We start from the raw sequence: 576,716 nt of genomic DNA on the forward strand, positions 1-576,716 counted from the left end.
TATTTAAGGGTGCGTAATTGGATGTTTTTCACCGGTGTTCCATCAACGCACCTCCATGTGACGAGTTTCATCAACAGCCTTTTGAGTAGTCGCTTTAGTGCTTTGCCGTTTTGTGCAGGCGTGTGTCTGATTACCACGCTCCTCAGCCTTACAGTGGGTTGCTAAATTAATTTCCCATTCTATGCTTGATATAAAACTTAATGGGATATGTTTCCTTGTTTCTCCGTTGTATACATTTTATGTAGAAGACTCTTAGGATTTTCAATTTTACACTTTTCCTAGAATGTCCGAATACAAAATATAGCCACGAGTCCAGCTGGTCTCAGGTCCTCCAATTTCCATTTATGGAATTCTACCCCGTTCCCAATAACCCATTGCTTCCTTCCTCCTCTAACTCTCCCCTGAATTCTACCCCTTATTTAACTCTCCCCTGAATTCATGTGCTGTTCACTTCACTACTCCATGTTGCATGGGGTCCACATTCCAGCTGCTATTTGAGTTGAGAAGCTTCTCCAGAGATTCTTGGATTTATTCATGAATTTCACATGTTCATACCCCTAATTTAGGATCAATGCACCAGTAGAAGCCACATCTCCATGCCCTAACAAACATCTGAATACCTTCAAAGATTTGGTTTTGAGTTGACCTTCAATCATCTTTTTAAAAACCCAGCTTGTTTGCCATTTTGTGGTAGTTATAACCTCTTGGTAATGTATCATCCTTGTGCTTTTCCATTCCTCTAGGTAATTTGGAGCCCAGAACTGAGAGTTCTATCTTAACCATGATCAAATCGTGTTAAGGCTCTACATGTTAATTCCCACCCCCTAAATTTAAAATGAACTCCATCAGTTCTTTAGTGAGCTGGGCAGTAGGGAGAGCAGTTATAGAAATTGAGATTTGGTTGACTCCTTCCAAACTGCCATTACACTTCCCAAAAGATTTTTTTTGATTTATCATTGTCACGTACTGAAGTTTCTTTTCCGTGAAAAACTGTTTTGCATGCCGTCCATGCTGATCATTTCATCATATCAGTACATTGAGGTAGTACAAGGGAAAAGCAATAACAATGCAGAGTTACAGGAAAAAGTGCAGTGCAGGCAGACAATAAGGTGTGAGGCCATTATGAGGTAGATTGAGGTCAAGAGTCCATCCTATCGTATAAGGGGACTGTCCAATAACTTTATAACAATGGGACAGAGTCTGTCCTTGATCCTGGTGGTATGTGCTTTTGGGCTTTATCTTCTGACCGATGGGAAGGGGAAGAAGAGAGAATACCAGGGTGGGTGGGGTCTTTGATTACATTGGCCGCTTTACTGAGGCAGTGAGAAGTGTAGACAGAATCCATGGAGGAGATGCTGGTTTCCATGATGTGCTGAGCTGTGTCCACAACTCTGCAATTTTTCCGATCTTAGGCAGAGCAGTTTCCATACCAAGCTATGATGCATCCAGATAGGATGTTTTCTATTGCACCTCTCTAAAATTTGGTGAGGGTCAACGGGGACAAATGGAATTTCTTTTAGCCTCCTGAAGTAGTGGAGGTGCTAGTGTGCTTTCTCGGTCATGATGTCTGTATGGTTGGACCAAAACAGGCTTTTGGTGATGTTCAATCTTAGGAACTTGAAGTTTTCAACCCTCTTGACCTCAGTGCTATTGATGTAAACAGGAGCATGTGCACTGCCACCAACACCACCTCCCCCCCCCCCCCCCCCCCCCCCCCCCCGCAGTCAATGACCAGCTCTTTTGTTTTGCTGACATTGAGGGAAAAGTTGTTGTCATGACACCATGCCACTAGGCTGTCTATCTCCTTCCTGTACTCCAACTCATCATTATTTGAGATTTGGCCCACTACAGTGGTGTCATCTGCAAATTTGTAGATGGAGTTAGAGCAGAATCTGGCCATGCAGTCCTAAGTGTATAAGGAGTAAAATAGGGGACTGAGGATGCAGCCATGTGGCGCACTAGTGTTGAGGATAATCATGGTGAAGGTGTTGCTGCCTCTGAAGATGGCAGCTTGTGTAGGAGGTGGAGATGGGGCCAGGCAGTGGGGAAATCTCCTGTGCATCCCCTGCAATAATCAGTAAAGCAGTAAGGTCCTATACTTGCAACTATTGCAAGTGCCCTTCCAAAAGACGTTGAATTTCCTTCCCCATGTATCCCCCAGTGAAGATACTTCAGGTGATGTTGGCAATGGCCCAGGATGTTCCCAAAAATAAAAGAAAAGAGTACATGTGTGGAATTGGGATGTCTGATGTATCTTTGATGTCACTGATTTAGTAGTTTTACTGTATAATATGTGAATGTAAACTTTGTTTATTTTTGAAGGAGGAAAAACTGTACCAGACAAGTAAGGAAGAAAACTGAAGACATGCCAGTTAAAAAAGAACTCATGGTAGGGTTTCCTTCCACGAATGTTTAGTGTTTGCAACCATTATAGATGTTTTGCATATCTAATTGTAACTCAACAAAATGACTAACCCTTAGTCACTAAATTTACCGAAACAGACTTGTACAACACATCATTTCATTAGGTTGGGTACTGTCCTTTATACTTTAGGAACTTGGCTTAAGCCTTATGGCCAGAGTGCCCCAAGTACTCTCCCTTGGGACTGAAGCACCAATGGCTTTTGTCAGCCATGGCTGAAGTTTGTTTATGTCCCCACTTCCCAATGTCAACTGGACCAACATAACTGAGATCTTCCATCCCTCATCTTGCATGCAGTCTTGCATCGATACTTGGCTGTAATATGAAGCTGAAATAGCTATCATTATCTCTGCCTTGAACTAATCTTTGTCCTTCCTGTGCTGCTTGGTTATCAGGCGGCTGTAGTGCAGAATAAGAACTGATTCAGTTGCTGGTGGTGTCTGGTGGACTGAGGAAATGTAACTGTCAGTGATGCCCTGCGCAATGGAAACTTCAAACATGGAGTTATTGGCACTTTGACCTGGCCAGTGGTTTTTTTTAAATATTTGGTGGAGGGATGTGGATGTCATTAGCATTACAATCATTTAGTAACCAGCCCTGAATGCACACAGAGGTGCTGAGAGAGTAAGACTCCTGAGACAACTAGATGCCTTGTAAAGGAAAGTCTTGATGGTACATTTGCAACTTGTTATAATGGCCTGGCAGTTGCTATTATAATGATGGGGAAACTCTGAAGCTGACAAGTTACCTCATGGCATGTGTTGTTAAATGCAGGCATTCTAAACCGCTGTCAGTGTTATCCTGTTTCTCCTGAGGCTAAGATCATGAACATGTGATTTGGTGCAAACTTAATTTTTTTACCTGAAATTCAACATTTTGTATGCAATTCTTGCATTGAAATTAATTGAAGATATTTAGCCTTATTTACTGATTTTTAATTTTGCAACCAGCCCATAATTGGCACAATAACTCCCAGTCCTGAAAAATAAATTGTGCGAAATATCAATACCTCCATTCTGTGGTAATTTCATAACATCTAATCATAACAACTTACTCTATTTATAAATCCTCTCCCTTCTAAGCTTTACTAATTACTTTAATGCTGCCTCCTCTCATTTCTAACCTTGTGCCAAGAGAAACAGCTTTACTGAGGAAAAATTATCAATTCCATTTTACTATAGCACAACTATGCAATTGGCTCTTGCAGCAAGGAAAATGGTCCCAGCTTCACACACTCACCATCCCTGGTGTCTCATACCATGATAGTGTAACCTCTCCACCATCCCTAAAGCCATTGATTTTATAGAGAGTCATACAGCACAGAAGTAGGCCCTTGAGCCCATCTGAGTTTGTCCCATTTGCCCATGTTTGATATTCCAAAGTGTGCTGCCCTGAATTAGAGCAATATTATAGCTGAGATCCAACCAATAATTTATAAAGCAGATTAACTGAAAACACTGTTGTGCAGTGCTATTGAAAGCAGTGCCTTTCATTCAAAGTAGTTCAGATCAAATGGAGTCACAGATTAGAGTAGCTTCAAATATTGCTATAGCAAGGTGGGCAAATTTTCTGGATTCCTGGCTAACTTTTATTTCTCAAACGCCATCATCAAGAAAGGATTATTTGGTCGCTATTATATTGATCGTGGGACCAAGTCATCTATAAATTGGCTGTCGTGATTCTTAGTACCATGACTACACCACAGAAATGTTTTCTTGGTCGTGAATTTGTTTGAGTCATATAAGTACACAGCAATGAAAATGGCCCTTTGGCCCAACTCGTCCAAGTTACCTACCTGAGCTCATACCATTTGGGTCTTATGTGGAAGTCAAACCTTGCCTGTAGGGGTTTGTGACTGTTGGGGGTGAACTTTGCCAGTGGAATTTCACACACTCAAAATACCGCAGCATTGTGATTTTTATTTGGATTGCGGGTGTTTGAATATTGTTGTGGAATCGTATTGCTTTTTTTGCTAGTGGAATTAAAGTCACTAAGCTGGAGTTTATTTCTGTTTATATTGCAGCTGTGCTCTCTTATTGAAGGTGCCTTTAATGACAATGTATTTCAAGCTTTGGAGGAATTTCTGTCAGACAAAAGTGAATATCCACCTCAGCAATGCAACAAGCCATTCCTCAACAAGCTTGATAAGTTGGCTCACAAGGTATGGCACCTTTCATGTACTGTTTATGGAAGGACATAACATGATTCTAATTGCTTGCCTTGGTGTGGTGTTTGTTCCATAGGAAATGGACAAAAATCAGTTCTCAAATATCTCGCTACTCTTGAAAGCGTTGCAGAGATTTTGCAAGGAGGATTGCGATGATAGTCTGAATGATCTAATTAAAAATGGGCTTGTTCAGAAGATAAGTATACTTACTCAGCTTCCTTTTAATTTGTCTGACGTATAAATGACTGCATCATTTGCTTGCACTTTGTGATAGAATTAAAGGAAATGGTTGCTACAATTGATGGCCATGGATGCTTGCAACTCTAATTGTAAATTGTGAGACTTTTTTAATCCTTTGTGGAATGTGAGTTTTATTAAGTCTGAAATTTCTCATCGCTCCATCTCTTATTGCCCTTGAATTAAGGGAATTGGCCTTTAGGGGGCATTTAAATTCAAATCCATACTAAAGGTCCTACACAGGCTAAACCGGATAAAGGTGGCATATTTGGGTATCTTGCAGGCTGTCATTATTAATGAGTCAATTATTTCAGTCAGCTGACCGGTAATTGATCTTGTCTCAACAACTAGCCAACAACAGAATGGAACTCTCGTCCACACATGAAATGCAGCATTGAATCCCTGAAGTAATGTCCTTGCTCTGCTACTTTCTAGTTTGGGCTAAAACACCCAAGTCGGTTAAGTTTGCAGTGCTCTTGTCTCTGTTGGGGAAGTCTAGTTTCAATCCACCTCGAGGATTGCAAGGGTACTGAATCACCAAGATGTTGTCTTGGCTGCAATGTTGGGCTGAGTCCCTTAAACTTGCCTTGTGTAATTGGGTGGATGTTAAAGATCCCAATGCAGAGTGGGAGTTGACCTGGTTGCTGGTCCATTGGTTATCCCTTTGCACAAAATCAGGGCTAGAAATTGCCGAGAATTGTGAACACAGCCCAGTCCATCACAAAAAACAGCCTCTCTCCATTGATTCTATCTACACTTCCTGCTGCCTTGGGAAAGCAGCCAACATAGTCAAGGACCCCTACCCCCAAACCCTGGTCATTCTCTCTTCTCTACCCTTCCATTGGGCAGAAGATACAAAAGGTCTGATGTATTGCAGGATCCAAGAGACCACTTTCCCAGCCTAATTGTGGGGAATCATAGCAAGACTTTTGAACTCCATGGGCAGATCTGCAGGATGGACCTCTGTGTAACAGCCAGTGTGTGCTTAACTTGGGCAGTTCTGTTCAGAACCATTGTCAATAGCCAATATTGCAAAGCTCTCAGGCTGAGAATTCAATCTGTGTAATTGAAGGTGACAAATATTTACAGTATCTTGAACAGGAGTGAAACCCATGCAGTTCCAACATCAGTTGTATAGAAGTTATGTAAATGTGCTTAAAATTACGTTGGGGAATGTCTATTGGATGTTATTTCTATAGACTTCACTGAGGCTTTTTATTGTAGTAAGTTAGGTGAGCAGAGTTGTGATAAGTCAGTCAATGTCAGGAATGTGTGATTGGATCCAAATGGACACCATGGAAGACTGTGGTGAGCATCTAAGAACTGTGGAGAGGTAGGATATCTGTGGGCACTAAATCACATTACCCAAACAGTCATATAGATTCTAATCTAATCCTAATTGATTTTTGGCTTGCGTCTTAAGGCTATAGAAGGATGAGGTTATTCTTGCCCAGAACTTTTATCAGACTTCATCCAGAGTAGTGTTTTGGGCATCATATCTCTGGATAGATATATGCTCGCTGGTGAGGGACTAAAAGTATTGCCCATTAGATTCATTTTAGCGGTTTGGGTCATGCAGGTTTAAGTTTGGGATGATCCATCTTAATGAGTAAAGGATATGAAATAGTAGGTAAATAGTAACTATTTTCTCTGGAAAATTCAAAGCAAGAGTTCTTTAAGTGTTTTTTTTAAATATATTGTTTTAGCTTCAATTTGTGATCAGTCTCACATGGAGCTGAACTATTTTCTCTTCTGTCTCCTATCCACTATTAAATCCCAGTTGCAGCATTCATGTTCCTGGCAGCCTCCATATATTTTGGGTGAAATTTTTCTCTCCTGTAGCAGTTTATCCTCAAAGGTTTGTGTTTTTTTTGAACACCAGATTGCCAGCCGCTTATTTTCCTATGTAAAATTCAATGACCTCTTCTGTTTCTTGGAAGAGTGGCAAAGAACATGTCATTGTATCCCTTATCTTTTGGGACACTATTCAGATACAATTACTGAAACTGCTTGAGATCTACCAACATTATTCAGCGTTGGATGAACAAACATCCCTCTGTATCTAGTGTTTAGTATCTTCAATTTCTCTCTTGGTGCATTGATGAATCCATTGCCACGGTACTATTGGCTCCAGATGATGCTGGATTCCAATTCAGTCTAGCAATGATGCAATCATTTCTGAAGAGAGCCTATGATACTTTAGCAAGTATCAGAAAAGTGAGTAAATAATACATTCGATACAAGTATCAGGAACTCTCTTTAAGATTACCTCTTAATATTTGCAGTTCTCATTTTGTATTGTATAAGGTGCCTCCTGGACAAATTCTATGTAGGAGAATTTCCCACCTAACAGATGGATGACCTTCAAAAACATCTTGGGTGAATAAATTGCCCACTTCTCGATACTAATTGAGAACTTACATTAGTGTTCCAAATTTAAATATTTCTGGATGACTAATTGAAATGTTATTGAATACAACTTCAATACCAGATCCGGTTATGCCATAACATGCCGTGAACTCTACCAATATATTAAGTGAATGTGCCCTGTCAATTGATTATAGGAAATGTAATGTTATTATATAACTGGAAATGTACAAATTCTAGTTCCTAAACTAATGAAGTCTCTTACTTTGTTCTACATGCTCCTATGGTTCGAACGTGCTATGGAGTTTTTGAAAACCGTGGAACTGAAGTCGAATGAATCGCTCGTGATTTTGGTTGAAGATATTTTTGACACTATAATGGTCAGTGCTTGTATGTTAGAGACAATTCATACTGCATTTGAAACCTGTCCAATTATTCTTTTTTCCTCTCTCATAGGCAATTTGCAAATGCAGCAGTGAAGGTAAGGTTATTCGTCAGACTGGCAAGCTCGTTTGTGGATTTTCTAGGTTGTGGTTTGACAGCAATTTCATTGTAAACATTCTAAAGTAAGCAATATAGGCATGTATAGTAACTGCGAAGGAATTTTGTACTGAAAACCACATTGGTCAGTATATAGTGTTTTATAATTTTGTATTGTGTTTGAATATCTGAGCATGCCCAGAATATTTTTATGACCCTGACCTTGGGAATCTTATCTGAATAAGAGAGTACATGAGCATCAAGGTACAGCACTGCTGATGTCATGCTGTGGAAGGATCCATAGAGAGGTGCTTCTAAGAATGGGTTTAAAATAATCTGACAGCCTTATGATTGACTGATTTGTTTATCTCATTTCTGCTCTTGGGGCCTTCTGTTGTTGGATAACAATGGGTCTTCCTCAGAAATAAAACCAATTTTATAGGTTGTGATTTGATTTTTTGGTCTCTAAGACCTGAAATGTGCTACGTAGATGGTATTAATTTTTTGGGTTGAGATGAATATGATCTGAAGGGGAATGAAGTTCACTGCATTATTATGAAACTGCTGTCTGTGCTATCGTGGGATAGATTTTGTGTTAATTTAAAAACTTGGATTTTTTTTTCTCCTAACCCAGTAAAACTTCACTTTCTTTGAGGTGAGCAGCAATGTAATGGCTGCAAACTTGAGGAAAAGTTTGCCCTTTTAGGAATCCGAGGGCTCTCTGTACTCTAAATTTCTCAAGCTCCTCGGTTGTTGGTTAAACTGTAGATATTGGTGAAGGTTCAAAGCCGATGTGAGAGATTGAGATTAGGCCCTCAAGTGGCTGAATCTCAATTCATCCTATGGTCTCCTCCAATAACTTCAGGCTGTCAAGTGCCACTCCTCTGAGTCACTGAAGATAAAATGTTGCCAGGTCTGTCTTGGTTAATGTTGAGTCTTTGACTTCTAGTAACACCCTTACAAGGTTTGGGTTTAAAGTAATCTCCATGTGTGGCATTTGTAAACTGTGCTTAATCTGAATACATTCAAATCCTCTCCTCTGAGCCACTGCTCAACTGGAGCTTTCTCCGGAAATGAGAATGAACTTTTTAATCTATGATTTGCTTTTGTTTTACTAGGACGGATACAACTTATGGATCGTTTTCTTTTACAAATAGGCAACGGAGTGACTGACTTTCGTCTTAAAATTAGTATACGCCTTGAGGTAAGAATACCATCTTCCACTTAATTATTTTCCATTTTTAAAACTAAAACTGGCTTATTTCTCTGCCTTCTGTAGGCCATAAGAACCTTCAATTCGATGCTCGATTTAATCTTCCGTAAGGGGAAAAATAAAATTTCATTTGTCTGAAGAAGCGCAAGAGTTAATGTAAGTGTTTAAACAAATTATCAGCTTTACCAACTTGTGCATCACCTTCAAGATGTTACCTTGGCTCGACTGAGGGGGCATTGTCTCAGTTAGCAGGTTGTGGATTTGAACTCCCTTCTAAGACTCGAGCATCATTCAGTGTGAGATTGTTGGCAATGGTTTGTGTGGGGGTTTTAGTTTCTAGATGGCTGCAGAAAGATTCTAGGGAACTAAATGAGGATTGGAAACTTTTTTTGACCTGTATTTCCCGAGCAAAAGAATAAGTTATCTTTTCATTTTGTTGTAAAGTGTACTCGTGTCTCCCTGTTAATTGGGAGCAGCATTTGCCTGCAGCTCAAGATAGAACACTACAGTATATCTATTTGAGAATGCAAAGACCAAAAGCTTTTGTATGGAGGAACTTGTAAATGAAGTCTGAGGTTGCACAACATCAAAAATTTTTTGTACTAATTGGATGTAAACTGCCAATAAAAATAAAATACTGTGGATGCAGATGTATGAATGGAAATGCTTGGATCAGGTGAGATCTGAGAGAAGCAATTAATGCATCAGAGTGATAATCCTTCAGAAATTGAAGATAAAGATTTGGAGCACAGATTGATGTAATCTGCACATTGAGAGAGGTGGGGTGTGCGGGAGAGGGGAAGGAGGGAAAAAATGGAATGTGTATGATGGTGAAATACAGGACCTGATAAATCTAAAAATTAGATCCAATGTAGAAAAGGGGGATTGTGCTTCCAACCATACTATTACACAGCTAATACAGTAGATGCATTTGTTAAAAATGGTCTTGGTGTCCACAAACTCCCCCATTCAGCAGTCCAGACAAATAACCTGCCCTGTTTTAATTGTGTCTATATTATTTAGTAATTAAGGCAAGGTTATTTGCTTGGAGACGCAAGAGGTTGCAGATGCTGGAACCTGGAGCAAAAGACAAACCACTGAGAATTCGGCAGGTCGAGCAGCAGAGGGATGGTTGATATTTCTTGTCAAGGCTGTGCTTGGGACTGAGAGTGTAGAGAGAAGTTGGCCAGTATATAGATATGAGAGGGAGGGTTGAGACAAGCTGATGGGTGAAAATAAAATCATTTGTCTAATGTCAAAATTCAAATTGCAATTGCAGAATATTTAAGTCAATAAATTACCCACCAAGCAGACTTGTCTGTAAATAACACCACTGTGCCGCTGATGATGAAGCTACTGTGTTTGGTACCTGCTTGCTTCTCTCCAATTTTATTGACACCACTGTCAGTCACCTGTGGTCCCCACAGCCTTGAGGTATTTACTCTCATCTTGGAGCAAAACCTCCTGTGTTCTCCCTATTTTACGTGGGTTTAAAACTTTAATCTTAGCCTTATCAGGGGACAAGTCTAATTTGAACTAAGTTAAGAAGAGTCATTAGCATGAAATTCCTTTTGTGTGCCTAAGGTTGCAATTAATTTAAAACAAAACTACTTATGGCAGTTAATGCTAAACTTTCTATCTTTCTCTGCAGAGTGCAGGGGGGGGGGGGGGGAGGAATGAATTTTTTCTACAGGTACATGGATAGGAAAGGGTTAGGGGGATTTGGGCACATGGAGCTAGCATAGATAGGCTTCCTGGTCAGCATGGCCAAGTTGAGCAGAAGGGTTTGTTTCCATGCTGTATGACTCCCACCTTTTAGCCTGGAGGGTGCTCAGTTTTAGTCATAGTTATGAGGCACAGGCGTAGGGTGCAATACTTGCCCTGAATTGTTGACCTTCCTTGAATGTCTGAATGATTTGTGGCAATTACATTTGCAGGCTCGATCTGGCAAAAACTATTATGGAGGTTGGTGGTAAGAACATCAGTTTATTTATGTATTTGCTTTGAGAACAATTAAGCCACTTTCTTTTCTTGTCACACTTTTTTCCTCTTCCATCCAAATGAGTGGCTAACTTGTTTCTAGATGTGGTCCTGCAGTGTCTAATCTGCCAGGTGAAGTGTGGCAAAAGTCAAGCGACTGCTCTGAGTTCTGTCACTGGAATTTACTAGCCTCTTAACTTCTGGATTGTTTAATAGTGGGAAGTATTAACCAACTATTGCTCCTGGAAGCATTGAGGGGTGAAGAATCCTGACAGTTTAAGGTTGTCATTTAGTATCTCTCCACTTACTTTTGTCAAAGTACCAGAAATAACTAAATGAAACTGTACACTTCATCCCCTGTAGATGTTTTTACGTGGATGACCATGTGCTCTTCCATTGTCTATTTGAGTGGACTTGCTTCTCAGCAAGATGTCTTCTACCTTCCATATCTTTCCTCCTGGAGTCTCCCACTGATCCATTCTGGCCTGCCCTTTGCTCACTTAACAAGTTCCCCTTGCAGCATTGTCAGCTCTGTGTGTGCTCTGAGGATCATTGTTCTACATTTCCATTGTGTCCCTGGGTCGTCACCTTTTTCAAATATTTCCATTTGAGCCCAGCTTCCTGGGTTTGATATCAAGGAAACTGAGTGCATCTCCTAACCAATTACGGCTCTGGATTGGGTTAGGTCAGCTATCCAATGGTCTCCTTGATAGTCCATGACGTCTTCAATTTGCAAAACTCTTCTATCACTGTTATTGCATACTATCTTTTGTTGAACCTATTACTCTGACCTTTGTAAAATGGTACAAACCTTTCTATATTTTAATGATTCAGTCCTCAATTGTCTCCCATTAGAAATCCCAGCAGCATCTGATTCAAACCCCTGCGCAGAACACTTCCATGCTCTTTCAAGAGCATGAAGTAATCTACCCAGTGCCCTTGAGGCTGTAATCCAAACCTGTTATCTAACTATCTCACTGTTATAAAACTATTGAACGGTCCCCTAGTATGATAAGAACAGACTCTTGACCTCACAATCTACCTCGTTATGATCTTGTGCCTTATTGTCTGTCTGCCTGCACTGCACTTTCTCTGTAAATGTAACACTTATTCTGCACCCTGCTATTGTTTTTCCTTGATGTACTAATATGATGAAATGATCTATATGGATGGCATGCAAAACATTTTTCCACTGTACCTTGGTAAATGTGACAATAATAAAACAATTTAAATGTCATGGAGACCAAGTCATTAAAAAAAATTGTAGAAAGGTTTGCACCATTTTACATTGCCAGGGGTTAATGGTGCTGTTTGTACACTTTTTTTGGTGATGCAAGCTGATTGTTAGTTCCATTCTTTTCTAAGACATTTCAAAGGTTTTGCATGTTATTTGAACAATGCAACTGATGAGAGCAGATTACTTCTAGCTCTTGCTGTTTAGTTCAGTTCTGTTTGCCTGTGGCAAAAAAACAGTGAAAGCATAAATTTTGTAACAGCACAGGAAGGGTCAACTTTGCCCCTTGAATGTTTTTGTATCAATGCAGTCAGTTGTCTTCCCTGCTTTTATCCCCCATCGCCTTGCAAATATTGTGCCCTCAATTATTTATCCACTTTCCTTTATGGAGGCTCCAATGGCACCTTCATCCAGAACTTTAGGCAGTGCATCCCAGATCATAACTAGCTGTTGAGGTGGGGGGTGGGGGAGAAAAAAACTTGCCTTGCCCTGAATTTTTAGAATTGCTCTAAATCTGTGTTCTTCTGGCCCTTTTTAGTGGGAACAGTTTTTCTCCTCTTAACCACATTTAAATGCATTGTAATTCTGCATGCTTTTATCAAATGTCCACTGCTTTATGAAGGACAACCCAGGTCTGTCTGTCTCTGACTGGAATTCCATATCCCTATAAACATTGTGATTTATTTTTTTCTACACACTTCTAGGTCTTTTTTTAGCAAGGATTAGATGCGATAGCCTGATCAGTGCTTATATAAAAAAAAATTCCCAGTCCACCATCTTGCTTTTGTACTTTTTTTCTAGGATCTCAAATGAACTGCCTTCTCAACTTCTAAAGATTCATGCCCAGATACTTCTGGGTCTCTGTTCCCACATGACCTTTCAGAGCTGTGCCTTTTAGTCTAGTGTTTCTACATGCAAAACTCTATCACTTTGCACATAGAAAATGTCCTTCGGCTCATGATATCTGTGCTGAACCAAGTTAAAACTAATCTTTTGCCTGTACGTGATCCATATCCCTCCATTCTCTGCATATTTGCATGTCTATCTAACAGCATCTTAAAGCACCACTATTGTATCTGTTTCCACCTCTATCCCTAGAAGCCTGTTCCAGGCTTGTGTTGTCTGTGTGTATGTTTGTGTAAACTTGCCCCCCTCCCACCTTAAATGCTTGTCCTCTAGTATTTGACTTTTCTACCCTGGGATAAAGATTGTGTCTGCCATTCCTATGCCTCTCAATTTCATAAACTTCTAACGGGTCTCCCCTCACCTCTGACATTCCAAGAAAACAACCCAAGTTTGTCCACCCTCTTCTTGTAGCTCAGATCCTCTAATCCAGGCAGATAAACCTCTTCTGCACTCTTTTCAAAGCCTCCACATAACTCCCTGTAATGGGAGAACCAGACTTGCACACAATACTTCAACTGCAGCCTAACCAGAGTTTTATCTAATTGCAACTTCTCTGACTAAAATTAATTTGTCATTTTTCTGCCTATTCTGCAAGCTCAAAGTTGTCTATTTTGCCTCTCTTCCCCCTTCAAGTTTTAGTTCAACTGCAAATTTTGAAACTTTATTCAGAATACCCATATCTATTGCTAAGGTCACTTTGGTGGGGGGAGAAAACATTTTACCACAGGATTAACAATTTCTCTTTTACTTTTAAAACTAGACTATGAAATTCAGGTAGCCATTTCAGAAGCCCTGTGCCGAATGTCTGACAGGAAGACGAGAGAGACTTTTATTTATAAATGGTTTAATGAACCAATTGCCAATGCCTTCAAAGAAATTAAAGATTCTGAATTTGAGACCGTAAGTATGCCAACTTAATAAATTGTTGCTGTGATTCAATACTTGCAAGTTATTGATAAGTAAATGAGAGAAACTTCTAGATAAATTAAAAAGACATCAATTTAAGGTGGTCTTCTTGTGAATTGTTAATAGTTGTGGTGTTGCAATAAGAAAATTAAATTCCACACACAACTGGTGCTGCTTGAATTGGGGTTGAATGGGCAAAATTTAGGAGTTAACATCTGGTAAGAGCAGAAAGCATTGACACAGCAACAGCAGTAACGTGCTGAAAACTCCATCCATGTCTTTGTTACCTCCTGTTAAGTTGCCTGAGACGTTATTGCATTAAAGGGGCTAAGTAAGTGCAAGTTGTTGCTGAAAGGTAGTATTAAGGTTTGTACCATTAAGTAATTGCTTCCAGACCTCCCCTTTTTTAATGAATGAGATATGTGGGATGGAATTACTGACAGAACCTGAGAGTCATCAAAATTTTCTAATTCTGGGTCCTTCTGGTTCTGGTTACTCCTTTAACCATTGCAATGTTTTCTGTCACAGACCAGGAGTTAGATGGGTTAAAATTATTTGGCCTATTCTAATTCCTGTGTAGTGTTAATTTGAATTGACTCTTACTTGTCTATATTAGAAGCTGATTTGTCAAACACGTAGTGATTCCAGTTTCAAATCATAAGAACATAAATAAGAGTAGGCCATCTGGCCCATCAAGCCTGCTCTGCCATTCAATAAGATCATGGCTGATCTGGCCATGGACTTGGATCCAGCTACCTTCCCCGAAACCCTTAATTCCCCGACTACACAAAGAATCTATCTAATGGTGTCTTAAATATATTTAATGAGGTAGCCTCTACTGCTTCCCTGGGCAGAGAATTCCATAGATTCACTGCTCTCGGTGGGGGGAGTGGGGTGGGGGAAGCAGTTCATCCTCACCTCTGATCTAAATCTATCCCCCTGAAGCTTGAGGATATGTCCCCTAGTTCTAGTCTCACCTACCAGTGGAAACAACTTTCCTGCCTTTATCTTGTCTATCTCTTTCATAATTTTACATTTCTATAAGATCACTCTCATTCTTCTGAATTCCAGTGAGTATTGTCCCAGGCGACTCAATCTCTCCTCAGGTTAACTCCCGAATCTCCAGAATCAACCTGGTGAACCTCCTCTGCACTGCCTCCAAAGCCAGTATATCTTTCCTCAAGAAAGGAGACCAGAACTGTACGTGGTACTCCAGGTGCAGCCTCACCAGTACCCTGTACAGTTGCAGCATAACCTCCCTGCTCTTAAATTCAATTCCTCTAGCGCTGAAGGTCACATTCCATTTGCCGCCTTGATAACCTGTTGCAACCTGCAAACCAGCTTTATGTGATTCATACAACAAGCACTTCCAAGTCCCTCTGCACAACACCATGCTGTAATCTTTCACCAGAGGAAAATGGAGGGATATGGGCATTCTGTAGGTAGGAGGGATTAGCTATGTCAGCACAACATTGTGGGCGTGGGCCTGTTCTGTGCTATACTGTTCTATGTTCTACTTTAATAATCTGATCTTTTATTTTTTCCTTCTGCTTGGATGACCTTGCATTTACCAACATTGTACTCTATCTGCCAGACCCTTGTCCACTTACTTAACTTATCTATATCTCTCTGCAGATTCACTGCATCATCTGCACAATTTGCTTTTCCACTCAATTTAGTGTCATCGGCAAACTTGGATATGCTACACTCACTCTCCTCTTCCAAATCGTTGATGTATATCATGAACAGTTGTGGGCCCAGCACCAACCCCTGCAGCACCCCGCTCACCACTGATTGCCAACCAGAGAAACACCTGTTTATCCCAACTCTCTGCCTTCGATTGGTTAACGAATCCTCTATCCATGCTAATACATTACCCCAATTCCATGCATCCTTATGGATAAGTCTTTTATGTGGCACCTTATTGAATGCCTTCTGGAAATTCAAGTATACAACATCTACCTGTTCCCCCTTTTTCCACTGTGTTCATTATATCCTCAAAGAACTCCAGTAAGTTTGTCAAACAGGACCTGTCCTTCCTGAATCTATGCTGTCTGTTTGATGGAACCACTTCTATCTAGATGTCTTGCTATTTCTTCCCTAATGATATATTCAAGCATTTTCCCGACTACAGATATTAAGCTAACTGGCCTATAGTACCTGCCTTTTGCCTACATCCTTTTTTTAAACAGTGGCTTGACATTCGCTGTCTTCCTATCCAATCTGCCAGACCCTGCCCAGAGAATTTTGGTAAATTATCACGAATGCCTCTACTATAACTTCTGCCATTTCTTTCAGTACCCTGGGATGTGTCCCATCAGGACCAGGAGACTTGTCTACCTTTAGGCCCACTAGTTTGCTCATCACTACCTCTTTAGTGACAGTAATTGTATTGAGGTCCTCGCCTCTCATCATATCTATAACATCTCTCTTTGGCACGTTAGACGTGTCCTCCACCATGAGGACCAACACAAAATAGTCATTTAAGGCCTCAGCCATTTCTATGGCACCCAATATTAATTTCCCCTTCTCATCTTTCAAGGGGCCTACGTTCACTTTAGCCACCCTTTTCTGTTTTATATAATTATAAAAACTTTTACTACCTGTCTTTATATTTTGTGCTAGTTTACTTTCATAATCTATCTCCCCTTTCCTTATTGCTTGCTAAGTGGTTTCTTTAAAAAGTTTTCCCAATCTTCCAGTCCTCCCATTACCCTCAGTGACTTGTATGCATGAGCTTTTAGCTTGATACTTTATTTTATTTCCTTAGTTTTCCAAGACTGGCTCTCCCCACCCTGCTGTCCTTGCTTTTAACTGAAATAGACTCTAGTTGAGCACTGTGGAAAATCTTTTGGAAGTCTTCCACTGTTCCTCAACTGTCCCATCATAGAGCCTGTGTTTCTGGTCTACGCTAGCTGACTCCTCCCTCATCCTGTTGTAGTCTCCCTTGTTTAGGCTTAATACAGTGGTTTTAGATAGAACTATTGCACCCTCCATTTGTATGAAAAATTTAATCATACTATCACTCTTTCCAAGAGGAGCCCTAACTAAAAGATCATTAATTTTTACATGTCTCATTGCACAGGACCAGATCTAAAATAGCACTTTCCCTTGTAGGTTCACCAATGTGCTGCTCAAAGCAGCTATCTCAGATGCATTCTATGAAGTCCTCCTCAAGACTGCCTCGACCAACTTGATTTTCCCAATCTATATGGAAATTAAAGTCCCCTGTGACAACTGCTGTTCCATTCTTGCATGCATCAGATATTTTTTGGTTTATGGCTGTGCCACTGTAATGTTGTTATTTGGTGGCCTAAAGAAAACTCCCATGAGTCTTTTTCCACCCCCCCACTATTCCTAATCTCTACCCAGATGGACTTCTCATTCTGCTCCTTGGAGCTTGTATCATCTCTCACTATTGCCCTGATCTCATTCTTAATTAAGAGTGCTACTCCACCTCCCTTACCTTCCTGCCTATCCTTCCATATTACCTGATAGCCTTTGATATTTAGTTCCCAGTCATCTCCACCCTGCAACCATGTTTCTGTAATGGGCCACTAAATCATACGCCTTTGTTGTGATTTGTGCCACAAGTTCACTGACCTTGTTTCAGATACTATGGGCATTCAGATAACATGTCCTTACACTCATTGTCCTTTTAGAATCAATTTGCATTTTGACTCTTCTGTACTCTTACTTTTCTCTTTTCTAATTTTTGCTCTGGTCTCTGCTTTGCTTCTCTCTTTTCTGCATGGATTCCCATCCCCCTGCCATATTAGTTTAAACCCTCCCTACAGCACTAGCAAACAATCCCCCAAGGACATTGATCCCAGTCCTGCCAAAGTGTAGACCATCTTGTTTGTACTGGTCCCACCTTCCCCAGAACTGGGTCCAATGCCCCAGGAATCTAAAACCCTCCTTCCTGCACCACTGCTCAAGCCACACATTCCTCCTAACTGTGCTGCAATTCCTACTCTGACTAGTATGTGGCACAGATAGTAATCCTGAGATTATTACCTTTTTTAGGTCCTACTTTTTAATCTATCTCCTAGCTCCCTAAATTTGGCTTGTAGGACCTCATCCTGCTTTTTTTCCTATATCGTTGGTACCTACATGCACCACAACAACTGGCTGTTCACCCTCCTCTTCTAGAATGCCCTGCAGCTGCTCTGAGACACCCCTGATCCTTCCACCTGGGAGGTGACACATCAACTGGGAGTCCTGTTTGTGGCCACAAGCTTCTGTCTATTCCCCTTATCATGGAATCCCCTGCCACTACAGCTCTGCCACTCTTTATCCTGCCCTCCTGTGCAGCAGAGCCACTCACGATGGCTTCCCACTTGGCAGATGGTCTTTTCCCTACAAAAAATCTTGCTCAATCATTCACTGCAAGATCCCACCTAATGGCTCCAAGATTTGCTCTCCCCCATCCAGGACCTTAACCTATGAATCGTATCTGAATAACTGTTTTAAAACTAATAGAACTGTGGTCACTGAACACAAAATGCTTGTCAACAGACACTTCTGTCACTTGCCCTACCTCATTTTCCAGGAGGAGTTCCAATGTTGCACCCTCTCTCATAGTTCCCTCTATATATTGATCAAGGAAGCTTTCTTGAACATGTTTCAGCAATTCCACTTTGTCCAAGCCTTTTATGCTATGTTAGAATTGGGAAGGAGAGAAAAGGAGCTCATTAAGCTGCTGGGAGTGTGGTGGTAGGGAAAGAATGTCACCGATAGGGCAAAACCAGGGTTACAATGGGGAGAACCTGTAAAGAAGGTTATGTGGTGAATAAGTGAATGGAAGTACTTAGTGAGTGAGAACCTAGACAAAAGAATATGGGAGTTGTGAAATGCAGATTTTTGTAGGAAGAGAAACCCTTTTGTCATTTTGGCTAAAGTTCTGCCTCAAATCTAGGAGAAAACAATTTTATCTTTTGCTTTACTGATGATTGATTGTCCACACTTTGATCTGTGAACCATTGCTAAACTTGTACCTTTTTTTAAACCTTGAAGGACTGTAGAAAATTTCTCAACCAATTGAATGCCAGTCTTTTTAATAAAAGAAGGTAGGATGCTTTTTTATTTTGTACTAAAATTTACTTAAAATAAAACACCCTAAGGTTGCTATGATAAATGTGTAAAATTTAGTCTTCATGAACAGCAGAATGAACACCAAACCAACTTGAGTAGCATTGCTTCTGTGAGCAATCATTGCTTATAATAAAAAAATTCTATTGGAATGAGTTTAGACCACTTTAATATTGCCTTGAGCCATTTGTGGTGATGCAGGTACAACCCAGGTGACCTGTTCACCTATGTGTACTGTCTCTACTCTACTACCCACACCCCTCATGCAGAGCTCCTTGTATGTGGAACTTGGCATGGTTCCTGCAAGGTGTGCATAATCTGCTGCATTTCAAAACAGCCCATCATAGTCATAGAATTGGACAGCATGGAAATGAGCCATTTGGCCCAACTTCATGTCAACTACTGGGAACCCTTCTGCTTAATGATATTGCCCAGCATATCCATAGCCCTCTATGCCTAGGTGATTCAAGTGCCCATCTAGGCATTTAAATGCTGTCGATGACTGAGCTTCAACCACTGTTGGGCAGTGCATTGCAGATACTTGCCTGGGTGAAGTGGGTCTCCCTCAAATCCCTGTTAAATCTTTTATTCCCTAAATCCATGTCCTCTAGTTTTATCTACCTCTGATATGGGGTAAAGTTTCCTCCAGTCTGTACTCCCCATTTTGTATACCTCAATCATATCCCTTCTTAAATAGTTGTGCTCTAGGGGAAACAGACCTAGTCTTTCCTCTTAACTGAACTGCATCATCCTGGTGAATCTGCTCTGTACCCTCTCCAGTGCTATCACATTCGGCTCTCCTCCTACCCCAAGTTCATTTTATTTATTTGTGGTCTGTGTCTTGCAGGCAGTGCTCAAAATGTAAGCCATTGAATTACTTTTCTGCCATTGTACCAAGTTGCCTTTTGTTTAAAGACCTGTTGGTTGAAACCATTGCCATCTGCCATCTTCTGTACTCCCTTGTAATGAAAGACCCACTGCAATGTACATTTCTACAATGGGTTTCAAATTCAGGTGAAAGGTCATTGACCTAAAACATCAACTCTGATCCTCTCTCCACAATTACTGCCTGGCCTGTTGAGTGTTTGTGTTTTTGAATCTGGAAGGCCCATTAAGTGTGGTATTTTGTTTTTTGGTTCCTAATGTTTTGAGACTGCAGGTTTCAAGCCATTTCCTGAATAGCCATGGGAATGATGGTGTGGCTATGGATTTCCATACCCCACTTGATTCTGATGTGAATGGAAGCATTGGGAATTAAACCACTGGAGGGACTTGTGCCATGAGAGGGGACTAGATCAGGTGGTCACACACCAACTAGTAAACTTGATCGTGAATGCAACCAGCTGCTTTGTGTTTTGTTTGCCAATACTTCAAGGATCTAAATTTGATTCTTATTAATGGTTTCCCATGGGTTCTAATTGCAAAAGTATGCCTATCACCATCAAAAGATGCCTCTTGTGTAATTGGATTCAATTTGAAAAGGAGTTTCAGTGCTGTTGAGAGTTTTACTTTGTGCACAGCCATATCCTCAGGACTGCTTGGAATAATAATGATGTTTGGGTAATAGAAAGTTCAAAAACAATAAGTCGGCATCAGAGGTGAAATTCTTCATGACCCAGTGTCTGCTCTGTGTTGATGTGGTAAGATGAGAGCAAGATGTTTTCCATACATACACTTTGTGGCCCCCAATGTTATAAACAAGTTGGGAGAAATGGTCATTAACCTGTGAACTTTGGGTGTAGAGATTTAATTTGTTGAGTTGGAATATACTTGATTGTCTTAGAAACGAGTTATTAAGGATGAATTTGCAAGCTGGAGAGATGTTAACTGAACCAGACTCCTAACAAAACTATTGGCTGATGTGGTATTTTGACAAAAAGATTTTTGTTTTCATTTTTCTTTTGCCAATGAGTTCAATTAATTGGTGGCATCTTGGCAAAATATGATTCCTGAATGTGGGATTTAAAATGCAGATGTAAAATAATCTATTAACCTCTGGAAATTTGCCAGCATGCTGTGGTGGTGGGAAAGGAGCTAGAGGAATTAAGAGGCAAACTGGATGGATTATGTTTGTTTCCTCAAGTATATTCCTCCTTTTGCTGATCTTTTTCCATTCCACCCCCCCACCCCCCACCCCCCACACACACACACATGCGCACACACACATGGCTGTGTCAATTGGAAGAATAGGTTTTTGATGGTCAAAGTGTTGGGGATTTTGGGAGTTGTGGAGGTAAAATGGAGATTGGACCATGTCCTATTGAATGGCCAGCCATAGTCTCCATGTTAAAAGGCTTACTTTAATGCCATGTGCTTGCAGTTTAAATTAAATAATCACAAACTGTTAAATCTGACTTGTGTGAGAATACCAAGATTGGGAGGGGTAGTTTGCTAGGTTATGAGCTTGCTCATTTTAACCTTTCATTTGGTTTTGCAGAGTCTACACCTATCCATGTAACTCCGCGTTCCTTGATCTGAGTGAGGTAACAATGCTTTGCTAACTTTAAAGAATCTGGTGTGATTAGAATTAAACCAGATCTAACTATTAGAAAAGCCATTGTTATTTTGTGTCTCGGGTATGTATCTATACTTGTCCTTCAGACCTCCTTGAAGTTAACTGATGATTTGAAATGTATTTAGCAGTTGGGTTCCCATCTCATTTAAGATAATTACATTATTTTGGACATCCTGGAGGTTTGACCAGACATCTCAAAGTGTTTGTGTTCCCTATACAATTCTTGAGTGTTGCCAAGGAAGTTGATCAAGATTGTGCTAAAGTTGTTAATTCTTAGGAACTCCCTAGTGCAACTGTGTTCTAATGGCTATAGCTGACCAGGATCCTAGTGTTTAACTTGTATCCTTCTATCACTAGTGTCTTGTTACTGAGCTTGGCCCCATGGTCAATACAGCTCCATTCCCCACCTCCATGAATCTGTTCTGGGTTAAGACCTCCTGTAAGCTGTGTTATTAAACATGGTAGTCTTGGGAGTACCCAACAAGGGTCGTTGCTGGAATATCTTGGATTAATGTCCCTTGCTGGGGTCTGAAAGAAAGAATGAATTCATGTGATTTGAGGTGAAAATCCCATGGGCGTGTGAAGGTGGATCACAATGTGACAAAATGATCCTGAAATGACAGTTGTTCTGCTTCACTCTGAGTAAAGTCAGTTTTCACTTGCATTACTCTCTGGGAATGGAGATCAACACTCCGTGATTTGAAGTTCTAGGCTTCTATGATTTAGAATTCCAATGGCTTAAATGTCTTGTCTCCAGGCTGCTGATATTGAAGTGAACCTCTCATGTTTAATTCGTAGAAAATCTCTGTGCCTCCTTCACTGATTTGCAACTTATTTGGGTGGCTGCTACAGTTACACTAAGTACTCTTGTGACCTAATCAGTGCATTTCACAATTGCAGAATAGTTGCATGTACTTGTAGTCCTTGTGTCCTGACATTTAACTAGTTGTTAATTGTTCCATCAAATCCTTGAGTTTGTACGCATCACATGCAAATACCTGGGAGTCACGATTTGTTCCCTCATTTAGAGTTGTGGAGTAATACGACACAAAAATAGGCCCTTTGGCCCAACTCATCTGTTCTGACCAAGGTGCCCATCTAAACTAGTTCCATTTGCCTTTTTGTGAAAATGATCTAAATCCCAAACAATTTTCTGTTTGGCAGTGCACACAACTGGGATTGCAGTCTTTTGAGAACGCGTGGTGTTTTTCATAGATTATTTCAGTGTGGTGCCACTGCAGAATTTATAATGGGGAAGGAAAAATGGTAAAACAACTAAATGCTTTGGTTCTGTATTCACAGAATAACTCATGAATGCTCTGGAACCAAGACTGTAATGAAAAGGAAGAATTAAAGGAAATTAGTGTTTGTTCCAAAAAAAAAGTACTGGAAAAATTAGCGTGTGTGGGAAAGTTAATAAATTTCTAGGGCTTGAGAAAAGTAGACATAGAAATAATAGATGCACTGATCATCATCTTCCAGAACTCTGTAGATGATGAAACAACAGTTTTTCAGTTTGTAGGACCGTGAGTATAACCCCACAAAGAGGAGTTTGGTATGTGTATGAGAGGATAAGTTCTAGGGAAAGAATAGGGGATCATAGACCACTTGGCCTAACGACGTCAGGAGGGACAGTGCTAGACTTTACTATGGAAAATGTGATAATAGGACACTTAAATATCCATGAATAAACAACCATTGTTTTCTGACAGTAAGTATATCTAATGGCTGGGAGATGTGTAGATGAATTATCTATAAGTGCACTACCTTCTTTGTTGACTTTGCAGTTGAAAATGCCAGTTGATGATAAATTGGAGAACTTCTGGATTGATTTCAACCTAGGAAGTCGCAGTGTGACTTTTTTCATTAAAGATGATGCTCAGATGGTGAGGTGAGAATATAATGCCCCAATGTAAATGTTTTTGAGAAGTTAAATCTGGAGTGTTGGGTGGGTCAATGGTGTAACAGTTAGTGCTGCTGCCTCTAATCCATCATCATAGCCAGTGTGGAGTTGCACCTCCTCTCTGACTGTCAGTTTCTTCCTGGTGCTTTAGCTTCCTCCCTCCCACATTCCCAAAGAAATGCATGATTGACCACTGTAAATTATTCTCTAGTGTAGATCAGTGGCAAAAAAAAAATCAGGAGTTGATTGAGGTTCCTGTTCTTGATCCAGCCAATGCCCAGTCTCCTCCACTGGACCCCAATGGTGACTCCAGTGATGAAGGAAGATTGGATGCGTCTCAGTCCCCAGCCGCAACCCCCCCCCCCCACCCCCAAGGCCCTCTCACTTCTGCCGATGGCCAAACTTGTGATGAGTTGGACCAGGGATGGTGGGCTGTTAACCATAAAACCTGGTCTTTTAGTCAATTAGAGAAAATAAAACTCCTCATACACTTGGTTTATTCCAAATCCTATTTGTTTGTTTATCCTAAATTGGGCACTAAAAATGATCATTGGTTCCAAGCTGGCAGCCTTGGTGCTGCAGAGGCTCCTACATGTCCCAGGCCGAAGGTTGTTGTTCTTCCTTGTTGACTATTGGTCTCTGGAGTTGTTGCTCCTGATCTTCCTTGATGCCCTTTTTCTCCGCTATGCTCATAATTGATTGCATGTGTACATGGACCTAGTTGTTTCTTGACTCTTAGAGCAATGATATTACTGTATTGCTCTCATGCCAGATTCCTGCCAGATTAATCAAGTCATACGACTGTACAGCACAAACAGGTCCTTTGGCCCAATTCGTCCATGCCAACTGTGATGTTTATCTACACTAATCCCATTTGCCTCAATAGGCTGTCCCTGGCTTATGAACTCCCAATTTATGGACATCCCTGCATGTGAATAAGGTCCCATAATATTATTAAATTCAAAAGTCTGACATGCATACAAGTGTTCATTCCTACAAACAGCAGAACTAGTTTCCTCTTTCAGTAATTCTTTCTTATCAGTCTTGTGTGCTTTTGATGCTATACATTGCAATACTGTGGAGGTGTGGTCCCCATGGAGAGTAATTTTCTTTTGTTCCAGCATGGACATATTGACCCTTTGGACATCTGTAAAAATGGAATCCATCTGTTACCCAGAGATGGCCTGTATTCCACCTTTCCTATCCAAGTACCTTTTAAACACTGTAATTGTACCTGCCTCTAACTCCTACTCTGGCAGCTTGTTCCATACACTCCCCACCCTCTGTGTGTTGGGGAGGAGGGGGAAAGAACTATTCCTGCACAGACCCTTGCAGCTGGGCCTCTGTCCTCCCTGTTATCGCTTCCTTTTGTTCTGCTTGTTCAGCTTGCTGCATCATTAACACACCATCTTTACCAATACCGCCATCTTTACCAGCACCAACCAGTCTGTTGATCATGTCAGGCACTTCTGGTTGTAGGGTCATCATAGTCTGGCATGGCAGACGGCAGTTCCCTGTGGAACCACCAGCTGTCGCTCAGTTTGGCCTGATGCCTCTGGTTTGCTGTAGTTTAGCAGAAGGATAATTCTATGGGCCTTGCTTAAATATTTTATGAAGCAAAACTGTCAAATCTGTTTCCTAGCATTCTCCATTATCATTTAATATCTTTTGGGGTAAGTTCTATTGATAGCTGATAGTTTGGAATTGGACTGGTATGTATTCAGATGGTTGGCCGACTTATAAAGGACCAAAACCCAAGCAATTAATTGATGCAAACCTCAGAATATCAAATCATTACAGCACAGTAGGAAACATTTCATCCTGTCCAACCCATGCTGGGCTCTGTACAAGCAATTTAACGAATCCCTTTCTATGTAACCGTGCATTTTGTTTTCCTTTGAGGACTTATTTCTTTTGAAAGCTTCCATGTGCTGTCAGACCATGAATCAATATGCAATTTTGTACAAAATGGTTCATAGTTCAAAATTTTGATTTTTCTTTAGACAGACCTCTGGGAGACTGTCAGTTTATCATATGAAGGAGTCAAAAGTTTCACTGTGGAAGGTAATACAATATTTTGAAGTTTAAAAACTGTTAACGGTACATGCCACACATTTTTATCCGTGAGATGCTTTTGATGAATTAATTTTTACATGAGGTAAGGTTCCAATGGAATAGTGAGGATGTCCAAAACTTTTGGAGAGGTTCCATGAAGGAAAGGTGTATGGAGAAATTTTAAGCAGTCCAGAAAGCTGGAGGAACAAACAATCCTCTGGAGGAACTAAGGACCGAGCAGCATCTGTGGGGAGGGGAAGGAATTGTCGATATTTGGGTTGAGACTCCCTGTATCAGGACTGAGCATTGAGAGAGAAAATGGCCAGTATAGAGGGGGAGGGGTGAACGAGCCAGTAGGTGATTGGTGGATTGAGGAGGAGTGAAGGATGACAGGCAGATGGAACAAGGAGGGGTGGAGTTGGGAGGCAGGTGACTGATGGGTGGCAGCAGACAAAGAAGGGGGGAAGAAACATGCAGAAACCTGAACTGTCTGAGTGATGAGGTGGGGCTCGGATTTGCACCCACGCAAGACTGGCATTGGGAGGGGATTTCAAGGCTGATGCAGTTTATGGGGCTGGAAAAGACTGTAGGTAAAGAAGAGTGAGGGTACAGAATTAAGATCGGCCTTGTTAGATTTAAAGGGTGGTGCTGTATGTGTGCAAGACTAGGGTAAGAAATGGAAGTGGCATCAGAAGCCAATCTTTGTGTTGTTCCTAGATCATGTTATCATTTATATGTAACCATGGATGCCAATGTGGACACAAGCTTGCATAGATAGCAGTGGTGAGATTAATGTTAACTTGGTTTTGATTGTTTAGCAATTGGTGTTATAGAGGCAAAGGTTTCCTCCTAGTGCCAAAGACTTGCTAGTAGGGTAACTGGCTACGGTAAATTACTTATCCGAATGCATCACAGCTCGGTATGGCAACTGCTCTGCCCAAGACTGCAAGAAATTGTGGCGTTGTGTAGACAGCTCAGACCATCATGAAAACCAGCCTCCCCTCCATTGAGTTTGTCTACACTTCTCACTGCCTCGGAGAAAGCAGCCAACAAAATCAGACTCCTCCCACCCTGGACACTTTTTCTCCCCCTTTCCATCAGGTAAAAGCTTAAATGCGCACCACTGGGCTTCTATTCCCCTGTAATAAGACTCTTGGATGTACTACTTGTATGATAATGATGAACTCTTGATCTGTCTACCTTGTCATGGCCTTTGCACCTTATTGTCTACCTGCACTGCACTTTCTCATAGTAACTGTGACACTATATTCTGCATTCTATTATTGCTTTTCCCTTGATGTACCTGTTTTGAAATGATCTATATGGATGGCATACAAAAGTGTTTCACTGTATCTCAGTATGTTGTGACCATAATAAACCAATTACCAATCGCTTTATGTAGGTTAATGGCAAAAAGAATCAAAGGGGAGTTGATAGATATGAGAGAGCGAGTTGCAGGGCTACAGGGGAAATGAGAGGGGAATGGGACTGAAGGGATTGCTCCTCTAGGAGCCGGTATGGACCCAATGGGCTAAATGGCCTCCTGTGTTATATATGCAAGATATGACCCTAATGTGTAATTTTGGTTGTGATTTATTGCACAAGTTGGTTTCAATATATGAATATAGACTGTTTACGTTGGAGTAAAATGGCATGGACTTCAGTTTCCTAAAAATGCATTCTCTCCAAATTTGCAGAAGTTCATAGTGCCACAGTTCTCATTATAAACTTGAAAGGAGTGCTGTTGGTCAATAAGAAGGAAGGAAAGAAGGTGAAGATATATTTTGACTCTACATTTGATGTCCTGAACACCACCAAGCTAGTGTATGGCGAGGAGAAGATGCTGGCAAGTCTTCAAGATTTTTTGCTTGTTTCTTGATAAAACCATATTGGTGAGGTGGTGGGAGATGAGTTCGTCAGGTTATGAATTGACATACACATTCTTGAATGTCTCATACTATTCTGCAAACACTTGAATTACAGCAATTAGCCTTGCCTTCTGACGAATCTCAGCTGAACACCACGGACATTGCCACAAGAGAGGTATGGTCAACATTATTAAAAAGCAAAAGCTCTGGTGAGAAGGTGGGAAACTCATTTACTTCAGTGTTGAAATAGAGAGAAGAGATGGCAGGGTAGGTTTCTGTGGAAGGGCAAGATGCAAAGACCCTGTCAAATGTATGTGCCTTTCTGATATTTAGAGTCACTGGTTTTAATATTTAGAAACATTTCAATTTTGGAACTTGATGGCGCACAGACAAAATTGTGTTGCTGTCTTAGTTTCCTTCTGAGGCATGAAGGAACTCTGATCCATGGTTTCATAGGGGGCAGCACAATAGTGTAGCGGTTAGCATAATGCTATTATAGCACCAGCGACTGGGGTTCAATTCCCATCACTGTAAGGAGTTTTGTATGTTCTCCCCATGACTGCATGGGTTTCCTCCGGGCACACCAGTTTCCTCCCACATTCCAAAGACCTACAGTTTAGTAGGTCAACATGGGTGTAATTGGTGGCGTGGGCTGGAAGGGCCTGTTACTATGCTGTATAAATAAAGTTTTAACATCACCCTTGTGTTGATGTCTTGATCCTTTTCCTGAAAGATGTTGATTATTTCTTGTATTTGTTTGCCATAGTTGTCATCAGGTTGCCAATTTCTTTTAAACAACTTTTTTTAAGATGAGGATAATGAGTTACCCTACTCCTGTAACACATCCTGCTTTGCCCAGTTCCCATTCAACTTTTCTATTCCTTCTCAGCTGTGGGTTTTATCTGGTAATAGTAGTCTTTAACTTTGAACCATATCTTGTTATTCTTGCATTTAAATTTCTGTTCCAGACTGTTCTTATGTTGACTATTGCGCATCTAAAGATCACCCCTTTCAGGGCTCAATTAGCCATGTTTGTTTCCTGCAATTCATAGTCATACAGCACAGGTCCATGCTGACCATCAAGTAACTATTTATACTGATCCCCTTCAGCAGCACTTGTTCTGTAGCCTCTGCTCTAGCAATTCAGTGCTCACCCAGATACAACTTCAATATTGTGAGAGTAGTTTCCTCCAGCACACACTTTCAGTGTACTCCTGATTCCAGCCATCCTCTCATGTTGTGTATATCAGAAAGCACATCAGAAAATCTTCTGAAATTTCTTTATGCTCAGAAATGGACTCTTGTACAAATCTGTTGCTTCAAGAAAATTGTGCAACTTTGACATGGCTTTCTCGGAACGTACTCTACTGCTTTGGGACGTCCCAGATTGGTGTGGAAGGTTGCCACCCTCTTCACTAGAAGAGGAGTCCAACTAGTCTCCCTCTCCTGGTCTTTCCCTGTAATCATGGAGTTTTTATCCCTTCAAGTATTGAATTCACTTTGAAAGTTATTGCCAACTCGGGTTACAATACCCTTTCAAACGTTGCATTTCAGATCATTATAAATCAGGGCATTTGAAAAATAAAATATTGTTTTGCCTACTGTTTTTTGCTACTTAAATGTGTCTTCAAGAACAAATGGATTCTGCTTTTTAGTGATTTAGAATTCTTCAGTTAAATTTCCCCTTTAGCCACTCCTGTTATGAGGGGAATACCAGTTTCTTCATTCAAGGGATGTGAGCTTCACAGGCACTTAATTGCACTTGAGAAGGTGGTGCTGAGTTGCCTCCTTGAACTGCTACAGTCCGAGGTGTGGGTAAACCCTCGCTACTCTCTCATCCACTCATGTTCTCTGTTCCTTGATTTACTCCAATTGAAATTTTAAACAGCATTTTTGTACAGTCTCTATTCCAAAGTTTGAAGGTAGTGTAAGCCTAAATATATCAATGTCTCTTGCCATCCCCAGAAACTTCTGCATACAAACTTCCTGCTCCTTCTGTTCCTCCAGACTTAAATGTTTCCGATGCAGTTTATAAAACAAAATACAGGCCAAGTACATGGAGAGTGAAAAATAGTAATTTTTATTCTGGGGAATGAGATTTTGAATGGTTTATTTAATAACTACTTCTTCCCCCCCCCCCCCCCCCGCCCCCATCCTGGTGAAATGTGTTGCTTTTAGAATGCAGCATTCTATTAGCTTTTTGAAGCCTTGTATTAGTTATGTACAGTTGAGCACAGAGTCTACGTAGTTGGAGGATTGGAGTTGCAGTCAAGTGAGCTGTCTCCAGATCATCACTGGGTTGAGGTGGTGATGCTCCCACAATGGTTGCTGTAGAATTTTGAGATTTTTGGCTGCAATAAAGAAGGATCAGTGATGTATGATGAACAAAGTGTGGCAATAGGAGTGATTGCACTTCTGTAATCCTCCAAGGGGAGGTGGGCTTTACAGACACTGAATCAAATAGTGGGGTTGTCCATCAAGCAGGTTATCGTGCCCAGGATGGTGCTGCACGTTGAGTGTTGTGGTTGGAGATGTGATTGCACTGGAGAGAATGCAGAGAAAATTCACCAGGATGTTGCCTGGATGGAGGACTTCATTTATGGGGAGAGATTGGATAGGCTGGGCTTGCTTACCTTGGAATGGAGGAGGCCAACTGGTGACCTGATAGAAAGGGTAGATGGCCGATCTTTTTCTCACGGTAGCGGTGTCTAGAAGAAAAGGACGTAGGTTTAAGGTGAGAAGAAGGAATTTTAAAGTATCTGAGAAATAGTTTTCTTGCAGAGTGATTGATATCTGGAACGTGCTGCCTGAGGAGGTAGTGGAATCAGATACAATTACTAGGTTTGAAAGGCATTTAGACAGGCACTTGTGCAAGGCATAGAAGGATACAGCCCTAATGCAGGCAAACAGGATTGGTGTATGGGCAAAAAGGTTTCAGCACGGATTGTGGTGGGCAGAAGGGCCTGTTTCTGTGCCGTACAACTCTATGGCTCTATAATCCATCCAGCTGAGAGCACTGCATTCTGTCCACACTCCTGACTTGAACCTTTCATTCACTGGAGAGGCCAGTGGGCCACCTATCATTCTGCTCCAGGCAGAGGTTTTGAATTTGCTAGTATTTGCAGGGCACACAAGACCGTAAGATATAGGAGCAGAATTAGGCCAATCGCCCATTGAATGGTGGAGCAGACTCAATCATAGATGTTTTTTTTAACCCCATTCTCCTGTACTCTTGTTTACCAATCAAGAACCTTTCAATCTCTGCCTTAAACCCATCCAATGACTTGATCTCCACAACCCTCTGTGGCAGCGAATTCCACAAATTCACCACCCCTCTGGCTGAAAAAAAAAATTCCTCATCTCTGTTGTAAAGTGACGTCCCTTTATTCTGAGGGCTGTGCCCTCTGATCCCAGACTCTCCTACTACTGGAAACTCCTCCCTCTCCATGTCCACTCTATCTAGGCCTTTCAGTATCTGGTAGGCTTCAATGAAACTTTCCTCCTGTGACCACCCCCCCCCCCCCCCCCCCACCACCACCACCACCACCATCTTTCTGAACTCAATAGGCCCAGAGACATCAAACGGTCCTTTCATTCCTGGGATCATTCTTGTGAACCTCCTCTGGACCCCCTCCAGGGCCAGCACATCCATCCTTGGATATGGTGCCCAAATTTGCTCTCAATATTTCAAATAAGCCAGCACACTGCCAGCTTTGTGTTGTGGAATAAATGTATACATGTCCATCAAGGGCAAAAGCAAACCTCTACCATCATGCACGTTCAGTACCTCCACCACTGGTATAATTTGCACCACCTATAATATGTACTATAGTAGTCAAAGCCCTGCTGAAGAAGCCTTGGTCAATTGCTACACTGCAGCCACTGTCGACCAGTGAGGGGGAAAGTGAATGTTTATGATGGTGGAGGGGGCAGTAATCAGCAGGCTACTTTGCTCTTGATGGGGTCAAGCTTCCTGAGTATTGCTGGGATTCAGTTGTATAAGTGGAGTATTCCATCTCAATCCTGTAGACATTTTGAAATCCACTCACACCACTGCAGATCCAACCTTTTGTGTTCTTATAGCCACTGTCTAGAGTGGGATATTTTTTATATAGTTAATTTCAGGTTTGTGGACATTGAGGCTGTCATGTATGAGCTATTCTTGAATTCCACTGAATAAGTGGTATGTCTTAAGGGAGTTATCAGTGGTGAAATTGTGTGTCTGTTTGGGGGGTGGGGGGGAATGGAGAAAGACACTGGATGCCCATCTCTGAAGGACATTAATGAACATGGTGAGTTTTCACAACAGACCAGTTGTTTCAAGTTACTGGTGTGGGCTTTTGACTTCTATCCCTAATTCCAGATTTATTTTGTAAATATTAATTCCCTGGCTTGTAAAATCACCAACTAGTTTTAAAGACATCTTTCTTGCTGGTAGTTCTAGTATTTATGTAGGATGCCTTTTGAACAAAAATCAAGCTAACTCTAGAGTCTTTATTCTTCAAAGAGACGTTGCAAGATTTTTAACCTTGCAGACTTTTTGTTGGTTTACTTTGATTGCAACCTCTGCCGATCTGATTCTGGGGGGAGGGGGGTGGAAGATGTGCTGGGATTGAAATGGACAATTTCACAACAGCTTATATGGGGATGAAGTTCTTCCCTCTTTGTAGTTATTTTAGATATTTCAAATGTACCCTGAGGATAATGATGATAAATGGTTTTCCTATCATGGTACGTTATAAATGATCTTGGACCTGTGGAAAAATACTGTCAAATCTTTAAGGGTATATGTCACATTAGTAAATACATGGTTTTTGGCTTTCATCAGGGCAATTCTGATTTTTTTTTGATGTGTATCTCAAGGTATTGCTTAATTTTTGTGTTCATTATACTTTTTTGTTTAAATAGAGGAATCTTGGTGAGTGTTCAACCAATGAAGGGTCTGAATTGGCGCTTGCTGTCAGTGATGGAGAGCTTGATAGAAAGGTTAGCCTAGTACAACATGAAGAACAACGATGCCACAGTGATACAGAGAGAGACCACAAATCATTAAAGGTGTTGTTGCTAAGTTTTGGGCAACTTGTTTTCAACAAGGCTTTTCTATAAAGTTTTGTGTGTTTTAATGAACATAGCAATAAATTAACTCTCACTGCATCTCATTATCCTGTAGACCATTTTTTAGCTTCTCATTTCATTTTTTCCTATTTGCATAAAATATTAAACACTGATCTAAAAATCTGAAGCTAATTGAATATTTGAGTAAGGTTGCTACACAGCTTCATTCCATTTAACACCTTAATACATGTTTATTTTGTATTGAAACAATTTTAACTTGAACTCCTTGGCTTTAAAGCTTTTTGGATTACCTTGTGGTGTAAACTGTCCTGAGAGCTTGCAGAGTGTCAAGGCACATGCTTGCATCTATTTTGGCCCAAGAGATCTGTCTCTTGATGAACCATGAATAGCTTGTTCAAAGCTATGGTTGCAGAGTGATTCTGCTGTTCAGTAGGGCCAGCTGTAGAAAGTAGCATACTAAGTCCAGTGAGCTCACGGGGGAATAGAGCTGAACATTGGTCCATGTAACAGTAAGCTGGGGGTAGATTCTCTTCAACAGGACAATTTCTGCCGCCCGCCCCCCCCCCCCCCACTGTTTAATTTCTTAGCTCCCTCAAACAGCTGTGTTAAGACTATGGTCAGGGCATCATTGGTGTGGTTGGGTTAGGTACTCTGGTTCTGACACTTGTGTTCCTGACTCTAAGCAGCTGTGCCTGGGTGGCTGCAATCTCAAGTGGGCAGAAAGCCACCTGACTGTGAAAGGCAGATCCTAAAGACCTTTGAACTCCCCATTTGAATTGAATGAATTTATGGGATGGTGCTGTACCATCCCTGCTGTATTGGAGTAGTTTACATTTGTATGGAGCTGGGATGGGCACGTGTAGGGTGCTCCAACCTGGCCTTGTCCCCTTTTCCATAGAGCTCCTCATTTCTTCCCCCCACCCCCCCCCCAAACCTCTCTGCAAGCAGTTGCATGCTCTGTTTAAAAAAAAAAACACTGCCAAGAAGTGTGTGTGTCGATCTCTCTACTATTTGTGTAAGCTGGTTCCTGACCCTCTTGCCAGTGAGAATCAGTTGCTCTTCCCACACTCCCTCGCCCTCCCAATAATGGGCTCCTCTAGCATCTTGCCTCTCTATCTTCTCTCAGTCGCAGCTTCACAGTTTTGCCCATGTAATGAAAGTCCTTGATCCCTGGGGACACTCTCCCTCAGTGGCTGCTTGCTTGTTAAGTTTGTCCTAAGTAGAGACCATAAATTCTTGGACATCCCTTGAGACAGAGGCTCAGGAATCAAATGGGTAAGGTACAGGCCTGTGGTGAATTTATTGAACGGCTCAGAGCTGTATGGCCTGCTCTTATGTTTTAAACCCCTTCTATAATTTCCCCAGTGTTTCACTCCTTCCTATGGCATAGTGACTTAATGCAAATGTTTTGGAGAGATTCAGCATTGCCATGACTTGCTTTGTCTACAAGTCCCTAGGATCCCATATGCAAGCACTTGGTATGTCTTACTGCTTGTGCACAACATAGAGGCTCATGCTATTGTTTCAGTAAGAAATCTGGTGTGGGTGTAGGGTGTAGCAGTTAGTACTGCCTGCCCCACAGTTCAAGGACCCAGTTTTGACCCTGACCTCCAGTGGAATTTGTATGTTCTTCCTGTGACCATGTGGGTTTAGCCTGGTGCTCCCTGTTTCCCCTCTCATCCCAAAGATGTACTAGTTGGTTCATTAATGTAGGAATTTTTTCTTTTTTTAAAAATAAAACGGAAATTGATGGTATGTGCAAGAGAATAAGTTGTGGGGTTACAAGGAAATGAGAGGGGGGAGTGGGACCTGATTAGATTGGTCTCCTGAGAGTCAATGGGCCAAATGACGACCTGTTCATGGCCTAATAAGATTCACTTTCTGGGGCTGAGGCCATCAACTTCATTCTGTGGGGAATTTTGGACCATTTGAACATAAGACCAAATGTAACATTTAATGTTCGTGAAGTTTCTGCATCTCTTTCATCAACTTGCCTGATTCCTTGGATATCATGATTATTTTCTTTCTTCTAATTAGCATGGCCAATTATGTTGGTTTTCCATATTATTCATAATGTTTTAAGGTTTCCCCACTTGGTCTTCCAGGCTTCCCCTCACCTTTTACTCTGAAACGAAATATTCTGAATATCATTTGACATCGAGGGACTTCAAATAATTCAGAAAACAGTCTGCTTAAGAATCAGAACTTGTGACAGAAACTTTTCTCGATGATAGGGACATTTTCTATCAAAAAATGTAATGATTCTCCACGTGTGAAATTGAAGCTGGCACTTGTAGCCACCTGGTATTGAGGTTTCATCCACAGCACATTTTCCTCCAGTGCCAACTTGTCTAGGATTACTTGTTTCCAACTTTACTACTTTGTCTCGTATGTCAATCAATAGCAGCCAGCCAATGGTTAAACTTTATCACATTAAATATCTTTTTGACATTTACTGAGATCACAGAATTGGAAAGCATAATTGATTATTCCCCTGGTGAGGGGTCTTTTGAGTGATTTGTACCTCTTGCTGCTGGTTACTGGTAATCCCAAACTAACTTTTTTTTGCAAATATTTTGTGTACCCTTTTAGAAAACCAATAAATCGAAGAGCTTGTCACCTTTGGAAGCCAGCAAAAAGCAGACTTCAAATTTCTTCAAACTCTGGTAAGTGATAAATTGAGCTTCAGGATCTCTTGGTGAAAGTGAAAATTGTGCTTTAGCCTCTGGGGAGTTTTTTCCACTGTTTTTAAAATTTGATGTGCAACAAAATTTGACTATGTATGACCTGTTGAGTAGTGATAACCAAGTCTACTGAATGCATTTGAGTTTCAAATCACATATGGGTCTCCTGTGCTGCTTAATGAAGATTCACTTGCTTTTGTCTTAATAGTTGGAGTAATTGGTCATGTGTGAAGAATTTGATTGGTCTCTGCTTTAACTGGCACTTCCAAGTATGATGAGATGGACTCCTGACCTCCTAATCTGCCTTGTCATGGCCTTGCACCTTATTGTCTGCCTGCACTGCACTTTCTCTGTAACTGTAACACTTTATTCCATATTCTGTTACTGTTTTCCCTTGTACTGCCTCAACTCACTGTGATAAAATGATCTGTATGGATGGAATGCAATATATTTTCACTGTACCTCGTACATGTGACAAAAATAAAACAATTTACCAATTTGTCCAATTGTTACATTCAGAAGTTGAGCTCATTCAAAAAAATGTAATCATTCAATTTATCCTGACCAGTACAATTATTAAAATTATTCATGTGTAACCTAGTTTTTTTTTTCTCTATAGACACTGCTTCATCTAGTGGGCACTGTCAATATTCTCCTTTTTGGTTGAGTTTTAGCAACAGCTCTGACCTGAATTTCACAGCTTTAACACATCCATTTGTTTCCTTTCTAACAGTTGTCATTAATCTACCAACTAGACAGCTCCAAAAATGTCTGAATCAACTGGGCAGCCCAAGCCTTGCCCCGTTAGAGATATTTTTGTCCATCCAGTCAAGCCCCCCACCACTACCTGAGAACTTTGTATGTTTCAGTCAGATTGTGCCCCATTCTTAACTGAAGGGTATAATCCCAGCCTGCTTAAACTTTCCTCAAAGGCAACACCTTCAGCCCTAGAATTAACTGATGGACTTCTCTGAACCATTTCCAGTGGAAGTGGTTCCTTGCATATGGAAATGGAAACTGTACGTAGTACTCCTAGGTGTGGTCTAACTAAGATGTAATAAGATTTTTGCCCCTTTTGCAATAAAGGTCAAGATAATTTTGTGAGGCTTGTAACGTCACCTAATTTGGTCTTGAGTCTTTTGAGAATTGACTAGATGCTTCAAGGGAAAATGTTTGCAAGCCTATTGGGAAAGAGTAGAGTGTGACCTTGCTATGGTGGACTTGCAAATGGCTGGCATGGGCACAATGGACTCTTGTAACTACTTTAGTATTGTCATTCATTAAATTAATGCATCTTTGCTAACGTGCATTGGAGTTTGATGACACCAAACCAATGAATATTTTAATTTTTAATCCCTACAGTGGGAAGCGAGGATATATTGCCAGCACAAGGCCAAAAGATTGAGAACAATGAAGATGTACATAGTCCGGATCATGAAGAAGAGCAGACTTTTGACAAAGCTTTCACCAGGACCTCTCCTTATCAAGCAACTGCAATGGTAGTTCCCTAAACTTTTGTGTTTTGTGAGATCAGGGTATTGCTGATAAGGCCAGCATTTATTGCCCATCCTTGTCCTAGTGAGGTGGTGGTGCGATGACATCTTGATCTCTCTGCAGTCCTTCTGAAGAAGGTGCTCCCACAGTGCTGCTGGGGTGGGAGTTCCAGGAGTTTATACCCAGTTGACGATGAAGAAATGATGATATCTTTCCAAGTTCAGGATGGTGTGTGACTTGGAGGGGAACCCTGGATGTGCTGGTATTCCTAGGCAACCTACTGCCCTTTTGTCCTTGGTGGTAGAGGTTTGCCGGTTTGTCAGGTGGTGTCAGAGTAGCCTGGGTGAGCATCTACAATGCCAATGAATTGATCACCTCTGAATTGTTTTGGATTGGAGAAAATCTGGTTGTTGAGCTCAGCAGACCTTTTTGTGCAATGACTCCTCTTAAACAACCATCCAGTTGAAACATGGACAAGGTGGTGCAAGAGGGTAATTTTTCAGTTTAATTTTGTCTATTTTGTTTTTAAGGATTTGTCATGGTTCCTTTGGATTTTTTAAATGTTGTACATTCTACAACTCTTGGTTGAAAACCTTGGTGCACTTTCAATCTTCAGTTGTGCTGCTTCATCTAGCATCCTTCTGTTTGTCATGCAAGATGTCCAGTTCCATTGTGTATATCGATGCCTGGCCACTGGTCACAATGAACAGCAGTGAGACTGTGGCCTTAATCTTGGGTCTATTGGGAGCTGCTTCATACCCAACTCAATGTAATAGTATCAAGTCTTATTGGAGAGCAGAATATGGGCTAGCTCTGTACTTTCAGATGTGCCATTTCCCGGGCAGGGAAATGCCACCAAGCCCCTGTGTGAAAGAACTACAAAAGATCTACAACCAGAACGCCATAGGTTTTGTGTTATAAGACTTGATCCTATTACATCCTGAGTTGGGGATGAAGCAACTCCCAATGGATGCAAGATGAAGGCCATAATCTCACTGTCATCCACCATCTTACTGTCCCTGCACCTTTCATATGGCTAAAACAGAACACTATAGGTTTTGTTATAAATCAATAAAACAAATGAGGTTGTGATCTCACTGTAAATCACTCCATTCTTTTCCTGGAGCACAAAACAAGCTGCTGGAGGAACTTGGCAGGTCAGGCAGTATCTGTGGCGGCAAACGGATGGCCGATGTTTTAGAACTCTGGTTCAGGACCTAGATTGTGGAGTGGAGACAGCCAATATGAGGAGGCAAGAGGGAGGGACATGGCAAGGGCTGGCAGGTGATGGGTGGAACCAGAGAGAAGGGGGGATGATGGGGAAAATGGAATTATGTGGGAGGGAGGTGTGGGGGAATTGAGAGGCAGTGGCTGGTGGGCAATAACTAGAGATGGATGAGAAGAGGAGGAAGGGGCAGATGGAGATGGGTGTGGGGAGGGTGTTGGGGACTAAGGCTGGGAGGTGATAAGTGGAAACACAAGACTGCAGATGCTGGAATCTGATAAGTGAGGAAGGTATTAAGTGGAACAAGATAAAGGAGGGATGATGGGCAGATGAAATCAGTTGGAGAAGGGGACAGGGGACCCAGTAGGTCAAGCGTGTGGGTGATGGACAGGTGGAACTGGTGAGGGAGAATGAAACTTGCATTTTGCTCCAGAGTACAGCATCTGCAGTCTCTTGCGTCTCTGTTCTTTTCCTGATCAGGTAAACCTACTCCCCGCTGGTAACCTTTCATAGTGCTCCTCTGTTTGGAAACTCTTCCCACACCATAAAATGATACCTGTTCTATGCATTGCCTTTACCTATATTTTGTCCATCAGAGCGATCTCTTCTGAAGTGCCTCACTTGAAGCAAATCCCAAGCCTTAATAGCAAGAATTGTCAGGGGTGTTAGGGTCACTTTTTTTTTTCTGGATTTCCAGTTTAGTGGAGCTAAGGGGCAGAAATTGAGTCGTCTCCAGGCCCCCTAACATTAGCATAAATGGGGTGATTAGAGGCTTGTGTAATGGGTAATACAATAAATGTGGGGGACTTTAACTGACTTAATGGGCAAACCACATAGCCTGTGGAGGATGAATTTGTGGAGCACATACACAATGGTTTTCTAGCTCAGAATGTTGAGGATCCTACCAGATCTAGTGTTATGCAATGAGAAAGTTAATTAATAGTTAAGGAACCTTTTTTTTAAGAATGTTTGTGGTAATATGATTGATTTAAAGTCAAAAATAATTTGGCTTGATCTAGTCTGAAATCGGTGTCTTTAAATCAAAAAAAAACTAAAGTTACGAGGCATAGTAGACTGGGAAGCTGCATTGAGATGTGTGTACTTTCCCCTTGCATTTGACCTCAAAGTGCAACACATCACACTTGCCCAGATTAAAAACCATATGCTATTTCTCTACCTATATCTGTAACTGATCTATATTCTGCTGTATTTTTTGTTTGCAACTCCACTGAGTGATTTGATATTTAGTTATTAAGTGAATGGAGTTAGTGCAGGAAAGTGACTGAGGTAAAAGCTGAGTCGTGATCTGATTGATCAAGTAGGCACAAGGGATGAGTAGTCTACTCCTGCTCCTTTGGTTCTCTTCGCAAAGAATTGTTCCCACAAATGCATTTTCACTTGGATGACTTCACATTTTCTTTTTTAGTTTTGCCTTGTGCATTTAGTAATGCACTTCTGACCTTCAGGGACAAGTGTTCTAAGAATTTACAACTTTTTTTCAAATATTTTAATAGGATATCCATTCCCTTACGGAAGTGGAACCGGAATTAGAGCAAAATCTGACTGTGGTGGATACTGGTTAGTATTCTTCAGCTTGTATTTTGTGTCCCTGTTGTAAAAGAGGTGATTTACAAATCTCCCCCTTTATAAATAGAGATGGAGACTTCAGAAAAACAACATAACCTGACTGCCAAACCCGAAAGAACAAAAAGTGAACTGTAAGTACCTAACGTGTGCAGGGCACGATTATTTTTTAAAAAATTATTTTTTTTGTTTCATAATCTCTGATCACGCCTTCTCAGAGCTGATTGACATTAGAAATCATTGACAAACAAGTGGTTTCCAATGGTGAAGCTGACCAGGCACACTTGTGTGGTGCCCCAGGAAGTGTTTTCTCTCTGTTTCTGTGCCTTGTGCTTAATTAAAAATAGTTCTGTTTTATTTAGGACTGAATCAAATGGGTCATGCCCATTTCTGATTTGAATTATACCTGTCCATGTGCTTCAGGTTTTGAAAATTGTGTATTGAAAGTTGTAGACAGCGTGCACTGTTGTCCTACAGCAAGTCAAAGGGTGCTTGCAGCCTGGGTAAATAAAGAAAGCACTTGCACACACATCTGTAATCAAGTAGGTTGAAGGATTGTGTTTAGCTGCACAAGGATTAAAAAGATGTGTGTTACAGTGGTTCAATGCCAAAGTTGGCTTAGGGAAGAAAATAATGGAATACAAAAGGGTAAAATACAAAAATATGAGTGGATTTTGAAGTCAACATTTGAAGGGGAGAGTCTCTGTTTCTCTTGCTGATTGAACAATTAAGCAGTGAACTGAACTGAATGGAGTAGTACTATAACTATAGGAAAGTTTTATGTTGTGGCTTGGAAAGGTGAAAAGCTCAAGGAACTAGAGTTGTAATCTTCTATACTTGCACAGGAGACTGCTGTGGGTGGAGCAGGAGGGAAATGGTAAATGGAGAAGGGACTAGATGTTCCAGGGAGAATGGTCCCTACTGACTGCTGGAAGGAGGGTCCTACATGTTTTGGAAGCATTGTACATGGAGCTGATGATGCATTGACAGAAGATGAGGAAGGGAAGCAAGTATTATTGTGGCCCCCGATAGGTGCAGGAAATGAACTGATACAGTTGGAGGTCCATGTCAGCAGTGATGAAAGAGAATCCTTGGGTGAGAATCATTGAAGAACTATCAACAGCGCAAACAGGGAAGTTGGTGTTTGTTGGAATCTAGGAAAATAGAGCCCATTCAGGAAGCAGAACAGGCTGTGCTGTGGATTGAAGGGGAATCTGTAATTGGGTATTAGTCAATTTAGTTTATTTGCTGAAATGCAGAGAAACATTGAGGGGATTGTGGGAGCTGGAAAAAGGGAAGGCTGGGAATTGGAATGTGAAGTTGATGCAATTCTACACTTTGGGATGTCAGTGGGAGCAGTTCCAAGATGATCATTAATGTACTGTTGGGAGTGGAAACCTGGAAAAACACCGGAATAAACTGCTCAGAGATGGACAGCAGATTTAGGGGACCTGTACTGATTTTTCACTGTGACATCTTGTATCTGGAGGAAGTGAGTAAGTTGAAGGAGAAACTTGTCATCTGTCAGGTGGAAGTAGGCAATTGTGAGCAAGAGAGTGGGACTGCTCCACCGGGAGGTGGTATGGACCCAACAGCTCAAATAGCCTCCTGTCATTTAAAAATAAATATGAGACAAGGTTTCTTGCAAGCATGCAGCAATCAATTCTACACAAAACGTAACAAAGAGCATCTGCCTTAGAATTCATTGCTTATCACCTTAAATGAAACAACGTGTGTGCTGGGACATTATCAGAAACGGGGTGCAATTCTGAAAAAAGGCTTAGGGTCTTTAGAATTTTTCTCCCCACAAGGGAGGATTAAATGGCAACCTGACACAGATGTTTAGGATTTAGCAAAGGTTATGAGGTAAACACTTTTATTGCACAAAACCATTATTAAGGAACACAAATAAAAGGCATTATAATTAATTAAACGGCTAATTAACAAAAAGTCCTTCTCTCAAATAATTCTGACCAAGAAAAAGTTTATGCAAGTTTCATACAATTTTTGAAGATATTCAATAAGGTGAACAAATTTAATCTTCATGATACTTTCAATTGCCTTCCACCAAATTTCTGAAATTGACATTATGAATTTTACAAGTGTAAACTAGTACTTTATGGCTGAGGTACCTATTAGTGAAGAGGATAAATCATTTGGAAATGATGCAGGTTTACAGTGGATATAATCTAATTCTTTAAATATTTGGATTCTGTAGAAACCCTTCCAGTAGTTAATGGTGAAATGTTTACCAGTTTCCCACCACTGTGGAGTTAACTGTAGTAAGTATTTTTTAGTTCCAAATCCTTTAGGAATTGGATGTAGTTTGACTCTTCCAGGTGAATGGCCAGTTGATACTTGGTGAATGTGTGCATGTGGAAAATAGTCCCTTCCTCAGCATTGCAGTTCACCAAGATCTCTGCTCCTTCTCTAGCTAATCCCAAGAATGTAAAATATAGAAGCAGGAATAGGCCTTACAGGCCTTAATGTCTGCTCTGCCATTTAACAAGGTCATCACAGATCATTTACCTCCGGCACCACTCTCCCCCACTAATATCATTCCTTGACTCCCTTAAAATCTAAATATTTATTGCACTCAGTCATTCAGTAAATTCAAGATGGTCTTCATTATCCTCCTAGGCAAGAGACTTCCAATATTTTACTGCCCTCTGGACAAAAAGTTATCCTCCAATCTATACTGAATAGCCAATTTCTCTATTTTGAGACTGTGACCCTTGGTTCTAGAAATCCCAGCCGGGGGGGACCATCAACTCTGCATCCCCCCCTGCTAAGACCCTTAAAATTTGTATTTCAATTAACTCGCCTCTCATTCTTCTAAACTCAAAGTAAGAGGTCTAGTGGGATCATTCTCCCCTCGCACATCAAAGCCACCATCCCAGCAATCAATCTGATGAACCTTTTGCTGCAAGTAGATCCTTCACTGGATAGGGAGGCCAGACCTGTACTCAACATTCAAGGGGTGGTCTCACCCAGAAGCCTAGATAATTGGGCCAAGATGTCTCACCCTTGTTCTCAATTCTCTTGCAATTAAAAAAAAAGTGCTTTTTGCTTCCTTCGCCTCATGTTAAATTTCAGATTTTTGTCCAGGAATAACTAGGTCTTTCTGAACACTAACAGCTTACATTCTCCCTTTCTTATTCTCAACATTTTCCACATTGTGTAATCCTTCTGCCATTTCCTTGCTCATTCACTTAGCCACTCTGTCTCCCTGAGGCCTTTCTGTGTCCTTCTTGCAGTCCATACAGCCACCTGGCTTTGTATCATCAGAAATTCCTCTCCCCAGATCTGACTCTTTCCTCCTTTTATAAGTGGTTCCTTAAAGTCCATCCTTTCAACCTGACCTAATATCTGTAAATCGATACCAACTGGGCCCAAGCTCCTGTTAAATGTCTTGAGACATTTTAGTACATTAGATATGCAATAAGTAAACGTGGTTTGTTTTTGTAAGAAATAACAGCTGGATGGAAAAAATTAGATGACGAAAGCAAATTGTGATCTATTTTTTGTTTTCTACAAGGCAAAGTGTTTTTGATTTTGAAACATCTGATTCTGCGGAGAAATCACAGGTGAGCAGACAAATTTGTTGCATGTGGCAGTTAGTTTGTTTTGGCTTTGTCCTATCTCCTGGTTGCTTAGTAATTTTGCCTTGCATAATTGAGAAATGGAAATCTGAAAATGCTGGAAACACTCAGCGGGTCAGGCAGCATCTGCAGGGAGAGAAACGGCTCGTGTTTCAGGTCAAAGACCCTTTGTCAGAAGTGGGAAAAGCCAATTCAACAAAAAGGTTTAGAGGGGATCTGAGGAATAACTTTTGGTTGAAATCTGGAACACACTGCCTGAGGCAGGTACTTTGACAACACTTGAGTATCTAGGCAAGCACTCGTATCACCCAGGCATAGAGAGCTATGGACAAAGTGCTGGTAAATGGGATCAATGTAGATAAATACTTGATGGGCAGCATGGACGTGGTGGGCCAATGGGCCTGTTTCTGTGCTGTGTGACTTGGACTCTGATTCCATGGTATTGTATGCTCCCTGCAATGTGGTTACATGAGTGTTAGCTGTGACCTAACTAGTGATTTGTACTAATTTTGCATGACTTCCCTGCTCTTGTATTCAAAGTCTCTTCCAATAATAGGAAGGATTGGGCAAGATGCCTTCATTAAGCATCTTTATTATCCTGCTGTGTTACTATTTGGGTGTCTGTGGACATGTGCTCTTGAATCACTCTGCTCTTATTTCCTTGACCGTCCTGAAATGAAGGTGCCTCTCAGCTCCTGGACTGAATTCTGTTTCCTAATCTCTAGCCCATTGATGTTTTGAAGTCTACATCATTCTTCACTTTTAACCACTACTGATCTTTTGTATCCCTTGCAAACCTGTGAATTGCATCCTCTGATCACTTGCTGCTGAAAACACGAGATGTAGCACTAAGCCTGCCGAACCTCTCAGTAAACAGCCTTTCACAATCACTAAAGCACTCATTGACCATTATCCATTCCTGCCAATAGTTTTTGATCTAACTTGCCAGTTGCCCATGGAACTTTACTTTTCTGATCAGTGTCCCATATGAGATCTCATCAGAGGCCTTGCTCAAGCCCCTGCAGGCTGTGTCAAATGTCGTCTTTTGTTACATCAGGTAAGTTGGTCCAAATCTTCTCTTCTGTTCCAATGTGGGTCTTGTTTCGGGGATTTTAAAATCATGGTGGTGTTGGGCAGGGAGCCAGTGTAGTAAGCTTGGGGCTGGTGTATGAATGGGGTGGTGCATGTTAGGATGTGGGCTGCAGAGTTTTGGTGAAGGCTAATTTATGGAAGATGGAATCCTGGTCAGAGGAATATTGGAATCGGAGCAACAAAGACCCTTTTGCTGTCAAACACCTTGAGCTGTGGAGTGCTGGAGTTGTGCAGTGTTTATGGTCTTTGTGACAAAGGATGGAACTTGTCTACCTGGGTTTCTGTTGCTAGGGAAAGGAGATGCAGTTGCTAGAATTGAAATGCAAGGACAGGTCTTCCCCAGGTTATGAACACCCGATTTGTATGCAACCCATATATACGAGCGAGTGTTTGGGAGAACAGCGGGTGGATTTGTTAGCTGCTGCAGGCAGCTCCTGATGTGTGGCAACTGGTTTCTGACTTGCAGGTTACAAACAGTCCACAGCAACGGAACCATGCTGTAACTTGGGGTGGACGTGGATCGGGGTTTATGTAGTCACTCCTGCCTGTGATAGCTTCTGACCTTTTCAACCTTCAGTTGGCTGACGTTTCTGCTAATCGGGTACAGGAAGTTGGCCAAGGAGATGACTGAGGAGTCTAGAAATGCAGTGGGGTGGTACAACTGGTGTTGATGGCATGAATGCGACTTGGCATTGGGCTTTGCCAAAGGCAGCACTTGGATGAGAATTGGGTAGCAAGGCTAGATCCTTGGGTGCATCGGAGATAAAAGGTACCTGGTCCTTTGAACGCAATTGGATATTTGAGAATTAGAACCTGTTGAGTCCAGTCTTGTCAGCTTGAGTGATGGAGAGACATTTGTGAATGCAGAGTGTTTAAAGCTGTCTGAGCTCACACATTGTATGGCAATAAGTTGAGCTAAATGGGGTCAACTTGGAGAATATCTGCCAACTCAAAACTAGGTATCACTAAGATGCTGTGGGCCATTAGCAGCAGCAAAAATGTATTCAACTGCAATCTGTGACCATGGGCCCAGAATGTCCCTCTTTTTTTATATATAAAATGTCACTTTTGATGAAGGGTTATTGACGTTCAATGTTGGATGTGATTATCTCTCCGCTGATGTTACCTGACAGCCTGCGTGTTTCCAGCAACTGCATTGACTTTTTTGGATAATCATTTTGATATTTCGGATGCAATGGAATGCTGGAATTTTGTCAAAACATTCCACTTTTTAATCTGCAATAATTGTAGGTCAGTGAAAGCAAGAGGAAGTTTCTTGGGAGGAGGAGTTCTCAGACTGATGAAAAACAAAATGTGTAAGTCATTTGATATTCTGTGGTGCTGTATGGGTAGGTTCTATTATGAGAAAGGGGAGGAAGAGTGTAGAGGGGAAACAAAATAGGTGATGGGAATGTATTTACTTTATTGAATGTCATTTAAAAAACAAATGAGTAAATATGCAATAAAGCTTTTGGCATGCTGGAATGGTGCCTGCGCTTCCAGATATTATCGGGTATAAAGTATCTGGGTTTGAAAGATGCTATGTAAATGTAAGCCTTTTACCCCTAATGCAGGAAAATTATCACAAACTTTCTGATCTGCAGGTATCCATTCAGTGTAAATTACGTCAATCAAAATGGATTTGGATGAATGGGAAATGTTAAATCTGTTCCTTTCCCCAGATGTTCTGCCTTTGAGTATTTCCAGTGCCTTCTGTTTGTTTTTTTTCAGCATTCCTCTCTTGACCATCTAGTTCATCGTCTTGAAGGGTCAAGGTGTCACTGCCTCCTGAGCCTTGACCATTGAAATTACCCTCCTCCCCATAGTATTTATATAAAAAAATTGTTAATATTCCTGAGTTGTACCAAAATATGATCTACATAAACTGAATTATTTTCACAGAAAATTGGGGAAGTTTATTGGTGGTGTTGACATTTGACCTGATTCTTCACTTGCTGATGCCAGGTGGTATCTTTTTAAACCTGTGGTGTAAGGACGTCACTGATTAGACAGTGTTCAGTTCCATTCGCAATATCACGATCCAATCACACTATCTAATTTTATTTGCAACCTTGCCCCCTAGGTAATTGGCACCTCCAAGGTGACATGGTGGTGCAGCAAGTAATGCTGTTGTCTCAGAACTCCGTGATCTGGGTTCAGTCGTGACCTCTGGTGTTGTCTGTGGGGTGTTTGCATGTTCTCCAAAAACAAGGGGCCAAGTACTGAGCCCTGCTTTTTTAAAAAAAAACAAGAAAACCCACTGATAACAGCTTTCCATTGTAAAAGCACTTCACTCATTGCTCTTTCCTGTCACTAAGCAAATTTTGAATCCATATTCTCACTGGTTTTCTTGGTTACTCCAGTTTCCTCCCACAACCCAAACTTCTAAAGAAAATGAACCAGCCCATGCAACATCCAACTTTCTATTCCATACAACGTACTCCTAAATCTCTTCTGCACCCTCTCCAGTGCAATCACATCTTTCCTATAGTCTGATGTCCAGAACTATACAGTCCTCAAATTGTGATTTTTGTATACAGTTCTAGCACAACCTTCCCAGCTATTTAATCTGATGCCCTGGCTATTAAAGGAAAGCTTTATAACCACCTTGTCTACCTGTGGTGCTAAATTTTAAGGATTATTGAACATGCAGTCAAAGGCTGTCTGTTCCACTAGAGCATTTGGTATCTTTCATTTATTGAATGGTTCCCTGCCTTGTTACACCTAGAATCACCTCTCACTTCTCTGGATTAAGTTCCATTTGTCACTGATCAGATCATCAATATCCTGACACCTGAAACTTTTCTCCTGTTAACTACGGAGGCAATTTCTGTATTGTCTATTGGCTACTTTATCATAACTCAAATTTGGTCCAAATTTTTAATATATCCCACAAAACACTGGACCAAACATTTGAGCTCTAAAACCCCACAGATAAGTATTCCATTTTAAAAGCACTTCAGCCATTGCCCTTTCCTGTCTCTGAGCCAATTTTGGATCCATTTCAGTATCAATCCTACTTTGGTTTGGCACTAAGTCCTTGAAGTAACTCCTGGATCTGCCTATGTTCACCTTTTCAAATTCTTTTTAACCTCATTCCGAATGCACTGAATCACATCTGAGAATTGGTGGTTATTTGTCAAATGATGTTTGTGTATCCTGTCTTTCTGCATTCTGGAGATGAGGCCAGTTTCTGAGGGTTTCAAGCAGCAGAGAATGATGGGGGCTTCTACTTAGGGCTTTTGCTTTGAAATATATTTGAAAAGACTTCATATGTAATAATTTTGTTGGTGTTTCCCTAAATTTTGCTGTCACGTTTTCATCTAACATCCAGAAAAGTTGCAAAAGCAAGTAAGAAAAGGAGCAGAGGCGAGAAAGTGACGGTATGATACAATTTGTACTGAGTTTTGTGATGTAGAAATTATTGGTTTATTATTGTCACATGTACCAAGATACCGTGAAAATCTTTTGTTTGCATGTCACCCAGTCAGTTCCTGCCATACACAAGTACATCGAGGTGCTTAATAAGGCTTCTGACCAAATACTTTCCATTATTGGCAGAGACTTTGAATTGAAGAGCAGGGAGGTCATGAAAAAATGGTATGAATCATTGATTTAAGTCACAGCTAATGCGCATGTAACCAAATTACAGGGAGCATGTGATATCAAGGAAAATGAAATGCAGAATATAATGTTGCAGCAACAGAAAGTGCAGTGCATTTTCTACAACTGCTATTGTAGTCAACTGTGACATATTGAATTCTGCTTTTCCCAAAAGGCAAAACAATCCTTCCTCTCCAGTTTGTGAATGTGATGTATCATATGCCCATTTTAATGAATGCTGAAACAGTTTAAAAAAAAAAATCCCTATGTACATTTAAAATAAATCTTGTTAAATTTTTTAAGGAAATTGCTTAAAGGATTAAGTGCTAACTATTGAATCTTTGCCTAGAATTTTGAAGGATTTCATAAAATGCCACATTCAATTTTTGTAGTTGTCTAATTTGATATTGGCTTCAGCTGAAAGACATTCAGTGGAGGAATGGAACAGAGGGAAAATTCTTTCCAGGAAATGATGGGAATAGTCATCTGTGGAGGCAATCTGGTTTGTTGTTTACATTTCCCTGGAAGAAAGCCAGAAGCCTTGAGTAATGATCCAAAGACACAAATTCAAATACCATTCAAGTTGATGGAAAATTTCATTAAATTGAATAATTTCTAAAATAAAAACCTAATGCCATGAAACTTGCAAAACATTAGGAAATTAGAAAAGCAGATTTCTTTTTAAAGAGAAGGAAGTCTATCGTTCTTGCACTACCTATGTGTGACCCCAGGCCCAAGATAATATGATAACATAAAACTACATCACCCCAAAAATAAACTGGCCTAGCATCCCACTCTGTTTCACCAAACTGCTAACACACGACATGGTGGAAATAAAACTAAAGAGACTTGGCATTGAATTATTACAGGCCAATGCACAACTAATTTCTCCTGTGGTGAGGAGCTACCTCTGGCCTGCTCTTGTAGCCACAGTACTCTTGCAGCTGGTCCAGTTGAGTTTCTGATCAATGATGATGGCCAGGATATTGATGGTGATGGACCTCTGAGATGGTAATGCCTTTGAATGTCAAAGTTAGGTGATTAGATTCTTGGAGATCATCTTCTGGCATTAGAGTAGAATCTAAGAAGTTAGTTGCCCACTTCCCAACCTAATCTCATCTTGGCCTTGCTACATGTAGGTATGAACTGCTACATCTGCTGAGGAGTTGTGACTGGAATATGAATGTTGTATGAACATTGTCACTTATGACTTGCTAATGATAGGAAGGTCATGGCTAAAGGTGGATACTGCCCTGGAGAACCCTGATTGACCTTCAACTTCCACAATCATTCTTTGTGCAAATTGTTACTCTCCAACACTAGAGCACTTTCCCATTGAAGCCCATTGACTTAAGTTTATTAGAGTGCCTTGATGTCAAGGGAAGTCATTCTGCCTCTAGAATTAAACTCTTTGGACCAAGGTTGAGAGTCTGGATTAGAGTGGTGCCAGCAAAACCCAAAGTGGATATCAGTGGGTTGGGGCTTATGATGAGTGTTGTTTGATAGCATTGCCAATGATGGCTTCTATCATTTTGATGGTTGAGAGTAGGTTGGTGTAGTAATTTCCTAGACATCTGTCCTTTTAGTGAACTGGAACCATCTTTCACATTGTTCGATGGATGCGAGTACTGGAATAACTTGGCTAGAAGCCCAGTTTATTCTGGAGTGCAGGTCTTCAGTACTAGAACTGGAATGTTGCCTGATCCAGTAGTCTTTGCTGTATCCAGTGGTCTCAGTTTCTTAATATCACACTGAGTATTTGAATTAGATTTTATGATGGTGAGGATCTCTGAGGGGGGGAGAGAGAGAGTGGAATATTTATCTGGCACTTCTGGCTGAACATATTTGCAAACACTTCACCCTTTAGTGCTAGCATGCTGGGCATGTCACCTCTGAGGGTGGGGATATTCTAGGAGTCTTCTCCCATTAGCTACTGAGGAATAGTTTCCATATTTAGTATCTACACCCTTCATGATTTTAAATGCCTCCATTAGATCTCCTTTCAACCATCTCTATTCAAGAATGAGAACTTTTTTTTGCATAAGCTGGTGGTATTCAACCCTGTGGTCATTCCAATAAACCTGCATCTAGAAGTTCTTTACATCTTTGCTAAACTATAGCACCTAAGTTGGTGCTCCAGTTGTGCATTGATATACCAGATGGGTTTTTGATGATCCAATAGTTTCACGGTCACTCAGACCTGGCTTTAGAGAAGTTCCAGGTTATTTAAATTAATCATTGTTATGGTGGGATTTGAAATTCTCTCTGAATTTTGTCCATGGCTCTGTTTTAAAGAGTCCAATAATTTAGCCACTATATTATCAATCTCACCAGCTGTTGACCCTCTTTAATAAATATGATGACTACGGATTGGATAAGATGTCTATTTACAGATAAATAACTACTGTAAAGTGACATTAAGGGTCACCAAACTCAAACATCTTGGAGCATTTTGAGGTCGTATTTGTAATTAACCATCAGCCTTGTGACATTAGCACAAAAGAAGTGACATGAAGAAGCTCTTCACAGAAGATTCGTGTAGTGAAGGCTCTGAGCACAGTTGGCTGTCAGTGTCCCAAACGAAAGTTCTCCCACGCGTTGCAGACTACAGCAAACAGAAGAAAAAGAAGTCATCTGTCCTAAGAGGTTTGTCTGATTTATTAACAGTAACCTTTTGTGCATTTTGGTGCATCCTTGTTTGCTAAGCTAACCCTCTTCTCTTTCCACCCATAAGTTTTGCCACTGTCCCTTGAATCCAGTGAAGGTGAGGAGCAGAAAGGAGAGGTATGGAAACAATTGGCTTATTTTCTAGTTAGTAGTTTTACTGAAAGAAATCAAAGTTTTCTTTGCTCGTTGGTCCTCCAATTGTCACCCAGGTATTGATACAGCAATTGGCTTATTATACAGTGATTGTATTTGAAGGCTAGTTCTTCGAACTATATTGTCTACTGTGCATTTCCTTTGATTCAATGTCAGTGATTTCTATCATTAGGTAGTACTCCTGTTTTGTTCAGGAGTTGGTAGTATGTAGAGCAGTAACGTCTGTGACCATTACATTGTCCTGGATTTGGCTGTGTAAATTGGTTTATTGATGTCACATGTACGGAGGTACAGTGGGGAAAAAACTATTGTTTTGCTGCCCATCCAGACAGATAATTCCATCACATCAGTGCATCGAGGTAGTACAAGGGAAAACGGTAGCAGAATGAAGTGTTACAGTTACATAGTGCAATGCAGGTAGACAATAAGGTGCAAGGCCATAACTAGGTAGATCATGAGGTCAAGAGTCCATCTTATCGTACTAGGGAACTGCTCAATAACCCTATAACAGCCGGAGAGAAGCTGTCCTCGAGCCTGGTGGTATGTGTTGGCAGGCTTTTTTATCTTCTGCCCAATGGTGGGGGAGAAGCGAGGATGTTGGGGTGGGTGGGGTCTTTGATTATGTTGTCTGCTTTACAGAGGCAGTGAAAAGTGTAGACAGAATCCATGGAGGAGAGGCAGGTTTCTGTGTTGTGCTGGGCTGTGTTCACAACTCTTTGTGGTTTCTTGTGGTCATGGGCAGAGCAGTTGCCATACCAAGCCGTGATGCATCCAGATAGGATGCTTTCTATGGTGCACTGAATTTTTTTTTTAAATTGAGGGTTAAAGGGGACATGACAAATTTCTTTAACCTGCTGAGGAAGTAGAATGGCAAAGGAGAGCTCTTACCACCTGTCTTGCATCCAGTTGCCACAAACTAGGTGCCAAAATCAAGGCTGCCATCAGTGACTTGAATTTGGTAATTTGTTTGAAAACAGAGAAAGCAACATTTAAAAAAAAAATTAAGATGTTGCTACTACTGTTCATCAAAACAAAAGAGAAATGAGTAAAGGAACCAGTCTGAGGCCTAATTGCCCTTCCATTGTCAAACTCTTCGTATTTTCCTTCACACGGTAAGAGACATTAACGCACAAATAACTTCACTCATCTGTTCAATGTCTGAATGAAAGTTACGCCTGAAAAGAAGGCAGAGAACTAACAGTCCAATTCCATCAAGCATTGTACTTCTAATTTGGTGTTGACATTTTATTCTAATCAGCAATCTTCCACAAATGGGCCTTGATATCCAGTGATGATTGGTGGTGCAGATGGGTAAGATTGCCACAGTGGGACATGGATCAGTTGCAGAGTTCTTATAAAACTCTGGTTGGGCTGCATCTGGAGTATTGCATTCAATTCTTGTCACCCCATTAGAGGAAGACTTTTGAGAGGGTGCAGAAGAGATTTACCAGGATGCTGCCTGAATTAGAGGGCATGTGGTATAAAGAGAGGTTGGATGAACTTGTGCTGTTTTCTCTGGAGTGGCGGAAGCTGAGGGAAGACCTGATATGAGATTGAGAGGCATAGATAGAATAGACAGTCGGTATCTTTTTCCCAGGATCAAAATGTCTAATACTAGAGGACACGCGTTTAAGGTCGGAGAAGGCAGGTTCAAAGGAGATGTGTGGGGCAAGCTTTGTTTTACAGAGTAGTGGGTGCCTGGAATGTGCAGCCAGGGGTGATGGCAAAGGCAGATATGATAGCGGCATTTGAGGCTCTTGGATAGGCACATGAATGTGCAAAGAATGGAGGGATATAGATATTGTGTAGGCAGAAGGGGTTAGTTTAGTTAGGCATTTATTTGCTAGTTAATTAGTTTAGCTCAATGTTGTGGGCTGAAGGGCCTATTCCTGTGCTGTATTGTTCTACGTTCTATTTGTCAAAGATCTCAATGAATGTAGGTGCTAACTCTGCAGCAGCCACAGTGTGTTTTTTGTTAAGGGGGGGGGGTGGTTAAGTGGAATGCCATCTATATGGGCTGTTTAGCCGTGGAAGCATCAAGCTACTTGAGACTTATTGGAGTTCCTTTCACCCAGGCAAAGTTAATCCCATTGGGGGTGGGGGTTGAAATGGACTTGACAAGTCAACCTGATGGTTATGAGTCTCAGGTCACATAGACCATACTGGCACCGGCTGGTAAATTCGTCTACCTAAAGGATTTCCATGAGCTCCCTCCTGGTGAATTTGAAGTGGATCTACAGTTGGCTTCTTCACTGTTATTGATTTCAGTGGTTTTCAAATGTCTCCTGACATATGGAAACACTTTGGAGCTATAAACATTGAAGTTAATGGAATTATTAAAAGAACATTAAAACATCAAAATTCCATTTGGCCTCTGTCCCATGGCCCCATAATTCCCATTACAATGAATGGGGTTTTGGGCTCAGAGTCAGCTCGGGCCTGCCACAGGGAACAGAGGTGATCACCCAATGTTGGGAATCCTGCCAGACTGGGCTTTGCCTCTTGGACTTCACGGGAAGTCCAGCAGCAAAGTTAACTGAGGTTCTGCTCTCCAAATCCATTGGAAGGTCCCTGACATCAGCCTTTAGTGTACACACAGGACATCAGGGCTTGCTATAGGTTAACAGTGGAACTGCAAGAGGCTCTAATCTCTTGCTACCCCTCCACACTCATCAAATCCAGGGGTGTACGTCATTTCCCAGTTGAGGAGTTGGGGATACACTTTGTATCTGGCCCCTCAGTGCAGCCCCATTCACTCAAAAGGTGTCACTGAACTTGGTGTTGCTTATTATTTTTATTGATATTAATGTGATTTTTAAATTTTACTTTAAGTCATTGGTAATTATTTAAATTGGTTTTAATGTTCTTCTTAAAAAAATTTCCAACTTAAACAGTGAAACAAGATGGACAGCGCATATGATCGGGGGGTGCTGGGGTGGGGCCTAGCACTGTGGCCCCTGGAGTCCTAGTTGCTATCCATGGACCTTTCTGCAGGATGACCAGAAGTTTGTAGGCAGTTGCCCATAGCAAGTTGCATGCATGCCTATGGGGTTAATGTGTGGGGTTGGAGTGGGTGAACACAAGCCTCAAGTTGGATCAAGCCACAAGTGTGCCAGGCAATAACCGTTTCCAACAAGAGTGCAACCAATTACTATTGCCAGTGTCCCCCAGCATCAACATCCTTGAGGGTTGGGGTCACCACCGACCAGAAACTCAACTGAACCACGTAAGTATGGCAGCAAGAGCAGGTCGGAGGCTGGGTATCCTGTGGTGAATGACTCATCTCCTGACACACTAAAGCCTTTCTGTTATTGACCAGGAACCAGTCAGGAGTGATGGAATACTCTCCACCTGGCTGCGTGCAGTGCCAACAAAACTCTAAGCTTGATACCATCCAGAATGCAGCAGTCAGCTTGATTGGCACCCTAAACATTCGCTCCCTCCACAATGTGTACCATCTACAAAATACATACTGACAAACCTACGATCTCTACCACCAAGAAGGGCAAGGACTGCAGGCAGATGGGAGCACCATCACTTGCATGATCCCTTCCAAGTCACAGCCCAGCGTGTACTGGAAATGTCTTGCTGTTTCTTCATCATCTGTATGATGGTTCACTATCTGCATCTTGGGTGGTAATGGGTGAGCAGTAAACGCTGTCATCAGTGCCCATGTCCCATTTTAAAAATTGCTCCAAGTTGAGTAAGTTAATGATTAACAATGTACCTAATATACAAGTATATTCTATTGGATTATTTGTAATAAAGGTATTTAAGTTGCTTAAAACTTTTTTTTTGTTTGGCTAAAGGTAACCCCAAGTAAAGGGTTCCAAATAACTTCAGAGGAACACGATATTCCTCTGAGTGAACAAGTCTCTCCAGAATTTTCTGATATTCAAGCATCAGTTGTGCCAAAAGTGAAGAGGATTAAAAGTAAGACCTTTTGGGATTTGGAGTAGTTCTTCTAATAAAATCTGAGCCCAGTGATTTTGGTTAGATGACTGTTAATGCAACAGAGATGATCCCTAATGTTTGTGTATATGGTTCTGCATCGAGAATAACTAATTGGGTTATATTGTAGCCTAAAGTGCTTAGATAAATGTTGCATATTTGGGAAGATAAAGCTTGTGGTATTGAAGAGAAGACCTGTAATTCAGGAATTGTTAAAGGCTAGAATCGATGGCACCACTATTTGGTGTAAAGTCATGGGTTGTGGGGGAGTGATGAAGTGAAGGGTAATGTTGCTTGTGTTGTGTTTTATTTTCTCCAGCTGCTGATGTCTCAGTTGGGACAAGCCTGGAACTGCTGACTCCACCTGACACACTGCAGGTAGGGATCTATGTTCTGGCCATTCTCCAAACTTTGAAGCACCCTGTGTTTTCTGAACCAATGCTGGTATTGTACATTACCATTTAGTCTATTCAGTTTTAATAACTCATTAGCTGCACACATGGTTGATAACTTGGTGACTAGTGTTTGCTGACTTAGTTGTCCTCAAGTTCGACTTGCTTTAATAACCTTGGCTTAAGAAGGGTGAAGTCAGGCAGACCGTATTAGACTTCTATAGCATCTCTGACATTTTGTGTCCCACCAGTACTATTTTAAATTATCTTTGCCACTAAAGTAGGAATGTTTTGTGCACAACAAGCTACCACAAATAGAGATGTGATAAAGAGTGGCTAATCTTTGAAGTTGAGTGAGGGACACTTATCAGGCCAGTAAGAGCAGACATTATTTACCACCTCACCTGCAGGATGGCATCTCCAGAAGTGGAGCAATCCCCGAGTTGGCACAAACTTTGTGTAAACTTTGTGCACTGGTTTGAGTATGGTATCAGCCAAGACTCACTTGGCAGCACGCAATGTGTAAAAACACCTTCCCTTGTACTTGCTGTGAGTTCAGCTGGTGGAGAATGTTCCTTCTGGTTTTCATTGGCACCCTGACTCCTTGTGGACACACTCTACCAAGTGTTGCCTTTACACCAAAGGTAGTGACTCCCCCAGCAGCCTTGGAATTCAGCACTTTTAGCCAATGGTGGATTAATGCTCCCATTGGACCCAGGGCTAATTAGTCCTGGTGGAATTGGTGCTCTGCTCAGGTGAGCAGTTATTGGTAAATATGCCACTTTGGTACAGTAGATAGCTGAAACTATAAAAGTTTGTAAATGATTTAGTCTGCTATTTTAATGAAGATACTAAACCCACAACTATAAGAATATTTTTCATCAACATTTTAGAAAGCAGTATACTGGATATTGGCACCACTCTATTTGTTTAAACTTAAGGATAGGAGATAGATTATGCTTAAGATCCAGGGTTGATTTGGAGAGTTATCTCAGACTGCTTGGAATATAATGTGTATGTTGTCAGACCATTACACAAGTTCCTGTTCAAGCACTCAGTGCAGATGGTCCTAAAGGATTAGTTCCTTTTGTTCTGATTTGGAAACTCTACAACTGAATAACAACACAAAATGTATCCCTCTTCACTGGGTCTTGAAGGGGGACTTGTCTCAGGAGGAACTGGAAGTTGCCTTAAATTAAGGTAGTTTAGTGAGCCTTTTCCCTATTTTTACTATACCCCCATAAAAGGGCTATATAAGTTTGGTACTTTTGGGCTGAATAACCTGATTTAGTCTGTCATTCTTCTAAATTTAAGATCAATAAAATATGGACTATAGGAAAACTAAAATTCCCACATTCCACCAATGTGAAGAATCTTTTCCCGAGTAGCTCCCCAATTGGTAATGTACTTATTCCAAGTAATTTAATGTCACGGAACACCACCCACAAAACATTAGATTATAATCTTAATTTGAACATTTTTACATAAAATATCTAGCTGTTTGAGTAACAAGTTGGTTAAGTGTCATCACTTTATATGCCCAAGTGTTTGTATTTTACTGCCTTTTGCTGTTTAACAGTAATGCTTTTTATTAATTAGAAAATTACATCACCAGTGATTAAGATCCCACGCGGGACATCCACGAAAAAGATTCCAGCAAATGAAGGAACGCCAGGTATTTGCTCCAGAGGTTAGGATTCAGTCATGGAACCAGTAGTGGTTAAAATGGATTAGTTTAAATCTTTTAATACAACTCCAGCAGTTACTTGGAGGGATTTTTAACAATTTTCTAACCATGGCTTGCCTGCTGGGATTTGGGCTTCAAGTGTACATACTGAAGCTACCTGTCTACACAGTGTTGTCTGACACTCCAAAATAAATACCATGTGTTCTTTAGGACATCGGGGAGGAGGAACAGCAGCCTGAAGACCACACTCAACAGTTCAGAAACGGCTTCTTCCCCTCTGCCATCAGGTTTCTGAATGGTCCATGAACACTATCTCATTATGCCTTTTTTGCACTTTATTTTGGTAACTTATTTTTATGTCTTTGCACTGTAATGCTGCTGCAAAACAAAGTTCACGTTATATAAGTTGGTGATAATAAATCTGATTCTGAGAAACTTGAGCTCTGTAGTGAGCCATTTCTTCAGTGTTTTTGAATATCAAAATTAAAAAAAAATATTAACCTGATATCCCAGGCAGTTAAACTTTCAAAAGTAATTTTACACTTCCAAAGGAAATTTTTCATTATCACTTTGCATGGTTTGTAGTGGGACAAAACCAATATCCCATCAGATGAAGAGTCTCGACCCGAAACATCAACTATTTATTTCCCTCCATGGGTGCTACCTGACCTGCTGAGTTCCTCTAGCATTTTGTGTGCGTTATCCCCCCAGACTATTTTCTGGATCACTGCTGATGGGCAAATTCACAACTGAAGGTCATCATTTGTAATAACTCTCATCTTATTATCATGTGCATCATTCCCCCTCATGGTGTATCTCCAAATCATTGCCTCCTGATGTTGAACATGAGTTATGTGTAAGCTTAAGCTCTTTAGGACAATATTAAAGTTCTATGCTTATTCCATTTTGCCTTTTACAGGTGATGTGGGGCAACAATCTGCAAATCCTCCCTTGACAAGATACTACAATGATACTACCAATATGGATGAAGGTCAACAAATTCCATTTCGATATTATAAACCAAAGAGGCTGTTTACCTCTGCTGAGAAATGCCTAAAAACTCTTTCCTCTAGAGGATCTGGTTCCAGAATCTATAAGCCCTTCATCCTTGAAGAGTAGCGTTTCTCAAAGTAAAGATTAGGAATAAATGATCTCTTGGAATGCACAAATATGTAGATTTGGTGAAGTATTAGTTTTCTTAAGTTAAAATAACAAATTTAAATCCATGTAAATCATTATTAAACACTTATGGCAAGATGGATGTTAGGTCATAATGTTATGCTTTTAATCTATTGAGCCCCTTGCTATTTGATTTAAGAAGGGCTGAATCTGAATGGGGACCCTAAACAGTTTTCTTTATTGATCAGAGCTGGAAGGAATGGAGCAGCTTGCTGAAAGATCCCATGAGATGGAAGATGGATATTTGAGTGATGGAAACATCAGTGCTGCACTTCATGGCTTCACTGAAGGAATGAGGCAGAAATTGAGGGTAAAATTCCTTGATTGGTTCACAAGGATATGCTTGTATGGTTGAGGACCAAATATATTTATCATTTTTGGTGACATTAATTGGTTAGTGATCAAAATATGCATGATCTGTGGAGTTAGATCTAGGCATGAAGTGATACAGCATGGAAACAGGCCCTTTGGCCCATTGAGTCCATGCTGACAGCAACCATTCACTTCCACCAACCCAACATTAGTTCTGTTTAATCAAACAACTTTACATTTGAGGTCCAGTGCTTCTGTCACCCACGTAATATTTAACCGAATCTGACTGACAGTGCTGAGCCTCTAAGTATTGTTCCTGTCTGCTTCAACGTGAAGACTGCATGGTTAATATGCCAATTAAAGTTAATATTAATGTGCTTCTGAGCCTATATCCTGTGACTTCCTCCTGCCCCTCCCTTTTCAGAATTCTTAATGTCACGTGCAAATGAAGCAACTTGAGAAGCTTAGAGTAATATTTTTGTCTATCTCTCCCTTGAAGGTGAGATCTGACCTTGCTACCCTGTTTGGCAAACTACAAATGAGTGCATGATGTTATTCCAGATGTGGGGTAGTCCTGACTTGTGCATCACAACATTTGCAGTTGTATTGTGCCTTTAACACAGTAACTTCTCCCCAGGTATTTCACAGGAGTGATTTATCAAACACTATGTAACACCCAAGTACAAGTATTCTTTATAAATTGTTGCATGGAGTCTTTGGGTATATGCCTTTGCTGCAGTTTTTATTAAAGGAAAATAGACTTGGGAATCAGTCTCCACCATGAGAATGCACTGTGCTAAAATGCCGATGATGCATTCCACCCACTTTCCATTTACAAGGTTTCACTTCAAAATATCTCCCAGGGATATTTTCCCTCTTTGTAAATGGAGGAATGAACTGTTAAGACAAGTGCCTAAAAGGAAGAGGTTCTAAGCATTGTCAGAGGTTAGAACTTAGAATTCTGAGAGCATCAGGAATGGTGGAGATATTGGAAAGTCACAACGATGAGTGGTAGGCTCGTGGAATGGGGAAGACTGTGCAAGTCGGGAACACAGTGGTGTAGGGTTATTGGGATTTAATGTGGGCAGCAGGGGTTTGAATGGTGGAAAGTGGCAAGTTAGTTTGGAGCCCTTGGAATAGTCAAGTCTAAGGTGAACGAATGCATGGTTAAGGGTTTTGGCAGCTACAGACATGAGATGGGGTGGAGGCCAGTGCTGGTTAGGAGGTGGAAGTGGACACCCTTCTTAATGAAGAGGAAATGAGGTGAAATAGAGTCTGCTTCAGACTCTCCAGATGGAGAAGAATGTATGTGGCTTGTAGATGGGAGCCAGAGACAATGCCTTTAGGACTCCCAATGTTTAGACAAAGGAAATTTCTGCTCTTCTGGGTGTTGCTGAGATACCTGGGTATCAAACACGTGCAATTTGACATCTCCGAGGGATGGGATGCATCTAAGAAGCAGATAGGGTCCAGGATAGATCCTCGGTACTCCAGGCAAGAGTATACTAGCTCACACTGATCTAACAGGACAGGAAGATGAGAGGTGGCTGATGTCCCTTTGTGCCCTATCTATCCCAGCATAGAATCCAGCCAGGCACCCACAAGAACAGGACAACGTAAGAGTAGGTCACCAGGTTCCTCAAGCATGCTGCAACATAATCATGACTGATCTACACTGGCCTCGACTCCTGGAATCCATAAACCTTTAAGTAGCCTTGGCTTGTTCGCTGATTTTTTAAAAAAAAAATCTGCTGCAGCAATGGTGGTTCCAGAGTCTGACTAGCTTATTGCCTTCAATGTGCTTCTAAAAAGAGTTGAAATTGATACTTACCTGTCCATTCTCCCAACTGGTTGTGAAAGGCACTGTATAAATTTATAATTTTTAAGGAGAGGACATGGCCATGATGGACGGAAAGGCTTCCCCCTGATGTATGCTTCTATTAGACTAAATGCTTTACATGTAGGGTAAGGGACCTGCTGTGGTAAATGACAGGAATGTCTCCATTTCAGATTTGGTAGTGACCTTGTATCCCCACTATCAAATGCCAGATATTAGACAATTATTAAGTGACGTTGATTTAATTAATGAAATGTTCTGATTAGCTTTGTTACAGGAACATGGAGCAGTACACCAGGCAGTCACGGCAATCTACTGAAAAGTTTTCTGTGCTGATGAGACAGATACACACCTACAGGTCTGGACCACTTTGTACATGGCCAATGATAAACTGGGCACTCAGTAGTACCTGAATATTCCAGGATATTAGTAGGATTATAAACTGATCAATTTGTAATGTATTGCATCAGCCTTCTGTCAATTTGCTTGAAATTTTGTTGTCCACTATTTGTGCCTGGTTGGCTACTTAATTTCATAATATAGCATCAGTTTTTGGCTCAGGAGGCCCATTCTGTCCATGCCAGTGAAGTAGCTACCCAACCTTCTCACACTAGGACAGCAGCCCACCTCCCAGTCTACTCAATCTCTCTCCCTTATTCATTTTCATTAAAGATAAATGTCATTGTTCTGCTTTGAAAGCAAAAAGAATAGAGACGTTGAAGGATTTTGTTCAAAGGTGTGAGTAGTCTTGAAATAATTGGATGTTAGAATCCAAGCCCCTGTCATTGTCTGTGACCCAGTGCCCTCTTCACTAGTAGTTGTTATTACCGATCGGATTCTTTTGATGAGTGCAGCAAGATAACATGGTTTTGGAATCCTAGTGTTCAAGGTTTATTTTTTGTCTTTTGCTGAGAGTGAATTTTAACATTCTTCTTTCTGAAAGATTGCAGAAATTGAGCATGTTTGAGTCCATTATTGACAAGGATCTGAAGAACCTTGAGGAAGACGTGCAAACTCTGCAGAACTTGGAAGAAGATTTTGTATGTGATCATTGTTTTTAATATCCCATGTACTATTTCTTCCCTTCTACCACATAAATGTCTTTTTTTCTTTCCTCTCTAAAACCTAGAATCGTTGGAAGCAGCAGTCTCTGAAGTTGTCACAGTTTTATGAAAAGTGGCAGCAAAGGTGAAGTTGTGTCTTTGTTGATATGTCTATCTTTCTCTCTGGATCTCTCTATAGGTAAAATAACAACATGGATTTGTGCAGAGTTATACAGCACAGGAACAGGCCTTATGGCACAACTTGTCCATGCTGACCAAATTGCATATCTGAGCTAGGCTCATTTGCCTGCATTTGGCCCATATCCTTCTAAACGTTTCCTATCCATGTACCTGTCCAAATGGTTTAAACATTGTAATTGTACCTGCCTCTACTACATCTTCTGGCAGCTCATTCCGTATACCCACCACCATCTGTGTGGAAGAAGTTTCTCCTTGGATCCCTTTTTTAAATCTTTCCTCTCTAACCTTAAACCTATGCCCCTCCAGTTTTAGACTCCAATACCCTGGGAAAACAACGGACCATCCACCTTATCTACTCCCCTCATGATTTTGTAAACCTCTGTAAGGTCCATCTGCCTTTCACCCCTCAACCTCTTGCATTCCAGTGGAAAAATCCCAATTTATCCGGCCTCTCCGTATAACTTAAGCCCTCCAGTCCTGGTAACATACTTGTGAATCTCAAATTTTAAATGCTTTTTGAAGAGAAACCTAGAGGGGATTACTGAATTTGAGAGCCCCCAAAGATGACTGAAAGAAATGGTGGATACATGACCACCTGAAGGCCAGAGGGTTGAAGATGGTGTGAGCAAGGCTCTGGTGAATTTGAATAAAGGATACAAATTTAGATTTTGTTTAGAGATACAGAGGTAGTGTAGTGGTTAAACCACCAGACTATTCTCCCAGGGGTCTGGGCTAACAGTCAATAGAACAGTGTCTAAATCCCACTGTGAAATTTGAGGAAGGGAAGATTTGTAAATAGTAGTGATCACAAATAAACTACCAGATTGCAAATCCTCATCAGGTCTACTAATGACCATAAAACATGGAATTAGGCTATTTGGCCTATCAAGTCTGTTCCACCATTCAATCATGGCTGATTTACTTTTCCCTCTCAATCCCATTCTCCTGCCTTCTCCCTGTAATTCTTGACGCCCTTACTAATCAGAACCTATCAACCTCTGCTTTAAATATACCAATGACTTGGCCTCCACAACTGTCTGGCAATAAACCACAGATTTACCACCCTCTGGCTAAAAAAATTCCTTCTCATCTCTGTTCTAAAGGAATGTCCTTTTATTTTGAGGCTGTGCCCTCTGGTGTTAGACTCTCCCACTACTGGGAACATCCTCTCCATGTCCACTCTGTCCAAGCCTTTCAATATTCAGTAGGCTTCAATGAGATTCCACCCCACCGCACCCCCCCCCCCCCCCCCCCCCCCCCCCACCACCACCCTGCCAAATCCTTCTAAACTCCAGTGAGTACAGGCCCAGAGCCATCAAATGCTCCCCGCATGTTAACCATTGCATTCCTGGGATCATTCTTGTAAACCTCCTGTGGACCCTCCCCAATGCCAGAGCACCCTTTCTTAGATATGGGGCTCAAAACACTTCACTGTACTCCAAATGTGGTCTAACCAATGACTTTTAAAGCCTCAGCATTACATCCTTTTATATTCTAGTTGTCTTGAAATGAATGTTAACATTGCATTTGCTTTCCTTATTACTGACGCAACCTGCAAGTTAACCTTTAGAGAATCCTGCACTAGGACTCCCAAGTCCCTTTGCACCTCTGATTTCTGAATTCGCTCCCTGTTTAGAAAACAGTCTACACCTTTATTCCTTCTACCAAAGTGCATGACCGTACACTTCCTATGCTGTATTCCATCTGCCACTTTGCCCATTCTCCCAACCTGTCCAAATCCTATTGCAGACTTCTTACTTCCTCAACACCACCTGCCCCTCCACCTATCTTTGTATCATCCACAAACTTGGCCACCAAAGCCATCAATTCTGTCATCTGGATCGTTAACATATAATGTGAAAAATAGCAGATCCAATATCGACCCCTGCGGAACACCACTAGTCGCCGGCCGCCAACCAGAAAAGGCCCCCTTTATTTCCACTCTATCTTCTGCCAGTCAGCCAATCTTCTATCCATGCTAGTACCTTTCTCTGTAATAGCATGAGCTCCTATCTTGTTTAGCAGCCTCATGTGGCTTCCAAGTACCCTTAAACCTCATCCTTAATAATGCACTCTAACACCTTACCAACCACTGAAGTCAGGCTAACTGGCCTATAATTTCCAGTCTTTTGCCTCCCTCCCTTCTTAAAAAGTGCAGTTACAATTGTGATCTTCCAGTCCTCTGGAACCATTCCCAAATCTAGTGATTCTTGAAAGATCACTACTAATGCCTCCACAATCTCTTCAGCTACCATTTTTAGATCCCTGGGGTGCAGTCCATCCAGTCCAGGTGATATATCCACCCTCAAACCTTTCAGCTTCCCAAGCACCTTCTCCTTAATAATAGTGACTACACCCACTTCTGCCCCCTGACTCTCGGATTTCTGGCATTTTACTGGTCTCTTCCTTAGTGAAGACTGATGCAAAATACTTATTCAGTTCATCCGCCATTTCTTTGTTTCCCCATTACTACCTCTCCAGTGTCATATTCCAGTGGTCCAATGTCCACTCTTGCTTCTCTTTTTACTCTTTATGTATCTGAAAAAATTTTTGGTATCCTCTTATTATTGGGTAGCTTGCCTTCATATTTCATCTTTTGTCCCTTTGTTTTTAGTTGCCCTGCTGGTTTTTAAAAGCTTCCCAACCCTCTAGCTTACCACTAATTTTTGCAATATTGTATACCCTCTCTTTTGCTTTTATGCCATCTTTGACTTCCCTTGTCAGCCACAGTTACCTCATCGTCCCTTTTAGAATACTGCTTTGGGATGAAATGATCCTGCATCTTCCAAGTTACTCCCAGAAACTCCTGCCATTGTTGCTCTACCGTCATCCTCGCTAGGGTTCCCTTCCAATCATCTTTGGCCAGCTCCTCTTTCATGCCTCTAGTTACCTTCATTCAACTGTAATACCAATGCATCTGATTTTAACTTCTCCCTCAAACTGCAGGATGAATTCATCATGTTATGATCACCGTCTCCTGAGGGTTCCTTTACCTTAAGCTCCCTAATCCAATCTGGTTCATTGCACAACACCAAATCCAGAATTAACTTTTCCCTAGTGGGCTCAACCACAAGCTGCTCTAAAGAGCCATCTTGTAGGCATTCTACAAATTCCTTCTCTTGGGATCCAGTACCAACCTGACTTTTTTTTCCCCAATCTACCTGTATATTGAAATCCCCTATGACCACTGTAACATTGCCCTTTTTACATGCCTTTTCTATCTCCTGTTGTAATTTGTACCCCACATCCTGGCTACTATTCGGAGGCCTGTATACAACTCCCATCTGGGTCTTTTTACCCTTGCAGTTTCTTAACTCTACCCACAAGGATTCTACATCTTCTGATCCTATGTCACTTCTTGCTGAGGATTTGATTTCATTTTTTTTAACCAACAGAGCCATCCCATCCCTTCTGCCCACCTGCCTGTCTTTTTGATAGGATGTGTATCCTTGGATATTTACCTCCCCAGCTGTGATCTTCTTTCAGCTATGACTCTGTGGTGCTGTGTGATACTATGCTAGCTCCTCCAAGTCTGTCCTTTCACTCCCCTTCCCCAACTCCTTCACCATACATCATCAGCTGTAGAAACACCCTGGTGAAATAAGATGGGAATTTGTAAGGGCAGGAAAAAAATGACTTGTGGGAGTGAAGAGGCTGTAAGGGAAGATGAGGTTGAGGAGAGGGGAGGTGTGATTGTAAGCATCAGGAGGTTATGAGAGGATTGGAGGGCAGTGGACACAGGAGGAAGCGTGAGTGACTGAGACAGAGATTGGAATTACTGAGGATGAGAGGTTCCTTAGTACAAAAACTAAGGGAGGAAGCAGATTTTAAATGAGGCAGAGGAGTGGGAAAGTTAAGATGATCAAAGGGGAATAAAGTGCCATGGATTATGGGGCAGACCAGTGCAGACGTGGACATGGCCTGTGTCACAGGTAAAATCAGGATGGCAGGCTTGATTAAAGAGCAAGGTGTCACCCTTCCTCAAGGCTTTGATCCACAATAAGTTAGAGCGGGCAAGAACATTGGTCGCAAGTAAAGGAACATTCTGCAGGGAGACAGAGATAATAGGCTATTCACTGTGTTAATAGGGCCAGCAATGGGGAAATGAGAGGGACGGGAGATACCAGACCCCAGAGCATCCACTGGTGGTGGGCAACCTGATTACAGAGTAAATCCAGGTTGCAGCAGTTAAGAAGGTAGCAATGAGTGTCTCTATTACGTCTATCAAAGAAAGACTCATTGTAGGCATGTCTGAGAGAGATTCAAACCCAAAACAACAGCAAGAGAGGTGAAAAAGGGGTAGGATTGGGGAGGGGTTTGACTGGGAGAAGTACCTAAAATGATCACTTAAAAAAAACAAGAAAACAAACCAATAACCTTGAATCTTAATTGTTGTTTCCTGAAGGGAGTTACAAATATTGACCTGTAGAAGTGTTATGTGACATCCTTTTTGAAAGGGCTGACTCCAGTTTTGTATCTACCTCCTCCCAGAACCCAATTCCCTTCAATAAAATCTCACTTCTATTAGTATGTCCTTTTAAATTAATGGTCCCACTTACAGAACTTCCATTGTGTCATTAAAGGAGTTGGCAATGTGGCTTTTTTTTTCCCCTTTTGCTTATAAGTGTGCAGAATGATTGCAGTCTCATTACAGATCCTTTCAGGACACTAATAGTCGCACCCTGCAGTTTGAGTATGTTGCTCCTTATTCCTGTGTTGTGCCCTGCTATTCAGCCAATTAATAACACAAGAGTATAACAAAATGGGAGCAGGAGTAGGCCACTCGGCCCCTCAAGCCTGACTCACCATTTAATATGATCGTGGCTAATCTGCCCCAGGCCTCAACTTCTCTTTTGTGCCAGATCCCATTAACCACTTTAAATAATTCTAATGATCTCACCTCCTCGATTATCTGAGCTAAATTCCGGAGATTAACTACCCTCTGAGAAGCAACTTCCTGTAGATTCCATGATCTTTAATTTTATATGAGGGACTTTATGAAATACTGCTGGAACTGAACGAAAGTAGCTTCCTGGCAGTGAATTCTAGACTCCCTGAATCTTTTGGGATGACACAATTTTTCCTCACCTCACCTTTTATCCTTCAGTTGATTGTTTTCTAATTATTGAGCTCCCTGGTAAGGAAAATAGGTCTTTTTGGTTACCCTCTCTAGGCCTCTGAAACTTTTATGCACCAAAATTCAGTTTCCTCTCAGTTGTCTTCCAAAGAAAACAAGCAGAGCCTAACAAATCTCTCATAAGTAAAACTCTCTGGCTTTGTCGATTATCCTGTAAATCTCCTTCTCCAGTATTATCACTTCCTTCCATAATGTGGTGACTAGCACAATACACAGTGCTCTAGATGTAGCTGGATTAGATTTTTATAACATCCTTTATATTCCATCCAGTGAATAATAACAAGAAGTATCTTGTATGCCTTCCTAATCATCATGTTTACCCATCTTTCTAACTTCAGGTACTTGTGAAAGAGAACTCCAAGATCCCAATTTTCCTCCACAGTATAGGATTCTCCCATTTATTGTGTAGTTGTCTTTCCAATGCATTTCAACCTTACACCTGTCCGGATTGAATTTCATTCACCATGAGAGGTCAAATGTAGGGATGTTCGCTGATGATTGAACAATGTTCAGCACCGTTCATAAATCCAAAGATATAATGAAGCAATCCACATCTAAAAGCAGCAAAGAGCTACCATTGCTAGAATCTGAATAAGGAAGGTGATCGTGGGAACCATTAAGGGAGAGGTGAATGGCAGATGGAGCCAGATAGGGGATGGGTGGAGCCTGTGGGTGAACTATGTGTAGGAGGGGGAGTGGGACAAAGATAGGTGATGGGATGGGAAAGGGGGCAGAAATGAGATGACTGAAGGGGTGGGAGGGGGTGGGGGTCGGGGAAGGGGGAAAACACTGCAGGGGAGGGTTACCTAAAACTGGAAAATTGTGTTCATACCATTTGTGTTGTAGACTACACAAGCAGAATATAAGGTGGTGGTCCTCTAGGATTTTGACCTGAAACTTTGACAATTCCTTCCCCCTCCCACAGATGCTGCTCGACCCACTGAGTTCCTTCAGCAGATTTTGCTGCTCCAGATTCCAGCAGCTGCTGTCTCTTGTCTCCAAGATTTCATTTTCTCTTCAGAATACAAAATGCCTGCGGTCAAGCAGGACACTTTTATTTAAACTACAACACATTTGAGAAACGGGCATGAGCAGTTTTTAACCAGAAAGTGCTAATTTCTCATATAAACTTCTTGCTGTACAAATGTAAGTTGTTAATATTACAGGTGTAGATGGGTCCAGAGAAAAAGTACTGGTCAGGCCCTTTTGGAAGGACGAAGGTTCCTTTTTTATCAACAGGGTGGTGAAGAAGGCATTTGGCATGCCTGTCTTCAGATGGAATATTGAGTACAGGGTGTCAAGTTACAGCTGTACTAGATGTTGGTAAGGCCACATTTGGAGTATTGCACACTGTTCTGGTCACCCTGCTGTAGGAAGGATATAATTTAACTGGAGAGAGTTCTTAAAAACATTCTTGGATTACTTGGATGTCACCAGGACTAGAAGGCTTGGGTTATAAGGAGAGGTTGGATTGACTGGGACTTTTTCCCTCTGTTGAAGGCTGAGGGGTGACCATTATAGAAGTTTATAAAACCATGAAGGGCATAGATAACATAAGTGGTCAGTGTTTTTCCCAAGGTAGGAGACTCCAAGACTAGAGGCTATAGATTTTAAATTGAAAGGGGGAAAGATTTAAAAGGGACTTGAGGGGTAACTTTAGAGGGCAATGAGCTGCCAGAGGAAGTGGTAGGGGTGGGTACAATTATGACATTTAAAAGACATTTTAACAGGTTCATGGATAGGAAATGTCTAGGGGGATGTGGGCCAAGCACTGGCAAATGGGACTAGCTCAGATGGGCAAAATGGTCGGCATGTACAAATTGGGCTGAAGGGCCTTTCATTCTGTTTGACTCTATTGTCTTGGTACTGTTCTGCACTTTTCCCCTGAAAGCCCACTCATAATTGTATTTTTCTCCATGCACAAACCACTCCCCCCCAACTCAGATTTGCAGTTCATCTCTCAGGTGTGAATAGGTTGCATCATCCAAACAAAAGGAAAACGCTGGGACCTGGAGGTGTTGGTCTGAGCTGGGGAGTGAGTTTAGAGAGCACTTCCGAGATGTGGGTCTCCTAAAGAACTAGAGAAGCACCATCAGCATTGTACAAAATCCCTGAAGTCCAAAGGTGGGTTAAGGGCACCACTTCTGGTATCCTCCCCCAGGCCAATATTCCCGGCACTGAGGCTCTCGGTTGGGTAGCCTGTGTTACTCGAGTATCCAACTCCTGAAACGAGCATGCTATTTCCAAGCCTTGTCATTGGCAAGAGTATAGGGTAGCTGAACAAAGATTCTCAAGGCCTCCATTTGTGGCAGGAGAGAATGGGTCGAAGTGGAACACCTGTGGATTCCACATTGACCTTGTCAGCTGCTTCAAAATTCAAGACAGAGGAATACTTGTTTTCATTCCAGTTCTGAGGGGAAGAATGGATGACTGTAATGAGCAAGGATATTTCGTCCAAGCTCCAAATCAATATCCCTCAATTTATTTTCCTTGCTGAGAACCAGATTGTCTGCTTGTAAATGTTACTTCTAGACTTTTAATAGTTCTATGTTTAAATTTTTTCCCACCATGGCTATTAAACTGACCAAAGCTGATCATGATTTCTGACCAATTGATTGAAATAGATGAAGTGACAAACTACATTTCAACATTGCAGACCCATAAAAATACTACATGGCTGAAATTGGAAGTTTAAAAAACCATTCTAAGTTCTCATTTTTTTTCATTATTTGTAAATATGTCAAGACAGTTAAGTTAGAATAAGATTAAATATCATATAATTCTTTTACTACCTTTTTATTAATACTCCAACACCAGGGCTTGTGCTATTATGACTTGATGAATTTGATGTTTTCCCCCAGAACTCTTGTCTGCTGGTTGATAGTAGTGGCAGCTATGAATGCCTGTAGTTGCAAAGGAACTGAGAATAACGAGGAATTCTCCACGACGCATCAATTCTCTTCCATTGTTGCTCTCGTTAGCCTAGAGTCATGGACTTGCACAGCATAGAAATAGGCTCTTCAGTCTACCTCATCCATGCCAACCATAGTGCCTCTCGATGCTAATTCCATTTAGATAGATATCTTTAGTCACATGTACATCAAAACACAGTAAAATGCAGCTTTTGCATGGAGTGTTCTGGGGGCAGCCTGCACATGGTGCCACACTTCTGGCGCCAACATAGCATGCCCACAACTTCCTAACCTGTACGTCTTTGGAATATGGGAGGAAACTGGAGCACTGGGAGGAAACCCATGGGGAGAACGTACAAGCTCCTTACACATAGTGGCCGGAATTGAACCTAGGTAGCTGGCATTTTAATATTGTTACGCTAACCGCTGCACCACCTTGCCTTGCCCATATGCCAGCATTAGGCCTATATCTCTCTCTCCTTTCTTAACCAAGTACCATTTTAAATGCCTTTTTAAACATTGTAATTGTATCTGCCTCCTACCACTTACTTCCTCTGGCAGCTTGTTCAATATAACCACCACCCTCCGTGTGGGGAAAGAAATTTGCCCCTCAGATCTCCTTTTAAGTTTCCCCCCTCTCACCTTAAACTTGTGCTCCCCTACCCTAGGAAAAAAAGATTATTCTCCCTATCTATACCCCTCATTATTTTATAATCCTCTAAGCCTGTTAAAAAAAATAATTTGAGCTTGCAAAGATGTTGAGTAATAGTTTCACTTTAAACTTTGGCTATTTAGGTCTTGTATCTTTTCACCATCTTTGCCATCTGCAGAAAGCTTCTCAATAGTCAATATTCCAGACCTAGAATGAGTTCAGAAAGCATGGGCCACATTTGACCAATTTGCTGGATTCCTTCTGAGGGGATTCTTGACTTGGTAAGAATGAAGGATAGGATAAAGCAGTGGATGTTCTCCACCTGGACTTTACATGGAGAAATATCTTGCCCAACACAGATTTGTAAGGGCTGTGCCCTGGGCATTAATGCCCATGTATTAAGTGGGGTTTCCTCAAATCTGTGAAGAAACTGACATAAAATGATTGATTAAACCTGTTTGGAAAATAATATACATGCTGGTTTTAGGGCCTTGAGAACTAGAAATACACATTACAGTGGAAGGCCAACCCTTGTTGGGGGTTTGCATTCACTCTCCACCGGAGAGCGTACTGGGGTGGTGATGATGATTAAAGGTCCTTGTGTTTGAGTTTTCCTTGGTTAATTTTTCTTGTTTTCTATAAATGTCAAGTTGCAGTACTTATTTTTGTTGTTTTTTTTGACAGAATGAATATGTTGATGTCATCCACAGAAGATAAGCCAGAAATATCCAAGTGAATGTAACACATGGTGAGGGATATATAATGAAACCTATGTGGCCTTGCACTGGTTGTAGTTCCAAAATCTATGGTCTGGAGCTTTTATGAAATTAGCAGCATTTTTTTTGTTTGCATCATCAATATTTCTCCTTCAGTATCATTTTGAGTTTGCAAGGTTCAAACTAAAGGGTTTGAGTGCTGAATGGAATATTTGCCACTAAATGTCAATATTGAGCTTTCAGTTATTTAAATGAGGTGAAATTTGCTCTGTTCCAAAACGTGTGATCTATTGGTTCATGTGTTTAATAAAATCCACACTTGCTTTATGGAAGAAACTGAGACAATATTCTGTGGTGTTCAGAGGAAGAAGGGGCAGTATCATCATAGCTAGCTGAAAGCAAGATGTTTCCCTGACCAAGGAGTCTAGGACTTGGGATACAGTTTGAGAATAAGGGGAAGACTGCTTTCGGCACTGAAACTTCATGCTGAGGATGCTGAACCTTTTGGAATTCTGTGTCCTGGAGGGCTGAAGAGGCTCTCACATTGAATTAGTTCGGAACAGAGCCTCGCACAGGTTTCTGGATGTTAAGAGGATGGATGGATATGGAAATGGGGCCGGAAACTAGCACTGAGGTTGGAAGATCAGCTAGGATCTTGAATGCCAAAACAGGTTTGAAGGCCAGAAAGCCTACTTGTGCTCTTATTTCTTGTGTTTTATTATATTTTTAAATCTTTCTATTTTCCCAATATCTTTTTCATAAAATAGAGTTGGTAGCCTTGCACAGTTTTTCACCTGTATCTACCATGTCTCTTTCATTTCCTGAGGACTTTATCATGTTCTCACTAGTTTGCATTGAACTGGGGTACTGTGATCTACATGAAAGGCTGCTAGGTAAACCTGTCCTCCTTTGGCTTGGAGTCATAGAGCACAGAAACAGGCCCTTCAGTCCATCAAATTCACACTGACCATCAACTGCCTATTTTTGCACTAATCCTACATGAATCCTATTTATTCTCCTCACATTGTCACCATCTTCTCCCAGATTCTGCCACACTCCTTCACCCTGGAGGTAATTTACAGTGGTCAATTAACCCATATCTTTGTGATTTTCCTCTGGGTGCTCCAGTTTCCTCCAACATCTCAGAGTCACAGGGAGAACATGCAAACTCCACACAGCCCAAGGTCAGGATTGAACCTGGGTGTTTAATACTGTGAAGCAACAGCTTTATTGGCTGTGCTACCCAAGCTTCTGAGGTCAGCTCAGATGTGTACGTCTACATCAGCAGTAAGCTGCCTGGGGTTGGCTCTTTGTGATGGGCCATTGACGGAGACCTCCAGGGCTTGAGTGCAATGCTCGCATAACTTTAAACCAAAGCACTGGAGTGCAATACCCCACACTTTCAAACACCAGATTCAACCATGAACCTCCTGATCCATATCAAATCCTTAGCAAGAGGTGACATAGGATCAGAAGATGTAGAATCATTGTGGGTAGAGTTAAGAAACTGCAAGGGTTAAAAAGACCCTGATGGGAATTACACAGGCATTCGAATAATAGCCAGGATGTGAGGTACAAACTACATGCAATTTGGATGTGGGGTAAGAAAGGCAATGTTATGGGGACTTCAAAATGCAGGTAGATTGGGGGAAATCAGCTCGGCACTGGATCCCAAGAGAAGGCATTTTTATAATGCCTACAAGATGGCTTCATAGAGCAGCTTGTGCTCGAGCCCACTAGAGAAAAGGCAACACAGAGACACATGAGATTCTGCAGATGCTGGGATATGGAGCAACATGCACAAAATGCTGGAGGAACTCAGCGGGTCGGACAGCATCTATGGAGGGAATAAACAGTTGACGTTTTGGGTGGAGACCCTTTATCAGGACTGGAAAGGAAGAGGGCAGAAGCCAGAATAAGGAGGTCGGGGGAAGAGGAGGAGCACAAGGTGATAGGTGAGTCTAGGTGGGAGGGGGGATGGAAGGGAGTGTTGTAAGAAGCTGAGAGGTGATGGGTAGAAGAGGCAAAAGGCTGAAGGAGGATGAATCTGGATATCCTGGAATGGAAAGCCTCATTGTGGGAACAGATACGGCGGAGGATCCAACACATCATTCTCTGCAACTTCTGCCACCTCCAAAAGGATCCCACCACCAGGCACATGTTCCCCTCCCCACTTCTCTCTGCCTTCCGCAGGGATCGCTCCCTCCACGACTCCCTTGTCCACTTGTCCCTCCCCACCAATGACCCTCCTGGTACTTATCCCTGCCACTGTGCAAAGTGCTACCCCTGTCCCTACAGCTCGTCCCTACACCTCCCTCACCACCAATCAGGGCCCTAGACAGTCCTCCCAGTTGAGGCAGTGCTTCACCTGTGAACTTAGGGGTGTCATTTATTGCATCCGGTGCGGCCTCCTCTACATCGGTGAGACCTGACGCAGATTGGGTGACCGCTTCATCGAGCACCTTCGCTCTGTCCACTGCAAAAGCCAGGACCTCCCAGTGGCTGCCCACTTCAATTCCCCATCACACTCCCATACTGACATGTCGATCCACGGCCGCCTCTACTGCCACGTTAAGGCCAGACACAGGCTGGAGGAACAACACCTCGTACTCCTCCTTGGGAGCCTTTGACTTGATGGCCTCAACATCGATTTCTTCCCCAAAAAAAACCCCCCACCCTTACCCCCCTCCCCTTCTTTATCTCATTCCTGTGGCCCGCTCACCCCTTCCCTTTCCCCTCACCCACCCTCATGACCTACTCGTATATTCCCCACCTTTTTTTCCCCCAGGGTCTACTGCCTTCTACCGGATTCCTCCTCCTTCAGCCCTTTGCCTTTTCTACCTATCACCTCTCAGTTTCTTACATCACTTCCTTTCATTCCCTCCTCCCCCCAACTCACCTGGACTCACCTATCACCTGCCAGCCTGTACTACTACCCCTCCCCTGATGTCCTTGTTCTGGCTTCTACCCTCTTCCTTTCCAGTCCTGATGAAGGGTCTCGGCCTGAAATGTTTACTGTTTATTTCTCTCCATAGATGCTGCCTGACCTGCTGAGTCCCTCCAGCATTTTGTGAGGGGGGGAAAAGGCACTTCTGGATTTGGTGTTGTGCAACGAACCAGATTTGATTAGGGAGCTTAAGGTAGAGGAACCCTTAGGAGGCAGTGATCATAATAGGATAGAATTCACCTTGCAGTTTGAGAGGGAGAAGCTAAAATCAGATGTGTCGGTATTACAGTTGAGTAAAGGTAACTACAGAGGCATGAGAGAGGAGCTGGCCAGAGTTGATTGGAAGGGGACCCTAGCAGGGATGATGGTGAAGCAGCAATGGCAGGAGTTTCTTGGGAGTAATTCAGAAGATGCAGGATTAGTTCATCTCAAAGAAGAAGCATTCTAATGGGATGATGAGGTAACTGTGGCTGACAAGAAGTCAAAGATTGCATAAAAACAAAAGAGGGTATACAATATTGCAAAAATTAGAGGGAAGCTACAGGATTGGGAAGCTGTTAAAAACATACAGAAGGCAACTAAAGCAATAAGGGGAGAAACAAGGAAATATGAGGCTAAGTTAGCCAATAATATAAAAGAGGATACTAAAAGTGTTTTTTCAGATACATAAAGAGTAAAAGAGAGGCAAGAGCAGACATCGGACCACTGGAAAATGATGCTGGCGAGGTAGTAATGGTGGATGAATTGACTAAGTAGTTTGTGTCGGTCTTCACTGGGAAAGACACCAGCAACATGCCAGAAATCCGAGAGAGTCGGGGCAGAAGTGAATGTAGTTGCTATTAGTAAGGAGAAGGTGCTTGGGAAGCTGAGAAGTCTGAAGGTGGATAAGTCACCTGGACCGGATGGACTACACCCCAGGGTTCTGAAAGAGGTACCAGAAGAGATTGTGGAGGCATTAGCAGCAATATTTTGAGAATCACTAAATTCCATAGGACTGGAAAACCTCAAATGTCATTCCACTCTTTAAGAAGGGAGGGAAGCAAAAGACAGGAAATTATAAGTGGGTTAGCCTGACTTCAGTGGTTGGTAAAATGTTAGAATCCATTATTAAGGATGAGGTTTCTTCCATGATAAAAATAGGCTGAAGTCAGCATGGTTTCCTTAAGAGGAGATCTTGCCTGACAAATTTGTTGGAATTCTTTCAGGAAGTAACAGGCAGGTTAGATAACGGAGAGTCAGTGGATGTTGTTTACTTGAATTTTCAGAAGACCATTAATAAGGTTCCACACATGAGGCTGCTAAACAGGATAGGAGCCCATGCTATTACAGGAAAGGTACTAGCATGGATAGAAGATTGGCTGACTGGCAGAAGGCAAAGAGTGGGAATAAAGGGGGCCTTTTCTGGTTGGCTGCCAGTGACTAGTGGTGTTCTGCAGGGGTGCATGTTGGGTCTGCTACTTTTCCTGTTATATGTTAATGATCTGGATGACTGAATTGATGGCTTTGTGGCCAAGTTTGTGGATGACACAAAGATAGGTGGAGGGGCAGGTAGAGTTGAGGAAGCAGGGAGTCTGCAGAAGGACTTGGACAGATTGGGAGAATGGGCAAAGAAGTGGCAGATGGAATATAGTGTAGGGAAGTGTATGGTCATGCACTTTGGTAGAAGGAATAAAGGTGTAAACTATTTTCTAAATGGGGTGTGAATTCAGAAATGGGAGGTGCAAAGGGACTTGGGAGTCCTAGTGCAGGATTCCCTGAAGGTTAACTTGCAGGTTGAGTCGGTAGTAAGGGAGGGAAATGCAATGTTGGCATTTATTTCGAGAGGACCAGAATACAAAAGCAAGGATGTGATGTTGAGGCTTTATAAGCCATTGGTCAGCCCACATTTGGAGTAAAGTGAGCAGGTTTGGGCCCCATATCTAAGGAAGGGTGTCCTGGCATTGGAGAGGGTCCAGAGGAGTTTTATAAGAATGATCCTGGGAATGAAAGTGTTATCGTATGAGGAGCATTTAATGGCTCTGGGCCTGAACTTGCTGGATGGGGGGGGGGGGGGGGGGGGATCTCATTGAAACCTACCAAATATTGAAAGGCTTGGATAGAGTGGATGTGAAGAGGATGTTTCCAGTGAAAGAGTCTTGGACCAGAGGGCACAGCCTCAGAATAGGAGGCCATCCCTTTAGAACAGATGAGGAGGAATTTTCACACCAGAGGGTGTTGAATCTGTGAAATTCATTGCCACAGACAGTTATGGAGGCCAAGTCATTGGGTATATTTAAAGTGGAGGTTGATATATTCTTGATTAGTAAGGGTGTCAAAGGTTATGGGGAGAAGGCAGGAGAATGGGGTTGAGAGGGAATAATAAATCAGCCATGATCGAATAGTGGAGCAGACACAATGGGCCAAGTGGCCTAATTCTGCTCCTATGTCTTATGGTCTTATAGTCACAAGCACCATCATATCAACCTACACCATTGTTTTGGTGACTTGTGAATGTGTATCCCTACATCATTTTCCCTTCTATTCATTCAATTTTCCTTATTGCTCAGCCTTTCATTCTCCATATTAAAGTTAGTTTCCCATTTGTGCATCTATTCTGCCAATTTATTGATTTCATCTTGTGTAATGTTACAGTTGTCCTTGTGTTCATTGCCCCTCGCCATTCCCTGCCCCTTCTGGAAACTTTGGAATAGTGCTGTCGGTGCCTAAATTGTTTGTACAAGTGTGATCAAGTGATAGGACACTGCACACCAGTCTCGGAAAATGTGCTTCTCCTCTATCCTGCATTCTGTAGTTTATCCATTGCTTAACTGGGTGAATGTCCATTTAATGTTATCTTTTGGTAGCTGAGGTAGTAATGACTCTCTGGTCATTTGGTTTGGTGTCGGGATTTGTCTTCATGCCCCCGTCAAGCCCCTGGGTATGCAGTGTTGTTAACACTATTGCAGTGTTACGGTATAGGAAACTATTGTGTTAGTGCTGGTGACTCAGTTGGAGTGACCCAGGTTCTATCTTGGCCCTGGGTGTGTCTGTGTGGAGCTTGTGTGTTCTCACTGCAACCACATGGTTTCCTCCCACATCCCAAAGACATGCAGTTTGGTATGTTGGCCCCTGGAAATTGTTCTAGTGTAGGAAAATTCGGGGGCAGGTTGATTGACGTGCGAGAGAGAATAAGTTGCTGTGATGTGAAGTGGGGGATAATGGATAGATCTGAGAGCCGGCAAAAGGAAAATGGCCTTGTGTCACAAGAAAATTTGAAAATAATATGAAATATTTCTTATTTCTGATTACACTAAACTATTTAAAGTTTGCAATAAGAGTGTGTAAAAGTTTTTGGAAATTCTAATTGCAGCAGCTTTTCTGGTTTTTAAATGGCATCTTATTTGTCTTGGCTTGTGCCTAGAAACAATTCTGCATTGATGGCAGTTAAGTTGCAATTGCCCTAGAGTCTGGCAGCTGCTGGCTGGAGGTCAGTTTTGACCTGGCTTATCCGGCTGTATTTCTTCCATCTTGTTGCTATAATAATCAGCTGAGTATAATTGGAGAGGCTGACCACAATATGAAGAGTTACCCCACACTTTCAATTGCTGACACTGCACATTGGCATGCTGCTGTTTTGCAGCAACCACCTCTGCTTAATGTGGTTACATACCTGGAGACTTGACGGGAGCATTGAGGCAAATTCTGACACCAAAGAAAATGACTGGTTAGGACTTGAATCAAACCTGCTCAAAGTGGTTGGTTACATGGGCAGCCTTTAGTAGAATCTTCAAATCCTTTACACCCAGTGGAGAGAACTCTGGAAATAAAGGCAGCCCACTAATTTGGGGGTGGAATGAGGCTGGGTTTGGTGATTTGGGTAGTAGAAATTCTGAGGATGGGAAGGGATGAGGGTGTCGTGGGGTCATGTGTCTATGGGACCTCAATATCACAAGACAAAGGAGCAGAAGTAGGCCATTCAGCCCATTGAGTCTGCTCCATGAGCTAAACTAATACTGTTCCTATCTAGCCCCAGTTCCTGGCCTTATCCCCATATCCCTTGATACCTTGACTAATTAGATACCCATCAATCTCCTCCTCAAACGCCCCCAATGGTTGGTCCTCCACAGCTGTACGTGGCAAAGAATTCCATAATTTCACTACCCTCTGGCTAAAGAAATTTCTCATTTTCTGTTTTAAACTGTTACCCTCTAATTCTAAGATTGTGCCCTCTAGTCCTGGACTCACCCACCAGGGGAAACAGCTGAACCACATCTACTCTGTCCAGTCCTTTCAACATTCTAAATGTTTCTGAGGTCTCCTCTCATTCTTCTGTACTTCAATGAATACAGTCCAAGAGCTGACAAACGCTCATTGTAAGTAAGCCCTTTCATTCTGGGAATCATCCTTGTAAATCTTTTCTGAACCCTCTCCAACATCAGTACATCCTTCCTAAGATACAGGGCCCAAAACTGCGCACAGTACTCCAAATGAGGCCTCACCAGTGTCCCATAGAGCCTCATCAACATTTCCTTACTTTTATACCTTGTACCTGATGCTTTTTAAGAAAAATGATTAACACTTTGTCCAGGAACCTTCAGAGTTTTTCTTTTTGCAGATCTGTTGAGTTGAAGTTTTCACCAGCATTGTTTTTATTTCAGATTTCCAGCATAAATTTTTTTTGATTTTCAAAATTATTTCAAGTCTAATGGCCACTAGGCTCATTGCCCTCAGAAGTGAAAGGTGAACAAGACAAAGTGAATCAGTGCACAGGCAGCAATACTATTCATCTGTTGCTTGGTTCCTGAATGTGTTGACAGAGGCTACTTACTATTAAAACAGATAGCAATAGTTTAAGTATTTCATAAGAACCCAAACTTTTGTATAATTTTATACATTTTCTTATAACTCTATACTTCTAAACAGAATGAAGAAAAATATACCTTGGATAAATGAAGCCATATCATCACTCAAAAAAAGTCATTATTGACCATGCTGAACATGACATTAATTCTATCTTCTGAAATAAGACACACATTCTCTAGTATGTGACACCATTTCTGTGTCCTGTTTTGTGTGGAATTCTTTGTAAAATTTTGCAGATGGTGCTGGACTAATGCTCAAATAAGTGCACTAATCAAAACAGCAATTTTTATTATTGCCAATTAAAGTAAGAATTTAACAAATAATCTGTTGGAACTTTGAAATACTTCTGAGTGAGTAGCTTTATGGCATATGATGTATTCTAGCCTTATCATGGTGCCAGACTATCTGAATACAGTCAACAACCGTTCTAAGGCTTGGTGGAGAATACATTTTAAGGGGCACCACTAATGTTTAGTACAGGGATGGGCCAGCAGGTGAGATTGCAGAGAATTTACAACACAGGAGGCCCATTGTTTGTGCCAGTTTTAAAAAGCTACCTAATTCCAGCTTCAAACATTTGTGCACTCCTGCATGTCCCACTCTTCAAGTATACACCCAATCCCTTTGGACCAGAGTTTCTGCTTCTATCACTGAGTTCCAGGCACCCACTGCCTGCATGTGAAACAGTTCCCCAGCTCCCCACTAATCCTTGCATCAATTACTTGAAATCCCTATCCCCTAGAAGGGAATGTATCTTTCCTATTTACCCTGCAGAGAGCCCTTTACATTTAACCTTATACCCCCTGCTGCAATTCTGCCTAGATCATTGGTATGAGTTGTGAATGGTGATCCTTCCATACCTGGGCAGTCCCTTGGGATCAAAGGTGGCTAGCTTTTCCTCTAGTTTTGTGGGATCTGAGGTGGCTGATGTGGGAACTGCAAACTCTTCTCCAATGTGGTCGGAAGTGGCTGATGGTGGTGTGTCATTTGGTGGCCTGTAAGATGGTGAACAAGTGCAGGGTTACTGTTATTCCTATAGATGTTCACCCATTCCACAGGGAAGGGGGAAGGAAAGTCGCTGAGATGCCACACCAGCTTATTCTTGACAAATCTCACTTGATTTACACAATGTTCCTCTTCCAGTTTGCTCCTCTAGAAGATGTACCTACTCCCTTGTTCTTTAAACTGGCCATCTCCTGCTCAATGCCTCACTCAGTGTGGTGATGTCAATGTCAAAATGTTTGAGTTTCTGAGCTATTACAGCAAAGTAGCAATCAGCTCTCCATCTTGTTGATTTGTCCAAGAAGATCCTGACATTATAAGAATCCAAGTTCATACTGTGGAATTAGTTCCCTTTTAATTGTGGGGTAAGTGTTTCACACCAGCTCCTACTGGGGCTTCAGGGCAAGGTCCTGATCCGGTGACAAGGGAGACCAAGACTTTTTTCAGACCCATTTGTTAAACTGCTTTGAATAAAAGGAAATGCTTTTGGTCTTGGGGAACTCAAAAGAAACTTAAGTATAAGATGTGTTTTGCAGACATTTGATACTTAATTGTGGGCTACTTGCCCCTTTCAAAATCGAATTTTTATTGTTAAATGTTTTGCCCTTCCTCCATTTCTGTTAACTGCACTGCAGCCAAGCATTTTGGGCTGCTTCTGCTGTACAGTCAGGACTTAACAATTCTCTCTGAAGTGTCCAGCCTTTTGTCCCTGAAAATTCTCCTTCTCTTCAGCCACCCAAATGTCCAGGTAAACTTGTATAATTTTGTAAGGGTGAGGAAAAACCGTGTTCATTAGATGGTTAAACCTTGAGCCTGAAATTATAAAGCCTGATGCAGGAAATAAACCAATGACCAATTTTAGCAGCTACTCCCTGATTCTTGAATGCTTGGGCCAGTGGTAGGGGATGCTGGCTTCTGCATTTAACCTTGCTGAATTGCACTATGATTAACTGGTACTTCTACTGATAAGCTACGCCTAACACATCCCCACATTTTGGACTGCCACAAGGGAGTGCAGAACTCCATCCTGGTGCATCTGATCTCTCGCTCTGCCCCTTGGACTTGCTGTTGGGCACGGCTACCAGGTTAGATTGACAATGAACTAGCCACTATGTAATGCTTAAATTGCGGTTCAGAGATCTTCAAGCTGGTCTGAGGCCCCCTTCATTTACTCCAAGGCCTTGCTATAAACCTGTTATAATAGTTCTGCCATAAGATGTACAATCTTCATATTCATGGCATGCCTATCTATTCCACGTGTGTAATTACTGTCTCAGTGAAGTTGTCTTTAACTCTTATTTACGTAATTAGCAATGTTGAGTTTTTATTAAACATTTTAAAGGTTTATACAAACAACTAAATTGGGCAATATAGTAAAAAGTTTACATTTGCAAAAAAAAATCCACATTCAAACATTTTAAACATCAAGTAGAAAAGTGAATCTTGAGACAAATGGAGGAAAACTTAAATCAGACATTTAAATAAAAAAGCTCATGTGAATTGTAGTCAAGTTATGCTTCAGCTCTAGATAAGGGGGTTCTACAAAGTTCCTGTGAAAACTGGGTGCATTTTACTTGTATCTAGGGGAAGCCAATAATTAAGAATTCTATTAATTTCAAATGCTTTTCCAGTGTGCAGCAAATTCCTTTAAGACTCTGATGTAGGATTTGGAACATAATTTAAATTTGTAGGTTATGCTTTTAGTACAATGACAGAACTTGTATTCAAACCATGATGTTAAGTTTCACTTGCTTTTTTAGCTCTAGTCTGTAACAGGCAGATGTAAATACAGCTTGGTAGTAGTACTTTGATACTTGGCTTGTACTAATATTAATCTTCCTTCATGGATATGCTGCCATTGATGGTCTTTACATGGCCACTGTAATGCCCATTGTTTAACTCTCTTGGAGCAGTAGTGGTTTTTTCATTGCGTTGTGTTTTGCTGTATGTCTGTGGACAAAGCAGGAATGAATGAGAGTAACTAAACTGGTCACTGTGATTGACTTGTATGTTAAGTTTATTAATAATAACACAACAACCAAATATTTTAGTTGCCAAGAAATTTCAAAACAAATCTTGTGACATCTGTATCAATGAAGCAGAGGTGGATATGTTTGAAAGCTTCATGTTCCAAGGTGTAAATATCACCACAATTAGTCCTGGTTCAGCCACGTGGAGGTTATGGCCAAGAAAGCATACTAACATCTCTAATTCCTTAGAAGGCTAAGGAAATTTGGCATGTCCCTGATGACCCTCATCAATTTTTACAGACGCACCATAGAAATCATCCTAGCCAGATGCACCACAGCTTGGTATGGCAACTGCTCTGCCCAAGACTGCAAGAATTGCAGAGTTGTGAATGCATCCCAGTTCATTGCGCAAACTAGCCTGCCTTCTAATAACTCTGTCTACACTTCCTGCTGTCTCAGGGAAGCAGCTGACATAATCAAGGACCTTTCCTGCTCCAGTCATTCTCACTTCTCCACTCTCCCATCAGGCAGAACATACAAAAGTTTGAGAACACCTACCATCAGACTCGAGGACATCTTTTATCCTGCTGTTATCAGACTCTTTAATAGACTAAAAGATGAACCCCTGATATTTTTCCCCCCCCCAATCTACCTCTTGGTGGCCCTTGCACTTTATTTATCTGCCTGCACTGCACTCTCTGTAACTTTAACACTATATTCTGTTTTTCTTTTTTCTACCTCTGTACGTGTATGGAATGATCTGTTAGCATGGCATGCAAACAAAAGGCTTTCACTGTATTTCAGTACATGTGAAAACGATAAATCAATTACCAATACCAATTTGTATGTTCAAAAATGGAGATGTCTGAGCAAACAGATTGTTGATCACCATTTTACAGATTGGAGTTCTGTAATACACAGTGTATGTATTTAACTCACCAACTGCAAAGTTTCTCAGAAATGTAGTGGTTTTAATTGGAGGTATCCAATGGAGTAACTGGACAGGGTGATGGGGGGATGGGATGAGAGAGAGAGAGAGAGAGAGAAGAGGCAGAGCAAGGGGAAACCTGAACCAGGATGGCACTGATTGACAGCTGGAGCTTGGTTTGATTTCCCACCTGGCCACTGGTTCAGGTAGCAGGACAAGTTTGGCTCTGGATGGGCTGAAGAATACAGTCTGCTGGTTCCCATTCCTTGCCTGAGAACTGACTTGGTCCAATTTAGTTCAGTTCAGCTGCTAATCTTAGAGCAGTTGGGGACTAGGGGAATGGAAGTGGCTGCAGGGAACAGACGGGAAGTCAAATCTATAGATCTCATCCAAAACGCAACATAATGTGTAAGATTAGTAGTGATTGTAACCTAGCTAGTTGATGATTGTCAATGGTAGGGTAAAAGAAATTAGACGTGAAAGAGGTTGGGAAGGGAGGAATGCAGAGTTTTGGGAGTGTAGTTTAGGACAGTGTTACAAAGATAGAAAGCCCACAGATAATTGAATTTGAGAATTTTAAATTGCATTGTTACTGGCTCTAAAAATAAGGCAGTTGCAATTGGACTATTAAAAATTAATTTTGTTTAGCAGTGTGATTGATCATTCTGAACTATTTTTTTAATCACTTAAGCCATGTAATTGGGGAAAAAGGAAGGAAAATTACACACATGTTATCATATTTAGCTTTCCATGGGCAGGGCATATGATTCTTTATCAATAAGAACTTTCCCAATGGTGTGGGTAACATTTTCTCTTACCTTCCTGTAAAAATTTATGAACAGGATGACCAACGTAGCCATGTAAGAAGATTGGAACAATAAACAACCAGGGGGGAATCCACATGGCTTTATCACTGCACTAAGTGTGTGGATAATTGTGAGCACAAATTGTACCTGGGGGGGGGAGAAAGCCAAATGTCAAAACGTAAACAAATATTGCTGCATAAATGTTTTATCAATACAGATTAAATTCATAAAATTCACTGGCACAAGAGTTCAGGAATACAATATCCACATATTGGTGCTTCTGATAACACAAGAAGTCTAGGTTGTTGGGGCTGTTGATGGATGGTACGTTAAAGCACTTCAGCAAATTAACTTATCTAATCAATTTAGACTTACTGACCTAGGGGACCAGAAGTGACACAAAAAATCATTATGGCAATTAGATTTGTGTCTGTTTCATTATTGAATCAGTTTTCCATAATGTGTCTTACACATGAAAGTAGATTTTTCATTAGAACAACTTGCATTTACATTGTCTGAATACCCTTGAGAGATGCAACAATGTAGTAAACATTAGAACAGGCAAATAAAGGACTGGATAAAGAGATGGAGAATAACAAAAGAAGTAGGTGTTGAGTCCCTTGAACTTGCTGCAGAGTTTAACAAGACTGGCTGATTAAACACCTATTTTCCCACCTTGCCACCATTCAATTCCCCTGGATTCCAAAAAACCTACTAATTTCAACCATTAAGATTCTTTCTGACGATGGCTCCTTAGAGCAGAGGACTTCAAAGGTGCACAACCTATTATGTGAGGAAATTTCACCTGATCTCCTAATAAATGCCTGATCATACATACCCAAGTTCTTGACTTCCTGTTGTACTTGGCACCCAGTCCAGTGGTGGAACTGTGTCCAGCCTCCCTGCTTTATGCCTGTGATGGCTAAGATTGTAGCAGGACCACATTCACTTGAAAGGGGTCACTAACTTTGCCTGAACTGGTAAGTAGAGGATTTTCTTGATGTTGTAAATTGATTTTTAATAGAAGTGTGAAGAATTTTTTTTCTTTAACAAATCTTTTTGAACAGTTTTTAACTTACTCTGATTATAAAAGATATTTAAAAATCAGTTCAAAGACCTTGACGGTGCAAGCTGTCTAAAAGCTGTCACAGTAGTCTGGGGAAGGGGGGGGATCTACCACTGAAGTTCAATTGCTTCTTGTGGACTGCTATTAAATACTCGGGGCTCAGGAAAAGTAAATGCTGTAGGAATAGCAAGCCCGATCAAGCACTATTCAGCTCAGTGTTTTTGAACATTCAGAAGTATAAAAACTCTGGGTCACTTCTTATACCTGTGGGCCTAGAGTTTTCCAGCACTGAGCCAGGTAGAATGGCTGCATTTATGGATGAATCAGAGTAAAGTCATTCTGGATGAATTTGCCAGTGCAGAAGGGTGTCGAAGATGTTTTAGATATGGGATGTACTTGGGTTGATGTGATCTGGAGTGTTTGCAAATGCAGCTGATGTGGAGATGGTTGAGAGCTTCAATTTCCTAGGTGTAAATATCACCAATCTTGTCCTGGTCCAGCTACATGGATGCCATTGCCAAGAAAGCACACCAGTGCCTCTACTTCCTCAGAAGGCTAAGGAAATTTGGCATGTCCCTGATGTCCCTCACCAATTTTTACAGATGCACCACAGAAAGCATACTATCCAGATGCATTACAACTTGGTATGGCAGCTGCCCTGCCCAAGACAGCAAGAAACTGTGGCCCAGTCCATTAGGTAAACCACCATTGACTCCGTCTACACCTCCTGCTGCCATGGGAAAGCAGCCAACATACCTAAGGACCCTGCCCATCCAGTCATCCTCTCTTCAGCTCTCTCCTGTCAGACAGAAGATTAAAAAAAACTTGAGGACACATGCCACCAGGCTCAAGGACAGCTTCTATCTCACCATTAACAGACTTTTTTGAATGGACCTCTCATACACTAAAAGATAAATTCCTGATCTCCCAATCTACCGCGTCATGGCTCTTGCACTTTACGTCAACCTGCACTGTAACTGTAACACTATATTCTGCATTCTGTTTTTCTTTTTACCACCACAATGTACATGTGAATGGCATGCAAAACAAAAGCTTTTTGCTGTATCTCAGTACATGTGACAATAATAAATGAAAAGCCAATCACCAATAAAGCTGGAAGATTCTATACCCTGGAATGGTAAGTTGCCAGTACTATCCTCCTTTCATCCATGTCTCTGTGATAGCAACAGTTTCATATTCTCCTTGTGCTGATTAATGCTCTAAATTCATTTGCCTTACCAATCAGACTCCTTGTATTAAAATAGGAGGAAGGCAAGGCTAAATTCCATCTATGTCCCTTATCATGCCCATGCCTGCACTGCCTACTGGAGTGGCTTATTTTTTTCTCTATCATCTTCCACAGCCCCCACTTTCCCAAATGATACATCTATTGCATCCTGTTGCTCTGCCAAATTTTGAATTGTACTACATTAGGCACCTAATTGCTTGAATTACATGATAGAAGGGAAAGGAAATGGTGCACACTCAAATACAGATAGACCAGGCCTGTGACCAAATATCATGTACCAGGAGTTGGAGTTGGGGGGGGGGGGGGGGGGGGGGGGGGGGGGTGGTGGGTGTGGATTTCCCTTGATACTGAAAGGAAGGAGTGAGAGGTTGTGGGTTACCCTTGCACTGTAGGTTTTGTGTTCTTACTTGGAGCAATCCAATTTCCAGGCCTTATTCTTCTCAGTAATATAATGAAATGCATTTCTCTTATCCCTGGAGGAGGATTTAACCAAGCATGATTGGCTTGAGTGAATGTGAGAAGATTACTGCAGGGCAGATGTTATGGGAAGGAGACTGGCCTTGTTCTGGAAAGGTTTGTGTCAATGGATTGTGCTTCTCTATGATAGAATTACATGAATATATGACTACTACCAACCTCAGCTTTATGTACTGGCTCAGCGGGAGCCGCCTTACTGGGTGAGTGGTGCGGGGTTCAAGCTTGTGCCAGACACAAGTTTGAGATCATGACTAGCACTCCACCATGGACTGTTGCATGTACTGCCTTCTGGGTGAGATGCTGCCTACTAACCAGCATTTCATAAACAATCTCAAGCATCTTTCAAAAAACAGAGACGCCAACAACTAGCTTAATGTGGAGCACCCAAAAGATCACATTAAAATTACTTGAGTGTTCATTTCTCTCAATGTGGGTTGTAAAACCTTATTCTGCAGGGAATTCCCTATGTTGCAAAAGTGACAACATTTCAAGTAATTAACTGGTAACCTACAGCTTTGGAACGTACAGACTGTGAAAGGTGCTATGCAAATGCAAATGCAAGTATCAGTAATGGAGACAATGGATTGATGTGGAAACCCATCTGGTTCCCTAGGGAAAGAAAGCAGCTATGCCTATCCATTCTGGACAATGCATGTTTTCAGCTCCCTGGCCATGTGTTTGACTCTTAACTACCTCTGAGATGATTTTGTAAGGTATTTAATTTACTGTTCAAAACTGCAACATGCAGTGGGAATTTCTTCACCACATGGACTGAAGCAGTTGAAGGTGGTGACTCATTGCTCCATCTCAAAGGTACTTAAGGAGTGGCAATGATTACTACCATTGTCAGTGACTAATCCTGTGAATGAATGCCATTTGTTGGAAACTTAATTGGACCATTAATTCAATACTACGGCATATTCCACGATGAGTGATTTATCTGATTTCCCAAGGCCTTTCCACAATCCACAAGGTAGAAGTCAGGAGTGCGACGGAATACCCTCCACTTACCTGGATGAGTGCAGCACCAACAATGCTCAAGCTCAACATCATGCTAGACAAAACCACCTGCTTGATCGGCACCCCATCCAATACCTTGACTTTAGTTCCCTGGATAGCATCAGAATGGCAGTGGTAGACTCATCCTGCAGGACGTGGGAGAGAAAGGAGACTTCCAGTGTCCCTGAGGACTACACCTGTAAGAAGTGTGTCCAGCTGCAGCTCCTAGCTGACCACATTAAGGAGCTGGACGCAGTTAAGATAATCCGGGAGGCTGACACCATCAAAGATAAGAGTTTCAGTGAGGTGGTCGTAGGCCACAGGTAGGTGGGTGACCACCAGGGAAGGTAGAGGGGGTAGACTGACAGTGCAGAATTCCCCTTGAAAAACAAGTATACCATTTTGGATACTGCTGGTGGGGGGAGAAATGATCATTCAGGAGAAAACGACAGCAGCAGCCAGGTTTGTGGCACCAGGACTTGCTCTGCGGCACAGCAGGGAAGGGTGAAGGCAGAAAGGAAGTGATAGGAGGCTCAATAGTTAGGGGGAGGGTGAACAGGAGATTCTGTGGCCACGAAAGGGTCTCTAGGATGGTGTGTTGCCTCCCTGGTGCCAAGGTCAAGGATGTCTCTGAGTGGCTGCAAAACATTCTCAAGGGGCAGGGTGAGCAGCCAGAGGTCATTGTGCACATTGGCTCAAATGACATGAGTAGAAAAAGGGATAAGGTCCTGCGGAGTGAATATAGGGAATTAGGAAAGAGGTTAAAAAGCAGGACCTTGAGGGTAGTAATCCCTGGATCATTCCCTGTGCCATGAGAGGGTAAAAATAGGAGGTAAAAAATGGCAGATAAATGCATGGCTGAGGAGTTGGTGCAGGGGGCAGGGTTTCAGTGTTTTGGACTACTGGGATATCTTCTAGGACAGGGGTGACCTGTACAAGAATGGTGGGTTGTACCTGAACTGAAAGGGGACGAATATTCTGGCAGACAGATTTGCTGGGTCTACCAGGGAGGGTTTAAACTAGATTGGCAGTGTGGGAGGGATCCAAATAATAGGCAGGACCTAGTTGAGACAGAATTTAATGCCAGTAAGGTCAGTTGACAAGACAGGCAGCAACATGGCAGGGAGTGAGGAAAGACTTATATTAAATTGCATTTATTTCAGTGCAAGAGGCCTCCACAGGTAAGGCATGGATAGCTATATTGGACTGGGATATTATAGCCATTACAGAAACGTGGCTAAGGGAGGGACAGCTAAATAACAAGTGCTATGGGCAGGATGGAGAAAAGGAGGAGTTGCATTTCTGATTAAGGAGAATGTCACAGTAGTAGTCCGAGATGAAATTACTGAGGGATTGTCATGTGAGGCTTTATGGGTGGAACTGTGAAATAAGAAGGGGATGCCCACCTTGTTGGGATTGTACAATAGGCTCCCCAATAGTCAACAGGAATTAGAGGAACAAATATTCAGGGAGATTGCAGAAAGTTGCAAGAATAATAGGGTTGTCATAGTAGGGGATTTTAACTTTCCTAATATAGACTGGGACTGCCACTGTGCTAAGGGCTTTGGGTGGAATTTGTTAAGTGTGTTCAGGAAAGTTTCCTCAGGCAATATATAGAAGTCGCTACTAGGGAGAGGGCAAAGCTCGACCTACTCTTGGGAAATGGGGCAGGACAAGTTTCTGAGGTGTCAGTGGGGGAGCACTTTAGGACCAGTAACTATAACTAATTTAAAACTAATAGAGCTATGGCAAGGGACAGAACTTGTCCACAAGATAAAGTTTGAAATTAGGGAAACACAAATTTTGACAGTATTAGGTTTGAACTTGCAACTGTTGATTGGAGTAGGTTGATTGGAAATGGCACAACATGGTGGGCCGAAGGGCCTGTTTTGTGCTGTATGGTTCTATGGTTTGCAGGCAAAGGGATGGCTGGCAAGTGGAAGGCTTTTAAAAGTGAGATATCAAGAGTTCAAGATCTGCATGTTCCTGTTAGAATGAAGGGCAAGGCCGGCAGGAGTAGGGCACCCTGGATGACGAGGGATAGTAATGCTTTTGTCGGAAAAAAGGAGACGTGGGTCAGGTACAGACAGCTGGGATCAAGTGAATCCCAGAAGGAGTATAGGGGATGCAGGAATATACTCAAGAAGGAAATCAGAAGGGCAAAAAAGGGTCATGAGATACCTTTGGTAGAAAAGATTAAGGAGAATCCAAAGAGATCTTATGTATATTAAGGGATAAAGAACAACTAGAGAGAGAATAGGGCCACTCAAAGACCAAAGTGGATGTCTTTGTGTGGAACTGCAGGAGATGAGTGAGGTCCTCAATGAATATTTTCCCTCTGCTTTTACCATGGAAAAGGACATTAAGACTTCAGAAATTGAGATAGTTAATGGTGATGTCTTGGGGATAGTCTGCACTACAGCAGAGGAGGTACAGGATGTCTTAAAGTGTATATAGATAGATAAATCTTCAGGGCCTGATCAGATATATCCAAGAACACTACGGGAAACTAGAAAAGAAATTGTGGGAACCCTTGCTGAGACATATGCATCATCGTTAGCAATGGGTGAAGTGGCGGCAGACTGGAGGGTGGCTAACATTGTGCCTTTATTTAAGAAGGGTTGCAAAGAAAAACCTGGGAACATCTGTGGTAGGCAAGTTACTAGAAGGGATTCTGAAGGATAAGATAAACAAGCATTTGGAAAGACGGATGATTAGGGACAGTCACCATTTGTCATTCATATCAATGATGGGAATGTATAAGGCATGGTTAGTAAGTTTGCAGATGACACCAAAATAGGTGGTGTCAGTGACAATGAAGATGATTATCAGGATTTATAAAGGGATCTTGATCAGCTGGGTAAGTGGGCTGAGGAATGGCAAATGAAGTTTAATTCAGATAAGTGCGAGGTATTGGATTTTGGGAAGACAAATCAGGGTAGGACACTTGCAGTCAATGGTAGGGCCCTGGGCTATGTTGTAGTGCAGAGGAATCTAGGAGCACAAATACATGGTCCCTTGAAAGTGGCATTCCAGCTTTGGCATGCTGGCCTTCATCAGTCAGGGCATTGAGCATAGAAGTTGGAATGTTATGTTGCAGTTGCGCAAGACATTGGTGAGGCTGCATTTGGAATATTGTGTTGTTTTGGGCACCCTGCTATAGGAAAATACCATTAAGCTGGAAAGAGTGCAGAGCAGATTTTATGAGGATGTTGCCAGGACTGGAGGGACTGAGTTATGGAGAGAAGTTGAGCAGGTTGGGGCTTTTTCATTGGAGCATAGGAGAATGAGAGGTGATCTTACAGAGGTGTATAAAATCACGAGGGACTTAGATAGGGTCAATGCACAGTCTTTTTTCCCCAGGGGCGGGGAAATCGAGAACTAGAGGGCATGGGTTTAAGGTGAGAGGGGAGAGATTTAGTAAGATCCCGAGGGTGGTCAGTATATGGAATGAGCTGCCAGATGAAGTGGTTGAGGCAGGTACATCAACAACATTTAAAAGGTACTTGGTCAGGTACATGGATAGGAGAGATTTAGAGGGATATGGGCCAAATGTAGGCAAATGGGAATCTTGGTCAGTATGGACCAGTTGGGATGAAGGGCCTGTTCCGTGCAGTACGACTCTATAATTCTACACAGCTGGCACACAGTGCATGTAATGTGGACTACCTACACTACTTACTTCGGTGATCTGCAAAGGCTTCATCACTGTTACCTCCCTCTCCCATAAATTCCACCGCTTAGAAGGATAAGGGCAGCAAAGGAATTCTTTCACTACCATTCTGGCTCCATCCACAACCCATTCTGAATTGGAAATATATCAGTTTCCTTCATCAACATTGAGTCAAAATCCTGGAATCACTTCTCCTCCGATCAGCACTGCAGTAGTAACTTCATTGTAACAACTGTTGTGCTGGCTCAGTCATTTCATAAGGGCAAATATGAATGGGCAGTAAGTGCCAATGATTCCCACAATACATGTATGAACACGTTCATTCTTACCAGCTGTGCCTGAGTGAGGTACTTCTTCCACCAAAGATATGGTTGCATGGATGGAATAGTGGACAGGCCATAATAGGAGTACATTAGAACATGGATAAAACTGTTCAGTGTTGGACCAAAGAAACCTACAAAGAAAAATGTCAGAGGTATAGTAACTTTCCTCAAATACAGGTGCTGTTATAAAAGCCTGCTTCGAGCACCATCCTGCCTCACATCTTCACCCATTCTTGTTCCTCCATTGTCTTCTGGGCCTGGCAGTCTAATCAAGTTTGAGGCCTTGTGGGTGTTGCCTTCATGCGAGGCACAGTGGTCTGTGAGTGGCAACCAGGCCTCGGGCAATGGATCCCAACGCCTTTGGACTGCTTTTTTAACTGTTTCTGATGATCAGGGGATTTTAAAAACTGTTTGAAAGGAATTAATCGTTGAAAGTAAAAATACCTAGAAACACATTTATCTGCTAGAAATTACAGGCCACTTATCTTTATCAATCCAGGCAGGTGATATAATTCAAATGAGCAGGGCTGTGCTACCTCTCCAGGCCTCCCTGATGTAAAACTGAGGGGCCAGGTGCGAAGTGCACCTGGCCCTTTGGCTCAGGCTGTGCATGTTCTGCTTCTGGACTGAGTCCAGTGGTGATGAGTGGAGGGGGTGGGAGGTCAGGAGAGCGGGCATCTGACCTCCATCTCCTTCCAAATATCCAAAGTAGTGGCATGAAAGTTGTGAGTGAACCAACAACCCATTTGCTCTGCTCAATGCTAGTTCTCTATGGAAGAGCAATGTAGTCCAGACTATCAGCTCAAGCATAACTTTGACTTTAATAATAAAGGGAGCTTTGTAGTACTTTTATCAAAGTAATATCGCTAGGGTATCATAGGAAAATATTGACCGACCTAAACATTGAAAAGTTTCAGGAGACTATTCAAATATAGGGCTTTGGCAATGGAAATTACATGCGTCAATGGTGGGATGGAATCAAACGTGCTGGTCATTCAGACCACTATAGTTGTCCTAGCTTTTTGAAAGAGATATACAATTTGTTCTATTCCCCTATATTTATGTATCAGTCACTTTGGCAAGTTTGTGAACACATTTCAGCACACCATGAAAACCAGCCACCCCTCCACGGACTCTATCTACACTTCTCACTGCCTCAGTAAAGCAGCCAGTATAATCAAAGACTCCACTCACCCCCACATTCTCTCTTCTCCCCCCTCCCATTGGGCAGAATATACAAAAGCTTCAAAACGTGCACCACCAGGCTCAAGGACAGCATCTATCCCTTGTTATAAGACTATTGAAAGGAACTCTTATACGATAAAATGGACTCCTGACCTCTCAATCTACCTCGTCATGGCCTTACACCTTATTGTCTGCCTGCACTGCACTTTCTCTCTAACTGTAACACTTTGTTCTGCATTCTGTTATTGCGTTTCCCTTGTACTACCTTGATGCACTGATGTTTTGAAATGATCTGTATGGATGGCATGCAAAACAAAGTTTTTCACTGTACCTCGGCACGTGACAATAATAAACCAATTTATTATTGAATATGCTTCCACTATTGTTTCAGAGAATATAGTTCTATCAAAATTCTCTTCATCTCTACTCTTTGCCGATCTCTTTCCCCTAATTAGTGAAGAGTGCTATTAAATCTCCCTTTAGCTAATTGTTCCCCTAAAGCCCAGAAGGTTACTGAAGTCTGTCCAAATAATCAATGTCCCTGATCCCTGGCTTCATACTGATAAACCTCCTCTGTATGCTTGCCAAGGCTCCTTTCCTAAGAATTGGACATGATACTAGTGCTTCATAGTTTATAAGAACAACTTGCTCTATTTATAAAGCCAAGGGTCACATATACTTTTCTTTAGGTGGTATTTCAAACTTGTCTTTCCACATTAAACAATATTATTTCACAGGAACTGGTCCTTTGGTCCACTGAGTTTGCAATGACTATCAAAAACCCTTTACACTAATCCCATTTTATCTTCCACACGTTCCTGTCAACTCCTCCCAGATTCTGCCACTCACCTACACACTGGGGCTGATTTATAGTGGCCGATTAACCTACCAACCCACACATCTTTGGGAGGAAACCAGAACACTCAGAGGAAATCCATATGGTCACAGGGAGAACGTGCAAATTCCACATAGACAGCACTTGAGGTCAGGATTGAACCTGGACCACTGCACCTGTGAGGCAGCGGCTCTAGTGGCTGTGCCACTGTGCTGCCCCTAGCCTCAAGTGAATCAAACCCTTATTTAAAGCCTAGTTTCCTATAACCTCATTAATATGCAGTGTATGTTGCTGCTTCTTGTTCTTCCTTTCTAATTGCAACCCTTGACCCTTCTCTACATTAAAGCTGTTGTATCATGCTTCCTCCAATATATTCCACTCTCCTCTTGACTACTGTACTTCCAAGTTTTGCATTATACAATATTTAACTTATGACTGGTACAGTTGACATCATTAAAACATGTCAATAAAGGGTTCTGGCCTTTGTACTGTCTTAGAGGACATCGCGACTTCTTAACCAGTTCAGATGAAGGGTCTCAACCCGAAACGTCGAGTGTCCATTTTCCTCCACAGATACTGCCTGACCCACTGAGTTCCTCCAGCATCTCATGTGTTGCTCTGGAGAAACTCATTTGGGTGAGGTTTGGAACCAGTTGGGATAGGTCTCAGAGGGTGATGTACAGTTAGAGAGAGGCATTGGTCAGGGACTGCTAGGATTAGCTGGGGCCATTTTCTTATCTGCGACAGGGACATAACAGATCTTAATGAATACTCCCACCCACCGATGGACAGGTAAACGTTTGAGAAGTCCAAAAAAATAAAAAGGTACCAACCTGAGAAATCCTCTCAAAACCTGCAGAACAATCTAAACCAAGCCAACATGCTGGACTGATCTTGACTTACATCACTTAGTGTTCAGCCTGCCACTTATGCTGTGATCTCTGAGCCAGTCTGAACCTGACAGCAGTATATAAAATTATGAGAGGCATAGATAGGGTAGATAATCTTTTTCTCAGGGTGGAAATGTCAAATAATAAAGCACATAGGTTTAAGATGAGAGGAGGGAAAGTTCAAAGGAGATTTAAAAGTTTTTTTTCCCTTACACAGACAGTGGTAGGTGCCTGAATCTTGTTGCCAGGGGAGGTGGTGGAAGCAGATATAATGGCAGCATTTAAGAGGCATTTAGACAGGCACATGAACAAGACAGGCAGGGAATGGAGGGATATAGACCATGTGCAGGCAAATGTGCAGTTTAAATTGGCATCATGGTCAGCACATACATGGTGGGCTGAAAGGCCTGTTCCTGTGTTATACTGCTCTATATTCAGTCAGGAACTAACCAAGCTTTTCCTCGGTAGTGCACACTGAATGATCATTGAGTGAACAAGGCAACAACTTTTCTCCACGCACCCATAATTTTCCGGGTAAACACTGGTGTGTGATTTAGTTGTGTTCTTGCTTTGCATGTACATATCAATGCACGATTGCTCCTCCCTAACCAATCCAGTTGAAATAGTTAATGAGAACATTCCTCGGACATTCCATTATTTCAAAGCCCTCTACTACCTCCTACTGGAATCAACACATTTCTAATGTAATTATAACATCCTCTCATTTATTACAACCAGAAGAGCAATCTCACCACTTCATTTCCCAACTCCTTAGTTCCCTAGATTCATAGAGTTATACAGCATGGAAACAGGCCCTTCAGCCCAGCTCGTCTATGCCTATCTAATGTAATATTATTTGCCTGTATTTGGCCCATATCCCTCCAAACGTTTCTTATTCACGTAGCTGTCCAAATGTAGCATCACGACTTATTCTCTCTCACATTCCCATAAACTTCCCTTTGATTTTTTTTTGTCACATCTACACTGAAGTGTCATGGTAGTTTCATGGTCAACAATACTGACAATTTTCATTCCCCAGCTGTCTTGGTGAGATTTGAACTCGTATTGCCGGAGTCGAAACGTTAACTCCTGTTTCTCCCTCCACAGATGCTGTCTGACCTGCTGAGCATTTATGTTTTGGTTCAGAATTTCAGCTTCTGCAATATTTTGCTTTGGGAATGCTGGATCATTAGTCCAGCTATTAGAGGCAATTCCTGCACAAGTGTTTTATCCCAAAATCCCACTACTGGCAAATTAGTACTGCGCCCAAGTTATTTTGCCAACACCACTTACTCTGACCGCAAGGTATCCAGTTAAGAACACACCACCAGATGTTGAACATTGTTGCATGGTGGTACACATGAAGAAAGGTAATTTGACTGTTCTTCTTCCGTAAGATAAAAAATATTGTGTCCATAAATTCAATTGCTTTAGAAAAGTAGTACCACCACAGCACCTTGGCCACCTGAAAGGTAAAGGTAAATACATTTAGGACCCCCCGTACTAAGATGCAGACAGCCTAATCACTACCTAATGATGTTTATTATCGTCAGATTTTCCACCTGCTGTTGGCAGTTTGTTACGCATTGAAATAATGAAAAGTCCATTTAAAGAAACAGAATGGCCATAGGATCTAACAGCTCATCTTTGAAAGACATCTAATGCATCTGTTTCCCCACTCTTTCTGCACAGATCTTTCCAATAATGCATTTTTGAAATTCTCACTCAGTTCATTTCTGTCAGCCTTACAGATTGTGCATTCCTGATCACTACATTAGGAAATATCCTCTTTTACCAATCATCTTAAATTGGTGGTCTTATATTACTGATACAGCTGTTGACAGAAACAGTTTTTCTTTAATAATTATATCAAAGACGTTCATAATTTTAAAATCTGGGCGAGGTCTTCACTTCACCATCTCTACTCTGAGGGATATGACCCAGTTTCCAAATACCTGAAATCCTTCATACCCAAGTTCTGCCAGGTAACTCAGAGTTCCTCCATAGGTTGTGGAGTGCAGAATGGACATAATACCCCAGCTGGGGTCTAACCTGTGCTTACTAAAGATATATCATAACATCCACGTCTTTGTATTCTATGCCTCACGGTAGTGTAGTAGTTAGTGTAACACTATTACAATGCCAGCGACCCAGGTTCAATTCCGGCTGCTGTCTATAAGGAGTTTGTACATTCTCCCTGTGACTGCTTGGGTTACCTCCGGGTGCTCTGGTTTCCTCTCACATTCCAAAGACATACGGGTTAGGAAGTTGTGGGCATGCTATATTAGCACAGGAAGCATGGCGACACTTGCAGGCTGCCCCCAGAATACTACGCAAAAACAAGATGTGTGTTTCAATGTACGTGTGACTAATAAAGAAATCTTATCTTATATGAAGCCCAAAGATGCCCTGTGTTTTATTAGCAATTTTACCAATTTCCCCTGATATCATTAAAGATTTCTTAAAACCCTTAAGAGCTATTGGTCCTGAATGAGGTTGAAATTGAAATTGAAAGTGTGTTACTATCCCTGAATGGTTTATACATTTTCAAGATCAATCCACTAAAAGTATAAAATTACCCTTATCTACAACCTGTTTACTCAATGCCCTGACTGATGAAGGCCAGCATGCCAAAAGCCTTCTTCAGCACCCTGTCTACCTGTGACTCCATTTTCAGGGAACCATTTTTATTTCAGACTTCCAGCATCTGCAGTTCTTTTGATTTTCAAGGATAATCATTCCACATTGGAATTAGTACAGCAGGATACAATCTCTTGCATTAAAGTGACTACAAGTGACAGGGAGGGTAAAGAGTAGACTACCTCAGGAGATGATTGTTTTCAATAATTCACCTGACATCTAACAGTACCTCCCCGTCAGAATTTCACTTAATCTCACCCGGATGTCAGCTTGCCCAGCGCTGTGAAGGTTCTGACACTGCAGGTTGTATCCACCTTCCCAGCTCGCCAAGATCAACTGTGAGGAATGGAAATCTGTCATTGGAAAATGTTTTCCAAATGCACACACAATAACCATTACAGCCTGTCCCACAGACTCTTTTCTCCAAAAGTACACGATGTCCTGGGACAGACAAATCAAAACCAGACAAGCCCTCAAAGAGGTACGAGGCTGTAAGATAAAGGAATCCAGGAGATGGTGTTAGGAAGCAGAACTTGGTATTAGTATTGATTTATTATTGTCACTTGTACTGAGGTACAGTGAAAAACTTGTCTTGCATACCAATCGTACAGGTCAATTCATTGCACAGTGCAGTTACATTGAGTTAGTACAGAGTCCATTGAGGTAGTACAGGTAAAAACAATAACAGTACAGGGAAGGTGCAGTGCAGGTAGACAATAAGGTGCAAGGTCACAACAAAGTAGATCGTGATGTCAGAATCCATCTCATCATATAAGGGAACTGTTCAATAGTCTCACCACAGTGGGAAAACAAGCAGCAGGTGATAAAGTGACAGGGATGAGCAGAGAAAGAAAGAGCTGAAAGCAAGTAGTGGCGATGAAAAAGGAAGAGTAGGAGGAAGAGAGATTCAATGGCAGGGATAAAAGAATGAGTGAGGAAAAAGTGGGAGTGGAGAGATAAAAGGATGAGGGAGGGAAATCAGGAGAAAATAAGTAAGTGAACAAGGCTTCCCAAAAGAGATGGGAAAAGCAAGAACTGAGCCCCTTGGTGGAGGGACAGTGAGTGAACACACATACCAATGACAACAGACAGAAGACATCTAAAGAGCGTCTGGTTGGTTCTTGCCCTTAGATCCAATTAGAAGCAACATAAGCGGTTCTCGGGCTAAAAGACTGCAGCTTCACGGCAAATATTACAGCTTCAGAGTGCAGGCTGATCCAGAGTTTGGAGGGACAGGAACAGGAGCAGACTCAATCTGCAAGAGGCAGCATCGTAATATACTGACTGGTGCGGAAGTGGGAGGGAGCAGCAATGAACAATGATTTAAGCCAAGTTCACCCACTTCCCCACTCACATTTCCCTGTCAGTAATGAACTGAAGAAGACTTTCCTGAAGATCAACAGGCTGGTGAAAGGCAAATGGCAGGGTGTCAATCATCCAATAAAGTGGCAGACAGTGTGTGCAATGCACAGATGGAGGGTTGCATCTCCTTGAATCACCACATGTTGCATGCTCCACTCTGCTGCAATGCTTTCCATGGAAGAAGACATCAGCACAAAGGACAATGAGGCTGTGCCACACTTGCATGAAATAAACTCCCTCAATCTCTCTGCAAGTGTGCACATTGTTCTGGCAGATATTCCAAGTGCATTATCTGGTGCTGCCTTAAATATTTTGTTCCTGATCAGTGCCTGGGGTATAATATCCGCATCCACTTGAGCAGGGTTCAGAGAATCTTGCACCACCGTTGAACTCATCTCCGCCATGTGAAGTGCACACCATGTAAAAACACAACCACCACGTTACACTGTAACTAGAAGTACCAGCACCGGTTAATAAGGCCAACAAAAAGGAGGCAAAGTAAATCCTTGCATTTATTTCTGGCTCAGACCATACTTTGATTACCTGGTTGCTATATTATAAAAGTACATAGAAGCATTTGAATTGGATTAAAGAATTATAATAACAAAAACACAAGATTATACCAAACAGGAATCAATAAGCTCAATGGGTTTCTTTTGTCTTACAAATAAGCAGCCAAAGGATAACCTAATAGAGGTCTTGAGTTGTTCTGATAGGGTTTTCACGCACAGAGAAGGGTTTTTTCCACTTGTGAGATGGTGCCAATATCAGGTACAGAATATGAAATATGGAACTCAAAGGAAGCTACTTAATCCACGCAGTGGAAAAGATGTGGATCTCACTGTCACAGGGAGTAGTTGAGGTGAATAGTACAGGGGCCTTTAAGGGGAAGCTGGACAAAGGTTTGAGGGAGAATGGAAGTTTAGGGTGAGGAAGAATAGATGACAAAAGCATTGGTGAAGCATAGGAACATTGGGTATAGCAGCAGCAGACTGTTTAGTCCCTCAAGTCTATCCTGCCCTTCACTTAGATCACAACTGATCTTTTACCTTAGTGCCATCTTCCTGCAGTAACCCAGTGTCCCTCATTTCCCTTAATATCCCCTTAACATCCAGAAATCAATTGGTCTTCATCTTGAAGCTACTTGCTAACAGAGCCCCCATGGGCTTTAGATGGAAAGATTCATTAGTTCCAAAGATTCATTAGCATTGGCTGAAGGAACTTCTCACCTCAGTCCCGAGTGGCCAACACTCACTTAGAGACCATGATCCGAGATTGTACACACACCAGCCAAGAGAAATATCATTCATGCATTGACCCTGTCAAGGGAAGAGGAGGTAGGATTCATTTTTCCTCCCTCCACAGTTACTGCCTGACCTGCTGAGTATTTGTAGCATTCCCTCGCATTGCAGATTTCCAGCAACTGCAGTGCTTTTTATCTCATAATTTCATCATTTTTTCTTGCATTCTCAGTCATCCCCTACTATGTACAACTCCTCCAGGCAACATTGCTTGAGGCTATCGCAGTGATTATGGCTTTGAGCTTGTATGCATCTGGCTCTTGAAGATACAATGCAGTTCTTTTGATTCATTCTAGGATGTGGGCTTTGCAGGCTCAACCAGCATTTAATTGCCCATCCTTAATTGCCCCTGAGAAGATGGTGGTGAGCTGCCTTCTTGAACAACTGCAGTCCTTGAGGTGTGGGTATACCCACAATGCTGTGAGGGAGAGAATTCCAGGATTTTGACCCAGTGACAGTGAAGGAATATGATACTAGGAATATGGAATATGATATACAGTCTAATGATATTTCCAAGTCAGGATGGTGTGTGGCTTGGAGGGCAACTTCCAGGCAGTGTTGCTTCCACACTTTTGTTGCCCTTGTCCTCCTAACTGGTAGAGGTGGTGAGTTTGGAAGGTGCTGTTTAAGGAGTCTTGATGAGTTGGTGCAGTGCATCCTGTAGATGGTACAAACAGCAGCCCCTGTGCATCGGTGGTGGAATGAATGAGTGATTGTGGATGCTCTATGCTTCGTGCAATGACCTGTGCCAAGTGGGTGCTGGATGCCTCCATACTCCTTGATATTGAGCAAAGATGTACACACCAAGCATTTACTGGCCCATCACATCTGCAGCATCGAGCCAACCAACCTCAATTCCTTACTGGTAATGGAATGTTTGGGAATGAAAAATTAATGTCTTATTGACATAATGTAAATACTGCAAGCCAGTCTAATGATATGCTTGGTGCAGTGAATGCTGACAGATGATTGTTCAATTACAAGCGTTACAAATAAAGTATGTTTTGTTGCAAAAAAAAGTGATGTTCATTGTGAATAAATAAACTATTTTAAATAAAAAATTCTAATTTTAATTTCTCCCAGCCCAAATTAGAGCACCTTCAATTTCAGCTGAACAAACAGTGAAATTCTGATGTCTTAGATTGTGATCATAATTACTCTTCATGCAAACACCTTGGTCACTTGTACTATAGAATGTACACAAGTGAGTGCTATCACGAGTGAGCATAAGTAGTTGTTGATCCCTCATTAACTAAATGCGTGCCTTTGTCAACACAAATCAGTTTTGTCAGTAACTAATGAGGGCACAATGGTAATGTCTGAAAAACAATTATTGTAAATTAATCTTCAATATTGTAGTATGTAAGGAACTAAAAACGGGATTGGACCAATTTGTCACTTCATGCTATTTCCCTACAGTCACTTCTAACCAAAGGCTCTTTAGACTATTTTGTGTGAACTTTATGCCAAGATTTGCTCTGCAGTAAATCCAATACAACAATAGAAGCATTCCGGCAGTTAATTAAAAAAGATTTAAAATGCATGAGGATCACACGTAAAATCTTACCTCAATAAACATGTAGAGAGAGAGAAGCATCACTCCAAGGTTGTACATGATTAAATGACCCCTGAGAGAGAAGGCAGGTTTTTCCCTCATATACTTTGTCCCTAGCCATATGGTAGATAGATAGAATAGTGTAAGGAAGAATGTAGGTAAATAGGAATCCAGCAAAGCCCAGCCTCTAACCCTGGGATCTGAAAATGAAAAAGAAAAGTAATCACTACGTGTTACAACTGCAGTTAAGTTCATAGAAACACACAGCAAGGCAACAGGGCCTTTGGTCCAACTGGTTTATGCTGACCAAGATGCCCATCCTAGCAAGTCACATTTGCCAGCATTTAGCCCATAATCTTATAAGCATTTCCTATCCATGTACCTAACTGTCTTTTAAAAGTTGTTATTGTACCCGACTCAACCACTCCCTCTGGCAGCTCATTCCACATACCTACCACACTCTGTGAGAAAAATTGCCCCTCAAGTTCCAATTAAATATTTCCCCCTCGCCTTATACTCATGCCTTCTAGTTCTTGATTCTCCAACCCTGGGGAAAAAGACTGAGTGCATTCATATTTTCTGTACTCTTTCCAGTTTATTAACATCTTTCCTATTGCAGGGTGACCAAAACTGAACACAATACTCCAAGCGTAGCCTCACCAGAATCTTCTACAACCGCAGGTATGCCCTCCCAACTTCTATAGTCAATGCTCTGACTGATGAAGGCCAGCGTTCCAAAAACTTTCTTCACCACCATGTCTACCTGTGACTCCACTTTCAGGGAACCATGTACCTGAACACCAAGGTCCCTCTGTTATACAACACACCCCAGGGCACTACCATTATGGAATACATCAGGAACAAACATTCCAGCAACATAGCTGAACAACCTTTGCTTGTCTGCTTGAATCTTCATTTTTTTTGTCACCAACCTGATAGAGTTGTTTTGAATATTTCAATATCATAGCATCAACACCAGTTGCTGAATTAGCAGATTTCCACATTAAATAAATTATTAAATAAAATAAGATCAAAAATATTATCTGAGGCAACATACACAAAGTGCTGGAAGAACTCAGCGGGTCAGCCAGCATCCATGGAGGGAAATGAACAGTCAATGTTTCAGGCTGAGACCCTTCATCAGGACTGGAAGGAATGAGGGCAGAACCAGCTGGAACGTCGACTGTTCATTTCCATTCGTAGATGCTGCCTGACCCGCTGAGTTCCTCCAGTATTTTGTGTGTGTTGCTCCAGATTTCCAGCACCTGCAGTCTCTTGTGTCAACATTACCCGAGGCTCAGTCTTATCTTTTGAATGCGCAATAGTTGAAGGAGGTGCTTGGCCTACAGGGAGAAAACTGCTTCTGCTCTGTCCCTCCAATGTATGGCCAGAAATAAGGATGTCCACTGGTGATTGCATAGTGCTCAATAACATTTGCAGTTCCTCCGATAATAGTCAGTGCCTATGTGAAACAAGCTAATTTGGACTGATGGTGACAGGCAATCAGCATCACAGCAAAACAGGGTCCACCCAGATGACTTTGACATTCAATGGCATTATCATCATTGACACTTCCACCACCGATATCCAGAGGGCCCCCATTGTTGAGAAAGGTAACTGGACCAGGTGCAGAGTAGGCCAGAGATTGGACAGTCTGCTCTGAGTGACTAACCACCACCGCCAAACATAACTCGAAAAGCCTCTCTGCCATCCATATGACACAAAAGTGGGAATTGTGATGCTTGCCTAGAAGAATGAAGCATCAACAATACTTAAGGAACTTAACACCTCCAGGTCATAGCAGCTCCCCATCCACCATCTTGTATTATTCCTCCCACCACAGGACGACATGGCTACAGTGCATACTTCTACAAGATGTACAGCAGCAGCTCACCAAATCTTGCTCAACACCAGGTCCCAAACACACAAGTCACACCACCCGGAAGACAGATGAAAGCAACACTGACTCCAGTCACACACAGCATCCTGACCTGGGCATGTCACTTATCCATTATTACTGAGCCCAAATTCAGTACCTCCTTACCCATTGATTCGGATGAAGAGTCACAGACCCAAAATGTTGGTGGTTTCTCTTTGCCTGACCTGCTGAGTGTTTGCAGCATTTTCTGCTTTTATTTCAGACTTTTACCATCTGCAGTTTTTTTGATTTCCCTACCTAACGTCGCTATGGATATAACAGTCAGTGGTTCTAGACGGCAGCTCACCAGATCCTTTCCCAAGGGCAAATGAGGATGGACAGTAAATGCCCAAATCCTGTGACAATTTAGAATCAAAAGACAGAAAAAAGACATTCTTGTGGGGCAATGAGGAACTCATAAATATTTTAAACAACCTTAGAGTTACTTCAGCTCCACCATTAGTAAAACTAACTGAAGTACAAATGGTACAAACTCCAACTACCCAACATTAGTAACCACAATCATCTTATGCTACTGGACATCCATTTGCATATCAAATGGGACCTAGCACTTAAAACAGATAATTGCTTGAACCACCCAAAAATGACAAGAGATAGTGCATAAATATTTTTGAAATTTATTTTACTGCATTTATTGCCTTTCCTTAAGTTCCCTTGAGAAGGTGGTGGTGAGCTGCCTTCTTGAACACTTCAGTCTTCATGGTGAAGGTACTCCTGTAATATTATTGGAGAGGGAGTTCCTGGATTTAATTCCATTGATGATGAAGGAATAGTACTGTTGGATTCAACTGTTTTAAGTAGTTTTTTTTAATATGTATAGTGTTTAATACACCTCAAGTGGCTGCACAAGTAATGGCCACTTCCTAGCTTATTGGTTCATCCATCAGGTGAATATGTGTTTTCCCATTGATTGGTTTTGCCACAGGTATCTAATAGGTTTTCTGTTTGGACTATTGTTAGCTGAAGAGTGCCTCTTATCTCAGGTATAAAAGGTGTTGTTTTTTGTTAATCACTCTCTTGCTCTCTTCCCCCCCTGACCCTAGCTCATTTAGTTCCTTTCTCTTGGCTCATTTCCTTGTAGTAAAGCTAGTACCATGTGCTCTGTGACTGTTTCTTTGTTTTTAACCTTTTCCAATAAAACTTTGTGAAACACCAAGTTGTTTTCAACTCATTCTTGGACTCCTGAAAGAACCTGCAGATTTGAAAATAACTGGATCTGACAGTACTTTCAAGTTAGAATAGTGTGCAACTTGGAGAGGAAGCTGCAATGGTAGTGCCCCCATGTGTTCTCTGTCCTTATTTTACTTGTGGGTTAAGGTCTTGGGTTTAGGAGATGCTGTCGGAGTGGGCTAGGTGAGTAACTGCAGTGAATTTTGCAGACTGCAGCCATGGTATTGTGGATGAAGGGAGTAAAATGTTTACGGTGTTTAATGGGATGCCAATCAAGAAAGTTGTTGAATAAAGCTGTTGGTGTTGAGGTTTGTGGGAGTTGATCTCATCCAGTCAAGTGGAGAGGGTTCTATCACACTCCTGACTTATGCCTTATAGATGATGGAAAAGCTTTGGGGTATCAGGAGAGGAGTCGTACACTGTAGGATGCTCACCTCTGACCTGGCCTTGCAGCTACAAATCTAGTTAAGTTTCTGGTCATAATGGCAATTACTCGATATTTTATTGGAGATGGCCATTGCCTGGCATAAAGTGGCAAGTATATCTGTAACAAACATCAGCCTGTGTCAATGAAGGATCTAATGAAGGGTCATTAAGAAGAAACGTTAACTCTTATTTTTCTCTCCACAGATGCAGCCTGACTTGCTGAATATATCCAAACTTTATTTTTATTTCAGTCGTGGAGGCAGATACGATACAGGTGTTTAAGGGGCTCTTAGGTACATGAATATACCTAAGAGGAGGGGATGGATATGAACCATGTGCAACAGAAGGGATTAGTTTAATTAGGCATCATTAGCTTAATTAGTTCGGCAAAACATTGTGTGCTGAAGGGCCTGTTCCTGTGCTGTAATATAATAAGGGCCCAGTCATTTAAAGTACAGAGTGGCGAATCTCTGAAATTCTCTACCCCAAACAGTTGTGAAGGATAGATCATTAGAAGTATTTAAGGTGGTGGTAGATAATTTTTTGAACGATCAGGGACATTGAGGGCTATGGGGAACTGGTTCAGAAGAGGAGTTGAGAGCTGTATAGATAGCCGTGATTATATTGAATGGTGGGGCAGGTTTGAGGACCCTGGGTCCGATTTTCTAGTGCTTTCTCTTTGAAGGCACTCTGTCCTAGCACTGGAAAACAGGTCTCGTGATTAGGAATCTCAGCATTCACATCAGACCAGGATGTCAACTGGAGGCCAAGTGTTTTATAAATGGAGATAAATATTTCCAGTACTGTATTAGGAATATTCCAGACCTTGCTGTATTAGATCGGAGTTGATGTCTGCGTACTGTGTGCAACAAGTTCTAAATAAATACTTTTAAAATTGAGAAACATGGTGCGGAGAGTTTAGTTAATTATTTCTGCAGTTGAAGTATGAGAACATAAGAACATTTGAAATAGAAGCAGAGGATGATAATTCAGCCCCTTGTGTCTGCACTATCATTTAATGCTGATCTTTTACCTCAGCACCATTTTCCTGCACTAACTCCATCTCCTTTGATTCCATCAATATCTAAAAATCTATCTCTGTCTTGCATATACTCAGCAACTGGGTGGAGAATTGCAAAGATTCACCAGCCTCTGGGTGAAGAAATATCTTTTAGTGTATCGCTATTACAATGCCAGCGACCCAGGTTCAATTCCGGCCACTGTCTGTAAGGAGTTTGTACATTCTCTGTGTCTGTGTGGGTTTCCTCTGTGTCCTCCGGTTTCTTCCCACATTCCAAAGACGCACGGGTTAGGAAGTTGTGGGCATGCTATGCTGGCGCCGGAAGCGTGGCAACACTTGCGGGCTACCCCCAGAGCACTCTGCGCAAAAGATGTATTTCACTATGTGTTTCGATGTACATGTGACTAATAAAGATATCATATCATATATCTCAATACACCAGCTCCTTACTTTGAGATTGTGCTGCCTGGTCCTAGACAGGGGAAATATCAACTCTTCAATGACCCTGTTAAGCCTCTTAAGCAGTTTGTACATTTCAATGAATTTACCTCTTCTTCTCCTAACCTCTAGAGAGTTTGGGCCCCAACTTCTCTATGTCTCCTCAAACTATAATGGTGCTGGTGCTATTGCTTTTGGTGTTAAGGATGATCTTCCTGCCACCACCCATCACCTCCATTCAGTCTTAGAACAGCTTAATTTCCCCCCTTTCTTTATCTCCCGCAGATGGGATTTATCTGGATGCACTTATACCCCAGAAATGGAGACACAATTTGGTACAGACAGGCATTTTAGTAGAAATGGGTACCTGATGGTCAACTTGGACATGCTGGACTGAAGGGCCTGTTTTTATGCTGTATAATTCTGTGACTTTATGATTCTAATTATTCTTGTGTTAGAATTATCAGTAAATATTATCTAAACCAACGGTTCTTAGTATAACTGAATATGAATTCGGAACTGGAGGTTAAACAGCTCTTATTATGCTATTTATTTACGTCATGGAAGATCTGCACCTCAATTGCAATCAGACAACTTTGCCATGAACCACTTATACCCTCAATTAAAAACAATCAATTGAGCTCGGCCTTGAAAATTTCAGTTGACTCAGCATTCACAGACTTTTGTGCCTCAATAATTTGACAGCCACTTGGATTTAACCAGGAGTCACATAGTCATACTCTGACAGATCTACCTCATGCCTCTGCTTCACAAGGGAAGCAGTCAACAAACTGCGTTGTCAACAAACAGAGAACTACAGATTAAATTGTTCCACACCATGTAGGTCATGTTATCAAAAGCTTAACCTCTATTTAAGCATCCACTCTTACTACACTGCACCAAGGGGCTGTAATGTTCTCTGACCCCAGGGTCATCTGCAATAATTCACCAAGACTCCTTGTAGCACCTCTTGACCTATAACCTTCATCAACTAAATAGACAAGGGCAAAAGATACACTGAGACTATACTGCTAGTTCCCCACATCATCACTGGGTTAAAATGGCCTTTTTTTTTCTAATTATGTCCTTTCTTGTAAAAATTGTGCAAATTTATGTTTAATTTATGTTTTGCTTGTGAATGCTGCTTATATGTCGCTATGGCCCTGTGATGCTACTGCAAGTAAATTTTTCATTGCACCTGTGCATACATGTACTTGTGCATATGACAATAAACTCAACTTTGATTTTGAAAATCCTGGAACTTCCCACCTGACAGCACTGTGAGAGTACCTTCACCACTGGTTCAAGAGAACCCAACACAAGGACCTTCCCAAGAGACACTTAGGAACCTGCCAACAACATTGACAGCCAACAATGAGTAAGAAATACATTCCAGCCCATTGTTCTGTAGTTCTATAGAGATTTATATTTTTGCTCAAATCTACTATTGGTGATATTCACCAGATTAATCCTACTTGGTCTGTCAATGCAGAAACATTGTTCACCATGGGAATTAACCTGTTCACTGCATCAAAAAATTACCGAGTGTTAACCACTTGGCAAGCTACCCTTAGGGCAAGGCAGAATAATGATACAAATGTAGTGAACAACCTCTCCACAGCAACAGAATAGTGTTCAACAATGCAGTGATAGCCACAGTGCTTTTATCCACCAGGCAGCACCATTCTGAGGAGCTGACAACTTGTAGGGCTTGTGATTTGGTGGTCCATCCAAATTCTGGTTGTACTTACAACTGGCATGGTTACAGAGCTCTTCTGCTGTCAAGAGAAGATGAGCAGATGTACCCTTCAATTCTCTTGTGAATGTGATGAAAACAACTAATTTATTTTATATCTTGTATTTCCAAAGCTGGGAAAGAAATAATCCTTTCTGAAGGGGAGCAGGAAAGCCCATCTTCAGCTCTATTGCAAAAAGACAAAGGAAGCAGAATGGCAAGGCTGCTGTGAGGCAGAACAGCCAATCATTGTTTGAGAAGATTTTGACCAATTGTTTGTGGCTCCTCATGCTGGTCGGATGGTTATAAAATACCAGACCCAAGACCGACCTGGTGTGTGCTAACAGTGCACACTCTAACATCCCTAACGCCTTACAGCAACCTGTAGCATTCATACATTCCTTCTGACCAATGTATGAAGTTCCAAGAAACTTGCTGCTTTTTTATTCTGATACTATGTCTCCATTCCTCAGTCCTTGACCTCAGCTGTGTTCAGGTCACTGAGAAGCTGATCTTGTCTTCCTCCTAGTTGTGGAATTTCAGAACACACACCTCCAGCTTGAAATTTCCCGAGCTGAGAAAGGAACCATTCAGTGAATGCAGCTGATCCTACCTCATATTCTTTAATACCTTTGGTTAACAAAATCTATCAGATTTAAAATTAACAGCTGACCTAGCATCAACTACTGCTTGCAAATGAGGGTTCCAAACCCTCACATACCAACCATTGGGCCTGTATTTCTGCAGGAAGCAATCACCTCAATTGCATCTTCACCCCTACATCTGATGCTGCTGTTGCCCGATACAGCCGTCATCTCCAGACCATTAAACGCAAGACTTTAATGTTTGTGGCATGGAACTCGTTCAGCTGTTCATTGACCATGTAAGGCACCATCAGTAAACCTCTGCCAACATGAGGAACAGGCTTCTCCTTTCCTCTAGAAACTCTCTTCTCCCAGTGTGTGTGGCACATGACACAGAGGTGTTATCATCATTGGTGCACTCTCTTGTGCTGAAGTCCTGAGGTCTCAGAGTTAGCCAGGAAGAAGCCTCACTGAGTTGCTGGATTGGGGTTTGCACCACAAATATATGGAGAAGGCAAGTATCCTGGTCAGAGGTTAGAGGGCAAAGTAAACAGATTGCTTTGTCCCAGATAACATTGAGCTTTGCAGGTCCTGTAGAGGTTGTAGCCATCCAAGGGAAGTTTCCATAACAATTCTGCCCTGTTGTTTGTAGGCAAAATAGGAGCTGTAAGGAGTCAGAAGTTGAATCATTGTCACTAGGTGCTCAGCCTTTGATCTGCTCAAGTAGACAACTTGGTTGGTATGGACCAGTTGGGCTGAAGGGTCTGTCATACAGTCATAGAACATGGAAACAAAGGATATAAAAGGCACCAGAGGAGATGTAAAATTACTTGCCCAGAATTTCAGATGCGAGGGGAGACTGCCCTTTGGCCAAGTCTGGCATCACTTGGAGCCCTGGTGAAACTGAAACCAACAGGAGAAAACTCTCAATTGCTTTGGAGTCATGTCCTGCATGAAGGAAGGATGTTGTGTTTGTTGGAGGTTAACTATCCCAGATCCAGCACAGTACTGTGGAAAGCAAGAAGCAGAACACCACAAATGCTGGAAATCTGAAGCAAAAACAGGAAATATTGGAAATGTTCAGTAGGTCAAATAGCTTCAGTGGAGACAGGAACAAAGTTAATATTTCACGTTGATGATCTTTCATCAGAACTGAGAAAAGCAAGAACCCAAGTATGTTTAAAGTTGCAGAGAAGGGGAGGGGTGGACAGAACAGAGGGGATGTCTGTGATAGGGTGGAGACCAAGAGAGAATGACTGATGCAAGTGGTGTTGGTGTTGACAGAAACGTGGTGAAGCACTGTAGGGGTCCCTCAGGGCTATGACCTAGGCTCAACCATCTTCAGCTGCTTCATCAATGGCCTTCCATCCATCATAAAGGTCAGAAGTGCCCTGAATCCAATTCAACTCACAGTTCAATGCCTGCACACAGTTCAAGCTAAACAACATTCAATAAGGGCTGAAATGTAACTATTGCATCACAGAAGACAATCCTCAACAAGTGAGAGTCTAACTACCTACCCGTGAGATCTAACCACCATCAGTAAGCATCTCATCAAGTCGAGTTTATTGTCATGTGCACAAGTACGGTGAGCTACAGGTACAGTGAAAAACTTGCTTGCAGCAGCATCACAGGTACGTAGGTTCAGACAACACAGAGAACATAAATTATACACAAGTTATACAAGACAGTGAAGAGAAAAAAACAGTGCAAAACAAGACATTAGGGCAAAGCAAAAACCCAATCAGAGACAAGTCCATAGTAGTGCAAGAGGTAGCCTGTTGTTCAAAAACATGAGGGTTGTAGGAATGTGTGGGAACATCCTGGTGGAATTGAGGTCGAACTGGACTAACCACACAAATGCTGCAGTTATAACTGTGGGTCAGAAGCTGGGTATCCTGACCCAGTTCTTGCTTCCCCAAAGCCTTTCCACCACTGATGAAATTCATATTGCAAGTACCTTTGTTCCACACAAGTCTGAGTCAGTTAAGTACAACAAACTCCTGCACCTTGGTGCAGAGATCCACTTAAGTGTATATAATTCACACACATAAATCCTACTTGCATCTCATAAAATCCTAACATATACAGCCCTTATGTTCACATCTCATACTGGGTCTCCTACACACTACCAGAATTCATTCTGATAATACTGACTTACCTCTAATTCCGAACAAGTAGTCCACAAAGGAATTCACGTGTTTGTCTAATGTTTTGATATGGTTCTGGAAGAAATATTTACAACAACTTATAAATGAAATTTCAAGTCAAAATATAAAACCTTAACTGTTAACCATAATGCAATAATATCACAATCTTAAATATTTTAAAGTTAACAGTAAAATTCAGTTCCAGTGCAACTCTAATCTATGGCCTTCAAAGACAGAACTAAAATAGATACTAAAAACACAGAAAATGTTAAAACTCAATACTTCCAGAGAGGGTATGATTCTCTCAATTTAGGAATAGATTTTTACATCTCATTGTGCCAGGCTCCACTGACAGCTTTCCAAATTATCCTGTGCAAAAACATGTGTTCCTTAAGTCTCCGTCCCTAATGAAAATGTTTCTGTAATCAGGCACTGTGACTCACAGCACAAAAGTCAAATATCGCAGATTTTGCAAACATGAAATAAGAAGCAGAAACTGCTAGAAACAGCATGTCATGTCATATCTGTGGAGAATAAAACAAAGTTATCGTTTCAACATTAATTCTGTTTCCCTCCACAGATGCCGTGTGACTTGTCGGGTATTCTCACCATTTGCTGCTTTTGTTACCGTGATTCATAGTCTTCCAGTGGTCAATGATTAAGTTTACAATAATTAATTCCTAAATTTTAAACATTGTCCTCATATTGAAACCTTCACCAGACCAAACAATTTGTCTGCATTTGTTGAACCCTATCATTTGACTTATTGAAAATTTCAGCTAGATTGCTCCATACATAGATAAAAAACACTATCTTTTTGGCAATAAGTACCTGTTATGAGTATTTGACTTTTTTGGATAGTTATTTTCTTTCTGTGATCATGGGGAAAAATTGCATTAATATGCATGTTAGGTTTATGATAATTAGGACCATTGGGCAATAAAATATGTAACAGTTTATAACGGCAGTTCAAACTATTGGCATTCCATCATTTAATGATGTGACTAAGATCACAATTAACTTGTGATTTTTTAAAAATTCTTTATATTAATTGCAGTTAATGTACTTTAATCATTCAACAGCCCTAGTTTCAATATTTTTGAAATGTTGAATCATCATATCATTCTTCAGGAAGATGTTTAAAATATTAAAAACATTATTAAAATGAAAATTCTCCTTCTGTTGGAATTGGGCCCATGTGGTGGCTCTCAAACTTCATATGCAAGCCTAAGAGACAAATTCTCAAAAGGCCATAAGGTCTCAAAGCTGAGCCCAATGCTGTTCTCACCTAATATTCACATACCCACTACCAGCAGTGGTAAACAGATAGTATTCAGGATTGGGAGCCTTGAGTTACCTTCCTGCTTATCAACCTTCTTTCACATTGGGTGTAGTTGGTACAGACCTGGGATTAAGTCTGACTGCATGTCAACTACTTAATGTCCCAACTATCTGGGATTTTGCATGAGACAGTTATTTCCAAATAATTACAGAATTAGTTCACTAACATCCAAAGGTCTTACTGTAATAAACAGCAAGGATATACTTCAAAACAACTGCAAAACACAAAATGTCAATGAGTCTGTGTGTTTGATTGGAGGTTGACTATAAGAACCACTTCCATATCTTGTAACTGAAGTACATCTTTTAATGGTCACTTGACAGTCCGATGTTACAGAATCTCCTTTTTATTACCAGTCAGAATTGGTGGACAATGTTTACAAACCTTTAATTAAACATCATAAGACTGCTAATTTCAAACTTGTTCAATTTAAAAATAACAGCTCACAAGTGAGACTGAATCTGGTCAATCACCAGTAACGCCTCTTAAATTTAACAGAAGATTCCCTGGCACTTTGGAATGCTGCTAGGAGATAATGGAGACTTTGTGTTGGTGGTCTAAGATGTCATTGGGCATTACTCCAACTTTTAGACCATTCCAAGCCTGGGATTAATTTGCACAAGGCAGTCCTTTCTGTCACAGATCAAGTGGATCACAAAGGGTTTCCCACCACATGCTCCGGCATTGCCACTTGTAACTATACAAATGGCATGGCCTTGGTAATTGCATTGAATTCGTTGCTGTGAAACTGTTAAAATGGTTTTCCTGTTTGTTCAAGGATATGCAAATACAGCCTTGAATAAATCCAGCTTTAATGCGATTATGTTCTGCAGAATGCAGTTTTCAAAAATATCGTCTCAAACGCAGCATATTTTTAAAGCTATCGTGCCAAGGGGAGAAGAAAATGCAGTAATTAATTTGTCTACTTGGCTCTTGTTTTCCTAACTTAAAAAATCTAGCCAAAGTGGTTGCTTACAATGAACTTTTATACCTTCAGCTACAAGTGCAGCTTCAGAGGAAGCACAGAATAGCTGTTAGTGTTTGGAGAAGCAAACTAGGGGATGAAAAGAAAATTAGTGCAAAAAAAAAACCTCGAATGTAGACATTGCCTTTCAATAGCTGTGACATCCTAAACTGACATACACTAAATTCAGACTGTGACTGTCGGGGTAATGAAAAGATTATGAACAGCTAAAGCCTTCAGTAGGATGCAAGTAGAAAAGCGCCAGGCTAGAACAATGAATTTTATGTCAGGTAGTTGGGTCAGTAAGTTACTTGGCTGTTATAAGTTGTCCCTAGTGCATGGTAGAATCTGGTGGGGGAGTGGGGTGGAATTGATGGGAATGTGAAGAGAATAAATTGGGATTACCGTCAATAGGTGCTTGATGGTTGGTGTGGACTTGGTGGACCAAAATGCTTCTTTCTGTGCCACAGGAGTCCATGGTAGAGTAATTGGCCACTGTAAATTACCCTCGGTGTAGGTAGATGGCAGAATAAACAGTGAGGAGTTGATGAACATGTGGGTGAGAATAGAGGGAAATAAGTGGGGAATGAGATTAACAGGATTGTTTTGAGAGCCAGCACAGGGTCGAGGCAGGTTAAATAGCCTCCTTTTATGCTGTAAGACGATATGAGAAATAACATGAGAAACAACACAATGCAAGGAGGAAGAAATGAAAATATATTCAATGACACCAACCATCAAGTACAGTGATTGCAAAAAGGGGAACTGGTAGGTGTCTTGAGAGAGAAATAGGGTAAAATGACATGCTACTAGGATGCCAGTATACCCAAGAGATATTGCTTTGTGCCAGAGAAAAAAATCAATGACCTGGGAGGTCAGACAAAACAATACTAACTAAAGCTAGGCAAAGGAATAGACCTTCCCCTCCATTAACAGAATAACTGACAAAGTAATCCACTGCACAGCTACGGTTAGCAGGATAACTAACGATAGGAATTCAGACCTCAGCAGCCCAGGCTCCAAAGTTTGTGCCTTAGAACGTAGAACAGTGCAGGAACAGGCCATTCAGCCCATGATGTCTATGCCGACCATGCTGCAAATTTTAACATCCCATCTGCCTGCACATGATCCATATCCCTCCATTTTCATGTGGCTGTCTAAATGCCTCTTAAAAGTCACTGTTGTATCTGCTTTTACCACCACCCCTGGCAGCCCGTTCCAGACACCTACCACTTTGCATATAAAAAAAAACGTGCCTTGCACATCTCCTTTAAACTTTCCGCTTCTCACCTTAAAGCTATGTCCTCTAATCTTTGACATTTCCACCCTGGGAAAAAGACAGACCATCTACCCTACCTATGCCTTTAAACATATTTTACTCACACTTTCCTCAGACAAGTCTCACCTTGCTCAAGAGCTCAGCCACTCCTTCTTCATTCAACAGAGCAAGTTTCGGTTTACTGATTTCTCCATTTGCTTTTTTTCCTGACGACCCTTTTATGAAATTTCAATTTTGCATATACAATCACAGAGCAGAAAGTTCTGCTTTCAGAGTCAAATAGTCAAGTGGGCAGCTCAGCGGTGAAGCAGGTTGAACTGCTGCCTCACAGTGACCAAGGTTCAATCTTGACCTCTGGTGCTGTCTGTGTGGTGTTTGCACGTTCTGTCTGTGACCATATGGGTTTCTTTCAGGTGCTCCAGTTTCCTCCCACATCCCAAAAATGTGCGGTTTTGATAGGTCAATTGGCCAGTGTAAATTGCCCCCAGTAAGTCGGTGAGTGGTTGAATCTGGGGGAATATGGGGAGAATAAAATAAAATTAGTGTAGGATTAGTGTAGGAGCGTACTTGATGGTCAGCAGACTTGCTGAGCTGCAAGGCCTGTTTCTGTGCTGTATGACTCTCTCATTAATGCTATTTTTCAGTTGTTTTCTCATATGCACCATCACCGGGAATGTGCCACAAGTAAAAATGTATTTCCAAGACACCATATGCTATCTGTTGTTATTCTAATCCTAACATCAGCGGGAGGTGGGAGGCCGATGAAATTTGAAATTTGTCTTTACTTGCTAGCACTAACTGTGAAGGAACCTTCAATTGACTTCAATGAATCCAAATGACAGTACAATCAGGGATAGGTACTCTCACACATTTACTGTTAGGGACCAAAGGTGAACTTTGGGTTTCTTTCCATAGTCTACTAGCCACTTGTTCATTTGTCCCAGCTAGATCACATTACCCCTTCCTTGGCTCTTTCTGTATCCTACATCTTTCCAATCCTCCCACTTCTCCAACTCCAGCAGTGAACAGCCAGCTTTCTTTCATTGTAAGTTACAGTGCTTAGGAATGTATATCAAGAGATGGTCTTTTGGCCACCGACTTAACTACTGTTTAACAAGACATTGGTGAGGCCGTATGTGGAGTATTGTGTTCAATTTTGGTTACCTTGCTATAGGAATGATTCCATTAAGCTGGAAAGAGTGCAGAGTTGATTTACGAGGATGTTGCCAGGACTTGAGTGACTGAATTATGGAGAGGTTGAGTACGTTGGGACTTTATTCACTGGAGTGTAGGAGAACAAGGGGTGATCTTATAGAGGTGTATAAAATCATGAAAGGCATAGATAGGGTGGATGCACATAGTCTTTTTCCCAGGGTTGGGAAATCAAGAACCAGAGGCCATAGGCTTAGGGTCAGAGGGGAGCGATTGAAGGGCAACTTTTTCACCCAAAAATTGGTCAGTATATGGAACGAGCTGCCAGAGGAAGTTGCTGAGGCAGGTACATCAACAACATATAAAAGGCACTTGGAAAGATACATGGATAGGAAAGGGTCAAACACGGGCAAATGCGACTAGCTTAGATGGTTGACTTGGTTAGTATGGATGAGTTGGGCTGAAGGGCCTGTTTCTGTGCTGTATGACTCTATGACTACAACTGTTATTAACCAGAAAGCAAGGTGAAATTCCCGGCCTCACTTTATTATCCATTTACCTGCGCAGTGAGCACAGGGGTCAGGTCAGAAGAAACATGCATACTGCTGGCATTTGCTGCTGCAACCATGAGGAAGGCCAGGACTACCATGCAGAATGCAGCAGACGCAAACAGCTGCACAGCTGATCACTGCTGTCAATTCCCCTGCGCTCAGAGGCTGAACGCCTCCTGCAGTCCACCAGCTGAGTATGAACATCCACTGTTGCGCTGGGAAGTGGAATCTGGGCAGAGTTGATGGATATGTGGGGATGGAACGTTTCAGTTATGAGGAGAGACTGGATAGGTTGGGTTTGTTTTAAATGGAGCAGAGGAGGCTGAGGGGGAGCTGACAGAGGGATACGAAATTATATAGGGCATAAATAGGGTGGATAGTGGGAAAATTTTTTCCCCACAATGGAGATGTCTAAAAGCAAAGGAGGAAGGAGGTTAGGGAATATCTGAGGATTTTTTTTCCACACAGAGGGTGGCTGCTATGTGGAACACAGTGGGTGCTGGAAAGTACTCTCACGTTCATTTACTGTAAGTATCATGATGAGCATTTGAATTGCCAAGTGCTGGTAAATGAGATTTGTACAGATAGGTACTTGATGGACATGGTGGGCCAATGGGCCTGATCCTGTGCTGTGTGACTCTATGAAATCTGCCTGCTTAACCTACACCATGTTAGACCTAATATTAGTTCAGTGACTCCATCATGTCAGTCAAGATGGAGGGCTGTGAGGAAGTGTCAACTAATTTATATTTCTTTGATTTATTTGCATTAATATAAATACATTGTTTCAAAGTGTTTTTCTGGTGTGCTAATTCCTTAAAATAATTGGAAAGATAAAACTATGTTTAGTCCATTCGTGTCAGAGAGATCCACAAACATTCAATCTCTTTGACAGCTAAGATAGCCTGGGGTCAGGCAGGGGTGGTGGGAGACATGGTTTCACTGACCGTCTTGAGTCTTTCTATAGGACTTCACTTAGAGAAGCCTTGCACCCTACATCGCCTTGATCAGGTGGAAATTAGTTGCCTTGAGGAAGTTCTCACTGGGGAATGGCAAATGAGTTTTCCAGGCAGCTGTCTGCCAAGCCATTTCTTCAACGTACAGTTGAACCATAGACCACAGGCAATAAGGGACTATAGAGGCTGTCTGGGTGGGGAGTAAGATATATGGGTTAAGGAAGCCAATATTGGAATAGATAGGGCTGGAGTCATAATCAAAGACCCCACCCACCCCAGACATTCTCTCCTCCCCTCTCCCATTGGGCAGAAGATTAAAAATCCTGAAAACACATACCACCAGGCTCAAGGACATCTCCTATCCCACTGTTATAAGACTACTGAATGGTTCCCAAGTACAAGATGGACTCTTGACCTCACAATCTACCTTGTTGTGACCTTGCACCTTATTGTCTACCTGTATTGCACTTTCTCGTTAACTGTAACACTTTATTCTGCACTCCATTGTTTTATCTTGTACTACCTCAATGCACTGTTGTAATGAATTGATCTGTATGGATGGTATACAAGACAAGTTTTTCCACCGTACCTCAGTACAAATGACAATAATAAACAATTTACCTATTTATAAGTACAAGAGATTTTAGGGATGATTTGGAATAAATTTTGAATCCATTCTGACTTCTATTCATTGAAACAGAGTCACACAGCACAGAAACAGGTCCTTCAGTCCAACAAGTCCCCATGACCATCAAGTACACATTCACTCAAATCCTACTCTAATCCAATTTTATTCTCCCCACATTACCATCACCTCCTCTCAGATTCTACCATTTACCTACACACAGGAGGCAACTTACAGTGGTTGGTTAACTTACCAACCTGCAAGTCTTTGGATGTGGGAGGAAATAGGAACATCTAGAGGAAACCCACAGTCACAGGGAGTGTGCAAACTCCACACAGATAGTATCCAAGGTCAGGATTGAACACAGGTCGCCCAAGCTGTGGGGCAGTAGCTTGTTGTGAATATGGATGCTTGCTGCAGAGTACATTATAGGAGAGGGACCATACAGGAGTAGACAGGTGCATTATATATTCCACTTACACTGACGTGCAAGGTGCAATGGAAAGATTGGACCAAGCAGCAATGGTAGTTTTGAATTACTTAGTGAATGATAACTATGATGAAAGGATTAAGCAAACTTAAAGTTGCAACCTGTTTACAGCTGAGAGAGATCAGTAGGAAGTGAGGCTTTATACTTCAGAGGTTCTCTTTTGACTTTCCCCCAAGAAGGTAGAACTTAAGATTCTCCAATTGTTCCTTATAGTTTATCTCATTTTACATTTTTGCCCTTGTCTGCACCCTGCCAAATAATTTCTGTCCCTTCCGAAGTGTAGTTGCAGCATACTCTGCTCTCGAGTAAGGTCACTGCACCATTGCTCCAAAGATCATATTTCACTATTCTGGCAATATGTACTAATATTGATTTTGCATTTTTAATTACTTTAATTGGAACAGAAACTGTAAAGTTTAGCCAGACTAGAATACAGCCCAGATGTAGGGCTACCACATCAAACTCTTGCCATGATCTGTGCCAACAGTCAAATCCAGCATTATCTGTCCATTGTCTCCACATTGAAAATGATGAGCCTACTTCATTTGCAGGTTCACTTCAATGTTACTCTAGGCTCTCTTCGCTTCTTTTGTGTATTTGTTTAGCCTACTCATTCTAATATGAAGCTTTGTATGACAATATTAAAATTAAATTCAAAATTTTAGCTTTTTATGTATTCATTCATGGGATATGGACTTCATAGGCTGAGCCAACATTTAATTGCCCATCCAAAGTTGCCCTTGAGATTGCAGTGGTGAGCTGCCTTCTTGAACCACTGTAGTCCTTGAGGTGTGGGTAGACCTACAATGCTGTTAGGGAGAGAGTTCCAGGATTTTAACCCAGTGATGGTAGAGCAACAGTGATCTATTGCCAAGTCAGGATGGTGTGTGGTTTGGAGAGCAACCTCCAGGTAGTGGTGCTGTCAATGCTTTTGCTGCCCTTCTCCTTCTAGCTGGTAGAGGTTGTGGGTTTGGAAGGTGCTATCCAAGAAGTCTTGGTGAGTTGCTGCAATGCATCCTATAGATGGTACAAACTGCTGCTGCTGTGTGTGTCAGTGGTGGAGGGAGTGAATGGTTGTGGATGGGGTGCCCATCAAGCAGGCTGCTATGTTTGGTATGGTGTCAAGCTTCTTTTATTTGCCAAATAATAAAAATTATCTAATTACCTCCATCAAATGTTGACAGCATTCTTCATCTGTACTCTAATCTCTAATTATGTTGATGAGAGTAAGCAATCATCCCTGCAGCATTCTGGTTAACACCATTCCCCTCCACCACTTTGACTCTGAACTGCTTCGTTACTGAATGCAGCATTTACCTGAGCACTTGAGCTGCATTGTGTTTTCCTACTTTAATGTCTTATCCATGGTTTACTTTAATGTCTTAACCATGTCCAATACTGTTTTTCCATGGTTTTATTAGCAGTCTGTCGTGTGGGGCTTGTTAAAAGCTTTTGCAAGATCTAAATAAACCATTTATAATATTTGCTGTAGCTTTTAAGTTCTCAGGTCGAGTTATTAAACAGCACCGTATGAGAGGTTTATCTGTAAGCTACTGCTGTACAAGTTGCTTAATAATCAGCTCCTTAATATGGTTTCTATTGTTCAAGCAAAGCTAACAGTTTTTTAGCTGTTCTTTTTACGTTTAGGCACTGTATTTGTTAACTTCCAGCAGTTTGGAACCTTAGCGTCGAATAATGAGCTGGGTTTTGAGGGTGTACTACTGGTCCAAAGGAAAATTGCTCCAAAAGCTGAGTAGCCAATTACAATGCTAATTCTCACAAACAGCAAAACAGGAAGCAGAGAGGCCAAACTTTAATCCAAGTTCCAGACATTTTACAGAGTTCAAAAGAAAGACTGGATCATAGACACAAACTGGTGTGGAGGCTGAAATAACAAAGAAACTACTTAAGGAGTCAATTGTTATTATAAAATTAATTTGGCCATAAATGGGATCAATTGCAGTTGACAGCTGATCCCATGCTGTACATTTTATCTTTCCTGGTGCAGAATGGAAATGAGACTCAATTGCAATCCTAGTGCAAATGATTAGGTGTGCTTGGAGTGTCAAATTCTGCCTTAGACAGCTATCAGTAGAAGCCAAATAATTAGTGCCACTATTTTCACTGCTGAATGACATCAGGGCTCTGACCTGTTCTTTACTGGGGCCACAGCACTGCAGAAAGTGTGCTGCTGTGATCCTATGCATGGCTGAGAGAATGAAGCATTGTAAAGAAGGGAACATCTCACCAGCCCTTCTCCACAACCTGCATCTCTGATTTGGACCTCACTGTCCTTATGAATGAGGCAGAGAGAAGGGCTGTCCTCAAATGCTGGCGCATCAAGAGCAAGAGTAAAGAGAAGCTAACAACTGAGGTGATCTCCAGGAGTAAATCACCACAGCTGGATGCTGTGACACAAACAAAAAATTTACAGAAAAAGCTTATGCAGGTTTCATGGTGGACAATGGTTAAAGCTTTCAGGGGCAACTGTAGATGAAGTCTCCTGCACTTGAAAGGTTGGATTCGACAGTAATTTCTCATCATGGGACTTTGGTAATGAACACTAAAGGCAGGTTTTATGAGGGTGAACAGCCACTTCCACCTTCACAATCTCCCTGCATGTGTCACCGAGCCTGTGGAGTGGAGTCCTCAATACAATCTCCAAGCAATCAGACTGGTCCAAACTGTGCACAAGATAGAACCACCAACAGCAGGCGAGGCAAATGACCAGCTAATTGGCCACAACATCAGAAAAACTCCTTGCTATTCTACCAATAATAGCATGGGATCCTTTATATCTACCTGAACAGGTTGATGATCTTTCTGATGCACTGCATAAGTGGTAAGAATTCAAGAGGGAAACAAAATGTAACCAACATCATAATAAACAAGAACTCAACAGTAGAGCAAGGAATGAAATGTTACTTTTGAGGTTAGACATTCTCATTGGCAGAACTCACTACCCAGCATGGATAGATGACCTGTCGCTATCATATGAGATATTCATGTTTTATTAATCAGGCTTAGTAGCAAGGCTCTGCAAGATGATACAGCATATATTAACCTGCTTGATCCTGAACAATATCTTGTGATGTGGATCATGGATTGAAGGATTGTTGTGGAAGAAAATTTTATGAAGGTTATTATAATACTAAATTCAACTTTGTGGAGATTATTTTATTGTCTGTGCAGTCTCTGTAGCATGCAATTTCAAATAACGTCAACTGATAAAAGATCCTCCACCTGGGATTCCTTCCAAAGATGCTGCCTAACTTGCTGAGTATTTCCAGCATTTTCTGCTTTTAATGTCAGATTTCCAGCTCCAACAGTACTTTGCTTTAGCATGAATATTTTCAAGAATATTTTCTCTCCACTTGATCAAGCGATAGCTGACAACTTTTACAGCAATGGCCATTGAGTATGACCACATCCTGGCTGTAATGATGAAGACATCTGCTCCAGAACTATCTGTGCCTCTGTTCCATTACAACTACAATACAGAGCCATCTAGCAATGTGGAAAATTGCCCAGGTATATCCTATCTATAGACAAATGAAAAATCCAATCTAACAAGTTTCAGTCTCTGCAAGGTTCTCTCAAACATTAAAGTAACAAAAAGTGTTGTCAGTGTTATCAAGAGGCATGTAATTCACCAATGATCTGGTTACTCCTGTCAATGTGGGTGCTGCCAGGAACAGCTGGCTTCAACACAAATTATAGCCTATCATGGCCAAAAGAGCAACATGCCAGAAATGAATTGAGTGTAATTGCCACTGCTGTCAATTAAGTCCAATAAGAATTAGGGAAATCTCTCCACTGGCTGAAGTCATCCCTAGCACAACATGTCATAGTTGTTGAAGGTCAATCACCTGAGCTTCAAGGCATCCCTACAGGAGTTCATTGGAGCAAAGTCCCAGCTCCAATCATCATCAGCTGCTCTACCAATGACTTTACCTCCAGCAGAAGGTCAGAAACAGGGATGGTCAATCAGGGATTGTATACTGTTCAGTTCCATTTGTCAAGTGCTCAGACGCTGAAGAAGCCCACGTCTGTACCTAGCAATAATTAGCAACGTTCAGGTTTTGGCTGAAAAGTGCAAAGTATTTCTATGCCAAGCATATGTTAGGCAACGCCCATCTCTAACCACGTTCCTTGACATTCAACAGCGTTGCCATCACTGAATCCCATTGTATCAATATCATAGAAACAGAACTTTAACTGGACCAGCCATGTAAACAAAAAGACCAGATCAGAAGCTGACATCCCAAACTTTTCCACCATTGGGATGGCATTCTCTTCACTTGCATTGATAAGTGTAGTTCTGAGATTCAGGAAAGTTATCATCATCCGGGAGAAAGATGGCCAGTTGTCTGGCATTCTTGTTCCCCTCTTTGACACGCCATGGCTGCAATTTGTGCCATAAATGAGTTGCACTGTTTCAATCTGCCATGGTTCCTTTGACAGCATCTCCCTCTTTACTGTCTGGAGGAAAATGGGAACAACACAGCCTGCAAATTTTTCACCTATGACACACAGCATGTTGACTTGTCATCCTTCTTAGTTGCTGAGTTAAAATCCTGAAACTCAATACCTAGTCTTTCCTGGAAGTAAATGTATAACCCAGACTGCAAAGCTGACAGCCTACCCCAACTTCAAGAGTAATTAGGAATGGGCAATAAATGCAGACTATGCCAGTGATACCAGTGTCTACAAAACAACCATTTTAGGAATTAATCACAGGGTTTCCTGTCTCTGGTAACAGTAATAAACAATTCAGCAGTGAAGTGGTCCCAGTTTATGACCTTTTAAGTCAAATGATCTTCAACATTTTGTATAGGATCAAGTTTTACATCTTGTTAGCCTTTGTACGTTATTGAGGCTTCACTTTGAATTTAGAACAACATTTATCCTGATACTACAAAACCAGGAATAAAAACAGAAAAGGCTGGAAATACTCAATAGGTGAGGAAGCATCTGAGGAGATAGAAACAGAGTTAACATTTCAAGTCAAGTACCTTTTGTCAGAACTATGAAACAGAAAGCATATTGTTATAGGTGCTCCCTTTCATCATTTATATCAAGACCCAGTGGCCTCTTCATATGGAGGTAAATGGGTGGGATTTAAAGGGTTGGCGAGTGAGGGAGGGCGGGACTGATGGGTTGCATTACTGTAACGGCAGAAAATTTCACATATGTCTTATTAGCACATAAGCCTTAAATCAGAAAGTCACAGGTTCAAGCCCTGAGGCAGCCACTAGAGTAAGTAGGATGATGCTTTAATGCAGTACTGATGTGGTGCTGCATTGTTTCAATTGCAATACTTTGGAGTTAAAGCAAAGAACCACTAGACCTCACAATTAGACATTTGATTTCATTTAAAAGATGCTAACAACCAGACAAGTAACAAAAAAATAGATTGAACCCTTATTGACAATTAACAAGCATCAGCAAAATCAGTAGATGTAATGATCATTATGACCATCATCCACTATTTGATAGGGACAATCCCAATCTATACTTGATCCCAAACCGAGTAGCCTCAGGACATCATTTGTCTTGAGCCCCAGAATACACTTCCCTGCAGTGACTCTTTGGAAGAGAAGGCAGCAGCAGAAGCTGAGTGTCAAACATGCCAGAGGGACTCGCACCAATAAACAACATCACACTGGTGGTTGGATTATACTGATGGGATAGTCAAGTTTCCAGAGATGGAGCGGAGAGATATTGAATGGTACACAGAAGCAATTAAACAATGGGATATTGAATGGTGCCAGGGGTAAGGAGGAGAGTGGGATCAGGAAGGGCGGAATATTGAAGGAAGAAGAGTGAAGTTAGTGGGTGGGATTTAAAGGGTGGCGAGTGGGATTAGATGGGTTAGATTACTATTAAATTAGGGAAGCTTCAAGGAAGGAATGAGGAAGCACCATAAGACATTCTCATCATTTGTACCAGATCACAAGAAATTGCAGAGAGTTATGAACACAGCTGAGTCCATCACACAAACCAGCCTTTCCTCCACGGACTCTGTCTACACTTCCTGCTGCCTTGGAAAAGCAGCCAGCATAATCAGACCCCACCCACCCTGGTCATTCTCCCTTCTCCCCCCTCCTTGTGCAGCTGAAGCTGGGTTTCACCTGGAGCAGAGCAATGCTACCCACATCTCTGGGTGTCTTGACCACTTTGGGAAATTTGCTTCCTGAATTTTTGGTGGGATAGTTGTTTGCCCTAGCACATTTCTCGGTCATAAAACCAAATTACATTAACAGGGAATACAACATGTAAAATCCATCTCCAGTGTGATTTTCAACTACACTGGTTTAAAAAAGAACAACTGTCCTTATTCACTCAAGGAATGACCAGGTTTTACCAACCCTCATTTCTCTTGAAACAGTGCCGTTTAAAGGAACAACACCTTTTTTGTTTGGAGAGGTTGGGCAGAAGTTACAAAAGCTTGAAAGCGTGCACCACCAGGCACAAGGACAGCTTCTATCTCACTACTGTAAGACTCTTGAGCAGAGCTCTTGTACGATAAATATCAACTTTTGACCTCACATTCTACCTCATTATGCCCTTGCACCTTATTGTCTAACTGCACTGCATTTTCTGTGTAAATCTAACACTACATTCTGCATTCTGTTATTGCTTTTCCCTTGTACTACCTTAATTTTTGAAATTTTTGAAATGTTTTGAAATGATCTGTATGGATGGCATGTATCTTGGTACATGTGACAATAATAAACCAAGTCCAATCAGGATGAAGTGTGGAGCCAAAGAAAAGAAACAGAGTGACCCACTTTGGCCCATCCCCACTGGCAAAATTTCTCTTGTTCAAGGATATTACATTCACAACCCAGAAAGTTAATTACAACCCAGAAAGTTAATTACGCTATCATCAATTACTTTGAGATTTATGTCAGGTTCCACTGACTTATTTTCAAATAACTATGTGCTCCATAGCTTCCAAAGAAGTATTCTTTTATGAAGATAAAAGAGACTGCAGATGCTGGAACCAAAAAAAATGCTGGAAGTACCAGCGAGTCAAGCAGCATCTATGGAGGTAAATATGTAAGTCGACATTTATGACTATCATCCCCTATTTGATAGCGATGGTCCCAATCTACAACCCTCTATCAGTCACGATGCAGGGTCTCGACCCCTCCACAGATGCAGAGGCTCGCGACCTCCACAGATGCTGCTCGACCCGCTGAGTTCTTCCAGGGTTCTGTTTTTTGAACTGTGCTGTCTGCTACCACCATCCATTACTGCTCCAGAGCTGGCGCGCAAGTCATTTCGCATTTATCAATCACATAAGCGAATACCATGTTACGCTATTTGCAATGCAAGGTTGGTTTCACTGCTGTAACTAGAATCTCGATTAGATACAGGATTACAAAAAAAAACAATAGTCGTGAGAGAGACGCCAGCCAGCTGGACGCTCAAATGTCCCCGGTCTTCTCTCAGAAAAGTGGGTTACTCAATGCATTTGATTATCCTGAAACACTTCATAGCGCCACTTCTATTCATTAGTACAAAGCACTGACACCAAAACTTGCTCGGATCTGCATTCTGAGTTTTCAATTGAGTTTTCCCTCTTACTGTTTATTCGAAGACAATTGTGAAATCCTTGGGCGTAGATGTTTCACTCACAATGAGTGGGAATGAGAGCCGGGCAGGGACATGGTATCAAGTTAATACGTCAGTTAAAACAATTGCATTTATTTTTCACAGATTTTCCCCGTTATGAATTGCAACACTGCGAATCAATAATCAATTAGACACCTACCGACTGCCTGTCAGCAAACATTACATAAACATTGTTAAAGAGCTTTTAGTGTAATCAGCAAAGCTCAGATTCTAAGCTTCTTTAGTGTCGACTCCTTTGTGCATTTCAACCAAGCCCAGTTCACTTCCAGAGCACCAACACACACAACAGCGCGTAAACGATCACATCCTGAAAATTCCTGCATGGTTTTACTTGGGAAAACTGAGAATATTCTACCGACATTCAGACAACCGAGAACACAAAAACTGTCACAAAATAATGTCTTAGTTGAACATGTGGAGAAATGCAACAACATCCGGTTATGAACGAATCCGATACAAAACGAGTGCATTGGTGAAGATGCACCCACATATGTCTTACCAGGATTCTGTGAATCATTTTGCTACCTTGCATGCACCCCGGACAGCTCACCCGTTCTCCGTCTGGCCAGCAAACCGACCAGGTGATTGACAAGCGCTCCGGGCGTTGGGCCCACCTCATTGGCCAAGACTCTCTCTCTCTCTCTCTCTCTCTCTCCATGGCAACGAGTGGCGTCCGCTACACTTGCGCACGCTGTTCGGAGCTCTCAAAGGAGATGGCAGGTTGCATGGCGCTGATTCCCGGCTCTGCTTTCAATAGGTGAGGAATATATATTCAGTGTACCGTGCCCAGGGAAGCAAGGGATCATTAATGTAGAAACATGCTTGGTGCTGTGTTAACCCTCGCTTTAGTGATTCCTGAAATACTGCAAAAGGTGCTGCAAACACCCAGCAAGTCAGGCAGCGTCTGTGGCGAGAGAAGTAGAGGGACTGGTTCGGGTCTAAGATCCTTCTCAGGACAAGATTAAATATTTTCTGCTTAATTTTCAGAGGAAGCTGTAGAGCTGGGTACAATTACAATGTTTAAAAGACATTTGGACAGGTTCATAGATAGGAGAGGTTTAGAGGGATATGGACCAAATGCAGGCAAATGGGACTAGCTCAGATAGACTTCTTGGTTGGGCCGAAGGGCCTGTTTCCATGCTGTATAACTCAATATCATAACCTTTTCTGGAATGCCCACAATGCACTATGGATCAACAAAGGTAAATACATCAATGTAGGCTTAATTACTCAGGCACAAATTGATAGGGTTGCCAGTTAGTTGGAGACATTCCTAGAGGTTTGATTACTTGTACAGGCTGCACAATGGCGCAGCTAGTGGAGCCGCTGCCTTACAACTCCAGAGACCCCGGTTCAGTCCTGACCTCGGGTGCTGTCTGTGTGGAGTTTGCACGTTCTCCAAGTGACCGTGTGGGTTCCCGCCCACATCCCAAAGATGAGTAGGTTGGTAGGTTAATGGACCCCTGTAAAAATGCCCCTGGTGTGTTGATGTATAATCGAGGGGGGAATTGATGGGAAAATGTGTGGAGAATAAAATAGGTCAGAGTAGGATTAGTGTAAAAATGCGTTCTTTATGGTTGAAGCAGAGGTAGTGCTGCAATATCTATGATTATGTTTGTTCATTTAATACCTTAGGGTCCAGGTGGGTGAGCAAAGGGGGGCATGGCAGTGCAGCTCCTGGCATTTGGGTTCAATCCTCATCTCGGATGCTGTGCAGTCCATCCCTGTGTAACAAATGGGTTCCTTTTTGTCTGCAAGTGGGAAAATACACAAAAATCACTCAATACGAGTGATTATACCATAAGAACCAGGAACAGGGATGGCCTGTAGCCTATTCCCAGGTAACAAACTGGTTCCATTTTTACTGATGTCTTCAGTCAAATTTGTCCGTAGGTCAGAAAATACACAAAAATCACTCAATATGGTAACCATACTTCCATTGTATTGTAATAAATGCCATCAAAAGCAGATAATACTGATAAGGAAGAACAATTACTAAAAGTGGAGAGAGGAAACTAGTTCTGCTGTTCTTAGGGATGAGCATTTGTACATGCATTGGATTTTTGAATGTAATATGGGAGCTTGCTCATGTGTAGGGGTATCCAGAAGTTGGGTGTTTGTAACCTGGGGAAAGCCTGTACATGTGGAGTTTCCATGGTCTCCCTTTGACTGCCATGTGCCCAGACAGGTTAGTTAGCTAATTGGCTACTGTAAATTGACCCTGGTGTAGGCAAGTGGCAAAGATTCAAAGTGGAATTGGTGGGCATATGAGAGAGGATAAGTTGTAGGGCTACAGAGAAATGGGAGAGGAGGAATGGGATAGATTTTCTCATTTTGTTGGGAGTTGGCATTGACAGGATGGGCTGAATGGCCTCTACCAGTCTTGAGTAAATATTCTTTGTGAAGTTTTCATGCCAGGTGTTGTACAGGATGTGACCCAAGACCAGGCAAGAGGGTAATCTAAAGGCAAAGATAGGATATGTGACTGGAAAGCAACTTTAATTCCAATAGTAAAGTCAAAGTCGAGTTTATTGTTATATGCACAAGTACATGCATGCACAGGTACAATGAAAAACTTACTTGCAGCAGCATCACAGGCACATAGCATCATATAAGCAGCATTCACAAGAAAAACATAAATTATACACAATTTTTACAAGAAAGAACACAATTAGAACAAAAAGTAACAGCATTAATTAATTAATAACTAATAACATTGCACTTAATTTGCATCAATAATCGAGCACCAGACAACTTCTACTAATAGTTAACAGTTCTCAGCTGTCTTTAAATATCTGGCAATGAATAGGTGAAAAACACCAACGTAACCCTTTAAATTGCATATACACCCTGAAACTACAGCCAGAAACCTTCTGCAATGCATGTTAGGATAAGGGATAAGCAATTTAAGACTGCGACAGAGAGCACAGTGGTGTAGCACTTAATGCTGCTGCCACACAGCTCCAGCAATCCAGATTCAATCCTGATCTCCAATACTGTCTGTGTGGACTTCGCATGTTCTCCCTGTGACCATGTGGGTTTCCCCCAGTGTTTCCATTTCCTTCCACATTCCAAATATGTGTCAGTTGGTAGGTTATTTGGCCACAGTAAATTACCCCTGTTGTTGTGACAGGAGAATCAGGGGCAAGTTGATGGACCTGTGAAAGACAATACATTACGAGGAAGTATGTGGGGGAATGGGATTGATCGGCTTACTCTGAGAGCAAGCACAGACTCTGAGTGAGGATGTTCAGATATGTACTTCTGCTGTTGATCTCTTCTAAACCTGTTCCTCTTCAGCAGTTTTGAAATATTTATCCCATTTCCTTTACTTAAATCTCATTTCCCAGGTGATGAAATATTGTCCTACTTAAGAATCTTCAGTTCAAAAACCTTCCTTGGGCTTTCCAATGAGAATCCTACTCATTTATCCTCTTGTTCCCCATTCATCCACCATTGAAAACAATCTTCTATTATTTACCCATAATATACCCCCTTACACACCATTCACTATTTGCTCCTCTCATGCCATGGCTCCCAATCATCACATCACTGCTAATGCTCCAAGCTCTGAAAAAAGAGGCATTCCCCATTCTCCGTGTCTTTCATACTCAACCCTCAATTATCTTCCCACCAGTTTTCTTCTCTTTACCACATCTGCTTTCAAGTGTCTCCCAGATCTCCATTCATGCCAGTTCTGACATCCTCAACTCAATTCCCCATTTGCCTTCCTGCCCAAATCTCCTGCTCCCTGGACATCTGAACCCACAGAGCAACACTTTAACTTAATTTTATAAAAATGAAACTTGATCTGATTGCATTTCCTTTCCTCCAAATGCAGATTATGAGATCACATTCCACAACATCAAGAAAAAAATATAACTTGGGCTTTAACCATTGCACAGGCAAAAGTGTTCATTCCATTGTTTGAAGCTTCTGGAGAATTATTTGGCCTAGAAAATATGTAGTATCTGCATGGAGGCACTAAGAGTCCTTCGAAGCATCATAGAAGTCCCTGACCCAACGGTTTACAAAGACAAACACAAAATCAGCAGGCTTGCCTTCAGAAAGAGTGGTAGAGCACCGGTGCCACATGCAACATATTACATTCACCATGGTGAGAAAAATGGAGGCACCCCAATTTGAAACACCTGTGCCGGAGAGGGTACTTCCATTTTTGACACTTGAATTAGCAGAATAAATTTGATAATAAAACTTCTACAACACAACTACATTACATGTTGTTCCAGAAGTCACCTGAACAGCCGTAGCAAAAAGCAAAGAACAGAACAGCCTCCATAACTTGAGCAATAAACAAAATGCTGTAAGAACTCATCAGGTCATGCAGCATCTATGGAAGGAAATGGACCTATGGAAGGGTCAAGACCCTTCATCTACCTCCACAACTTTATGAGTCACCTCTCAAACTAACCTACAACTTCCCTCCATGCCTCTAGAAGAAAGGTCACAGTTAATAGTGTCAGCTAGCATGGGGCTGCAGTGTCTGCATTTCAGAATGATCACCCTTGTCTTGAAATTCCTCCAGGGCCTCAGTCCTTCTCATCTTTACCTTCCACCAGCCTTACTTAGCACTCACACTATCCGTTCATTTGAATGAAGACAAATGGTTATGAGGAAGCAAAGTATGTATTATGTGCATTTTTCAACTAATCAGGTTTAGATAAGAGTTTTGATTGTTTTAAATGTTTTAATATTTGTGATTTTCAAAAATCCTTAATCAACTAAAATGTTTTATTTGATTGACTTTGAATGTCGGGGTTATTCAGAAACATACAAATTTTTGATATTGTACCAAAGAACAAGAGGCAGTATAAAAAGAATAATACTCATTTGAGGAGGGCCAATTTTGGTGGGTTGAAAACAGACATGGGCAGGGTAAGTTGGCATCAAGGGCTGCCAGACAAAGCAGTACTTGAACAGTTTAAAGTGGAGGTAGATCAGGGAAAACTTTTCAGACATCTCCAGGGAGAGAAGTAGGAAAGCTAAAGCCTGGACTCCCCGGATGACGCAAGAGATGCAAAGTAAAATGAAAAAGAAAAAAAAGGGGGCTTATGGCGGATGCCAAAGTTGACAGAAACCTGGTTGCATGATGATGGTATGCAAGCCATGATCCTAACCAATGGGTCCACAACAGATCCGCGCTCTGTGCAGATTGGGTCAAGCAAAGCTGCGTCATCACCTGAGAATTTTTTATATCTTTCTGCAGCAATGCTGCACCTCAACTCCCACTGCAGTGGAGCAAATCTACAGGACAATAAGGAACTGTTAACCCTATGTCGACCCACTTCCAAATGAAGGTCACGCAGCCTCAGCTGTCGTTCTGCAGAATGCACATGATGTTTGTATATATGCATATTCAGAAGTCTAGCTCATCACTAACTCATTCACTGAAGCATATGGGAGAATGGATCTTACACCCAACATGTGCATAAGAAAGGTCCTCTACCAACCTGCAAAAATGTATAACGTTGGCCTCTAACAATAAAGGTTCACAACGCAATCCAGGAAAACATGGACAAGTTCCCATACCTCAGGAGCCATCTCTTGTCGAGGGCAGACCGATGATGAAACTCACCACTGCCTCCAATGTGCCTGCGCAGCCTTTAATCATTTGAGGAAGGGTTTTTTAAAGTTCAAGACTTCAAAACTCAGCACAAAGCTCATGATTTACTGTGTAGCAGTGATCCCTACCCTCCTGTATGTTGTTGAGACATGGACTACCTACAGCAGGCATGTCAAAGGACTGGAGAGATACCACTAATGCAGTCTCTGCAAAATCCTCCAAATTCACTGACAGGATAAGCAAACCAATGTCAGTATTCTTTCCCATGCTAAAATCTACAGACTTGAAGCAACAAACAATCTACTGGAGGAACTCAGCGGGTTGAGCAGCATCTATGGGAGGTAAGGAATTGTTGACGTTTCAGGCCTGATGCAGGGTTTCGACCTGAAACGTCAACAATTGCTTCCCCCCCATAGATGCTGTTCGACCTGCTGAGTTCTTCCAGCAGATTGCTTGTTGCTCCAGATTCCAGCATCTACAGTCTTGTGTCTCCAATCTACAGATTTGAGGCCCTAATTACACTCAATTGGTTCTGTCAGACAGGCCATATCATTTGCGTGCCTGACACCAGACTCCTGAAACATACACTCTCCTCTTAACTCTGTCAAGGCAAGAGTTTACCAGGTGGGCAGAGGGAAGATTAAAGGATAAGCAGCACAGTGGTTCAGCTGGTACAGCGGTTGCCTCGCAGTTTCAGTGACCAGGGTTTGATCTTGACTTTCGATGCTGTCTATGGAGTTTGCATGTTCTCCAGTGACTGTGTAAGTTTCCTCTGGATGCTCTGGTTTTCTCCTACATCACAATGATGCACAGGTTGGTAGGTTAGTTAACCACTGTAAAGTGCTCCGAGTTAGAAGCACAGTGGTAAAACTTGGGAGGACTTGATGGGGATGTGCTGCAAATAAGTTAAAAGGGAAATTAGTAGAGGAATATATTTAAGGGAAGAGGGGAAATAGGTTTGTGAGAGGGAAAAGATTTAAATGGGACCTGAGGTGCAACTTCTTCATGCAGAGGGTGGTGCATATATGGAACGAGCTGCCAGAGGAAGTGGTTGAAGCAGGTAAATTAACAACATTTAAAAGACATTTGGACAGGTACCTGGATAGGAAAGATTTAGAGGGACATGGGCCAAACACAGGCAAATAGGACTAGCCTAAGTGGGCATCTTGGTCAGCATGGACAAGCTGGGCTGAAGGGCCTGTTTCCGTGCTGTACTACCCCTGCTGAATGGGATCTCTGAGATCCAGCTGGGGCTCAGTTGGCTGAATGACCTCCTTTTATACTATAAGGAATTCTGAAAGCCTGCTTGAAAAAGTTTAACATCTTCCACCAACTTATGGGAATCCCTGGCCCACAAATGCTCAAAATGGAGAAGGCACATTAGGAGGGCATAGGAGGCCAATGTAAATGACAGAATGAGCACATCATCTCCCAATTCCCTAACCACCTCTAGTCCCAACTTTGGAAGAGTTTGCAGGTCCCACATTAGCCTCATCAGTCACCCACAAAACTGGAATGAAAGCAAGACATCCTCAATCCTCCCTAGGAAGGTTAATTAAACAGATTGGAACTAGGCTGAATAAAGAATGCTGAGAGAGAAAGTGAAAAAGGAAGTAAGGGCAAAATAAGAACATGGGAGTAGACTAACGGTTAACATAAAGCAGAATCTAGTAGTCTTAAACAGGGATATAAACAGAAAATGGATAACAGTGGGACTGATTTGTGGCCAAAATAGAATAGGATAAAATCAAATTTCTGACACAGAAGGAGGCCATTCAGCCTGTCACGTCTATACCGTTGAAAACAGTGTGACCCAGCCTAATCCTACCTTGCAGCTATGGGCCCTCGGGACTGCAGGTCACAGCTTTCCAGTGCACTTCCAAATGCGGCGGAGGTTTCTGCCTCCACTACCATTTTGGGCAGTAAATTACATGCCCTGCCCATGCTCTGAGGAGCAATAAAAAACCCTCACCTCCCCTCTTATCCTTCGACCAATAATTTTAAGTTCATGCCCCCTCGTTTTGACCTCTACTCAAGAGACAAAGGACATGACTGAGATACCAAAGGAGTCATCTATATGTGTCTTTACCAAGGAAATAGATGCTACCACAGTAAAGAAGAGGTAGCTGAATGGATCAATAGTTGATAAAGAGGAAATACCAATAAGACTGGCACAGGTTTGTGAAGTGTGGTGTGTAGAGATGTGGTGTATAGGAGTACAGATGTACAGGAGGCCACACCAGGCGCACTGGATGTAATAAATGACACCCTCAAAATAAAATACCTGGTTGTTTCGGCAGACAGAATGAAGGTATTCGACGTATTGGTCACCCAATCTGTGTCGGATCTCACCAGTGCTCCTGGTGCAGCCTCCTGTACATCGGTGATACCCAACGCAGATTGGGTAACCGCTTTGTCGAGCACCTTCTCTCTGTCTGCCACAACACCCAGGGCCTCCCGGTGGCCACACATCCCACTCCCATACTGACATGTCTATCCATGGCCTCCTCTACCGCCATGTTGAGGCCAGACACAGGAGGAACAACACCTCATATTCCACCCTGGGAGTTTCCAACCTGATGGCTTCAACATCAATTTCTCTAACTTCCCCCATCCGTTTTTCTACCCCCCCCCCACTCCTTTGTCTTCCCTTATTCCTGTGGCTCCCTTCCCCTGCCTTGATGACCTGCCCATCTCCTCTCCTCCTCCATCCTTTATTCCATGGTCCACTGCCCACTCCTACCAGATTCCTTCTTCTTCAGCCCTTTGCCTCTTCCACCTATCACCTCTCAGTTTATTACATCCTCTCCCCCTCCCACCTACCTCCCCCCTCTCACCTGCCTGTGTGTGCTCCCCCCACCTTATTTCTGGTTTCTGCCCTCTTCAGTCCTGATGAAGGGTCTCGGCCCAAAACGTCGACTGTTTATTTTCCTCCATAGATGCTGCCTGACCTGCTGAGTTCCTCCAGCACTTTTTTGTATGTTACTTTATGAAGGATGCTGCAAAGATCTTGAAGAGGATGCAGAAAAGATAGATCGGGATGGTTCCTGGGACAAGGTATAGATGAGGAAAGGCCTGAGAAATTGGGATTATCTTACATGGAATATAGGGCACAGAAACTGCATTTGACCCAACCAGTTCATTCAAGCATTTGGTGCAGTACAGCCTTCCTCTGACCTTTTAGCAGAACTCGCTCCTGCTTTCTCCCTCAGGTTCGTGTCCAGCCTCGCCTTAACACTAATCACTTCAGCCCTCTCATTACCATCACTGCTAAAGGGTTTCCAGGGGACCCTCTTATATCGAATGCCCGGCGGTCCCGCGCACGCCCCGCGCCGGCTCCAGGTCCCGCGCACGCCCCGCGCCCGGTCACGCCATGCGCGAACCCGGGCTCGTCCCCGATGGCGCGGGCGCGCCCAGTCGCCCCTCCCCTGCTCGATGCGCGCGCCCGGCCGCCCGCTCCCCCTTGGTTCCTGTTCCCGCGCGGCCGCAGAGAGCGGGCGCGCTCGCGCTCCCAACCTCCTCCCGCCAGGCTCGTGCACGCGCCTCGATCTCGCCTGGGTCTGGGCGCGAGTCCGACTCTCCCTGGGTCCGCGCGCGCGCGCGCGCGTGAAGACGCGCTTCCTGCCCGCCGAGTGACGTCGGTGTCCCCCCCCCCACCCACCCCCCGGGCCGGCGGGCCGGGAGCAGCGGGAGGGGGTGGTGGAGGTGGTCACCGGATCGCCGAGTCGGGGTGAGTCGGGACGAAGGAAATAGGGGGCCGGACATGGGGCTGTGGCCTGGTGCGGTGGGGCCCCGGTGTGAGCTGAGGGCTGGTCCTGCCCGGGCCAGGCCTCACGGGCGGTGCACACCCTACTCGGAGCACCGCCCACACTGACCGGTCCTGTACCCAGACTGCAGGGGGTCTGCTGATGGTCCGGGTGTGCAGACCCTGTTGCTGTGTGTGTGTGTGTAGACACCGTCTGTGTGTGCGCGCAGACCCCATCAGGGTGTGTGTGTGTTTATGTGTAGACACTGTGTGTGTGTGTGTGTAGACACCGTCTGTGTGTGCGCGCAGACCCCATCAGGGTGTGTGTGTGTGTGCAGACCCCGTGTGTGTGCAGACCGTTTGTGTGTGTGTGTGCAGACCCCATCAGTATGTGTATGTGTGAGTGTGCAGACCCTGTATGTGTGTGTACGTGCAGACACCGTCGGCATGCGTGCGCGCGCAGACCCCGTCAGTCGGTGTGTGTGCGAGCGCGCGGACCCCGACGGCGTGTGTGTGTGTGTGTGTGTGTGTGTAGACCCCGTCAGTGTGTGTGTGCGCAGACCCCATCAACGTGTGTGTGTGCGTGTGCAGACACCGTCAGGGTGTGTGCGTGCGGACACCGTCAGTCTATGTGTGTGCGTGTGCAGACACGGTCAGCGTGTGCATGCGTGCGTGCAGACTCTGTCAGCGTGTGCATGCATGCGTGCAGACCCTGTCCGTATGCGTGTGCGCAGATCCCGTCAGCGTGCGTGCATGTGCGCACAGACCCCGTCAGTGTGTGTGTGTGAGCGGACACCGTCTGTGTGTGCGTGTGTGCGTGCGCAGGCCCTGTCGGTGTGTGTGCATGCGCAGGCCCTGTCGGCGTGTGTGCGGACCCCGTCAGTCTGTGTGCGCGTGCGGACACTGGTGTGCGCGTGTGCAGACCCCGACAGCATGTGTGCGTGCGTGCGCAGACACTGTCAGTCTGTGTGCACGTGTGTGTGGATCCTGTCTGCGTGTGTGTGTGTGTGCGCGCAGACCCCGTCAGCGTGTGTGTGCGCGCAGACCCCGTCAGCGTGTGTGTGCGCGCAGACGCCGTCAGCGTGTGTGTGTCTGTGTGCAGACCCCGTCAGTCTGTGTGTGCGCGCGCAGACCCCGTCAGTCTGTGTGTGTGCGCACGCAGACCCCGTTTGTGTGTGTGCGTGCGTGCAGACCCTGTCAGCGTGTGCAGACACTGTCAGTGTGTGTGCGTGTGTAGATACCATCAGCGTGTCTGTGCGTTCAGACCCCGTCTGTGTGTGCGTGCAGACCCCGTCTGTGTGTGCACGCAGACCCCGTCAGCATGTGTGTGTGCGTGTGCAGACCCCGTCAACATGTGTGTGTAGACCCCATCAGCGTGTGTGTGCATACTGTCAGTGTGTGCAGACCCCGTCTCTGTGTGGGTGTGTGTGAGCGTGCAGACCCCGTCAGTCTGTGTGTGTGTGTGTGTGTGTGCGTGCGCATGCAGACCCCATCAGCGTGTGTGTGCGTGCGCAGACCCCGTCAGTGTGTGTGTAGACCCCATCAGCGTGTGTGTGTGTATACCGTCAGTGTGTGCAGACCCTGTGTGTGTGTGTGTGTGCAGACCCTGTCTCTGGGTGTGTGTGTGCGTGCAGATCCCGTCAGTCTGTGTGTGTGTGTGCGTGCGTGCAGACCCCGTCAGCATGTGTGCAGACACCGTCAGTCTGCGAGTGTGCGAGCAGACACCGTCAGTCTGTGTGTGCTTGCGGACACCGTCGGCGTGTGTGCGCGCGCAGACCCCGTCAGTGTGGGTGCGCGCGCAGACCCCGTCAGTCTGTGGGTGCGCGCGCAGACCCCGTCTGTGTGTGCGCGCAGACACCGTCAGCATGTGTCTGTGTGTGCAGACCCCATCTGTGTGTGTGTGTGCAGACCCCGTCAGTGTGTGTTTGTGTGTGCAGACCCCATCTGTGTGTGTGTGTGTCTGCATACTGTCAGTATGTGCAGACCCTGTGTGTGTGTGTGTGTGTGTGTGGAGGCCCCGTCTCCGTGTGGGTGTGTGCGTGTGCAGACCCTGTCTGTGTGTGTGTATGTGTGTGTGCAGACCCAGTCAGTGTGGGTGTGTGTGTGCGCGTGCAGACCCCGTCAGTGTGGGCGTGTGTGTGCGCGTGCAGACCCGTCAGTGTGTGCACACAGACCCTGTCAGTGTGTGTGTGTCTGCGCTCATGCAGACCCCGTCACTGTGTATACAGTGTGCGCAGCTTCTAGCACTAGCGCCTAGGTACGTACTGTACTGAGAGGCATAAGATCCTGTGCACGACCTGCACCACCCACCTGCTGCTCTATGTACATGCTCTATTATCAGTCACCACTGATCCATGTACAGACCCTGCGGTTACTCTTTGTTATGTACAGACTGCTCTAACTTGCCTTGTGCATATATTGGAATTATAGCATGGATATCAGAATCATAGCATGGAAACTGGCCACTGAGTGTGCACCAACCCAATTTTTGGTGTAGAATTAGTGTAAATTCACCCCAGATTCTGGCAATTACCTACAGACAAGGGGCAATTTACAGTGGCCAAATAACCTACCAACTTGCATGTCTTTGGGATGGGAGAGGAAACCAGAGCAATTGTTGGAAACCCATTTGGTTGAGAACGTGCATACTACGCGCAGACAGTACCAGAGGTCGGGCTTGAACCTGTGGCTCTGGCACCCTGAGGCAACTGCTCTACTAGCTGCGCCGCTGTGCTGCATTGAGTCATTGAGTTATACAAAACAGAAGCAGGCCATTCAGTCTAGTGCGTCCATGCTGACCAAGTTGCCCACCTTTGCCTAAGTGAACAAAATCCCTCCAGTAGTTTCCTAGTTTTCTTTTACTGTATTACAAGACAGTTGATTTGACGGTGATCTATTTTCCTGGTTTATTTACAGACTTTCTCATTTCCTGATGATGCACAGGCCCACTTGCTCTCAATAGATGGTTAGAGAAGGACCATCCAACTCTTATCAGTGTTCAGAAGGTCTCATGAAATATGTTATAGGTGGTGAACCTTGTGTCTGATTTGATAAGTTATTTGTCTTGTTTCACAACATTTGACAATTTCTACTTTTTATTTTGTGTTTCTCGTTTAGTTTGGTTTACTCTCTTTAGTAATGTAAGAAGCCAGACCCCTGGCACTGAGGTAGATTTTTTTTTAATATAGATTTTACAGATACTAGTATTCTGTAGTTGCTTTCTGGTGGCTGATTTTGACTGGGTTGACTACATGATCTGATTAGTTCTCAGATTCTGAGAACCTGCTGATATGAAGAGTCATTATGAAAGGCATAGAGTCATACAGCACAGAAACAGGCCCTTGGGCCCAATTCATCCATGCCAACTAAGTTGCCTACCTAAGCTAGTACCATTTGCCTGCATCTGGCCCATATCTCTCTAAACCTTTCCTATCCATGTAGCTGTCTAAAGGTCTTTTTAAGGTTGTAATTGTACCCGCCTCTACCACTTTCTCTGGTGGCTTGTTCCATATACCCGCCACCCTCTGTGTGGAAAAAGTTGTCCTTCAGGTCTGCTTTAAATCTTTCCCCCTCACCTTATGCCCTCTAGTTTTAGACTCCCCTACCCCAGGAAAAAGACTGTGGCCATTCACCTTATCTATGCCCCTCATGATTTTATGAATCTCTACAAGATCACCCATCAGCCTGCTGTGCTCCAGGGAAAAGAGTCCCAGCCTATCCAATCCCGGTAACATCCTTTACTGCACCCTTTTGGGCATAATGATATCCTTCCTATATCCAGGCGACCAGCACTGCAGATGATATTCCAACTGCAGTTTCACCAATGTCTTGTACAGTTGTAACATGATGTCCCAACTCTTGTACTCAATGCCCTAAGCGATTGATGGCAAGAATACAAAACACCTTCCTCACCATCCTGTCTGCCCGTGTCTCCACTTCCAGGGACCAATGTACCTTTACTCCTCGGTCCCTCTGTTCTACAATATTCAAGATATCTTTTCAATCTAATTTATTTATCTTTGTTGGTGGATTAAAGTTACCTCTTCTGCGAGGTTTATACTTTCTCTTCCAAATGCTTCCTTATGTGCTTTATTCAACAATAAGATGCACAGTTTAGTAGATTTTGGTGACATTGTGACTGACCTTAATTGGGAAATAGAGCACTAAAATGTTATGGGATACTATTTTCATATACAAAAGTAATACATTAAATTTCTCATTAAAATGTATTGTTGCAGACTGCTTTGATAATGGTGGAAAGTTTTGGCTCTGATTACTATAGTCTCTTTGTCAGTGGGAAAATGGCTGAGGATCCTCAGAGAAACTTCCGTTCTCACTATTATGAAAAGGTTGGGTTCCGTGGTGTTGAAGAGAAGAAATCACTTGAGATCCTGCTGAAGGATGATCCATTAGGTATACCAAGAGAGTTTAAAGTATTCATTGTTACACTGCTAACTCAAGGTATTGGTAATTACCAAAATGCTCAACTGAAGCTTACAGCAGTAACCATGTTGGTACTACAAAGTCTAATTTAAACAGATTTAATTTCTGATGTATGGAACTGATTAAGAAGTTTGTGTGAAATTTAGATTTTTGACCTGAAAAGTTAGTTATATTAATTTTGCTGTGCACCCTTGGTACATGAGAAATGGTTGTAAGATAAATAAGTATACTGCTAGGAATAGAGAGTTTGGGTTTATTAACATTAACGAAACTATTATGAAACTGCTTTTGAGAAAGTGGAACTTACTGAAACAATTTTCATAGTTCTAATGTGCTGTTTATTAGCGGAGAGGATGAGTAACCTGTTTATGCATTATCAAATAAAGCTTCACACACTCGTATGTTGGTTCTGTTAAAATTTAGTCAGAAATATAAATCTTTCAATTTTGTTGTTTGCAGATCTTGAGAAACTATGCACTTTTGCTCAACGCTATCCCCTCCCAACCATGTATCGTACTCTTGTGTGGAAAATATTGCTTGGTATGTCTGAGTAATCTTATTGTAGTAAGTAATGGCATGATTATATCTTTTGTAATCGCTCAGGTTGTCAACTTCATTGCATTCATTGAAGTTGGTTCTGTTTTATACTGAGGGTAATTCCTGCCTCATATAGTTTCATTAAAGAATGTTTGAGGTTTTATTAATGTGACCACGCCATCTAGCTACAAGATTATAAGTTATTTGTTTTTTTTTGCAGGCTATGATACTGCTAGCTGGGTAAACCAGCTCATCTGTGAGCCCTTCCGTGCGTGTCTTAATCTAAATGAGGCTTTAATTACCTTGGACTAATTATGTTGCTAACTTCTCAGTCCAGAAATAAGTTCTTTGAAATTCATTTTTCAGGATCTGGGTTTCATTGGCAAGGCCAACATTTATTTCCCATTTTAAATTGCCCTCAAGAAGGTGGTGTTGAGCCACCTTCTTGAAACACTGCAGTCCTTCTACTGTGCAGACTTCCTCAGTGCTTGGGGTGGGAGTTCCAGGATTTAGACACAATGATGATGAAGGACTGGCATTGCAACTCCAAATCAGTGCTGTGTGATTTGGAGGCAAATCTCCAGGTGGTTGTGCTCTCATGTGCCTTTTGCCCTTGTCCTCCATGGTAGTAAAGGTTGCAGGTTTGGGAGATGTTGTCAGAGTAGCCATGGTGAGAAACAGCAGTGCATTTTACCGATGGTATGCTTTATGCCAGTGGGAGGGAATGAATGGTTAAGGTGGTTGACAAAGCGCCAATCAAGTGGGCTGCTTCGTCCTGGATGTTGTCAAGCTTCTGGAGACTGGTTGGCACTGTGCATGCTCCTGATTTGTGCCTTGTAGGTGGTGAAAAGGCTTTGAGGTGTTTGGAGGTGAGTCACTTGCTGTAGGATACCCAGCCTCTGCTCTGCTATTTTAGGCATGGTATTTATGTGGTTGGTTCACTTGTGTTTCTGGCCAGTGGTGACCCCTTGGGTGTTGATGATGGTCAATTCAGTGATAGTAATGTCATTGAATATCAAGGGTAGGTAGTTAGACCCTCTCTCTTGTTAGGGTGGGTCAATGCCTGGCACCTTTGACATGCCAGATGCAGAGAGGATGTTTCCCCTATTGAGGACTCATGGACTGAGCACTGTTTGAGAATAAGGGGTAGACCCATTTGGACTGGGATGAAGAAAATTTCTTCACTCAGATGGTGGTGAACTATTGGATCTTCCTACCTTGGAGGGCTGTGTAGTCTCAGATGTGGTATTCATTCAAAACAGATTGTTAGATTCCTGGATATTAAGGAAATCAAGATGATAGTACTGGAACATGGCTCTGAGATAGACGATCAGCAATGAGCTTGATGAGTGGCAGAGTAGGCTCGAAGAGGTGGATTATTTTATCAATTTTTTGTATTTCCTGTTATGTAGAAGGCAGCCATTTAGCCCCATGAAGTCTAAATTGACTCTCAGGACATTCGCATCAGTCCCATTCTCCTGCTTGCTTCCCTATAACAGATTCTCTGTCAATGTCCTATCAAGTTTCCCCCGATTCTCCTGCCAAACACCTATACTAGGGGCAAGTTACAGTAGCCAAGTGACCTACATCTTTGGGATGTGGGAGGAAAACAGAACACCCGGGGTAACCCACATTGTCATAGAGAGAATGTGCAACCTCCACACAGACAGCACTGGAGGACAGAATCGAGCCCAGATCGCTGGAGTTGTGAGGCAGTGGCACTACCTGCTGCACCACTGATGGACTCCAGCTTCCATTACTTATGTTCCCAAATTTTCTGGTGTAAATATTATTTGCCACTTATCAGCCCAAGCCGAAACGTTGTTCTGGTCTTGATGCATGCAGGCATGAATGGAATTGAACATTGTGCAATCGATAGGATGGTTATTGATGAAGCTGCTGAAAATGGTTGGTCTTAAGAATGCATTGATGTTCTGGGATGGGTGATTGTCCTCAGACAACCACAACCTTCTTCCTTTATTTGAACTATGAATCCATAAACCATTACAGTTAGCAATTCTCCTAAGTTTGTTCTGCCAAATGGACAGATACATGGATAAGGAAGGTTTAGAGGGATATGGGCCAAACACAAGCAAATTGGACTAGCTTAGATCGACATCTTGGTTGGCTTAGATGAATTGGGCCGAAGGGTCTGTTTCTGTGTTGTATAACTCTATGACATCTGGCATTTGATGTGAAAAGTGTGGATGCACATATGGGTCAACAGGTGATATCTAACATCTCAGCTGCCATTAACACCCAGTCCTTGGCATCGCAGTAAAAGCTTAGACAGCAGCAATCCAAACTCTCTTTGGCTTTTTTTGCCAATCAGACATGGATTTCTGCTTTAATACATTGGATTCCACTGTGGCAGGACCTTTGAGACCTTGAGAGTGTTAGGATCTGTCCTCAAGCATATTGCAAGCACGTGATGCTCTGACCTGGAGTAGTTTCTATAGTCTGTGGAGCAAAATCTGCTGTTATGTCCTGGGTTGGCTGCATTTGTATTCCCACCAATGGCATTGCAGGAGTCCCTTCCCCTAATCTGGCTGGTCCAAACTCTTTCTGCTGAAGCTAAGATGGTGCAGTCTCAAGCAAGGCTATCTGGGACCAGCGCAGATCATAGTAACCCTTCACAGTCATGTACTGCCTTCTGAACTGCAAGGATACAGCTACCCGCAGGCTCTTAAGCAGTTAACTTAGGGAACACTGCAGAAGCAGTAGACCAACCACAAAAAGTAGGCACAAGAGGGAATAGTTAATGCCAATATAAATGATGGATTTTATTTAAAGTTAGCACAGTGAAGATTTTTACTTCAGTTTGGTATATTGAATTTTTTAAATTAATGCTTGTGTAGGAAGCTTTTGATTTCTTGTATGAAAACTTTACTGATAATTTAATCCTTTTGTTCCTGCTATCATTACTTGTGGTTGAAGGAACATTTAATTGGTCACTAGTAGGTGGGAATCAGTATGTGGGAAAATGTGTTCATTTTTATTCATTGACTGTGGTGGGCCATGTAGTAAAAAGATTACAACCTGCTGAGTATAGTTTATCAACTCTCTCCCCATAACCAAAATCTTTCAGTCCAGGCAACATATGGTGAATCCCCATTGTACTCTCTTAGTGTGTGATGCATAACCGTGCCATGGGATTTCTCTGTATCAGGAAAGAGACTTCTTTGCCTCAGGAAGAGAGCTATATTCCAGAACCTTGTGTTTATTAATAGTGGCAAGGTCTCTTTTTCACCCACTTGAGAGGCCAGAAAGGGCCTTGACTCATTCTGAAACATAGCACCCCAGATAATACAGCACTTCCAAAGTACTGCAGTGAAATATCACCCTAATTAATGTGCATAGGTTTCTCGATTGTGGCTTGAATCCACAACCTTGTAATTTAAGACAAATGCCCTATCTCTGAGGAACATTGACAGTAACATTGCATGCAGAGAGAATCGATACTTTTCAAATTTCTACTGAGAAAATTAATAAACTGCTTGAATTTATGATAAAAGCCTTTTTTTGTTTTAAATATGCAATGGAATAAATTCGGATAAACTGGGGTTTGTTTTACAGTGTGACAGGTAGAATGTTGAACTCTGAACAGTGGATATTGGATGGAACATTTTTATGCGTAGCATTGTGATTAACATTTACCCCATGCCTTCAAAGGTATTCTCCCTCCTCACTATGAATCTCACGCTACTGTAGTAACATTTCGGAAAGAACAATACCAGGACCTGTTGCAAGCATTGCAAGTTATCCGCTTTGTTCAAGATTCCACACCACAAGTTTGGGTTTACCTCCGAATGTATCAGTTAGAGTCTGGAACACTGCCACGACGTCCATCTCAGTCACTGGTCAGTTGTATTTATACTATTGACATAACATTTATTTTTTGGCGTCAATGGAAATAAAAGTCTGGAAAGGTGGTTTTAAAAAGAAACTGCTGATTCACTATGATTCATATTCACAAATGGATAAAGTTTAAAATCTACCTCCAGGTTATTAATGTTTTATAGCAGCTAAAATTAAGTGATTCTGTTTGAATGGTTTGTGTGTTGTTTATAAGAAAGCCATTATTGTATTATCCAAACATTACCCCAGACTCATACAGCTTCCTTTCCTAAATGGATTTCTGGAGAAGTGGTGGATGACTTTGGTTGCTCTGGATGGTTGCTGATGCTCTGCGATGTGGCTTGCGTGATGAGCTGATTTAAAAAGCTATGATCTTGTTGGAAGTTAAATTACTTTATTAACATATTTATTCTGATACATATTGTTTAATTTCCAGCTGTTGGTATTATACTTTAAATATCAATATGCTGAAAAATCTAATTACAATTTCTCCTTCATAAACAGCCTTTAGTAGCCGGCTGCTAAAGTATTGATCCAAGATCCAGGCATCTCTAACAAGTCCCGTATTTATTGTCCCTACCTAATTTTTCTTGGGAAAAAGTGGTAATGAGCTGTCTTGAAAAACTGCAGCCCTTTTGATTATGATGGTCCCGTAGTATGGTTGGGGATGGAGTTCCTTGATTTATACCGAGCGATGTTGTAAGAACAATGGGATGCATGGGATCCACAATGAATTGGCCAATTGGATCCAGAATGAGGTTGCCCATAGAAGACAAGGGGTAGTGGTCGATGGGACCTATTCTGGCTGGAGGCCTGTGACTAGTCGTGCTCCGTGGAGATCTGTACTGGGACCTCTGCTGTTTGTGATGTATATAAATAGTCCGGATGAAAATGTAGATGGGTGGGGTTAGCAAGTTTGCTGACGATACAAAGATTGGTGATGTTGTGGATAGCATAGAAGACTGGCAAAGAAATGGCGGATGGAGTTTAACCCAGCCAAATATGAAGTGTTGCCCTTTGGGAGATCAGATGTAAAGAGACAGTATACTGTTAATGGCAAGACCCTTAACAGTGGTGATGTGCAGAGGGATCTTGGGGTCCAAGTCCATAGCTCCCTGAAAGTGGCTACACAGGTTGATAGAGTGGTAAAGAAGGCATATGGCATGCTTGCCTTTATTAGTTGAGGAATTGAGTTCAAGAGTCAGGAAGTTATGCTGCAGCTTTATAAAACATTAGTTAGGCTGCATCTGGAGTGTTGCATTCAGTTCTGGTCACCCCATTATAGGAAGGATGTTGAGGCTTTGGAGAGGGTGCAGGAGAGGTTTACCAGGATGCTGCCTGGATTAGACAGCATGTGCTATAAGGAGAGGTTGGACAAACTTGTGTTGTTTTCTCTGGAGCGGTGGAGGCTGAGGGGAGATTTGATAGAGGTTTATAAGATTATGAGAAGCATAGATAGAGTAGACAGCCAGTATCTTTTTCCCAGGGTTGATATGTTTATTACCAGAGGGCATGCATTTAAAGTGAGAGGGGTTAAGTTCAAAGGAGATGCGTGGGGCAAGTTTTTTTACACAGAGAGTGGTGGGTGCCTGGAATGTGCTCTCAGGGGTGGTGGTGGAGACAAATACAGAAGAGGCATTCAAGAGGCTGTTAGATAGGCACATGAATATGCGGGAAATGAAAGGATATGGACATTGTGTCGGCAGAGGGATTAGTTTAGTTGGGCATTTGATTAGTAATTTCATTAGTTTGGCACAACACTGTGGGCCAAAGGGCCTGTTTCTGTGCTGTACTGTTCTATGTAACAATAATATATTTTTGTGTCCATTAAATGTTCGAAGAGATCCAAGTTTTCATGTACACAATGCTCAAATGGTAGCACATAGCATATGTACAACATGCAAGTAGTAGGGTTTGGCCCTTATAAATTGGTTGGAATATTAGAGTAAGGAAATCTTGCTGTAGAATTACAGAGGTTTGGTGAGACCATATTCGGAGTACAGTGTGCAATTTTAATTTTCTCCTGTAAAGATAATATACTTGCGTGAGAGATGGTGCAACCTAGATTGGTTCTTAGGAACAGAGGGTTTCCCTATGAAGTGAGAGTAAAATTAGCCTATACTCAGAGAAGTTTAGAGATATGAGAGGTGTCGTACAGGATTCTAAGGGTTTGACAAGGTAGATGTTGACCGGGTTTCTTTGGTCCAAGAATATCAGAAGGGACAGACATTTAAGACTGTCAGGAGGATTTTTTCACTTGGGGGTTGTAATTCTGTCTCCCATATACTGGGGATGCTTAGGCATTGAATATTTTCAAGGCTGTAATTGTTAGATTTTGGACTATAAGAGAATCAATCAATGTGGGAATTGGGTGGGATGTGGATCTATGGAGATCAGTCATGATCTCACTTGAATGATGGAACAGGCTTGGGGACTTATGTGATTTTATCTTCTATTTCATAGTGGTGTTCATCTGAGGAAGGACATATCTTGTCCTTGTAACCAGTTTAGATTTAGTGACTGAGATTGCATAATTGATATTTTACTTTATAAAAACTTAATATGCTTTTGGCTTGCAAATACTTACTATGTTATTTCATTATAGAATAGTTTCCCTTAACTGTCAGTACTGGTTAATAGTATTGTACTAGAAAAAAATAGTTGTATTTAAATATCACATTTGTTGTTTATAACAGTTTATTTAATAAATCGTGGAGTTTTTGGGCTAGCATGCGAAAAGTTGACAGTAAAACTGCAGAATGCCTGTAAAGTATCACTAATAGAACATAGAACAGTACAGCACAGGAGTAGGCCCTTTGGCCCATGATGTTGTGCTGAAGTAATTAAGCTAATGATGCCTAATTATACTAACCCTTTTGCCTGTACATGGCCTATATCCTCTCAGGATATTCACAAAGCTGAAAAGGCTACATTTATAACATATAATCCAGTCACCCTGAGACCTACATTCATGTGCCTAGCTAAGAGCCTCTTAAACACCTCTATTGTATCTGCCTCTACTACCATCCCTAGCGGCACATTCCAGGCACCCACCACTCACTGTGTAAGAAGAAAACTTGCTTCGGACATCTCCTTTAAACTTTCCCTCATCACCTTAAATACATGTCCTCTTGTATTTGACATTTCGACTCTGGGAAAAGGTACCAGCTGTTTACACTCTATCTATGCCTCTCATAATGATGTTCTTAAGTAAACAAAACCTGCCATCTCTCCCTGGTCTAGGCTCTGTCATTCTTCTGACAGTTCTTGCGAAGAGCATTCTGCTGTAAAAATACTTTGTTACAAGGTAGGTCTCAGGGTGACTGGATTATATGCTATAAATGTAGCCTTTTCAGCTTTGTGAATATCCTGAGAGGAAATAAAAGAAATACTATTTTGTTAACCTAATTTTCCTGCAGTAATGAGAATAAACATACCTTTCTCATAATATTTTAATGCTGTTAGTAAACTTGTTCTTTATCTCAGGGACCCGAAGACAAAATGTTAATTGCAATTGCAGAAGCAATGGAAGAGATGATAGAGAACGATGTTGATGCCTACTGGCTAGTCAAATGTTTTGTGAAACAATTTAATAATAAATATGGAGATTCACTGCCTCACTTGGTAAGTAACATGCTAACCAATGTAAATGTTGATTACATAGCTGCAGAGAATGGCCTTTATACTATGATTAGGAATGCCAATTGATTAAAAGTTCATTGCATTCTAAGCTTACTTCTTCCCTTTCACAACTAAAATCAGGAGGAGAATTTATGGAATGATGTTTGTCAGTAAACATTGCTGTTACTTGAATAAATGTGTTATTAAACTTTGTGATTGAGGCACAATAATTTATGAAATGCTAGTATTGGCATAGTTGGTAGCAATGTGACTAAGGCAATGTTGCATTGTTGGAGGTGATGAGATGTTAACCAAGATCCTAAATACTCTGTCAGATGGAAGTAATAGACTGTAACATTGTGAAACATTAGCTGTGAAATTGGACAAAGGAGCATAGGTATCAATTTGCTTCCATCTTCTATTGCAAATTACACGCACGTGTTTTTAACGTGAATGCAGTAGGCAATAGTGCAGTTGTGTGTTCTTTGCATGCATCCACAAAAACTTTGAGGAGTAATGATGGTGACAATAGTTCTGATGCAACAAGATTTGGCACATTACTGAAATAAGCTTGTGTGATCCAGCTAACACCAGATTTTAGCTTTAGGAATACCAACCAGAATGGTTCAAATCTCTGGTCACTTTTCCGAAGAGCAACGCATATTACCTGAAGTTCTGTAAGGAGGTAGCAGTGGAGATCTTCACGTGCTGTGGTAATACTTAAGACTCCTGTGTGGACTCTGAGCTGACTCGAGTTGCAGGCTACTCAAAATTTCAGAAGTAGAATATACCCCTGTGGTGTTCTAAGATCAATAAATTATCTAGCAGTTATAGTGCTTGCTGAACCTGAATCACAAAGTCTATCCATTTGAATGGAGAGATCACAAGACAAGGGAGCAGAAGTAGGTCATTCGGCCCATCGAGTCTGCTCCAAAGAAAAGGGAAAAAAGAAATGAGAAATTGGGGGGGGGGGGGCAAAAAAACCCACACTATTCTAACCCCAATTTCCGGCCTTATCCCCATATCCCTTGATACCCCGACTATTTAGATATCTATCTATCTCTTCCTTAAACGCCTCCAATGATCTGACCTCCACTGCTGTACGTGGCAAGGAATTCCACAAATTCACCACCCTCTGGCTAAGGAAATTTCTCCTCATCTCTGTTTTAAACCTGTACCCTCTAATTCTAAGATTGTGCCCTCTGGTCCTGGACTCACCCACCAAGGGAAACAGCTTGACTGCATCTACTCTTTCCAGTCCTTTCAACATTTTAAATGTCTCTATGAGGTCCCCTCTCATTCTTCTGTACTCCAGTGAGTACAGTCCAAGAGCCGACAAACGCTCATCATACGTAAGCCCTTTCATTCCGGGAATCATCCTCGTAAATCTCCTCTGAACCGTCTCCAACATCAGCACATCCTTCCTAAGATATGGGGCCCAAAACTGCGCACAGTATTCCAAGTGAGGCCTCATCAACGCCCCGTAGAGCCTCATCAACACTTCCTTACTTTTATACACTATACCTCTCGAAATGAATGTCAACATAGCATTCGCTTTGTTTGCCACCAATCTGACCTGGTGGTTAACCTTTAAGGTATCCTGCACGAGTAACCCCAAGTCCCTTTGTACTTCACTGAGGGACCGAGGTAAGTAAAGGTGATCTATATTTTTTTGAATTCATTGAATTCCCTTAAAAGTTTGTAATTGGTTAATAGAAATGTATTTTTAAACTAATTTTATAATAGTTTAATGTTTTTCAAATATTTTTGAATCATTCCCAGTGTCAGGATATTCAGACACATGCAGTCTTTGATCAGATGAGGTTATCTAAATTTGGGGAGTGTGGATATTCAGAAAAGAATTGAACAGGCACCCGAGGGAAAATAATTTGCAGGCCTCCAGTGAGAAACTGGCACAGGCTCAGTGGGCTGAATGGTCTTTTCCTGTGCAGTATTGCTGCTGTGATTCTATTTGGTTGGGGTAGTGTGAGGCAGCATGTCAATTCTGGCATACCTGTAGAAGTATGAACTCGTAGTGGTGAGCATGAATGGCTTGTAACTGGCAGGAACGTATTCTGGTTCTGATGAAAATTTAATGGCTAGAAATATTAACTCTGTTTCTCTCTTGAAAATTGGGCAATAGGCCCTAGTATACTTTAACCTTAATGGAAGAAAATTGATAACTGATAATTTCTACTTGCCTTTCGTCAATTGTGTAGCCAAAGAGCCTTGAACATTACCTGAATCTGGAAGACAGCAAGCTCCTTGCTCACCTTAACATGTGCTCAGCCATGAGTAAACTCCCCTATGATGTGTGGTTCACACACTGTTTTGCAGGCTATTTACCAGAATCAAGCCTTCAAAGGTAGGCATTCAATTTTGCAGTAAAAGTGCACTTGTACTACTTTAGTGACATTAAAGCAAAGTAACTGTCATAATAACTGTATAGATGTTTTCTGTGTTTGTAATGTTGATGTGTACCACAATGAGTTAATAAGGTGGTTTTTCAACAAGCTCACAATGACATCCATTTAATGCCCACTGATATGCTGTTCTCAAAATACAGATTTTCTTTCAGAAATAATAAGACATTTATATTTGTAGATGAAGTAATTGGAGAATAGTCACTGTTGTCAAATGTGGTAGCTATTTGTGCATAGTTAGAGCACACCGACAGTCAAGAGATGAATGAGAAATTAATCTGTCTTTGGCAGCGCTGACGGAGAGAGCCTTAATCTTTATTAATTCTCCATTTAAGTGTAATTTAGATTACATATGAAAGTCCTGGAGAGAAGTTGAATCCACAGCCTTTAGTTGTGATGTTTACTGCTTCAGTTGATGCCATCATTGTACTGAGCATAGCTCGTTCTTTGTCTTGCTGGAATGGCTGACTAACAAGTGAGGTTGTACGAACCTGCAGTCGATCATATAGGCTGAGAAATGGAAGAACTGAGAGCAAGATGGAAAGGAAGAAAGGAATAATTGGCATTGGAAAATTTAAGAGTTGAGTGGCCACGTAGATCAATATGGACAATAATGCACATTTTTAAGGAACCGTTATTAACAATGCTGACACTGTTACCCGTATGAGTAGGAGAAACTAAAGGACCCGTACCCGTAGGAGAGACTAAAGGAGCTAGGGCTGTACTCATTGGAGAGAAGGAGGATGAGGGGAGACATGATAGAGGTATACAAGATATTGAAAGGAATAGATAGAGTGGACAGCCAGCACCTCTTTCCCAGGGCACCAGTGCTCAAAACAAGAGGACATGGCTTTAAGGTAATGGGTGGGAAGTTCAAGGGAGATGTCAGAGGGAGGTTTTTCACTCAGAGAGTGGTTGGTGCATGGAATGCGCTGCCTGGGGTGGTGGTGGAAGCTGATACATTGGTCAAGTTCAAGAGATTGTTAGATAAGCATATGGAGGAATTTAAGATAGAGGGATATGTGAGAGGAAGGGGTTAGGTAGTCTTAGGTGTGGTTTGAAGGGCAGCACGACATGGTGGGCCGAAGGGCCTGTGTTGTGCTGTATGGTTCTATGGTATGCAGTTGTCCTTGCAACATTTTGGTCAACTGCTTTCTGAATTACTGCAATGCTTGAGCTGGATGGTGTCTAGAAAAGTATTCCAGGATTTTGATCTCATTTGAGCCTGGCCACAGCAACAGCATGTATGTCTAAATCAAGATTGTGTGGGGCTTGGAGCAGACCTTGGAGATAAGGGTTTCTCCATGATGTTCTTAGTCTTCTATTCTACTGTGGAAAAGGTCATGGTGCAGTCAGAAGGAAGCCTGTTGAGTTGCTGCCAATGTGTCCTGTACATTGGAAAATGGTGAGCCAGATGATAATCAAGATGCATTGAAGGATAGGTGATCAAATGTTCTGTGATTAAGAGTGCAGAAAATGTGCATTCTTGTGATGTGTGAGGTAAAATTTGTTGTGTATGTTACAGACATAAGCAGCACCTTGTGTCACCTTCCCTGCCTTGATGAATTTGGGGACTCCATTTCCTGTTTTCTCCTAACCATTGATTTTAGAACATAGAACATAGAGCAATTACAGCACAATTCAGGCCTTTTGGCCCACAAAGCTGTGCTGAACATGTCCCTACCCTAGAAATTACTAGGCTTACCCATAGCCCTCTATTTTACTCAGCTCCATATACCTATCTAACAGTCTCTTGAAAGACCCTATCGTATCAGCCGCCACCACCATCTCCGGCAGCCCATTCCACGCACTCACCACTCTCTGAGTAAAAAACTTACCCCTGACATCTCCTCTATATCTACTCCCCAGCACCTTCAACCTATGTCCTCTTGTGGCCACCAATTCAGCCCTGGGGAAAAGCCTCTGACTATGTACCCTATCAATACCTCTCATCATCTTATACACCTCTATCAGGTCCCCCCTCATCCTCCGTTTCTCCAAGGAGAAAAGGCCAAGTTCCCTCAACCTGCTTTCATATGGCATGCTCCGCATCTGTCTTTCTGTCTTGTTAACTCTGTTCCAACATCTACTGTGGCAAGGAAACCTGCCTTTCCCTGTAATAAAGTTGCATAGTGTTCAGACTGAGAGGGGCAATGGTTTCAGTGGTACTATGCACACCAGATAAAAATTACTGCTGATAAATGATAAACACACCTGAAGAGTTAAGCATTCAGCACTTACTGTACCACTGGAGGTTAATTGCTTGTTAATTTGTATTGGCTTTTTCTTGATTGAATAATGGTTCAGTGCTTTCTGGACTTCTTTAAAGTTGCTAAATTCTACCGGAATATGTGCTGGATGTTTAAGATTCTTTCTTGACTTCTGCAGTCACCTCCATGGCAACGCCCACCACCTATTGTAATCATTTTAAAAGTTGCAACCTGTCTTTAGTGCAGGTCTGCTTTAATTGTTGCTCGTCGTATATGAAAAGTTGCATCCTGATAGGACATTATACCATTCAAACACAGATTGGGTTAATTTGGATGAAGAAATTCTTACCATGAGAAGGTTGTACAAATTGTGTTGCTTATGTCAAGTCAATTAGCTTGTCATTTAAAAGTTGGTGGTGAAATGGAAAGCAAAACAAGTTAGCTATTCATTTGATCCTGGCACTAGTGCAGTTTCCTGCACACAGCATTAGATGGTGAGTAATTGAAGGTACATGTACGTTGTATTTATTATTACCATGTATACTGTTTACTTTGTGAACCATGCAAACATGGAATTTCATTGCACCATGGTGTATATGACAATAATCTAATCCAACCTGACATTTTTCCCTTCCTAAACCAAATCACCAAAAATGGATTAACAGGGCCAGTTACTATTCGTGAGTCATTATCTATTGTAACACATAAAGTACTGGAGGAATTCAGTGGGTCAGGCAGCATCTATGGAGGGAACTGGGCAGTCGACATTTCTGGATGAGACCCTTCGTCTGGACCGGAAAGAAAGAGGGGATATAGCCAGTATAAAAAGGTAGAGGGAAGGGGTGGGGCAAGAGCTGGCAGGTGATAGGTTGATCCAGGTGAGAGGGGTGACAGGCAGATGAGGGAGGGGGGAGCAGGAATGATGTCAGAAACTGGGAGGTGATGGGTGGAAGTTGATGGAATCTGATAGGAGAGGACAGTGGGCATGGAATAGAGGTGGTACTTTGCTTTATGATTACATTTTGGAGACACATCGATTTCCATTAGGATTCTCTCATTTTGATTTTTTTTCAGGGTTTGGGACAAAGTCATAAGTGGATCATGCAAAATTCTGGTCTTCGTAGCCATGGAGATCTTACTAACTTTTAAGATGAAATTAATGGCAATGAATAAAGCAGAAAGTATTACACAGTTCCTTCTTAACGTAAGTACACTTGTCAGCAAGTATATTGCCAACTTTTCCTGAGTAAATTGTCACCCCGGTAATGAAAGGTCTATAACTAGATGCAATTATTGTTTTGTGTTCTTTACACAATGCCTCATGCTGGACATTGATTATTTAATAATAATGTCTTTGAAGAGCACTGTTTCTCATTTCATTTCTATTTGAGATCTCAGTTATTTGATTTTGTTTTGATTTAATGAATTCATTAGCCCATAACATTCTTTTCTTTTAGAAATCTGTATTACTATAATTTCTTATGACATAGTGCTGGCTCTATGACCAATCCCATTCCTCACAATTTTCCTTGTAACCTATTCTTCCCACATTCCCATCAACTCCTCCATCAGATTCTACCACTCACCTACACACTAGGAGCAATTTACGGTAGCCTACCCACATGTCTGTTCAGACTGATGTTCAGGGCAAATTGTGTTTTGCTTCACTTTCCTTTTGTTTTTGATGTGGGGGGGGGGGGGGGGGTCAATAAACCTTGCCATTTCATCATTTCCTATACAGGAAGTCCCCGAGTTACAAACGTGTTCTGTTTTTGAGACTGTTTGTAACCCGATTTTGTATGTAACTCGGAACAGTGTCCGCGCATGCGCACTTGGGCCGGGGATCGCGGCTGCGCATGGCCCTAGCTGCACATAAGCACTTGGCCCGGGGTTCCCCGGCCGCATATGCGCACTTGGCCTGGGGTTGGGCCAAAGAAGGTGTATCGCTGCCGTGGTAGGATCGGGGGCCGGGCCCGCTTACGAACCGACCACAAAGGTCGGTTCATAAGTACGGGCGTTTGTAAGTCGGGCGTTCGTAATTCGGGGACTTCCTGTATTTGAATTGTTTATTTTTTTTACCTCTTGACTTGTATTTGTAATCTTCCCTATCACAGTTAGTTACAGAAGATGTTGCATTAACCACCATACACGTTCAATATCATATTCAATATAACTAAGTGTAATAAGAAAATTCTGTCCATTTTTCTTCAGACAGCCTGTGTTGACTTAATGGGTCTACCATGCTATAATGACTCAATCCTGTTAATAAGATTACTTTATTCTAACGATGTGTTACTTGTGTGTTTGTTTAGATTCCACAGGAGAATACAGATGCGATCATCAGCAAAGCCATTGATTTATGGCACAAATATGTTGGGACTCCTGTGCACTCTGTGTAATTAAAACTTGAATGAAAAAGATTGATTATTGTCTTGTATTTAATAATTTATTAAAATAACTTTGCACAAAATTTGAAAATTGGACTTTTAAATAAGACAATGCTATAGGATTTCACAATTCAGGTGAGAAGATCATAGGATTGAGTTCCACTATGGGAATGTGAACACATAATCCTATCTTATTGAGGAAGACTTTCATCATCAATGGTGCAATCTCTTGGTAACTGTATATGAAGACCCTGTTTCCTCCCTTCAAACTCCCAGATGGAGGTAACAAAAAATCCTTAGCACTGTTTAAAAGAAGTGCAAGGGAGTCCTCCCTGGAAATAGTAATGTTCAACCCTCAACGAACATTATTAAAAATAGATTATATGGTCATTGTATTAGCACTTTCTGGCAGCTTACTGCATAAATATGATTAAAAACAAGATTCATTGGAGCATAGGAGAATGAGGGGTGATCTTATAGAGGTGTATAAAATCAAGAGGGGCATGGATAGGGTGAATCCACACAGTCTTTTTCCCAGGAGTTAGGGAATCAAGAACTAGAGGGCACAGATTTAAGGTGAGAGGGGAAAGATTTATTAGGAACCTGAGGGGCAATTTTTTCACCCAGAGGATGGTCAGTATATGGAATGAGCTGCTGGAGGAAGTGGTTGAGGCAGATGTATTAACAACATTTAAGACACTTGAACAGGTACATGAATAGGAGAGGTTTAGACGAATATGAGCTAAACATGGGCAAATGGGACTAGCTTAGATGGGCATCTTGGTTGGCATGGACCAGTTGGGCTGAAGGACCTGTTTCCATGCTGTATGACTATAATAGGGTAGGCTCGATGAAAGGATATTACTTGCAGTGTTTGAAGGTTATAAAATGGTGTGGAAGGGAATGGGGTCATTGATGTCATCTTAAGCATAAGGAATTTACAGTGGGGCATGAGAAACCGCACTAGTTGTGAGGCCATGAGGTTTGCTTCTAGACTGTCAATTGAGGTAGAAACCATGATGACATTAAATTTTTTCGGATGTGGATGCAGGAAAAGAGGTTATAATGATGGGAACAGACTGTTTATTGACTATTCACCTTTGTGGATGGTAAATGTTAACAATGACAGATTTGACAAATGGCCTGCCTTAACTGACATACATTTTACATAATCTTGGGAAGGCATGTCAGTTAGATCTTGATGTCTTAAAAGAACAAGCTTACCTAAGCTGGGTCACAGAAGAGAAATTCTGGCCTTGTTACACTGCTGAGAAACTTTCCAAGTTTGATCAGAAATTTGAAACCAGGATTTCAGCCAGTTAAGGTTTCCGAGACCAGTTTTCTTGCTTCAATTAAAGCCCTTTGTTCATGACTTTCATAACAGGCCTAATGACAGTATTACTTGCATATTGTATTAATTGTCCATTACATAATTCACAAAATAAGCTATCCTTGTGCTTATGTATTGATCTGACAGAAACAGCTGAGTTTTATCTAATTGCTTTGGTAATTTGTCAATGTACTTTCAGAGATTGATGAACATTATTTAGAAGCTGGGTACTTTGGAATTATGTCCTGCATAGGTATTGGAAAGGCTTAACCAACTTAGAGGGAACAAAAGGAACAAATGGTCAGACATCCATAGAGAGGAAAAATAGACATAACTTTTCAGCTCAGTGATCTGTTGAAATCAGAGACAAAAAGAGCAACTTGGGCAAATCAAGAATGGATCATCGATATGTTATTTCACTATCAATGGTTACCTGAATGAAACTTCAAAGTACAAAAAAAGATTGTGATCTTCCATACTACATGGTAGAAATTCAGGCAAAGGTGAATTATTATAATTTAAGGGCAAGATTTAGTTCTCCAATTAAAATTTGCTGAAAAAAATTGAGAACAGATTTGCTCATTTTGATATTTTATGTCTGGTGTTTTTTATCCTCCCGTTTGACACTGAGAACTTAAAGAATCTAATGGAACAGTCCAAACTGTTTGACTAGTTTGGAAAGTCAGTCTTTTAAATGGCAAGACATTAAGCGTAGCAAAGAATATCTTGAGCATGCATCATAAATAGAGGCATTAAGTTCAAAAGCAGAGAAATTATGCTGAACTTTTTAAAATTGTGGTTGGGCCACAGGTAGAGTATTGCAACCAGTTCCGGTCACCACATTTTGTGTTTGTGGCTGAAACTATCTCTGTTAAGGGTAAAGCAAAATCCTGTAATAGTAAATGTTGAGAAATGCTGGCACTGGACTTCATGGTGCAAAGGCACAACTGGTGAATGAAAATAGAGAACCTTAGTGGCTGTGTTAAAATATTTATTGTGAAATATCTATACTTGTACTGTGTCCAATTAATTAGTAGAAGTGTTCTTATTGGCAGAACTGATATTCCAGTTGCTGCAAAAATGGTTGCACAAAGTGGTTTCAGAACAGAAATATAGGAAGCAGTTACTATGGAGTCAAGCTACCACAGCACCAATTTCAAGACTAACAAGGAAGCTGGCCTACAGAGTGATGAGAAGCATAGCTGTTGCCATGGACAGATTGCCAAGGCAGCTAAATAGGAATGTGAAAAATATGAAGAGCAAATGCATGCACGTGGACCAGAACAACATTTAAGGCATGCAGATTGGGACGCAACATAAACAGCACATCTTGTACCTTTAGCATGGTGTCAGCTAGTTGTGATAGTTTGTAACCGGAACTTAAGGGCAAAGTTGCATATCTGTCACCCAAGACAATCAAATGGAAGAATTGTAGATCATGCATCTCCAAAATTTAAATTCTCCTGACCATTTGTGTTCCACAACTAAGAAGATAACCTACAGTTGTGGGAATGATCACCCAGGATTGTATTACCACTAATATTTGATTGACTTTTCAACATTTGTATTATTACAGTATTGTACATCAATATTAAGGCCTGTTTGAAACCTCTTTGGCCCAAGTCCCACAGATGTTATTATTGTAGAGCTAATAGCATTCTGTGGCAACAGTAACCACGGATACCCACTTTCACTTTCCTCTGATAGCGCACTTTCAGTGCTTGAAGGTCTGATGCATATGGAGTTTGATAAAGGAGGGCGATAGATATTTGTTAAATAAACCAGAAGTAACTTGTCACTGTAAGGTGATTGCTTCTAAATTTTGTGGCTAAAGAATAGCAGTAGTGATAACAAAAGGTGGCACTGCTGTGGGTGGTCATTACTGTAACTACAGTGAAGAGACGAATATAGTTTAATAGAATATGAATTGTAGATGCATCAGACCTGGAAAGTGTTAGGCAAAGATGCTTACCTGAGCCTTTTAAGCGTTAGACGTTGGATGGCTTCTGTTTGTGTAACAATGAAAACTTAAATATGAGCTACCAGATGGTTTTCAGCATTTCCCTGAAGGAAAGAGTAGGCTCCAAGCTCTGTAAAGTTAGCATGAGGTTGTTGCTGGATTCCTTTGTGCTCCTTGAAGCTGCTGTCTGTGTGAGAGCAAAACTGATTATATGTGGTTACTAGCCGAGTGTTTTCTGATTTTATTGTAGATTTCCAGCATCTGCAGTTTTCTGATTTTGATTATATGCAGCATTTACTTAAACACATTTACTTAAGTGCAAGAAGTATCAGGAATAAGAGTAATGAAAGAGCTTGGATAAGTACATGGGACTATGATATTGTGGCTCTTGTAGAAACTTGGCTGTCACCAGGGCAGGAATGGATATTGAATATTCCTGGATTTCAGTGTTTTAAAAGGGATAGGGAGGGGGGGGGGGAGAAGAGGAGGAGGGGTGGCGATACTGGTCAGGGATACTATTACAGCTGCAGAAAGGGTGGATAATGTAGAAGGATCCCCTAGAGTCAGTGTGGGTGGAAGTTAGGAACAAGAAAGGAGCAGTTACTCTACTGGGAGTATTCTATAGGTCCCCAGTAGCAGCAGGGATACTGAGGAACAGATTGGGAGGCAGATTTTGGAAAGGTGCAAGAATAACAGGGTTGTTATCATGCGAGACTTCAACTTCCCAAATATTGATTGGCACCTGCTTAGTGCCAAAGGTTTAGACAGGGCAGAGTTTGTTAAGTGTGTCCAGGACGGATTCCTGTCACAGTATGTTGACAGGACGACTAGAGGGAATGCCATATTAGATCTAGTATTAGGTAATGAACCGGGTCAGGTAACAGATCTCTTGGTGGGTGAGCATTAGGGGGACAGTGACCACTGCTCCATAACCTTTAGCATTGTCATGGACAAGGATAGGAGCAAAGAGGACGGGAAGATATTAAGTTGAGGAAGAGCAAACTGTGAGGCTATAAGGCTAGAACTTGAGAGTGTAAATTGGGATGACATTTTTGAAGGGAAATGTACTATGGAGATGTGGTCGTTGTTCAGGGATCTCTTGCAGGATGTTAGGGATAAATTTGTCCCAGTGAGGCAGAGAAAGAATGGCAGGATGAAGGGACCATGGGTGACAAGAGAGGTGCAACAACTAGATAGGAAGAAGAAGGCAGCATACATAAGGTGTAAGCAGCAAAGATCAGATAGGGCTCGTGAGGAATATAGAGTAGCAAAGAAGGAACTTAAGAAGGGGCTGAGGAGAGCAAGAAGGGGGACATGAAAAGGCTTTGGTGAGTAGGGTTAAGGAGAATCCCATGGCTTTTTTCAGGTACGTGAAGAGCAGAAGGATGACGAGAGTAAAGGTAGGACTGATTAGGGAAAAAGGTGGGAAGATGTGCCTGGAAGCTGTGGAAGTGGGTGAGGTTCTCAATGAATACTTCTCTTCAGTATTCACCAAAGAGAGGGGCCTTGATGACGCTGAGGATAGTGATGGTAAGGTTAATGTTTTAGAGCATGTAGATATCAAGAGAGAGGATGTGTTGGAGCTGTTAGAAAATATTAGGACAGATAAGTCCCCTGGGCCTGATGGAATATTACCCAGGCTGCTCTGCGAGGTGAGGGAGGAGATTGCTGAACCGTTGGCTACGATCTTTGAGTCCTCGTTGTCCACGGGAATGGTACCGGAGGATTGGGAGGGTGGCAAATGTTGTCCCCTTATTCAAAAAAGGTAGTAGGGATAAGTCCAGGGAATTACAGACCAGTGAGCCTTATGTCTGTGGTGGGCAAGCTGTTGGAAAGGATTTTAAGTGATAGGATCTATGAGCATTTAGAGAATCATGGACTGATTAGGGACAGCCAGCATGGATTTGTGAAGGGAAGATCTTGCCTCACCAGCCTGATAGGATTCTTTGAGGAGATGACCAGGAAGATTGATGAGGGTAGTGTAGTAGATGTGGTCTACATGGATGTTAGTAAGGCATTTGACAAGGTTCCACATGGTAGGCTTCTTCAGAAGGTCAGAGGACATGGGATCCAGGGAGGCTTGGCCGTGTGTATTCAGAATTGGCTTGCCTGTAGAAAGCAGAGGGTTGTGGTGGAGGGAGTGCATTCAGATTGGAGGGCTGTGATTAGCGGTGTCCCACAAAGATCAGTTCTGGGACCTCTGCTTTTCGTGATATTTATTAATGACTTGGATGAGGGGGTAGAAGGGTGGGTTAGCAAGTTTGCAGATGACACATAGGTCGGTGGTGTTGTGGATAGTGTGGAGGACTGTCGAAGCTTGCAGAAGGATGTTGATAGGATGCAGAGCTGGGCTGAGAAGTGGCAGATGGAGTTCAAGTGTGAGGTGGTACACTTTGGAAGGACAAACTCCAAGGCAGAGTACAAGGTTAATGGCAGGATTTTGGGCAGTGTGGAGGAGCAGAGGGATCTGGGGGTTCATATCCACAGATCCGTGAAAGTTGCCTCACAGGTGGATAGGGCAGTTAAGAAAGCTTATGGGATGTTAGTTTTCATAAGTCATGGGATCGAGTTTAAGAGCCACGAGGTAATGATGCAGCTCTACAAAACTCTGGTTAGACCACACTTGGAGTACTGTGTCCAGTTCTGGTCGCCTCATTATAGGAAGGATGCAGAGGAGTTTTACCAGGATGCTGCCTGGATTGGAGAGTATGGATCATGATGAGAGACTAAGGGAGCTAGGGCTTTACTCATTGGAGAGAAGGAAGATGAGGGGAGACATGATAGAGGTATACAAAATATTAAGCGGAATAGATAGAGTAGACAGCCAGCGCCTCTTTCCCAGGGCACCAATGCTCAATACAAGAGGGCATGGCTTTAAAGTAATGGGTAGGAAGTTCAAGGGAGATATCAGTGGGAAGTTTTTCAACCAGAGAGTGGTTGGTGCATGGAATGCGCTGCCTGGGGTGGTGGTGGAGACAGATACGTTGGTCAAGTTCAAGAGATTATTAGATAAGCATATGGAGGAATTTAAAATGGGATATATGGGAGGAAGGGGTTAGATAGTCTTAGGCGAGGTTTAAAGGTCAGCAGAACATGGTGGGCCTGTATTACGCTGTATTGTTCTATGGTTCTATTTAAACCACGCCCAAATTGCTAAGTACCGACTTGGCCTTTGCGAACAATAATTAGCACACATTTAGGTATCCTGTTTTAATGAAACCACCCAATTACCCCCTATGAAACCTTTGTCTAAAGCTGTAAACAATTAAAGTCTCAATTCTGAATGCAAAACTAAATTTCAGAATGAGATCACTCATTCTCTTGTTTACCAAATTCCTGACTTTTTGCATTCTGTTCAAACTGCACCCTATGAGACTGCTCCTTGGTAATACATTTTAGCAACTTCACAATAATTATATCCGACAGACTGGTGGAAAATCTCCTAATTTCTCCCTTATTCCTTTCCTGAACACTGTTGTTAAATTTGGGGCTTTCCAATCTGTAGAATTGTCCCAGAATCTAAGAATTTTGGAGGATTATCACAGATGAATCAACTATGTGGGCAATCACTTGAAATCCCATGATGTGCTTATCAGGTTCAGTGGATTTGAGAATTCTTGGTCTCTGAAGTACCACAATACTTTTTTCTTCACTATTTATATTCTTCACTGTCGTGGTCCCCCTGTAAAAATGCCATATTTATTAACGAAAGAAGTCTGACAGAAGTTCTTTGACCTGAACCATTAACTATTTCTCTCTCCACAGATGCTGCCTGATCTACTGTTTCCAGCATTTTCTGTTTTTCAGATACAAAATACGTTTAACTGCCTCAATCATGTATTTATTTGCCTGTTATAATTTCTGCCTGTGCTTCTGAAGAGCCCACATTTAATTTTGCTACGAAATATTTTTTGTTTAATTGTTTCACTCCATAGTTGCCATGTCGTAAGCATAAGAAACTTCATGATGATGTCTACAGAACAGGCTTTAGTAATGATGGGTTTGAGAGATTAGCTCAACAAGACAAAATCTTTTAGTTTCATACCAATCCTATGTGTGTTCTGTGATGAGCTGTTGAAAAAGATACAAACCATATTCTCCCTTTCAGTAAGGTACATGCTGTACCATTTTCTAAATTCTTGGAATTCATTTTATTAAACAGTTGTTAACTGCAAAGAGATTTCTTTTAGGTAAGACTTCCTGATAAATCTGTTCTTCAAAGAGTTGGGGACAGTTGATCAATTATCAGTTTTCCTTGCTACACCTAATGGATAACCAGGTTGCTCTTTAATTATTCATGCTGATGTCATTAAAATAGATATATATTTCTAGAGTAAACACTAAACTTTCCTCACTTAATTCGGAAAGCTATCTTGTCTATATTAGTAAGTTTACTCCTCAATGGTTTGAAGATTGGTGATTGTTTATTCCCATTGTATGAAAAACCTCAATATAGCAAACAGCAAAGTGTTGCTTGGAAGGAGCCAGTTGCATCAAGGTCCAGGGGCACAGTTACATTGGCAGCCATAAATACTTTCCCTGCTCGGAGACTTGAATTGCAGCTGCAGCAATCATCAACTTGTTTACAATCTCATTAGTGAAGTACAAGTGTCTGGAATTGGTCATTGCTGCAGTTCAGGTCAAAACAAAATGTTCCCAACACATCTGCTGCAGATGTGGCCTCTTGCTGAGAATCTTTTTCCCTCTACTTCCTATTCTCTGTGTGGCCGCTGCTCATTCTCTTTTTGTTCAGTTCTGAGACAAAGCCATACTAGGCCATTCATTATCTGCAAGCAACTGGTTCTGGAACATAAAATGTAGGTCTTGAGCACCAGTCAACAAATCCTGAGGACCAGTGAACCTTTAGTCATATGCAAAAGCGAAAGGAAATAATCCAGTACCTAACCATTAATGGTTCATGATCCCTTTAAGTAATATGATGGGAGATGCCTTGCACTGTTTATTGTTATGTTTGCCTGTGTGAAATTAAGGGATGAAGTTGGGTCAATAATGGTTTGAAGTTGGCAGCACTGGCATTAAATCAACATTGCACACTGACTAATATCATTACCTCTCCACTCCATATGGTTCTGGTATTCATTAGATGTTTGCATGTAAACCTCTTTGCAGCTATAGTGTCCATTGGATATAATTTCCCACCTTTCCGAATGTCATGTGAGATCCAGTAGCAGGAGTCGTATTGCCTTATCTTTAATGAACTCACAATATGTACTCATTGCAAACTTGAGTAACCTGGAGAAGTTTGCATCAAATGACTGTGAAAATGAAATGACACCAGTTTGCCTTTGTTTTAACTTTTAATGGGACCAGTTATTTAGTTATTTAGCAAAATTAGATTTAACCAAACTATTTAAATTGAAGCCCCTTTTGTGTAAAAACAGTTGTTGAATGCCAACGACTAAAAAACTTTTTTTAAATAAAATTTAGTTTTAAGAAACTGTATACATCATTTGAAACAAACTTGTAGACAGTAATTTAAGTTATACAATAACATGCAAATTCAGTATGTACAGATGGCAAAGCCTGGAGCAAACCATATTAGAGAGTCAAACGTTTTTTATGGTTATTTACAAGTTTTCATACATCAATTTTGTTTTAATTGTACAGTACTGGAAGAGCACGGGGGAACAGTCACAACTTCCACTCCTTTACAAAGACAACTATGTACAGGTATTCAACATTCACATTAATTCACACAGTTTGTTCAGACCATTTGAAACATGGAGGAATTGGAGACTTAACTGGGCAGCAAAGACTCTGAATGGTTTAGCTAATACACACACAAAAAAGAATGGTTAAAGCTCCAGTATGAAGGAGTAAAACATCAACAGTACCTATATGAATTTTTCAGTAGGTCTGGTTAAAATGCTGGGAGAAAAAATTAAAAACAAAAATGGTAATGGTAATATTTGGTTAATGGGCAACAGTAGTTTAAAGACTCTCTTAAAGTTAATGGCAAGATTTCCATCCCTTGTAATTCTACTGAGGCCATTGTTAGAGATTCCTTTTCTATTAACAGAAATCATAAAAAAAATAGAATAACATCATTGTCTTCTAAATGTTCAAAGCCAAATCATGACTTTGTAATAGAATTAGGTGTAGTTTAAGAACCAAGGCCTCTGATTGATACAGCCACATTATCTAAAATCAAACTGGTACATGAAGGTTGAGAATATTAGATTAATTGAGCACATATATCCTGGATGCTGAACTTCAGAATAATGATCACTTTAGAAAATATTCCATGGAGGGATGTATTGCCTGGTAACGGCATCCCACTCACACATATTGCCTGGGTTGGTACACAGTCACACTCATTCCTCACTGTACACAAACGGATGGCTCATTTGACTTACACTGCCATTCACTTACTTTCCTGCACAAAATAGTGCACTCGATTATGGGTAGAAAGTCTTTCTTGAAAAATGCAGCCATATGTGTAACATATCATACAAATTATCATCATCAAGTTACAGGCCTTTTCTTTCAATATCTTACAATATATACTTTCTCAAACTAAAGAGATGCTTATTTAACCTTTCCATAATCCAATCTAACATGCAGCACAATGCTCAAATGACTTGGATAAAATCATTGCTGCAAGATGCTATAATAGGCTTTGATTGAATATTGGACTTGATTCGTTAGCATTATTCTTACCTAATATCTGAAAGTTTGTAATCTGGAAGTGTAATATATTTATTCTGCTAGACCAACAAACTGGATGTGGAAGAAGCTTCTTGCATATGCAAAACTCAATATATACAATCTGTGCAATGAAGAAACCCTTCATTTAACCATTTGCAGGAACGTCCTTAAACAAACTACAGTGGTCTGTTACCTGTGCTCCATCCAATCAGATCATCGTTAACTGCATTTTTGCTTGTTATTGATACAGTTTTGACATTGCTGCTTATTGTTAATATTATGTGTCATTTTATTTTATATTTTATAATAAATATATCTGCTACATATAGTGCAGGGTAAACCCCTTCCCACCGACCTGCTGAATGAAGAATATTTATCAGAGATAACTTCTCCCTCTAGTTCCAGCCAGTGCCTGATAAACTGGATGCCGTTGCCTCAGTTAAGGTCACAAAGCAATAGTGTGGTAAAAGTTCAGTAATATTAACCGAAGGGAACTTTATGGAGCTCTTTTGGAGAATTAACTGCAGTGTGCTGTCTCACCTCCATCACAGACATAATGGCATTAAGCATACTATAGATGGGGATTTCACCCTTATGCACCACCCAGTGCAATAAATAACAAGAGAGAACGAGACAACAGTGAATGACAGTACTAGATGTCTAAATACAACATCAGCTCATGGATGTGGTACATCTGATCAAATCCCTGGAAGGACATGACGACTCTTGAAGGTGAGTAGATTGGTAGACAATTGGAAAGTATCCATTACAGGACATATCCGACACACAAAGGCAATTAGAAGAGTTCTGTCCCAGTTGGGATTAATAGGTACCTGTACAGTCCTAGCACTTCAGGTTTTTGTAAGACTCACTGTGGTTCTGCACTGTTAATGGCTAGGGCCTGTGAAACCTGAGAAGAATGTAAACATTTAAACATTTAATCGATGGCTTTATCTAGAATATGAAAATATTCCATTCAATGTGACGCAAAACTGGCTCACTTACCTTGTTAGATGCCTGCTTAATTCATGCACCTCCATTTCAGTACTCTTGAATTCATTCAGTTCTTTACGAATAGCAGCCTGCAAATGAAAAAATATGTAAATTTAGAGGGACTTTGGAGTTTAATTTACTCCCGTGCTGTTTATGTATTTTTTAAACTAATATTCCTATCAAATTCCTGCTTGTGGATATCACAAAACAACTAGTTCACACAAAGAGTATTGGAAACCTGGAACTCTTCCCCCTGGCAGTTGTGGTGGTTAGGTCAACTGAAAATTCAAAAGCAGTAATTGGTGGTTTTAGTCAAGTAAGGAAGTTAAGGAATCTGGAACCAAGGTGGAGTTAAAGTTAACTTTAAATGCCAGAACTTGCATTTTGACTCAAAGTAAATTATCGGTAATGATACCTCCGTTATACATGGTTCAAATGAGTCCATATGGAACAGCCCTCCTTGTAAATGATCTCTTCTTCCTGTGTTCCCAACTGCTCCACCACCTCCCCAAAGTTTTGTAACCTGATTGCGTTTGCTTTTAGATTCAGCTCAATTTCACAAAGAACTTGTTAGACAATTGGAAAGTATCCATTACAGGACATATCTGACACACAAAAGCAATTAAGGCATAAAGGGACTTGCCTGGGGCATCAAAGGTGCAAAAACAAAATGCTGGAAATGCTTAGCAATTCAGGCAGCATCTCCAAAGACAGAAACAGAGTTAATGTTCCGGTTTGATGATCTTTCATCAGAACAGGTGTCTTTCTCTCTCCACAGATGCTGCCTGACCTGCTTGGGGTTCAATGTTTGGTTCGGCGTTCCCACAAAAAAAAACTAAAATTGTAAGCTCTAAATCCAATAAAAAACCATTTCCCTTTGAAACCAATACTTCTTGTGCATCTGTGTTTCATTTCTATTACCTTATTTAGTAAATTATTCCAAACTATTTTCATTTTGAACAAAGATGCTTTTTTTTGTAATTACTAAATTTACTTTATACTAATTTCCATGTTCAACAAGAGATCTTTTGAAATAATAAAGCTTTACACAATATTTTAAGTATCAGTCAGGGACCTTTAAGTATATTTATTTTTTGAGTTCTCTGTAAAGCAGAGTTGTGATGGCTAGGATTTCCTTCTTCCATTCTCACTTGCCTGTTTTCCTGATTTATGCATTGATAGGTTGTCACAATGAAAGCTGCCATCACAAGGAAGGCCATCAACCCTAGGATGGAACATCCCAGTTATTGCAGAAGGGTAGTGCTCATGGCAGGGTAGTTCTTGTGGTAGGGTAGTTCTTGTTCTTGTGGTAGCTACAACATTAGAATCTGCAACAGAGGAGGACCACCCCTCAGGTCTAATTTGACATCACTGTAGTAGTGTTGGGACTGGGGTGACCAGCAGGCTAATACCTGGGGACAACTGGAACAAGCAGACCCTTCTGCTCCCAGAGAGGACCTCAGGGCTGTGACATCACTGGCTGGTAACTTATAGAGGAAGCAAGTCTTCTGTGTATTCAGGGTGTATTCCTTTTGCCACTTGCGCACTGTTGGCAGGGTGAGGTATATCTAAAGTTTACATTAAATTTAATTTCTTGCCCTTTACCATGTGCTTTCAGAAGTCAGATATTAAGTGCCTGGAATTTGATTGGTGCCTCTAAAGAGGTGTTGGATATAGTTTGTGGCAGGCCAAGGGAAGTTTGATTGTGCACCTTGCCCCTGTTAAGTTCAGTGGCATGTGAAACCATACTGAACGTGCCTCGTCGTCCACTCAAAGGGAAGATCTTTATGGAGTGATAGGATACATCTGAGGGAAGGGCCAGGGAATGATGGGGAGATTCAGGGATTGGGGCAGGTTTGGCGGTCAGAGGGTAGGCTGCCAGGGTTTTTGGTGGGGATAGGATCAGTAATTGGAGTGTGGGTGGGGTAGGGTCAGTAGTAGGTGGGAGGTTCTGTGTGTGCTCGGTCAGGTATGGTTGGGGACAGGGATGGGCCTTGAGTTTGGGTGGGGTGGTGTTTGCTCAGGAGGTGGGCTGGATCCTGAAGAGCCTACAGTAAGTGGGGCCACAGTAGAGTTCACAAGCAACAGCTGAAGATCCTACTGGGCAGGATCCCTTTAAGCAACGTTAAGGCAGGCTTGATGGGCACCATGGAAGATAGCAGGCATGAGTGACCTGTGTGTCATGGAAAATCACGGAAGCAGCATCCCTGCATGTTTTGCTGCTGGATGCCTCTGCATCACCTAAATGATAAGGCACAGGTTAATCACACAATGGTGTCCTGGTGCCCTTTTTAGCAGCAATCCAATTTCTACCTGTAGAGTTAGCGCAGGTGATGTCGACCCTTGAGCCATCTCCCTATGAAACTGTTTCCATTTATGCAATTAATATCGTGCAGCTCACACACAGGAATTGTGAATGAGCCACACCCTGGAAAGCAGGGAGGGATCCAGCAGCTGCAATATTGAAAGGAATCATCAATTGCTTGCAGGTTTGGAGTTATTTGCTGCAGAGGTCACTGAAGGCTGCAACTGGAAGTCTTGAAGCGAGTTTGGCCGAAAGTGGAACCCAAGCCTGGCTCTTTCTATGCCTCCAGCAGGACAAGGAGCAGCAGGGAAGAGAGAGGTCAAGGGCAAAGCCAGAGGAGGAAGGTGAGAAGCCTTGTCCAGCAAAGGTTATTTCCCCCAAGAGTTTTCTGGGTGCCTCCCGCTGCCTGAGGAACAATTTATCTGGGGGCTAAGCCAGTGATTTAGATCTAACCCGTCCTGCTCTGTCCCGAGCCCATGCCTGCACCGTTGTGTCTTTAGAAATGAAGGTCACTGATGTCTGGATGATATCTGCCCTCTAACCCATGAACTGACAGATTGCACCGAAATCTCACCCTAGACTTCACATGTGACACCAGAGTTCTTCAAGAACCTTCAGCAGTCACCAATCCACTGCAAAATCCCTCATGATAAACATCATGCATCAAGGAAGGTTGCATGGCGTGTTCATGCTGAGGTGGTTCACTGTGTCCACACCATTCCAGAGAGAAGCATGGTTCCTGGAGGATGAGCTATTCCCTACTTTCATGGTGTCTCATTCCAATCTAGGTTGCTGGCTGAGGTTTGTGGAGAGTGCCATTGAGGTAGTCAAGGTGCGATTGATAATACCTGGACTATCTGGAAGCACCCTTCGATACTCTGAAGGACTCTTCATCTGCTGCATCCTCCAAAATTGGGCTATCCCAAGGACAGAGACCTTCTCAGCAAGGAGAGGAGGAGAAGGAAGAAGGCGGCATGCAGTCAGCTCTGGATATGTTGTCAGGAGGTGCCTTGGCCCTGAGATCCATGAGGACACAGCTCCATTGGAGTGGCAGTCCCCTGTCAAATTCGTCCAGATTTTGCTACCATTTGGACTTGGAAGACTAATTGATAAGTTGCAATCATGTCACGCTGGTGCATGGCAACGATCACCTGCATCACCCACCACTTCCCTATAATATTCAATAACATCATTGTTCCCTATTCCTCTCAATAATAACATCCTGAGGATCAGCAGAAGGCAGACAATTAGCTGAACTAGGCACCATGTGGGAGAATGTGAATACCATTGTGAGGGACTTCTCCTTTTGCAAAATCATTCCATCATCTGCAAAGTGCAAGTCAGGGTGACAACAGCAGAGCTGCAAAGACTTTGAAGAATGCTCTCCCTTCATCCAGTACCTAGCACCTACTGTATTGTTGTTCAGTGAACCAACCTGAGCCTTCACTGCTCTCTAACACTATTGCAATGGCTGCAGTATGGCCATTTATTAATTGGATGTGTTCTGTCTTCTCACTGATTGATGGGGTTTCCCTTTAGCAGAAACACCAGCATTTCTTATCCACAAGCACTGTAGTAAGCCAAGAGGTAGTCAACTGCCTTCAGCAACGGCACACTAAAGACCACCTCTTGCTCTACCATGGACATGTCTCTGATTGTGTGTTTTATTTTGCATTAAGGTCGTTCTTGCAGTCTTTTTTTCTCTCTATCTTCACTGTCTTGTATAATTTGTGTATAATTTATATTCTGTATGTTGTTTGTACTTAAGTGCCTGTGATGCTGCTGCAAGCAAGTTTTTCATTGTATCTGTATCTCACTGTACTTGTGCACATGACAAAAACTTGAACATTCACTTATTTTAAACATCTCTCTCACATATACTCTTTAACCTCCTCCATTCTCGATAGAACAACCCCACTTCTTCAGTGGATCCATTAACCTTAATCCCTCACCTCTAGTCAAACTGTTCTGTATCCTCTCTAAAGCACGGCATATCCTTTCTGAAGTCTGGTGTTTAGAATTGGGCCCTTTATTGCTGCTGGGCTAAACTAATGCTCAGCACAATGTTTTGCCTATTCCATACAAAGCTCAGGATCCTATGTCACCCCTTAGTTAACCACTCCAGCCACAATCAAAGATCTATCCAGTGACACAGCCAGGTCTTTATTTTATTGCAGCATCTGTATTTTCTTCTCACTCTTCCTTCCTTCAATGAACTTCATCCACTATGTGTCCACCCATTCTATCAGCCGGTATAAATCCCCATCAAGCTTATTACTTTCTCCTGTTTCCTACACTTGCAAATTTTGTGGCATCTGTTTATCTTGAAATTGTGGCCTATTCCCTCAAGTCAGCTGTTAATATACATCAAAAAACAATGATGCATCTTGCAGAACACCACTGTTCAATGACTTCCTCATGGCCACATCAGTACATCTCATCCTTGTAACCTTTAAGACTCTAGAAATGATCCAAATTTTTGAGCGATTTTAACTTCCTTGCCATTCATATTGCTGGATTATCCCTTTCTAATAAGGCAACACTACTCATCTGTTCTCTAACAAGTTGTTAAATGAAATAATCAATTAAAACATTAACATTTTAAAACCTGTTGTCATCCTTTAGATGGAAGTTACACAGTATACAAACAGGTCCTTCAGCCCAAACTGTCCATGCCTACCTGAGCTAGTCCCACTTCCTCGCATTTGGCCCATATCCTTCTAAACCTTTCCTATCCATCTACCTGTCTAAATGTTTTTTTCAACGTTTGTTCACCTCTTTGTTTCCTACATTACAGCCCTACATTCCTACATTACACTTCATAAAGATGAGAGGTTATGAGGTCAGGAAAAGTGCTTTATAACTGTGAGACTTTTTTTGACTACCTTCTTACTATTTTATTACTGAAAGAAGCTGTTACTCTTGTGTTCTGAGGGGCAATCCCCATTTCTGAATATGTCATGAAATCTGACACAACTTGCTCGTTCTGGGGTGTGTGTGTCAGGTTGCCGCTTCTTCCAATAATAAGTTGAACACAATGTGATGGCTAGAAAAGCCCTGGAGTAAGAAGTCTCCACTTCTCATCAGCCCTTTTCAAATCATTTACCTTATTTAAGATGAGTCTGGAGGTTTAGGGATAAGTTTAGCTTCTACAAATATCATTATGGCTATACCCAAGAGGTAAAAGAGCACTTCTGTTCATTTACAAGGACAACAAGGTCATAGTACAGGTAGTTCTGCTATAATGCCTGTTTCCATAACATACATTGGTCAGAATGTGATCGATGGATTAGAGAACACTATTTGCATTTTGCAATGATTATAGCACGATTGTGATTGGGAAAACCTATTTAAATATGTCCTTTGAAGGCAACTACAGTCACTTGTTGTGAAGTTGGGCTGTGATATGGAGCTGACCACTGTTTCCGCCCTGCAATGGATGGGCTTCAGGCTCTGTGCAAAGATCTGTACAAGGTTGGAGATGGACATCCCATGCTCTGTGACCCCAGCACAGGTTTTCAACCAGGCCTACCACACTGCACTGTGCCTGGTGTGTTCCCATCAATTTCCAACTGAATATTGCCCTGCTGTAGTCCTCATCCTAGTCTTCTGGAGCACAATCCTTGTACTGCTGGGAGCTAGGACCTGGGCTCCCTTTTCTCCTGACCAGACTGCATACCACTGCTGCCCAAAGGCTCACCACATGTAGTTTCTGCATCGCTTACCATCTACAGTACCTGCAGCGATAGGGTCTGAGCTGGTAGCTGCAGAACAAGTGATGGGGTGCTTCCTTCATTGCTGGCTTGTTGCTTAGTTACCACCGTTTGGTTGGAATTTCTGCTGACTTAAAGAAAGCACATAGGCACAATGGGCTCATGGTGAGTGGAAGTGGGAATGGTTACACCATCTGCAGTTGAGGTTGTAGAACGAGAGATGTGAGAAGAGGAATTAGGTAGGAGCACAGCATCATCTTCAATGGTCACTGTTCCACTTCTGGCCAAGGACACTGTGGCAGCAATTCAACAATAAACCTCCGCCCTCCAGACCAGTGAACCATGCTTGCCCCTCACCAGTCTACTCTGGAGGTGTTTGTTTTGTACTGTCTACTTCTGGAAATGGAGGGTGAAATCTTTTAGTGTTTTGCTATGTACAATGTGCCTCTGTTTCCTGAATAGCTGGCAATGTGTGGAACGTACAAGGTTTGAATGCATGTATTGGCGCAGTGGTGTGTGAGAAGGCAATGTGACATACAAGTTGAAGGTAGGAGTTCTGACTGATGGGTTTTGAGAGGGGGGTTGCAAGTAACAGTGTGAGAGGCTGGTGATGGATGGGATTTGATGATGCTTTCATTAACCTGTGTCACACAAGTGAAACTCTTAAATTTTCTGTGGTGCTTTCACCCTTGGTGGTCACCTTGGTTGGGACTTCCTCCCATGTGACCATTGGCCTGGCAAGCCTCCTCATATCTGTAGAGGGAAGTCCCCTCACTTTCCTCCACCATTGTCAACCCAAGGTGTAAGAATCCTTTTGCTTGCTCTCTCTGTGTGCCGCCTGGTTTCCAGCATCAGCGACAAGATTTTCCACCATTAGTTGTAGGCGTACAGAGCACTTCCCTTTAAGGGAGGCAGTTGTGGCTTCAATCAGCACTTGCTGGCTTCAGCTTGTACCAGACACTCATGAAGCTGGGTCCCATATATGTGTAGCAGCACAGTAAACATTGTAAGTAATACTAAATAGAAAATTAGATCATGACCGTGAGGTGGAATATGCATCTTGCATTGACTCAAAGGGACAAGGGTTACTCTGGCATGATGATCCCAGTGCATGTTTCTAGCACTACCTACTCTGCAGTAACGACACTGAAATTAGCTGTCTAAAACCTTTAGGTTTAGGATTACTCCCCTGATAGAGGTAGATGTTTGAAAATGCAGGTGGTAAGAAATTCAAGACTTGGGAAAACTAGGGGGAAGAGGTTCTTGGACAATGACTTGTTGATAAACTTCTTGGGAATCAAGAAACCTAAGGGCTTTTCCTCCCCAGTTTCAAGGACCACTCTTTTAGGAACGGTCGATATTTTAGGATTCTTAAATTAGGGGTGGTGAAAGTGTTGCCTTAAAGCTGAGCATGTGTACGGGTGCCCTCATATACAATGTTTACTATCTGTCATAATTGGAGCACAGAAACACAACTAGTTAAGTTATTGAGAAAGATCTGAGTCTTGTACTGCTGGAAGTACAATTCATTGGTTATAGTTGATGCTCAACCTATGGTTCAGGGGACAGAGGCATTCACTTTGTGCCTTGGCTCTGTGATCTGTACAAAGCTCTTTACATTTCAGTAGGAGTGTGAACATGAAATAGAGACACAAGAAACTACAGATGCTGGAATCTGGAGCAACACACAAAACACTGAGGCAGCATCTACGGAGGGAAATGGACAGTCGATGGTTCGGGTCGTGACTCTTTGTCTAGATTGTGAACATGAAATATGAACATCAAATCCACATTTAGTAAAATGGCAATTATTGCTGTGTATCATTTGCTGTGGCGATAGTTTTCTGCATAACTAGTTAAAATAAACGCTTTCAATACTTCCACCATTCCAACACATCTGTATATTTTTTCCTGCCATCTTACTTTGTCAGCAGCTGTCAGCCTTGTCCACGGCTTGTCAGCACGTCTGTCATAGTCCTGGGCCTCAGCCACCTCCACATAGTCACTGAAACGGATAAGGATTTTTCTCTCCCTCAATTCCTCCACAGTAGGCCTTTGGCTAAGCTAGAAAAAACAAAATTGACATTGCACATTTACAAGAAAAGATTAAATTTCATCACCTTCTTGTAATCTTTTCCAATACCAGGCTATATAGGTGGGTCATTCAAGATATATGTGGGTCCCATTTATCACATCTGTATCGGCTTACTTGTAGGTAAGTAATCTCACCAACACTTGGACAGTCAGTTCACAGCTCAGGGGAGACACCAAGCAAGAACGTTGAGTACTGCCTATGATTACCATGAGGGAACACGTGGGAAGTGCATGATTCAATGTTCCATTTTGCTCTGCTGTGGGCCAGGGTCGTTTTCTGACTGCACATATCCATCATATCGCCGTAATAATGATTCTGCATTAATTATGAATTAGTGTTTTGTTTCAAGCCTACAGCAATACCACAAGGAAACAGGCCCACTGAGTCCATGCCGACCATCAACCACCCATTCGCACCAAGCCTACACTGATCCCCTTTTATTTTTCCCACATTCCCATCAACTCCCTCCAGATTCTAATATTCATCTGCACACCAGGGGAAATTTACATTGGCCAGTTAACCATGTCGTTGGGATGTGGGAGGAAACTGTCACATGGAGAATATGCAAACTTCATGCAGATAGTACCTGAGATCAGAATTAAACCTGGGTCACTGGTGCTGTGAGTCCTGGCCTTTATTTAGAATACACCCCAGCCAACTGATCCTCTACCATTCCACTGCTCCTGAATGTTTGTCCCTGTCATCCTACTTTGTCAATAGGTGCTAGCCTTGCCCATATCCCTGTTTTACTCTTTAAGTTCACTCACTGGGCTTAGGTATCACAGTTATCCATTCCTAATTGTTCAATCATATTGCTGTGTTCTAGAACGAGGAATGTACAGCACAGGAGCAGGCCTTCAGACAATGTATGTGCCAACATCATGCCAATTTAGAGTCACAAATGGACCACACCAGATAAGAACGGTGGACTTCCTTTCAATCAAATGGACTTTTACAACTGTCCAATAGTCGAATGGCCACCATACCCGCAGCATATGCCCTCTTACTCACCTTGAGTGGGCTATGTCTCTGTGTCGTAGTCAGAGAGTCATATTGCATGAAAACAGGCCATTCAGCTCAGTACATCCATGTTGACCAGTGAGCATCCATCCCTATTAATCTCATCTTTCAATACTTGGTCCATAGCCTTTTACGCCTAAGTTCTTCAAGTGCTCCTCTAGACACTTCTTAAATGCTGTCAATGACCCAGCCTACACCACTCTCTCAGGCAGTGTATTCCAGGTACTCACGACTCTCTGGGTGAAGAAGATCCCCCTCATATCCCCTCTTAATCTCTTAACCCTTACCCTAAATCTATGTCCTCAAGTTTTATCTACCTCTGATATGGGAAAAAGTTTCCTGCTGTCTACCCTACCTAAACCCTTCATAATTTTATATACCTCATTCAAGTCCTTTCTTAAGCTTCTCCACTCTAGAGAAAACAGGCCCAGCCTTTCCAGTCTCTCCTCTGAACTGAACCACTCTATCCCAAAAAACATCCTCTGCACCCTCTCCAGCGCTATCACAAGCCTGCTTGCTGCTTCATCAATGGTGGGCCAAGTTTACAAATGTGCCCCAGTCTGGAACCAACCCAGGCGTGTAACTGGGGAAATCACAGACTGATTCCGTGTGATCTGTTCAGATATGACAATGCAAAGCTAATGCCAGGGTGGCTGCATGTAGCTTGCTGTGTCTTTGTTTCTCTGTACTGTGGGCGGCACGGTAGTGTAGCGGTTAGTGTAACGCTATTACAGTGGCAGCGACCCGGGTTCAATTCCGGCCGCTGTCTGTAAGGAGTTTGTACGTTTTCCCCGTGACTGCGTATGTTTCCTCCGGGTGCTCCGGTTTCCTCCCACATTCCAAAGACGTACGGGTTAGGAAGTTGTGGGCATGCTATATTGGCGCCGGAAGCGTGGTGACACTTGCAGGCTGCCCCCAGAACACTCCACGCAAAGGTGCATTTTGCTGTGTGTTTCAATGTACATGTGACTAATAAAGGTATCTTATCTTACATTATTTTAATTGTAAAGCAAAGCCTCAGGTCAACCTATGGGCTCTGGTATATGCAATAGAAATGAACCAGCATTTATGTGATGCCTTTGATAAGGTGAGATGTTCTACACTATTTCACATGAAACCAAGTTGGATAAAGAAATGTTAAGGAGCAGACACAAGAGACTGCAGATGCTGGAATCTGGAGTTACAAACAATCTGCTGGAGGAACTCAGTGGGTCAAGCAGCATCTATGGGGGGAAAGGAACTGTTGACATTTTGGGTCGAAACCCTGCATCAAGAAACATTAAGACTGGTGATTAAAAGCTTAGTCAGAGAGGTGGAGGTTTTAAAAGAGGAGAGAAGGATAGAGAGTCAGACAGGGTAAGAGAAGGAATTTAGAGCGCAAGGTTGAAACTACTTAAAGCATGGCTGTCAGTGGAGGAGTGACGAAAATAAGGAATGACAAGCTGGAATGGAAGGAAGACAGAGATTGTGAAGGATTATCTGGAGAATTTGTACAGGCCACCTCGGGGTAATGAATGTGTTCTTGTTTTTACAAGTGTCCTTTATTTGACTTTGTCCCTAAGTCAGAAAATACACAAAAAAATCACAATATGGTAACCACACTTCCACAGTATTGTAATGAGTGGCATCAAAAGGATAAAAGGCTGATAAGAAAGAAGAATTACTAGAAATGGAGAGAGAGGGGAAACTAGAACAAATGTACGCACACAAATCAGACTTTTGAATTTAATAACAAAATGGAAGCTCGTTTGAAAGTCCATAACTCGGGTGTTCATTACCCGGAGACAGCTTGCGTAGTTTTCACCTTCTTACCTAGGAAAGGATGCCTTAGGATATTATGCAAGTGATACATAAAAGCAAGTTATTGTACTTTTTGTTCTTTAGTGTGTAAATAATAACCAGATATTAGGTTTAGAGGAGGCATTAATATGAATTTCCAATATTTTTGTTGCTTCAATGGAACTATTTACTAAGCTCATTTTTTATAATTTTGTAACATTCTCTCATATAATGAGCCTGCCAGGTTCGATAAAACCAGCATATAATTTGCCCCATGTCACACCAAAAGAAAAGGGTTTACTTCTGGTGCTAAACTTTGTATTGTGTAATCTCAGTCTAAACTGTGGACTGTGCAATGGTCCTTAGCTCACATAGGTCATGATATTGATAGAAAACACTCTGCAAATACTCTACTTCCTTAACACTGTTTCTCTCTCCACATATGTTGCCTGACCTGCTGAGTATTTACAGCATTTTCTGTTTTTATTGTACAAATCAAGTTATTTTTATCCTAATTTACTATATGCTAAGGGTTTTGTTCAGGTTTATTTTACAATGCCTTATTTTCCTGGTATTACAATTATAGCTACTAAAGGATTACACTGGCTGTAAGGTGTTATGAAGTATTAACTGATTGTGGGCTTTAGGGGGTATAATAAAACCACTAAAATGAAGCTGCTGAAATTCACCTATTCTCAAATGAACTTGGGAATGTACAGGCCCAGAAGGTGCAATCTTATCTCACTGAATAAAAAGCCAATTAATTGGATGGATTTTCCAAGTACCTGATGCCGGCATGAAACCCTGCTCACCAGTATCAGAGATCGTGAGCAACCACAATTTTTCATCCATTAAAATCAGCAAATTTTGAAACCACATAGTAACTTAATTGCTTTTGTTATCGAAAACTTTGAATTTCTTACTGAAGTTTTAGAATTCACTAACAATACCTCCTTCACCTGGATACTCTATTCCCCATGTCCTTGTGTTCTGTGCAAAGTATGTTTAAAATGTGTGTTCATTTAATTATTCTTCAGATGATGTCTGCAATCCTTGTGAGATCTGTGATCATGTAAAATCAGCCGTCAACTCAAGGTACAGTTTGGGGGGGGGGGCAGCGGGGGAGGGGGTTCATAATTCTTGATCTAGTGAAAATGGTGCAGGGAGTGTAATGTGTGATTAACCTTTGTTCCTTGAGTGAAATACAGGCAGCCACCTAGTTTCCACTGCCTGCTCTTTAAGTTGACTGTAGAATCCAGACAGCACCAATTACAACACTCTGTGACTGGATGGTTTAGTAGGTGAGTGATTGGTACCAACTGAGATGAACCTGTATTAGAACATACAGTACAGCACAGGAACAGGCCCTTCCACCTATGAAGTAATTAAACACCTAATTAAACTAATCCCTTCTGCCTACACAATGTCCATATCCCTCCATTAGTTGCCTCATGCCTTGGAACGTAGAACAATACAACACAGGAGCAGGCCCTTCAGCCCACCATGTCTGTGCTGACCATGATGCCAATCTAACTAATCCCATCTGCCTGCACGTTGTCCATAAACCTCCATTCCCTGCCTGTTCATGTGTCTGCCTAAATGTCTCTTAAATGTTGCTACGGTATCTGCTTCCACCATCAGCTGTTCCAGGCACCTACCACTCTCTGTGTAAAAAAAAAACTTGCTTTGAATATCTCCTTTAATCTTCCCGCCTCTCACTTTAAAGCTATGCCCTCTAGTATTTGACATTTTCACCCTGGGTAAAAGACCCTGACTATACACTCTATCTATGTTTCTCATAATTTTATACACTTCTATCAGGTCACCCCTCAGCCTCTGATACTCTAGAGAAAACAATTCAAGTTCGTCTAATAGCTAATACTCTCTAATCCTGGTAACATCCCGGTAAACCTCTCCTGCACCCTCGCCAAAGCCTACACTTCCTTCCTGTAATGTGGCAACCAGAACTACATATAATACTCCAAATCTGCTTAACTAAATATTATAAAACGGCAACATGACTTCCTGACCTTTATACTCAACATCCCGACTGATGAAGGGAAGCACGCCGTATGCCTTCTTTACCATCCTATCTACTTATGTTGCCACTTTCAGGGAGCTATGGAGTTGCATCCAAAGATCCCTCTGTAAACTTTGTTCTGCCTCTTTAGCTGCTCACTGTGTACAGGTGATGGCAAGACTGAGCTATCATGATGGGAAGATTATGCTGCATGCAACAGGTCACCGTGATTCTTGGCCACTCTGCTATGTATTCAAGGTCTCTTCCAGACCAGCCCAAGATAGTTTCTCATTATGTCAATAGTCTGCTGTCACAGAGTCAATCCACACCGACCATCAAGCCCCCATTTACACCAATCCCATTTTATTCTCCCCTCATCCCAATCAACTCCTCACCGATTCTACCACTCACTTACACAGCAGGGGCAATTTACCGCAGACAAATTCCCCACCAATCCACACGTCCTTGGGGTGTGGGAGGAAACAGGAGAACTCAATCACAGGGGGAACGTGCAATCTCTACACAGACAGCACCTAAGGTCAGGATCACTGGAGCTGTGAGGCAGCGGCTCTACCAGCTGTGCCACTGTCCGATCCCATCACATCTCACACGTCATCCACTGTAAAGAATAAAGGGGTACGTGCAAACGTTATCCACCATGTTCTCACTGAGAAGATGTTGTCACTGAGTGTCCATGCTTTGGTTGCTTGGGTGCTACATATGCAGCTGAGAGTGGACTGCCTCAGCATGTAGCCAACAGCTCTGCAGCCAGGACACCAGGCCTTAACCCTGCACTGCGTTGCATGTTCCTTGCACAGTGCTAGGATTGAGAGGATGGAATCCTTTGAAGAGGAAACATGAGTTGTGGTGTCTGTAAAGCACTGTCTGCTGGGGAAGCTTGAAATGGTCAGCACTCTCCCTCCCTTCTGATTCCTGGGAAGTCAGATGCAGCCTTGGAACTGAGTTTGTATGTCTCCCCTTTGATGGAAACCCTCAAAACATTGCCAAGTATCTACAGATCCAGTTTGGATTGCCCACAGTACATCAAAGAATAATGGCTATGGTGACCTTGTAGGCCACTAGCTCCTTACCCTCCTCTAAGGTTGCTGCTGTCACTGGAGCAGATGCCAGATTTCAATGATGATTCTGTTACGGAAACATGAGTGGCCTATTCTCTTGGCCTCACTCAGGTCCAAGGGGGAGAACTGCTGCATGAAAACCTCGATCGAGATGACTGGCTTCTGAGAACCCATCTCCTGACTCCACCCCATCCAATCTTGTCCTACCCACAGGCCCCCTGTTCATTTTCCCAGCTGCACTGTATTCAAAGTGAAATAACCACCCATGCCTCCACCTCTGGGAGCGATCGAATTGGAGAAGCCTATTGACAATAAAACTTCAATACCATTCACGCTACTCCTTGTGGACTTCAAAAATTTCGACCAGCTTGAGAAGGTTATTTCAAAGATTCTCAAAGTATTGAGAATCACAGCAACAGCCCGAAGAAAAAAAAAGCAATCAACCAGCAATTAATTGCCTTCAAACAGCAGTGATGGAAGTTCTGTCCTGCCACATGTGTTTAAGAGACATTGTTAGAGCATTGAGCTGTAAAATGACAGCAACAAACAATCTGCTAGAGGAACTCAGCGGATTGAGCAGCATCTGTGGGGGGAAATGAACTGTCGACGTTGCAGGTTGAAAACAGCAGCGTTGGCTTAAGTAAAAGCTGAATGTTGATTGACACCATGATCCGTCCATTCTCCATTCACCTAATGGGCCAACACACTCATCAACCTGTTTAACTCAAATGACTTGCACCACAGGTCAGTGCACAAACTGCTGTCACCATTTTGGACCTGTTAAGAACTCTTATCATGTGGAATCTACCAAGTTTCATTTTGCTCCCCACTTTACACAACTAGGCAGTGACGGCTATTTTAATATTATAGCTGCTTCCATCTGAACTGATGCCTTTCCTCTTGTGCTGAGTGTGGCTTACATTGCAGCCTTGATCAACTGCTGGGGAGCCACTGTTTTGCCCATCCTGTCACTACAATTGGCAGCAAAACAATTTGGTTTCAATAACTTTTTCTGATGATAGTATTTTTATGATATTATTTTCATATAATATGATAGCATTTCATATGCTAGCAACACTTAAGAGACATTAATACAGGCAGATGAACAGGCAGGGGATGGAGGGATAGGGACCATGTGCAGGCAGATGGGATTAGTTTAAATTGGCATCATGGTCGGCACTGACATTGTGGGGGGCCGAAGTGTGCCACACTGCTCATGTTCCATATAAACTACACAGATGCATTTGATGCTATTTATTATCCATATCATAATTTCAAACTATATAGTTATGAATGGAGAAACTGCACGGTGTAATACAAATCGAGTTCTTGCTGACGAATCACGATTGTAGTGCTCATCTGTCACAAGCTGTGCTGCTTATTACTTGCAGATCCAGAGGGTGCAATTCAGAAGCTAACAAAAGCTGATTAAAATCTGCATCTTTTAATTGGGAGATGTCCAGTGCCTGAAGTCACTTCAAGACGTGGATCTATATCTTACATGTTAGACTCTTAGCAGTTCTACCATGGCAGGTACATACCATACATTGCATGGCAGCCACCAACACTCACCTCCCCCTCACAGAACAGCCGCCTGTGGCAGCAGACTGGTGGGGATAAGCATGTTTCCATCAGCTGGAGAAGGAGGTTCCAGACATTGGTCAGAATCCATTGCTAGCAGGGGCCCAGAGACACTCAAGGTGATAGTACGGTCATAACTAATCTACATTTACCAATCTTCTCCTTTGCCTCACAACCTCTTCTGATGTGCAAGATGTGTGTGGTGTAAACATGCAGCTCTCACCTCCTCCCAACTCCATATGCCAGATTCCACTGCCCCCCACAAGATGCACACTCAGGATGACCTGTTGGACTTGTCATCAGAGCCTGTTCTTGTCCCACGGAATTTACTTCTGCCTTGACTCTTTTCTCCTCTCTCGTCCTGTCTGTCCCCACTTGCAATGATTCCAAAGCCTTCTGCCAGTAACAACTTCCAGTTTCTCAGCCCTGGCCATCCTCTTTCTACCATGGACATCCAGTTCCTCCACACCCTCATCCTGCACCATGACAGCCCGGAGGTGTCCCACTTCTTCCTTGAAAGGAGGTTTCAAACAATCTTTGATTACAAGCGATCTCCCCCACCTGGCTGAACCTTTTGTTACCCCAAGCAACTTCTCCTTCAAACCCCACTCACTTCCCCCAAGGAACATGATTTGGTCTTAACTATGACTGACTTTTTAATGGAAGAGGGGAAAGTTCTTTATTACAGTCCTCGTCACATCCACTCCCTTATCTCTTCTTCAGGACAATGATCCTGCATCAGAGCTGCTTTCTGCTGTATTCCCAAATCAACAGTTCGCCAGCTTAGCTTCTGATTGACACCCACCTTCACCCACACGCAATCCATCCGACTCCTCCCATCCTCAACCTCTCTATCTCCACCTCCGAGGATATCCCACTCTAAGCCTACTTGTTCCCAAGTGATTATACTTAAGTTAGCCGCTTCCTTTATACCACTCACTTGCTTTTTCTACCTCCATTACATCTCTTCTGAAGTTGCCATTTTTCCAAAATAGTGCTTCAGTATGGCTTCCTTTTGCTTCAATTAAAATTCCTTTCAAACCAGGTCCTGAATTATGTCCATTTTATTTCCAGTTCTCAATCCTTCCTCTTCATTCTAGAACCATAAAAATGTTTTATTTTTCTGTGGTCAACTTCCATCCCAATGCCTCCATATTCAATGGATTATCCTCCACCAATCCTGCTGCCTACAGTGCTTGGTCACTACCAAGCCCATCTTTCTCTACTCTCCCTTTCAATATTCTGGAGGGACTACTCTTCCTGATAGCCTTGTATATTCTTCAGTCACCCCTAATATGTGCTCCTCTACCCCACACCATTCCCCTTGCAGAAGATGCTTTTTTATTTATAGATCAGGGCTTCAAACATTCCTTTCCAGGTGAGGTAGCGATGTATTGGTACATTCAGTTTATTACAGTGCACTTGCTGATCATGACAGTAGGGAGACCAAATAAAGAGTTGGTGCTCACTTTGCTGAACATCTGCACAAAAGTGACCACAAGCTTAGCATTTTAATTACTTGTCTCTTGTGAGATCCCTTCTCAGCTTCATTGTCCTAGTGAAATAAAGACAGAAAATGCTGGAAGCACTCAATAGATCAGGTAGGATCTTTGGAAAGAGAAACAGAGTTAGTATTTAAGGTCAAAATCCTTTTGCCAGAACTGGGGACAGACAGAAGTCCCACCTCCAGTTCTGATCAAGGGTCTTTGACCTAAAACTTTAGTTCTACTGGGTGAAGATGACAGGTTAGAGAAATGAGAAGTATGTGTGCTAGAGAAATTCAGGTGAGACCTTTACTTATTAGTGATGAATCACTGTACAAAATCCATCTGGCAGAGGGAGGATTTCACCGAGCAAAAAAACAAACTGTTGGAGGAATTCAGTGGGTCAGGCAGCATCTGTGGAGGGAAGAGGACAGTCAACATTTTGGGTTGAGCCCCATCATTTGCCTTGACCCAAAACACTGACTGTCCATTTCCCTCCACAGATGCTGCCTGACCCACTGAGTTCCTTCCGTGGTTTGTTTTTTGCTCCAAATTCCAGCATCTGCAGTCTCTTGTGTCTCCTCAGGATTTCACCGAGATGATCTTTGAGCATCCATAGATGCAGCCTGACCTGCTGAGAGTTTCCCGCATTTTCTGTTTTTATTTCAGATTTCCACCAGCTCACCTTTTGACATGAGATTTTCCAGCCTTTGTGCTCAGTGTTGACTTCTAGAATTTCACATCATGCTCACACTCCATTCTCATAACTCATCCTCCTAACATGTAACCACCTCTAATTTATTTAAAAGAATTTTAGTGAAATTACAGAAGTGTAGCTGTTCAAAATCATCCCTTCAAGGGGAGTTTTGAAAGCAAAGGGAGAATATAGAAATGAAATGAAGGTTTTAGCCAGTTTTGCTGAATGAATAGGCACCCATTGTGCTGTGAGGTTCGTGGCCTGTGAATGGCTCATTCCTTCTGCACCAATGGATCCAAATCAAATTGCTGCGACTTACCTTCCGTGTTAGCCGTCTTTTAATTTCTCGCTTTTCCTCTTCTTCTTCTTGTTCGTTTCTTGCTATAGAGAGAAACCAGTAAGTTGTCTTCATCATGTGCCAAACAACATCGTCTGATTTACAGTAGATATGATGTGTGGGTGAAACAGAAATCAAACTCTTATTTCCTCTGCAATACTTGCCTTCTGCCAACATACTCAAATCCTCCAGGTCTCTGCTGCTTCATTAATGACCTGTTCATTATAAGTCAGGAGAGTAGATGTAGGCTGCTGAGTGCACAATGTTCAATTCTATTTGCAACTGCTTAAGTAATGAAGCAGTCCTTTCATGAATGCAGTAAAAGTTAGACACAGGCTAAAAAGTGGTAGGTAACTTTTGCACCACCCAATGCCAGGTAATGATCATCTCCAACCAGAGGAAGCCTAACATCTGTGGATGACATTCAACAGTCTTATTTATTCCATTCTGTGCTCCCTACGTGGCCTCTTCTACATCAGTGAGACCAGGCGCAAACAAGGTGACTGCCTTGTTGAGTACCTGTGCTCCATCTGTTGCGGCTGTCTCAAGATCCCGGTTGCTAGCCATTTTAATTCCCCATTCCCACACCGACATGTCTATCCTTGGCCTTCTCCAATGCCAAGGTGAGGCAGAACGCAAACTAGTATAACAGCTCCTCACATTTCACTTGGCTAGTCTACAATCCAACGGCATGAACATTGGATTCTCCAGCGTTTGGTAAAGTGCTCCCCTTCTGTCCCTTTTCTCTCTCCTCCTGATCTACCCAGTTCCTCCTACACCCACCCCCCCCAGCCCCCATCCCCCTGTTTCTTTCCCCTCCTCCACCCACTCCATCTGCCCATCAGCCACACCCTCCTTTGACTAGTTCCCCGCCTCACACTGTTCCCATCTGCCCTCCCCACCTCCCTTATTTGGTTTCCACGCTTCACCTTCCTCTCCTACCAAATTCCACCATCTGCAGCCCTTTGTCAGCTCCACCTGTTACCTCGCAGCCTTCCCACTCTCCCCTTCTCCATCTGCCTATCACCTCTCCTCACCTGTATCTACCTATCGCTTGCCAGCTCTTGCTCCACCCCTTCCCTTCACCTTCTTATACTGGTTATCGCCCTTCTCTCTTTCAGTCCGGATGAAGGGTCTCGACCCGAAGTGTCGGCTGTCCATTTCCCTCCACAGATGCTGCCTGACCCGTTGAGTTCTTCCAGCATCTTGTGTGTTGCTCCAGATTCCAGCATCTACAGTCTCTTGTGTCTCCACTCCCGTTGCTCAATATCCCACCCTTAATGTCCTGAGGGGTCACATTGACGGGTTACTTATCTGGATTAGTCAGACAGATACTGGAACAAGTCAGAGGCTGTGTATTTTATAACAAATGACCCCTCAAAGCCTTTCCACCAGAAGTGCATTCTCCACTTGCTTGTATGAGAGGAACTCCAACAACACACAAGAAGCTCAGCGCCATCCAGGGAAAATCAACCTGCTTGGCTGATACCCCTCCACTGTCATCTAGATTCATTCCCCATCACAGGCACACCATGGCTGCAGTGAGTACCACCTAGAAGGTGCCTTGCTTGTGATGTCCACTACCATGAGTGCATAAAAAAACCTATTTTCCCTTTAAAACTTCTCCATAATCACCTCAATGAAATCTTCCCTCTGCCAGCAACTCATCACCAACAAGCAAAACTCTCACCTACATTTCTCTGGCACACGTACTTTCCATTTCTCTAGATTGTCGCCCTCATCCAGCTTTTCCCATCTGCAGCATCTCATGAGGGTTTGAAGGCTTCAGCATTTCAATTACTGCTCAGCTTAGCACATAGAACACTGCAGCACAGTACAGGCCCTTTGGCCCACAACGTTGTGCCGACATTTTATCCTGCTCTAAGATCTATCTAACCCTTCCCTCCCACATAGCTCCCCATTTCTCTATCATTCATGTGTCTATCTAAGAGTCTCTTAAATGTCCCCAGTGTATCTGCCTCCACAACCTCTGCCGGCAGTGCGTTCCATGCACCCACCACTCTCTGTGTAAAAAACTTACCCCTGACATCCCCTTTATACCTTCCTCCAATCACCTTAAAATTATGTCCCCTCATGTTAGCCATTGTCGCCTTGGGAAAAAGTCTCTGACTGTCCACTCAATCTATGCCTCTTATCATCTTGTACACCTCTATCAAGTCACCTCTCATCCTCCTTCTCTCCAAAGAGAAAAGCCCTAGCTCACTCAACCTATCCTCAGCTTATATCTCAACATTTTATTGTTTTGCTTAACAATAAGAGTGTCAGCTTTAGCCCAGTGGCAGCACAATTCCTTGTGCTTCCCCTTGGTTAGAACATGGTGGTTTGAGCTTCACCACTGAACTTGAGGAAGCAAACTGGGTGAAGAACTGAGGGATTGTTGCCTCGTCATGGGAGCTGCCTCTTAGATGAGCTGCTAATTCATTGCCTTAATCACTGATTCAGGTGAATAGAAAATATACCATGGCATTTTTCAAAGAAAACAGGATGCTTTTCCGCTATCATGGTCTTCAAGCTAACGTAGGCTAACCTCAGAGTCCTTGGGTACATTTCCCTGAAAACTCATCTATCATTGCTGATTTTACAGATTCTTAATGCCTGATTCTCACGTAGGTTCTCAGATACATGTTACCTGGTAACAGTACTGCCCATGTTACCCGGTTGCCCATTTTCTCCCTACATGCTTTGAGTAGCTGGAGCAAGTCTAAGTACCTCAGTGTGGGGATAGCAGTTCAGTCACACCTTTTTGAAAATCAAGAAAGCACTGGAAACCTGAAATAAAAATGGAATGCTTGAAATACTCAGCAGGTCAGGCAGCATCTGTGGAGGGAGAAGCTAGGCTAATGTTTCAGGTTAATGAACCTTCATCAAAACTAAAAGTTAGAAATCAGGCAATTTTTAAGTTGCAGGTTAGAGGGACAACAAAATGGATGTCCACAATAGATTGGGGACCAAGAAAGACTGATGGACACAAATAGTGACATGCCATCTGTCAGAGGTCACCTCTCAAACTTGCTTTGATATCGAACTTTTTCCAGTTCTAATGGAAGTTCTTCAACCTAAGACATTAGTCTTGCTTTCCTCTGTGCAGATGCTGCCTAATCTGCTGAGTGTGTCCAGTATTCTCTGTTTTTAATTGATTCGGACCTTTTCTTCAATTGGCACACGTCTTTCCTGTGACCGCGTGGGTTTCCTCCAGGTGCTCTGGTTTCCTCCCACATCCTAAAGACGTGCAGGTTTGGGAGGTTAGTTTATCCCTGAAAATTGCCCTAGTGTGCAGGTAAGAATCTGTGAGGAGGAATTGATGGGACTGTAGGACGAATAAAATGGGATTAGTGTTGGATTAGTGAAAATGGGTGTTTGATGGTCCGTGCAGACAAGGTGGGCTGAAGGGCCTGTTTCTGTGCTGTAAGAATCTATTTCCCAAAATGAGTAACCAGGTGCAGATCACGGGTGAGATGACCAGTCTGATTCCTTCCATCCCCATCCCAGAACACTAAAGCGAACTGCAGCATCATGTCAAGGCATTGCTGAAGTCAGTCACCTCAGCTCAGAGGACTGATTCAACTGCTTTCTATGATGGAGTAAGGGCAGAGCAATTAGCTGCTGTTGGCCAATCCTATTGAATTTACTGAAGGTGAGGAGAAGGCTTTCTCTCAGTTGGCTGTGATTTACAGGAATCTCTTCAGGTATTTGTACATCATTTATAGACCAACTAGCTGACTATAGTTAGCTGGGTTCTTATTGGATAAATATACAAAGCATTTTAAAAGATTGACCCAGCCATACTTATTATTTGCTGACACGATTGAGGTCACTGGCAATTTTGTCAAGCCCTAACTGAGGAGTCAGTCAATAACTGCCGTGGTGGGATTCAAACCATTGTCCCCGATCAATGGTCCAAGCCCTGGGTGCAGTGTCTTAACCACCATGCTACCATATCTAAATTGGTACTCAACAACTGACTGCAAATTATATTAGTGGCAAAACATTTTCTGATCAAACAGCTGTCACTAGAATCTCATGTGCTTTTATGATCTATTCCTTTAATAAATAAATACTTTGAAAATGAGAAATAAACATCTAAGAGTTGTGCCAAATGTGCATGTCAAGTGAGGAAAGATGAAGCTTGGTTGTGATCCCCACAGTATTACAGGCCTGCTTCATCCACACATCACATTTGTAGGAACGATATGATTTTCTCTTCATTTAGTCTTGGACAGTGGACAGTTTCCTCACAATAACCTGATACATACAACTAGTGGGAGCATCTCCTCACCCACTCAATACATCTTCAATCGAATGTGAACAAGACAATAAGACCATAAGATATAGGAGCAGAATTTGACCCATCGAGACTGCTCCACCATTGATCATGGCTGATTTTTTTTCAACCTTCTTCTCCTGCCTTCTCCCTGTAACCCTTAACCTCCTTGCCAATCAAGAACCTATCAATCTCTGTCTTAAATACACCTAATTACTTGGCCTCCACCGCCCTGCATGGCAATAAATTGCACAGATTCACCACCCTCTGGCTGAAGAAATTCCTCCTCATCTCAGTTTGAAAGGGATGTCGCTTTATTTGGAGGCTGTGCCTCAGATCCTAGAATCTTCTACTAATGGAAACATCCTCTCGACATCCACTCTATCCAGGCCTTTCAGTATCCGTTTTCAATGAGATCTCCCCTCATCCTTCTGAACTCCATCGAGAACAGGCCCAGAGACATTAAATGCTCCTCATACATTAAGCCTTTCATTCCTGGGATCATCCATGTGAACCTCCTCTGGATCCTCATCAGGGCCAGCACATCCTTCCTTATATATGGGGCCCAAAATTGCTCACAAGTCAGAGTTCCTTCAGCTCCTCAGAGGTTTGACAGCACGGTACAGAAAATCAGTTCCTCTTATGATGCCATAGTGTTTATTCCTTCACCGCTCCGTGAAAGTCATTTACTCTTTTGGATTATGGAATGAAAATGGTGAATATTAGGACACAAGGTAGAAGTTGGTCCAGCAAAGAAAAAACAACTTTAAAGTACAAACTGCATTTTCCCTTTGGTTACCAGTGAGAAATTAAGTGAGAAGCAAAGCCTAACTACATATCTGCCGCTGTGCCCTGATGCAAGTTATAATAAAGCTGCAGCATTACTTACGTTTCAGGATGTTCCTTTGTTCCAGTTCCTCTGCAGTTGGCCTCTGGCTTAATCGCCTGTGAAAGAAGATCAGGATCAGTGTCTGCCCCCGTCACTTCACAGTAGGTCAACATGTTAAGATCACTGTCATTATTCCCCACTGAAACTAGGGTGGATGGAAGTGGCTGCTCACACCCATCCTGCCCAGCCCAAAGGAAGCAGGCACTCATTTCACACTGTTTTCGTTTATCTGATTCACTCACACTGAACTCAGATACCATTCAAGCCATTACGTCCAAAGAAAACTTGAAAAGTATGAAATAAGTATGATTCGTGTTGGAATGTAGGACATAGAACTGTACAGCATAGGAACAGGCCCTTCAGCCCACGATGCTGTGTTGAACTAGTTAAGCAAATGACACCTAATCCCTTCTGTCTGCACACAGTCCATATCCCCGCATTCTCTGCAAATTCATGTGTCTACCTAAGGGGCTCTTAAATACCACTATCGTATCTGCCTCCACCACCACCCCTGGCAGTGCATTCCAGGCACCCACCACTCTCTGTGTAAAAAATTTGCCCCACACATCTCCTTTGAACTTTTCCCCTCTCAATTTAAATGCATGCCCTCTAGTATTAAACATCCCAAACCTGGGAAGTAGTTACCCAGCTGTCTATTTTATCTCTGCCTCTCATAGTTTTATAAACTTCTATCAGGTCTCCCCTCAGTCTCCACTGCTCCAGAAAAAATAACCCAAGTTTGCCCAACCTCTCCATATAGTACATACAATCCAGGCAACATCCTCTCCATTGAATAGCTAAAACAGTGCACCAAACCGCAAGGATAAGTATGGACCTTGCGGGAGAGTATTAAATTGGAGCAGGGCAAATTACGAGAGTATTAGGCAAGAACTAGGGAGAGTCGATTGGGAGCAGCTGTTTTTGGGCAAGTCCACGTCTGACATGTGGAGGGTGTTTAAAGACCAACTGCACAGAGTACAGGACAGGTATGTTCCAGTAAGAAGAAAGGACAAGGATGGCAAGGTAAGGGAAGCTTGGATGTTGAGAGAGCTGGTGAATTTAGTCAAGAAAAAGGAAAAGTATGTAAAGCTTAGGAAGCTAGGATCAAACAGGGCACTTGAGGATTAGGAAGAAGCCAGAAAGGAACACAAGAAGGGAATTAGGAAAGCCAGGAGGGGCTATGAAAAGTCCTTGGCAAGTAGGATTAAAGAGAATCCCAAGGCATTCTATACATACATCAAGAGCAAGAGAATAACTAGGGAGAGGGTAGGACCACTCAAGGATAAAGGAGGGACCACATGTTTGGAAGTGGAGGATGTGGGTGAGATCCTTAATGAGTACTTTGCATCAGTATTTACCAAGGAGAAGGACATGGAGGATAGGGAGATGAGTGTGGAGTGTGCTAATATGCTAGGGCATCTCAAGATAAAGGAGGAGGTAGTGTTGGGTCTCTCAAAGAGCATTAAGGTGGATAAGTCCCCGGGGCTTAATGGGATATACCCCAGGTTATTGAGAGAGGTAAGAGATGAGATTACTGGGGCCTTGACCAATACCTTTGTCCTCTCTAGCCACAGGCGAGGTCCCAGAGGACTGGCGAGTAGCTGATGTTGTTCCATTATTCAAGAAGGGAAATAGGGATAATCCTGGTAACCATAGACTGGTGAGTCTCACGTCAGTGGTAGGGAAATTACTGGAGATGATTCTTGAGGATAGGATTTATAAGCATTTGGAAAACCATAGCCTAATTAGGGACAGTCAGCATGGCTTTGTGCCAAGTCGTGCCTTACTAACTTGATTGGGTTTTTTGACGAGATGGCGAGGGTGGTTGATGAAGGTAGAGCCATGGATGTTGTCTGCATGGATTTCAGTAAGGTGTTTGACAAGATCCCTCATGGGAGGCTCACCCAGAAGATTAAGATGCATGGGATCCACTGTGAATTGGCCGTTTGGATTCAGAACTGGCTTTCCCATAGAAATCAGAGGGTAGTGGTTGAGGGGACTGATTCTAGGGGAAGGTCTGTGACTAGTGGTGTTCCTCAGGAAACTGTACTGGGACCTCTGCTGTTAGTGATGTATATAAATGACCTGGATGAAAATGTAAATGCGTGGGTTGGTAAATTTGCAGATGATATGAAGATTGGTGGTGTTGTGGATAGCGCAGAAGACTGGCAAAGGATACAGCAGGAGACAGATCAGTTGCAGATATGGGCGAAGAAATGGCAGATGGAGTTCAACCCGGCCAAATGTGAAGTGTTGCACCTCGGGAGATCAAATGTAAAGAGACAATGCACTGTTAATGGCAAGACCCTTAACACTGTTGATGAGCAGAGGGATCTTGGGGTCCGAGTTCATAGCTCCATGAAAGTGGCTACACAGGTTGATAGGGTGGTAAAGAAGGCATAAGGCATGCTTGCCTTCATTAGTCGAAGCACTGAGTTCAAGAGTCAGGATGTTATGTTGCAGCTTTATAAAACTTTAGTTAGGCCGCATCTGGAGTATTGCATTCAGTTCTGGTCACCGCATTATAGGAAGGATGTCGAGGCTTTGGAGAAAGTGCAGAAGAGGTTTACCAGCATGCTGCCTGGATTAGAGGGCACATGTCATGAGGACAGGTTGGACAAACTTGGGTTGTTCTCTCTAGAGTGGCGGAGGCTGAGGGGAGATCTGATAGGGGTTAATAAGATTATGAGAGGCATAGCTAGAGTAGACAGCCAGTATCTTTTCCCCAGGGTTGAAGTGTCTAATACCAGAAGGCATGCATTTAAGGTGAGAGGGGTTAAGTTCAAAGGAGATGTGTGGGACAAGTTTTTTTTGCACAAAGAGTGGTGGGAGCCTGGAATGCACTGCTGGGGTGGTGGTGAAGGCAAATACGATAGGGGTGTTCAAGAAGCTCTTAGATAGGCACATGAATGTAAGGGAAATAGCAGGATATGGATATGGTGTAGGCAGAAAGGATTAGTTTAGTTGGGCATTTTATTACTTATGTAGTTGGCTCAGCCTGTTCCTGTGCTGTACTGTTCTATGTTCTATTAACTATCTTCAGGTGTCTTAGCTATTCTCTAACTAAATGTTCAATTAATTACTTCAGATCCTCCAAAAACTATTGCAGATGCTGAAAACTGGAAATAAAACAGAACAGCTTGGAAATGACCAAATGGTCAAGTGACACCTGTGGAGCAAGAAACAACGTTCAGACAGTTCCCCTGAGTGTCCATCAGCCGAAAGTGTTATTTGTTCCTCTCTCCACAGATACTGGTGCTTTCTGCTTTTGCACCTCAGATCTTGCTAAAGTTGGAAGAGAGAGTGGAGGAGGGAAGGGTAGGGTTAGGGTTAGAAGGAAACAGATAGTGAGGCTGGAAACACAGCATGGGAAGAGAACAGTGAGGGATTGGGAGTAGGGAATAGAGAGTGGGAGGGAAGCAATCAGTAGAACTTCCTGGGAAAGATAGTGAAGACCAAAAATTGCTAGCATAAATAAGCAAAAGACCTGGAAGTTGTATTTCAGTCAAAAAATATCCCTTTATTTTCTCTGGATGATTATGATTAATAAGAATGTCCATTAACTAGTTTAAACATTGGAATGGATTTTGTTCTCAGCACTGCTCATCGTTTTCTCAGGCAGTCCCTCAGGGTTGAGGATGACTTGTTTCCATTCTGGTTTTGCGGTGGTAATCAGGCCAATGGGGGTCCCACAGACTTTTCCACGGATGGGGCAGGAAGGATCTGATGGGATAGTCAGATGGGTGGTTTGTGAGGTGGTGCGTTCCTTCTGCTGGTTACATGGGGCTTCTGTGCACTCCTGATAAATGGACTGGAGGTTGTCAGTACTATCCTGAATGCTCCTTCTCTGCTTTGAGCAGCCAGGGGCCAGAGATTCCCAGGAGTCAGTGGGGATCTTTAAAGGAGACCTTCAGCACAGGCTTGAAACTTGGTAGTGAGGAGTTTCAGTCACAAATCCACAATCTCATCATCCACATCGCAGAAGAGGAGGAGGGTATACTAGGGGACCTCAGAGATCCAGTAACTGTAATCAGCTTCAACAAAAGAGACAAGTGCGGCTGTGATAATTATAAATAGGTCTCTCTGCTGTCTGCCACTGGGAGAGTCAACACTGGCGTCTTCCACAATTACCTCCTCCCAGTAGCTGAATCACAGTGTGGACTCCGTTCATCTACAGTAGATGTACAATGGACATGATCTTCATCATGCAACAACTCCCTAGAGAAACGCAGGGAATAGCACCAGCCACTAGACATGGCATTCTTCAACCTCAACAAAGCCTTTGACTCTGCTAATTGGCAGGAACTGAGGAACACTCTCTTCAAATTCAGCTTCCCACAGAAATTTGTCTCCAATGTTTGCAGAGGAAACAAAGAAAGGAGGAGGGAAAGGTAGTGTTGTGGAGGCAGGGGGTCTGCAGAAGGACTTGGACTAGTTGGGAGAGTGGGCAAAGAGGTGGGGTTATGCACTTTGATAGGGAGAATAAAGGTGTACTCCATCTCAGTGAAGACTGGTATTAAGCAAGGCTGCATCATTGCCCCAACACTTCTCTGAATATTTTTTCCGTGGAATCTTACACTCACCTTCAACAAACTCCTCTTGGGTCTGGAGCTAATCTTCAGAACTAATGGGAAACTGTTCAACCTATGGTGATTACACTCCAGAACTAAGGTCATTCAGACTTCAGTAGCTGAGCTACAGTGTGCAGACGATACTTGCATTTGCAAAGCCCAGAGGCTGAGACTGAAGATGCTATCGACCAATTCACCGAAACATACGAGGGGATAGGCCTTACATTCACCACTTGCAGAACTGAGATCCTCAACCAACCTACCCCTGCTGCACTGCACCATTGACACTTGCCCATCAACTTCCTGTAAATTAGGGAGCCAATGGGCACAGTATTCTAGGTCAATGATCTAGATGAAGGAACCAACGGCATTGTGGCCAAGTTCGCAGCTGATACAAAGATAGGAGGAGGGGCAAGTAGTGTTGCGGAGGCAGGGGGTCTGCAGAAGGACTTGGATAGGTTGAGAGAGTGGGCAAAGAAGTGGCCGATAGAATACAGTATAGGGAAATTATGCACTTTGGTAGAAAGAATAAAGGCGTAAACTATTTTCTAAATGGGGAGAGAATTCAGAAATCAGAGGTGTAAAGGGACTTGGAAGTACTAGTTCAAGATTCCTTAAAGGTTAACTTGCAGGTTGAGTAGGTAGTAAGGAAAGCAAATGCAATGTTAGCATTCATTTTGAGAGGACTGCAATATAAAAGCAAGGATGTAATGCTGAGGCTTTACAAGGCGTTGGTCAGACTGGATTTGGAATATTGTGAGCAATTTTGGGCCCCGTATCTAAGGAAGGATGTACAGGCCCTGGGGAGGACCAGAGGAGGTTTACAAGAATGATCCCAGGAATGATTAGCTTGATAGATGAGGAACATTTGATGTCTCCGGGCCTGTACTTGATGGAGTTCAGAAGGATAAGGGGGATCTCACTGAAACCTACTGAATACTGAAAGGCCTGGATAGGATGGACTTGGAGAGGATGTTTCCATTAGTAAGAGAGTCTAGGATCTGAGGGCACAGCCTTAGAATAAAGGGACATCCCTTTAAAACTGAGAGGAGGAGGAATTTCTTCAGCCAGAGGGTGGTGAATCTGTGGGATTCATTGCCACAGAGGGCTGTGAAGTCAAGTCATTGGGTGTAATTAAGGCAGAGATTGATAGGTTCTTGATTGGTAAAGGAGTTAGAAGTTATGGGGAGAAGGCAGGAGAATGGGGCTTAAAAACAATCAGTCATGATTGAATGGCGGAGCAGACCCAATGGGCCAAATGGCCTAATTCTGCTTCTATATCTTATTGGCCATGATCTCTGTATCAAGTACCCAATAACTGTGGACAGAGAAGGTGGTTGTCCATGTCTTTATCCAATCAGAGTGAAGAATCATTAGTGAGCAGCGCAAGACTGAAACAGGGCGATCAGTTATATCAATTTCAGTGTCAAATCCGGCATGGAAAGCAAAATAAAGAGAAGCTAAGAAATATTGGAGTAATGGAGAAAAATGAAAGAGACAAAGAAGTTTTGTTTTATTTCTTTAAATCAACAGTAACAAATAAAATCTGAAAGAATTAAACTCAACACTTGTAAAAGTTCACTCGGAACAATTTGGCAGTAATTAAGGCTTTCTCCGCTGTTAAATGGGCACTTAAGTGGCAATGGATCAAGACCTAACATTTTCTGATGAGATTAATTGGTATCTACAAGCCAAGTAGAGCATATCAAAATTCATGCCATTCAATGTACTCTGATGGGAAATTAAGCAACAAAATGCTGTTTGATGGGACTTGTGAAAAAGGAGGGTGTTTTGGACAGCAGCTTCCAGATTTCTGCATTTAACAACATGTGTGGTCGTCAAAAACTGCTGTGATTTCCACGTAAATAACAGTGGGAAAGTCACCCTCAGTTATTTGTACATCAAAAATCGACTCCTTAAAATGCAAGCTTACTATTCTTAGCATAATCAACTTGAAACCTTTGGTTTCTCTTTCCAGGAAGGCAGGCTTATATATCTTTGCTGAGTGGCTTCAGTGAGCCAGGAATTTCAATGGCTCAAATTTTGACAGTCAGTGTCAAATGAATGGTGCTTGATGTTAGTTTTATCTACAGATGGCTACAGACTTTCCAAGAACTTCTGAGAAGGGATGTATGGCCACTTGGCATTTAATGAGACCTTCTCCCAGTGCAAAAATGGCTAACATAAGGGGGCATAATTTTAAGGTGATTGGAGGAAGGTATAGGGGGGATTTCAGAGGTAAGCTTTTTACACAGAAAGTGGTGGGTGCGTGGAATGCACTGCTGGCAGAGGTTGTGGGGGCAGATACATTATGGACATTTAAGAGACTCTTAGATAGCCATGTGAATGACAGAAGAATGGAGGGCTATGTGGGAGGGAAGGGTTAGATAGATCTTAGAGCAGGATAAAATGTCGGCACAACATCGTGGGCCGAAGGGCCTGTACTGTGCTGTAATGTTCTATGTAATGCAACACAACATCCTCTTTAGAGAACCTGGAAGCTATGTGAAGGTAATTGGTAATTGGTTTATTACTGAGGTACAGTGAAATATTTTGTTTTGCATGCCATCCATACAGATGTACATCAGGACATTAAGGTAGTACAAGGGAAAAGAAATAACAGAATGCAGAATATAGTGTTACAGTTACAGAGAAAGTGCAGTGCAGGCAGACAATAAGGTGCAAGGGCCATGAAGAGGTAGATTGTGAGATCAGCAATACCTGAGGGCAAGCAATAGAATGTCTCTTCAACCATTTAGTTTGAATGATCATCACTCATACACATCGGGATGAATTTTAACTTCTCAGCTTTCCATCGGAAGCCAAGGAGAGGAGTGGAATCTGGGCTGGGTTCTCCATTAAAACCCAGAAATGTCTGTAAGTGCATTTTTAACCTCGTCTCTGCTTTAACACCTGACAATTAGTGTGAGTGGGTGTGATGACAAGAAGAATGACCCAATTCAACCCAACTATTTGAAGGGGCATTGGAAGGAGGATAATCGTTGGTGTTGGGTGCTCAGCGCAATAGGAATTGGTTGAGCTGTTGAATGGTGGCTTTAAGTGCCAGCAGGGTATCATTTACCCCTTTGACAGAAACACTTCCCAAAGCCTTCGCGACATCTACAGGGCACAAATCAGGAGTGTGATGGAATGTTCTCTCCCTCCACTCCATCATCTAAAGTGTATCTCTGCAGCCCGACAATACTTCTTCAACAGCCACAGCCAAATCTGTGACTTGTCCCTTCGGGAGGAAGGGAAGGAGGTCATTTGTAAAGGAACACCTCAGCTGGAATACTGTGCACGTTGAAGGGTTATGCTCCTGGTGACCGCAGTAAACTTCCACATTTTGATTTGTCGTTCAGTGGCCCTCCGCAGCACGAGAGCCGCGCAGGGTTGGTGAACTAACTCACAGGTGCTGCCTGCTCCTCACCATCCAAGGGGAAGGGAATGAACTCACTTGCTGTTTTCAGATGAGCATTTGTGTATCGCTTCAGAAAATCAGATCAGGGTGGCACAGTGGCATAGCAGTTAATGCTCCGCCTCACAGCTGCAGGGACCTGGGTTTGATCTTGACCTCCGAACGTGTGTAGAGTTTGCATGTTCTCCCTGTGACTGACTGGGTTTCCTTTGGGTGCTCTGGATTCCTCTCATTTCCTAACGATGTACTGGTAGGTTAATTGGCTACTGTGAATTACCCCTTATGTAGGTAAGTAGCAAAAGAATCAAAGGGGGAATTGATGGGCGTGTGAGAAAGAATAATTTGCAGGGATACAGGGAAATAAGGAGGGGTGATGGCAATGATGGGATTGCTTTGCTGGGATCCTAATGGGCCAAAGAGACTCCTTTGCTGTTAAAAATAGTAACAATATATAGATAGAAACAAGTACGGTAGCGTAGTGGTTATGAGCGGCACAGTAGCATAGCAGTTATGTGTGGCAAGGTAGTACACCGGTTAGCATTATGCTATTACAGCACCAGCAATCATGGTTCAATTCCCGCCGTTGTCTGTAAGGAGCTTGTACATTCTCCCTGTGACTGCGTGGGTTTCCTCCGAGTGCTCTGGTTTCCTCCCACATTCCAAAGATGTAATGGTTAGTAGGTTAACATGGGTGTAACTGAGTGGCGCGGGCTCATTGGGCACACAGCTCACACAAGATCAAGGACAGCATACACTTCCCACAGCAAAGGCATTCCATACACACTCGACTGCTTTCATTACCAACCTTGTCAGCTTTGTGCCAATTTGTTGCCTCATTTCAAGCCTCTCTTCGTCAGTCTGCATTGGAATGATATTCTTCTCCTCCAATTCACGCTTTGATGGTCTGTTGCTGAGTTTAATGGCCAGGGAGTCTTTCCTGCAAACTTTTAATGCTAACGAGCCTGGAAGGAAAGTGAAGAAGTGAGGGAGAGCAGCAAGATTTAAAAATATAACATTAACAGTAAGAACACATTAGCCTGCATATTAACAGGATATTCAGGAATGTTGGAATTTTATCTCTGCAGTATCTGTCTTTTGGTCCAACCAGATTCTCTGCCCGGAAATCAATGTGATTGGCGGGCTTGGTAGCCAATCAGGTGAGGGGGAATTCCAGAGCGGGGAGATCAAAGCAATGGATTAAAGTGTCCAACTGGGGGATTGTTAAGGGAATGAGGGAACTTGGAGGCCTTGGGGGAGATGGACCCCTAAGCAGTCCTGAAGATATCCCAGCGTCCCTTCAGCTGCCAGTATTCCCGAGGCCTGGAAAACCCAACTGTCCTTGTAATGCCTGTGATACAGATGAAATCAGAGGCCACCAGCCTCCCTACCTGATTTAAGTTGTTGACCCCTGTCCTAGGAGTGGGGTGCCCACATGCCACTTGTTCTGCTATCCCAGGACCCAATAAAGGCCGGGTCAGAGGTGAGTTGGGCCTTGGATTCAGATTCTGATAGAATCCCAAATCCACTGAAATCTAGCCCATTAAACTAACATTCCTGAAAATAAAAACAACTTTTAATAATTCTCCTCCTCTGCTGTATATAAACCAGTTTCCTCGCCTTGTGAAGCCACAGACTTCTTGCTGGGATATAATTTACTGTACCTCGGTACAAATGACAATAATAAACCAATACCAATACCAATTTCAGTGAGCACCTCCCAGCAGTGTGCCCACCCAGGGGGTTGACTTTACAGGAAAATCCAGTGCTATCCTCACTAGACGACCGTGCTGCCTCACTTCTATCAGGTGGCATTGGATGGACATCAGAAGTTTAAACTGGGGCCACTTATCCTATCTCTGGCTCAGAATGCTGCGTCTTGTTGCATATGTTTTGGTAGATGAGAGATCATTGATCTGAAATGTTAATCCTGTTCCTCTCTCCACAGTCACCACCTGAATTGCCAAGCATCCCCAGCAGTTTCTGTGTGTATCAGCTGAACTCTGCACACGTGAGATCTTCCTGCTTTGAATTTAAGTACTGGTAGATAACTGCCATGGTTATTGATGGGCCAATACTTAGTTCTCAAGCTACATTTTATATTTCAACTAAACACATAAAATGTAGCTTGAGAAGTAAGTGTTGGCCCATCAATAACCATGCCATTTATCTACCAGTACTTAAATTCAGTTGAAAGATTAAGCAGTTGAAGATTAAGCAGCAGAAAGATCAAGTTTAGATGAAAGGTAGAGCATCTCATTTTATACTGAAGAACAGCCATCAGGTACTTGAACCAACCGGCATAACCCCAACCCCACCTCAGCAATGGAACACTACGGACCGACCTCTTGCACTACCACGGACTTATCTCTGATTGTGTATTTTTTTATGCACTGAAGTCTTGTTTTTGCACAGGCATTTGTTTTCTTTCTCTTCACTGTCTTGTATAAGTTGTATATAATTTATATTCTGAGTGTTGTCTGTACCAATGTGCCTGTGATGCACAAGTTTTTCACTGTACCTCAGCGTACTTGAGCACATGACAATAAACTCAAACTGACTTGACTGCATCTGAGGAAACAAAAGACATGACAAACCACACAGCCCATGAGCCTGAAAGACACATACGTCGTGGTCAGAGTCACCACTGTTTGCTTTCTGAGAGTTTTATCACCAGTTTTGATTTTCTCTGGTGTTTGGCAGATCAGGGCATTTGTATCTAAGAATTACTTTTCATACTTGTGAAAAAATTATCGTCGTCATCATCGTCGTCATCATCATTATCCCCCTCATCCTCCTCATCTTCCTCCCCGTGCATACTGAAAGTGTCCTCATAGTCCGATTCATTAGGCACATTTTCTTTATCATCGTCGTAATCAACCACCACTGTTGGCACTTGTCGGATGTCGAGAGTATTGCTTTTTCCTGTTTTTGTCCCACTCTCTCCTGTATGCAGTCCTGAACTGCCAAAATAAAATCAAACAGTGCACTGTGGTATTAAGCCGATAATAACCTCGACAAAATTTAAGCTTATATGCTCCATATTTCTCATATACGCTTTATGACTTAGAATGAGGCCATGTGGCCCATCGAGTCAATGCTGACTCTTCATGCATTCCCATCAATCCCACTTATTTCCCTGTGCCCTATTCTCCCACGTGCCCGTCAACTGCCCCTTCACCTCCCATTTCTCCTGGTACCTACCCGACTAGGGATAATTTATGACAGGCAATTAACCTATCAATCAGCACATCTTTGGGATGTGGGAGGAAACCGGAGCTCTGGGGGTGGGGGGAATGGAACCCACGTGGTCACAGGGAGAACATACAATCTCCACACAAACAGCACCAGGGGTGAGGTCGGACCCAGGCTGCTGGAGCAGTGAGGCAGCAGCGTCAACTGCTGTGCCCCACGTCATCCTTAGACAAGTGAGGCACTCTAGTCTCGACAGGGTTGTTGTGCAAAGAAGGTCTGAGGTAATGAGAGCCAGACTAAGATGGAATATACATTTCGCCATTCCTTCACCATCACTGGGTCAAAATTTTGGAACTCTCTCCCAGAACTTAAGGTCTGCAAGCGGGTCAAGAAGGCAGCTCACTACCACCTTCTCAAGGGCAGTCAGGGATGGGCAATTAAATGACGACACAAGAGACTGCAGATGCTGGAATCTGGAGCAACAACAATCTGCTGGAAGAACTCAGTAGGTCGAGCAGCATCTGTGGGAGGAAAGGAATTGTCGACGTTCCAACCTGAAACTTCGACAATTCCTTTCCTCCCACAGATGCTGTTTGACCTGCTGAGTTCCTCCATCAGACTGTGTGATGGGCAATTAGCAGCCTGCAAAGCTCACATCCCTTCAAGTAATGAAGGAAAAAACATCAGAGGAAACTGAACAGATCAGAGATATCTGGAAAAGAAAGGACTGCAGAGGTCGCCCTGGTGGAAATCATTGAAATTATGAAGAGATTTGGGAAAATATTCCCACTTGTGCAGAGTAGAAAACTAGGGACCACTAGCATGATATAATCTCCAGTAGATACAGCTGTGGGGAAGGAAATTGTCCAAGGGAAGGATTTCAGTGAGACCACGGGGACAGATCACACTGCTGTCAGATCATGGGAGAAGTGGTCACAAAGAGAGAGAGGGAGAGATCGGGAGATTGTGTAAAGGCAAAGGGGCTGGGCGAGAAACCACAGAGAAATCAGGTGAGAGGGTAGAAAGAGAGAGATCAAGTAGGGGATTGCAGGAAGTGAGGCGTGAACAGGGAAGAGAGCATGGGAAAGAAATCACGGGGAGGGAGAGATCACAGGAGGGGCGAAATTGGAGGAAATCACAGGGAGGAAAAGATCCCAGGAGGGAATTCAGGATGCAGCTATCTTGGGAATAAAGAGATCATGAAGGGAGATTCATTTAGAGGATGGATTGAGGTGAGGGAGAGACTGATAGGAGAGAGTAATTCTGGACAGGGGTTTGATGGGGAGGGGGGAGGGAACGGTTCCAGCTGGAGGCAACATGAAGGCAATTGTGGTGGGGTTGGGGATAGACCATGTGGAGGTGGGTGCTAGGAAAGAGGGACCTGAGTCTGGATCCTTCAAGGTAGCAGGACAGGTCCATAAGGAGATTAAACTGCTCCAAGGATGCTTTTCTTTAATGGATGAGGCAAAGCACATTAGGACACAGAGGTTGTGCTTGAACTGTGACCAATACAAGTCAGACCACGTTATAGTCCTGGCCGCATTAACAGGTAGTGTACTGGAGGAGGAAATTTACGAGGATATTACCTGGTCTGCAAAAATAGTAGCTATGAGAAAAGATTGGAAGGTTGTTTTCTTTGGGACAGTGGAGGCTGAGAGGATATTTAATTATGTTGTATAAAATTAATAGAACTTAAAATCAATAGGGGGCTCAACAGAGAAGAAGCTCCTATTTCTTAGCAGAAGGGTCAAAACCCAGGGGTCTGGATTTAAAAATTGTGTGGGGTCTGGAGCTCACTGCCTGAAAGGGCGGTAGAGGCAGAAACCTTCATCCCATTGGCTCTGTACTTTAAGAGCTGCAGCTTGCAAGACTATGGACCCAGGACTGGAAGGTGGGATTAAGCTGGGGAGCTCTTTTACAACAGGCCTGGACACGATGGGCTGAATGGCCTCCTTTGGTGGTGTAAGTTTTTCTACAGCTCCGTGATTGGACGATGGCTGTCACATTACCTTTCCAGCCTCTGCATCGTCAAGGCCAGCGTCTTGTTGAGTTCTTCTATCACCTTGCTCGTGGGTACTGCAGGGTGGATAGGCATCCCACCGGATAAGGCCGAGGAATGGGAACCTCCGTACTGTAGCTGGGAAGGCTGCTGGGTGATTTTCTGCGCCGCAGAATAGGAATTGGGTGGTGTGTCGGCCGCCTGTGGCGGAATACATATCATCACTTTCTTTGGCGGTAGAGGGGGCGACAACCTCACAGGTGGCATACAAGGCAGCTTCACAGGTTGGCCAGCATCTGGCGGAACAAGAGGTTGGAGAACAATGCAGTATTTAACCATTTACACAGTCATCCACACTTTCCTTTGCTTAATTAGTATGACATGTAAAGAGTAGGCTTAGAGCTTAATTCTGTGGTTGTATGGGAGGGAAGTACAGGCCAGAGGTAGGGTTGCACTCATAGAACATAGAACACTACAGCACAGTACAGGCCCGGGTTCAATTCCAGCTGCTGTCTGTAAGGAGTTTGTACGTTCTCCCCGTGTCTGTGTGGGTTTCCTCCGGGTGCTCCGGTTTCCTCCCACATTCCAAAAAGATCTACAGGTTGTTAGGAAGTTGTGGGCATGCTATGTTGGCGCTGGTAGCGTGGTGACACTTGCAGGCTGTCCCCAGAACACTATGCAAAAGATGCATTTCACTGTGCGTTTCATACATGTGACTAATAAAGATATCTTACAATGTTGTGCCGACATTTTATCCTGCTCTAAGTTCTATCTAACCCTTCCCTCCCACATAGTCCCTATTTTTCTATCATTCATGTGTCTACCTAAGGGTCTCTTAAATGTCCCTAATGTATGTGCCCCCACAACCTCTGCAGACAGTGCGTTCCATGCACCCACCGCTCTGTGTAAAAAACTTACCCCTGACACCCCCCTTATACCTTCCTTCAATCGCCTTAAAATTATGTCCCCTCGTGTTAGCCATTGTCGCACTGGGAGAAAGTCAGAAGAGTCAAAGTCACTCAGAGGAGAACTCCTCCATTGGGAATTGATATTCTGTAGTTTACATGGAGGCTGTCAAGGAGATTAGAAGAGGACCTGATCAGTGTTGCTCGGAGAAGTCAGTCATGTTTTTATATACCAGGAAGCACAGGGCAACATTAGGTACCACATTTGGTAATTATCTGATTGGAGCACACGATTATGGCTGTAGGGGATCCGGTACAAGAATGCCTGTGGCATCCCTGACATAACCATATCTGTCTTGGCATTCTTTTGGAAGGAAATAATACCCACTGCATGGTGAGAACCAGTGGCAATTGAGGGTCGTGGCAAGGAAGGTCCGTGCCTTTGAGGTCCTGTTGATTGGGACACATGTCCTCACTCATTTGGTCAAAGTAGGTGGACACTGTGCCATAAATCCCATAAATCAGCACGAGCTGATCAAGGAACTGATTGTGGAGTTTAGGAAGGGGAAGTCAGGTGAATACACACCAGTCCTCATTGAAGTGCCTGCAGTGAGAAGGGTGAGCAGCTTCAAGTTCCTGGAAGTCAACACCTTGGAGGATCTATCCTGGGCCCAGCACACAGATGCAACCATGAAGAAGGCACGCCATGTCTTTACTTTCTTAGAAGTTTATTCTGTGTGTCACTGAAGACTCTGACAAACTTCTACAGATGTACAGTGGAAAGAATTCTGACTGGTTGCATCACGGCCTGGTACGGAAACTCCAATGCACAGCAGCGCAAGAGGCTACAGAGAGTGGTGGACTCAGTCAGTTCCATCATGGGTACAGCTCCCTCCACCTTCGAGGACACCTACAAGAGGCGATGTCTCAGGAAGGCAACATCCATCATTAAAGACCCCCACCATCTGGGCCATGCCTTCTTCTTGATGCTGCCATCAGGCAGGAGGTACAGAAGCCTGAAGACCCACACCTCAAGGTTCAACAACAGCTTCTTCCCCACTGCCATCAGGTTCTTGAACTGATCTGAAAAGTCCTAATTCTACCTCGGACTATATTTCCCTCAACTTGCACGAATGTCGTTATGTTTGTTTTTGTTTATTCTGTCATGTAAGTTGTGATTATTTTATGTTAATGTAATTTTATGTAATTTATGTTTGTAATATATTGTGCTGCTGCTGCAATAAGCTAATTTCCATGGCATTTACACCCTGGGTATGTATCTCCATGACAATAAACTTGAACTTCAGCTTACTTCACCTGTCCTTAACCACTGCTGCAACACTTACACCTCACATGCTCTTATTTAACTGTGGCAACCAACTCACACTGAAACAAACTACAGGCCATCCCTGGGTTATGAACTTACAGATACCCATACTTACAGACGAGCTCCCATAGCAGTATTGAATTCAAAAGTCTGACATATGTATATTTGTTCATTCCTACAAACGGCACAACTAGCTTCCCTCCCTCTCTCCGCTTTTAGTGCAGGTAGTTCTGCTATAACGCATGTTTCTATAACACAAGTTGGATCTAACACGATTGATGGATTAAGGAACACTATTTGTATTACGTGGGCTGAATTGGTTCTAACGCGATTTCAATCAGAACTAGAGAACCCCTTAAGAGTTATATTGGAAATTAACAAGCAGAGAAAAAGATCTCTTGGAAAAAAAAGTCTTGGGAATTAAAGGTGTTTCCATGTAACTTCCCCGCAGTAATCAGACATATTTGTCCCATTTACCCATGTTTGGCCCATATCCCTCTAAATCTTTCCTATCCGTGTACCTGCCCAAATGTCTTTTAAGTGTTGGTTCAAGAGGTGATGTTGCAGCTCTATAGAACTCTGGTTAGACCACACTTGGAGTATTGTGTTTAGTTCTGGTCGCCTCATTATAGGAAGGATGTGGAAGCTTTAGAGAGGGTGCAGAGGAGACTTACCAGGATGTTGCCTGGATTGGAGATGATGTCTTATGAGGATAGGTTGAGTGAGCTAGGGCTTTTCTCTTTGAAGAGAAGGAGGATGAGAGGTGACTTGATAGAGGTGTACAAGATGATAAGAGGTATAGATCGAGTGGACAGTCGGCGACTTTTTCCCAGGGTGACAATGGCTAACACAAGGGGACATAATTTTAAGGTGATTGGAGGAAGGTATAAAGGGGATGTCAGGGGTAAGTTTTTTACACAGGGAGTGGTGGGTGCGTGAAACGCACTGCCGGCAGAGGTTGTGGGGGCAGATACATTAGGGACATTTAAGAGACTCTTAGATGGACACATGATAGAGAAATTGGGGGAGCTATGTGGGAGGGAAGGGTTAGATAGAGCAGGATAAAATGTCGGCACAACATTGTGGGCCGAAGGGCCTGTACTGTGCTATAGTGTTCTATGTTCTAAATGTTGTTATTGTGCCTGCCTAAAAAACTTCCTCTGAAAGTTCATTCAATATACACACCTCCCTCTGTGTGAAGAAGTTCCCCCTCTGTTCCCTTTTAATTCTTTCCCCTCTCACCTTAAACCTATGCCCTCTTGCTCTTGATTCCCTTTCTCTAGGAAAGAGACTTGTGTGCATTTACCCTGTCTCTGCCCCTCGTGATTTTATACACCTCTATAAGGACTGCAGCGGTTTAAGAAGGTGGCTCACCATTACCTTCTCGAGGGCAATTGGGGATTGAGGTTAAATGCACTTCTTGATTCAATCACAATCTATTTCCTGCCTAAGTATAAATAGTGAGCTGGGGTGCGCCAAGATTATCATCGGATCATCAGGTCATTTAAGACAGTCACAGATCACAATCAGATTTCCAACAAGCTGCCAAATGTCATATCTGGCTGGAGTCCCAGGACCTATGACCAAGTTTAACTCACTGAAATTAAACTTTGTTATCTGCATTTGTTAAAAAAAACCAGAAAATACCAAAAATATCCGGTTTAAAATAGCCAGCTTTGCATATAATATGGAGGCAAAGTAAAATGAGCATAAGTACCTGGTTTGAAAAGCACATAAACATTTCCAAGTAATCCAGGCAAAATATTTTTAAACTGCAGCAATATGTTGTGGATGACTGAATGTCTCTGAACAGTCAACTCCTGGTCTTGACCACACCATGATATCCCCCGGTTTTTACAGATGCACCATAGAAAGCATTCTATCCGGATGCATCACAGCTTGTTATGGCAACTGCTCTGCCCAAGACTGCAAGAAATCGCCAGGAGTTGTGAACACAGCCCAGGCCATCACGTAAACCAGCTTCCCCTCCATTGACTCTGACTACACTTCCCCCTGCCTCAGGAAAGCAGCCAACGTAATCATGGGCCCCTCCCACTCCAGTCATTCTCTCTTCTCCGTTGTCTCATGGGCAGAAGATACAAAAGTTTGACAACATGTATCAACAGGCTCAAGGACAGCTTCTATCCCTCTGTTATCAGACTCTTGAACAGACACCTTATAAGCTAAAAGTTGAACTCTTGATCTCCCAATCTACCATGTCGTGGCCCTTGCACTATATTTGTCCACCTGCACAGCACTTTCTCTGTAGCTGCAACACTATATTCCACAATGCTTTCTTTGTACTACCCCAGTGTAATTATGTATGGAATGATCTATCTGGATGGCATGCAAAATGAAGTTTTTCACTGTAAGTCGGCACATGTGACAATATTAAACCAATACCAATACCATGGCTGGGTTCCATCACATGGGAAGAGAGAGAAAATAAGAGGGAACTTACCCCGGATCGCTCTCATGTGCCCCACCGGTCTCTTGGAAGTGCAAAGGGCAGAGTCATGGGAGAAGGCTGCCTGCCTGTCAGTCTGTCTTCTCAGCCGAGGAATGGTGTAGGCGGTGGGGAAACCTGAAACAGGGAAGAAAAGTTTAAAAATGGGAAATCATCGTCACGCTCTGTAGTTTTATTCAAAAACTTGCAGTGGGCTTGCAGGCGGTTCAAACTGTGAGAGCCACTGACAATCATAGCATAGCAGCTGTGTACAGGAACGATCAGGGTGGAGATGAGCGCTCTGATGAGTGAGCATTAGCTGTGCATGGAACTACCAGCTCTGCAGGGCTTCTTCAAGCCCCCAGCTCCACATGTAGGATCTCAGTTTGATTCTACAATTCCATATCGGGGGCAATCCTTCTGCTTTGATACACATAAAATTTTGTTCCAGTGTTCCTAGGTGCTCAAGATGGCCCAATTCACACTGTCAATGCGCGTCAACAATCTCTCGCTCAGTGTCAGTAAAACTAAAGAACTAATTATTGACTCCAGGAAAGGGAAGGAGGGTTAACAGTCTACATTGGTGGATCAGCAGTGGAGAGGGCCAGCAGCTTTAAATTCCTGGGTGTTAATGTATCAGATGACCTGTCCTGGGCCCAGCACATAAATGCAATCATAAGGAAGGCACACCAGTGTCTTTACTTTTTTAGAAGGTTAAGGGGGTTCAGCTTGTCACTGAACACTCTAAAAAAACCTCTACAGATGTATTGTTGAAGGCAACCTGACTGGTTGCATCATGGTCTGGTACAGTGATTTGAATGCGCAGGAACAGAAGAAGCTGTAGAGAGTAATGGACTCAGCCCAATACATCACGGGCACATCCCTCCCCACCATCGGTACTACTTACATGAGGCACTGCCTCAAGAAGGCAACATCTATCATCAAAGATCCCCACCATCCGGGCTATGCCAAATTCTTGGAGCTACCATCGGGCAGGAGGTACAGAAGCCTGAAGTCCCACACCGCCAGGTTCAAGAACGGCTACTTCCCTTCAACCATTCGGTTCTTGAATGAACTGCAAAACCCTAATCACTTCCTCAGTATGGCAACACTATGACCACTTTGACCACCTTGCACTACAATGCAAAGGTTGAGAAGTAGGACCTCAAGGGTAGTAATCTCAGGATTACTACCTGTGCCACGTGTCAATGATAGGAAGAATAGAAAGCTCTGGCAGATGAATGTGTGGCTGAGTGACTGGTGCAGGGGGCAGGGCTTCAGATTTTTGGATAATTGGGACCTTTTTTGGGGGAGGCATGACCTATTCGCTAAGGATGGGTTGCACCTAAACTCCAAAGGTTCCAATATCCTGGCGGGAATGTTTAATTTAGTTGTAGGGGAGGGTTTAAACTGATCTGGCAGGGGGATGGAAACCAGGATGTTAGGTTACAAGATGCTAAGGTAAGGGAGGAAGTTTATAGAAACAAGTCCAATGAGGATGGCAAAAAGGACAGGCAGGTGAGAAGTCAGGATAATTTGCTGAATAATAGAAGTACAACAAGTCAGGATGTTAGGATACAGAATGTTAGGATAGGGGATGAGGTATATAGGAACATGTCTAAGATAGTATGTAGTGAAGATGGTAAGAAGGACAGGCAGGTGGAAAGCCAGGATAATCTGCTGAACAATAGAAGTACAACAAAATTAATAGCAGATACCGGACTAAACGTACTATATTTAAATGCACGTAGCATTAGGAATAAAGTAGATGACCTAGTGGCACAACTACAGGTTAATAAATACAACATTGAGGCAATCACTGAGTCATGGCTTTATGATGGATGTGATTGGGAACTGAATGTCCAGGGGTACACAGTGTATAGGAAGGATAGGCGGGCAGGCAGAGGGGGAGGTGTGGCCATGATGGTTAGTAGTGATATAAAATCAATAGAAAGGAAGGATATTGGGTCAGAGGAGGTGGAATCCTTGTGGGTGGAGCTAAGAAATAGCAAGGGTAAAAGGACAATAGTAGCAGTCATATATAGGCCCCCTAATAGCAGTCAGAAAGTGGACGATAAGTTGCAGTTTGAGACAGAAAAAGCATGCCAGAGTGACAATGTGAAGATAATTATGGGGGACTTTAACATGAAGGTGGACTGGGAAATCCAGAATGGCGGTAGTACTCAGGAGAGTGAGTTTGTGGAATGTCTAAGGGACGTTTTTCTAGAGCAACTTGTTGAAGAGCCCACCAGGGGATCAGCTGTTTTGGATTGGGTGCTGTGTAATGAACCAGAGGTGATTAGGGAACTAAAAGTAAAGGAACCACTGGGATCACAATATGATTGAGTTCAGTTTCAAGTTTGAGAAGGAGAAGCTGATAGCTGGTGTATCAATATTTCAGTGGAACAAAAGAAATTACAATGGTATGAGAGAGGAGTTGGCCCTAATTGATTGGAAGAGTAAGCTGGCTGGAGGGACGGCAGAGGAGAAATGGAAGGAATTTCTACAGGAAATAAGGAAAATGCAGGATAGATATATTCCAAGAAAAAAGGTTTTGAATGGAAAAAAGGCACAAATGTGGATAACGAGAGAGGTGAAGGCTAAAATAAAAGCAAAAGGGGTGGCGTACAAAGAAGCAAAAATTAGTGGGAAAACAAAAGACTGGGAAGCTTTTAAAAACCTGCAGAGAGAAACTAAGAAGGTCATTAGGAAAGAAAAGATGAATTATGAAAGGAAGTTGGCAGATAACATTCAAAAGGATACTAAGAGTTTTTTTAAATACATAAGGAGTAAAAGAGAGACACGGGTTGATATAGGACCAATTGATAACGGTGCAGGAGCTATTATAATGGACGATAGAGAGATGGCAGAGGAATTGAATGAATATTTTGCATCGGTCTTCACCGTGGAGGACATCAGCAATGTGCCGGTTAGTCAGGAGTCTCACGAAATGGAACTGAGTTCAGTTAAGATTACTGGGGAGAAGGTGCTAGGAAAACTAAATGGGCTAAAGACTGATAAGTCTCCCGGACCGGATGAGGTGCATCCCTGGGTTCTGAAGGAGGTGGCTTTAGAGATAGCGGAGGCATTGGCGATAATTTTCCAGAAATCGATAGATTCCGGCGTGGTTCCGGAGGACTGGAGGGTCGCAAATGTAGTTCCGTTGTATAAGAAAGGTGGGAGGCAGTATAAAGGAAATTACAGACCTATTAGTCTGGCGTCGGTGGTGGGAAAATTATTGGAATCTATCCTCAAGGATGGGGTTACGGAATACCTAGAGGCGCAAGGCAAGATAGGTCCTAGCCAACATGGTTATGTGAAGGGAAGATCCTGCCTGACCAACTTATTGGAGTTTTTTGAAGAAATCACAGGTAGGGTGGATAAGGGAGAGGAGGTAGATGTTGTGTATTTAGACTTTCAAAAGGCCTTTGATAAGGTGCTTCACAAGAGACTGATTAATAAGATGAGAGGTCATGGAATTACGGGTAGGATAACAGAACGGGTGGAGCATTGGCTGGTTGGCAGGAAGCAAAGAGTGGAAATAAAAGGATCTCGTTCTGGTTGGTTACCGGTTACTAGTGGTGTGCCGCAGGGGTCAGTGTTGGGACCGCTCCTTTTTACCTTGTACGTTAACGATTTGGGTAATGGAATAAATGGTTTTGTGGCTGTTTGCGGATGACACCAAGATAGGTGGAGGAGTAGGGAGTATTGAGGAGACAAGAAGGTTGCAGAGAGACCTAGATAGTTTAGGAGAATGGGCAAGGAAATGGCAGATGAGATTCAATGTTGAGAAATGAGCAGTTGTACACTTTGGAAGCAGAAATAAACGGGCAGATTATTATCTAGGAGGAGAGAAAATTCAAAGTACGGAAGTACAAAGGGACTTGGGGGTACTCGTGCAGGATACCTTAAAGGTTAACCACCAGGTCGGATCGGTGGTAAAGAAAACGAATGCTATGTTGGCATTCATTTCGAGAGGTATAGTGTATAAAAGTAAGGAAGTGTTGATGAGGCTCTACGGGGCACTAGTGAGGCCTCATTTGGAATATTGTGCGCAGTTTTGGGCCCCACATCTTAGGAAGGATGTGCTGACGTTGGAGAGGGTTCAGAGGAGATTTACGAGGATGATTCCAGGAATGAAAGGGCTTACGTATGAGGAGCGTTTGTCGGCTCTTGGACTGTACTCACTGGAGTACAGAAGAATGAGAAGGGACCTCATAGCGACATTTAAAATATTGATAGGAAAGGACAGAGTAGATGTGGCTAGGCTGTTTCCCTTGGTGGGTGAGTCCAGGACCAGAGGGCACAATCTTAGAATTAGAGGGTACAGTTTCAAAACAGAGATGAGGAAAAATTTCTTTAGCCAGAGGGTGGTGAATTTGTGGAACTCCTTGCCACGTACAGCAGTGGAGGCCAGATCAGTGGGGGCGTTCAAGGAGGAGATAGATAGATAACTAAATAGTCAGGATATCAAGGGATATGGGGATAAGGCTGGAAATTAGGATTAGAATAGTTTTTTTTTCTTTCCCCCATTCCCCATTTCTATTTTCCCTTTCCTTGGAGCAGACTTGATGGGCTGAATGGCCTGCTTCTGCTCCCTTTTCTTGTGATCTTGTGAATGGACTTTTTTTTCATTCTAATTGTGTTCTTCCTCGTATAATTTTGTATAATTTATGTTTAATTTATGTTTTTTGCTTGCGAATGTTGTGTCTCTAGTGCTACGTACCTGTGATGCTGCTGCAAGATTTTCATTGTCCCAGTGCATCCATGTACTTGTGTCTATGACAATAAACTCAGCTTTGACTTAGAATGCTTTTACAAGCTTTAGAGCATGGTTGATAAGTACAATAGAAATAGAAACAGGAGAAGGCTATTCATCCCTGGTACCTGCTCAATAAGACCAGCAGACACAAGGGATGGCAGAAAACAAACTGCTGGAGGAAGTCAGTGAGTCAGGCAGCATCTGTGGAGGCAGAGGGATGGTTGCCATTTCGGGTCGGGACCCTGCATCAGAACTGAAAGCGCAGAGGGAGGACAGCCAACATAAAGGGGTGAGGGGTAAAGCAGGGGCTGGAAGGTGATAGGTGGACCGAGGTGGAGTGAGGGATGATAGGCAGATGGAGCCAGGTGGGAGAGTTGGGAGACCGAGGTTGGGGGTGGTAGGTGGAAACTGACAAGGGAAAAAGGGCTGAGGGAGTCAGGTGGGGAGAGGGGAGGCTGAAAGTCGAGAGGCTGATAAGTGGAGGCACAAGAGGTGCAAATGCTGGACTCTTGACAAGTCAGGAAGGTGATAAGTGGGATCAGATAAGACAGGGCTGATGAGCAGTTGGAACCAGATTGGGGAGGGGATAGGAAAAGTATGTGGGTGATAGGTGGATCTAGAGGGGACATGAAAAAAGAGTAGAGTACTAACGTGGACTGGAAGGGGTGCAGAACATAGGGAATAATGATCAGAGCAGATTTTTTACTTCAGTGCCACTTTCCTGCATGAACCCCACATTTCTTAATTACCTTAATTTCTAAATATCAATCAAATTCTGCCTTGAATAGAGGCAGTAACTAAGGCTCTGCAACCCTCTTAGATGGTGAATTAGTTCCTCCAGCAGATCCTGTGATGCCCCAGGTTTCCATTTTACCACTCCACTGCGAAGTCTCTTCAAGGTATGCTTACTTTGAGGAAGTCTTCCTCCTCTCTTCGATGGGAGTTCTGTGAGACCCTCCCTCACCGCCCCCCCTCTGTGATTTCTGCTGATCTCCCGCTCTTTGACAACATTCTCACTCAGATTCGCTACCACAGCCACGTGTTCTTCCTCAGTACTTTGCCGCCAGCTCTTGCTGTACCCCTTCCCTTCACCTATTTATACTGATTATCTCCCCTTGCAGTCCAGATGAAGGGTCTCGACTCAAAACGTTATCTGTCCATTTCCCTCCACAGATGCTGCCTGACCTGCTGAGTTGCTCCAGCATCCTCTCTGTTGTTCCAAAGATTCAGTATCCTCTGAGAAGGTCTGGGCCTTCAATGGTGAAAGTACTGTGAGGTACATTATAATAGTCAGAGTCATACAGCACAGAAGCAGGCCCTTCAGCCCAACCTGTTCATGCCGAACAAGGTGTCTTCTTGAGCTTGTCCCATTTGCCTGCATTTGACCCATATGACCCATTTGGCGGCACGGTAGTGTAGCGGTTAGCGTAATGCTATTACAGCACCAGCAACCCCGGTTTAATTGCTGCCACTGTCTGTAAGGAGTTTGTACGTTCTCCCCGTGTCTGCGTGGGTTTCCTCCGGGTGCACCGGTTTCCTCCCACATTCCAAAGACGTACAGGTTAGGAGCTGTGGGCATGCTATGTTGGCACCGGAAGAGTGGCGACACTTTCGGGCTGCCCCCAGCACATTCTCAGTAACACAAAAAGATGCATTTCACTGTGTGTTTCGATGTACATGTGACTAATAAATAAATACCTTATCTTATCATATTCCTCTTAACCTTTCCTATCCATGTACCTGTCCAGATGTTTTTCAAATGTTTTAATTGTACCTGTCTCTACCATTTCCTCTGGCAGGTCATTCCAGATACCCACAACCTTCTATGTGAAAATCTTGCCCCTCAGATCCCCTTTAACTCTTTCCTCTCTCCGCTTAAGCCCATGCCTTCTAGATTTAGACTTCCCTACCCCGTGAAAAATTACTGTGACCATCTACCTTATCTATGCCCCCCATGATTTTATAAACTTTTATATGGTCACCCCTCAGCCTCCTTTGCTCCAGGGAAAACAGTCCCAGCCTATCCAGCCTCTCCTTATAACTCAAGCCCTCCAGGCCGATAATACTGTGGTCAACTATCGCAATCAAAACTGTGCACTAACAAGCAGCCATGGCGCCACCAAAAATACATTTTTCTCATGACAGCACATATCAAAGATGTGCAGTGAGGCAGAGGCAGGGCTATGTGTGAGCACAAGCTGTCTCTGCACAAAGTATATCCGAACCAAAGCAAAACAAGTCATTTTGATCAGCTTAACAGTAGGGATTCGAGTTTGAAATTAGTTTGGGAGTTTTCATCCTAAATCAAAGTAGGATGATGTATACAGAGGAAGACATCTGAAAGGCAGAATTAATTGGCATCATGCTTGCAATCTCACACAAATGAGTAGCACTGTTTCCCAGGGTTGGGAAATCAAGAACGAGAGGCCATAAGTTTAAGGCGAGAGGGGAGAGATTTAATAGGAACCTGAGGGGTCTCTTTTTCACCCAGAAGGTGGTACATACTTGGAATGAGTTGCCAGAGGAAGTGGTTGAGGCAGGTGCATTAACAACATTTAAAAGATATTTGGATAAGTACATGGATAGGAAATGTTAAAAAGGATACAGGCCAAATGCATGTGTCCCAAGGGACGCAAGAGTAGGAATTTCTCTTAGTTATAAAACAGGAAGAAGGCAGTCAAAAAAATAGTCCGACACTTATAAAGCACTTTTCCTGATCTCAGAAACTCTCTTGTTTTATAAAGTACTTTTGAAGTGGAGCCATTACTGTAATGTAGGAAACAAAAGAGGTGAACAAACATTTAAAGGGCACTTGGACAGGTACCTGGAAAGGAAAGGTCAGAGAGATATGGGCCAAACATGAACAAATGGGACTAGCTTAGATGGGCATCTTGGTTAGCATGGATGAGTTGGGCTGAAGGGCTTGTTTCTGTGCTGTATGACTCTATGATGTGGGTGGCAGAAAAAGACACTTCTCTGCTGATTGTGGAAGGTCTAATACCCCCTTTGCTGCCATTGAAAGAAACCACTTGAAGGAATATGAGTTGCAGAAAGGGCCACAGTCTTCGCTTTGAACATAACTCCACTGCATGCACAGGATTGCTGCAATGTCCCTACTTCAGCCCCATGCTGCACTGTGCAGTTTGCCTCCTGTGACATGAAACTTGTGGCACCAATAAAAAGATTACATGATTGAATCTCTTCCCCATTTTCTAATGATAGCTCATAACAAAGACATCTGGTAAGGAGACACAAGAGACTGCAGATGCTGGAATCTGGAGTAACACGCAAGGCGCTGGAGGAACTCAGCAGGTCAAGCAGCATCTATGGAGGGAAATGGACAGTCAACGTTTCGGCCTGAGACTCTCCATCTGGACTCTGAAGTCTATCGGGTAAGGCAGAAGCAGGCTGATGGGTCAATGCAATTTGCCTCTGGGGAAACTTATGGCAGAATCAAAGCAAAACAAGTTATTTTGATCTGCAAACAGTCAAGGTTCTAAGCTGAAATTAATTTGGGACTGTCTATCCTAAGTTAAAGAATAATGTACACAGAGAAAGCAATCTAAATCATAGTCCCGTGACACTGAACTTCAGGTGGATTCAGAAGTAATGGCATCCCACAAACACAGGTCACTTCGAACAGAATCATAGTTGTCATCATGTCTTTTTTTAATGAACACATAGCTTTATATTTAATTTAATTATACATTCCACAAATACATAAATGAAGTACTCTCTTGGTGGACCTGGAGTTGGGGCTGAGATTTTGTTTGATGTTTGGACTAGTGGTATTCTTTTTTCCACTAGTTGTTTCTTTTTGTAATTTATAGTAATTTTAAGCCTTTGCACTGTACTGCTGCTGCAACACAACAACTTTCCCATCATACAAGTCAGTGATATTAAAACTGATTCTGATTCTGAATGAGGGAAGTAGCAGAGACAACTAACAGGATGGAGACGATCTCAGTGACAATAAACTCCTCACGCATGTCGCTGGATGTGATGTTAGAGGAGGCAGGGGAGAGGGAGAAGCAGGTGAAGGATGCAAGGGCAAAACGTGGATAATGATCAGAAACTTGAAAGTTACATATTAGGAACATGATTTCAATGGACCAAAATAAGCAATGGAGATGTTAACTGCTACAATGTGAGGATATAACATTTGAAATTAATATCTTCTCCAATGTGAGCTGGGTTTGTACCTGTCTGCAAATAATTTGCTCTGCTCATGCTGGACTAACTGTGTGAAAATTTAAACAATGCATGAATTGCTTATTTAAATTATTTTGAAGCAGCTTGTTTCTTTGGTGTTGTCTTTTCATAGAACATAGAATATAGAACACCCCATACAGTGCAGGCCCTTCGGCCCACAATCTTATGCTATTTTATCCTGCTCTAAGATCTATCTACCCCTTCCCTCCCACATAGCTCCCCATTTCTCTATCATTCATGTGTCTATCTAAGAGTCTCTTGAATGTCCCTAATGTATCTGCCCCCACAACATCTGCAGGCAGTGCGTTCTATGCACCCACCACTCTCTGTGTAAAAAACTTACCCCTGACATCCCCCTTGTACCTTCCTCCAATCATCTTAAAATTATGTCCTCTTGTGTTAGCCATTGTCGCACTGGGAAAAAGTCTCTGTCTGTCCACTCAATCTATGCCTCTTATCATTTTGTACACCTCTATGAAGTCACTTCTCATCCTCCTTCTCTCCAAAGAGAAAAGCCCCAGCTCACTCAAGCTACCCTCATAGGACGTACTCTCCAATCCAGGCAGCATCCAGGTAAATCTCCTCTGCACCCTCTCTAAAGCTTCCACATCCTTCCTATAATGAGGTGACCAGAACTGAACACAATAAATTAGTTTTAGCATGAACACAGTCCCCCACTACCACATATTTTGCAGTCAAGTATCCCGCATTTGGGGACATTGCAGGCGTCAGCACTGGAGCTAGCCTCATCCTGGGAGAACTGCCTTTCTGATCACGGTCTCTCCCCTGCCAGGTAAGTATATTTTCCTGTGATAGAATTTGATTTTCCACTGTAAAGCTTTGTATGCCATGATGTGAAGTCTATCATACATATCTACATATCATTTATAGACATATCTACGTGGGAGCTTGTGCTTCAGTCTGAGACATGTCATTGATATAAGTGGTGCTTATGTGTTAAGTATTTTTGAAGATATCTGAGAGTGATTGCATCAAAAGAACTGCTGTCAGAACTAGCACTTCACTTCATAAACCTGAGTTATTATATCCATTAATATCAAAGAACTTAACCAATGCTGATTGCTGTAATACCTACCATTTTGAAGAGGTGTTGACATCGAAATTCTATTGTGCGGTATAATTTTCTGCTGAGTGCAGTAGGAATTGATCTAAAGCCCAACTGTTGAACTACGTGGTGTGTTCACCACACCCTTCATTGAAGTGGACAGTAGCCCTCTGTGCAAATTACACTGGGCATTCCCAGTGACATTAATCAACAAGTAATGGCTGTGATTACATAAATGTTTCTTTCTTAACCATGTATCCCTGATGGATGAACAAGGCAGGCCTCAACCATTGCAGCAGGTCTCAACAGGAGAATTAAAGCCTTCCCAAATCTCATTATGACATGGGAGGCCATTTGGCCCAATAAACCTATGCTGGCTCTCAGAGCAATCCCATCACCCCCCACAAGCACATTCTCCTTCCGCTTAACTACATTAGGGGCAATTTACAACCAACGACTAACCTATCAACCCATATGTCTTTGGCATGTGCGAGGAAACCAGAGCACCCAGAAGAAACCCATGTAATGACAGGGAAAATGTGCAAGCTCCACACAGAGAGGACCTGAGGTCAGGATTGAACCTGGGTTGCGGGAGCTGTGAGGCAGCAGCCCTCCTGGCCTCCTGCTACGTTAATTAAAGGGTAGATGTCTGTCTGGGCTACTGTCAGGGAGTCCTGTTGCATTGGTGTGAGATTACATTATGTGCAGTGAACAGATCTAGTAAACAACAGTTTAGTTGCTAGTTCCCTGGATGAGTACTGCTATGAACACTGAGTTTAGGCCATGAGTATTAGGTTTGCCTACACAAAGTATTATACATGCTGAACAGTTCATCAAAAGTCCCAAGCTACATCAGGACATAACTCTACCAAACCATCTGCTGGAGGAACTCAGCGGGTTGAGCAGCATCTGTGGGAAGAAAGGAATTGTCAATGTTTTGGGTCAAAACCCTGCAAGAGGACCGAGAGTGGAGACGGGAGATGGCCAGTATAAAGAGGAGAGGGGGAGTGGTGCAGCAGGAGTCTGAGGTGATTGGTGGACTGAGGAGGGGTGAAAGATGACAGGCAGGTTGCTCCAGGTAGGGGAGGATAGGTGGAGATCGGAGACAGTGGCAGGTGAATGATAGACCCCGCTCTCAGGCCGGACGTAGGGTCTTGACCCGAAACGTTAACAATTCCTCCCCCCCCCCCGCAGATGCTGCTTGACCTACTGAGTTCTTCCAGCAGATTGTTTGTGGCTCCAGGTCCCAGCATAAGCAGTCTCTTGCATTCCCATCACTTTATCAAGTTGAACCATCTCAGTGCTAGGATTTACTTATTCCAGATATTGAAACCTTTTTAAAGCAAATTCATTTATTCAGACCCAATAAACAGATGAAAGGAAAAGTTTATAGGCTTGGACTCTCATTGCCTAGTTAGAAGGAACTTACCAGCCAGGTGATGGGCGATCCTTGTCAGTGGCTTCGGAGGCAGGGCAGGGGGCTGCTTCGGATGGGACTGTTGTTTGGCAGGTGTTTCATTACTGTCACAGTGGAAAGCTACAGACTTCTTAGCGGGAAGTAAGAGGACTGGTTTAGCTGATGAGTCCTGCTCAGTTACTCCTGCTCTACCATCAGTGGGACTATCTTCAGCAGCTAGAGGGCACAAACAGAGATAGAGATTTAAAGTTGTACCGAAGCAAAACTTTGATTATATAAAACTTTGGTTTAAAACCTTTAAAACTTTATTTATACAGCACAGTAACAGGCCCTTCCAGCCCAACTAGTCTGCGCTGCCCGTTTAAACCCATGTTAACCTACCCATACGTCTTTGGAATGTGGGAGGAAACCAGAGCACTTGGAGGAAACCCACATAGACATGGGGAGAACGTACAAACTCTTTATAGACAGCGACGGGAATCAAACCCCAATCGCTGGCGCTGTAATAGCGTCGCGCTAACCATTACGCTACCGTGCTGTCCATAACTTACGCTACTGTGCTGCCCCCTACCCTCACATAAGACTTTAGTTACCATAGAACCATACAGCACAAAACAGGCCCTTCGGCCCACCATGTTGTGCCGTCCATCAAACCACCCTCACACTATCTAAACCTTTCCTCCCGCATATCCCTCCATCTCACATTCCTCCATGTGCCTATCCAACAAACTCTTGAACCTGTCCAATGTATCTGCCTGCACCACCACCCCAGGTAGTGCATCCCATGCACCAACCACTCTCTGGGTGAAAAACCTCCCCCTGACATCTCCCCTGAACCTCCCACCCATAACCTTAAAGCCATGCCCTCTCGTCTTGAGCATTGGTGCCCTGGGAAGGAGGCGCTGGCTGTCTACTCTATCTATTCCTCTCAATATTTTATATACCTCTATCATGTCTCCCCTCATCCTCCTCCTTTCCAGTGAAAAAAGCCCTAGCACCTTAAGCCTCTCCTCATATTCCATACGCTCTAATCCAGGCTGCACTTGGAGTATTGTGTGCAATTCTGGTTGCCCCATTACAGGAAGGATGTGGAGGCTTTGGAGAGGGTGCAGGAGAGGTTTACTAAGATGCTGCCTGGAGAGGGTATGAGCTGTAAGGAGAGGCTGGACAATTTTGGGTTGTTTTATCTCGAGTGGCGGAGGCTGATGGGAGACTTGGGAGAAGTTTATAAGATTATGAGAGGCATGGATAGACAGTCAGAATCCTTTTTCCTAGGACTGAAATATCAAGAGGACATGCATTTAAGGTGAGAGGGGGAAAGTTTAAAGGAGATGTTCAGGCAAGTGTTTTTGCACAGGGAGTACTAGATACCTGGAACAGGGGTAGTGGTGGAAGCAGATATGATAGATGTGTTCAAGAGGCTGTTAGACACATAAATATACAGGGAATGGAGGGATATGGATCATGTACAGGCAGAAGGGATTTAGTTTATTTCAGCATTGTGCTTGGCACAGACATCGGGGACTGAAGGGCCCATTCTTGTGCTGTACTGTTGTATGTTCTATGTTCTATGTTCAAAGAGCGGCAGAATTCGTGGTTCGCAAGGAAAACCTCAGTCACCTTAATCAGTGATAATGTAGTAGATAATGGAACAGTCAAACACAACAGGCAAGTTTTGGAAGCTTTATCCCTGCACACTTAGAACCGCAACTGTTGAATCTACCGAAGATTTATGTTTGGAGTAATAGTGCACAATCATTCGGCAAGTATCACTATTATTTTTAGCAAACCAACCAATCCTCCTCTGTCCTAATGAAGAGCAAATAGAATGGGTAATAAATGCTGGCCTTGCTGGTGACACTCACACCCTGAAAATGAATAAAAAAACAAAACTTTGAACATGTTGCATTAAAAGGTATACTTCAAACACTTGGTGAGCTGAAGAGCCTGTTTTCTTGCTATCTGACTCTGATTCCAGTTGTGGCTATCAGAAACTGCTTTTCTTTTTTCAATGTAACAACCGGGGTAGGGGAGACTCATCTGATAAGAGCTCACTTTGAAAGCTTGTGTGTTAAGTACAATTTTAAAATGTTTAGATAATTCAAGGTCATTCATACTCTTATTACTTATATGTGACCTCAATGGGCAGGAGTCCTGCTAGAAGTAATGTTAGGATGTAATCATTTTACTCTCAGTTCTTCTTGTTGTTAGATTATACTGGGTGGTCAAGGACAGAATAGTGTGAAAATTGTGTGTGGTCTCCTGACTTCCACATTTGACCTCCAACTCAGGAGGCGTCAAGCTTACTCAATCTACAGAGGGAGATTTCTTTCAAAATACTTTTCTAAAGAAAGGAATCACGAAAGCATAGCACATGGCAACGTATTATAAAAAAAGTAATTATCATTACTTGGAATAAAGAAAGCGGGATTTTTATTCACATTATTATAATGTGATGTGTGCACTTTAGCCCAGTGTACAGAGGACTTTGATCCCTTTCCCGTCAGGCTAATATTACGCTTAGCAATGAGATAACACACACAGTTAACTAAAGGCTTTACCATTCAATAATATATTCAGTTGTTATGGCAAGAAAGGCTGAGGAAGTTTAGGAATGAGCTCTGCAGGCAGACATTTATGGTCCAGCTCCGAGCCAGCTTAATCAAGGAACCCTCCCACCCCAGTCATTCTCTCTTCTCCCTCCTCCCATTGGGCAGAAGATACAAAAGTTTGAGAACACAAACCACCAGCTCAAGGACAGCTTCTATCCCGCTGTTATCATTCTCTTGAACGGACCTCTCATACGCTAAAAGATGAACTCTTGATCTCCCAATCTACCTTATCATGGCCCTTGCACTTTATTTGTCTACCTGCACTGCACTTTCTCTGTAACTGTAACACTATATTCTGCATTCCGTTTTCCTCTTAACTACCTCAATATACTTATGTACAGAATTATTTGTCTGGATGGCATGCAAACAAAAGCTTTTCACTGTGTCTCAGTACATGTGACAATAATAAACCAATTCCAATTACATTTTCTACTTGCCCTAGAGAAGGTGATGAAGATTTTCTCCCTGAACCACCACAACATATAAAGTGAAAGTAATCCCATAGTGCAGTTGATCAACCGTGAGATTGCTTCGCTCTATCTTTTGCGGTTTAGCATGCATGTTGTCCTGACATCCTCCTCATCACACTGCCTCCCAGTAGCTGAAGTACTGTATAGATTCTGTCTATTTAGAACCATGGTGGACCTGATCTTCATCATGTGGCATCTCCAAGTAAAATACAGGGAATAGAATCAGCCAATATACATGGCATTCTTCAACCTCACTAAAGCCTTTGACTGCATCAATTGGGAAGATCTGTGAAACACCTTCTTCAAATTCAGCTGCGCACAGAAATCCTTCTCCATTTTACATTTGCTTCATGATGGTATGCAATCCATATTCATGACCAACAGGTCTACAACAGAACCAATCTCAGTGAAGACCACTGTCAAGCAATGCCGTGTCATTGCCCGGACTCTTGCCCTGGTCCTTCACATTGCAATGTTGCTCCTCACTTTCAAAAAACCCTTCCCATAGGAGCTAATCTTCAAAACTGATGGGAAACTGTTCAACCTGTGGCTAAGATCACCTAACTCTCAATAGTCAAGGTGCAATATGCAGATGACACTTCCATTTGTGACTGTTGGAGGAAGAACTCCAAACCATCGTTGACTTGTTCACTGCAGCTTACGAGAAGACTGGCCTCACAATCAATGTAAGATAAGATTTCTTTATTAGTCACATGTACATCGAAACACACAGGGAAATGCATCTTTGCGTAGGGTGTTCTGGGGGCAGCCCGCAAGTGTCACCACACTTCCGGTGCCAACATAGCATGCCCACAACTTCCTAACCCGTACGTCTTTGGAAAGTGGGAGGAAACTGGAGCACCCGGAGGAAACCCATGAAGACACAGGGAGAACGTACAAACTCCTTACAGACAGCGGCAGGAATTGAACCCGGTTCGCTGCTGCTGTAATAGTGTCATGCTAACTGCTACGCTAACATGTCCGGAAAACAAAGGTCCTCTACCAACCTGCCCCTGCTGTTCAAGATTGTCCTGGCTCAATAAAACTTCATGGCGACAACCTGAAAAACATGGACCATTTCCCATATCTCAGGAACCACCTCTCGGTAAGGCAGACATTGAGGATGAGATTCACTGCTGCCTTTAATGCATCAGCACAGCCTTTAGCTGATTGAAGAAAAGGTTCTTTGAAGATCAAGACCTCAGAACCCAGCTCAAAATTCACAGTCGACCAGGCAGCAGTGGTCCCTGCCCTCCTGTATGCTTCTGAGTCCTGGACCACCAAAATCAGGCACCTCAATGCACTGGAAAAGTACCATCAATGGTGTCTTCACAAAAGCCAAATTCACTTAAAGGATCAGCAAAACAACGTCAGGGTACTGTCTCAGACCAGCATCCCCAGCACTGAGAGCCCAGTTAGTTGACTCCTCTGGGCAGGCTATGACATTGGTATGCTGGGCACCAGTCTCCCAAAGCAGACACTCTAACTTGGGTTCTGTCATTGAAAGGTAATAACAGGCCAACAGAGATTTAAGGATGTACTCAAAACCTCCTTGAGCAAATGCATCATTCCCACTGACTCCTGGGAATCCCTGACCCACGATCACTCCACATGCAAAAGGAGCATATGGATTGGAAGCACTGAGGAAGCCACCACCTCACAAACTATCGGAACCTCCTCATTTAAAGGTATGCCGGGTGCTGCTACCAGCATGTTCTTCTACACTCCTCATTGAACCAGGGTATTCTTTGGTAAACCTAACCTCAATGGTAAAATTGGACAACCTCCTTTCTGGACACCTGACCTAGCTGAACAGCTATCTCAGCATTCCTCAAAGAGGGGAACCTTCTCCATTTTCCATGAGTTTCCTTACCCCTTATTTCACTGGGAAGATGGTTGGTGTCCAGTTATGTCTGGCAGTTCTACTGCAGAGCAGTGAAGAGCACTCCTACACCTTTTCACAGAGGTATAACAAGACAATTGTTGGCAACCTGCTTAAAGACACATGAAGATGTTACTTCTGGCTGCACTGCTTTGTAACTGCCACATGGACTGACTGGTCAGAATAATAATGAACTGGGAGCTGATCAGAACCAAAAAGCTTCATGTAACTGCTGTGAAAGTGGCTGAATGCACCGTTAGTTATTATATAACTGGCAGTTAATGAAATACTTAAAAATGTGTCTGTACTGGAGAAATGGACCCTATCCCCACTGATTCTCCCAACCCTGCAAAACAACACAATTAAATAGTATTCTGCTGAGGGAGTCAAGAGACGCTGAACTTAGTCTGCAATAACAATTAAAATTATGTTTTTTATTTACACTTTGCTAATACTTCTAAACTGAGTTCAGAGGAGCTATTTAAGGTAGCTTCTTCCAGGTCAAATCGGGATTAGGCCTGTAATTTTAGTTTGCATAGGTCCAACAGTGCCTCCACCATTATGCTGGGCAGGACACTGTCGAGACTCTGTTCTCCACACTGAGGACTGTGCCATTACATTTCCAGGCCTGTGCACAGTGGGAGGATTAACCGTGGTTGGAAGCAGATGCCTCTTCACTTTCAGCGGGAATGCTGAAACTCCCAGGCAGGTGTCAGTATCTGGTATAACAATACAAATGCTTGTGTAAAGCCTGCAGATTAACTTTTATGGCTCATTCCCTGAGGTTCTCATCTGTGATATCCTCGGCAGAACTGTCCTGAACTAAGGACCATAAATATTAAAACTACATTTCACTATGCCTGTCTCTTCACTGGCTGTTGTGTCTTCATAAATACTAGATGCTGACAAATCCCAGAGAAACTTTTTTATTATGGAAAATAGAACATAGAACAATACAGCACAGGAACAGGCCCTTTGGCCCTTTATGTTGTGCTGAACTAATTAAACTAATGGCACCTAATCCCTTCTGTCTGCAAGTGGCTGGTATCCCTCCATTCTCTGCGCATTCATGTGCCTATCTAAGAGCCTCTTAAGCACCTCTGTCGTATCTGCCTCCACCACCACCCCGGTAGTGTATTCCAGACATCCACCACTCTCTGTGTAAAAAAACTTGTCCCGCACATCTCCTTTGAACTTTCCCCCCTCACCTTAAATACCTGCCCTCTAGTATTAAACATTTCGACCCTGGGAAAAGATACTGGCTGTCTACTCTATGCCTCTCATAATCTTATAAACTTTTATCAGGTCTCCCCCCAGCATCTGCCGCTCCAGAGAAAACAACCCTAGTGCGTCCAACCTCTCCTTATATCACATACCTTCTAATCCAGGCAGCATCCTGGTAAACCTCTTCTGAACCATCTCCATAGCCTCACATCCTTCCTGTAATGGGGTGACCAGAACTGAATGCGATACTCCAGAGGTGTCCTAACCAGAGGTTTATAAAGCTGCAACATAACTTCCTGACTCTTGAACTCAATGCCTCGACTAATAAAGGCAAACATGCCATACACCTTCATTCAGAGAGTGGTTATAGTGTGGGACTCTTACAAATGTAGTGATTAAGATGACACACTGATATACTTAAGAGTGTGAGTGAGTTCCTGTAAGAGAAAGAAATGGGAAATTCTGATGATGTGTGCGAAAGAGTCTGATTTGAAGCATCAGTACAAACATTGACCTGTTGACCCAAATGATCTGTTTCTAATCTGATGAATTATACACAGTCTGATGCAAAGGAAACCTCTCCACACCCTGACCTCTCAGTACCTCTGGTACCTCCTACATCTCCGTGGTGCTGGGAGCTTCACTGCACGCACTGGCCTCTCAGTCTAATTCGCAGCAGGGAGACGTCAGCCATTTGCAAAGTCCAGGCAACCATTCCATCTATAGCTTTGTAACTGCCACACGGACTGACTGGTCAGAATAATAATGAACTGGGAGCTGATCAGAACCAAAAACCTTCATGTAACTACTGTGAAAGTGGCTGAGTGCACCGTTGATTAACTGGCAGTTAATGAAATACTTAAAAATGTGTCTGTACTGGAGAAATGGACCCTATCCCCACTGATTCTCCCAGCCCTGCAAAACAACACAATTAAATAGTATTCTGCTGAGGGAGTCGAGAGATGCTGAACTTAGTCTGCAATAACAATAAAAATTATGTTTTTTATTTACATTTTGCTAATACTTCTAAACTGAGTTCAGAGGAGCTATTTAAGGTAGCTTCTTCCATTTATAAAGTCGTTGCCAGTTGTAACGCCAAGGATAAAGCGTACCAAATCTTCCTGGAAACCATTGGAATAAATCTGGGTAACGACAGCCGGAAGGCCTGATTCACCTGGTTTGTCTGCTGACTCTGTACACGGGACTGAGTCATCTGCTATGGCTTCACCCAGTTCTGGCTCAGGCTCCCCTTCCTCCAGCTGTGATGTCCGGACCTGGCCATTCTCTACTACCTCCTCTTCATTGTGTACGGGAGCATCTCCATCTGAAACCAGAAGCAGATGGCACAGATAAAGTTATGGTAAATCAACTGATGATATCAAGGTGATGATATAACTGGTCATAGACGAGGGATTGCACCTAGAAGCACCCATTATATGATGTACTCTACCAAACGGGTGTCTGTGGTTCCCTGGATCTTGGACTGGAAGCAAATGCTAATAAAGGTGGCACTGCAGTTCAAATTGGAATTGGAATTGGTATCGGTTTCTTATTGTCACATGTAGTGAGATATAATGAAAAACTTTGTTTTCCATGCCATCCACACAGATCATTCCATACATAAGTAAATTGAGGTAGTACAAAGGGAAAAGCAATAGCAGAATAGAGTGTTACAGTTACATAGAGAAAGTGCAGTGCAGGTTGACAAATAAAGTGCAAGGGCAATGATGAGGTAGATTGAGAGATTACGAGTTCATTTTTATTGTACACGAGGTCAATTCAAGAGTCTAAAGACAACAGGATAGGAGCTTTCCTTGACCCTGTTGGTGCGCGTTTTCAAGCTTCTGTATCTTCTGCCCGATGGAAGGGGGCAGAAGAGAGAATGACCGGGTAGGAGGGGTCTTAGTTTATGTTGGCTGCTCTTACAGGCGGGTGTTCAGGTGAGATAGTTTGGGCGGGAAGGAGATCAGGCAATCGGTGGAGCTACATTCAGGAGCCAGGAGCTGCTCTGAAGAATTGTGGCTTCCGGGAGGAATCAGAGGGGAGATGAGGCCAAATGGAAGGGAGAAGGAGGCTGTCAGAATTCACCTGGGAGCGATGGCAGAGATCTCCTGACTAGGAGTGGATTCTTTGTGGTTAGGTTCACACTGTTTTACTGTCTAGCCTCCTTGTGTTTCTGGACTCACACTTCCTTCAGGTTAAACGTTTCAAGTGCAACAAACTCAGCGGGTTCCTGGCACTTATGCCTGCAACCGCACCAAGTGCTACACCTGTCCCTACACCTCCCCTCTCACCACCATTCAGGGACCCTGTCATTTGAAAGGACGCCATCCCCTTCTCCCAGTTCCTCTGCCTTTGCTGCATCTGTTCCCATGATGAGGCTTTCCATTCTAGGACATCAGAGATCCTCCTTTCTCAGTAACTGGGGTTTCCCTTCCATCGCCGTCAATGCTGCCCTTGCCCATATCTCCTCCACTTCCCGCAAGTCTTCTCTCACCCCCTCCACACCCTCCCACCTCGACATAACAGGGACAGGGTTCCCATTGTCCTCACCTACCACCCAACGAGCCTCCGCACTCAACATATCGTTCTCCGCAACTTCCGCCACCTCCAACGGGATCCCACCGCCAGGCACATCTTCCCCTCACCCCTCGTCTCTGCTTTCTGCAGGGACTGCACTCTTCACAACTCCCTTGTCCACTCATCCCTCCCCACTGATAACCCCTCCGGCTCTGATGCCTGGAACTGCACCAAGTGCCACACCTGTCCCTACATCTCCTCCCTCACCACCATTCAGCGTCCCAGACAATCTTTCCAGGTGAGGCAATGCTTCACCTGTGAGTCTGAGGGTTGCATTTCGGGTTGAAACTTTGCATCAAGACTAAGGGTGGAGAGGGATGGTAGCCAATATAATGAGCAGAGGGGGTGTGGTGAGATAGGGGCCAGTGAGTGATATCCTAATGCAGGGTTTTGACCCAAAAGATTGACAATTCCTCTCCCCGCACAGATGCTGCTCAGCCCGCTGAGTTCCTCCAGCAGATTGTTTGTTGCTCCAGATTTCAGCATCTATAATCTTTTGTGTCTCCCTAAGTGCATCAACTCCCTCTGTAAAATGATCCAGTCTTAGATACCTGCACTCCTCCCTTTTGGTTATCCTGATCATTCCCAAATGTAACTGCCCCACCATCAGCAGACGAATATTAAGTCTGAAGACTAAATTCTCCATATACCTTTCCCTGTCTTTACCTACAGTTTCTCCTTTAACACATCCTTCCCCATCCGAGACTCTGGTCACCCGCCCTAATCTCTTGGGACTCAATCTCTGTTATAGCTGATGTGAATCACCTTGTGATGATTCCCTGTGTTAAAGAAGCTATATAAAAACAAATTTATATAACTACAAATTCATACAATTACAATTTCATATAAATACAAATTTTGGTCTTCTCCACATACCAGATAAACTAAAATTGCAGATCCCCTGCCTCTGTACAGTTTGCTTTGCATTAGAAAGTGTTAGCACCCAACAAGAAGTCCTCCATGTTACATGTTTAATGTGCTCGTGATTTCTCCATTAACTCACTTGGTCTCATCCTATCTGAGATATTCCCTTTGTTCTCCCTCCATTCCCCCCCTCCCCACATTCTTTTCTACTGAAAACTAATTATTTTTTCTTTCTTTCCCAGTTCTAATGAAGGGTCCAGGACCAGAAATGTTTCTCTTCCCACGGATGCTGCCTGACTTGCGGAGTGTTTCCAACGTCTCGTGTTTTATTTAGGAAGTCCTCTTTTTTTCCAGGTTGGCATTTATGAATGTGAATGATTTTCTGCTTTGCTCTTAACCCCAACGATATTGCAGTTGTATCCCACCAGTGCTGCACACACTGCCGAAACAAACCTGCTCATCAATCCACAACATTCACCCACTCTGAGGTGACATTTTCTGTGATTTGAAATACCCAAGCTTATTTTGAAAATGCATCCTGCTCAGCTTTGGTTCCCATAAAAGCTTCTTTCATATCGTCCACGTCTAGTACAGAACAACTCGATTGGTATCTTTCAGGGCAAGCTTCCAGCTTCAGTATGGCAATCTGTAACCATGGCAACCACCTGCAAGTAGCCAGTGATGCGAAGTGTTAAAGAATACAAACTGTTTGGCAGCTGATATGGGTTAACAGCACCTCATGCAAAGAGTTTGTTCTCTTTTCTCATGGCTTTCCAATAATGTCAAATAGCAACAGAGCAGGCAAAGCAAAATTGAATTCAGTCTTTTTAAGGTCGATGTGTCCTAGCTTTGGAGGTTCATTCACACATTCATTCATGTGTGAATGAACAGTCGCACATTTGGTATTCTTGCCACTGAATCAGTAGGCAGGTCACTGCCATGCTTCAAGTCAGTCCAGTACTCCAGTGTACTGGGGGCAATTTGCCAAACTATATCTCAAATCAAGCAGGGAGAGAAGAATACAGGGCACCAAAAGGAATGGATTAAAAGAAAGAAACTGCATTTTTAAGATTTTTAAATTCCAGAACAATTAAAACTTACAGGAATAGATTGTATATTTGTACTAGTTAGGTTTTCAGTGTCAGAGATTGTCTGGCAGTAATTAACACTTGCCACTAGGTTAATAGCATACTTCAACTGCAATATACAATGCCTTCTGTGGCAAGTTCAGTTTGTATCTGTACTCTGCTGCAGCAATCACAGCCTATTCAAGGCATTTCATTGGTGAAGAAGGCTGCCAAATGCTGTCCTCATTGAGACATACAGATGTTCTGACTGGGTAAATACCAAGGGGTTGTTTCCTCAGACTGCAGTTTCTAGAGCTGGATGATAGTCACAGGATACGGTTTCAGCGATTGAGAAGGATTTTTTTTCATGCAAAGGGCTTAAAAATGTTGGAATCCTCTGCTCTAGAAAGTTGTCTATCATCTGACACTAAGTGCATTCGAGGCTAGGTCAATGGATTTTTGAACACTTTGGGAGTGGGAGGATTTGGGGATTGGTTGGGAAAAAGGGTGAGGTAAACGATCAGCCATGACCTTACTGAATCCTACTCCTGTTCTGTTTCTTATGTTGCTATGTTTGTAGATCGAACCTGGACATTTTGGACAGCATTTCCAAAATTGGATTTCTGCATTTAAATGCATACTTTTTCTGCCAAAAATTGCTGCATGATTTTTTGCAAAATTGACACAGAGAACTATTAACCTCACTGTTACTTTAACATGAAATTATAGGCCATTATCAACCGTGTTAATGTAATGAGACAGGAATTTGACAAAAGCACGTCAGACTGTACTCAGAATGTGGCACACAGCAAATTAAATTCCAGTCTCAAAGGACGGCAGTTCATCCTGGCTTGTACTTTCAGTCTGTAATTTCCACAGTATTCAGCAAAGCAAACACACTGTCCTCAAGGAAAGCCAAAAATAGCCCTCTAATTATTTTGAAGCAGCAGAGCGGAATTTTTAGTGGGAGGTGAGCAAACTCAAATTAGGACAAATTCTTTCTTGAACAGAGAAAAAGCACATATTTGATGGTACAGAAAGAAACATTTAAGCTATAAATGTGTTCCCAGAACTGGAAGATATTACAAATAGAGTCATAGGGTCATACAGCATGGAAACAGGCCCTTCGTCCCAGCTGGTCCATGCTGACCAAGGTGCCCATCTAAGCTAGTCTCGCTTGCCCACATTTGGCCCATATCCCTCTAAAATTTTCCTATCCATGTACCTGTCCAAGTACCTTTGAAATGTTGCATTGTACCTGCCTCAACCGCTTCCTCTGGCAGCTCATTCCATATGCTGACCCCCGTGCCTGCGTGGGTTTCCTTCGGGTGCTCCAGTTTCCTCCCACATGCCAAAGACGTACGGGTTAGGAAGTTGTGGGCATGCTATGTTGGCGCCAGAAGCGTGGCAACACTTGCGGGCTGCCCCCAGAACACTCTATGCAAAGGATGTACTTCACTGTGTGTTTCAATGTACACGTGACTAATAAAGATATCTTATCTCATCTCATCTTATCTTATCTCTGGGTGAAAAAAATGCCCCTCCTATTAAATTTCTCCCCACTCACTTTAAACCTATGCTCTTGATTCCCTAACTCTGGGAAAAAGACTGTGCGTATTTGTCCTACCTAGGCCCCTCATTATTTTATACACCTCCATAAGATCACCCCTCATTCTCCTATGCTCCAATGAAATAAGTCCCAACCTGTTCAACTTTTCTCCATAACTCAGCACCTCGAGTCCTGGCAACATCCTTATAAATCTCCTCTGCATTCTTTCCCGCTTAATGGCATCTTTACGATAGCAGGGTGACCGAAACTGAACACAATATTCCAAATGCAGCATCAAATGAACAGCATTTTGAAGGATAGTACAAGAAAAGGGAGACTGGTTCCCCCACTTCACTCCTCCCCATAATGTAAGCATACTGAGGAGAGGAAATGGAATAACCACCTTTGGTAGAGTCAGAAGACAATGGGGGAAGCGATGTAAAAACAGATTGAAGATACAGGGAAGTGCAAGTACATTCGCATTGGGGAAAGTTACATAGAAATACTTGCTCAGCTGGCTCAGGAGTCTGGTGGATCAAAATAACAGGCACGTACCACCCGCCAGTGTTTCCAGTGGTGAACCCCACCCAACAGCCTGTTCCTAGCCATCAACCACACCAATGCAGGAGCACCCCCAGCTGACAGGAAAGGGGGAACCATTATGGAACACCCTAAGTGCTAAAGCCATTTCTGAGAGATGAGGGAGGTGAGCTGTCTCACGGGAAAATGTTGAGCCAAGGAGCTCAATGTGCTCGGTTTGCATAGTTAAGTTTGGACCCTGCTACTACTTCATCCTCTGAGTGTTCTGCTTACCTGTTAATAAGAGAGGTTAAGATTAGGACGTGCAAGAATGCAATGGACCAAAGGAGTTAAGTAATGCCTTCATCTTAGTGCCAACCTATCCAGTTTTCACCAGATGGGCATTAAAATCAGGGCCAGAAAGGTGTTTCTTACAGGAAAGGGTACCAAGGAATGTGAACCAACTGGGGCTGAGCTCAGGCACTGGGGCTGAGCTCGATCTACCCACTTGGCTTGAGGTTCACCTGGTGAAGCTAAGATTCACATTTCCCAACTACTGCAGCTGCAGTCCAGCCAGAGCTGTTGCAAAACTTCAACCCCTTTGCATTGTAGCCTTCTTGATCATTTGAATTTCCTGCCCATTAGATTTTGGTGATGTCTGTACATTGATCCCTAAACCCTCAGCTCCTCTGCCTTTCCTAGGTTCTCACCATCAGGAACCTTGGATTTACGGCTAACTATTCAGATTCAGATTAGTTTATTGTCATATACACCAGGGTGCAATGAAATTCCTTACTCACGTGAAGCTCAGAGTAAACAGTGTACATGGTAATAATGACAACAGCAATAAATACAGCATCAAGCGCAAAACAACAGAAATGGTGCAAAGATTGTAGTGCAATCTGAAGTAGTGCAAAAGGAAATGCTGAAGTGACAATAACAAAATAACCGAGAGGAAGAACTGAGAGACCGAGAATGTGGCAGCATCACTGGAAAGGGGGTGTGAAGGAAGTGATTGGTTAAGAAGTCTGATAAGATAAAGATAAGATATCTTTATTAGTCACATGTACACCGAAACACACAGTGAAATGCATCTTTTGCAAAGAGTGTTCTGGGGGCAGCCCACAAGTGTCGCCACGCTTCCGGCGCCAACATAGCATGCCCACAACTTCCTAACCCGTACGTCTTTGGAATGTGGGAGGAGACCGGAGCACCCGGAGGAAACCCACGCAGACACAGGGAGAACGTACAAACTTCTTACAGACAGCAGCGGGAATTGAACCCGGGTCACTGGTGCTGTAAAAGCGTTACGCTAACTGCTACCCTACCGTGCTTGCCTGATAGGAGTGGCGAAGAAGCTATGCTTGAGTCTGGTCATCCTACATGCAAGTCATTTAGAAATATAATGAGTACCTGAGACCCCAGCATCCTTGTTTGACAAACATAATCACATTTTTTTGGGTATACACAAATAACTTCCATAAATACTCCATCATCTGCCATGTTAGCTGCCTCCTCAAAGAACGGAACTAGTTTAGCTAGTCAGATCTTACCCTGTACAAATCTATTTCAGATCTATTCATATTTGACCTAATTACTAATTCTACATTCATATTTGAAAAGAACTTCATTGGCCTTATCACCTTTTGGCATGTTATGAGGCAATGAGAAGTGCTATATAAAGGCAGGTCTTTCTTTTCTCTCCACTATTCAGCTGCTCTGTGGTTTTTAACGGATTCTAATGATTTTTATCTTTCATAAATAGTAGCAGGATAATGGTGATTCTCCAACTCTACTGCGCAACTGTCGAATCAGGAGAACCTTTTATTGTCCTGGGTGGGAGCCCTTCAGCTTCCAGAGATGTTTGTTTTCACTTTCATCACTTTCTCCGTTACATAATTTCAAATGAAAATCTGACGAAAGGTCTTCGACCTGAAACATTAACTCTGTTTCCCTTCCTACAGATGAGGCCTGACCTGCTGAGTATTTCCAGCATTTTCTGTTTTTCATTTTACCATTTTTAAAATGTTATAGTTAATAAGATCCTTCCTTTGATTTATTTTGAGTCATCCTCTGGCGCTTTATCTTCATCCTTTACTATGAAGACAATGTAATTAGTAGGTAATTAGTTAATGTCTTACATTTCTTAATTTAGATAGAAATATCAAAAAGAAGAAAGACTTATTGTGCTATTCACTATCTCAGGATGTTCCAAAGTATTTTGCAGTCAATGAAGTACATTTGAAGTGTGGTCTCTATTGTAAAGTAGCTAATTTACACATTGGTCACCCACAATCAGCAGCATTATAATGACTAGATGATCTGTTTTGGTGATGTTGAGGTGTGAATGTTGGCCAGAACACACTGCTTTCTCAGAAATAGTACCATGAGATCCTTTAATTCTCCTGAGGCAGCAAACAAGGTTGACGGGACATCAAATGTCCTCCAACTATGCAGTGTTCCCTCAGTCCTGCAGTGGAGTGAGACCTTAGATTTTGTGCACAAGCTTCCGGAGTGGTGTGTGAACCCACAACCTTCTGACTCAGAGGCAAGGGCTGCACCCACTGAGGATGACAATAACCAGCACTTCCAAAGAGAAAGAATAGGCCCTTTCTCTTTGTGTATTTGTGAAAACATCACAGAGACATAATGCAAAGTAGATTGAAAATTAATGGCAATCAAAAATCTGCATATGTTAGAAAGCTGAAATAAAAGCAGATGATGAAGGGTCATTGATCTGTAATGTTAACTTGTTTCTCTCTCCACAGATGCTGTCTGACTTGCTGAGTTTTTCCAACATCATCTGTTTTTATTTAAAATTGATAGTGTTTTATTTTGTAGGGTTTGCTTTTGGAACCATAGCAAGACAGCTCTGTCATCTCTTGAAACACAAGAGACTGCAGATGCTGGAATCTGGAGCAACACACAAGATGCTGGAGGAACTCAGGGGATCAAGCATAATCTATGGAGGGAAAATGGACAGTCGACATTTCGGGTTAAGACCCTTCATCTGGGCAAAGATAGAGAGGAGATCTTTCAGTCCATATGAAGGGTCTTGACCCGAAATGTCGGCTGTCCATTTCCCTCCATAGATGTTTTTTGACCTGCTGAGCTCCTCCGGCATCCTGTGTGTAGCTCTGTCATCTCTAGGAAGTAGGAATTGGCTTGCTTTCACAGGTAAGATGCAAGACTCACCCCATTCACTCAGGACTAAAGGGGGACCCAATACATCATGGAAACATCCCTCCCCACCATCGGCAGTATCCCTAGGAGGTGCTGCCTCAAGAAGGCAACATCTATCATCAAAGATCCCCACCATCCGGGCCATGCCATCTCGCAGCTACCATTGGGCAGGAGGTACAGTAGCCTGAAGTCCCACAACACCAGGTTCAAGAACAGCTACTTCCCGTCAACCATACGGTTCTTGAACCAACCGGCACAACCCTAATCACTACCTTAGAATAGCAACACTATGACAAGTTTAATCACTTTGCACTAAAATGGACTTCGTTTTTTTTGTTCTAATTGTGTTCTTTCTTGTAAAAATTGTGTATGATTTATGTTTATGTTTTTGTGAATGCTGCTTATCTGAAGCTATGTGCCTGTGATGCTGCTCCAAGTAATTTTTCATTGCACCTGTGCATACATGTACTTGTGCATATGACAATAAACTCGACTTTGACTTTGGACCCTGAGACTGCAGTCAGTGAATCACTGATCTTTGGAGAAAATACGTACAATGATATAACAGCAGAATCGATGAATAGATGATGATGAAACCATGTGGTCGATTCATTCTGATTTAATCCTTTAGTCAATAGCAAGTGCTGACCTTTCGATCAACATGGTCAACTTCTCCTGAGTCCTTCAGTTTTACCTTGGCAGGTCTCTGGCAATGAGGAGTGTGAGCAGCCACTGCTCTTGTAAATCACCTCCATCACTCATGGATAGCAAACAGGAGTCAATTGTTCATTATTTAATTGGACCTTTCTCAGTAGTTTTCAAAGTGGACAGTGACGTGCTGCCTCAAATTTGCACCATTGCAACAATGACAAGTGTAGTTAAGGATGAAGACAAATTATGTCCCACCTCATTAAACATTGCTCATTAACTAAACTGTTTGCTGGGCTACATTCTTCACATGCTAATGATAACCTTTATCTCAAATGCCTGGAATTATATTCTGAGCTCACACACTAAAAATTAACAAACAGCAGCAAAGAATGACAATGATTCATCTAACTGTAGTTAGGAAGGTCCCTTAAAAGGGCAGCTTGAATCTCTTTCCAGGTACCCAACACAATAGTTTTCTGGTCTGCACATTGCTTCAAGAGCACAACAGCTTTCTGACACTTTAGCTGCAGAGTTACTTCCTCTCCTTCCTGCATAATTCTGCAAGGTGCCCATGATGTGCTTTATCACCCTATATTACTGCTTCAATTGGATGTTCCATGATTCTGATGATCTATATTCTACTTTGGTCATAGCTGGTGCAGATTTGCTCTGATGTTCTTAAGGACGGAGCTTTGGTCTGGAGAGGAAGCTATCTTGCTTCTGACTTGTCCTTCAAATGAACCTGGCACAACTATTTGTCTTCAACATTGAGCATACAACAGTATAGCATAGGAACAGGCCCTTCGGCCCACAATGTCTGTTCTGAGCATGATGCCAAATTAAATTAATTCCTTCTGCCTGCACATGATCCATATCCCTCCTTTCCCTGCACATTCCCACCCCGGACATTCTCTCTTCTCCCCCCTCCCATCAGGCAGAAGATATAAAAGCCTGAAAGCACGTATCACCAGGCTTCTATCCCGCTGTTATAAGACTATTGAACAGACCTCTTGTACGATAAGAATGGACTCTTGACCTCACAATCTACCTCGTCATACTCTTGCACCTTATTGTCTGCCTGCTCTGCACTTTCTCTGTAACTGTAACACTTTAATCTGCATTCTGTTATTGCTTTTCCCTTGTACTACCTCAATTTACTGATGTGATGAAATGATCTGTATGGATGGCATGCAGAATAAAGTTTTTCATTTTACCTCAGTACATATGTTAATAATAAACTAACTTATCAATTTATTCATGTACCTATCTAAAAACCTCTTGAATGCCACTATTGTACCTGCCTCACCACCCCTGGCAGCCTGTTCCAGGCATCTGCCACTCTCTGTGTAAAAAACTTGCTCCATATATCTCCATTAAACTTTCCCCCACTCACCTTAAAGTTAAGCCCTCTTGTATTTGACATTCCTACTCTGGGAAAAAGATTCTGACTGTCTACCTTACCTGTGCCTCTCATTATTTTATAAACTTCTCCCCTCAGCCTCTGACGCTCCAGAGAAAACAATCCATTTGCCATTTCTGTGTGGGAAGTAGGGAATAACCTGCTTTATCTGGTGTTCTTAGTCATAGTTCTGCAGTAAGACTCACTCCATTCACTGAGGACTAAGCAGTGGCCCTAAGATTGCAGTCAATGAGTGATTGGTAAACCAAATGATAAATGGGAAGGATGGGACTGGTGCTACTGATCTCCTTGCCATGTCTCCTTTCATCTTTTGACAAATAATCCTATTGATGGAAACACTTTGAAAGCAGGATTCATGGAAACGGTGAACTAACGAGAGTTGATTTTTTTCCCCCAAGGTTAATGCATTGCTCAGAAAAAGCTGGATAACTGGCACAACAGAATTCAATGGATCATTTTTATTCCTGCATTTACAGAATTTCTGAGGTTTATAAGATAGTCAAGGTGCCTTTGATGAGTTTTGATTCCCTTCAAACTTTAAATGATTACCGATTGCCCCACATCAAAGATTTTAATGTAGTGATCTGGAAGCATAAAATTCAGCTTCTCAGCAAGGAACATATTCATTATCTCCAAACAACAGCTGTAACTGGTACTGAACAAAACCAATCTTCACTTCAAACAATTGGTCGATAATGAATCATTTTGGAAAGCTACTTTGTAACAAAGTAGTCACTCCTTTGGGGAAATAAACACCTAAATAAACAGTGGCCTTAAAACTTTACTGTGCATGAAAATGTTTGCTAAAATGGTGCTGCACGAGGGCCCAATGCAGTTTCATCCAAGGCTGTGGAAGTTTGATGTATGCTCAATGTGCAAGACTTCATGAGTGTAAGTGGTGTAGCATCTTGGGCTTATGCACCTTAACTCCATGTAATTTTGTGAGCTGTGCACATCTGTATAACACTCCACCACAGCTGGAGCTCCTGAAATGGCAACAGGACTTCCTCAGTGCTTCAAGGTGATTGAAAATAGAGGGCTCTACCTGGGTAACATGATACTTGTGACATTTCATTCCAGTTCTCTGTGTGTGTGTGTGTGTGTGTGTGTGTGTGTGTGTGTGTGTGTGTGTTTCACAGTAGCACTGAGTATGTGCAGTTTCAACCGATGAATATTACTTCTAGAGGAAGGTAAGACATTATGAAGCCTAGAAGTGGCCTTTGAGAGGGAATTGGGTAAACATATGGCAAAGAAACATTTGTTATACTACAGAGAAGGAGTTAGTGGGTGGAATCCAAGAGTTGCTCTTTTAGAGTGCTGGCCCAGACATGGTGGGCTGAATGGCCTCCTACTGTTTTGTAACCATTTTATGATTCCATAAAAAATACCCTGATAGACTCTCAAAATATTACAATGTAACTGAAGCTTTTGTTAAACCCAGGAGCAAGAAGCACCTCAATGTTTCACTCACCCATTTTCTGATCAGAGGACTAACCTTTTTCGAAAATCTCCTTCAGCACACCTCGTTTAATCAGCTCCTCCCTGCTCTGCCGAGTGGAAATCTTCCTTTCCAGAGCTGCAAACAGAAGAGAGTTTGTTTAGATACAGGGTTCTAAAAATATCTGCACACAAATCCAACTAGAAAATGGTGCTGTTAACCACAACTTGAATGGTTTTGCTCACATTTCTGGGTATCTTAGCACCATCCAGAAATTTGGGACAGGTCATCAACCTGAAAGGTTAAGCGTTTCTCTATCTCCTAGGCTGCAGCGTATTTCAAGGCATAGAGTCATACAGCACGGAAATAGGCCCATGATGTCAACATCTGGTAGAGCTGTTGCCTCACACCACCAGCCACCCAGGTTCAATCCTGACCTCAGTGGCATGTTCTCCCTGTCCCTGTGTGGCTTTCCCCTGCATGCCCTGGTTCCTTCCCACATCCCAAAGGCGTGGGAGTTGGTAGGTTAATTGTCCACTGCATATAGCCCCTGGTATGTAGGTGAATGGTAGAATCGGGGGGGAGTTGATCAGAATGTGGGGAGAATAAAAAAATTGGTAATTGGTTTGTTATCGTCACATGTACCAAGATACAGATCATTTCGAAACATAAGTACATTGAGGTAGTACAAAGGGAAAAGCAATAACAGAATGTAGCATATAGTGTTACAGTTACTGAGAAAGTGCAGTGCAGGTAGACAATGAGGTTCAAGGCCCATGACGAGGTAGATTGTGAGGTCAAGAGTTCATCTTTATCATACAAAAGTCTTTTAACAGCAGGATAGAAGCTATCCTTGAGTCTGATGGTGCGTGTTTTCAAGGTTTTATATCTACTGCCCGATGGAAGGGGGGAGAAGAGAGAATGCCCAGGGTGGGTGGGGCTGCTTTCCTGATGCAATGGGAAGTGTAGACAGAGTCAATGGAGGGGAGGCTGGTTTTTGTGATGGCCTGAGCTGCATCCACAACTCTCTGCAATTTCTTGTGGTCTTGGGCAGAGCAGTTGCCGTACTAAACTGTGGGATTAATGTAGGATTAGTGTAAAATTGGTGGTTGATGGTGGGCACGGACTCAATGGGCCGAAGGGCCCATTTTTGTGCTGTATCTTGTCTATGATTCTAACATCAGTACAAAATGTAAAGTTCACCTGCAGTGAGACTTTGAACCACACTTGTCTGAGAAATGACAGTTCTAATTTACCCATAGAACAATCTATGATGGTAAATTCAAGAACAGCTACTTCCCTTCAACCAGCTGGTTCTTGAACCAGCCGGCACAACCCTAATCACTACAGTTTAGCAACACTATGATCACTTCGCACTAAGATGGACTTTTTTTTTATTCTGTGTTCTTTCTTGTAAAAATTGTGTATGATTTATGTTTAATTTATTTTTTTGTGAATGCTGCTTATATGATGCTATGTGCCTGTGATGCTGCTGCAAGTAAGTTTTTCATTGCACCTGTGCATCCATGTACTTGCGCACATGACAATAAACTCAACTTTGACTTTGATCAGGTTTTACCAATCATGTTTCCCCTGAAGCTGTGATGTTTAACAGGACAACACCCAAATGCATTCCTGTTCCTCACTGAGCTCTGTGACCTTCAATGGCCTCAAAATCAGCCTCACCTGTCTGCCTGGATTACTCTGCCCATAGCGATCAGAGCCACAGTCACTCTCAGCTTCCAAGTCTCAGGAGCATTCTCATGGAAGTCATTGAGTCAGGCAGCAAAGAAACAGGCTGCTTGGCCCACCATCTTGTACTATTGTAATCTCATTTTATTCTCCCCACATTCCCCTCAACCACCCCCTGCCACCACCCCAGGTTCTACCACTCACCTACACGCTAAGGACAATTAACAACAGACAATTTACCTCCCACCTGCACACCTTTGGGATGTGAAGGAAACCAGAGCACCCGGAGGAAACCCACGTGGTTCGAGGGAGAACATGCAGACTCCACACAGACAGCACCCGAGGTCAGGATTGAACCCAGTTCAGTGTAGCTGTGAGGCAGCAGCTCTTCTAGCTGTGCCACTGTGCTGCCCAGCCCCTCTCTGTGCAGCTCACAGTCCACTGCTCACTGCTGCATTAGGGAGAACACCCAAACTCCAAAGTCAGGGACAGGAGACTTCATCTACATTCCTGTCAGCCCACGGCAGCAGGTGGTATGGGCATGGGAATTTGCCTGCAATGCAGGCTTCTCCAGTGTGCAAGCAACTCACAAGCTGCACATCTCCTTCCAGAGACTTCCGACGACCTCCTGCTGGGCGTGCTTGACTGTAGCCCTGGAGCATTCCATGGTCCCCTTGTACAAAGATGTGCCTCGTGCAGCCACAGATCTTCGTCAGCCTGTCCAGGTCTCTCTGACACCCTGGGCACACTCTCCTACCACCATCTACTCCCCCCTTATGTTGCAGATTCCCCTATTGTTCAACAGGGGAAGAGTTTTGCTTGCATTGTGAGGTGCATAGTCAGCTGCAGGGCTAATGCTGACAACTGCAAGAACTTGTAATACGCCAAAATGAATGGATACTGAAAATAACTGTGCTAGTGTGACCTATAACAGTGTTTTAATAACAGTAAAAGGTAGGAAAGTTATTTCTATCCCAGAGATTGTAAACAGCAGAAGCTGGTTTTAGATACAGTTGGGGGGAAATGTGTCTCCTTTTCTCCAGATATACTTATTTCCCCAAATTCAGCATCATGGAAGTCAACAGAACCAAATGTCATGAGTTGAGTGCACTCGGTCTAAATTCAGCATGAACTGTTGGTTCTTATTGATGCTGTAAGGACCATGCATTACGTTGTACTGTGTGATGCAAGGGTTTAACTACAGATTGTAAATGACTGAATCTGTGTTGAGAACTGAGACCACTTGCACTACTACAGACTTGTCTCTGATTCTGTTTTTTTGCACTAATGTTTTGTTTTGCACAGTCATTTTTTCTCTTCACTGTCTTATATCATTATTTATAATTTGTGTTTTATGTATTGTCTGTATCTATGTGCCAAAGACAAATTTATTGTCATATGCACAAGAACGTGTATATATAGGTGCAATGAAAAACTAAATTGCAGCAGCATCACAGGCACATAGCATCAGATACACAACATTCACAAGAAAAATATAAATTATACAAGAATTGTATAAGAAAGAATACAATTTGAACCAAAAAATAAACGAAGTCCATTCTAACTCCAAGTTGGCATAGTGTTGCTATCTAAGGTAGTGATTAGGGTTGTGCAGGTTGATTCAAGAACTGAATGGTTGAAGAGAAGTAGCTGTTCTTGAACCTGATGGTGTGGGACTTCAGGCTTCTGTACCTCCTGCCCGATGGTAGCTCCAAGAAGATGGCATGGCCCGGATGGTGGGGATCTTTGATGATGGATGTTGCCTTCTTGAGGCAGTGCCTCCTGTAGATACTACCGATGGTGGGGAGGGTTGTGCCCATGATGTATTGTGCAGAGTCCACTACCCTCTACAGCTTCTTACATTCCTACGCATTCAAATTGCCAGACCAGACCATGAAGCAACCAGTCAGGATACTTTCAACAGTACATCTGTAGAAATTTGTGAGAGTATTGGGTGACAAGCCAAACCTCCTTAACCTTCTAAGAAAGTAAAGACGCTGGCGTGCCTTCCTTGTGATTGGATCTATGCCTGTGATGCTGCTGCAAGCAAGTTTTTCCATGTACTTGTGCACATGACAATAAACTCGACTCAACTTGACTTGAAACTACAGAGGGACTCTCACCAGATTATTCTGGCGCTGCTAGTGTGTGACTATCATTCAAAGGTTTGAGTGGCTAGGAGACACCCACATATCTTTGGTTTGTGGGAGGAAACTGGAGCACACGGAGGGAAACCCACATAGTCAATGGAAGAATGCGCAAACTCCACACAGATAGTAGTGAAAGTCAGGGTTGAGCCTGGGTCTCTGGAGCTGTGAGGCAGCAGCTTCCCCACCCAATATACCTCTGTACATCTCACAGTCCGCTGCTCACTGCTGCATTAGAGAGGACACTGAAATGCCATTATCAGTGTGCAGATAACTCAGACTACACGCATCTCCTTCTAGAGACCCCTTCCCTCTGGCAACCTCCTGCTGGACGTGCTAAGCTGAAGCCCAGGAGCATTCTGTGGGCCCCTTATATAAAGACGAGCCTCCTGTTTTCCCCATTAGTCCACATTAAGCAGCAGTAATTACAGGAGTCCCACAAACCTGCTGAAACTAACCTGTACTAATTGGCAGTGACTTCACCTCTTCAGGAGGAGATGAACTTCTACAGATGTATTGTTGAAAGTATCCTAATTGATTGCATCATGGTCTGGTACAGCAATTAGAAAGCACAGGAACTTAAGAAGCTGCAGAGAGTAGTGGACTCAGCCCAATACATCATGGGGACATCCCTCCCCACCACCATTAGTATCTACAGGAGGTGCTGGCTCAGGAAGGCAACATTCATCATCAAAAATCCCCACCATCCGGGCCATGCCATCATCTTGCCGCTACCATCGGGCAGGAGATACAGAAGCCTTAAGACCCACACCACCAGGTTCAAGAACAGCTGTTTAACTTCAACCATTTGGTTTTTGAACCAACCGGCACAACCCTAATCACTATCCCAGTATAGCAACACTATGACCACTGCATTACAATGGACTTTTTGTTGTTATGATTATGTTCTTTCCGCTAAAAATTGTGTATAACATGTTTAATTTATGTTTTTCTTGTGAATGTTATGTCTCTAATGCTATGTGCTGCTGCAAGTAAGTTTTTCATTGCACCTGTGTGTACATGTACTTGTACATATGGCAATAAACTCGACTTTGAGATGTCAGTTGAATCCAGCCAGTGCTGGAAGTCACAGTGCCATGCTAACACAGACTGAGGAGGGGGCTCCCTTCTTCCCCCAGTGCTGACTTCAGCAACCTGGCCAACCTGGTTTGCTCTGGGCCCAGTGACCCATCAAGTATCTAACTAAAGAGGCAGCAAGAAGAGATGGATGAAAAATTCAGTACCAAATGTCCTGAGCAATGACCTGGTCTCTGGAGTCAAAGAGGTTTAATCACCTCATTGGTGATACAAAGCTTGGTGTCAGTGTAGGTGAGGAGTATGTAGAGAGGGATCAGGGGGATATAGACAGGCTAAATGAATGGGCAAGGACACAGCAGATAAAATGCAAAGTGGAAAAATGTGGAGCCATCTACTTTGGAATAAAAAAGTAAAGGTGTATTAGTATTTTTAAATACTCAGAGCACCAGAATGTCCTTGCACATGAATCACTGAAAGTTAACATGAAAGTTCAGTTCTGGTCACCTCATTATAGGAAGGATATGGAAGCTTTAGAGAGGGTGCAGAGGAGATTTACCTGGATGCTGCCTGGATTGGAGAGTACGTCCTATGAGGGTAGCTTGAGTGAGCTGGGGCTTTTCTCTTTGGAGAGAAGGAGGATGAGAAGTGACTTCATAGAGGTGTACAAAATGATAAGAGGCATAGATTGAGTGCACAGACAGAGACTTTTTCCCAGTGTGACAATGGCTAACACAAGAGGACATAATTTTAAGATGATTGGAGGAAGGTACAAGGGGGATGTCAGGGGTAAGTTTTTTACACAGAGAGTGGTGGGTGCATAGAACGCACTGCCTGCAGATGTTGTGGGGGCAGATACATTAGGGACATTCAAGAGACTCTTAGATAGACACATGAATGATAGAAAAATGGAGGGCTATGTGGGAGGGAAGGGTTATATAGATAGATCTTAGATAGACAATTAAATAGATCTTAGAGGAGGATAAAATGTCGGCAACATCGTGGGCCAAAGGGCCTGTACTGTACTGTCATGTTCTATATTCTATGTTCTAAGTTCAGCAAGAAATTAGAAAGGCAAATGGTATGTTGGTCTTTGTTACAGGAGAATTTGAGTAGAAGAGTACAGACATCTTACTGCTACTACATAGGGCCATACTGAGGCTACACCTTGAATACTGTGTACAGGACTGGTCTCCCTTCTTAAGGAAGGATATACTTCTGATGGTGTAATCAAGGTTCACCAGACTGAGTCCTGTGAAGGGGGGGGGGGGGCAGTTAACCTATGAGGAGAGATTTAGGAGAGGGTGAGCCTTTCAACAGTTTAGAAGTTTGGCAGATGATGTTTTTTCAAAGCTTCCAAAATTCTCACGGGATTTGTCAAGGATGAGGTTGGATTATCTAGGACCAGGAGTTAGGATCTCAGAATAAGGAGTTGGCAATTCAGGGCTTGATAGAGCGTGTAACCCACAGGACAAGCTTAAGCAAGAGATTGACACCTGGTCAGCAACTTCCCAAAAGAGCCTTCTGAATCCTCACAACACGTACTGTGCCGTTTATGGTGAAGTTGAATCATTGAAGCTGGGTGTTGGGGTTCTGGAGCACCATCTGGTATTTGGCAGGCAGAGGAACATGGGAACATAACAAACAGGAGCAGGGGTAGGCCATTCAGCCCCCCAGTCCTGCTCTACCATCCAACAAGGTCAGGGATGATCCTCTGAATGATTTTCTGCCCGATCCCCTTAATGCCCGATTCTTCTGATGTTCAATCTTGAGTTTTTTCTATGTGCCAATCTCAATCTTGAGTGTTTTCAATGATTGAGCCTCCACAGCCCTCTGGGGCAGAGATAACAAATATTCACCAACCACTGAGTGATGAAACTTCAGTCCTTAATGGCCAACCTTATTTTGTGCCCGTGACTCCTTGTTCTAAAATCCTTGATTGGGGAAACACCCTCCAGTATCTATCATGCCAAGCCCTCTAAGAACTGTGTATGCTTCAATGAGGTCAACCCTCCCTCTTCTAAACTCTAAAGAACTCCATAACTACTCAACCTCTCCTCCAATAACAAATAAACCAGTTTGGTGAATCTTCTCTGCACTCTCTCTTTTGCAAAACTATCTTTGCTTTGGTAGATAAAACTGAGTTTATCTGTTTAAAAGCATCCTCTGGAATTTTATAAGGCATCAGCCAGTGTAAGAAAATACTACCACTGATCAAAGCTGAACACAGTTGTGATGAACAGGAAGTGCACATTAATGCACAAGTGAGAAAGAAATGTACAGAAACTTCTTCAAGCATTTCCCTGGAAACTTTTATGTCCGGCTAAGAGGGCAGGTGCAGCCTTTTCTTCCTTTTTTATCTCTCTGAGATCGGAGGATATACCCACCCTGACCTGCCGTGCTTGTCCTCCTGTTCTGCATTTGACAACTCCCACATTTTTTTGTCTATGTACTTTTGTCTATGTTCTCACTCTCTAACTGCTCCCATTCACTCATTGAATAGATAACCTTGTTACAGCTTCTCCTTATGGTCACCCTGGTTTTACCCTATCAGAGACATTACCCCACCCCCCCCACCCACTACCCTCCCTCCAGCTTCTTCAGTCTCCCTTTCAATTCTAACGAAGGGTCTCCGATCTGAAACTTCATCTGTTTCTTCTCCCACAGATGAGGTCCGATCTGCTGAGTATTTCCAACATTTTCTGTTTTTGCTTTACATGTGGAGGGATCTTGGGGTCCACGTCCATAGATTCCTCAAGGTTGCTGCACAGGTCAATAGGGTTGTTAAGAAGGCGTATGGTGTGTTGGGCTTCATTAATCGTGGTATTGAGTTCAAGAGCCGTGAGGTGATGTTGCAGCTCTGTAGAACTCTGGTTAGACCACACTTGGAGTATTGTGTTCAGTTCTGGTTGCCTCATTATAGGAAGGATGTGGAAGCTTTAGAGAGGGTGCAGAGGAGATTTACCAGGATGCTGCCTGGATTGGAGAGCATGTCTTATGAGGGTAGGTTGAGCGAGCTAGGGCTTTTCTCTTTGGAGAGAAGGAGGATGTGAGGTGACTTGATAGCAGCGTACATGATGATAAGAGGCATAGATCGAGTGGACAGTCAGAGACTTTTTCCCAGGGCAGTAACGGCTAACACAAAGGGGCATAATTTTAAGGTGATTGGAGGAAGATATAAGGGGGATGCCAGGGGTAAGTTTATTTTTGACACAGAGAGTGGTGGGTGCGTGGAACGCACTGCTGGCAGAAGTTGTGGGGGCAGATACATTAGGGACATTTAAGAGATTCTTACATAGCCATATGAATGATAGAGGAATGGAGAGCTATGTGGGAGGGAAGGGTTAGATAGACATTAGAGCAGGATAAGAATTCGGTATAACATTGTGGGCCAAAGGGCCTGTACTGTGCTGTAATGTTCTTTGTTCTATCAACCCGTTGGTTTTAAGGTCATGGTTCCTGGTGACCATGGAACTATCAGATTACTACGTAAACCCATCTGATTAATCAAACTCATTAATGACTTGGATTTAAATTCTTCCGTGACCATGGTGGAATGCATACGCACATGACTGGATCAATGGCATCAGCTTGGCCTTAGATAACAACACATTAAAATCTATGCTGACCGTGCTTAAATAAAATGATACAGACGTGCAAATGCCTATGAAAAAGATAAACTTGAACTTGTTCATGGACAGAAAAGGTTTAGAGGGATATGGGCCCAATGCAGACAAATGGGACTAGCTCAAGAAGGCACCTTGGTCAGCATGGGTGAGTTGGGCCAAAGGGCCTGATTCCATGCTTTCTAACTCTGACTCTGAAGGCTGAATGGTGCAGCCTTTTATTAATGTAGCAACGAAAGCATGGATTATGCATTACTTGGTGTGGTATTTGTGTATTAAATACCAGCATATTATCAAGCAGACTGTGAGCATGGGCCAGGGAGATCTGCCAGTTAAGAATATTCAACATGGAATCTACTTTTAAAACAGCAAATAACTCTATGACTGAAAGTGTAAGACAGAATGCTACAGTCATCTTACAAAGTATTCCAATAAGTCTGCGGCAATAATAAACACATTCATGTCACTGCATTTTTATCAGTGTTAAAACACACTTTGCCTTCACATTAGGTTGTCCAATTAACAACCTTCAAAAGCTACAAAGCATCTCATTCTAAGGCGTTTCATCAAAGAGACAGCAGGGAATTAGGGGAGCTCAATGAAAGAACTACACAGCCCAGAAGATGAGACAACCTGTTAAATGTGTCACTGACTGTATTATGGGAAATAATTTAAATTGGAGATGATAAGCATTAATATAGTTGTGAAAATGGCTTTGGGGCACTTGGATTGCTGTGCCTTCCTTTCCTGGAACAGGCATCAATTTCAGTCACCCAGAGCGAGTGCGTCAGGGGAAGGGGAAGTTGGGATAGACTCCCCAAACTTCCCACAGGTTGCAATATTAAACTGCAGGCAGCAGAAGCACCCATAGCTGAGGACGTGAAGGTACACTATATGTGTTGAACTTTCCCATGCACCTTTCCCAATCGAAGTCCAGTGGTCTGGATGAATTGGTATACTTACTGGATATGATGCCTACTGCACACACGTGCTGACTTCTAGGGGGATGTGACCCACCCAGATCCCTGCACTCCAATGCAGGAAGAGATGTAGAGGAGGGAGAGAAGGAGGCAGAGGTGTTGGAGGAGGATGACTCCTCATCACTGGTCACAATGACACCAAGCAACAGGTCAGTCATTGAACCATGATGAGACCAGACCGGAACAGTGTGGCTTCTGTGGAGAAACACCTGGCAGTAGCTTGGCTCAAGGAAAGGGACAGATAGTGTGTCTGTTCCCTGGAGGGAGAGGCTGCACATTGGTACGGCTCCAAAGGACTGCAAAGGGCAGCACATACGTAAAGCTGCTTCAGATACATGTTCACGTATGTGGCACATTGTCTGGCAGGACTGACAGAACACAAAGAGGGGTTGGAATTTGGAGGAAATGATTTCCAACCTCCTGCAGGACCTCATGGGGATCGAGCAACACATCATTTTTAAAGTGGAGGTGGTGAAGGATCGTCAGTTCCTGGCAGCACTGACTCGCTGACAGGACAGGAGATGGGTGCAGGGGGTGAGTTCCAGGGGCGGAATACATCCATAGTCTTTGTGCCTTAGTTTGTTTGCAGGACCTCATCTTAGAGCTCTGCTTGCTGGAGTGTGGGAGCAAATACATCAAAGTGTAACTCAGGTGTGGATTACTAGTAAATTGGTAAACTGGTTGAGTATTGTCACATGTACTGCGATACAGTGAAAAGCTTCTGTTTGCATGCCATCCACAAAGATCATTCCTTATATAAGTACATTGAGGTAGTACAAAAGGAAAGCAGAATGCAGAATCTAGTGTTACAGGTACAGAAAAAAGTGCAGTGCAGGTAGGTAAATAAAGTGCAAGGGCCATGACAAGGTAGATTGGGAGATTATGAGTTCGCCTTTTAGCACATGAGCAGTCTGTTCTGCAGGAGATGCTGGAAAGCAGTTCTACAGGAGATGGCAGATGCCACCTGGGGAGACTGCTGCCATCTGCATGCAGAAGGTTGATCTGCAATAACAGAGGGGTGATAACCAGCACCACCCCCTTCCCACCATGAAGCAGACTGCTAGCCTGTGGAAGGGGGTGGTCTGCACAGGTATGGAACAGTAGGCTTTATTGACAGCTGTACAGCCTGGCTCATGGCCACCTGACCCTACTGGAGCATCAAAGAGCTGTTCTCTCTCGCCATGCCACTGTTCCTGCCGCCACCATTGGTTCTCAGGCAATGCCCTAACCTGTGTCTCACCGACAGCCACCCCAGACCACAGCAGGGATGCTCCAGTCACCAGCCAGCCCTGTTAGGGTCAGCGTTGTCTGGGTTGCCCGGGACACCATGTGCGGTCCACCCAACTCAAAGGGAGCAGCCTTCCATCAGCCTCATCACAGGGGTGAGGGCCAGGGCAAACCTAAACGGAAGGTACCCTCAAAGAAAAATAAATGCATGCCTATTGCCACACTGTAAGGCGAAAATTTCCCTTTTCATGTTAGAACATGGAGCAGTACAGCACAGGAACAGGTCCTTCGGCCCACGATGTTGTGCCGAACTAATTAAACTCCCTTTCTCTCCCTTTCTCTGCACATTCATGTGTCTATCTAAGAGCCTCTTAAAGGTCTCGATCATATCTGCCTCCACCTCCACCCCGGTAGTGCATTCCAGGCACCCACCACTCCCTGTGTAAAAAATTTGCCCCGTACATCTCCTCTGAACTTACCCCCCTCACCTTAAATGCATGCCCTCTAGTATTGGACATTTCAAACCTGGGAAAAAGATACCGGCTGTCTACCCTATCTATGCCTCTCGTAATCTTATAACCTTCTGTCAGGTCTCCCCTCAGCTTCCAGTGCTCCTGAGAAAACAATCCAAGTTTGTCCAATCTCTCTTTATCCCTCTCCAAAGCCTCCACATCCTTCCTATAATGGGGCAACCAGAATTGGATGCAATACTCCAGATGAGGCCTAACCAGCATTCTATAAAGCTGCAACATAACTGTTGAACTCAACTAATAAAGGCAAGCACGCCACTACCTTACTACCCTATCAGCCTTTGTAGCCACTTTCAGGGAACTATGGACTTGGACCCCAAGATGTTGTTTGGAGGTTATTGCAAAGTAAGTCATTCCAGCTTCCAAACTTCCATGAGAGGTGCAAATGGAGTGCTTGATGTAGCTCCTGAAAGAAAGAGTTTCCGCCTACTGAAAATGGAAATGACGTATGTGCTACGTCATCAAACTTTTCCCGTGCGCGGGTTCTCCCCGTCGCTCGGGGAAGACGAAGGCCCAGCGCCATCTTGGGCCTCGCTGCTCCGATGACGCGCGACCCAACCGCCGAGCCGATTCGCTTGCTCGGACGGAGAGTCACTACACAACCCTCACCCCGCCTCCCCCCCCCCCCCCCACCCCCCCCAGAACCGGCAATACGGTCTCCAAGGTTCGCGGGCTGTGCTACCCTTTACTTAGGAGGTCGGCCTCTGCGTCGCGGTGTTGGGACCTCGACCGGTTGTTGTAGGACTAAATGGGCTGGTTTGAGGTGGTCCGTCGTGAAGACTTCTTCCTTGCCCCCCATGTCCAAAATAAAGGTGAACCCATTATTCCTGATGACCTGGAACGGCCCCTCGTATGGTCGTTGCAACAGTGCCCAGGGTGTGCCCCTGTGAACGAAAACGAACTTACAGTCTCATAGTTCCTTGGGCTCACAGGATGGGGCTTGACCATGCCGCGAAGTGGGAATTAGTCCAAGCTGTCGAGCCTCTCGCGCAGTCTTTCCAGGACTGCCGCGGGTTGTTCCTCTTGCCCCCGAAGGGCGGGTATGAACTCTCTTGGGATGACCAGGGGCGCACCGTACACGAGTTCAGCTGATGAAGCGTGGAGATCTTCCTTGGGGGCAGTGCGTATGCCGAGCAGGACCCAAGACAGTTCGTCGACCCAGTTAGGACCTTTCAGGCGGGCCATCAGGGCTGATTTCAGATGGCAGTGGAAACGTTCTACCAACCCGTCTGATTGAGGGTGGTAGGCCGTGGTGGTGTTCAGCTGCGTCCCTGGCATGTTCACTAATGCAGACCATAGGCTGGAGGTAAACTGGGCGCCCCTGTCTGAAGTGATGTGGGCCGGAACACCAAAACGTGAGATCCAAGTTGTGAGCAGCGCCCGGGCGCAGGAATCAGTCGTGATGTCGGATAGAGGGGTTGCCTCTGGCCACCTCATGAACCGGTCCAGGATGGTAAGGAGGTACTGGGCTCCTCTTGAAACTGGCAGGGGACCAACGAGGTCGACGTGGATGTGGTCAAACCTTCTATGGGTAGGCTTGAACTGCTGTGGCGGGACCTTGGTGTGTCATTGGATTTTTGATGTCTGGCAGTGCGGACAAATCCTGGCCCACTCACTGACCTGTTTGAGCAGGCTGTGCCAGACGAACTTGCTGGCGACCAGTTGATCTGATGGACGTGTGCGCCAACCCGTGTACTGAGTCGAAAACGCATTTCCGCCAGGCTGCAGGAACTATAGGGTGGGGTTGACCTGTTGCGACGTCACAAAGGATGGTCTGCTGACCTGGACCGACTAAGAAATCTTGGAGCTGCAGGCCCGAGACTGCGGTTCTGTAGCTAGGCAGCTCGTCGTCGGCTTGCTGTGCGTCAGCCAGGGCTGCGTAGTCTACACCCAGGGACAGGCTGTGGATGGTTGGTCTGGAAAGCGCGTCAGCAACGACATTGTCCTTTCCGGAGACACGTTGGATATCCGTTGTGAATTCGGAAATGTAGGACAAATGTCACTGCTGACGAGCCGACCAGGGATCAGAGACCTCGGAGAAGGCGAAAGACAAAGGCTTATGGTCAGTGAAAGCGGTGAAAGGCCTGCCATCTAAAAAGTACCGGAAATGCCGGACCGCCAGGTACAGCGCTAGAAGTTCCCGATCAAAAGCGCTGTATTTCAGTTCGGGTGGTCTAAGGTGCCTGCTGAAAAACGCCAAGGGTTGCCAACGGCCTTCGATTAGTTGTTCCAATACCCCACTGACCGCGGTGCTGGATGCGTCCACCGTGAGGGCGGTTGGGACATCTGTCCTAGGATGTACCAGCATTGCGGCGTCTGCCAGGGCATCCTTGGCCTTAACGAAGGCAGCCACGACCTCGTCATTCCAGGCGATGTCCTTGCCCTTGCCAGACATCAGCGAGAACAAAGGGCGCATGATATGGGCTGCTGCAGGGATGAACCGATGGTAAAAGTTGACCATCCCCAGGAATTCTTGCAGGCCTTTGACCGTGTTGGGATGGGCAAAATGGCGGATAGCATCTACCTTGGCGGGTAAGGGTGTTGCTCCTTCGCTGGTGATTCTGTGGCCGAGGAAATTGATTGAATCGAGTCCGAATTGGCACTTGGCCGGGTTGATAGTGAGGCCGAAATCACTGAGACAGGAGTACAGATGGCGGAGGTGGGAAAGGTGTTCTTGGTGGTCACGGCTGGCGATTAGTATGTCATCTAAATAAATGAACACGAAGTCCAGGTCGCGGCCTACCGTGTCCATCAGCCGCTGGAAGGTCCGCGCGGCGTTCTTAAGGCCGAACGGCATTCGAAGGAATTCAAAGAGGCCAAATGGAGTGATGAGCGCAGTTTTGGGGACGTCGTCAGGGTGGACCGGGATTTGGTGGTATCCCTGGATGAGGTCCACCTTGGAGAAGACATGGGACCTGTGTAGGTTCGCCGCGAAGTCCTGGATGTGAGGGACGGGGCAGCAGTCTGGGGTGGTGGCGTCATTCAGCCTGCAGTAGTTGCTGCAGGGCCTCCACCCGCTGGTGGCTTTGGGGACCATGTGCAGGGGCGAGGCCCAGGGGCTGTCTGACTTGCGAACGATCCCCAGCTCCTCCATGCGGCAGAACTTTTCCTTTGCCAGGCAGAGCTTGTCTGGAGGTAGTCATCATGCTCAGGCATGAAGGGGTGGCCCCGTGGTAATGATGTGATGCCACACTCCATGTTTGCACATCGAATTTGTGAACTGAGGTGCCAAAACCGATGGGAACTCAGCTAGGGGCTTGGTGAACTCGTTGCCAGACAGGGAAATGGAGTCCAGGCGCGGGGCTGGTAGGCTGGCTTCTCCCAGGGAGTAGGTTTGGAAAGTTCTGGAGTGCACTAGCCGCTTCCCTCGCAGGTCGACTAACAGGCTGTGGGCCCGAAGGAAATCGGCTCCCAGGAGTGGCTGGGCGATGGCGGCAAGGGTAAAGTTCCAGTAAAACGGCTGTTGCCAAATTGTAATTGAACTGTACGGGTACCGAAAGTTCGTATCGTTGTGCCGTTTGCAGCTTTGAGTGCGGGACCCTGTTGCCTGCTACGAGTGTCGCGGCCGGTCGGGGACAAAACACTGACCTCTGCTCCAGTATCGATGAGGAAACGACGCCCAGACTGCTCGTCCCAAATGAATAGGAGGCTGTGTTGGTGGCCAGCCGCCGTAGCCATCAGTTGTGGCTGGCCCTGGCATTTCCCTGAAATTTGCAGGGTGGGTGGCATCGACGGGCCTCCGCGCCCCACCTCTGATGGTAGAAACACAGCTGGTCGTCAGTGTCGTCGTCTGTGTTTCTGGGGTGTGGTCGCTCGGTTGCTGGGACTGGTTTAGGTAGGCGTTGGGCCCGCAGTCTGGCAATTTGGCCGACGGACGACCCACTCTCGCGTTTGGCCTTCCACAGGACATCTGCCCGGGCGGCTACCTCATGTGGGTTGCTGAAATCGGCGTCGGCCAAAAGCAGGTGAATGTCATTGGGTAGTTGTTCGAGGAAGGCCTGTTCGAACATTAGGCAGGGCTTGTGTCCCTCAGCCAAGGCCAGCATCTTGTTCATCAGGGCTGATGGGGATCTGTCCCCCAGGCCGTTGAGATGAAGCAGGCAGGCGGTGCGCTCGTGACAGGAGAGGCCAAAGGTCCGAATAAGAAGGTCTTTGAAAGCCGGGTACTTGCCTTCCTCCGGAGGACACTGGATGAAGTCTCTGACCTGGGTGGCTGTCTCCTGGTCCAGGGAGCTGACCATGTGGTAATACCATGTGGAGTTGGAGGTGATCTGCTGAAGTTGGAATTGTGCTTCGGCCAGGTCGAACCAGACGCGGGGCTGAAGCATCCAAAAGGTGGGCAGCTTGAGTGCCACTGTGTTGGCTGCTGCATTATCGTCCATTGTGTGGGTCCAAAATCCGTTTGGACCGTCGGGGTCACCAATGTAGCGGCTGCTACCGCGATGCGAAAGTAAGACACTAGTCGATGAGCTGCAGAACAAAACTGATTTATTTTCCCGCCTTGCATGGGCCTTTTAAGAGGAACAGTTCCTGCCCACCGAAAACGTAAATGACGTATGCGCTACGTCATCAAACTTTTCCCGCGCACGGGTTCTCCCCGTCGCTCAGGGAAGACAAAGGCCCGGTGCCATCTTGGGCCTCACCGCTCCGACGACGCGCGACCCGACCGCCGAGATGGTTCGCTTGCTCGGACGGTGAGTCGCTACGGAGTAATGTTTATCTGAACACCCACTGCCTGTGCAACTTCAACCCTTCACTTACCTTAGAAACGTTCTAGAAAACTGATACAGCACACAAGAAACTCACACTGGCAACTTCTATGGTCCCTTGCATTCAGGTTAACCAAAACGACAGATCCATGGAAGGGGTAATGTGCGTCAGTCAATTAATAGAGAGTTACCTGAGGCAGGTCTGCAGTGGCAAAGACCCCTTTGAATTACAGCACTCCAGAGCTAGCAGTATGATGTGATTAAAGCCTGTCTGAGCTGAGAGTGCCTCAAAGCAATGTGCATCATTTTCACAATGCCATGCTCTAAACAAGCATTGCACCCAGTGTCACACTTGTGCCTCTGACACAGAAAGTGTATGATTGGCTCAAGGGCCTTGGCTGGACAGGGGAAGACGTCTAGGTGAGCCTGTTCCAGGGAGAAGGGGATTTAGCAAGTGTGGCTAGAAGGTTAAGAGTGGCGCGATTCAACTTGGAAACACTATTCCACTCTGGGAAACACCAATTTCCACATACAAGGCAGTAGAATTTTTGCAAGCAAGCATGGAAAAGAAGTTCATTGTCAACCACCCTCTCTTCTGTTTGCATCTATTTTTCCTGTGTGCAAAAGAAAATAAGGCCCTTCACATGACCATGGCTGTTAACTGCTAATATTATTGAACAGTTGGTTTGATGGAAAGCACAAAAGAAGTGACCAAATCAATCATCTTCCAGGTGCCTGATATGACTCAGGAAAATAAACATTGAAACAAAAGCACAGCACCTATACAAGACTGGTTGTCAGTGGAGCCTTTGAATATAATTAGTGACTGGGTAAGTGCCATCCAGTGCAATCGAGAGCTGGCTCCACATTACACAGTCTTACACCAGTCTGTCAATAGTCACACTGCAGAGCATTTTCCTTCTACCCATTCAGGGAAACACAAAGAATAGGATTACTTATTCTCACAAGTTAGACACCAACAAAGAGCCATCCAAATATTACAGCTGTGAGCTCTCTCAGCTCTATTAGAAGCTAAATTTAAATCCAATTTTGTGCGAGTTTCTTCAATTTTATTTCAAGAAACGAACCTGAATAGAGAACTCTACACAGCAGCTGAGATTTTGGAAATAATAAGCCACTCACAACAGACAAGCAAATATAGGATTTGCATATTTCAAGATTTTTACATAATCAATCCACGCATAAGATTTGGAAAACATTACTCCAAATCCTATGCTTTTAATCTGTATTATTTCACTGCAAGTGAAAGAGGTGGTTCTAAGTTAAAGCAGTTAAGATGCTGTTCTCTCATGGATTGGAAATAATAGGCAGTTTTGTAATTTGTCTCAACTTTCATACATCAGTGTCTTCCTGACCAGAACAAAGCTAAATGCAAGATACCAAACAGCAGTCTGATTTCTGAATAGCTATAAGTTGAGGCTATAAGAATCTTAAAATGTCAGGAACCAGAGGGGCTACGCTGCCTAAAATTAAGGAGGAGTGCCGCATTGAAATTCATTCAGTCAATTGTGCCAATCACTCTACACTGCAAGCTCAACACGCTTTACCTCTGAAAATCAGTCTGATTTTCTGAAGGACAGTAGAAAGTATAGCACTGCCACTACTATAAAGCTCACTTAGCACAGTATCCAGGCAGCAACCTACTGAAGTAGGGTAGGCTAATGTGTTCAAACAGTAGGAAATACAAGAGACTGCAGACGCTGGAATCTGGAGCAACAAACAAGGTGTGGGAGGGACAGCGGGTTGAGCAGCTTCTGTGGGGGGAAAGGAATTGTTGCAGGTTGAGACCCTGCATCAGGACTGGGAGGCAGGACTGCATTAAGCAGGAGACTAAAGTACAACTGGGGAGGGATGGAGAGAGGGAATTGCAGACTAGGGAGGTAGAAAAGTACAAACTATGGAGGTGTGACAGACAATGACAGACTGGAGGGAGAGAGGGAGAGTGATTGAGAGAGAGAGAGAGAGAGAGAGAGAGAAAACACAGTGACCTCGAAATTTATTTTGCATTAAACATTGATTTTTTGCATTGCACCCTGTTCTTTGGTGAGAACTGTGTACAAGTACACTGATACCCCACTTAGCATGCAGAACGTGCTCCCATCAACATGAAGCCAGCACCAAGCAGGGTCACTGTAACATTATACATAGAGAAAAAGTCTTCCTGGTGGTGCTGCAGTGCAGACAAGCTGGTGTGAACCCCAGGTGTGGCGAGGCTGTCTGCCGGGCTGGCTTTGGGAGGGGTGCTGCAACAGTTCAGTGCCGAGATGCAGGCTCAGGGCTGCATCCCACTGGCACAGTGGGTGTGGGGATTGCGACTGGCAGTACCTGTCACACCACCCAAATCCTACAGCCTCTCTCATCACCAGTTGGAGGTGATAGATGTTGCTCCATTCCCCTCCTCCTTCTTTGTTTGGCTGCACATCTCTTCCTAGTCCAAAGGTTCCTCCATGCTAAAACATGAATAGCCAGTGACCACCGATGAGCCACACACTGAAATTCATCCTGGTACTCGATGCTCTCGCACTAGCACACAAATGCCATTCCCAGTGCGTACACTGCAGAGTGGTTTCATTCATCATGAAATGTTGATTTGCAGTGTTGGCACTGGGACTGGCTCAGGGCTTCCTCAATCAGGGACATTGTAAGACAGTGGCTTTCATTGTTCTGCAGGCAGGACACTTCAGAGCACTGATGTATGGAGCGATTTTGGGGTACTCCCTGAAAGTGGCAACCCAAGTGCCTAGGGTGGTAAAGAAGGCGTACAGCATGTTTTCCTTCATTAATCAGGGCATTGAGTGTAAAAGTCATGATACAACCATACAAAACTTTGGTTAGGCCACACTTGAAGTACTGTGTGCAATTCTGGTCACCCCCCCCCCCCCCCCCCCCCCCATTATAGGAAGGATGTGGAGACTTTGGAGAGGGTGCAGAAGAGGTTTACCACGATGCTGCCTGGATCAGAGGGCATTAGATATAAGGAGAGGTTGGACAAAGGTTGGACAGTTTTCTCTGGAGCGTCAGAGGCTGAGGGGAGACCTGATGGAAGTATATAAAATTGTGCGATGTATAGATAGGGTAGATAGTCAAGAGTCTTTTTCCCAGGGTGGAAATGTCAAAGGGAAAAAGTTTAAGGTGAGAGGAGGAAATTTTAAAGAAGATTTACGAGGCAAGTTTTTTTTTGACACAGAGAGTGTTAGCTGCCTGGAACACGCTGTCAGGGGTGGTGGTATAAGCAAATACGTCAGCGATGTTTACACAGACACACAAACAGGAAGGGAATGAGGGATATGGATCACGTTCAGGCAGATGGGATTAGTTAGATTGGCGTCAAGGTCAGTACAGATATGGTGGGCTGAAGGGTCTGTTCAATGTTCCACGTGTACTACCATTGTGACACTTGAAGAATCACCCAGTCACTGAACAGGGTTGGCAGGGGCAGGGACAGGGCAGTACCGCAGTTGCCACAGCAACCCCCACAGAGGGGCTGAGTCAGTTGTCCATCCATCATTTCCTCGTGATCAGCATTCTGTGATGGTCCCACTGGACAGTGACAGCAGAGGTCACTACAGGATGTGAGGAAGGAGGGACTGTGACCCAGACACTATCCCCCTCCCCTCCACCCCCAACAGAGCAGTGTACATCTTTCCAGGACTTTAGAGAGACAACATATCCAGACCCTGCAGCTTTCCAAGTCAGTGGGTTCTTCTGTGGGTAGATCTCCAGCCATTCTCTGTGCCTGGACAGCTCCGTCTGCAAAAGTCAAGGTCACTACCACCCTCAAATTATGAGCTTCTGGATCATTCCAGCTGATCAATGCCACTTCTCCCAGTTTTCTGCTCATCCCGGCATTATGAAGATAAGTGACAATATGGATAGACAGGGACTTCTTTCTCTAGAGCACAGGAGGCTGAGGGGTGACCTTACAGAGCTCTATAAAATCATGAGGGGCATAGATAAGGTGAATGGCCACAGTCTTTTTCCCAGGGTAAGGAAGTCTAAAACTAGAGGGCATAGGTTTAAGGTGAGAGGGGAGGGATTTAAAGGGGAGCTGAGGGGCAACTTTTTCACACAGAGGGTGGTGGGTGTATGGAATGGGCTTCCAGAGGAAGTGGTAGATGTGGGTACAATTACAAGGTTTAAAAGATATTTAGACAGGCACATGAATAGGAAAGGTTTAGCGAGATATGGGCCAAACGCAGGCATATGGGACTAGCTCAGATAGACACCTCAGTCAGCATGAACTAGTTGGGCTGAAGGGCTGATATAGTGCTAAATGATTCTCTGCTTCCCCACTCAATGAGTGGAGACATTGTCTGTTTTACTTTCAGCAGGGGCTATCACATTGATAGGGAATGCTGACTTATGGGAATGCCCATTTGCGGGAAGGCCAACTTGCATGGACTGTGGGCTTGCTGAAGGATTGGTGAGTAAAAACTTCACTCTTGAGGTGTTTGGGACTTCTTGTGGTCAGTATGACCCACAAGGGCTGAGCCTTCTTGAATGGAGAGCTATGTGTGACCAGGAGAAAGATTTCTCCTGGTCAGTGTCATGCCAGGGAACTCTCGTGATTCATTTATTCTCAGGCAGCCTACATTGCCAGTCATGTTCAGCCACCACCTGTTATTCCTGCATGGGATCTTTAGCTGCAGGACAAACACTTGTTTATTAGTGACTGAGTATGAAGCCAAGTCTTTCAAGAGGACAAGCAGAGGAGATTTACCAGGATGCTGCCTGTATTGGAGAGCATGTCTTATGAGGACAGGTTGAGTAAACGAGGGCTTTTCTCTTTGGAGAGGAGGAGGATGAGAGGTGACTTGATAGAGGTGTACAAGATGATAAGAGGCATAGATCGAGTGGACAGTCAGAGACTTTTTCCCAGGATGAAAATGACTAATATGAGGGGGCATAAATTTAAGGTAATTGGAGGAAGATATAAGGGGGATGTCAGAGGTAAGTTTTTTTACACAGAGAGTGGTGGGTGCGTGGAACGCACTGCCGGCAGAGGTTGTGGGGGCAGATACATTAGGGACATTTAAGAGACTCTTAGATAGACACATGAATGATAGAGAAATGGAGGGCTATGTGGAGGGAAGGGTTAGATAGATCTTAGAGCAGGATAAAATGTCGGCACAACATTGTGGACCGAAGGGCCTGTACTGTACTCTATGTTCTATGTTCTAAGAGATCTGGGTAGCTCAGTGGCACAGCTAGTAGAGTCACTGCCTCACAGTGCCAGAGACCCAGGTTCAGTTCCGAACTTGGGAGCTATTAGTGTGGAATTTGCATGTTCTCCCTGTGATGAGCAAGTGAGCCAAAAGTGCCATGAGGAAAAATGTTTTCAGGCAGTTGTCTGCTGCTCACTCCGGCTTCATTGTGAGGCAAAGGCTTCACTACCTCCCCATTAGGTTAAGATCCCCATCGTCAGATGCCTTATGAACAGGGAGAATACATCCCCTTCTGTGATTTAACTTTCTTTAATTATTATAAGCAGGAGATTTATGAAGCGTGAAGAAAAATAACTGAGCATTAAATGCAGAATTATGATTCATTTTCAGAATAACAACCTGCTGAAGGAACTCAGCAGGTCAGGCAGCATGTGTAAAGGGAACCTAGCATCAGATTTCAACCTGAAACGTTAACAATTTCTTTCCCTCCACAGATGCTGCTCAACCCACTGAGTTCCTCCAGCAGATTGTTTGTTGCTCTAGATTCCAGCATCTACAGCCTCTCTTGTCTTCATTTTCAAAATGACGCATCAATGACGGCAGATTGTTTGAAGCACTTTCCAAGAGGCGAAGCTCTGCTGCTGTACAGAAAGTATTGCCCTGGACAACATGCCTTATAGGAATCAGATTCACAGAGAACATACAGGAAGGAAGGAGACCATTCAGCCCATTGAGTCTATACCAGCTCCATATAAGAACTTATCCCACTTATCCATACTCTCCCCTTGTTTCCTCAGACACTCATCAAACTCCTTACTGGACTCTACAGCTGAATCTACCTCCTTGGCAGTGCATTCCAGACCGAATTGCTCGCTATGTAAATGCAGCTTTTCTGCATGATACTTTCGGTTCTTTTCTCAACACCTTCATTCTATGGTTCTACAGCCCTTTGCCAATGAGAATAGTTTCTCTGTATCTACTCTGTCTATCTACGGTAGTGTAGCAGTTAGAGTAACATTATTACAGCGCCAACGACTCGGGTTCAATTACGATTCCGGTCACTGTCTGTAAGGAGTTTGTATGTTCTCCCTGTGTCTGCGTGGGTTTCCTCTGGGTGCTCCATTTTCCTCCCACATTTCAAAGACGTACAGGTTAAGAAGTTGTGGACATGCTACATTGGCACCGGAAGTGTGGTGACACTTCTGCGGGCTGCCCCCAGAACATTTTACGCAAAAGATGCATTTCACTGTGTGTTTCGACGTACATGTGACTAATAAAGATATCTTTAAATTCATGAAGGGTATAAGATATCTCTATCGGATTCCCTCATAACCCTCTCTGTCCCATGGAGAACACCACCGGACTCTCCAGTCTCTCCACAGGACTTAAGTCCCGCAAGGTAAACTTCTTCTGCACCCTCGCTGCAGCCTTTACAACTTTCCCATAGTGTGGTGAGAAATGGCCAAACAAGTGTCTTACAAAGTTTCATCATAGCTTCCTTCCTCTTCATGTCTCTACCTATAAAACCCAGGATCCTGTTTTCTTTTTTTAACCCAGCCACTTTCAACAACCTATACACCTACCTTGTACCCATTGAATAATTGAGCCCTCTTCCCATTGTCCCTCTCAAAATGTAACATTTCACACTTCTCAACCTTAAGTTTCATCTGCTACCTATCTGCCTATCTACCTGTCTATATCTGCTGGAAGTCTACAAACATGCTCCTCACAGTTTCCTTCAATCGTTAGGTCAGAAGTAGGGATGGTCGCTGATGACTGCACAATGTTCAGCACCATTTGCAACTCCTTAGATAATGAAGCAGTTCACAACAAAAAGCAGCAAGACCTGGACAATATCCAGGCCTGGGCTGATAGGTGCGAGTAACATTCATGCCACACAAAGGCAATATCCAACAAGAGAAAATCCAGCTATCACCCCCTGACAGTCAATGGCATTACCACCACTGAATCCACCACTATCAATATCCTGGGGATCACCATTGACCAGAAACTGAACTGGAGTAGTCATAGTGATTGATCGAGAAATCTATCTCATCATGGCCCTTGTAGCTTATTTGTCTACCTGCACTGCACTTCTTCTGTAATTGTAACTGCAACATTATATTCTGCATTATGTTGTTGCTTTTTCCTTTGTACTTATGTTTTATAATGATCTGTATGGATGGCATGCAAAACAACATTTTTCATTATATCTTGGTACATGTGACAATAATAAACCAATTGCCAATAAAGACAAAATGGCTACAAGAGTTGGTTAGAGGCTAGGAATCCTGCAGCAAGTCCTCCTAACTCCCCAAAGTTAGTCCACCATCTACAAGACATTAGATATGTTTCTCGCTCCACAGGGTGGCATAGCCCCAGTGATCTGGGTTCATTCCTGACCTCCAATGCTGTCTGTGTGGAGCTTGCACGTTTTCCCTGTGACCAGGTGGGTTTCCTCCCACCTCCCAAAGACAGGAAGGTTGGTAAGTTAATGGGCCACTGTAAATTGCCCCTAATGTACATGAGTGGTAGAATCTGGGGGAAGGTGATGGGAAAGTGGGGAGTGTAGGATTGGTGTAAATGGGTGCTTGATGGTTGGTGTGCACTCGATGGACCAATGGACCTGTTTCTGCGCTGTATAGCTCGATGACTTGACTCTGTGCTGCCTGACCTGAGTGCTTCAGGCATTTTCTGTAGCTACCACAACATTGAATTCAGGTGTTGACAAGAAATGGGAAGAAATTCATCCTCCTAATTAAAACAAAATAGATACACAACCAGCTACACTGTTTTGGTAAGTTAATTATATGTCTTTATTAGTCACATGTACATCGAAACACACAGTGAAATGCATCTTTTGTATAGAATGTTCTGGGGGCAGCCCACAAGTGTTGCCACGCTTCTGACGCCAACACAGTATGCCCACAACTTCCTAATCTGTGCATCTTTGGAATGTGGGAGGAAACCTACACGGACACGGGGAGAACATACAAACTCCTTACAGACAGTGGCTGGAATTGAACCCAGGTGACTGGCGCTGTAATAGTGTTACGCTAACCGCTACACTACCGTGCCTGCCCTCTATGACTCTTCTCACTGCTGATATAACACAGATGATAATCAGGTGGAGTGGTTTGTTTTTTTTTGCACGAGTATAAGTGGAACAGCTTATTACTTTGGATAATTAGAGGCTGCTTGCTTCAAAATTCAACCAGCTTTTTGAAAAATTATCCACATAGCTATTCTTCACTTTCCGATGAGATTTCCGTCTATCACTTTTGTCTTGTAAGCCTTGAAGCAGTTTTTTTTTTATTTTCACTTGCATTTGAAAAACTAACTGAATTATCACAAGGAAGGATATTTTGAGCTTGACATTTCTGCATCATCGGAGCACAAGGTGGAATTTCTGCCTTTCTAAGCTCATGGCTCTACCCATGTGCTCGACCTGCATTTTAACATGCAGACGACAAAATCTGGCTGCCTCGCACCTGCTCTATAATTTCCTTCCAGCGCGATGTGTCTGCACACATTTGTAGCACTGGGAGAGCTGCCAGTTCACTTGACGTTGTCACCTGCTAGAAGTACAGAGAGGGAAAAAAGTGGGCTGCTAAAGCAACTCAGCAGGTGGAGCAGCATCTGTGGAGGAAAAATGGACAGTCGTTTCAGGTTGGAACCCTTCATCTGGACTGAAAGATAGAGGGGAGGTAGGCAGTATAAAAAGTTGAGGGAAAGGGGTGCGGCAAGAGCTAGCAAGTGATAGGTGGGTCCGGGTGAGGAGGGGTAACGTGGTTGAAGAGCAGGAGAGCAATAGAAATCACAGAGGAGCAGTGAGGGAGGGTCTCACAGAACTCCCGTCAGAGAGAGGAGGAAAACTTCTTCAAAGTCGGCATACCTTGAAGAGCATAGAACATAGAACAATGCAGCACAGGAACAGGCCCCTTGACCCACGATGTCTGTATTGAACATGATGCCAAATTAAACTAATCCCTTCTGCCTGCACATGATCCATATCCCTCCGTCCCAGGAACCTGCCACTCTGTGTAAAAAATCTTGCCACGCACATACCCCTTAAACTTTTGCCCTCTCACCTTAAACCTATGCCCTCTCGTATTTGACATCTCTACCCTGGGAAAAAGATTCTGGCTGTCTATTATCTCTAAGCCTCTCATAATTTTATAAACTTGTATCAGGTCTCCCCTCAGCCCCTGATCCTCCAGAGAAAACAATCCAAGTTTGACCAATCTCTCCTTATAGCTAATACCCTCTAATCCAGGCAGCATCCTGGTGAACCTCTTCTGAACCCTCTCCAAAGCCTCCACATCCTTCTTGTAATGGGTGACCAGAACTGCACACAATACTCCATGTGCAGCTTAACCAGTTTTATACAACAGCAACATGACTTCCTGACTCTTATACTCTATGCCCCTAGCGAATAAGGCAAGTATGCTGTATGCCTTCTTTACCACTCTACCTACTTGCATTGCCACTTTCAGGAAGGTATGGACTTGGACCCCAAGATGGATGCTGGAGACTTCGCAGTACACAGAGTTTGCAGTTGTGATGTCATACGGTGCACGATGTTGATTGGGAACCAGTGTTGTCAAACTGGACTGTAGTCATACTGCAAACACCATGCATTCAGCGAGCACAGATGATCCAGTGTTTATCATCAGGAAGGACCTCCTTGCTGGGATAGTTACAGGGGATGGCAGAGACTTTGTTAGTTTGATTTGTAGGGGCTGCTGGTTTGATTAGATCTGTGTGCTCTTATACCTCAGCAGGGCTTGTGAAGTCAGCTGGGGGATGATGTGACAGAAGCAAAGATTCAGTCTTCACCTCACACGCCTACCATTGAGAGGGATGTGTAGTTACATTCCCTTTAAGAGTGCGGCATGGCAGACATAATGAGGGGAGGTAACAGCTTCAGCATGAGACACAATACGCCAAGTTACCCTACCTGGTCCTCAGGAAGGAGCAACCTTTGAGGTGATTCCACTTCATTTAGAAGGAAGACAGACAGCAGGAGAGAATAATCAAAGAGACAAGAGGAGGGAGGAGGTAAGGCAGCATCCGTGGAAAGACAAACAGTTAATGTTTCGGGTCCGAGATCCTTCATCAGAAGCGTTTCTCTCCCCATGGATGCTGCTTGACCTGCTGAGTATTTCCAACATTTTTTGTTTTTATTTCAATTTTCCAGTGTTTGCAGTTTGTTTGATTTGCATAGGGAGGAGGGGATTACACTCACCAAATATACCACTGGTGTGTGGCCATACACAACATAGTAAGTGGTCTCTTCTTGTATCCAGGAAGAAGTCAGGAGCACTCACACTGTACCTAATCTGCTGCACTGTACCATATCAAACCCAAGGGTGGTTACTGGGCATTAAGTAGTATCATATTACTGCATGGGTCTGAGATTGTAGTGTGCAACACAGGCACAGGAGGATCATTTTCACAGAGTGCGTGCCTTTAAGGATAACCTCAAGGAGTCCAAGGCCTAAGAGATTTTAAGAGTTTTGAACTACATCTTTTCAACGTGACTGGCTGTAGTCTGGGCTAGATGACTGACAGACAACTGTAAGAGTGTGGCTGTGGTGAGATTACCAATGTCATCCACAGACAGGATGGCAAATTCATGAACCAAAAAGCACGGCAGACTGGGCAGAAAGAGTTCCATCCACCATTAGGGATACCCCAAGGCACTGGCAATGATGGTGACAATGGCAGGAAGATACTTTAATTGAAACAGTTTCTAGCAAAGAGACATGCAGATGAAGATATTCTATGCAGTAGCTCAATGGTTTGATCTACAACAGTGCATTCAGTACTCAGAAAGAAACTCTCTGTTGAAGCTGAAATAATATGCAACCAAGCTCAGTACTCTGGTTGGGATCACTACATGCATCAATATTATTTAGTGACATGGTCCTTTTCATTAGTGATAGTGGATCATGCAAAATTTTGTAAAGTATTTGGGATTGTCTGCAAAACAGTGGCAATGTATCAAACACCATTCATTGTGGTTGAATTATTTTCATCCTGAAATTACAAACAATGCTTTATGGGTTATCTGGGACCTCTTCCAGAACATGAAACTTCGGAAGATCCCAACCAATGCATCATCTTCCAATCCTCATCTTCTAGAACTCTAGAATGTCAGCCATTCAGTCCATAGCATCTGTCAGTTATTAGCCCCATCAACCTCTTTGGTACTTTTGCTTTACTAACACTGATCACCTCATTAGACCCATAGTTCCCCACTTCCTTGGGTATTACATTTGCACCTTTTCAGACTTAAGATGTCTCAACCATTTCCATATTTCTTATTATGATTTCTCCTAACTCACATTTATGTTTGGCGCATTCTTCATTATATATTTGTTTTTTATATTTCTTGATAGTTTCTCATACTCTATATTCTGCCCCTATCAATCTGTTGAAAGCTTTTAATGGTTTGCGAATCTCTCTGAATCCTTAGGCATACTACTTTTCTTGACTGCCTTCCAAGCCTCTTCTTTCTACCTAATACAAACATTTGTACAGATGGATCACTTATTCTATGGATTTCTATTTCTCAGCAGAAAATCATTGAAAGTTAATAAAATATTTATTTAAATATATGCAACTATTTAGCTAATGTCTTATCTTTTAGTATAATGTATTAGCTTGCTGTTCATATAATGTAATAGAGCAATTCAAATTCAATACTCAACTTTTGATTTTAAGTGCATCATTCTTGGACAATGCAAAATTTGATCATATTATGATTACAATGACTACAAGTCCTTACTGTTAGTAATGATTTCTGCCCCATTAGAATAAAACAAGATCTGTAATAACCTGATCCCTGGTTAGTTTCACAATACGTGTCCTGGGAACTGCCTCAAACACATTCCATGATCTCAATCTCCAAACTACTTTTGACAAATTTAATTTATCCAATATAACTGTAGATTAATATCTGCCCCAGTTATTGCATAGACTTTGTTGGAAGACCCCTCCTTTCTTGTTGAATTTTCTCTATCCAGCTGATAGGTGATCTGTAAGTGGGTAAGGTCAAGTGAAGATTTGAGGGTGCTACTCAAATCTCTGAATGGCTTTGACAGAGTAAACAAGAGGGAACAATCTTCAATGGTACAAGGTCTGGATCTTAAGGTAACCAGTGAAAGAAATGACACAAGAAAATATTTATTTTCAAAGCAAGCTGTTGTGATATAGAATACACTACTTGAAAGGATGGTGGAAGCAGATTCAGAATTAATGTTTTGGAGAGAATTGGAAAAGACAGCGTCATTGAGTTATACAGCACGGAAAGAGGCCCTTCAGCTCAACTTGTCCATGCCAACCAAAGTGCTGACCTAAGTTAGTCCTATTTGCCAGTGTTTGGCCCATAGCCCTCTAAACCTTTCCTATCCGTGTATCTGAACCTTTCCTATCCATGTATCTGTCCAAATGTCATTTAAACATTGTAATTTTACCTGCCCCTACCACTTCCTCTGACAGTTTATTCCATATACCCATTAACCTCTTGTGAAAAACTTGCCCCTGAGGTCCCCTTTAAATCTTTCCCCTGTCACCTCAAACCTATGCCCTCTAGTTTTAGACTTCCCTACCCTGGGAAAAAGACTGTGATCATTCACCTTATCTATGCCCCTCATGATTTTACAAACCTCTATCAGGTCACCCCTTGGCCCCCTTCGCTCCAAGGAAAACAGTCTCTCCTTATATCTCAAGCCAGGCAACATCGTTATGAATCTTCTGCACCATCTCTAGCTTAATCACATCCTTCCTGTAGTATGGCGACCAGAACTGTACATAATACTCCAAGGGTGGCATCACCAAAGTCTTGCACAGCTGTAACACGACATCCCAACTCTTGTATTCAATGGTCCGACTGATGTCTTCACCACGCTGTCTACCTGTGTCACCACTTTCAGGAACCTATGTACCTGTATCCCTTGGTGTCTCTGTTCTACAACACTCCCCTAGAGTCCTGCCATTCACTGTGTATTTCCTGCCCTGGTTTAACTTCTCAAAATGCATCACTTCACACTTGTCGGAGTTAAATTCCATCTGCCCTTCCTTTGCCCACTTTCCCATTTGATCTCGATCCTGTTGCAGCCTGAGATAACTTCCTTCACTCTCCACCACACCACCAATTTTGGTGTTGTTCACAAGCTTACTAGTCATACGTGAGAGGGAGATATTTACAAGGCGACGAGGAATGAGCAGGGCAGTGGAATTACGTGGTGGCTTTACCGTGAAGTTGGTGCAGGCAAAAACATGCCAGGTCTTCTTCTGTGTGGTATCTCTGCATCTTTTTCAGGGACATAGTAAATAGTCACATATTGCCCAACACCAGCAGTCAAATAAACTGCACGACTGCCCCTTGGGCTAGGTCTAACATTCCTGCATACCAAGTGGGTAAGTTAAGACAAGATTTCATGAGACTGCTCAAATCCCTCAATGGTTTTGATTGAGTAGACAAGAGACTGTTTCAGTGGCACAAGATGCATCTACCAGACAGAAAAGTTGGCTCTTGCATCTCTCCCAGTTATCTAGAGACTCCAGGACAGAACTGTTACTGCATTGGCGATGCAGAGGAGCAGAACCCCATCTTATCTCTTTGACGAGGTGATGAGCCAACCTCTGTGAAAAGGTACTTTAACCAACTTCAGTGGGCACCCACTTCTCTAATGCCACAACACAGCAGGCGGGCACAGAGGAAGTGAGATACAGAGCACTGTCCAACACTTCCAACGAGGCCAAATTAGCCAAAAGTAAATGATCAGCCAAAATCATTAAAACATAAACATAGAACAGCGCAGCAGCTGGTGGTAAATATGATAGAAGGTGGAACTAGGTTCTTCAGTAGACCCAGAAGAAATCAATAGGAACTTGGCAGATAGTAGTGCTGGTGTACCAATCAGAAATACATTTAGTGCGTTTCCAAATATTGCATCAAATCGTTCTCTCAAAATCCACCTCAACATTTCTCATTTCTTTTCTCATATAACATGGAAAGAGATCATTCAACCCATCAAGTCCAAAATGGCTCTAGGATCAATCCCTTTCTCCCACTTATTTCCTTGTAACTATTCCCCCTCACATTCCCATCGACTCCCCCCAATTCTCCCATCACTCACATACACTAGGGGTAATTTACGCTGGCGAATTAACCTACCAGCCCGCTTGCCTTTGAGATGTGGGAAGAAACCAGGCAAGGAGAGCATGCAAACTCCACACAGACGGCACCAGGTCGAAGCCAGGTCACTGAGAGGCAGCAGCTCTACCAGCTGTGCTACTGTGCTGGCTCTCCTGCACATCTCCACAGCAGGGGGAAACCGGGTATTCAGGATCCTTCCAGTTTTCCAGTCTCTGCGGAATTACACAGGGAGCTACACAAATTCGGAGCTTCCTTTCTTTGTCTCCACCTGTTAATCCCCAGAAATTCCCCACCAGCCTCTTTATTTGTCATCCCACCAGCAATATCTTTCCGTTCATTGTGGCTGGGTCACTATTTCATGTTCAGTGGTAGTTTCACTGTTTAAGAAGCTTTGGTCATGAAAGGTTTCTCACCATCTCTCCCAATGAGCTCCTGACAGGAGGCTGCCTCTGGGTTGGGAATTTCTTTCCTCAATGCGGTCCGGAAGATACACTGGGGTCACCATTCCTTTTCCATTACTTGTAACATGCGGCAAGATATGATGGCAGTGTTGGAAATCCTACCTTGATGACTTTATCCACTGAAAATAAAAAATTTCTCCACCTTTAGTATCAACCTACAGCTATGGCTGTTAGCACTTGAAAGCTGTTCAAGTTTGCTAGATTTTTATTTAGACCAATATTAGTTAATTAGATTGGGAAGAGCACTTAATAGACATCTTTTAGGTTGTGGCAAGAATCTGCTATCTGGTAGGAATTATTTTCCCAATTCCCATCCGCACTGACTGTCTCATGCCAAACCAATACTGCAGAGCAGGACTGTCACTGGTGTGCACTCAAAATGCAGCCCCAGGCATCCAGAGTTTTGCCCTTATATGATCTCATAATTCAACTACTAGAGGACATGCATTTGCGAGAGGGGGAAAGTTTAAAGGAGATGCGTGGGGCAAGTTTTTTTTTTACACAGAGTGTGCTAGGTGCTTGGAACAGGCTGCCAGAGGTAGTGGTGGAAGCAGATATGACAAAGGCGTTTAAGAAGCTTTCAGATAGACACATGAATGTGCTGGGATATGGAGAGAAATTGATTATGTACAGGCAGAAGGGAATTTAGTTTAATTTGCCATCATGTTCAGCACAGATATCGTGGACCAAAGGGCCTGTTCCCGTGCTGTGTTCTGTAATCGCAATATACCCACTAGTTTGAGGAGTTAGAAATATAAAAAACAGAAACAATGCTACTAGGTTTCAAGAAAACTGTGCTCCTTAGTTAACATTTATTTTAATTGTTTTCAATATAACTCCTATCACCTCATGCTAAATAATTTATGCCATTTGTTCATTTTCTCTTTTCCATTGAAGTATTCGATGGTCATTGTGAGTGTGCGCTTGTGTGTTCCGTGTCTGTGTGGGTTTCCTCCGGGTGCTACGGTTTCCTCCATGCCCACATTCCAAAGACGCATGGGTTAGGAAGTTGTGGGCATGCTATATTGGCGCAGGAAGCGGGGCGACACTTGCGGGCTGCCCCCAGAACACTCAATGCAAAAGATGCATTTCACTGTGTGCTTCGATGTACATGTGACTAATAAAAATATCTTATCTTATCTAATGTGTCTGGTGTGTGTGTGGGTCTGTCTGTGAGTGACTGTGCATGTGCCTGTGTGTGCACGTGCGCGTGTATGTGTGTGTGTGTGTGAGAGAGAGAGAGGGAGGGAGAATGTGTGTGAGAGAGAGTGTATGAGAGCATGAGTGTGAGAGGGTGTGTGTGCGTGAAAGCAAGAGCAGAGAGCACGAGGAAGCAGAGAGATAGAAATGGAGAGAGGGAGGGAGAGTGTTCAACTTTCTTTCACTTTGTCTTGTTCCTTTTTCCTTTTTAAGTGCTGTAATACCATGAGTAATACCTTCCAGTTTAGTCATGGCACATTGGAACTGTTAAGTCTGTTTCTGTCTCCACAGATGATTCCTCAACCACTAAGTACTGCTAGGGATTTTTGTTTTTGTGTTTAATAAGGTCTAGAGGAACATTTACGAAAACCATCTGTACAATGACCCAAATGCTCATTAAACCATGTGCTTGGTGGCTATAATGTGTATCAAGATAACACATAATTTTAATCGATCAGACCATGCAACAATATTTCTGTGCCCAAGGGCCAGCCCTCCTGGGCCAGATTTTTGATGTCTTTTTTTCTTCAATTTCTAAAAACCAGCACATTAATTACTCCCATCAATCTGGACTCATTACCCTGCAACATAACTTAAATCACACACTCTGGTTGCAGACTCTTGTGCTATTGCAAGCATGTTAATGCCAAAGTAATTCAGGTTTCACTTAACATATCCATTGTAGGTTGAAGAAATGTTGATTTGTTCTTGTATTTTGTTATTTTACGTAGCAGTCAATGGCCAATTTTCTAATGTGGCTTTCAGTGAATTTGCTTGAAGTGTTAGGAACGCTTTGGGCAGGCCCAGAAACTGGAGAAGCAGGAGATCTGAACCATCACCCTGAGCACTACAGCAGTTCCACAATCCAGCCCAATGATAATATGACTGGGTGGGAGCTAAGGCTCAAAATGCTGGGGATACTCAACAGGTCAGGCAGCATCTGTGGAGAGAGAAACAGAGCTAACCCTTCAGGCCAATGACCCCTCATCAACCATTTCTCTCTCCAGATACCACCTGACCTGCTGAGTATTTCCAGCAATTGTGCCTTTATTTTAGATTGCCAGCATCAGCATTTTCAATTTCTATGAGCCAATGTTGCCTTGCTACTGTTATCCACACCCCTAGAGCCGATCAAAAAAAGCACAGGACTCAACTCAAATATTTTCCCGGCAGTTTCTATACTTGCAACGCAAGCTTTGGTTACAATGATAACTGATACAACAAATCTGCAGCTTAAGGTAGACTCACGGTGTCATCCATAACATGTGTCACTCCAAGGGCTCTGTACACAAGCACAGTAAGGTTTGTTATGAAGTACACTAACCCAGCTACAAATGTGTGCACTGGAGGGGTACAGAGAAAAACAACAAGGCTGATTGATGCAACAGGATTAGTAAAATAAATTAAATATGAAGAAATAGATGAAAAGACACTCAAACATGAGGCTGGCCTATTATACTCGGCCTGTGAGTTGGACAGGACCACAGAATTGTTGCATGACAGATGGCTGCCATTTGGCCCATTGAGATGATGCTGGTTTCTTGTAGAGCAGTCTGTTCAGTTCCATTTAGAGCCATAGAGTCATACAGCACAGAAACAGCCCTTTGTCCCAACTGGCCCATGCCAACCAAGATTCCCATCTAAGCTGGTCCCATTTGCCCGTGTTTGGCACATATCCTTCTAAATCTTTCCTGTCCATGTATCTGTCCAAGTGTTTTTCCCTGCTCTTTCTCCAGAGCCCTGTAAATTATTCCCTCCTGTACCTATCTAGTTCTCTTTTGATCCTGTTTCCTCCACCACTGGCCTCCACATCATCAGCATTTTCTCACAACCCCAGCCTCACTTGATCAGAGACATTCTTTTTATCTTATCCACCCATACCCCCACCCTCACAGCAACTTAAAACTAACGTGTTTTCTTAAGTTCCCAGTTTTGAAGGTCCTCCACTGAAAGGTTGGCTCCCGTTCCTTTCTCCACATATGCTGCCTAACCTGCTGAATGTTTTAAATTCAGAATCAAAGGCAGAATAGTTTGCAGGTCAATGTTACCTCTTTCTACACAGACCCATAGCTAGGAATGATTGGCTGAGTTTACCTGGTTTTTATTGGTCAAGACAGTCGCAACCTAAAAATGGTCCCATGCTGAGTGATGCCAGGTCAATATTTGCCCCCAGTCCCTTTTGCACCAGATATTGTCAGCTGCCTATGCCTACGAATGACCTCAGGAGAAAGCATGCATTCTCCCTGCTTGGTTCTCCCATCCCTAAGTTGTAGTTGAGAGCCAGCTTCACCAAACTCGTGCCTTGTTTGAGTGTTTAAAGGGGCTGCTCCTCAAGTTCTGGTTGCACTTCACTCTCCTGATCCTTGGGCACCCAGCACAGAGATTGGGGAGGGGGGGGGAGGCGGCAGAGGGATGCAGAGCAAACCCCACCCAAATAAACCAAACTGACTTAGACAGCTGGCTTGGACACACGCCCTTGTCTGTCAATACCCTGAGATCATCAAACATTCCAAAACATTCGTAAATAATTAAAAATATGAAAACTGTTAAGAAAAATTTAAAAATAAGACAACAAGTTGGCCAAGTTGGTGTGTTGGCCTTCATTAGTCGGGGTATTGAGTTCAAGAGCCGTGAGGTAATGTTGCAGCTCTATAAAACTCTGGTTAGACCACACTTGGAGTATTCAGTTCTGGTCGCCTCATTATAGGAAAGATGTGGAAGCTTTAGAGAGGGTGCAGAGGAGATTTACCAGGATTCTGCCTGGATTGGAGAGCATGCCTTATGAGGATAGGTTGAATGAACTAGGGCTTTCCTCTTTGGAGAGGAGGATGAGAGGTGACTTGATAGAGGTGTACAAGATGATAAAAGTAGACTGACGAGTGGACAGTCAGAGACTTTTTTCCCAGGGTGACAATGGCTAATACGAGGGGACATAATTTTAAGGTGATTGGAGGAAGATATAAAGGGGATGTCAGGGGTAAGTTTTTTTACACAGAGAGTGGTGGGTGCGTGGAACACACTGCCGGTAGAGGTTGTGAGGGCAAATACATCAGGGACATTTAAGAGACTCTTAGCCATATGAATGATAGAGAAATGGGGAGCTATGTGGGAGGGAAGGGTAAGATAGATCTTAGAGCAGGAAAAAATGTCGGCACAACATTGTGGGCTGAAGGGCCTGTACTGTGCTGTAATGTTCTATGTTCTATGTTCTAAAACATGTCAAAAACATTAAAATACATAGAAGCAGTTGAAAAATCTCATAATTAACTTCCACATAGCTCCTGATAGCTGTTCCTTTGGTTGAATTCCATGGGAGCCTGCTATCCCAGCTAGACTGGGGGATCAGACTTCCCACAGGTCCCGAGGGAACTGCCACAAGTTCTGGTGACTCCCAAGACTCCATGAGGAGGAATCTTGCTGTCGGCTTGCAGTTGGGAAAACCTCTCTGAACAGATCACCAAGAAGTCAGAGCTTCCCCTCTCCCATGCATAGACACAGTACATAGAACACAGAACAGTACAGCACAGGAACAGGCCCTTTGGCCCACAATGCGTGTGCTGAACATAATGCTAAATTAAACTATATCTCTTCTGTCTGTACATGATCCATATCTTCCCATTCCCTGTATATTCATGTGTCCATCTGAAAGCCTCTTAAACGTATCTATTGTATCTGCTTCCACCACTCCCCCTGGCAGTCCATTCCAGGCACCAACCACTCTCTGTGCAAATTACTTGCCCCAAACAACTCCTTTAAACTTTCTTCTTCTCACCTTAAATGCATGTACTCTAGTACTTGCCATTTCTGCCCTGGGAAAAAGATCCTTCTCATAATCTTATAAATGTATTGTCTCTCATAATGTTATAAACTTCTATCAGGTCTCCCCTTAGCCTCTGATGCTTCAGAGAAGACAACTCAAGTTTGTCCAACCTCTCCTTATAACTCATACCCTCTAATCTAGGCAGCGTTCTGGTAAACCTTTTCTGCACCTTCTCCAAAGCCTCCACAACGTTCCTGTAATGGGGTGACCAGAACTTCACACAATAAGCTGCCCTTGGTTGCATCAGTTAATGCGGGTGAACCCTAATGTTTCACCAAATGTTGTGATCTGCATCACAAGAGTAGAAGGTGACGCAATGTAATCAATGTCACTAGTAACCCGGAGGCCCAGACTGACAATCCAGACCGAGTTCAACTCCCACAGTGGTACATGTGGAGATTAAAACCTGTTAATAATCAGCAATTTAAGAAAGATAGTTATAATGATGCCCACAAATGCTACCCATTGTTGTAAAAAAAACCGTCTGGTTCACAGTGCCTGCCTGTGAAGGAAATTGGGCCATCCTCACCCGGTCTTGCCTGAATGTGACTCCAGACCCACCATTGTAGCGACTCGTAAATGGCCCAGCAGTCCAATCTGTTTGAGGACAATTAGAGATGGGCAATCAATGCTGGCCTTGCCAATGACACCCAAAGCTCAAAAACGGAGTAAATAGACAACAAGTTGCATTCGGCAACAAGTAGTCAGAAGCAATATTCCATCTGCTGGAGGAACTCACTGAGCAGCATCTGCGGGGGGGAAAGGAATTGTCGACATTTTGTGTTGAAACCCTGTACCAGGACTGAGAGTGGAGAGGGGAGATGGCCAGTAGAAAGAGGAGGTGGGGTTGGGGTGGGGGGGGGGTGGAGTGGTGAGACAGGAGCCTGAGGTGAATAGCAGACTGAGGGACTGAGGAGGGGTGAAGGATAATGGGCAGGTTGTCCCAGGTCAGGGAGGGGAGGGGCGGAGTTGGGACACAGCAGCAGGTGAATGATAGACTCCACTCTCACACCTGATGCAGGGCTTCGAGCTGAAACGTCGACAATTCCTCTGCCCCCCCAACAGATGCTGCTCGACTCGCTGAGTTCCTCCAGCAGATTCTTTTGTTGCTCCAGATTCCAGCATCTGCAGTCTCTTGTGTCTCCAAGAAGTAGCTGGAGCCAGACCATAGTGCTGTATCCCCACTGCAAGCAGGATCTCAGCAGCAGGGGTGGGGGAGATTCCCCTGGACCCACTCACACCCACCTGTGCAACTCAATCACTTGCTTGCATGCCATCAGCTTTGATCAGCACCTCATTTTCCATCTTGGAACCTTGCAGCCTAACGGCATGAACACTGAATTCTCCCACTTAAGTAATCCCCAGCCCCCTTCCCCACAACCACCCCCCTCAACCATGTTTCTTCTCTTCTTCCCTTTCCTAGCCCACCTCTCTTTTTTCTAGCTCCCTTTTTTCTCCTTTCTCTCCCATCCCCCGGTGAATCTGATCTGCCCTCCTCCCCCCAGACCTGCCTGTCACTATCTCTTACCTGCATCTACCTATCACCACCCTGTGCCCACCCCGCCTCCCTTCTTTTGACCACCTATCACTGCTCTGCCTCTCCCTCCTATATATTGGGCTTCCCCTTTTCCTATCTTCAGTCCTGAAGAAGGGTCCTGACTCGAAAGGTTGACCGCCTGCTTTTCTCCACAGATGCTGTCTGGCCTGCAGAGTTCCTCCAGCATCACTGCATTTTTCATCAGCTTTGAAGAATACTGATAACAGATTTGGAAGAAGGAACTGGACTCACGAAAAATAAATGAGTACTTGCTGGGAGCAGAACGCATGGTTTGGAGTCGGCTCAATCTTTCACAGCGAAGCTCTGTACATTGTGTAGATTGGCAAAGAGAAGCAAGGAGATACAAAGTTCCACATTAGCCACTGTATGCTTGGTAGATGAAGGACACCTTCCCCCGCAGAGAACTAGATGCAGGCTATTTTCTTACATCTTCCTCATTTTAAAAACTGCATGCCTACCTGCAGATGTCTGTTTGAACTTTTCGCTTTTCTTCTTTCTCCATTTCCACGGCTTGAACAGCCTCCCTAGTGTTGCAAGCTTGCTCCTTCTCCGGATGGGCGGTGTGTGTGTCCCTGGGACCAGTGACTCGGAACGCATTGCAGCCAGCCTCTCTACTTCTTCAGCTGCATTGGGAACAGAAAAGACAGGCAATGTGATATTGGCATCGGCAGTGATTGCATTCTCCATCACTGCCACACTTCAACTGCAAAATTATTACTTATTACGCCACTGGTAAAGGTGCTAGCCCACAGTGCAAAACAAATCCTCTCATCAGGCCTCCGAGAGACTCAGCTCTCCAGGGCTGGATTATGTGTTGTGTGGCAATAAACAATCTGCTGGGGGAACTCAGCGGGTCGAGCAGCATCTGTGGGAGGAAAGGAATAGTCGACGTTTCAGGTCGAGACCCTGCATCAGGACTGAGAGTGGAGAGGCGAGATGGCCGGCATAGGGAGGGGAAGTGGAGTGGTGATATGGGAGCCAGGAGTGATTGGTGGACTGAGGAGGGGTGTAAGATTGGTATTGGTTTATTATTGTCACTTGTACCGAGGTACAGTGAAAAACTTGTCTTACAAACCAATTGTACAGGTCAATTCATTACACAGTGCAGTTACATTGAGTTAGTACAGAGTGCATTGAGGTAGTACAGGTAAAAAACAATAACAGTATAGAGTAAAGTGTCACAGCTATAGAGAAAGTGCAGTGCAATAAGGTACAAGGTCATAACAAAGTAGATCGTGAGGTCAAGTCCCTCTCATCGTATAAAGGAACCATTCAATAGTCTTATCACAGTGGGGTAGAAGCCGTCCTTAAGCCTGGTGGTACGTGCCTTCAGGCTCCTGTATCTTCTACCTGATGGGAGAGGAGAGAAGAGAGAATGACCCGCGTGGATGGGGTCTCTGATTACGTTGGCTGATTTGCCAAGGCAGCGAGAGGTAAAGACAAGAGTCCAAGGAGGGGAGGCTGAGGTCCGTGACGCACTGGGCTGTGTCCACAACTCTCTGCGGTTTCTTGCAGTCCTGGGCAGACCAGTTTCTGTCCCAAGCCGTGATGCATCCAGATAGGATGCTTTCTATGGTGCATGTAAAGGCAGGTAGGTTGTGCCAGGTAGGGGAGGGGAACGTGGGTGGAGTTGGGAGACAGTGGCAGGTGGAGGCAGATGGAGAGAGAGAGAAAAAAAAATATTGAGAGGCAGATGGAGAAGGGTGGGGGCAGGGCAGTGTGAAGATGGGAGACGGCTGCTGAAGGGAGAAAAGCAGGAACACAAAGCACTACCAGAGCTGGATTCGGAGAAATGAAGGAGGTGAGAATGGGAAACATGAGGGGAGAGGCGAATATCAGATTGGAACCAGATAGGAGGGGGGCGGTGGGGGGGGTGGTAGGGAGGAGCCTGTGGGTGAACTGTGTGTGTAGTGAGTGGATGGGACCAAGAGGAGGAGGGGGATGAAGATGGGTGATGGTGGGCCAGGGTGAGGGTTGAGGGAAAGGGGACAAAAATGGGTGGACAAGAGGAGGATCTGAAGGAGAGAGCGGCGGAGAAAAGGCAGGGGGGCGGGGGTGGAAACAAGCCACCTGGGGGGCGGGTTAACTAAAATTGAAAAACTCAACGGTTATACGATGTGTTTGCCTCGTACAGATGGTGCGATCTGTTTACCTGCCCTCCTCCTTGTCTCTCTGTAAGTATCCATCTCTTCTGTCTCTGCTATAGTTCCAGCACAAACACACACACACAGACTGTCGGTCTTTGAAGTGCCACTGAATTTGCATGCTTTTACTTATGTTCCACCTGCAGCTGCGAAGGTGTGTCCTTGCTGCCTAGTGCCAAGAACTGTACGTCTTCATGGCTCCACAACAGACGCAAGGTGAAGAAGAGAGAGAGCTTGTGTCTTGACTTAGAAGTGGCCTGCATAATCAGGCATCAGCACAAATAATTCACTGCAGAGGATTTTCGAGGCAAGTTTGGAAGGAGAGAGCATCCTGACACCAGGCTGTTTGGCTGGTGCTATCTCTGGGTCAGGTCCTGCACCAAACTATCACACTTGGCCCCACAGGTAGATGGAGAGCAGCATACAAGTGTACCTGAAATGGAGAGCCTCTGGAGGGGTCAGCAGGAATCAGGGAGCTGAAGCACTGCAGTCTCATAGGCATTTAGTAATGGTCAGGGATGATATGCTTGCAGCTTGGGACCAGATAGGGCAGGGTGAACTCTGCCTGGAGTTGTGCAAACGAGGGCAGGTGCAGAGTTCTAATGTAGGGTTTAGACCCAAAACATCGACAATTCCTTTCCTCCACAGAAGCTGCTCGACCCTCTGAGTTCCTCCAGCAGATTGTTTCTTGCTCCAGGTTCCAGCATCTGCAGTCTCGTGTCTCCACAGAGTGCTGATGCTGTTTATCCTTGTTAGTACTTAGAATCATAGAGTAATACAGCATGGAAACAGGCCCCTCGGCCTAACTTGTCCACGTTGACCAAGATGACCATCTAAGCTTGTCCCATTTGCCCTGATTTTGCCCATATCCCTTTAAACCTCCCCTAACCTTATACCTGTCCAAATGTCTTTTAAACATTGTTATTGTATCTGCCTCAACTACTTCCTCTGGCAGCTCATTCCATATGCGCACCACCCCCTGCATGAAAAAGTTGCCCCTCAGGTCCTTTTCAACTTTTCCCCTCTCACCTTAAACCTGTACCCTCTTGTTTTTGGTTCCCTTTCACTGGGAAAAAGACTGTGCACATTCACCCTTTCTATGCCCCTCATGATTTTATACGCCTCTATAAGGTCACCCCTCAGTCCCAGCCTGCCCAACCTCTCCCTATAGCTCAGGCCCTCAAGTCCTGGCAGCATTCTCATAAGTCTTGTTTGCATTCCTTCCAGCTCAAGGATGTCTTTCCTGTAACAGGGTAACCAAAACTGTACACAGTACTCCAAGTGCGGCCTCACCAATGTTTTGTACAAAAATTACAATGCGGTTGCAATGCCACGCTGGAGGGATGATTCACCAACTATCTTCATGCCCATATGTAGGAGAAGGGGGCATAATGTGCTGGTTAAAATCATCCTTGAATATTCAAGATGCACTATCAGAATGAGTGACACCAGCTGGTGAACGGATTATCAAGAGGGTGTTAGCTGTACCGCCTGTTCATGGTACATACTGGGGACATCAACAGATCCATCAGCTTTAGAGATGGGAGACAGTGACATACTGACACCCTTTGCCACTTTTCTGGCAGTGTCAACTTATTATATGAGGCAGCCCCCCCATCAAAATCTGTCAATCAACCAGTTAACTGGACATCCCTTTCACTGCTATTGTGGGGCTTGAGAAGCTGGAGCTAAAAACAAACTGCTGGAGTAACTCAGCAGGTCAGGCCACATCTGTGGCGGCAGGGGAATGGTCAATGTTTCAGGCTGAGACCCTGCGTTAGCTCTAGAATCTCCAGGCCGGGGAATACCATTAAGGGGAAATAGAGCTACCGATCCTACACTGGGATTGATTGGTGTAGAGTCGGAAGTGTGCAGTTGCCTGTGTAATTCCAAGGTCTGATTCTTTTTATCAGATTCGCAAACCTGCCTGACCAGCGGAATTCTTCCAGTCGTTTGTTTTTCCACTCCAGATTCCAGCATCTGCAGTCTCTTGTGTCTCCATTGAGAATACAGGATTGTTTTTAGTGCAATAGATAAGGTTGAGAGGAGATAGAGGTGTTCTGAACTATGAGGGATCTAGACAGAGCAGTAAGAGAAAAACTATGGCGTTGAGAGGATTGAGAGTCAATGAGCACAGACTTAAGGTGACTCGTGGCAGAATCAAAGGCAATGTTCCAAATTGTATAGCAGCACTGAATGGGATCTCAGAGATTCCACCAATCCCAAGTAATTAAGCTCTGAACATAAGAAAGCCTGCTTTAAGCTGAGTGACACACACCAGTACCCTATCTGGATGTATCACGGCTTGGTATGGCAACTGCTCTGCCCAAGACTGCAAGAAGCTGTGGAGAGTTGTGGACACAGCCCAGCGCATCACGGACACCAGCCTCCCCTCCTTGGAATCTGCCTTTACCTCTCGTTGTCTTGGTGTAGCAGCCAGCATAATCAAAGACCCCACCCACCCGGGACATTCTCTCTTCTCTCCTCTTCCATCGGGTAGAAGATACAGGAGCCTGAGGGCACGTACCACCAGACTTAAGGACAGCTTCTACCCCACTGTGATAAGACTATTGAACAGTTCCCTTATACAATGAGATGGACTATGACCTCACGATCTACCTTGTTGTGACCTCGCACCTGATTGCACTGCACTTTCTTTGTAGCTGTGACACGTTACTCTATACTGTTATTGTTTTTTACCTGTACTACATCAATGCACTCTGTACTAACTCAATGTAACTGCACTGTGTAATGAATTGACCTGTACGATTGGTTTGTAAGACAAGCTTTTCACTGTACCTCGGTACAAGTGACAATATAAATCAATACCAATACCAATATATCCACTCCCCTACACCAGTCAGTCCCAAGGTTGGATCAGAAACCCTATTCACCTTAATGGGACTGGCTGAAGATTAAAGCAGAAAAGTTAAGGCTATACACTTATTACTTACAGTGTCGTATTAATATTTTAATTAATTATTACTGTTTAAATTTTATTTCTTAAAAATGTTTTTAAAATCTTTTAAATAATTTAAAGTAACCAACCTAGTTTCTTCTATGTCTTGGTAATTGGTAATTTATTATTGTCATGGGGGCCTTTCAAGAGGGGCTTGGATGGGCACATGAATGAGAGGAAAATGGGAGGGATACGGGCATTCTGTAGGTAGGAGGGATTAGCTATGTCGGCACAACATTGTGGGCTGAAGGGCCTGTTCTGTGCTGTACTGTTCTATGTACCGAGATACAGTTAAAAACTTTTGTTTGCATGCCATCCAGAAAGATCATTCCATACATAAGTACATCCAGGTAGTACAAAAGGAAGCAAGAAAACAGAATACAGAATATAGTGTTACAGTTACAGAGAATGTGCAGTGCAGGTAGACAAATAAGGTGCAAGGGCCATGATGAGGTAGACTGAGAGATCAAGAGTTCATCTTTATAATACAACAGGTCCGTTCAATAACAGTGGGATAGAAGCTGTCCTTGAGCCTGGTGGTATGCGTTCTCAAGATTTTGCATCTTCTGCCCAATGGAAGGGGGGAGAAGAGAGAATCGCTGGGTTGGGACGGATCCTAGATTACGCTGGCTGCTTTCCTGAGGCAGTGGGAAGCGTAGACAGAGTCAATGGAGGGGAGGCTGGTGAATCACAGATGTTTGGGGTTTGTTATAAAGTCTCACAGGCTTTGCCAGGGGATGAAGCTCTAACCCTGAGCCTTAACTCGTGTCAAGATGCTGCAAGAGTGTTTGAGGGTGGGGCTTCAGCCGGAGGATATCTGAGGTCTAGTCACAATGAGGCTTCACTGCACCAGAGGCTTCCCTGGTGTCTAGGCACAGCTCACCTGGCTCGGGTAAGCGCAGGCAGGATGCAACTGTGAATCCAACGCGATTCTGCCCCCGAGGGATAATAAACATGTCCACTCAGCAAGTGGCTAGCATCTGGAATGCATTAGCTGGCAGGGGTGGAAGGAGATACAGTCAAGGTTGTAAAGTGCTTTGGGGCCACTTGAAAAATGCGTAAAACAGCATATATGAGGTGGTAGAAATGTGTGAAGTAAAGTGTAAATTGATACATTTTGCTCAGAATATGGAGAAGTGATGTAATACAAGTGGTACAACTCTAAAGCAACAGAGAAACCTGGTGTATATGTGCACAAGTGCTTGAAGCTGGCAGGGCAGGTTGAGAAAGTGATTTGAAAAGGAATATGAGTTTTGTAAAGAAGTGGTTAAAAGGGCATATAGGTTTTGTAAAGTAGTTAAAAAGGAATGTGGATTTTGTAAAGAACTAGTTATAGATGTATGTGGGTTTTGTAAAGAATTAATTAAAAAGGTATGTGGATTTTGCAAAGTGGTTAGAAAGCTATTTGGGTAATTTAAAGAAAAGAAGCTTTAAACTACAAGAAGATCACCACTATGATATTACATTGAATTCTAGTCTCTGCATTTTAGCCAAGGATGCCTTGGAGAGCATGCAGAAGGAATTGACAGAACTGGTTCCAGGGTTAAAGGACTTGGTACGGTGGAAATCCTCCTGACGGATGTAAAAGGTACTCTTTAAAGCACCCAGCAGCAAGTTAAAGTGAAGGATAATATCTTTAAACAGTGCTTGAAATCCTGAGCAATGACTTGTTCAGTCTGGATCAGCTAGTCACCATGATGAACAGCTATGTCACGTGCCAAATTACCATCAGCCATGTGATCTCAGTGCAGTCAACCCCTTCACATTCCTAGCCCTGGCTTCAATACTTTAACCAAGGTGGCATTCTGTGGGCAAGATTGACACTTCAGCCCCTACCCTATATTGCCCATTATAGACAACCCTGTAGGCATCTGATAGCATCATCAAAAAATCATCCTCTTACTACTTCCTGTCTTTCTGTAAATATTTCTTTTTGGACAAAATCAAAACAAGCGTAAACTAAATATGGAAATCAATTCCACGCAGCCTCTGGGTCTGATAAAAAGAGTTACAAAATGGTAGAGCAGTTTTTTTCTTTGAAGTGAGAAGGTTGAACCTTCAAGATTATGAAAACACAGCAGGGTGATTGGCTTCTACAGGAGGAGATAAGGCATCACAAGGACAAATAACATTTTTTTTAGAGGGAACACTACAAAGGTATTTTGTTTGACCAAATGCAGATAATATATGGAACAAGCTGCCAGAGGAAGTGATTGAGGCAGGTACAGCAACAAAATTTAAATGACATTTGACAAGCACATGGATAGGAAAGGATTAGAGGGATACGGACCAAATGCAGGCAAATGGGACGACCTTAGGTGGGAACCTTGGTCGGCATGGAAGAGCCTGTTTCTGTGCTGTATTACTCTATGACTCTAATAGGACATAGACTGATGTACACGGAGGTACACAAAAATTACAACAAAGATATGGCCCAAACAGTCCAACCAATCACTGATAGTATTTACCCTCCCAAACAATCAAACTACTCATTTGATGCAGGTTCTCCGCCCTGGTCCCATATCCCTTTATCTACTCCTACAAATTAAGAGGGAAGACTGCATTTATTTAGGTTAAAATTCAACATGGTTGGGCAACAAACCAAGCAGTGTTGGGTACCCTGGATAGAACACAGTGGTCCATTGAGAACAGTGGAACTGGGTGCCAAGCAGGAATGGAGCAGGGAACCTTTGCCATCCTGCTGACGATGAATAGCTACCTGTTGATTCTGACGCTGCATGTGAATAGCTACTCCACCCCAGTGCTGCAACGTGGCCAGAAGTCCAAAGAGACCCAAAAGGAAGCAGTTGGGCCAAGCAATTCTCATCTGTTGCTTCTAGTCTCCATCACTAGCGCTGGTCATGCATGTTCACAACCCTATCTGTCTAAAGACATTTCTTCTGCCCTCTTTTCTAAATCTCCTGTGTCTGATCTTGTATCTATGTACCCTCATTCTAAACCCATTGATTAGTGGAGGGGGCAGACTGCTTCTATCTATTCTGATGAAGGACAGTTTGACCTGAAACATTAACTCTGTTCCTCTCTCCACAGATGCTGCCTGACCTGCTGAGCTTTTCCAGCATTTTCTGGTTTTGTTTCAGATTTCCAGCATCTGCAGTTTTGTTTTGATTTTCTTCTACATCCATCTATTGTGCACAAACCTCTCAATGGTTAGAACCTTCAATGAGACAGCAGTGCAGTCTTTCTTCGAGTGAAGAAGACCAATTTTCCAACCTTATACTGCAGCAGAAAACGTCCGTGGAAATTCATGCTCCACGTTAGTTCTCAATTCTGAGTTGGGTGATAGTACACCTATTGCAGAGCAGAAAACCTTGGCAAATACTCTTGGACAGTACCGAGGGAGCACCACACCACTGGAGGTGCCAACTCTTGGATGAGATTTAGTTTAAGAGACAGGGAAGTAAACCCAACTGGTGGTCAATTGGTTTAGCCAGATAATAGTGGATCATATAATGTGCCATCCAGTCTCCTCCTTCTTCTCTGCCAATACTCACTCACTGTTCCAGAATTAGCCTCCAATACAATGGTAACCCTCAACTTATTTTCTTGACTGTGAACCATTTCTAAACTCTTCCTCTCCAGCCAGCTCCACCCTCACGTTAACAAGTCTGAGAGGGTGTTGCCAGGGTTGCCAGGGGTACAAGTTGTTGAGATCTTCTGGTCGATGAGTTAATGGCGCAATTAGAGGGAGGAAAAACTGAGACCAAAACACTGAGATGAGGGTAGTTCGAGAGTGAGAATACAGATAAAGGAATGTGAAAGGGTGTGAAATGCAGGGCTCAAGTTCAAGTTCAATGTTATGGTCATGGGCATACACACCCAGGGCATAAACACCATGAAAATTAGATTTTTGCAGCAGCAGCACAGTACAGTACAAACATGAAAAACATAAATTACATAAACTTAAACTAACATACATTATACATAACTTACACAACCACTATTATCAAAAGTAAACATAACGACATTAATGCAAGTTGAGGCATAGATAGGGTAGACAAAGTCTTTTTCCCTAGAGTAGAGATATCAAATACTACAGGACATAGCTTTAAGGTGATAGGGGGAAAGTTTAAAGGAGCCTTGCGAGGTAAGTTGTCTTTTTTTTTACACACAGAGAGTGGTTGGTTCCTGGAACACGCTGCTAGGGGAGGTGGTAGAAGAAGATATGATAGAAATATTTAAGAGGCATTTAGACAGACACATGAATATGCAGGGAATGAAGGAAATCAGACGATGTGCAGCTTAAATTGGCATGATGGTTGGCACAGATATCGTAGGCCAAAGAGCCTATTCTTGTGCAGTACTGTTCTATGTTCTATGTAAACATTGAAAATAGAGGGGTTACTTCACCAGTAACTAGGGCAGGTCAGCAGGTACAGGGGTGACGGTTGAATCAGGATCAGCAAGTTAAGAGAGCGGACAGCAGGGCTTTGAAGAGCTTAAGATCACGGAAGGTGGAAAATGAGAGGGCTGGCAGGAGTGTGTTGGAGGAGGCAGGTCCGGGGGATAGAGCGGCCCAGCAGAGGGGTCTGACAGCTGAGCTGAAGCTTTGGTGCAACAGGGTGACAGCAGTGACAGTACCACTCTGTGGTCTGAAACTTGTCCATGCTCACATACAAGACAGAGATTGTGAGCAGTATGCTTCAGCCTCAGACATTTGCCAAGGATTGGGATACAATGGTGTGCTTGTAGCAGGGACTGAAGACAATGGCTTTGATTATTCCCCATACTGTATATAGTTGGAGGAAATTTCTGCACATCCAGTGAGGCAAGTGTCTAGTTGTGAATAAAAGTCTTTACTAGTCTCAATTGTTCTAAGAGCTAATATTATCATCCGCACCTGGAGTAATGTGCACAGTTTTGGTCCATTGATTTAAGAAAGGATATACTAGCATGGTAAACACAAGAGACTGCAGGTGCTGGAATCTGGAGCAACAAACAAGAAGCCGGAGGAACTCAACGGATCGGGCAGAATCTGTGGGGGGGGGGGAATGGACAGTCAACACTTTAGGTCGCAACCTTTCATCTGGACTGAAAGATAGATGGGAGATAACCAGTATAAAGAGGTGAGCGGAAGGAGTGGGGCAAGAGCTGGCAGGTGACAGGTGGATCCAGCTGAGGAGGGGTGATAGGCAGGGAGGAGGGAAGAGTGGGAATAGCGACAAAGGCTGGGAGGTGATAGGTGGAGGTGACAAAGGGCTGCAGACGATGGGATCTGATGGGAGAAGATGGAACATGGAATCAAGAGGGAGGTGGGGAGGGCAGATGGGAACAGTGGGGGAGGGGACCCAGTGGGAGGCGTGTGTGGGTATGGGCAGATGAAATGGGGGGAGGAGGGGAAAGAAACAGGGGGATGGAGGACGGGGATGGGTACAGGAGGAACTGGGTAGATCAGGAGGAGAGAGAAATGGGATCCTAAGGAGGCATTACAGCGTAGATGTGGACATCTTTCACTAGTGGAGAATTTCGAACGAGAGGACATAGTTAATAGCTAACAGATGGTCATTTAAAACTGAGGTGCGTAGGAACTTCCTCTTGCAGAGGGTGGTGAATTTCTACAAATTCTCTTTCCTGGAGGCTTGTGGAAGTTAGATCATCGGAGGTACTTAAAAAGGAGATAGATACATTTTGAGAAGATTGGGGAATAAGGGCCATGGGGAACAGGTACAGAAGAGGAGATGAGGTCTGGGGCAGATCAGCCACGATCATATTGAATGGTGAGGCAGGCTAGAGGGGCCCAGTGGTCGCCTCCTGCTCTGAATTTTTGTGTGTATGTGTGTGTTCCCAAGTGGCCCAAGGCATTCTATAATTCCAGTGTGTTACATGGTAGCAATAAATAGTTATTTATTCACCTGGTGCATTGATAGATATTTTTTCAGTTTCTGTGGTGTGCCTGTTGAAATTCCCTCCTGGAACAAGGCAGTTTAGAGATAGTGGTGGGGTCAGGAGGGGTGATGGAGGAATGTTGTCAGTGGAGCTGACCTTTTCTTTCAGGTGATGCCTCCAAGTACCGGCATCAGAAGCGGAGGCCAAGGGTAGATCCTTGAGGATTTTAGAGGGAAAAGTGCAGAAGAGGGAATGAAAAATATTGCAAGAAATTCACGGGCTATGACTAAATAGAAAAATAAGGAAGTCTTTGTATAATTGTACCAGAATATGGTGAGACTACAGCTGGAGTACTTTCCTTATCTTATCACAATACAACAGGAGCCTTTCAGCACACTGGGTCTATGCTGGCTCCCAGAGGAACAATCATAGAGTCATAGAAAGTTACAGTACAGTACCAGGCCCTTTGGCCCACCGAATCCAGACCGACCACCAACCACCCATTTACACCAATCCTACATGAATCCCTTTTTTATTCTCCCCACATTCTCATCAACTCCCCCCAGAATCTTCCACTTACCCACAACATTAGGGGCAATTTACAGTGACCAATTAGTCAACCAACTCTACCATCTTTGGGATGTGGGAGGAAAATGGAGCACCCAGGGGAAACCCATGTGCATGGGAAGAATGTGCAAACTCCACACAGACAGCACCTGAGGTCAGGATTGAACCTGGGTCACTGGCACTGTGAGGCAGTGGCTCTACTAGCTGCGCCACTGTCCTTGAGTCCCATTTCCCCTCTGCTTATTACGCTGCACCCCTATTACATCTCACACATGACCATCAACTCCCCTTTGATTCTTTGGCAATTAGAATCAGAATCAGATTTATTATTACTGACTTATATGACGTGAAATTTGTTGTTTTGCAGCAGCAGTACAGTGCAAAGACATAAAAATACTATAAATTACAAAAATAAATAAATAGTGGGGAAAAAAGGAATAACAAGGTAGTGTTCTTGGGTTCATGGATCGTTCATTAACCTGCACAAATGGATAACTAACTAGCCAGTTAACCTATCAGCACAGCTCTGGGATGTGGGAGGAAACAAGAGCACCTGGGGGAAAGCCTCACAGAGAGAATATGCAAATTCCACACGGACAGCCATGGAGGTCAGAATGGAACTGGAATCGCTGGAGATGTGAGGCCGTAGCACTAACTACTGTGCCACTCTGTACAGTTCTGTCCTCCTTATTTAAAAACAGATGTACTTTCTTTAGGGACAGTGCAGCAAAGGTTCACAAAGTGATTCCTGGAATGAAGAGGCTGTCTTGTGTGGTAAAAATTGAGCAGGACTCAAAGTTAGAAGAATGAGAGATCAGCGAACCATAAGAACCTAAGGGGTCTTGACATGATAGAAGCTGGGAGGGGTTTCCCTGAGTGGGGGGATTGGAAACCAAGAAGCAAAGTTACAGCAAGAAGAGATGAAGGTAACTTGCTTGTTTGAGGGGTTGTGAATGTCTGAAATTCTCTGCGAAATCAGAATCATTGGAGATATTTATGGCAGACAAAGACATTTTTTGTCTGTTTGGATTTTGGATTTCCAGTATCAGCAGGTTTTTCTCATCTGCCCTGTCCATGTCAAGAAGGCAGCATCTATCATCAAAGATCCCCACCATCGGGCAGGAATTTCAGAAGCCGGAAGTCCCACACTACCAGGTTCAAGAACAGCTACTTCCCTTCAACCACTCGGTTCTTGAACCAACCTGCACAACCCTAATCACCACCTCAGGAGAGCAACACTATGACTAATTTGATCACTTTGCACTACAAGGATCTTTTTTTTTGTTCTAATTGTGTTCTTTACTGTATAATTTTGTATAATTTATGTTTTATTTATGTTTTTCTTGAGAATGTTGTGTATCTGATGCTATGTGCCTGTGCTGCTGCTGTAAGTAAGTTTTTCAATGCACCTGTACATACATGTACTTTTGCACATGACAATAAACTCAATTTTCGAATATATGGCACATGGGCAGCACAGTGACGCAGCCAGAGGGCTGCTGCCTCATACTCCATCAACCCAGGTTCAATCCTGACTTTGGGTGCTGTCTGTGTGACTTTGCACCTGTGACCATGTGGGTTTCGTCTGGGTGTTCCGGTTTCCTCCCATATCCCAAAGAGGTTGTGTGTTGGGTGGTCACTGTAAATTGCCCCTAGTGTGTAGGTAGGTTGTGAGAATATCAAGGGGGGGGGGAAGTTGATTCTCCTACCATCAACCTACGCACTAGGGGCAATTTATGTGAGAGAGAATTAGTTACAGGGAAATAAGTGGGAAAATGGGATTGGTGGGATTGCTCTGAGAGTCAACACTGACTCAAAGGGCCAAATGGCTTCATTCTATGACTTTTGAAAATATGTCATACAAACACCAGCAAGGATCAAGCACACTTGTGGGGGTAAACTCGCTCGTCTAGGCTCTCAATGTGGAGATTCAGATATACCACCCAGAACACACGTTTGAGCCTGTCTTAGCATGCGTGAGGTGTTGATGCTTAGACTTTTTTTCACACTATGAGGGGCACAGAGCTTTGCACACTCTGTGCATCATCGATCCAAATTCTGGAGGCCTTTCCAATACTAGTCGAGCATTGTCAATGAGAAAGAAGGAAGGACGCGACCATGGATTTGTCTTTGATTGTGTTTATCTTACATTCTTTTCCTTCGCTGTCTTGTATAACTTACATATAATTTATGTTCAGTGTGTTGCCTGATCCTAGGTGCCTGTGATGCTGCTGCAAGCAAGGTTTTCATTCTACCTGTACCTCACTGTACTTGTGCACATGACAATAAACTCGACTTGACTTGACTTAACTTGAGGTATACCTCAGTGTCTCAGGATTTTCCATGATGCTTTACAATAGTCTAGGCACTGGGCTCTTGCTGTGCAGGCAGACATAATTGGCTGTCTGTCCACAGCAGGGTGTCAGTAACAACCCATCAATCAACAGTCAGGTTTTGATGGCATAAACCTCTAGCCAGTTTATCCACAGATTGACTCCTGGGATGGGGGCCTTTACACTCTGGAGTTTAGAAACTAAGAGACGAGCTCTTTAAAATACACAAAATTCTTATGGTGCTTGACAAAATAGATGCAGAGTTCAGTTTCCCTTGAGGAAGGATCTCCAACCTGAAACATTAACTCTGTTTCTCTTCCCACAGATGTGGCCTGACCTGCTGAGTACTTCCTGCATTTTCTGTTTTTATTTTAGATTTCTGGCGTCTGCATTTTTTTTTGACTTACTGCCTCCCCTGGCTGGACTGTCAAGAACCGAGGCAATTCGTCTCAAGATCAGGAGCTGACCATTCAGGGCAGAAGTGAGAAGATAGTTCTTCATACAGAAGGTGGTGAATCTTTGCAAGTCTCCCCTCAACAGCTGTGGAGGGTCAGACAAACAATAGATTTCTGCACATCAAGGGACTTAGGGGATATGAGGATACTGCAGTACATAACACAGGCAAAAGATCGACCTTGATCCTGTTGAGTGGTGGAGCTGGTACACAGGGCCAAATGGCCCACTCTTAGATCTCATCCTTATAAGTGTGTTCTCCCATTCAATCCATAATGGCGAGTCTGTACTGCCTATAGAGGTCAGTAGCGAGCAAGGGGCGCTCACCACCAACAGGAAATTGTGAAGCACTATAACCTTAGACTCTTGTGAACAATGCAAGGAGAAAACTGTTAAAGCACACAGATTATTTGGACAGAAGGTTGCAGTATTAGAAGGACTAAAATATAATATCAAAGTTAAAAAATGAGGAAGTATTACTACTTAAAATTTTTCATTTACTTTGACTTAGTCTAAACCAAACCCCATGACTGTAAAGTGATCCCAAATTCTTAAGTACCTCTAACCTTAGAAGAACACAAACAAAGGGCCTTTAAACTGGATTCCCAAAAAGCATTGGGCAGCACAGTGGCGCAGCCAGTAGAGCTGCTGCCTCACAGCTCCTGTGACCCAGGTGCAATCCTGACCTTGGGTGCTGTCTATGTGGAGTTCACACGTTCTTACTGTGACCATAATTGATAATTGGTTTATTATTGTTACATGTACCAAGATACAGTGAAAAGCTTTGTTTTGCATGCCATCCATACAGATCATTTCAACCATAAGTACGTTGATGTAATACTAAGGGAAAAGCAATAACAGAATGCAGAATATAGTTAGTTACAGAGAAATTGCAGTACAGGCAGACAATAAGGTGCAAGGCCATGACGAGGTAAGTTGTGAGGTTAAGAGTTCATCTTTGTTGTATAAGAGGTCCGTTCAAGAGTCTTATAACAGTGGGATAGAAGCTGTCCGTGAGCCTGGTGGTGTGCGTTTTCAAGCTTTTGTATCTTCTGCCCAATGGAAGGGGGGAGAAGAGAGAATGCCCAGGGTGGGAGGGGTCTTTGATCATGCTGACTGCTCTTCCGAGGCAGCGAGAAATGTAGACTGTGTCAATGGAGAGGAGGCTGGTTTTCGTGACGGACTGAGCTGTGTCCACAACTCTCTGCAATGGGTTTGCATACCCAAACTTGTGGGTTGGTAGATTAATTGGCCACTGTAAATTGCCCCTTGTCTAGGTGGTTGGTAGAATCTGAGAAGAGTTGATGGGAATGTGGGGAGAATTAGATAGGATTAGTGTGAATGGGAACTTGCCAGTCAGTACAGACTCGGTGGGCTGAAGGGCCTGTTTCCTTGCTGTATGACTCTTACTCAAAAGAAGTTTCTCAAAGAGGGTAAGTGACTCACAGATATGGCCTTACTGGTACAATATCTATGCACACTGGGAGTAGGGCCTTGTAAAGTTACCCCTACAGTACATGCTAGACACAGTATAAGATATTTTGAGAACTATATTTACAATAACACAAGGTAATGAGAAGATTTATTATACCTATTGAATGAAACTTTTCCTAAGTAATGAGATGTTAGACTTATTTAAGTGAATAATTAACAGATCAACTTTTGTAGCAAGGAGACATTGGGTAATTAATACAATCACTAAGCAGGCACTATGTATGTTTACACACATCAAGCACCTACATTTACATGAAAATTCCCCTTATTAGTATACCCTAAAGATAAGTTGACTGAGAGACGACTGGTCACATGTCAAATGTTTTTTTGTTGCTGGCTAGTGATTATCACTTGAAACAACATTACTTTTTGCTTTATGCAGCATCTGTTGTTTGGAGGATCTTGCTGTACCTTTTTTTTATTCGTTTTTTAGGTTGTGCATTTGGAAGATCTTGCTGTACCTTTTTTTTATTCGTTTTTAGGTTGTGCATGTTGTTCGGATTAACTGCCTGTGATTGCCCTTGAGGAGCTTGTGGTGTGCCACCTTGAACTGTTGCAGTCCATGTAATCACAGCATAACCACAGGGCTGATGGGGTGGGAGGGTCTGGAACTTTAACCCAGGGTATAGGGATACATTCCCAGATCAGGATGATGAGTGATTTGAAGAGGGATCTGTGTCCCCATGACCCTAGTGTCTTGGGTTCACACAGCACTGTGGAAGAAGCCTTAGCGACTTCACAGAATCACAATAACCCCACAGGCCGCCTCCACTTTGGTCATAACGTCAAACAGCGCAGAAACAGACCCTTCGGCCCACCAAGTCCGTGCCAACCATCAAACACCCATCCGACTTTATTCTCCACACTCTCCCATTAAATTCCCCCAGATTCTACCACTCACCCACACTGGGGCTGCAATGACTTCTGTTCCCTTTCCATATTTCCTTACGACAGAGAAGGAGCCATTTCGGCCCATTGAATCTATGTTGGCTCAGAAAGCATTTCCATTTCCCCACTAATTTCCCTGTATCCTGTTCTCTCCACATTCCCATCCTAGATTCTACCACTAATCTGCATGCTACAGGCAACTTAAGTGGTCAATTAACCTACCAACCTTTGCAATGTGGAACTTAAATTGCATCTCTAACTTAACATTCAAATATTCAATATGAAATATGTACATACATACATATATAGCACAGAGGCTGCACAGTAAATGTTCTTTGAAGGGTTGCTGGAGGAATCTTTCTCGCCCACTACCAGATATTTGCATAGTTCCACATCAATAATTATTTATGCCAACAAAGATCATTTTCAAATTCGCAGTAAAGCAAATACTCTGAATATTCTACTTATTTCATTCTTACTATCTTCCTTTCTCTTTCTCTAGTGGTGATGAGTCTTTGGAACTCTCTTCCATGTAGAACGGTGGAAGCAGAGTCTGGATATTTTTAAAGCAGAGGTAGATAGATACTTGAGGTTTGGACGAGGCGACTGTGAAGGTTAATGAAGGTAATGCGGTCAGTTGTTTATGGGGACTTGCAAAGGCATCTGATAAAAGTAAAGGGGTGAAAGGTTAACACAGATAGATGGGACGCAGAGTTGCAGCTACAATCGCATCAGCCACGATCTCATTGAATAGTGAGGAAGGCTTGAGGGGCGGAGTGGTCTACTCCTGCTCTTAATTCATTTGTTTCTGTCCATTCTGTCCATTTACCATTCAAGCATCAAAATGATGATTTAAACACTGTAATATTATTACCCCAAAACAGAGCTAATGTTCATGATATCTTGGTATCATGTTGAAAGACCAATTCATAATTGCTGCTTTGCTCTCAGCATTATAGCCCTATTCCTTTGTGTTAATGCACACACTTGCTGAGAGAACTGTGGTGATACATGTTTGAAGTTACTAAGCACATCCATCAGCAACACCCCTTCTGAGTCAAATGCACTATTTTTGGAATTCTGGGCTCAGGTACAGTAAATAAGAACATACAGAATAAAGCAGGAGTTTGTTCAGCCTCTTGAGTTAGCTCTGCCATTCAATGATAACCTTTTACCTCAAGATCACATTCCTGCACTAATCCTTTAATATCCAAAAATCTATCGAACTCTGCTTTGAATATACTCCGTGACTGCAAGTCACGGTCCCCTTGGATAGAAAATTCCAAAGATTCACTGCTCCATGGGTGAGGAAATTTCTTCTCATCTCAGTCCTGAATGGAGACTGTGACTTCTGCTTCTAGACACCCAGCCAGGGGAAACATCACCCATATACTATGGACATACTACAGTATATGAATCCTGCTGCAGGGTTTTGACCTGAAACGTCAACACTTCCTTTTCTCCACAGATGCTGCCTGACCTGCTGAGTTCCTCCAGCAGATTGTTTGTAGCTCCAGATTCCAGCATCTGCAGTCTCTTGTGACTCCATCACCTAAATATACCTTGCCAAGCCCGAGTAGAATATTATATGTTTCTACCAAATAACCTCTCATTCTTCTAAACTTCTGAGAATACAGTCAGCTTGATCTTTTCCATCTGGTGAACCTCTCTCAACTGCAAGTATATCTTTCCTTAGGGAGACCAGATCCATATGCTACATTAGAGGCGCAGTCTCACCAGGGCTCACTATAATTGAAGCAAGACATTGCTACTCATGTACACAAGCACAATTGGAATAAAGACCAATGTACCATTTGCCTTTCTAAATGCTTGCTGTGCCTATGCATTAACTTTCAGTGCTATGTATACGAGGGTACCCAGGTCCCTGAAAACACCTATACCTTTCAATCTCATATATTTAAAAAATATTCTGCTTTCCTTTTTTTTGTACCAAACTGGATGGCCACATGTTTTTCCTCATTATATTCAATCTGCCATGGCCCAAATATCTCCATGAAATTTCTGTGCATTCTTCCAACCAGCATTGCATAAGCAAATCTGGATACATTACAGTTAGTCCCCTCATCCAAGTCATTGGCAAAGATTGCAAATGTAGTGTTCCATGGCTGGCAGCCCACTAGTCATAGCCTCCTAATCCAAAAATGCCTTGTTTATTCCTACTCTTTGCTAACTGTTCACTGACTAATCCTCAGCACACACCAGTATTTTATCCCCAATCCCAGGTTCTCTGACCTTGTTTAATAACCTCCTGTGGGACATCTTGTTGAAGGCCTTCTGAAAGTCCATATATACCACATCCACTAGGTTCCCCTCATCTATTCTGCTAACTGTAACCTAAAAAATCTCCAATAGATTTGTTGAATGTGATTTCCTTTCCATAAATCCATGTTGACTCTGCCCATTCCTATTGTTATTTTCTGACTACTGTTTTAACACTTTCTTAATAATAGATTCCAGTGTTTTCCTTGCTACTGATATCAGAGTAAACTGTCTCTCTCTCTCTTTCCCTCCTTTCTTAAATAGTAGGGTTACCTTTGTAAGGGAGTAAGTAATCTGTGAGAAGTGTTCCAGAATCTGTGGAATTTTAGAAAATGACAACCAGTGCATTTGCTGTTTCCAGTGTTACCTCTTTCAAAATGTTAGGGTGCAGGTCATCAGGTGCTGGAGATATATCACCTTTCAGTTCCATTTATTTTTCCATTTTTATTACTCATGCTAATTTTTTCAGCTCCTTGCTCATTCCAAACCTGTTGTTCTCACTATTTTTAGGAGCTTTTTGTGTCTTCTTCTGTGAGGACTGATACAAAACACTTTGTTTAATTTCTCTGCCAGCTCCTCTTGACCAATACAATTTCTCTTGTATCATTCTGTGAGGAATTCACATTTACTTCTGCTAATCTGTTCCTTTTACAAACCTGCTGCATCTTTTATAGTCAGTCATTCTCTTTCTCAAGAGAATACATTTGTATTCTACTTTTCCTTATCTATACCTTGGTCTTCCTTTGCTAATTCTGATTTTTTTCCAGTCTCCAAGTTTGCCGCTCTTTGTGACATTATAAGCCTTTGCTTTTGCTCTAGAACTAACTTTTACTTATTTTGTCTGCCTCAACTTGATCACATTTCATAGAACACAGAACACTGCAGCACAGTACAGGCCCTTCGGCCTACAATATTGAGCCGACATTTTATCCTGCTCTAAGATCTATCTAACCCTTCCATCCCACATAACCCCCTATTTTTCTACCATTCATGTGTCTATCTAAGAGTCTCTTAAATGTCCCTAATGTATCTGCCCCCACTAGCTCTGCCGGCAGTGCGTTCCATGCACCCACCACTCTCTGTGTAATAAACTTACCCCTGACATCACCCTTATACCTTCCTCCAGTCACCTTAAAATTTTGTCCCCTCGTGTTAGCCATTGTTGCACTGGGAAAAAGTCTCTGACTGTCCACTGGATCTATGCCTCTTATCATTTTGTACACCTCTATCAAGTCACCTCTCATCCTCCTTCTCTCCAAAGAGAAAAGCCCTAGATTGCTCAACCTATCCTCATACATGCTCTACAATCCAGGCAACATTCTGGTAAATCTCCTCTGCACGCTCTCTAAAGCTTCCACATCCTTTCTATAATGAGGCAACCAGAACTGAACACAATACTCCAACTGTGGTCTGACCAAAGTTCTATAGAGCTGCAACATCACCTACCGGCTCTTGAACTCAATACCCCGACTAATGAAGGCCAACACTCCATACGCCTTCTTAACAACCCTATCAACCTGCGTGGCAACCTTGAGGAATCTATGGACGTGGACTCCAAGATCCCTCTGTTCCTCCACACTGCTAAAAGTCTTGCCATTAACCTTGTATTCTGCCTTCAAATTCGATCTTCCGAAGTGTATCACTTCACATTTATCCAGGTTGAACTCCATCTGCCACTTCTCGGCCCAGCTCTGCATTCTATCAATCTCCTGTTGTAATCTACAGCAACCTTCTACACTATCCACAACACCACCAACCTTTGTATCATCAGCAAACTTACTAACCCACCCTTCCACATCCTCATCCAAGTCATTTATAAAAATCACAAAGAGCAGGGGTCCCAGAGCAGATCCCTGCAGAACACCACTGGTCACTGACCTCCAGGCAGAATACACTCCATCTACCACTTCTATGGGCGAGCCAATTCTGAATCCACACAGCCAAGTTTCCCTGGATTCCATGCCTCCTGACTTTCTGAATAAGCCTTCCATGAGGAACCTTATCAAACGCCTTAGTGAAATCCATGTACACCACACCCACTGCTCTACTTTCATTAATGTGCTTTGTCACATCCTCAAAGAATTCAGTCAGGCTCGTGAGGCTTTTAGATTTTTGTGCCTTATAAGTATATATATTAATTGTAAACTATGAATTCATTCTTTAAATATTAGCAATTGCTTCTTCCTATCATACCTCTTATTGTAGTTTCCCAATCGACCATAGCCAATTCACGGACTCACACCTTTATATCGAATTAAGACCTTGATTTCAGACTGAAGTAAATCATTCTAAATCGCGACATAACGTCGTACTATGATTACTCTTCCTTAACTGTCCCTTAACTAACAGATTATGAATTAACAATTTCTCATGGCACCAAACTAGATTTAAAAAAGCCTGATCCCTCATCGACTCAACATACTGAACTAGAAAACTCTTACACACTTCATGAATTCATTCTCCACACTATTGCCATGAACCTGGTTTGTCTAATTTACATGTAGTTTAACCCCCTGATTGTTGTATTACTCTTATCGCATAGACTGCTCATTTCCTGATTTACACTCTGTCCTATGTTGCTATTATTCTTTGGGGGGCCTACAGACAATTCCTGCTTATGTTTTTACTGTTTCTTGGCAGTGCCCAAGCTGTTCCAATTCATTGATTATCTTAGCTAAGATCCTTCCTCTTTCCTGCCTTAATTCCATTCTTTAGTATCAGGGTTATCCTGATTCCTTTTCCATTTTTCCTACCTCTTCTAAACAGTTATGTGTTCTGAAATATTTGATTTTGAATTTTGCTCACGTTGCAACCACTTCTCTGAAAAGGCTATTAGATAGTACTCATTACTTGTGCCATTAATTCACCCCTGTTGTTATGACATATATACACAGAATACATATGTATACAGAAACCTGAAGTCCCATACTACCAGGTTCAGGAACAGCTACTTTCCTACAACCATCAGGTATTGAACCGACCTGCACAACCTTAATTCTACCTCAGCAATGGAACACTATAGACCACCTCTTTTGCACAACCATGGATTTGTCTCCAATTGTGTTTTTTTGCACCAATGACTTGCTTTGCACACAGTCTTTTTGTTTCTTTTCATTGTCCTGTATAATTTATATATAGTGTGTTGTCTGAACCTACATGCCTGCAATGCTGCTGCAAGCAAGTTTTTCATCTTACCTGTACCTCACCGTACTTGTGCACATGACAATAAATTCAACTTAACTTGAATGCTGCATGCTTTCACATAAAGAGTCATTGATTTTCTTAAATAATTTTTCCTTATTCTGTCTCTAATTGTAGACTTTCCCTTATGTTTGGCATTCCCTGTCTCTTCCTGACAGTCGTTATATCAGTCACTACTACTACTTGTCAAAAAACAAACTGCTGGAGGAACACAGCAGGTTGAGCAGTATCTGTAGAGGCAAAGGAATGTTTCAGATCGAGACCCTGCATGAGGACTGAGAATGTAGAGGGAAGATCGTCAGTATAAAGAGGTGAAAGGTAGCTATCTCTCCTCTCCACTCTAAGTCCCGATGCAGAATCTCGATACAAAATGTGAACTGTCCACTTCCCTCCACAGATGCTGCCTGACCTGCTGAGTTCCTCCAGCATTTTGTGTTTGTTGCTCCAGATTTCCAGCATCTGCAGTCTCTTGTGTCTCCACTACTAATGTATATCAGGCTGAACCACCCAGTCTAATGGGCGAATTCTAATGGAAGAATAGGATCTTCCTTGAAAACAAGGATGAACACTAGCTTCACTTCTCCATGTAGAACCCCCCTCCTTACCTCTGTGAGGAGCTCATGGTGTCTCTGTCCCTGGCTCCGGTTTCTTCCCCCTACACTGTGTGTGCAGATGCTGGAAATCTGGAGCAACACACAAAGGAGCTGGAGGAACCCAGCGGGTCAGCCAGCGCCTATGGAGGGAAATGGACAGTCAACGTTTCGGGTTGATACCTTTCATCAGGACTGGGAGGAGGGGAGGTAGCCAGTATAAAAGGGTGGGGGAGGAAGGAGCTGGCAGGTGATAGGTGTGTCCAGGTGAAAGGGGTGATCAGCTGGTGAGGGAGGGAGGAGAGTGGGAGTGATGTAAGAAGCTGGGAAACGATAGGTGGAAGTGACAAAGGGATGAAGAAGATGGAATCTGATAGGAGAGGACAGTGGACCATGGAATAAAGGGAAAGAGAAGGGGAGGGGAGGGGAACAAGTGGGAGGAACGTGTGGGTGATGGGCAAATCGAGAGGGCAGGGGAGGGGAAAGAGGTAGTGTGATGGGGGCCGGTGGGATCAGGAGGAAAAAAGGGGGGGGGGGGTGGGGAGGGCCAAGGGGGAGTGGTTACCGGAAGTTAGAGAATTCAACGTTCATGCCATCAGGTTGGAGACTGCCAAGGCAGAATATGAGGTGTTGTTCCTCTAATCTGGGACTAGCCTCAACCCAGCAGTGGAAGAGGCCGTGGAGAGACATGTCCGTGAGGGAATGGGACGTGGAATTAAAATGGCTGGCCCTCGGGAGATCCCTGCTGGTATGGCAGACAGAGTGAAGGTGCTCGACGAAGTGGTCCCCCAATCTGCGTTGGGTCTCACCAACATAGAAGGGGCTGCACCGGGAACACTGGATGAAATAAATGATGTCAATGGATTCACATGTGAAGGACTGCCTCACCTGGAAGGACTGTTTAGGGCCCTGGATAGTGGTGAGGGAGGAGGTGTAGGGGGCAGGTCTAACACTTAGTGCGGTTGCAGGATGGTTGTGTATAGTTGTGCACCTTGCATTTCAGCAGCGATCGATTGCCTGTCAGCAGAATGCAATGCATGTTCAGACAACAAAAAGATACCAGAGCTAAATGGGTTAACCGTCGAAGACAGGTTGCATGGAGGTTTCTTTTATTCACTTGAGAAGATTAACAGGCGACTCAGATAGAACATAAAACAGTACAGCCCACGATGTTGTGCCGAACTAATTAAGCTAATGACACCTAATTGCCTGCACGTGATCCATATCCCTTCATTCTCTGCATATTCACGTGTCTAAGAGCCTCTTAAATGCCACTGTCATATAGAAGCAGTCTAAACAGAGCTTCAGACACTTAGCAGAATGAGTGGACAAGGGAGTCATGGAGAGTGTGTTCACTAAGTCTATTTGCTCCAGGTTTTTCCTCATGTTTCTGTGAAGTGCCTTGTGAAGTTTTGTCAGAATGTATCATTTCTTGGAAGTTTTCTTGTGGGTGCAGGTCTTGACCCCCTTATTTAAGAAATGATATACTGGCGTTGGAGGCAGTCCAGAAGAGATCCGCTAGCTAATTCGCTAATACATGGAATGAGAGGGCTGTCCTATCATGAGCGGTGGAAGAAATTAGATCTATAGTCTTTGGAGTTTAGAAGAATGGGGCTGGTGGGGAGGGGGGGGGGTCTTTTGTAAAATCATAAGTGGGCATGACGGGAGATAATGAGATGTTGCCACTACTGGGAGAATCTTACACAAGGGCACGTAGCAACTTACAGTGGCTAATTAACCTACCAGCATGCACTCCTTTGGGGATGTGGGAGGAAACCACAGGGAGAAGGTATGAACTCCACACAGGCAGAAGGTATGAACTCCACACAGGCAGCAGGTGAAGTCAAGATTGAACCTGGGTCGCTGGAGCTGTGAGGCAGCAGAACTACTGGCTGATTCACTGCACCACCCTAAATCTGTAAAGGTTTTAACAAAAGCAAGCATATCTTTCATTGGAACAGAGATAGGCCATTAAGCCCCTCAAGTTTATATTGATCAGGAGTCTTCTGTACCTGTGTGCCTTAGCTCCATGTTCCCTTATACCTTAAGTAACAGTAATTCATCAGTTGGGTACTTTCCAATTGGACAGACTTTAGCTGTTTTCTCTGGGAGAGAGTGTTCCAGATTTCCACACACACTGTGTGAATAAGTGCTTCCGACCTTCACCGAGCGACCCACGTCAAACCTTAAGGTTATTATTTCCAGTTTTGTACTCTCCTGCCTGAGGCATGTTTCTCTTCATTTACCTCATCAATCTTTTAATCATTTTAAATACCTCAATTCAGTTCAGTATTAGAGAGCATGCATTTAAGGTGAGAGGGGGAAGTTCAAAGAAGATGTGCATGGCAAAATTTTTTTTTACACAGAGAGTGGTGGGTGCCTGGAATGTGCTGCCAGGGGTGGTGGTGGAAGCAGATATGATAGTGGTGTTTAAGAGGCTCTTAGACACAGGAATCTGCAGAGAATGGAGGGATATGGATCATGTGCAGGCAATTAGGTGTCATTAGCTTAATTGGTTCAGCACAACATTGTGGGCTGTACTGTTCTATGTTCTATCTAAGTCACCTGTTAATCTTCTCAAGTGAATGAAAGAAACCTCCATGCAACCTGCCTTCAATGGTTAACCGGTTTAGCCCCGGTATCTTTGTTGTCTGAACTTGCATTGCATTCCACTGACAAGCAAACGATCGCTGCTGAAATGCAAGGTGCAGAACTATACACAATGTCACAGAAGCAGTCTAACCAGAGCTTCAGACAACTTTAAGGAGATTTGGCATGTCATCAAAGACTGACAAACTTCTATAGATGTACAGTGGAAAGCATTCTGACTGGTTGCATCACAGCCTGGCATGGAACCTCCAATGCAAGAGGCTACAGAAAGAGGTGGACTCAGATAGTTCCATCATGGGTACAGCTCTCCCCACCGTCGAGGACACCTACAAAAGGCGATGTCTCAGGAAGGCAACATCCATCATCAGGGACCCCTACCATCCGGGCCATGCCCTCTTCTCGATGTTGCCATCAGGCAGGAGGTACAGGAGCCAGAAGACCCACACCTCAAGGTTCAACAACAGCTTCTTCCCCACTGCCATCGGGTTCTGAAAAACTCTAACACTACCTTGGACTATATTCATTTTCTCTCTCTCAATCTTGCACTAGTGTTGTTATGTTTATATTTCTTATTTTGCACCGTGTAAATTATGTATAATTTATGTTAATTTAAGTTTATGCTAACTTATGTTTGTCCTCATCTTGTATTGTATTGTGCTGTTACTCCATTTATACCCTGTGTATGTACGCCTGTGACAATAAATTTGAATTTGAACTTTGGTGATGCTGCTCAGAATAAGTAAGTGAAAAGGCTGCTCATAAGGTTAGAAACGTCACAGTATTGTAGGTCAGGGGGTCCAGAAGTGGTCAGTGACCCCAGGACAACATTCAGCGCCAAACACCATCAGGCCGGAAACTGTGGGCTACCCACACTAACCTCTGGAGATAGCTCAAACTTCGCCTGCTCCAACGTGCACTCCAGAGCCAGCTCCGTCAGTGGGACCTTCCACGTGGGCAGGGCCAGAACAAACCTAACCCACAAAGGCTGAAAGCACCTCGACCACAGGCTAAGGCATGCACTTCCTCAACCAGAGAGATGTAACATGTCCAGTCAGCTCCTTTAGCCTGCTGCCCCATTCAACAACACACAAAGCGCTGGAGGAACTCAGCAGGTCAGGCAGCATCTATGGAGGGAAGTGGATAGTCAATGTTTAGGGTCGAAACCCTTCAACAGTCCCATGTGATTTCCGAAAACTTTTGTGCCCCCATTCAATAACATCATTTGTGGTCTGGCTATAATCTCAATTCTGTGTTTTTGTCTACCACAACTTATTCAAAAAGATTAAACAAAAATTAAGAATTTTGCTTAAAAAAATTTAATAAGTTAAAATACTTTGACAAGTCAATTAATCTGAATTAACTATTATTTACTACAGCTAATTACATAGGTTTCCTTCCATTGAAATCAATCGTGTAACCTGACACAGGTTGATCCAATTATATCTCACGAGTACTACAAACAGCTCCCTGTAAGCTCGAGCCCTGGGGAACTGAAGGACACTGGCGGGTTTGCTGAGATTTACCTGCACAATGTGAGGCGTTGGAATGAATGACAGTGTGACTTGTGCAGGCTGAAGTCAGTGGCAAGAAGCAGTGGAGCATCACTTATAGAGCCACAGAGTCACACTGCACAGAAACAGGCCCTTCAGCCCACTGAGCCTGTGCTGACCATCAACCACCCATTCACACTAATCCTACATCAATCCTATTTTTTATTTTCCCCACATTCCCATCAACAGCCCACCACCCCCCCCCCCCTTGAGTCTACCACTCACCTACACTCTAACTTACAGTAGCCAATTAACCGACCAACCCGCACATCTTTGGGACGTGGGAGGAAACCAGAGCCCTTGGAGGAAACCCGAGCCCTTGGAGGAAACCCACGAGGTCACAGGGAGAACATGCAAACCCCACACGGACAGGACCCGAGTCTCTGGCGCTGTGATGCAGCAGCTCTACCAGCTGTGCCACTGTGGCGGCCCAAGCTGGTGACATTAGAGCGGCAGCTACACTCTGAAACAGGACAGCGGGCTGAAGAAAAGCCTGGAGGCCTTGCTCACCCCAGCTGTGCATTGCTGCTCCCACATCCTTAATTTTCATGAATGTTGACAGTAGAATCCAAGAAATGAATCCTTTATTTGTAAAATAAATTGGTACTTGTTGGGACTGGATTATGCAGTCTGGCCCTCCCTGCACATTGACGATGCCTCCTGTTCTGTTAAGCCACCCTGTTGGAGTGAAAGAACAGTCTGCTGGAGGAACACAGTGGGTCAGGCAGCATCTGAGGAGGGAAAGGGATGGTCAACCTTTCAGGTCGAGACCCTGCATCAGGACTGAGAGTGTAGATAGCCAGTATGAAGGGGCAAGAGGGAGGGGTGATAGGTGGAACCAAGTGAGGTGGCATGGTGGACAGATAGAGCCAGGGAGAGGACAGGGACAGGGGGATTTAGAGACAAAAGGTTCAAAGTTGATAAGTGGAACCCAATAAGGGAAGAATGATAGGCAGATGGAACCAGATGGGAGAGGGGATAGGAACGGTAGGGCGAGAGAAGAAACCCAGGTGGTAGGTGTGTAGGTGAGGGGCAGATGGATCCAGGTGGGGGAGAGATGGAAGAGGTGAACAAAGGGAGAGAGGCCCTGGGTGGACTGGTGGGAATGGGAAAGGAACACGGGATGTTGGAGGAACTCAGCGGGTCAGGCAGCATCTATGGAGGGAAATGGACAGGGTGGAGACCCTTGGACTGATGAAGGGTCATGACCCAAAATGTTGACCGTCCATTTCCCTCCACAGATGCTGCCTTACCCGCTGAGTTCCTCCAGCATTTTGTGTGTTGCTCCAGATTCCAGCATCTGCAGTCTCCTGTGTCTCCAAGGCACACAGGGGGTGTGGATTACCTTAAATTGGAAAAATCAATCTTCATATACTGGGTTGTAGACTACCCAAGCATAATACGAGGTGTTGTTCTTAACCTGCCTTGCCCCAACCATGCCTTAACAAAAAAATGGCGTGTACCCATCTCTTCAGGGAGGCCTGGTGTCTTTGTAAGGCAAGATGCACAAGGCCTTCCTGAGCACTTGAAATGAATGGTAGGTTCACTTGTAGGTCAAATTGTAAATCAGTACCTTGGGTTTGTGTTATTGACAGGTCAATTAACAAAATGTAACCCTACTCTTGGAAGCACTTGATGAGTGCAGCAATCTAGAATTGAATTACATTCCAAAAGAAAAAGGCTCTCTTGCAAAATGTAGATTATGCAAATTACTAAAACGTTAACCACATTCACGCTTGCACATATCTTAGAGGTGTATAGTTTGTTTTAGTTCTATTTCTCTGTGGGCTGTGCAGGTTGTAGTCCAGAGGACAGAGCTGACAGTCATGTGACCCGTTTAGGATGTGGCACAATAAGTGGGCCTAAAATATTCACCTAGTTTAAAATCAAAAGAGGGATCGCGACAGATTTATAATGTCAGATTAATATACCGCAGACATAATGCAGGAAATTTGTTTCCTGTTATATGAGTGACCTGTGAAGAGTCTCGTTTAAGGTCTTCATTTACAAATCAGAAGAAATGTCTTTAGCCAAGAGTGATGAGAATGTGAAGCCTATTACCACTGGGGTTGGGCGAGGGAAGTACTGTAGAAGCTTGTTGCTTCAGATTCCAGCATCTGCATTCTCTTGTGTCTCTGCTGTAGAAGTGTTTAAGGGAGGCTGTTAAAGTACATGAAGAAGAAAGAAAATGCAGGGTAAGTCTGTGTGGAGTTTGCACGTTCTCCCTGTGACCGCGTAAGTTTCCCCCGTGTGCTCCAGTTTCCTCCCACACCCTAGTGATTTGTGGGTTGGTGGGTTAATTGGAGACACAGGAGACTGCAGATGCTGGAAACTGGAGCAAAAGACAAGCTGCTGGAGGAAGTCAGCGGGTCAGCACCTTCATCTGGACTGTTCCCAACCACACATTGAGAAAAAAACTGCGTGTACCATTTCATGACGGAGGCCTGGTGTCTCTGTAAGACAAGGTGCTCAGCCCTTCCTGTGTGCTTGAAGCTTCAGGTGAAGCGACTCGACCCGAAATGTCAACTGTCCATTTCCCTCCACAGATACTGCCTGACCTGCTGAGTTCCTCCAACAGTTTACTTTTTGGTACGTTAATTGGCCGTTGTAAATTGCCCCTTGTATGTGGGTGATGGGAGTTGATGGGAATGTGGGGAGAATAAATTGGGATTCATGTGGGGTTAGCATAGATGGGTGTTTGATGGTCAGTGCGGACTCAGTGGGCTGAAGGGCCTGTTCCTGTGCTGTATGACCTATGACTTTAGATTGAGTTACACTGTCTTTCAGTGGGGGACTCTCATGTGGAGCATCAAAGCCAGCATGGGTCCACTGGCCCAGTGCCCTGCTTCTCGCTGGAAACACTATATAATACATTATGAAAGTCTTTAGTGTTAGAAAGAGATGGAACCAGGTCACTCTCTTTCGTAAGGCAACTTCATGTTTTCTCAGACAGCTGTCAGTCTGGAATAACCTCTGAGAGACCTGTGCCCTGAAAATACCAACACCCAGAGCACTGACTATGAGCGATGTCTCACAATAATAAATAATATTGCTTAAGCAGCTCGACACAAAAATTACATTCTGTTGTTAAATGGGAAACTACACACTGCTCAGTGTTAAGCTGGGCTGCATATCCCAGGTGGTGCACTGCTGTGGGTATACAGCAGCAGGAGAGATCCCCATGTTCGATATCCATTTTACACCAACATTTATAGCTGCACCATAGAAAGCATCCTATCCAGATGCATCACAGCTTGCTACGGCAACTGCTCTGTCCAAGACCTCAAGAAATTGCAGAGAGTTGTGAATGTAGCCCAGTCTATCACATAAAGCAGCCTCCCCTCCGTTGACTCTGTCTACACTTCTCGCTGCCTTGGAAAAGCAGCCAACATAATCAAGGACCTCTCCACCCCAGTCATTCTCTCTTCTCCCCCCTTCCGTCGTGCAGAAGATACAAAAGCTTGAGAGCACAAACCACCAGGCTCAAGGACAGCTTCTATCCCACTGTTATCAGACTCTTGAATGGACCTGTCATACACTAAAAGATGAACCCTTGATCTCATCATGGCCCTTGCACTTTATTTGTCCACCTGCACTGCACTTTCTTTGTTACTGCAATACTATATTCTGCATTCTGTTTTCCTTTTTACTACCTCAATGTACTTATGTATGGCATGATCTGTCTGCAAACAAGAGCTTTTCACTGTATCTTGTACACGTGACAATAATAAACCAATACCAATTCCACCCAGTGCAAACTAGTGACTAGTGAAATGAAGTTGTATTATGACATATAAATGTTCTACCAATCAGGTGGCTGGGCATGATGCGTAATGCTATTACAGCGCCAGTTCAATTCTGGCCGCTGTCTGTAAGGAGTTTGTACATTCTCCCCATGTGTCTGTGTGGGTTTCCTCCGATTTCCTCCCACATTCCAAAGACGTACAGGTTAGGAAGTTGTGGGCATGCTATGTTGGTGCCGGAAGTGTGGCGACACTTGCAGGCTGCCCCCAGAACACTCTACGCAAAAGATGTATTTCACTGTGTGTTTCAATGTACATGTGAATAATAAAGATATCTTATCTTATAAGTTACCGGACAAGCAGACAAGTTTTGGGCCCTTGATTCAGTGTGAACTCCACCAGGGCAGCTGGGCACTTGAAATTCATGCAATTCCAGGTCCCCCCAGCTCACGAACACCAACCTATGCATAGCCCGTACATACTGACAAGTATTTGGGAGACCGGTGGGATGGATTTGCCGGCTGCTGCAGGGCTGCAGCATCTTCTGCCATGTGGGAACTCGGTTCGTGGCCGCATTTCCCATTTGCCAACTGTTTGGGTTACGAACAGTTCTCAGGAACGGAACCCTGCCATAACCTGGGGATGACCTGCAGATAAATCTGAAATTAATACTTGTGTCAGTAACAGTGACTGTAAAAGTGCCGGGCTTTTGTAAAAACCCTGGTTCACTGAGGTCCTCCAGAGAAGGAAGTCCACTATGCCGGTTGACTTAGTTCTCCTTGGTTCAGGGGCAACCAGGGATGGACAATACATGATGTCATTGCCAGTGACATCCATATTCCGTGAAGAAACAAAAATACAAGCAGCTTTTGAATTAGGTTGTTCAACCGCAGATATCAGTAACACCTAGTGAAGAGTACAGCCATACTAGGGGTGGGACATTATTCCACTAACACCAACACCTGCTTGCCCTGACCTGGAGACTGTTTAGCAGGGCAAAGACGTCATTAAACTGGAAAGAGTGCAAAGAAGATTTACGAGAGTGTTTCCAGGAATCAAGGGCCTGAGCTATATGGAGAGGCTAAGCAGGCTAGGACTTATTCCTTGGCGTGTACGAGACTGAGGGGTGACCTTATATAGAGATATATAAAATCATGAGGGGCATAGATAAGGTGAATGGGCACAGTCTTTTTATCAGGGAAAAGGAATCAAAACCTAGTGGGTATAGGTTTAAGGTGAGTGGGGAAAGATTTAAAAGGGACCCGAGGGGCAACTTTTTCACACAGAGGGTGGAGCTGCTGGAGGAAGTGGTTGAGGCAGGTACAATATCAACATTTTTAAGATATTTGGACAGGTACATGGATAGGAAAGGTTAAGAGGGAATGGAACAAACGCAGGCAAATAGGACTAGCTTAGATGGGCACCTTGGTTGGCATGGATGAGTTGGACCGAAGGGCCTGTTTCTGTGAAGTATTGCTCTGTGACTCTGACTGATTTCCTGCAGCCGTGTTGTCAGCGGGGAACCTTAATTGGTAACTAAGTACGCTGGGGAAATGCTGGCCATCCACCAGAAGCTTCCAAATCTTTATGTCAGAGGTCAGCTTCCCCGTCAGGAGCCTGGAGTCATAATGACCAACTGCAAGGACAGGTCCACACCTGTCATCAAGATTGAAGAATGGTACATCTAATACAAAAAGAGAAATTGTTCCACATTTTCACTTTGCTGAAATATAATTGCATTAACGCCTGTTGTGAAGATGACAGGGCTCTATTTTTAGAAGGAGAGAAGATCATGAATAAACTATTAACTTGCTAATCTTCATATTAAGAACGAGCTAGTGCAGGCTCTCTCAGTATCTTTATTAACACACACATTTCTCTCAACATTTTAAGCCATTGTAGTTAATCTAATTGGTATCTTCAAACTCGCATTAAGAATGAGGTGAAATGGTGTGTTAGTGTTAGACCTATTACACAGAACACATGCATCAAATGGCTTTTATTTTGATAGGGCTGAGATCACTTATTTGAGAAAAACAACAAAGTATAAATAGATGTAAAAAGTCTGGCTGTGATGCTCCTAGATGGCTGCCAGTTACACTGACAATACAAAATAGGGTAATCTCACAACCGTTCCAGTTACATAATTCACAACACTGACCCTGGAGTTCTTATTGTGAATGAGTGAATAAATAGCTGCTCCAGGAGCTCCCACAGAAACAGAGCTGGGTTCTTGCACCGAGATTACTACTGACTGCAGTCAGAGAGCTGAGAGGAGACCGCAATGTTCAGCATTCTACCTCTGCTGCAGCGATCAGCCTAAAGTACAAAAATATCTCCTTCTGCCTCATATCACTGCACCCCATTAGTGCCCAATGATTATTAATAGCTAATTTCTGATACCAAACCCTGATACCCTGCCGCCAGCCCTCAACACAGAGTTATTTGTGTAATATGCTTACCCTTGAACAGCTTGTGTTTATTACTGCTAACACTGGAAGCCAGATTCTCTTTACATGCACTGTTTTAGATACACCAATATTTGTGTAACTGCAACACCACATATTAAAATGTATTGCTGATTGATTACTAAAATCTTGATTTTGAGCATCAACTAAAAGCTACAAGGAACGATCCTAGACACATTAGTCTGTAAAGCTTCAGAATGCCTGATTTTGCCTCACAGAAAGATCATAAAGAGGTCATGTCAGCTTCCGGCTGATCCACATGGAAGCTATTTTGCAATAACAGATTAATAAATGATTTAAGCAGTCGTTCAGGCAACACAGAACATTAAACAAAGGCAACAGCTCTTAACAATGCATACTATGATAGCACTGACACTTCCTTACCATCTTTAGCTCCCTCTCCACGGCTACAGTTGCTGCAAATGTGTTTGATCTCCTTGCCTATGTGGCACTGAATTACAAAGGAAACACTGTGGTTCACAGGCTCTTTCAGTGGCTTCATCCTCATGAAGTAAAGGGTCCTCTTCTTGGGCTTCTCCTCACTCATTCCGTGCACTGGTCTTTCTCTACAGCAGGAGGTGTGAGCCGTTCTGTGCAAGCAGAACAAGCCATCCATAGGCTAAAAGATTAGCAGCGAACTGCATCACAAGGAGATCAGGAGACGAGACCCCGGTCTACTTGTGGTGACCCTTCTGACTTGAAGCAATCCAAATTTAGATAAACTGAAGGGCACGCACAGCGCGTTGGCTCTTTGCACCTTCTCTCCCTTCCTCACACATACACAATCAGCCTGATCAACAGTCCAGGCGCTAATCAGTCCGGGCGACAGGATGCATCCCTCAGAGTTTCCGAGATGCAGTACACAGCACACCTGAACCAAAATAATTAACCCTTTCCTTAATGGCAAGGTGGGAGCTGTATCAGAAGAGTTAACTCTGGACAGAAAAGAATTGCTGCCACAGTCCAATTTGCTGAGCTAATTACTCACAGAATAAACTTCAATCCTCTGGTACCAATGTTAATATGTTTGGTGTAGAATTACATTTATTCATTGGCTGAATGGGAAGCCGCCCCTTGGCACTTTAATAAAAAGCAACCCAGAAGTATTAATTCCATAAATAAACAACATCCTCTGGCGGTAACAGGACACACACACACACACACACACACACACACACACACACACACACACACACACACACACACACACACACACACACACACTCTGATCTACTGTACTACTTTCTGCCCACATTATATTTGCATTTTCAGAGGTATTATCATTGCATACTTCAGTTAAAAATTCCTAACAATGGGTTCCAAAATGCTAAACAAATTCAGCAGTCATATCTGTAATAGTGTCTCACTGCTGAACACCAGTGTGAGCCTGGATCGGGGACTCTGTGAATCCCAATGATGTTGAAGTGCAAGCTGTCTGGAAAGTTACAGACTATGCACCAAGCTCTCTGACGAGGCATCATTGCTCCTATATAGCCTCCAGCCCTCCCCTCCCCAAAACCCCACCACAACAGCTTGAAAGCTTTGGCGGGAGAACATTCCATGACAAATTTAACAGAAGAATTATTTTTGCCTTTTCTGTTAACGTTCAGTGACCTCCCATAATCTGGTAGTAATTTACTGCAGCAACTTTCCGATCTAAGTATTTGTTTGCTTCTACTTTAAGTCTAAAGATCTACTATTTAAAATCCAACTTTATGCCCTTACCCAAGTGCATTCATTCATTCATGGCCGGGAAGTCACCTCAGGTGGACTACTTTGAGGTGGACGTGAGAAGCCCACGACAGTATGGATTGAAAGCTGGGTACAGAAAAAAATGGTAGGATTAAAGGAAATCCCCTCAATGTATGGTTTTCAAGATAAATACGCTGTACATTCTCATATTTTGTTATGACATAAAATGAGTATTTGATGGTTAGCATGGATTCTGTGGCCAAAGGGCCTGTTTCCATGGGTGAATCCGTAACTCATTGAGAAGGAGGCCATTCTGCCCATTGAGTCTATGGCAGCTCTTGGAGCATTCCCATCAGTCTCATCCCCAATTTATTTCCCTGTAACCTATCAACCCATCAACACCTCCCCCCACCCCATTCTCCTGCTATTCACCTACAATAAGGGCAAAGACATAGATACGGATCAAGACAGGGACACACGAGACTGCAGATGCTGGTGTCTTAGGCGAAAAACAAACTGCTGGAGGAACTCAGCGAGTCAGGCAGCATCTGTGGAGGGAAATGACAGTCGACATTTCAGGTTGATACCCTTCATCTGGATTACTTTTTTTTAATTTGACGGTGGGATGGAAGAAAGTAGTGAAATTGATGAGTTCCACACAGGTGCAGGGGCAGCACCAATGCAGTTGTCGACTTAGCGGAGAAAGAGTTGGGGAGTGGTACCAGAGAAGGTTTGGAAGAAACACCGCTCCATGTAGCCAACGAAAAGGCAGGTATATCTGGGCCCATGTAAGTGCCTATGGCTACACTTCTGATTTGTAGAAAGTGGGAAGAATCAAAAGTGAAGTTGTTCAGGGTAAGCACAAGTTCTGCCAGGCAGAAGAGAGTATTAGTAGAGGGGAACTGGTTGGATCTGTGTTCTAGAAAAAAATGGAGGGCCTTCGAGGCTTCCTGATGGGGAATGAATGTATGTAGGGACTGGACGTCCATGATGAAAGAATTGGAAGTTGTTAAAATGGTGGAGAGCATGCAAGCCTTTGCAGATGTAGGTGGGAAAGGACTGCACAAGGGGGGACAAGATAGAGTTGATAGCGACATCCATCAAAGTCAGGTAGAGTTAAGGTACACATCTGGCACACTCTGAACGAACGGCAGAATGGAGGAGCAAGTCAGAGGCTTCTGTTCCTGTGTTCTAGAGCTAAGAGGAAGTGGGAAGAGACCCTCTCAAAGATTTGTGCTCAAAGCAGAGGCATTCATGATATGCAAGATAATCTGGACTCTGAACCTGGAGGTGTGGTGTTGAAATTTGTAGCTGATATCAAACTGAGAGGAATACCAATTATTTTGAGGACTGCACCAAAATACAGAAAGACACATAAAGGCTTGGAAAGTGGGTGGATAAATGGCAAATTAAATTCAATATAACATAATGAAGTACGCGCTTGTTCATTGTGGTAGGAGGAATAATGAGAACATTTATTCATTTAAAGTAAGGCATGAAATGGAGGAGGGGAGCAAGAAATCAGGGAAAGCAATCCAAAAACCACTGAATGAAGCAGTGAAAGGTAAGGGTGCAAACCAATGCACTTGGGTTCATTCCCAGAGGAACAGAAGACAAAGCGGGGATGTTATAATGGGAGGTTTTGGGATTGAAGCTGGTTAACAGTGGGGATTGGGAATTGGGATCTCAATGTGTGACTAACCCAAGCTTGTTGGACCCAGCATAGGACACATACAAAATTCATGCAGTGATCTCATTAATGTGATTTCAACAATCAGTCAGTCACTGCTAACCACGACGTTTTATGCCATGAAATTAACCAGTGAATAGTTACCACCAATTTAAGTTATTTAGCACCAACTACAGCCAGAATGCTCAGGGTATGGAGTTGTGAGGGTGGGTGTTACTGGCAGAGTGTGGGGCATTCTGGGGCGGAACTAGCTGACAACGTCAATCCAGTGACTGTGGCTGCCTGCTGGAAGGGATGTCAGGATACGAGGAACGGTGAGGCAGGCTCTGCCCACTTTCCAACCAGGCTCAGGCAGATTTGCTGGGCCAGGTGGAGAGAAGAGGGGGTGAGGCTCCTCTAACCAAAGCAGTAGGAAGCTCTCCAGGCATACAGGGAGGTTTTGTTTCATTTATTCATTTTTCAGCATGTGAGGCCACCATTTATTACCACCCCCTAACTGTGGCATAACACACAAAATACTGGAGGAGCTCAGCGGGTCAGGCAGCAGTTATGGAAGGAAATGGATGGTTGATGTTTTGGGTCCATACCCTCCATCTTTTGTGTGTTGCGCCAGATTCCAGCATCTGCAGTCTCTTGTGTCTCATTAAGCGATCTCTGAATGTGGGTTAGTGTCACATAAATGCCAGGTTAAGTAAGGAAGGGTTTTTTACATCACTCCTGCAACAATTACTGTTTCCTTTTAAATTCAAGGTTATTGATTAAATTTAATAAAGTGGGATTTAAACTCAGGTCTTTTGATTAATGGCTTCTGGATTAGTAGTCTAGTGATTTAACTACTGTGCCACACCTATAACTAGTGCTTCTGATGTGAGGTGTCACACCATGAAGATATAATGTCACAAGGTTTGATGGCCTCTTATGCATCTTCTTCTCAGTAATTGTCCCCTCAGTCCCAAGTCCCAGTAACTGAAGCTTCATACACTGCTCAAAGTGATTCACTCCCATCACAACGACTAACCCTACCCATGGTAGGGTCATGAAGAAGGGGGGGGTTTGGCACGCTGGCTTTCATCAGTCAGGGCACTGAGTTGGGACGTTATGTTGCAGTTGTATAAGACTTTCCGCAGGAATCGCTCTCTCCGCGACTCCCTTGTCCACTCGTCCCTCCCCAATGATAACCCTCCCGGCACTTATCCCTGCAATCATACCAAGTGCTACACCTATCCCTACACCTCCTCCCTTCACCATTCAGGGCCCCAGACAGTCCTTCCAGGTGAGGCAGCACTTCACTTGTGAATTCGAGGGTGTCATTTATTGCATCCGGTGCTCCCGGTGCGGCCTCCTCTACATCGGTGAGACCCAAAGCAGACAGGGTGACTGCTTCATCGAGCACCTTTGCTCCGTCTGCTGCAAAAGCAAGGATCTCACGGTGGCCACCCACTTTAGTTCCCCATCCCAATCCCATACTGACTTGTCTATCTACAGCATTCTCTACTGCCATGTTGAAGCCAGACACAGGTTGGAGGAACAATACCTCATATTCCGCCTCGGTGGTCTCCAACCTGATGGCCTCAACATCGATTTCTCTAGCTTCTTGTAAACCCTCCTCTCTTCCCCTTCCTTTTTCTCCCCTCCTCCCCTTTGTTTTCCCTCATTCCTGTGGCCCACTCACCGCTTCCCTTTCCCCTCCCCCACCCTCATGACCTGCCCATCCATTCCCCACCTCCTTCCCTTTATTCCATGGTCCACTGCCCTCTCCGACCGGATTCCTCCTTCTTCAGCCCTTTGTCTCTTCTACCTATCATCTCTCAGCTTCTTACATCACTCCCTTTCATCTCCTCTCCCCCACCCACCTACCTTCCCCCTCTCACCTGGACTCACCTATCACCTGCCAGCATGTGCCCCTCCCCCTCCCCCCACCTTCTTATTCTGGCTTCTGCCCTCTTCCTTTCCAGTCCTGATGAAGGGTCTCGGCCCGAAACATCAAATGTTCATTTCCCTCCATAGATGCTGCCTGACCTGCTGAGTTCCTCCAGCATTTTGTGTGTGTTGTCCCATTACAGATGCACGCATTATAACTTCCACAAAAAGTCAAACCTGCGGAAGTATTTTGCATCCGGTGACTGGTGCTGATATAAAGTCTAAATAATTCTGCTTCTAGTGTACCACAAACTTATCCACACTGAAGCCACCTCCTACTCATTTACCTCATTACTAACTACGTTGGATTGCACACCCACAATGGCAGAAGCAATAGGTTCTAGATAAACAGTGAGCAATGAGGCGGGGAATGTCATAACTGCATTTTTCCAACTTTTGTTCATCACTCACAAAAAATCCTCCCCAAACACTGGCTCATCTGTACAAACCCAGATCAGATACCAGCTATGAATGGGATTATTAATCAGTTTCACTTGTTACTTAATTAAAATCAAAAAAAAAACTACAGATGCTGGAAATCTGAAAAAAAACCAGAAATGTTCAGATCTTCAGAGAGCATCTGTAGAGAAAGAAAGAACAATTAATGTTTCAGGTTGAAGCATCAGAAACATTAACTCTGTTTCTTTCTCCACAGATGCTGTCTGACCTGCTGAGTGTTTCCTGGTTCTTCCGATTTTATTTCACTTGTCGGTTAGTTTTAAGAGGGAAGAGTATGATGTCAAAGATTAGAGAGAACACAGAGGCAGTAGCAACTACTGACAGATGCCATGTGGCACTGTACCTAACCAAATCCTGACCAACAGTCTTGGATGGCAGGGACTTCATTGGCAGCCAAAACCCTAATACGTTCCCAGCACCTCTGCCCCAGTCAAAACATGGGTGTTACCCTCACCGCCTGTTTCCTGCAGTTTCCCTCCCTATCCTATCCACCAGTTTTCTCATAACTTTAACGAAGCACACACAAGCTCCCTGGATTCACAGTGCCTTTATATAGCATCATTCATGTCCCTTTCAGGACATTACAAAACACTTCAAAGCAAATCAAATATCCTGGAAATGAAGAGACTGCTGTAATGTAGGAAAAGCAGCAACAAACCTGTGCACAGTAAGATCCCATAGCAAGTAATATGATAATCAACAGAAGGTGTGCCTTTTGTGACGTCTGTTGGGGATAAATACTGGCTAAGATTTATAACAGAATGCCTCAACTCTTTGTCAAAACATTCATGCAAGAAGGGGGTCAGGGGAAACTGTAAAGCAGGCAACCCCTGAGAGACACTGTTGAGCTTCTGTGGAGTAACCTCAATGATCTGCTTCAATGAAATAGGCCTTCCAGTTCCAGCTGTCAGGAGAGAGAGAGAGAGAGAGAGAGAAAGAGAGAGAGAGAGAGAGAGAGAGAGAGAACATGAGAAAGAGAAGAGAGAAAACGCGAGTGAGAGAGACAGAGCTCGCTCAGGAGGATGGAGTGGAGAGTAAAGGGGCTCAGGAGAGGGAAGAGAGAGAAGGGGCTCGGGAGAGGGTAGGGGTAGAGAGAGAAAGAGAAAGAAAGAGAGAGAGAGCTCAGGAGAGGGTGGAGAGAGAGAACACAGGAGAGAGTGGAGAGAAAGTGAGAGGGAGGAGAGAGAGCTTGGCAGAGGGTGGAGAGAGATAGAGCTCAGGAGGAGGAGGAAGGAGAGAGAGCTCAGGAGAGGGTGGAGAAAGAGAGAAAGAGCAGTCGGAAGAGGGTGGAGAACGTGAGAGAGAGTAAGAGTTCAGTGAGAGGGAGAGAGCTCAGGAGGAGGATAAAGAGAGAGCTCTATAGAGGGAGGAAGGAAAGAGCTCGGGAGGGGGAGAGAGAGAAAGAGAAAGCCCAGTAGAGGGAGCTCTAGAGAAATAGAGAAAACAAAGCTCAGAAAAGGGATGAGAGAGAGTAGGAGCCAGTAAAATAAGAGATGAAGATAACAGATTTGAAGAGTGCGCATTATGGGAGTGGAAGTTAATAAACTGGGGGAAATGGCAAACTGGTGGGAAACTTTCCAAAGGGCATCAACAGAGAAGGGAAATATATTCCACTAATAGGAAAGAAAAAAAACAGACTACGGGCCACATCCTCAAAGTGTGAACTTATGAATTCACACATCGTTATGAAGGAATATAAAAAAAAGTATTGGTGTTCTACAGATATGTAAAGCAAAGAATGTTTTGGGATGGGGACCAATAAATTCAGGGGAAATGATAGAAAAACAGAAACTACACCATCATGAAATAGAAACAAACAGAGAATCAGATTAAGATATTAATTGATATATTAAGTTTTCTTGGTTTCCACCTGATAATTGAGATCCCTTTTGTTTCCCCTGTACCTCACCCTTCTCTGCAACTCAAAACATCTTTAATTTGTGACTTTTCTCAGTTCTAATGAAGGGTCTGAAACATTTCTCCCTCCACAGATGCTGCCTGACCTGCTGCGTATTTTCTGTCCATATTAAAAACAGTATTAAAACAGTTGAGATAGAAATGGAAACTTAATTGGCAACCCATTCAAACTAAGAAGAAACATATACCCAGAAATGTATGGTAAACACCCACACATTCTCAAGGGAACAAGGGAGGAGATAAAAGAGACACTATATAGAAGACAATGCAACAGACTGACAGAAAATAAATAATTGCCTACATTAGATAACACAATGCTGCTTTTTCAGTGTAATGTAAAACTAAATGGTTTTAAGCATAAATGGCAACTATTTCTGGCTTAAATCACGCCATTCCAGTCAGGATAAGGCTAGTATGTCCAACTCACACCTAATGACATCAGTCCTTATGAAAGCTATTTTCCAGTGTTCCCAAAATAAACTGGAGCTCTCAGATCCAGGCAATGAATATTGTTTATCAATCACAAAATAAAAGCACTGCAGGCTCACTTGGAGTGCCACTTAAAGGGCCACTTACATTACAGCGGGAAACTTCAGCAGACTCTGCACAGAATTCTAAAGGCTATTTTCATGGACATGGAAATACTCAGTCACCAGAGGTATGCTTAAACTTCAACTCTCGCTAAGTACTTACCAATACAGTTTCAGTGTTGCAATACTGTTCCAGTACATCACTGGCACATCCCTCCCCATCACTGGAAGTATCTACATGAGATGCTGCCTCAAGAAGGCAACATATATCATCAAAGATCCCCACCATCCGGGCCATGCCATCTTCTCGCAGCTACCATCGGGCAGGAGATACAGAAGTCTGAAGTCCCACACCACCAGGTTCAAGAACGGCTACTTCTCTTCAACCATTTGGTTCTTGAACAAACCTAATCACCACCTTAGTATAGCAACACTGACTACTTTGATCACTTTGCACTACAATGATCCTTGTTTTTTTTGCTCTAATTGTGTTCTTTCTTGTATAATTTTTGTATAATTTATGCTTAGTTTATGTTTTTCTTGTGAATTTTGTCTCTTTCATGCTATGTGTTTGTGATGCTGCTGCAAGTAAGTTTTTCATTGTACCTGTGCATACATGTACTTGTGCATATGACAACAAACAAACAGGTAGCTTGACTACCTGTGGAATTCATGTCTTAGGTGATGGGGTGGGGGGAAAGGGCAGGAGTTTTGCATGCTGCTCACACCATCGTTCTTGTCTGTAGTTCACGTATTACGTGTACGTGGCAGAATTTGGCAGGACAAGTATCAAACCAATGGTATGGCGGGATTAATAACCAGCTGTGGAGGCCGGCAAATCTTTGGATCTTCTTGCAGAGAGCATTGAGTCTTTGGAACTCTCTACCCTGGAGGCTTGTGGAGGCTGGATCTCTGTGAGTATTTAAAAGGAGGCAGGTAAATTTTTGAAAGATAAGGGAATTGAGGGCAATGGGGAACTGGCACAGAAGAAGGGACGAGGCCTGGGCCAGAAGGACCATGTTCATGTTGAACTGTGGGACAGACTTAAGGGGCCAAGTGGCCTACTCCCACTCCTGTTTTCTTGTATTTTTATCATGTTTTCTACTGTTCAAAGACAGGGCTGTTTAAAGGGTAGGTTGCTACTTCAAGGCAGGGTGGAAGTGATTGGATAACCTCATTGTCAGTCATACTGACATCACCTACATCATACTTATGTCTCTTATGATTGGGTAACCCTGCTGTCAGTCATACTTGCATCTATCAAGCCTCACATTCCATTTGACAAGGACAGGAGGTGCACTGCAATGGTGCAGTCATGATTTGCAATCCTGTCGTCCTGAAACAAACGGACAACACAATCTACCTGCTAGGTTGTCATATGGTTGGATTTTCCACATGGTAGGTTCATTCCTAAGATTGTGTGGCATTGGGGCAAATAACTGATCAGGGGACAAGTTGACGAGAAAATAGAAATCAGTAAAGTTGAGTAAAGGGCAGATATTTGGGTTGGAGGAACATCAAAACTGGTATTACAGAGAGGTCGGTGCTGGGACCACTGTTAATAACCATTTGCATTAGCAGCAAACAAATCAATAGCAAAATTTGCAGACAACACCTAACTGGAGGATTTGCTAACAATGGACAAGAATGCAACATTACATAAGAGATTAAAATCATGCACGCTGGGCAGTTAAATGCCAAAGGCGATAAATTTGAGGTGACGTTCTTTGTTGGGAAAAGTAAAGACAATGCGTGGTTGAAAATAAAAGAGGGGGAAGTGAACAAGGGGATCTGGGTATTCAGCTGAACACATAATCATGGAGTTGTATAGCAGAGAAACAGGCCCTTCAGCCCACCACCGCCATGCTAACCCCATACCTATCAACACTAATTGCATTTGCCCGCATTAGGATAATGCCTTTTCTATTCTAGTGTCTGTCTAAAAGTTGTGATTGCATCTGATTCCACCACCTCCTCTGGCAGCTTGTTCACTCTCTCTGTTGTATAAAATCTTATCCCTCAGGTCCCCTTTAAAGCTCCTTCCTCCCACCTTAAACCTATGTCTTTGTGCTTTTGATATTTCTTCCATGGGAAAACAAGTGGCTATCTACCCTATCTATGCCTCTCATAACCTTACACACTTCTATCAGGTCACCCCTCGACCTCCTTCACTCCAGGCAAAACAGTCCCAGCCTATCCAATCTCTCTCCGTAATTAAAGTCCTCTAATCCAGGCAAGATCTTGATGAGTCTCCTCTGCACTCCCTCCAGCACAATCACATCCTTCCTGTATGTGGCGACTAGAAATGCACACAATACTCCAAGTGCAGCTGAACCAGTGTTTTGTAAAGTTACAATATAAGATCTGGGATGTTGTATTGCATGTCTCAACCTACCAAGGCAGTTTGTAGGTTAGAAGAGCAATAAAAAAAGCTAACAGAACACTGAGATTTATTGCAGGGAAAGTGGAATTGAAGTGGTTAAAGTTCAAGTTCAAGTTTATTGTCGTAGCATGTATCCACAGGGTATAAAAGCCATGAAAATTAGCTTTTTGCAGCAGCAGCACAATATATTACAAACATAAATTAACATAAACTTACATTAACTTAAATTACACATAACTTACACAACAAAATAAATAAACATAATGACACCAGTGTGAGTTGAGAGAGAGAGAAAAGAGGAATATAGCCTGAGGCAGTGTTAGGGTTTTTCAGGTCTTGTCAAGAACTTGATGGCATGGGGAAGAAGCTGTTGTCAAACCTTGAGGTGTAAAGTCAGTGCATTCTTGTATAGGCTCCCGATGGAGTGCCCCCAGAGTTTTGTGTGCAGTTCTGTTCCTCGCACTCTACAGAGGAGATGGACTTGGTGCAGAAGGAGCAGAAAGATTCACCCCAGAGGCATGAGAATTGAGCAATTGCTGCCATCAGAGTGCTCCTCGGTTGTTGAACTGATAAATAACTTTAGCCCACAGCCCAACCTGACATTGGTGAAAATCAAACAAACTGCAGACGCCGGAAATCTGAAACAGAGTCATAGAGCAATACAGCATGGATACAGGCCCTTTGGCCCAACAAATCCATGTCGACCATAAAAGAAAAATAAAACCAGAACATGCTGGGATTACTCAGCAGGTCAGGCAGCGTCTGTGGAGAGAGAACCAAAATTGCTGTGTCGCTCTGCACACATACTGCCTGAAGTACAGCCACTACTTCAGAGACTCAGGTTCAATCCTGACCTTGGGTGCTGTCTGTGTAGAGTTTGCACATTCTCCCTGTGACTGTGTGAGTTTCCCATTGGTTCTCTGGTTTCCTCTCACATCCCAAACAGTGCGTGGTAGTAGGTTAGTTGGTCACTGTAAATTGCCTTTAATATGTAGGTGAATGGTAGAATACTGGGGGGGGGGGGGAGTGGGAGGAGTGCTCCCTGTGACTTTTTTCATTGGAACGTGGGAGAATGAAGGGTGATCTTATAGAGGTATATAAAATCATGAGGAGCATAGATAGGGTGAATTCACACAGTCTTTTTTCCCAACGTTGGGGAAATCAAGAACTAGATGGCATAGGTTTAAGGTGAGAGCGGAGAGATTTATAGGAACCTAAAGGGCAACTTTTTCATCCAGATGCTGGTACATATGTGGAATAAGGCTGGCAGAGGAAGTGGTTGAGGCAGGTACATTAACAAAATTTAAAAGGTACTTGGACAGGTGCATGGATTGGAAAGGTTTAGAGGGATATAAGCCAAACACTGGCAAATGGGACTAGCTCAGATGGTAATCTTGGTCGGCTTGGACCATTTGCACTGAAGGGCCTGAGCTGTATGACTCTATGGCTGCATACTCTAGTTTCCTCCTACATCCCAAAGACGTGCGGGTTGGTTTGTTCATTGGCCTTAGTGTCTGGATAGTAGAGTCTAGGGGGGAGTTGGAGTTAATAAACTGGGATTAGTGTAGGATCTGTGTAAATGGGTTCCTGACGTCTGGCACAGCTTAGTGGGCCAAAGGGCCTGTTTCCTTGCTGCAACTCTCTATGACTATGCTACAGGACATAAACCCGTCACTGAATTGGATGTGTGATCCTGAGTATGGTTAAAAGCTGCAGCTTTACTTTTGTCTTAATGACAGAAGAAGTGTGTTATTGCTTCCACAGTCCCTGTTAGCCTATGCTCTGGTGACTGAGATCAAAGCTGTCCCCCAACTCTCATCCTGTTTTTGATGTTGGATACATAAACTGCTCGAAGCTCTCTGCAGTTTGTTACCATGTTTACATTTGGTGTTTAAGTTCGTCTTTTTCTTTAAATGTATTTTAAGTCATACTTTTGGTTTGCAACTGATTTGAACTGCCAATTTATTTCTCAGCATTGTGACCTGTGATCACATAAAATTAACATTAGCTGAGTAGCCTAACAAAGCTCCTCAGATTGCCTCTGGTTAATTATCTCAAATCTTGGCCAAATACTTTTCTAGTCCAAAACAGACAGCCTCACACGTATGGAATGAAACGTATCCGCCAGAGTTTTACCTCTTGTTTAATCAAGCAACATTTCTATTTACATTTTGCTCATCTACATTGCTTATTATACCACCAATCTTTGTCTCATTGGCCTGACTGAGCATATGACTCTCTACTGTGTATCTAAGTCACTTATAAATGTAACATGCGTATAGTTGAGTCCACAGCACAAATCCTGTGGGATGCCACCAGGCAGTTCTTTCCCATCTGTTATTCTGTCTCTGTCTTCTGTTGCTTTAAAAGCTGCTAACAAGGTCAATAATTTGCCTTCTACATTGAGAAATTTTAGTTAACAGTCCCTTATGTGAAGCCCTAGTAAATGACATCTGGACATTCATTTAAACAAACACATTAGACTGCTTTTCCTTCGGTTACTCCCTCAAAACAAATCAATTAGGCTCATTAGACACCACCTACCCCTTACAAATCCATTTTAACTCTTTCTAATCAAATCAAATTCTTCTAATTTCCTATATCAGTGAGTATTCTTCAGAAGTACTTTATTGGCTGAGATCGTGTACGGTGTAGTAGAAATGTTCTCTTTAAGGTCTAGCGGTTAGCGTAACGCTATTACAGTGCCAGTAACCCAGGTTCAATTCCAGCCACTGTCTGTAAGGAATTTGTACATTCTCCCTGTTTCTGTGTAGGTTTCCTCCAGATGCTCCAGTTTCCTCCCACATTCCAAAGACGTATGGGTTAGGAAATCTTGGGCATACTATGTTGGCGCCGGAAGTGTGGTGACACTTGCGGACTGCCCCCGAACACTCAAAGCAAAGATGCATTTCACTGTGTGTTTCGATGCATGTGAGACTAATGAAGATATCTTGTCTTATCTTATCCAGTTACTATGTCAACTACAGATTCCAATATCTTCCCTGCAACAGTTATTAGACTTCTGTCTATAACTTCTGAATGACTTTCTTTATTAATGGAATTTATAGGTGTATTTTTCTAACCTAGTTCCCGATTCAAGAAAGCTTTGGAAGATTATGGCTAAGGCACTGGCAAGTTCCCGACAGGCACCAGCCAGCAACTTCCAGACCGGGCTCCAACGTTGGACACTTCTGAGACCAGCGACAGACAACCAAGTTCTCATGTTCCGATCAGCTACCTGCCTGCTTAATCTGTACCAGGCTAAATGGGCACAAGTTCAGTAACCCACAAACAATCTGCTGGAAGAACTCAGTGAGCTGAGCAGCATCTGAGGGAGGAAAGGAACTGTTGATGTTTCAGGTCGAAACCCTGCATCAGGTCTGATGCAGTCAGTCCTGATGCAGGTTTTCAACCCAAAACGTCAACATTTCCTTTCCTCCCACAGATGCTGCTCGACCTGCTGTGTTCCCCCAGCAGATTTTTTATGTGGGAATAAGGCAAGTTTCTAGTACTTTATACTTCATTCATATTAATTTCATTAAACATTCATTTGAATTTAAACGACTTTCCTTCCATCATAAGTTCAGAAGTGAGGATATTCACTGACATCTCCACAATGTTTAAATCCATTCACAACTCCTCAGAAAAAGGAAGCATGCATGCTATCATGCAGCAAGACCGACACGGGCTGATAGGTGGCGAGAATTGGCATATCCCTTTATGCAAGGTACGACTCCAACTACTGGAGCACGTTTCCCTTGATGCCCATTGGCTTCAGTTTTACCAGGGCTCCATGATGCCTTTGTGTCAGTGACAGTCAGTCTCAGCTCACTTCAGGAATTCAGCACTTTACCCATTATTTTAGCCACACAGGAAGCCAGACAGTGACCAACTCCAGAGTGAGTCCAAATGCTATCCTTAACATTCAAGAGCATTACCATAACTAAATCCTTTACTAGCAACATTCTGGGGGTCACCAAAATTGACTGGATCAGCTATATAAATACTGTCAGAAAATGCTAGAAACACTCAATAAGTCAGGCAGCATCTATAGAAAGAGAAGCAGTTAATATCAGAACTATCAGAATGATAGAGAAATGGGGAGCTATGTGGGAGGGAAGGGTTAGATAGATCTTAGAGCAGGATAAAATGTCGGCACAACATTGTGGGCTGAAGGGCCCGTACTGTGCTGTAGTGTTCTATGCACATCAGGGTCTCAGACCTGAAACGTTAACTGTTTCTCTTTCCACAGATGCTGCCTGACTTGCTGAGTGTTTCTAACATTTCCTGTATATATTTCAGTCCAGCATCTGCCGTTTTTTTGATCTTCAACAAATACTATGGTTGCATAACCTGTGGTGAAAGATTCACCTCCTGACACCCTGAAGCCTTTTCACCATCTACAAGGCACTACTCAGGAGTGTGATGGAATATTCTCCAACTGTCCAGATGAGTGCAACTTCAACACTCTCAAGGAACTCAACACCATCCAGGACAATATAGCCCATGATTGGCACCCAATCCATCACCCGAAACTTTCTTTTCCTCCACCACTGATGCACAATGGCTGCAGTGTGGACCATCTACAAAATACACTGCAGTTACTTGCCTAGTTACTCCAATAGCACCTTCCCTCCCACTGAGTACCTACTTGCATCGCACTTTCGCAGTTCTGGTGAATGGTCGCAGACTCAAAATATTGACTGTTTCTCTTTTCCAGTCTGCCTGACTTCCTTCGTTTTCACAATATTTTCTGCTTTTGTTTCAGATTTTCAGCATCTGCAGGTTTTGTTTTGATTTTCAGTCTCTTTAATTGAATTGCAAGATGCCATGTTGTTGTGCAATTCATGGCTGAGCCCTCATCCAACTTCCAACGTCCCTAAGCCTGGAGTCCAAATTAAAGACTCCTCCCAAAAACAGCCACAGGGACTACAACACCTGATGACGGCCCACCAATTGACTGCAATGCAGGAAGCCCATTTAACATTCTGCTGCCTCTGTGCACCAATGATTGCAACTCGTAGGCAGCTCTAACTGCCCCAAGGGAGTGGACTACCTTTTGGCTTAGGATTCTCTCAAGGTAAATGCATGCGGTAAATGGGGCAAGACTGCAGATCCGGTGAAGCCCTGCTCCCACTGTGCTGTGTAAAGAGAGAATATGGAGTCACAGCAACTTGTGGAAGTGGGGCGGAGCACATGCCCCTGTATGTATCAATGGTGCTGAGGTGGAGATGGTTGAGAGCTTCAAGTTCCTCGGTATAAATATCGCCAATAGCCTGTCCTGGTCCAACCACATAGATGCCACGGCCAAAAAAGTATACCAGCACCTCCACTTCCTCAGAAGGCTAAGGAAATTCGGCATGTTCCTGTTGACCCTCACCAATTTTTATAGATGCACCACAGAAAACATCCTATCCAGGTACATCACAGCTTGGTATAGCAACTGCTCTGCCCAAGACCATGAGAAATTGCAGAGAGTTGTTGACACAGTTCAGTCCATCACGAAAACTAGCCTCCCCTCCATGGACACGGTCTACACTTCTTGCTGCCTTGGAAAAGAGCCAGCATAATCAAAGACCCCTCCCACCCTGGACATTCTCTCTTCTCCCCCCTTCCATTGGGCAGAAGATACAAAAGCTTAAAAACACATACCACCAGGCTCAAGGACAGCTTCTATCCCCTAGTTATAAGATTCATGAATGGACCTCTTCTACATTAAAAATTACCTCTTGACCTCACCATCTGCCTCGTCATGGCCCTTGCACTTTATCATCTACCTGCACTGCACTTTCTCTGTAACTGTAACACTATAGTCTGCATTCTGGTATTGCTTTTCTCTTTGTATATATGTTTTGAAATAATATGTATGGATGATATGCAAAACGAAGCTTTTCTCTGTATCTCGGTAAATGTGACAATAATAAACCAATTCCAATTCCAGTTCCAATGACCTGTATATGACAGTGTGCTCCAGAACGTGAGACATTTTAAATATCTCCATCTTGAGTCAGGCCATTGGCACCCTGACAACCAATTGCAATGTGCTTCCTCTGCGGGACATGAACTGGTACGACTTGCAGATTTCAGTGAGCACAGTCTCACTGAAGGTAGACACAGCTCCTTGCCAAGGATGGGGAAGGACAGCTCCTGCATGGGATTTATGATTTGCTCTCCCTTCTCTTCCTTCCTCACCCTCCCTGAATACACTGTAACCAGGAACACTAAATGCCCGATCTTCCCAGTGGATAAACAAGGTTTTCACTATTGCTCCTGGAATCATATCCCCTGCAATATTTCTCCAGCCGGCATTAACATGCCTAATGTTGCTGCTCCTGCACCCGGTACTACATTAGCCTGGCGACAATCAGGAAATGATCTCATTGCAGTGTTTGCTCTTTATTTTCCTTGCTTGGTCCTGGAAATCTGACTGCAACACTTCAACGTTATTCCTTTCCATATTGTTGGTTACAACATGGACCACCGTTTCTGGCTACTCTCTTTCCCTCTGAGAGTGCTCTGCACCCATTCATGATATCTTTCATCAAGGCACCAGTGAGGCAATGCCCCCACATCCCATAAATAAGTCAGACCTTCAAGGGAAAAGAGAAAACATATAATACCAATTGAGTAGGAATATTATACAGTTCCCTTATACAATGAGATGGACAATGACCTATGACCTCATGACCTCACGATCTACCTTGTTGTGACCTTGCACCTTATTGCACTGCACTTTCTCTGTAGCTGTGACACTTTACTCTGTACTGTTATTTCTTTTACCTGTACTACATCAATGAACTCTGTACTAACTCAATGTAACTGCACTGTGTAATGAATTGACCTGTAAGATCGGTTTGTAAGACAAGTTTTTCACTGTACCTCTGTACAATTGACAATAATAAACCAATACCAATACCAATACCACTGTGATAAGACTATTGAACAGTTCCCTTATATGATGAGATGGATTCTGACCTCACCATCTACTTTGTTGTGACCTTGAACCTTATTGCACTGCACTTTCTCTGTAGCTGTGACGCTTTACTCTGTACTGTTATTGTTTTTACCTGTACTACATCAATGTACTCTGTACTAGCCCAATGTAACTGCACTGTGTAATGAATTGACCTGTACGATCGGTATGCAAGACAAGTTTTTCACTGTACCTCGGTACAGGTGACAATAATAAACCAATACCAACACCAATATTTCCTCGGCTGAGCCTCCAGTTATCCACTCGTATTCCAAAAGGCTTACATTTGTCTGATGGCCAGTTTTAGCAACACTGAACCATGGTGTATTCTGAGCGTGCATGTCATCTTATCTCCAAACCAAATTGTTGATCTTTAAAGCCTAGCTGAATCAAAATGGCAGTGTGAAAAGCCTTTTTATCCCAACTTTAGTTTGCTTCCATTTGCCAGTGATTAAGTCACCACTGCATAGATTGTTCAAGGCTCTCGTTATGACCCATGGGCATCCCCCAGTCACCACACTGTGGGTACGTTCCAGCCTGATCCCTCCCAAGATGCAGTCAGCCTCGCTGGTGTTCAGCACTGGTTTAAGAGAACCATTTTCCCAGAGGGCTCCTTCACTGCCTCCTTCTTTATACCCGATCATGGCCAACTCCTCAACTTGCCATAGCTTCAGAGACACCACACCCCAGAACATAAGCTGTGGGAGATTCTCAAGAGGAAGTATCTTCTCTGCATTCTCCCTGTCAAGACTCCTTAGGACCTTCATGTTTCAATCAAGTTGCATTGTCAACAACAGATGTAACACCAGCCCTTTTTTACATCTTATCTTCCAAACATTAAGGAAGCAAATAATCTACCCAGCTGAGGTAGCAATTCACTCCTTACAATCCAGAGTGCTGCATTTGGAGCTCATAATGTGGTCTCTTCTACACTGGAGATACCAAATGCAGAATAGCTCTTTGGAGAACATCTCCCTTCAGTCCACAAGGGTGACCCTGAGCTCCCAGCTGCCTGCCAGCATAATTCTCCACCCCACTCCAACTCTGCCACTCTTTCACCTCTGAAACTGTTCCACTGAAGCCCAATGTAAGCTTGAGGAACAGCAACTTGTCTTCCAAATGGGCACATTGCGGGCCCAGGTTCTCTTGACAGGGAGGATATGGAGAGGATGTTTCCTCTTGTGTGAGTATCTAGAACTATTTGTCCATTTTCGACAGAGTTGAGGTGAAATTTTTTTCTCTCAGAAACAGTGAATCTTTGCAACTCTCTCTCTCAAAGGGTGGAGGCAGAGCCTTTGAACATTTATAAGGCTGAGATAGATAGATTCTTGATAGATAGAGTGGTGGGTGCGTGGAACGCACTGCCAGCAGAGGTCATGGGGGCAGATACATTAGGGACATTTAAGAAACTCTTAAATAGACACATGAATGATAGAAAAATAGGGGGCTATGTGGGAGGGAAGGGTTAGATAGATCTTAGAGCAGGATAAAATGTCGGCACAACATTGTGGGCCAAAGGGCCTGTACTGTGCTGTAGTGTTCTATGTTGACAAGCAAGGAGCAGGAGAAAGGTTACTGCAGGGGGAGCAGGATTGCAGAACTGAGATTACAATCAGATTGGCCATGATTTTAGTAAATGGCAGTGTAGGCTTGAGGGGCCGACTGGCCTATCCTGCTCCTGGTTCGTATGTTCCAATGCACAGGGAAGGTCCTGCAAGGAGAATGCGTATTGGTAGAAATGGAAGGGTGATCTGGGGGAGAGAGCACGAGGGAGTGGAAGAGAGTGGAGGGGAAAATATGTCTGGTGTTAGCATCATATTGAAGGAGGCAGAAATTATGGAAGATAATCTGTTTAAATTGTCCATGCTAACCACGTAATTCAGCTCAAATCTAAGTACAGAGTTACAAGTGAATTGGATTCAATATTTTCTTTTCATAACACCAGCTTCCCTTTTTTGTTTTGAACAAACTAATACATGCCTCGGGCGAACAAAACGGAGCAAGTTCCTTGCTATTTGAGAGAACTCCTATTCCGAATCGGACGCAATTTCTTTCAGATTTCCAACATCTGGCAGTTTTTTTTTGTGTTCATTTAGGTGTGCAATGTCAACGGAGCACATCTGCCTTCTACTGGTGGAAGTTAAGCACACAGTAAACTCGTAGACTCGGAGCAATTCTCATGCCACTGGCACCTCCCATCCTCCATGGATGCCAGGTGGCTGAGAGCACACTCTACGCTGTTGCAATATCCGAATAGAGGCAGTAATTCATGTTGCTGTACAGTGACCTATCAAAGATCAATGCAAAACCCCCTATTAGCCTGCTACATTGCACTTAACTGCATACTCATCAGCTTACTGTAATAAAAGCTCATCTGCTTTACTGGCAAGTATTTGCAGAAAATGAGATTTCACAATAAAGGTTTAATCTAATCTGTAGTCTAATGATACGTTGATAGGTCAGATGGAGTGAGATGGATGGAGACTCATGCAGAACGTAAACACTGCCTTCGATTTATGGGCCTAATGGGCTGTTCTTGTGCTGTGAAATACTGTGTAATTTTCCAGCAATCTCCTCGGAAAACGTTGGACAAACAAATCGTAGATGGCAGTAGTCTAGAACATGAGAGAAAGATAGGTGGCAGGCAAATCAGGAGCTCAGGGATGAGCACTGATGCAAACAGTATGGACTGTTCCACAAAATAAATTAAATGAGAAACATCCTAAGTGTGGAGGGTCTGGCTTGTCATATAGAGAGAGATACAGCATGGAAACAGGTCCTTCAGCCCACCAAGTCTGTGCCAACCATCAAGCACCCATTTACACCAATCCTATAGTAATCCTATTTTATTCTCCCCACATTCCCATCAACTCCCCCCAGATTTTACCACTCACTGACATACTAAGGGCAATTTGCAGTGGCCAATTAATCTACTAATTCCTACACCTTTGGATATAAGAGGAAACTGGAGGAAACCCATTCGGTCACAGGAAGAAATTGGTCACAGATTTTTTCGCAGGGCGTGGAGGTCCAAAACTAGAGGGCACAGGTTTAAGGTGAGAGGGGACAAATTTACAGGTGATCTAAAGGGCAAGTTTTTCAAATAGAAGGTGGTGGGTATATGGAACGAGCTGCCAGAGGAAGTGGTAGAGGTGGGTAGAATTACAATGTTTGAAAAACATTTGGGCAGGGTTACGGATGGGAAAGGTTTAGAGGGATAGGGGCCAAATGCAGGCAAATGGGACCAGCTCAGGTAGGCACCTTGGTCAGCATGAATGGGTGGGGCCAAAGGGCCTGTTCCTGTGTTGTATAACTCTATGGCTCTAGGCCCCGCCCACAAAATAGCTAAGGAAGCCTTTGATGGACAGCAAACCATGCCCTCAGCTTTGCTGTCTGTCAGAGCCTGCAAGGCTCTTAAGTGTATCTGAACTGGTACTAAGCAAATACTGTTCCTTAATCTTTCCACTCTCCCTGACGGCAGCGAAACCTCCATTCAGATGAGCAGACTTGCCAAATCCTGCAGCAGATCTAAGCTGGCCGCAGGATCTGTGCGCAGTTTCCTCAGCTTTAACACTGCAGAGTTCCAGCAAGCTTGTACCATGCTGCCAGGCTCCGAGCAGTCTCAATATGATATTCCTGCAGATGCTAACAACACAGGAGACCATTCAGCCCATCAAATCTATGCCAGCTCTTAGAGCAATCCATTCCTCTACTAACTGTCCCAATAGCCTATTCTGCCCACATTCCCCTCAGATTCTACCACTCATCCACACACTAGAGGTAATGTATAGTGGCCAATTAACCTACCAATGTCTTTGGGATGAGGGAGGAGGCCAGAGCACCCAGGGAAAACCTACAGAGTCACAGGGAAAACGTGCAAACTCCACACAGATAGCGCCAGAGGCCAGGATCGAACCTGCGTCAGTGGAGCCATGGGGCAGTGGCTCTACTAGCTGCACTACTGCACAGCCCAGGAATTTATTCAGCTTCTCCTTGACAACATTCAGCGACCTGCCCTCCACGATGGAGAATTCTGATGTTTTAAGACTTTTAACCAAAGTGAATGGAATTTGGAAGTGGTATCATTTTGTGTTCCTCGATATTTCCATCTTTCACTCACTGCTTTTCACACACAGATCAAACCTCCATTAGTCAGGTGAGCTTTGCTCATACAGGGCCAGTGCAAATTGGTTTTCTTCGACAATGTTAAAATAGTACCTCCCAGTTCACATCTTATCAAATGGGCTCACCATTACATCCTTTCCATAACAGAGGTCAAACATTAATTAACATTTAATTCCAGCTCCCTCCATAAGACCATAAGGTATAGGAGCGGAATTAGGCCATTTGGCCAATCAAATCTTCTCCGTCATTCAATCATGGCTGATTTTTTTTTCAACCTCATTCTCCCACCTTCTCCCTGTAACCTTTAACCCCCTTACAATCAGGAACCTATCGACCTCTGCCTTAAATACACCCAATGACTTGGCCTCCACAGCCCTCTATGGCAACAAATTCCACAGATTCACCACCCTCTGGCTGAAGAAATTCCTCCTCATCTCAGTTTTAAAGAGACTTCTCTTTATTCTGAGGCTGTGCCCTCGAATCCTAGACTCTCCTACTACTGGAAACATCCTCTCCACATCCACTCTATCCAGGCCTTTCAGTATTCAGTAGGTTTTTATGTTACAGTGCACTTCATGCAAGCTGCTTCAAAGTACCTGATATTGTCAGTAAAGGTTGTCAGGATGGAAAGGCGACCTTGTGTAAATTATACAGACAGTAATGTCAATTTCTGACAGCATTTAATTTGCCCAAGGTCTCTGCGCCGCCACAGACCACAGAGTTATCCTGGACTAAGTCCTGCTCCTCAATTGCATCCATGAATTAACTATGAACTATCACCACATAGGAGACACAAGAGACTGCAGACGCTGGAATCTGGAGCACAAAACAAGATACTGGAGGAACTTAGCGGGCCAGGCAGCATCTGTGGAGAGAAGTGGACAGTCGGCGTTTTGGGCCAAGACCTCTCATCTGGACAGAAAGTTAAAGAGGAGGTAACTGGTATAAAGAGGTGGAGGGAAGAGGGCGGAGCAAGAGCTGGCGAGCGATAGGCGGATCCAGGTAAGGAGGGGTATAGGTAGATGGGAGAGTGAAGATGTGAAATAGTGACAGAGGCTGGGAGGTGATAGGTGGAGGCGACAAAGGGCTGCAGATGATGGACTCTGACAGGAAAAGGAGGTGGAGCATGGAGTCAAATAAGGGAGGTGGGGCGGGCAGATGGTAACAGTGGGGGGACCAGAACCATGGGAGGAGTGTGTGGATGATGGGCAGGTGGAGCGGAGCGGATGGAGGAGGGGAAAGAAACAGGGCACAGTTGCTGAAGGCAGAGTATACTCTGGAAAGGAAGGTAGTTCTAAATTAGTCTTCCTTTTTGTTATTGCAGGGGTACTTCTGTCCCTATGTGGAAGGAGACCATCACTCACAGTCGGCCTTGTGGGAGCCTATTGCCCCTATCACCATAGGCAACAAGGGTGAAGTGGTTCAGGGGTGTTTGTGCAGTGACATGTGACAATCACCTCTGAAGAAGGGTCCTCAACAAACAACCTGTGGATACAGACCCTCACTTCCACAGCTGCGACCTCCCTGCCAAGTGTTGGAGACCCTGAGGGCCAGCAATCTCCAAAGGGTCTGCAGACCATCAGATCGTGCCTCCTGGGCTACCGACAGCAGGCACTCAGGGAGGTACCACAAATACTGACCCCGCAAAACCTTCCAAAGGATAAGTGAAAGTCAACGTTCTCTCCTAGTCCAGCAGCACTGAGGCCCGTGGTACTTTCCGTTGGCTTCATTGGGTGGGCCACATCACTCCAGAAACAGACACATTACTCTCAGCTCTGTCACAGAAGCAGATTAGCAGGTGGACAGAGAAAAAGGTTCAAGGATCTGCTTGAATCCTCCTTGGAAAATATGCAACCACTCCAATGTTTCCTGCGAATGCATAACTACTTAAGGTGGAGAAGAAGCCATCAGATTGGTAGTGAGAACCTCGAGACTATGATCAGGGGCGCACAGAGGCCCTGAGTCACCTACAGAAGGAGTGCGCCACCTGACAACGTACCTACCCATCTGTCCCATCAGCCACCTTTTGTCCCATCTGTGGAAGAGTCTGCAGTTCCCACATTGGCTACCTTAGAACCCAAAAGACCAGAGCAGAAGTAAGTTGTGCTCAATTTCAAGGGGCTGCCTAAGAAGCTAAAGCCGATCAACAGTGTGGTAGGAGAGAGACTCCTTTTGCAAGGTCCTGTCAAGATTCACTTCCAAAGTTACCTGCTGCAGATGGTCCTGCTACCCCTCTCCTCCTGGAGGAGGTTGGGCTCTCCCGATGGTGAGGTACAGGAGGGAGCTGACAATGACCAGGCACTCTCCACTGACCCCTGGTCTTCTCTGCAGTGACACTCAGCTTCAGCTGCTAAAGCATGGGGAGGATCCACCAACTCTGTTTTACAAGCAAAACACTGCAGATACTGGAAATATGACACAAAAGCAGAGACTGCCGGAAATATTCAGCAGGGCAGGCAGTATCCACAGATTAAGAAACAGAGACAGGTTGTTCTCTTGAAGGCTCACAACCTGGAACAGTGACTCTGCTTCTCTCTCCACAGATATGCTGCCTGACCTGCAGAGTATTTCCAGCATTCTGTTTTTATCTCCTGTTTAGACTAGTTTGGCACTGGGGGAAAGGAACCTCACAGCAGTTTTGAAGGAGAGGGAAGCACAACTGAATGTGAGAGGTAGGGGTTTAGTGACCGGGCCTGGAAGACAGAACAATGAGCTTGGAAGGAAGCAAAGGCTGTGAAAATATATCTCTGTATTTTGCAATTCTTAGCAGTTTATACTTCCATACAAAAAGCCCAGGAAATAAAGACAACAAACGCAGGGCAAAGATGGATATATGGGCTATGATATAGCAGCCTAACTAAAACATGGCTTAAAGATGAGTAGGAGTGCTGATTAAATATTCCTGGTTAAAGGAATGTGATAGACAAGGGATTAAATTGGGAGAGGGGTTTAGCAAAGTCATTAAGGAAACAATGGTGGGTGTGAGGAGCAAAGACAGACCAGAGAGATCAACATTACATTTTTTTTTACTTTTTTGGGAACTGTGTGTCATTGGAAGGCCACCAATTATTGCCCACACCAAATGGATGTTCAGAAAATGGCAGCGAGCCACCTTAGGGTCATAGAGCCATACAGCACAGAAACAGGCCCTTCGGCCCAACTGGTCCATGCCGACTAAAACACCCATCTAAGCTAGTCCCATTTGCCCCGTGTTTGGCCCATATCCCTCTAAACCTTTCCTATCCATGTACCTGTCCAAGTGTCTTTTAAATGTTGTTAATGTACCTGCCTCAACCACTTCCTCTGGCAGCTCGTTCCATGTACACCCCACTCTCTGCGTGAAAAAGTTGTCCCTCAAGTTCCTATTAAATCTATCCGCTCTCACCCTAAACCTATGCCCTCTAGTTCTTGATTCCCCCAACCCTGGGGAAAAGACTTTGTGCATTCACCCTGTCTATGCCACCTTCTTGAACTGTTGCAGTCCTTTGGTGAAAATATCCCTGTAATGCCATCGGGGACAGAATTCCAGGATTTCGACCCAGCAATGATTCAGAATGGTGTGCAACTAGGAGGGGAATCTGCAGGTGGTGGCGCTCCCATGTACATAAAGCCCACCCCCTCCCAGCCCCCAAACATTCTGTTTCTTTTCCCTCCTCCCCCCACTCCATCTGTCCATCACCCACACACTCCTCCCACTGGGTCCCCTCCCCCCCACTGTTCCCATCTGCCCTTCCCACCTCCTTTATTTGATTTCATGCTTCACCTTCTTTTCCTATCAGACTGCATCCATCATTTGCCTCCACCTATCACCTCCCAGCTTCTGTCACTACTTCCACTCTGCCCTCCTCCATCTGCCTATCACCCCTCCTCACCTGGATCCACCTATCACGGTAGTGTAGCGGTTAGCGTAACACCATTATAGCACCAGCGACCTGGGTTCAATTCCGGCCGCTGTCTGTAAGGAGTTTGTACGTTCTCCCCATGTGTCTATGTTGGGTTTCCTCCAGGTGCTCCGGTTTCCTCCCACATCCCAAAGACGTACAGGTTAGGAAGTTGTGGGCATGCTATGTTGGCGCCAGAAGCGGGGCGACACTTGCGGGCTGCCCCCAGAACACTCTACGCAAAAGATGCATTTCACTGTGTGTTTCGATGTACATGTGACTAATAAAGATATCTTATCACCTGCCAGCTCTTGCTCCACCCTTTCCCCTCTGCTCTTTATACTGGCTACCTCCCCTCTGTCTTTCATCCTGATGCAGGGTCTCAACCCAAAACCCACTTCCTTCCACAGATGCTGCCTGACCCTCTGAGTTCCTTCAGCAGCTTCTTTTTTTGCTACACAGAGCCCTTACCCATTCAAGTCATGGAATGTGGCTTTGGGATAGCCCAGGCAAATAACTGAGGCACATTTTGTAGATAGTACACACAGCAGCAGCTGTGCGGCAGAGGTGAAGTGATTGAACGTTTTTGGTGATTTATAGGATACCAGTAAAATGGGCTGCTTTGTCCTGGATGGTGTTGAGCTGCTTGAGTTGTTGGAGCTTATCATCCGGGCAAATGGGGAGTGTTCCCATCACACGCCTGACTTGTGCCTTGTTGATGGTGGACAGGCTTTTGAGTGTCAGAACATGAAGGTGACAGAAGATGCTGCCAGGACTCAAGGGTCCAGGTTATAGGGAGAGGTTGGGCAGGCCAGGATTTTATTCCTTGGAATGTAGGAGATTGAGTGGTGAATTATACACCTTATAGGAGGTGTATAAAACCATGAGGGGTAAAGATAGGATGAACACATAACCTATTTCCCAAGGGAAGGGAACTAAAAACCAAAGGGCATAGGTTTAAGGTGAGAGGGGAAAGATTTAAAAGGCACCTGAGGGACAACTTCTTCACACAGAGGGTGAGGCAGGTATAATAACGACATTCAAAAGACATTTGGATCAGCATATTGATAGGAAATGCTTAGAGGGATATGGGCCAAATGTGGACAAATGGGACTAGCTTGGTGGGCACCATGGTCAGCATGGATAAGATGGGCCAAAGGGCCTGTTTCTGTACTATATTACTCTATGTCACTTGCTGCAGCATACCCAACCTGTGACTTGCCCACAGTGAGGAACTTTATGCAGTGAGGAGATGGTAATGTCATTCAATGTCAGGGCGGGTAGTCAGACTTTCTCTTGTTGGAGATTATTATTGCCTGGCAACATTCTAGCACAAAAATTACTTACCACTTATCAGACCCTGCCTGAAAGTTGCCTCGTCTTGTTGCATGTAGCCTCCCTTAACAGGGAGGTCAATAACTTGAGAAGTAAGGATTTAAATTAATTGTTAGAAGGTGAGAAAAAAATATTTCACCCCAAAAGTAGTAAGGGTCTGGAACTCACTGCCTGAAAGGCTGGAGTCACATGATGGTGCTGGAGAGTGGTGACATTTTGCAGCCAGCTCCCAAGGGAACAATAAAATATTCTTGTTCCTACCTTTAAAAGCTGAAATCTGCAGCCACAATGCCTGCAATAACGAACAATGTTTTATGTAATTTATCTTTGTAATGTACTGTGCTAATGCTGCAAAAAGCATTTAAACCCTAGGTATGTATGCTCCTGACAACAAACTTGAACTTGAATTTGAACTTGATTCCGGCAGAAACTCTCACCTTTAAAATGTGACCTTCAAGGGCAACAGACCAAGAACCATTTTGGGTAGTGTGCACAGAATGGGCCGAGTATCTTCCTGCTGTGCTATAAATTTCTTCAATTCTACAAGTAAAGCAAGGAAGGAATAGCCCTTAACAGCCAGCGTGTCACGGAAACCAGCCTCCCCTTCACGGACTCTGTCTATACCTCTCGCTGCCTTGGTGAAGCAGCCAGCATAATCAAAGACCCCACCCACCCGGGACATGATCTCTTCTCTCCCCTCCCATCAGGTAGGAGATACAGGAACCTGAGGGCACGTGCCACCAAACTCAAGGACAGCTTCTATCCACTGTGATAAGACTATTGAACCGTTCCCTTATACAATGAGATGGACTCTTGACCTCACAATCTACCTCGTCGTGGCCCTTGCACCTTATTGTCTGCCTGCACTGCACTTCCCTGTAGCTGTGACATTTTACTCTGTATTCTGTTATTGCTTTTACCCTTCACTACCTCAATGCACTCTGTACTACCTCGATGCACTCTGTACTACCTCGATGCACCCTGTACTACCTCAGTGCACCCTGTACTACCTCAATGCACTGTGTAATGAATTGACCTGTACGATGTTATGAAAGACAAGTTTTTCACTGTACCTCAGTACAAGTGACAATAATAAATAAATACCAGTACCAAATATTCTGCGCAAAACTGCAAGAAGCTGTAGTTAGTACTGTGTCTCGGTACATGTGACAATAATTAACCTATCACCAATTAGCTCATACCCTCTAATACAGGCAACCCTGGTATTTGTTTAATATTGTAACTTGTACCCCCTCCGAAGTCCCCACACCCTTCCTGTAATAATGAGACCAGAACTGAACACAATACGCACCAGACGCACCCAGACCAGAGTTTTATAAAGCTGCAACGTGACTTCCTGACCCTTGAACTCAGTTCCGCGACCAATAAAGGCAAGTGTGCTGTACGCCCTCTTTAACCTGTGTGGCTACTGTCAGGGAGCCATGGACTTGGACCCCAAGATCCCCCCGTACGTCAGCACTGTGAAGGGCCCTGCCATTGACTGCATACTGTCCCTGCACGTTTGATCTCCCAGACTTCTTTCGGTTCTCCCCTTTGCCTCCGCCGTTCCGGAGAAAGCGACCCGGGTCTGTCCGGCCTCTCCTCACGGTACATGTCCTCTGGTCCAGGCAGCATCCTGGGTGAACCTAATCTCTCCATTCCCTGCACATTCATCTGCCTTTCTGGGACACTCCTGAACGTCTCATTGTGTCTGCCTCTGCCCCCACCCCTAGCGGTGCATTCCGGGCGCCCGCCACTCTCTATGTGAAAAAACTTGCCCCGCACATCTCCTTCGAACTTAGCCCCCTCTCACCTCCAATGCACGCCCTCTAGTGTTAGTCATTTCGATCCTGAGGAGCAAAAGATCCCGGCTGTCTACTCGATCTGTGCCTCTCGTAAACCTCTATCAGGTCTCTCCTCAGCCTCCAGAGAAAACAACCCAAGTCTGTCCGACCTCTCCTGATGGCTCACGCCCTCTAATTCAGGCAGTGTCCTTCCTCTCCCTCTGACCTTCACTCTCTGTTGCCCCCATCTCTGTCCCTCCCTTTCTCCACCCCCTCCACTACCCCCTCCCTGTCTCGTTCTCCATCCCCCACTCTCCCTCTTTCTCTTCCCTCCCTCTCTCTCTCGCCCCTCTTTGTTCCCTCCCCCCAACAGCCTCTCAAACCCCTCTATTGTATCTGCCTCCACCACCACCCCTGGAGGCACGTTCCGGGCACCCACCGCTCTCTGTGTAGAAAAGGAACCTGCCCCACACGTCTCCTGTGGGCTTTTCCCCCTCTCACCTTGAACGCTTGTCCTCTGGTGTTAGACATTTCGACCCCGGGGGGAGAAAGATATCGGCTGTCTACTTTGAATGCGCTTCGCATAATCTTATCCTGTCAGGTCTCCCCTCGGCCTCCGCCACTCTGGAGAAGGCGACCCGGGTGTGCCCGACCTCTCCTGGTGGCTCACGCCCTCTGGTCCGGGCAGGGTCCCGGGCGAGCCTCCTCTGTGCCCTCCCCAAAGCCCCCGCGTCCTTCCCATAATGGGGGGGGGAGTAGGTTTTTTGCACAGAGGGTGGTGGGTGTGTGGAGCGTGCTGCAGTAGATAGATCTTAGAGCAAGATAAAATGTTGGCACAACATTGTGGGCCGAAGGGCCTGTACTATGCTGTAGTGTTCTATGTTAAGCCCTCTTCCTTCTTTTACAAGATCCAGTGCAGCACTAGAAACATGGGAAGCAATAGAAGTCCCCACAACTCATGCAAACTCCCTGGATACACGGCTCTTCGGCAAGATTGAACCTGGGCCAGTGGAGCTGTTAGGCAGCAGTTCTGCCAGTTGTGCTACTGTACCACCAGGTTGGGATGGGAGCACAGCCTCCTGGTCTTTTGTGGGATCCACAGAGAGTCTTTGTTCCCCTCCTCGCTCAGTATCCCACACCTTTGACACTGTTCTGTGACTCAAGCTTCACATCCAGCACTGTGCTGATCCACAGTCACTGCATGAGTGCTGTGTATGGGTCCTCCCTCTCTGACAGGCTGTTGGCCGCGACGAACTGAAAGGAGAGCACACCGTTACCCAGCCCCACTGTACAATGCAACGTTCTACCAATGTACACGCTGCATCAGCAAGCTGGCTTGCCGAGAGGAAATTTGCATATCCAATTTGCATATCGTCTCCCAAGGGGATGACAGCAAAAAATCTTCCGACAAGACTGAACGCCAATTCTGTCACCATCCATCTTCAAGGATATCTCCCGTCTCAGGAGGAAGCCACTAATGAACAAAAAGCTGTTAAAGATCTCATGGCGACAGGAAACAGTGCTAAGTACAAAATGCATCCGAACAAAGCAAAGAATACACGCTCAATTTATCTCCTTAAGTTCATCTGCCACCAATGTATTTCTCATTCACAGTCATGGCTTTCTCCTTCTCATCCACCCCGGTGCTTCTTTGCTGACAACACCTGATTCTCCCCCTTCTGGGATAGGGATACGGAGGCCAATTATACCCTCTGGTTGAGAAGTGAGAGTGGGAAACTGTGATCCACCACTCACTGGGTAACCTCACTGAGTGATCGGTTAAGCTGTTGTGATATTTAGAATAGCAATCAGCATGGCACGAAAGGTGGCCTTGCACACTTCCTTACAACACAGAGGTGGCCATTTGGTCCATCAGGTCCACACCGGCTCCCAGTAGAGCATCTATCATCAAACATCCCCACCATCCGGGCCATGCCATCTTCTCGCAGCTAACATCAGGCAGGAGGTACAGAAGCCTGAAGTCCCACACCACCAGGTTCAAGAACAGCTACTTCCCTTCAACCACTCAGCTCTTGAACCAACCTTCACAACCCTAATCACTGCCTCTGGAGAGCAATACTATGACCACTTTGCACTGCAATGGATTTTTCTTGTTCAAATTGTGTTCTTTCTTGTATAATTTTGTATAATTTATGTTTTGTTTTTTGTTTTTCTTGTGAATGTGGTGCCTCTAATGCGATGTCCCTGTGATGCTGCTGCAAGTAAGTTTTTCACTGTACCAGTGCATACATGTAGAATAAACTTGACTTGACTATCAGCCTCATTCCCCCCTCCTTACTTCCCCATTGCCTTGCAATTTATTCTCTCAACTCCCCTTTGATGTTTATGCCACTTATCAATATTTGGAGAATTTACAGTCTCCACTTAACCTACCAGCACATCCTTTAAATGTGGGAGGAAAGCGGAGAACACAGAGGAAGCCTGTGTAGTCACAGTGACAACGTGTAAAACTCCACACAGACAACATCAGAGATCAGGATCAAACCCGGGTTGCTGAAGCTGTGAGGCAGCAGCATTAGCAGCTACACCACTGTTCTGCTCCCAGATAGTGTTTTTACCCAGGGTACGAATTGACAGCCTTAGGGAGCTGGTCCCGAGACATGTACTCACAAATCTGATAAAATAGCAGTTTGCATTATTACTTCATCTTTGTTTTAAATGCAACCTACACAAATAGATAATACAAACAACTTGTAAAACTTAGATTCTGGCTTAATCTTTGTTTCTGATTTCCAAATTCAGTGGCTACTTTTGCACACAGATTTTCTAGTACCTGAAATAATAAAACCAAACAACATTGCTGCAAGGTAATCAGGGTGTGCAATTCGAGAGCAGTGCTCGATTTATTTCTTGATGATCAGACCAGTACTAACAACCTTAGGCATTCATTAGTCAAATAGGGAGAAAATCAAGGCAGAAGTGTAAAGTGCTTGTTATTGCAAGCAATCAACGTCTGCTGGTAAGAAATTCACACAACAAAAACCAAAATAAGTAATTATTAAAATAGAACTGGTAAATTGGTTTATTATTGCCACACGTACTGAGGTACAGTGAAAAACTTTGTTTTGCATGCCATCCATACAGATCATTTCATTACGACAGTGCATTGAGGTAGTACAAGGGAAAAGCAATTAACAGAATGCAGAATAAAGTGTTACAGTTATGGAGAAAGTGCAATGCAGGCAGACAATAAGGTACAAAGCCATAATGAGGTAGATATAAGTCCATCTTATTGTACTAGGGGACTGTTCAATAGTCTTATAATGGTGGGATAGAAGCTGTCCTTGAGCCTGGTGGTATGCGCTTACAGGCTTTTGTATCTTCTGCCCAGTAGGAGGGAGAGAAGAGAGGATGTCTGGGATGGGTGGGGTCTTTGATTATCTTGGTTGCTTTACCAAGGTAGCGAGAAGTGTAGACAGAGTCCGTGGAGGGGAGGTTGGTTTCCATAATATGCGGAGCTGTATCCACAACTCCCTCCAGTTTCAAAGCAAAATCAAGGCAGCAGGGTTAGCATCCCAATTTCCTTAAAAAGTAAACTCCAAGTATCATAGAATCTTGAGAGGATGGCATTTTGAAGATTTTAGGAGGTGGAAGGGTTGTTTCCTACCACACCAACTTCTCACAGCAATCACTCACTCTGGTACGTCATACCAGTGTGAGAGATAAAATCACCAGCCTTATCAGTCAGTTATCACAGTACGAGGAGTAGCAGTCCAACTTTTCCTGAATGCCATCTTATTAGCCCTGTGAATGCATTGGCACTCTCTTGGGCAGAACAGGTACAATTTTGTCAGTGAGATTAAATTTAAATCTGAATGCTTGAAAATATTTTTCTTGAAATTTCCTGTTATATTGTGCATGTATTCAATGTGCTTTTAAATACACGAGATTTCAACTCACGGCTGTCGACAGAAGGAAAGCAGGTTACAAACATACAGCAAGTGATACAGCACAGAAATAAGCCCTTCAGCCAACTATGTCTATGCCAACCATCAAGCACCTATTCTATACTAATTCCTTTTACCAGCACTTGTTTCATCACCTTCACTGCCTTGGTGATCAAAGTGCTTGTCTAGCTACTTCTCAAATTGCGTGAGTACCTGCCTTCACCACCTTCTTTGGCAGTGCTCTCCAGATTCCAAACAACCTCTGGGGGAAAAAAATTCTTCCTCACATCCCCTCTAAATCTCTTACCCTTTGCCCTAAAACTACAACTCTAGTCTCAGACACCTCTGCCATCTAGAAAAGTTTATACAATCTGCTCTATGCCCCTTATAATTTTGTACACCTCTATCAGGCCTCCCCTGAGCCTCCTCTGCTCCAGGGAACACAAACACAGTCTATTCATTTGCCTGGTCAATGTTAATGGGGTCACCCACAAATCCCAGCACTGCAACACACACTGACACTCTTACACATCTCAGTTCATAGCTGTTCATCTGCACCAGCATTCCCTGCTTGCACCATGGGGCATGGATCTGCTGGTTTCTCTCAGACTGTCCATTCCCACAACATCTGCTGGTCGTCTAGTGTCTCCTCCCCTGCAAAGGAGCAGACTCCCAGCAGCACAGCTACAGGCAGAAAGGAAACACACCACAAAAACAGTGGATCAGCACAGACCTTGAACAAGCAGGAACAGATGGGAAGCACAAGGGTGATTAGTTAACCTGATCAGTGTTAAGTGTTTGTGAGCACTCCGATTTTTATTTGTGAGGATTTGATAATGAAATCCTTACAGGGCTCTAACCTTATGGACCAGCCTTTCATGTGGGACCTTGTCAAAGGCCTTACTGAAGTCCATGCACACCACATCAACTGCACTGCCCTCATCAATGTTTAGTTACCTCTTCAAACAACTTCAGTTCGTCAGACAGGATCTCCCACCAACAAATCCGTGCTGACAATCCCTGGTCAATCCCTGCTTTTCCAACTGTCAATTAATTCTGTCCCTCAGAATAATTTCTCTTCCTCTGACATTAGAATAACTGAGCTATATTTACATGGCTTATCCCTGCTGCCCTTCTTGAATAAAGGTACCCATTTGCTGTCTACTAGTCATCTGGAACCTCATCTGTGGCCAGAAAAGATTTGAATATCTCCGTCAGAGCCCCAGCTATCTCCTCCCTTGCTTCCTATAGCAACCTGGGACACATCTTGTCAGTCCCTGGGGATGTATCGTGCTCCACGCCCGCTAAGACATCTGTTACCTCTCTTTTTTTAATTTTAATGTGGTATATAATTCCAACTGAAATCTCCAATTACAGCATGTTTTTCCTTATGAACACAGATGAAAAATATTCACATAAGACTTTGCCCACGTCCTCTTCCGAAGGGCATTGTCCTGGGCCCAACCATTTCCAGCTGTTTCCTTCTGTCATATAATCAGACTTCAGGATGAAGTGTATAGTGAACAGTTCTATCCGCAACTTTTCACATAATGAATCAGTTCATGTCTGCATGCAGCAAACCATGGCCAACATTCAGGCACAGATTGGTAGGTGACCACCAAGATTTGCAACACACAATTACGAGGTAAACATCTCCAACAAAGGAAGGTCTCTTCTCATTCCCTTCACATTCATCACCAATAGCCTGTCCTGGTTAAATCACGTAGATGCCATGGCCAAGAAAGCTCACCAGTCCCTCTACTTCCTCAGGAGGCTAAAGAAGTTCGGTGTGTCCCCTTTGACACTCACTAACTTTTATCGATGCACTACAGAAAGCATCTACCTGGGTGCATTATGGCTTGGTACGGCAACTGCTCTGCCCAGGACCACAAGAAACTGCAGTGAGTTGTGGACACAGCCCAGCACGTCATGGAAACCAGCCTCCTCTCCTTAGACTTTGTCTTTATCTCTTGCTGCCTTGGTGAAGCAGCCAGCATAATCAAAGACCCCACCCACCTGAGTCATTCTCTCTTCTCTCCTCTTCTATCAGGTAGAAGATACAGGAGCCTGAGGACACATACCACCAGGCTCGAGGACAGCTTCTATCCCACTGTGATAAGACTATTGAATGGTTCTCTTATACAATGAGATAGACTCTGACCTCACAATCTACCTTATTGTGACCTTGCACCTTATTGTCAACCCGCACTGCACTTTCTCTGTAGCTGTGACACTATTCTGTACTGTTATTGTTTTTACCTGTACTACCTCAATGCACTCTGTACTAATGCAATGTATCCGCACTGTGTAATGAATTGACCTGTATGATCGGTATGCAAGACAAGTTTTTCACTGTACCTCGGTACAAGTGACAATAATAAACCAAAACCAATACCAATAACAACTATGTAAGGGCAGTTCAGCAGCTAGGTATCCCACAATAGATTGACATCTATTCTGGAAGGAGTCAGAATGACTGAAGTTAATTTTCACAGTCACCCTGCCAAACACTGACAGAACAGTTGCCCTGCTCAGAGCTTGAAGCAGGCAGATATCAATGAGCATTTCCTTACATTCTGCATGTTACTCTTCACTGAGATTCAGGTAGGAGAATTACTCCCTATACATTTGGAGCAAGCGTGGTCTCCACCAGTACCAACTCCCCCTTCCATCGGCTTGTTGGCAACCCAATGAACCAGAGGTCACTCAAAGAACTGGTTGAACTGCTTTTGGAGGTGGGCAGCCAGAGAATCAAGGGGCCAGATCTTCTGACCACCTGTGGTGGAAGTACGCCATTGGGAGTGCAGTGTTTCTTCCAGCGAGCTCCCAGATGCAATACCCTGGCAGGTGACAAGTCGCCTGATGTTCAACAAGGCCCCACCTTCCCAACAGCGATTGCCTGGCTTTGCTCTGTAGAATAGTTGGTGAAGACCCGTCCCCAGCCTCGTCAGCTGTCAAGGGCAGCAACGTTAAGAGTGCCGTGCAAGTACATCAGTGGTGTCACTTTCACATACATGTCAGGCTAAAACCTTGGAGTTGCGTTGTTGCGCATCTTGCTTTGGGCCAGCCCCTGTAGTAATTCCACTTAAGTTTTTGTGAGTGAGATGTTAAGGAAATATACTATGGTCTTCCCTAAACAGTCACTTGTCATTTCATGAGCCTAGCCAAGCCTTGTTTAATTAAGCATGCCATGCTAAATGATGAACTCTTGATCTCTCAATCTACCTCGTCATGGCCCCTGCACTTTATTTGTCTGCCTGCACTGCACTTTCTCTGTAACTGTAACACTACATTCTGCATTCTGTTTTTCTTTTTACTACCTCGATGTACTTAAGTATGGCATGCAAAACAAAAGCTTTTCACAGTATCTCAGTACAGGTTGCAGATGACACTGAAATAGGTGGTGTCATGACCGGGAAGATGGTTATCAGGATTTACAGAGGGATCTTGATCAGCTGGGTAAGTGGGCCAAGGAATGGCGAATGGAGTTTAATTCGGATAAGGGCGAGGTGTTGCACTTTGGGAAGGCAAATGATAGTAGGATCTTCACAGTGAACGGTAGGACCCTGGGGAGTGTTGTAGAACAGAGGAACCTAGGAATACAAGTACATGGTTCCCTGAAAGTAGCATCGCAGGTAGACAGTATGGTGAAGAAGACTTTTGGCATGCTGGCCTTCATCAGCCAGGGTACTGAGCAAAGAAGCTGGGATGTTATGTTGCAGTTATACAAGACGTTGGTGAGGCCGCATTTGTTATGGTCATCCTGCCATAGGAAAGATGCCCTTAAGATGAAAAAAGTGCAGAAGAGATTTATGAGCATGTTGCTGGGACTTGAGGGACTGAGTTATGGAGAGAGGTTGGGCAGATTGGGACTTTTTTCATTGGAGTGTAGGACAATGAGGGGTGATCTTACAGAGGTGTATATGAGGGGCATAGATAGGGTCAATGCGCGCAGGCTTTTTCCCAGGGTTGGGGAATCCAGAACTAAAAGGTAAGAGGGAAGAGATTTAATAGGGACCTGAGGGGCAACATTTTCACCCAGAGTGGGGTCAGTATATGGAATGAGCTGCCAGGAGAAGTGGTTGAGACATTTAAAAGGTACTTGGAGACGTACATGGATAGGAAAGATTTTGAGGGATATGGGTCAAATGTGGGCAAATGGGACTAGCTTAGGTGGGCATCTTGGTTGGCACAGACCAGTTGGGCCGAAGGACCTGTTTCTGTGCTGTATAACTCTACGACTCTATCTGACAATAATACACCAAAACCAACACACTTTGAGGTTGGTTTAAAAAAAAACTTCCGGAGGGTAGTATGAGAGATCCTGGCACCAACCTCTCTCAGGGTGGGGGCACAGCTCAGCAAGCTTGCTGTAGGTCTGGGATCTCTCCCTGGCTGTAATCCCAAGGAACTGGGTCAGCATCAGGGCCAGTGAACTCATTCTGCTGAGTCACTCTCTGCAAGGGATCACAACGCAATCATTTCGTTGTTGAGTGATGAAGAAAAATTGAAAGGCCAAACACTGCAGATGCTGCAAATCTAAAATAGAAACTAAAAGTGCTGGAAATACTGAGCAGGGGCAAAAAAAAGTATGGTTTAAGTATTTTGATCAGCCAATAACTTAATGTTTTATCTTTTCATTGATGAAAATAATCACGATGATATAAAGTTGAGCCAACAGGTAAAGTAAAATTTGTTATCAAAGAACAAACTTTTGGAAGCAAGAAAATGCACTTCCACTTGGAAAGTATGCTACACTTTGGCCTAACAGCCAATTCCTCTCTCTCCAGAGTAGTTGCAGGAGAGTGTATTCTCTTGTCTGTGTACCACCCGCTGACAAAGATAAAGCTCAAATAATCTGCAGTTGATAAAGTTGCTGATGCCAAGCATTCTGGTGTTTGATTTAGCGTTTATGCATCACTGAATCAATAGCCTCAAGAACAGATTTTTCCAGATATAACAGGAAAGAGAAGCACAACCCAGGGTTGTCCACCAATCATAGTTAATGTGCACGTTTAACACCAAGAAAATTTCTGTTAATTTTTCAACCAGGCAATAAACATGCAACTTTGCTTTTAAGCCACGAGCAACATCTACCTTCAGTGGGCCCTCTGCTGGCCTGCAGGGAAGGCTCAAACTGATTGCATTCCCTCCACAAGCAACCTCCATCTGCCACAATGTCTTACTATTAGACCATGGGTATTAGTGTTTCCCCGAACCAATCAAATTCACAGCGTCTCCAGTCACAATCTCTCATGGGCACTGAAAGAGTACATTAAAAAAAATGAGAGACAGAGACGCAGAGGGTGGGGGGAGGGGTGGTGACAGAGGGAGGGAGAGGAGGAGTCACTGAGGGAGGGCAGAAGGGGTGGATTCACCGAGGGAGGGAGGGGCAGGGACACAAAAGGGGGAGAGGCGGAGACAGAGGGGTGGTGACACAGAGTTGGGGGAAACACAGAGGGGGCGGGGCAGAGTCACAGTTGGAGGGAGGGGCAGAGACACTGAGGGAGGGAAGGACGGAGTCAATATGGGAGGGATGGAGAGAGGGAGGGGCGGAGACAGCAAGGGATGGGGGAGGTCCAGAGACACTGGGGGAGGAGCGGAGTCAACAAGGGAGGGGCAATGAAGGGGGTGGAAACAGCAAGGGAGGAGTGGAGGGAGAGGAAGGGAGGGAGGTGCAATGAGTGAAGGAGACGTAGTGAGGGAGGGCAAGGCACCAGCCGTAAGACAAGGAGGAAATAGTGGGGCAAAGGTTCTGAGAGCGGTAGGGCTGCCAAAGGAGTGGTGGTGGAGGGAGGGGTGGGGTGGGGTGGAAGGGGAGGGAGTGGTGAGACAGGGAAGGAAGGAAGGAAACATGCTGCACACGTGACCCAGAATCGGATCGTCAGACAGCCTTCCTCCCTCCAAAGGACGTTCCCACCACAGGTTTTGACCCCTCTCCTTCCAGCCCACGTTCAATCCACGGGCACGGTAGTGTAGCGGTTAGCGTAATGCTATTACAGCGCCAGCGACCTGGGTTCAATTCCGGCTGCTGTCTGTAAGGAGTTTGTATGTTCTCTCCGTGTGTCTGCATGGGTTTCCTCCCACATTCCAAAGATGTACGGGTTAGGAAGTTGTGGGCATGCTATGTTGGCGCCGGAAGCGTGGCGACACTTGCGGGCTGCCCCCAGAACACTCTATGCAAAAGATGCATTTCACTGTGTGTTTCGATGTACATGTGACTAATAAAGAAATCCCATCTCATCTCACCTCATCCTCCGTGACCCCCCCACCCACTGTTTCACCAACTGGCAGATTGGCAGAAAGTCAGAGTGAAGCAGAAGGGGCTAATGTATAAAAGCCTTCTGGAAGGTGCTCTGGATACAGTGATGGTTATATCTGTAAGCCATTGCGAGTTTCAATTCCACTGAAATACTAAATCTCAGTGCTAGCCACAGTCTAAGCACACTCGCCCTCCAGCTCATGTGCCAGATAACCCACAGATGCCAAATGAATCCTGCAAGCCATGACTATGTGCTTCAGGATGACTACAAGCCCATGGACCAAACAATGCCCAGTTACTTAACCAATGCTGTTGTATAGAGACTGGCAATGGACCACAGGCCTCTCAACACAGTGGGTGAGGGACCCTTATTCATCCTTCAGTTAATCCTCCTGAGGGACCATCACACCGTGATTAGTTGACCTATATTGCAATGAGGTGACTACAACATGGAAGTTTCTGCAAGATGTGGCAGCTGTTGCTTTGACCAGTGATCACTGGACACACTTCAGTAATTACAGAGACCTTGGAGTCACTGCTCACCTGGTGAATGTTGCCCATCACTTACTTTAACAGGAACACATTCCAAAGGGGGATGCGATGTTGAAACTGTGCCAAGCATTTCTCAGATATTGTGGGAGAATGATGGTCAAGGAGCAGTGAGAATAATTAGTTCTGATGGTGCATGTAATCTGACAGCAGTTGTTAGCCTTATTACATCATGTTTCTTAGATTTAAAAGATACACTTTAACAATAAAGAGACTGCAATATAGCACTGCATGTGAAATGAAAATAGTGCAAATATTTGCAATCAAAAGTAATAAAGCGAGCCCTGCGTACTTTGTATTCCATCTTATAGTTGAAAGCAATACCACTGAAAAACACCCAGAAATATTGCTAGCCCATTATTGTGAAAGTGGGTGGTCAAAACTCATTAACCAAGAACTTTTAAACCTTGTGATTAACTGAGATTAATGTTTTGAATCAATAGGCAGCTTCAGCAAGCACAAATGGGAAAGAACAAAGACAGAACGCTGGAAGAAATAATAGAATCCGTCAGCATCTGTGGAGACAAAAGATATAAGTCGACATTTTGGGTTGAGACCCTGCATCTGATGCAGTGTCTTGACCTGAAACGTCGATAGTTTTTGGCTCCACACATGCTGCTTGACTCGCTGAGTTCTTCCAGTATTCTGTTTTTGCTCTAGATTCCAGCATCTGCAGTCTCTTCTGCCTACAAATGGCAAAGGGTTGTCTGGGAGTCTTGGAAATGTTTATTTCATTATAGCACTTAATTATGTTTGAGGCTACCTGTTACCTACTGAATCTAACTATTCCTCTTCCAGTAACTTTCCTACTGCACCTCAATTGTATTCACCTCATTTTCAACATCTTCAGGATCTGTATCCTGCTGATTGGGCGTTAACAGTGATGAAGGATTCCAATGATCATGTTATTTCCATTAACTTCTAACTGCTTCGTAGTATTTCTGCATTTTAATGACGTGAACTGCAAAATCTCGTGAAGTAAACTTCCAGAATTTTTTCTCAACACCTTAAGTTATCCTCATTTCTCAAGTCCATACTCTTAAGGGGTGATGCCACATCTTATATCCACATATATACACACCCACCTCAAAGCTTAAATCCATCTTGAGCAGTCAAACAATTGCCACATCCCCAAAAACAGCTGGAGAACAGCCTTCATTACAGATTAGAATGTGGTCATTTATACAGGTTGCATCCTGGGTTGTAGGAGGTGTTATGGATTAGGTTGCCATTTGGTGAGTGTCCCTTTAAAATATAGTACAGTAGAGTGGTAGTGTGTGTGTGTGGTGTCATCACGACAGCAAGAAGATAACAACGTGCTGACGTTTTTTGCTCAGTGAGTCAGAAAGAGAGAGAGGGAGAGAGAGACACTGACTGCTGGTCTCTGTATCGATGGATGAAGAACAATAACTGTGTCTGTCACTACAATTCACATATGGATTTTTGGAGCAATCCAGTGGAGTCCACTCTGTCATTAACCTGTAGAAGGAAGCAGGTATTTGTGTGGACGGCCATGTCTCGAATGCCTTTCGGGGTGGCAGATACTTTGGAACAAAACAGTGGAGATCATCAGTGATTGAGGTGTCGTATGGGTTCCATCGTGGAACATTTGGATTTCATAATTTCTCTCTATATTCTCTCTACATTTTCTCTTCAGTCAACGGTGGATTTTCAAAAGCCTTTGCTCACGTTTCACCTTATGACTTGCTGAGCTGAACTTTCAGAACTACTCCTGGACTTGGAGTTTGGGAATTGGCCACACACACACTTTGGATTTAGTTTTTGGGGTTAATGTTTAATATCTAACATTTTTACTTTTCTTATTATTACAAGCAGTTATTAATAAAATAGTTTCTAACACTTATACATGACTCGGTGTGTTTCTATTGCTGCTGGTATGTAACAGAGGGACCTGCCTGGAAAAAATGATTTTTATTTCTGTCCGACCAATAAAACTCTGTGTTGGCAATAAATGGAGAATTTTCAATATCATCCATTTTGCTTTAAGAATGTCGCAGATGGCTTTCAAATCGAGTACGCGGACCACCGACAATTTTTCGTGGGATGTGCTGGTCAGTAGTGTGACAGAGATGATGGTAACAAATGTTAATAAATCTAAGTGTGTAGGAGCTGATTTAAAACTAACTACAGTGTAGCTGCATTTTATCACCTGAAAATCGATGCATCTTTGCACTGAAGGATATTTTATTAACAGGAAAGACCTGATTTTGCCAAACACTAAAACGAATCCAAGAAAACACTCCTCAATGATCCAAAAATTTAAAAAGTTACAGAAATGTATGCAATTGTGGAAAAGGCAATCAGCATGCTTTGTTTATATTGGGAGAAGAAGAGATGTACGAGGGTAGAAGGGAGAAATCCAGATGTTGGAAATGGAACATTTGGCAGCACACATCCACAGGGATATAGAAGCCATTTTCCATTATGAAGGGGTGAAATTAACCTTCAGCAGTTGAGGCAATGGCAAATCACAGCTCATTTAATAAAGGCCGATTTGGAGCAGAAGTTATTAAATGAGCATCTAACTCGCTATTGGTCATTTTACAGAATTGTGTCCAATGAAGGCTTTTTTCCTTTTATAATTCACAAGTGATGCGTTTCTACAATTTTTTGCAGTTAAAACTAATTGACATTTCGATTGAGTTGGCTATTATTTACATAAAATTTGCTTTCAGAATCACTCACCTGTACCCATCTTACCTCCCATATCAGTTTACAGAGGAACATTTCCTCCCCGCCACTGCCTCTCATCTCCACACCTTCTCCAGACCAGGAGAAAATGCAACTATGTACTCTCTCTTCTTTCTTCACCAGCTCACACTGAACTCTGGTTTCTGTAGACTTCAGTTCAAATGTATATCCTCCCCCTAACTCTCATCACCCCAAACTCCATTCAATTTAACAAAACAAATAGCTGGAGGAACTTAGTGGGTCAGGAAGCATCTATGGAGAGAAATGGACAGTTGACATTTCGGGTCAAGACCCTTCATCTTGACTGACCCAAAACATCCGCTATCCATTTCCCTGTACAGATGCTGCCTGACCCATTGAGTTCCTCCAGTGGTTTGATTTTTTTTGCTCCAGATTCCAGCATCTGAGTCTCTTGTATCTTCACACAATTTAACCTAGCACTCTTCATTTGTCCAACTGAGATAAATCAACTTTTTACCATTGCTATCCCCAATTTGCAATGCCAAAATTAACCCCTCTTCCCTACTCCAACTTCCTTTGCCTCCGTCATAAAGCATCCCACACACCTCTGCCCTTTCCCTTCTCAGTCTTCATATCAGTTTGCTCCTTTATCACCAAACACCACCTATGATCATTGGATTGATTCAGAATAGGGATAAAAGTACCCAAAGCCGAGTCCTTAACCAGTACATTAAACGATTCTGAAGCAGACAAAGAACCCAAAGCAAAGATAGAAGCACCATCACAAAAAGCCCATTGTAACAACACAAGGCTTCTACTCAATTTAGGCTTGTTCATCACTGAGCAATTATGAGACTATACAGTTAAAATGCAGCACATCCTGTCATTACTGACTATTGCCACGTGTTACTGGTGTCAGGATTCACCAAGTCCTATAATTTCCTGTTAAAATATTGCACACGAACTCGACAGCTTAACTGCCTAAATGTCTTCACATAAATTGCTTAAATTGCTGTTTTTTTGTTTGAAAGTGCGAAGTTGCTGAATGGCCACAGTGAAGGTGCATTAGATAGTGCAGCAGGCCAGGGGTTTTGGAGTTTTATTCATACAGCACGGAAACAGGCCCTTTGGCCCAACTTGTCCATGCTGACCAAGGTGTCTACCTAAGCTAGTCCCATTTGCGAGCATGGAAACAGGGCATTCAGCCCACCACAGTAGCCATCAAGCATCCATTTACACTAATTCTACACTAATCCCATTTTATTTTCATTCTCTCCACATTCCTATAAACTTCCCCCCAGATTCTATCACTCATCTACACACTAGGGGCAACTCACAGTGGCTAATTAACCTCCTAGCTCACTCACTTGTGAGATGTGAGAAGAAACTCGAGCACCCAGAAGAAACCCATGCGGTCACAGGAAGAATGTACAAACTCCACATGGACAGCACCTGAGGTCAGGATCGAACCCGGGTGGCTGAAGCTGCAAGGCAGTGACTCTACTATTGGTATTGGCATTGGTATTAGTTTATTATTGTCACACGCATCGAGATAAAGCTTTTGTTTTGCGTACCATCCAGACAGATCATTCCATACAAAATTACATCGAGGTAGGAAAAAGAAAACAGAATGCAGAATATAGTGTTATAGTTACAAAGAAAGTGCAGTGCAGGTAGACAAATAAAGTGCAAAGGCCACAGCAGGGTACATTGGGAGATCAAGGGTTCATCTTTCAGCGTATGGGAGGTCTGTTTAAGAGTGGGATAGGAGCTGTCATTGAGCCTGATAGTTCGTGCTCTCAAGCTTTTGGTATCTTCTGCCCAATGGGGAAGGGGAGAAGAGAGAGTGACCGGGGTGGGAGGGGTCCTTGATTATGTTGGCTGCTTTCCACGGGCAGTGAGAAGTGGAGATGGAGTTAATGGAGGGCCGCTGTTCCAGAATTTTGTCCGTGTGTTGCCATGACAAGATTAATTTGTACACCCAGCACAAAGCTTTGTGAAGGCAGCCTTCTGCACGATGGCCCGTGTCATTCACAATCCACACATGCAACAACACAAGCCCTGAAGGTGTCACCTAGGCAGGACTGCATGCTGCTGGACACCCCTGCAGGTTTCTCCATGCATCCACCCATCAGATGTACAGAGGATGTGGGAGGCGGCACGGTAGCGTAGCGGTTAGCGCGACGCTATTACAGCACCAGCGATTGGGGTTTGATTCCCGTCGCTGTCTGTAAGGAGTTTGTATGTTCTCCCGTGTTTGCGTGGGTTTCCTCCCACATTGCAAAGACGTACAGGTAGGTTAACTTGGGTTTAAAATGGGCGGCGTGGACTCATTGGGCCAGAAGGGCCTGTTACCACACTGTAAATAAAATTTAATTTAATTTAAAAATCATGGAACTTTCACCTGGTCAGTTATTTTCCTTTCCAATGATCTTTGATTAACTACAGAAAATCCTGCCAACACTCAACCTCAACTGTGGGAAGAGAAACAGAGTCATCGTTTCAGGTCGAAGACCCTTCGTCAGAATTGGGAAGGAGAGAAACGAAGCTTGTTAAGCTGCAGGGAGGGTGGGAGAGTATGTCTCTGCTGGGGTAAAACCAGGGCAGAAGTTTGAGAGCACATACCATCAGGCTCAAGGACAGCTTCTATCCCACTGTTATTAGACTCTTGAACGGACCTCTCATAAACGAAAGATGAACTCTTGATCTCCCAATCTACCTCATCGTGGCCTTTACACTTTATTTGTCTACCTGCACTACACTTTCTCTGTAACTGCAACACTATATTCTGCATTTCGTTTTTATTGTTACTACCCTGATGTACTTATGTATGGCATGATCTGACTGGATAGCACACAAAAGTTTTTCACTGTATCTCGCTACACATGACAATAATAAACCTATTACCAATAATAAATCAATACCAAGACCATGGGGATAAGCTGTAAACAAGGTTGTCTGGTCAATGAATGGGAGCAGTTAGAGAGTGAGAACATAGCTTGCATTGGGCCTCATTCTAACAGTGCAGGAGGCCACGGAAGCGGGATGAAGAATTAATGAGGCAGGCAATGGGAAGCTCACTGAACATAGGAGCTCTGCCAAGTGATCACCCAATCTGCGTTTGGTTTCTCCAACATACAGCAGGCGACACTGTGAACATCCCATGCAGTATATTAGATTGCAACAATGCTACATTTTGATGTATCATGTGTTCCAAGTTTTAGGCACCAGATACACCTTATGTTTAGCTGTTTCTCCAGCATGTCATCAATATACCCACAGAATGATTGGTAAAGAGCCCTGTGTTATGAATTCTCTCAAACATCTCAAGGAGCATCATATATAGTAAATTACTTAATGCAGTCAATTTCACGCTTCATTTTACTTATTTACTTACACTAAGGCCCCACAAACTGCAATAAAAAATGAACAATCAATTAAGTTACTTTCTATATGGCTCCAATGATGCCCAACATAAATTTGAGAAATAGGATCTCATCTTCCATCTGTGCTAGTTGCAGCCTTTGGGATTTAATACTGAATTTTACAATCTTAAATAACTTTTCTTCTTTCTCTCCACAGACATGTGAACATCTATCTTTTTCAATTTATTTCATTTTTGTTTTCTGTCTTCAACTGCGGCATTCTTAAAGTAATTGCTACCTTGACAACCTTGGGAGCACCATGTCTCAGATGTTCCCTCTGTTCTTTCCACCCTGGCTTGACCGGCCCGTCACCTTTTACCCCTCTTAAGCCTACCAATCACCTCGGGCTCCCGTCTCACCACTCCCCCTCTTCTCTTTATACTGGCCGTCTCCCCTCTCCAATCTCAGTCCTGATACAGGGTATTGACCCAAAATGTTGACAATTCCTTTGTCCCTCACAGATGCTGCTCGACCTGCTGAGTTCCTCCAGCAGATTGTTTGTTGCTCAAGATTCCAGCATCTGCAGTCTCTTGTGTCTCTATTCTCTCAATTCATTTTGCTCGCTTAAATCAAGGGGGTACAAGGGTGGCACAGTGAAGGAAGTGTTACTGAAGATGGCAAACTCAAATTCTCGAATGGATGTTGGAACCCAATAAGCTAGAAGAAATATACAGGTACCTCACTTAGCAAGCCAGAGACATTGCTAGGAATAAGAATCAATGCTAAGAGAGGCCATTGTAGCATTATTTACATGTAGGGAGATGTGCTATTTATAAGGTATCTTTATTAGTCATATGTACAATGAAACACATTTTGAAATGCATCTTTTGCATAGAGTGTTCTGGGGGCAGCCCACAAGTGTCGCACGCTTCCGACGCCAACATAGCATGCCCACAACTTCCTAATCCGTACATCTTTGGAATGTGGGAGGAAACTGGAGCACCCAGAGGAAACCGGAGCACCCAGAGGAAACCCATGCAGACACAGGGAGAACGTACAAACTTCTTACAGACAACAGCCAGATTTGAACCTGGGTCGCCGGCACTGTAAAGCGTTACGCTAACCATTACACTACTAGCACTGCTACAAGAACCCCTACTCTCCACTGCCAATACCCCAACTATGAATCATCCCATGGCTCAGTGTGGTACTGGGAATCTGGTTCGGAGGGGCTAAGGCGTGTAACAAAAATTGGCAGGAGCAGACTGGGAAGCTGAAGCAGAAACTGGGACTGTGGGAACGGTACTCCCTCTCAATAACTGGGAAGAACTTGGTCATCAGGTGTGAGCTGCTCTCAGGGCTGCTATACTTGGTGCAGGTGTGGCCTGTTCCTCACTCCTCTGGCTTGGGAATCATCCATGCCGTCTTCCGGTTCATCTGGGGATCCAAAATGGAGCGGGTCCAACGGGTCACCATGCACAAGTCCCTGGACAACAGAGGCAAAAGTGTCCCCCACGTCGCCCTCATCCTGATGACGACCTTCGTCTGTGGCTGCATCAGGCTGTGCGTGGAACCAAAGTACGTGGGCACCAAGTGCCACTACATGCCAAGGTTCTACCTGTCCCCGGTGTTGCAAAGGATGGGCCTGGCCCTGTTGCCGCGCAACATCCCAGTCAGCTGGATGTTGCCGCACTATCTGACCTCGTGAAAAAGTTCTTCCAGACCAACAGCCTTGACCACAAATCCATCAGGCAGTGGTCAGCACAGAACATCCTGCAGACACTGCTGGAGAAGGACTCAATGGGTACTGTGGGGTGGTTCCCTGAGCAGACTGTCCAGACTGTCCAGACTATCTGGCAGAATGCCTCATTGCCAGAACCCACCAACAAGCACCAAGACCTTGCTTGGCTGGCGGTGAGAGGGGCACTCCCAGTCAGATCCTTCCTGCATGGTCGGAACCTCATTCCCAGCATGCGCTGCCCCTGGGAAGACCGCGCTGGGGACGAGACGGTCGCCCACCTCTTTGTGGGCTGTAGGTTTGCGAGGAGAATGTGGCGAAAGATGCAAGGATCCTTGTTTCATGCCCAGCAGCTGTGTAACAGAGGATTCTCTGATCTACAGGCCGTTCCCGGGGACACACACAAAGACGGACATCAACTGCTGCTGGAAGGTCATCAACTTGGTGAAAGACGCCCTTTGGTCTGCCCGAAACCTGTTGGTCTCCCTGCACTGCGAGATGTCCGTAGGGGAATGCTGCTGACTGGCACATGCAGGAGTACGTGCTGAGGGACGCACTGAAGCTGGGTGCAGCCAACACAAGGGCTCATTGTGGAAGGACTACAGTTTAAGGTTCTTCTGCCACTGGAGAGGGAGGGGCAGGGTCAGCCAAGGAAACCCCTTAAATATTGTAAACATGGGATTGGGGTAGCACCCCAGGGAGCCACATGGTGTGGCATCGGTGCTGTTTTTTTATATATAAAAAGGTTACACTAATGATTGATCCATACACAAATGTAAAGGTTTGCACTGTTTTATTGTTGTATGTAGTTTGTTTTTCATGATGAATAAAGTTTATTTTGGAATAAAAAATAATCATGGCTCAGTGTGGAGAGACTCTCTGTGGGGGTTGGTATTGGGCAGGCCAGTCAAGCAGTGAGGCCGCTCAGCTTTGAGATATGGGGCTCAGGCCTGCATCCTCGCTGGCACAGTGAGTGTGGGCCATTGTTGGGGACTGGCCCATGTTGTTGTCAGGCCACCCATATCCTACAGTCTCTCCCATCACCATCACCTGAAGCAATAGCAGCTGCTGTCTGCCCTCTGAGTTTCGCTGCAGAGATCCCTAGCTCAGAGATCTCTCTTTGCTACAAGCTCAATGGCGGTTGCTGGCCAGGTTACAGGCACCATACGAATTAAATGTGTTGTTCTCATGGTGACAGATACTAAAAGGGAAAGAAATTACATGCTTTGATTCATTTGAAAGCGAGGGTTTTTTAAAAAAAATATAAAATGAAAAGGTTGAAGTAAATGAAAACTATATGCCTCTCCCAAAGTCCAAAATCACCAACACTTGCCCGCCACCCCTCATGCCCACCTACACACAGGACATATCAGCATCACATGCTAATATTGTGAAATTCAAGCTCTATCAAGGGCGCAGAAGAGGTTCAATCTATAATCTGTCCATTTTAGTGCACAATCTAGGGCTTCATGGCCAGGATCTTCCTGACAAACACCGGCTAATCCGCATGGAATGCCCATGCTCTCTTCCTGCACATGTCAGAGAATTCAGGACTTCCACTCCAATGTGGAAGTCACAGTCTTGGGATGGGTGCTCAGTGGAGCCCAGTGGCAAGGTACAAGCTTCTTGTAATCCTACAGCAGCATGTGCAGGGGAATCTTCTGCTGAATGCACACCAGGTTAGACCCAGAGTAGGAAAAGAGACTCTATTTATTTCAATGCTGATGACTTAAGTATTTGGAAATATACATTTATTTTAATTAATCAAACACAGTCAAACATTTTCAATTGTTTATAAATGTTTGAATTATTAATGATGTTTGATTTTAATAGTTTCTGAATGCCACTGAATATCAATTTTGACAGCTGACTCCCAGTGATAACAAATGGGTTAGTTTCAAAGAGCGTGGAATAACATACAAAAATCCCAATCATGAGGGACAAGGTATTAGAAAAGCTCGTGGGGCTAAGGTGGACATATCACCAGGACCCAAGGGTTTTAAAGAAATTGGCTCCAGAGATAGTCGACAAATTGGTTTTGAGGTTTTTCAAAACTCACATTCCAGGAGGATACCAGTGGAATGGAAAACGGTAAATATAACTCTATCATTCAAGAGGAAAGACAAAAGGCAGAGAACGAAAGGCCAGTTAGATTAACATCCATTATTGGCAAGACGCTAGAGTCAATAATCAAAGAAATAGAAAATCATTTAGGAAAACTTAATCTAACTAAACCAAGTCAACATGGTTCCATAAAAGTCAAATCATGAAGGGCAGCACAGTAGCATAGCTGGTAGAGCAGCTGCCTCACAGTGCCAGATGCTTGAGTTCAATCCTGACCTCAGATGCTGTCTCTGTGGAGCTTGCACGATCTCACAGTGACCATGTGGGTTTTCTCTGGGTGCTCCAGTTTCCTCCCACATCCCAAGATGTGCAGGTTGGTAGGTTAATTGGCCATTGTAAGTTGTCCTTAGTGTGTAACTGAGTGATTGAATTGTCTATGGGACATTGGGGAGATGCAGGATGAATAAAAAAGCGATTAATATAGGATTAGTGTAAATGGGTGGTTGATGGTCAGTGTGGACTCAGTAGGCCAAAGGGCCTGTTTCTGTGCTGTATCTTTCCATGATCCTATAACTACGTTTAACAATGTTCTTTAGCTTTTTTGAGGATGTAACAAGCAGAATCAATAGAAGGGAACCTGCAGACGTGGTGAATTTGGACTTCCCCAGGACTCAACTCCAGGACTGTGCCAGATCCCCAGAGCCCTTGATCCTCTGATCTTCCAAAAGTTTAACTACCTCCAGTTTAAATATTTCTAATGATCTTGCCTTCCTAAGTCTTTGGGGTAGAGAATTCAAGAGATTCGTCAACCTCAGCAAGAAGAGATTTCTACACATTTCCGTCTTAAATGACCAGCCCCTTTTCTTGAAACTATGTTCCCTCATATGAGATTCTTCCACTAGTAAAACATCATGACATTTACCCTGTCATGCTCCCTTAGAATCTTATATATTTCAAAATAAGATCACCTCTCTTTCTTCTATACTCCGAGGAATACAGACTAGAACTGTCTACACTTGCTTGAATAGACAATCCTATCATCCTAGGAATATGCCTGATGAATCTCCTTTGGACTTCCTCCAATGCCACAATATCCCTTCTTAGGTGAGTGGACCAAAACTGTGTGCAGCACTTCAGGTGTGGCCTCACCAACACCCTGTACAATTATAACAAAGCTTCCTATTTCTAATTTCCTTTGCGATAAAGATATCATTCTATTTGCCCTCTTAACTACTTGCTGGATCTACCTGCTAACATTTTTGTCACTTGTGCACTAGAACACCAGAGATCCCTTTGTACTTGTTACGGACTAGGTGAATGTTTCTTTAAGATAGAGCACAGTGGTGTGTGTGTGTGTGTGTGTGTGTGTGTGTGTGTGTGTGTGTGCGCGTGCGCGTGTGTGTGGCGTGCTTACGTCAACAGAAGATAAAGGACGTAATGACGTTGTTGAAGAAGTCAGTCGAAGTCAGTCAGAGGAGAGAGAGACAGAAAAGAGAGAGAGGGACCAGCCTGCTAGTTTTCTCTATCGATGGATGAGAAACAACAACTGTGTCTGTCACTACAATCCACGTATGGAAATTGGGAGTAATCCACTGGAGTTCACTTTGTTGCTGACCTGCAGAGGGAAACAGGTATTTCTGTGGACGGCCACGATTCGGATGCTTTTCGGGGTGAGGAAGTCACTACCAAGTAAACACTGAGGTGTTGTTTGGGTTCCATCGTGTAACATTTGGATTTTGTAATTGCTCTCTATGTTCTCTCTACATCTACATTTTATCTTCAGACAACGGTGGTTGTTGAAGAAGCCTTTGCTCATGTTTCACCTTATGGCTTGCTGAACTGAACTTTAAGAACTATTCCTGGACTTGGAGTTTGGGACTTTGCCACACACACACCACAAGCTTAGTTTTGGGGTTAATGTTCAAGGTTTAACGTTTTTACTTTTATTTTTCTTATTAAGTAGTTATTAGTAAAGTAGTTTTTTTAACACTTATCACATGACTCGGAGCGTTTCTTTTGTTGCTGGTTCGTAACAATACTTCACTCATTTGCAGACTCTCTCCATTTAGATAATAAGCCACCTATGGATTCCTCTTACTGAAGTGCATCACCTCACACCTCCCCACATGAAACTCCATTTGCTGGGTTTTCACCCAGTCTCTCAATCTATCTATATCCCACTGCAGAATCACAATGTCCCCATCACAACGTGCCCTTCCACCTATTTTCTTGCATCAGCAAACTTGGAAACATGACATTTTGTTCCCTCCCCAGGTAATTAATGCAAACAGTGAACAATTGAGGGCCAAGAATTGATCCCTGGGTACTCTACTAGTTACATCTCTCCAACCTGAAAATGCCCTGGTCTTTCAAACAACCTTGTGGCTAGTGGAGAGATATCAGGGAGTTCAAGACGCTGTCAGATGCAAGATGTTAGGCTAGAGTGCAGTTTGATAAATCCAACAGATTTTTGAAGATGTAGCTGGCAGGATAAATAATGGGAAAATAATGCATATTTGGATCAACATTTTCAAAAGGCATTTGACATGATAACTCACAGAAAGTCATTACATAGAGTAAGGGATTCAGGGTTGGGGGTAGTACATAGGACGAACAGAAAGTTGGTTAAAGAACACGAAGCATTTTTTCAGGTGAGCAGAGTTTATCTAGTTGGGTGCGATAGGAATCAGGATGTCAGCTATTTATAATTTACGGTATTGACTTAAGTTTAGTAAAAAATACTGTAATATACCCAAGTGTTCTGATTCTACAGACCTAATGAGGAGAACACAAAGAATTTACTCAGTGATATGAACAGAATAACAAGTACAAGGTCAGTGGAATTCAATGTGGAAAAATATGAGGTTATGTAGTTTGGGAGGAAGAATGGAAATAAACTGAATACTATTTATGTGGTGAGAAACTGTTGTATAAAGGGATCTGGGTGGGTTGCTTCAATACACAAGGAAAGTAAATGGCCAGATCCAGCGAGCAATTAGGAAGGAGAATGTTACGTTGGCCTTTATTGTAAGGGGTTTAGAGCACAAAAGAAAGGCTTGGCAAGGTTACACAGGGCTTTGGAGTAATGTGCACAGGTTTAGTCTCTGTGGCACAGTGAGTGCAACTGAAATTGAATAGATTGATTCCTGAGATGACAGAGTTGTTCTCTGAGGAAAGAATAAGTGAGACTGGCCTGTTCTCACTGGAGTTTAGAAGAATGAGAGGTGATCACATTGAGACACATGAGATTCCAAGAGAGGTTCCATTTATGGGGCTTCCCACATGCCTTCAGTTGCTTGAACCTTGTGCTCTGAAATTCCCTAAATTTGTCTGCTCTCTCCCTCGTTTTTTTAAGACATTTGATTAAATGGTTAACTTCCAGTGAAAGAAAGCAGCTGTTTAATTTCCCTGTGGCTTGGCCAGTATGTAAGCATCAAGAGCAGAGAAAAGGGAATCTTATAGGACAAACAAATTGCTTACACTAAAATTCCAACTTTACTCACTTAAGACAGAATTAAAGGTTTCAGAGTTGATAGAGTAAACCTCCAATAATCCGCTATCCGACCATTTTGAAATCTCCATGGTTCAGCATCTGGTTCGCAAGGTAACATTTGCCGTGCTCCCTTTTGACTCACTGCGACCCTACTTCCCACACTCTCTTGAAACTGAGCAGGGTCCTGTTTCCTGCACTCTCGTTAAACTGAACAGGTTCACTTGGGAATTTATTACAATACTGTGTAAAATCCAATAAAAATGAATTTAAAATGTGTGGCAGAATTAATCGAATAATATCCAACAGTCTAGAAAATTTGTTAGGCCAACTGAAGTCCCAACTGTGTTGGGCGATCAGAGTTATACTATAAGTAATGTACAAGATCCCTGAGGAACTCAGCAGGTGAGGCAGCATCTATGGAGGGAAAGTTAAACCGATAAAGGCCTGTGATCAACAGAGTATAATGTGGCTTCGGCCAATTACTGCCTACTATCTGTACTACAATACCAGCTGTTCCAATCCTGTGCAGATGGGGCAGGTCCTGGGCCTCGTTGTCTGGGTCCCTGGTGCTGGGGACGACCCCGATGATGGTGCTGCGCCAAAACGTCGACTGGTCCATTTCCCTTGACAGAAGCTGCCTGACCCACTGAGTTCCTCCAGCACCTTGTGTGTTCCTCCAGATTCCAGCATCTGCAGTCTCTTCTGTCTCCATTTTAGTATAAGTAGTTTGGTTTCTCAACAGGTATTCTGTCATAGTGTCGTATAGGCCCTTCAGCCCAACTGGTCCATGCTGACCATGATGCCCACCTAAGCTAATCCCATTGACCCGCGTTTGGCCAATATCCCTCTAAACCTTTCCTATCCATGTACCTGTCCAAGTGTCTTTTAAATGTTGTCAATGCACCTGCCTCAACCACTTCCTCTGGCAGCTCATTCCATATACGGACCACCCTCTGGGTGAAAAAGTTGCCCCTCAGGTTCCTGTTAAATCTCTCCCCTCTCACCCTAAACCTATGCCCTCTAGTTCCTGATTCCCCAACCCTAGGAAAAAGACTGTGTGTATTCACTCTCTCTATGCCCCTCATAGATTATGAAATAATCCTCTACAGTTTGGCATGGTTATTGAGACAGTTTCCTGATCTTTACATATTAGTAACCTCTCTCCGTGCAGATGCTGCCTGATCTACAGAGTACTTCCTATATTTTCTACATTAGTTCCGATTTACAGTACACTCCACATTTTGTTTTGAAATTAGTTTGTTTTATCTTCTTTGGTTATAAGCATCTGGGATTGTCTCACTTCTGTCTGGCTTCCCTCTACTTTTTACATTCACAAGGCTAATTGCACCAAACCCCTCACAGAACCCCAGCACACAGTTGAAGTTTTCTCTCCAGCTCAGCAGCATCTTGCTCCATTCCCTTGAACAAAATCTGAAAGTTACAGCTAAAACAATTAAGGTGATAGCACAGTGAGCTCCAACCTTCAGCGCTATCTCATAGAGTCACACAGCATGGAAACAGGCCATTTGGCCAACTACCTTCAAGCCAACCAGTGGGCACTCATCTTCCTGCAGTTGGCCCCTAGCCTTCTATACCTAGGCAAGTGCTCATCTAGGCATTTCTTAAATGCTGTCAGAGACTCCGCTTCCTCTCCGACAGTGCATTCCAGCTACTCACTGCTCTCTGGGTCAGGAAGGTCCCCCTCAGATCCCAGATGCCTGTGTGGAGTTTGCGTGTACTTACCCTGGGTGGTCTGTGAGCTGGGGTAGACCTGTGCAAGTCTGAGCTGCCTGGTTGGACAGTGCAGAGGTCCCACTCCTGGCGAACTGCTGCACCAATTCTGGGCAAATTTGCCAGCCACTCGGTGGTGGACCACAGAGGAAGGCTTGCCTCAATGAACCAGAGTGCATCCAGCGGGCAGTGATTTTTGTTTCAGGTTTCCAGCATCTGCAGTTTCTTTGCTCCAATCAAACTCACCTTTGGTCTCCATTCAAGGCACACTAGTGTTTGCTGTCTTTTATCCTATTGTAAGTTTTATTCTGCTTACCCTGAAGTGTTTTTTTCAGATTGCATCAGCTCCTTTCTCCTGTACCCATGGCACTCAATAATCAAAGAATAAAGCCCACAGAATAATAACCAAACCTAGCTGCATTTTATTTTACTTGTAAAGATGCTAAGGTGCATCAATGTACTTAGATCCCAAGGATGATGTCTGCAGAGCAGATGTTCCCCAATAGGAAATGAAGTTAGCCTTGTCTGAGATCTGTGTTGGCTCGTGAGCAATGTCACTCTGATCCACCTGCAGTTAAGTGCTCTGTCCCACTCAATGAACCAGAAAGAGCTTGAAAGCTTGGACAAACTGATTGAAGAACAGCTTCTTCCCCACTATTATCACAAGATCACAAGACAAGGGAACAGAAGTAGGCCATTCTGCCCATCGAGTCTGCTCCAAAGAAAAGGGAAAAAAGAAAATGAGAAATTGGGGGGGGGGGATGTGGGCAAAAAAGACTATTCTAACCCCAATTTCCGGCCTCATCCCCATATCCCTTGATACCCTGACTATTTAGATATCTATCTATCTCTTCCTTAAACGCCTCCAATGACCTGGCCTCCACTGCTGTACGTGGCAAGGAATTCCACAAATTCACCACCCTCTGGCGAAAGAAATTTCTCCTCCTCTCTGTTTTAAACCGGTACCCTCTAATTCTAAGATTGTGCCCTCTAGTCCTGGACTCACCCACCAAGGGAAACAGCTTGACCACATCTACTCTGTCCAGTCCTTTCAACATTTTAAATGTTTCTATGAGGTCCCCTCTCATTCTTCTGCACTCCAGTGAGTACAGTCCAAGAGCCGACAAACACTCATCATATGTAAGCCCTTTCATTCTGGGAATCATCCTCATAAATCTCTTCTGAACCCCCTCCAACATCAGCACATCCTTCCTAAGATATGGGGCCCAGAACTGCACACAGTATTCCAAATGAGGCCTCACTAGTGCCCCGTAGAACCTCATCAACACTTCCTTACTTTTATACACTATACCTCTCGAAATGAATGCCAACATAGCATTCGCTTTCTTTACCACCGATCCGACCTGGTGGTTAACCTTTAAGGTATCCTGCATGAGTACCCCCAAGTCCCTTTGTACTTCTGTACTTTGAATTTTCTCTCCTTCTAGATAATAATCTGCCCATTTATTTCTGTTTCCAAAGTGTACAACAGCACATTTCTCAACATTGACTCTCATCTGCCATTTCCTTGCCCATTCTCCTAAACTATCTAGGTCTCTCTGCAACCTTCTTGTCTCCTCAATACTCCCTACTCCTCCACCTATCTTGGTGTCATCTGCAAACTTAGCCACAAAATCATTTACTCCATCATCCAAATCATTAATGTACAAGCTAAAAAGAAGCGGCCCCAACACCGACCCCTGCGGAACACCACTAGTAACCGGTAGCCAACCAGAACAAGATCCTTTTATTCCCACACTTTACTTCCTGCCAACCAGCCAATGCTCCACCCATTCTGTTATCCTACCTGTAATTCCATGACCTCTCATCTTATTAATCAGTCTCTTATCGGTACCTTGTCGAAAGCCTTTTGAAAGTCTAAATACACAACATCTACCGCCTCTCCCTTATCGACCCTATCTGTGATTTCTTCAAAAAACTCCAATAGGTTGGTCAGGCAGGATCTTCCCTTCACGAAACCATGTTGGCTAGGACCTACCTTGCCTTGCACCTCTAGGTATTCCATAACCTCATCCTTGAGGATCGAGTCCAATAACTTTCCCACCACCGACGTCAGACTAATAGGTCTGTAATTTCCTTTATGCTGCCTCCCACCTTTCTTATACAGCGAAACTACATTTGCGACCCTCCAGTCCTCTGGAGTCTATTGATTCCTGGAAAATTATCACCAATGCCTCCACTATCTCTAAAGCCACCTCCTTCAGAACCCAGGGATGCACCTCATCTGGTCCGGGAGACTTATCAATCTTTAGCCCACTTAGTTTTCCTAGCACCTTCTCTCTAGTAATCTTAACTGAATTCAGTTCCATTCCGTGAGACCCGACTAACTGGTATATTGCTGATGTCCTCCACAGTGAAGACCGATGCAAAATACTCATTTAGTTCTTCTGCCATCTCTTTATCATCCAATATAATCTCTCCCGCACCGTTATCGATTGGTCCTATATCATCCCGTGTCTCTCTCTTTTACTCCTCATATATTTAAAAAAACTCTTAGTATCTTTTCGAATGTTATCTGCCAACTTCCTTTCATAATTCATCTTTTCTTTCCTAATGACCTTCTTAGTTTCTTTCTGCAGGTTTTTAAAAGTTTCCCAGTCTTCTGTTTTCCCACTAATTTTTGCTTCCTTGTATGCCCTCCCTTTTGCTTTTATTTTAGCCTTCACCTCTCCCGTTATCCACATTTGTACCTTTTTTCCATTCAAAACCTTTTTTCTTGGAATATATCTATCCTGCATTTTCCTTATTTCCTGTAGAAATTCCATCCATTTCTGCTCCGCCGTCCCTCCAGCTAGCTTACCTTTCCAATCAATTTGGGCCAACTCCTCTCTCATACCACTGCAATTTCCTTTGTTCCACTGAAATATCGATACACCAGTTATCAGCTTCTCCTTCTCAAAATTTGAAACTGAACACAATCATATTGTGATCACTAGTTCCCAATGGTTCCTTTACCTTTAGTTCCCTAATCACCTCCGGTTCGTTACACAGCACCCAATCCAAAACAGCCGATCCCCTGGTGGGCTCATCAACAAGTTGCTCCAAAAAACCGTCCCATAGACATTCCACAAATTCACTCTCCTGAGATCTATTGCCTTGCTGGATTTCCCAGTCCACCTTCATGTTAAAATCCCCCATAATTATCTTCACGTTGTCACTCTGGCACAATTTTTCTATTTCAAACTGCAACTTATGGTCTACTTCCTGACTGCTATTAGGGGGCCTATATATAACTGCTACTATTGTCCTTTTACCCTTGCTGTTTCTTAGCTCCACCCATAAGGATTCCACCTCCTCTGACCCAATATCCTTCCTTTCTATTGATTTTATATCATTACTAACCATCATGGCCACACCTCCCCCTCTGCCTATCTGCCTATTCTTCCTATACACTGTGTACCCCTGGACATTCAGTTCCCAATCACATCTGTCATAAAGCCATGACTCGGTGATTGCCACAATGTCGTATTTATTAACCTGTAGTTGTGTCACTAGGTCATCTACTTTATTCCTAATGCTACGTGCATTTAAATATAGTACGTTTAGTCCAGTATCTGCTACTGATTTTGTTGTACTATTGTTCAGCAAATTATCCTGACTTTTCACCTGCCTGTCCTTACCATCCTCACTACACACTATCTTGGACATGTTTCTATACACCTCATCCTCTATCCTAACATCCTGGTTTGTTGTACTTCTATTGTTCAGCAAATTATCCTGACTTCTCACCTGCCTGTCCTTCTTGTCATCCTCACTGCACACTGTCTTGGACTTGTTTCTATAAATCTCCTTCCTTACCCTAACATCTTGTATCCCCTTGCCAGATTAGTTTAAACCCTCCCCAACAGCTAAATTAAACATTCCCGCCAGGATATTGGACCCTTTGGAGTTTAGGTGCAACCCATCCTTAGTGAATAGGTCATGCCTCCCCCAAAAAAGGTCCCAATGATCCAGAAATCTGAAGCCCTGCCCCCTGCACCAGTCACTCAGCCACGCATTCATCTGCCAGATCTTTCTATTCTTTCTACCGTTGGCACGTGGCACAGGTAGTAATCCTGAAATTACCACCCTTGAGGTCCTACTTCTCAACTTCCTCCCTAACTCCTTGTATTCCTCCTTCAGGACCTCTTCTCTTTTTCTACCTATGTAATTGGTACCTACATGTACCAAGACTTCTGGCTGCTCACCCTCTCCCCTCAGAATATTCTGGACCCGGTCCGTGACATCCTATACCCTGGCACCAGGGAGGCAACACACCATCCGGGATTCATTGTCGGTTTCGCAGGATCTGTTATCCATACCCCTCACTACAGAATCCCCAATAACCACTGCAATTCTCTTTCCCCGCTGGACCACAGTACCAGGCACGGTGCCAAGGTCCTGGTTGCCGTGGTCTTCCTCTGTCAGGTCATCCTCTCCAACGGAATCTAAAATGAGATACCGATTTTCGTGAAGGACCGCCACAGAGGTGCTGTCTACAAACTCTTTATAACTCCTGTCTATTTCCTGCTCGCTCTCCCTAATCAGCCGAAGGTCATCGAGCTGCTGCTCCAGACTCTCAACATGTTCTTTGAGGAGCCGCATCTCGGTGCACTTTGTGCAGATGTAGTTATCGGGGAGGCTGGTAGTCTCCCAGGGTCCCCACATCTGACACTCCAAACATAAGACCAACCCCGGATGCATACTGCTAAATGCTACTGAGATAAATAAATAAACTAATAACTTACCCCCTCTCTATAAATCTCACCTCTTACCCGGTCTCGCCGAAGCCTGTTGAGCCAGAGCCCAAACCACTCTGCTCAGACTTCTCAAGCAATTACCTCTTTCACACCCCCTTTCCAGTGGTGCTGCCATGTTCTCAAACCCTTAATTCTACCTCTTACATTATTATCACTTCAGCATTTCTTTTTGCACTACTGTACTTTGCACCATTCTGTTGCTTTGGCACTCATTATTTTATTAATTGTTATATTTGTTATTGTAGTGGCCCGTACTTATGGGACGCGAACCACCATCGGCTGCGGCCGGATGCGCAGCAGCGCGTCGCAAGCTAACTGCAGGGCGGGCCTTCCAGTGGGATCCTGACGTCACGTCCGCCGAAGAGGCTCTCGGGTACCTTTGTGCGCACGCGCACATTTTGCTTCACACAATAAAGTGTGCTCTGATTCAGCCACAACGTCTCTGAGTTTTTCTTTCGGGAACGCGTCGCGTTCGGCTACAGTTGGTGATCCCGATGCTTCCAGACGGCATCTGGAACCCGCGACATGAATTCCAACGACTCGCACAACGCAGTCTCGCTCAAGCTCCCGACTTTCTGGGCCGCTCAGCCCCACGTCTGGTTTGAGCAGGTTGAGGCCCAGTTCAACATCAAAGGCATTACAGCTGACGCCACGCGGTATCACTACGTGGTCAGCGCGCTCGACCAAGACACGGCAGGCTGGATCATCAACTTCCTGCACCAACCACCAACGGAGGACAGGTACATTAGCATCAATGTGCTCCTAATCCGTACTTACAGACTGTCCCGCCGCGAACGAGCCGCGTGGCTTCTGCACATGGACAGCCTTGGCAACCACAAGCCATCCAAGCTGATGAACGATATGCTGGCGCTCATGGATAGCCATAAACCGTGCCTTTTACTCGAGCAGTTGTTCCTTGATCAACTACTGGAGGACATTCGCCTCCTCCTCGCGGGTGAGGATTTCAGCGACCTGTGCAGACTTGCAGCCAGGGCGGACATTCTGTGGCAGAGTAAGCAGTGGGGAGCGGCTTCCATCTACCTAACCACGACCGTGCAGCCCAAGGCCAAAACCCCACAACCGAAGCCACCGAGACCTGCAGGGGACAAGGATGAAGGTTCGGACCGATGGTGCTTTTACCATCAGAGATGAGGGTCAAATATGCACCGCTGCCACCCACCATGTGCCTTCCCGGGAAACGCCGGGGCCGGCTGTCGCTAATGGCTTCGACAGTTGGCCATCAAGACAGCCTCCTATTTCTCTGGGACCAACACTCTGGGCGACGTTTCCTGGTGGACAACGGGGCCGAAATCAGCGTTCTTCCCCCCTCCCAACATGGACACCCGTAACGCGGCCCCAGGCCCCGACCTCACCGCTGCAAACAGCACCACCACCCGAACATATGGCACTCGCACCGTCCCGCTGCGTTTCAGACCCAGCTCCTTCACCTGGACCTTCACAGCAGCAGCGGTATCGCAGCAGTTACTGGGGCGGATTTCCAACGGGCCAACCGCCTCCTGGTCGACCTGAAGGGCTGGCGTTTGGTCCACGCCGACCTTCCAGCTCGGAGAAGCCCACTTCCCAGCCCTCCACCTGGACTCAGTCACACTTTCGGGCGATGAGTTCGCCAGGGTGCTGGCGGATTTCCCCTCCATCATCGCCCCGCAGTTCTCCACTACCGGTCCTAAGCGTGGCATGCAACACCACATTCCCACACAGGGACCACCACTGCACGCCCGAGCCCATAGGCTCCCACCTGACAAGCTCCACCTCACCAAGAAAGAGTTTCGGAAGATGGAGGAGATGGAGATCATCCGTCGCTCGGACAGCCCGTGGGCATCTCCACTACACATGGTATCCAAGTCCACAGGAGAGTGGAGACCCTGCGAGGACTACAGGAGACTCAGTGACGCCACAACCACTGACCGATACCTGGTGCCTCACATCCAAGATTTCACGGCAAACCTGCACGGGGCGGCCATCTTTTCGAAAATCGACGTGGTGCGGGGATACCATCAGATCCCTGTACACCCCAATGATGTGCCCAAGACAGCCCTCATCACCCCCTTCAGGTTGTTCGAATTCCTAAGGATGCCTTTCGGCCTCAAGAATGCCACCCAGACTTTCCAGAGGCTTATGGACTCGGTCAGGCGAGGCCTGGACTTCGTCTTCATCTACCTAGATGATATCCTGGTGGCCAGCAAGTCATGCCAAGAGCATGTGGCATATTTGCGCCAACTCCGTCAGCACCTGAGCGACCACAGACTGGCAATCAACCCTGTGAAGTGCCAATTCGGGCTGACGGAAATCGACTTCTTGGGCCACAGGGTCAGCCAGCATGGTGCCGCCCCACTACCGGACAAAGTCCAGGCCATCCGCCAGTTCCCCAGACCCAGCACGGTCAAGGGCCTGCAAGAATTTGTGGGGATGGTAAATTTCTATCGTCGGTTCGTACCGGCGGCAGCACGCATCATGAGGCCTTTGTTCGGTCTGATGGCCAGCAAAGCCAAAGAGGTGACATGGGACGCGGAGTCCACGGAGGCTTTTGAGTGGACCAAAGAAGCGTTGGCGAAAGCAACCCTCCTGGTACACCCGAGAACTGACGTGCCCACAGCGCTCACAGTCGACGCTTCCAACACGGCGGTCGGTGGAGTCCTGGAGCAGCTCGTCAAGGGCCAGTGGCGATCGCTCGCCTTTTTCAGCCGGCACCTGCGACCACCAGAGGTTAAGTACAACACTTTTGACAGGGAGTTGCTGGCGCTCTACCTGGCTATCCGGCACTTCCAGTATTTCCTCGAAGGAAGGGATTTCACCATATATACAGAACACAAGCCCCTCATCTTCGCCCTTGCAAAAGTATCGGACCCATGGTCGGCTCGGCAGCAGAGGCACATCTCCTTTATTTCGGAGTTCACCACGGATGTCCGCCACATTGCAGGGAAGAACAACGTGGTTGCCGACATGCCGTCACACCCCCACATCCACTCAGTGGCCACCTCATCCCCAGGGGTCAACTACACAGCGCTGGCACAGGCGCAACAGGCGGACGAGAGATCCCGGCCTACCGCACCGCCGTTTCGGGACTCCAGTTGGAGGATGTTCCCGTCAGCCCAACTGCGATTTGGCTCCTGTGCGACACATCTACCGGCGGACCCCGGCCTGTGGTACCAGCAGCACGGAGGCGACAGATTTTCGACACGCTGCATGGCCTGGTCCACCCGTCCATCTGGGCGTCTATCAAATTGGTAGCGGACAAATTCGTTTGGCACAGTTTGCGCAAGCAGGTCGGACACTGGGCCAGGACCTGCATACACTGCCAGACCTCCAAAGTCCAGCGGCATGTGAAGGCCCCCCTCCAGCAGTTCCTGCCGACGCTCGGGAGGTTTCAGCACATCCACAGGGACATCGTCGGCCCCCTGCCCGTCTCCCGGGGTGCCAGGTATATCTTTACCATGGTTGACAGGTTCACCAGATGGCCGGAGGCCGTGCCGCTAACAGATCCATCCACCAAATCCTGCGCCAGGACACTCATCGCAGACTGGATCGCCAGGTTCAGACTCCCAGCGGACATCACCTCCGACAGAGGGGCACAGTTCACATCAGGCCTGTGGATAGCACTGGCGCAGCTGTTGGGCACCTAGTTACATCACACCACGGCGTACCATCCCCAGGCAAACAGCTTGGTCGAGTGGTTCCACAGGCATCTCAAATCAGCCCTGATGGCGCACCTCAGGGGGCCCAACTGGACAGATGAGCTACCCTGGGTTTTACTGGGCATCCGCACGGCCCCCAGGGAGGACCTGGGCACCTCCTCAGCGGAGTTAGTCTACGGCACTCCCCTGATGATCCCAGGTGAGTTTTTGCCAGAGGCCCAAGGTCCAGCAGGGACGCCAGCGGAAGTGCTGACGAGGCTACGGGATAAGGTAGGGACCCTGGCACCGGTTCCCACCTCCAAACATGGCACTACACCATCCTTTATCCCTAAGGACCTCCGGGACTGTGAGTACGTTTTTATCCGCAGGGGCATGCACAAGTCACCGCTGCAGAGGCTGTATGAGGGACCCTTCAGGGTGCTCCGACACAATGGATCTACGTGTGTCGTGGAGGTGGGTGGCCGCAAAGAGACTTTTATGGTGGACCGCCTCAAACCGGCATATTTGGACACTGAACAGCCGGTGAAGGTACCCTCACCACGCTGACGGGGCAGGCCACCCAAGAAGGACACACAGACTGGGGGTCCCATGCCCCCAATGGACGCTTCTGGAGGGGGGGGGGGGGGGTTGTGGTGTAGCGGCCCGTACTTACGGGACCCGAACTGCCATCGGCAGCTGCTGGTGGACGCGCAATAGCGCGTCACAAGCTAACCGCGGGACGGGCCTTCTGGCGGGATCCTAACAACACGTTCGCCAGAGAGGCTCTCGGGTATCTTTGTGCACATGCGCGTTTTGCTTCACACCGTAAAGCGTGCTCCGATTCAGCCACAACGTCTCCGAGTTTTCCTTTCGGGAACGCGTCGTGTTCGGCTACATTGTTATTACCATAATATTGTTTACTCTGTGAGCTTCATGCGAGCAAGGAATTTCATTGCACAAACTGATTTGAATCTGAGGTGGCACAATAGTATCATCATCTGTCAGCAGGAAGTTGTGTTGGAATTGCTAAGCCAGAAATAGATGCTGACTTCCCTTTGTGTTTATGGCATAATTTTTAATCCACCTTCTGCATTTCTTCCAGCACTGCGTGGAAGTAATGAAATACACATGGTCCAAAGAAGTTCTGCTGGAAAATATGATGCTCAAGACAACTGTTCTGGTGCCACTTACAAGTGAAACTTGTCCATGTGTCTCAAGTGATGATCTAACCATGAAGCTGGCTACCACCATCATGTGTTATGCAGTGGTGGAGGGTAAGAGGAGCTGCATGTTCTGCTGAATGAAGTCATGCCTTCACGGCTTAAAGGGGAAGTGCTCAGTGCTGTAATAATTGCTGCAGGACGTCAAATACTTAGAGAGCACTTGGAACAATGATATCTAGCCAAACACTGAAACAGGCAGTCAAAGTACCCTTGTGGAAATGCTTATGGAATAGGTCAACACTGACAGGTAGATCCTTCGTGCCTGGGAAACAGAGAGATGCAGGACAGAGAATCAGTATTTTGGGCCCCATATCTAAGGAAAGATGTGCTGGACCTGGGGAAGGTCCAGAGGAGGTTCACAAGAATGATCCCAGGAATGAAAGGCGTCTTTGATTGATCTGGGCCTGTACTTGATAGAGTTCAGAAGGATGAGGGTGGATCTCATTGAAACCTACTGAAGGGCCTGGATAGGGTGGATGTGGAGAGGGTGTCTCCATGAGTAGGAGGGCACAGTCTCAGAATAAAGGGACTTCCCTTTAAAACTGAGAAGAGGAGGTATTTCTCAGAGGATTATGGGATTTGTTGCCACAGAGAGCTGTGGAGATCAAGTCATTGGATATATTTAAGGCAGAGATTGATAAGTTCTTGGTTGGTAAGGGGGTTGAGGGTTACGGGGAGAATGGGGTTGGGAGAACAAAAATCAGCCATGATTGAATGGCAGAGCAGACTCGATGGGCCAAATGGCCTAATTCTGCTCCCATATCATGGTCTTATAGTATCAGTGGGAGGAGGGATCTAGGCAGATGTGTGCTTGTGACATTCATGGAAGCGAATGGCCAGTCCCGAATGCTTTAAGTGGGGTGACGTGCATTATAGTAATCAGGATGGCATTGAGAACCTTGATCCATGCATCAGCAGCACACAGAAACCCTATACACAAGGCGGTAGGAGGGTACCATCTCACAAACAATGTACCCACCTGCCCCATCTGTGGCAGTGTCTGCAGGTCCCACACTGTCACCTCAGAACCCACAGAACTGGAGTGGATGTGGAGTCATCCTCAATCCCAAGGGACTGCCTAAGAAGAAGAATGTTGCCAACATAATGCAATTGCACACACAAGGGAGTCCTCAGTTGTATGATCTAATTCCCAAATATTCTTATTTGTCAAAATTGACTTGACATTTTCTTTAGTTGTGTTGTTTTATTATGTTGTCAATTGATCATTTCCACTTTATAATATTCCTTCAAATGGCATCGCAGGTAGATAGGGTCGTAAAGAGAGCTTTTGGCACATTGGCCTTCATAAATCAGGATATTGAGTACAGGAGTTGGGAGGTTATTTTGATGTTGGTAAGGCCAAATTTAGAATACTATGTGCAGTTCTGGTCACCTACCTAAAGGAAAAATATCATTAAGCTTGAAAAGAGTGCAGGGAAAATTTACACGAATGTTGCCAGGACTTGAGGACCTGAGTCACAGGGATAGGTTGAATAGGTTAGGACTTTATTCCCTGGAGCACAGGAGAATGAGGGGAGATCTTATCAAAGTACACAAACTTATGAGGGGTATAGATAGGGTGAATGCATGCAGGCTTTTCCCCCCTCAGGTTGGATGAGACTAGAACTAGAGGTCATGGGTTTAGGGCGAAAGGTGAAATATTTAAGGAGAATCTGAGGAGGAACTACTTCACTCAGAGGGTGGTGCGAGTGTGGAATGAGCTGCCAGCAGAAGTGGTAGATGCAGCTTCAATTGTAACATTTAAGAGAAGTCTGGATATATATATGAATGAGAGAGGTATGGAGGGCTATGGTCCGGGTGCAGGTGGATGGGACTAGGCAGAAAGCCAGGCCGGCATGGACTAGGTGGGACAAAGGGCCTGTTTCTGTGCTGTAGTGCTCTATGACTCTAAGAATTCTTCAGCAACAACCTAGGAAGCTTTGCACAAAGTTTGGTGTCATGTTTACGAGTTGCAGCAGAATCCCAAGTGGCTGAAATCCTGTAATTACAGATTTGTTAATTTTGTGCATTGTGGTGCTGCTGGATGACAGTGTTATTAGAACACAGAACATAGAACAGTGCAACACAGGAACAGGCCCTTCAGCCCACAATGCTGTACCCAACTAATTAAGCTAATGATGCCTGATTACACATTCTGCCTGCACATGGTCCATATCCCTCATTCTCTACACATTCACACGCCTGTCTAAGAGCCTCTTAAATGCTTCTATCGTATCTACCTCCACCACCACCTCTGGCAGCACTCTGTGTAAAAAAAAACTTGTCCTGCACATCTCCTTTAAACTTTCCCCCTCTCACATTAAATGTATTAGTATTTGACATTTCTACCCTAGGGGAACAAGATTCTGATTGTATACTCTGTCCATGCCTCTGAATTTTATAAACTTCTATCAGGTCTCCACTCAGTCTCTGTCACTCCAGAGAAAACAACCCAAGTTTGTCCAACCTCTCCTTATAGCACATGCCCTCTGATCCAGGCAGCATCCTGGTAAACCTTTTCTGTACCCTCTCCAAAGCCTTTCACATCCTTCCTACAATGGAGCGACCAGAATTGAATGCAATACTCCCGATGCAGCCTATCTAGATACTGTACTAATACTCTGGATGCAATCCAGATGGGTCACTCTTGGCACAGTACCAAAACCTATACTGCAGAACTAAACATCACTGCACTTGTTCAATTGTAAAAGGAAGAAAAGTCATTTCAACCTGGAATCTTAAAAGCAATTTAAGAAATTGAAAAGTAATCTAGCTAGCCCTAGACTCCTCAGTCAAGGGAAACATCCTCACTGCATCCTGCGTGACAAGCCCTATAAGAAATGCGCATGCTTCAGTGAGATCTCTCTGCCCTAATCTGTTGAATCTTTTATCACACAGCAAACCCACCATCCCTGAAATTAGACTAGTGACTCAAGTACCAACCCCTTCCAGTACCCTGCTAGTCAGTGCCCGCCAACCTGACAAGGAAATGTTTATTCCCACTCTTTGCTTTCGGTTTGATAACCAATTCTCAATCCATATCGGTATATTACCATAAACCTATGTGTTCTAATCTTGTGGGACTCTATCATAAGCCTTCCAGAAATCCAAATACACCACAGCCACAGGTTCCCCCTCATCTATCCTACTCCTCATATTCTTAAAGACTGCCAGCAGATTAGTCAATGACAGTCAAACTCCACTAATCCAGAATGTGTGGGACTATGGTGGTGTCAAACCAGCAGATTTTCCAGATTATTGGATGTTTTGGGGTTAGTACTCCAATACTTTTTACAAAAAAGTTACATTATACAAGTATACATTTTTCAGTGAATCTGGTAAGTTTAAAGGGTGCATGGGAAAACGAACCAGGTAAATCTTCAAGGGAGTAGGGTGAACAGAACAGGGTGAATTTGCAGGAACTGGTGCCTCAGAAAGTGAAAGGGAGCTCAGAACCAGACCCGTTAGTAGGAGGGTTGTGGGAACTGAGGTTCTGGTGACTGGAAAGGAGTGCAGTAACCATAGCCCCAGTCAATGGAAGGGAGTGTGGGAACCAGGGCCTTGGTGAGTAGAAGGGAATGTCAGAATCAGAATCAGGTTTATTATCACTGACATATGTAATGAAATTTGTTGTTCTGCAGCAGCAGTACAGTGCAAGACATAAAAACTACTATAAGTTACATAAATAAATAAATAATACAACAGAGGAATAACGATGTAGTGTTCATTGACCGTTCAGAAATCTGATGGTGGAGGGGCAGAAGCTGTCCCTGAAACATTGAATGTGGGTCTTCAGGCTCCTGTACCTCCTCCCCGATGGTAGTAACATGAAGAGGGCAGGTCCGGGATGGTGAGGGTCCTTAATGATGGATGCCGCCCTCTTGAGGCACTGGCTCTTGAAGATATCCTCGATGGCGGGGAGGGTTTTGCCTGTGATGGAGCTGGCTGAGTCTACAACCCTCTGCAGCCTCTTTTCATCCTGCACATTGGAGCCTCCATACCAGGCTGTGATGCAAACAGTCAGAATGCTCTCCACCGTACATCTGTAGCAATTTGGAAGAGTCTTTAGTGACATACCAAATCTCTTCAAACTCCTAATGAAGTAGAGCTGCTGGTGTGCCTTCTTTGTGATTGCATCAATGCATTGGACCTCCAAGACAGATCATCCAAGATGTTGACGCCCAGGAACTTGAAGCTGCTCACCCTTTCCACTGCTGACCTCTCAATGAGGACTGGTGTGTGTTCTCCTGACTCCCCCTTCCTGAAGTCCACAATCTTGGTCTTGCTGACGTTGAGTGCGAGGTTGTTGTTGCGACACCATTTAACCAGCCAATCTATCTCACTCCTGTACACTTCCTCATCGTCATCTGAGATTCCACCAACATCAGCAAATTTATAGATGGCATTTGAATTGGTAATTAGCACTCAGTAACCCTGATGTTGAATCATCCTGATTTCCTAATAGTCGGACAGCGGATTATTGGAGTTTTACTGCATGAAGGTGTTTTGTTATTACATTCTTCATTATCAGCTCCAGCACTTTCTCCATCTACTGGCGCCAGGTCATCCACCTGTAATATTAACTCAGTGTTTTTCTCTCTCCACAGATGCTGCCTGACCTGTTGAGTATTTCCAGCGTTTACTTTCAGATTTCCAGCTGTGTTCTGTCTCCCACAGTTCCAACATCTTCATCTGTTTCCTTTCTCTCAGACTGCAGGCACAGAAACCAGTTACTTACCTGGACAACCTCAGTCTCCATCCCATCATAGGCATCCCCTCTCAACGTGCTTTCTTTCCCCCTCCACTCTTCCAACTATGACGCAGGGTCTTCGATCTGAATCGTTAACTCTGCTTCTCTGTCCACAGATGTTGCCTGACTGGCTGAGTTCCTCCAGCAATTTGTTTTTTGCTCCAGGTTCCAGTTTCTGCAGTCTCTTGTGTTTCCATGCTACCTAACCTGCTGAGTATTTCTGGTACATTTTGTTTTTGTTTCAGACACCTGCATCTCTTTTGCTCCAATAATACTGCCTTTTGTTTAACATAAAACACTACAGCACAGGAACAGGCTCTTGGGCCAACGATGTTGTTCTGAACTAATTAAGCTAATTCCTTCTGCCTGCACATGGTCCATATCCCTCCATTCTCTGCATATTCATGCATCTACGGGGCTCTTAAATATCTCTACTGTATTTGCCACCACCCCTGGCAGCACGTTAAAGCACCTACCACTCTCTGTGCAAGAAAGTCTGCTCTGCACATCCCCTTTAAACTTTCCCCTTCTCACCTTAATGACATGCCCTTAGACATTTCAACCCTGGGAAATAAATAGCCAGCTGTCTACTCTATCTCTGCCTCTCATAACTTTATAAACTTCTATCAGGTCTTCCCTCAGCCTCCACCACTCTAGAGAAAACAACCCAAGTTTGTAGAATGTGCTCTCTAATCCAGGCAGCATCCTGGTAAACCTCTTCTGAACCCTCTCCACAGCCTCCACATCCTTTCTATAATGGGGTGACCAGAATTGAATGTAAACATTCCAATATCCTGAAAATAATGTATGAAAACCTTGCTGATCCTTTATAATAATAACCTCTGATGACTCTTGTGGGATAGCATAGTAGTGCAGTTAGTAGAGCCAATGTCTTACAGCCCCAGCAACCTGGGTTCAATCCTGATATCTGATGCTGTTGTGTAGAGTTTGCACATTCTCCTGGTGACTGTGTGGGTTTTCTCCAGATACCCTGGTTTCTTCCCACATCCCAAAGATGTGCAGGTTAGTTGATTAATTGGCCTCTGTAAATCACCCCTAGTGTGTAGGTGAGTGTGAGAATCTGAGGGGAGTTGATGGGAGTTTTTTTTTTTTACACAGCGTGGTAACAGGGCCTTTCGGCCCAACGAGTCCGCACCGCCCATTTTAAACCCAAATTAACCTACCCGTACGTCTTTGCAATGTGGGAGGAAACCGGAGCACCCGAAGGAAACCCACACATACACGGGAGAATGTACAAACTCCTTACAGGCAGCGACGGGAATCGAACCCCGATCGCTGGTGCTGTAATAGTGTCGCGCTAACTGCTATGCTACCGTGCCACCCAGTGTGGGGAGAGTGAAAATGGGATTAGTGTAGGATTAGTGTTAATGGGTTCCAATCGCAGACTGGATGGGCTGAATGGTCTGAGTCTGTGCTGCATGACTGTTTCACTCCATAGAACAATACTCTGCATGAAAGGGTGATGGACATATCCTCAATCATGACTTACAAAAGGAGTTGGACAAGCACTTGAAGGAAAATTGTTAGAGCAACAGAAAAGAATGAAGAACAAAACAGATTGCTCTAACAAAAAGCCTCCTTCAGTCCTGCATTGATTCTTTGCTCAGCTTTATGTGTAGGTTCTAAACAAAAGTTGTAATGTTATTTGGTATTGGTTTAGCAGGAAGCTTATCCATAATGAATATCACATGCACCCAAGGGTCACTCCTGGTACAGTACCAATAACTGAACAACATTGCACTTCAATTGCTAAATAGTAAAGGGAAGAAAAGTCATTCCGACCTGAAATCTTAAAAGCAATTCTTGATTGGCAGAGCTCCATCACAAAATTAATCTCTTGAATGACCCGCAATTCTTTTCACTTGGCAGTGAGATGTTGTGAATAAAAGATCACAAGCCAAGCTCCTCAGAGTAATACATGGTATATTATGTGATGAAACATTCAAGAGGATGAAATCCCTCTCTTCTGCCTCACTGACTGCAATGGCACATCATCAAAATAAATAAACATTTTATAAAAGTTCCCTACTGAATGGAAGAGATGTAGGATTTATTCAAAATATACAACACATTTAAACAGATGCAACAAACAATCTGCTGGAGGAAGTCAGCAGGTCGAACAACCTCTGCGGGGGGTGGGGGGGAAGAGCTGTCGATGTTTCCGGTGCCCTGATGTAGGGTTTTGACCTGAAACGTCGACAATTCCTTCCCCCTCATAGATACTACTTGACCTGCTGAGTTCCTCCAGCAGATTGTTTGTTATTCCAGATATCAACGTCTGCAGTCTCTTATGTCTGCATCTCAACCGATAACCATTCGGTATCAGTAATTCTAACGAAGGGCTGATTACTTGAAAGTTCACTGTTTCTATCCACTACCTGACTTGTTGAGTATTTTCTGCAACAGATTTCCAGTATCTGCATTTTTGTTTTACTTTTTCACATTTAGCTTGTGTTGTTTAAAAAAAATCAAAACCATTATAATTCAAATACCTCAATGTTAAAACTTTCTATGGGGACAAAATTAATTTGCTTGTTACAGTGATTCATTTTTTCAGCTATAACTTAGAAATATTCTTTTCACTGTCAGACTTTTTCAAGTTGTAGGAAGATAAAAGAGGAAATTAAATTCCTCCCCTAAAGCAGACTTGTAGCCTTACAAGGCACTAAGTATAATACAAGAGTTCATATGTTATTGAATCACTAGAATTCACCAACCAACCTGTAGTCAATTTGCCTCCTACACACTCAAATGCAGTCTTAAGCACAAAACTTCACTCCAAGAATTCTTCATGTCATGTTCTGACAAATGAACATCTTAAAAAGTCATTCAATAAGAATACTCACAAATTTACTCCTTGATATTTTGTCCGCAATATGAAGAATTAAGTAGCAATACTATTCACCGTTAGGTAACTACCATAAAGCATTTTTGAAAATTACATCTCACTACCATCATCATTAAAAGACCAACTGTGTTTGAAAAAGAATGGCAAAAGATTTTGCAATGGCAGATGCTTACTTACTTATTACTACAAAAAAGGAGGCCTTTTGGCCCACAGTGTTCATGCTGACTCCCAATGTAGTAATCCCATCAATCCCATCATACCCTCCTTATTTCCCTGTAGTCTTTGTTAGGCAAGGAGGGTAAGTAGCTGGTAAGTAGGTAAAGGCAAGGTTTAGCTTTTGGTCATTATAGATTTGTAGGTGGGACTAACTAGGGAAAAAAAAAGGTAGTCAGATGGAGGACATGGTGGTGTGCTGCAGCTGTTTGATGTGGGAACTCGTGGACCTTGCTGCGGTCCAAGATGGCCACACCTGCAGTAAGTGCTTGAGGCTGGACGAACTTCAGCTCAGAGTTGATGAGCTGGAGTCGCAGCTACAAACACTGCGCAGCATAAGGGAGGGAGAGAGTTATGTAGACACGGTGCATCAGGTGACAGTCACCCCCCTTAGGGTAGGTACATCTGAGGTTCAGGAGGCAGATAGAATGGTGACTGTCAGGGGAGGGAAGAGGAAGAAGAAGTCAGGCAGGCAGACAGGACAGAGAGCCCCGGAGGCTGTTCCCCTCAGTAACAAGTTTTCTGCCTTGGAAGCTGTTGAGGGGGATGACCTGCAGGGGCCTAGCTGCAGTTACCAGGTCTCTGGCACTGGGACTGGTACTGCTGCTCAGAAGGGAAGGGTGGGAAAGAGACATGCGGTAGTGATAGGGGACTCGATAGTCAGGGAAACAGACAGGAGGTTCTGTGGCAGTGAGCATGAATCCCGGATGGTATGTTGCCTCCCAGGTGCCAGGGTCCGGGATGTCACTGATCGGGTCCACAGAATTCTTGAGTGGGAGGGAGAGCAGCCAGAAGTTGTGGTCCATATTGGCACCAATGACATAGGTAGGAAGGGGGATGAGGTCCTGAAGAGCGAGCTCAGGGAGCTAGGCAGAAAATTGAGGAACAGGACCTCAAGGGTAGCAATCTCGGGATTGCTGCCAGTGCCATGTGATAGTGAAGGTAGGAATAGGAGGAGGTGGCAGATAAATGTGTGGCTGAGAAGTTGGTGCAGGAGGGAGGGTTTTAGATTTCTGGATCATTGGGATCTCTTCTCGGGAAGGTGGGACCTGTACAGAGAGGACGGGTTACACCCGAACCAGAAGGGGGCCAATATCCTTGCGGCGAGATTTGCTACGGTGGTACAGGAGGGTTTAAACTAGTTTGTGAGGGGGAAGGGAACCGGAGGAGTAGGTCAGAGGAAGAAGGGAATGGGGAAAAGTTAGATCAAACAGGTAAAGAGGCTTTGGGGAAAGAGAAGCAGAATACAGGCTGTAGAAGTAGTAAGGTAGATGGACTGAAGTGTGTTTACTTAAATGCAAGAAGTGTCAGGAATAAGGGAGATGAACTGAGGGCTTGGATAAGTATGGGGGACTATGATATTGTGGCTATTACCGAGACGTGGCTGACGTCAGGAGAGGAGTGGATATTGAATATTCCTGGTTTTCGGTGTTTTAAGAGGGATAGGGAAGGGGGGAGAAGAGGTGGAGGGGTGGCGATACTGGTCAGGGACACTGTTACGGCTGTGGAAAAGATGGATGTTGTAGAAGGATCATCTCTAGAGTCCGTATGGGTGGAGTTAAGGAACAAGAAAGGAGCAGTTACTCTACTAGGAGTATTCTATAGGCCCCCCAGTAGCAGTAGAGATATAGAGGAGCAGATTGGCAGGCAGTGTTTGGAGAGAAGCAGAAATAACAGGGTTGTTATAATGGGAGACTTCAACTTCCTAAATATAGACTGGAACCTGCTTAGTGCCAAAGGTTTAGATGGGACAGAATTTGTTAGATGTGTCCAGGAGGGATTCCTGATGCAGTATGTTGACAGTCCGACTAGAGGGAATGTCATGTTAGATCTAGTTTTAGGAAATGAACTGGGACAGGTGAATGATCTATTGGTGGGTGAGCATTTGGGGGACAGTGACCATTGCTCCATAACCTTTAAAATTGTCATGGACAGGGACAGGTGCAGAGAGGACAAGAGGTTTTTCAATTGGGGAAGGGCTAACTACGAGGCTATAAGGAGAGAACTTGGGAGTGTAAATGGGGATGTCCTTTTTGAAGGAAAATGTACCATGGGGATGTGGTCGATATTCAGGGATCTTATGCAGGATGTTAGGGATAAATATGTCCCAGTGAGGCAGAGAAGGAATGGCAAGGTGAAGGAACAGTGGGTGACGAGAGAGGTGGAACGACTTGTTAGGGAGAAGAAGGTAGCATATGTGAGGTTTAAGCAGCAAGGTTCATACAGGGCCCGTGAGGAATATAGGGTAGCGAGGAAGGAACTTAAGAAAGGGCTGAGGAGAGCTAGAAGGGGACATGAAAAGGCTTTGGCTAGTAGGGTTAAGGAAAATCCCAAAGCCCTTTTCAAGTACGTGAAGGGTAGGAGGATGGCTAGGGTGAAGGTAGGTCCGATTAAGGACAAAGGTGGGAGAATTTGCCTGGAGGCGGCGGAAGTGGGAGAAGTTCTGAATGAGTACTTCTCTTCGGTATTCACCAGGGAGAGGGGTCTTGATGATGCGGAAGGGAGTGCTGGTAGGGGTCATGTTCTCGAGGTTGTTGATATCAAGAGAGAGGATGTGTTGAAGTTGTTAAATAATATTAAGACAGATAAATCTCAGGGGCCTGACGGGATTTTCCCCAGGCTGCTTCGAGAGGCTAGGGAGGAGATTGCTGAACCGCTGGTAAGGATCTTTGAGTCCTCGTTGTCCACGGGGGTGGTGCCGGAGGATTGGAGGATTGCGAATGTGGTCCCCTTGTTCAAAAAAGGTAACAGGGATAGGCCAGGGAATTATAAACCGGTGAGTCTCACGTCTGTGGTGGGTAAGCTGTTAGAAAGGATTCTAAGGGATAGGATTTATGAACACCTAGAGAATCATGGACTGATTAGGGACAGCCAGCATGGCTTTGTGAAGGGAAGATCTTGCCTCACAAGCCTGATAGGATTCTTTGAGGAGGTGCCCAGGAAGATTGATGAGGGCAGTGTGGTGGATGTGGTTTACATGGATTTTAGTAAGGCATTTGATAAGGTTCCTCATGGGAGGCTTCTTCAGAAGGTCAGAGGCCAAGGGATCCAAGGAAGCTTGGCTGTGTGGATTAGGAATTGGCTTGCATGTAGAAAGCAGAGGGTTGTGGTGGAAGGAGTGCCCTCGGATTGGAAGGCAGTGACTAGTGGTGTCCCGCAGGGATCGGTTCTGGGACCTCTACTTTTTGTGATATTTATAGATGACTTAGATGAGGGGGTGGAGGGCTGGGTTGGTGAGTTTGTGGACGACACTAAGATAGGCGGTGTTGTGGATAGTATGGAGGGCTGTCGGAGCTTACAGAGGGATATTGATAGGATGCAGAGCTGGGCTGACAAGTGGCAGATGGAGTTCAATCCGGAGAAGTGTGAGGTGGTACACTTTGGAAGGACAAACTCCAGGGCAGAGTACAGGGTAAACGGCAAGGTACTTGGCAGTGTGGAAGAGCAGAGGGATCTGGGGGTTCATATTCACAGTTCATTGAAAGTTGCCTCACAGGTGGAAAGAGCAGTTAAGAAGGCCAATGGGATGTTGGCTTTCATAAGTCGTGGGATTGAGTTTAAGAGCCGCGAGGTTATGATGCAGCTTTACAAAACTCTAGTTAGGCCACATTTAGAGTACTGTGTTCAGTTCTGGTCACCTCATTATAGGAAGGATGTGGAGGCATTGGAGAGGGTGCAGAGGAGATTTACCAGGATGCTGCCTGGATTAGAGGGTATTGAATATGAGGAGAGGCTTAAGGTGCTAGGGTTTTATTCACTGGAAAGGAGGAGGATGAGAGGAGACATGATAGAGGTATATAAAATATTGAGAGGAATAGATAGAGTAGACAGTCAGCGCCTCCTTCCCAGGGCACCAATGCTCTAGACGAGAGGTCATGGCTTTAAGGTTATGGGTGGGAGGTTCAGGGGAGATGTCAGAGGGAGGTTTTTCACCCAAAGACTGGTTGGTGCATGGAATGCACTGCCTGGGGTGGTGGTGGAGGCAGATACATTGAACAGGTTCAAGAGCTTGTTGGATAGGCATATGGAGGAACGTGAGATAGAGGGATATGCGGGAGGAAGGGGTTAGGTAGTGTGAGGGTGGTCTGATGGACGGCACGACACGGTGGGCCGAAGGGCCTGTTTTGTGCTGTATGGTTCTATGGTTTAGTCTTCCAACTTACTTTCCCTCACGTGCCCATCGCAATCATGGGGGAAAAAGGCCAACTCCACACAGATATCAGGATCAAACCCAGGTCCTTGGGGCTATGAGGTTGCAATTTTGTAGTTGTTGTAATTTTGTCCTTCAGTTCTGTTTGCAATTGTTTCCTAGACTGAAGTTCAGGAGATCAGAATCAGATTTATAGAGATGAAAAAAATTGCAGTTGCAAACTGTATAAAAGTCCTGAAGAAACAAATTGGATGTAGGAAAGTCAGAAATGATTAAAAGAGGAAAGAAAGCTTGCACTTATGTTTTCATTTATACCTTAACTCTATTCTTTCCACTGCCAGACTGAGGGAGCTCTCACCTCCATACATTCAGTTGCAGTAATTTCAACTCCCTTCACTTCCAGATAATTATATTCCTATTCACAGACCCCACAGGGACATTCATTTTCCAAGTAGTAGGGGCCACAGTTATGCAGACTGCCTACCCACCTTATACAACCAGATTAATGAAACGCCAACCAGAACTGGGCAGACAGCAAGCATGCCCGGGGTGCATTCAATAATTTGTTAGTAAAATGACATGGATGAAGTCATCTGGGCAAGCTCAGGAGCTTGTTAGGTTTATAATCTCCTCCCATGGTTACAGATATCCTCCAGATCTCTTCTAAAGCAGCATGGTGAATCGCTCCACTTCCTCATTTAAAGCACAGTAGTATTGCAACTCAAGAGCTTGGCATCAATAATCTAGCAAATGAGAGTTGAAGCCCCACTAGTTGACGTCAGTAAAGATTGTCAGGACACTGTCAGAGCAGTTTCATCAGGAAATGAATTTGCTTCATTCTTCCTTTAAGAAAGGAAATTTTCTTCTTATGTTATTGTGTGATCAACTGCATATAACACATGACCTGGGGTTCCATTGTTGTGCATCCCATGACCTCTCGTAGCAACTGGGCCTCGGGTGCAGATGGTAAACAAATTAAAAACATCAATAATTAAAATCAGCCCTTTGATACGTCAAAGCTATAGGTTCCTCCATCCTATTAAATACAGACTTCAAAGTTCTACCATTATCTCAAACCTTTTGGTATTAAAATAAAAATAACAAAATTCTCACAGATTTGCTATTTGATGTCAGAAATGCCTTCAAAATCAAGCTGGGTGTATCAGCTGCATGTTGGAAATTGCAGAAACCACGTATTACAACACAGGAAGCTGTGTGGCCCATTGGGCCCACGATGGCTCCAATATCAGTCCCATTCCCCCTCTTACTGCCCCCCTGCCCCCATAGCCCTGAGACATTCTCTCTCACATGCCCTTCAACTCCATCACCGCCCCCTGCACACCCCCCACCCTTCTTATTATCTAGACTCATCACTTTCCCCCTCTTGGTTCCATCTGCCCATTGCCCACATACCCATCTACCCAGGTTTCTCCTCCTTTGGTTCACCTTTCCTACCCTCTCCCCCACCTGGTCCTGTCTGCCCATCATCTCTCCCTTACTTGGTTCCACATCACCTACCAGCCTCTGTCTCATTACTCCCTCCACCTGTCTCCATATGTCCATTATCCCACACCTCACCTGGTTCCACCAATCACCTCCCAGCCGCTGTCTCACCCCTCCCTCTCACTTTGACCCGAAATGTCCCTTTGCCTCTACAGATGCTGCTTGACCCACTGAGTTCTTTCAGCAGTTTATTTTTTTGCTCCATCAACTTCCCTTTTATTCTTTTACTATTTAAAGCCATGAAGGTGTGATTTACAGTAGCCAATTAGCCAACCATTGCAACTGCCCACTTACACTAGAGTCATTGAGTCATACAGCATGGATATTTCCCGTAACAACCCTACTCATTGATTCTAACCAGAGGAGGATCCTGCAGTTGACACAAGAAACAGGAGTTGAATCTCTCCCCAGTATTAAAGAACCAATAGAGAAGAATTGAACTATAAAACATTTGGAAAAAAAACTGGTAACCATAAATGGCAGGAAAATATCAAAATTAAACACCTTTTATTCAACATTTTGCTTATCTTTTAGCACATCAAGAAATTAATGGTGCAGGTGGGATAAAGACTTCTTTTGAATGCAGCAAGATAATTAGCAATTGCCTCCCGGTGAGAGGGTCACGTTGCTATGGCGACCTCATGTTTCACAATGAGGTGGGAGTCAGTCATAGTTGCAATTTGTTTTTGAATTTTTGATGATAATAGCAAGATTCATTGAAGGTCGTGCCCAATTTTCAGACTGTGGGGTCCACCCACAATGCCGTTCATCTGAAAGTTCCAGTATTTTGACCTGGGAATGGTAACATAGATTGGAATGGCACACGACTCAAGAATTTGGAGGCCGCGATGTTCCCATTGCCCTTGGCCGTTGGGTGGCAGAGGGTTTACATGGTGCTGCTGAAATACCTGGACTGCTGCATTTTACTATACACACTCCAACCGCAGCACACCCAGAGAGGAAAGGATCAGCATGGGAGAGGTGGATGGGCTGTCGATTGAGTGAGTGATGTGTTAAGGATGCTCCTGAGCTTCCTGGAGTTGCACCCATCCTAATGGAATTAGCTCCAGAACACACGCATCGAAAAGGACTGGGGTCTTGCAAAAGGAGCGGTAAAAAGAACCAATATCTTACAGGCGATCTACCACTTATGTAGGTTAGAGTCCTACAACACAGAAACGGGCCCTTCAGCCCACCAAGTCCACATTGACCATCAAATTCCCATTTACACTGGAGTCACTGAGTCACACAGCATGGATACTTCCGGTAACAACTCTACTCACTGAACCTAAACACCGCAGATACAAGAAATCTGAAATAAAAGCGGAAGACTGTGAAAACAGTCAGTTCTTTCACAGAACAACATGCCTCTAACTCCACCCACTTTGCTAAATAAAAAAGCATTGTTTTATATAAGATCTATGAAAAATTATTCATTCCAGTTTTCCACAGGTTCCCTCCACTCTTATTTTTACAATACATTATAAAAAGACTTGTAATTTTAATATGTCCAAGAACATTTTATAGCCATGGTAGAACTTTGTGAAATAGAGTCAGTGTTGTAAGGTGAAACATCAAACACATAGCAAGCTCCCATAAACAGCAAGACAGGCAGACAATTTATCCTTTTTACTCATCTTAGTCAAGGTCACAAGGATGTCCTTTCTGATAGAACCACAAATTGATTTTTGCTCACCTGAGATAATGAGTCTCGGTTTAACACATCAGTGGAAAACTTCACCTCCTGCAGCCAGACACTAGTTCCGTACGAAACTGAAATGTCAGCAGAACTTTTTGTACTCGAGTCTCTGCAGTGCAAATTAGCCGGGACCTGCAGCCTCAGAGTATATCTACTGACAGCTCCCTCCCTTGTGTATTTTACCAGCATGGAGAAAGGACACAGTTATCCTGTGGGGATGGTGTAGGAGAACCAGCACTGCCAGTTATTGGCGAGGGTCGGGGAAACAGCAGTTGCCTGTAGCTGCTACCATGAGTTGCATCTGAATGAGTGGTATTGGACAGCACAGACTGAAAAGTGAGGTAAATGCCATCCATGTGTGTGCATGACTGGGATCCCAAAGAAACTTCAGCAGATGTACTGCTGAAAGTATCCTCACTGGTTGCATCATGGTCTGGTACAGCAATTTGAGTGCACAGGAGTGTAAGAAGCTGCAGAGAGTAGTGGACTCAGCCCAATTCATCACGGGCACATCCCTCCCCACCAACGGTAGTATCTACAGGAGGTGCTGCCTCAAGAAGGCAACATTCATCAGCAAAGATCCCCATCATCAAAGATCCCCACCATCCCATCTTCTCGCAGCTACCAACAGGTAAGAGGTACAGAAGCCTGAAGTCCCACACCACCAGGTTCAAGAACAGCTACTGCCCTTCAACCATTCGGTTCTTGAAAGAACCAGCACAACCCTAATCACTGTAGTTTAGCAACACTGTGACCACTTTGCACTAAAATGGACTTTGTTATTTTTTTTCTGATTATGTTCTCTCTTGTATAAATCGTGTATAATTTATGTTTTCTTGAGAATGCTGCTTTTATGATGTTATGTGCCTGTGATGCTGCTGCAAGGTGTTTCATTGTACCTGTGCATACATGTACTTGTGCACATGACAATAAACATGACTTTGACAGCAGAACAGATGCTCAGAAGGAATGCAGTGGACCTTATTCAATCCACAGCCAGTTCTGAATCTTCCGTTACATTTTATTACCCATTGAAATTTAATAGCAGGGTGCACAACAATATATGGTGCACAGAGTTCAATTTCTGAGCAACCATCAGTTGCTGGTAAGAGGTTTACCCAGTGAAGCACCAGCCCAATGCTCTCGCAACAGGCAGAGAGTCATCAGTCAGTAACCACTTCCGACCCTCCCAGCTGTGGAAGCAAATGGATATGGCAGTGGCCAGCACAGCATTTATCACCCAGTTCTGGGTCAAACAGAAGCAGCAGTTTCAGAATCAAAATTATTATCACTGACTTAAATGACATGAAATTTGTTGTTTTGTGGCAGCAGTACAGTGAAAAACATAAAATTACTATAAATTACAAAAATAAATAAATAGTGCAAAGAAAAAGGAATAATGAGGTAGTGTTCATGGACCGTTCAGAAATCTGATTTTCTGAAGGGGAGGAAGCTGCTTCTAAATCGCTGAGTTTGGGTCTTCAGGTCCCTGTACCTCCTCCCCAATGGTAGTAACGAGAAGAGGGCATGTCCCGGAGGGTGAGGGTCCTTAGTGACGGATGCTGCCTTCTTGAGTCACCACCCCTTGAAGATGTCCTTGATGGTGGGGAGGGTTGTGCCCGTGATGGAGCTGGCTGAGTCTACAACCCTCTGCAGCCTCTTGCAATCCTGGGCATTGGAGCCTCCATACCAGGCTGTGATGCAACTAGTCAGAATGCTCTCCACCATACATCTATAGAAATTTGTAGGGGTCTTTGGTGACATACTAAATCTGCTCAAACTTCTAACGAAGTAGAGCCGCTGGCATGCCTTCTTCGCGAAAGAAGTTTGTAGAAAACATGAAGCCACAGCCAGGGAAAGAGATGGGATGTGGGCCATTTTGATTGTGAAGTGTTTAGTCCCACACAATTCAACTGGAGCCAATGTTATTTTATCCACAACTTCATATCAGATTAATCAAAAAAGGAAAAAAAAGTCTTGCAAATCCTTCAGGAAACATCCCACAACACTTTGCTCTGGATTACATACTTTCACTGTAGTCACTGCTGTACCTTAGACAATGCAGCAGTCATTTTGTACGTAGCAAGCTCCCACAGATAACAATAACCAGATAATTCTTTTGACATTTGTGGAGGGACTAATATTGTCCAGGGCATGAAAGATAGCTCCAAATTAGGGGCAACAATGGGGAAGAGACAAGGGGGACAGGAAGAGCAGAGATGATGATGAGGAACTTGTATGACATGAGGGGATTAGAAATCTATTGCAATTAGGAGCACTGGGTGAGGGGGCGGGAAGAAGGAGCAGGGAGTTAACTGCATGCATCATGGAGTGTTCCTACAGAATGCAGTCTCGGCACTGCTTGATGACTGGAACAATCCAGCAGCACAGCCTGTTCATTGGCTCCACATCTCAGACTCAAAGAGCCTTTGAAAATGTATGACGTAGAAAAAGGCCATTCAGCCCATTCTCTGTGCTGTATGAGAAAGAGCGCCCTTCCCAATCTCCCACCTTCCAGCCCTGGGACTGTAGTCCTGCCTGTCACGGCTCTTCAAGTAAACTTCCAATTACTGTTTACATGTGGTGAGAGTTCCTGCCTCTCACCCTTTCAGGCTGTGAGTTCTTGACCACCCTCTAGAGCAAACAATGAATAGTCGGGGTACAGGAAGGAGGTAGGGAGCTTAGTAGCATGGCGTCATGACAACAAACTTTCCCTCAATGTCAACAAAACAAAAGAGCTGGTCATTGACTTCAGGAAAGGGGGCGGTGTACATGCACCTGTCTACATCAACAGGTCTGAGGTCGAGAGGGTTGAGAGCTTCAAGTTCCTGGGAGTGAACATCACCAATAGCCTGTCCTGGTCAAATCACATAGATGCCATGGCTAAGAAAGCTCAGCAGTGCCTCTACTTCCTCAGGAGGCTAAAGAAGTTCGGTATGTCCCCTTTGACTCTCACCAACCTTTATCGATGCACCATAGAAAGCATCCTATCTGGATGCGTCATGGCTTGGTATGGCAACTGCTCTGCTCAGGACTGCAAGAAACTGCAGAGAGCTGTGGACACAGCCCAGCGCATCACAGACACCAGCCTCCCCTCCTTGGACTCTGTCTTTACCTTTTGCTGCCTTGGCAAAGCAGCCAGCATGATCAAAGATCCCACCCACCCAGGTTTTTCTCTCTTCTCTCCTCTTCCATCCGATAGAAGATACAGGAGCCTGAGGGCACACATCACCAGGCTTAAGGACAGCTTCTATCCCACTGTGATAAGACTATTGAATGGTTCTCTTATACGGTGAGATGGACTCTGATCTCACGATCTACCTTGTGACCTTGCACCTTATTGTCTACCTGCACTGCACTTTCTCTGTAGCTGTGACACTTTACTCTGTACTGTTATTGTTTTTACCTGTACTACCTCAATGCACTCTTTACTAACTCAATGTAACTGCACTGTGTAATGAATTGACCTGTACGATCAGTATGCAAGACAAGTTTTTCACTGTACCTCAGTACAAGTGACAATAATAAACCAATACCAATATTTCCTCATCTCTCCCTCTACCAATTGCCTTGAATCCATGCCCCAAGGCTTCTGACCTCTCTGCGAAAGGAAAATGGGTTCTTGTTACTTGTTCCATCTTCGCCCCTCAATTCTACACACCTCGATTAGGTCTCCCCTCAGCCTCTGCTGCTCCAAACAAAACAATCCCAGCCCATCCAATCAGTCCGCATGGCTACGATTTTCCAGTCCTGGCAGCGTCCTGGTGAAAGGCCTTTGCATTCTCTCCATTACAATCCCATCATTCCAATAATGCAGTGACCAGAACCATACGCAATACTCAAGCTGCAGTCTAACGTTGTGTGCAGTTCAATGGTAACTTGCCCACTCTAATATTCTATACCTTGATGAATAAAGAATCCCATCTGCCTTTTTAAGCCTGTAGTGAGCTGTCCTGCTACTGTTAGGGATCTGTGGACATACACTCCAAGGTTCCTCAGTCCCCATATCCTCTCATTTACTGTGCATCTCCTTGCTTTGTTGAACCTCCCTACATGCTTTACCAGACATCTCCCTCGATTAAATCCCATTTGCCATTTTTCTGCCCAACTGACTACACCATTGATATCCCTGCAGTCTGAAGTTTTCCTCCTCACTGCCAAGCACACAGCCGATTTCTGTACCATCTGCTCCCGCTGTTTGCCCTCACTCAGACTGTGAAGGTCACAATGGCCTTGGGCCCCAATGTTGGACATGTTAGCAATGTTTCTGGGCACACATCCCTTTATTGCATCAGCATAATACAGGGAATCTTCACCAACAAATCCCGAATTAATCTCATTCTCCTTGGGCATGAGGCAGTGTGCCAAGGCTCACTGAAGTGGGTGGGGGTTCTTGTAAGGGCTGTGCACCTGCGATGGTAAGTTTATACAGATGGCAGCAAGGTCACCTGTCTACAAAGGCACACAGTGTCCCCACTCCCTCCTAGACACACCCACTCACACACACAAACGTGTGCATGCGCGCGCGCACACACACGCACACAGAGCACGCACACACACTAACACAGACACACAGCATGCATATACACACACACAATCACTGCAACCACAAGGGACTCCCTCCTCCCACACACACACACACACACACACACACACACACACACAATCACTGCAACCACAAGGGACTCCCTCCTCCCAACATACAAGGTGCTTGCAGACTCCAGCAGAAGGCACTGATACAGAAGCCAGACATCCATGGAGCTCACTCAGCTCAACCTTACACAGCTGATACACTGCAGTCCCCAAGCCAAATCAGGTGAGAGTTGGGGGACAACACCTATCCACCCCGCCCCCCCAACACCCACCTCCTCACTCCAATCACATGGAGAACAGAGGAGACCAGCAGTGGGCATCAGTGTGACACTCTGCATGCCTCTGCAGTTTTGCAGTCAGGCTCCAGTGCAGTGTGGAGGATGCCATCAGGGAGGTCGTCCCTGCCTAGGCTATGGGGAACAGACTTCTCACTTTCTGATTACGCTGAGAGCAAGCGGTGAATTGCCCATAGCCACATACGGAGGCAGTCTGTGCCTTTGCACATATCCTGGCTCAAACCTGCATGTGGGAAGTTACACCTGCAGCAGCCAAGTCTTAACAAAGTGAAAGGCTTAACATATGAGGAGCATTTGATGGCTCTGGGCCTGTACTCGATGGAGTTCAGAAGGATGAGGGGGGATCTCACTAAATACTGAAAAGCCTGGAGAGAGTGGAGGTGGAGAGGATGTTTCCATTAGTAGGAGAGTCTAGGGTCCAAGGGCACAGCCTCAGAATAAAGAAACATCCCTTTAAAACTGAAATGAGGAGGAATTTTTTCAGCCAGAGGGTGGTGAATCTCTGGAATTTGTTGTCTCAAAGGGCTATGGAGGCCAAGTAGTTGGGTGTATTTAAGGTTGGGATTGATAGGTTCTTGATTGGTAAGGAGGTTAAGGGTTGCAGGGAGAAGGCAGGAGAATGGGGTTGAAAAAAAATCAGCGATGTTTGAATAGCAGGCAGACTCAATGGGCTGAATGGCCTAATTCTGCTCCTATATCTTATAGTCTTATGGTCAAGTGCTAGACAATGACCCTCCCCAACAAGAGAGAATCTAACCACTTACCCTTGACATTCAATGGCACTACCATCTCTGAGTTCTCTCCCATCAACAACCTGGGAGTCATCATCGACCAGAAATTCAACTGGACCAGCCACATAAATAGTCGGGCTCCAAGAGAGGCCAGAGGATGAGTGTTCCATGGCAAGGGACTCAGCTACCAAGCCCCGAAGCCATTCCACCATCCAAATCAAAAACGTGATGGAATACTCTCCAACTGCCTTGGTGAAAGCAATGCTGACGTTCTCCCAGGATAAAGCAGCTCATTTTTTGAGCACCCTATCTACTATCTTCCTCCGCCATTTGCATACTCAGTGGGTGGTAAGCATCATCTACAAGATGCATGGTAGGCACTCTTCAAGGCTTCTTCAACTCTATCTGGCACAACTGAGACCTCTGCCAACTAGCTGGACATGGGCAACAAACACACAGGAACACCGCCACCTCCAGATGCCCCTTCATCACAAGCACTCCTTACATTTTCCCACCTAACCTTCCTACCTAACACCACTGTGGGAGTACCTTCACCACATACAACTGCCCCCTCAAGGATCATTCGGGATTGTCAGTAGATGTCAATCTCCTGGCCATGACCGAGAGATTGACATGTACTGCACAAATCCCCATAGTTAATGAATGCACAAGTGAATGCATGAAACATCATCTCTCATTCCACATGAGCTTACCTTCCCATCTCACCTTCAATTGTTGGTCATCACAGCTTCTGTAAACACTGTCCTAATCAAATCATCATTCCAAAATATCCGACCAAAACTAAAGGCTTTCAATCCTCCCAAGCTGGGAATGTTATGTTGTAGTTGTAGATGTTGGTGAGGCTGCATTTGGAATATTGTGTTCAGTTTTGGTCACCCTGCGATAGGATAGATGCCACATGCACTGAATTTGTCTAAATTGCCTTAAAGCTTTTTTGCATCCTCCTCACAACTCATAATTCCAATTTTTCCCTGTCATCAGTAAAGTTAGAAATATTACATTTGATTCTCTCATCCATATCATGGGGCCCAAGGACTGATTCCTGGACCTGAGGTTATGCCTTGATCTTATGAAATTGTCTCAAGGGGTGAAGTGGCCTATTCCTGCTCCTAATTTGCATATTTATATGAAGCAGTGGATGAGTCACGGTGCAGCGATTGGAGGAAAGCAAGAAGATATATCCAAGGGCAGCTCAGCATGGAACTTGGGTGGAACGTTGAATCTACAGGGGTGAGAGACATGGAATGAGGTGAAATGCTCGGAGAAGTAGCAGGAATGGGATAGAGCAAGACTTGGTGACCTGGGCCATGCTACCTCTGTGACAATGTGAGCCAGAAGCGAAAGAGTGTATGGCCAGATCAGGAGCTTGCTTTAGAAGCAAAAGCATCAGCCTCTGACAGCCAGGTCTTTCAACTTCCATGAGTTCTTGCCACTATCCAATATATGCCGAAGGATGGCAAGGACCTTCTGCTCAAGTGAGTGGACCTGTTGGGAGGTGATGCTAAGCGAGGGTATCTCTTGACAGAGTAGGCAGGAGGAGTGAATGGGACAGATTGGTAAAATTAGCAGAAGACGTGGTGGGCAGTCAAGTCAGGAAGAGATAGACAGATAGGTAAGCAGATAGTTATACAGCACTTCATTCCAATCTCTCTTTATAACTCAAGCCCTCCAGTCCAGGCAACGTTCCTGTGAATCTTCTCTGCACTCTCTTTAGCTTAAACATATCCGTGCTATGGCATGGCACCAGAACTGCCCACAATACTCCAAGTGCAGCGTAACCAATGATTTGTGCAACTATAACATGATGTCCCAACTTAATGCCTCGGTCAATGAAGGTAAGCATACCATACACCTTCTTCACCACTATGTTACCTGCGTCATCACTTTCAGGGAACTATGTACTTTGCACCCCAAGGAATTGCTGTTCTGTCAATCTAATTTAGGTGATAAAGTTTGGAATGGGAATGCGACCATGATGTTCTGACATGGGGGCTACTATGTTATCAACTTTGTCTGAATTTGCCATACCAAGTGTTAATGCTATTCAAAGCCGTGCCAAATATTGGCAGTCATAGAGAACACTACCGCAGCACAGAAATGAATCACCTCGATTCTCATTCACGCCCACATACAGCTAACAACAGTGGGAAAAAAAAGGTCTTGCTTATTAGTTCAATTATTTTCCAACCAGCCGATCTGATTTGCTTTGTATTTCTGCATCACAAAGCATTCACCCACTATTATGCAATTAAGTGACTCACAGTGGATGAAAGAAGTGAAACAGAGGCTTTGTGGAATAGAAAAGACAATGGCCTGGATTTTGCTAATCTTGTTAATGTCAGTAAACTTGAGTCTCGCTTATGAATGTGGGGGTCTTGAATTTCCTGCCTGCCTTACACCAATGGACTCCAATAGTGGAGTATGAACTTGATGGAACTCCCCATCATTCACACTGGGAAAATCTGCTCTCAGAACTGGATGAAATTTAAAAATAAGGCACATTTTTCTGTTAATGACTTGAGTTTGCAGTCATGTTTATGATTATTTATGTTTTAGTTGACTTTTTTTTTAAAAAATCAAAAATACTTTAAAAATTGCCCATTTCCTTTTCAATAGCTTTTGAACATTTCAAGGACAATCAGAATCCCAGAAAAAAAATGACGGCTTTGACAGTTGGCAAATCTGGGGGCGCGGCTTTCCCATTAGTGATTGGTTGTCTCCGCCCTTTTGTAGGTGGGACCTTTCTGGGCCCATCCATGTGACCCAATTATATCATTCAAGGCCCCAGTGTAATGCTGATTGGGTACTGCAGATTCTCATCCAGTAGGTTGGTCAGGATTATACACAGGTGAGTCTGTGAGAATTGCACGTCAACTGTGAGTGAGGCTGGTGGGTCCCACCCATAATCCTAGCCAGAGTCACTTCTTTCCAGCTGTTACCATTCAGCAATACGAGGTAAATTGGTTGGAAATATTCAATTATACAACTTTGAGAAAGGACTGCATCAATGCAGTACAACACCAGTTAAGCTGTTCCAATCATCCACTTGGGGAATTCCTACAAGTAAAAGAATATGTTGATGATCCTTGAAGAAAAATATGTGTATAATTTAATTGATGCAAAAAACACTGAATTTGGCACAAATCCACAGTTACCAAAAATAATACACTTTCTATTGATTTGGTTAGAAATATAAACGTGGGAACCAATTTTAACATTTTTTGCAGAATTTGAAATCCCTATACATTGGCTTAATTTGCTCAGAGAATGCAATGCAAGTTGAGTTAGTTAGATCCAGCATTTCATTGTGACTTGACGGTAATTTATTGGAATACATTTGCTATATGAATATTCAATCATGTAAGATATATTTAGTCATACTATATTAAAGAAAGGCAAAGCCTTTGCATTAGAACATAAGAAACAAATGTAGGCCATTCAGCTCCTTATGTCTGCTCCAACATTGAATAAGACCACGGCTGACCTTTTCCTATCCAGATGCATCACAGCTTGATATGGCAACTGCTCTGCCTAAGAGCACAAAAAATTGCAGAGAGTTATGGACACAGCTCAGTCTATCATGAGATCCAGCCTCCCCTCCATAGACTCTGTCTATACTTTCTGCTTCCTTGGGAAAGCAGCCAACATAATCAAGGACACTCCACACCCGTCTTTCTCTCTTCTCCCCCGCTCCCATTTGGCAGAAAATACAAAAACTGGAAAACGTACCACCAGGCTCAAGGATAGCTTCTATCCCACTGTTAAAAGACACTTGAACAGGCCCCTTATATGATACAGATGGACTCTTGATCTTTCAATCTACCTCATCATGGCCCTTGCACTTTATTTGGCTACCTTCACTGCATTTTCTCTGTATGGTAGCACTCTCTTCTGCATTCTGTTATTACTTTTCCCTTTGTAATACCTCGATGTACTGATGTATGGAATGATCTGTCTAGATAGAAGGAAAAACAAAGCCTTTCACTGTATCTCAGTACACGTGACAATAATAAACCAATTACCAATGATCTGAGTGCCACTTTCCATCAATAACCCCATTTTCCTTGCTTCTCTCAATATGTAAACATTCATCAATCTCTAATAAACCAAATGACTGCGCCTCCACAGATTGAGAATGACAAAGATTCACTGGATTAAGTAATCTCTTCTCATCTCTGTCCTCAAGGACTGATTCCTTATTTTGAGTCTGTGACTGGTTATAAGCACGCTGGGCAGGAGAAGCATCATCCCCACATCCACCCAGTCAACACCCTCTGCTCTAACTGGGGCTTGGAGGAGAAGAAGAGGACAGAGTGTGATAAGACATAAACTGACTTTAAACCAAATGCAGCAGAATTAAACATAAACTGTGAATTTAATTAGTCGATTCTGCCCTGATAGCTCACCAAGTTGGTTTTTAGTTGCTATTCAAAGCCAACAAATGACAAGCACAGTCTCTACCGTGTAATTCACAGCATGCAAATTACACCCGAAAGAGAAAAGTGAAGCATGACAAACCTATCAATCATCAAAATTGTGCACAAGGTAGTTAAGCACTACAGATTAACTCTAACCAAATTAAACAGACCTTTTCGGAAGTGATTTACCGTGCAAACAAAATCTTGCCTCTAGACGGGCTCATCGGAGGAGCGTGATGGTGTACGCAAATACAAGTTATAAAACAGTAAGAAGATCAATAGCACTGCAGGGAAAGAAACAAGAGCCTGCACTCTATTCAACTCTACCAATTAATTGCTTTGCACACCCAGTGTTCATTTCTGTACAGAATAGCAAATTCAGACAGAAACGTGCTGGAACTGCTGTACCACAGCGGGTGACTGCAAAACCAGATGTGTTTATTAACATCTCTGCAGCTTTCAAGATACCCATGTTTCTAATAAAATAACACTGACAAGCAATTTCATGAGGCAGCTCTTGATTTGAGTTCAAAGTTGAGTTCTTGTATTCAAAATAAAAAGGACACAATAGACAAGGGAAAGGCTTTTGATATTCTCTGATAACTTATACTGTTTATAGGTTATATGCCAGCACAGAGTACTATAAGAAACCAACAACAAAAAAAAGACCTCTCCAGACCCCAGTCTCAGTAACAGAAACTAATAGAATTATCAATTGTAAATCTTAATCAGCAACAGCTAATGTGGTGTTTAAACAGACCCTGGACAACACCCATGGCTATTCTTAAGGATATACAATGTGGTTGCATTGCATTTACTCATTGGTTTCAGAAAACTTTCAGTAAAGTTCTGCAAGAGAGGCTTCTACTTAAAGTAAAAGTCAAAGAAATCTAGAGTAGAACATGTGACTAGATGAGAAATGACAAAAATATGCATAAGATAAATATAAGAGTAAAGGCTCAATCCAAGATTGCTTGTAACCTAAACAACTCAACTGAAACTAAAACCTGCTGAAAGGGAGCCAAATCTATTGATGACATAAATACAGAGTGAGCGGTCAAAGCAGGAAACAGCAAAAAAAACTTCTAAAGCCAAATGTTTGATTGATCTATGTTAAAGATTTTATAATACTGCAAAAGTACACTCTTAAACAGCCAGTGGTCATTTACTGAGAAAAAGGTGAATGCAAAAGGCAAATGAAATTTAATGTATTCATACCTTTATTGACCACACTTCATATTTATAATGAATAGACTTTAACAAAATGTGTTCCTGCGATTTAGGTGATATTGGCAAAGTAGCATCATAAAATCTAACCCCAATTACCTTGTTTGGTTCAACCTGATCCAAGAGAAGCAGCAACTCACTTGCACTTCTTCCAATCAAGTGCTCATCAAGACACTTCTTAACTGCTTCCACAACGTTCCCAGGCAGTGTATTCCAGGTACTCTGGGTGAGAAAGGTCCTCTTCAGATCTCCTCTAAACCCCTTATCCTAAATCCATGCCCTCTAATCTTATTTAACTCTGATATGGGAATAAGTTTCCTGCAGTCTGTGTTATTTATATCATTATAATTTTATATACCTCAATCAAGTCCCCTTTTAACCGCCTCTGCTTCAAGGAAAACAGGCCCAGCCTCTCCAGTATCTCCTTATAACTGAAGCACTTCATCCCAGGCAACATCTATGTATAAGTAATGGTAGTTATATCACTTACAGGATACTTGGTAAATCACTAATAAGATAATTGAACCACAGCTAAACATATAATAACATACACATCTCCAGAAATTGGCACATGGCTTCACAGTACACAAACTATTTTCCGAGCAACATGCTAAATTTTAGTCATTTGCATTGAGGACACAGAGAGGTGCAACAAGTCTAAGTGCATGCATACTGGTGATGATCCAACAGGGAAGGACAGAGCCTGTACTTTACATACAAGATAAGGAACTACTGAAGGGGGGAAAAATGTACTATTGCACAAACAACACTGAAGGCCAACAGTTCCTCAACTTTCCTCACTTCCCTGCTGTAACCTTGGTGGAGGTTCAGTAGAAACTATTTACAAGTACATAAACTGAGCTTCCCTTTATAGGAGGATGTGGGAGAAAAGTCCTGAGGAACTTTGCCAGATGTGGTGTTATAAGGAAACCGAGATTATTACTTCCACAGGTATCACAAAAGCAGGAGCAGAAATCAATGGTAAATTAGTATAAATTTCGAAAAGATGTCAGGAGAACCTTTACAAAAAGAGAGTTAAATGCATTGGAGTAAGGTGTCAACAGGGAGAAAAAAATTACCACAGATGGAGGAAATCTGCAATAAAAACAGAAAATGCTGTACTCAGCAAGTCAGGCGGCATCTGCAGAGAGGGAAACAAAGTTAGAGTTTCAGGTTGATGCCTTTTCATTAGAACTGATAAAAGTCATCAACCTTTCCACAGACTGGAACAGATCAACTGTGAGGAAGCGTCATTTTCACTGAATTAATTCCACTGAATTTTGTTTGAGTCAGAGTTATAGTTAGAAAGACAGAGCACGAAAACAGGCCCTTCAGCCCACTGAGTCAACACCGACCATCGACCACCCATTGATACTAATCCTATATTAATACCATTTTAAAAAAATTTTCCCCACATTCTATCAACTCCCCAAGATTCAACCACTTATCTACACACTAGGGGTAATTTCCAGAGCCCAATTAACCTACCAACCCACACGTCTTTGGGACGTGGATGGAAACTAGAGCTCCCAGAGAAAGGCCACACAGACAGCACCCAAGGTCAGGATTGAACCCAGGTCTCTGGCACTGTCAGGCAATGGCTCTACCAGCTACACCACTCTGCAGTCATTTGATGGTTATATGATACATTTGTAAGAATCAAAAGTACATGGAAAGCTGGATTAAAATTCATACTTCAGGACATCAGACTAGTCATTGATATTAGTTTGAACTTTAAAAGGCTATTGCATTAAAATGCAACTGCCCAACAGATGTCTACCCATCTGTCCTGGTTCCAGTACATAGAACATAGAATACAGAACAGTACAGCCCAAGAACAGGCTCTTCAGCCCACAATGTTGTGCTGAAATAATTAAGCTAATGACGCCTAATTAAATGAATCCCTTTTGCCTGCCCATGGTCCATAATCCTCCATTCTCTGTACATTTATGTGCCTTTCTAAGAGCTTCTTAGATGCCTCTATCATATCTGCCTCCACCACCACCCCTGGCAGTGCATTCCAGAGTACTACAAACCTCCTCCATACAAGCACTCATGCACTTGGGAGGTGTCAAATGTGATGAGCAAATAACTTCAGGAGTCCCACACCCCTGCAGAAGCTTAATTGATGTTCTTGTCAGTACCTCTTAAACCAGAGGTGCCCACTGAATCTAGCCTCTGTTGGACATCACCATTGGCACAGAACAAGCACCTAATTCCAAGGCATCCAACCTGTATCCTGGGTGAACAGGGAGATGTCCAGAGAGAGTTCTACCTGCTCAGGGAGCCTGGATACCACCAATACTGGATTTGGAAGTACCAGTGGAAGCAGGTGACTACAGAGATCAATGGTGAGAGTGTTCAATCCCCATGCCGCAAGGTGTCACGCATGTTGTCAAAGACAATGAAAACAACAAATCCCATCTGTCAAGACAGGCACGGCTCTTGCTACGCACACACACACTTCCATCTATTCATGACTTAAGCAGTAGTGTACTTCACTGTGTTGCATGATAGTGTAGCAGTTAGTGTATCACTTTACAGCGCTAGCGACCTTGCAAAGGATGCATTTCACTGTGTGTTTTGATGTACATGTGACTAATAAAGACATCTTACAAATGTAGGGCCTGGATTGTTGTAGAACAGAGAGACCTAGGGATACAGGTACATAATTCCCAGAAAGTGGCAATTCAGGTGGAAAGGGTGATAAAGGGGTTTGGCATGCTTGCCTTCATCAGTCAGGGTATTGAGTACAAGAGCTGGGATATTATGTTACAGCTCTACAAGTCATTGGTGAAACCACACTTGGAGTATTGTGCTCAGTCTGGTCATCCAGCTATAGGAAGGATGTCATTAAGCTAGAAGAGGTGCAAAAAAGATTTAAGGATGTTACCAGGACTGGAGGGCTTGGGTTATAAGGAGAGGCTGGATAAGCTGGGACTTTTTTCCCTGGATCGAAGGAAGCTAAGGCATGACCTTATAGAGGTTTACAAAATCATGAGGGGTGTAGATAAGGGGGATGGTCACAGACTTTTTCCCCAAGGGAGGATAAAATTAGAGGACATAGATTTAAGGTGACGGGTAAGTTTTAAAAGGGACCCGAGGGGCAACTTTTTCACATAGATATCGGACAGCATACAGAATGAGCTGCCAGAGGAAGTTGTACAGGTGGGTACCATCACAATGTTTAAAAGACATTTAGATACATGGATAGGAAAGCTTTAGAGGGAAATGAGCCAAACGTGGGCAAATGGATCTAGCTGGGATAGACATCTTGGTTGGCATGGACGTGTTGGACCAAAGGGCTTGTTTCCGTGCTGTATAACTCTATGACTCTGTTCAACCTTGGTAGGCATAAACACACACACACAAACATATTTCCTTCTCTCTTAGGGTAAAAGGGCTGTCCACAACTGTATATCTCTAAGTTAACCTTCCCTCTCACACCCCACCTTTCCCTCAAACCACTGGAACCTCTGCCTTACCATATCCAGTTGGTTCACAGATGTCACTCTTATTGCCCCTCAACATGACTACACCATTGTTTAATTCATGACTGAATCACCCCTACCTCTGGGTGCCCTCACCCAAGGACATTCAGAGATACAGTTCATTGGTATCACTTTGCCGAGCCCTTCTCAGTAATTTATTGTGGAATTCCTGTTAACATTCCTTCGTAAAGACATTGGAACTCTTTGCCTGATTATGTTCCCCTTAATGAGTTAGAAATGATTCTTGTCTAAAGAGATCCCGATCATGCATCATGGCAATGTGACCCAGAAACTCCAGCCAACAAACACAGAGATGATGCATGCCACAAAAGACAAGCCTGAGGGCACAGAATATCATGTGCCACGGCTCATTATCTTCGCACCATCAAACTGCAGCCACCTAATGAGCGTTCACGCAGAGCGGAGAGGGAAAGGGGATGTGAAGATCAGGCAGCTGTGGCAGCAGCAGTGGCCCTCAAGGTTTGTCTTGAAAGGGGACTGGGAGAGGAATATCAGGGAGGGATGGGGGGGGGTGCGAGGGGTCAACAGTTGGGAGGCAGGTGGAGGAGATTAGAGGTGGGGAAAGGGAAGGAGTGGCTTCTAACAGATCAAGTGGTTTAAATGTGGAATTAAGTCAGTGAAACTGACATCTCCCACAGTAGTTCTTTTCCAGTCTGTGGATACCTATCTTGCTGACTATAAGCTGTGGCAGTATCTTAACCGCTGGCTAGAAGTGTGGAAACCTAATGCTGTAGCGCAAAAAGACTACTGAGACTCTGCAACCATATTTAAGGTGGTTCAGAGCAGATTTACGTCGAAGAAAGACTGGCTGGTCTTTGGTGACTTGCCGAATTTGGAACACAGAAGGCTGAGGGAAGATCTTATAAAGTTATGCCTGGATGAACCTTGGTCAGGAGATTAGTAACTGGGGTGCATAGGTTTAAGATATTTAGAACGTAGAACATAGAACAGTACAGCACTAAATTAATTCTGCCCATGATGTTGTGCCGAACTTATTAAGCTAATGACATCTAATCCCTTCTGCCTGCACATGGTCCCTATCTCTCCATTCTCTGCATACATATATGCCTAAGAGTCTCTTAAACACCTCTATCGTATCTGCCTCCACCACCACCCCTGGCAGCGCATTCCTGGCACCCACTACTCTCTGTGTAAAAAAACCTGCCCTGCACATCTCCTTTGAACCTCACCCCTCACCTTAAATGCATGCCCTCGACTTGACGGAAGGATTACTGGGGGTTTTGGTGGAAGTTTTCCAACCAGGGCATAATCAGAGTCTGGAACCACTGTCTGAAAGGGTAGGACAGGAAGAGATATTAAAAGGGCTTGGAGGTGGGCTATGGACCGGAAGCTGGATTGGTCCGTATAACACTGTTTCTACCCTGCACCAATGCCGTGCTTCGACAGCTTCTTTCAGTGGCATCAATTTCTATTATAATAAGATGTTAGTTCTTTGGAAAGGGTTCTAGACTCCTAAGGTGAACATGCTTCAGAATATCCAACCTAATGCACCTGGTAGCTGGTGCTCTGGAAACGTATACAAACTAACTGCCGTATCAGAGGCTTCAAAGCCTATACTGAGCATGTCAACTTTCAGTTTTATAGGCCAATTATACTCCTTTGAGCTGTGCACCATGTCCTCTTATTTGCTTGGTATTTTGGACTAGAATCTGATGTCAAAATAATGGTCTGACTCAAGGTACTTACTACTGATAGGTAGACTGGTGCAGCATCTTCAGGAGACAGGTGAATGATTGAATACACATATCCAAAGCTGCTGCCTGGGGTACAGTGCTGCACTATTAGCTTTGTCAAAGTGGTGCTTCACTCACTATCTCACTAGTAAAATGCACTGGATGATGTGAACCATGTAAAAGTGTGACAGATGTCAGATAATCACGTCTGAAATACTGTACACATTTTAAAAGCCTTTCCTATCTGCCAATTTTCCTCTGAGATCTTTACTTTCCCCTCTCTATCTCTTGCTGATTTGATGCTTCATTTGTAGAGTTTCTTCCCAGCCTAGGCAGTGTTAATTTCTAGTCCTATCTAATTGCTCAAGCAGATGCACAGTAGCCTTGTTCACAGACGTTCCTAGAACCCTGCACCCATCCTTGTGAGATCAGCTCACGCTTACAGCAACATTCTGCGGAAAACATCGAAAGCTGATTAAGCCAAGTCCAACAAATGGTAGATGACAGCTTTCATTCCTGCATAAATTGAACATCCTTTGTGAACCTGCTTACTGCTGTTTTAATTGGTGTGAGTCGTGTGTCAAGGAATCTGTTCGATTTTCATGTTCTACAACTCAAAAGTTCACAAATGTACCAAGTGTAAATGTGAAAGGCAGCTTTTCACCCCTGAACAATACCGTCTGTTTTCCACATGGGTTTTTAAGCATTGCAGCTACCTCAGTTCAAACCAATACAGTCAACATGCCAAATGTCAGGTGGCATACTGGGAGCTGCTACCTTGCAACTCCAGTGACCCGGGTTCAATCTTGACCTCCGGTGCCGTCTGTATGGAGTTTGCACATTCTGCCAGTGACTGCAGACATCCCAAAGACATGCAGGTTGGTAGGTCAATTGGCCATTGACCTTAGGGGTGTAGGCAAGTGGTAGAATCTGGGTGGAGTTTATGAGAATGTGGGGAGAACAAAATGGGATTAGTGGAGGATTAGTGCAAGTGGGTGCTTGATGATCATTACAGCCTCGGCAGGTTCTTGGGCTTATTTCTCTGCAGTGTGACTCTAAATTCATGCTGCCTGTTAGAGAGGCAGCACGGAAATAGGCCCTTTGGTCCAACTTGTCCATTCCGACCATATTGGCTACCTGAGCTAGTCCCATTTGCCTGCAATTGGCCCATATCCTTCTAAACCTTTCCTATTCACGTACCTGTCCAAATGTCTTTTAAATGTTGTAATTGTACTCACCTCTACCATTTCCTCTGGCAACACGTTCCACATACCCACCACCTGTGTGTGGAAAAACTTGCCCCTCAGGTCCCTTTAAATCTTTCCTCTCTCACTTCAAACCTATGCTCTCAAGTTTTAGACTCCCCAACACTGGGAAAGACCGTGACCATTCACCTTATCTGACCTTCATGATTTTATAAACCTCTATAAAGTCACCCCTCAGCCTCTTTCACTGCAGGGAAAAAAGCCCCAGCCTATTCAATCTCTCCTTATAACTGAAGCCCTCTAGTCCCTATAACATCCTTATGAATCTTTACTGCACCATTTCCAGCTTAATGACATCCTTCCTATAGCTGGGTGACCAGAATTGCAGTCTCACCCCAATGTCTTATACAGCTGCAACATGACATCTCAGCTCTTGTATTCAATGCCCTGACTGATGAAGGCAAATGATCTTTATAATGATTTCAGCATCCAGCCAGCATGAAGTACACCGTCAAATGTCTTATTTACCTCAACATGGAGCTATATTTTATGAATGACCAGTAGGATTAAAGTAAACCTGCACTGCTTAAAACTAGCCTGCAACACTCGAGGAAGAGGTGCATTGCAGCTACAGCAGGAGGTGCATATCATTGTGAAGGAGATTGTAATTGGCCAAAAACAAAATAGATGCAGGACGCAGGAGAGAGGCTGCACGGGAGGCAATGCCACTGGAGGCAGAGAAGGGCTGTGTATTTGCTGATGCAACTCCAAACATTATAGTACCAAGCTGTTGAAAATCACGGCCACCCAGCGTGGAGTAATTTTGAGCACATTTCCGGGCACCTTGAACCCATCTGGAGATTCGTCTCCTCAATTTCCAGCCAGATTTTTGTTCTGCCGTGAGTTTTCTTTCTGGCACAAAACCCTCTCACAACAGTAGGCCAGTACACAAAGTTAACCTCCAGTGAGACATTCACCCTCCCTGCTCTGAAGAAAAACTGTCCCTCACTTACTTACGGAACATCCAAATTTTACAAACCAGGTTTCTGCTGAAGTTGAACCGTTTAAAGGGCCGGTGCTCAATGCATTCTTTGCCCTCTCTGAGATGGGTGCTCTCACACAGCCTCAAGTACGACACTCACTCTCATTTCTGGACTGCTTTGCCCATGGAGATCAAGGTCACAGTAACCCTCAGACTCTTGAAACCCCCTGCCTTCAGTTTTAAAAGGGCTTGCTCAGGAGAGGTGACAGGCAGATGGAGGAGGGGAGAGTGGAGATAGTGACTTGGAGGTGATAGGTGGAGGCAACCAATGGAATCTGACAGGTGGAACATGGAATCAAATAAGGGAGGTCAGGTGGGCAGATAGAAATGGCAGGAGGGAGGCAAAACTGGCAGCTCATTAGCACCCCCATGTCACCCAAAACCACAACATCCAGTTCAAAGACAGATGTATCTAATGCCCATGGGAAAGAAAGTAGTTAATTCTGCAAGGTCATCGTGTACTGAACAGAGATCAGGTCTCTGAATAGTTAAAAGCAAAACATTGCAGATGCACAAAATCTGAAATAAAAGCTGAGAATTCTGGGGATGCTCAGCAAATGAGGGATATAGAGAAACAGAGTTAACATTTGATGTCAATGATTTTTCATCAGACCTCTCAGGCCTAAACCTTACAATAAATATAACTTTAAAATATCTTTAAACTGTAACTGATAAAGGTTTTTAGTCGATCCCAGCAACTGAATCCTTGTCTGAACTTGAACTCCAGAAAGCTACTTTCTTGTCAGTGAGAGGCAACTGAAAGCTAACATTTACTTCCCAAAGTGAAAGACAAAGACCACTATTTCCAGATCATTTTGCCACACTTGGAAAATTGGACCATTTAAAAGAAAGGGCAGGCATCAACTGAGTGATGTTAGAAAGGGGAACGTATGTGAGAAATGGTTATCTCTATTGCTTTAATGTCAATTACTTAGGGAGTTCTGGATTCAATATTTCTCACATTTTGTGTAGGATTTACATTCACTTTATCACACACTTGCATATTAATCCAGCTAAAACCCACAATAGTGTTTTGCAGAGGGGCTTAGTGCTTTAACATGCAGAATCTCCACCCACGTGAGCTTTAACACCTTCTGCTGAATGTCAACTTCTTCCTAATGAGAAAACAATTACTGCCTGAAAAAATTGAGTGTTTTTCTGCCATGAATTTTGGGCTGCGGGGACATTGTTTTTTGCAGGTGGTAAATCACTTGCCCTACAGAAAATGTGTGTAAATTACAACATTTTGTAGCTCCCCACATGTGCTAATTATACATTAGTTTTTCTTCAACTGTTGCGCCTTTATTACTAATCATCTTAATTTTTCTGCTGCATGTTACAATATCTCTCAACTTCTGATCTATGCTTTTAGATTTAACACACAAGTGCATTGAATATGTACAAGCACCAGAGCCATCCCAGCAAAAAATCCCAGCACGGTAGCGTAGCGGTTAGCGCGACGCTATTACAGCGCCAGTGATCGGGGTTCGATTCCCATCGCTGTCTGTAAGGAGTTTGTACGTTCTCCTGTGCCTGCGTGGGTTTCCTCCGGGTGCTCCGGTTTCCTCCCACATTCTAAAGACGTACGGGTAGGTTAACCTGGGTTTAAAATGGGCAGCGCGGACTTGTTGGGCCGGAAGGGCCTGTTACCACGCTGTAAATAAAATTTAATTTAAAAAATATTTTAAAAACTCCAACATTTTCTTGGAAATATCTCGCTGGTTTCAGTATTGCGTCCCATGATTGCTTTCCCCCAATTTGTTTGCCTTATGTTGTTCTGCTCTTTGTCGACCACCTCTCCATTCCCTCACTGAGTATCCTCTCCCCCGGGCCTGATGCACTAATCACACTTACCCATAAGGCACCTTAGAACCAGAGAACCACAGAAAACTACAGCACAGAAAAAAGGCCATTGTGCCCTTCTAGTCTGTGCCGAAACATTATTCTGCTAGTCCCATTTACCTGCCCCCAGCCCACACCCCTCCAGACCTCTCTCGTCCATGTATCTATCCAACTTACTCTTAAAAGTTAAGAGCGAGCCCGCAGTTACCACATCAGATGGCAGCCCATTCCACACTCCCACCACTCTTTGAGTGAAGAAGTTCCCTCTAATGTTCCCCCTAAACCTTTCCCCTTTCACCCTAAAGCCATGACCTCTCGTACTTATCTCTCCTAATCTAGATGGAAAGAGCCTACTTGCATTAACTCTGTCTATGCCCCTCATCATTTTGTAAACCTCTATCATATCTCCCCTCATTCTTCTCCACTTGTGGTCACGTGCCCGACAATAGCCTCTCAGAACAAGCACCCTATTCCTGTATCTGTCACAGGAGAGATTACCAGAGGAAAAGATTCAAAGGATATTCTTAAAAGCTTCTTGAAAAAAAATGCAACGTTCCCATTGAGACCTGGGAATTTCTGGCACCTGGCCACTCAAGACAGAGAAGGAACATTCAGGACAGCATTGAGCAGCTCCAGTCCATGAAGCAGGAGCACACAATAGCCCAGTGTAAGCGGCAGAAGAATGCACCACCTCACAAACTACCCACCCACCCTGTTGATCACCTACTGCCCCATCTGTGGAAGAATCTGTGGTTTCCACACTGGCCTCATCAGACATCTCGTAACTGGAATGAAAGCAAGTCATCCTCCATCCCTCCACAGATGCTGCCTGACCTGCTGAGCTCCTCCAGAATCTTGTGTGTTACTCCACATTTCTAGCATCTGTAAAATCTCGTGTAGAGCATTTTTATCAACTCCTGCTGCAAATTATGCAAGGAGGAGAATGCACTTACTTCTCACAAGTTAGTAATTTTGCCATTTGTTCAAAAAAAAGTCATGCAAACACCAAATATAGTTAAATTCCATTGCATGTATGTTCTATATACGCAGCAGGTGATCCAAGTTGAAATTAAGAGGCAAAGTGTATTTCTAAAATAAGTTAGTGTAAAGACTAGCTCAAGGGCAGTACTGAAACTTTCTTCAACATATGCAATATACTTGATTTACTGCAATAAATTTTAAATTCACCTCAATCCCAATCTCATAGATTTAATAGTATAACAATTGGGAGTAATAATCCAAAGTTGCCATGTAGGTCAATAGGGTTGTTCAGAAGGCGTATGGTGTGTTGGCCTTCATCAGTCGGGGTTTTGAGTTCGAGAACTGCCAGCTAATGTTGCAGCTCTATAGAACTCTGGTTAGACCACACTTGGAGTATTGTGTTCAGTTCTGGTTGCCTCTTTATAGGAAAGATGTGGGTGCAGAGGAGATTCACCAGGATGCTGCCTGGCTTGAAGAGCATGTCCTATGAGGATAGGGCTTTTCTCTTTGGAAAGGAGGACGTAAGGCGACTTGATAGAAGTGTATAAGATGATAAGAGGCATAGATCGAGTGGACAATCAATCAAAGACTTTTCCCAGGGTGACAATGGCTAACATGAGGGGACATAATTTTAAGGTGATTGGAGGAAGGTATAAGGGGGATGTCAGAGGCAAGTGTTTTTTTTCCCCCCACACAGAGAGTGGTGGGTGCATGGAATGCACTGCCGGCAGAGGTTGTGGGGGCAGATACATTAGGGACATTTAAGAGACTCTTAGATAGCCACATAAATGATAGAAAAATGGAGGGCTATGTGGGAGGGAAGGGTTAGATAGATATTAGAGCAGGATAAAATGTTGGCACAACATCGTGGGCCGAAGGGCCTGTGCTGTGCTATAGTGTTCTATGTTCTATTTGCTAGACCAATTGAAGAGCAAGGTTGAGTGTTAATACCAAAATATCAAAATTCAAATATTATTTTCTATTGAGAAACTTAAGGTAAATATCAGGCAAATTCATGTGTATTCATTGAGCTCGACATTATTTTTGTGATCTCAGTTAAAATCCTCAGGATGGAGATCAATCACAAGGATGCATATTCCCTTCCCCATCACTTTGGATCCCAATTCCCTGCCTCTGTAATACTTCTATATTCTTTCCTTTTGAAAGCATTAACACACATGAAGCAGAAACACAAAATAACCTCTGGGGCTCTTGTACTGTTCGAGCATCTCAAGACTACAAAGGATAACATTTATGCAACTCTTTGGTGTGAAGTTACAGACAAAGCAACTTGAACAGCATACCCACCTGTTTTTTTCAAATCACTTCACCCACAGTAAAGTAACTGATGTAGCCCGACAAGGTGAACACTTTGAAAGCAAAAATGTTGGTTAAAACAATCCAGCATCAGTGACGTGCACGTGAATACATCCAATCAAATGATCTCAAACTCGGGTCCTTGGCTGAACAAACCCAAAGTGAGTAGAGAGTGTGACAAGGACACTGGTGCCAAGTTATGGAGGCTCTAGAATTCAGAGAGCTGCCCTGAGATCATGGTACCAGATCCTCATAATGCTCAGAAGCAGAAAGTGAGAAGAAATGTTAAGAATGTCTCTTGATAAATTACCATTGGGCTACTCATACTTGGATCAAGTAGGAGGCTCAGAAGGAGAGCCAAATTGCTTCACCCTGGTAATGCTGCTCCAAAGTTCTAGGTTGAGGTTACTGCAGCCTATGGAAGGAAGAGCCCATGGCCAGGAGAGGATTATTTATATTGCAAGAGCTTCTCATTAAATTCTCATGGTCTCATATTTTTCTTAATGTAGCAGGCCATTCAGCCCATCAGGTCTATGCCAGCTCTCAGCACAATCCCTTCAATCCCATTCCATGTAACCAATTCTCTCCCACATGTCCACCATCACCATCCTGATTCTCCTCCCAGCCACCTGCATGAGGGGTAAGTTACAGCAGCCACTTTGGGACATGGGAGGAAACCGGAGCACCCGGATGAAACATATGTGGTTATGGAGAGAATGGGCAAACTCCACGCAGTACCGAACCCCTGACGCTGGAGCTGTGAGGCAGCAGCACTGTGCATGGTGTGAAAGGATATATTGGGAGCTGTTTCTTCCAAAGATTTATCACAAAATCACCAAAACCACTCCTGGTGTCTTCAAAGTTAATGCACAAACACAGTCAGGCTTCCTCCTCCTGTCACTCAATAAATCAGAATAAATGGAACATTTCTTTGAAGTATAAATGTGAGGATGTCAACGGCAGGAACCAGTAGAGCTAGGCAGCAGAAGCATGTTACTAGCTCTGGTGAATATCTTTGCCTGCAATGTGCTTGAGTTCTTGGCCAAGATCACATGTAGCCAAGCAAATAAAAATGCTACTTAAAAGACCATGCACTCACAAGATAAACCAGACAAAAACTTGGGTTGAAAAAGGGCATGTGCAAGTGATCAAAGTAACCAGTTCTGCTCCTGACAAATCCCATAAAGTCTCCTGTATTGCCTCTTCAGTAACCATGTGGATCCTCACACAACTGGTGAGGGTCATGGTGAGTATTGTAACTTTGGCACTTCCTTTTGAACTACTTCAGTTTGCATAACCATTCTGCTGTTTTGCGCTTGTCGTTGTAGTTATTGTTGTATTTAGTATTACCATGTGTACTGTTTATTCTGTGAGCTTCATGTGAACCAAGGAATTTCATTATACCCTGGTGTATATGACAATAAACTAATCTGCATCTGAATAGAACAAAGAACATAAAACAGTACAGCACAGAAACAGGCCCTTCAGCCACGATGTCTGTGCTGAACACAGTGCCAAATTAAACTATATCTCTTCTGCCTGCACAGGATCCATGCCCCTCCAGTTCCTGCATATTCATGTGATTATCTAAAAGCTTCTTAAACGCCACTATTGTATCTGCTTCCACCACTACCCCTGGCAGCCCGTTCTAGGCACCCACCATCTCAGTGTAAAAAACTTGCCCCACACATCTCCTTTAAACTTTTCCCCTCTCATCTTAAATGCATGTCCTCTTGTATTTGATATTTCTACCCAGGGAAAAAGAATCTGAATATGAATCCGAATCTGGCAGGAGAATCTGAAAAGGCACTGACTGTACAAGGAGAGCCTGTCCCACTGTCAGAGGATAATGTTAGCTGCAGCCTTACTGATGTAAAAGGAAAGAGCAAGTAACAGCTGAACAATGCAGCAAGGCAAAGCTTCCTATTCATATTTAAAATCAATGACAGTATTGACCATACTGCTAAAGAGTTTTCAGCTCATTCAAAAGCAAGGGAACATTGTGATTTTGCCATTCTGTCGCAACAGGGGAATTAAAATTCAAAGTTTGGACCTGGTTCACGAGAAATAAAAACATTTGCCTCAAAGTTGCAACATGGCTGAAAAAACACTCTAAACCAACATTGCATGAGGAACAGCCACCAGAGTGTGTGAATCCCTGGGGAAATGATGTCCTATCACACAAGAGCCTCAAGGTGTCAGGAGCAATAGAACATGCCTCGTACAGGGAAATGCGAACAAAATTACTTCCCTCCAGAGCCTCCCACTATTCCAGGCTGTGGGAATCACAAAGGAGGTCCATTAAACAGTGCACTGTGGAGTGATGGGGAGGTGGAAGAGAATCACAGGGTACATGGAACATAGAACACAGAACAGTACAGCACAGTAAAAGGCCCTTCGGCCCACGATGTCTGTGCCGAACATGATGCCAAATTAAACTGAATCTCTTCGGCCTGCACTTGATCCATATCCCTCCATTTCCTGCACATTCACGAGCTTATCTGAAAGCCTCTTAAATGCCACTATCATATTTGCTTCCACCACTACCCCTGGCAGCCTGTTCCAGGCACCTACCACTCTCTGTGTACAAAGACTTACCCCCACACACCCCCATCTCCTTTAAACTTCCTCCCCTCACTTTAAATGCATGTCCTCCTGTATATGACATTTTTACCCTGGGAAAAAGATTCTGACTGTCTACCCTATCTATGCCTCCCATAATTTTATAAACTTCTATCAGGTCTCCCCTCAGCCTCCCACGTTCCAGAGAAAGCAACTTAAGTTTGTCCAACCTCTCCGTATAGCTCATACCCTCTAATCCAGGCAGCATCCTGGTAAACCTCTTCTGTACCCTTTCCAAAGCCTCCGCATCCTTCCTGTAATGGGCGACCAGAATTGCACACAACAATAGGAAAGGATGGGAAAAAATAGGGAAGGAAGGAGGATCACAGAGAGAAGGAATTTGCAGGGTGGGTGGGGAGCAGATCCCACCATGGAGATGATTACGGTGTTGGTTAGTGAAATGATTTGGACGCTGGTCTGGGAGATAATGGAGTGGTGTCTAAGTGATGATGGGGAGATGTGGAGCAAACACAAAGAACCGTCTAGAGGCTGCCCCAGGTAGAGCTCTTTAAAGGATGCCAAAACAGAATTTGCTCCTGTGAAGACGTAGATTGTTAATCAAAGCAACCTAACCATAAAGTCACTGTGTATCAAATGATGGTACTGTATTGAGCAAAGGAATTTAATATTCTTCTATTGTTGAATGTGGAGTCATGGGACCCAGAAAGGTAAGTCTTCCTGATCATTTTCCTCCCTTCTCTGTGATACATTTCATAACTTCACATCAAAGTTATTGTGAAATGACTCAACAAGCCCCTCAGTTCAGGGCAATGCCAGCCTGTTCACGCTACCCATTTCCCATGAAAGAACTAAACCACTATCCTTTCATTACTCTCTGCCTTGGTAGCTTCTACCAGGCTTGAACTAAATTAGTGATTTTAAGGTGTTCCTAACACAGCAGTCTGAATATTTAGACTTCGCAACCTGCTACCTTTCAATGCGCAAGGAACAGCAGGATCCCATACAAAAATCATCTCCAAGCACACCTAATACTAGAGGGCGTGCATTTAAGGTGGGGGGGGGGGGGGCGGAAAGTTCAAAGGAAATGTGTGGGGCATGTTTTTTTTTTAAACACAGAGTGGTGGGTGCCTGGAATGCCTGGAATACATGGCCGGTGGGGGACAGATACAACAGAGGGGTTTAAGAGGCTTTTAGACAGGCACATGAATATGCAGAGAATAGAGGGATATGGACCATGTGCAGGCAGAAGTGACTGGGTGTCATTAGCTTAATTAGGTCGGCATAACATCATGGGCCAAAGGGCCTGTTCCTGTGCTGTACTGTTCTTTGTTCTATGTAAGTAATCCCACTTTTGCCAACAAACTGGAGACTAAAATATCCACAGAAACAGGCTCAACAATCACCACCAAAGAGAAATACTACCTTTCCTTTGGATTGGGATCCTATTCTCCATGGCTTGAAGACAGTGTGGTTTTGCCCAGTGGGGAGACTACCTCACGTTGATTGCAACAATGCAGCCTGTAATGGATTAGGGTTTACATCTGGGAACACTTTGGCTGACAAAGCAGAATAAAGAATGCTTGTAACTCTATCTTTCAGTGTGAACTCTCAATCAATTGCTTTCACTTGAGATTTATTAATATCTTCCTTTCTTTGACAATATTTCTTCATTGTGCTTAAACTAACAGTGTTGCCATGGGGGCCTTGTTATTTACTTGCCCCGTAACTTCTGATTTCATTTTATTCATCGAATTACCACAGTTTCCAAATTAACTCTGGCTTAAACTAGATTAGCAAAGAGCACATGCACTGAATTCCATTTGAAACAACGTCACAGTATTATAGAATACAGTAAAAGAAAACAGGGCACTTTAATTTGTGTGGTGTTGTTAACAGGACTTGAAGATGCAGATTGCAGTTTGAATCTGCAGTATAAAGACCAATTGAGAGGACAGCCTCACTCCTTGTAGCCCAGCAGTTTGGCCACAAAGTTTGCACTGCAGTCCATTCCACTGATAACAGATCAGAGAAGGAAAAGTACACTGCAGGTCAGGGGAAGGGGAGGGATGGAGTAAGGAAAATCCCTTTCTCCCTATTCTTTTGAATTCCTGTCCTCTATTTACAGACCTGCTCAGAGGAAATTTCTTTCTGCTCCAACAAAACCTCTCAGCACGTTGAAACCCTCCCCCCCCAATTAAGTCACCTCCGAACCTTCTCTGTTGTCGAACCTTCTCACAACCTTTGCCCATCCATGATAAAATCCACAGTACTCAAGGCAAAGCCTTGACAACAAGTAAGTTGTAAAACCCTAGCATGACCTTGTTCTAGAATGATAGTCATAGTGTCAGTCATACAGCATGCAACCAGCCCATTCAGCCCACCATGTCCACGTCACCTAGTGGGTACCCATCTGTACCAATCCCATCTTCCAGCTCTTGACCCCTATCCTTCTATACCTAGGTGACTACAGTGCTCATCTACACATTTCTTAAATGCTGCCAGTGATCATGTTTCCACCACTCTCTCAAGAAATGTATTCCAGGTACTCACCACTGTCTGGATGAAAAAGGTTTCCTCAGATCCCCTCTAAATCTCTTCCCCCTCACCCTAAATCTACGTCCTCTAGTTTTGTCTACCTCTGATAGGTGGAAAAGTTTCCTGCCAGCTACCCTAACTATATCCCTCATAATTATACACATCTCAGTGATGCCCCTCTCAACCTCCAGCGCTTCAGGGAAAATGGACTCAGCCTCTCCAGTCTCTCCTCATAACTGAAAGGCTCCATCCCAGGCAACTTCTCGATGAATATCCTCTGCGCCCTCATCTATCACATCTACAGCATTGTGACCAGAATTGCACACGTACTCCAGTTGGGGTCTAACCATTGTTTTATCAAGTTGGACTATAACCTCCCATCTCCTGTATTCAATGCGCCAACTAATGAAGGCCAGCATCCCATTTGCCATCTTAACCATGTTATCCACCTGTGCTGACAGCTTCAATGACCTTTGGATTATATACCAAGGCCCTTCTGTTCTTCAATATTCCCTGGGGCCCTACCATTCATGCTGTATGTCCTCGCCTCATCAGTACTCCAAAAATGCATCAACTCACATTTATCAGGATTAAACTCCATCTGCCATTTCTCAGCCCATTTCACCAACACATCAATATCACCCTGTAACCTAAGACTACCCTCTACACAATCAAAAACCCCACCAATCTTCCTATCATCCGCAAACTTACTCATCATGCCTCCTACTTCTATATCCAAATCATTCACGTCTACTACAAGCAGCAAGGGTCCCTGTGGAACATCACTGGGCACGGGCATCCAATCACTAAAACAACCCTCAACCATCACCCTCTGTCTTCTATTGCCAAGCCAGTTTTGGATCCATTTTACCAACTTGCCCTGGATCCTATAGGCCCTAACCTTTTGGATCAATCTTCAATGTGGGGCCTCATCAAAGATCTTACTGAAATCCATATAAACCACATCTACTACACTGCCCTCCTTTGTTACCTCTTCAAAAAATTCAGTCGGATTGGTCAGACAGGATCGGTCCTTGACAAAGCCATGCTGGTTATCTCTGATTATCCCTGCCTTTCCAAGTCATAGAGCAATACAGCATGGATACAGGCCCTACAGCCCAACAAGTCCATGCCAACCATGGTGCCCACCTAGTTAGTCCCAATTGCCTGTATATCCCTCTAAGCCCTGCCCCTCCATGTACCTGTCCAAGTGCTTCTGAAATAATACAATTGTACCTGCCTCAACCACTTCCTCTGGCAACTCGTTCATATACTGACCACCATCTAAGTGAAAAAGTTGCCCCTCGGGTCCCTTTTAAATCTTTCCTACCTCACCCTAAATCTATGCCCTCTAGTTTTGGACTCCCCTACCCTGAGAAAAAGACTGTTACCATCCACCTTATCTGTGCCTCTCATAACTTTAAACATTTCTATAAGGTTGCCCCTCATTCTCCTACGTTCCAAGGAATAAAGACCTAGCCTGGCCAACCTCTCCCTATAACTCAGGCCTTCTAGTCCTGGCAACGTCCTTGTAAATCTTTTCTGCACTCTGTACAGTTTAACCATGTCTTTTCTATCAAAGTGCAACCAAAACTGTACACAGTACTCCTAGTGCAGCCTCGCCGACAACTTATACAACTGCAACATAATGTCCCAACTCCTATACTCAATGCTCTGACTAATGAAGGTCAGCATGCTTAATGCCTTCTTCACCACCCTGTCCGACATTGGTTTGACTTTCCAAAATGCATCACCTCACACTTATCTGTATTGAAATCCATTTGCCACTCCTCAGCCCACTTCCCTAACTGATCAAGATCCCCCTGTAATCTACAGTAACCTTCTTCACTGTCAACAAGACTTCCTAATTTCATGTCATCTGCAAACTTACTGATCAAGCCTTGTGCATTCACATCCAAATTACTTATATAAATAACAAATAACAAGGCTCCCAACACTGACCCCTGCGGGACACTACTGGTCACCGGCCTCCATTCCGAGATACAACCTTCAACCACCACCCTCTGCTTCCTACCTCTGAGCCAATTTCAAATCCACCTCAGTAGCTCTCCCTGGATTCCATGGGACCCATCCTTCCAGACCAGCCTACCATGTCAAAACCCTTGCTAAGGTCCAAATAGAGAACATCCACTGCCCTACCCTCAACTACCCTTTTTGATTACCTCTTCAAAAAACTCTAAAAGATTCGTCAAGCACGACTTTCCACGCACAAAGCTATGCTGACTCCTACTAATCAGACTCTCTATCTAAATACTAGTAGATGCTGTCCCTCAGCATTCCTTCCAGTAACTTCCTCACTAGTGACGTCAGGCTGACCAGCCTCTGGTTCCATGGCTTGTCCTTGCTACCGTTTTTAAACAATGGAACAACACTAGCCACCTTCTAGCTTTCGGGAACTTCACGAGTGGCCAGCAATGAAGCAAAAATCATAACGGCCTCTGCACTTTCTCCTCTAGCCTCCCACAAAGTCCAATGATGCACTCAGTCAGGCCTTGGGGATTTATCCACCTTAATGTGCTGCAAGGCTGCAAATACCTCCTTCCTGGTAATATGAATGTTCTCTAAAACATCTCCACTTGTTTCCCTTACCTCTTGAGCAACAATGATTTTCTTTTCAGTAAACACCAAGGAGAAATATTCGTTAAAAATCCCACCCATCTCCTGCGGCTTGAGACATAGGCGACCCTACTGATCTTTAAGGAGACCTACTCTCTCCCTAGCCACCCTTTTACTCTTAATATATCTATAGATCCTCTTGGGATTTTCCTTAACCTTACCTGCCAGATCCATCTCATACCCTCTCTTTGCCCTCCTGATTTCCCTCTTAAGTGTTTTCATAATCTTTTTATAGTCATCAAGGGATTCACTCGTCCCCAACCTCCTAAACCCAATGTATGCTTCCTTCTTTTTCCTGACCAGAGCCTCAATCTCCCTCGTCAGCCAGGGTTCCCTAAACTTGCCAGGTTTACCCTTTATCCTACCAGGAACATGCTGCCCCTGGATTCTTACCATCACTTTTTTTTTTGTTTGTTTTTTGTTTCAGGAAGAAATGTTGGCTAAGTCCCTGGGAAAACTCCCAGCTCTTTATATCCAACTGCTGAGTGGATACAGCTTTGGCAAGACAGCACTTTAAACAACAGTGCACTGAAGCAGCCTAGCTTTGTCATCGCAGAGCCAAGAACCATTAAAACTTATCTAATATCTTTGGGGGATGGGGAAGCAGGGCAAACTTCACCACATGGACTTCAGGACTATTGGGGAAGTGCAGGAGATACTGGTCTTCCCCATGGTACAAGTATCCTGAGAATGAATTGAAAAAATGTTTTCTATGTCAAAGGGGACTGGATCCAGTTTTTGGAATATTAATGCTACTTATTGAGCCAAGCTAACAAGTGACCTGAAATAATAAAGCTTAGTTTTCACTCTCATTGACTGTTATAGTGACTATGACTCTCATTGAGTGTCATACAGCACAGAAACAGGCCCTTCGGCCCACTATGTATATGCCACCCTTGCACCCATCTACACTAATTCCATTTACCCGCATCATTTACTGCTTCACCCTGTGGTGTCTGTACCCTCTTCATATTGCCTGGTCTACTTCCAATCACTCTGCCCTCCCTGCTTCACCCTGCGGCCAATTACTGCTGTGCATCCCTTGGTTTGTTGCCCCTTCGCTCTGTCCATATGTTCACCCTACACCGTCCGCTCGGCCATCGCCCTTTCAGGTCCACGTGAGCCACAGCCTGCCTTCTTCCTTTCAGGTCCATTGTGTTCCACCCTTCCTTCTCCCTTTCAGGTGAACATTCATCCTGTACTTTTGATCTTTTATTTTATGCTACTAGTCATAAAACCAGTTTATTAGTCTGCTTTCACGATCATCAATGTGCTCCACAATCACCGCCCCCCTGTCTCCAACTCTTCTCCCAATTCGCTCAATCTCTGACAACATTTGGCACCCCTGGCTCGCTCTCTCTCTCTCTCTCTTCCCCCCCCCCCCCCCCCCCCCCCAAGTCCAACCTCCACTGCTGATCTCTGCATGCCATCACTCACCCCAATGTTATCAAATCTCACCCTCAACTTTTTTTCTGGAACCTCCCCTGATTAAACTAACATTGGTAATCCCTCTCTATCCTCACCACCTCCTTCCTGCCCACTGCTTGTAAATCTGCCTCCAACATTTCCGATAGAGTGGGAGGAAGCAGGTGGTGTCAGCAAACACACAGCTACAGAGGAGTCTGAACTTGACTGGTTTTGGACACTGTCATCAACACCAGCTGCAATCCATTCACTGTCAGAGTTCTCTCACCCATATTGCTTTATACAGGAAGGTGTCAAGTCAAGGTCATGGCCAACTGGAAGTGGCAAAAACAGACACAGCTTTCTAAAGTATCACATATAGAGTCATACAGCATAGAAATAGGCCCTTCAGCCCAACTGGTCCAAGATTCCCATCTCAGTTAGTCCCATTTGCCAGTGTGTGATCCATATCCCATTTGCATCTAAATCTTTCCTATCCATGTACCTGTCCAAGTGTCTTTTAAATGTTGTTATTGTACCTGCCTCAACCACTTCCTCTGGCATCTCGTTCCATATATGGACCACCCTCTGGGTGAAAATATAACGTCAAACATTGGTTTACGTGTGCAAAATGAGGGGCAGGGTTAGAGGGCCTTGTTATTCGTTATTTATATAAATAATTTGGATGCAAATGCACAAGGCTTGATCAGTAAGTTTGCGGATGACATGAAATTAGGAGGCGTTATTGATAGTGAAGAAGGTTATCATAGATTACAGGGGGATCTTGATCAGTTAGGGAAATGACCACAATGCAACACCCCATGCCCATCCAAAATAAGGGGGTTTGGTTGAGCAAGATGGGATGTAAAAAAAGTTAAAATTCTAAAACCTAACCTGCATCCAAGCTGCCAATTCCAGGCTTTATCTGAGGCAAAGAGCAGGCTGGCCAGTTAAATATTAGAAAAGGCTGTATGCCTCAGAATTAACCAGCATTTTAAATTTAACTCTCGCTGGTCAGATTATGCAGACTCTGCAAGTCCGGCAGCAAAAGAGAGTCGAGGATGGTTGTGTGCAGGACGAAAGAGCCTTTCTATTATCATTTGACTGGGCAGTTTACCAGCTTCACCAACTCCCCTGTAGACGAACATCACCGATGACCTGAAACGTCAAATGTCCATTTCCTTCCATAGGTGTCGCCTGACCCGCTGAGTTCCCCTAGCGCTTTGAGTGCTGCTACCCAACTCCGATTTTCCCCTCCTCCTGGGCTTCAACAATCCCCTTCTCATCCGTCCCTCCCTTCCTCCCTCTTGCACCCCCTGCCCCTCCACCCAACTGCTACCCAGTCTGAAGGTCAACTTGTCCACTCAACCTGGCCGTCTCCTGTCGGGAAGGAGACAAGATGGGTAATGGCCTCCTGTTAAGTTCAGCATGGCCCAAGGGAAATGTCATTTCATCTCATCTGCCACTGGCTGAAACTACTTTCTCTCACAGACTCTAGAAGCTACCTTCCACCTCACTGATAACTGCAGATGTTATACAGTCACAGAGTCATACAGCATAGAAACAGTCCCTTAGCCCACTGAGTCCCTGCTAACCTCTTTACACTAATCCCATTTCATTCTCCCCATATTCCCATCAACTCCCCTCAGATTCTACCACTCGCCTACACACAGAGGTCAATTAACCACTAATCCGCACTCCTTTGGGATGTGGGAGGAAACCAGAACACCTGGAGGAAACCCACACGGTCACAGGAAGAATGTGGAAACTCCATACAGACGGCACCCGAGCTCAGAATTGAACCAAGGTTGCTGGAGCCGTGAGGCAGCAGCTCTACCAGCTGTGCTACTGTGCTGCCCAAGAGAGTATTTTGAGAGTAAAGTCTCTGAATTGCTACTGGACAGAACAATCCAGTTCATGCCATTTCCCAACTCTTTTCCTATAGCCATACATCTTTTATTCTTTGAAGTACATCTGCTTTTAAATCTCTGTGACGGATTTGCATCCAACCCACCCTCCCAGACAATGGTCTCGAATATGATCATTTGCTGCATGATCTTCCTCACCACTACTTCTATATTCAAGCACCTTACATCTGTGTTTGCTGCTTCCTGAGTTTTCAGCCAATGGAAAACAACTTCCTTTCTTCACTTTGCCCACATCCTTCTCAATTTTAAGACACTTCCAATAAATCTCCTCTCAGCCCTGTCTGCTCTCAAGAGAACAAGCCCAGCTTCTCCAGCCTCTCCACATTATTAAAGCCCTGCATCCCCATAAGCACTCCAAGAATCTTTTACCCTGCACACAATATAATGCCTTCACACCCGTCCTAAAGTGTGGCGTTGGATATAATACTCCAATTGCGACCAAACCACTATTTGAGGTTCAACATAACTCACTTGCTTTAGTATTGAATGCTTATTTACAGTTTCAATTATAATCACCAGTTCATATGCTTTCTTATATGAAAACATTTACTTGACCCATCTTTCCATTCAAGTTCCTACACCACTTCTGCAACTGTCCTCTCTTCTCAGAGTTATGAAAGATCCTTCATTTAAACTCCTCTGTGTTATACTTCACCATCCATTTATCAGTCTATTCCACTTACCTGATCAATAGGCTTGGTTCCTCAATAACCCTTCAATAATTACACTTCCAATTTTCAAGTCATTTTTAAGTGTCAAACCCTAAGCCATATTCCAAGTCATTAACATGCATTCAGAAAAACAGCGACACAAGCCACACTGCCTTGGGAATACCACTACACAACTACCTCCAGTCCACAAACAAATTCAAGTCGGTATTTCCTGACTCAAAGCCTATTTTGTATCCATACGCCACTGCCCTCTTTATTCTGCAACTTCAGTTTTGCTGGCAAACTTGTTATATGGCATTTTATCAACTCCTCTTGAAAGTTCATGTAGTTCATGAAACATCAACTAAGATCATATCGATATTCATTTGGCCCATCAAGCCTATACCACATCAATTCCATTTCCCAACGACTTTCCCATAGCCTATGCCCATCAACTCCAATCCACCATTCATCCAACAGTGGTTAATTTATGAGTAACCAATTAGCCTCCCTTGCCTCTGGGATGTAGGAGGAAAGCAGAGCTCCTGGAGGAAACCCACGCTGTCACAGGGAGAACTTGTAAACACCACACAAACAGTAACCGAGGTTAGGATCGAACCAGGTTCTCTGGAGCTGCGAGGCAGCAGCACTACCTGCTGCAGCACTGCAGCACTACCTGCTGCAGCACTGCAGCACCCACATCAACTCACTCCGGAAATTCATCTATTACTGAAATACCATTTTTAACAAATTCATCCCAGCCTTCCTTTATAAATGCACACATCAACTTACTGTTAATTTCTTTCTGGATTATCATGTCTAGAAACTTCCAAATACTGAAGTCAAGCTGACCAGCCTGTAGTTCTTGTCAGGAAAAATCTTACTGAAATCTTTTTCAGAAGTGAGTTCAACAAAATATATTTACAATGCAATCTAATCACCTCTGAAATGTATTCTGATACTTTCCTTACTTTGTCACGTCAATTATTTTACTGACGTCAGCCATAAGATTCATTGAAACAATTTTAAAATTCGGTCAAAGGAGCCCTGAGCTGCAACTATTCTGGAGATTAAAAGACAAAATGTGCTGTAAATATTCAGCAGGTCAGGTAACTTTTTTTTGTTTGGTTTCTTGTTTTTGATAAAGCTTTGAACAAAAGCCCAACCTGCTCAGCAGTTCCAGTATTTTCTGTTTTTATTTCAAACTTCCAGCAGATTTATGCTATTCTGGAGATTAATTTTATTGTAGAGGACTTTGTTATGAAGTCAGTAGATCTGTTAAAACTATGTACCAGGATTTCAGCACATGCTGTGTGTTAATACAGCGTTCCAGCATTGAAAGAACTTAGATGCTGTGCCTTTGTGTCTACTGTAGACCCTAGTTATAAAATGTCAGCTGCATTTGACTACCTATATTGTTCACATGGATAGAACTACACTCCCCGAACAGACATTTTATTCCAAGCGCTGTCATGTTAGGATGGACAGCTCCCATGTTAACTTAAGAAAGCACAGACAGGTGAGATTTACTTTACATTTATAATAACATCGATACATTTATTTTTGAATTCAGGAAGCCAGGCCAGAAAGGAAAGAGCAGAGCAACCATTCCTTGACTTACTAAAGAGATGAGTTCTTGGGAAATGTGCCATGAAGCGGAACCTTGTATGTCGGAAAGGCTGGGTGAGATGCATTATGGGCATTTCACTGCAGTGTATTCATGTGGGCAGAGATAGCATGCTACTTGTTACAGAGAAAAATACATCAGTAAACAGAAAACATCTTCCCTTCAGAGTCAATGGAGTTACAGTGAAAATTTGTAAATTGAGGAATTGCTGTAAAGTCTGTTGCCTGTGATAGCATGAGAAAAGTGTTGGCAAAATAAAATGTTTTAAACCACATAGTTTATAACTAAGGAATTTTGACTCAATTTTAAACATTAATATTTTGCCTTTAAGTTCAGATCATACCGGGTGTTGTTTGCCCCCATATTCATACATACCTTCTGCTGCCACATAACTCCCAAAGCACAAATGGTGTTGCTACAACTCCACTGGTAACAACCTTCCAGTTGCAAAAGTCTCAGCAGCCGTTACCTCTTGCTGCCGGCCAATTTTGGATGCAATTTGCCACTCTGCCTCGGATCCCTGCCAATATGGGGCTCTAGAACATAGAACAGTACAGCATAGTAGCAGGCCCTTTGGCCCATAACGTCTGTGCCAAATACAATGCCAAATTAAACTAAATCTCTTCTGTCTGCACATGATCCATATCCCTCCATTCGCTACATAGTTATGTGTCTATCTAAAAGCCTCTTAAATGCCACTATTGTATCTGTTTTCACCACTACCCCTGACAGCCCATTCCAGGCACCTACCAGTCTCTGTGTAAAAAAAATTGCCCCCCATATTTCCTTTAAACTTTCCCCCTCTCACCCTAAATGCATATCCTGTGGTATTTGACATTTCTGCCCTGGGGAAAAGATTCTGACTGGTCTACCATATCTATGCCTCTCATAATTTTCTAAACTTCTATCAGGTCTCCCCTCAGCCTCCACTGCTCCAGAGAAAACAACCCAAGATTGTCCAACCTCTCCTTTTAGCTAATACCCGCTAATCTGGGCAGCATCCTGATAAACCTCTTCTGCACCTTTTCCAAAGTCTGCACATCCTTCCTGGAATGGGGTGACCAGAGGCATTCACCTGAAACATTCTCCCTCCACAAATGCTGCCTGACCTGATGAATACTTCAAGCATTTTTCTGGTTGTGTGGGAGGGACCTGTGGCGAGTCTTGCATCAATGTTGCACCCCCAGGTACAGATGAACTGGAGCAACTGTGTGTGAAAGGCAGTGAAGTGTCAAGGGGTAACCTTGCTGAAACCAGGTATGTGAGTGTGTGATTGGGCACAGTGCCCAATCCAACCCTCTCCTCAAACAAGATCCTGGCACAGCACAGGGTCTCACCTGGAGGACCAGATCAGCTCAGGAACATGAGCTAACAGCAGACGATACCCCAAATGGTGTATGTGCACCCTTTATGTGGATCAGCAACAGCTGCAGGAAGCTCACACTGGGTCCCAGCTTCTTCATTCCATGTTTCCCTCCACAGCCCCTCCCTGAATGGCTGCAGTAATGGTATCTACACATCTTGCAGCTTGTGCCCTCAGTGGGCTTTACACAATTTTGCAGTGCCACTGATGATCAGAGACATATAGAAACAGTTGCAAAAGTAATTAAAAATTAAAATAAAAAACTTATAAATAATGTAATTTTGGTTGGAACTGTGGCTAGTGGAGCTGCTGCAGCCTGGGTTCAATCCAGACCTCAGGCACTTATCTGTGCGGAGTTTGCACGTTTTCCCTGTAACCACGTGGGTTTCCCCTGGAATCTCCAGTTTCCTCCCACATCCCAGTGACACACAGGTTGGTTGGTTAATTGGCCACTGTAAATTGTCCCTAGTGTGCAGGATGTGGAGGGAGTTGATGGAAATATGGGAGGAATAGGCTACAGTAAAACCAGTAAGGAATGGGATTGTTCTGTGAGCTGTCATAGCTTCCTTCTACATTGAAAGGAAATATGTGCTTTAGGTGAACTTACATAAATTAATTTAGTGATAGCAATGATTTTAGTTAAAAAAAATCACTTTTTAATGAAGGTTACCAACTCCGGTTAAGTGAATGAAACAGCACCAGATGTGCCAGCTGTGGCTGGTGCAACACCGTGGGACCTAATGTGAAGTCCATCCAGATCCTCGGTTTAGTATGTTATGGAGTGACTGAGGGAGAGATCAGAAACTGCCACATCTGATCTCCAGCATATTCCATACTTCTGTGCCACAATGCAACAATTCGGAAATCCGAAGCACATTGTGATACGCACTGGAGCTGGCCAGCAGTTCTCTATGGACCCACTCAGGAGTTCCAGTCCAGCGCATTTGGGAGGGGCATCAATAAATAGGAAGATGAATACTCAATAAATGGGAGGATACCCCTCTGACAGGCAGGCTCCCTACCAACTTAACTGGCTAACTAATTGCACAAGAGTCTTTTCTCTCCGCCTCTCCCCACTCACACCCCCCCCCCCCCCCCACCCAAAGTCAACAGGATTTGGAAAGATGCCATCAATCTGCCTCCGGAATCTTCAAGCCGACTTGTCATTCAAATCATTCCCTTCTCTTGAGTATATTTGCAGCAGACTAGATTCACAGTAAACAAAATTATCCTCACCGTAATTGCTGTGCATGCTTTTAAGGTCATCTGAGGCAAGATAATAAATTGCTTAATATTCCCATGACGTGGGAGAATTCTGCAAGCCTTTGCTCGTTAATACGTGAAACTCCCCCACATCTCAGCTATTACTCCTTAACGTGTGAATTCATTATATTGTAAAATACAACATAATAACCAACTAAGCCCCAATGATTCAAAACCTTGAAGCGTAACAGTTTCTTGCCTGGAATAAAAAAATTATCAAGCTAATTAATATCAAACGTAAAGAATTGATATGTATTCCAAGTAGATCTGCAGCAGCATTTGGTGCAAGTATTCTACTTAACTGAAATAAGGCCATGTTAGAACTTCCTGTCAATCTGGAAGAACAGTCCTGACCCACCAGGACAGATGGATTTTCATCCTCTGCTGGTTGTCTTTGAATCCTCTTTCAAATACAGATTTTCTTGAAGGTTATCAAGGTATGTGGGCTGAGGACTGGCAAATGGCTTTCAACCCAGATAAATGTGAGTTATTGCAATTTGGGAAATCAAACCAGGGTAGGACTTACACAGTGAATGGTAGGGCCCTGGGGAGTGTTATGGAACAGAGGGACCAAGGAGTACAAGTGCAGACTTGCATTCCTAGGTTTAAGATAGGAGGCGAGAGATTTAAAAGGGACATCAGGGGCAGCTTCTTCATGCAAAGGGTGGTGCGTTTTTGGAATGAGCTGCCAGAAATAGTCGTTGAGGTCAGCACATTAGCAACATTTAAAAGCCATCTAGATAAGGACATGGGTAGGAGAGGCTTAGAGGGCTATGGGCCAAACGCGAGGAGATGGGACTAGCTTGCTAGGCAACACAGTCGGCATGCATGAGCTGGGCAGAAGGGCCTGTTTCCATGATGGATGACTCTGACTCTATGAGATAAAAGAAGTATTGCTGCTGGAACTATTTATTGTGACAGAGCAGCATTGATTTTAATCTTTTTGCAATTGCTCTATGAAACCTCTTACAGTGAGAGCAAATCCAACCAGTTAGGCATTTCTCCGTCAGTATTTGTTCATTTTAGGGGATCAGTTCTCCTTGGTGGGTCAAAGGTGGAGAGGGTCAGCAGCTTCAACTTCCTGGGCATTAACATCTTGGAGGACCTGCCCAGGGCCCAGCAGATAGATGTAATCACAAAGAAGGTGCGTCAGTGACTCCACCTTTTTAGAAACTTAAGGAGATCTGGAATATCACCAAATAGTTGAACAAACTTCTACAGATACACTGTTGAAAGTATCCTGACTGGTTGCATCATGATTTGGTACGGCAATTCCAACACACAGGAATGCAAGAGGCTGCAGAGAGTAGTGGACACAGCTCGATCCATCATGGGCACAGCCCTCCCCACCATTGACAACATCTATAGGAGGCGCTGCCTTAAGGCAACGGCATCTATCATTAAGGATCCCCACGATGCGGGTCATGCCCTCTGCTCATTGCTACCATCAAGCAGGAGGTACAGAAGCCTGACGTCCCTCACCATCAGGTTCAGGAACATCTACCTCCCTACAACCATCCTAGGTGCACCACCCTAATGCACCTCAGCAATGGAACACCATGGACCACCTCTTGCACTGCCATGGATTTGTCTTCTATTGCGCCTTTTTTTTTGCACTTAAGTCTTGCTTTTCACTGTATGGGATATAAGTTTATGTAAAACTGGGGACGGGGTCGAGTGCTGCTCGGCTCGACCAGCCCTCCATTGTTATGCCGTGTTCCTACACAATAGGAAGTGCCAATAGCAGCCAAAAAATCCATCCTGCCAGTCTCCCAAAAGTTCATTCGTATGTACAGGGTATTCATAAGCTGGGCTTTTGTAACCTAGAATAGACCTGCATGTAGGCACAGCAAGTAATCAAGAAAGTTAACAGGATGTTGTCATTTATTGCAAGAGGAATTTAATACAAAAGTAGGGAGATTAAGTTTCAGTTATATAGGACATTGGTGAGTCCCCCTCTGGAGTACTGTGTTGGTCTCAATATTTAAGGAAATTGGAAGCAACCCTGAGAAGGTTTACTCAATTGATACCAGGAATGGAATGATTGTCCTATGAGGAAAGGTTGGACAGACTGGAGTGGTATCGGCTTGAACTTAGAAGAGTGGAAGCGCAGTTGATTGAAACTTCCAAGATCCTGAGGGTCTTACGGCGCAAACGTGGAGAAGATATTTAAGATATTTATTAGTCACGTGTACATCAAAACACACAGTAAAATGCGCCTTTTTGCGTTATTGAGAACATGCTGGGGGCAGTCTGCAAGTGTCGCCACTCTTACGGTGCCAACACAGCATGCCCACAGCTCCTAACCTATATGTCTTTGGAATGTGGGAGGAAACCGGAGAACCTGGAGGAAACCCACATAGACACAGGAAATGTTTCCTTCTGTGGGAGAATCTAGAACCAGGAGTCACTGTCTAACAATATGGAGTCTCCTTCTTAAGACAGAGATCCAGGAATTTCTTTTTCAGAAGGTTGAGAGTCTTTGGGGCAGTGAAAAACAGTGTGCTTGAATATCTTTAAGGGAAAAGTAGGTACTTCATATGCGAGGGGGTTAAAAGTTACTGGAAGTGGGTGGGAATGCAGTTGAAGTTACAATGAGATTAGCCATGATCTTATTAAATGACAGAGCATGCTCAAGAAGCAGAGTGTCCTACGCCTGAAATCCAGGCAACAACAGGCAGCTTTTAAATGTTACACGATCACTGGGAGAACCCTATATCCACAATGCTGACAGCCACAATATCAAAATGCCACAGCCTAGAAACCACAACACCCTTATAAATGTCCATTAAACCAGGGCAGCCCAGGGATCAAAACAAAGTGAAATATTTCACTGAAAAGCAAAATTCAAGACCATGTATTTAAACAATGTCACTGTACAGAGAGCCTCCACAAAATTAAAATCAGCTGCCAAATAGGATTTGAAAAATATGTTTGAGATACCATGCAATTTATTTTTACATCAATGATTATTTCTCATTTTCTATCTTTACATTTCAGCAATTCCTGGCAAACCCTCTGTGCCTGTCTCTGCAGTGCCTTTAAAATGAATGCAAAAATTAAAGATGTTTTATTTATTGTAATAGGACTAGGCAAATTTATAATGCAGAGCTAATTCCCACAGCCACTGTCAACCATGCAAAAGGAATTGATTTAATACAGATCATAAAATATTCAGAGAATTTAATAAGGCTGGTTTCACCAACACTTTCCTGGAAGGTTATATCAGCAAAGATTGGTGAAAAATACTAGACTTGTTTTATGGAAAACACACCATGAGCAGCAGGTGGCTAACCCACTCAGTTGGGGAAAATTCCACTGTGCATTAGATCGGTCCTAAGGGGAACACTATTATAGAGTCCCAACTTTGTGTACGAGATCACAGCAACACATGGGAGAATGTGCGTCTTACAACTGTTGCCTCATTTGTTTTCAGAGATCACTAGATGTAACAATGGATCTTGTATATACAAGGTTAACTCAATCAGAAAAATGCAATAGGGTTTCAAGTTTAAACATTGAAACATTAATGGCTTTAGAGTATATGGAATTGGGGGTAATATTGGCATGGATAAAGGAGTAATTAACTAACTAAACAGAAAGTCAAGATTCGTGTATTTTTATTTCATATTTTCCATATGACATAAAAGTCTATGCCAGCTCTCAAATTAAACTAGATTGGTTATTTTTGGATCAGTAATTTGATTCACACTTCAAGTATTGTGTCCAATTCTGGTCACCCCATTACAGGAAGGATGCGGAGGCTTTGGAAAGGGTGCAGCAGAAGTTCACCAGGATGCTGTCTGAATTAGAGGGTATGAGCTATAAGGAGAGGTTGGACAAACTTGGGTTGTTTCCTCTGGAGCACCAGAGGCTGAGGGGAGACCTGCTACAAACTTATAAAATTATGAGAGGCATTGGTAGGGTAGACTGTCAGAATCTTCTTCCCAGGATAGAAATGTCAAATACTGGAGGACATGCATCTAAGGTGAGAGGGGGAAAGTTGAAGGGAGATGTGCAGGGCAAGGTTTTTTTTTGACAAAGAGAGTGGTGGGTGCCTGGAACAGGCTGCCAGGGGTGGCGGTGGAAGCAGATACAATAGTGGTGTTTAAGAGGCTTTCAGATAAACATATGAATATGCAGGGAGTGGAGGGATATGGATCATGTATAGGCAGAAAAGATTTAGCTTAATTTGGCATAGTTTTTGGCACAGACATCATGGGCCAAAGGGCCTGTTCCTGTGCTAAACTGTTCTATGTTCTCTGTAAATAAGTGGGGTGCCACAGATATCAATGCTGTGGCCTCAACTATTTATAATCTATTCTGATGACTTGGATGAAGGAACCAAATTATCTGTAGCTAAATACATTAGTGATACAAAGATCAGTGAGTTAGCTAGTTGCGAGGAGGAGACAAAAGGGATACGGATAGATTAAGTGAGAGGACAAAAAAAAGTCAGTAGATGGAGTATAATGTAGGAAAATGCAAGGTTATCCACTTTCAAAGGAAGAATGAAAAATAAAATTATTATTTAGATGATTACAAAATACTACAGTGTTTTGTCGTGTCACAGGTAGACAAGGTGGTGAAGAAGACATTTGGCACGCTGGCCTTCTTCAGTCTAGGCATCAAGTATAGGAGTTGGGACATTATGTTGCAGTTGTACAAGACATTGGTGAGACTGCACCTGGACTACTGTGTGCAGTTTTGGTCATAGGAAATATGTCATTAAGCTGGAAAGAGTGCAAAGAAGATTTACGAGAATGTTGACAGGACTCAAGCGGGTGAGTTAGAGAGAGAGACTGAGCAAGCTAGAACTTTATTCACTGGAGCGTAGGAGACTGAGGGGTGACATTATAAAGATGTATAAAATCATGAGGGGCACAGACAAGGTGAATGCACACAATCTTTTTCCCAGGGAAAGGGAATCAAAAACTAGAGGGCATAGGTTTAAGGTAAGAGGGGAAAGATTTAAAAAAGGGACCTGAGGGGCAACTTCTTCAAACAAAGGTTGGTGCGTATACAGAATGGGCTGCCAGAGGAAGTGATTAGGACAGGTACAATAACACATTTAAAAGACACTTAGACAGGTACAATGACAGGAAAAGCTTAGAGGGATATAGGCTAAAAGGGATTAGCCTAGATGGGCATCTTGGTCAGCATGGATAAGTTGGGCCGAAGGATCTGTTTCCCTGCTGCATTACTCCGACTCAATGAAGGGATCAGGGGAGGGTCCTAATATGCAAAACACAAAAAAAAGTATAGGAAGTCATTAGGAAGACTAATGAGATGTTGGCCTTTTAGCAAGGGGCATGGTGTATAAAAATAGGGAAGTTTTGATGCGACATCGATGAGCACTGTTGAGACCTCATATGTAGTTCTGGGTGCAGTTCTGGTCTCCACATTTAACAAAAGATGCCTTTGTCTTGGAGGCAATGCAGAGAAAGTTCACTGGTCCAATCAGAGAGGGACTACTTCATTTAGTAGTGATAGTGAATGAACCAGAACAAAAATAGAAGCAAGCATGAAGGGATACTCATAAATCGGGGAAAGAGGATAGAAATCACAAAATAAGATGCAAGCTAAACTGGCATAAGCAAGATAAGAAGCACAACAATAACTGTGGGAAGATACCTTAAGGAGATGAGATTTATTTTCTCTATGACTCAACTGGAAAAATGTTCTTACAAACTATACAGCAGAAGTGGGCAACACTTAAAATGATTGTTGGAGTCCAAATGAGAGATACCCACTAAAAAAGAGAATAAATTCACCTTTAACGGCGCACTAAGGATAAAAGCAGCAAAATAAGGGGCAACGGTGAAAAAAAGTGGCTGAGTACATAGACAGCAAAGGTGTCAAAAACTCAGTAAAAATGTAAAAAAAACAACTGAAAAGGCAAATCTCAGTTATAGAACTGAGGAGGAAGTAACCATATAAATAACATCAGGGAAATCAAGTTATGGGATTGAGCCACTAACTGTTGCCAATAATAAACATATTAAAAAGTTAGAACCAAGAAACCGTCCAGATGAAGGGTGTTGACCCGAAACTTTGACTGCCCATTCCCTCCACAGATGCTGCCTGACCCACTGAGTTCCTCCAACAGTTCGTTTTTTGCTTCTGATCCCAGCATCTGCAGTCTCTTGTGTCTCCATATTGAAAAGTTAAATGATTGTTTTACCCCAGTATTCTCAAAGGAAACCAATGTGATGGACACAACCTTGGAAGAGACAAATACGATATAAAAAACATTTATAATAGAAAGAGTGGAGAAAATTGATAAACTAATTAGATGGGGTGAAATCCATAGTCTGAATTCGGCAGCACTAATGCACATTAAAATTAGATGGATATAACTGTGGCAGTTTATAATAGAGAAGGTAATATTCCCAATGGATTGATTGACTGCTAATATGACCCCTTAATGTAAAGAGAAAGGAAGTCCAGGGAATGATGGAACAATTAGCTTAACATCAGTGGGAGAAAAGATAATGGAATCCTTTGAACAACTAGAAATTTCAAAAATATAATGAAGGGCAGTAGACATGGTTGACTAGTTAAGGAAAATCAAAAATCTGCACATGTTGGAAATTTGAAATGAAAACAAAAAATGCTAGAAACATTCAACAGTTCAGGCAGCACCTTTGGAAAAGGAAACCGAGTTAATGTTTTGGGTCAAAGACTCTGTCAGAACTGGGAACTACCATTGTTTTGGCTTTTCCCAGTTCTGACGAAAGGTCTTGGACCTCTTTCTTCATAGATGTTGCCTGACCTGCTGAACGTTTCCAGCATTTTTTGTTCTTATTTCATGTTTATCCAAGCTGATTCATTTTATTGAAAAATCACGCAAGGTTTTAATTTAACTTTCCCCAAATAAGTTGGCAAGAGGAGATAGTAACATCGCTGCAGGGAAGGAGCTTTTTAACAATATGGGCAATATTAACAATAGAGATCATATATTATACAGCAAACACATTGCATCTGGATTTTCACAAGGCATTGTGTAAGATATTGTACTGTAGGTGTAAAACTACAACTGGAAAATGAAGAGTCAGGGGGACAAGTAGCAGAATGGTTAGTAAGCTGGGTGCAAAGTAGTGAAAAGGGATGGGTTTTGTGGTAGTGTTCCACAGAGATCGGCAGCAGAGCCAGTGCAGTTCATTATTTGAATAAACAATCCAATCTACAATCTGGTGTAATTGAAAAATTTGTGAAGGACAAGCTAAGAGCCATAATTAATAAGTAGAAGAGTTGATATAAAATTCAGAAAGTCATGGGACTACTTCGGTAGAGTTCATTCAACCATCAATTTTGAGTTGGCTCTACCAAAGAGCAATAACTTATATAATAACTTACATTGCTACCAAAGAGCAATGATTTACATAGCACTTGAAATGTTATTAAAATATCCCAAAGTACTTCAAAGGAGCATGATCTAACAAAACCTGACACCAAGGTATGCAAGATATTAAGCTTAGACAAAGAGGTGAATGTAGAGGAGATTTACAAAGGAGAACAGGGGAGAGATGGAGAGGTGTAGGGGAGAACTGCACCCCATGGGACTGTAACAGCTTAAGGCTACATTCCAAGCAGGAACAAGCAAGTGTCAGAACTAGAGAAGCATGGATGTCACAAGAGTTGCTGGGCTGGATGACTTCACAGAGACAATGGTGAGAGATTTTACAAATCCAGGCATTGTTCATATGTTGGTTAAGATGATGTTGATGGGTTTATAAAATTATGAGGGGCATAGATAAGGTAGACAGCCAGTATCTTTTTCCCAGGTTTGAAATGTCTAATGCTAGAGGGTATGCATTTAAAGTGAGAGGGGGTGGTGGGTGCCTGAAACGTGCTGCCAGGGGCTGGTGGTGGAGGAAAATACGATTAGAGACGTTTAACAGGCTCTTAGCTAGGCACATGAATGTGCAGAGAATGGAGGGAAATGGACATTGTGCAGGCAGAAGAGATTAGTTTAATTAGCTTGGCACAACATGGTGGGCCGAAGGGCCTGTTCCTGTGCCGTACTGTTCTATGTTCTATGTTCTATGACATGCAATGGTTGTCACAAGTTGAGACATAAACCTGAGGTCATCCAAAACTGCCTGGGTCGGAGAAAGCAGACCACCAAGAGAGCAAATAAGATGGGGTGGAGACAGAGTTGGGTAGAGATGAGGATCTGAAAATGGGCAGCCTTGTTAACTCTTCATCCATGAACAGAAGGAGAGGAATGGAAACTAAGTGTGGTCCCATTCGGCCAAATTACAGCAGAGAGACAGAAGAGGATGCAGCGGTCAACTGTGTGAAAATCAGCACACAGATTCAGAAGGACAGGAAGAGACAGACTACCTTAGGCATAATTACATCAGTTCTCACTGGTAACTGGTCTATTGTGGTGGCATGGCAAGAACGTGGTGAGCTTTTTTTTTGTGTACTCTTTCACAGGATGTATAGATCACTGACCAGGCCAGCATTTACTGCCCGCCCCTGACTGCCCATTGAATTCAGTAGCTTGCTGGGCCATTTCAGATGAGCAGTTACAGGTCAATCACAGTAGGTGGCCCAGTGCCTGCACAGGCCAGACCAGGTAAGGATAGCACATACCCCACACGAAAGGATCCAGATGGGTTTTTACATGGGTTCACCACCACCTTCTCAAGGACAATTAGAGATGGGCAAGAGATACTGACCTTGCCAGGTCTGCCCATTTCCCGTGAGTGAACAGTTAACAAACTTTGGTGGGATTAGATGAGGGAAGTAGAAACAAGTGAAGAGTAGTGATACCTGCTGTAAATATTTCAAACACCTGTCCTTCTTCCCATTGTGCCCAGATTAACACAACACTCCAACTGTACTCCAACCTACAAACTCCACAACAGTTCCTTACTTTTGTATCAATGAGCCCATGTACAAGACCTTGCTTGCAAACACTTTCAAATGACTTTTTCGTCCCACAAACCTGCTTTAAAAAGGATCCTCGATTCATAGATTCATCAAATGCTCAAACCACTGTAAGTTCCACAGAGAGATATTTTTCTATTTCCCGCTCTTTTCCCCAAAATGTATTCCTTTCCATCCCCAAAACAACAGATTTTTGGTCCTCTGACCTATCAATATTCTCTATACGGGTCCATCATTCTGAACAGGGATCCACTGATGGATTCAGTTCATTTGTACATTTTCCTTTTTTCAAATATTTTGGATAATTTCCATGCCATAAAGTAAATAATCTGTAGCTGAAAAGTATTAAGTCCTATTAATCTTATCAATACAGCATTAATAGTTAACTTCATAAAATACTTATGTTCCAAATTCTTATTTTAAGAATATGGTTTATTGTTTAATCATATTGAGCATTTAAAAAAAAAGTCCAATGTCTTTGGTGTAATTCTTTACATCAATTCTGACTGATAAAGTAAATCTGCAGTCATCACTGGCTCTCTAACACAACCATACCTTATAATTGTCTATGAGCAGGTCTAATATTGCACCTATCCTCACAGAACTTGTAAGATATGTACCTATAGGGCACTCCTGACATGACCAGGACAAATAACATAATCACAAACTAGTACAGGTTAGTTGCACAAATATGTTATACAGTATCCTGCATGGAAACAGGCCCTTCGGCTCACTAAGTCCATGCCGACTATCAACCACCCATTTATACCAATCCCATACTAATTCTCCCCACATTCCAATCAACTCCCTCAGATTCTACCACTCACTATACCCTAGGGACAATTGAAAGTGGCCAATTAACCTACAAATCCACGTCTTTGGGATGTGGGAAGAAACTGGAGCACCCGGAGGAAACCCATGCCGTCACAGGGAGAACATGCAAGCTCCACACAGAGGTCAGGATCGAACCTGAGCTCCTGGAGCTGTGAGGCAGCAGTTCTACCGGCTGCGCCTCTGTACCATCCCTCGCCCATCACCCATCTTGAACTGCCAACAAACTTCTTCCTCGATATTTGATGGTCTACAATATGTACCCAAACTGTTCCAGAATTCTTGTCACATTGCATTCAGAGAGACCATGCTCAAACATTAAAAGTTGACAATAACTTGCTGATCCTAACTTACTTTCCCCTACCCATTGTTAAAATTAAACAGCCAGAAATATTTAACAGCCCTGTCATGCAAGAACAGACAAAGATGTTATATCAAAGATGTGATGTAATGCCTCTCACCGTAATTAAAACTGACAGATTTTCAATTTTGTTCCTTCATGCAGTCATATATTTCCACCTATCACATTATTTTTTCTATTAGTATGTAGTCTATTCATTCATACCCTGCAAATAATACAACTCCACTTATTCCACACTGGTACTGTAATTTAACTATGCGTGACTTGGTTACTCATCCAACCCTCCCGGACATCAGACACACGATCCCCAACATTTTAAAACTTTGGACAGACTATCATCTCCATTTACTTTTGACCAGCAACCATCTCACACCTACCCCTGTCTATGATCACAGTTTTGCTCCTCTGCCCAGAGATGTTTCTCCATGGAAAAAAAGGATCTAGATGCTCTCAAATATCTCCTTTCCTTCACAAATAGTTTCCACTAACTTCTTATTGTTTTACTAACCACAGGCCAGGGTTGAAACAGAAACCCCCGACATGGACTGATCTTCTTCTGGGAACACACGTACTGCAGTAGGTTACCAAATGTGGTTTATAAACTGGGAACAAGACAGTCTATCACAATAGGTTACCAAGCATGCTGAGCACTTGGTTCCTGGTTGTCTTCATGACATCTTATCCTGGTTCTCTCCTTTCTCACCTTCTTTCTATCATTGGTACATTTCTAAACCTTCAGTAAATTGGTCACAAAATGTATCCAGTGCCTCACAAATGAGAAAGGATGGCATACAGAGCAAAGCACAATAACAATGTCCACTGGGTCATTCTGCATCACCCCAAATATTTAACAGCTCACTTCCCTTTTGGGAATTATGCTTACTATGTATTTTTGGTGCCAGACAACCCCGCCCCCCCCCCCCCATCCAATGACATTACTCCTGATGCACTTCCAGCTTTAAGAGTTTCCAGGTATTCCCTGAAACCTGTATTTATTGGCCGCACAGATATTTGCTCATTGCCATTGCTATTCCAAACCAAACATCTAACCTGATGTTCCTGTTGATTCTACTGGGTGACGAGGAGCTGCAGGAAAATACTGGCAAAGTCAAGTTCCCAAAGACATCCCCAAACTTCATTATTCCAAGTGGCCATATCTCCATCATGGGAGGGTCTAACCATCTACTCTTGACACTTAGTGACAATACTACTGCCAAGTTACTCTCAATCACATCCTGGGGATCAGCACTGACCAGAAACTAAATGGGGCCAGCAACATAAATACCAAGGCTTCAGGAACCGGTCAGAGGAAGGTTATCTTGCTGCAATTGACCCACCTTCTGACATCCCAATGCCTTTCCACCTTCTACAAGAGACAGGTCAAAAGTGTGAGGGAATGCTCTCCACTTGCCTGGACGAGCACTGCTCCTACAACTGTCTACACCATTAACAACAATTGGCTTAATGATTTGCACCCTATTCACTAGCCTACACATTCACTCCCTCTACCATCAGTGCAGAGTGGCTGCAGTGTGTACCGTCCACAAAATGCACTGCTGTTACCTGCCAAGCTACGACAACAGCATCTCTCAAACCCATGATCTGGATCACCACCTGCAGGCTCTTCTCCATCGATTGCACCATTCCGATTTGGAAATATAATTACTGGTCCCTTATCATCAGTGTATCTAAACCACAGAACTCCCTCCCCAACAGCAGCAAGGGAGCACCTTCACCAGAAGGACTGTAGTGGTTCGTGAGGCAACTTCCCACCAACTTCTTGTGCGATAGGCAATAAAAGCAAGCTTTGCCAGTGATGTACAGACCCCGAAAAAGTGAATGCCTTAAAGAAAACTTTGCCCTCCAAAGCAGCATGAGAGAGGTCATTGAAACTCCACCGTTTTGGGAAGAGGCCTTCCTCTGCTTCTCCTTCATATGGATGAGTGGGCATGGAGATTTCCCAGCATCATGGGCTTCCCAAGTTTCAGGCAGTGTCAGACCGTGCTCATGAGGTGTTTGCGCTCCCTCTTCAGAACGCAGAGAACTTCATGAGGCGACAGGGCTTCCACTCACTCACGTTGTGGGTGACCATGAAAGAAAGTTCTTCAAGCCCAGCGGCAAGTTTCCAGAGAACTCCAATGACTCCTCCTTTTGGCATAATATTGTCCAAGGACACCACTGCCCAGTGGATCTTGAGGGATAAGAGTGATCCCCCTCCTTCCTCAGCTTTTGACCCCTGCCTGTTCTCCAGCCACTGCGGATGAGTGTCAATCCAACGATCACCCAGAGCATGGCCCAGACAGCCACTGGTCTGCTCGAGCTGGGATTCTGCTGAATGCACCAATCACGGACCCTCCAGTACTCACCAAACAAGGTTTCGTTCTTCGTTATTGCCTGCTGCATCTTGGACAATGTAGGCAACAGAGAACAGAGCTCCTGCCTGAGGGACTCCAGCAAGAGGAGGAGCAGGAGGACGTGTAAGAAAAGAGGAGGAGCTGGTGGAACAGTGGAGTTGCCTTGGAAGAGGACCAAGCCCAGGGTACTGGAAGGGGCGGGCTCTCTCTGGGTGTGTGGTCAGGGAACTTCAAATAGCTGTCAGACTGAGTACAGAAGTTGAGATGTTATGTTGCAGTTGTACAAGACACTGGTAAGGGCGCATCTGGAGTATCGTGTTCAGTTTTGGTCACCCTGCTGTAGAAAGGATGTAATTAAGCTGGAAAGAGTGCAGAGGAGATTTACGAGGATGTTGCTTGGACTCGAGGGACAGAGTTATGGAGAGAGGTTGAGAAAGCTAGGACTTTATTCATTCAAATGTAGTAGAATGAGGTGTGATATTATAGAGGTGTATAAAATCATGAGGGTCATAGATAGGGTGAATGCAGGGTGCACATCTGGCAGACACCTTATTTGTGAGCCCCTTCTCCATATAGGGAGCCTCATGGCCCTCCCCTGTGGAACAGCAAACTGTTGGAATAAACTCTCTATTAGATCCCGATCTGTGAACCTGGATGTGGACCCCTTTGCCTCTCTCAAATTTATATCTCCACATCTTTCTACACCTCCTTCACTGCCAACCGCGGGTGATGTGAATCAGTGCTGACTGTTCCTTTAAGGACTGGAGCCCTGTGTGTTAGCGTCACAGCTAAGTGCCGTCAGCCATGTGAAACTGATTTGGTCATGAGCCCTGCTCTCCCGATTAGGCTGCACAGCCCTGTTCAAATACAGTGGTGCCGTAGCAGTAGGATTGTTATTGTGAACCATGACACTAAATCTGTCGCCTGAAACAGCATGAGTGAAACCAAGCTGCAATATTTTAATGCTACTTCTGTGAATTTCCAGGCTGAATATTTCTCCACAACCTCTGAGCAGCAAGCTGCATCTACCTCCATGACCACTTTCTTTTTTATTTTAAAAATATTTTATTCACAATAAAATATATGCAAAAGAAATAAGCACAGTGCAAAACTCTTTATATTCTTCGTTTCATTTGGTCAATTAGTGTTAACACATTTTTGTGCATAGCACCATTACCTCTCATGTGGCCCCCGGGGTGATACACTCTTTTGTTGCTTGAAGATCTTCCCCACCAGACTCAGCCCCTCAGTGTTCAGGGAAGGAAAGACCCTAGACTGTGGTCCTTCCCCACAGAGCCTTTGCACTGGCTGCACTGCTCAAGTACACACTTGCATTTGTATTCAGCGTCATGACTTTGGGTTGCCGAAAAGCCCAAGCATCATTACACTCTCATGGAATGAAGAGATCTGGGTTCATATCATAAACCAGAGCTGAGACATAGAATCAAGGGCATTACTCACGCCACTGACAAAGATCCCGTTGTGTTGACCCTGCAAGATATTACACAGGTATATATACAGGACAGAGGGGAATCATTCAGCCCTGCACTATTATCTGAGCTATGACTTGGCTGGTGTTATCCTTGCCTCCTAGTCGGATGATTCTGGGTACAAGTCCTACTCCAGGTACTTAAGCACAAAACCTTGGACAACACTCCAGTGCAGCACTGAGGGTGGGTTGTACAGAACTGCCCTTTGGATGAGGACTGAAACTAAGGCTCCAAATGTGTTTCTTTTTTTAAAATTTAAAATCATTTAGCTTCTGATTTTTAAATAATTCTTAAATGCTGGAGAATGTCAGTTCTGATAAAAAATAGTGACAATACTGACAGATAAAATTTGACAAAACTTCCCACCTTTTCCTCTATTTGTTGACAGTCAGTGTTTATTTCCATCCCAAATTACCTTGGAACTGATTGAGTGGTCACATGTACCTTGAAACACACAGTGAAATGCATCTTTTGCATAGAGTGTTCTGGGGGCAGCCCACAAGTGTTGCCACGCTTTGGGCACCAACATAGCATGCCCACAATTTCCTAACCCGTATGTCTTTTAAATGTGGGAGGAAACCAGAGCACCCAGAGGAAACCCATACAGACATGGGGAGAATGTACAAACTCCTCACAGAGAGCGGCCGGAATTGAACCCGGGTCCCTGGCGCTGTAATAGCGTTACATTAACTGCTTCACTACCGTGCCTGCCCAATGATGGATCTGGAGTCACAGGGTGCAGAAGGCAGATTTCTTTCCCTGAAGGTTATCAGTGAACCAGACAGGTCCTGTTGGAAGGGGTGCATTAAAGCTCATGTCTGTGGAGCTCCAGATATTAGTCCAATAACTTATTCCCCTATTTGCTATTCCCCCAGATGCTGAGTGCTGACAACAAGCTTCACCAGAGTAAAATTCAGACCATTGCTTAGTCACCATCACATCCATGGATGTGGGAGCAGCTAGGCAGAAAGTGACTCCTGTGTTTCTTGCATCACAACAATGACTACAATAGCACTTGCTTCGTTATAAAATAGAGACCGCAGATGCTGGAACCTGGAGCAACAAACAATCTGCTGGAGGAACTCAACGGGGCGAGCATTATCTGTGGTAGGAAAGGAATCGTCAATGTCAGGTAAAAACCCTGCACAAGGACTGACAATGTTTCAGGTCAAAACCCTACATCAGGACTGGTTCCTTGTTTCGACCCAAAACATCGACAATTCCTTTCCTCCCACAGATGCTGCTCGATCCGCCGAGTTCCTCCAGCAGATTGTTTGCTGTTCCATTGCTGTGAAGTGCCTTGAGCTGTTCTAAGAGGGATGCAGGACACTAAAAATGCAGTCCGCACTGGGTTTATATGTTGCAGGAGTATCTGCCCATCCTTCCTTGTCTAACTCAATAAGCTTCTATTTTCTTCTTCTTGGTATCCTTTTCTAGCAAACCCCTCCTCATAAATATACTCATACTAGTCTCCTTCACCATTACAATTTGCATTCTCAACACTCTCTGGGCAAGGAAGTTTCTTCTGCATTCCCCTTTTGATTTCTTGATGAAGGTCTTACATTAATGGCCTCTGGACCCTCCTCACACGCTGAAACATCGTCGTCCATTGCCTCCTTAAAAGCCTTTTTGAATTTAAGATTTTTCCGTTGGGTCACATATTCACTTTCTTATTTGAAGCTTAACAAATCTAACTTGTCCATTCATTTCTGACAGCCTTACCTCTCACTTGTGCGAACATGGTTGTAAAAATTATGGCACCCTCCCCACTGCCTCTATGAACTTTTCACAGTATGCAGACTGGAACAGTGCAAAACGCTCAAGTGTGCTCTAATCAATGTTCAACACAAGTGCAGCATAACTTCTATTCTTTACAATTCTACTCCCTATTTCCATATTGTAGGGGGAGGTCATTTGGCCCGTCAGTTTTGGTGAAGAAGGCATTTGGCACACTGGCCTTCATCAGTCAGGTCATGGAGTATAAAATTGGGAGATTATGTTGCAGTTGTACTAGACATTGGTAGGGTTGCATTTGGAGTATTGTGTTCCATTTTGGTCACCCTGCTATAGAAAAGTTGTTATTAAACTGGAAAGAGTGCAAAAAAGATTTACAAGGATGTTGCCAAAACGCCAGGGACAGAGTTATAGGGAGAGATTGGACAGACTAGGACTTTTTTCCTTGGAGCATAGGAGACTGAGGGGTGACCTTACAGAGATGTATAAAATCATGATAGGGTGAATGCACTCAGTCTTTTTTCCAGGGATGGGGAAAATCAAGAACTGGAGGGCATAGTTCTAAGGTGAGAGGGGAGTGATTTAATAGGAACCTGAGGGGCATTTTGTTTTGTTACACAGAGAGTGGTATGTATATAGAATGAGTTGCCAGCGGAAGTGGTTGAAACAGGTACAATTACAACTCTTAAAAGACAATTGGACAGGGACATGGATAGGAAAGGTTTAGAAGGATATGGACCAAATATGGGTAAATGGGACTCGCTTGGATGGGCACCTTGGTCGGCATGGACCAGTTGGGCTGAAAGGCCTGTTTCCATGCTGTATAAATCTGACTAATTTTATGCTGGCTCACAAAGCAATCCCATTTATCTGCTATTTTTTCCCTCTTACCTATTCTCCCTGTTTCCATGACTCACCTACACCCTAGGGGTAACTTCCAGTGGTCAGTTGACCTACCAACCTGTACATCTTTGGGATGGAGGAGGAAACCAGAGCACCTAGGGGAAACCCACATGATCACAGGGAGAACGTGCAAACTCCACACAGATAGCACCATTTTTTAATTCCTCACAGCAGAATTTACTCCTCTTAATCAAGTTAGTGTGGGTTTAATCTCTCTTCCAGCCACTGGAGTATATAATCTAAGCCGACATTGAAAGATGGAGATGCCAAACACTGGGGTTCCAGCCTAGAGGTTCCTCACAGCATGCCAGCTTTTGAGAGGGCTTGGGGGACAGATTCAGTAGTTCACAACCTCATGAGTAACCTTGAATAACTGGCTCCACCTGCTCTGGAGGGCCAATGTTCCACCTACCCAGAGACACAGGCTTTGTGCGTCTACTTGAAAAACATTGGGATTTTCTGTGACTTGTGTACTTGCAATCTTAGATCCATTTGTTTGTCCATTTAAATTGGTTTTCCAGTTAATTACTATTATTACCAGCAAAATGTAATTCACCCCATTTATTAATGTTTAAATTCATCTGGTAAACATATGTCTGCTTTATGTTAATTAAAGTCCCTTCAATTTGCTGCAGCATTAACCAAAAGACATTTGAACAGGTACATGGATAGGAAAGGCTTAGAGGGATATGGACCAAACACAGGCAAATGGAACTAGCTTAGGTGGGCATCTTGGCCAGTACGGATAAGTTGCGCTGAAGGGCCTGTTTCTGTGCTGTAATACTCCATCTCTTCAACCCGGACATATAAAATGGGAGTAGGAACAGGCCACTCAGCCCCTTGAGAGTGTGGTGCTGCATTACATGCTCACAACTGCCACTGTGCTCATTACAGAGAATGCCATCAAACCTTAAAGGAACTCTCTTCACACCAAATGCTGGAGGAACTCAGCAGGTCAGGCAGCATCTCTGGAGGGAAATGGGCAGTCGATATTTCAAGCCAAGACCCTTCAGGACTGGAAAGGAAGAGGGGAGGTAGCCAATTTAAGAGGGTGGAGGGGAGGGGATGGAACAAGAGCTGGTGGGTGATAGGTGGATCCAGGTGAGGGGGAGAAGATAGGCAGCTGGGGGGGGGGGGGGGGGGTAGGAATAATGTCAGAAGCTGGGAGGTGATAGGTGGAAGGGCTGAAGAATCTGATAAGACCATGGAATAAAGGGAAGGAGGTGAGGAGGGGAACCGGAGGGAGGAAGGTGTGGGTGATAGGTAGATCGAGAGGGTGGGGGAGGGGAAAGAGAAGGGGTGATGGGGCCGATGGGATATGGCGAAATAAGGGGGGGGGGGCAGGGGTGGAGGGGAGTCATTACCGGAAGTTGGAGAAACCTATGTTCATGCCGTCAGGTTGGAGACTACCAAGGCGGAATACGAGGGGCCATTCCTCTGATCTGCGCCTGGCCAGATCCCACCCTGGTCCCAGCCACCTCCAGGCTGAGACCTCTCATGCTGCTGCCAGGCTCTAGTGCCCCTCCTCTTCCACCACCACTGGTCTCTCATGCCTCCCCCTACCCCTTCACCCTTTGGAGCCCTCCTTCCCACCACACTTTCCCTGACCCCTCCAACCCTCCTCTAACCCCTTCAACCCTCAACCCTCCCTGACCCCAGCTCCAACCCCCGCTGTGTCTACACCTGCACCTCAATGAGCTCTGCGCCTGCCATGACATCGAGCACTTCCGTTGCCTCCACACCCACTTCTACGGCAAGGATTCCCCACCCCCAACTAACAACCCCTTCTCCCGCCTTAAGCCTTCCTCCTCTAGGACACCCCGCTCTGGCCTTCTTCCTGCTCTGGATCTTTTCATCTCTAAGTGCCAACGGGACATTAACCATCTCGACTTCACCACTCCCCTCACCTACTCCAACCTCAACCCCTCTGAACACACTGCCCTCCACTCTCTCCGCATCAATCCCAACCTCACCACCAAAACCGCAGACAAGAGTGGTGTTGTTGTAGTCTGGCGGACTGACCTCTACCTTGAAGAGGCCAGACAGCAGCTCTTGGACACCTCCTCTTGTTTACCCCTGAACCAGGACCCCACCGAGAAGCACCAGGTCCCTGTCTCCCTCACCATCACTGAACTCATCACCTCCGGAGATCTCCCTTCTACAGCCTCCAACCTCATTGTTCCCCAACCTCGCACTGCCCGGTTCTACCTCCTACCCAAGATCCACAAACTAACTGCCCCAGGAGGCCCACTGTTTCTGACTGCTCCTGCCCCACTGAACTCATATCCTTAGATCTCGACTCCATGTTGTCCCCCTTGGTTCAGTCCCTTCCCACCTACATCCATGACACTTCGCATGCCCTCCATCACTTCAACAACTTTCAGTTCCCTGGGCCCGACCGCCTCATTTTCACCACGGACGTCCACTTCCTGTACACTTCTATCCCCCATCAGGAAGGCCTCAGGGCTCTATGCTTCTTTCTGGACAACAGACCCAACCAATTCCCCTCCACTGCCACCCTCCTCTGTCTGGCAGAACTAGTACTCACCCTGAAAAACTTCTCTTTCGGCTCCTCCCACTTTCTCCAGACCAAAGGTGTAGCCATGGGCACTCGCATGGGCCCCAGATCTGCCTGCCTTTTCGTCAGCTATGCAAAGCAATCCATGTTCCAAACCAACGACTGCAACATTCCCCAACTCTTGCTCCACTACACTGACGACTGCACTGGGGCTGCTTCCTGCATCCACGCAGAACTCATCAATTTCATCAACTTCACTACCAACTTCAAATTCACTTGGTCCACCTCCGACACCTCTCTCCCCTTTCTTGATCTCTCTGTCTCCATCTTGGGAGACAGATTATCCACTGACATCTTCTACAAACCCACTGACTCCTCCAGTTACCTCGACTTGCACCCCTTCCCACCCTGTCACTTGCAAGGATGCTGTTATCTTCTTACAGTTCCTTCACCTCCACTGCATCTGTTCCAATGATGAGGCTTTCCATTCCAGGACATACAAGATGTCCTTTGTTTTTCAGAAAACAGGGATCCCCCCCCCCCAACTGCTATTGATGCAGCCCTCACCTGCATCTCTTCTATCTCCTGCACAGCTGCCCTTACCTCATCTTCCCCCCCCCCACCCCCCAAGATGTAACAGCGATAGGGTTCCCCTTGTCCTCACATACCACCCTTCTAGCCTCCACATCCAACATATCATTCTCCACAACTTCCGCCATCTGCAACGCAATCCCACCAGCAGGCGCATCTTCCCCTCCTCCCCTCTCTCTCCGTGATCCCTTGTCCACTCGTCCCTCCCACTCCAGGCACTTATCCCTGAAACCGCACTGAGTGTTACACCTGCCCCTACACCTCCTCCCTCACCACCATTCAGGGCCCTAAACAGTCCTTCCAAGTGAGGCAGTCCTTCACATGCAAATCCATCAGTGTAATTTATTGCATCCGGTGCAGCCTCCTCCATATCGGCAAAACCCGACGCAGATTGGGGGATTGCTTCGTCGACCACCTTCACTCCGTCCACTGCAGTGGCCAGGATCTCCCAGTGGCCAGCCATTTTAATTCTACTTCCCATTCCCACGGCGACACGTCTGTCCACGGTCTACTCTACTGCCAAGTTGAGGCCAGACACAGATTAGAGGAACAGCACCTCATATTTCACCTTGGTAGTCTCCAATCTGATGGCCTCAACATCGATTTCTCCAGCTTCCGGTAACCACTCCCCTCCACCCCACCCTCTGTTTTCCCTTATCCCACTGGCCCCATCACCCCTTCCCTCCCCTCTCCCCATCACCCACACACTCCTCCCTCCATTTCCCATCCTCTCCTCCTTCCCTTTATTCCATGCTCCACCCTCCTCCCTTATCAGATTCCATCAGCCCTTTGTCACTTTCACCTATCATCTCCCAGCTTCCGACATCATTCAAACTCCACCCCCCCCCCACCTGCCTATCTTCCTCCTCTTAGCCTCTCAGCTGGATCCACCTATCACCTGCCCCTCCCACCCCCCCCGCCACCTTCTTATACTGGCTATCTCCCCTCTTTCCAGTCCTGAAGAAGGGTCTCATCTCAAAAAATCGACTGTCCATTTGCCTCCACAGATGCTGCCTGACCCACTTGAGTTCCTCCAGCATTTTGTGTGTTGCTTCAGATTTCCACCCTCTGCAGTCTCTTGTGTCTCTTCACACCAGTTGTGGACCCGCTCCATAACTGGCTGCCATGAGGGCCAGGGAATCTCCAGCACATGTAGCCACCCACCACGTGATCCCCTACCTCGACTGAGTCCCACACAGTAAGTGGTCACAGGCCACAACGAGGTGCAGCACGATCAGTGAGGCAGGCGTGGCCACACCTTGCACTGAGGCACGTAAAATAAAAAGGCTTCAAAAACAGATGGCCTGGAAAATATCACATTTGCAAATAATCTGAACGTTGCAAATGAGCTCATCAGATGCTGTGTGCAGACATTGATGTCAGAATGGAATCCCTCAAGTCAACCCTGCTGGCAATCTCAGCAGGCCCGCTTTCCTTGCGACTATCATACAACAGTAGTTCTCCTGTCCAGTTCCATTCAGTGGGGATCGAAGTGATGGTGCTGACAGTGATACCATCACATGAACTCTGACGCAATAAAGGTCAGACAGGCCAAATTAGATCTCAGCTGGAAGTGCCATGTCCAATGACACGAAGCTCATGACTGCACATGGAAATGCAACCCACTCTGGGTAAAAATCAATCTTTAGTTCACATCATACTGAAAGAAACAAGCTATAAAACTTATGTACAAAGTTGGAGAAGCAGTAGAATGTACTTCAGCTCTAATTCAACATCCACTTCAAGGTAAAGTATAAGCAATGAAACTTACACACTCAAACCCACTGCAGGTACAATTTCAGCCAAGCAATTCAGGGGTTTTATTGAATGTATAATCTGCATAACTTCCTCTTCAGTACTGAACAGTTACTGGTCCAATGCCAAGTGTTTGCATGCAAAACAAGCAAAAGTTTTCAGTGTTCCACAAATTGTGAATAAAGATCAGGAGATTTACCTCACATTCATACTCTCCAACACACAAATCCATTTACGGCCATTAAATACCAGTAACGACTAAAATGTGCGTTAAGTACGTCCAAACCACCTGCATACACTTCATGTTTGTTTGTTGCAGGGAGCAGCATAGTTATACTGCACAGAAACAGTCCCTTTGGCCCACTGAGTCCACACTAACCATCGATCACCCATTTACACTAATTCCATTTTATCCTCTCTACATTCCCACCAAATTCTACCACTTACCCACACACTAAAGTCAATTAACTGACCAATCTGGACATCATTGGAATAATGGAGGAAACCGGAGCACCCAGGGAAAACCACACAGTCACAGGGAGAATGTGCAAACTCCGCACAGACAGCACCGGAGGTCAGGATCGAACCCTGGTCGCTGGAGCTGTGAGGTAGCAGCTCTATTAGCTGTGCACCACTGTGCCATCACTGTACATTAATGTGTAACAGGGCCTGTAAACTTCCTCTAGTCTACAGCCTGTAATAAACACTTCCATGCCAGCTATGCATTGCATTTCTTAGCTACTGGTCTCAGAACAGCAATGCAGTATAACTGCAGTCTTATTGATCAGTGGACACTGAAGTGTGCTCCCAAGATCCAGGTTGGTTTGCAGTGCGGTTACTGTTCTAACAGAAGCCTGACGTATTCAGAAGTCCCGTGAGAAACCAGTTCAGATACAGTTTCACAAAACTTCACCTTTGATCTAATCTTAAAGATACATGGAGACGGCACAAAGTAGATTTAGCTGTCTGTTTGCTGACACGCGGAAATACAAAAACGTGAAAAATTGAGTCTGCTTTTGTTTAAGCAGAAGAGATTATGCAATTATTTGAAGTCAAGTTTCCAACTGATAAAGATGGCACAGAAGACAACTTTTAGTGATTGAAGAAGAGGAATGCTTTCTCTAATTCATTTATGATTTGTGGGTGTTAGTAACAAGGTCAGCATTTACTACCAATTCCTAAATTGTCTTTAAAAGCTGGTGGTGAGCCATGTACTTGAACTGCAGCAATCCAGATGGCATAGTGGCATGGTAGCAAATTGGTGGCTGGACTAGGATCTAGGTCTAGGCAACTGATTCAGAGAAATGAGTTCAAATCCCACTCTATCGGCAAAGTTTGTATACAAATTTTTAGATTTTTTTTAAAACCTTCATCATTGACCTTCAGGGAAGGAAATCTGCTGTTGTTTAGTAAAACTGCACATTCAGGACCTTTGTGTCAGACCAGCAGATTTTCCTACCAATACTCCAACATCCCTTTAATTCACTTTTTTTAAGATGTTAAACAGTAACACAATAAATTTCTATGGAAAATTTCTACAGATGTAGGGTGGAGAGCATTCTGACTGGTTGCATCATTGCCTCGTATGGAGGTTCCAACGTGCAAGATCGAAAGAGGCTGCAGAGGGCTGTAGACTCAGCCAGCTCCATTACAGGCACAACCCTCCCCACCATCGAGGACATCTTCAAGAGATGGTGCCTCAAGAAGGCAGCATCCATCGGTAAAGACCCTAACCACCTGGGACATGCCCTCTTCACGGTACTACCATTGGGGAGGAGGTATAGGAGCCTGAAGACCCACACTCAACGTTTCAGGAACAGCTTTTTCCCCTCCGCCATCAGATTTCTGAACAGTCCATGAACACTACCTTGTTATTCCTCTTTTGCACTATTTATTTACTTTTGTAACTTAGTAACTTTTATGACTTTATGTCTTGCACTACTGCTGCTGCTGCAGAACAACAAATTTCACGACGTACGTCAGTGGTAATAAATCTGATTCTGAATTCTGATTCTAATTCTAAATTTTCCAGTGAACTCAGTAAGTTTCAAGAGAGAGTGGGAACTGGAGCCCAGAGTGTGCTAGGGGAATGTGGGAACTGGGATCCCAATGTATCAGAAAGTGCACGGGAACTGGGGTCCTGGTGTGTTAAATGGAGATGGTGGACACTTGCAGACACTGGATAATCCAGCCTCTGACCTGCCCTTGCTGCTCTAGTTAAGTTTCTGGTCGATGGTGATCTCACAATAACGTAATGCTGCTGAACGTTGTGGGAACAAAGCTAGATTTCCTCTCTTGAAGATAACAAAGTCTTGTATTGATACAATACAAATGTTACTTGCCACATCAGCCTGTGCCTAAATGGTGTTCATGTCCTGCTACATGTTTCATTTTCTGAGTTGCTCTGAATAAAAATGAACCTTGTCAATCAATAAACAGAACTTCTTCTGACCTTATCATGGAAGGAAGGTCGCTGGCGAAGCAGTAGAAGATTGTTTGGCCTAGGACACTGCCCTGAGGAACCCCAGTAGTTACACCCTGGAAGGGGTGGGGGTGGGGGGGATGGGAGATGATTGACCTTGAACAACCACGTTCATCTTCCCTTGTGTTTATTATAACTCAGTCCAACACTTCTCACTGCCTCAGTGAAGCAGCCAGCATGATTAAAGACTCCACACACACAGGACGTTCTCTCTTCTCCCCTCTCCTATCAGGCAGAAGATACAAAAGCCTGAAAGCATGTACCACCAGGATCAAGGACAGCTTCTGTTCCACTTTTATAAGATTATTGAACAGTTCCCTAGCATGATAAAATGGACTCTTGACCTCACAATCTATCTCGTTATGACCTTGCACCTTATTGTCTACCTGCTCTGCACTTTCTCTGTAACTGTAACACTTTATTCTGCATCCTGTTATTGTTTTACCTTGTACTCGATGCACTGTTGTAATGAATTGATCTGTATGAACGGTATGCAAGACTAGTTTTTCACTGTACCTCAGTACGTGTGACAACAATAAATCAATATCAATTCTAATACTTCTTAAAATGTCAAAAACTGCTGCTGTTATCTCACATTTTAATCCATGTTTGGAGGTATTAGTGATCATGGTGAAACCCAAGCTGAGTATCAGTAAGCATGATATTGGTGGCTAGGTGCAGCTTGATAACAATGCCAATGATAGAAGAATGGGAGGTGATCTCATTGAAACATGCAAAATTCTTTTGGGATCTGACAGGGTAGAGGCAGGGATGATGTTTTCCCTGGCTGGAGTGTCTAAAACCATGGATCATAGACACAAAATAAGTCAGCCATTCAGGATATACGAGATGAAACTTCATCATTCAGAAGGTAGCAAAACATTATAATCTTCTATCCAATTGGCCAATGAAGGCTCAGTCACTGAGTATATGCAGGACAGGGGTCAATTGATTTTTAGGTATTAAAAGAATCGAGGGAATTGGAGTTAGTGTGGCACGGAGATAAAAGAACAGCCATGATCTTACTGAATGAAGCAGCAAACATAAGGGGCTGAATGGCCTATTCCTGGACTATTGCTAATGTGCTCACAGGGGACTGGTAAACCCTGTCACCTACAACAAACTGCAGCCTCGGCCAAGGGGACAAGGTAACGATGAAGAACTACGATACAGATGACCAATTGGGAATGGTCACGGGCTGATCATTTACCCATACTGGCAGGCACTGCAAGTAAGGGAAGCATGGGACATAGGTTAAACTGTAGTAGAAGCACTCGAGCTGTAGCCAGAAGGCTCAATCTAACCAAATCGCACTCAAGAACATACATTCGCTCAGACTACTAAGGACTGATTGTATATGCCAAATAACAGTTAAGTAGTTATCTGTAACACCAGAGTGGGTTAAATGATTTGTAATAGCAGTAAAGAGTATTGACAATATCTGCAGCTATAAAACAAAACCTCATTAAAAAATTATTTGGTTAAGTAATTCTGGCTGAATTGCTATAAGTTGCAAAGTAAGAGAGAAGGGTTGAAAAAAAACCTGTTCCTACATCGCATAGACATACTGTGCTGCTCACAATGTGATATGCAAGAGATCAACTCAGATAAATAATTCCACAAAAAAAACCTTTGCCAGTTCTGACCAGTTGAGTGGAAGTAATAAATTTAAAACAATTCACAAAAATTAGAGAGATATGAAATAAGAAGGAGGGCAGGATTGACAGGAGACATTTAAAGAATGACTAAAAATAAAGGTAACTCAGAAAAAAAAGTCTTCACCTGGATTTGCAACCTCTTTAAATGCTTTCTCCCAATCCTGCCCTCCTTCCTTTTGTTTCTCTTCACTGTTTTGAGGTTTAAACAAAGAAGAAAGAGGTCATTCGTATTTTCTTCATTTTTAGCACCTACTTGAAATATTTCTAAACAAAAATGTTGTACAGTCCACACTCCACAGCAAGCTGCATAAATGAGATAAAACTTTCTGTAACTAGTTCACTTTATAAATTCAAGTATTGGTTGCTTTTAAATAAGTATCGCACTTGCACAATTGGACTGTATTTTTTGTTCAGATACTTGTTTCAAAATAGACCACTGTAAATTGTATTTCATGCATTATAAAGTTTCCATTAAGTTATGATGTGGATGCAAATAAGTAGAACAGTTAATGTACGTTATTTTAATAGTTACATTCGCAATTCATTCAATAAAATTGCAGGTGCTCATCATTTGCCTCCCAGTGTACTTTCAGATTATAACATTTATCTTCTAATAGCAACTAATTTTCACAGTATAACAGTTATCTGCAAAAGAACACAAAGAAAGATTGCTAGAATGGTCAAAACGTAGCTCAAAATATCATTTCTGTGAATCATTTGGAAGAGTAATTAGTCCAACACACATTTACTGATACAGTTAAAGCATGTATGTCATTTTCACTGCAGCAATCAAATGAATTAATAAGTTTATAACAAAGTCTGCAACTTTAATTACAAGGTCTGTTCTGTTCCAAGGAAAAGTAAATGAGTCCAGCTATTACAGTTGATAAAGTCATCAAAGAATTGGCTGACCAGACCCGGCAAAAAGGAACATTCAATTGATTAAAAGTATCAAGTAAAATATATTTTCTCTTTCAGCTATTCTTCCACTGTCACAATAACTGGAGGTTTTTTTGTGCCCTATAGTTTTATCAATTGTCACTTCATTTTAATTTTTCACAAATGGCATTCATTCCCACTGGTACATTGCCTTTTAATTTCAGTTTCTTCTCAGGTTACACAAGTACAAATATTCATCCCTGCAAGATCTTTCTCTTGCCCTGTTCCATGCTTTAGCAGAAAGCAAAGAAAACCAAAAGAACCTTCCGCAATGGGCATTTTCTGATCAGCAATAAGAAGTTAACATCTCACCTCAAATCCATCAACAACAAACTATGATTATATCAAACATGGAAAAAAGAATACTCTGCCTCCCCAAACCTACTTCTAAACCTCTAATGTTAACATTCTGATCTATACAACAAAACCGTAATTTAAAACTTTCATTTGGAGCATCTATGGTGCAACCATAATTCGGCATACAACATTATGAAATTTGAAGCAATGGTTTGTAAGATATCAACTGAACGAAAATAAGGATTAACAGACACAGAGAAATTTAAGTTTCCATGAATTTATTCTGAGGTGGATTATTTCTCTGCACTTTAATCACACTAGATTTCAAAACATACTTTTTCCAAACTGTTTCTTGATTCCTTTCACAACCCACTCAAATTGTTGATACAGATTGTGAACAGGTGCTGCCCCAGCACTAATCCCCGAGGTCACAGCTTCTCAACCCGATAATGACCTGTTATTCCTAGTCCCTGCTTTCTGTCGTTTAACCAAACCTCAGTCCATGCCAGTATGTTATCATGCAACTGTGCTTCAATATTGTCAATAACCTCTTATGTGGCACCTTATCAAAGGCCTTCTGATACATCATCAGCCCTATTCTATTCTGTTAGATGCAACCTCAAAGAACTTATCAAACATGATTTCCCTTTCACAGATCCGCATTGACTCCACCCAGTCCTATTATTATTTTCCAAGTGCAGGTCCTCCCCGGGTTACAGCAGGGTTCCATTCCTGTGAGCTGTTCTTAATCCAGACAGTTGGAAATATGGCTGTGACCCGAGTCCCCACGCAGCAGAAAATGCCTGCAGTCCTGCAGCAGCCGGCAAATCCATCCCGCTGGTCTCCCAAACACTCGTCCTATATATAAGTTGTGTGTTCACAAACTTGGGAGGACCTGTAACATATTACATTTTCCTTAGTTATAGATGCTAGCACTTCCCCTATTCTGATGTCAGGCTAACTGATCTGTAGTTCCCCATTCCCCACCCCCCTCCCCCTTCCTTAAATAGTACAGTTACACTTGTCATCTTCCAGTCTGTGGAAATCTATGGGATTTATTAAGACAACAACCAATGCATCCTCTATCTCCATAACCATGGGGTTCAGATCATCAGGTGCTGGGGGTTTACTGGCATTCAGTCCCAATAATTTCCCCTTTTTTGTTTAAAAACTGATGTTAATTACTTTCAGTGCCTCCATCACTCCAGAGCTGTTGTTCCCCAACTATTTCCAGGTTTTCTGTTTCTCTTTCCATGAAGACAGACATAAAATATTTGTTTAACTTTTCCGCAATTTCCTCATTCACCAGTATAACTGCAGTGTAGCACACCAGAGACTGTAGGTATTGCTGATATGGTAGCAAAACAACCCCACCAGAACTCTAAAACGACAGTCAACTCTCAAATTTCATCTCACGTTCTAACCTACCTCCTCCAATTCCAGAAACCACTGATCAGCAGTACGGAGATGTACTTTGGAATGTCATTTGGATTTCTCAGTGAGAATGACAATTGGCACGGTATGTTAACAATCCTCCTTGCCTAGCAAGCTCTCTGGGCGCAGGGAGAGTGGCGGCGGTCAGTCCTGTGCACACAGCTGGTGCCAGAGGTCGGATGCTGATGCAGGCGAAGCTGGCGGGCAGATGTGCATCCGCAGCGCAGCCACCCAGCGGCTCAGCTCCGGATAACTTCGGCACATCTGCCAATGACATCTTGAGTGGGACAAAGAAATAAACAAGCGCTCCCCATCTCCATCAGCGCTTGGCGCCCACTAACCACTCGCCTTTAAGTACAACTCTACAGAAGCAAGCAACCTGGGTGCAATTCAAGTCATGTCAATACATCTCATCCAACAATAAAAAGCAGCAGCAGGAAAATTGTACCTCCTTCCAACAGTTTGCACCAATGCACAGCCGGCTTTTAATTCATTCCCTGTGAACCTCTCAGCTTCTATACCCAATGCACACACAAAGACGACTCCTCTTCACTATAACGCCACTGGGTTTAATGCACGTCGTTCGGCTTGCTGCATTGTTTCGGTCAGTACCTGTCTCCACGTTGAGGGATATTCTAGCCTCGGCGAGGTAGGGCGTATCGCTCTTGGACCTGACTCTGCGGATGAGCCGGCGATCTGCTTGCTCCGTTGGAGAGGCCGCCATTAATAGATGTACCGGCGACAACACTCAACGCCACTGCAGCCCCTCCAACCCCCCCACCCCGCCCCCCCGGCACTCAATGCAAAGGGATGTACCAGCAAACACACGCACACAGACACACAATGGCAAGACATCGGACGCGAGAAGTTGCAGGCAATCCAGAGCAAGAAGATCCCTCCCGCGTCCCCCGCACAATGAGCCCACACACACACACAACCAAACACAGAAAGGCCCGCCCACCCAACGCAAATAAAAGGGACAGCAAATTATCAAAGCCGCTGAATTCCACTACTATTTCCATTAGTGTAGCGCCCTTAACGTAGTAAAATGTCCCTGGGGCGCTATCAATCAAATTGTGGCATATTAGGGGGAGAGAGGGGTTGATGATAATTCAAAAAGCTGGATTTTAAAGAGGAGGAATAGAAGGGGGTGGAAGCGGTAAGATAATTCCCGAGGGTTGGAGCTTGTCAGCTAAAAGTATGCTCGCCAGGGATGGAGTGATTTGGGGATGACCCACAGACCAGAATAGGATGATGTCTCTGGGGGGGGGGGGGGGGGGGGGGGGGGGGTGTTGCAGGGAGATTACAGAGCTGGGAAGGGGCGGGATTTGAGCACTTGTCAGCGGGCACGGGGGAAGTGGGTCAATAGGACAGTGCAAGTGAGGACAGAGGCAGCAGCATTGTGGAGGATCCCGGTTTGTTAGTGGGAGGCAAGACAACCAAGAATGCATTGGGATGGGATGTCTAAAGGTAACAGAAGGTTTGAGACTTGGCAATGTCATGGATATTAATTAGGAAGTCTAATTGGTGGCGTGGAGATGTGGTCTGAATCCCACAAGGGAATGGAATGTGGCACCAAGATTGTGAACAGGCAAAGGTTGGGAAGACTCAGTAGGTCAGGCAGCATCTGTGGAGAGAGTAACTCTATGTTTCAGATCAATGATTGCTCATCAGAACTGGAAACATTAAGAGGTATACAGATTATAAGATGCAAAGTAAGGGGGAGTGGAGAGGAGAACCAAGGGGAAGGGCTGCGTAGGGGTGGAATTACAGTGCTTCGCTTTGGTTAAATGCCAAAAAAACAAACGATTGTGGAAGGTAGAAGAGGCAAGGTGAAGGGATGGGAAACTAAGGTTAGTCGAGAGGAACTGCAAGTAGGAGGTGCCGAATCATAACTCAATTGTCAATGCTCTGGAGACTGAAACTCTGAAATGAAAATGCTGGAAATGCTGATTACCTGAAAATATTGATCTCACTACAGAATCCTGAAGGCTGTAATGTGCCTATTCAGCAGATGAGGCTGTGTTCCGTGAGCTTACATCAAACTTCATTGGAACAGGGTAGGAGGTGAAGGACAAAATGTGAGAATGGGAGTGAGACAGACAATTAATGTGACAGGTATCTCAGGGTCACGGACCAAATGGAAACGTTCTCCAAAGTGCTGACCCAATCTGTATTTTGTGGCTCCATTGCAGAATGTTGTGAGTACCCAAGATGGAAGAAGTACAAATGAATCGGTGCTTCATGATGAAGAAGGGTTTGGCTCCCTAAATGGTGGGAAGTGAAAAGGTAAAGGTTGCATCTCCTGGGTTTGCAAGGGAATGTGCCATGGGAAGGGGACCGGTGGAGATGGAGCAATGGTGATTTCCCGGAGGGAATGATCCCCTTGAAATGTTGAAAGGGGAGAGTAGTGGAATATGTCCCACTACATTGGAGGTGTTTGAAATTGCAGAGGATGATACATGAACTGTGGAGGCCAGTGCGCTGGAAAGGTAACCTCACTCTGAGCACGAGAGCAGGAATGTGGGGAATGTTCAGCTGACGAACAAGACATCGGCCCGAACCGTTAACTCTTACTTCTGTCTCTGCAGGTGCTGCCTGTCATTAGTGAGAGCCCTGCCAACTCTGATGGAAGGAAAACCGTAGTTCAGGAAAAAGAAATGCACTCAGAAACAGTAGGGTGGCGGGCAGCATGGCCAGAGCAAGTACAGTGAGCCAGAGAAACTGGGAACATGGAACAAGATATTTGTGAGAAGCAGATGGCGGGAAGAGTGGTTATAAGGAACCTGTGAGGGACAGTGGGCTTACAATAGATACCAGTCACAAGCTTCTCCGCTGAAATGAGGTGGCGAATTGGCGAAGGTGGGAGAGGACAGGGACAGCGTTTTGCTTGCAGACTATTGCCAGGGATGGGATAGGGTAAGATAGTTATGGCAGGAATCAAAGACCATAGGCTTCTCAATATTTAGTGAGATTTCAAATATTTAGTGAAACTTTTGCTATGGATGCTAGGAAAAGTAGTCTAGCAACTTAGAGGCAGGGGAAGGGGTAAGAGAAGGAAATGCAGACCCAAGAAGAATGATAAGGGCAAGTACTTCTAAGGTCACCCCACTCATTGAGGAAACCTATAAATATGTGCATTGATATTCCAGTGTCAGGCTGCCAGAGGCCAGGACATGTATCTGAGATACCTCAACCATTTTCTGTTGAAGTGAAGCAACATGATGTGGTTACACGTGCAGGGGAACCCTCCGATTTATATGGGTAATGAACCCTTGGGAGCTCAGATTATCATTTATATCACAGGCTAGGCGTGCACCAGTGGTCATGGGAATGGACTGGACTGAATCACTCAGATTGGGACAACGTGTTTTTAAAAGGATCACCATCTTGAGCAAGGAGGAGATTCAGGAGCCACTCATGCTCCAAGGGAGTGGTGTCAACCCTGTCTGAGGAGCGCAGGAGAGTCTCCAGCTAGCAGACGCTGGGAGATCAGGGTTACAAGCTGCAGCTCGATCGAGGTGGCTATGGAAGGCAGTGGTTCAAAGGCAGCATTTCATCAGTGACTTAGCAATGTCAGGACAATGGGGGGGGAGGGGGGAGGGGTACTCACAGAGCTCAAGAGAAGAGTTTGTGCTCTATGCGAACACCATGAGGGAGCCAGTCCACAGAAGTTTAAGAACAACAACTGTGTCAATATAACAGTCTACAAACAAAATGAGGAACCAAAGCCCTAGGTACTGCTGTGAGATGATAGAGTTCACAGAATGAACAGACAAAGGGATCACTTGAATTTAGAGTTGATTGATCTTACAAATGCATATTTATATAAACAGTTAATCATTCAAATAATTTCATGTTTGAAAACACTTGATGGTTTATATTTTTTTATATATCGAGGAAGCTGTGTAACGTGTAAGTCTGTGTATATCTTTAAGAACTGATTGAAATTGGAATTGGTTTGTTATCATCACACGTACCGGGATACACTGAAAAGCTTCATTTGGGTCCATTTGGGTCTGGGAATTGGGTCATGAGATCTGTTGCTCCTGGTGGTCAGAAGATCGCCAGACCTTAAGAGAGCATTGGTAGTAATTCTTGCAGTCTGAGAATCGAGATTTAAGAGAGTAGAACGATTATAATAAATGTAATGAATAGATCTTCTGAGAGCAGCTCACAAAGGGTTGCCACGCTCCAGCACCATCTTGGCTGTTGTACCATGTAGCATGACTCTGATACATTGTTGTACCAGGCACTGCAGTTTAGTTACTGCCTGCAATAAAGGCTCTTCTGTTTAAAGCTCTAGTTCTGTTTGTTTGCTCATGCAAACGGCAACACAAATCCACTGAGACTGCACGTGAATGTTGGCTGGATCTCCACTGCAGCCTCCCTGCATGCTGCTTACCGAACAGTATCTGTTGAGGGAAAAGAGAGCACAGACAACAGCAGGAAGTGAGAACATAGCAGCAGGGATAAATCAGCAAGAGAGGTGAGGATATAGTGAGAGCTGAGAGGAAAGCAGCAGGGTAAAGAAGCAAGAGGAAGTGGGAGACAGAGAGAGCCAAGATGAAAGGGTGTAAACACAAAATAACAGGTAAGTAATTGGTTAGTGCATGGAGTTAGTCTTATTTTCTGTATGCTAGGACATTAGTTAAACTAAAAGCTGGAAATACATAGCTACTGATTTAATAAATATATTAATAAAGCAATTATTTTAAAGTACAATATTAATTTAATGAAAAAATTAAATGCACACTAATTTTCATGGGGAAAGCAAAGCAAGGAGTGTGTCATCACTGCAGCATGTGGGAGTCAGCTGATACGTTGCGTGCTTTCCAAACTGCAGGAGTAATGCTGATAGACGCACTGAAGCTCGGTGCAGCCAACACAAAGCCTTTGTGGGGCAGGACTGCAGTCTGGGGTCCTTCTGCCAATAGACACTGAGAGTCTAAGTCCAGTGCAGAAGCCTCCCAAACACTTGAAATTTGTGTCATCTCAGGAGGCCACATGAGTGGCACTGGTGCTCAGTACACAAAATGTGTGAACACTACCAATGTATAGAACTGATAACACTGTGAATGTATAGACTGAATAACACAACAAATGTGAAGAGAGTCATGCACTGTGTTTATCGTAGTTGTATATATATTTTATAAATAAAGTTTATTTACAAAAATAATGCGTGCTCTCATTTTGAGGTACCTCAGTTTTGAGTTGACAAACAAGAATTCTAGACACAAACATTCGTATGCATTGGTTAGTGTCATCTGGGAGATGGTCATACCTCTTAAGTCCCGTAGTAGCTTAGGATTGTTTTGTGGTCAGGGGCAAAGGTGGTTCGATGCAGGAACCTAAGTCTTTGACCCTATTTACTACCAGGCTGAATGAAAGTGAAGACTGTGGAGGATAGACCCCTGAGCCCAGCACCTTTATATAGGAAGCCATTCAATTGCGAGAGTATTTGCAGTAGAGAACAGTACAGTGAAAGGGCTAGATACTGTTCCTTGCAGCGACAGCCCGCCTAGTGCCAGGATCAAGAGCATTTCCTTGCGCCTGGAGGGGACCAGGGAATAGGGGGAAGAGGAAGATCTAGTTATGATGGTCTATGTTTCAACCAACATCATAGAAAAAGGAATAAAATTCTGCTGAAAAGGTTTGAATAATTAAGGCCTAAGTGAAATAGTAGAACCATGCAAGTAATAATCTGTGGGTTACTACCTGAATCACAACTAAACTGTTGCGAGGTTGTTACAGATGAGGGAGTTGAATGCATGGTTCAGAAATAGATGGGGAAGATAGAGGTTTCCATTCAGGGGATTCTGGTATCAGCTCTGGTAAAGGGGGATCTGCTCTGTTGGTATTGGTCCCAATTCAATTGATCAGGGCTGTGATCAGTGCCCTGGAGAAGTGGACAACTAGCAATAGAGATTGGGTTTTAATCTAAAAGAGCTGGCGATGGGTGGTGCAGCAGAGTGTTTAGATAAAGGAAAAATCATAAGTTGAAGAAGGAAAGTCAACATCATGTGGCAGAATAGAAGTTTGGGTAAAGACAGACTGAGTGTGGCATAAAGGGACGTATGATGGGTCAGTGTGTGAAGTCAGTGAAAGATAGAAAAATGTGAGGAGTCAAAATTAAACACATTTTATTTAAATGCACAAAGCATTCACAGCAAAATCGACCAATTAATGCCATGTATAAGCAATAAATGGGATTGAACATTGCCGCTAGTTCACAATAGCACAAGCTATGGTTAAGTTGCTACTACTCTCACCTCTGTTCACATACCACTTTAGTGGCTCGAAGACAAAACTCAGTGCAGGACTGAGAGAGTGCTACACCCTTGGATGAAATATTAATCCAAGCACAACTCTCCCCACCACTGAGGACATCTTCAAGAGGCGGTGCCTCAAGAGGGTGGCATTCATCACTGAGGATCCTCACCATCCTGGACATGCCCTCTTCTCGTTACTACCATCGGGGAGGAGTTACAGGAGCCTGAAGACCCACACTCAGCAATTCAGAAACAGCTTCTTCCCCTCCGCCATCAGATTTCTGAACAGTTCATGAACACTACCTGATTATTCCTTTAGTTTTGCACTATTTATTTATTTATTTTGTAATTTATAGTAATTTCATGTCTTTGCACTGTACTGCTGCCACAAAACAATAACTTTCATGACATATAGGTCAGTGATAATAAGCCTGATTCTGATTCTGATAGATATAAAAGCTCTCAAGGTATTGTTTTGAAGGGAAACACGTGAGTTAACTCTGGGTCCTGGCCAATGATAATTCCCAAAACAACAGCAGATTATTCGACCAAGCGATGATGCAGAACCACCCATGTGGTTGGTGTGTGAGCGGTTGGCTTTCCCATTCTCTTGCTGCCCTTTTCATCCAAGGGGTTAGAGATCATGATTTTGGAGGTGCTTCTGAAGAAGCCTTGGCAAGCTGCTACAGTGTGTCACACAGAATGTACACCCTGCAACTGCAGAGCACAGTTATTGCAGGAAATCACGTCTTGAGGAGATGGACAATTGCTTTGCAGGATGTTGTTGAGTGTGGATGGAGGTGAGGAGAACTATACCATGATGCACCCAAAATGCCCTGCAGATGGTGGAAAGCTTGGGGGATGGAGTGGTGGTGCCGTTAGAAGCTGAGTCACTAGTCATGGAATACCCAGCTTCTGATCCACTCTTGTAGCTGCAGTACTTACGTGACTGGACAAGTTAAGGATCTGGTCAATACTGACCCTCCATTGGTGGAAAGGGACTTAATACCGGCAATGCTGCAGAATGTCATGGGGAAGTGGTGAGACTCCCTCATGCTGAGCATGTTCATGGCCCAGTACTGGGTTGGTATAAATGCCCAAAGGATTTCCTGCTCTCCTGTAGGAGAGCATGAACTACTTCTTTGCCCAAGAAACAGAAAGCTGAACACAAAGCAAACATCCCCATTTCCAACCTTACAATGTCACATCTGAAAATGTGAAATGTGCTGGACAAGTTTTTTTTACACAGAGGGTGGTGGGTGCCTGGAATGCGCTGCCAGGGGTGGTGGTGGAGATAAGTACAGCAGAGGTGTTTAAGAGGCTCTTAGACAGGCAGATGCATGTACAGGAAATGGAGGGATATGGACATTGTGTAGGCAGAAGGGACTAGTTTAGTTAGGCGTTTATTTACTAGTTTAATTAGTTTGGCACAGCATTGTGGGCTGAAGGGCCTGTTCCTGTGCTGTACTGTTCTATGTTTGATGTTGCCATGGTTTAGCCTAATGCCTTGAGGTCCAGAGTCAATGTTAAAGGACCCCTGAGGCCATTCATTCCTGACTGTACACTTTAGTTTTATCAGCTCTGCTGGGTGAGGTTGTGCACAGCACTGATGATAGAGGGACTTACAACACCAGCTGAACAATGTGACGATGTCAGGATGCTGTTGACTAGTCCCTGGGTCGGCTCTGCCAAGTTCAGGATCGACTTGGGTTGGGTCCTATTATCTCAGTCTGGGGGCCGTGCTGTCTGTTTAGTTTTATTGTTATTTTAATTTGTATAAGCCTTCCCTGGGTTATGAACACCTGACTCATGGACACCCATACGTACAAACGAGCCACAACAATCAGGTGCTGGGTCGAGCCAAGCAGAGGTGGGAGTACAGAGCAGACTCATTCACTCACTGAGTCAGTGAGGCCAGCCGGCGGCTACTCTTCCAATCCCTGCTCACTGTCCTGTCACAGCCGTTTCTGTGATCCTCTCTCACGCGCTGTTTCTGGCTTACAAAAAATTCAGGTTACGAACAGTTCTCAGGAATGGAACCCTGTTGTAACCCAGGTACTGCCTGTAGTGATGGTATCATTTGCTGACATTTCAGAGTGCAACCAGGCACATTGCTGTGAATCTCGAGCCACATATACACCTGATGGGGTAAGGGTTCTTTCCTCAAATAGTATTAGTGAACTAATGACCTGGTGCTTCTTGTTGACATCATTACTGATAGAAGTTCTTCGTTTCAGATGTTATTTATTAAATTTTAATTCCCCAGCCACCATGGTGATATGTGATCTTATGTCTCCACATCAGTGGTCAAAGTCTCTAGATACTGTTCCACTAACAGTGTTACCATTTCCGCCTTATGATGGGTTGACCTAGCAATCTCAGGACTGGCTTGAGTCTCGGGAAGGTGATCATAATCTGCATGTCGCATTTTGTTAAATGAAAATTAAGCCATAAAGTTAAAAAAAAAGCTAGTTCAACAGGCACAGGCGGCATAGCTTACAAAGCTAGATGGAAAAACCAGATTAAATGAATAAACAATAAAAAGTGGGTAAATATCTTTTACTGAAATAAATCTCAGTGGATGCACACCCTGGCCATTCCCTTTTCTCCATTCTACCTTCTGGGAGAAGATACAGGACCTTGAAAGCCCGGACATCCAGTCTAAAGAACAGCTTCTTCTCCACTGCTATCAGCGTCCTGAACCAATCACCTCCTTCAGGCCCCCTTCCCGGTGATGCTGCCACATTCTAGTACTCTTAATTCTACCTCTCTTGGTTATTCCATTATTGTCACTTTAGCATTTCTGTTTGCACTACTTCAGATTGCACTATAATCTTTGCACCATCCTGCTGTACTTTGCATCATTCTGCTGTCTTGCACACGTCATTGTATTTATTGTTGTATTTATTATTATCACGTAACACTCTGTGAGCTTCACGTGAACAAGAAATTTCATTGCACCCTGGTGTATATGACAATAAATCAGAATCTGATATGAAGACTCTACAGGAAAAGCATTCCATTCTTGTCCAACCAAAGAGATTGAAAGGAGAGTATTAGATTAAAGTAAGAGACTTAGAATGTTGCCAAGAGCTGCAGTAAATCTGAAATGAGAAGAGCTTGAGGAACAAGCAAAAGATGACCAAAGATTGATGAGAGGAGATGGACTTCCTTGTTGGTGGCTGGGGATGTGGGATGTGGGGGCAGTTGGTGGTGTGGGCGTATGTATGTGGACGTGCGGGAGTGGGGAATTACAAAGTCGGTGGTTTGGAAACCCAGCCTAAGTACGTCCACTTTCACAGTGAACCTCTGTGCATCAGACAGCGCCAGGAAATTCCCCAGATGGGGAGGTGAAGTTGGCAGTTCATATGATCATTGCATATTCTATGCAACTGGCGTGCTATTGGTTTCAGTCTTTAACCCAGGATGTATAAGTTTACCTGAGCTCTCTAAAACACACATGAAAACCCTGGTGAGTGGAGAGAACATTGTATAGGGGCAGAGGAGTTGACAACGTAATCTCCTGATAAATACTGTAGCTCTTGATTGACTGAAAAGTATTGTATCGGGTTCCTTCTTTAGCCAACGTTGGAGAAAGTGCTGAGAGGATTGTTGCTGTTTTCTTTCCGTACTCTTGGAGAAACTCTCCCCTAAAACTTAGGGGTGGGTGCTATTCCTGCAACAGTACTTTGGGACCCTGAGATGATCAGGTGAACAACCACAAGACTCGTAGAATGATTGAGAGATACAGCACAGTAAAAGGCCCTTCAGCTCACCAAGTCCATGCTGACCATCGACCAGCTGCTTACACCAATCCTACATTAATCTCAATTTTCAATCTTCCCACATTCTATCAACTCCCCAGATTCAATCCAAATGATCAGTAAAGGTACTTTAATCATTAAAGATCCTACAGAGTCTCCCAGCATCCTTTCCAACAACAACCTTATGGAACAGGGTGAGGTATACAAAATGATTATCTCTCAAATCTGACCACAGCCTGCAACCTATCTGCTGGACTCGGGAGGGAGAAGGCTGGGGAAAGGGCGTGGGATGGATAGGGAGAGACTGGGCAGCCAACACATGTGAAGAAGGTCGCCACCCTTATTTTTTGCCTGGGCAGATCAAGGACCCCAAAGATCACATATTAGAGATTCACTCCAGAGCCTGGGACCCAGTGAACTCTGGCCAACACTCCAAGCATTACTGAGAGAATGATGCTTCACCAAAGGTGTTGACTCTCAACCTTTCTTTAAGAAAATCCTTAAATCCAGCATTTGTCCTCTCTCGAAACAACTTAGATTGGTGTAAAAATATTTATTTAATCACATTCCTGTGAAAAAAAACATGCAATATTTCATCATGTTAAAGCACCTCTATAAATATTTATCGACTGTGATACAGAGGAGGCCATTCAGCCCACCAGGTCTACACTAGCTCCCAGCAGAGTAATTCCATCAGTCTCATTCCCCCTCTCCTTATATTCCCCGTATCCCTCCAACTGCCACTCTCTCTCTCACATGCCCATCAAGTCCTCTTTGTTTCTTTTTGCTAGTAACCTTCACTTAGGAATAATTTATAGTAATCAGCTAACCAACCTTTGGGATGTAGGATGAAACTGGAGCACCTGAGGGAAACCAGGGAAAATGTGCAATTGCCTGAGGTCAGGAGCGAACCCGGGTCACCAGAGCTCTGAGGCAGCAGTTCCAACTGCTCTGCCTCCACTTGTGGTGTTAAAGTTGACTCAGATGTGTTTGTTGTGTTGGTCGAGAAGCCAGCACAGCAGAGTAGAGGCATCATAAAAGGTTAGTCACCCAACCATATCTACTACTGATTATAGAGACCACCCTCCTCTCCACCCGTGTCCTTCAGAAACAATACACAGGGAAATTACAGCAGTTCAGTGCTGAACCTGGAGACACAAGAGACTGCAGATGCTGCAATGTAGAGCAACAAACACCTCGGACTCCTGTCTCACCACTCCCTTTCCCCTCTCTATGCCGGCCATCTCACCTCTCCACTCTCAGTCCCAATGCAGAATTTTGACCCAAAATGTCGACAATGCCTTTCCTCCCACAGATGCTGCTCGACCCACTGAGTTTTCCTCCAGCAGATTGTTTGTTGCTTCAGTGCTGAACCTTACTGGTTCCTGGAACTGTCCTGAAGTAATATGATAGATGCCAATCAAACCACACTACATATGTGAAGATTATGCAGGCTACTTGAGGATCCATATGGCCTGCCTGCCTGCTGCTGCTCATTGGGCTATGTGTCAGGCTGTGATGGCACCTAGTGGCATTGAGTAGCATTTCCCACAAAGTGAGAAATTATCCTGTTTATTCTTGAGTTCAAGTTCAAGTTTATTGCCATGGCCATACATACCCAGGCTATAAATGCCACGAAAATTAGCTTTTTGCAGTAGCAGCACAGTACATTACAAACATAAGTTAACATGACCTTAAATTAACATAAGCTATACAAAACTTACACATTAAACTAAACAAAATAAACATGACATTAGTGACACTTCCAGGACACTCTTCCATGATTTTCTTTCAGGAATCTACCCATTTAAATTACATATGTTAACACCCCCATTAAAGTATTGAGGAGGAATCTGAGGCAAGTGTTTTATGATAAGCTTGCCATAGAGAAGTTGCTATCCTCACATGTTTTAGGATGGAGGAGGATGTACGGCTTGTCCAACCAAAATAAAACATCCACTTTCCCTGTTATATTATCTATCCTACTCGCTGAGTGTCAGACTTGGCAACATGCTTACCTTCATGTTGGTAGGTGTGGACTCGCGTCCTCTTCCAGTGAACGGAACATGCAACCTGTGAATGGAACATGTAACCTGTGATTGGACGATTCAGTGGGGTCCACCAGGTGGGATGGTAAAGTGAATTTGTGTTTATCCTCACAGTATGACATGAAGGTCTCACGGGCACTATATCAGGTGCAGCAGAAGAGTTCTCCCAGTGTCCTGCACAATATTTATCCCAAGCCATATGATCTCATTTATCCCCTTGCCACTTGTCAGATCTTCTCACACATGGAGTGTCTCTATTACAACAACAAGTGATCATCAAAGGAACTTTGTTAGCTGTGAAACATTTTGACATCTGTTGAAACTGTGCAGGGCACTGTAAAATTGCAAGTTATTTTCCCCCTACCCAAACTACCATCTCAACCATTGATTATTTACTGACATCAGTTCTAGAAGTTCCTTTCCCTCCTTTTCTTGGCCCATCACACTTCCACACTATTGGCTCATTTCTATTCCTTCCTTGGCTATCTTCCACATTTCCTCACTCCCCTGCAGTTGTTCAAACTACTTAATCTAAACTTCCTCAGTTCTGATAAAAAGTGATTGACCTAAGATGCTCTCCCCACAGATGTGGATGACCTGCTTAGTTTTTCTACAATTTTTAATTTAGATTTCTGATGTCTGTGGTGTTTTATTTCTTTTTTCTTTGTCCCATTTTAACCCATTCATTCTATACTCTAGGAGTAGTAGAAACAGGGACCCTTCCACATCCCATCCCTGTATCATGTATAGTTATGGAGTCATTGCATGGAAACACACCCTTCAGCCAATTGGTCCATTCCAACCAAGATGTCCATCCCAGCTAGTCCCATTTGCCCAAGTGTGGCCTGTATCCCTCTAAATCTTTCCTATCCATGTACCCGTGCAATTGTCTTTTAAAAGTTGTTATTTTGCCTGCCTCAACCTCATCCTCCAGCAGTTCATTCCATATACTGTTTAAGAAAGTTGCCCCTCGAGTTCCTATTAAATCTCTTCACTCTCACCTTAAACCTATGCCCTCTAGTTCTTGATTCCCCAACCCTGGAGAAAAGACTATGTGCGTTCATCCTATCTATGTCCCTCATGTGTATGATCAGGCCTCCTGTGTTTCATCCATGTATGATCAGTCCTCCTGTCAACAAAATACAGGAAAGCAGCAACGTAGATTTCCAAGCATTCAAGGATCTTAAGTGAAAGTGTCTCATTTCCTACACTACATGTGACAATGCTTATCTAGCTCCAGGTTTTGAATAAGACAAGATGAAAAAAAAACAATTACTCCAGAGAAATGTTGTGTATCTGTATATGGCAAGTACGGTTTGGCAGTGGCCACTTGTGTCTGAAGTATATTAGGGGTGAGCAAGTGTGGGTTACTTGCTATGGTAACATCTGCCAAAGGGCATAATTATTGTTGACCCATTGCCTGGAGAAGGGAAAGTTTACAAAGATGGTAAAAAAATTTTTAAAAACTGCAGGTTCTGGTGAAGGGTCTTCAACCTGAAACCTTAACTCTGTTTCTCTCTCCACAGATGCTGCCTTATCTACTGAGTATTTCCAGCATTTTCTGATTTTGTTTTGCAAAGATAATATCATGCCTTATACTTGACAAAGAATCTGTTCAGGATCTTTTGCTAGTTATCAGCTGATGGGCTTGACTTTTTCATTAGTAGAGAGCTTTAAATTTGATTGATTTGGAAAAATCCCTGCAAATCATTAGAATACTCCATGCAATGGTGGTAGCTCACGGTCGAATGTCATACACAAAAGCAGAACATGCAAGAAGCACATAGTGGGTTTGGCAGCATCTGCAGAAAAAGTAAGGCAGCATGAATATTTTATGTCAACGATCTTTGGCTAGTATCTGCTATTGATCTGAAATGTTAAAAATCCATTTCCTTCACAGATGCTGCTTGACATACAGAGTATTTTCAATGACTATTGCTTGCACTTCAAATTCAGATTTCAAAATATTTTTGGAGCTAAAGAATTCCTCTGGCAGTTCATTCCATATATGCACCAAACCCTGCGTGAAGAAGTTACCCCTCAGGTCAGTTTTAAATCTTTTACATCTCACCTTAAGCCTATGTCCCCTAGTTTTTAGTTCCCCTTCCCTAGGAAAAAGATTATTCACCCTATCTATGCTCTTCGTGATTTTACACACTTCTATAAGGTCACCAGTCAATCTCCTCCATTCCAAGGAATAAAGTCCCAGCCTGACCAACCTATTCCTATAACTCAGGGCCCTTGAGTCCTGGCAGCATCCTCGTAAATCTTCCCTGCACTCTTTCCAGTTTAATGTCTTTCCTCTGACAGGGTGTCCAAAACTGTACACAATACTCCAAGCGATGTGTGCAATCCAAATGTGTCGTGGATAATATTAATTGGAGGCCATTGAGAAGTTTATGAATGGAGAGAAATATAATAATGTACAAATTAAGAGCAGGAGTATACCATTCAGCACCTTGAGTCTGCTCTGCCATTTAGTAAGATCATAGCCGGTATCATTGTAACCTCAGTTCCATGTATTCGCACTCACTCCCTTGTTTGTCAAGAATTTCAATGTATCAAGTGTTCATTCCAATTGAGGGTTAATTTCTTAATTATGATTACAGTTACTGGTAAATGTACATTAAATGGTGAATGAGGAACATTGAAACAGTTGTGTGCGATGAACAATGCAATCTGATTAAAGCTCATCAATTAGTAGTCACTGGAGGGAGCTAGTGGTCCATCAGTTTGAAAATACAGATGCTCTTAGGTTTAGTAGGAAGGGATCCTCAAGGGGAATAACATAGCATTTATCAAATTGCAAGATTCCTTCAGGGAGACAAACAATCTATTTCCTACAACCTCCTGGGGAATTCCACCAACTTCACATGATGAAATCAGTTGCCCCTGAGCCTACATTTACAGCCTTAATGTTCTTATGAATTGTAGAACTGAAGCGGCCCCGAGGTTAGTGCTGCTGCCTCACAGCTCCTGAGACTTGGGTTCCATCCTGACCTCGAGTGCTGTCTGTGTGGAGTTTGCACATTCTCCCTGTGATCGCGTGGGTTTCCCCGAGTGCTCTGGTTTCCTCCCACGTTCCACTGATTTGATCAGTAGATTAACTGTCCACTGTAAATTTGCCCCTAGTGGTAGAATCTGATGGGAATTGATGGGAATGTGAGAGGCAAGATGGGATTAGTGTGGTATTAGTGTGGATGGGGGTTTGATGGTCAGGTGGGCTAAAGGGCCTGTTTCCATGTTGTCTGAGTTTATGATTAACTGGTGTATTCCTCAATTAGTTGAATTCATGTTGCTGTATCAAGGCCACATTATGGTGTCAGTTTTGGTTTGGTGATAAAGATTCCATTGTTAATTATAAGTCCAGGAGCAGGAGTTGGCCACACTGACCCTTGAGGTCACCCAGCCATTCACGAAGATCGTGGCTACTCCATTCTATCCTTCTGTCCAATCCCCAGATCCTTTGATTTCCCTGGTGTTGAAAGTCTCAAGACCTGAGGCTGAGCAGGTTGTAGATTCACAGCTCTCCAAGAAAGTTGCATCTTCCCCGATGTCCCTGGTCTTCCCAGCTCCTGAGCATCCCTTCTGCTCCAGCCTTCCCACCACCTCCTGGCCACAATCTGAGCCTCCCATCCCCCTCTGCCAGCTCTGCAGTGGCGGAGCTTGTTGAGGAAAGGCTTTTGTGCACCTATACACTTCGAGGGTCATATAGTCAAGGAGTCATACAGCGCAGAAACAGACCCTTCAGGACAACTGGTCCACGCCGACCAAGATGCCCATCCAAGCTAGTCCCATTTGCCTGCATATGGCTCATAACTTCTTAACCTTTCCTATCCATGTACCTCTCCAACTGTCTGTTAGAAATTGTAATTGTACTTGCTTCCATCACCTCCTCTAGCAGCTCATTCCATATACGTAATTTGCCCCTCAGGTTCCTATTAAATCTTTCCCCCTCACCTTAAACCTAACCCCTTGTTCTTGATTCCCCAACCCTGGGAAGAAGACTGTGCGCATTCACCCTATCTATGCCCCTCATGATTTTATACATCTCTACAAGTTCATCTCTCAGTCTCCTACGCTCCAATGAAAAAAGTCCTGGCCTGTCCAACCTCTTTCTATAATTCAGTCCCTCGAGGCCTGGCAACATCCTTGTAAATCTTTTCTGTACTCTTTCCAGTTTAATAACATCTTTCCTATAGCAGGGTAACCAGAATTGAACACAATACTCCAAGTGCAGCTTCACCAGCATCTTGCCATGGCCTCCCAACTGTTACACTTAGTGCCCTGACTGATGAAGGCCAGTGAGCCAAATGCCTTCTTCAGCTCCCTGTCTGCCTGTGATTTGCAATGCCAGTTTTGTTTTGCATGACCCCTTGGAGCTTGTGTACAGTGGAACTCAACTTCATGAAACTAGAGCAGGAGAATTTCTAGGCCGTGACGTGAACTTATGTGACTTACTTTCCATTGGTGGCAAATCGTCTTAAATTGTGCTGACTGAAAATATCCTGCTTGGCTATTCCTAGCCACTCTGATTTTTGCTGGAGACTGGAGCACAAAAATCCCAACCTGATTCATGCGCCAACAGCCCGGCACATTCCCATTTTCACCCATATTTTTACAGGTGATGGAATTTCTGGAGACACAAGAGACTGCAGATGCTGCTATCTGGAACCACAGACAATTTGCTGCAGGAACTCTGAAGTTAGAGCAGCATTTCTGGGAGGAAAGGAATTGTTGACATTTTGGGTCAAAACCCTGTCTCAGGAGTTTCTGTCCCAGTATGATCACAGGGTCGTGAAGTGATTGATGTAATAATGAAGTGTGTTTAGTTTGTGAGTTGGAGTACAGGAAAGAGGTAGAGAGACTAGTGGCCTGGTGTCATGACAACAACCTTTCCCTTAATGTCAGCAAAACGAAAGTGCTGGTCATTGACTTCAGGAAGGGGGGCAATGCACATGTTCCTCTTTACATCAATGGTGCTGAGGTCAAAACAGTTGAGAGCTCCATGTTTCTAGGAGTGAACATCACCAATAGCCTGTCCTGGTCCAACCACGTGGACACCACAGCCAAGAAAGTGCACCACCACCTCTACTTCCTCAGGAGGCTAAAGAAATCTGGCATGTCCCATTTGACACTCACCAACTTTTATTGATGCACCATAGAAAGCATCCTGATGCATCACGGCTTGGTATGGAAACTGCTCTGCCTATAACCACAAGGAAACGCAGAGAGTTGTGAACACATCACGAAAACCAGCTTCCCCTCCATGGACTCTGTCTACACTTCTCGCTGCCTTGGTAAAGCAGCCAGCATAAACAAAGACCCCACCCACCCCGGACATTCTCTCTTCTCCCCCCACCCATCGAGCAGAAGATATAAAGGCCTGAAAACACATATCACCAGGCTCAAGGACAGCTTCTATCCCACTGTTATAAGACTTTTGGATGGTCCCCTAGTATGATAAGATGGATGCTTAACCTTACAATCTACTTTTCATGGCCTTGCACCTTATTGTCTACCTGCACTGCACTTTCTCTGTAACTGTAACACTATATTCTGCATTCTGTTTTCTTTTTACTACCTCGATGTAATTATGTATGGAATGATCTGTCTGGATGGCATGCAAAACAAAAGCTTTTCACTACATGTGACAATAATAAACTAAAACCAATGCCAATACCAATGGTAGAGTCACTGCCTCCCAACTTCAGCCACCCGGGTTTGATCCTGACCTTGGCTGCTGTCTACACTTTATGCTTCATTCTGTTATTGCTTTTCCCTTGTACTACCTTGATGTATTGATGTAGTGAAATGATCTGCCTGGATGGCATGCAGCACAAAGATTTTCACTGTACCTGGGTACATGTGACAATAATAAACCAACTTACTAATTTGATATGAACTACCAGGGTGAGGGGTGGAGGGGGAGCTGTAGGGCCAGGAACTGTGATGGAGGGATTGCCCACTGGTGCAAATATGGGATGATTCCTCGTGGCCTTCATGTGAGCTTCCCAACAACAGTCCCATTTGTAAAGGCAGCCGCTGACACAGTCAGGATGAGGAGCTAATACTTCAACCACAAAACGTTGCCAGGTTCTGATCATTCACTCTCAAAACACTATTCAGTGAATCTCAGGCCTCCGATAGAACTTCTTAAACCCTTAGCTAATTATGCATGTGAAAAGAGGTTGGCTTTCTTCTAATTTATTACCTATTTTGAATAGGATTCCATTGGTGGCATTAATCACTCACCTCGAGAAGGAAAAAACACACGAAAAAATACCTCAGCGTCCAGCACCTAACACGGAATAACAGGAAAGAATTCTAATTAGTCAAATATGAATGAGCATAACAGGGCAGAGTGTGATTTGTTGTGTTATGTGGGAAGTTGAAGGATGTTATACATTACCTCCTATTCTGCAGGGACAGGCCCAGAATGCTCCAAGAAAATGGTCTCTGAGCCAAAATATTCTGTGCCAAATAATAACTGTAATAGAGGACATGACCTCCTCAACCTTTAACTGGCAATAGGATTGTAACGAGGAAATGTGACACTGGGGCATCTGATCATCGTTACTACAATGGGGACAGGAATTTTCTGCCCTGGGAATGAGAGTAGATTCTCCTCTGCCTTGTTGGAGTAGAAAGTGGGACAAAAGAGGAAGGGAACCATCCTGTCAGAACCCCAGATCCATACAATTCTTGGGCTGTCTCCAGGGGACACAGCTCTCCTATGCCCACTGGGAGCCCGGAGATGGAACTGTCTGCTTCCCTTGGGTTCCATATATTCCATATATTCTGTTCTAACATTCCTGGTAAAATGTGGACCAGAGAGAGTTCTGCATGAGATGTCATTAATAAATTCTAGGGGCAGATTCTATAATAGAAATGGGAGGATGAATCTGGAGAGCTCCTTGAGCTCACAGCTTGTATCATTCTCCCTGTTCTTCACCCTCAATAGTGTATTACACCATAGTATTTACACTTTCATCTCTAAAGATCTATTCCAAGATAGTACTTTAGCATAAAATATCATCCTGTCACAGTTCTTTAACCTCTTACTTCTGAGCCTAGAGGATGGGTCAAACATGACAGTTTAACTCCATAGTTCCCATGGTAAGTAGTTGGCTGTGGGTGCAAGCTGTGTGATGTAGATGTGAAAATTTGACTAATGGATAAGTGCTTGAGGATGGGTTGAATCCTTTTGATTGTTTTGTTCCAACCCTGAGTGATTGTGATTGATAGGAAGTGAGTGGGGATATATTGCATAGGATTGTGAGAAGGCTGGTGCTGCAGTTGGTGGGAAACGGGAAATCACAATATACGTACTGATCCTGACCACTCATTAAATTTCTTATGGTGCTGGTTTATGTCCCTGTTGCTTGCCTCTTGGCATTGACCTCAAATGCATTCTCCACCCGCTGCTTCTAAACTGTGGCTTTTAGCAGTTCCTGGCAGAAGACCCAGAAGACCCATGGAATGAACTGTCAGAGAAAGTGGTTGAGGCAGGTACATTAAAACATTCAAAGGATAGGTACATGGAAGGGTTTAGAGGGATATGGGCCAAATGGGGACAAGTGGGACTAGTTTAGATGGGAATCTTGGTCAGCATGGACCAGTTGGGTCAAAGGTTCCATTTCCGTGCTGTGTGACTCTGTGACTTCAAGACCTCTCTTCTCTATTCCAGTAATCATCCATGGATTCCAGAGCCCTATTGGAAAGTCAAGGTCTCCATTTTTGCTCATTTTTTGTTCCCTCTTCCAGAAAACTGCCGAGACCTCCAGATTAACTGGAAACTGAAATCATGATGCAAGATCAGACTGTGATTTTTATGAGCCTCCTGCATTAGGTTAAAGGCCTCAAGTTAATCAAGCAACGTGGTCACAGTGCTATTGATTTTAGTCTCATTGGACTCATAATTTAGTTCAGTACTGAAGTTCAGTAGGGAGAATTTGACCTTAATATGTGGAATGTTCTCATCCTTAAAAGAATTCAGAGTGGAGCAAAAAAAATCAATGCTACAAAATATTGTGCATTTAGGGAATTAAAAAAAAGAACATATGAATTAGGAACAGGAGTAAACCACTTAGCTGCCTCATTCATTCCTTTTGAGGAAAAAAGTTGCAAAATTCACAACCCTCAGAGAAAAAGTTGCACTTAATGTCTCTCTTAAATGGGCAGCCCCTTTTTTTTAAACAATGACTCCCGATTCTAGATTCTCCCACAAGGAGAAATAACATCTCCACATCCACTCAATCAAGGCCCCTCAGGATCTTATAAGCTTCACTAAAGTTCTCTCTCACTCTCTGAACTCCATTGAATAGAAATCTAGCCTGTCCAACCTCTCCTCATTAAACAACTTGCCCAATTCAGACATTAGTCAATCTTCTCTGAACTGCTTCCAATGCGTTAACCTTTTTCCTTAAATAATGAGACCAACTCTGCACACAGTACTCCAAATGTGTTCCCCCATGACCTCCCTACTTTTGTATTTAATTCCCTATCAATAAATAACATTCTGTTAGCTTGCTTATTCACTTGCTATCATGCATGAGTACACTCAGATCCGTCTGCAGCTCAGAGGTCTGCAATTTCTGATCATTTAGATAATATACAGCGGCATGCAAAGGTTTGGGCACCCCTGGTTAAAATTTCTATTACTGTGAATAGCTGAGCGAGTAAAAGATGACCTGATTTCCAAAAGGCATAAAGTTAAAGATGACACATTTCTTTAATGTTTTAAGCACGATTACTTTTTTATTTCCATCTTTTGTAGTTTCAAAATAACAAAAAAGGAAAAGGGCCCGAAGCAAAAGTTTGGGCACCCTGCATGGTCAGTACTTAGGAACACCCCCTTTGGTAGATATCACAGCTTGTAAACACCTTCTGCAGCCAGCTACGAGTCTTTCAATTCTTGTTTGGGGGATTTTCGCCCATTCTTCCTTGCAAAAGGCTTCTAGTTCTGTGAGATTCTTGGGCCGTCTTGCATGCACTGCTCTTTTGAGGTCTATCCACAGATTTTCAATGATGTTTAGGTCAGGGGACTGTGAGGGCCATGGCAAAACCTTCAGCTTATGCCTCTTGAGGTAGTCCATTGTGGATTTTGAGGTGTGTTTAGGATCATTAACCTGTTGTAGAAGCCATCCACTTTTCATCTTCAGCTTTTTTGCAGACGGTGTGATGTTTGCTTCCAGAATTTGCTGGTATTTAATTGAATTCATTCTTCCCTCTACCAGTGAAATGTTCCCCGTGCCACTGACTGCAACACAAGCCCAAAGTATGATCGATCCATCCCTGTGCTTAACAGTTGGAGAGGTGTTCTTTTCAGGAAATTCTGCACCCTTTTTTCCTCCAAACATACCTTTGCTCATTGCGGCCAAAAAGTTCTATTTTAACTTCATCAGGCTTGTTTAGATGTTCCTTTGCAAACTTCTGATGCTGAATTTTGTGGTGAGGACGCAGGAAAGGTTTTCTTCTGATGACTCTTCCATGAAGCTCATATTTGTGCAGGTGTTGCTGCACAGTAGAACAGTGCACCACCACTGCAGAGTCTGCTAAATCTTCCTGAAGGTCTTTTGCAGTCCAAAGGGAGATTTGATTTGCCTTTCTAGCAATCCTACGAGCAGTTCTCTTGGAAAGTTTTCTTGGTCTTCCAGACCTCAACTTGATCTCCACCGTTCCTGTAACTGCCATTTCTTAATCACATTACGAACTGAGGAAAGGGCTACCTGAAAATGCTTTGCTATCTTCTTATAGCCTTCTCCTGCTTTGTGGGCATCATTTAGTTTAATTTTCAGAGTGCTAGGCAGCTGCTTAGAGGAGCCTATGACTGCTGATTGTTGCGACAAGGTTTGAGGAGTCAGGATATTTACAAAGCTTTGAAATTTGCATCACTTGGCCTTTCCGAACGATGACTGTTAACAAGCCATAACCCTAACAAGCTAATGAAGGTCTGAGACCTTATCTGAAAGTTATCTGAGAGCTCAAATCTCTTGGGGTGCCCAAACTTTTGCATGGTGCTTCTTTCCTTTTTTCACTCTAAAATTGTACAAAACAAAAATAATACACTAATCTTGCTTAAAATGTTGAAAAGAATGTTTCATCTTTAACTTTATGACTTTTGGAGATCACTTCATCTTCTACTCACTTAACTATTCACAGAAACAGAAATTTTGACCAGCGGTGCCCAAACTTTTGCATGTCACTGCATGTTTTTTTTATTTTGCCCACCAAAATGGATAATTAAATAATTTCCCACGTTGTGAGTAGCCATATCTTTGGCCACTCACTTAACCTATATCTATAGACTCTTCATGTCCTTTCACAGTTTAATTTCCTATCTGTGTCGTCAGTAAATTTAGCAACCATACCATTGATGCCCTCGTGACTCATCTAAATAAATTACGCACAGTCAAGGCCCCAGCACTGACCCCTGTGGGACACCACTGATTATTTCTTGCCAACAGAAAAGGCCCCATTTATGCCTACTTTCTGGTTCCTGTACCCTGAGCTTTTAATTTCTGTATCAACCTTTGAAGTAGCAACTTATCAAATCTGGAAATCTAAGTATAGTTTATTCACCAGTTCCCCATTATCATCACATGTTAGTTCTTGAAAGAACCCCATTAAATTGATCAAACATGCCTTCCCATGTTGAATTTGTCTGATTATATTGAATTTTTCCAAGTGCCCTGCTTGCTATAAATTCTTTAAAAGTAATTTCTAACATTTCTCTATAACACATGTTAAGCTCATTGGTCTGCAGTTTCCTGCTTTCCGTCTCCTTCCCTTTTTGAATGAAGGAGTTACACTTGCTATTTTCCCAATCCAGTGAAACTTTTTGCTGAAACTAAGGAATATTGGAAAGTTAAGACCAGGGCACAAACTATGTCACTTGCCACTGTTTTTAAGACCCTAAGATGAAGTCCATCAGGACCTGAAGACTTGTCAGCCCATGGGTCATAGAGTCATACAGCACAGAAACAGGACCTTTGGTGCAACTTGTCCATGCCAACCAGGACGTCTCTGACAACTTGCTCAGTACCACTACCCTGGTGGACTTGTTATTTTCCTGAATTCCTCCGTTCCTTCCAATTCCCATGTTAGAGCTATCATGATTGCCTTGGCATGCGACCAAGGACAAGAGTGTACCCTGCAACAGAGACACAAGAAATTCTGCAGATGCTGGAATCTGGAACAATACACAAAACATGCTGAAGGAACTCAGCAGGTCAGGCAGCATCCATGGAGGGAAATAAACAGTCAATGTATCGGGCCAAGACCCTTCATCAGGACTCATGAAGGGTCCTGATGAAGGGTCTCAACCCGAAATGTCTACTGTTTATTTCCCTCTGTGGATGCTGCCTGACTTGCTGAGTTCCTTCAGCACTTTTTGTGTATTGTTCTAATGCTCAAGTGGTGCTCTTTGAAGACAAGTTGTGCTCCCTCCCATTTGTCTCCCCTTATACCATTAAAACAGATTAAATCATTATTTTTACTTCAAATAGCATCATTATAAGGATCTTCCATTAGATCATCCAATATCTGGGACAATATGGCGACACAGGTGATCTCTGATGCTAACTGTGGAGTTTGCACGTTCTCCCTGTGACTTCATGGGTTTCCCCCAGGTGCTCCAATTTCCTCCCATATTGCAAAGACGTTCAGGTTCTAGGTTTATTGGCCACTCCTAGTGTGTGTCGATGAATAGAGGAATCAGGGGAGTGGGGTGGGGTGGGGAGTGGAGTTGATGAGAATGTGGGGTGGATAAAATGGGTTAGGGTAGGATGGGTGTAAAAATGGGTGCTTAATGGTTGGCACAGACTTGGTGGGCTGAAGGGACTGTTTCCGTTCCATATCTTACTATGACTCTATTTCATTGTGTCTGGGATTGAGCTGACTGCATATTACTCATGTTTTTTTCCTTAGAATATAACAAAGAGTTCAATTAACTACATCACTGACTGTATGAAGCAGTTTGGAATGTCCAATGGTGTGTTGGAGGTAAGATAAACAAAACATTTTTTCTTCATTTTCTAACAGTCTGCCTGCACAATGATCATCCAATTCACTCTGAAATTATGGTTCAAAAGCCAGTTGTGTAACACATCTCCTGCAGTGACCCTGAGCTTTTTGTTGCCTGCCAATTTAATTCCCCATCCCACTCCCACCCTGGCCTTTCTGTCTGTGGCCTCCTGTACTGTTACAATGAGGCCCAACACAAGTTTGAGGAAGAACACCTCATCTTCTGTCTGGGGGCATGTTGCAGCCTTCTGGACTCAGTACTGAATTCTACAACTTAAGGTAACTTGTTTTCTCTGTCTGTATCAGTCACCTGTCTGTGATATTGGCTCAGCTTGTTCGTTGTTTTCTTTCTTCTCTTTTTTTTATTTTTCTCTTTCTGGGAGTGGAGGACGTGCCCACCCTGGCCTGCCGGGCACGTTTTCCTGCTCTGCATTTTATAACTCCCACATTCTTTTATCTACATTCTCACACTCTAACTGCTCCCATTCATTCATTGACCAGATAACCTTGTCTACAGTTTTTCCCACAGTTACGCCCGTTAGAGTCATAGACATAGGGTCACAGCGCATGGAAACAGGCCATTCGGCCCACTACGTCCATGCCAATCAGCGTGCACCCATCCATATTATTCCTATCTTCCACTGTTTAGCCTGTAGCTTCCTATGCCAAGGTGATCTAAGTGCTCATCTGGACACTTATTAAATGCTGTCAGTGACTCTGCTTCCACCACTCTCTCAGGCAGTGTATTTCAGGTACTCACCACTCTCTGGGTGAGAAAGGTCCCCCTCAGACCCCTAAATCTCTTAACCCTTCCCCTGAAGCTATGTCCTCTAGCTTTATTCACCTCTGATAAGGGAGAAAGTTTCCTGAAGGCTACTCTATCTATACACCTCATCATTTTATATGCCTCAATCATGTCCCCTCTTAACCTTCTCTGCTCCAGGGAAAACAGACTCAGCCTCTCCAGTCTCTCCTCATAACTGAAACGCTTCATCCCAGGCAACATCCCAGGGCAGGCACAGTAGTGTAGCAGTTAGCGTAACGTTATTGCAGCACCAGCGACCTGGGTTCAATTCCGTCCACTGTCTGCGAGGAGTTTGTACATTCTCCCCGTGTCTGCGTGGGTTTCCTCCAGGTGCTCTGGTTTCCTCCCACATTCCAAAGACGTACAGGTTAGGAAGTTGTGGGCATGCTATGTTGGCGCCAGAAGTGTGGTGACACTTGTGGGCTGCCCCCAGAACACTCTATGCAAAAGATGCATTTCACTGTGTGTTTCGATGTACATGTGACTAATAAAGATATCTTATCTTATCTTATCTCATCTTAACATCCTGATGAATCTTGTCTGCACCCTCTCCAGTGCCATCACATCCTTCCTACAGTGTGGTTTTATCCTTTCAGAGACATACTCTCTCCCAACCCTCCCTGCAGCTTAACAAGCTTCTTTTATCTCCTTCCCAGTTCTGATGAAGGGTCTTTGACCTAAGAAGTTGACTCTGTTTCTCTTCCCACAGATGCAGCCTAACCTGCTGAGTATTTCCAGCATGTTCTGTTTTTATTATACATTTTATTACATTGCAGATTCATTCAGCATCAAAGCACCGGAGAACTTTGGATTATAGCAGCAGACATTTTGATTCTCAGTAATCAAACCCTACTCCTTCCACAATAAAACTAGCGTTGGACAAATTAATAGAGAGAGCAAAAATCCAAGAAACAAAGCTGCAGCTCCAAACTATCAGAACAGCAACTTCCCTTCAACCATTCAGTTCTTGGACCAACCTGCACAACCCTAATCACTTCCTCTGTATAGCAACACTATGACTACTTTGACCACTTTGCACTACAATGGACTTTGTTTTTTTTTTGTTCTAATTATGTTCCTTCTTGTAAAAAACTGTGTATAATTTATGTTTAATTTATGTTTTTCTTGTGAATGCTGCTTATACGATGCTATGTGCCTGTGATGATGCTGCAAGTTTTTCACTGCACCTGTGCATACATGTACTTGTGCATATGACAATAAACTCAACTTTGATTCGACTTTGACTTTGAAACACTCCTGCACACCTTTAAGATCATAAACTCTGAAAGGCCAATTTGGGCTTCCATTTTAACAAGTTGAGTCATCACAAAGAACATTCCTAGACAGGAACTCAGCAAACTGTGCCTTGAGTCTGTTTATGTTCATGAACATGTTTCTGGAATTCAGAAAATCATTCTTTGAATGCTTTAGAGCTGGGAAAATAGCCTAAGGCTTTCTCACCTGATTCCTCAGTCCCTGAGAGCCAGGTACACAAATAGAAAGCTATTGTTTAAGGATAATGATTAGTTATGTGAAATAGCAAATGTATTCAATATTTGTCCAATAATAATACTAACCTTAATTTCTAGGTTGCAACAAGAAAATAGGAGCAGGAGTAGACCACTCGACCCCTCAATCCTGCCCTTTCATTCAATATGATCATGACTGATCTGCCCCAAGCCTGAACTCCTGTGCTTGTTCCTTACAGCCCTCAATTCGCCCAATCTTTCAAAAATGTATCTAGCTCCTCTATAAGTACCTCCTGTGACCCAGCCTCCACAACCTTCCGGGGTAAGACAATTCCAGAGATTCACCAACCTCCACGTCAATCCTTTGCGTCCATCAGTTTTAAATGACTGTCTTTTTAGCTTCTTCCTGTGGCTCTTTGTTTGAGGTTCTCCCACTAGTAGCAACATCGCAATGTCTACTTGAACAGAACTCTCATACTCCAAAAGATCTCCCAACCTACCTCATCGTGGCCCTTGCACCTTATTGTCTACCTGCACTGCACTTTCTCTGTAACTGCAACACTATATTCTGCATTCTGTTTTTCTTTTTACTGCCTAGATGTACTTACGTATGGCATAATCTGTCAGGATGGAACACAAACAAAAGCTTTTCACTGTATCACAGTGACAAGAATAAACCAATACTAATACCAATACTCCACTTAGGATCTTATATATTTCAATCAAGTCACCTCTCACAAAAACTGTCCCATTCCCACAGTGCAGCATTGTTTTATGATCAGTTTTATGATTGAACATCTTTGCTTTAGTAGCCATATAAATCAGGGCACAGATGTTAAAGAGATTCTTGGTGGCACTTTTGTGTGTGTGAGGTACAAGCATGCCTCACAGTGCTCTGAAATTGGATCACACTTCTCCTATTGGGAAAAAATCAATCACAGGGCAACAGAATGGGTGATCAAGTTACAGAGCACCTGCACTCAATCTGCAGGAGACCCTGAGCTTTCAGTTTCCTGTCACTTTAATTCACTGTCCCACCCACTCTGACCTCTCTGTCTCCTCAGTGGAAGCTTACCCTCGAGGGAGCTGGCACCTAACTCACCCTTCCAGGCCACTCATGTACCACATCGTAGAACATGCAGGTCCTGTATTCTCTGGAGTTTCCCTCTATTCTTTACTCATCAGTCAGTATCTGATTGCATGGCAGTGAGCAGCAGTTCAAGTGACCACACACCATCCTCATTGTTGCCAGGTGAGACTTCCACCTGAAAGGCACAAAAATGAGGGCATGGTGAAGGGAGGTAGGAGAATGTAAGAACTGCAGCCTCTTCCATGTGCTGAGAGGAGGTGGAATGCGGAGGGAAGGGTTAGCCTTTTGCATAGTTTCATGCTCAATAGTCACAATGCCGTCCATTAGCACAAGACTTTATCTTGGCCATTTCAACAATGGGCTGCACAGCGTCCATAGGAGTTTGGAACAGTTGAAACTGTCCCCCAAATGCTGTTCAGTTGTCTTCTCCAACAAGAAGGCAGAAAGTATGGTCATATTTGTGGTGTGTATCTGCCATGGTTAAATAGTGTGTGTAAACTGTCAGATGTGGATTTGAACGTTATGTGCACTGGGATGTGTGTGAGGATGTAGTGCTACATTTGGCTTCTAGTTTGTGTAGGAGGGAAGGGTTAGATTGATTGTAGAGTAGGTTCATATAGGCTGGCACAACATGGTGGGCCAAAGGGCCTGTGCTGTGCTGTCCTGTTCTATGTTCTACGTTCTAGTTCAGAGTCCTGATGTTCAGAGATTGTTGATGAGAAGGGGGTTGATGGCAGTAGGAAAGTGGGTTTTGAGTTATTCACTGACTTTCACATCATTAACGTTTTTTATACATTATTTCCACTTCTCTGGGGCTTCAATGCAGCATTGATTTCAATCATCGATGTCCATCATCTCCCTGACTATAAGTCAGGAGAACCTCCTGCATCCCTCTAGGTATAGCTCTTCTTTCCTCTAAGTTGTTCACAGTCACACCTGAAAACTGGGACAACAAAAACAGAAAGTGCTGGAAATACTCATCAGGTCAGGCAGCATCTGCAGAGAGGGAGAAACTGTTTCACATCAATGATATTTCATCAGAACCAGGAAAAGTTAGATATTAGACAAATTTTGCTGGAGAGACAGGAGACATGTGTGGAGGGAACCATAGGGAAGGCATCACCTTTCAGTCCAATTAATTTTGTACAATGCTTTTTTATACCAATTGTAATTCAGCTCCAGAGTTCAATCCACTATTTCCAAGAGGATTTCTGTAACTTCTTCTGTGAAAGCGAAACACAAAATATTAGATTAATTTTTCTGCCAATTCTTCATTCCTTAATATAATTTCTCCTGGTTCAATCTATAAATGACCCATATTAACTTATGCTAATGCTTTTCTTTACACAAATCTATAGGAGCTTTTATGGTCTGTTCTTATGTTTACTGATAGATTATTCTTGTATCTTACTTTTCCTTTCCTTATCAGTTTGTTTTTCTGCCTGAGGTAACCAATAATTGTTCAGTCCCCAGGTTTACTGCCATTTTTGGTTATATTATAAGCCTTTTCCTTTGATCTAATATTATCTTTAACTTCCGTCAATGGCCACAGCTCAGTAACTTTTCCTGTTGAGTTTCTGTGCCTTAAAGGGATGTATATTTGCTTTAAGCTATGTATTAATTCTTGAAATGTTAGTCATTTCTTGTTTACTGTATTGCCTGTTAATGTACTGGAAATAACGAACCTCATTCATTCACAGTTTGCTTTGTTAAAATCTAAGGACCTAGTTTCAGTTTGAGCTAAATCATTTTTGGTCATGATATAAAATTCCATATTTTATAGTCAGTCATACCTAAAGGCCACTTAACTACCAGATCATCAAGTAACCCTTTCTAACTGCATAATAATAAATCAAAAGTAACTGGATCCCTTGTTGATTCCCTAACTTACTGAAATAAAAAACTTTCTCTTTTTCTCTCCATGAATTTGCCCTCCACACAATTACTACTAGTTTGGTTTCCGCATTCCGTAGTAAGTTAAAGACCCCCATAGTTATCGGGTCATCCTTGGGGTATGTTCTGATATATACTACGTCCTACATTACATTTACTGTTTGGGGGCCTATAGAGCCCTCCCACCAATATTTTATGCCCCTGGCTATTTCTTAGCACTACCCAAACAGGTTCTGTATCTTGAATTTCTGAGCCAAAATCTCTCTACTGTCTTTATCCAATTTTTTAACATGAGTTCTACACCATCTCCTTTCCAATTTTGCTTATCTCTTCAAAATGTTACCCTGGAACATTTATTTCTCATTCTTGGTCACTATTGTATCACCCCCATTTATTTCTATTTGTGCCATTTATTTATTTATCTTCCCAGAGTCACACAGCATAGAAACAGGCTCTTTGACCTACCATGCCTGTATTGACCATCAAACACCCATCTACACTAATCCCATTTACCAGCACTTGGACAGCTTCCTTCTAAGCCTTGGCAATCCAAGATTGTGTGGATGCTTCTTAAATACTGGTTCCTTGTACCACCCTCACTCCTGTCCTTGACTGAAACTATGACGTGCATGGATTCTTCAGCAATCTTATGGCCATCAATTGCCCAAGCACTGAAGGTTCACTCCGCTGAGAGAAGAGATTATCAAGAATAAGGAGGCAGCCAGCATCTGCTGAAGAGGTACTTGGAAGAACTCCTCAACCAAGGTTCTGTCCTTGGCATGAGTGCCCCAGACTCCATGCCACAGCAGACTGTCTGTGCAGCTCTCACCAACATCACAGTCAACAAAGCCAAATACCAACTGCAAAACTGGAAGGTATCCTGCTGATATTCTAAAGCTCGGCTGACAGTAACACATTCACTTAATCTCCCACAGTGGGAAAGAGAGGACCTTTGAGATGCCACAACATGACCATCTTCAAGAAAGGAGATAAATTTTATGATAGCAACTGGATTCGGGTCTCCCTACTGCCTTCCACAGGGAGAATCATCGCCAAGATTTTCCACAGCGTCCTCCTCCTAGAGTCTATACAGATGCTCCATGAATCAGAGTGTGGATCTCGGAACACAATAGAACATGATCATCTCTGTGTGTAGTTCAACCTAAGTCGAGCTTATTGTCACGTGCACAAGTACTGTGAAGTACAGGTACAATGAATATCTTGCTTGCCGCAAAATCTCAGGCATGTAGGTTCAGACAACACACAATATATAAACTATACTTAAGTTGTATTTTAATCATATCAGATAGTGAAGAGAAAAAAAAGACCGTGCAAAACAAGACATTTGTGCAAAACACACACAATCAGAGACAAGTCCATGGCAGTGCAAGAGGTGGTTTGTAGTGTTCCATTGCCGAGGTAGGATTAAGGTTGTATATTGGTAAATTGGTTTATTATTGTCATGTGTAGTGAGGTGCAGTGAAAAACTTGTCTTGCATAGTGTTCATACAGATCAATTCATTACAACAGTGCATTGAGGTAGTACAAGGTAAAACAATAGCAGAATGCAGAATAAAGTGCTACAGTTACAGAGAAAGTGCAGTACAGGTAGGCAATAAGGTGCAAGGTCATAACGAGGTAGTACAGGTTGGTTCAAGAAACTGATGGTTGCAGGAAAGTAGCTGTTCCTGATCCTGGTGGTGTGGGACTTCAGGCTTCTCTACCTCTTGCCCGATGGTAGCAGTGAGAAAAGGGCATGACCTGGGGATGTTGGGGATCTTTGATGGTGGATGCCATCTTCTTGAGGTAGCACCTCCTGTAGGTGCTGTCAATGGTGGGGAGGGCTCTGTTTGTAATGGACCAGGCTGTGTCCACTACTATCTGCAGCCTCTTGCATACCTGTGCATTGGAATTGCTTGTACCAGACCATGATGCAACTAGTCAGGGTACTTTCAACAGTGCATCTGTAGAAGTTTGTTACAATTCCAAGAGAAATACAGAGTGCAACATCAAACCTCACAAAACCCTTTTTCTCTGCCAATTAAGAACCTACCTGCAGATATTTGCCTGCTATTTGATGGCATACAAAGTGTTATTCCAACCACTAAGTCCATGACAGAACCAATCTCAGTGTGGACTGGTGTCAAGCAAGGCTGTGTCATCACCTCAACATGTTTCCATCTTTCTCATTGCAACACTACACCTCATCTCCAACGAGCTTCTGGCTGGAGTGAAGAATTGTAAACTACTCAACATACATCATCTCTACTGCAGAATCAAGGTCACCACAACTTCAGTCATTGAGCAGCAGGGCACAATCCGATGCTTGCACATGTGGACATTCAGAGGCCAAGCTCCAAGTCATCATCGACTTGTTCATTGAAACATATGAGTGAATGGGGCTTACACATCAGCAAAATAGAAGTACCCTACCAACCAATGCCAGCTGTACAACATAGCCCTCCAGCATAAAGGTCGAAAATGAGACCCTGGGAAATGTGGACTGCTTCTCGGAGCCACCTTCCAATGAAGGCAGACTTCAATGATGAAATTCAACAACGTCTTTCAGTGCACCCACACAGCCTTTGGTCATCTGAGGAAAAAGGTGTTTGAAGATCAAGACCTCAAACTTGGCACAAAACACATGGTCTACAAGGCAGCGGTGAACCCTGTCCTCCTGCATGCTTCTGAGATCTGGACCACCAACAGCAGGTACCTCAAGGCATTGAAAAATACCACTAGTGTTGTTCCTGAAAAGTCCTCCAAATCCACTGGGAGAACTAATGTCAGTGCCCTCTCCCAGGCCAACAGTTCTAGCAGTGAGGGTCTAATGATACCCAGATTCCAGCACCTGCAGTCTCTTCCAGTCTCTAATCATACTCATTTGGTTCTGTCGGGCTTGTATGCCCAACTCCAGACCCCTGTAACAGATGTTATTTCAAGTGGATAGAGGAAAGTATGCAAGGTTGTTTTCAAACCCTCCTTGAAAAAGTGCATTATCCCTACAAATGTAGGGGAACCTCAGCCCATGACCTCCCAGAATGGAGAAGGAGCACCAAAAAGCACAAGTGCACAGAAGTCCTGTATAAATAGTGGGAGGAATGCACCACCTCCCAAACTACCCACCCAGCTGTCCCATCAGCTACCTCCTGTCCCATCCATGGCAGAGCCTGCAGGTCTCACACTGGCCTCATCAGCCACCTCAAAACTCATAGGTCTCATGTGGAAGCAAGCAGTCCTTGACCACAAGGGTGACTAAGAGGGAAGTTGTTGCATTGGAAAGATGACTGTGCAGCACTCTGAGAGCTTATGAAAGCATTTCATAAGTTGGGATCCTTTCCCTCTCCCTTTACTCCAACATTAGTGCAGTATCCAAGCAAGACATTGTCAGTCAGAATATTTTAAGAAACTGGAAACTTATAGGTCAGTTAAGTAAAATGCTGTTTAGACACTAACTCATGGTCAGCACCAACTAATGGCTATGAATCGAATGCCATCAGCTGGGTTTGTTCTGGTACATTCCTTTGTAGCGCAATCACCAGACAACTCATCCACGTCGCATTGTACGAAGGTTTTGAGAATGACACATAACTCAACAGTGACTTGAGCATACCGATTAAAAGACAAAGGAAGCAAATCCCAGTTTTAAACACAGCTGACACGTTGTTGGATATGAATTACAAAGCCTAAGTGACCCCACAGCTATTACGGGATCATTTTTTTTCTCCTCAACTTTTGTTTGTCTGTATTTTGGTGATTTCCATACTACAAGAAACCTCAAGTTTCACAATCCAATAGAAGTGTATATTGGAAATGTGAGCACACAGACTCAAACCCATGGGAATTTCTGGTTATTAATTTTGAATGGAAAGCCACATGCTACATCAGAATTATGAACACCTGTGCCTAAGTTCTCAACTTGTCAGCCTGCCAAGTAAAACTCTACATTGGGAGCACTAAATATTAAAATGTACACTTATGAACTTTATTTAATATAAGGAGTGGAGGTTGCTTAAAGGGCCTGTGACATTTAGTTGGCAGCAATTTAGCTGTACAGGCGTCATTTATTTGATGGTATTGTGTCTTTGATCCATTTCAGAGACTTTGTAAAAACGCAGGCTGACATCCTAACAAAGTACTGAAGGAGTGCTGCACTGCCAGAGGTGACGTCTTTCAGCTGAACTGTGAAACCAAGGTCTCAGGTGCTCTCCAAGGTGGATGTGAGGGATTTCATGACTGTTTTGAGGAAGTGTAGGAAATTTCTTCCCAGTGCTTTTCTAATAGTCAGGTAGATACTATGGTATCCTCATGATTGCCTCACTTAGATACTTCTGATGGTGGGGAGGGATGTGCCTGTGATATATTGGGCTGAGGACTACTCTCTGCAGCTTCTTCCATTCTTATGCATTCGAATTGCTGTACCATGATGTAACTAGTCAGAATACTTTCAAAATAACATCTGTGAAAGTTTGTTGGAGTGTTTGGTGACATGCCAAACCTCCTTAACCTTCTGAGAAAGTAAGTGCATGGTGCCCTTCCTTGTGACTACATCTTTTGTTGGATGATGTTGGCTACTGACTGAGGCTGCTGATATCTACGCCTTTGAGTGCTCTTGGAGACTGCTGCCAAGTTTTCTCTCACTGCATTATGAAGGATGTAGAATTGAGGGCTGAGGTTTGATAGTGGGCTCCAATGTTCTTCACTGCTCGGAGAATCGTGGGCTAGGTGCAGTGCAGACTCAGCTTGTCAGGACTGCCGCAGCTACCGATTTCAACATAGAAAGCAGCAATGGGCTGCAGCTCAAACGTTGGTGGATTGGAACTCTTCCTGTGCTGGTGGAGCCTGGGACGGAGCCCAAATGTCCTGAGGCGAGGCCACAGATATTCCTAATGCCTGGCTCTGAAGCCACTCCATTCACTTCAATGGGGTGGCTGACTGCACGGAAAAGACAAGCGAAGATAAGTGATTTGTTTCTTTTTAATTACTCAATGTTTCTCATTATATTTTCATAACATGTATTTTTAATTATTTAAGTCCATTAAACAGTTTACAAAAAGAGGCGATGTCTCAGGAAGGTGACATCCATCATCAAGGATCCCCACCATCCAGGCAATGCCCTCTTCTCGATGCTGCCATCAGGCAGGAGGTACAGGAGCCTGAAGACCCACACCTCAAGGTTCAACAACAGCTTCTTCCCCACTGCCATCAGTTTCTAGACCCAACCTGAAAAACCCTAATTCTACCTCAGACTATATTTCCCTCAACTCGCACTAATGTTGTTATGTTTTTTTTGTTTATTATGGCCTGTAAATAATGTATAATTTATGTTAGTTTAAGTTTATATAATTTATGTCTGTCATGTTTGTAATGTACTGTGCTGCTGCTGCAAAAAAACTGATTTTCATGGCATTTTTACCCTGGGTATGTATCCCCATGACAATAAACTTGAACTTGAAAATATTTGATCTTCAGATACCTAAAAACGCTTCAAAGACCTTTGACAGCAGCAAGCTGTCAAAAGTCCATCAGGGTGACCTGGGGGGTGGAGCCTCATGATCCACCGTCTGGGGACTGGTCGCCACTTGAGGAGCAGTCGGCTCCAGGCACAGCCACAGTAGCAATGAGGCCTAGAGCTTAAATTCGACCACAGGCCCACAGAAATAACAGTGGGCATAGTTTTAATGTAAGAATTAATGTCCTCATGGTTTTAATGTAATGTATTTTTATAGAATGAGCTGCCAGAGAAAGTGGTTGAGGCAAGTACAATAACAACATTTAAAAGACATTTGGACAGGTACGTGGACAGGAAATGCTAAGAGGGATAGGGGCCAAACACGGGCAGATGAATGGTCTCGACCCAAAATATCGACAGACAGATACTGCCTGACCTGCTGAGTTCCTCTTTTCTGGTGTGTTGCAGGCAAATAGGACAAGCTTAGACCGGCATCTTGGTCAGCATGAATGAGTTGGGCTGAAGGGCCTGTTTCTGTGCTGTATAAGTCTATGACTCTAAGAGGTGAGCACAGGAAATAGTCCAGATCGAGAACAACTCCATCTTTTGCCTCACATGAATGGGGTTTGATGCTGGGAGCATGCAGTCACAAAATATACCCAAGGAAATGTTCAAATATTGTGTCTAAGAAAGCATGAATCACATTCAAGGCAAGAAATATGCTGTGAATCTAGACCAATGTTTCCACCCCAACTTTAGAAAAGGATCCATTCACGTCTCACCTTCCCACAGAAGTTTCCGACCCTGTGAACCATGAGTGATTGTCAAAGTGAAACCAACCTGACATGTAAACTGTCAGTTGATAACAGATTGTGCTGAAAAACAAAATAGCTGCCCTTGATAGGTTATAACTTTTTAATGTGGTTCCTGATTGAGAGTAATTTTTCTGTTGATTCTGTGAATTACAAAAACAAAAAGCTTTCAGAGGCCTAACTGTAGGAAGACCACTCTTCTTGACATGATAATTCAGTTTGCCGCTACTAATTCCTTATTGTTTAGGCAGAGTTTGAATAAATCTTGGGATAAAAGGGGGAAGATCTTTTAAAATCTGTGCATTGCAGGAAATGTAGCTAAAAATAGCACAAGGACCTTCCATCACCACACCTAATGGATGTTGTGAGATGACATTATAGATTTTGTGGTATTTCAGGGTTAGACTGGGATCAAAAATTCTTATAAATCACTAACTATTACTGTGTGGCTGTTAAATGCAGTAAGGGCACTCCACATTCCGAGCCAAAGTTATCAGTCACAAAACCCACAGGCTGAGTTGGCAGAATGTGCTTAGAGCTTTAATTGGATGGAGTGACTGCATGTACTGTGCTGATGACCTCAAGTGTAGTACTAACTCCAGCATCACTGCTCCCCCAGGAAGCCTCCCCTGAGAACACTACCACCATGGGTGTCGACTATGAGGTCATACGAAGTGAATTCAGCTTGTAGTCATGGATGTGAATATTATTGTTGGTTGTCAAATGGGAGGACTGTAGAAACCTACAGCTGAAAGGAGGCCATTTGGGCAAATATGCTGCTGCTGTCCCAAATCCTTTGCTTTCTTCCCATCACTGTAGACATTCTTCATCCTCAAATACCACCCAACCACCGTACCTTTAAAGTTGTTAATGGTATCGAATTCTACAGCCCTTAAAGGAAGACCTTCAGATCCTATAGGCTTGCTGGAAATAATTCTTCCTCATCTGCCCGTTTGGTCTTCTGCCAACATCTTTAAGTCTGTGAACTCTACTCCCTGCTTCATGACTCTCTCTAGAGGAAATAATTATTCTCTTTCTATAGATACCTTGTAAACCTTGTTCAGGTTGTAACCCAGGGAGACTGGTCTTAACATTTCCAGCAGGGTGGAAGATTGATCGAAAGGAGAGGTACACAGCATCTTTGCAAGGAGGGTCAGATGGAGAGTCCTGATTATATCAAGGGGTTACTCTTGAAATGCAAAAGTCTCAAACTTTATATTGAAGACTTCTTTACTGGTACTGCATCTGTGGTTGGTTGCTGCATTCCTCATGGACGCCAACAGAAAAGCATCAACTTCTTGCGATTTCCTGCAGGGGAAAGAGGGGAGGGGAAAGAGGATGGAAAGACAGGGGCGGGGGAGGAGTGGAAGTGCTCAGATATTGGGGACAGGGGAGAGAAGGGGTGGAGAGAAGACAGAAGAAGGGCAGAGGAGGGAGGGCAGGAAGGTCAGGCCTGGGATACGATGTACAGAGGGAGGGGGAGATCCGATGAAGTCCTGATTGAACGCAAGGGATCAGTTTAATGCACCACCAGCATCTGGGCAGCAACAGGTGTGGCCAATTTCCCTGGCATGCAGAAAGGTGGGACCAACTCTGTGATTCTAGTTCTACCTGAACTGGTGCCAACCAACATGTTTGTGTTACCCCAAAACTACTCCGGATCAGTCATTAGCACATAGAGCAGGAGGTGCCAAGGTACGGCCAAACCCATAATTGGACCCAATCCTGCCAGCTTGAACTCTTTCCCTTCCTCTCCTTGCTGCATCATCCAAGAAAGTGCAGTCCCTATTGCGTAAGCTTAGCAGTGAGTGTAACTCAGCTGTCTGAGAATGGTTCATGTGGTAACCAATAGCGATGTGAAGGAAATGGGAGATACACGAGTATCTGCAAATGGAGCAATGCAGAGATCTGAAGTGTTTTAGGAAGTTCTTTTCTATATTAAGGGAGCTATACAAATGTAAATTGTTACTTATTTGTAGAGTTTTGACAGGGTCCAGGAATGAAGTGCAATTTCTGATCTTAGGTGCAGCTACTGAAGCCTTCACTGCACCCAGCAATCTCAGCTGGGTGGCCACATGATTAACAATTAATTGTGAGGTTACTGAGATGGTGGTTAGCCTACAGAGGGGGTTATAAACAACAGGAATTTCAGATTGTATAATTATGAGCATCTTCCATTAGATCATTCAATGACTAGGAAGTACAGTGGAGCAGCTGGTAGAGCCACTGCCACACAGCTCCAGTGACCTGGGTTCAATCGCTACCTTGAGCACTGACTGTGTGGGTTTCTTCTGGGTGCCCCAATTTCTTTTCACATCGCAAAGATGGGTAGGATGGTACGTTAATTAGGTGTAAATTACTCCTAGTGAATGGTAGAATCTTAGAAGAGTTGATGGGAGCGTGGGGAGGATGTCACAGGATTAGTGTAAATGAGTGTTTGAAGGTTGGCACAGACTCACTGAAGGGTCAGTTTCCCAACCATATTGGCTACATGAATATTGTCATTTAATATTGCCAAGGGTCAAAGCAACAGGATAAAAGTCCGATCTTTTAAAACTGAGGGTCCTTAGAAATTTAGTCCTTCAGGGAGTAGTTAAGCTCTGGAATTCCCTGCTCCAGAGGGAATGTAATTAGGATGGAGATAGGCAAATATTTGATAGTTTGAGGAACTGAAGGGGAAATGGCACAGAAGAGGAGTTGAAGCCAATATAGATCAGCCACAATCATGTTGAATAGTAGGGAAGTGCTGAGGGACCTGGTGGCCTATTTGTGCTCCTACTTTTTTGTGTCCTCAATATTTTTTTAATTAGATGAACAATTGGAATTAATTTTTAACTGCTTGATGACCCTGATTAGATCAGTGAAGTAAAGACTTCATGCCAGGACTACCCTCTCAAAAATCTATAATAAACCACAACAGATTCATAAACCTGTTTTACTGATGAAAAAACAAATCTCTTAAACACTTCACAGAGGCTTAAGTAGATGAGAAATAAAATCTAGACAAAGTCATATGAGCCAGAATTTGCAGTTGTGATGGTGAGTGGAACAGTCACCATTTTGCTCACATTATTCCATAAAACTGATTTCTTGCATTTGTCCATGAAAAATTAAACAAGATGTCTAGAGGATTTCACTAAAAGCATTTCTGCTCTCCAAAATGTGTGTTGTCAGTGTTCTTTCTGGTGGAATCAATACAGAATCACTGATTTGACATTAACTCTGTTGCACTATTGCTGTTTAAAACACCATTGAAAATGTTAAAGCCATGGTCCAATGCAGAAGTATGATTGCTTTCCCACTCCTTACTGAACGCTGGTAATTCTTTATACCCAAGTGTAGTGAAAAGATAATCTTTCCTGTCCTACAATGTTTCAGTAAACTTTGAAAAGTATAAGTGTGCATGAAGTTTTGCAAAGCCTCTACTTTCATCTCAGCCTCAACACATGCATTCACAAATATACTGCCTCAGCATTATAAAGCTGTACAGCAAGTATGAGTGACATAGTGGCACAGTTAGTAGAACTGCTACCTCACAGCTCCAGTGACCTAGATTCAATACTGACCTCCATTGCATGTCTGTGGGAGTTTGCATGTTCTTTCTGTGGCCTACATGGTTTCCTCCAGGTGCCCTGGTTTCCTCTCACATCCCAAAGATGTGTGGGTTGGTAGGTTAATTGATTACTGTAGATTACCCATAGTGTAAGTGGTTGGCAGGAGAATCAGGGTGAAGTTAATGGGCCCGTGGGAGAGAATAAGTTACAGGGAAGTAAATTGGTAAATGGGACTTAAGGGATTTCTCTGAAAGCTGGCATAGATTCAATGGGCTGAATGGCCTCCTTCTATGTCATTATGAAATATGACTTTCAGTAATAATTACGATTAGAACTCTGCCATTGAGGAGATGAAGCCTGGGGCAGATCAGCCATTTGAATGGTGGGGCAGTCTTGAGGGCCAGAGTGGCCCACTTCTGCTCCTTTTCTCTTATTTTACTATGTATATGGGACAATACCACGCTGGTTGATCTTCTATGAGGTGAAAATGAAAGGCTTTGTGACCACAGAACTGGTACAGAGCCCAAGTGTATACTTTTTATTGTGAAGACTTGCATTCCTTCTGAAGCGTTTCTGTAGTAACACAACATCACTTGACCTTATGGGTTGCAGACATCTAACAGGCCACAAGGCCACTTAAAGTGCAAAAACTTCCTAGAATTCTGGGTTAGTGAGGCCGGAGCCATCCAGATCCTGTTTTCTTCTCGTTGTTTCCTGTATGTGAGTAGTAACAGTCTGCTATTGTAACCATGGCAGAATTACTCCAGCAGCACACATCAGCCATGCAGGGACAATAATGCACTGAACCCACTGTGTGTTCCGATAAGCAGATTTCTCCTACCTGAAAATGTTATACTTTGATCTACTAATCATTACTGAAAACAGCAATTAAAGCATGAGGTTTCTGGGAATAAATAATTGCATTCGGGAGTCCATGAAAGATAACATTGCTTTTGGTTTGGAGCACTACCAAATATTTGAGCCAAAATTTACACTGCTGTTGTGTCATCTATGTATCCAGTTAATTGGCTGCTTTTTCCCAAGTGCCAGCAGTTAACTACAAACTTTCTGATTGCTCTGTGTACGTTTGCCAAAGTTAAATGCAAAATAAGTAAATAGAACGTAAAATTGTTTTGTGCCTGATTGAATTCAGTGGTGAATGTAAATGTTTGTATGTCCACAGATGGACATCCTGCAGCATTATGCATTTTGGCTTGTGACATTAAATGCTTACTTTGTGTATTAATGTATGTGCTCATTATGTGTGGTGATTTATATCTGTATTCTGTGTGAAAGGAAGGCCTGAGAAGGGAGTTTATCTGCACCATACTGTAGCAGTGAAGAGCAGTGTCGAGTGTGAAAGGTTGAGGCTTTAGCAACATTCAGAAGAGTTCAGGATGGACAACAGCTTATATTCTTATGAAGAAGACCTGCCCATAACATTATGTTTTTGTCAGGCACTTATTTCTGCTGCTTCATCTAATGGGAGAGTACAGTGAGACAGTGGATTTGGAGTGCCAAGTTCTCATCATCAGCATACAACAGTGAAGTGACACGACACACAACTTGCATGTTTCTCGTACTGTTAACTTGCAGCTGGGGCTAGTGCAATCAGTACTGCCTATGGTCATTTAGATTAGGCTGACATATGGTTTGTCATCTTCTCCTTGCTCTCTTAGTGGTGAAGTAAAATGGACAAGGATGGATTTGCTTGGAGACACAAGCAATTCTGCAGATGCTGGATTTGCTTGGAGCTTGCTCTGCTCCATATCTTTGCTGGATAAATGATGTTTCCATCAAAGATACAACAATGGAGTAGGCAAGGCTCCAATGAAATGCTACACATCTCCTTGAAACCTTCCCCTCTCACCTTAAAGCTATGTCCTCTAGTATTTGACATTTCTACCCTGGGGGAAAAAAAAACTGAGTATCCACTCATAATTTTATGTACTTCATCAGGTCTCCCCATAGCCTCCAGTGCTCTAGAGAAAACAACCAAAGTTTGTCCTAATTGCTGATATTCCCTAATTCAGGCAACATCCTGGTGAACCCTCTCCAAAGCCTCCACATTCTTCCTGAATTGCGGTGACCAGAACTACACATAATACTCCAAAGTGGGCTTACCAAAGTTTTATACAGCTGCAACGTGACTTCCCGACTTTTATACTCAGTTCGTCAACCCATGAAGGCAAGCATGCTGTATGCCTTTTTTACCACCCTGTCTACTTGCCACTTTCAGGGAGGAATGCACGCACCCCAAGATCCCTCTGTACATCAATGCTCCTAAGGGTCCTGCCACTTACTTTATACTTCCCCTTACATTTGACCTCCCAAAGTTCAACACCTCACACTTGTCTGGATTAAACTCCATCTGCCATTTCTCTGCCACATCTCCAACTGATTTATATCCTGCTATGTCCTTTGACAACCTTCTTCATTGTCCACAAATCCTCCAATTTTTGTGTTGTCTGCAAACTTACTAATCAGCCCATCCAGATTTTTGTCCAATAATTTAATATATTACAAAGAACAGAGGTCCAGCCTTGATCCCTACAGAATACCACTCATCAGAGACCTCTAGTTAGAGAAACACCCTCTAAGCTAATTTTGAATCCAGTACACAAAGTCATTGTGGATCCCATGCGCCTTAATCTTCTGGATCAGCCTACCATGACAGACCTTGTCAAATGCATTACTAAAGTCCATGTAGACAACATCCACCACTCTACCCTCATCAATCATCTCCATCACCTCCTCAAAAAACCCAATCAACTTTGTAAGAAATGACCTGCCCTGCACAAAGCTATGCTGACTGTCCCTAATACCCCACTCCTTTTCCAAATCTGAGTAAATCCTATCCATGAGATCCTTTCCAATAGCTTCCCTACCAGTGATGTAAGGCTCACTGGCCTATAATTTGCTGGATTATCCCTTTTTTAAACAAACCAACAACTTTGGCCACTCTTCAGTTCTCTGGGATTTCACCTGTGGCTAGAGAGGATACAAAGATTTCTGTCAAGGCCCCCGCAATCTCCTCTCTTGCCTTGCTCAGTAACCTGAGATAGATCCCAATAGGTCCTGGTGGCTTATCCATCTTAATGTTCTTCGATAGACCCAACATCTCCTCCTTCTTGCCTTAGAATATTAGTATATACCCACACTGATCTCACTATCCCTCTATGTCCATCTCCTTGTTGAATACATGATGCAAAGTACTCATTTAGTAGCTCACCTACTTCCTCTGGCTCCAAACATAAATTCCCTCCATTGTCCTTGAGTGGTCCTACCCTCTCCCGAGCTACTCTCTTGTTTTAATGTACATATAAATGCCTTGGGATTTCCTTAATCCTACTTGCAAGGACATTTCATGGCCCCCTTTTGGCCCTCCTGATTCCCTGTTTGAGTTCTTTCCTGCCTTCTTTATATTCCCCAAGGGCCCTGTCTGATTCCTAAACCTTACATATGCTTCCTTTCTCGTTTTGACTAAATTTACAACACCCCTTGTCATTCAAGGTTCATGAACCTTGACATCCTTGTCTTTCTTCTTCACTGGCACATGCTGGTCCTGAATTCTGATCAGCTGGTCTTTAAACGACTCCTACATGTTAGATGTGGACTTGCCCAATAACAGTTGCTCTCAATGTAATCTCCCCAGCTCCAGGCTAATAATGTTGTAATTTGCTTTCCCCCAATTTAGCACTTTCCCACAAGATCCAGTTTTATCCTTATCCATAATTATCTTAAAACTTAAGGATCAATGTTCCAAAAATACTCTCCCATTAAAACCCTAATCACCTGGCCAGGCTCATTTCCCAATACAAGGTCTTGTATAGCCCCTTCCCTGGCTGGATTATCTACATTCTGTTTCAAGAAACCCTCTTGGGTGCACCTCACAAATCCTGCCCCATCTAAGTCTCTGGCACTAAGGAAGTTACAGTCAATATTAAAGTCACTCACTAAGCCTGTTGTTTTTATATCTTTCCATAATCTGCCGACATATTTGTTTCTCTATCTCCCTCTGGCTATTGGGAAGGCTGTAGTATAGAACATAGAATATTACAGCACAGTACAGGCCCTTTGGCCCACCACGTTGTGCCGACATTTTATCCTGCTCTAATATCTATCTAACCCTTCCCTCCCACATAGCCCCCCATTTCTCTATCTAAAAGTGAACTCCTTCTGGCAAGCATGTGCTACACTTTGAATGTTTGGTAACTATGGTAAATCAAAATCAATAAATACATCTAAAATTTCCTAAGTGATATAAAACTGCTCAATGTAAATTAATTTTTGATTTAAATTAGAAGGAAATGAGGAATAGGATGGTTTCGTGAAATCTTTGCTGACAACTATGTGTGGTTCAGTTTTAGATGAAGTTAGGCTGCGTTCTGAAGAATATTTTACAAGTATTGTATAAATAATAAGATAAGATAAATAAGATACCTTTATTAGTCACATGTACATCAAAACACACAGTGAAATTCATCTCTGTGTTAAGTGTTCTTGGGGGGCAGCCTGCACGTGTCGCCATGCTTCCGGCGCCAACGTAGCATGCCACAACTTCCTAAGCCATGCGTCTTTGGAATATGGGAGGAAACCGGAGCACCCGGAGGAAACCCATGCAGACTTGGGGCAATGTACAAACTCCTTACAGACAGCAACCGGAATTGAACCCAGGTCAGTGGCACTGTAATAGCGTTACTTAAGCGCTATTGTTGCTTTAAGGCTTTAACTTCTTAAGGATTGTGTCATGTGACTAACTATGCTCAGGGCTGCGTCAATGTTCAGAGAAAGTTCCAGAGTGATCACCTCAGTCGGCCTTCAAGCCTGGCCTGCTATTCAGTTTGATGAGGGCTGATCTATAAGGTGCACAGCGTGCTTGCCTTCAGCGGTCAGTGCATGAAATACAAACACCCCACCTCCCTTACTTGTCCATGCTCCACCATTTCCCATCAAATTTCATCACCTACGGCCCTTTGTTGCCTCCACCTATCACCTCCCAGCCTCTGTCACTATTGCCATTCTCTGGTCCTCCATCTGCCTATCACCGCTCCTCACCTGATTCCACCTATCACTTGCCAGCTCTCGCTTCAGCCCTCCCCTTCACCTCTTTATACTGGCTATCTCTTCTCTATCCTTCAGTTCACATGAAGGGTCTTGATGCAGGTTTTCTTCCTGAAACATTGACAATTCCTTTCCCCCCACATATGCTGTTTGACTTGCAAAGTTCCTCCAGCAGATTGTTTGTTGCTCATGTTGGGTGAAACTGACACCAAGTGGATCATATGCTGCAGGGTCCAACATTATTTGTGCAATCAGGATAATCTTCTAATTGTAGCAACCATAGGAGAAGAGAACCTTCAATTAATCAAGGAGAGGTGTTTATAAAAAATCTTCAGCCTACTGCAGTACTGAGCAAGGCCAATGTGTCTTCATCCAGAAGGAACTGATTATTTGGATCTGTGAGGAAATGAAAATGGGCTGCAGCCAGTTAAAGAGTAAGTTGAATCCATGATCAAAGCCACAACACCCAAAAATGTTACAGAGCTCAGGCCAGCTTTAGGTCTGATCCAATGCTATGACAGTTTCCTCCTCGATCTTGCCACAGCATGACCAGCTATCTTAATAACAGAGCATTCTGTAAGGATCAGCCAAAAGTCTAAACCATTGCAAGCAAGGCTTCAGCACAGAATCGTACTTTACAACACCTATCATGTGCAGTCTTGTACAATAAGATGGACTCTTGACCTCACAATCTACCTCGTCATGGCCTTGCACCTTATTGTTTGCCTGCACTGCACTTTCTCTGTAACTGTAACACCTTATTCTGCATTCTGTTATTGCTTTTCCCTTATACTACCTCGATGTACTAATGTGATGAAATGATCTGTGTGGATGGCATGGAAAACAAGGTTTTTCACTGTACATATGACAATAATGAACCAATTTACTAACTTACACTGTATGGTGCTGGGATACACATTAGCGCATCAGACTTGGAGTGAAAAATCACTAACCATAAGCAACTCACAGTAAGTCCACAATTTTCCTTTATGTTTGATTTTTTTTCATTGAGCAGACCTCTTGAGCAGCAAAATAAATATGATACTTCTGGATCCCATTTCAAGGCAACTGCATCTTGGTTTCTGCAAGACATCAACAAAAGAAGTGGAAATTCTGGATAAAATTTTAACTATTAAGAAATGTATTGAAAGGTGGGAAGCAGATGAGTTTGCAGTTTTGGCTGTTTGAAGGACTGTCAGGAGGAGGTATTCCTAATTCATACTGGAAAAGTCTCTGTGCAATCTGAACATATTTTCTGGAGCTGGAAAATAGTAGCAACAACTTAAGAGAAGGAAACAGCTCAGAAGATATAAAATGAACTCATTGCGAAGTTCTTCCCATGTAGCTTGATTTCCATAGGCAAAACACTGAGAACATAGAAAATAGAATAGTACAGCACAGAGCAGGCCCTTCGGCCCACAGTGTATTGCCAACATAGCTAATTCCTCCTACCTACAGAATGCCCATATCCCTCCATTTTCCTCTCATTTATGTGCCCATCCAAGCCCCTCTTAAAAGTCCCCAATGAATTTGCCTCCACCACCCTATCAGGCAACGCATTCCAGCATCCACCACTCTATAAGTAAAAACACGTACCCATTACGTCTGTTCTGAACCAACCCCCTCTCAGCTTAAATGCATGCCCTCTGGTATTGGATCACTCAATAATGGGAAAAAGATCTTATTTGTCCACCCTATCTATGCCCTCATAATTTTATACACCTCCAACAGATCGCCCCTCAAAGCCTCCACTGCTCCAGAGAAAAGAACCCAAGTTTTTCCAGCCTCTATTTTTACTCTGCTAATCTCCAATGTTCTGAAATCATTGAGATTACAGAGGAAGGACTATGGGACTGGAAGAAACAAGATGACCTTTTCCTATCTCATGAGCTCTTGATGAACACCACTCTTCCAACGATTATTGCTCAAAAACCATAATTGGTATTCATGGAGCCATGCAGCATAGAAGAAGACCACTTGTCCCACAACATCTATACTGAACATTAAGTACCCATCTATACTAATTCCATTCAGTGAAGTGAAACATAATTGAGTCTATGAGCATTTCCCTATGAACTGAAACCTTTTGAGTAAAGCTGCTTTAAACAGGTGCAGTGAAATTAAAAGCCCAATGCAGGCAGACATCCAGCATAACCTCATGAGGTTTCAAGAATCAAGAAACATTGTTTAAATATTTTGTCAATAAGAACACAATAGCAGAGATTAGACATTGCCTAGGCTGACAATTGTAACTGGAACTTTGTTCACTTCTTGGCAGTGAACCTGGCCTTTTGTGCCTTGAATGAAGAAACATGAGATGCCTTTGTCTCCTCTCCACAAACCAGGGGAAGAATTCCTTATCAAGCTCATTTTCAGCCCCATTGGTTCCAAACCCCCTCTTGCGTGCTTTCTCCTCAGTAAACAGGAGTGAGAAGGGTTCAGTGACTTGCACCGTATGATATAACCTACCCTTTAATAGAATTGGTTGAACTAAACATTCTAGGTATTGCATAAAGCACTACAAAATGAATCAGTGAAAGGCACAAAATGGCAGCTGCTGGAAGTCTGAAATTTATTAAAGGGCCTTCAAACTGAAACAGTAATTCTGTTTTTCTCTACACAAGTGCTGCCTTACCTATTGGGTATTTATACCAATATCTTGACAGCTCAATTTACAAGTTTGCTTTTTTGTTATTAGATTGCTGTTCTTATTTTCCCTTCATTGTTGTAACTCTGCAGTTTATTAACAATCTCACAAAATTTACGTAACGCCACTCACTTACACACTAGGGGCAATTTATAGTGGCTAATTAACTGACCAACCCAGGATGTGGGAGGAAAACCGGATCGCCTGCAGGAAAGCCACAATGTAGTTCTATTTTATAGAACTTTTCTACAGTTTCCAAGAGGCAGGGTACTGAAAAATGTTCTCTGCTTGTTTGGATGAATGCAGCTGTTACCCCATTAAATGAGCTTGACAATTCAGGACAACACACCTGCTTGTTTGTTCAGCTCCATTAACATTCCTGTTGTCCATCATGGGAGTGCAGTGACTGCAGTGGGCACTGGGCAGAGAAAGTACTCTGGGATTTCTCATTTATTTGTCCGTCCTATATTTATGATGCATACTTTGGGATTCCAGTTGAATATATTAGTGTAGAGTTCACCATGGGTCCTTGTTTGTAGACAAATGATTGTGAATTGCAGTCACAAAATGATAGCAGTTACTCACCAAAGTGTCCAGATGAAGGGTGTCGACCCAAAATGTCAGCTGTCCATTTCCCTTCACAGATGCTGCCTGACCCACTGAGTTCCTCCAGTGTTTGCTGTGTTGCTCCAGATTTCAGTAACTGGAACATGGAGCAGTACACCGCAGCGACATGTCTTTCGGCCTATGATGTTGTGCCAAACTAATTGAATTTATAATTAAATGCCTAACTAAATTAATCCCTTCCGACTACAAAATGTCCATATCCCTCCATTCCTGCACATTCTAAGAGCCTCTTAAACACTTTTATCATATCTGCCTCCACCACCACCCTTGACAGTGCATTCCAGGCACCCCTCACTTTCTGTGTAAAAAACTTGCCCCACACATCTCCTTTGAACATACCCTCTCTCACCTTAAATGCATGCCCTCTAGTATTAGACATTTTGACCCAGGTAAAAAGATATTGGCTGTCTCCTCTATCTATGTCTCTCATACTCTTGTAAACTTCTATCAGGTCTCCCCTCAGCCTCTGCCTTTCCAGAGAAAACAACCCAAGTTTGTTCATCCTCTCCTTATAGCACATGCCCTCTAATCCAGGCAGCATCCTGGTAAACCTCTTGCATCTCGGACTCACCAAACTTTCCTCAACTCAACAAGGAAGGCCACCATCTCTGTGACTAGAAGGACAGGCAATCGCTTGAGCTCTGTGCCATCTACACGTCAGCTTCTCAAGTTACAAATAACTGAACTCAGAAAAGTTTTGCCATTCCTGTGTGATTATTAAGTTGCAATGCCAGAGCTGGCTCCTAACCAGTTGTGGGAACCCTTATACCACAGGCATGCAGCAGGTCAGAAAGGTTGCTCTCCAACAACTTCTTGAGGGCAATCAGGGACTTTTGATATTCATCTATGGGATGTGGTGCATGGTGGGCCTCTTCTGCTCAGCCCTGGTCAACAGTCACTCTCAGTTTCCATCTCCTTCCAGTCTGACCACTCTGTCCTTCACCTGTGAAACTGCTCTGCCAAGGTTCAATGTGAGCTTGAGGAGCAGCTGGGTGTGAAGTTCAAGGGAGATATCAGAGGGACATTTTTTACCCAGAGAGTGGTTGGGGCATGGAATGCGCTGCCTGGGGTGGTGGTGGAGGCAGGTACGTTGGTCAAATTCAAGAGATTGTTAGATAAGCATATGGAGGAATATAAAATAGGGGGATATGTGGGAGGAAGGGGTTAGATAATCTTAGGTGTGGTTTAAAGGTTGGCACAACATGGTGGGCTGAAGGGCCTGTATTGTGCTGTACTGTTCTATGGTTCTATGGTAATAGGGCCAACACACAAAGCGCTGGAGGAACTCAGTGGGTCAGGCAGCATCTATGGAGGGAAATGGGCAGTCGACGTTTCTGATCAAGGCCCTTCATCTGGACTAAAAGAAAGAGGGGAGATAGCCAGTATAAAAAGGTGAAGGGAAGGTGTAGAGCTAGAGCCGGCAGGTGATAGGTGGATCCAGCTGGGTGGGGGTGGGGGGAGGTCGAGGGGGTGATAGGCAGATGAGGGAGAGGAGAGAGTGGGAACAGGAAATCAGGATAGAAATTTGTTGTCAGCGTATTATGCCAAATAATCAATATATGTGGGTGGGTACTGAACTCCATTTCCACCAGTAGGTTCCATTGACTTCAATAAAGCTGAATTTTGGACTCGAGTATAACAAACTTCTTGTTTTAGCAACTGAGGATGACTTTCTAATATTATGTTTATTGCTCATATTTCCTTACAACATGGACAGAAGTCATTCAGTCCTTCCAGCCTATACTAGCTCTCAGAGCAATCCCATCTGCCTCAATCCCCCACTCATTTTCCTGTAACACTTTCTCACTTGCGCACCCATTACAACTTCCTGATTCTCCAACGACCAACTCACACTAGGGATAATTTACAGCAACCAATCAACCCGCCAACCAGCACGTCTTTGGGATATGGGAGGAAACCAGAGCACCCCGGAAGCCCATGAGGTCACGGGGTGAATGTGCAAACTCCACTCAGACAGCACCGGGGGTTAGGATTGAACCTGAGTCACTGGAGCTGTGAGACAGCTGCACTACCTGCAGTACCACTGTGCCACTCACACCTTCTACTCCCTCATTCTATTGGTCAGGAACATTGCAGCCTTCTGGACTTTGCATTAACATCACCAGTTTCGAATAATGATTTGTCTATGTTGTATAACTGCACAGTACCTCTGCAAAACATCACCACAAATACCCAACCCCTCCTCAATATACTTTGACTCCTGAAGATCCTATTATGGTTGTATGTGCCTTCATAGTACATAGAACAGTACAGCACAGAACAGGCCCTTCAACCCACAATGTTGTGCCGACATAGCTATTCCCTCCTACCTACAGAACGCCCATATCCCTCCATTTTCCGTATATTTATACAGATCACAATGCGAGATCCGGTTTTGTCTTCAAACCCTCTGCGGCAGCCGACCTATCCTGACATGCAAACTTCTGATACACCCATTCATCTCTTGTCTTGGTCTCTTGATTGTCACTGAATTTAACCACTTCATGAATTGTGTTGCTGAGGCAGAAAGTCCCAAGGAAACAGAGGCTCAGAAAGTGAGATTGTTGCCGTGCACTCTGGACTCTAGTTTAAAGCAAGCAAGCAGACACCGCGAGGTGCTGGTCTGTGGCATGGCTGTAGTTCTTGTTGCTTTGTGCAGAGATAAGTGGAATCAATGATATTAAACAAACTGATCAAAGCACAACCACTAATCATTATCCCATCCATACCCTATTCCAGGAGAAAGGATTATTAATGCACTCCTGTCTGGGAGCAACCAGTTTATGCAGAGTTAGAGCTGTTAAAAAATAACCAGCATTTGCCATGCCACACCATGTAACCCTTTAAAATATAATAGCTATGGAAAGCATAGACTTACAACTGAACTAACCTGTTATTGATAATCCCCTTAGTATTGGTGAGAATTCTTCATACTGCTTAATGCTTGCTTTTCTTTTATTCTTTTACAATATTTTTATTAAATCCATGAAAAAATTACAGAGTACATGCATCAAAAAAGACAGTAAAAATACTACTGAATACATTGTGTTACATCATACTTCAGATCACAATACTCTAAATTAATAACCACATATAATAATTAGTTAATAAAGGAAAAAAATTGAAATATTTTATTATAAAGAATATCTACTCCCACTACCAAAAACCGAAGCTGTTTGATGGAAAAAACAACAAGCAAATACCCTTAAAAACGTAACAGTGTCAGCTAATATCTGCGTTTTAGTCACCAAATCAGAGATTTTGAAAATAATTCAAAGAAGGTCCTCACAAAGTTTGGAAGTCTAAGTTAGATTCAAAAACTGAACAGCGAACCTTTACTAGATTCAGGTATGACATAACATCCCATAACCATTGAGCATGAGTAGGTGGAGTAACTTCCTTCCATTTAAGCAATACAGCTCTCCTGGCTATAAGAGAAATAAAAGCCAGAATGCGTAAATCAGAAGCCTTCAAGAAGTTATATCTTTTTCTCCAACGATACCAAATAGTGCAGTCAAAGGATTAAGTTTAAAATTTATTTTAAAGAGTACAGAAAAAGTATGAAAGACCTCTTTCCAATATTTTTTAAGGCTCTGACACGTCCAGAACATGTGAATTAAAGAAGCCACTCCGTTATTACATTTGTCACAGTAAAGAGATATATCGAAATAAAAACAGGATAGTTTATCTTTAGACAAGTGAGCTCTATGGACCATTTTAAATTGCAAGAAGAATGACGAGCACATAATGACGAAGTATTAACCAACTTGAAAATTTTCATTCCAAGTTTCCTCAGAAATTGACATCTGCAAATCTTGTTCCCAAGCGTTTTTAATTTTATCTAGTGGCACCTTACTCGTTCCTAGTAATCTGTCACAAATATTAGATATTGAGCCATCCTGAAAGGGTTCCAAATTAAAAATTACATCTAATAAATTTTTATCAGGACTCAAAGGAAAAGAATGTAATTGAGATTGAAGAAAATCTCTAATTTGTAAATATCTAAAAAAAATGAGTTTTTGGTAAATTATGCTTGGTAGACAATTGTTCAAACAAAGAAAGGTTTCCTCCAACAAACAGATCTTGAAAACAAGTAATACCTAATTTGTCCCACTCTTTAAAAAACTACATCAGTCATAGAAGGTTTTAAAAAAATAATTTAGAGAAAATGGGACTGGACAAGAAAAACTCAATAAACCAAATATTTTCTAAATTGTAACCAAATCCTCAAAGCATGTTTAACTACTAAATTAACTGTTAGTTTATTTAATGATATTGGAAGTGAAGAACCAAGCAGAGAAATAATAGAAAATTTTTTAACAGAGTTAACTTCCGAAGAAACCTATACTGGACAAGCCTCCTGATTAATGTAATGTAACCAAAACGTAAGATTTCATATATTAACTGCCCAGTAATAAAATCTAAAATTGGGTAAGGCTAAACCTTTGTTCTTTTTAACTTTCTGAAGGTGAACTTTATTTAGTCTAGGATGTTTATTATTCCATAGGTAGGAAGAGTGTAAAAGTGGAACCCGTTCATTACCCAGGAGCAGCATATATAAAGCTGTGGATTTATGCACCTGAAATACCATGAGCATTGTCACATATAGACCTTGCTGAGAGTGTGGTAGGTTTACCTGAATAACAACTGGACTCAGTGGGTTAACTTATGTGGGGTGATAACACAAAGCATTGCTCGTACTCCCTAAAATTTGGGACTTTAAGCAATAATTTAATCAAAGTTTTCACGACAGTAAGATCAGCTAGTGGAAGCAATTTCTGATGTCGAAATTGATGTCTTAGGTTACCTGAGCTGGTCCCATTTGTCTGTGTTTGGCCCATATCCCTCTAAACCTTTCCTATTCATGTACCTGCCCAAATGTCTTTTAAACATTGTAATTGTACCTACCTCTACCAGTTCATTCCATTTACCCACCACCATCTATGTGAAAAAATTGTCTCTCAGGTCCCCTTTAATGCCCTCTAGTTTTAGACTCCCCTACCCTGGGAAAAAGACTGTGATCGTTCACCTTGTGTATGCCCCTTATGATTTTATATACCTCCATATGGTCACCCCTCAGCCTCCTCTGCTCCAGGGAAAAATGATCGAGCCTATCCAGTCTCTCCTTATAAATGAAGTCCTCCATTCCTGGTAACATATTTGGGAATTGTTTTTAAACCCTTTCCAGTTTAATGACATCCTTCCTATAGCAGGACAACCAGAAATGCACACTATACTCCAAGTGCAGTCTCACCAATGTCTTGAACAGTTTTAATACGACGTCCCAACTCCTGTGTTCAGTGCCCTGACTAATGAATGGTACGTGTGCCAAACACCTTCTTTGTCACCCTGTTTACCTGTGTCACCACTTTCAGGGAAGTATATACTTGTATGTACCTTACCCCCTTGTTCTATGGTAGTCATTCACTGTGTAAGTCCTGCCCTATTTTAACTTCCTATTCAAGTGCACTATCAGATGATTGCAATGCATTAACTAACCGAGTCTTAGTAACAATGGGTGGGATTTTAAAAACGGCTTGCGTCACTGCCCTGACTTCTATTTCCAGGCAATCCCGCCAGCCTTTCTACAGAGCAATTGAGTCCACATTGTGACTTCATTCCATTTCATCCAAGGCAGGAAACCGGGAAGAATTAGGGCTGAGACCCTGCTACAGAAATTAACTCAGCCCTAACCATGAAAGGGTTGTTTAGCATAAGTGCTCCAAAGCCAAACTCCATCATGCTAGTTCAAGGAATCCAGTACTATTACAAGTCCATCCTGGGTTATGAATGCCTGACTTATGTACAGCCCATACATATGAACGAGCTTTTGGGAGACCAGCAAGATGGATTTGTTGGTTGCTACAGATGGGAACTCAGTTTGCAGCAACATCATTGCATCTTGCAGAGAAATCTAAATGGTTGGGTTAAATACCCTGGTTTAACTACACATTGCCCTTGGTTGGCCTATGTTTTTATTGAAATATATTGCAGGGTGGCCGCATTTCCAGCTTGCAAACTGTTTGGGTTATGAACAGTTTTCAGGAACAGAACCCTGCTGTAACACATGGAGTATCTGTATCTCATCTCAAGAGACTGAGGAAGCAAAAAATGCTTGGTTTCTTTTGGGTGGGAGGCTAGTCAAATTAACTGAAGATGATTATTGAATTGGTAGAGTTGCAGAAGTCAGTGAGCATGATTTTTTTGAAATTAAGTGAGCACTCAAGTGCTTACCAAGGTAGGCAGACCCTCATTGTGGAGCTGTCTCCTTAGGAAGAAATGGGATTTCAATATTTGTATCCCACCAGAAGCAAGTCAACACTGTGTCGCCTTGTCATAAGCTAATAACATTGAAATAGAACTAAATACAACTCAGCTTTAACCCTTGCATCAAGTTGATTGGCACATTCTTTCTTAAATGAGTGTTTTGTATTTTTAAACAAATCGCATAATGTTATCTTCCTTTGTGCCCTAAGTAATATGCTTGGAATGCTGAATATTTTTCCTTTCTGTCCTGGGATTCAGTGCATTCATTCACCACATCAGCTGTTTGTGACATGAGGGTATTGTGGTCTGGATATAGACCGGATGCATGTTTTAATGAGGTCACTGATGTCTACATCGCCGACTGATAACTTGCATTCAATCCCACAGAAGGAAGGGATTGAACCTGGTAGTCTTAATGGTTTCCTGTACCGCAGCAGAGATAGAACGACCCTCAAAAAATATATTTTTTCATTAAAGCTTCCTTTTTAACAATCAGACTTACTTGAATATTTTTCTACATACTGTCTGTGTTTCACAAAACCCTTGTATAGATACAATCCTGAGCACACAATACAAGGAGAATTTTTCTGCTGGAATGTCAGCTGTGGACAATTACCAGGAAGTCCCAATTATGCAGTGGTAAGTTCAAGAACAAAACCCCTATTTTTTCAGTAAGTGAAATTAGATACTATATTATTTGCCGGAAAACTGTTGGTTTTCCAGTTCAGCAACATCACTCAGGAACCAGTTATACGACAGGTGCCGCCGGCATCAGGTGGTATCGAGAAGCAGACCCAACTTATGCTGCTTTTCCAATGTTGTTCCCTATCTGAGTGCAGCAAAAGTCTGGAACAGTTCATAAAGCCATGCAGGCTAGTTAGATTTTGTTAGGGGAGAACCAATGGAAACCACATTCAGAAGCCAAATAAACTGGATGTCAAATGATAGTTCAGGATTATTATAATTTTACAAGAAAAAAATAAGATAGTCATAAACAGAGGTGGACAATCAGATTCTCATCTATTCTCCTCATGAGGATAATTCTTTCTCTTTAGTTCCTGCAACAAAAGTCTTTAGGAACACTTACTCAGGAACTCATACTGAGAATGTACTGCCTCTATGATTTCCTTTGCATTAACTTTAATTGCATAATGTGATACTTCAGATGTATGAAGTTGAATCTGAGGCAGATGAAGTGTGATTGGCTAGTTACACATCTTTTGAGGCATTTATAGTTTAATTTGCTCCATTGCTAACCATTGCAATGAATCTCACCGAAAAATGCATGTTGCTTCTAGGACTGAGAATTCCTGCAGTTTAAATAATTGGAGCACACTGTATACCATTACCCAGGCATTTGCTTGTCATTATAATATGCCATCCCGGGGCAGACTCTTTTCTGGATACATATGTACATATACTTGTATTTGTAATATGTGCATTCAGATTAGTGCACAGCATGATTACAATAAGAGATGTTTGCACGTAATGCAACACACATAAACATATTTATCAGAATTAGTGCATGGTAGTTACATATATAACAATAACACATGAAAGCAAAATTCACGTAACAAAATTCTCTATGATAGTAAATAAAAGTCTTTGTTATGCCGTATTAACATCACAGAAACCACCCTCACCAGCCTCCCCTCCATGGACTCTGTCTATACCTCTCGCTGCCTTGGTGAAGCAGCCAACATAATCAAAGACCCCACCCTCCCAGGTCATTCTCTCTTCTCTTCCTCTCCCATCAGCCAAAAGATACAGGAGCCTGAGGGCACATACCACCAGGCTCAGGACAGCTTCTATCCCCACTGTGATAAGACTATTGAACGGTTCCCTTATACGATGAGATGGACTCTTGACCTCACAATCTACCTTGCTGTGACCTTGCACCTTATTGTCTACCTGCACTGCACTTCTTCTGTAGCTGTGACACTTTACTCTGTACTCTGTTATTATTTTTACCTGTACTACCTCAATGCACTCTGTACTAACTCAATGTGTCTGCACTGTGTAATGAATTGATGTGTACGAACTGTATGCAAGACAAGTAACAATAATAAACCAATACCAATACCAATAAACTGAGTGGACAGCTCTGTTCAAAGTGGCTTGCATAACAAAAATGCAGCATTATATTGTTGTTTTACTCCTTACCAATATGAATCAAAAGATTCACCTGCTTGTCAAAAGTATGTCAGAAAATGTAAACTCATTATAGTGTATGATGTATGTGTACGACTCATTTGCACAGGTGCAGTAATGTTACAGAGTTGCCTGAATGACTTGCGTGTGTTCAGTTCAGTACATCACTTTGAAGGGATAAAGTTCCATCTTTTCCTATTTGGCAGATCTTTCTACTTGGTTGCAGACAAATTCTTGGCAATACTAATAAAAGCTGTGTCTAGAGTGCAAAGGTGGTCGGTTCTCTTATCCCAATCTCAAGTTAAAGAAAACTGCATTTGCAGGTTCCTTGTTAAGGTTACTATACCAGGCACTGGGTGTAAAAGCCTGATCTTCACACTGAATAACAGTGAAGATGACTTTCAGATTACGGTGATGGAGTTAGTTGATAAGGCACAAAAAGATATGGTATACAAGATAATGTTAAAAAATTGATCTAATCCAGACACATGCCCAGATAAATATATGATGCCAATTAGCTGATAATATGAATTGTCAATGGAGCAGGGTTGTATTAAATGGGGACACAGAGTAGCCAACCAAATGTGTTGGGAAACTTAACTTTAGAAGAGCTTCACACTGAAGATGCTGGCATTGTGAGTATGAAGGCAATAGTCTAATGTTTTGCTCATTGACTGGGATCAGGTAACAATCTTGACGATCCAGTAAATAATAAGATTATTTGTCACACTTGCAGAGCCAAGCCATCGGAGACACCGTTATAAAGTTGGAAATGGCCAATGAGACCTTTTCAAATGAAATATTTAATTCTGTGAGATGATGAATGTGTGCAAAAGGAATTCAAAGCTTTAAATTCTCGTCCATAAAATTTTAGCCACACAATATGTGTGGGAACAGCAAATTTCTAAAATGTAGTGCTTGCCTTTGTATAATTTGCAAGAAACATTTCCTCTATGACTGCATTTGACATATTTCTGTGAGTCTGGTTTACATTGTATTGCATTGATTGCATTAGAAGCCTGAATCTCATAGACCATAAATATAATGATGTCAATCCCACATATGCTTACAAATGCCAAAGAGCATCAGAATGCTTAAATAATATCAGAAACATGAGTGACCAAATCTTCTTCACATGGTCCTTTTCCCTGGTGGGAATGTTCAGTCTGCCTCTGAATCACCAGTCCCAGATCTGGGAGTACAGGCTGAGGTTTCTGACAACCAAGACGATGCACATCCTCCCAACATGAAAACCCAAGGGCTCAGCAGTAATGCTAGAATTGAAGGTAATTTCCAATTGAAATTGCCAGTCTAATTGTTTGCCAGCATAATCAAAGACCCCATCCACCAGGGTCATTCTCTCTTCTCTCCTCTTCCATTAGGAAGAAGATACAGGAGCCTGAGGGCACACACCACCAGGCTCAAGGACAGCTTCTATCGCACTGTGATAAGACTATTGAACGGTTCCCTTATACGATGAGATGGACTGTGACCTCACGATCTACCTTGTTGTGACCTTGCACCTTATTGCACTGCACTTTCTCTGTAGCTGTGACACTTTACTCTGTACTGTTATTGTTTTTACCTGTACTACCTCAATACACTTTGTACTAACTCAATATAACTGCTCCGTGTAATAAATTGACCTATACGATAGATATGCAAGACAAGTTTTTCACTGTATCTCAGTATAATAATAAACCAATACCAATACATATGCAGAACATACATATGTTTACATGGGAAGTGCAGGCACTGCTGTATTGCAAACAGGTACAACAGGTATGCTACAGTATATTGCAGACGGGTGCAAAAGGCACTCCTCCACCCTCCTTGTAAGTTCTTCCTTTTGTAAAGTTACCCAGCTCCCTTTTTCTATTAAAACTGCAGTCAAACCCTGGAACAGCATTCGAAACCCCAACAACTTGCAGTGCCAAATGAAATGTCCACATGTCACTTCTCATTCATTAGCCTATCACTTTCTTTCATATCCACCAGGACGGAGACAGTAAAAAAGCCTTGTTAGCCTGATCTCAGTGGTAGGTAAAATGCTGAGTAGTTATTAAGCAGTACAGGACACTTAGAAAATAATAATTAGATTGGGCAGAGCCTTCATGAATTTATGAAAGGAAATCATGTTTAACCAATCTATTTGTTAATATTGTAACTTGCCAATAAACACTGGGCAAACCAATAGATGCGGTAGGTTTGGACTTCCAGCAGGCTTTCAATTAGATGTTGCACAACAGATTATTAATAAAATTATGGTGCACAGTATTGGCATGGATTGAGGAATAGTAGAGAATAGGAATGAATGCATCCTTTCAGATTCGAAGGCTGTGAGTAGTGGGGGCCACAATGGTTGGTGCTGGATCCAGCTGGTCACAGTCTGCATAAATGATTTAGACAAAAGAGGGAAATGTAATACAGGCAGTCACCAGATAACATAAGGGTTCCATTCCTGAGAACTGTCTGTGAGTTGATTTCTCCTCAAATTTATTTTGTTTTCTATAGCTCCCCACATTGTATCACTTTGCATGCATTTCTTTTAATTCATTCATTTCATTGAATATTCACCCTAACACTACCTATTGTTAAACTAATGGAATATATACTGTATCCAATTGTTAAAGAATACCACAAGACATTTTGTAATCATTATCTTTAAAAATTTCTGGGAGAATTTGCGTAAAGTCGGATTCTCGTAAGTCAGGTCCTCCATAACCCGGGAGCCTCAGTATATAGGAGTTTCCTGATGATATAAAGCTGAGTGAGGATGAGGGTTGCAAGGACGATGCAAGGAGTCTTCAGAGGGAACTAGACAGACGAAGCTAATGGGCAAGGACATAGCAGGTGGAATATTATGTAGAACAATGTGATCACATCCACTTTGGTAGAAAAAAATAAAAAGGCGGTGTATTTTTTAAATGATAAAAGCTTGGGAGGAACCTTGGGTTCCCTTGCAGATGAATCAGTGCAAATCAACATGCAGGTACAGCAAGCAATTGGAAAGACAAATGCTATGTTGTCCTTTACTGTAAGATTGTAGGTACAATAATTGAAATGTCTTGCTTCAATTATACAATGCCTTGGTGAGACCGCATCTACAATATTGCTTACAGATCTGGTCTCCCCACCTCAGGAAGGATGTACTTGCATTCGACGGAGTGTGGTGAAGTTTCACCAGGTTGATTTCTGGGATGGTGGGTTTGTTGGGTGAGGAGAAGCTAAACACACAGGGCTTGAACTCTCTTGAGTTTAGAAGAATGACAGATGATTGCTTTGAACATACAAAAGTCTTAAGGAGATTGGCAGGGTATATGCAGAGTTGATGTTTCCCCTGGCTGGGGTGCTTAAAACCAGGGGTCACAGTCTCAAAATAAGGGGTCAACATTCAGGTTAGATATAAGAAGACATTTCTCCACCCAAGACAACTATGTTAAAGAAAGTTTTTTTGATATTAAGGGAATCAGGGGATATGACGTTAATACAGGAAAGTAATGTGGTAAAAGATCTCACCAAATGACAGAGCAGGAACAAGGGATCAACTGGCCTATTCCTGCTTCTATTTATTATTTCTTGTAGCGGGTGGAACTCCTAAGTATTCCCTTCATTTGTGGATGTCCCGACTGTTTCTTTGTCAACAGTATGTTTACTTCCTCAAGTTCTCCAACAAGTGATGGCAAAAGTTCCAATTTCCACATTTAAAGGACATTTGGACAAGTACATGGATAGGAAAGGTTCAGAGGGATATGGACCAAGCACGGGCAAATGGGACTAGATCAGGCAGAAACTTTGGTCGGCATGGACGAATTGGGCTGATTGTCCTGTTTCTCAGCTGTATAACGTGTGACTCTATAAAATGCTGCCTTTACAATCGAGGGGTTTGTACATGTACGAGACACTGGCACACATTTCTTTAAGGACTAATTACACAAAACAGATATCATGCACCAATGGATCTCACAGATGATAGGAAGAAAAACAGTTGCAATGTATTAAGCCTCTAGCCCAAATGGTCATTGGATTTCTTCCATGGGGTGTCAAGTATCATCCCAAAATGATGGCAGCTGGGCACATCTGTAGAGCAGCTGGAGATAATTTATTTATCAGCCTGCACTTTTGGGATGGTGTTGTTTCAGTGGCAAAACATTTAGGAGAATTTCAGACCCATCTGTGCTTCTAAAAAAGGTAATGGTCTTTGCACCAAAATTTCTACCCTCTCTTTTCTCCCCTGCTTTTCTGATTAAGCAACTGCAGCTCATTTTCAAAGTAACCAGACAAATAGATGTCAGAAAGCATGGTTAAATGGAGAACAAATAACATTATTTATGATAATTCCAAAATTACAGTATGCTGATTTCCTCTACCTATAAATAATGCTGCTTTTACCAACATGTACATTTTTAGCTATTTCTAAATGTTATTTTTAACTCTGAGATTGCTAAATTTATATTATTTTTCATTCCAGCAAAGTATGGCATTTTGCCACTTTCACCCACACAATGAACAATCTCTCCTCACTTCCATGGCTTTGCATATTCTTTCACTTTACAAATGGGAGAAGTTCATGCAGCACTCTAAAACTTGTACACAATGAACGTTGTGGCCACAATGCTGCTCTGCAGATATTAGCCCAAAACTCTGGGGAATTTGAACCTGGTGCTTCCCTTCCATAAAATCAGCAAGCCACGGATGCCTTTCAGGAGTCCTAATGCAGCTCACTAGTCCGGACTTCAGAAACTCTGCTCACCTCCTGTTGTCAAGACAGCCTGCAGGTAGCTACCAAATGGGTTGGGATTAGGTGGTATAGAGAGACAGCAAGTGAAATCAGAGGGTACAAGGCAGGAGTGATTAAGCCCCTTGCATTTTGTAACACCTTGGGTGTTGCTATTGGCTTAGTAGAGAATACACATAAAGAAACACCTTATCAACTTTTGGGCAGTCTCCAACTCTGTTTGGAAGTGCTGGTTTCTACATTGTAAACCTAAGAAATCAATGTAAGCTCTGCCTAATACATAGAACACAGAACAGTACAGCACAGGAACAGGCCCATCGGCCCACAATGTTTGCGCCGAACACAGTGCCAAATTAAACTAAGTCTCTTCTGTCTGCATGTGATCCATATCCCTCCATTCCCTGCATATTCACTTGTTTATCTAAAGTCTCTTAAACACCACTATCCTATCTGTTTCCACCACTACCCTGGCAGCCTGTTTCAGGCAACTACCACTCTCTGTGTAAAAAAACTTAACACGCACATCTCCTTTAAACTTTCCCTCTCACACCTTAAATGCATGTCCTGTTGAATAATGAGTGAGACTCACTGACCAATTTCAGGAGGACATTGGGAAGTATGGCACCTGTCTCAAGTCCAGAGAGATGCGATGACAGGGTTACATCCTAAGGGATAAGCTTTCCATCTACAGAACTGATGTGGTGAAGGCCAATTTTCCTTATTGTATTCTCTTGATTGGGAACTGAGCATAAACTGCATGATGGTAGTTTTAACTTAACCATGTATAACAACACCAGGTATAGACATGCAGGGAAGGGGCTTGATTCAAAACACAGGCCCATTTATTTTCAGATGCTGACGGGCTTGCATCTTACTCTTAGTGCGTTTGCTTTTGATATTCCTTTAATTATGCGATTTCTTTCAAGTGCATATGGCCTTGCTGATCACACATTCTTTTGCAGAACATGGTAATCCAAATGTGCCTAAGAAACAGAGATCAAGATAAGTGAACAGAACGATTGGAAAGAAACGATCTCCAAAGCTCAAAACTGCCTCAAAAATCCATTATCACACAGTCACACAGATCCAGTTGCTTGTAAATGATACTTGTCTTAATGACTCATGACCTTGGGCAAATCTGAGACTCATTCAATTCATACAGGTGCAGCTAATGGCAGCCATGCAACAGTTGCTGCCGAGTTCCTTCAGGACTTGTCTCATTTGGCCAGTGAATCATTTTCAAATATTTTGACTGCTTATTCACTTCACTACTACTGGTTGGGTCAGTTAAAACACGGACAATGCAAAGCTGTCAAATATCTAAATTGTCTTCAGAATTATCATTCACATCTGAGATTTAGTGTCCTTTCCTTCGAATTGAAGCTTGATTATTGGATGACTAGATGTAAACATAAGTGTACTACTGAAACCCTGAACCTGACAGAGAGCAGGTTAAGTGCTTCCCTGTCACTGTTGCGAAGGTTGTAGTTGTAGACCTGATCCTTTGTAGTGCTCATACCCAAGACTCATCACCCTTTCATGACGTGAATCCATTTATGTTAAAGTGTCATACCTCCTGTGGAATGTGGAGGTGAAAATATTTTGGTTCTGAAATTTTATTCCAATGAATGAGGAAATGGAGAAAAGTCTGCCATTGACTCCATCTTTCCTCACAATATAGAACTTTGGTTCAGCCATGCTTGGAGTATTGTGTCTTATTCTGGTCATCACATTACAGGAAGGATGTGGGGTTTTGGAGAGGGTGCACAAGACCTTTATCAGGATATTACTTGGATATTGCTTGGAGAGTGGGAATAGGAGAGGTTGGACAAACATGGGCTTTTTTTTCTCTGGAGTGTCAGAGGCTGAGAGGTGACCTGATAGAAGTTTATAGAAGTTTATAAATTGTGAGAGGCATAGATGGGGCAGAAAGTCAGAGTCACTTTCCCAGGGTGGAAGTGTCAATTACGAGAGGGCATAGGTTTAAGGTGAGAGGGGGTACATTTAAAGGAGAATTACGAGGCAAGATTTTACACAGAGAGCAGTAGATGCCTGGAACGGGCCGCCAAGAGAAATGATGGAAGCAGATAAAAGAGCAACGTTGAGGAAGCATTTAGACAGACACATGGGAATAGAGAGGTTGTTTTGGTAACTTGAAGATCTGATCTGGTTGGTGGTTTGGTTTCTAGCGAGGCAAAGGTGAAACTGAATATCACTGAGCTGTCATAGATCAGTTGGTGTGTGTGTGTGTGTGTGTGTTTGTGAGTGTATGTGTGTAACTATGTGTAAGTGTATGTGTGAGTGTCTTTGTATGTGTGTGTGTGTAAGTGTGTGTGCTTGTGAGTGTGTGTTTGAGTGTATGTGAGTGTGTGTGTGTAAGTGCGTGTGTAAGTGTATGTGTGAGTGCCTTTATGTGTGTATGTGTGTGTGTGCAACTGTGTGTGTGTGTGTGTGTGTGTGTGTTTGTGAGTGTATGTGTGCTTGAGTGTATGTGAGCTTGAGTGTATGTGAGTGTCTGTATGTGTGTATCTGTGTAAATGTATGTGTGAGTGTCTTTATGTGTGTGTGTAAGTGTGTGTGTCTGTGAGTGTGTGTGTTTGAGTGTATGTGAGTGTGTGTGTGTGTGTGTAAGTGTATGTGTGAGTGCCTTTGTGTGTGCGTGCGTGAGTGTGTGTGTGTGTGTGTGTGTGTGTGTTTGTGTGTGTGTGTGTGTCTGTGTGTGTGTTTATTATTTGCTTACTTTTGCAGGATCTGGACCAGCATTTATTGCCCATCCCTTATTGCCTTTGGTGAGTTGTCTCCTTGAAGATCACAAGATCACAAGACAAGGGAACAGAAGTAGGCTATTCGGCCCATCGAGTCTGCTCCAAAGAAAAGGGAAAAAAGAAATGAAAAATTGGGGGGGGGGGAGGCAGGGGGGGTGGCAAAAAAACCACACTATTCTAACCCCAATTTCCGGCCTTATCCCCATATCCCTTGATACCCCAACTATTTAGATATCTATCTACCTCTTCCTTAAACGCCTCAAATGATCTGGCCTCCACTGCTGTACGTGGCAAGGAATTCCACAGATCCACCACCCTCTGGCTGAAGAAATTTCTCCTCATCTCTGTTTTAAACCTGTGCCCTCTAATTCTAAGATTGTGCCCTCTGGTCCTGGACTCACCCACCAAGGAAAACAGCCTAGCCACATCTACTCTGTCCAGTCCTTTCAACATTTTAAATGTCTCTATGAGGTCCCCTCTCATTCTTCTGTACTCCAGTGAGTACAGTCCAAGAGCCGACAAACGCTCATCATACGTAAGCCCTTTCATTCCGGGAATCATCCTCGTAAATCTCCTCTGAACCCTCTCCAACATCAGCACATCTTTCCTAAGATATGGGGCCCAAAACTGTGCACAGTATTCCAAATGAGGCCTCACTAGTGCCCCGTAGAGCCTCATCAACACTTCCTTACTTCTATACACTATACCTCTCGAAATGAATGCCAACATAGCATTCGCTTTCTTTACCACCGATCCGACCTGGTGGTTAACCTTTAAGGTATCCTGCACAAGTACCCCCAAGTCCCTTTGTACTTCTGTACTTTGAATTTTCTCCCCTTCTAGATAATAATCTGCCCGTTTATTTCTGTTTCCAAAGTGTACAACAGCACATTTCTCAACATTGAATCTCATCTGCCATTTCCTTGCCCATTCTCCTAAACTATCTAGGTCTCTCTGCAACCTTCTTGTCTCCTCAATACTCCCTACTCCTCCACCTATCTTGGTGTCATCCGCAAACTTAGCTACAAAACCATTTACTCCATCATCCAAATCGTTAATGTACAAGGTAAAAAGGAGCGGTCCCAACACCGACCCCTGCGGAACACCACTAGTAACCAGTAGCCAACCAGAATAAGATCCTTTAATTCCCACCCTTTACTTCCTGCCAACCAGCCAATCCTCCACCCATTCTGTTATCCTACCTGTAATTCCATGACCTCTCATCTTATTAATCAGTCTCTTATGCGGCACCTTATCAAAGGCCTTTTGAAAGTCTAAATACACAACATCTACCTCCTCTCCCTTATCCACCCTACCTGTGATTTCTTCAAAAAACTCCAATAGGTTGGTCAGGCAGGATCTTCCTTTCATGAAACCATGTTGGCTAGGACCTATCTTGCCTTGCACCTCTAGGTATTCCATAACCTCATCCTTGAGGATCAATTCCAATAACCTTCCCACCACTGACGTCAGACTAATAGGTCTGTAATTTCCTTTATGCTGCCTCCCACCCTTTTTATACAGTGAAACTACATTTGCGACCTTCCAGTCCTCCGGAACCATGCCAGAGTCTATCAATTCCTGGAAAATTATCACCAGTGCATCCACTATCTCTAAAGCCACCTCCTTCAGAACCCGGGGATGTACCTCATTCGGTCCGGGAGACTTATCAGTCTTTAGCCCATTTAGTTTTCCTAGCACCTTATCTCTAGTAATCTTAACTGAACTCAGTTCCATTCCGTGAGACCCTGACTAACTGGTATATTGCTGATGTCCTCAACAATGAAGACCGATGCAAAATACTCATTTAGTTCTTCTGCCATCTCTTTATCATCCAATATAATCTCTCCCGCACCATTATCAATTTGTCTTATATCAACCTGTGTCTGTCTTTTACTCCTTATATATTTAAAAAAACTCTTAGTATCCTTACGAATGTTATCTGCCAACTCCCTTTCATAATTCATGTTTTCTTTCCTAACGACCTTCTTAGTTTCTTTCTGCAGGTTTTTAAAAGTTTCCCAGTCTTCTGTTTTCCCACTAATTTTTGCTTCCTTGTATGCCCTCCCTTTTGCTTTTGTTTTAGCCTTCACCTCTTTCGTTATCCACATTTGTGCCTTTTTTCCATTCAAAACCTTTTTTCTTGGAATATATCTATCCTGCATTTTCCTTATTACTTGTAGAAATTCCTTCCATTTCTGCTCCGCCGTCCCTCCAGCTAGCTTACTCTTCCAATCAATTTGGGCCAACTCCTCTCTCATACCACTGTAATTTCCTTTGTTCCACTGAAATATCGATACACCAGTTATCAGCTCCTCCTTCTCAAATTTGAAACTGAACTCAAGCATATTGTGATCACTAGTTCCCAATGGTTCCTTTACCTTTAGTTCTCTAATCACCTCCGGTTCATTACACAGCACCCAATCCAAAACAGCCGATCCCCTGGTGGGTTCATCAACAAGTTGCTCCAAAAAACCGTCCCGTAGACATTCCACAAACTCACTCTCCTGAGTTCTACTGCCTTGCTGGATTTCCCAGTCCACCTTCATGTTAAAATCCTCCATGATTATCTTCACATTGTCACTCTGGCATGCTTTTTCTATTTCAAACTGCAACTTATCCTCCACTTCCTGACTGCTATTAGGGGGCCTATATATAACTGCTACTATTGTCCTTTTACCCTTGCTATTTCTTAGCTCCACCCATAAGGATTCCACCTCTTCTGACTCAATGTCCTTCCTTTCTATTGATTTTATATCACTACTAACCATCATGGCCACTCCTCCCCCTCTACCTACCCATCTATCCTTCCTCTACACTGTCCTTCTGGTGAAGGTGCTCCCATAGTGCTACTGCATAGAGAGTTCCAGGATTTAGACCCAGCGACAAGTCGGAATGGTGTGTGACTTGGAGGAGAACCTGCAGGTGGTGGTTGTAGGCCCACATTCTCTAGCCTGGTGCAGGCTCACCATTCAGAGACCCCAGCCTAAGATGTTTATGGAGGCTTGCACTACCCCATTGGAGCACGGACCAGATATCCAGGGGCCGGGACTGAAGACAAAAGTAGGGCTGGTTGTCAACCTGCACTTGGGAAACTCAAACATTCACCGTTAAGTCCTTAAAAACTGGCAAAGCATCTACCAACTTACCTCTGGAGGATTTGCTGCATTATTTTCTTTAAGGAAGTAAAATTGTCCCCGCCGATCGTGGTGAGAAATCCTCAACTTACAGTTGGAACAACTATTCAATATAATAGGTCAGGCACTCATTACAGATGGTAAATTTTTAAAAATTCATATCAAAAGAAGCAGAAGTCAAAATAAGAGTCCAAACAAACCATTATATATTATAGCAGTAGGTTGAAAGCTGACCCTCTCCTCTTTCCATCCCACTGCAGCCACCCCATGCATATTAAATTTTAAGAGGCATTTGTAATGTTGTATAAATGATGTTCATGGCTGAGATCCTCGTTAAGGTGTGCAATTTTCTATTGATACTGCCTTGCCTACTCATAGTGTCATTGAATGCACAGTTCTTACAGAAGGGAAGCACGTGGCAATGACAAACAATGTTTTTCTACTTTGTGCTTTAAGCACTGAATATAACATTGCAAAAAGTTCTATCCTTCCAGCTAAATGTGTTGTATGTTCCAGCTAAAAGTTTATTCTTTGTTGCTTACTATACTGCTCCTATAAATTAGTTTGTTAGTAACAATAAAAAATATACTGTTCACTGAATTATATATGGTCTCTTCATTGTATTTCCTTTGCTCAAGTCTGGCAATAAAATGTAGGTTAAATACTCAATGGTAAATGAAGACATTATTAGTACTTCTGATGTAATACCATTAACACAATGATAACACTATTTACCCTGAGGCAGTATAATTAACCATAGGCGGTATTAATAACTGAAGTATAACATTAAACACGAGGCAGTACTGTCAACATTGAAGTTGCTTAACCTTGAGACAGAGCCATTAACCCTGAGATAGTATAGTCAAAATAAAACAGAAGGTCAGAGAGTATCTGTGCAGAACAAAAAAATAGACTTAACATTTCAGGTCAATGACCTTTCATTCCAAATAGAAAGATTACCTTTCTTCAGCCGATTTCTATTTTTCCTTGTATCGTTGGTATTATGTCCTTACCTCTGTTAGGAAGACCATACAAGATATGTAGTTAATAAGTCTGCCATTTCCCTGAATTCTTTATTGAATCACCTTCATCTATTTTAAGGGCCTATGTTATGTCAATCCACTTTTTTCTATTAATATGCAAAACCTTCAGTTCATGAAATCCCTTGCAAGTTTTCAAGTCTCGCCTTTGCAAATTCTGACTATCTTTGAAATCCTTTGTCCTTTATATCTCTCCCAGTCCATGAGATCTTTATTGGTATTGGTATTGGTTTATTATTGTCACTTGTACCGAGGTACAGTGAAAAACTTGTCTTACAAACTGATCGTACAGCTCAATTCATTACACAGTGCAGTTACATTGACTCAGTACAGAGTGCATTGAGGTAGTACAGGTAAAAACAATAACAGTACAGAGTAAAGTGTCACAGCTACAGAGAAAGTGCAGTGCAATAAGGTGCCAGGTCACAACAAGGTAGATCGTGAGGTCACAGTCCATCTCATCGTATAAGGGAACCGTTCAATAGTCTTATCACAGTGCGATAGAAGCTGTCCTTGAGCCTGGTGGTGTGTGCCCTCAGGCTCCTGTATCTTCTTCCTAATGGAAGAGGAGAGAAGAGAGAATGACCCTGGTGGATGGGGTCTTTGATTATGCTGGCAAACAATTAGACTGGCAATTTCAATTGGAAATTACCTTCAATTCTAGCATTACTGCTGAGCCCTTGGGTTTTCATGTTGGGAGGATGTGCATCGTCTTGGTTGTCAGAAACCTCAGCCTGTACTCCCAGATCTGGGACTGGTGATTCAGAGGCAGACTGAACATTCCCACCAGGGAAAAGGACCATGTGAAGAAGATTTGGTCACTCATGTTTCTGATATTATTTAAGCATTCTGATGCTCTTTGGCATTTGTAAGCATATGTGGGATTGACATCATTATATTTATGGTCTATGAGATTCAGGCTTCTAATGCAATCAATGCAATACAATGTAAACCAGACTCACAGAAATATGTCAAATGCAGTCATAGAGGAAATGTTTCTTGCAAATTATACAAAGGCAAGCACTACATTTTAGAAATTTGCTGTTCCCACACATATTGTGTGGCTAAAATTTTATGGATGAGGTACAGTGAAAAACTTGTCTTACAAACTGATCGTACAGCTCAATTCATTACACAGTGCAGTTACATTGACTCAGTACAGAGTGCATTGAGGTAGTACAGGTAAAAACAATAACAGTACAGAGTAAAGTGTCACAGCTACAGAGAAAGTGCAGTGCAATAAGGTGCCAGGTCACAACAAGGTAGATCGTGAGGTCATAGTCCATCTCATTGTATAAGGGAACTGTTCAATAGTCTTATCACTGTGGGATAGAAGCTGTCCTTGAGCCTGGTGGTATGTGTCCTCAGGCTCCTGTATCTTCTACCCGATGGAAGAGGAGAGAAGAGAGAATGTCCCGGGTGGGTGGGGTCTTTGATTATGCTGGCTGCTTCACCAAGACAATGAAAGGTAAAGATAAGAGTCCAAGGAGGGAAGGCTGGTGTCCGTAATGTGCTGGGCTGTGTCCACAACTCTCTGCAGTTTCTTGTGGTCCTGGGCAGAACAGTTGCTGTACCAAGCCGTGATACATCCAGATAGGATGCTTTCTATGGTGTATCTGTAAAAGTTGGTGAGAGTCAAAGGGGACAAACCAAATTTCTTTAGCCTCCTGAGGAAGTAGAGGCGCTGGCGAGCTTTCTTGGCCGTGGCTTCTACGTGATTTGACCAGGACAGGCTGTTGGTGATGTTCACTCCCAGGAACTTGAAGCTCTTAACCCTCTTGAGAGTCTCGAAGGCTGTGTTGCCTGCCTGGTGCCTGGGTTCCAGACATCTCATCTGACCTGCAGAGGAATTTGGAGTGGAAGGGGAAAGATCCAATTGTTGTGGTCCATGTGGGTACCAACAAGGAAAGAGGTTCTGCTGAGGGAATTTGAGCAGCTTGGGACTAAACTAAAAAACAGAACTAAAAAGGTAATAATCTCTGATTGCTACCTGAGCCATGTGCAAATTGGCACAAGCTCAATAAGATCAGAGAGTTAAAGATTGGTGTGGGAGAAGTGAGTTTGAATTTGTAGAAGGAGGGATCTCTTCCGATGGAACGGACTTCACCTGAACCATGCTGGGACCAGGGTTCTGGCGAATCGGATAACTAGGACTGTGCATAGGGCTTTAAACTAAATAGTAGGGGGATAATAGATTGGAAAAGTATAGATAAACTAAAAAGGAAGGAGAGTGCAGGAGAGGTTACTGAAGTCTCCAGAATAAAGAATAAGACAGAAAATTGAGAAAGGGATGAGAATTCCTTCAGGCAACATGGAGACAAACCTGAGAAGAGGGGTGGTGAATACAGGACTGAAGGTGTTATATTTGAATGCACGCAGTATATGACATAAAGAAGATGAGCTAAAAGCGCAGTTAGAAATTGGCAGGTATGACATTCTGGGTATCACAGAGTCACGGTGGAAGGAAAATCACAGCTGGGAGCTAGACATCCAAGGATACACATCCTATCGAAAAGATAGGCAGGTGGGTGGGGCGGGGGTGACTCTTTTGGTAAAAATGAAATCAAATCCTTAGAAAAAAGTGACGTAGGATCAGAAGATGTAGAATCCTTGTGGGTAGAGTTAAGAAACTGCAAGGGTAAAAAGACCCTGATGGGAGTTGTATACAGACCTCCGAATAGTAGCCATGATGTGGGGGACAAATTACAACAAGAGATAGAAAAGGCATGTAAAGAGGGCAATGTTACGGTGGTCAAGGGGGATTTCAGTATGCAGGTAGATTGGGAAAATCAGGTTGTTACTGGATCCCAAGAGAAGTTGTAGAATGCTAATGAGATGGCTTTTTAGAGCAGCTTGTGGTCAAGCCCACTAGGGAAAAATCAATTCTGGATTTGATGTTGTGCGATGAACCAGATTTGATTAGAGACCTTAAGGTAAAGGAACCCTTAGGAGGCAGTGATCATAATACAATAGATTTACCCTGCAGTTTGAGAGGAAGAAGTTAAAATCGGATCTATCAGTATTACAGTTGAGTAAAGGTAACTACAGAGACATGAGAGAGGAGCTGCCCAAAGTTGATTGGAAGGGGACCCTAGCAGGGATGACGGTAAAGCAGCAATGGCAGGAGTTTCTGGGAGTAATTCAGAAGATGCAGGATCAGTTCATCCCAAAGAAGAAGAAGCATTCTAAAGGGAGGATGAGGCAACCGTGGCTGACGAGGGAAATCAAAGACAGCATAAAAGCAAAAGAGAGGGCATACAATATTGCAAAACTTAGTGGGAAGCTAGAAGACTGGGAAGCTTTAAAAACCAACAGAAGGCAACTAAAAATGCAAATGGGAGAAAAGATGAAATATGAAGGTAAACTAGTCAATAATCTAAAAGAGGATATCAAAAGTTTTTCAGATATATAAAGAGTAAAAGAGAAGCAAGAGTGGGCATCGGACCACTGGAATATGACACTGGAGAGGTAGTAATGGGGAACAAAGAAATGGCGGATGAACTGAATAAATATTTTGCATCAGTCTTCACTGAGGAAGAGACCAGCAACATGCCAGAAATCTGAGAGAGTCAGGGGGCAGAAATGAGTGTAGTTGCTATTACTAAGGAGAAGATGCTTGGGAAGCTGAAAGGTCTGAAGGTGGATAAGTCACCTGGTCCAGATGGACTACACCCCATGGTTCTGAAGGAGGTAGCTGAAGAGATTGTGGAGGCATCAGTAGTAATCTTTCAAGAATCACTAGATTTAAGAATAGTTCCCGAGGACTGGAAAATCACAAATGTCACTCCGCTCTTTAAGAAGGGAGGGAGGCAAAAGACAGGGAATTATAGGCCAGTTAGCTTGACTTCAGTGGTTGGTAAGATGTTAGAATCCATTATTAAGGATGAGGTATCGGGGTACTTGGAACCACATCATAAAATAGGCCGACCTCAGCATGGTTTCCCTAAGGGGAGATCTTGCCTGACAAATCTGCTGGATTTCTTTGAAGAAGTGACAAGCAGGATAGACAAAGGAAAGTTAGTGGTTGTTGTCTACTTGGATTTTCAGAAGGCCTTTGACAAGGTGCTGCACATGAGGCTGCTAAACAAGATAGGAGCCCATGGTATTACAGGAAAGGTACTAGCATGGATAGAAGATTGGCTGACTGGCAGATGGCAAAGAGTAGGAATAAAGGGGGCCTTTTCTGGTTGGCTGCAGGTGACCAATGGTGTTCCGCAGGGGTTGGTGTTGGGTCTGTTACTTTTCACGTTATATGCTAATGGCCTGGATGACGGAATTGATGGCTTTGTGGCCAAGTTTGCAGATGCTACAAAAGATAGGTGGAGGGGCAGGTAGTGTTGAGGAAGCAGGGAGTCTGCAGAAGGACTTGGACAGGTTGGGAGAATGGGCAAAGAAGTGGCTGATGGTGTACGGCCATGCACTTTGGCAAAAGGAATAAAGGTGTAAGCTATTTTCTATACAGGGAGTGAATTCAGAAATGGGAGGTGCAAAGGGACTTGGGAGTCCTAGTGCAAGATTCCCTAAAGGTTAATTTGCAGGTTGAGTTGGTAGTAAGGAAGGCAAATGCAATGTGCAAATGCAAAAAAGTTCATTTTGAGAGGACTAGAATATAAAAGAAAGGATGTAATGCTGATCCTTTATAAGACGTACATCAGACCACATTTGGAGTATTGTGAGCAGTTTTGGCCCCATATCTAAGGAAGGATGTGCTGGTATTGGAGAAGAGAGTTACAAGAATGATCCTGGTAATGGAAGGGTTGGTGCATGAGGAACATTTGATGTCTCTGAGCCCATACTCGCTGGAGTTTGGAAGGATGAGGGGGATCTCATTGAAACCTACTGAGTATTGAAAGGCCTGGATACAGTGGATGTGGAGAGGATGTTTCCAGTAGTGGGAGAGTCTAGGACCAGAGGGAAAGCCTCAGAATGAAAGGGGGTCCCTTTAGAACAGAGATGAGGAAGAATTTCTTTATCCAGAGGGTGGTGAATCTGTGGAATTCATTGGCAGAGAGGGCTGTGGAGGACAAGTCAGTGGGTATGTTTAAAGCAGAGGTTGATAGGTTCTTGATTAATAAAGACATCAAAGGTTACAGGGAGAAGTCAGGAGAATGGGGTCGAGAGAGAAAAATAAATCAGCCATGATCGAATGGTGGAGCAGACTGAATGGGCCGAATGGCCCAATTCTGCTCCTATGTCTTATAAAAAGTAATTCCATCTCTGTTCAAATTTTGTACGTTTCACTGCAATCACCTCTCAATCTTCTAAACTCAAGAGAGTACAGATCTGATCCATTTAATCTCTTCTCACAATATGTTTGTTAAAGTCTGGTTGGGCTTGAGCCAGTCTAATTTGCTGGCACTCGGTTTATCCATATCTATAAGTGGTCGAACAGGCAGCTCTTAAAGGAACTGACTGCTCACCAGGTTGTAACCAACAAGATAATATTTGACAATGTGGAGCAGAAAGGAAGCTAACGTTTTCTCAGCTGGTAAGGCTCAAAAATGGCAGGCATATGAGCTGTGGGTCTTTTTGTTAAATTCAGTTGTGGGGTGTGAGCATTGAGAGCAAGGCTACCATTTATTGCTCAGCCATTATTGTCTTTGAGAAGGTGGTGGTTTGCTGACTTCTGGAAACATTGCAGCCTTCCAGGTGAAGGTAGTGTCACACTGACATTGGGCAAGGAGACCTAGCGCTGATGCTCGTCAATAATACCCAAAAGAAGAACAATTCTGGATGGCACGTAGCCTGAGGGGAACTTTCAGGGGCCTGCAGCTCTTGACATCCTTGGTGGGTTGGGCGGCAAGTCCATGAGTTGGTTTCTGAAGTAGCTTCTGTGAGTAACTGCAGTGTATTTTGTAGATGGTACTGTGCACCGATGGTGGATAGAGTGTCAATCAAGTGGGTTGCCTTCTCCTGGTTGTTGCAATCTCTTGAATGTGTTGGAGCTGCACTCATCCAGGCCCGTGGAGAGTATTCCATCTCTGTCCTGACTTGTGGACTGCAGAATGGCTTTGGGGTATCCCAGTCCCTGATCTTCTCTTGTAGCCACAGTATTTATGTAATTGATCCAGCTGAGCTTCCAGTCAGTGGTGACCCCTGATGGGACAGGACTTGGTGGTGGTAATGCCATTGAAGCATTGAATATCAAGCTTAGGTGTTTCGGATCATCTCTGCTGTTGGAGATCATCATTGTCTGGCACCTTAGGTCTTGCTGCAGGTGTGATGTGCTTCGTTTACTGAGGCATTTTGAACATACCCACTTCTGACTTTGTATTGGAAGGAAGGTTATTGACAAAGCAGCTGAAGATGGTTGGGCCCAGGATATTGCCCTGAGGAACCCTTGCAGCAATGTTCTGGGGCTGCGATGATTGACCTCCAACAACCACAACCACCTTCTGTTAAGTGAGGTATGACTCCTACAGCTGGAGTGCTATCCTCTTGAGCCCATTAACTTCAGTTTCACCACAATACCTCGATGCCACTCTTGGTCAACTGCTGCCTTGATGTCAAGGCAGTCACTCCCACCTTACTTCTGGAATTCAACTCCTTGATCCATGTTTGTACCAAGGCTGTCATGAGGCCTGGTTTCGGGTGGTTCTGTGCATCATTGAGTAGGTTATTGGTGAGTAAGTGCTCACCAATAACCTAAGGCCAATGTCACCATTGGCCTTATCTTTCATTAACTGCTGATGACCAAGGGTAGATGGTTTGGGTGGTAATTATCTGGATTGCATTTGTCCTGCTTTTTATAAACAGGACCTACCTGGGGATGTCCCCACATTGTTAGATGGATATCAGTGTTACAACTGGACTGGATGTCTTGGCTAAAGGCACAACTCGTTCTGGAGCGCAGGTCTTCAGTACTAAAGTTCGGGTGTTGTCCGGTCCCATAACCTTTGCAGTATTCAGCTCTCCCTGCTGTTTCTTGATGTCAAGCAGAATGAAAATATATATCATCTTCTAACATGGTGGGAAGTCTGTGAAACCCTTGCCTTTAGCACCCATTGAGTCATAGAGCTATACAGCACAGAAAACAGGCCTTTCGGCCCAACTCATCCATGTTGACCATATTACCTGGACGTTGACAGAAACGTTGACCGCCTGCTTTTCCCCATGCATGCTGCCTGGCATGCTGAGTTTCTCCAGCATTACAGTGTTTTTCACCTAGATTTCAGCATTTGCATTCCTTTGTTTCTCGACCAAATTACCTAATTGAGCTAGTCCCATTTGCCTGCATTTGGTCCATATCCGTCTAAACCTTCCCTATCCATGGATCTGTCCAAATGTCTTTTAAACACTGTAATTGTACCTGCCTCAACCACTTCCTCTGGCAGTTGGTTCCATATTTGGACCACCCTCTGTGTGAAAAAGTTGCCCCTCAGGTCCCTTTTAAATCCTTCCTCTCTCACCGCAAACCTTTGCCCTCTAAATTTGGACTCCCCAACCCTGGAGAAAAAACTGTGGCTATTCACCTTATCTATGCCCCTCTTGATTTTATATAACTCTATAAGGTTACCTCTTGGCCTTCTATGCTACAGGGAAAAATGTCTGAGCTTATCCAGCCTCTCCTTATAACTCAAGCCCTCATACACTGGTCCCCATCATCACTCAGCTGGCTCTTGAATTGTCCAGCACCATTCACATCTAGATGCGGCGGTGTCCATATCTGCTGCCTTATGGATGCCCAGTTTTCATCTGTGCTGAATTTATGTTACTTAGCATGTTAATCATACCACACAGCATGCAGGAAGGTGCCCTTGGCATAGGATCAATGTGACGGACATTCCTACCACTGCTGTCATTTGACCAAGTGTGGCGTCAAGGCATTCTGAAGCTTTTTTGGGTGGTACATGCTGGCAGACATGTTGCATAGGTGGTGGAAGGAAAGTAGAGGATGGATGCCAATCAACCTTTATCCTCGATGTGTCATGTTTCTTATGTTAATGGAGCAACTGTCATCCAACCAAGTGGAGCCTACTCCATGGTTCTCCTGACTCATGCCTTGTAGATGGTGGACAGGCTTTGTTGAGGCAGCAAGTGAGTCACTCACCACCAGACAGCTGGTAGCTTCGTTGGTGAAGCCTAGAATGAAACTTGTATGGAGCACAAACATAGATCTGTTGACTTGAATTGAAGAAAGATTTGAATTTTGTATAGGCCCTTATAGATCCCAATGCACAATGCACTTAGTATTTTGGAGTATAGCACTGTTATAGGTAAAATAGACACATAGCATGCTCCCACAAAGACCAGTATGATTATGATTGGTAATCTGAATGCTAGTGAATGTGAGTGAGAGTTAAATATTGACTGAGGCACATGACAACACCTTTGCTTTTCTTTCAGAAAAAGGATGGCCCTTCTGACAGGACGGGACTCCCGTAGTCCTGCACAGTTTGTCAGGTAGTTTTATGGATTCAGGTCTCTGGAAACAAATCATTCTCAGTGCTGAAGATCAGCTCAAGAGAGATATGAGTGGTGGAAGGTATATTGTATCTATTGCTTTTTATAGATTTTTTTATAAAAGCTTAATGAAATTATTAACATGTCAAATGTTTGGAATTATACAAGTAAAATGATTTTTTATTTGTGTTAAAGGGAATTAGACTGGAAGCTCAGAGTACAGCAATCCCTCTCAATACTGAACTGTAATAAATAATACAGTTTAAAGGAAAAGTACTAGTCATTGGCCAGACCTCCACCTGGGAGTGTGCTTTACTGAATATATCGGTGAACTTTATCGACCTTTCTCCCCAGACATTAGATTGTTTAATGTTGCTTGTTTCACTGTCTTGTGATTGAATCATGTGATTGAATCCTGATGCAGAGTCTCGACCTGAAACATCGACCATTTCTTTCCCTCCACAGATGCTGCCTGACCCGTTGAGTTCCTCCAGCAGTTTGCTTACTGCTCCAGATTCTCGCATCTGCGGTCTCTGGTGTCTCTCTTGTGACTGTGTGTGGACTTCCCACAGACTGGGCGCTTCCAGGCATGTGTTGTGCTTACACCTCTTCCTCAGTTTTGGTATGAGATGTTATGAGAACGTTCCTGTTGGATAACTGTTGGGAAATTAAGCCAAGCTGTTCTGGGAGGAACAATCACTGGACATGTTGAGGACAGCAATAGCACTGGACTGGTACCCCAAAGTGGGATGTCCCATACTTACCATTAAATCTTTCAGCACCTCAATTCAAGGTGTTGCGACATCTGACTGACCCACAGTCCAACCACCACCCCCTCCCACCCCTTTCCCACCACCCACTCCCACCACCACCCATCCTCTGGTCTCCCACTACTCACTGATTGGTCCAATGATCCTCCAGTCTCCAGAGACACCTAAAAAAAAGATTTATCTGCCCCAACATTGTCATTGTCTTGATTAAAGGTCAAAGCCCAGGAACTTTGACTTTCCAGGGCCCAGATCTGCACAATTTTGGCCTCGGAAGGAGCAAATGCAGGCATAAATTTTTGTCTCAATTCTGGACCATCCTCAGTGTACCTGGGTCACAATCAAAGTTGTGGCCAGTTGATTAACAGGCTGCCAGAAGGCAATGGTGGATATGCCATGGGTGTGTGAAAGATGATGATGGAGCTCTAGGGAAGATTGTGTGTGTGTCATAGGCAAGATGGGGTAGGGAGAAGGACAGGCAGAGAGATTGCTAGACAGGGAGGTATGGTGGGGACTAGGAGGATGTTGTGGGAAGGCTGTGGAGAAGATCACAGGAGTGAAGGTATAGAGCTTGTTAAGATACCACAGAAGAGGATCCAGTGGAGGAGGTCGGTGGATTGAGGGGTAGACGCTGGAGAAGACTTTGAGTGACTGTGAAAGAGAGCACTGGAGGGGACTGGAGAGGAACCTTGCAGGAGACTGAAGGATTGTTTACTGGAGATCATGTGGGGACCATTTTGAAGATGATGCTAGGGCCATAGAGAAGACTGCAGTGGCAGGGTGGGGAAGGATAGGTGGCTGGTGGTGAGGATGGAGGAGATTGTTGGGTGCCATAGAGAAGTCCATACTTGCCAATGGGAGGGATTTCAGGGTTCAAGAAGTAGATTGTAAAAGAGCCATGGAGAAGATCGCAGGGAACAGGAAGAAGATTGCAGGGGGCTCAGAGGGGACAATGCAAGTGGATGAGATCGGACTGTATGGGACCAATGGAGAAGATTGTGGCAGTGAGGGTACTGCAGACAGAAGTAGGCAATAAGCCATGGAAGAAATAACAGGGGCAATGTGCAATCAGAGGGGGCTCACAAAGGACAGGGAGGACATTGTGGAGATCATTTTGAGCAGAGACGTATAGGATTATAAACTGGTCCAATCACTGGGCAAAGTTGAAATGGAGAATAATCTATAAAAGCAAAATACTGCAGGTGTTGGGAATCTGAAATAAAAACAGAAAATGCTGGAAGTATTCAGGCAGAGTGTTGAAAGGTCATCGTGCTGAAACATTAACTCTGTTCATCTCTCTGCAGATGATGCGAACCTGCTGAGTGTTTTCAAAACTTTTTGGAATGAAGGTCAGATACAACATACTGATGTAACTACAGAGCACATTGAATACTATGTAAGGGACAAATTTCTCAGCATCAGAAACTTAATTGACCCTGGACTGAAATTAATGTAACCTTGAACCCAACAAGTTTATGAAATATCTTGCATAGAAACTCAGGCCCAGGAAGGGGAAGGTTCACAAAAGGCTAGTATGCAGGTAGCCCAAGTAATTAACAAAGCTAACATAATGTTATTGCTTATTGCGGGGGGAACTGAATACAGAAGTAAGGAGGTTATGTTTCAATTACTTAGGGCATTGTTGAGATTACATGTGAAGTATTGTGTCAGTATAGGTCTTCTGATTCAAGGAAGGATGTTAATGTGTTGAAAGCAGATTAGAGAATGGTTACAGGACTAATATCTGAAGGGGTTAGGAAAGGTTGGACAGGCTAGGCTTGTATCTGCTGAGTCTGGAAGAGAAAGAGACAATTTAATTGAAGCACATAAGATCCTCAGTGGTACTGACAGGATGGATGTGGAGAGAATGTTTCCCTTGTAGAGAAACTAGAATTAAGGTTCATTGTTTAAAAATAAGGGGATGCCCAATTAAGACACTGAGAGTTGTGAGTCTTTAGAACCCTCTTTGGAAGAACCATAGAACCATAGAACAGTACAGCATAATACAGGCCCTTCAGCCCACAATGTTGTGCTGACTTTTAAACCTCACTTAAGACTACCTAACCCCTTCCTCCCACATATCCCTCTATTTTAATTTCCTCCATATGCTTATCTAGCAATCTCTTGAATTTGACCAATGTATCTGCCTCCACCACCACCCCAGGCAGTGCATTCCATGCACCAACCACTCTCTGGGTGAAAAACCTCCCTCTGATATCTCCCTTGAACTTCCCACCCATTACTTTAAAGCCATGCCCTCTTGTCTTGAGCATTGGTGCCCTGCGAAAGAGGCGCTGGCTGTCCACTCTATCTGTTCCTCTTAATATTTTGTATACCTCTATCATCTCTCCCCTCATCCTCCTTTTCTCCAAAGAGTAAAGCCCTAGCTCCCTTAGTCTCTCCTCATAATGCATACTCTCTAAACCAGGCAGCATCCTGGTAAATCTCCTCTGCACCCTTTCCAACGTTTCCACATCCTTCCTATTATGAGGTGACCAGAACTGGACATAGTACTCTAAGTGTGGTCTAACCAGAGTTTTGTAGAGCTGCATCATTACCTCATGGCTCCTAAACTCGATCCCTCGACTTATGAATGCTAACATTCCATAAGCTTTCTTAACTACCCTATCCACCTGTGAGGCAACTTTCAGGGATCTGCGGATATGAATCCCCAGATCCCTCTGCTCCTCCACACTACACAGAATCCTGCCATTAACTTTGTACTCCGCCTTGGAGTTTGTCCTTCCAAAGTGTACCACCTCACACTTCTCCGGATTGAACTCCATCTGCCACTTCTCAGCCCAGCTCTGCATCCTATCAATGTCCCTCTGCAATCTTCAACAGTCCTCCACAAAATCGACACCACAACACCACCAACCTTTGTGTCGTCTGCAAACTTGCCAACCCACCCTTCTACCCGCTCATCCAAATCATTAATAAAAATCATGAAAAGTAGAAGTCCCAGAACCAATTCTTGTGGGACACCGCTAGTCACAGCCCTCAAATCTGAATGCACTCCCTCCACCACAACCCTCTGCTCTCTACAGGCAAACCAATTCTGAATCCACGTGGCCAAGCCTCCCTGGATCCCATGCCCTCTGACCTTCTGAATAAGCCTACCATGTGGGACCTTGTCAAATGCCTTACTAAAATAGAATAAGCAGAGTATTTGAATATTTTAAAGCAAAGGCAGATAGATTCTTGATAAGCAACTAGGTGAAAGGTTACCAGGGAGAGGCAGAGTGCAGAGTTGAGGTTACAATTATAACAGTTGTGATCTTATTAAATGGCGGTGTAGATTTGAGAGGCCAAATGCCCTACACCTGCATCTGATTCAAATGTTGGTAAATTCATACGTATGCCAAGTAACATTTTTGTAGGCTTGATATACGTGGAAGTGGGGTTGGTGGATTAAAATTTTAACCAAAATAATCTCATTAAATGCAGGACAGTGAAATATCTTATACAGGAACTTTGACTCAGTAAGTTGTTTTAGTGGTTGGGAAAGTCTTTGAAATGATCTTGAGAAATGTATAAATGGAGAACCATATCTTGTGGAAGGAAATTTGGCAGAGATTCAACAGGAGGTCATGCTTAACTAACCTCTTTGAAAATAATAAAGACCAGGTGGATGGTATGTGGTGGGCATTTAAAGTGAAACTAGGCTAGATTTTTCACAAGCTTTTGATGTGGTTTTATGTTAGGAATGAATGGCAGGTTTGCATTTCATAGTCTTATCATATCTCGTAGAAGCAGTTCAAAGTCCTTTACATAGATTTGAGCTCTGTTTTGTATTTGAACATGGCAGCTCTTTTTCATACAACTAGATCACAGAAATTTTACTAAAATATTTTTGGTAGGATTTGTAAAGAATATTAACTAGGTATCAGGACGTGCTATTCCTTAAAAAGAATTGTGTGGGTTCTACCACTCACTTGAAGTACCAGCACAGATATGATTTAAAGGAGAGTCCTCATCATGAAAGTGTCCTTAGTTATTACCTTCAGGTGTTACACTATGTTATTTATTTGGAAACTGAAACTCAAACATTCTTTGAGCATTACTGCCAGCCTTTAGTCTTCCAACCCTTACTTTCTGATGAAATGTCATTGACCTAAAATATTGACTCTATTTCCCTCTCCACATGTGCTGCCTGACCTGCTGGGTATTTCCAGCACTTTCTGTTTTCATTTACTTTCTTTTAACTAATAACTTTGTTTTTCATTTCTTTAGTTTTCAGGATGTGGGCATAGCTGGCAAGGCCAGCATTTATTGTCCATCCATAATTGCATCTAATTGTTAATGAATTATCTTTAAAGTCATAACACGGTTGTGAAAGAGGCAAAAGCAGCTGCCAATTTCTACACTCTGAGGTCTTTTAAACAACAAATGAAATAAATTATTATTTGGTTTGGTTTGTTAGTATTTGTTAAAGTAGGAATATTGGACAGTAATCCCTACTTTTCTTCATTGTATCTTGTGGTGTTTTGCTTCTCAATCAAGGTGATTAACATGTCTTCTGAAAGACAGTCATAGAGTCGTAAAGTCATACAGCAAAGAAACTAGCCCTTCGGCCATGCTGACCAAGACGCCAATCCATTTGCCCGTCTTTAGCCCATATCTCTCTAAACATTTCCTATCCATGTACCTGTCCAACTGTCTTTTAAATATTATTATTCTACCTGCCTCAACCACTTCCTCTGGCAGATCATTCCATATATGTACCACCCTCTGTCTAAAATAGTTGCTCCTCAAGTTACTATTACATCTTTCCCCTCTTACCTTAAACCTATGCCCTCTAATTCTTGATTCCCCAACCCTGCATGCATTCACCCTATCTATGACTCTTATGATTTTATACACTTCTATAAGATCACCCCTCATTCTCCTACACTCCAAAGATCTCCAGTGTTTGAGCTTTTTCCCAGTGAACTTTGGAAGTGCCAGTTATAACTAGATTCATACAGCACAGAAAAGGCCATTTGGCTGATCATTCCTATGCTGGTTCTTCGGAAGATTCAATTGCTTGCACCTTCCCCATCACCCTGCAATTTTTTCCCCTTCTTGTATCTCTCCATTATAATTCATAGAGAGATCAAGCACAGAAACAGACCCTCTAATTCCATACTGACCATCAACTACTATTTACACCCCTACCCTAATCCATTTTATTCTCCCCACATACCCACTGACTCCCCAGATTCTACTATTCCATGGTGCAATTTATGGTGGTGAATTAACTATAGTAACCCTTATGTCTTTGGTAAGTGGGAGGAAGCCCACACAGTCACAGGGGGAACATGAAAACTCCACACGGACAGCACAAGATTGAACCTGGATCACTGGAGACAACAGCACTGCAAGCTGCACCACTGTGCCGCCCCAGGTGATGTGGTTCCGTCTGGTGTAAGCACCAAGCATTTCAAGATGTGGTTATCATCCTTCTTGTGTGTTGTCAAGATGGAGGACAACCACATTGTTAGCTTATACGTATCTCTAAGACATCTTAAGTCATGAGAGACCAAGAATCCGCAGAACGTGGCAAGGCATTCTTCATCAGAAAGAAAGGACAGGCTACTATTGACCATGTGCTGAAACACCGTGCAGTTTGAACATGTTATATCAATGTTGAAAGAAAAGCAAAAAAACTGCAGGTGCTAGATGTCTGGAAAAAAAAACAGAAAATGCTGAAAACATTTACCAGATCAGGCAGCATCTATGGAGAGGAAAACAGGGTTAATGTTTAAGGCTGATGACCTTTTTTCCTTATGGTCAGTTCAGATACAAACTGAAAAGGCTAGTTGTCTGAAATGGATGAATTCAGTGGGCTTTTAAAGTATCTAGACACAAAATAAGGTGCTGTTCCTGAGTGTACATTAAGCTTTCAAACTTTCAGTTCAATGAACTTCTGTAAGACATTTGAGTTTTAAGATGTCAGAGTTCAGAGTGCATTGCCAAGATGGAGGATGCCCACTTTGCATGCTCACAAATAGCTCAAAGACATCTTTTATTATGTTGCAACAATAACCCATGGATTGTATGAAAGAGTATTTTGTTAAAATGAAGAACAAGCTACTGCTGGCAGCATAACTCTGTGTCCATTTTCCTTACTGCTGCATCTGCTTTAACCTCCTTTCAAGCAACAAATTGCAGATCATAAATAAAAATTATTCTCTTCATCTTATTTCTGTTCTTTTTTACCCAATGACCTTACATCTCGGTCCTTTGGTGAAGTTGAGGGAATAGCGTAAGGATGTGGGTGAGCAGCAGCTTTGGATGGATAGACGGAGGTGTGAGGAAGTGTATTACAGGGGAAGGATGGGTTGGAATTCAAGATACCTGAGAGAGTAGGAGTGTTGGGTGAAATGAGTAAATATAGATAGTTGTGCAAAACCTCTCTCTCTTGGTTAAAATCTTTCCTGGATAGAATCCACAAATGTGGCACAATGCTTATGCTGCCAAATTCCAGAGCTGTCTCATCCATCTGTTGCTAATATCAGAGTCCCACCCCTGAAACATCTCTGAATTAAAATTGAGGTCTGTGTCTCTAGTTACAAATTCAAGGATTCCATATGTTCTAATAACAGCAATTTGACCCACCACTTTCAAGGCTTTGTGTAGCTATACCTCAGGCTAAGATAAGATAAGATAAAATATTTTTATTAGTCACATGTACATCGAAATACACAGTGAAATGCATCTTTTGCATAGAGTGTTCTGGGGGCAGCCCGCAAGTGTTGCCACGTTTCCGGCGCCAACATAGCATGCCCACAACTTCCTAACCCGTATGTCTTTGGAATGTGGGAGGAAACCGGAGCACCTGGAGAAAACCCATGCAGACACGGGGAGAACGTACAAACTCCTTACACTCAGGGGCAGGAATTGAACCCGGGTCGCTGACGCTGTAATAGCGTTATGCTAACCGCTACGCTACCATGCCTGCCCCTCCCCTTTCATATACCTTCTAAGTGGGTACCAATGGCCTTACATTGACTCTCCCCTTCCTGCCTAAATGTGTCAATTCACCCTTTCATCCACTATCATCAGTTGGTTTATCAGTCCACTCCTGATGGGTGTTCTCACTGTTTAGATAGACAGATATTGGTATATATTTATTTATCAGTCACATGTACATTGAAACACACAGTGAAATGCATCTTTTTGCATGACTGAGAATGTGCTGGGGGCAGCCCGCAAGTGTCGCCATCCTTCCGGCACCAACATGGCATGCCCACAACTCCTAACCTGTACGTCTTTGGAATGTGGGAGGAAACCAGAGCACCCGGAGGAAACCCACGCAGACATGGGGAGAACGTACAAACTCCTTACAGACAGTGGCCGGAATTGAATCCGGGTCGCTGGCGCTGTAAAGTGTTACGCTAACCACTAAACTACCATGCTGCATTACACTTCGAAGTTTTATATTATTGGGAAACTTTGTGTTTTTTCCTTTTTTGCCCAAATATAAGTCACTGATACACAGCAAAACATGTGGTGGTCCTGCTACCATCTCCTGTGGGGCATTATTGCATTAATTCATCTAGACCAGAAAAAACAACCTTCATCATACACTTCTCTGCATTGGAGAAACCAAACCCAGATTGAGTGATCGCTCTACAGAGCACCTGCATTCAGTCTGCAGGGATGATGCCAAGCTTCTTGCTGTAGCTACTTTAATTCCCCATCCCACTCCCACTCTGACCTGTCTCTCTGTGGACCTCCTGCACTGTTACAATGAGGTGCAACACAAGCATGAGAAGTAACACCTCATCTTCCATCTGGGCACATTGCAGCCTGCAGGACTCAATATTGAATTCTCCAACTTTAGAAAGTTCACTTTCTTTCTGTTTGTGGGGCTATTTTTTCTCACCAAATGATTCTTTCCCCTTTTTTTAGTCTGTCCTTCTGGGCATCGCACAGACTACACACCATTAGCAACATATTGTGCAGAAAATGAAGCTTAATTTCATCTTTACTGCTCCTTAATTGCCATATCATTTCACCCTGTAAGAGAAGTTTCCTTTGTTCCACACATCGCCCTCCTCCACCTTCTCTGCTAACTTGCTTCTCACTTTCCCAGTCCCAAAGAGGAGTCCCAGAGCTGAAACATTGGCTGTTTCTCCTTCCACAGATACTGCCTGACCTGCTGAGTATTTCCAGCAGTTTCTGTTTTTATTTCAGATTTCCAGCATCTGCAACTTTATTTGATTTTCATCGCAAATTTGTTGTTTCTGTTCCTTGGTCTATTTTGTATCCAGGCGATCACTGTCTTTGAATACCATGGTGTGCACAAACCCATGAATCTACCACCTCCACAGGAAGCTCAGTTGCCCCAAGCTGATGCAGTAACAAACAAATGGCATATTTTTATTTGTAATTGATTCAATAGTTAATGCAGCTCTAACTTATCTCCCTTTGTTACAACTCCTGACTGCTTGCTGTATAAAACTACATGAAAGGGAAAAAAGGGAAAAAGCTAAATAAAACTTTGGTTAGGCCGCACCTGGAGTATTGTGTGCAGTTTTGGTCGCCCCATTACAGGAAGGATGTGGAGGCTTTGCAGAGGGTGCAGAAGAGGTTTATCCAGATGCTGCCTGGATTAGAGGGTATGAGCCATTAGTGGAGGTTGGACAAACTTGGATTGTTCTCTCTGGAGCATCGGAGGTTGTGGGGAGCCCTGACAGAAGTTTATGAAATTATGAGAGGCATAGACAGGGTAGACAGTCAGAATCTTTTTTCCCCAAGGTAGAAATGTCAAGTACTAAAAGGACATGCATTTAAGGTGAGAGGGGGAAAGTTTAAAGAAGATGTGTGAGGCAAGTTTTTTACACAGAGAGTGGTGGGTTCCAGGAATGGGCTGCCAGGGGTAGTGCTGGAAGCAGATATGATGGTGGCGTTTAAGAGGCTGATAGATAGACACATGAATATGCAGGGAATGGAGGGATATGGATCATGTACAGACAGAAGAAATTTAGTTTAATTAGGCATCATGTTCAGCACAGACATTGTGGGCCGAAGGGCCTGTTCCTGCACTGTTACTCTTCTGTGTTCTATGTTTGCTCATTATAAACTCTGGGTTGTTTTGACTATTTGAGTCAATGTTCATTTACAATTTTGGAAATGTCAGGAACTCTCCCCCTTCCGGCAGGTCAGGAAATCTCATCCCAGTGAATATGGTGAGGCCAGATTAGGAAAGTTGGAGAGGCAAATGATGTAATTAGAGTGTTCAGATTTATTAAGGGAATGCCCTGTACTGATCACTTAAACTCACGGCTACCAAGTGTCCCCAGGTGACACAAGTGAAAACAGAGAAGTTAGAATTCATGCAGAATTTTTCCTGCTTCCGCTATTGGGTAAAGGAATTCCACAGCAAGTTACTGAAAGAGGCAACTGATATGGGATTTGTAACAGGAGGGAGAGACAGCTGTATATGTTTTTGGAGAGAGAAAAGATCAAGGAATAAAGGGGTAGATGTGAAAGTTTTATCTCTGTAGTGGAGTGTCATTGATTGCATCTCATGGCATTTACCTGCACCGAACAATTTGTTTGATTTTATGAAAGAGAATTTACAGCTGAACTTACCTGATGCATCTTAATTGACTCACCTATTCCCACATCATTTGGTTTATCTGGGTGCATTGAAGTGTGTAATCACTGCAATATAGACTAGGTACTTTTGCCAAAGTTTGTGCACTTTTACAGTAAGCAGAGCATTTGTCGATTAGTCTTCCAAATTGGAAACCACAAGTGCATAGATATTGGTTTTCTGTCCATTAATCATCCCTATGTTTTTAATCTCTGCCATTGGTAGGCTTTGCTCCCACTCATAGCTAAATTCAGTTTATCTATATTCAGAGCAAATACTTTCAAAAGGATACAGAGAGATAGAAAGAAAGAAAAATATAGAGAAAGAAAGGTAGGGAGAGAGAGAGGCACAGAGGCAGGGAGAATGAGAAAGAGGGAGAGAGGGAGAGAGAGAAGATAGAGAAAGGAAAATGGAAGTGCATTGTTCAAGAGTACAGCAAGAAAGAAAGAGGAGATAGAGAGAGAGAGAGAGAAAGCAACAGAGGTAGTGAGAGAATAAGAGAGAGGAAGAAAGGAGGCTGAGAGGGAGAGAGAGGGAGAAAGAGGGAGAAAGGGAGTGAAAATGAGAAACGGAGAGGGAGAGAGAGAAGGAGAGAGAGAGAGGAGAGAAAGAGAGAGAGATTGTGTGAGAGAGAAAGAGAGAGAAGATATGGCTGGGAGACTATTTCTGGTGTGGTTCTTTTCCCAAGTAATAGAGAATTGATTTTTTTAAAGTTATGTTACACTGAACATTTGCAGTTCAGTGGAAGGAAGATCAGAGACTCCAAGCGAAGATTGTCACGAGTGAATAGACTTAAAAGTCTTGCTGATTACTTGGCAACAGGATGGACCTGAAATTGACAATGATGTGAAGGCATTGTGGTGCTTATAACATTGGGAAGGCAGGTGGGGTGGGGGTTGGTTATAGGTGGGACTGGCCGGTGTACCTCATTGGTTGCTGATTACTCAACAGCAAGGGTGCTATGGTGACACCCCGCACTGACAATTATGTCACCAGAGTCCTTGAACTACTTTAAGTTCAAGGAGTGAGCTTCAGTTTTAATCAGAAGGTATTTTTAAATTATTTGCTTAATCACCCCGACACTCGTTTTAAAGAATGTAATGGATTTATTACACTATGCTGTGACTCAACACTTCAACATTTAATTTCAGTTGGAAATTCCTATATTATGCACCTGTAGCAACAGATTCTCTTATTTCCACATTTGAAAAATATCATAAAATGCATATTCATAATTAGACAGTACTAAATTCTACCTACAATCAGAAATGCACACTCCCTATTTGTATAAACCAGAGAATCATTTCCGGTTGTTTGTTCTGTGTGAATTTTTACATGTAGAATATTCTGAGGAAAACAAAATATGTGCTTCCTTGAATTTATCCAAGGAGGGGAGAATGTGTTAGTTACAGATCCTCCTCACTTAGAACGCCCAACTTAAGTACAGCTTGTTACGTACAGTCAGTTATGTACAAGTGTACAGCCAGTACACTTGACCAAGAGCTTGTGAAACAAGTGGGATGGATTTCCTGGCCACTGCGGAGCTACAGGCATCTTCTGCCACGTGGGAACTCGGTTTGTGGCCATATTTCTGACTTGTGAACTGTTTGGGTTATGAGCAGTTCACAGAAACAGAACCCTGTCATAACCTGAGGAGGACATGTATTTTAGTTTCATCAGTGCAGGTGTGGGGAGCTGAAATGGAAGATCCTGTGAAGCCTATTGATGGCAGCACATGAATGCTCAAAATGTGCTTCGTCCATGCGAAGCACCATGCTCAAGAGTACACATTCATAAAACATGCCTTAATACTGGAGTAGTTACACAAAATTAAAGTCTATGAGCTTGAACCAAGCCCAGACATTCCTTTTCTCTTTATCTATTTCACATAGTACAGCATTTCACCTGTCCTGTACTGTCCACCATCCTTGATCATATGAAATTTAGTAACAGTTGAATAAAGCACTCCATGTGTGCAAAACCTGGTCCCACTGAAATCAGTGGAACTGCATTTTGGAAGTAGAGGCATGTTGGAAAGTTATTGCAATCTATTTTTGACCATCCCTTGGTGTCCCAGACCATTGGTATTGGTCTAGTTTGCATGGTGTAGACCAGTCTCTTGCTTGGGGTTTATGCCAGTGGTCAAAAATGGCAACTAATTCATGGGACCCCTAGCTGTAGTCAAATCTCCCAGGAATCATCACTCGAATCCAAGACATTATTCGTCTGGCATAATGCATGGTCAAAGAGGCCAAATTGTCAAAAGGTAAAAGCGAGCTAGAGAAGTGGAGAGGTTTTGGGTGAGAATTCATGGGTGAAGGGTATTTGAAGTCAAGAGTGACAAAAACTGGATGATTAAGGCTGAGGATACACAGGAGACCAGGACTGTCGGATTGTAGGGTTAGAGAGGTGGTGTGGAGTGAAGACACGGAGACATAAGGAAACAAGATGAGAAGTTTGAAAATGAAGGTTTCCCCTAACTGGTGACAACATATTTCCAAGAACACACAAGTTTTGGGTGGAGTAATTCAGTAGAAGTGGGGATATGAGTGTCAGAAAGTGGGAGGCGAGACAGGGAAGCACAGGAAGATCCAGGCCCAGAATTAACAAAGGCATGGATGATGGTTTTAGCAATGGATGAGCTTCAGCAGGGGGTTGACCCAGGCAATGTTAATGCCATCTCACTGCAAATGCAAACCCATTAAATACACAATCAACTGGGTCAGCCCCAGACAGTTAGAGAGGATGGTCGAGTCAGGATGGTGTGTGGCTCGGAGGGCAACTTCCAAGTGGTGGTGTTCCCATACTTTATTTGTCCTTGTCCTTCTCGCTGGTAGATGTCGTATGTTTGGAAGGTGCTGTCAAAGGAGTCTTGGTAAGTTGCTCCAGTGCATCCTGTAGATGGTATAAACTGATGTTACAGTGCATCAGTGGTGGATTGAGCGAAGGGTTGTGGATGGGGTAGCTATCGAGCAGGCTGCTATGTCCTGTATGGTGTCAAGCTTCTTGAGTGTGGTTGAAGCAGCACTCATCCAGCCAAATGGAGAGTGTTCCATCACACTCCTGACTTGAGCCTTGTAGATGGTGGACAGGCTTTGGGGAGTTAGAAGGTGAGTTACTCACTGCAGGATTTCTAGACTCTGACCTGCTTTTGTAGCCACATTATGTGTGTGGCTGCACCAATTCAGTTTCTGTTCCATGGTAACCCCCAGGATATTGATAGTGAAGGATTCATGATGGTAATACCATTGAACATCAGGGGATGATAGCTGGATTTTCTCCTGTTGGATATTGTCATTGCCTGGCACTTATGAGCCATGAATGTTACTTGCCTCCAATCAGCCCAAGCCTAGATATCATCAGGTCTTGCTGCTTTTAGATGTGGATTGCTTCATTATCTTTGAATTTATGAACGGTGCTGAACATTGTTCAATCATCAGCGAACATCCCTACATTTGACCTCTCATGTTGAATGAAATTCAATCCAGACAGGAGTGAGGTTGAATGCATTGGAAATAAAACTACATAATAAATGGGAGAATCCTACAATGTGGAGGAAAATTGGGATCTTGGAGTTCACTTTCAAAGATATGTGAAGTTAGAAGGATGGGTAAACATGGTGATAAAGAAGGCGTATGAGAAGAAGCCTGCTGGTCGTCAATGGAGTAACAGCTACATGCTGGAGCTCCTATTTACCTTACCTTTTCAACCCCGTTTGAAACTCTTTCTCTAATTGCAACTTTACTTCACCATGGCTACAAGGGCTGCCAAAGGTACTAAAATTACTAAAGAAGATGACCCTCCTGCATCTCTGGAATCTATTTTACAATTGCTTCAAAAACATATAGATGATTCTTCCGAGAAATTTGAACAATTTCAAAAGCAACTTCAGCAGATTAATTCTAAATTGGACTCTCTCCAAGAAACTTTACATGATCATGATGAACGGATTAAACAACATGAAGCATCTCTCTCGGTTCTGGATGAGAAAATTGATGACCGGGAAAAGCTCTGTGAGAAACAATCTAAAGCTAATGGGAAGCTAAAGCAGAAGATTATTGATTTAGAAAACAGGACCAGACGGAACAACATCAGAATTCTCGGACTTAGAGAATTTGTCAAAAGCAATCAACCTACTGAATTCTTTGCAAACCTTCTGGTTGAATCGTTTCCTTCTATTTTAAAAGCTGCACCTAAGATTGACAGAGCACATAGGTCACCGATGAACAAATTTCTTACAGAAGGCAAATCCAAGTCAGTCAGTATCTCGCTGCATGACTTTCAAATTAAAGACCTTTTGATTCGTGAATCCCGCCGAAGAGGAATGATTTGCTACCAAGATTACAAGATTAGAATCGTTGAAGATTTCTCACCTGAAGTTATGATTGAACGTGTGAAATTTAAAAAGGTCATGTTGGAGCTTTTTAACCAAGGTTATAAGCCTTCGCTTCGCTGCCCGGCAAAGCTAAGAATCATTTTGAAAAATGGCTTGTACAAATGGTTTACCTCTCCAGCAGATGCTTAGGCTTTTCTGGAATCTGAGGATTGAAATACTTCGTAATTTTCTTCGTTAACATCTACTTTTTTTATATTTTTTTTCGATAACTCTTTACTAATACTTTGAATGTTTTATGTACTTTGATTTTTGATCTTTTTTTTGACATGTTATTTTATATATATTCCTTTGAGGTCTTTTACTAATAAACTAACAAAGATCTTATAGATAATACTGTTTCATTTGTTCAACATAAGGTAATAACGGATACTAATGGTCATTTTGCTATAGTATCAGGGAAGCTAGATAATAGACTAGTGGTATTTGCCAATATTTATGCTCCGAATACGGACAATCCAGGATTTTTTGAACGAGTTTTGCACTTTTGCCAGATTTGAATCTTTACTCTCTGGTTCTAGGAGGAGATTTTAATTGTTGGTTAGATTCAAGATTAGATAAGTCATCTACTAAACCAGCAGCTCTTAATAAATCAGCCTTATCTCTTCAATCTTTTTTAATGAAAACTGGCGTTACCGATGTCTGGTGTCTTTTACATCCAGAAGTATATTCATTTTTTTCTCATGTTCATCACACATATTCCAGGATTGATTATTTTTTTATTGATTGTCAATTGATTTCATCAATCCGATCCTGTGAATATAAAGAGATTGCTCTTTCATATCATGCTCCTGTCTTTTTATCTTTAAACCTCCCCGGACTCACTCAAGTAAACAGTTCCTGGCGTTTTAATCTAACTTTACTATCTGATAAAGATTTCTTAAAATTTTTGGAGAAACAAATCACTTTCTTTTTTAAAGAGAATACCCTGGAGAGACTTCTTGTCTTATTATATGGGATGCTTATAAAGCCTATATTAGAGGACAAATTATTTCTTATGCGGCAAGTGTTAAGAAAAAAGCTAATACAGAGAGGATTGATTTAGCCAATCAATTGAAACTTTTAGACCAAAAATATGCCTTGGATCCAGATCCCACTTTATATAAAAGGCGAGTTGAAATTCAAACCAAATACGATCTCCTTTTAACATATCCAATTGAGAATCAACTCTTAAAAGATAAAACTCAATTTTATATCCATGGAGATAAAACAGGTAAATTATTGGCTAATCAGTTAAAAACCTTTATAGCTAGACGGCAAATCAAAGAAGTTTGCAAAGCCAATGGACAAAGGACAACAGATCATTTAGAAATAAATGATACTTATAAAGAATTATATTCTAAACTTTATAGTTCTGATTCTCCTAAAGAAGATACTTTTTTGACCAATGAACAACTTTTTTGACCAATTAAATATTCCTACACTTTCTGCAGATAACCGAAAACAATAAGATAAATTTATTACTTATGAGGAAATCGCCGAGGTCATACGATCAATGCACTCTGGAAAGACACCGGGCCCTGATGGATTTCCAGGAGAATTCTATATGGCTTTCTCTTCATTGCTTATACCTTATTTAAGTTCTGTTTTTTTGGATTCTTTTAAATTGGGAAGGTTACCCCAATCTTTTTATGAAGCTACCATTTCACTTATTCTTAAAAAGAATAAAAACCCAACGGAATGTTCTTCATATAGACCAATTTCTTTACTAAATGTTGATGTTAAAATTTTATCTAAAGTTTTGGCTCGTAGATTAGAAAATATTTTACCATTAATTATATCCGATGATCAGATGGGGTTTATCAAAAACTGTTATTCTCATTTTAATATTTGTCGTTTATTGAATATTATGTATTCTCCTTCTAACGAAATATCGAAATGTGTGATCTCTCTAGATGCTGAGAAGGCCTTTGACCGGGTCGAATGGAGTTACCTATTTAAAACTTTAGAGAAATTTAACTTTGGCCCCAATTTTACTCAATGGATTAAATTACTTTATTTATCTCCTTCTGCCTGTGTCCTTACTAATTTTCAACTTTCCGAACCTTTTAAACTTCAACGCGGAACTAGACAGGGATGCGCTTTGAGCCCTCTGCTGTTTGACTTAGGCCTAGAACCTTTAGCTATTGCTTTTCGAGAATCTACAGAGATTGCCGGTATCTCTAGGAGAGGTACCATCCATAAAGTTTCACTCTATGCTGATGATTTACTGCTCTTCATTTCTAATGTTGAGACTTCGTTACCTTCTGTGCTTTCTTCACTTTCCTGTTTTAGTCAATTTCCAGGATATAAATTGAATTTACACAAGAGTGAACTTTTCCCTTTGAACAATCTGATACCATTCGATATTAATCTTCCTTTTAGAACTGTAAGAAATTATTTTACCTATTTGGGTGTAACTATTACTAAGAATTATAAACATAAAGAGAACTTTCTTGCCTTATTGAATTATGTGAAAAGGATCTTACCAAATTGGTCACCCCTCTCTATATCGCTGCTTGGTCGCATTAATTCTATTAAAATGAATATTTTACCTAAATTTATGTATCTATTTCAGGCTTTACCTGTTTTTATTCCTAAGTCTTTTTTTGATTCCCTGACTCAATTATCTCTTCTTACATATGGGAAAATAAACATCCTAGGTTAAATAAAGTTCATTTTCAGAAAGCTAAAAATAATGGAGGGTTTGCTTTACCCAACCTTAGGCTTTATTACTGGCAGCCAATATATGAAATCTTTTTGTTTTGTGATTTCGTGAAGGTTTTGTGATTAATTATATTAATCACGAAACCTGTCCAATATGGGTCTCTTTGGAAGTTAATTCTGTTAAAAAATTTTCTATTATTTCTCTGCTTGGCTCTTCACTTCCTTTATCAATAAATAAATTAACTGATAACTTGTTAGTTAAACATGCTTTGAGGATTTGGTTACAATTTAGAAAAACTATGGTTTATTGACAATTTCTTTGTCTAGTCCCATTTTTGCTAATTTTTTTCTTTAAACCTTTTATGACTGATATGGTTTTTAAAGGATGGAATAGATTGTGTATTACTTGTTTTCAGGATCTGTTTGTGGGAGGAAATTTTTTAACATTTGAACAATTGGCAACTAAATATAATTTGCCAAAAACTCACTTTTTTCGATATTTGCAAATTAGAGATTTTCTCCGATCTCAAGTGCATACCTTCCCTATAAGTCCTGATAAGAACTTAATAGATATAATTTTTAATTTGAAGCCTTTTTATGATGCTTCAATATCTAAGATTTATGGTAGATTATCAGGAATGAATAAGGTCCCTTTAGACAAAATTAAAAATGCTTGGGAACGCAATCTTCAGATTTCAATTTCTGAGGAAACCTGGAATCAAATTTTTAAAGTGGCTAATACTTCATCATTATGTGCACGTCATTCCCTCCTTCAATTTAAAGTGGTCCATAGAGCTCACCTGTCCAAAGATGTTATCGCGTTTCTATTCGGATATATCTCCTTATTGTGACAAATGCAATAATGGAGAGGCTTCTTTAATCCATTTGTTTTGGTCATATCCGAGTTTGGAAAAATTCTGGATAGAAGTATTTCAAACTTTTTCCATACTTTTTAAAATAAATTTTAAGCCAAATCTTTTAACTGCATTATTCAGGATTGTTGGAGAAAAAGATATAATTTTGGAGACTTCCGACTTACACATATTGGCCTTCATTTCTCTTATAGCCAGGAGGGCTGTATTGCTTAAGTGGAAGGAAACTATTCCTCCCACTCATGCTCAATAGTCACGGGATGTTATGTCATATCTAAATTTAGAGAAGATCCGTTGCTCTATTTCTGGATCTATTCTGGACTTTCAATTATTAGGGGGACCTTTTTTGAACTACTTTCAAAACCACTGATTTGGTGCTTAATATACATATACTGGCCAATACTACTATGTCTTTAGGATGTTATTAAACAGCTTTGGATTTGGTAGTGGGGTTAGATTTTTTTAATAATAAAATTATTCCAATTTATCAATATCAATTGATATCCTTTTTGTTTATCAATATGAAGCATTGTGATTTCTAGTGTGATTCAATAAATCTATTTTGTAACATTTTCTTTTTTTTCCTTTATTTTATGCATTGTGTACTTATTTGAAATTAATAAAAATATTGAAAAAGAAAAAGGAAGGCATACAAGATACTTGTTATTATTCACTGGATGGAATATAAAGGACATTATAAAAATCTAATCTAGCTACATCTAGAGCACTGTGTATTGTGCTAGTCACCACATTATGGAAGGATGTGATAATACTGGAGAAGGAGATTTACAGGATATTGACAAAGCCAGAGAGTTTTACTCATGAGGAGAGATTTGTTAGGCTCTGCTTGTTTTCTTTGGAACAAAGACAGCTGAGAGGAAACTGAATTTTGGTGCATAAAAGTTTGAGAGGCCTAGAGAGGGTAACCAAAAAGACCTATTTTCCTTACCAGGAAGCTCAATAATTAGAAAACATAATCAATTGAAGGATAAAAGGTGAGGTGAGGAAAAATTGTGTCATCCCAAAAGATTCAGGGAGTCTAGAATTCACTGCCAGGAAGCTACTTTCTTTGAGTTCCTGCAGTATTTCATAAAGTCCCTCATATAAAATTAAAGATCATGGAATCTACGGGAAGTTGCTTCTCACAGAGGGTAGTGAATCTCTGGAATTTAGCTCAGATAATCGAGGAGGTGAGATCATTAGAATTATTTAAAGTGGTTAATGGGATCTGGCACAGAAGACAAGTTGAGGCCTAGGGCAGATTAGCCACGATCATATTAAATGGTGGGTCAGGCTTGAGGGGCCGAGTGGCCTACTCCTGCTCCCATTTTGTTATACTCTTGTGTTATTAATTGGCTGAATAGCAGGGCACAACACAGGAATAAGGAGCAACATACTCAAACTGCAGGGTGCGACTAATAGTGTCCTGAACGATCTGTGATGAGACTGCAATCATTCTGCACACTTATAAGCAAAGGGGAAAAAAGCCACATTTCCAACTCCTTTAATGACACAATGGAAGTTCTGTAAGTGGGACCATTAACTTAAAAGGACATACTAACAGAGGTGAGATTTTATTGAAGGGAATTGGGTTCCGAGAGGAGGTAGATGCAAAACTGGAGTCAGCCCTTCCAAAAAAGGACGTCACATAACACTTTACTTCTACAGGTCGATATTTGTAATTCCCTTCAGGAAACAACAATTGAGATTCAAGGTTATTTGTTTGTTTTTTTTGTGTTTTTTTTGTCGTTTTAGGTACTTCTCCCAGTCAAACCCCTCCCCAATCCTACCCCTTTTTCACCTCCCTTGCTGTTGTTTTGGGTTTGAATCTCTCTCAGACATGCCTACAATATGAGTCTTTCTTAGAATCCTCTGATAGACATAATAGAGACACTTATTGCTGCCTTCTTAACCACTGCAACCTGGATTTACTCCGTAATCATGTTGCCCACCACTAGTGGATGCTCTGGGGTCTGGTATCTCTCCTGTCCCTCTCATCTCCCCATTGCTGGCCCTATTAACACAGCCAATAGCCTATTATTTCTGTGTCTCCCTGCAGAATGTTCCTTTGCTTGCGACCAATGCTCTTGTCAGCTCTAACTTATTGTGGACCAAAGCCTTGAGAAAGGATGACACCTTGCTCTTTAATCAAGTCTGCCATCCTGATTTTACCTGTGACACAGGCCATATCCAAATCTGCATTGGTCTGCCCCATAATCCATGGCATTTTATTCCCCTTTGATCATCTTAACTTTCCCACTCCTCTGCCTCTCATTTAAAATCTGCTTCCTCCCTTAGTTTTTGTACTAAGGAGCTTCTCATCCTCAGTAATTCGAATCTCTGTCTCAATCACTCACGCTTCCTCCTGTGTCCACTGCCCTCCAATCCTTTCATAACCTCCTGCATCACATCTCCCCTCTCCTCAACCTCATCTTCCCTTACAGCCTCTTCACTCCCACAAGTCATTTTTTTCCTGCCCTTACAAATTCCCATCTTATTTCACCAGGGTGTTTCTACAGCTGATGATGTATGGTGAAGGAGTTGGGGAAGGGGAGTGAAAGGACAGACTTGGAGGAGCTAGCATAGTATCACACAGCACCACAGAGTCATAGCTGAAAGAAGATCACAGCTGGGGAGGTAAACATCCAAGGATACACATCCTATCGAAAAGACAGGCAGGTGGGCAGAAGGGATGGGGTGGCTCTGTTGGTAAAAAATGAAATCAAACCCTCAGCAAGAAGTAACATAGCATCAGAAAATGTAGAATCCTGGTGGGTAGAGTTCAGCAACTGCAAGGATAAAAAGACTTTGATGGGAATTATACAAAAGCCTCCAAATAGTAGCCAGGATGTGGGGTACAAATTACAACAGGAGATAGAAAAGGCATGTAAAAAGGGCAATGTTACGGTCGTTATGGCAGATTTCAGTATGCAGGTAGATTGGGAATATCAAGTTGGTACTGGATCCCAAGGGAAGGAACTTGTAGAATGCGTACGAGATAGTTCTCTAGAGCTGCTTGTTGGTTGAGCCCACTAGGGAAAAGGCATTTCTGGATTTGGTGTTGTGCAATGAACCAGATTTGCTTAGGAAGCTTAAGGTAAAGGAACCCTTAAGAGGCACTGATCATAATATGATAGAATTCGCCCTGAAGTTTGAGAGAGAGAAGCTAAAATCGGATGTATCGGTATTACAGTTGAGCAAAGGTAACTGCAGAGACATGAGAGAGGAGCTACCCAAAGTTGATTGGAAGGGAACCCTAGGGGATGACGGTAGAGCAGCAATGGCAGGAGTTTCTGGGATTAATTTGGAAGACGCAGGATCAGTTCATCCCAAAGAGGAAGTAGCATTCTAAAGGGAGGATGAGGCAACCATGGCTGACAACCTAGTGGGCTCGACCACAAGCTGCTCTAAAGCGAAGTCAAAGACAGCATAAAAGAAAAAGAGAAGGAATACAATGGTGCAAAAATTAGTGGGAAGCTAGAGGATTGGGAAGCTTGTAAAAACCAACAGAAGGCAATTAAAAAAGCAATAAAGGGAGAAAAGATGAAATATGAAGGTAAGCTTGTCAATAATGTAAAAGAGGATACCAAAGTTTTTTCAGATATATAAAGAGTAAAAGAGAGGCAAGAGTATGCATCAGACCACTGGAAAATGATGCTGGAGAGGTAGTAATGGGGAACAAAGAAATGGCGGATGAACTGAATAAGTATTTTGCATTTGTCTTCACTGGGGAAGACACCAGCAACATGCCAGAAATTCAGCAGGAGTGAGTGTAGTCGCCATACTAAGGCAAAGGTGCTTGGGAAGCTGAAAGGTCTGAAGGTGGATAAGTCACCTAGATGGATGGACTACACCACAGGGTTCTGAAAGTGGTAGCTGAAGAGATTATGGAGGCATTAGTAGTGATCTTTCGAGAATCACTGGAGTCAGGAATGGTTCTAGAGGACTGGAAAATCGCAAATATTACTCCACTCTTTAAGGAGGGAGGGAGGCAAAAGACAGGAAATTATAGACAGATTAGACTGACTTCAGTGGTTGGTAAGATGTGGAGTCCATTATAAAGGATGAGGTTTTCGGTGTACCTGGAAGCACATGATAAAAGAGGCCGAAGTCAGCATGGTTTGATCAAGGGGAGATCCTGCCTGACAAATCTGCTGGAATTATTTAATGAAGTAACAATAAGACAGACAAAGGAGAGTCAATGCACGTTGTTAACTTGGATTTTCAGAAGGTCTTTGACAAGGTGCCGCACATGCGGCTGCTAAACAAGCCCGGAGCCCATGGTATTACAGGAAAGGTACCAGCATGGATAGAAGATTGGCTGACTAGCAGATGGCAAAGAGTGGGAATAAAGGGGGCCTTTTCTGGTTGGCTGCAGATGACTACTGGTGTTCTGCAGAGGTCAGTGCTGGGTCAGCTACTTTTTACATTATATGTTAATGATCTGGATGACGGAATTGATGGCTTTGTGGGCCAAGTTTGCAGATGACACAAAGATAGGTGGAGGTGCAGGTAGTGTTGAGGAAGCAGGGAGTCTGCAGAGAAGGACTTGGACAGGTTGGGAGAATGGGCAAAGAAGTAGCAGATGGAATACAGCCATAGCGACGTGTACAGTCATGCACTTTGTTAGAAGGAATAAAGGCGTTGACTATTTTTCTAAACAGGGAGTGAATTCAGAAATGGGAGGTGCAAAGGGACTTGGAGTCCTAGTGCAGGATTCCCTAAAGGTTAACTTGCAGGTTGAATTGGTAGTAAGGAAGGCAAATGTAATGTCAGCATTCATTTCAAGAGGATTAGGATATGAAAGCAAGAACGTAATGCTGAGGCTTTATAGGTCATTGATCAGGCCACATTTGGAGTACTGTGAGCAGTTTTGGGCACAATATCTAAGGAAGGATGTGCTGGCGTTGGAGAGGGTCCAGAGGAGGTTTACGAGAATGATCCTGGGGATGAAAGAGTTTACATATGGGGAGTGTTTGATAGTTCTGGGCCTGTACTTGCTGGATTATAGAAGGATGAGGGGGGATCTCATTGAAACCTACTGAATATTGGAAGGCCTGGATAGAGTGGATGTGGAGAGGATGTTTCCCCTAGTGAGAGAGTCTTAGACCAAAGGGCACAACCTCAGAATAAAAGAGGGTCCCTTTAGAACAGAGATGAAGAGGAATTTCTTTAGCCAGAGGGTGGTGAATCTGTGTGGAATTCATTTGCACAGATGGCTGTGGAGGCCAAGTCATTGGGTGTATTTAAAGCGGAGGTGATAGGTTCTTGATTAGTAAGGGTGTCAAAGGTTACAGGGAAAAGGCAGGAGAAGGGGTTGAGAGGGAAAGTAAATCAGCCATGATCTAAGTAGACTCAATGGCCGAAGGGCCTAATTCTGCTGCTGTGTTCTTAGGTCTTATAGACTTGCTGTGCCAAAAGATGTCCATTCTATATGTAATAAGTGAGTACAAATCCACAAGTCAAGATCCCTCATCTGGACCATCCAAATGAAGGGTCTTGACCCAAAATTGTTGACTGTCCATTTCCCTCCACAAATGCTGCCTGACCTGCTGAGTTTCCTCCGCATCTTACAATCTTCTGAAGAAATCAGCAGGTTGAGCAGCATCTGTGTGAGGAAAGCAATTGTCGACGTTTTCAGGTCAAAACCCTGCATCAGTTCTGATCTAGAGTTTTGACCCGAAACGTTGACAATTCTGTTCCCTCCACAGATGCTGCTCAACCCACTGAGTTCTTCCAGCAGATTGTTTGTTGCTCCAGATTCCAACATCTGCCATCTCTTGTGTCTACAAACCTAAGTGTCTAATGTAGCACCTTCAGTCAATATCAGGGTTACAGTACTCATCAATTAAGCTGAAAGCTGAGTGCTAAAGCAGACTTTCACACAGACATATCAATATTAGCATTGCATTCATGTACTGCTAGATTTCATGGATGAAAATAGCCCCTAACATTTTAAAGTGCATGCTCGCAATCTTTCTTCCAAAAATACATTACCTCATAATTATCCACATTTCATTGCATCCGTCACCTCTCTGTTCCCCTGACTGGCCTGACACTTCACTACATCTTAGTACTGGCTTCATATTTACCAACCATTATCTTTTCTGTGACGGATATTCACTTTCCAGGTCCCAAAAGGCTTATTGCCAACTCAGCTTTTTAGCACAGCAGCATGACCTGTCCAAAGGTCAAGAAGTGGTTGCTCATTAGCTAAAATCCCTTTTTGCATAAACAGCAGAAATTGTCCAAGGCTCAAGATGTTTGTTGTTTGCTAAATTAAGTTTAGAACCAATATTCCCTGCTGAGCCTCTCAACATAAACAAGAAAACAATGAGATCCACCTTTACTTAGCTAAACACTCCAGTCATCTGGCCTGAAAATGTGGTTGAAAAAACATCACATGCCAATGATGTCAACTAAGTGAAGAAACAGTATAAATGTTAGAAAGCAGTCATGTTAGGGGTAATAACAGAGAGAAGGGGTTACAGAAAGAAGACCTAGAATTCATTCCTCAGCCTTTGGTTTCTGTGATGGATGACTTGTTCATCTGCAACTTGTTGGTATGAATTTTTAGCTTGTGAGAATTGTATTTGCATTGGAAAATCCTTTGTAAATTACAAGTCGTTGTTAAGAATTACTTAATAGAATTAAACATGTCTCACTTAAAATAAAATAAACTGTGTTTTAAACTGCTTGGTTCCTTGTTTGGAAGAAGGGACCCAGCACTTGAAATAGAGACTATTGACAGCTAGACCTTTCCATAGAGAGATGAGATGAGATATCTTTATTAGTCACATGTACATCGAAACACACAGTGAAATGCATCTTTTGCGTAGAGTGTTCTGGGGGCAGCCCGCAAGTGTCGTCATGCTTCCCGGCGCCAACATAGCAGGCCCACAACTTCCTAATCTGCATGTCTTTGGGAAGTGGAAGGAAATCCGAGCACCTGGAGGAAACCCACACAGTCACAGGGAGAACGTACAAACTCCTTACAGACAGTGGCCGGAACTGAACCCGGGTCATTGGCGCTGTAAAGCATTATGCTAACCGAAAGTAGTGAAGTAAACTAGTCCTTGAAGTGTAAGTTGATACAGTATGATCTCCCGACAGTGAGGGTACTCATAGATACTTATGCCAGATAGAACTTAAAGTCTTGACTTAAGTTTAGAGCTCTCAGATGGTACACTCAATATCATCACATTTCAGGATGGATTATTTAAATTGGAAAGTAGAAGATTGAGTGTTTGCTGCTTTTAAAGGGGCTAGATGATTGTAAACAATTTTGTACAGTATGTTAGGACCAGAGGAGGTGAGAGGAGAGTAAATCAAGACTAATTTGTGAAAATAATACATTGGAAAGTGAGTAATTCAGTCTGTGGAAACAAACTCATGAGGGAAAAAATTGCAATTACTGGTACTAAGCTGATTTCCTTCAGTAAAAAAGTATATGAATCATTGAGAGATGAGTCGTAAGTGTGGCATGGTTAGGACAGAGGTTAGTTTTGGACCTTTGGTTCACAAAGCTTTCCTATCTCACCACTGGGGTTGTCCTTGTGCTGCATCTGGGTTTGTTGCACACTGATCAAAACAGATTAGTTGTTCTCGTCGCACAACAACTCCAATGTGACCAGCACTGTCATAGCAGGAAAACTGGCTTGTCGTTCCACTTTCCAGTGTATTGTCAACACATTCCAACATGTGTTCCCTGCTCTCAAGTCCAAAGATGGACCCAAAACTAAATTTTGGAGACAGACATTTTCAAACCTTCTCAAGTTCAAGCAACACCCATTTCTTTGTTGGTTGTTTATCAACCAATTTTCAATCAATATTGTTTTGATAAAGAAATTGTTTGAAATATATTTATGTAAAACCATTCACAGTGCATCAGTTATATTCAGTTTATCAACCCAATTAACCACATTTCCAAAAAGGCTTTGAGATTATCAGGTTCACACCAATAGTCTTTGATTAACGAGTGCAGTTCTTGAGTAGGCAATGGTGGAAGGTTGGAGCTGAGTTAGAACATAAGACATACATAAGAACTGAACTAGGAGTAGGTCACTTGGCTCCTCAAGCTTGCCCTGCCATTCAACAAATCCATGGCTAATCTGATCTTTGTCTTAATTCCATTTTCCTGTCTGGTCCGTAGAATCCTTGATTCCACTAAAGCCTAAAATTTGACTTCAACCTTGAATATACCTGATGTGAGTCTCCACAGCTGTCAAGGGTAGAGATTCCAACGATTCAGAACCAGATGAAACACATCCTCATTTCTGTCTTAAATGGGTGACTGCTTATGCTGAGTCCATATCTCCTAGTCCTAGATATTCCCATGGAAAACACCCTCTATCATCCACCTTGACGAGTCCCCTCAGAATCATGCATGTTTCAATACAATCACCTCTCATTCTTCTAACTCCAGAGTCTATAGGCCCAATTTATTTAATTATAAAATAACCCCTTAATCCCAGGAATCAATCTAGAGAAACTTCACTGCACTGCCTCCAAGCCAAGAATGGCCTTCCTTAAAATAGAGTGACACAAGTTGTATACAGTCCTTCAGGTGTGGTCTCCAATGTTGGAAATACTATGTGGCCTGGGTCTCTTCTCTGTAGGATATTGATGAACCTAGACTTATATAACAAGCCAGTCATCTTATCTGATATTAGATCACAAATGGACAATTTCTTAAATTGAATTTCAGTAACTTGTCATTTAATTTCATGGCTTCCTTGGTGGCTAACTCATATCTTTAACTGATGCATTACACTACAAGTTACGGTGACTTTAATGAATGACAGGTGGCATTGCAACTCGAAGAAGGTAGCTTAAGGACACAGGAAATGAAATAAAATCATTTTTGTTTTGAAGCCCTCATTGTGCAAGCACCATGTCCACAATGACTTCTGTGAAATTGCTGGCTTCCCTACTAACAATATAATAACTATTGACTTTCACAGTGAACAGTATGGCCCTGGGAAGTGTTATAGAACAGAGGGACCTAGGAATACAAGTACAATGTACCTGAAAGTGGTGTCACATGTAGAAAAGGTGGTGAAGAAGGCTTTTGGCACGCTGGCCTTCATCAGTCGAGGCAATGAGTATAGAAGTTGGGATGTTATGTCGCAGGTGAGGCTACATTTGGAATATTGTTTTGAATTTTGGTTGGCCTGCTATAGGAAAGATGCCCTTAAGCTGGAAAGAGTGCAGAGAAGATTTATGAGGATGTTTCTGGGACTCAAGGGACTGAGTTACCAAGAGAGCTTGAGTGGGTTGGGGCTTTATTTGTTGGAGCATAGAGGAATGAGGGGTGATATTATAGAGGTGTACAAAATCATGAGGGGCAGAGATAGGGTGAAAGCACACAGTCTCTTTCCCGAGGTGCGGAATCAAGAACTAGAGGGCATAGGTTTAGGGTGAGAGTGGAGAGATTTAATAGGAACCTGAGGAGCAACTTTTTCACCCGGAGGGTGGTCTGTTTATGGAACGAGCTGCCAGAGGAAGTGGTTGGGGCAGGTACATTAACAACACTTAACAGGCACTTGGACAGGTACAAGGGAAAGGTTAGAAGCATATGAGGCAAACACAGGCAAACTAGCTTAGATGGAAATCTTGGTCAGCATGGACCAGTTGTGCCAAGGGGCCCGTTTCTGAGCTGTATGACTCTATAACAAGGCAGTGAGATCTATGTGACAATATTTGGACCCTCTCTGCATACTTAAAGATTGGGATTAAAGCAGAATTATTTCATCTTCTTTTTTATTGTCCTGTAGTTAACAAACAATGAATCATTAAATGGTATGCTTAGTGATACCGGGAAAAACCACACAAACTTTTCCTCAGAACTACCTGGCAGTGTGTTGTGGAAAATTGTCTTTCATTTGTCTATCACTTGAAGAATGTCGAAGAGTAGAAATGTTCTGAAGGGACACAGTTGCAAGTCCACACAATGTGCCTGGGCATAAAATATGCACTGACACACAACAGGGCTAGAGATTGTGCCATGTTGAAAACAATAACACATGGCACAAGGAAATTCAGTTGAGTAAATATAACCCATAAATTTTGCAGGGCAGGGAATATTACTTCTGCAAGCTGAAGTGAAAACATTTCCATGATTAGAAAAGGGTCATTTCACTAAGGTCACTTACAAATGATGTAATTTCAATTAGAATCGAATTGTTTGTGTGTTTGTTAAATGCCAGTGTATCAACAGTCAGATCTTTATGGCCAGTCAAGTATCCAGGTATGTAACTTATTGCTCCCAGGTAACTGCAATTTCTCATGGTTGTGGCAGGTTGAGTAACTTTATACCCCTCTTTAACCAAATATGATGACTTAGGGAGTTACAATACCATTCACTGTGTGAGCTTGCTTCCTCCCCTATTCATAACCCAGTAAAATAACACTCATCTGAGCTGATATCCTACCCTCATGCTAACAAAGTTTGAATATTATGACTTAAGCCTCTGGCATGTTGGTGATGACAGGTTGCTACATTGTTCTTAAACAGGAGACTATTCATTCCTGGACTAATATGTGTTTTCAGCTTTGCTTGTCCAGTTTGTGGCTTGTGAAGGTTTTTTATAGCTGTTCAAAGGATTTATTAGATATGTGGTGCTCTGTCAATGATACAGGTACTGAAGCAGTTTCACAGGCAAACCACAAGATGTTTCAATTATGTTGGCCATTTCTTCATTTATCAATGGAATATTTGCACAGAAGTTCAAGTTGATCAAGGTGTCTGAATATGGTGTTTAAAACCCATGAATCCACAAACAACTCTGGAACTCATGCACCACAAGGTGCCCAAATTACAAAAAAAACATTTTTTTGTGTAATAATAATGAGATGAACAGCACAGTACTGCTAATCAGCAGTTGGGCAGCGCAATGGTGCAGCAAGTAGTGCTTGTGTTACACCTCCCGTGATCTGGGTTTGGTCCAACTTCCAGTGCTGTCTGTGTGGAGTTTGCACATTCTCTACAATAGCATGCTCTCAAATTCCAAAGATGTGCTGGTTGATTAATCAGTTGGTGGGTGGCAGAAGAGTGGGATGGAGGTTGAGTTGAAAGACTTGTGAAGGAGAATAGTTATAGGGTAATCAGTGGAGGAATGTGATTGGTGGGAATGTTCCGAGAGATTGATGAGTTAAATGACCTCCTTTTCTGTAATGAAAGAAATATAGACTGGAGGAGAGCCAGCAGGTTTTTGTGAAGTTGGGGGGTGGGGGGGGGGGGGTGGAACAGCTGAGGCTGGTAAAAGGCCTTGAAAGTCCAGAGAATCCAACTGCCATTTTTGTTATTAACCCATCAGGTAAGATATCCATTATATGTGGAGATCCAAGTGATGGGGACAATGTATAGACTGTGGCACTATTACATGGATGTAAATGCACCCCACTCCATACCCCCTTTCTGAGACAAGGTTCAGCAACTCAAGGCCGGGAATTGGGAGCTAGGAGGGGAATTGGAGAGCCACATTTGTGGGAGTTCATCAGGAAGGGGAGGATCAGAGTTTTGAACCCAGATATCAAGGGGGTCTGGAATATGGGTCTTGGGGATCATAAGTTTAGATGGGGGAAGATCTGCAGGAGTTTTGGGGATCAGGAGAAGGACTGGCAATGAATTTGGGGAGGGGGTGGCGATGGGGAGGGGTGAAGATCTGGCAGTGTTTGGGGAGGGGGTAAAGGACTGGCAGTGTTTGGGGAAGGGGTTAAGGGTTGCAGTGACTTTGGGGAACACCATGAGCGTTCTCAGGCCATTGTGGCAACAGCCAGTGTATTGGGCTGAAGGATCCCAAGCAGCAGATTGATGACTGGTTGGATTTGGGTCAATTGAATGGTTGAGACAGTCTGGAGTTGGGGAGGTTTTTGAGAGACTTTTCAGTGCTGAAGTAGGAATCTGTAAGCTATCTTTTATCAAGGAGCGTGTGGTTCCCTCTGTATTTATGTGTGTGTCAGTGGTGCGCTAAGAATGTTTGCTAAGAATCCTCAACAACTCTGTTCTCCTGCAATATTCCAGGAGGAGGCTTGGGTGGGAGGTGACAACATTCAGTGTGCTGAGAGTGCTGTTAATTTTCCTCACAGGAGGCCTGTCCTGTTCATGTTCAAATCATCTGATTGCAACATAGAAGGCCACTTTGCCCATTGGATCCATGCCGTCTCTCAGCAGAGTAACCCCATCAGTCTCATTCACTCTCCTATTTCCCAGTAACCTATTCCCTCTCTCATGCCCTTTGACTGTTACCTACAGAATGTGCCAATTTACAGTAACCAGTTCACTCACCAAATTGTCTTCGGGATGTGGAAAGAAACTGGAGCACCCAGGGAGCCCCAGACAACCTCAAAGAGTATGTGCAAACTCCACATGGTCAACACCGGAGATCAGGATTTGAACACTAGAGCTGTGAGGCAGCAGCACTAATTTGTGTACCACTGCGCCGGGAGTGCAGTGAATGGGAAGGACGTGGTCAAATTTTCCCAGTGAACCAAGTTATCCCACAAATATTCACTACAGTGCTTCTCTCCAAAAGAAATATTCATTTTCGATAGCACAACACCTAAAGAAACAATGTTATGGAAATGAAGTTGCTTGGAAGCATTTCTTCCCTGTTAATCACCAGATCACATGATTGCTTCAGATGAGGGAGGAATTCAGTCCAAATAAATTCTTGCGCTCTCTGAAAGATAATGGAGCTTACTCATGTTTGGATCTGACTGGGGTTGATTTTTCTTTTTATTGCCTCAGCTCCAAGCAATACCTGGGTGGGGAAAAATATGTACCTGCTACAGAACCCACTGGTTACTTCTTGCATTGAAATTAGATTAAGAAGGGAGAAATTGGTTCATGCCGGAAGAAGTGCACTCCAGTAATGTACTAGTCCTTTGTGTTGCTGCTTATCTCCCTCCAGCAGTTGTCTCCAACCTTCACATTCCTCTCCATATGCCTCTCCATATAGTTTTTTTCCCTCTCTTTCTCTTTGTCTGCCTCTATCTATCATTCACCTGCCACTCTCTCCCAACTCCACCCCCACTCCCCTTCCCTGCCTGGCACAATCTGCCTGTGATCTTACACCCCCTCCCCTCTGTCCACCAACTACTTCGGGCTCCTTTCTCACCATTCCCCTTCCTCTCTTTATTTTGTCCACCTCGCCTCTCCACTCTCAGTCCTGATGCAGGGTCTCGACCCAATGCATCAACAATTCCTTTCCTCCCATAGATGCTGCTCAATCTGCTGAGTTCCTCCAGCAGATTGTTTGTTGCTCCAGATCCCAGCATCTGCAGTCTCTTGTAATGCCGTTTAATCTCATGACTTCCTTGGCGGCTAACTCATATCCTTAATCGATGCATTACAAGTTATGGTGACTTTAATGAAGGACAGGTGGCATTGCAAGTTGAGGAAAGTAGCATAAGGACACAGGAAATAAAATAAAAGCACTTTAATTTTGATAGTTGCTCCAGATTCCAGCATCTGCAGTCTCTTGTGTCTCCATTTTGATCCAGTGCTAACTGCACAGAATATTTATGCCCACATCGCCATATGATTAGCCAGCACCCTCCGAGCTGTAAGCACATTAACATGTATTCTTGGGAGTGCAATCTCCAGAGACGTTAGTCCAAGATCAAGCTTACTCATGCAGAGTGAAGTCATGGCTTCTTCTCTTAATAAAGGAGAGGCAGTGACCGCAACCATTCAACGGCTTTAGAGGCTTGGGGAAAGCTGTGGCAGTTTGGGGAATGGACCAGCCCAATTTTCGGAAATGGCCTGGTTGTCTCAGGAGGTCCAAGTCCTCTGCCCCTAAGGCACAGGAGATTGTCAGTCCCTTTTCCATCACCTACCACCCTATCAGACTCTGCATTCAATGGACCATCCTCCAGAATTTCTGACATCTCCAATCCCAGCAGACAAAGCTTCCCCTCCCTCACAACTCCCTGGTTCACTCTTCCATCTACACCCACTCCATGTCCCTCAACATCATTCCATGATGCATCACCTGTCCAATCATATCTTGCCTTCTAACCATCCAGGGACTCAAAATACCCCTTCAATATAAAGAGCGGTTTGCTGTGCTTCATCCACTCTAGTGCTCTGCATTGGGTGTTCACTGTGTTCACTGTGTACAGTAAAACTCTGATAATCTGCTGGTCCATTGTTTGGAAATACCGATGGTTCGGCACCTGACTTCCTAGGTGCTGATTCCCATCCTTCCTTTAACACCAGTTCCCATGTTCCCTTTTGCACACTGAACCCTCAGTTTCCATACTCCCTTGAATACAACAGGGCCTTGATTCCTGTAGTTCCTTTTAACACACTGGAGTCCCAGCTTCCATGCTCCCTTTAACATGCTGGGTTCCTGGTTCCCATTCTCCCTGTAATACACTGGGTTTCTGGTTCCCACTCCCTTTTAACATACTGGGTTCCCGGTTCCTGTTCTTCCTGTAACACACTGGGTTCCCTGTTCCCATTCCTTTTAACACACCAGACTTCTGGCTTCCTTTAGTATGCAGGAGCCCTGATTCCCACGCTCTCTTTAAATACACTCTGGCCCTGGTTCCTGCGCACCCTTGAAACTCACCTGGTTTTCTGGAAAATTTATTGTAATAGAGTTATACAGCATGGAAACAGGCCCCTCAACTCAACTTGTCATGATGACCAAGTTGTCCACTTAAGCTAGTCCCATTTCCCCATGTTTGGCCTGTATCCCTCTAAAACTTTCCTGTTCATGTATAATGTGTAACATTTGAATAAAAAATGAGTTAAAAGTGTGCTGTACTATTAATTGGAATAAAATAGAAGTCCAGCACCAAAGTCCCAAGTGTGTTGGATTATTGGAGTTTTACTGGTCTCTACCTTAGAGAAACCAAATGCAGATTGCGTGACCACTTTGCAGAACATCTCCAAGAGTGGTCCCAGAGTTCCAGTTGTCTGTCTGGTGTGATGTACAGTGGGCACAATGCACTACCCAGGGTGAAGAAGTCAAGCGAGTGTCCGGTTACAACAGCAATTTTTTTGCTAGTGGTCTCAGGCTAATTGACAGTGAACAGGGTGGCACTCCTGGGAGGAGCATTAACAATACTCTCATGTCATTCCTTGATTGCATGGAAATTCAGTAAACCCGTGTGCCTGCAAGGAGAAGTCAAGCATCTCCTCCTCCTTAATAGCAGCTGAGTGAGATGTGGCTGTCTGGAATAAACCAGAGACAAAGAGGTCAAGGGCCACTGTGACTCTGATGGCCACAGACAGTGGGTCTCAGACACTGCCCTGTAGCAGGTGACAGATCTCAGTGACAATCTTCTTGAATAGTTTCAGCCTCTGGACACATTGCCTTCCTTCAATCTACCGCTGCTATTTCCGAAATTCTTTCAGATGGATCCTCTTGGCCAGAGCTTTCTCCCCTCACCTTCCTCCTCCCCTGGCAGGTTGAGTCTGTCTTCAGGATCTTTTCTTTCTTCCTGGAAGCTTGGCAGGATTGCAACCAATCTCCTGTTTCCTGGACAAACAGTACAACCTTGGACCTCATTCCTACCTTCTTTGATAAATGTTATACAACATTGTTCTAGTAAACATCCTGACCTATTCAATATACATCTGCATAAAATTATGGATACATTGAATAACACAGATGCATGTGTATGTGGGATTGAGGCAGGGACCATTCCTTCAACAGCCAAGTCTTGGTCTCCCAGTGTCCTGTTCATGATTGCACACACACTGTGCTAACTGGATGGTCACAGCTCAAGTTGTCTTGCTGTTACCATTCAGCACTGCTTGAGGATGAACGTTACCAACTGTCCACTCTGCACACACTTGTGTAATGTTTCTTTCCACTAATGCTCCCTGACCTCTTGAGTATTTCTGTACTGCAGTATGACTCTGCCTGTCCCTTCTACCCTTCCTCAATGCTCCCCCAGTGGCAGCCATCAGGTGGAGGACCTGCTCACCCAGACGTCTTTGGGATGTGGGAGGAAACCGGGAACACCCAGAGGAAACCCACGTGCTCACAGGGAGAACATGCAAACTCCACACAGACAGCACTGTAGGTTATGATCAAACAATGGAGCTATTATGCAGTGGGTCGACTTGCAGCATCACTGTGTCACAGGTCAGGGTGGCTGGAAGGAGACAAGGCAGCTGAGAGGTGCACAAGTCTTGTAAATCAAAGGACACTGTTGGATGAGGGGGAAGTGGATGTGAGAAAGATGTCGAATGATCACCACGATGTTCCTGGTCACAGATTCTGTGGTGGACAAGCCAATAATGGCCAACACTTCTTTCATCCAGTTTTGCTGAGATGATGGATAGATGTTGGAAACTGCTTATTCCTGATCACCCATGCTTTCTCACAGCTTCCGTCAACCTCCCAAACCCATGGAAGGATTTCGATCACTGCTTGCATCCACAAAGCATCTCTTTCAAGGGTTGTTCCCATGACTTCAGTCACCATTGTTCACAAAAGTGGATGTGCCCCAAGGCCTTAAGTACTTCAACATTGTGGTGGGAGGACAAGTTTGAGAATGAACTGCACCAGGCCACTGGTTAATCATATGTCACGATCCTGGTGCATACTTTTCAGTGGAACCTCAATAATATCTTATAGGTTTTGAATTTTTTCCAATCTTATCATGTCAGTTAAATGGTGCAAGTATACTGCACCCACTAAAATCACACCTTTACAGACAATTCATTATGTTATTTGGTGATAAGTGAAACACATGCATATTTCAGTAGTAGTCAGATCTGCCCGCTGTCAATGACATCAGCACAGCTGTGCAAACACTGTCTACAAACTGGTGTGGTGTCACAGATTCTGGCAAATCTGCATTTTTGTTTTGTTTGGATAATTTCAAAGTGGATGGGATGATTTCTGATTAAGTAAAATCCAAAAAGGTGTACCAGCCCAAGTAGATTCCTTTTCCAGTACTTATCCAAATCCTTTCCAAAAGCCCCGATTGGCTCTACTTCCATCACCTCTGCAGGCAGTGAGTTTGAGATCATCACCGCTGTCTGCGTAAAAGGTCTTTTCTACATTTGTGAATTTTATCCATTAATTTTAATTTGTTTTTCCTGGACCTGAAACATTTTCTAAAGGCTCAGGTTTAAGGTTTAGAGGGGAGAGATTTAATAGGAACTGGAGGGGCAACTTTTTCACCCAGAGGGTGGTCCGTATATGGAACGAGCTGCCAGAGGAAATGATTAAGACAGCTATGTTAACAACATTTAAGAGGTACTTGGACAGGTACTTGGATAGGAAAGGTTCAGAGGGATATGGGCCAAATGCGGGCAAATGGAACTAGAGTAGACGGGCATCTTGGTTGGCATGGACCAGTTAGGCTGAATGGTCAGTTTCCATGCTGTATGACTCTATGACCTTATGGAAACAGCTTCTCTAAACTCTTCTCTTCAGTGGTGGGCAAATTACTGGAGAAAATTCTTAGAGACAGGATTTATGGGCATTTAGAGAAGCATAGGCTGATTAGGGATAGTCAGCATGGCTTTGTGAGGGGCAGGTCATGCCTGATGAACCTGATTGAATTCTTTGAGGATGTGACAAAACACATTGATGAAGGTAGAGCAGTAGATGTGGTGTACATGGATTTTAGTAAGGCGTTTGTTAAGGTTCCTCATGGAAGGCTTATTCAGAAAGTCAGGGGGCACGAGATCCAGGGAAATTTGGCAGTGTGGATTCAGAATTGGCTCGCCTATAGAAGACAGAGGGTGATGGTAGATGGAGCATATTCTACCTGGAGGTCGGTGACCAGTGGTGTTCTGCAGGGATCTATTCTGGGACCCCTGCTTTTTGTGATTTTTATAAGTGACTTGGATGAGGAAGTAGAAGGGTGGGTTAGTAAGTTTGCTAATGTAAGTTAGTAAGGTTGGTGGTGTTGTGGATAGTGTAGAAGGTTGCTGTAGATTACAACAGGACGATAGAATTTAGACCTGGGCTAAGAAGCAGCAGATGGAGTTCAACCCAGAAAAGTGTGAAGTGATACACTTTGGGAGAACAAATTTGAAGGCAGAATATAAGGTTAATGGCAGGACTCTTAGCAGTGTGGAGGAACAGAGGGATCTTGGGGTCCACGTCCATAGATCCCTCAAGGTTGCCACGCAGGTCGATAGAGTTGTTAAGAAGGCGTATGAAGTGTTGACCTTCATTAGTCGGGGTATTGAGTTCAAGAGCCGTGAGGTGATGTTGCAGCTCTGTAGAACTCTGGTCAGACCACACTTGGAGTATTGTGTTCTGTTCTGGTTGCCTCATTATAGAAAGGATGTGGAAGCTTCAGAGAAGGTGCAGAGGAGATTTACCAGGATGTTGCCTGGATTGGAGAGCAAGTCTTATGAGGATAGGTTGAGCGATCTAGGGCTTTTCTCTTTGGAGAGAATAAGGATGAGAGGTGACTTGATGGAGGTGTACAAGATGATAAGAAGTATAGATCGAGTGGACAGTCAGAGACTTTTTCACAGGGCGACAATGGCTAACGCGAGGGGACATAATTTTTAAGGTGAATGGGGGAAGGTATAAGAGGGATGTCAGGGGTAAATTTTTTACACAGAGAGTGGTGGGTGCGTGGAATGCACTGCTGGCAGAGGTTGTGGGGGCAGATACATTAGGGACATTTAAGAAACCCTTAGATAGGCATATGAATGACAGAAAAATAGGGGGCTATGTGGAATGGAAGGGTTAGATAGATCTTAGAGCAGGATAAGATAAGATAAAATAATATAAGATCTTTATTAGTCACATGTACATCGAAACACACAATGAAATACATCCTTCTGCGTAGTGTTCTGGGGGCAGCCCGCAAGTGTTGCCACGTTTCCGGCACCAACATAGCATGCCCACAACTTCCTAACTTGTACGTCTTTGGAATGTGGGAGGAAACTGGAGGAAACCCACGCAGACGCGGGGAGAACATACAAACTCCTTACAGACAGTGGCTGGATTTCAGCCCAGCTCACTGGCGCTGTAAAGCGTTACGCTAACTGCTACAAATGTTGGCACAACATTGTGGGCCGAAGGGCCTGTACTGTGCTGTAGTGTTCTATGTTCTATGTTCTAAACACTTCATGATTGTTTACAAATCTATCCAATTTCCTTCTCAATGTTCTCTGCCCTAAAGTTGCTATCTTAACTCCTCTAATCCAACCTTGTAACTGAAATCCCTCATTCCTACAACCACTGATGGACATTCACACTCCTCGTAAAGTGTAGTGCTCCAGTTGTGGCCTAACTAATATTTTATAAAGATTCAACCTAAGTACTTTGTATTGTCTGCTTCAAGTCAGGATCTCGTGTGGTTTACTGACCAGTCTCTCAATGTGTCCTGTCACCTTCAAAGATTAATGCATGTTTACATCTTAGTTCCCCTGCTCCTTCACTTCCTTTAGAACTGTGTCACTCTTCTGTAGCTAAGGCCAGTTTAAGGACTTCCCTTACTGCTTGCTCTTACAGCCCCCTTCAAACTTCACTGCCAAGTTAATCATGTCCCTGATCATTTCTCTGACAACCCCCTTCCCACCACTGGACCCTACCTCTCTGATTCTCCCTCACCTAATCACATACTTAATCCTTGGCATGTCCACATTGTCTTAAAGTCTCTATCTGACCCTTGACATCCTGACCCTTCACCACCCACTCCAGTTTCCCACCGCATTTAAGATCAATCCTGGGCTATCTCAACCCCCTCTACCACTTTGCGAATCTCAATTGCTGTTTATGCATGTTTGTGCTTGTAAATCCTGTGTGTTGCTCAAGTCACCTTGGGCCTCTTTTACTATTGAATATTACTGGCAGGAGGCTTCAGATGTAACAGATGTGGGCAATCAATGTGGCACAGAAGAATGTCAAGGCCCTGATGCATCAGCAGGACACCATTCAGGCAAACATACTGAAGGCATGGGACTCGTGGTCAATGCCTGAGAATCTGCAGCGCTGTTAAAAGATTGGTGAGTTCATTCACTTACTCAATGTCAGTGAATGCACCTTCAAATCTCCTTACAATTACTCCTCCTTCAACGTATTCTTTCCCTTTCTCACACTGTCCCATGTGGTTAGTGCAAGTAGTCACCTCTTACTCTCTATATCTCCCCTCATTACAACCCAAACCCTTGTGTCCTTCCACCTATTCAACTGGTGGTAGGAGATTAAGAATAGTGGCTGTATGGAACGGAGAATGGCATAGGTCCTAGGACAGCAGAGTGCACAATCCCACCACCACCACTCTGTTTGAGTTTCTGCTGATGCCTTCCTTAATGAAACATCTGATTGCAACTCCCCTACTAGTAGGTACCTGTGTCAAAGCATGTAATTGTTAAAATGGCAACCATAGAGGTGAGCCAGGAGTTCAGTAGTTGTGCTTGGGAGCATGCGTGGCCGGCACACTGGTGCAGCAGGTACTGTTGCTGCTTCAAAGCTCCAGTAACCAGGGCTCAATCCTGACCTCTTGTGCTGTTTGTGAGGAGTTTGCACCTTCTCCCCGTTACTGCATGGGTCTCGTAAAACTATTGAATGGTCCCCTTGTACGATAAGATGGATTCTTGACCTCACAATCTACCTCGTCCTGATCTTGCACCTTATTTATCTCCCTGCACTGCACTTTCTCTGTTATTGTAACACTATCATCTGCATTCTGTTATTGCTTTTCCTTTGTACTACCTCAATGTACTAATGTGATAAAATGATCTGTATGAATGGCATAACCATAGAACCATAGAACCATACAGCACAAAACAGGCCCTTCGGCCCACCATGTTGTGCCGTCCATCAAACCACCCTCACACTATCTAACCCTTTCCTCCCACGTATCCCTCTATCTCACATTCCTCCATATGCCTATCCAACAAACTCTTGAACCTGTCCAATGTATCTGCCTCCACCACCACCCCAGGCAGTGCATTCCATGCACCAACCACTCTTTGGGTGAAGAACCTCCCCCTGACATCTCCCCTGAACCTCCCACCCATAACCTTAAAGCCATGCCCTCTCGTCTTGAGCATTGGTGCCCTGGGAAGGAGGCGCTGACTGTCTACTCTATCTATTCCTCTCAATATTTTATATACCTCTATCATGTCTCCTCTCATCCTCCTCCTTTCCAGTGAATAAAGCCCTAGCACCCTAAGCCTCTCCTCATATTCCATACGCTCTAATCCAGGCAGCATCCTGGTAAATCTACTCTGCACCCTCTCCAACGCCTCCACATCCTTCCTATAATGCGGCGACCAAAACTGAACACAGTACTCTAAGTGTGGTCTAACTAGAGTTTTGTAAAGCTGCGTCACCACTTTGCGGCTCTTAAACTCAATCCCACGATTTATGAAAGCTAACATCCCATAGGCCTTTTTAACTGCTCTATCCACCTGTGAGGCAACTTTCAGTGAAAACAAAGTTTTTCACTGTACCTCGATATATGTGACAATAATAAACCAATTTACCAATCGATTTCCTCACATAACGATGACTCAGAGGACAGGAATGAGATAGAGAGCTTAATGACATGGTGTCATGACAACAACCCTTCCCTCAATGTCAGCAAAACAAAAGAACTGGTCATTGACTTCAGGAAAGGGGGTGGTGTACATGCACCTGTCTTTATCAAAGGTGCTGAGGCTGAGAGGGTTGAGAGTTTCAAGTTCCTAGGAGTGAACATCACCAATAGCCTGCCCTGATCCAACCATGTAGACACCATGGCCAAGAAAGCTCACCAGCGCCTCTACTTCCTCAGGAGGCTAAAGAAATTTGGCATGTCCTCTTTGACACTCACCAATTTTTATCAATGCACCATAGAAAGCATCCTATCTGAATGCATCACGGCTTGGTATGGCAACTGCTCTGCCCAGGACCACAAGAAACCGCAGAGAGTTGTGGACACAGCCCAGCACGTCACGGAAACCAGCCTCCTCTCCAAGGACTCTGTCTATACCTCTCGCTGCCTTGGTGAAGCAGCCAGCATAATCAAAGACCCCACCCACTTGGGTCATTCTCTCTTCTCTCCTCTCCCATCAGGTAGAAGGTACAGGAGCCTGAGGGCACATACCACCAGGCTCAAGGACAATTTCTATCCACCATGATAAGACTATTGAACCATTCCCTTATACAATGAGATGGACTCTTGACCTCACAATCTACCTTGTTTGAACTTGCACCTTATTGTCTACCTGCAATGCACTTCCCTGTAGCTGTGACACTTTACTCTGTATTCTGTTATTGTTTTTACCCTGTACTACCTCAATGTACTGTGTAATGAATTGATCTGTACGAACGGTATGCAAGACAAGTTTTTCACTGTATCTTGGTACAAGTGACAATAATAAACCAACATCCCAAAGAAATTGTGGTAGGTTAATTGATCTCTGTAAATTTTCCCATGTGCAATTAGGTGGTAAGGGAGCTGAGGGGAGATGATGGATATGTGAGAGGTTGCAGAGAAATAAGTGAGAGAATGGGATTTGTTGGCTTGGTCTGAGAGCAAGCATGGACCCAATACCCTCCGTCCAAGTAATAAATAAAGTATGAAAATATATATAAACTATCCTTTAACCATCCAACCACATTCTCTGTTCAGAAGGCATGTATAAGACTGTCCTTGAGAGCCAATCCCTGGAATGAAGGAATCAAGATCACAACCAAAGTTAGACAAATATTTCAAGTAAATTTTATGCAGAAGTGATGCATTTTGGTAGAAAAACAAAGAGTGGTGATATAAATTAAATGGTGGAATCATAAATGGAGATCAGCACTACAGGTCCTCCCCAGGTTATTGACAGGGTTCTGCTCCCGAGAACTGTTCATAACCTGAAAAGTTCACAAGTCAGAAATGAGGCTGTGAACCAAGTTCTTACATGGCTGAAGATGCTGCTGTCCTACGGATGCTGGCAAATCCATCCCATCGGTCTCATGTACAGGCTGTACATAGGTTGGGTGTTTGTAAAATGGGGAGGACCTCGATAGAACTCTGGACATTTTCATCCACAAACCTCTGAAAATGGCAAGAAAAATAAGGATGTTGATTAAGCATATGATCTGACTCACCTGATAGAAAGCAGCCCAGAGGGGAAAAAAAGCAACAATCTTTATAGGTTTATAGATCAGAGTTTAGTTTGAGAGATCTGTTCAGTACTGGGAGGGAAGCCAGTGATTTGGGGAAGATGTGGAGAGGTCTGATGGACTGATGGTGAAAGATTTTAACCTTTTGGAGTGACTGGGATTGTTCTCACAGTAGAAAAATCTAACCAGGGATTTAATGGAAGCGTTCAAAGTTAACAGTTGCTTTGACAGAGTAAATTGGGAAAAATCGAGACCTCTGGAAGGTGGGTTGATATCCAGAGGACATCCTTTGAGATTAGCCATTTTTTATGTTGTTCTGGAATGCACTGCACAAGAAGTTTCCTACATCATGTTCAGTATTACCTCTCAAAAAGGAATTGGATACATTGCTGAAAAGAAGATATTTGCAGGATGATGGAGAAAATTTGGGATTTGGATTATGCAAATAGATTTTTCAAAGAGCTAGCATGGCCATAATATGGTTAGAGTACTCCAAAATTCAATGGCACTGATAGTAACTTGCAAAGGTGTTGGGAGTGCAAGGCCAGGGATTTCATTCAATCCCGCCGAGGAAGGCAAGCAAACAACCATGGATGCTGGAAATCTCACATGAAAACCAAAAGTGCTGGAAATACTCTTCAGGTCAGGCAGCATCTGCAGAGGAAGAAGAAGAGTTAATGCTTCAAATTGATGAACTTTAATTGTACTTTAAATTGTTAGGGATAGAGTGGTTTTCAAGTGCAGAGAAAGGGGGAGAGGGGAACAGAGAAGGTCAATGAGAAGGTGGGAATGAATCAGTGGCAAAAGGTGATGCACTGAGGTAAAAGAAAACATGGTAATAGGAGAAGTAAAAGAGCAAGGGGGTGGTCTGAAGTGGGTGTAGGAGGGAGAAGGAGAATCATCATATTTTTATGTTCTTATGATTGTATCTGGATTGTTAGGCCCATATTGGCAGAAGTGGATTAGATCAGCATTGCCAAGGACAGTGGACACCAGCTTCTTGATACTTGGATACTGAAAGGCCTGCATTGAGTGGACATAAATAGGATGTTTTCATTAGTAGGTGAGTCTAGGATCTGAGGGCACAGTCTCAGAATAAAGGGATGTCCATTTAAAACTGAGATGAGGAGGAATTTCTACAGCAAGACGGTAGTGAATCTGTGGAATTTGTTGGCCACGGAGGGTTGTGGAGGCCAAGTCATTGTGTATATTTAAGGCCGAGATTGATGGTTTCTTGATTGGTAAGGGGTGTTAAGGTTTATGGGGAGAAGGCAGGAAGAATGGGTTGAAAAAAATCAGCCATAATTGAATGGTGGGGGCAGACTCGTTGGGCCAAATGGCCGAATTCTGCTCCTATATCTTATGGTCTTCCTACTCTGTTTACAACTGGCATGGATACCAAATCCTAAAACTGAATAACCAAGTTGATGCTATGCAACTTAATTTCATTGCTTAAGAGTTATTAGAAAATATGCCCAACATAGACTTCAGAGTGATCTTTCTTTGTTCATTCATCCCCAGTGACACTTTTGTTAATTTGATGGTAATTAACAACTTGGCTTCAATAGCAATCTGGCAGACTGAACATTTAGAGTTGAATTTTCAGCAAGTTATTTGATCAATGCTCTTGCACTGATATCATCTAAATGCCCCTCAGAATGCCTTAATAACGTCAATGGATCTAAGTTCAACATGCAAACAATGTGAGAGAAAGGTAATTTGACAAGAAAGAATTCTTTGTTAAAATAATCTCAACAACTTGAATAGCTTTCTTCTTAGTTATAGTCTGACGTGTACTATAGAGGTAAAATGGTGAAGTAAATCATTAGCACAGTTATGTATTAACTAGATAAGCAACTATGTAAACAGGACTAACCACTAAATATATCCACCTATTCAAACACTGAATGCATGCAACTGAATTAGTATCTTGGTCATAATATAAGTAAAAACATCTCTGATTTAAAACATAACCAATAATAATGCTGTTAGTTTAACAGCACATGAATCACAAACCAAGACAATGCACAAATCAAGTGATGCACCATTCCCCAGAATTATTCACTATTCAACTCCGTAAACTAGGGCTCTGGATTGTGAACATTGTAATTCACATACCGAGACAGCTAAGGTTTAAACAACTTCAGATTAATTTTGTCATAAGTGGATCACTTTGCTACTAGTTTTGCCCATTGTTTAACAGAGCATGCTCAATGCATAACATATACAGGAATTTGCTCTGCAGTTACGCTGGCTTTCTGGTACTACTGCGGAAAATTCCAACATTCCTGATAGAAGTGAGAGCAGGTGACAGAAACATCTGACCAAATATAAACAATATCAACAATACAATAATGATGGAATGTTGACAGGGACAGATCTTCTGTCATTACCTGATGATCCGTACTGCTCTGTGGGAATGACTGAGGATTGTGAATATACAGAGTCATGAGGTGAGGTGTGTAGCAACAAGTCAGGTAGCCAAGACAGTGAGTGCAAACATTTCAGGGACCATGTGTGTGCTCCCGCATTGCAGAAAGCAGGAAGAGTACAGGACCCCCTGCTGCAATTGCCCCCAGCAATGAATGAGATCAGCATTGGCACCATCCTTGGGTTCATCCCCAGCAGTGTGTACAAGTGCCTCCATTACACTCAACAAACCACAGAAATAACAAAGGCAAAAAGTCACTTCTAGGAGTGTTGTGCAGTCCTCTGACAGGAACCAGATGGGAGGACAGAGGAAGAAATAATGGAAGTCAAAATCAAAGTCGAGTTTATTGTCATATGCACAAGTACATGTATGCACAGGTGCAATGAAAAACTTACTAGCAGCAGCATCACAGGCACATAGCAAAAAATAAGCAGCATTCACAAGAAAAACATAAATTAAACATAAATTATACACAATTCTTACAAGAAAGAACACAATTTGAACAAAAAAAAGTCCATTGTAGTGCAAAGTGATCAAAGTGGTCATAGTGTTGCTAAACTGAGGTGATGATTCAGGTTGTGTAGGTTGGTTCAAGAACCGAATGGTTGACGGGAAGTAGCTGTTCCTGAACCTGGTGGTGTAGGATTTCAGGCTTCTGTGCCTTCTGTCTGATGGTAGCTGTGAGAAGATGGCATGGCCCGGATGGTGGGGATCTTTAATGATAGATGTTGTCTTCTTGAGGCAGCTCATGTAGATACTACCGACGGTGGGGATGGATGTGCCCGTGATGTACTGGACTGAGTCCACTACTTTCTGCATCTTCTTTGTCAAGGAAGAGATGTTGATAATCATGGGGGATTTTAGTCAATATATAGACTGTAAAAATCAGAAGGTAGCCTGGATGAGTAGTTTGTAAAGATCATCACTGGACTCATTAGATAAAAATACAAGGATTCAGATCCAGAGTAGTATATTGTCATATACACCAGGGTGCAATGAAATTCCTTGCTCGTGTGAAGCTCACAGAGTAAACGGTATACATGGTAATAATAAACACAACAATAAGCACAGCAATGACTGCAAACAGCATAACAGTGCAATGTTTGTAGTGCAGTCTGAAGTAGTGCAAAAAGAAATGCTAAAAAGGCATGGTAGTGTAGTGATTAGCATAATGCTTTACATCGCCAGCGACCCGGTTTCAATTCCCGCCGCTGTCTGTAAGGAGTTTGTACGTTCTCCCTGTGTCTGTGTGGGGTTCCTCTGGGTGCTCCGGTTTCCTCCCACATTCCAAAGACGTACAGGTTAGGAAGTCGTGGGCATGCTATGTTGGCACCGGAAGCGTGGCGACACTTGCAGGCTGCCCTCCAGAACACTGCGCAAAAAATGCATTTCACTGTGTGTTTCGATGTACATGTGACTAATAAAGATGTTATTATTATTATTATTATTATTATTATTATTACACAGTAATGATTGGTGGGTGATCCATGCTGGAACTTTTGCTGCATCCATTTCTAATGCCACAATTTAACTGGGATCCACCTCTTTACAATGTTATTAGGCAGTCAGAAAAATAGACACTGGCATTGTTCATACAATTGCATATAGCATGTGGTAACAGTGTAGTGGAGCATACTGCCCATTTTTGCTCCTATTCTTCAGGTGTGAAAACAGCTACTGTATTGATTGTTAGAGGCAGCAGTATCATTTGCTTGCCCTGGCTGTTTCTTGGAGCCAAAGCTGACATAAAACCGCTGAAACAACAGTCCGTTCCAGGAATGCCTCTTCTCAGCATACTGATTTTCTCTGGAATGTAACCTACCATGGGAAGTTTGCCAGGATTAGCATCAGCTCACTCAGATGTGTAGGAGTTCTCTCCGCCACACTTCTAGCAGCTATGTTACTTGATGGCAAAGTCTAGCAGATTTGTGGATCTTATGATTTATTTGGAAGAAATAGTAAAGGTACAGCTGAGTCACCACCATGGGAGAAATGATGCTAAATCTACATCAGATTGAGATGAATTGAGAGTGCGACTGGAAATAACTTGGCAGACATTACAGACACATGGGTGCAGGACGTCATGGATTGGGATCTGAATATTGAAGGGTGTATGACATTTAGGAAGTTCAGGAGGCTTGGATAAGGTGTTAATTAATGATGGTCTTAGTGCAATTGAGAGGGTTGGCCTAAGTTCAGGAAACCAGGATGTAGAATTGGATTTGTGGAGATAAGAAGTAATAAAAGCAAGAAGTCATTTGTGGGAGTAGTGTACAGACCCCTAACAGTAACCACATGGTAGGCCAGGGCATAAAGGATGAAATAATGGGAGCTTATCAGGAAGGCACAATGGTAATCATTGAGGGATTTTAATCTACATAAAAATCATATGGTCAAAGGTAGTCCAGATGAAAAATCCATAGAGTATTTTTGGGCCAGTTTTTAGAACCAACCAGAAATCAGACTGGTATTCCACAATGAGATAGGATTAATTAATGGGGTCACAGTGAAGGACTAATTCAGGCCAATAAGTGTGTAAATAGGAGCAGGAGAGAGAAGGAGAGAGTGATCATTCACCATCGATCTAAGAAAGATGTTCCCTGTATGACTGCTGACATCTCCCCACAACTATGAACAATATTTATTTCCACGTGAGTGTCAAGGTCCTAAAGTAGCGGTCAACTTTTTTGCCAACTGATATGAGTCACATCCCACAAGTGCTTGCCCATTCATTTCAACCCTGCAAGGGACTAAGGCCAGTTCTCATTGATCTAGATTTTTTTTGTGTCTATTTGTGTTATTAAGCTTTTAGAATTTTTTTTTGGAAGAACATTGCCCCTCATCTCTGGCAGCAGAGGAGAGATTCTCTTTTGGAAAATGAGAAGCACATTGTATTAGAACATAGAACATAGAACAGTACAGCACAGAAACAGGCCCTTTGGCCCACAATGTTGTGCTGAATTAATTAAACTAGCAATTAAGCGACTAACTAAACAAATCCCTTCTGTGTACACAGTGTTCATATCAACGCACATTCATGTGCCTTTCTAAGAACCTTTTAAATGCCTCTATCATATTTGCCTCCACTACCACCCCTGGCAGTGCATTCCAAGCACCCACCACTCTTTGCAATAAACTTGCCCCTCACATCTTCTTTGAACTTACCCCCTCTCATTTTAAATGTATGTCCTTCAGTATTAGATGTTCCAACCCTGGGAAAAA

General features: G+C 43.4%; 4 protein-coding genes and 1 pseudogene across 13 annotated transcripts; 2 read left to right on the top strand and 3 right to left on the bottom strand.

The window, feature by feature from the left end:
• The first annotated feature begins 27,461 nt into the window (after positions 1–27,461).
• LOC127570979 (synaptonemal complex protein 2-like) lies at positions 27,462–70,624 on the top strand. Its single transcript, XM_052016949.1, has 20 exons — positions 27,462–27,519; positions 32,253–32,399; positions 35,013–35,086; positions 36,467–36,603; positions 39,338–39,401; positions 39,478–39,541; positions 42,946–42,994; positions 45,353–45,417; positions 47,436–47,484; positions 50,200–50,350; positions 50,439–50,488; positions 54,334–54,457; positions 54,795–54,853; positions 56,467–56,542; positions 57,474–57,545; positions 57,922–58,043; positions 60,149–60,240; positions 60,826–60,922; positions 61,012–61,070; positions 70,512–70,624. Exons 4-20 carry the CDS (start codon positions 36,601–36,603, stop codon positions 70,561–70,563), a joined length of 1,248 nt encoding a protein of 415 aa, XP_051872909.1. The 5' UTR covers positions 27,462–27,519; positions 32,253–32,399; positions 35,013–35,086; positions 36,467–36,600; the 3' UTR covers positions 70,564–70,624.
• Positions 70,625–80,701: 10,077 nt separating this feature from the next.
• Positions 80,702–125,803, bottom strand: elovl2 (ELOVL fatty acid elongase 2). Its single transcript, XM_052016145.1, has 8 exons — positions 125,559–125,803; positions 110,068–110,131; positions 100,606–100,793; positions 96,634–96,711; positions 95,029–95,200; positions 90,832–90,956; positions 83,051–83,185; positions 80,702–81,284 (listed from the first exon to the last, which is right to left on the bottom strand). Exons 1-8 carry the CDS (start codon positions 125,715–125,717, stop codon positions 81,165–81,167), a joined length of 1,041 nt encoding a protein of 346 aa, XP_051872105.1. The 5' UTR covers positions 125,718–125,803; the 3' UTR covers positions 80,702–81,164.
• An 8,277-nt stretch (positions 125,804–134,080) lies between these two features.
• Positions 134,081–153,900, top strand: tbc1d7 (TBC1 domain family, member 7). Of its 4 annotated transcripts, none has more exons than XM_052016146.1 (9): positions 134,081–134,373; positions 137,305–137,414; positions 138,683–138,801; positions 139,291–139,371; positions 143,041–143,228; positions 146,713–146,850; positions 149,067–149,212; positions 152,555–152,684; positions 153,793–153,900. In XM_052016146.1, exons 3-9 carry the CDS (start codon positions 138,690–138,692, stop codon positions 153,877–153,879), a joined length of 882 nt encoding a protein of 293 aa, XP_051872106.1. In that variant the 5' UTR covers positions 134,081–134,373; positions 137,305–137,414; positions 138,683–138,689; the 3' UTR covers positions 153,880–153,900. The 4 variants fall into 4 exon arrangements, with proteins under 4 accessions (XP_051872106.1, XP_051872108.1, XP_051872107.1 ...); XM_052016148.1 differs by having other exon boundaries at positions 137,305–137,353; XM_052016147.1 differs by lacking the exon at positions 137,305–137,414.
• Positions 153,901–162,501: 8,601 nt separating this feature from the next.
• Positions 162,502–454,619, bottom strand: phactr1 (phosphatase and actin regulator 1). Of its 7 annotated transcripts, XM_052016091.1 has the most exons (15): positions 439,106–439,131; positions 309,067–309,159; positions 274,673–274,837; positions 236,932–237,012; positions 224,778–224,927; positions 217,428–217,631; positions 205,974–206,096; positions 201,291–201,576; positions 198,826–199,049; positions 196,895–197,051; positions 188,101–188,156; positions 182,912–182,973; positions 172,761–172,901; positions 164,832–164,908; positions 162,502–164,736 (listed from the first exon to the last, which is right to left on the bottom strand). In XM_052016091.1, the coding sequence occupies exons 2-15, from the start codon at positions 309,074–309,076 to the stop codon at positions 164,721–164,723; spliced, it is 1,752 nt and encodes a 583-aa protein (XP_051872051.1). In that variant the 5' UTR covers positions 309,077–309,159; positions 439,106–439,131; the 3' UTR covers positions 162,502–164,720. The 7 variants fall into 7 exon arrangements, with proteins under 7 accessions (XP_051872051.1, XP_051872049.1, XP_051872053.1 ...); XM_052016089.1 differs by lacking the exons at positions 309,067–309,159; positions 439,106–439,131 and adding an exon at positions 454,342–454,619; XM_052016093.1 differs by lacking the exons at positions 309,067–309,159; positions 439,106–439,131 and adding an exon at positions 454,178–454,229.
• Positions 215,582–215,733, bottom strand: LOC127571069 (uncharacterized; annotated as a pseudogene).
• Positions 454,620–576,716: the final 122,097 nt, after the last annotated feature.

The sequence above is a fragment of the Pristis pectinata genome, chromosome 5 (genome assembly GCF_009764475.1).
Source record: "Pristis pectinata isolate sPriPec2 chromosome 5, sPriPec2.1.pri, whole genome shotgun sequence".
Taxonomy (NCBI): Eukaryota; Metazoa; Chordata; class Chondrichthyes; order Rhinopristiformes; family Pristidae; genus Pristis; species Pristis pectinata.

Coding starts and splice junctions, on each gene's coding strand:
- LOC127570979 (XM_052016949.1), top strand. Junction 45,418..47,435: donor ACTGATGAAAAACAAAATGT/GTAAGTCATTTG, acceptor TCTAACATCCAG/AAAAGTTGCAAAAGCAAGTA. Junction 60,241..60,825: donor AGACAGATACACACCTACAG/GTCTGGACCACT, acceptor TCTTTCTGAAAG/ATTGCAGAAATTGAGCATGT.
- elovl2 (XM_052016145.1), bottom strand. CDS start 125,717: ATGGAGAGAGAGAGAGAGAGAGAGAGAGAGTCTTGGCCAATGAGGTGG. Junction 90,957..95,028: donor CTGGATACCTTGCGGTCAGA/GTAAGTGGTGTT, acceptor TTTTCTTTGTAG/GTTTCTTTGGTCCAACACTG. Junction 81,285..83,050: donor TCATAAATTTTTACAGGAAG/GTAAGAGAAAAT, acceptor CTTTGTCCACAG/ACATACAGCAAAACACAACG.
- tbc1d7 (XM_052016146.1), top strand. CDS start 138,690: ATGGCTGAGGATCCTCAGAGAAACTTCCGTTCTCACTATTATGAAAAG. Junction 138,802..139,290: donor GCTGAAGGATGATCCATTAG/GTATACCAAGAG, acceptor TGTTGTTTGCAG/ATCTTGAGAAACTATGCACT. Junction 149,213..152,554: donor CCAGAATCAAGCCTTCAAAG/GTAGGCATTCAA, acceptor ATTTTTTTTCAG/GGTTTGGGACAAAGTCATAA.
- phactr1 (XM_052016088.1), bottom strand. CDS start 307,957: ATGGATGGCTTGTTCTGCTTGCACAGAACGGCTCACACCTCCTGCTGT. Junction 201,577..205,973: donor GCACATGAGAGCGATCCGGG/GTAAGTTCCCTC, acceptor TTGTTCCGCCAG/ATGCTGGCCAACCTGTGAAG. Junction 188,157..196,894: donor ATTGGCACAAAGCTGACAAG/GTTGGTAATGAA, acceptor CTTCTTTCACAG/GCGATTAAGCCAGAGGCCAA.